Here is a 492500-nt window from a genome sequence, read left to right on the forward strand (position 1 = left end):
TCTGATGCGGAACCCCTGGGGCAGCGTTGTGGTGTGTGTGCGGGGGGGGATCTCTGATGCGTGCACCCCTGGGGAGCGTGTGTGTGTGTGTGTGTGCGGGGGGGATCTCTGATGAGTGCACCGGGGCAGATCGTGTGGTGTGTGTGCGGGTGGGGGATCTCTGATGCGTGCAACCATGGGGCAGCGTTGTGGTGTGTGTGTGTGCGGGGGGGGATCTCTGATGCGGCACCCCTGGAGCAGCGTTGTGGTGTGTGTGCGCGGGGGGGGATCTCTGGTGCGTGCACCCCTGGGGCAGCGTGTTGTGTGTGTGCGGGGGGGGGGGGGATCTCTGGTGCGTGCACCCTGGGGGCAGTGTGGTGTGTGTGTGCAGGGGGGATCTCTGATGCGTGCACCCCTGGGGCAGCGATTGTGGGTGGTGTGCGGGGGGGGATCTCTGATGCGTGCAACCCTGGGGCAGCGTGTGGTGTTGTGTGTGGGGGGGGGGTCTAGTGATGCGTGCACCCCTGGGGCAGCGTGGGATTTGTTCCTTGTGTGTGGTGCGGGGGGGGATCTGTGATGCGTGCACCCCTGGGGCAGCGTGTGTGTGGTGTGTGCGGGGGGGGATCTCTGATGCGTGCACCCTGGGGCAGCGGGGGGGGTGTGTGCGGGGGGGATCTCTGATGCGTGCACCCCTGGGGCAGCGTGTGGTTGTGTGTGTGGGGGGGGATCTCTGATGCGTGCACCCCTGGGGCAGCGTGTGGGGTGTGTGTGCGGGGGGGGGATCTCTGATGCGTGCACCCTGGGGCAGGGTGTGGTGTGTGTGCGGGGGGGGATCTATGAGTGCACCCCGGGGGCAGCGTGTGGTGTGTGTGGCGGGGGGGGGGATCTGGTGCTGGCTCCCTGGGGCAGTTGGGTGTGTGTGTGTCGGGGGGGGGATGTATCTCTTGCGTGCAACCCTGGGCAGTGTGGTGTGTGTGTGCTGTGGGGGGGGATCTCTGACGTGCACCTGGGGCCGGTGGGTGTGTTGCGGGGGGGGATCTCTGATGCGTAACCCCTGGGGCAGCGTGTGTGTGTGTGTGTGCGGGGGGGGATCTGTGATGAGTGCAACCCTGGGGCAGCGTGGTGGTGTGTGTGCGGGGGGGATCTCTGATGCGAACCATGGGGCAGACGTGTGGTGTGTGTGCGGGGGGGATCTCTGATGCGTGCACCCTGGGGCAGTGTTGTGTTGTGTGTGTGTGCGGGGTGGGATCTCTGATGCGTGCACCCCTGGGGCAGCGTGTGGTGTGTGTGGGGGGGGATCTCTGATGCGTGCACCCCGGGGCAGCGGGGGGTGTGTGTGCGGGGGGGATCTCGAGCGCACCCGGCAGGCGGTGGTGGTGTGTGCGCGGGGGGGATCTCTGATGCGTGCACCCTGGGCAGTGTGTTGTGTGTGTGCGGGGGGGGGATCTCTGGTGCGTGCACCATGGGGCAGTGTGTGTGTGTGTGCGGTGGGGGATCTCTGATGCGTGCACCCCTGGGGCAGCGTGTGGTGTGTGTGCGGGGGGGGATCTCTGATGCGTGAACCCCTGGGGCAGCGTGTGGTGTGTGTGTGTGCGGGGGGGGATCTGTGATGCGTGCACCCCTGGGGCAGCGTGTGGTGTGTGTGCGGGGGGGGATCTCTGATGCGTGAACCCCTGGGGCAGCGTGTGGTGTGTGTGCGGGGGGGATCTCTGATGCGTGCACCCCTGGGGCAGCGTGTGGTGTGTGTGTGTGTGCGGGGGGGATCTCTGATGCGTGCACCCCTGGGGCAGCGTGTGGTGTGTGTGCGGGGGGGGATCTCTGATGCGTGCACCCCTGGGGCAGCGTGTGGTGTGTGTGTGTGTGCGGGGGGGGGATCTCTGATGCGTGCACCCCGGGGCAGCGTGTGGTGTGTGTGTGCGGGGGGGGGATCTCTGGTGCGTGCACCCTGGGGCAGTGTGTGGTGTGTGTGCGGGGGGGGGGGATCTCTGATGCGTGCACCCTGGGGCAGTGTGGTGTGTGTGTGCGGGGGGGATCTCTGATGCGTGCACCCCTGGGGCAGCGTGTGGTGTGTGTGTGGGGGGGGGATCTCTGATGCGTGAACCCCTGGGGCAGCGTGTGGTGTGTGTGTGTGCGCGGGGGGATCTCTGATGCGTGCACCCCTGGGCAGCGTGTGTGTGTGTGTGTGGGGGGGGATCTCTGATGCGTGAACCCCTGGGGCAGCGTGTGTGTGTGTGTGTGTGTGCGGGGGGGGATCTCTGATGCGTGCACCCCTGGGGCAGCGTGTGGTGTGTGTGTGTGCGGGGGGGGGATCTCTGATGCGTGCACCCCGGGGCAGCGTGTGGTGTGTGTGTGTGTGGGGGGGGATCTCTGATGCGTGCACCCCTGGGGCATCGTGTGGTGTGTGTGTGCGGGGGGGGGTCTCTGATGCGTGCAGCCCGGGGCAGCGTGTGGTGTGTGTGTGTGCGGGGGGGGGGATTTCTGATGCGTGCACCCCGGGGCAGCGTGTGGTGTGTGTGTGTGGGGGGGGGGGGGGATCTCTGATGCGTGCACCCCTGGGGCAGCGTGTGGTGTGTGTGTGTGTGCGGGGGGGGATCTGTGATGTGTGCACCCTGGGGCAGTGTGTGGTGTGTGTGCGGGGGGGGATCTCTGATGCGTGCACCCCTGGGGGCAGCATGTGCTGTGTGTGTGCGGGGGGGGGATCTCTGATGCGTGCACCCCTGGGGCAGCGTGTGGTGTGTGTGTGTGGGGGGATCTCTGATGCGTGCACCCCGGGGCAGCGTGTGGTGTGTGTGTGGGGGGGGGATCTCTGATGCGTGAACCCCTGGGGCAGCGTGTGGTGTGTGTGTGTGTGCGGGGGGGATCTCTGATGCGTGAACCCCTGGGGCAGCGTGTGGTGTGTGTGTGTGTGCGGGGGGGATCTCTGATGCGTGCACCCCTGGGGCAGCGTGTGGTGTGTGTGTGTGCGGGGGGGATCTCTGATGCGTGCACCCCTGGGCAGCGTGTGGTGTGTGTGTGGGGGGGGGATCTCTGATGCGTGAACCCCTGGGGCAGCGTGTGTGTGTGTGTGTGTGCGGGGGGGATCTCTGATGCGTGCACCCCTGGGGCAGCGTGTGGTGTGTGTGCGGGGGGGGATCTCTGATGCGTGCACCCCTGGGGCAGCGTGTGGTGTGTGTGTGCGGGGGGGGATCTCTGATGCGTGCACCCCTGGGGCAGCGTGTGGTGTGTGTGTGCGGGGGGGGGTCTCTGATGCGTGCACCCTGGGGCAGCGTGTGGTGTGTGTGTGTGTGCGGGGGGGGGATCTCTGATGCGTGCACCCCGGAGCAGCGTGTGGTGTGTGTGCGCGGGGGGGGGATCTCTGGTGCGTGCACCCTGGGGCAGTGTGTTGTGTGTGTGCGGGGGGGGGGGATCTCTGGTGCGTGCACCCTGGGGCAGTGTGGTGTGTGTGTGCGGGGGGGGATCTCTGATGCGTGCACCCTGGGGCAGCGTGTGGTGTGTGTGCGGGGGGGGATCTCTGATGCGTGAACCCCTGGGGCAGCGTGTGGTGTGTGTGTGTGCGGGGGGGGATCTGTGATGCGTGCACCCCTGGGGCAGCGTGTGGTGTGTGTGCGGGGGGGGATCTCTGATGCGTGAACCCCTGGGGCAGCGTGTGGGTGTGTGTGCGGGGGGGATCTCTGATGCGTGCACCCCTGGGGCAGCGTGTGGTGTGTGTGTGTGTGCGGGGGGGATCTCTGATGCGTGCACCCCTGGGGCAGCGTGTGGTGTGTGTGCGGGGGGGGATCTCTGATGCGTGCACCCCTGGGGCAGCGTGTGGTGTGTGTGTGTGTGCGGGGGGGGATCTCTGATGCGTGCACCCCGGGGCAGCGTGTGTGTGTGTGTGCGCGGGGGGGGGGATCTCTGGTGCGTGCACCCTGGGGCAGTGTGTTGTGTGTGTGCGGGGGGGGGATCTCTGATGCGTGCACCCTGGGGCAGTGTGGTGTGTGTGTGCGGGGGGGGATCTCTGATGCGTGCACCCCTGGGGCAGCGTGGGTGTGTGTGCGGGGGGGGATCTCTGATGCGTGAACCCCTGGGGCAGCGTGTGGTGTGTGTGTGTGCGGGGGGGGATCTGTGATGCGTGCACCCCTGGGCAGCGTGTGGTGTGTGTGCGGGGGGGGATCTCTGATGCGTGCACCCTGGGGCAGCGTGTGGGTGTGTGTGCGGGGGGGATCTCTGATGCGTGCACCCCTGGGGCAGCGTGTGGTGTGTGTGTGTGTGCGGGGGGGATCTCTGATGCGTGCACCCCTGGGGCAGCGTGTGTGGTGTGTGTGCGGGGGGGGATCTCTGATGCGTGCACCCCTGGGGCAGCGTGTGGTGTGTGTGTGTGTGCGGGGGGGGATCTCTGATGCGTGCACCCCGGGGCAGCGTGTGGTGTGTGTGCGCGGGGGGGGGATCTCTGGTGCGTGCACCCTGGGGCAGTGTGTTGTGTGTGTGCGGGGGGGGGGGATCTCTGGTGCGTGCACCCTGGGGCAGTGTGGTGTGTGTGTGCGGGGGGGGATCTCTGATGCGTGCACCCCCGGGGCAGCGTGTGGTGTGTGTGTGGGGGGGGGGATCTCTGATGCGTGAACCCTGGGGCAGCGTGTGGTGTGTGTGTGTGTGCGGGGGGGATCTCTGATGCGTGCACCCCTGGGGCAGCGTGTGGTGTGTGTGTGGGGGGGGATCTCTGATGCGTGCACCCCTGGGGCAGCGTGTGGTGTGTGTGTGTGTGCGGGGGGATCTCTGATGCGTGCACCCCTGGGGCAGCGTGTGGTGTGTGTGTGTGCGGGGGGGGTCTCTGATGCGTGCACCCCGGGGCAGCGTGTGGTGTGTGTGTGTGTGGGGGGGGATGTCTGATGCGTGCACCCCTGGGGCATCGTGTGGTGTGTGTGTGCGGGGGGGGGTCTCTGATGCGTGCAGCCCGGGGCAGCGTGTGGTGTGTGTGTGTGCGGGGGGGGGATTTCTGATGCGTGCACCCCGGGGCAGCGTGTGGTGTGTGTGTGTGTGGGGGGGGGATTTCTGATGCGTGCACCCCTGGGGCAGCGTGTGGTGTGTGTGTGTGTGCGGGGGGGGGGTCTGTGATGTGTGCACCCTGGGGCAGTGTGTGGTGTGTGTGCGGGGGGGGATCTCTGATGCGTGCACCCCTGGGGCAGCATGTGCTGTGTGTGTGCGGGGGGGGGATCTCTGATGCGTGCACTCCTGGGGCAGCGTGTGGTGTGTGTGTGTGGGGGGATCTCTGATGCGTGCACCCCGGGGCAGCGTGTGGTGTGTGTGTGGGGGGGGATCTCTGATGCGTGAACCCCTGGGGCAGCGTGTGGTGTGTGTGTGTGTGCGGGGGGGATCTCTGATGCGTGAACGCCTGGGGCAGCGTGTGGTGTGTGTGTGTGTGCGGGGGGGATCTCTGATGCGTGCACCCCTGGGGCAGCGTGTGGTGTGTGTGTGTGCGGGGGGGGATCTCTGATGCGTGCACCCCTGGGGCAGCGTGTGGTGTGTGTGTGTGCGGGGGGGGATCTCTGATGCGTGCACCCCTGGGGCAGCGTGTGGTGTGTGTGTGCGGGGGGGGGTCTCTGATGCGTGCACCCCGGGGCAGCGTGTGGTGTGTGTGTGTGGGGGGGGGGGATGTCTGATGCGTGCACCCCTGGGGCAGCGTGTGGTGTGTGTGTGCGGGGGGTCTCTGATGCGTGCACCCCCGGGGCAGCGCGTGGCGGGTGGGGAAGGGGGGTGTCTCCGAGGCGCTGCGTGTCTCCGGCTGGGGTGTCGCGAGCAGGGTGCGCGCTGGGCAGGGGGTGCCCCTAGCTGCCTGTGCTCTCTGTCCTGCTGGTGTTTTGGGGGCCAGGTCACCGCTGCCGGCTGGCGCTGCGCGGCGTCCGAGGGGAGAGTCCCGGGGCGGGGGCGGTCCGCCAGCCGCCCCGTCGCGAGTCGCCGCCCGCTGAAGAATCCGCGGCCCGGCGGAAGCCCTGAGGCCGCGCCGCTGTCCGGGGCGGCCGGGCCGAGCGCAGCGAGGGGGCCGTGGGCAGCGCAGGGGCTGGTTGTCGGCAGGGTGGGCCCGCGCGCAGCCCCCGGCCGCTCTCTGCCGCCGCGTGGGTGGGACTGGAGAGGCAGGGCGCGGCGGCGCGCGGGAGGGAGCCGGGGCTGAGCAGGGGCCGCCGCGCGCGCGGGACGCTGCGTGTGTCTGCGGTGGGGCAGAGGCTGCGGCACTGCGCGGGGCGCGCGAGCCAGGCAGCGAGACGCGGGCGGTGGTTGGCAGCCGGCGCAGCGGAGCCGCCCGGGAATGTCCACATGTGAGTTTCGTCTCCCGGCGCTTTCCGCCGTGGGCCGAGGGGGGTTAGCGCTGCGGAACGGGTTGGGAAGGGCCGGCGCAGCGGCCAAGCGCCTTGTCCCCGGTGAAGGAGAGTCCGGCCGGACAGCGCGCCTGGCTCCTGTGGGCTTTGTTGTGTGCACACAGCTAGGGCCTGCCGCGCCGTCTGTGTGTGCGCACTTGCCAGCACATGCTGCTTGGCCACGAGCTGCATTTGCCCAGGGGATGGTCCGTGAGATCCGGAGGGGAGGGGTGTTGGTTTAATAGCGTCGGCGTGAAGGCAGACGCCCCTCTTTCCTTTGGACGCTGCCAGGGGGGCGCTGCGAAAGGAAACAAAGCCCCTCCCGCCCTTCGTGTGCTCTGCGTGGGGCGCCGCGTGCTCGCGCCTTCCCGGTGGCTGGGGCCCAAAGTTGAGCTCTCTCAAAGCGGAGTTCGCATCCAAGAAGCAGATCGGCGAGAGGTACTTTTTCTCGCCAGCAAGGTACTGTGCCAAAAATAGGAAGGAACAGAAGGGAGAAGGAGGGGTCAGGCGGAATAAAAATTTAAGTCCCCCTCCGCCCCGTTCCCCCACGGTCTCCTACTGGGGAGAGATCGCTGCATTCCCGCAGCTTTTCGGAGGGAGAGAAAGGGCACCTTCCCAAAGGGTTCGTAGCCGCTATCTTTGCTAATCTACCCGGGCCAGGGATCAGCCCTTTCCAATTGTGTTGAGTCTTGGGCAGATTCCCAGGTAGGCTCCTTTGCTTTGCTGACATGCACACAGGGGCTGTTGGAATCGGTGCTTCTCTAGCACGTTCGCACCTGGTGATACAGAGCCTCTGCTTGGGACTGACGGAGAGCGAGGATCCAGGCGCAAAGGGTAGCTTTCTTTTACAGCACAAGGTAAAGCAAAGCGAGAAGAGTTTATGACTAACGAACAAACGTTGCACGAACACCGTGCTCCCGCGTTAGTAATGTGCGGCATGCTGGTAACTTAAAACGCTAGAAAATTCATTTTGGAGGGGAATCCAAGGACCAAGAAAATAGCGGATACGTACAAATGACACGTTTTAAATTAAAGTGTGTATGCGTCACTGGCGGAAGATGAAGGTATTTTCTAGTCGGATTTCTGGCTGGCTCTCAGCACTCTACAAAACGAACGTTTTAAATGGCATTGTCTGAAGTTAGCAATTTACAACTAAAAATGAGGTAGAATTGCAATGTACTCTTTTGTTAGTGTGCAGGAACTAAAACGCTAAGTAGTTGTCTCTCACTTGTTGCAATATAACTCCATAGGGGTTACATCATAAAATATTTTTGTTTCATAATTTAAATGAGATGTTTTGAAACTGATGGTATCTCTTTCTAAATTTTAAACTGTAAACAGCATATTTTTTCTTAACAGTTTCATCCATGTCAAAGAGCAAAGAAAATCCAGTCAATCTGCCTAGGGCAGAATTCACATCCCACTCTGGAGAACTCTGCGCCGGTTTTGAACAAGGTGCATGCAGATAATGTCCAACATGTTCTGTAGATGAGGTATTGGTGCATGAACCAAAGATTATTGGATTATTTAGGAGTAGTATGTATTTTACTCCAAAGTTGTGTGCTTCCAAAAATATGCTGGTGTTGCTTTAGCTGGATATTGTATATACAATGTGGGATTTTTGGTAGTTAGATTTAGCAAGACAAGCACTAAATTGGTCTTGAACTATGTCAAATTACCACCCCATTTATGGTTTAGATAAATTACGTTACATTTTTGCTCTTCCAGAATGAATTGTGAATACACCCATTGTCTCCTGCGTCATAGGAAATAGGAGTACAGTAGCTATGGTTTGCATAAAGTTGGTAGCTAGAGTGCTCAACTGGTTATGTCAGAGCAGTCTCTAAAATTGTCTTTTCACTGAAAAATTCGGTAATGCTTTTGTTAGCCATTGTAGACTGCATTTAATATTCTGCAGAGCATTTACATCGCCAGAGGGATAACTGATAGTTGTTAAAAACATGTATAAAAGGATAACTGTAGTGGGATTACATCCAGTTATGAGATAGTTGCTAACTACAATATATTGAGCCAAATTCTGCTTTAGCTGCATGGATTTCTCTGGGATCACATGCATGTAACTAAGTGAAGACCGAATCAGACTCACTGTTCTGAATTTTGTCTAAGTTTTAAAGAGAGTGAGAGAGAGATCACTTTGAGCCATGTTCACAATTGTAGTGAATCTGGTTGTTAGAGGCAGAAATTATCTGAATCTTTACTCCTCTGTAACAGTCATTCTTGTTACAGTTTACAGTATTTATTTAATCCTTGGAGGGTTTTATTACATTACTATCCCCATATTCTAGTCTCTCCATTAGTTATGAACAGGGTCCTACCAAATTCAAAGCCATGAAAAACACATCATGGACTGTGAAATCTGGTTTCCCCCCATAAATCTGTTCTTTTGTGTGCTTTTACCCAATACTATGCAGATTTCATGGGAGAGACCAGCATTTCTCGCATTGGGGGTCCTGATCCAAAAGGGAGTTGCAGGGGAATCACTAAAGTTATTTTAGGGGGGTTGCAGTATTGCCACCCTTACTTCTGCGCTGCCTTCACAGTTGGGCCGGACAGAGAGCAGTGGCTGTTGGCTGGGTGCCCAGCTCTGAAGGCAGCACCCCACCAGCAGCAATAGTGCCATCCTTATTTCTGTACTGCTGCTGGTGGCAGCTCTGCCTTCAGAGCTGGGCGCCTGGCCAGCAGCTGCTGCTCGACCACCTAGCTCTGATGGCAGCACCACCGCCAGCAGCTGTGCAGAAATAAGGGTAGCAGTACCAGAACCCCGCTTACAATAACCTTATGACATGCCCCCCCCCACTCCTTTTTGGGTCAGGACCCCATAATTACAACGCTGAAATTTCAGATTTAAATATCTGAAATAATGAAATTTACGATTTTAAAAATCCTGTGACCACGAAATTGACCAAAATGGATGTGAATTTGGTAGGGCCCTAGTTATGAATGTTAAGGAGGAAAATGCAGCCCTTCTTGCTCTCTAAGATGTCTCCAAAGTGGAAGATACTATTTTTCACTAATTATTCACTAATTTGCTTGTTGAATTATTCATTTGCTATTTAGGCTCATGTTTTAGATTTTAATAACCATTAATAATCAATAGAATTATTAATAAATATTATTTGCATTAAATTGACATGTTAGTATTTTAGCATATTTAGCACTTTTATAGAACTTTTAATTTGTAATTCTCTTTATAAATATTTAGTGCTTAATGTTAATATTTGCCTTTAGTTCCGTTATTCCATTTCAGAATAGCCTGGTAATTGGAGAAGTCATATTGTGAAAGTATCTGAGACAGCAGTTTCTTCTGTACTTAATCTGCAGTGCTGTTGCTGCTGTTTTAATATGGCAAGAGAGGAAGTCCAAATGATTGAGCCATTTGTGCTTTGGGAGTAACTTGATGTAAGTCTGAGATGCCACTAGTAAACAATCAAAGCAGGCACTGATTTACAGTGTGGTCCATAGTTTGTGACTGGTGTCCACAGGTACATTATGAGTTGTCGCTGATCTTCCAAAGGTGCAAGGTACGACAGCATCTGCCATGCAATGTTCTAAAATAGTTCAATGTGGGCCATTCTTTCCAGTGTAGGTTTAAGCCAGGAAGTTTTTTTGTTGGGTTCCGCAATGAGGAGTTTGTTTGAAACGTTAGATTATCCCAGAATTCTTTCCAATGTGCTTCAGGATTGAATGAAAACGCTTTAAAAGCTATAGTCCAATCCCCCAAAAGGCTTGCTGGATTTCAGACCCTTTTTTGGAAGGTTCAGGTGGTCCTCATGAATTGGTAAGTTCAGGTTGGCCATGGGTTGACTGTACTCCCAAAATGTACGTTTCTCTCTGGATTTTAGCAAAAAGAAAAGGAGTACTTGTGGCACCTTAGAGACTAACAAATTTATTAGAGCATAAGCTTTCGTGAGCTACAGCTCACTTCATCGGATGCATTTCGAAATGCATCTGATGAAGTGAGCTGTAGCTCACGAAAGCTTATGCTCAAATAAATTTGTTAGTCTCTAAGGTGCCACAAGTACTCCTTTTCTTTTTGCGAATACAGACTAACACGGCTGCTACTCTGAAATCTGGATTTTAGGTGAGGGTATATGTGCTAGAGTGGGCAACCATTGAATAAGTGTTGATTTTAATGTTCCAGTTATGGTTCTCGTTGCAGCATTAAGCTGCGCAACCAGAGATTTGGTATATGAGCTATCTGCCCAGACTGGTGTACAATAGTCAGCAGTCAAGTATACTAGTGCTAGAGTTGTTCAAAGTGTCTGTGCATTGGCACTTAGCTCACAGAAGTCTCAAGAGTGTTAATGTGTATACAGCACTTTGAAGATATACAGATATGATGGAGATAAAACCAGGTTTCTTTCAAGTCCAGCAGAATTGTTCTGATTGTTTCACAGACCAGTAATGCTATCTCTACTCAATAATTCAGCCTGATGGCTGTGTGAAATCTACTGGTATTAGTGAAAGTCCTGTGCATCATGCTAAAATTTTACTCTGTTTGTGCCTGCCATTAAATATTCAACACTTTGTTCTTGTAGAAACAGCAGTATCTTCCTATATTTGAAATAGAAGATATCCTTTTACAGTCACCACCTCAACTGGCAAATGTTGAGGTTTTAATTGTATCCCTGTATATATGATTTATTTTGCTGTCTAAACATGATAGCTTCTCATCAACAATAACTTTCTAGGGGAATATTTAGGGAATCTGTATGTGCATGAAACTTATTTTTTGCATACTGTACAGCTCCCAAAGTCTTGGCATTCTGTTGTCTGAGATGCTAACAAGAATTTATGGACCACTGAGTTGGAGGACAATATTTCTATTGTGTAGTAATCTGCTTATTCTGCTGTGTCTGGCTTCATCAAAGAGATTCTTGTATTTCAGAGCCCTGAATGTTCTGTGCTTGTCTTTAAAACTTTTAAAGTTTAATTTTACCATATCTCAGAAAATAAATCAGCTTCAAGTTAATAATTTAACAAAACTTTCAATAAAGAATTGGACCTTATTGTAGTCAGATACTTATATTAGAGAACACCAGTTAGGTTTTCCTACAATCCATTCACAGCAGTTAATCTCATGAAATGTTATTTACCTAGGTCTGTAGCATATGATTCAGAGGACTGATTTGAAGAACTATTACTTTTAAACTTGCAACATTAGTTGTTTCATTACAGTTGATTATTTTAGGATGCTTACTCATCTAGGCTTGTTGGTGTTTAATTTTTTTTCTTTCAAAAGCTAGAAGAGCCATTAGTGGACAAGATTTTAAATTTACCCCCAGCTTTCACTATCAGTTTTAAAGCAATAAATGTGGAGTGGGGAAAAAAAAAGATTTCTATATGTTTAAAAAGGTCAGGTTTTTATGATATGTGTTTTAACTGCCTATATTTTTTCCTCTCATTCACCTCCCTCACATTCACAGCCTGACAAATGGCATTAAAGTTCATCCAAAATGTCTTTTGGGTCAATTTATTTAATATTTCACTATCCTGACAGACATTTGTGTGTGATGTTTTTTCGTTACTGTTAGTTCAATGTTCTTGCCAGTCCATCCTATTTCCTTCATCCCCCTGTCCCCTCAGTATAACTGAATAATTTCTTACTGGAAAAAGGCCAGTTATAGGCTATCATTACAAAATAGGATGGGAATGAAGTTGGTCAATATAATATGTGAGCTGTGTTTCACTTTTTTGTTGTTGCTTGTTGCTGAGTTGTTGCATAAAAAGAGAAAGCAATATAATAGGTTACAATTAATTTTGGATCCATGATTTTATCTCCATAGTAAAGGTTGGGACCAAGTTCCATTATAAGCCTTATTTCTTGCTTGTCCAGCTTCCACATACCATAATTTTAACTAGGAACATTTTGATTTGGCCTAAAAATTGTCATATATGCTTTAAAAGCAAAGGAATGTAAATAGAATTGAGCAAACTATTTTTGTATTTATTGTATTAAATATCAAGAGTCTAATTTATTTTAGTGAGAGTAGGATTGGGCCTCTGGACACTGACAGACAGAAAATACTACCTTTTAAGTTAAGGTTCCTATTTACTGTACAATATGTAAACCAAGGTATGTTATAGCTATAAAAACCTTAAGACTGAAAAGTGTCAGAAAGCACTTTTATGGGAAGAAAGGTAAATATTCAAATGCACTCTTCATATTGTCTATAATACATGTCAGTGAGTTGCAAATTCCAAAAAGAACCTTAACTCCACCCATATTCCTGCCCAGTCTCAACATATAGACCATATCCCTCTTACATCATCCACCCTACATGTTTTGAATATGGGCTACAAACTGTCATAAACAACCACTCACCCACCATGCATGGCCCACAGACCCAACCACAGTCCATCTTCTGGCTTGCCTGTCTGTTATCAGAGATATGAACACCTTGTCTTTTACCCTCCATATAAAGACCAGAGACAACACTCTCTTTTAAAGCAAGATCTAAGGAACTCTATATTTTTCAGCTGCTGGTGTAATAATAGCAATATCTTAAATATTACTGAAAAAATCAAGTTTTGGCTTGTTTAAAGGTTTCCTAAGCTGTTGCTTTCTTGCTTCATAGGATGTCACCTGTGAGTGATATGTGGTGCTATCACTGGAAACGGAAGCTGCCACACTTTCTGTATTTATTTACTACCTACGTGATATGTGTGCAGGATTTGGGTAAGTGAGCGAACTATCATCTCTTTCCAATAAAAAGATCATGGGCCCAGTTTTGGTGAATAAGAGCTATCCTTATGTATGGCTGTATTATGTATTTCTGTTACTTTCGCAATTTAATATTTTGATTACGTTGTAATTTGATAGTTTAATTTATGTTTTATGCTATTGCCAAGGTTCAGTTTCTGTTTTTGAAATACTATTTCATTCATCCATCCCTGTGGATTTTTTTTTTCAGCTAGTTGTGCAACTTGACTTTATTTGCTTGACTCTTTCTTCTGATTTTTCTTTGTAAGTTCTTGCATCTCTCCTGATTTTCTCATTCATTTCTGAGTCCTCTATTGAAAGAATAAGGTGTGATACTTAAATATTTTCCAGATTTGGGGGTGGGCATGTGTGTGTGTAATGTAGTGACTCTTCACATCACAAATAAGTTGATCTTAAAACCTGTAAATGAAAGATGATGATTAATTTTAAAATAGTTTGTGCACATGCAGTTTGAATGATATAAAATATATAAATGATATGATATACATGATATAAAATGATATAAAAATTGCTTCAAAAATCCATAGAACAATCATATACTGTACATGACATTTAATTAAAATATTAAGTCTCAGTCTTTGTCAGCCTGTATAAACTGGTGAGTGCAGAATTTTGTAATATTTTGAAATTATTGTCTGTAAACTGAAAACCTAGAGATTTGATTTACTAAATGTCTTTACCTGACCATCAGTGCAGAAAGTATTTTAGGAGTTTCAGCTGCTTTGTTGGAAAAGCCTCTGCAGTTTACCCGACAGTTCTTGAGCATAAGAAAACCTTGGAGCAGATTGTGGCATGCTAATTCCATATCAAATGGGAAATTTTCCAGTTACTAACTTCCCATTGGAAAGACCATACTAAATCTGAAAAACAGGGTGGAATATATAGAGATGTTCTGTTTTTTAAAAAAACAAACAAGTAAAGAACTTTGAAATTTAATCGGAGGTTATGTATTTGTTAAACTTTCCAAGCTGCACATTCATAGTTCCAATTGCACAACAGTTTAAGTGATGTACTTTTTAAACCTAGATAAAATATTATAGACAGAAGCCTACATTTGGGGTCAGACTGTCTGCTGTAGCTGATTAGTGCTTAGCACAACTGGGGTGTGCAAAGGTCCTATGTGAATCCCATTGATCTTGAGCTCTCCAGCTGCCAGTCTGGTCCTTAGAGCTGTCCCCCAGCTGGTTTATTTTACACTAATTTTCATCAGCTGTTTAGTGGGCCCTGTGTCTGGCAGTTGTGGAATGCTGGGGCATAAGGAGGCCTCAGCCAGTCTCCCTGAGCTGGTCACTGGGAGGGTTCAGAGCCACTACAACAGCTCTGTTCCATTGCAGGATCCCTCATTTACAGGGGCCTATATGCTAGCAGCTGGCTACACCAACTCTAAGGTTGCTTAATGTCAGTGGAGTGGTACAAAAAAGCCAAAATGCATTTGATAATCAGAGAGACCAGGTGGGTGAGATAATATTGTTTATGGGACCAACCTCTGTTGGTGAGAGACAAGCTTTCGAGCTTACACAGAGCTCTTCTTCATGTCACCATCAGAAATAGGTACAATAAAAGATATTACCTCACCCACCTTGTCTCTCTCATATCCTGGGACCAACACAGCTACAACAACACTGCATACTTGTTAATCGGGTATTTTGTTTTGAAATCCACTGATCTGATACTTGTCAATTTTTATGTTTCTGTTTTGTTTTGTTTCTCCTGTCTTTTGGCTAAAAAGAAAACCTCTGTTTTATGTGTTAACCCCTTTATTGCTATTCGAATGTGAATGTGTGTAGGCAGGAGTTTTCTATTGTACATTTACTTTTCAATTAATGGAACATCAGATCATCAGACACTTTAGATAGGATAGCCAGAAATAAACAATTTCAATAGACAGATATGTTTGCAGTTCAGCAAAGAAGCAGGTCACAAGCAAAATTTGTTGTTGACGCTCTGTTGAAATGAAAATGAGACATCTCGTGTGATATCATTTCTATGGACCTATCTTCAGACCCTTGGGTTTTCATTTTTAATGCTGTCCTTGCAACTCACAGGTGTGTTTCTTCTTTGTTAGGCCATAAACTAGAGTTGCAATATACTAACCTTCTCCCCATATCTTTGTACTTTTTAATAGAAGTATTGCTATTTGAGGTGTACTAAGCAGATGATAGCAGCCCTTTTAATGCATTACAGATTCTTTGCCATGTTTTTTCTTTTTACTAAAGATGTATGTCAGTTTGGCTTTGGACATATGTGGTATCCAGAATGTTAATGTTAGCTTAAATACTACTGAAGTTAATGGAATAGAATAAATGCCATAAAATCTCACATTCAGCCAACTTCACTAGTGATCTGTAATCTCAGAAAGCTATTGATTTTTTGCACTTTGACTAGCAGAGGTTAGATATGTGGAAGGATGATGATAATCAGATGCCTTTCTCATGGATTAACTATAGGGCTGGTAGTCAAGGCAAAAAAAGTCAGTCATTCCTTTGTCGAGGCACAAATTCAAAAATAATAATTTTACAGTGAGAGCTTTGATTGCATAAGGATGCAGGATCAGGCTTGTTTTCAGAAAGAAAACTCAAGGGAGGAATAAACACATCAGAAAACCTATAATAGTAGCAGAATTGTTTCTAAATAGAATGTTTGTTCAGAGTTTTCTGTGATGTGTCAGCAGCTATTTAAGGTGAACAGCTCCTTTTTTCTGAATTGGCTAGTTAAATGCAAACATACTGAAAGACAAGTGCAATAGCTCAGTGAATTACCCTAATATAGACCTGCTCAAAAGCACACTGAAGTCAATGGAAACACTCCCAAAGATTCATAGATTTTAAGGCCAGAAGGGACCTCTAATCATCTAGTCTGACCTTCAGTCTAACATAGGCTATGTGTTACCAGATTTGCCCATTACTTTGGGGTATGCTTATTTATTAGGGTTACTCTTCTGGGGGGAGGGGAGTTCTGTAATTCTATTAATGTACTGCTTATGCCACTTGTGTGTTCATATGGAACTCTACTCCTTCCTTCTGCAAGTCCCCTCCCAATGGAACTATTCTGTAGGACCTAGGTTCCCCAGGGCTGGATTCCTCCAGCCCTAGAACCAGATGAACATGGACACACACACATGCACAGACTAACAGAGCAAGTCTGAGCAGACCGGGTCAATCAGCACTTTCAAGCTGTCACCCTTATATGCCCCTGGGCTCAATAGGCTGGGCCAGGCAGCACTTTCAAGCTACAACCTTTATATGCCACAGGTTTAGCACATCCCTATCCCCACTTTCACGTCACAATTGTACTGGTAGTAACTCACTTGATGAGCAAACCCCAAAGTATTTTGGGTACTACAGGGATCTTTAGCTTATGTAAAAAGCGTTGCTGCAGAGTAAATGAGGAAGCTAAAAACACAAAAGAGTAAAGTTCAGAGAGAGAGAGAAGCAACCAGCTTAACTATAAAAGTTTTTATTGAATAATAGTGATAATTACATAAGGAGAGCCTAAACCAACATAAGTTACATTATTAAAGGTTAATACTTGAGGTAGAAAAGAAAACAGAAAGAAAGAGAGAGGGATCTCATCCACTCCATGAGGCTTGAACTGGTTGGGGTTCCCAGGTGAGGTGGTAGCTCAGGGTCCTGAATGCTGGAGGCAGGCAGAGCCCCCAGCACAATCAGTCAGGAAATGGAGTCCCAGTGAAACTGAGACAGAGTTTGGGTCCATGAATTACTTGGGCATAGGTAGGGGGTTTTGTAGAGAAACAACAATGGTTCAAGGGAGAGCGCTAGATTTTTTTTTATGGGTAAACTGATGACTTAAGGGTTTTCTTTAGGCTAGAGAATCGGAGCTGATCATTCTTGGCTATGGGTGCTGTTTTCTTCCACGGAGCTCACAGTGCAACTAGGCTGCTTCAGTATTTTGGATATCAATCAAGGATTCATTACTAGAATTGATCTGATAACTGCTGAGCTGGGTGTGTGCAAGCATAGGTTCATTAACATCTGGAGCAGAGATCCCTCATGATGCAGTGCTTCCCCGGTTTTCTGGTCCCATAGTTCAGTGCGGTTCTCTGTTTTCCATTCTGTATGCTAATGGAGATGTCTCCCTGTCCCATCTTTCATGCAGATGAGGCTAGGAGATTTGCCTCTGTTCTCCATTCTGTATGCTAATGCAGATGTCTTAATCTTGTCACCCTTGTCAGGAGGATCTAGGTGTGTCTCCCAACGCCCTCCATGCTCTCTGCAAGTCTTTTCTCTAATCGGTTTTGGTTCAAGCAGAGACTGGTGGGGGATGTCTTTTTCATGAGTCAGAAAGGCTGGATATTGCGCCCTGGTTCCCCAAGAATACAGACCTGGCTGGTATCAAGTTGGACTTTCCTGAATTAATTCTGTTTCAATTAAAGCATGTCTTTTTTGCAAAAACTTGCAATCTTGATATACAATGTGCTTTGGATCAGGTCCTGGAAGATCATGGGACAAATCCTCAGCTGCTGTAAATTGTCATAGATTATTGACTTTCAATGGAGCTATGGCAATTTACACCCACTGAGGATCTGTATTTACCAACAGGGTGAGAAATAGTGTAAGTCAGCCAGTTTGAGATATACAAATAGGTCAACATGTCTCCTGTAATTTGGGCAACTGGACCATTGGGCAACTGAACCATTGGGTACCATACAGTGCTCTTAAAAATCAGTATAAAGAACAAACCAAAACAAAAAACACCTAATTTAAACTTAAGGAAGTGCACTTTCCACTTCTTTTAAAGTGTAGAAATGCACATGAAATGTCATTCCCAATATCCTGAACTCTGTTCTGTTCTACCCTATGCACCTGTTGCATCTTGCATGTAGGAGAGCAATGTTATGAGGAGTGTGGCCTAGTAGCTAGGGCACAGAAGACCTGGTTTCTATTCCTGGCTCTGCCACGAGATTGCTGGGTGGCTGTGCGGAAGTCACATCCCCACTCTGTGCCTTACTTTCCACATCTGTAAAAATGATCATTAGCTCCCTTATAAAGTGCTTTGAGATCTACTGATGAAAAACACTATGAAAGAGCTGGTTGCTGTGGTGATGATGATAATAGAGTTTTTAAGAAGAATGGCTTAAATCCATCCCATTTATGTAGCTGAGGGCCTCTGGATTCCCTGGCTTTGTATTTGTACAATATGTACAGTGTGTAATATGTAAGTTAATCCCCTGAACACTGACATAAAATCAACCTGAATTTTGGTTCAGTGTTTAGGAAATTGGGAGATCCATATACATTATATTTGTATATTATATATATACACAGTATGACAATGTTCTTTGCCATAGAAACCCTACATGCATTTGGGAAATTATACTGAATGGTTGACTTAAATAAGGACATTTTTAGTGAAGAGATGTAAAAGTCTGTCTTTTTACAGTAATCTCTTAAAAGATCTCTTAAACATCTTAAATAAGGCAGAAGTAGTTTGATATAGTGAAGTAAAAACATTGCGGGTTAATTGCCTTGGAAATATATAATTAACCTTTCAACAAGAGTTCAGTTAGACCACTTCTCAGTTGTTCTAGTTGCGGATGCATAGGAAGATGTCCGGTGTTTAGGATAGGATTGTTTCCTGATTTTGGTAGCTCTGTGGATTGTAACACAGGAGCAGAACCAAGGTTGTTTAGGTGACCGTAAATGTATGTTTATAACTGCATATTTGCTTTCTAATTAATTTTTTTAAGTATAATCTCTTCATTGAATTTCCAACTTTTCTAATATTTCTGTCTTTTGAGGACTTGCTACATCTTCTTAAGAATTTTTATCACTTTAAGTAAATGCTATAAATCTACAACCTTACCTACAGCTTAATCATTTTAATGTTATACAGGACGTGAAAAAGATATTTTAAAAATAAACATACATAGAAGGAAACTATAGTTACAGTAATTCCATACTATATCCCCTACTTGTGCTATTATGGAACCATTGTGTTGCAGCTGATATCACCCAACCTCTGATAGGGGCTGATCTGAAGCCCTTTAATGTCAGTAGCCATCTTTCCATTGACTTCAGTCTTTCAGCTGACTTCCATTGACCTCAAACCTGAGGTAGCTGAACTTTGTGACTTTGTCCTCATCCATAACTATTTCACATTTGGGGACAATGTATACCTTCAAATCAGCGGCACTGCTATGGGTACCTGCACGGCCCCACAGTATGTCAACATTTTTATGGCTGACTTAGAACAGCGCTTCCTCAGCTCTCGTCCCCTAATGCCCCTACTCTACTTGCACTACATTGATGACATCTTCATCATCTGGACCCATGGAAAAGAAGCCCTTGAGGAATTCCACCAGGATTTCAACAATTTCCATCCCACCATCAACCTCAGCCTGGACCAGTCCACACAAGAGATCCACTTCCTGGACAGTACAGTGCTAATAAGCAATGGTCACATAAACACTACCCTATATCGGAAACCTACTGACCGCTATTCCTACCTACATGCCTCTAGCTTTCATCCAGATCATACCACTCGATCCATTGTCTACAGCCAAGCTCTATGATACAACCACATTTGCTCCAACCCTTCAGACAGAGACAAACACCTACAAGATCTCTATCACGCATTCTTACAACTACAATACCCACCTGCTGAAGTGAAGAAACAGATTGAGAGAGCCAGAAGAGTACCCAGAAGTCACCTACTACAGGACAGGCCCAACAAAGAAAATAACAGAACACCACTAGCCATCACCTTCAGCCCCCAACTAAACCTTTCCAATGCATCATCAAGCATCTACAATGTATCCTGAAGGACGACCCATCACTCTCACAGATCTTGGGAGACAGGCCAGTCCTTGCTTACAGACAGCCCCCCAACCTGAAGCAAATACTCACCAGCAACCACACACCACACAACAGAACCACTACTAACCCAGGAACCTGTTCTTGCAACAAAGCCCGTTGCCAACTGTGTCCACATATCTATTCAGGGGACACCATCATAGGGCCTAATCACATCAGCCACACTATCAGATGCTCGATCACCTGCACATCTACCAATGTGATATATGCCATCTTGTGCCAGCAATGCCCCTCTGCCATGTACATTGGTCAAACTGGACAGTCTCTACGTAAAAGAATGAATGGACACAAATCAGACGTCAAGAATTATAACATTCAAAAACCTGTTGGAGAACACTTCAATTTCTTTGATCACTTGATTACAGACCTAAAAGTTGCAATTCTTCAACCAAAAAACTTCAAAAACAGACTCCAACGAGAGACTGCTGAATTGGAATTAATTTGCAAACTGGATACAATTAACTTAGGCTTGAATAGAGACTGGGAGTGGATGGGTCATTACACAAAATAAAGCTATTTCACCATGTTTATTCTCCCACCCCACCCCCACTGTTCCTCAGATGTTCCTGTCAACTGCTGGAAATGGCCCACCTTGATTATCACTACAAAAGGTTTTTTCCCCCCCGCTCTCCTGCTGGTAATAGCTCACCTTAAGTGATCACTCTGGTTACAGTGTGTATGGTAACACCCATTGTTTCATGTTCTCTATGTATATAAATCTCCCCACTGTATTTTCCACTGAATGCATCCGATGAAGTGAGCTGTAGCTCACGAAAGCTTATGCTTAAATAAATTTGTTAGTCTCTAACGTGCCACAAGTACTCCTTTTCTTTTTGCAAATACAGACTAACACGGCTGCTACTCTGAAAGTTGACTTCAGTGGGTTTTCAGTAAGATCCTTAGAGTAAGATGTAGGGAGAAGAGTATCTGTGTGTCATGTGATATCACAGGTAGTGGTGTTCTTTGGAGTGTAGGGAACCATGTTCCTCTTTCCAATGGCTATTTAAAAATATTTATTATTTGAACGTAAGAATGGCCTTACTGCGTCAGACCAAGGGTCCATCTAGCCCAGTATCCTGTCTTCCAACAGTGGCCAGTGCCAGGTGCCCCAGAGGGAATGAACAGAACAGGTAATCATCAAGTGGTCCATCCCCTGTCGCTCATTCCCAGCTTCTGCAAACAGAGGTTAGTGACACCATTCCTGCCCATCCTGGCTAATAGCCATTGATGCAGCTATCCTCCATGAATTTATCTAGTTCTTTTTTGAACCCTGTTATGGTCTTGGCCCTCACAACATCCTCTGGCAAGGAGTTCCACAGGTTGACTGTGCATTGTGTGAAGAAATACTTCCTTTTATTTGTTAAACCTGCTGCCTGTTAATTTCATTTGGTAACCCCTAGTTCTTGTGTTATGAGAAGTAGTAAACAACACTTCCTTATCTACTTTCTCTACACCAGTCATGATTTTATAGACCTCAATCATACCTCCCCTTAGCAGTCTCTTGTCCAAGCTCAAAAGTCCGTTTTATTATTCTCTCCTTGTACAGAATCCGTTCCATACCCCTAATCATTTTTGTTGCACTTTTCTGAACGTTTTCCAAGTCCAATATATCTTTTTGAGATAGGGTGACCACATCTGCACCCAGTATTCAAGATGTGGGTATACCATGGATTTATATAGAGGCAACATGATATTTTCTGTCCTATTTCTATCCCTTTCTTAATTATTCCCAGCATTCTGTTCTCTTTTTTGACTGCTGCTGCACATTGCGTGGATGTTTTCCTAGAACTATCCACAATGAATCCAAGATCTTTCTTGAGTGGTAACAGCTAATTTAGACCCCATCATTTTATATGTATAATTGGAATTATGCTTTCCAATGTGCATTACTTTGCATTTATCAACATTAAATTTCATCTGGCATTTTGTAGCCCAGTCACCAGTTTTGAGAGATCCTTTTGTAGCTCTTTTCAGTCTGTCTGGCTCATAGAATCATAGAATATCAGGGTTGGGAGGGACCTCAGGAGGTCATCTAGTCCAACTCCCTGCTCAAAGCAGGACCAATCCCCAACTAAATCATCCCAGCTAGGACTTTGTCAAGCCTCACCGTAAAAACCTCTAAGGAAGGAGATTCCACCACATACCTAGGTAACGCATTCCAGTGCTTCACCATCCTCCGAGTGAAAAAGTTTTTCCGAATATCCAACCTAAACCTCCCCCACTGCAACTTGAGACCATTACTCCTTGATCTGTCATCTGCTACCACTGAGAACAGCCTAGATCCATCCTCTTTGGAACCCCCTTTCACGTAGCTGAAAACCGCTATCAAATCCCCGCTCATTCCTCTCTTTTGCAGACTAAATAATCCCAGTTCCCTCAGCCTCTCCTCATAAATCATGTGCTCCAGCCCCCTAATCATTTTTGTTGCCCTCCACTGGACTCTTTCCAATTTTTCTACACCCTTCTTGTAGTGTGGGGCCCAAAACTGGACACAGTACTCCAGATGAGGCCTCACCAGTGCCGAATAGAGGGGAATGATCTGCTGGCAATGCTCTTACTTGTACAGCCCCAAATGCTGTTAGCCTTCTTGGCAACAAGGGCACACTGTTGACTCATATCAAGCTTCTCGTCCACTGTAACCCTTTGGTCCTTTTCTGCAGAACTGCTGCCTAGCCACTTGGTCCCTAGTCTGTAACAGTGCATGGTATTCTTCCATCCTAAGTACAAGACTCTGCACTTGTCCTTGTTAAATGTCATCAGATTACTTTTGGCCCAGTCCTCTAATTTGTCTAGGTCCCTCTGTATCCTATCCCTATCCTCCAGTGTATTTACCACTCCTCCCAGTTTAATGTCATCTGCAAACTTGCTGAGGGTGCAATCCACGCCATCCTCCAGAGCATTAATGAAGGTATTGAACAAAACTGGCCCCAGGACCAAGCTTTGGGGCACTCCACTTGATACTGGCTGCCAACTAGACATGGAGCCATTGATCACTACCCGTTGAGCCCAATGGTCTAGCCAGCTTTCTGTCCACTTTATTGTCCATTCATCCAGGCCATACTTCTTTAACTTGATGGCAAGAATACTGTGGGAGACCATATCAAAAGCTTTGCTAAAGTCAAGGAATAACATGTCCACTGCTTTCCCCTCATTCACAGAGCCAGTTATCTCACCACAGAAGGCAATTAGGTTAATCAGGCATGACTTGCCCTTGGTGAATCTATGCTGACTGTTCCTGATCACTTTCTTGTCCTCAAAGTTTTAACTGTCTTTAGTAATTTTGTATCATCTGCAGATTTTGCCATCTCACTGTTTACCCCTTTTTCCAGATCATTTATGAATATGTTGAATAGGACTGGTCCCAGAACAGTCCTCTGGAGGACACCACTATTTACCTCTCACCATTCTGAAAACTGACCATTTATACCTACCCTTTGTTTCCTATCTTTAATCAATTACCAATCCATGAGAGGACCTTCCCTCTTATTCTGTGGCAGTTTACTTTGCGTAAGAGCCTTTGGTGAGGGACTTTGTCAAAGGCTTTCTGAAAATCTAAGTACACTATATCCACTGGATTCCCCCTTGTCCACATGCTTGTTGACCCCCTCAAAGAATTCTAGTAGATTGCTGAGGCATTATTTCCCTTTTTGTTTGTTTGTATTTTTCAAGGGAAAGGTTAGAGAAAAGAGGGTGCCCGGAAGGTCTCCGCTTCCCCATAACTTGAATAGAAATCAGTGAGGGGTCTGGATATACACAAACTGGGAGCCAGGTCAGGGTACGGGAGGGGTCATCCACATGTAAAAGAGCCAGGTACTAGTTTGGGATGAGACCCTATCCCCATATAAGGAATACAGGAGCCAAGTCTGGGGTGTCTGTGGAAGGTGGTGAGTGCAGCTAAAGGTGGGATTAGGGTGCCTACTTATATAAGGGTGAGGGACAGGTCTGGAGTTGAATGTCTCCCTCCCTCCCTCCATGAACAAAAGCCTGGTGAGAGCAAGTTTGGAGGAGACGGAACAAAGCAGAAAGCATGTGTATTAGCAGGGAAAGCTAGTACTGTGCCCCTACTGTGCAAATTGATTCAGCTTTATCTTTAACATACCTTTCTTGCCTACATAACTCAGGAAGTGTGTTCTGAACCAGCTTACCCTAAACAAGGGCCAAAGATCTTATCTCCGAGTGAGTGCTGAAATAACTAAAAGCAGAGTTGCTTATCTTTCTCCCTCCTGCCATGTGTGCAGTAAGGATTGAAGTGCCAAGATACTATCCAAAACAGTCAGTAATTCTACATATACGGCTGAGAGGCAGGGAATGATTTGATAATTTTATTACTAATAGTTTGCAAAAATTCTCTCCTGGCGTCACTGGGGTGGGGATAAGTGTGTATGTATTGGGTGGACGCTGTGTGTAAGTGGAAGTGACATTTCTGACTCATACACACAATGGGTACTTAGAAAGTTAGGAAACCTAAAGAAGTTTCAGTTAAAAAGGTATCTGCTTTCCCACTGGCTAGAGGAAGGATATTTAATTTCTTAACCCTCTCTCGAAAGATACCTTTTAACTGAAACTTCTTTAGGTTTCCTAACTTCCTAAATACTCGTGTGTATGAGTCAGAAATGTCACTTCCGCTTCCATGCAGCGTCCACCCAATATAATAATGTGCATATGTATATGGAAATTGAGAGGTTAGGTAGCATAATACCGAGATTCTCTCTAATCGTCCTGTAATACTTTCATTTATTTCCTTTCCCTGTTAATTTCCCTTCATATTTTTAATGTAATCCAAAGGAATATCAAAATAAGCACTTTATGCTGTATTTATTTAATGTCCAGATTTATGCTCTGATATGGTATGCATTGAGACCATTTATGGCTTTACATCTTTTGTTGAAATCTCTGAGTTGCCTCTTTTATACACCCCTGCCTTGACCAGCTAATTAATGTGAAAATAAGTCACAGCTGGGATGATTTGTGCAGGAAGCAGCCTCTTATTATCTTTGTTTTATTTTATTTAACAATACATTTTTGATTGAACTGATTTTTATCTCCCTTGAAGTGTTTTGAACTTATTCTATTAAACATGAAAATATTATCTTAAAAGCTTGCTGGGTGTCTTTCCCCACCCCCCGCCCCCCATATGGAACTGTAGCCAGAAAGTAGAATGCAGCCAAACACCACTGAAAAATCTGAACTGAAGAAGAATTGGCAACACCTGCTCTATGCTTTCTGCTAATTTTTTTGTTCCACAGTAATTACAAAAATGGACTTTTTATAAATAAACCAAGGGATGAAAGCATGTCAGGAAGGGTAGTAATATTTTTAAAGCACCTGTTGAAGAGCATACCTTGAATAAAGATCATCTGCTTATCCCATCAAATATGGTTTGTGGAAACTGTAATTTACATATGATATTGTGTTTGCTCCCCGTAGCAGAGCCAAGAATAGAGGTCGGGTCTCCTGACTCACAGTCCAGTCCAATAGGTCACATTGCCTCTCATAAAAGTTATGTTGTACAAAGATTCACAAGTTGCTATAGTCCTCATCTGTTATAGAATCATAGAATATTAGGGTTGGAAGAGACCTCAGGAGGTCATCTAGTCCAACCCCTTGCTTTCAAAGCAGGACCAATCCCCAACTAAATCATCCCAGCCAGGGCTTTGTCAAGCCGGGCCTTAAAAACCTCTAAGGATGGAGATTCCACCACCTCCCTAGGTAACCCATTCCAGTGTTTGACCACCCTCCTGGTGAAATAGTGTTTCCTTATCTCCAACCTAGACCTCCCCCATTGCAACTTGAGACCAAAGCTTCTTGTTCTGTCATCTGCCACTACTGAGAACAGCCTAGCTCCATCCTGTTTGGAACCCCCCTTCAGGTAACTGAAGGCTATCAAATCTCCCCTCACTCTTCTCTTCTGCCGACTAAATAACCCCACTTCCCTCAGCCTCTCCTCGTAAGTCATGTGCCCAACCCCCCTAATCATTTTTGTTGCCCTCCGCTGGACTCTCTCCAATTTTGTCCACATCCCTTCTGTAGTGGAGGGACCAAAACTGGACACAATTCTCCAGGTGTGGCCTCATGAGTGCCGAATAGAGGGGAATAATTACTTCTCTCGATCTGCTGGCAATGCTCCTGTTACTACAACCCAATATACCATTGACCTTCTTGGCAACAAGGGCACATTGCTGACACATATTTCCTTAGCAGGATGAATGGCTTTCATTTCAGTATCTTCTATTCATCAATCCTTTTAGAATTCTACTTTCCTCTACTATGAATTATTGACCTCAGAAATATTGGACAATAAAGCAGAAATTTTAGTTGAGAATAGGACAATCCCTCAAGTAAGAACTGATATCTACATAAATCTAGCAAGTTTGCCAAATTCATATTCATACAAAAATCTTAAAATGAGTAATCGATGGATAATTAAAATAGCTGATTTAATGTGCCTGCTGCTGTTTATCTTTGGTACCACTAAAGAGTCAATATTTGTCAATAAATGCCAGGCCCCAATCTTGCAGGCACTTACTCACATGCCTCACACTATTCACATGAGTAGTTCCATAGGATGTTGAATCTGGTTACATAATGGGATTGCTCAGGTGATTACAGATACGCATGTGCACATTCACTGGCTCAGGGCCTCATAGATCACTATCTGGTAACTGCGGGTAAATGCCGGATTTATAATGTCAGCATTTAATCATAGCTACCACACAAATAGCTGAGATAGCAAAGATTTTCCTTTTATACAAACTACATGGACTTTGCTAAAAATAATAGGCTTTTATTTTACAAAAAATTGAAACAAGCAGAGTGAAAGAATTTTAGTCACTGCTTAAATAGAAAATACATCAAATTACTCATTCAGATTTTAAGATTTTGTATAAATACACCTGAATAAATAAAAAGTCACACTTTCTATTCCTCTGGCTGCTGTGCCATCACTATTTCCTCCATTCCTCACGTCTGAAAGAAAAAATAAAGTTTGGCTAAGCATGGGCTATAAAAATTTTTCCACACAGTTAACTAGAAATATCCATGCAGCACAAAAATAAATTACAAGGGAAAACAATATTACTTTAACATGACATGGTGAACAATCGCCCCAACCTCCTATCTCTGCTTGTGAACCACCCCATTTCCCCAAGATCAGCTACAAAAGAAGCATCAGTGGGGAGGGGGTGGGGGGAAGTGGCTAGTGAAGAGAATACTTGCACCTGCTATTGGCACAAACTATGCACCCCAATTTGTAGTCAGTGTCTGATAAAACTTAAGGACAGAAATTGAGCATCCAACTAATCAAACTACTCTCTCAAAAATAATACCAATTATGAATTTGTGACAATTTTAGTAATAGACAAGATCAATTATAGCAAAGGAATTAATCAAACAGAATTTGCCCTTTCTTGTAGTATTTTTCCCTGTCTTTCATTTTGGATTTTGTCCCACTTGTCTTTCATATTTGGACCTTCACAGTTTGAGAGGTACATTCATAATTGCTTTGTTATTGGGAAACAATTTTCTTTTACTTGTTGCTAATTATTCTCAAGGTTTCCCCCCTATGGTCTTCCGGTCATCACTTTCTATTCCAAAAGCTTCCTGTTATGTAAATTCTATTTAGCTCCATTGCTTCTCAATTATGTGTTGTATTGTTGACTGCACGGCACTCGATAATTTTTTTTAAGTCATTTGAGGCAATAGAACCCCTCACCATTGTAACTCAGTTGTTTAATATTCTGAAGTGACTGGAATAATATTTTATAATTAGAATTTAAAATGTTTACTATTTCATGGGTACTATACATTTTTGTTAACTAAAACACTGCTGTACAGTTAAAAATTTACTTCGTATGTTTGTGTACCATTTTGCATTATTTTTTTAGGTCCTATCAAAATTTAGGTTTCAATCCTATTCTGGGCATTCAGGTGTAATCCTATTGTCTTCAGAGGACCAACTCATGGAAGTAAGTGCTACATCCAGTGGTAAATATGTGCACGATTGGGCCCTTACACAGCAAGAAAAATAGAAATGTGGAAAGAGCTTAATACAACTGGCCTGATTATTTACAGGGTGCAATATGATCATATGTTTTTTCCAAGTTCCAGCTTTTTTCCATTATGAATACAGTTCAAGATGGGTGTCAGGATACTGCAACTCCCCATCTTAAACAGAGTTTGTTTTGTTCAGATACATGCTCTGGCTGCTCACTGTTCTCCTAATTAATGGTGCAGTGGCAAACCCATTCTATCAAGCTGAGGTCATCTTTTATCAGAACTCGATTATGAGGTGGAGAAAAAGACTTAATGGCTGAAGTTATCACAGAGGCATTTGTCGCAAGAGACACAGTCCTGAGTGTGTGATTTTTAGGTGGAGGAGGAGTGAAGTTATGGCTACACTAGAGAGCTTTCCTGTCAATTTAGTTAATCCACTCCCAACAAGTAGTTGGGGAGAAACTCTCCCATTCACATAATGCTGTCCACACTGGCACTTAGATTGGTGTAACTTATGTCATTCAGGGGAGGTGACTTATTCACACCCTGAAGCGACAAAAGGTATACCAACATAAATGATAGTGTAGCCATAGCCTCAGTGTGTGTTTCTCATTGCCTGCCTGGGATTTACAGAAAACTATTAGTAACTGCATCTGAATCTAAAATCTTTTAATAATTTTTCTCAGTGTCTACTTTTTCCAATTCTGCAGCATATTAGCATATTTCATACTAGATGTGTGACAGGAGCTGATACCCAGGAACCATACCATAATCATATCAGCTAAATGTGGCAATCTCTACAATGCCCCAAAGAATATGGATATGATTTTATGGAATGAAGTCTAAAAGTGCTACTTCCCATGTTGAAATAAAGTGTGTATTCATGTGTTCCCTAGGCATTGAGTAATTATCTCAAATGATTGATTTTGACTGTTTCTGTTTTTTTGACTTTGTAAAATATTGTTATTAAGAAATCAACCCTATAATATACACTTGAAAAAATAAAGGCAGAAAAAATGATAGCATTAACAGAAAGCAGAATTGGTTAGAAAGAAAAATGAGGTTTTTTGCTTCTTAATTTTGTGTGTGTGATATGAGTAATTGAGGAACTGGAACTGCTGCAATGGGATTTTTTTTTTTATAAATAAGCAAGTAAAATTGGATGGTACAAACAGATCTAGTTATGTAAAGATATGGTTTCCTGTACTATAAAATCTAGACTTTTTTTTTCTTTGAGCTGTTAAAGCCTAGCACGGTCTGATACTTGTTTCTTCGAGGACAGCTTGGTTAACCTTATTATGGATCATATGCACCTGTTTAAATTTTCTCTGTTGGATAGATGAGATGTTTGTCCATTGTATTAGTAATTAATTATTTGTAATTCTTTGTGGAGATGGAGGGCCTCAGTCCTGGGTTGTATTCAAGTATTCTCTGCACACTTCAGGAAGTGGGAAAATAAATAAGACAAAAGTGGTGTTAAGTGACCTGATCCTTGAGCTGCCTAATAACCACATGGTCTCTGGCAGCACAAGTTAGAGCAGCCTCAACAGTGTAGCTCAAGCTTACTCTCAGCTGCCTCTGGCCTTCAAAGGGCTGTTCCAGTAGCCAGGGATCACCAGTGCATAAAGATACCTGCCATCTCCACCTTCCCCTCCCCATGCCCACTTCACAAATGGCCAGGATAGGGAGTGGAATATCTTAGAATCATAGAATATCAGGTTGGAAGGGACCTCAGGAGGTCATCTAGTCCAACCCCCTGCTCAAAGCAGGACCAATCCCCAACTAAATCATCCCAGCCAGGGCTTTGTCAAGCCTGACCTTAAAAACTTCTAAGGAAGGAGATTCCACCACATCCCTAGGTAACGCATTCCAGTGGTTCACCACCCTCCTAGTGAAAAAGCTTTTCCTAATATACAACCTAAACCTCCCTCACTGCAACTTGAGACCATTACTCCTTTTTCTGTCATCTGCTACCACTGAGAACAGTCTAGATCCATCCTCTTTGGAACCCCCTTTCAGGTAGTTGAAAGCTGCTATCAAATCCCCCCTCATTCTTCTCTTCTGCAGACTAAACAATCCCAGTTCCTTCAGCCTCTCCTCATAAGTCATGTGTTCCAATCCCCAAATCATTTTTGTTGCCCTCCGCTGGACATTTTCCAATTTTTCCACATCCTTCTTGTAGTGTGGGGCCCAAAACTGGACACAGTACTCCAGATGAGGCCTCACCAATGTCAAATAGAGGGGAATGATCACGTCCCTCGATCTGCTGGCAATGCCCTACTTATACATCCCAAAATGCCATTGGCCTTCTTGGCAACAACGGCACACTGTTGACTCATATCCAGCTTCTCTTCCACTAGAACCCTTAAGTCCTTTTCTGCAGAACTGTTGCCTAGCCATTCAGTTCCTAGTCTGTAGCGGTGCATGGGATTATTCCATCCTAAATGCAGGACTCTGCACTTGTCCTTATTGAACCTCATCAGATTTCTTTTGGCCCAATCCTCTAGTTTGTCTAGGTCCCTCCTATCCTATCCCTACCCTCCAGCTTATCTACCTCTCTTCCCAGTTTAGTGTCATCTGTAAATCCATGCCATTCTCCAGATGATTTATGAAGATATTGAACAAAACCAGCCCGAGGACCGAGCCTTGGGGCACTCCACTTGATACTGGCTGCCAACTAGACATGGAGCCATTGATCACTACCTGTTGAGCCCGACAATCTAGCCAACTTTCTATCCACCTTATAGTCCATTCATCCAGCCCATACTTCTTTAACTTACTGGCAAGAATACTGTGGGAGACCGTGTCAAAAGCTTTGCTAAAGTCAAGGAACAATACGTCCACTGCTTTCCCCTCATCCACAGAGCCAGTTATCTTGTCATAGAAGGCAATTGGATTAGTAACACATGACTTGCCCTTTGTGAATCCATGCTGACTGTTCCTGATCACTTTCTTCTCCTCTAAGTGCTTCAGAATTGATTCCTTGAGCACCTGCTCCATGATTTTTCCAGGGACTGAGGTGAGGCTGACTGGCCTATAGTTCCCAGGATCCTCCTCCTTCCCTTTTTTAAAGATGGGCACTACATTAGCCTTTTTCCAGTCGTCCAGGACTTCCCCCGATCGCCATGAGTTTTCAAAGATAATGGCCAATGGCTCTGCAATCACATCCACCAACTCCTTTAGCACTCTCGGATGCAGTGCATCCGGCCCCATGGACTTGTGGTCATCCAGCTTTTCTAAATAGTCCCGACCCACTTCTTTCTCCACAGAGGGCTGGCCACCTCCTCCCCATGCTGTGCTGCTCAGTGGAGTAGTCTGAGAGCTGACCTTGTTCATGAAGACAGAGGCAAAAAAAGCATTGAGTACATTAGCTTTTTCCACATCCTCTGTCACTAGGTTGCCTCCCTCATTCAGTAAGGGGCCCATACTTTCCTTCATTTTCTTCTTGTTGCTAACGTACCCGAAGAAACTCTTCTTGTTACTCTTAACATCTCTTGCTAGCTGCAACTCCAGGTGTGATTTGGCCTTCCTGATTTCACTCCTGCATGCCCGAGCAATATTTTTGTACTCTTCCCTGGTCATTTGTCCCATCTTCCACTTCTTGTAAGCTTTTTTTTTGTGTTTAAGATCAGCAAGGATTTCACTGTTAAGCCAAGCTGATCGCCTGCCATATTTACTATTCTTTCTACACAACATGATGGTTTGTCCCTGTAACCTCAATAAGGATTCTTTAAAATACAGCCAGCTCTCCTGGACTCCTTTCCCCCTCATGTTATTCTCCCAGGGGATCCTGCCCATCAGTTCCCTGAGGGAGTCAAAATCTGCGTTTCTGAAGTCCAGGGTCCGTATTCTGCGCTGCTCTCCTTTCTTCCCTGTCTCAGGATCCTGAACTCGACCATCTCATGGTCACTGCCTCCCAGGTTCCCATCCACTTTTGCTTCCCCTACTAATTCTTCCCGGTTTGTGAGCAGCAGGTCAAGAAAAGCTCTGCCCCTAGTTGGTTCCTCCAGCACTTGCACCAGGAAATTGTCCCCTACACTTTCCAAAAACTTCCTGGATTGTCTGTGCACTGCTGTATTGTTCTCCCAGCAAATATCAGGGTGATTGAAGTCTTCCATGAGAACCAGGACCTGCGATATAGTAACTTCTGTGAGTTGCTGGAAGAAAGCCTCGTCCACCTCATCCCCCTGGTCCGGTGGTCTATAGCAGACTCCCACCATGACATCATCCTTATTGCTCACACTTCTAAACTTAATCCAGAGACTCAGGTTTTTCTGCAGTTTCATACTTGAGCTCTGAGCAGTCATACTGCTCCCTTACATACAATGCAACTCCCCCACCTTTTCTGCCCTGCCTGTCCTTCCTGAACAGTTTTTATCCATCCATGACAGTACTCCAGTCATGTGAGTTATCCCACCAAGTTTTTGTTACTCCAATCACATCATCATTCCTTGACTGTGCCAGGATTCCAGTTCTCCCTGCTTGTTTCCCAGGCTTCTTGCATTTGTGTATAGGCACTTGAGATAACTCGCTGATCGTCCCTCTTTCTCAGTATGAGGCAGGAGCCCTCCCCCTCTCACGTGCTCCTGCTCATTTTTCCTCCCAGTATCGTACTTTCCCACTTACCTCACGGCTTTGGTCTCCTTCCCCCGGTGAACCTAGTTTAAAGCCCTCCTCACTAGGTTAGCCAGCCTGCTTGCGAAGATGCTCTTCCCTCTCTTCGTTAGGTGGAGCCTGTCTCTGCCTCCTTCTTGGAACACCATCCCATGGTCAAAGAATCCAAAGTAGCAGGTGTATGTCACCCAGGGATTTGTCCACACTCGGGGGGGGGGCAGGGGAGAGGAGGAGGAGGAGGGACTAGACACTTAAACGGATATAAAACAGCCATAGCATAGACCAGGCCATAAAACTATCTACAAATTGGAAAGTTTATATTCTGTTCTGTCAATTACTGAATAACCCATAAAAGCAAATTACAGTCAATTGTGTTCTCCCCCTGCTCCAGGTATTTCAGTTAAGAGTTGATGATTGCTTTTTGAATAACAGAAGCAGCATCAATAGCAGTAGAAAATGCTTCTTTTGTTTAGCTCTGTACTTGTCTCACAGATAGCATTTTAATTAAGGTCACTATTGGAAAGTGACAGTGAGTCTCAAGAAAGCATCTCTATAAGTGTGTGTGTGTGTGTGTGTGTGTATGTATGTATATATATACACACACACACACACACACACTGGACCATAAAGCCATATTTTTCACAGTAATATAATGTCAAGTAAGTACTTCCTAGACCCTTTGCAAAAAAGCTAGTAACTGTTACCTATAAACAATTCCTGCCTTCTCTGCTTAGCTGTTTTTTTTTTTTCAGCTGATGCACACAGTATAAACTGCGTGAAGGAACCACCCTTCTCTGAGACATCCCCTCTGGTGCTTCATCCTTCATTGACTTTATCCACTTCTGAAGTCTTTGAAGCTGTTACAGAATGTCTATAAAATCTCAAATGTTGAGTGACCATTTGGCAATTTAATTAAAGTAATTCTTAGCTGCACTCCAGATGCTGAGAAAAGACTTCCTATTCTATTATGTTTGGATGCCTAAATTAACAATGGAGTGTATGGAAACATCGCTGAAAAATCTTTCCATATTTGTAAAATCTCTTTCATAGAGCTTGTTTTCAAAACACTTATTTTTCCTCATGATCTTATCAATTTTCCCTGTGTAGTCACTACTCTGAATACTAATGAAGGACTATTCATTGTTAGAATGTGTAAATTTTTTTTTCAAATTTCCACATTTTTTGATGAAAAACAGGACATCTGTGAAAACTTTTTCAATTCTCTCTCCCCCCTAATTTTCAATTAGTTTTATTGTTAATTTAGTTTTTGTGATTTTCTGGGAGGGCAATGGGGGAGTTGATCTATAACATTTTTCTAGAACAAATGGGGAAATGAGCCATAAAAGAAAATAATAGCAAATGTTCTCTTTGTTGCTTGACATCAGGAACAATCCAGTTCAGACAGACCTTCTCTAAACAATGGGTTTGAACAGAATTTTGTGAAGTAGGAAATAAGAAGCTGTATGACTGATGTTCATCAATATATATTATGAGAGTTCTTACAATTTTTCTCCTAGTCAGTAGATGACAAATGTCCCAGTTTCTTCTGCAACTTGCATATTTTTGAATGGTGTGAACATCCTTACTTGATGGTGACTAAATGATGATTTACTGTCAGATCCAAAGAATTTGCAAGTTAATCGTTTTACTCATGTAATCAGTTTATTGAACTCAGGAGAGGAAAATTACTCATGTGAATACATGTTTGCAGGATTTGGCCCATTCATTGCATAATGGACATGTATACTTATGAGAGACAAGGTGGGTGAGGTAATATCTTTTATTGGACCCAACTTCTGTTAGTGAGAGAGAGACAAGCTTTCGACCTACACAGAGCTCTTCTTCGGGCCAGGGAAAGGTACTTAGAGTGTCACAGCTAAATACAACGTGGAACAGATTGTTTAGCACAGTGGGTCTCAAACTTTTTCTATTGGCATCCCCTTCCAGACAGCAAGCCTCTGAGTGAGACACCCCCCCTTATAAATTAAAAACCATTTTTATATTTAACACTGTTTTAAATGAGAAATGTATAATCCTGTTTAAAATGAATTTATCTTTTCTCACTGCTTTTAAATTAAGAGTAAATCACATTTTTATTGAATTATTGTTATAAGCAGAAATGTTATTTTTTTAAATAGTTACTGTTTAATACTGGGGGGCAAAGAAACATTGTCAGTATCACTTTTCATGGCAGACTTGGTGCCCCATTGCCACCCTTATTCTTACACTGCTGCAGCCAGCAGGTGCTGCCTTCAGAGCTGAGCGGCCAGAGTGGACCAACAGAACGTGGTCCAATAAAAGATGTTAAACTAGGGTTTCCATATTTCGGGTTCCCAAAAAGAGGACACGGCTGGGGGAGGGAGTGGAGAAGGGAGGAGGCAGAAAGGTGGTACTGGAGGGGGTACTCACTGGAAGTTGTGGGCCGTGTCGCTCTCTGTCATGTTGGCAGGGCAGCTGGTGCAAGCCCAGGATGCAGCGGTATCTGTCAGTCAGTGCCTCTATGTGGGACCCCCTCCTCACAGCTGGGAGTGGGGCCTGAGTGGGCGGGATCTGGCAGCTGTGGAATACAGGGGAATGGACCAATCAGCTGCCTATGCAAGGAAGGGACCAATCGGGGCTCTTTTTGAGCTGCAGCATCTTCTCTGAAAAAATCCTGGACATTGCCTGTTTGAAAAATCTGCCTGGACAGAGGACGAAGGCTCAAAAAAAGAGGCAATGTCTGGGAAAACCTGGATGTATGGTAACCCTAGATATTACCTCACTCACCTTGTCTCTAATATCCTGGGATCGACATGACTACAACTACACTGCATATCTTAGAATGTGTTAACTAATACTAAACAATCTGGTCCATCTTGTTTTTCGCTGTGACACTGAGTACCTCTCCCAGATCTGAATAAGAGCTCTGTGCATGCTTGAAAGCTTGTCTCTTTCACCAGTAGATGTTGATCCAATAAAAGATATTATTTCACTCACCTTGTCTCTCTAATATCCTGGAACCAACACAGCTACAACAACACTGCAAACAATAGATAATTATGGGATGGTATTAAGATTATCAATCTTGGACTGTATAATTTTTCTGAATGGTGGGTATCAGAAAAATTAATTTTAGGAATATTGTATTTTTAATTTTCAGAAAACTCTGAGGCCCTGATCTTGCTAGGTGCCTTCCACCATTAAGTTTGGGTGGGGGGAAGGGGGTTTGAAGGTGTTTGGCACCTCACAGGTTCAGGCCAGGTCTACACTATAAACTTACATCGGTATAACTATGTCACCCAGAGGTGTGAAAAATCCATACCCTTGAACAGTGCAGTTATACCAACCTAACCCCTAGTGTGGACAGTGCTATGTTGAAGGGAAGGCTTCTCCCCTCAACATAGCTACTGCTTCTCGCAGAGGTGGGTTAACTGCCGATCGGAGAAAGTCTCTTGCCGGCGTAGTAGCATCTTCACTGAAGCTCTACTGTAGCGAAGCTGCACCGTTCTAAGTGTAGACCTGCCCTCTGGCTCTGACTGAAAGAATATGCCCCTTAGAGATCAAATGGGAGTTTCAAAAGTAGTTACCATTCAACTTAACTCTGCTCTCACTGAAGTAAATGGAAGCTTTACTACTGACTTCAATAGGAGGAGTTAGACCAATGAATGCTTTTGAAAATCCCACTCCCAATGATCCAGTTAAAAACAGTCTAATTTGCATCTTAGCCTAGCAAAGTTATTATGTCAGAAGAAACCAAACCTATCTTCCCCACTTTGTCTGCTACTACAGTAATGCCATTCAGTGTTCAGAATGGAAAAGAAAGAAGAATTGCTGTGTTTGCTTGGCAGTGATTACATGTTTTAGCATGTAGTTTTGTATAGACCTTACTATGATCTCACCCACTAATGCCTGTAATGGAAGGGGATTTTATATTCTGCTTTTCACCTCTATAATCATCATGTCATAAGATGACAATAAACTGATGCTTAAGGAATGACTTGATCACCTGCTAAAGACCCTAATGCACAAATCCCATTGGAGGCATTGATATTAAATGACTTTGTCACCTTCACTCAGACTTAATGCAGGCTTTCCTATAAATACTTGCACAATATTGCCCTGATTTTCAGTAGTGCTGAGCACCTGAGCATTCCATGACTTCATTGGGAGCTATGGGTGCTCAGCCCTTCTGAAAATCAGACCAATACTAAGAATACAGAACTGTTTTCATATTTGTTTAATACATATTTTCATCTAATTAGATCTGGCACTGTGTTAATTATCTGTGTTCTGATTCCAATAATCCTCTTTTAAATAAGCTTTAAAGAACCTTACTGGTCACTGTTCAGTAATTGGTAGGGGCAATAAAGCATTCAGTTGAATCTGAGCATCCATCCATGTTTGTACTTATTCATCCATGTATAATCTGGTTATTTTTAATCCTAACTCACAGAGAAAAGCTTTCTTCACCCCTCTGAACAAATTAGTTTTGATCACATTGGGATGAAAGATTTGTTGTGGTTTTACAATAATTTTACTATGCTGTGTTGGCTCCTGATTGTAGGACTGTACAGTCCAGTCCAAATTCTAATCTCAGATGTGTGGTGTGCAGCGCTCCTTATCTCAAATAATCAGCTACTGCTGTTGTTCACTTGAGATACATAAAGTACTGCACAAACATCTTGCATCAGCAGGGAGCAAGGCATAGTTCTAAAGAAAATAAAAATCTAATCTTTTGGCAATTTATACTATTTCTTATTAGACGTGTGCTTAGTGTCCCATTTAAAAAAATCACTTTTAGTTTAAGGAATCCTATCACCATGATAGGAAATAAACCTGCCACAATTTAAAAGCAAAAATGGGTTGAAATTAGAATCAGGTCAATGAAGTTAAAAGATATTAAGCCATATTTTTATTTTGGATAATATTTTAACCTGCCCTTTAGGAGACAAAAGAACATAAATTAGTTTGTAGCAGTTGGGGGAAGCTAAAGTAAATGACAAATGGAACTGTTCATTCTTCTTTGACAATTTTCCCTATATCGTTTGATGTTTTATTTCTTTATTTTAAATACAGTTCCTGTTTGTAATCCAATTCATTATATTGATGAAATATTCTTAATTAATTTTAATTAATGATATATTTGTAGGTGAGAGTTTGTACCTTGTAAATGAATAGATACATATCCAAAAGTCAATGGGATTTCAACCTATTTGTTTATGAAGCATCTAGTACTATGAGGCCCCAACTTGCTTCGCCTTTTGGAGCTACTATAATATTGTTTGTTGTTGTTATCATTAATATTCATTGTCTACATTACTTTCATCACATAATGTGGCCAGTCTCAAACAACTGAGTTCAAAACCTAGAATGCACTATTAGCGGCTATCACAACTATGCTCTTCAAGGTAGGGACCCTCTATTACTCTGTTTGTACGTGCCTAGCACAATGGGGGTCCCATACTTGGTTGGCCCCCCTAGATACTTCCATAATAAACATGATTAATAATTAATATCTGGCTAGTGCAAACAATTTCCATAAGCAACCTCAGTGGGGAAAAACAAAGTCTAAAGAAACACAAGCTTATGATGGCAGTTTAGACTTTAATAAAGAGAAATTTTGATGAACCATGTGAGTGTCAATATGCCACCACATGATGGAATTTCTGTTTTTTCAGTTGGCTCTTTTAAAACCTAGGAAGTTTTACTTACACACACACACACACACACACACACACAATATTAATAGAAAATTATTAAGATTGCAAAATCAAGCACTCAAAAGTTAGGGAATGCCATAATTAAGGTTGCCTATCATTCTCTCTCTCCCCCCTTGCCCCCCCCCACATGTACACTTTGTGTATACATTATAAAACAGACTTTAATTACACACTCACACACTATTTTTTAATTAGGACCCCTGCCTCATTCATAAGAGCATAAGAATGGCCATATTGGGTCAAACCAAAGGTCTATCTAGCCCAGTATCCTGTCTTCCAACAGTGGCCAATGCCAGGTGCCCCAGAGGGAATGAACTGAACAGTAATCATCAAGTGATCCATCCCATGTTGCCCATTCCCAGTTTCTGGTGGACAGAGGCGAGGAAAACCATCCCTGCCCTCCTGGCTAATAGCCATCGATGGACCTATCCTCTATGAGCTTATCTAGTTCTTTTTTGAAGCCTGTTATAGTCTTGCCCTTCATAACATCCTCTGGCAAGGAGTTCCACAGGTTGACTGTGTTGTGTGAAAAAATAGTTCCTTTTGTTTGTTTTAAACATGCTGCCTATTTCATTTCATTTAATTTCATTTGACCCCCTAGTTTGTGTGTTTTGAAAAGGAGTAAATAACACTTCCTTATTTACTTTCTCCACTCCAGTGATTTTACATACCTCTATCATACCCCCCCCAGTGTACTGAGTGAGTCTGCTTTGGTGATGAATCTGGATTGTCCAGTGAGGGTGGCTGTTGTCTATAGAATCCTTGCCTCATTTGTTCCAGAAGCTAGAAAGTGTGTAGTACATGAGTAGGTTTGGCAGAATTTGATTTTTTTGTTTTATAATTCCAACAGGTAATCTCTATTTTTAAGCATTTTAAAATAATTTTTAGCTGTGTAAATGTTCACAGTTGCACAGAATTATGGGTTTTAATTTTTTTTAAATCAATTTAAATGTTCACAGTTGCAGGAAATTATGGGGTGGGTGTTCATTTTTTAATGACCGTAGGCACTGAGATTCAAGAAGTTAAAGCTTTATGGCCATTAAGACACAAACTGTCAACATCAAAAGTCAAAATATACAAAGTAAATAGCCACTATTTGTGTGTTCCTCACTTTCTGGGTGCCTGACTTGAGATTCTGGGGTGTGAATTACAGATATGCTGAGCATTCACAGCTGTAACCGAGGTCACTGGGAACTGTGCTTTTAACATGTAAGGGCTATGTAATGCTAAACTGAAAAATCAGGTCCTAAAATTTGTGGATACTCTTGACCTTAATTTTTCTGTGTCTCAGTTCCATATCTGTAGAATGAGGTTAATTCATCCTCTCATTTTACAGAAGTGTTGTAAAGAAAAATTGGTATTTATGAAGCACCCAGATACTCTAGTGATGAGAGTCATAGAAAAGCTAATGAGGAAATTGGTAATTCCATATTTAGAGCAGGGTTTGAATAGTGTTCAGTGAATAAGACATGGGGCCTGCATTGAACAATAAGGAGAAAACAAAATATTGAATAGCTTTTCGTAAAGTGAGCACCATCCACCCAATGAACTGAATAGGCAGGGTTGGCTGTGGGGGAAAAAAGTACGTGATCATGTAATTAAAGACTGTATCATAACGTATACTTACAAGGGGGGGCACTTCCTACCTTTTGAGTATTTTACTTTACAACCATAATAATGTTATTTTAACCTAGTTTTCTGTGTGTAATTTTAATGTTTCTATATACACACTGGAAATGTTTGTTTGTTTAAAAATGTAGCTTGACCTATGTAGAGATCACAAAGCACTGTTAACAAAACATTAGTTAAAAAAATTTCCCTGGTGACATTGACTTTTTGTTGTATTCTCTACTGCATTAACCAGGATGTTTTCCATGGCATTTGAGACAGTTTAAGGAAGTCTGGAGTAACTAGGCTTATACTTTGCTAGCTTGAGATAATCTAGCTACTTCACTGTGAAGCACATGCTTTGGGAGTTGAAGATTTTTCCTTTTTAATGCATTACTTGTGTATTTAGTGTGGCCTCTTAATGACCCAAATCTTAAAACAATAGCAAACTGATGCTATATGATATGAGTAGTAGCAGCAGAAATTGTTTCACAGTGAGGAAAAAAAGGCTGAGAGATGTATGTATTTATTATTTTGACCTGTAAGTTATTTACAATGATAAAACTATTCTATTTAGGTTCTTACGCCACACTAATACTATGATATCTGAGAGCCTTCTAGTTGACACATTAAGTGACATGGCCACCATCTGTCACGTGGTAGAAAAAGCATGCTTTACACTTGGAATAAAATGGTTAGTAATATCCACAGGAAGAGGGGGGAACAATATGTGTGAAGAAAAAATATTTAAGGCCCCAGTTCTTCAAGGTACCTAAGCATGTGTGTCTAAATTTAAGCAAGTGAGTAGTCCCACTGGCTTCAGTAGTGCTTGAATGTAGGACCATGCTTAAGTACCTTGCTGAATTGAGGCATAAAATAATAAATACTTAAAACATACAGCCCAGAAAATAAACTGTATAGCATCACTTCTGCAAGACTAATCCTGTGGGAGGGCATTTGAAGAAAGTGGCAATATAAAGGAGTAGGATCTGATGTGGAGTGAGGTATTGGTTTACTATTTGATTGGATTAAGGCTGTATTTTGTTAGGGATTGAGATTCTTTGAAGTCTGTACAATCTTTTTGTGTATCTAAGTAGTGGCAGGGTGCCCAGAGCTTGTGGAAGGGCACCTTTTTCTTGTATTATAAGTCCAAAAATAAAAATAAATAAATACCTTCTGTCAAGAATAGAGTATCTTTGATGTGAAGGTCTTCTAACAGATGAAAGAGTCCAATTTCAAAGCTGATGTTCAATGCCAAACTCCTCTACTTCCCTAACACCTTTAGTGCCAGCATTTTCAAAAAGAGCAGGCTCAGAATCCCTAACGCATCAGATTTGAAAATGGATTCCTTTATTATTATTATTATTATAACTAATAATAGTTCTTATATAGTGCTTTTCATCAGTACATCTCAAAGCACTTACTGATCTCCTTTATAAAGTCTAAGAATTCTTTCCAGGCAATTAGTTGGTGACAGAACAAAAAACACAGGAACTGATTCTCCAATTCTTCAAGAATCAAGGGCTGCTGCAGTCTTCAAGATTATTGCCCCTCAACTAACTTTTCTGCTCCACATGTATAGACTGAGATCTAGCACCTGTTCTACCCTCATGGTAACTGGGGCACTTAGGAAAATGAGAAAATAAAAGTAGAGTACAACAGATTGACCTGCTTCCCAGTTACAGACACCATTCACAGCTGTTAATTTTACTAACTTTTTCTTCTAAATCTATGGTTCTCAAACTTACTTAATCGCACCCCTCTTCTTTGTGTCTGAAGTAGTTTATGCCCCCTCCGCCACACAAGTAAGTATATCGATTAAAAAAAAATCAACATGCAACTCTCACTAAATATGAAAAACAGTAAGGCATTGATTCAAACAGAGCCAACGATCCATTGTAATAAGAGCAAAAGCAAAACTCTGTGTTTGATGCTTACAATTAAATGTGCACACTGTCATAGCAAATGGATTAATGTACAGGTGGAAACGACTTTGTATCAAAGCTTAACAGAAATCTGTCAAAATGCACAGTGCCATTTGGAGTCAAATACAACTAGCAAATCTGAGGACCTGAGATGTCTGGAGGAATCAGCTTTGCTAGTTATTCATTGCTGTGGGCAAAATGTACACAGTGTGGGGTTTTTTACCCCTAAACCTTCTCATCCCCCTCCCCCCCGAATACTTTCTGCTCCTCCCTCCCCTCCCCCCCCGGAAGACTCGCTCCTCAGTTTGAGAACCTCTATTCTAGGTGACTGTTCTGTGAGAGGCTGTTACTCCAGAGTCCCAGACCTTATACTACACATTCCATTAGTCCCGTTTAAAAATTTGTCCCAGAGCCATCTCTGTAATTATCATGAGCGTAAGACTCTTTTCCCCTCCACAACTGATAGATCAAGAGACATTTAAGTTGTATGGCTATATCTCATCTCTTCCATCTTTGACGAAAGCCCCTTGTGGAAATGGAGGAAGTCAAATCTTCTCCATCTCTGAATTACATAGGAAGCTCCGTCAGACAGGAGATTCTAAGATGAGGACAAGAGCCTAAAATAGGACATATAAGTAGGTCATGATGTTCAGAGCTTTCTCTTATTCAATCAGAATGGGAAGACAGTCACACATTTTTTATCCCATTTCCTATACTTACTATCTTTACAAATATAGGGCCAAATCCCTCACTCTTCACAAAGCCCATGTAATTGAACTCTGCTCAAAAAAGTTCTGAGATGTTCAAGGAAAGAGCATTGTCTCCCTGAAACTATGAAGCACTTCTGCATAAACTTGCGGGGATGCAGTTAGTTGTGCAAATTACATACTCATGGGGCAGGTTGTTTCTCCTGTATGGAAAGCTGGAAAGTGTAGCCATTGTAGGAGATCTTTGCATTTCCCTCTGAAAAGAACCATGCTGCAATATGTACTTAGTGGAAGATAACACTGTTATGCTACTGATATTATTTTAGTGTACTGTATACCAAGAACCTTCTGATACTATTATTTCCTGGAAAATGATTGCTTTCTCAGAACAGGAAATTTTGTAATTTGTAAATTAAATAGCAATGGTTGCATTTGAAGGGAATGGTGCAGCACTGATTGACAGGGTAGCTGGCCTAGTGGATAGATGTGGTATATCTTGATTTTAGTAAGGTTTTTGATACATCCTACATAGCAGTCTGTCTCATAAGCAAACTAGGGAAATGTGGTCTGGATGAAATTACTATAAGGTGGATGCACAACTGGTTGAAAGACGATACTGAAATAGTAGTTATCAATGGTTTTCTGTCAAAGTGAGAGGGTATACGTAGTGGGGTCCTGTAGGGCTCAGTCCTGGGTCCAGCACTATTCAGTATTTTCATTAACGACTTGGATGATAATGGGGTGGAGAATATGCTTATAAAACTTGCAGATTACAGCAAGATGGGAGGGGTTGCAAGCACTTTGGAGGGTAGGATTAGGATTCAAAATGCCCTTAGTAAATTGGAGAATTGGTCTGAAATCAACAAGATGAAATGTAATAAAGACAAGCACAAAATACTTCACTTAGGAAGAAAAAAATCAAATGTGCAGCTACAAAATGGAGAATAACTGGCTAGACAGTACTACTGCTGAAAAGAATCCAGGGGTTACAGTGAATCTCAAATTGAAAGAGTCAATATTGTGCAGTGCAAAATCAGCTAATATCATTCTGAGGTGCATTATCAGGGGTGTTGTATGTAAGACACGGGAGATAATTGTTCTACTCTATTCAGCAGGGGTGAGGCCTCAGCTGGAGTACTGTGTCCAATTCTGGGTGCCACACTTTAGAAAAGATGTGGAAAAATTGGAGATTGTCCAGAGGAGAGTAACATAAATGACAAAAGATTTAGAAAACCTGAATTATGAAGAAAAGTTAAAAAAAAAATTGGCCATGTTTAGTCTTGAGAAAAGAAGACTGATAATAGCCTTCAGATATACTAAGTGCTGTTATAAAGATGTTGATTAATTGTTCTCCATGTCCTCTGAAGGTAGGACAAGATGTAATGGGCTTAATTTGCAGCAAAGGAGATTTAGGTTATATTATTAGGAAAAACTTTCTAATTATAAGGGTAATTAAGCTCTGCAATAAGCTTCCCAGGGATGTTGTAGAATCCTATCATTGGAGATTTTTAAGATGAGTAGGACAAATGGGGATGGTCTAGGTTTCCTTGGTCCTGTCTCAGCATAGGAGGATGGACTTGATAATCTCTTAAGGTCCCTTCCAGTCTTACATTTCTATGATTCTATCTGTGTGTGTACACACCACACACACACACACACAAAAGAATAAACCAACTTGGGTATGAATGATCCCTCTAAAATCCTATCTAAACATGCACTATAACATCTGCATGTATTTCTCACTTATATATGGTCATTTTGGTTATCAGCATTATAACTAGCATGTAATATTTTTACCCACTCCACCTCTCAGACAAAATAGGTATTTGTGATGCTAATGAGCATGTTGTTCAGCTAGTGTAAATTGGCAGAGCTCAATTGATGTTAATGGAACTATGGATGAAAATTGGTAAGGCTTCCTTGAAGTCAATGGAGCTATGTCAATTTACACCAGCTCTGAATCTGATGCTGTATATTTTTAGTACAAGGCTATTAATATCATCTTCTGGAATTATGTTCTTTTACCAAATATAAGCACCAAAAGTAAAAGTAGAAAATCATATGCTTCTGATTGTTATTACACATTTCTAATATGCCCATGTTCCATAATCTAGGTGACCTACAAAATGTAGAAATGCATTAACCCTTCTGATAACATATGTTATCTTACTGTTGTCAAATCTTGGCACTGTGATTTGTCAGAGGGATTCATTGAATGAGAGGTGCTAGAGAAATCAGTGCATCTTGCACCACACTAAATATAGTAAGGCTTGGGCTTAGACTTCATAGCAATAAATCCTGTAGCTGTGGGGTCCTATCAAAAATGCCATGTCTCCATCTCCTATAAATAGGGCCCTACCAAATTCACGGCTGTGAAATCAAATGTCCCCTGTGAAATCTAGCTATTGGAGGGAAGGGAGAGGGGAAGGGAGCTGCAGGAAGCTCCACGGCTGCTCTGCCTCCAGTGCCCCAGCAGCACGGGGGACATCAGAGCCTCCTGCACCTTCAGGAACCTCCTTCTGAAGTCAGCACAGAAGTGAGCGTGGCAATCCCACAACCTCCCTACTGTTGCTTTATGACCCCCATGACTCCCTTTTGGGTTGAGACCCCCTCGGTTATAACACCATGAAATTTCAGCTGTAAACATCTGAAAATATGAAATTGACCAATCTTAAAACCCTCTGGCCATGAAATTGTTCAAAATGGATGATAAATTTGGTATTACCTATAAGTTCAAACCTGGCCTCTGTCACCCAATGTATCTACACTGAAAGTAGGAGGACAAGGTGAGATACATAGAGAGAGAGAGAGAGAGAGACGCAAGTCTTTGAGACAGCTCCATTTTGAGCTTTAAAGATGAAAACCAGCTCTTGAACTGGCCCTGGACTGGTATTCAGAGCCAGTGTAAATAGTGCAGTAATGTAGTGTTGTCAGTTTAACCCTTTAGAAGGTGGGTTGAAGTCAGCTGCACTAAATTACAACTTCTGGATGGTCTTCCTAGCCAGCCCAGCCCAGATAGAATATCTTGTAATAGTCTAGCCTACAGATGACAGCATGGCTAGTTCATTTAAAACAGAAGGATAAAATCACCTGCCTACTCTTAAATGAAAGTTATTTCTAGCTGATGTTGCTATTTGGTGCACTGTAATGAATCCAATAGGTCCGCCAGTTTACACACACAATCCTTGGCATTTCAAAGAGTAGAGACAGCTTAAAGTTGCTGCTGGCAACTCATTCCAACCAAGTCTTGAAGTTAGGGAGTAACAGCTCTTGTTGTTGAAGGTCAAATACAGGTTCAGTAACATCAGCCTGGATGTTTGATTTCTGTCCCAAGCAGATCATCCATCAGTGCTCTAAGTGTATTTGCATGCCCTATCAGGTCTGAAACCTGATCAGAAGTGTTGTACACTCAAGAAAATCATGCCATAATTATAATTTAAGTAATTATGAGAACTGAACCTTTCTTTTTCTAATTGTTGCTGCTTGAATGAAATAGTTCTTAACTATCATACGTAAAAGGACGTAAGTGCTGTCAGCATCAAGCACTGTCAAAACCTTTTGGCAGTTCCATACTCAGTTCCAGCGTAGTCAGCTAGGAGAGGGTGGGATCTTCTGTACAAAAAAACCAACTCAGTAACTAGGGGCAGGAGAGAGTGCCCAGACTACCTCAAGCCCAGCAATCATTTCTGACATAGAAGATACACAGGGGATACTGCACAACAGGACTTAAGAAACTGCCACAGTCCAAGCAAGCAGAAAGAGAGCATCAGGGTTTATGGGGAACTGCTCGGTTAAGCAAGGAAGTTATGAGCCAAAGGTCACCATTAGCAAGTGCAGGGTCCCTCTGCTTTCCATCCTCTCCCCACTACAGTGATATCACATATCTTGAGGATCAATGGACAGGTGTAGAGCTGGCACACAAACAAGGCTTATTGCAGTTTACCATGAGCTTGGATTGGGCCCATTGTCTTTAAATTCTCCCTTTCTGTCTAAGTACTGCATGTAATTCAGAACAAGTACAATGGGATAAGATAAAGATGGGATATTAGCATTAACTGTGGATTTTCATATTTTACCATTTTATCTTGCCACTTTAACATAACTGAAAAGCAACATTTCAGTAATGTTCTTGTCCTCCCTATATTTGTGGATTCAAGATTGTTTGTAACAAATGAACACCATTTTTTACAATGTACAGTTATTTATTCTGACAGAACATGTTGTGCATTATTACATGTATCTAGGTCAACATTCTAAAAAAGTGACTCGTGATTTTAGCTGCCTGAGTTTTGGAATGAACCCCTTAAAGGGACCTTATTTTCAGTGCCTGTTTACTGATGTTCTCTGGAAATCAGGCCCCTTAAAGGTATCTCAAGTTGGGCACCCAGAAACATGTTGTTTTTTGGAAGTCTTGGCCCTGGTGTATTGGGGCTCTAAAATGAAATTAGCCAGCTTCTGTATGGAGGGGGAGTTATACTGAAAGTATCCATGTTGATTTGTCCAGACCTCCCAGTAACTTCCACTGAAGAGCATGCTTGATTCTGTACTGTGGCGTTTCACATCTAGTGCCAGGTACACAACACTGAAATAGGTTTGACATCAATGGAACTGGAGAATCTGGGATAATCTTTCTAGCATTTATTTAACTTCCTGGCAGGCTAAAAGCCTATTAAATAAGAATAGCCTCGAGTCACAGCCATTCTGCGGATCTTGGCAGTAGGGGCAGAATACTTTGGTGTGGTTATAGTGGGAAAGAATGGTTTCCTACATGAAGAAACTCTTAGTACCTTTCTACAACTTAAACTACAATTGAGAGGCCTGGATGAGATAATGTAGAAGAAAAAGATTCAGGTTATTAGTTGGGGATTGGTCCTGCTTTGAGCAGGGGGTTGGACTAGATGACCTCCTGAGGTCCTTTCCAACCCTGATATTCTATGATTCTTTTGAGGCTGACTCACTAAACACTTAACCAAGGACCTGATATTAAAAGAGTGGGTCACTCATAAGGCAAAGGAGTGACAATGAGAGTAAGATACATTTACCCTCCAATCCCACCAAATCCAGCTATATTAGAAGACCTGCCAGTGAGCCACAGAACAGACGGCACTGACGTCATTTAACTAGCGTATTTTCTTTCCTATGTTGTAAAGACAGTGCTGTTACAGGGCTGCAGTAGAAGATTCATAGATTCTAAGGCCAGAAAGGACCGTTGTTATCATTTTGTCTGACCTCCTGTATAGTCCAGGCTGTAGAACTTCCCCAAAATGATGCCTAGAGCAGATCTTTTAGAAAAACATCCAATTTGATTTAAAAATTGTCAGTGATGGAGAATTTACCATGACCCTTGGTCATTGTTCGAATGGTTAATTAACCTCAGTGTAAAAAATGTACATGTTATTTCAGGTCTGAATTTGTCCAGCTTCAACTTCCAGCCATTGGATCATGTTATACCTTTTTCTGCTAGACTGGAGAGATCATTTTAAAATATTTGTTCCCCACATAGGTACTTACTGACTATGATCAAGTCATCCCTTAACCTTCCCTTTGTTAAACTAAGTAGATTGAGCTCCCTGAGTCTCACCAAAAGGCATGTTTTCTAATCCTTTAATCATTCTCATGGCCCTCATCTGAACCCTCTCCAATTTATCAATATCCTTCATGAATTGTGGGCACCAGATACAATGTTCCATCAGAGGTTGCACCAGTGTCAAATACTGAGGTAAAATAACCTCTCAGCTCCTATTCAAGATTCCCCTATTTATGCATCCCAGAATCACATTGGCTCATTTAGAAAGACTCAAGGGAATAGGCAGCATGCAACAACAATGCCACAAAACTTAAAATTGGTTAAATAAATAACTTGTTTGATTGTTCTGATAATAAAATATTGACATGGAGAGCTCCCCCAACTCAGAGATTCACCACCATCTACCTTGATTATTTTAAAATCCCATCTAGATTAAATTCATACTTTTCAGTGCCTAAAAATTGTTACATTTTCTTTCTTTGGTTTGTTCATGGTGACTAACCCTTTTTATTTATGTGAAATCTTGTGGCTATGCTGTGTAAGTTTCAAAATTCGTACATGACCAAAAATTAGATCGGCTATTCAATGTTCTTCCTTTATATCACATCTATTCAAGTCTGAGCCCTAAGGGCCTGATCCAAAGTCCATTGAGGTCAATAGAAAGACCCCACATTGACTTCAGTAACCTTAGGATCAGGCCCTAAAACTGCTAGAAAAAGCTCACATTTTGTTGAAGAAACTTAAAGAATCATATTGAAAACTGTTCAAGTCACAAAGAAGGAATTTCTGTATGTAGCATTTTGAGAATATTTCATGCCCTTGGCACCTATATCTGGGGAATAAGCAGTGGAAAGGTAAATATGTCTTTAACAGAGAGCAGTGTTGTTCTGAAAAACACATACAGGACTTCTTTATTTAGAAACTAGGTTGTTTTTTCATGATCAAGTTTAGTGCAGCCTTTAGTCTAAAAAAGAGAGAATGAGTAAACAATGTAACCAAGGAAAATATTTCATTGAACACACACAATTTATATCTTTTGCAAAGGTCAATGTGTTTTGAATTTTAGATTGCTTTTTGACTCAATGAGAAATAGATACAGTATTGTAAATATCTCAATAGGCATATAAAAAATGGGGGTTAAAACTATAAACTCCCATTTCTATCTGAGACAATTGAGAATGGTGCTCTTGCTTCTGAGCTAATAAAAATGAGCAGAAATCATGTAGCAGTAGTATTTATGCTTGTATAATTCAAAAGCTGTACTGGATATTTCTTGTAAACTACCTGCACAAATAAAGAAGAAGGAAAAGAGAAGATCTCCAGTAAATATATAATCCCAAACTAAAACATAAGACCAATAATAGTCTATGCTTTTTTTCTTAACATACCTACTTCTCCAATACTTGCAATTTATGGCACTGAATTCCTGTTTTTAAAGTTCATCTGGACTCCTGATAAAATATCTGAACAATATCTGGGCTGAACAACAACTGGAAAAGTTCACACTAAGTTTTTGTTTCACTGTATGATAGGGATGTGATGGGGGGGAGGGGGCTAAGAAACTGTTCAGACCAGTGTCCTCACTTTGCTTTCATTCATTTAACTGATATATTTTGTTGGCCTCTAAAGTGAAATTTCAATACAGGGAAATGATTGCAGAGATTAGACCTTCAAAAGCCAAGACAAAGTATCATTAATGGGTTCATTTAGTTCAGGTTACATTACAAGTATCAGCAATAAGAGGGAGACATTACAGCCATAAAAATAATAATAAATTCCAGTGAGAAAATGCTACAAGTATAATCACATTTAAAGACAAGTTAGTACATATTTCCAGAACCATGACACAGCAGGTGGCATAGGAGTCTATCTGCATTGTAGGGTTTTCTCCCCTGTCTTTTTGGTTTTAGCTTAAGACCTATGCTTCAGGTTGCATTTCTATTGTTTGTTGTTCATCCTTTTGCCAAATGCTAGGACATCTTTCTCACCTTCCCCTCTCAAAATTTTGCAACTAAAACTACAAGTGTGTCACTCTTTTACTATCAGTTCTACTTGTGGGGCTGATTGTCAGTGCAAAATATATGTATGTACACAGAGAGCATGCATCTCTCTGTGTCTGGGAAACCCTCTCACGCTCTCCAAACCTAGGTATTTAATTCTTTGTGTTTCTGTTGTTGTTGTTGTTTGTTTAATCCAAGGTCAGAGTTTGCAATCAAACCATCCTGAAAATTTGCAAGATCAGGGCAATTTGTGATTAAAACATATTATAGTCAAAATATAGGTAATAAAAACCAAGGGCACTCAGCACCTCAAAGGATGAGGCCCTAAATCGGGGTAGGCAAATTTTTTGACCCGAGGGCCACATCTGGGCAGGCCATGAATGCTCACAAAATTGGGGGTTGGGGTGTGGGAGGGGGTGAGGGCTCTGGGGTGGGGTTGGGGGTGCAGGAGGGTGCTCTGGGCTGGGAACCAGGGGTTCGGAGGGTGGGAGGAGGATCAGGGCTCAAGCAGGAGTTTGGGGCATGGGAGGGGGTCAGGGGTTCAGATTCCATGCGGCGCTTACCTCCAGCAGCTCCTGGAAGCAGCGGCGCAGCCAAGTGGCTCTGCGCGCTGCCCCATCTGCAGGCTCTTCCCCTGGAGATCCTATTGGCCATGGTTTCCGGCCAATTGGAGCTGCGGTGCTTGGGGCAGGGGCAGCGTGTGGAGCCCATGTCTGCCCCTACGCATAGGAGCCTGAAGGGGGAAATGCCGCTGGTTCCGGGAGCCGTGCAGAGCCACGGCACATGTGGAGCGGGGCAAACCCCTGACCCCGCTACCTGGCTGGAGCGCTGGAGCAGAGCAAGCCCCAAACCCCGCTCCCTGGCAGGAGCTCGAGGGCCAGATTAAAATGTCTGAAAGACTGGATGCGGCCCCTGGGCCGTAGTTTGCCCATCCCTACCCTAAATGTTAAATCTGGACTAGTGTGGTTTTTATTTTAGCTTTTTTTTTATTAAGTATATCACATGCTAGATATAAATGACAGGATGCTGGTGGAAGTTGAGGGCACTCAGAATCTCGCAGCAGGATTTAGCACCATGTAGGTGAGGATCCTGTTCCTTAGTTGCTGAACATTTCCACAGTAATGACTCTTCAGTCAGGTTTGGGGTATGATTCGCAGAGCTGATTTCTATCCAGGATTCCTATACCGATGAACTGACTGGAGATAGTAGATAAATAATCTAATATCATGAATTTATATTTCAGGTGCAAAGATAGAAAGCTACTTTGTTTGAGCTGGCAAATGGATTCCAACTCTAAACATCAAAGTTTATTTTTCAGAATTGTTGTTTTGAAAATAACTTTCTTATGGAACATTTTAAGTGTAGTAATTAATGGTGTTGGAAGCACTTTCAGAGAGAGCACTATTATGATTGTGTTTTCTCTGTGGTTGGCTTTTGCTGGACCCATTAGCTTCAAAGTTACAAAATGATGAAATTAAATTTTTGAGATGAAGACACATGTGGGCTTAGTTCAAGTTCAAAGCTCTGTCAAATGAAAAACAACCCAGTATAAAATTTAATTTTCTGTGAAAATATTTTTAAATGTAATGTTAATTGGCAGCTCCATAACCTCAGGCAAAAGAAATATTGAATCCAGCTAGAGCCGAGCTTTCATTAACTGAAGCATTAATACAGTGTGGTCCAATACAGTGTGTTTAGGGTCAAGCTAAGGCACAGTATTTGATTGTAATTGTCAGGGTACAGTCATTTTTAAAGAACAATTTGTACATTTAGTTTCAGAGAAAGATGGTGCCATAAAAATTTGCCTTTTACTTGCTTCCTGTCTCATTTCCAGGAACACAGTGCACCTGTCATTATAGTTCCTATATCTTTTAAAAACTCCTTAAACTCTGTCTCCAGAGTTAACAAAATACCTTCTTCCTGTCTGCATTACTTTTAAATAATACATCATGAAAGAGATTTCCTTTGACTAACTTGCTTGGTTTGGTTTCAGAGATTACAAAACAAGGCAACTGTAAATCTCTGAACTTTCCAATGGGAGACTAGAGTTTTAAAATGTGGTTCCCAGATATCAGGGGTGAGTTCAGGATCAGGTCAGAAATGAAGGTAAGTCCATTTAGAAGCAGCATGTTTTGTCACACGTAAGTGTACTCATCTTTATAAGACAGCAATTACATGATTTGTTTTTTGGGAGTTTTGGAAATAGGAAATCACGAATACTTTTGCAAAAAATTGTAACAGTCACCAGGATCAGATGACATTCTCCCAAGAGTTCTGAACGAACTCAGATGTGAAATATCCTCCAGTCATGTGTACCAGATGACCGGAAGATAGCTAATATACTGCCAATTTTTAAAAAAAGGTCCAGAGGTGATCCTCACAATTACAGGCTGGTAGGCCTAACTGCAGTACCAGGCAAAGTGATTGAAAATATAGTAAAGAACAGAAATATCAGATACAGAAATAAATACAATATGTTGGGAAAGAGTCAACACAGTTTTTGTAAAGGGAAATTATGCCTCACCAGTCAATTAGGATTTTTTCAGGGTGCCAACAAACGTGGACAAGGGTGATTCAGTGGTTATAATGCACTTGGACTCTCAGAAAGCTTTTGACAAGGTTCCTCAATAAAGGCTCTTAAGCAGTGTAAGCAGTCCTGTGATAAGGGGGAAGGTCCTCTCATCAATCAGTAACTGGTTAAAAGACAGGAAACAAAGGGTAGAAATAAATGGTCAGTTTTCACAGTGGAGAAAGGCTTATGTTGGGGTCCCCTAACTATTTGTACTGGCACCAGTGCTGTTCAACATATTCATAAATGATCTGGGAAAAGGGGTAAACGGTGAGGTGGCAGAGTTTGCAGATGTTTCAAAATTTCTCAAGATAGTTAAGTCCTAAGCTGACTGTGAAGAGTTATAAAGAGATCACACACAATTGCATGATTGGGGAACAAAAGGACAGATGAAATTCAATGTTGATAAATGCAAAGTAGTGCAAATTGGAAACTATAATCCCAACTATTCATACAAAATGATAGGGTCTTAATTAACTGTTGCCACTGAAGAAAGAGATCTTGGAGTCATTGTGAATAATTCTCTGAAAACATCCACTCAATGTGTACCTGCAGTCAAAAAAGGTAACTAACTGTTAGTAACTATTAGAAAAGGGATAGATAATGGGACAGAAAATATCATAAAGCCACTATATAAATCCATGGTACACCCAAACCTTGAATACTGCATGTAGTTAGTGTCACCCCATCTCAAAAAAGATGTATTGGAATTGGAAAAGGTTCAGAAAAAGGCAACAAAAATGATTAGGGGTATGGAAGAGCTTCCATATGAAAAGAGATTAAAATGACTGAGATTGTTCAATTTAGAAAAGAGACGACTAACGGGAGCTATGAGAGAATTATGAATGATCTGAAGAAAGTTAGTAAGTGCTATTTATCCCTTCCCATGAGACACAAACCAGAGATCACCCAATGAAATTAAACTGGCAGCAGGTTTAAAACAAACATAAGGAAGTACTTTTTCACACAGCACATAGTCACCCTGTGGAATCCATTGGCAGGGGATGTTATGAAGGCCATAAGTATAACTGTCTTTAAAAAAAAATTAGATAGGTTCATGGAGGATAGGTCCATCAATGTCCATTAACCAAGATTGCTAGGGATGCAACCCCATGCTCTGGGTACCTCTAAACCTCTGACTGTCAGAAGCTGGGACTAGACAGCAGGGGATGGATGACTCAATATCTGCCCTGTTCTGTTCATTCCCTCTGAAGCTTTTGGCCCTTGCCACTGTCAGAAGACAGGATACTGGGCTAGATGGACCATTGGTCTGACCCAGTATTAGTCATACCTTCTGTGTTCAAAGGTGAAAAAAAATTCCTGTTCTTTCTGAAACTTAAAAAAAGTGTCATTGTATAAAACATGACTAAAAGTAACAGTTCAGGGAACTGAAAGAATAAGGAAGTGTCTCTTTTCTCCCCACCCCCCGAAAGTTCCTTCACTGTAATTTCTAGATAACATTAAAAGATGAGTGAATGGATTGATCAAGAACTTTGTTCCCAAGAATTACGGGTTGGCAAGATCATGAGAAAATATTTAAAAAGAAAATAAGTTATGAAAGTCAGTTTTTTCAACTCAATTCCAGAAGGACATTGACAAGTTGGAATGAATTCAAATAAAGATTTAAGGTGACTATCAGAAAACAATTCCTAACTGAGATAATTTAGCCTATGGAATCTTCTTCTCAAAGGAAGTGTTGGAAGCCCCAATTCTTGAGTCATTTAAAACAGGACTGGAAAAAAGCAATGGATTCTAGAGGGGAAATTCCTGCACTGGCAGAGGGATGGATAAGGTAGTTTTAATAAATGTCTTCCATGTTTATCTTTTATCACTGTAGAAAAAGAACCAAGGCTCTAATCCAAGGCTCATTGAAGCCAATGGAAAGACTCATTTACTTCAGTGAGCTTTAGATCAGTTCCTTAGAAAAGACTGTCAATATTCAGACAAAGTAAATTAATTAATAAAAATGAAATTGTGACAGAATATACTCCTGTGACCACACCCTACATACTTTGTAATAATCTTTGTACAAAATATGTCTTGTAAGGTATCCTTTGAAAACTCATCATTTTCTGATCAATATTGTTCTGATGTGAGTGGCAACATTGTATGTGAAGTTATACAATTCCACTGTATGGTGTTATTAACACATGATGCAAATTGAGGTTGGCAAACTGGTCTGTCTCCAATGGAATGTGTGCTCTGCTTACTTTGCATTGTACACCGAGTCATCAAGCAGGAAGGGGAGATAAAGGAAATCCAAACAGGTGACCAAAAAAAACCAGTGTGGAACATCCTTCCATATAGGCTTTTTGTCTCCTGGTACCCAGCTGGAAATGTTTTTCAGAAGGGAGACTGAAACTATAATAAGGAGGGACAAACATCCCAAGAGACCCTTCTCTCTCTCTCCCCTTGCCCACCAATTCTCTACACCTGAAGCATCAAGGCCTTCATTGGAATCTGGGACAAGGGGTCCTGACCTACAGAGTTTGGTCAGTAAGATTGCTGAAAGCATATAGCAAGAATCTTTGCTTAACGCTGATATAGTTTTTTAATTTAAATACCAGTAGTGTTTTAACTTTATTTTCTTGTAATCATTTTTGACTTTTATGCCTCATTACTTGTACTCCCTTAAAATCTATCTATCTGAGTTTAGAGTACCTAGGCTTGAATAGAGACTGGGAGTGGATGGGTCATTACACAAAGTAAAACTATTTCCCCATGTTTATCTTCCCCCCCCCCCCGCCCCGTCCACTGTTCCTCAGACCTTCTTGTCAACTGCTGGAAATGGCCCACCTTAATTATCACTACTAAAGGTTTTTCCCCCCCTCTCTCCTGCTGGTAATAGCTCACCTTAAGTAATTACTCTGGTTACAGTGTGTATGGTAACACCCATTGTTTCATGTTCTCTATGTATACAAATCGCCCCACTGTATTTTCCACTGAATGCATCCGATGAAGTGAGCTGTAGCTCACGAAAGCTTATGCTCAAATAAACTGTTTAGTGTTATTTATATAAGTTTATTGTGGAGATGCCAATGAAAATATTCTGAATTTACAATGGGTGTAACACAGGATTTGCACATTGCCCTCTCCCTCTAGGGGAAATCCTTAACTTTGTCTAAACATGTGAACTCTGTGCAAACAGGTCATTGCAGATTTACCTAGCTGATGTGTTTTTTCCCCCTTCCCTTTACATTGGCACAAAGCCAAAGAATCAAGGGGAAACGGGTGGTGCAGAACCCCCACCCTAACTTTGAACAGATTTTCTTCTATTGTAGTTTTTTTCCCTCGATTCCCCAGATCAGTCAGAAACTAATAGTGTTACTGCTTCATCGAGCCACCCGCTGCTAGGAGACAGAATCTTATGTGCATACATATAATGATAATCATATGTAAATCTTTGTATTACATAATGATTCATTCTCAGGAGGTGTCCATCAAGTGGAACTATACTGATGTACCCTAGTTGAGGAATTGACCCATCGAGTCCAATTTCACTTCCATTGTCATCAATGGGAGTCTGCCATTGATTTTAATGAGAGAAGGATAGGTCCCCTTCTTTGCTGTCAATATTTCCATGTTAAATTTGCTCAGTCAATAATTGACTATTCTCATGTTCAAGGTACTCTAAACTCAGCTTTGAATTTGAAAAATTAAGCCTTGTTCTTTCTGCTGCTTATAATATATTGTCACTTTTAGTGGTGATTCTGCCATTAGCTTTTAACTTTCAATTTTGCTGATTAAGAAAAGCAGAATAGATTAGAAACTACTTCCCTTTGCCATGTTTGTACAAGGAATACTGTTGATGCTATGGGTTGACCCAGAATGTGAGTCTGAACTGAGGTTTAGGTTTTAATGCTTAAATAGCATTTTTTCCTTGCAAGTTAATTGAAAAAAAAAAAATTTCCTAAAGTTCAAACCAAGAATAGTACAAAGAGGTAGGAGAACGAGGAGCAATGCTCTCAAGTTGCCATGGGGGAGGTTTAGGTTGGATATTAGGAAAACCTTTTTTTACTAGGAGGGTGGTGAAGCACTGGAATGGGTTACCTAGGGAGGTGGTGGAATCTCCTTCCTTAGAGGTTTTTAAGGTCAAGCTTGACAAAGCCCTGGCTGGGATGATTTAGTTGGGGATAGGTCCTGCTTTGAGCAGGGGGGTTGGACTAGATGTCCCTTCCAACCCTGATATTCTATGATTCTTGCTACATATGACCTATTATGAAAAATATATTGTAGCATTTATGTTTGTATGTATAATAAATTATGGGTTAAGGTAGTATAAGTTTGGTTTGGGATGAGCATATTACTCACGAGATTATGCAAGTTGTCTCATATGGGTTCTGACAAAACTTTCATGCCACAGCATTCCATCGTGGATTCTCTATTTGTCACACATGTTACAGAAAAGACAATTTTAATAATAGAGTTTTAGAGTTTTTAAAAATTGTATTGGGACTTTTTTATATTCATCAGCTTGCAAAGCTTTAGTATTCATGAGACCAGCTGTTCAGGGCTCTAAGAGGAACTATAAAAATGACCTATAATGTCTTTCTATACTCAGAAATGCTACACTTTTAAAGTCTGTCGTCCTTAAGGAGCTGGAAGTGAATGCTAGTATCCCATTGGGAAGGGTTGAGGAGGGGAGGACAAAACCCCTTCCATAAAGATAAAGCTCCTATTTCTAGCTCAGGAAGGGCACAGGATAACTTTGTGACACTTTTAGAAAACCCAATTGTCACAGATTCACAGAGTCTGGTGTTCCAGTCTGTAACCAGTCTCTTGGGCATGACCCGTTTAGTGGGCCGGGCCCCAAGGATTCTCACAGTTCCACTGGGGCAGGTCCCGGCCTTCAAGACCTTCAGCACTAGTCAGAGGTGAAAGTAAGCCAGTACGCCCCAGTACAGCGTACCGGCAAGAGCCAGTGCGCCGTACCGGTGTGGATCAGCTTCCCCAGGTGCAATTTAAAGGGCCTGCGGCTCCCAGCAGCAGCTGGAGCTCCCGGCCCTTTAAATTGCTGCTAGAGCCCTGGGGTAGCGGCGGCAGAGCTGGGGCGGCAATTTAAAGGGCCCAGGGCAGCAGCGGCGGCCAAGCCCTGGGCCCTTTAAATCAGCCCCAGAGCCCCACCGCCCCTTCCCCAGGGCTCTGGCAGGCTCCAGGGACGATTTAAAGGTCCCAAAGCAGTAGTGGTGGCCAGAGCCCTGTCCCCAGAGCCCTGCTGCCAGAGTCCCCGGCTGCCACTGTTACCCCGGGGATGGGGAAGGAGGCACTTGCCGGTACAGGGTGAGCCGGGGCTGGCTCTGACCGCCGCCTAGGCCTTACCCCTTCCAGGGGCCTGAGCTGGCCCAAGCCCAGCCCTGTACTGGTAAGTCCCTAGACTTACTTTCACCCCCGGCACTAGTGATCCCTGTTTCTCTATGTGGCTTTCTGCAGCAATACTACCTAAGCCAGGCTTCCGCAGGAGACTTGTACTGTAACTCTTCAGGGTGCAATGCTCTCAGAGAGTATTTACAGTGACACAGGCATCCTTTTCAAAAAAAATAGCCATTTGTTGGTCATCTGGAACACAGAATCTGAAAGTTCTTAGATTGACACCGAGAGGCAGAAGTTACTCCACGGTCTATCCTGACCAAGCCAGTGCCATCAGCGAGGCTGCGATGGTCTCCATTCCTGGCTCCTTCCCTCTCCCCTTTATCTCCCCAGGTGAGAGCTCCTGTGTCCCTCCAAAGGGCAGCACTCCTCCAGTCACCTGACACCTTTCCACCCCTTTGTCCTCCACTTCAGTTCATGTCACACATGCCAGCATTTCCTGCTGTTAGGTGTTGATTTTTCAGTCACTGGGGCATCTCTGTTGTTCTGGACCCTCTGTTGATTTGGGTCAGTTTCAGCTAATGCTTTAATGAACCTATTCAGTCTCTCAGACAGCTAGGTGACATGCATTCCTCATGCCTCCTGCACTGTTCTAGGAGCAGACTTAAACCTTTTAATAATACCAAATGCAGAGGAGGGGATATGGAGGCACACATAGGATTCATAAAAACACTAAAGAAAATCCCCACTTTGTTACACCATCACTGGATCAGAACTAAACCTTGTCTCTCCTGGGCTTTGGGTAGAGGTAATTTGTGAAGAAAATCCAGATTTGGGAGGGAAATATTTCTGTGGCAGTTTGATTTGGGGGAGAGGGGGGAGAACAAAAAAACACAACAAACCATCAACCCTGTTGGCCTTTTGAAGTTGCTTAGTGGACTGAGAATGTTAGAATAAGCACTTTGGGGAGGAAAAGGCAGGAAGGAGGGGAATTGATTTTTGTGAGACAATAGGGCAGACATAATCTGAACCTTTGACCATTATTTTATCACATGGTGTCTAATAGATCAGATGGTTACCAACTCCACATATATGGCATGCATATGTATGAGTGTGTGTGTATATATAGATTAGATACGTGAACACAAGATATAGTGTGTGTGTAAGTGTGTATATATAATTACCTAGTTATTAGTGACTTACCAGATAGTCAGGGAAAATGGTCAGAAATGGAAGAGATGAGCTTACTTGGCATCCCTCTCACTGCTGTCCAGTTCTGTGCACAGGCTTTTCTGCCTGTTTCGTACATTTGAGATTATTTTTTTAGGGATATGTGGCAGGGCAATGGCTTAATTAATTCCCATTGGTTCCCATTCTGTGTTTGTCAGTCCTCATGGAAGCAAAGCATAAGGGGGCACATATGACAGTAGGCCTTCAAATATAGGCTTTGATTCAAGAAAGCATCCCTGATCGGGAAAGCACGTTAGCACTTGCTTAAATTTAACCCTGTGCTTAAATCCCATTGAAATCAATAGGATTTAAGCACCAACTAACTTGAGCATGTGCTTAACTGCTCTTTCCTGAATTAAAGCCATGTAGTGTACAGTATTACACAAAAAACATCAAGTAAATTTCCCAGATCCGATGAAGAGCTCTGTGTAAGCTCAAAAGCTTGTCTGTCACCAGCAGAAGTTGGTCCAACAAAAGATATTACCTCACCCACCTTGTCTCTCTAGTATCCTGGGACTGACACAGCTACAACAGCACTGCATACAGAAAACATTCATCAAGGATTAGGGTAGGAAAATTTGGGAGCTTAAACACACATTTGTCAGTGTCCCTTCAACTGGAAAAGAAAATCTGGCTAAAATTCAATGTATCAATTATATGTAGGCAGTGCCAGTGCAGTGTGACAGGGTTAGGGTTTTTTTTTCCCCCAAGGAGGTCAAAGATTCTACAAATTGGTAAAAAAAAAAACAAAAAAACCACACAACAACAACAAAAACCCCTGCTGCACCTACTCAGCTGCAGCTCCACAAAACTCAGAAATAGTGGGATGGATGGGCTGAAAATATGTTTTCAAATAAAGTACACTGAGGCCTCAAGAAGTCCCATGTGAAATGTTTATGAATGAACTGCATAGAGCTTGTCTTATAGCTGACGCCTAGCTAGCACTGCACTCAGTCCTCCCCTAAAAAGGATTGAGTGTGAGAGCCCATTACAGCCACTCTCTCTCACTCATTCACCTCTGAAATGATTTCTGAAAAAGAAGAAAGTGCAGCAAGGATGAGGTTTGCCACTGGTCAAACTTCTGGAATACTATAACTGTTCTGTGTTCAGTGTTTTAGCCCCATATTGAAAGAGTAGGGAGTTGTTTTTCCTGTAGACCTTCCAGACCACACACACATCATGGTGGTTTCGTGCTTTCTCCTGCTTATTTGCAGGTATGTCCACCACTGCCCTCATTTATACGCCTGTTTGGAGTCATAAATACTTCTGACCTATTGCCTTGAGCCTTCTCTGTAAATTTGCTATCTTGTGGCTTCCATTTAAAACATGAATGTGATGAGCAATTAGTTTGTAAAAAGGGGAAAATATTTTTCTTTTTATTAAATTCAAACGAGATAGTATAAAACCATTAGTAATTTTTATAAACTTTTACTATATCTTTGAAAGTGCAGTGTGATGGTCTTGTGGTTGGCAGGACTGGCTTCTATTCTGAGCTCAGCCACCCATTTCCTGTATATGTGAGCAGCCACATCATCTGACATCTGTTACTCAAACCAAGATGACAATACTTACCTACCTGTAAAATCTAATCATTAATACAGGTAAAGTGCTTAGGCAGCCCTCAGATAGAAGGTGCTATATAAGAGAACATAAGAATGGCCATACTGGGTCAGACCAAAGGTCCATGTACCTGTCTTCCACCAGTGTCCAATGCCAGGTGCCCCAGAGGGAACGAACAGAACAGGTAATCGTCAAGTGATTCACACCCTGTTGTCCACTCCCAGCTTCTGGCAAACAGAGACTAGGGACACCATCCCTGCCCATCCTGGCTAATAGCCATTGATGAACCTATCCTCCATGAACTTATCTAGTTCTTTTTGAAGCCTGTTATAGTGTTGGCCTTCACAACATCCTCTGGCAAGGAGTTCCACAGGTTGACTGTGCATTGTGTGAAGAAATACTTCCTTTTATTTGTATTAAACCTGCTGTCTATTAATTTCATTTGGTAACCTAGTTCTTGTGTTATGAGGACTAACTAACATTTCCTTATTTACTTTCTCCAAATCAGTCATGATTTTATAATCCTCTATCATATCCCCTCTTACTCATCTCTTTTGAAAGCTGAAAAGTCCCAGTCTTATTAATCTCTCCTCACATGGCAGTCATTCTATACCCATAATCATTTTTGTTGCCCTTTTTCTGAATCTTTTCCAAGTCCAATATATCTTTTTTGAGATGGGGCGACCACATCTGCACGCAATGTTCAAGATGTGGGCATACCATGGATTTATATAGAGGCAATATGATATTTTCTGTCTTATCTATCCCTTTCTTAATTATTCCCAACATTCTGTTTGCTTTTTTGACTGCCACTGCACATAGAGTGGATATTTTCAGAGAACTATCCACAATGACTTGAAGATCTTTCTTGAGTGGTAACAGCTAATTTAGGTCCCATCATTTTATATGTATAGTTGGGATTATGTTTTCCAGTGTGCACTACTTTGCATTTATCAACATTGAATTTCATCTGCCATTTCATTGCCCAGTCACCCAAGTTTTGAGAGATCCTTTTGTAGCTCTTCGTAGTCTGCCTAGGACTTAATTATCTTGAGTAGTTTTGTATCTGCAAATTTTGCCACCTCACTGTTTACCCCTTTTTCCAGATCATTTATGAATATGTTGAATAGGACTGGGCCCAGTACAGACCCCTTGGGGACACCACTATTTACCTCTCTCCATTCTGAGAGCTGACCTTTTATTCCTACCCTTTGTTTCCTCTTTAACTAGTTACCAATCCATAAGATGACCTTCCCCCTTATCCCATGACAGCATACCTTCCTTAAAAGCCTTTGGTGAGGGACCTTGTCAACGGCTTTCTGAAAATTTAAGTACACTATATCCAGTGGATCCCCCTTGTCCACATGCTTGTTGACCCCCTCAAAGAATTCAGTAGATTGGTGTGGCATGATTTTACTTTACAAAAACCATGTTGACTCTTCCACAACAAATTATGTTCATCTATATGTCTGACAATTTTGTTCTTTACTATAGTTTTAACCAGTTTGCCTGGTATTGAAGTCAGGTTTACTGGCCTGCAATTGCCAGGATTACCTCTGGAGCCCTTTTTAGAAATTGGCATCACATTAGCTATCCCCCAGTCATTTCATACAGAAGCTGATTTAAATGCTAGGTTACAGATTACAGCTAGTAGTTCTGCAATTTCACATTTGAGTTCTTTCAGAACTCTTTGGGTGAAAGCCATCTGGTCCTGGTGACTTATAACTATTTAGTTTATCAATTTGTTCCAAAATCTCCTCTAATGACACCTCAATCTGGGACAGTTCCTCAGATTTGTCACCTAAAAAGAATGGCTCAGGTTTGGAAATCTCCCTCATGTCCTCAGCTGTAAAGACCGCTGCAAAGAATTCATTTAGTTTCTCTACAATGGCCTTATTGTCCTTGAGTGCTCCTTTAGCATTTCGATCGTCCAGTTGCCCCACTGGTTGTTTAACAGGTTTACATTGCATGAGGTAAATAAATCCTTGGGCAACACATTCCATTAGGAGCATTGAAGAAAATATTGAATAACTAACTAACTATCCCTTCAGTGAATAAGGCAGGGATCCTGTGGAAAAAAGTGTGATCATGTAATTAAAAAGAAAAGGAGTACCTGTGGCACCTTAGAGACTAAAATTTATTAGAGCATAAGCTTTTGTGAGCTACAGCTCACTTCATCGGATGCATTTGGTGGAAAATACAGAGGGGAGATTGATTAATGTATTTTCCACCAAATGCATCCGATGAAGTGAGCTGTAGCTTACGAAAGCTTAAGCTCAAATAAATTTGTTAGTCTCTAAGGTGCCACAAGTACTCCTCTTTCTGCGAATACAGACTAACACGGCTGCTACTCTGAAACATGTAATTAAAGACAGTATCATAAAGCATACACACAAAGGGTCTGAATTAAGGTTGCATAGGCAATGTTAACTCTTGCCTTGAGTGCTTGACTTTGCAATCTTAAATGTCTTTTAAACATTTTTTGATTGAGATATATTTAATTTCAACTTGTATTATCCACCAGTCCAGGGAAAACAACAAGGTAAGTGACAAGCAAGTTTTGAACTCTATGCCCATGGAGTCCCTGACTATGTCAATCATAATTTGTTTATTGTTCTCATTGAATGAATAAATATTTCAGCTTGCTTGCAAACTGGGAAGATGTATAAAAATGTAGAAGCCAGCAAAGATATTTTTACAGAGCCATCATCAGACTATAATCATACTTTAGGGGCCAGAACCTCAGTGTAAATTAGCATCAATGGAGCTATACCAGTTTACTCCAGCTGAGGATCTGACCCAAGGGCTTAATTCTTGGCCCCAGTTTCATCTGCTGTGCTCTGCTTAGTTTATACAAATCTGGTCTAACCAGCTCTGTGTTACCTATTTCTCCTTCCTTCTCCTAGCACTCAGCAAGAAGGGGCAGGGAAGGGATATAGCCTGGGTAGGAGGGAGTAGAGCAAAATGCATGGCACTCTGCCAGATCCACAGCCATGATACTAATCTGTGGCCACACCAGAGCCACTGTACTGAAAATAACTAGTACATCAGTATGCATGATGAAGCATTCTGCTTGCAAGCAGCATAATTTAGACAAGTCCTGCAGCTGCTTTCATTTGTATTAAAGGTTGGTTCATCCTCTAGCCAGACCAGGATCAGAAGAGCATAAAGGTGACTTAGTGCCATCTTTCTCTCACCATAAGATTACTCCAAGAGTTTATATCCTTATATGTGTAGCCTACCCAAAGTAGTTGTCCTCCCTGTGTGGCATTGTAATCATGTCCACAGCAACCAGTTGTGATATGGCAAACAGGGAATCACGCTATTATGAGATCTCATAAGCCACTGCCAACGTGCTTCATTATGCAGAATGGATTTTTGCCGAAGATCATGTTATTTCTGTGCTTTTTCAGGAATATAATGATAAAGCAGCCTGCCCATTGCTCTGCTGACATCTCTCATCCACCCACAGAGCCACAACCTCCCAGTGTTTGCAGTGAATGTTTAAGATGATTCAGAAATTTAAACAAATGAAATTTTTGTAGTCATTTTCAACAGCTGTCATCCACAGCCTTTATTCTGGAAGCCCTATAAATGAATTTTCTCCACTTAGAGCCATGTGCTTCAATAAGTTGCAAACACACAAAAAAAAAAAATGTAGAAACCGTACTTACTCATTCTCCTCACAGAGCAAACCTCCTAGTTGGCATGCTGCCATACCAATGAACACAGAAATGGTCCCATGTAAGCTCCAGAAATGGAGGGTGGTCTGTGGAAATGTGGTGAGAATGAGGTACATACTAAGTCAAAGTGCCACACACGCTACCCTGAGAAAAAAAAAATACCTTACCTGCAGTTACCAGATGCTAGTCAATGGTGTGATGAAATTTAACTTGCTATTGGTAAAAATTCACATCTCACTGAAATAACCTTCAGTGACGGTCTGAATAGACATGAGCCATCTCTCAGTGATCTTGTTAATATTGTGAGGGTTTTGTCTCATGGCAAGGGACTTCAAAAAGTGTGCTGCACACTATCCATACTAGTGCTTCCTTGATTGTTCAGAGAGTACAGCCTTCAGGTGGCCAGTTCTAGAGAGTGGAGTTGGGTTCACTGGCCCATTTGCTCTTATTAATCTGGCTTTTAGTTTTTGGTCTTTTTTCTGTGAATGAAAGGGAATAGAAGCTAACCAGTGTCTTGTTGCACTTAAATAACCGAAATTAACTCCCTTTTTTTTGGGTGGGGGGAATTAAGGTTTCATTTTTTCCCAACCAGTTTTTCCTGTGATCCCCTAGCCCCTGTTCTGAAACAGAAGACACTGGATACATGTCTGGTTATAAATGCTTCCCCCCTGACCAACATTGTGTAAAGAACAATTAGTAAAATACTAGGATGGTGCCAAATCAAGCTTTGCTTACCTAATCCTTGGTGCCTTCGGGACAGCTCACCTGTAATGACCCCCCATGAACATACTGCAAACAAAAGCTGGGAAACCTGCCATAATCCCATCATCAATTTTATGCTCCTGCAGGGGACTTGAACTGGAAACACTGAGAAATTCAATACACTAAAAAGCCACCTTTATTTCATTTACGACAGTCATGGTGCATAGAGCAAACACTTCTTCCATTTGGAAATTGACAGGTCTAAATGTTAATCAGTTGACTTGGTTCCTGTAAAGTATCCAGATATTGTTTGCCTAAGAATATTCTGAATACTACTTTTGAGGCAGGCACCATCTTATTGTTCTGTGTTTGTGCAGTGCCAAGCACAATGGGGTCTTAGTCAATGGCTCAGGCTCCTAGGAATGACTGATATAAATAATACTATCATTTTAATTTAAAATGTTTCTATATACTACCTTTGCACTTACTGTAGTATCTATGTATTGTATTTTAGTGGTAGCATACTTTTTCTAGTGCAATAATTTCTCTTTATAATCCTATACTTTACCTACACTTTTGGAGTCTTTCCACTAACTTTAATGGAGTTTTAATCAAGCATTTTAGTTGCAGTTTAGTAGCAACATCTGCTGATGGTGCAGTATCATCAAAAAGAGGATTCTTCTCTCCACAGAAGTGGGGGTTAATTAATTACCTTTCTGCTTTTCTGTTAGTGAGTTACTAAAATTCAAGGAAGTTGTTATTGACAAAGTTATGTAACTTACTTGTTGTTGCATTGAAGATAAGTCTTTAAATCCAGCAGAGGCTAGCAAGTGGGACTGAAAGAATTTTTTGTTTTGGAACAGCTCATTTAATCCTTTATTTATGTTTGATATTGCATAAGATGCAGCAAATTTTGACCCCTTTTAAGTTTTAATTCATTTTTTGTTACATAAACTGAGTTAAGCAACAAAAAAGGTTCAAATTCTCCTACCCTGAGTAGTACCTTACTCCAGGAGCAAGGCCCAATGAAATCAGGACTGTTTGCTGAGCAAGGAACTCAGAATGAGTCAAGGTGGCAGGATCTGGTCCTTTGAAGTTTTTGCCTAAATTGCTCAGTGTTCTTTTGGCAAGAGTAGCTGAACTGTTTTATAGATTTTCATACATACCTCTTCATCTGAGAATATCAAGGTATTTACAGGAATCATTAAGGGCTAGGTCATCCTTTGATCTGCATGCAGGTCATAAAAGGGAATAAAACCCCACTTCTACCTTTGCGATCCCCCTACCCTCATCCGCTTATGTCAGCCAGTAGAGCTGAGTCAACATGGAAACGGTGCAATAACTTGCTGTTGATATAAATCAGCAACAAATTCTTACCCTTCTTCTGGAAGGGAAGAGCAGGGACAGAACTGTGGATGTATTTGCTGGAAAGTTGCAGATACAATTTAAAAAGTAGCTACTGTAGACTTTAGACCTTTTCAGTTAAAAGGTATGTGTGTGTGTTTGAGAGCAAGAAAGTTGCTTTTACATTGTCTGCATTACTATATCAGGCAAATAAAAAGATACTGCATGGTATACCGCTGTGTATTAAGAACTGTATTATGTATTTCTTTCCCAGAGTATTTCTTTTATTTGTGCTCCTTTTTAGTGATCCTTTACCCCAATGTTATTGTCCTTTAAAGGAACACCTTCCTTTCTTCTCCCTTCACTTAAATCTTAATTGTTATATCAATTTCTTGATGATTTCATGTTACAATATCTCTCAACCCTCCCCACCCCCTTTTCTTCTTCGGTCCCACAGTTCTTGGATGCTCTGACTGCAGGATATCGCTCTCCAACCCCACGGGAATCTTCACCTCTCCCTGCTTTCCCAGTGATTACCCTAACAGCCAAGCATGCAAGTGGACCCTCCGAGCGCCTCCTGGATTCATCATTCAGATAACATTTATTGAGTTTGACATTGAAGAAGCTCCAAACTGCATTTACGATTCATTAACTCTAGATACTGGAGAGAATCAGGTTAAGTTTTGTGGCGTCACTGCCAAAGGATTATCATTTAACTCCACTGGAAATGAAATGATAGTATCTTTTGCAAGTGACTTTAGTATCCAAAAGAGAGGCTTCAATGCCAGCTATAACCGAGGTATGTATGCATAAAGCATTTCTTTCCTCTTTTATCTAGCATGTCATAGACCAAACAGACTCACTGTATGTGCTAAGGTGAATCTTTGAAGTGAGAATCTGGAGATCTGGTTCTGCCAGATATATTTGGGGACAAAATGTAGCCATAACCAGTTACTTATACATACTTTAACAATTTATTGGTGTGAGTGTGTGTGGAAGATACAAGGCTTGATTCTGTCCTGGCATATGGCTTGCTCCAGTATATTGAAAAACCACCTACAGTGCTCGTGAAGATTTTTGGTTCAGTTATTCCTCTTTCTGCACATGTGTGTTAGAATACAAGAGGGATATATCTCCCACAGACCAGTGTACCCACATAGGCGCAGGGAGCCATAATCTGACTCTCAGTGCTATGGAGAGCAACAGGGAAGTTAACACAGCCAGAAACAACTGCACTCCTCTGGCACACTAGAACTTTCCAATAAGGGTAAGCCTCATCTGTGCGGGAGACAGAACTTTCTCAGGGCAGGTCAGAGACTGTGGAGTGAACTCCCCTAGGAACTGAGGACTATCACACACCTCACCACCTTCCACTCCGTAGCCTTCTTTGACCTTGCCTTCTCTAGCATAAATGCACAGCAACAGATATATTAAAACAGAAGCCCTACCAAAATAAGACATTCCAGTGCATATGCTTCCCCCTATGGAAAGAGGATGAGAGAACAAACAGCACGTGATTGATGTTAATCACTTCACTTAATGCACTACTGGAAGGCGCTCAGATATTATGATAAAAACCTCTGTAGAACAGAAGCAGTAGCAGCTCCAGAGTGGGCATGGGCAGCACTATGGCCCCACTCTCTCTGCTTGCCAGCATAACTGACACAAGTGAAGTTCAGGAATTTTCTCAGCTCTCTTGCTCTGAGGAGGCCTTATTACTTTTATAGTCAGAATGCTTTTACATTCTAAAGCTGGAGCATTATTAGTTTGTTCTGAGGTTTTGCCTAGGAGCTTCAGTCATGGACCAGGACCCCATTGTGCTAGGCACTGTACAAATGCAGGACAAAAAAAATAATCCTTGCCCCAAAGAGCTTACATATAGTATGTCTCCTCCTCATTCCCAACACCTTGCAAGAGAGAGAACTAAATCCTTAGAATGAAAGGGAAGGATTACACAAGCTAAATCTTTTTACAGCTTTGAAAAGAAAAAAGATAACACTAACTAGAGAGAGCTAGAAATTTTACTAAGGCTCATTAGAGCCACCTGAAACGTTATTCTGAGCGAGAAAGCCACTCCTGCTGTACTGAAGGTAATCAGATCATAATCTGGATAATGAGGAAATGTACATAGAATCAGGTAGTGAAAAATGATAAATTTAAATGTTAACAGTCAAAAGGATTCTGCCATCCTTACTCACATTGATTAGTACCTTACTCCTGGAATCACTCCACTAAAATAGAATATTTCTGAAAAATATTCAAATATGAATGAGATGACTGGTGGAGTAAAGTACTACTCAGTGTCTGCAAGGATATCAGACTTGGCACTAATTCCTCCTCCCCTTCCCCCACCCCCAAGCTTAGCTTCTAAGAGTCATGTTAAAATAATCACTGGGCCATGCACTCCACTCTCTATAAGGCTTCTTGCTAAAGCTCTGTCTGGAATAAGGCTACTGTACCTCATTGGATTACTTCAGATCTGTAACGCTTCTTTAAGAGCTGGATGTATATGGGGAGATGTCTGCATGCATGAAAGGAGAGAATGTGACTATGAACACTGAAGATAAACCTAAACAGGCTAAATTCTGCCATCAGCTACTCCCATACAACTCCACTGACTTCAGTAGTGTTACACAAGTAACTCATGGCAAAATTTAGCCCTGATAGGCTATAAAATGCAGTTTGGTAGAAAATGTTGCACTGCTTTTTCTTTAATATTCATATAAAAGAACCATTCAAAAGTAACTTGGTTATAAAATTATATATGCAATAGAATGGATGACATTAAGGGGAAAAAATCTCCTTTCATATGTATGGCAGATCTCAACTCTTTCATTCTGTTCTTCTTCCTTACACAGGATTCTCACAAACATTCAACTCATTCTTATCATCAAGATGATAAGTAGACAAAGTCTTGATTTCCCCCAGAGGGAAGGGGTAATGTGAAAATCCTGTTACACCCTTTGTAATGTAATGGATATTTTCATTGGCACCTCTGTGGTAATCTTAGATAAACAACAATTGACTACCCAGCTTTGGCATTAGTTAGATTTTTACAAGTTAATACAAATGGAGAACATGGAGGTATCTTTAAACACTAGGCAATTTGTTTCCTAGAAGTGAGGTTTTAAAAGGTATGAACTTTAGTATACAATAAGTATACAGGCCAATATATATGTGGGTAGAGAGGGAAATATAAGGGAGTAAATTAGTTTAATGATGGATTTGGGTTGTATAATGGCAGGCATTCCCCATGGAACACTCCCTGGTGGCCTAGGGTGGAACTACAGTTACTTATCTGCCTCAATTTCCCCTACTGGGCATTTTGTAAGTTCAATGAGCCTTGTATAACATGAACAGTACCCCTTGAGGGGTCTGGTTTATTTAATCAACACCAAACATGGTATGTACACAAGCCTTCTCCTTCTGCTATAAATCCTCAGGCTTCTCCCCTGCTGATTCAGGGTTTTTCCTCTTTGTGTTCTGGGGACAGTTCCTGACCCCAGAAGTCTCTGGTTGCTCTTCAGGGAGATACCATGGGGAGTAAAGCTGCAGCCGATGAAGTGAGCTGTAGCTTACAAAAGCTTATGCTCAAATAAATCTGTTAGTCTCTAGGTGCCACAAGTACTCCTTTTCTTTTTGCGAATACAGACTAACACGGCTGCTACTCTGAAACGTGGGGAGTAGGTTCCCACATAGTTCCCAAAGGATCTCTCCCCCCGAAACTTTGTCTCTGTACTAAACGCCTGCTTGAGTTTTAACCGTTTACAAAGCCCAGATGTTCTTTATCTATTCAGTTACCAACCAGCTACTTATTCAGTTAACCAGCCACAGGTGGATCTAGGTTGGCTTATTCTCCTTAGTGGAGCCTGTCACAGGGAGACCAGGTGCCTGACCCCTCAGAAGGCAGGGGAGTTTGATGTGGTTTGTCATATTTTATAATACTGGTTTCAAATGGAGGTCCACAGAGCATTTCCTTGTCATCCACAAAGAGTTGGATGAGCATATGGATGCTGGTTCTCCTTGTTTCCAGTTGCAACATTGTATGAAGACAACTAACGGGGCCAGATGCTCAGCTGGTGGGAACCAGCATAGCTCAGCTGATTTCAATAGAACTACCTCAATTTAAACAAGTTGAGGTTCTGGCTCATCAATACTAGGAAAGCATTTACTTACCCATGTAAGCAATCACTGTAGTTGTTACAGGGATGCTATTCAGTCACCAATGAGAGAGGAGGTGGGCCCACCAGGCAATCTCTAGAAAAGTGTAGTTCACGCTGTATAAGAGTTTTGGGACCCTGTAGCTCATGCAGTTTAGTACAGACAGTTAGGGACTTAGTTATATCCAGGCATAAAGCATGGTTTTGGTGGAGCATAGGTATATATTTGTTATGCTGGAGGATGCTAATAACTGCCACCTCAGTAAATTGATGGTTAGACAAGGCACCCTTTCTTCAGTCTAAATAGAAGCAATTAAATGCCCCTTTATATCACAAAAGCTAGAAACAATAGGGAGTCACCACCCTAGGACATAAGCCATATAGCAAGTCCAATCAGAAGTTAAGGCCAGGTCTATACTACGTACTTACTGTGGTATAACTACATCACTCGGGGTATGAAAAATTCACACCCCAGAGTGACATAGTTATACCAACCTTAACCCCACAGAGAGCTTCTCCCACCCACATAGCTACTGTCTCTCACAGAGGTGGAGTTATAAAACCCACAGGAGAGCGCTCTGCCATCACTTAAAGTGTACATGTACGTTTGTAGTATAGACCCACCCTAAGCTATGTGGGCGGAAGGGTTTCCCTGGGACAGACTTTAAAATGTAGAGACTAGGGGAATGATTCATTGCAATCAATGTGTTAGAGGTAGGAAGGTAGGAAAAGCCATCAGAAGGCGAGATAAGCAGTGGGCACAGGACTCATTGGAAAGGCAGACTAGATTTCTGAGCAAGGAATTGCTGTTTGCTCCTGGTGTATTCAGGGAAACAGGACTTTGTATATATTCTTGCACTGAAAAAAATACTTGACTCTATCATCAATTTCTTCTCTAACAGAGAATTTCTTCTCCTAATAGCCTTGTGACAGGGTCAAGACTCACCACCGCTGGCACCTCCCACTGGTTGCTCCAGGAGTTAGCTCTGTCCAGTCATGGAGCACCCTCTGTACGTGGTGTCTTGCCCATCGTCTGCTCTGCTGCCTTGGGACCCACGATGCTCTTCACTCGGCAGCATCCACTTCAGCACACTGCCCTCCAGCAGTGCCCACTACTCCAGTCTCACCCCCTGGAGGGGAGCAATGTTCAGTCTGCACCTTCCCTCGTGGCCAACTGCAGCCCTAAAGTCCAGCCCCTTTGTCTCAGGGACTGGCCACAGCCTATATCAGGCCAGGCTCCTCCATAGCCCGGTGCAGTACAAACGGGGAGGGGGGGGAGACCCAGGCCCTCCCGCTACTCTGGGTCACAGTCCAGGCACCCTCTCTACCCTCCTTCTCTCCCCTTGTCAGACTATCATCCCTGGGCCACTTCCTCTTTGGCCCCTTGCACCTTCTCAACCTTTTTAACAGGGGCCGTAGCCTGGCAGGTATCAAGGCCAGAGCACTCGCACTCCAACTCAGGAGCCAGTCCTCCTCCCTTACTAGTCAGGGAGAGACTCTCTTGTTCTTTGCTAGGCAGCCTTTATATAGGGCCCATCTCGGCCCTGATTGGCTACCTCTCTTCTCCGACCTGATTGGCCCTTCACAGGCCTTTGCTAATTGGCTGCAGATCTATGCAGCCTCAAAGGCCTGTTCCAGCCCTTTTCTCAGCCCTCAGCCCTTTTCTCACCACAGGTCTCAATATTGATTAACTGCTCGGGCCAAAAGGAGCAACAATATTTGTTTTCCCTTCATATGGTGATCAGCTCCTTAAGAACTGACAATTCAAAATGATGAATTGCTTACATATTTGGTAACTGGGATAGAAATATGCTGGTAACATTAACTCCAACGTTCTGCTCAATCTACATATCCAGGACACATATTGATATCAGTTTTTCCCTTTCTTGGGAGATGTGAGGTTCTGATATTCAATCCTCCTCCCCCACTACCACCCAGTACGGTGGAGTCATGTTACAAGACAGATCAGAATTGGTCAGTGTCATAACAAATTTACTGTATGTGTTAACATTGCTTATTCTCTTCTTATACCTTTTCAACACAGCCAGTGCCCCTCAATATTCTTTACCTTTCCAAGCACACAATGAATAGTATTTGTATAAATAGCCTTCACCGTCTTTCCCAGCTCTGAGTTCTTATACCATTCTTTGTAACGTGGTATGTCACCTTACTTATAATGTAACTACAATTACATTACAGCTAAGCTGTGACAATACCCTTGTTCTGTAAGGGGAAGCTTAACCAAGTTTCTATCTCTAAAATATTACCACTTGCTATTTTTCCATTAGCTATTCTCTAAACAAATGAACATAAGCTATTCTACACTGATGAACAAACTGGCTTTGGCCAAATCTGGTGCATCTGCAGGTACGGTTTAGAGTGCTGAGTTTCTGGCCTTGACAACAATGAACAAAGAGGAAAGAGTGATATATTAAATGTTTTTAGTGTGTAGACTCTTCTACCTCCACTTCTGAACATCTATGGCATTTCTTGGCTCAGTCAGCCAGCCCCCTTAGCCCCATGTAAGTGCACATACCAGCTTGTTCCTAGGTTTATTAGGAACAAGCTACTATAGCAGCGCCCAGATGCCCCCACCAAGATCTCGGCCCTGCTGTAGGAGGTGCTGTATAGACATAATAAATAATTCCTGCTTCAAGGAGCTTACTGTTTACATTCCCACAAAGTGGGAGATGAAACAGAGTTATGATGTGATTTGCCCCAGATCACCCAGCAGATCAGTAGGAGACCAAGGATTAGAAGCTAGGTCCCCTGAGACTGAACTAAGTGGCCTTCCCACATCTCGATAATTTTGTGTGAATGGTAATCTAAGGGCACGACTACATGGGGAAATTTACTGTCAAAACTATGCTAGAGTAATTATACTAACTCTCCATGTTAACGTTCTGATTCTGGAACAAACATGGTTTCTGCTACCTGACAGGGTGGCTGACACTTTTCAATCAAGAAAATAAGGAACAACAAATAGCATTCACCATTTCTGTTCATTAGCTTGTTTGTCCACAATGATCCTTATTCATATGCATATTTGTAAAATGATTGGCCTTTCTTATATGTAGTGAGCTGAAGAAGATCTCTGTGTGGCTTGAAAGCTTATCTCTCTCACCAGCTGAAGTTTGTCCCAGCTTTTCCTAGACATTTGTGAAAATCCATTCACACAGATTTTTACAAATAGTGAATGATTAGGGCATAAATATTCGTGAACACTAGCTTGCAGCATTCAACCAGACTGCTTTTGAGAAATATTGAACAGAATCTTCATACCCAACAAAAACCCATTAGCTGAGTTCTCCAACAAAAGGCTTTGATTTGCCAAAGAATGTCGCTGAGGAACTCTCTGCTACAGTGTTACAAAGATGTGGCATGGGTGTCAGTTGTGTAATGCATTCATGAAAAACAAGTCAATAAAAATCATGAAAACAAATGAAATGTTTTCAAATTACTGCTGTAGTGTATTGCCTTATGTGTTCTTACAAGTTACCAAATGAATGCAAAGTAATTGTAAAAATGACTTCTTGTATGCCGTGAGTTTTGAACGCAGCCTTAGAGCTTAATAGTTTAATATACTTAATTCAACTCCTGAAGTTGAATTTTCTGTAATGCAGCACTAAAATGAACTATGCCCATTTTTGGTTGAATGTATTGCTAAGGTAAATGCACTATAATGTGCAATACTGGGCCAATTGAATGATAAAAGCATTCTTCTAAACATTTGGCTTTATGAATATTAGTTGGATCTTTGTCTTTAAACCAATTTGTATCTCCCTTTGAAATGTATTTATATACATTTATATATGGATTTGTGTGTGTGTTTACTAGTTGCTGTTTCTCTGAGGAATCAGAAAGTCATCATCCCCCAAACTCCAGATGTTGACCCTGTGTCTGTGGCAAAAACTGTCCCAGTGCCAGAGCTTAGCCAGTTCACTCTCTGCTTTGAAGCAACCAAAGCCAGCAATGTTGCCAGTGACTGGAAGGCTTTCTCCTACAGTGATCCTTTGTCAACAGAACTCCTCAGTTTTGGAAAGACTACAAAAGGCCACTTCCTATCAGTCTCAGGCACAGAGTGCATACTAGACAGTGTCCTCATCACAAATTCAGATGGAGATTTTTTCACAGAAACTTTTGAACAATTGTGCATAGTATGGGATGGCTTCTCTGGCATTATAGGTGTAAATGGCAAGAGCAGCTATCACACAGTTCTCTGCTCAGATACCTTTGGCCAGGTTCTTCCCAGCAATGGAAGATTGGTGTTGGGCTCTGACAGCAATGAAATAAGCTCTTTAAATGGGGATATATACAACTTTCGTCTTTGGAACTTCACCATGAGTTCCCAAAATCTGTCCAACCTCAGCTGTGATGTGAAAGGAAACATTGTAGACTGGGAAAATGACTTCTGGAGTATTCCAACTTCAGCACTGAAAGCGGAAAACAACTTAAGCTGTGGTGAGTATGTTTGGCAGAATCACTTTTATTAATTCTCCCCCCCCCCATGGCATTGTTCTTGAAGTATCATATGACAACCAGAAATTGTATGTTTAGAGTTACAGACAGCAGCACTTCCCAAAAGGCAACCTCACTTGTCCTAGCCTTGCCAGCTCCATTCCATGAAAAATTAATTTTGTGGCGGGTGTGTCTGTTCCTTTAGTTTAATCAAAGCTCATATCCAGCCTGACTTCAAAAGACAACTAATGAGGTTAAACAAAATTTATAAAAGAGGGGTTTTTATATATTATTCAGGACAGAAGCAATAAATAACCAAAAGTAATAAAAGAAATAAAGTTCTCCGATCTTTCCTTTCCATAAACTCATTAATTTAAATGTGATTTTAAGACAAGTTAGTTAATATACTTGATTGTGGCCACATGGGGCAAGATAAAATATATGTGTTTGTTTAAAAGGGGTAATAGGTAGAAATAATACTGTGTATATAATGCTATAGGCATGCATAGCACTTTACGGAAACATATTAAGACCAGAGTCCCTGACCTGAAGAGGTTACAATCTAAGGCCCTTATCCTGAAACCACTTAAGAATGTGCTTAACTTTAAGCCCTTGAGACACCAGTAGGATTACTCAAGTGCCTAAAGCTAGGCAGGCTATATTCTTTCCTGTGCCAGAGTTCTCTTCAGTGCAGGCATGGATGGGGACCATTAGAAAGCTGGTTCAGCCATCCTGATTCTCCTGCATTGAAGCTAAGATTACTCAGGCCCAGTTCACGAGTTTTAAGTCTACGCATTGCTGTGGCTTTCTAAGGACATTGCAGCAATAAAAGATTATTAAGATGTTCCAGAGGTACTATTATTTTCATAGTTGTGATCTAATGATCCAAGAATTGGTCTAGATCTCCAGGAAAGAAAGTGCTCCAAGTTTCTACCAAGGCAGGAAGCAGAGCTTTCCACTCACTATGTCACCTCCTTTATTCCCTCATGTAACTCTGAAAATGTCATAATAGAGTAAAGGTGTAAGAATGCACCTGGAAATGTTATCTTCCAGGGTTTTTTACTCTTTGCATAGATAGAAACTTTGAGAGGGGATACTATCCATTTTTCTCTGGGATCTTCCCAAAACCACTAGCCCCAAAATACTGAATCACTGCTTGAAATAATGTCCATTTCAAACTTCTTTTTAAACTGCTTCTTTGTTATTAGCATTCTTCTAACAGGAAAAGAGAGAGGATCATGAGTGGGAAAGGATCCAGTAGACTTCGGTCTGTCCATGGTGATCTCTGGAGAAAAAAAATTAATCGTGCCAAATTGTCAGTTCAATACGCACTTCTGGTCTCTGACCCTCTGGTCAGTAGGAAGGAGCAGTGTGTGCTTTGTGCATTTGCTGTACATCCATTGTGCTGTCTGTGAAGAGTGCCATAAAAAGCATCTGTGCGCAAAATTAAACAAACCAAACAAAAAAAAACCCCCAGAAACCTGAGGAGAATGAAAGGAGAATAAACTAAAGGCAAAAGGGATTAAGAGGAGAGGAAACATTTCAGATTAAAATTGCTGGGTTTTCCCCTTCCCTTTGCACATCGCAAGACAAATATTACTTCATGGTCCTGCCTCTTTTCACCCCTCCAATCCCCCACTGCACAGTTTCTCCTCTACCCATTTGCTTGCTGCTCCCCCCAGCCTCCTTCCTAGTCACTTGATCTTTTCAACCTCCCACACCCTCACTCCACCCCCAGCTGGGCTCCTTCTGCTCCAGGGCTGGGACAGGAGCTGCAACCTGATGCAGAGCTTGCTACCTGCCTGCCCACTAGATACAGGTAGGAGGCTGCCCCGGCTGAGCAGGTGCTGGCACGGGTTGATGACCTGGCACCTGCCCCCTTCCCCACCCACAGTAACTGGACTTTTGGTGTCTGGTCAGTACATCTGACTGGACACCTCCAGGTCCCCTTTACAACCAGACTTTCTGGTCAAAAACCAGACACTTGGCAACCCTGGAGTGGATAGATGTATATGTTGTACGTGACTGTGATCTGCTTCTGGACTCCAGATCTGCAGGGGAGACCCCTGGAAGACACACATGACACTGATTGGCTTTCCACAAAAACAATTATACTCCTGCAAGAACCGTATTCTTCCCCTAGTGCCTTCTCACATTCAGCTTTCCTGGTTCCTTATTATCTTAATGGTTTTATATTATGTACACTCCTTACCAAAAGCACCCATCTAGATGTCTGGATAATTCGCATAAACCAAAGGAGCTGTACATTTTGTGTTTTCTATCTAACTTTGCTTGGGGCATGGACCTTGTCTTTGTTTATTGTGAAGAACTATGCAAGCCTACGGCACTAGCAAAATAAATATTAGTTCTGTTGATTAATCATAGTTAACTCAGGCAATTAACTCAAAACAATTAATCATGATTAAAAAAATTAATCATGATTAATTGCATTGTTTAATAAATTTCAATTGGTATTCTATTGTTTAATATTTTGGGATTTTTTTTACATTTTCAAATATATCGATTTCTGTTACAACACAGAATGCAAAGTGTACACTGCTCACTTTATATTATTTTTTTACAAATTTTTGCACTGTAAAAATGATAAAAGAAATTGTATTTTTCAGTTCACCTCATACGAGTACTATAGTGCAATCTCTTTATTTTGAAAAGTGTAACTTACAAATGTAGATTTTTATTTTTATTTTTTTGGTTATATAACTGCACTCAAAAACAAAAACAATGTAAAACTTAAGAGCCTACAAGTCCTACTTCTTGTTCAGCCAACTGCAGAGACAAACAAATTTGTTTACATTTACAGGAGATAATGGTACCTGCTTTATATTTATGTCACCTGAAAGTGAGAACAGGCATTCGCATGGCACTTTTGTAGCCAGCATTGCAAGGTATTTACATGCCAGATATGCTAAACATTTGTATGCCCCTTCATGCTTTGGCTACCATTCCAGAGGACATGCTTCCATGCTGATGAAGCGTGTTTAAAAAACATTGTTAATTAAATTTGTGACTGAACTACTTGAGAGAGAATTGTATGTCTCCTGTTCTGTTTTACCCGCATTCTGCCATATATTTCATGATATAGCTGTCTTGGATGATGACCCAGCACATGTTTGTTTTAAGAACACTTTTCATAGCAGATTTGACAAAACGCAAAGAAGGTACCAATGTGAGATTTCTAAAAATAAGCATCTGAAGTGCCAACCAAAATCTGAGAAGGATGAGGTGCGGAGCATGCTTTCAGAAGTCTTAAAAGAGCAACACTCAGATGAGGAAACTACAGAACCTGAACCACCAAAAAAGAAAATCAGCCTTCTGCTGGTGGGGTCTGACTCAGATGATGAAAATGAATATGCATCAGTCTGCTCTGCTTTGTATTGTTATCGAGCAGAACCCATCATCCGCATGGACGCATGTCCTCTGCAATGGTGGTTGAAGCATGAAGGGACATATGAATCTTTAGTGCATTTGGCACATAAATATCTTGCCACGCAGGCTACAACAGTGCCATATGAACGCCTGTTCTCACTTTCAGGTGACATTGTAAACAAGAAACGGGCAACATTATCTCTTGAAAATTGTAACCAAACTTGTTTATCTTAGCATTTGGCTGAACAAGAAGTAGGACTGAGTGGACCTGTAGTCTCTAAAGTTTTACATTGTTTGTTTTATTTTTGAATGCAGTTATTTTTTGTACATAATTCTACATTTGTAAGTTCAACTTTCATGATTGCACTACAGTACTTGTATTAGGTGAACTGAAAAATACTATTTCTTTTGTTTTTTACAGTGCAAATATTTGTAACCAAAAATAAATATAAAGCGAGCAGTGTATACTTTATATTGTGTTGTAATTGAAATCAATATATTTGAAAATGTAGAAAAATCCAAAAATATGTAAATAAATGTTGTTCTATTATTGTTTAACTGCACAATTAATCAAGATTAATTTTTTTAATTGCGCAATTTATCACGATTAATTTTTTTAATTGCTTGACAACAAAGTGTAGTCACTGAAATATATCAATGGCAGATTCCTTTTCTCCCATCTGTAAATATTGTAAAAAAAATAAACATGAATACTCATCAGACTAGCAAGGTAATGGGCCCCAGGTTTTATACATTAATACTGTTTTACATATGTATTAGTTTTGATATTTAAAATATTACAATAGTGCCCAAGGGCCATAATCAGGACCAGGACCCCATTGTACTGTGCTAGGCACTGTACAAACACATATGAAGATACAAGCTCTGCCTCCAAATAGTTTTATTAGCTAAGAAATTACTTGGGAAATCAGTAGTAATGTATGTGCAGTGGAAAGAACACAGGAGTAAAATCCTTACCCACCCACACCATACTCTATTTGCTAAGAGTGCAAAAAGGCCTAGCACTCCGAGGAAGGTACTTGTATCTCTCCTGTCCCAAAGCCCAAGAGATATCTCCAGCACCCTTTTCAGTCTTCTCCCAGCCGTGCTAAATTATTACAGTACTACTGGCTTACCCATCTACAACATTTCCTCAAAGAAAGTACTGTGAGAAATACCATCTCAAAAACTCAGCTAGAAACCCCAGAGGATGCACCTGTAAGATTTTTCTCTTCTCATTGTCTTTTTGAGTCATAAAGAATTCTTTGTCAGATCAACCTTTGAAATAAGAGTTGATGAGTCAGGCTATCAATGACAGACAAAGCACTAGCAACATTAGAGAGAGAACTTTATCTTACTGATAAGGATTCATTTAATTGCAAAGCAAGGGTTTGTTCAGAAAAGAGATATTAATCCTGCCATGTTCGTGCTTTGGTAAGGAGCTGAAAGAAGCTAAGTAACAAAGCAGTCTGAACGCTTACTAGTGAATGCAGCATATTTGCATGTGAATGTCACTTGCATTATTAAACTCCGCAAAGGGCTCTATTTTCATTTGCGGTTAACAGACTTTTCAGACAGCATTTGCTAATGGAATTACTGAACATATGAGCAGTAACAAATTGCTGCAGATAACCTTCTTTTGAGAACCGTGCCTTGTACTGGTTTAATATTCCATTCAGACTTTCATTCACATGCATGTTCTTACCACTGTATAGTGGTGCTGAGTTTTTCTGGGTTTTTATTAGAGCATGCTAATGCTACTCATCGTTTAGATGGGCCTGGATTTCTTTTCACTATAAAATCATCAGCTGCATTTGATACCAGCAGTACATGCCCTTATCCTATACCCACATTAATACAAAAAGTAAAATGGTTCAGCCATAACTGGCCATTCCTTTTAAGTCCAAAAAGTGAATTAAGCAAGATATGTGGAGAGTTGACATGCTTAGGTGATATTGATGAGAATGTCGTAGCAGCTCAAAGTATGTTGACATTCAGTTTCTCATAATTTCTTTTACTGAGCACTGACGGATGACATGGTCTGGCCAAAGCCAGGCTTGATTAACACAAAAAAGGGTGTGTTTAGCATAGTGCCCAGGCATATTTATCTTTAAAAAAATACTAAAGTGTGGTCTATTGCCACGTGGAAGTTACAGTGACCTTCGGGTAGCTACTTAGCCACCTTCCTCTGATACAGAGCCAACAGGGGATCAGCTTTCAGGGTGTTTTTATATTAGCCTATTAACATTACCAGATATATTTGTAAAAATGCTTCACACAGGACATCATATGGCTTGCAAAGGATACTCAGTGGAGTTTAGTTTCTTATATAAAATATGAACTCATCCCACCGTCTCATAGTTTCAAGTTATTTCATGGAAAAATACTTCAGCGTACTTTTAAGCCTGGCCCTGTATTCTCTCAGGTCTCCAGCCAGCAATATCCCACTCTGCTGCATGGCCTCTGGGTTCACTGCTGCTGAGTGATGAGCACCTGGCTCCATCCTAGCTCATTCTCAGCACAGCAATAACCACAACACAAGCCTAGCAGGAACAGAATAGGAAAAATATTTTCAAAAATATCTAGATGGTTTAGGAGTCTAAATCCCATTTTCAGCAATGATGTAGGAGCCTAATTCTCATGGTACTTAGGCTCTCAAGTGACAGGCAATTTAAAAAGTTTTACCCTCACTCCTACTACGTGTTCTGTTTTTAAGTTTTTCTGTTTTTTTTTAATGAGTCCAACACTGCTCCTATTAAAGTGAACCACAAAAGTCCCAATGACTTCAGTGAATTCAGTAGGGTGCCAGATGTCTGGTTTTCAACCAGAATGCCCAGTCAAAAAGGTACCCTGGAGGCGCCGGTCAACACTGCTGACCGGGCCGTTAAAAGTCTGGTCAGTGGCGCAGCGGGGCTAATGCAGGCTCCCTGCCTGCCGTGGCTCCACGGAAGCAGCGGCACGTCCCCCCCTCTGGGTTCTAGATGTAGGGCAGCCAGGAGACTCCGCAAACCACCCCTGCCCCAGGCGATGATTCTGCAACTCCCATTGGCTAGGAACAGCGGCCAATGGGAGCTGCGGGAGCAGCACCTGTGGACAGGCAGCACACAGAGCTGCCTGGCCGTGCCTCCACATAGGAGACAAAGGGGGGACATACTGCTGCTTCTCGGAACTGCTTGAGGTAAGCGCCTCCCAGAACTTGCAGCCCTCACCCCCTCTCATGCCTCCACCCCCTGTCCAGCCCTTATCCCTCTCCCATTCTCTGAATCCCTCAATCCCATCCCGAGTACCCTCCTGTATCCCAAACCTCTCATCCCCAGACCCTCCCCAGAGCCCGCATCCCCTGCCGGAGCCCTCACACCCTGCACCCCAACCCCCTGCCCAGCCCTGATCCCCCCCTGTCCAGCCCTGATCCGCCCCTGCCCTCTGAACCCCTCGGTTCCAGCCCAGAGCACCCTCTGGAACTCTAAACTCCTCATCCCCAGCCCCACTCCAGAGCCCGCACCCCCAGTTGAAGCCCTCACCCCCCCACACAGTGCTCCAACCCCCTGCCCCAGCCCTGATCCCCTTCCTGCCCTCCAAACCCCTCAGTCCCAATCTGGAGCATTCTCCAACACCCCAAACCCCTTAGCCCTACCTAGACTCTGCACTCCAGAGCCAGAGCCCTCACCCTCCCAACCCCCTGCCCCAGCCCAGAGCCCTCTCCCAGACTCTGAACCCCTCATTTTTGTTCCCACCCCAAAACCCACACCCCCAGTCCAGACCCCATACCCCCTCCCGCACCCCAACCCCCTGCCTCAGCCCAGAGCCTCCTCCCATACTCTGAACCCCTTGGCTCCACCCCCCAACCTGGAGCCCTCTCTTCTGCACCCCAAACCCCTCATCCCTGGCCCCATCCCAGAGCTGGCATCCCCCAGCTGGAGCCCTGACCCTTCCCCCGTGACCCCCCACATTCCGCTGCCTCAACCTGGAGCCCCTCCCGTACCTTAAACTCCTCATTTCTGCCCCCCCAGAGCCTGCACCCCCAGTCAGAGCCCTCACCCCCTCCTGAACCCCAATCCCCTGAGCCTGCCCAATGAAAATGAGCGAGTGAGTGAGGGTGGGGAGAGCGAGCGACAGATGGAGGTGGCAGGGCCTTGGAGAAGGGGCAGAGGAGGGGTAGGGCAGGGGGCGGGGCAATGTGTTCGGTTTTGTGTGAGTAGAAAGTTGGCAATGCTAGAATGCAGAACCAGCCCCAAAATTATTGGGCCAGATCTTCTGTTATGGCACTGCTAATTTACACTGGTTGTTAACAAACGAGAGGCCAAAAACTGCAACCAGGGATTGATTTGGCATAGAAGTGTCCCAGCCATGCCTTCTTCCTTTGGACACACCCTCTTTCCCCATCTAACATAGCCGCTGTGCTCTACTAAAGGAATCCTCTTGCACTAAAGTGATTCTCCCAGGGAGATATGCTGGTTTGGGGGCCAGACCGAGCCAGCCATATAGCACAAAACATCTGCATTTCACCTAGACATCTGGCCGATTCACATTTTACACACACAAGCTGGGTTGTTTAATATTGTTTATCTAAGTATTTAGCATTTATTTAGTATTATTTTTGCACATGTGCATTATCGAGTATGCCATGCTATTTGGTCCCATTATTTTCAACATAATGTGCAAATGCTGTATGTGCAGCTGAAGCACGGGGATATTCCAAATATAATGAATGCAGCTACCCCATTACTTTCTCAGTTGGTCAGTTTTATATATGTAGTTGGGTTTCCATGCCACCAAAATATATGCATGTAGATATGATTAATTCAGTAAATACACATTCTGATGTCTTTATCTGTTTATTATACATGCATACCAGAACATGAATCATGCCCATGCCCTGCACACAGGAACTGGTTGAATCACAGCTTATCTGCTTGGTATCTCCTTTGGGGAATTTCTCTGACTAGTACGCTGGTAGACTACATTGCCACAACTGAGTTCAGAACTCACTTGAAGATGCCATGTTGTTATCCATTAATTCTGCATAGGCACTTATAGCCACACTAGCTACTACATTTTTAAACAGTTTGCCACATACTACTCAATGATTTCCAGGGCAGCTGTGTGTAGCTAAATCTAATGGAAATCTTGGAAAATATGAAGATGTGAGGTACTTGTTAGATATGACCCAAACTTGCAAGCCAGCAGGACTTTCCTGGAGTTGTCAGCAACATAGGGAAATGATCGTACATGAGTCTTCTGAGCAAAATGGCATATCAGGTTTCCTGCTGAGATAAACCAGAAAAAGAACTGCGAGTGCATGACCTAATGTATTTTGAGACATGACAGTGTTATGTATCATATACCAAACATTTTTAATGATTTGTCTTTCCATATTCTAAAGGCTCATACCTAATTCCCCCACCTACATCTGAACCAACTAGTTGTGAAAATCTTGGAAGCCTTTGCCAAGGTAAGAAGCCAAAGACACTGTTGGCATTTTTCAGCTTTACCTAATCTCCTTGTTTTTTTTTCTTTTAATTTCATTTTACTTTAACTTCTTAAGGCTGACCTCTAGAAAACTGAGCAAAGAAAGGAATTTCTTAGCTTCAACAGATGTGTGGGTGTACTATACATACAGTATGTAGAAAGAATGTGATCAAACTCTTGATAATACAATCAAGTCCATAAAGTCTTCATTGTATCAAAACCTAACAATCATATGCTAATGCAAGTATGAACTGGTTTCATTTCTTTCCCCATCTCTTTTCCTCCTGCACAGTTAAAGGCTATAATGTTAACGCTGGTGGAAAATCTGTAAATTGGGCATAAACTGATGTAATTACAGGAACTGATCATTATTTAGATGTTTTTAACAGGCTGCTGTGAAGTTTAATTAATTGTTAGTCAGTATGATTTGAGATCCTCAGGTGAAAGGTATTATACAAATACAAAGTATAATCGTTATTATTCATATAATAATATATTCATATAATAATAATAAAACTACTTATTGTAATAGCCGATAATTTTCAGGCCTTCCCCCCAGAGGCATACTAATGAATGATCACTATAGGTATCAACATGTCTGTCAGTCACAACAGGAGTCATGATATCAGACATCTTGAAGGGCCAGGTCAGCTGGGTTACTCCTCGGGGAATTCTGCGCCACCGTGCATGTGCAAAATTCATATCCCTCTGCAGAATTTCTTTGCTTCCCCTCAGGGAAGGGGAAGGGGTGGAGCTGGGGATGCCCATGGGCGTAGTTTGGGGGGACATTGCAAGATTATCACTAGAGCTGGGTGATCACTGCAGAGTTCCACTTCCATGTGCCTTGTGAATCAAACCTGCAGGGATTACTCATAGGGATTCACCCCCAATTAATTCCTGCAGGTCTGCTTCGTGGTTGGAATTCAGCACAACCCCTTGGCATGAATGGTGCCAGGCCTACTTTCACAATGCATTCATGACCTCAGAGCCTACTAGTTGGGTTAAACTTCTCTATAAAACTTACATACAGCTCTATGCTAGTTGTAGCAGCAGCACCTGCTCTAAAATAATTTCAAATGATTTAACCCTTTTAAAGATAAGGGATGGAAGGCAGAGGCAGGTGGGAAAGAAAAGTAAATAAAGAGGAAGGACTTAAGATTCTTGGAACTCTTTCTGTGGTAAAGAGTAAAAATAAAACATATTGAGCTTAACAACAGAGGGTAAAATTAACTCCTGGTGGGGATCCAGGGTAATGGCTATAGCAGGCTATAATGGAGTTTTAGCCACTTGCACTGGATTTTCTGGTCGTGAATTTGACTCAGGCTGCTGGAGCATATACTTGCAGTGTTTCAAACTACATCTAAACTGATGTCCAGATTGCAAAGTCCATAGTTAAGGTGAAATGCCAGCTAGGTCCAGAAGTTAGTTTTAAATAGCATCTTTTGGACTTAAGACACCCAAAGTACTTTGCAATAATGAGTTAAATACTCGTCCTGGAGCGAATGCTTAGGTAAATGTGGTAGCCATCATGAACTCAGTAATAGCTCTCACACAGCCATGGTAATTAAAACCAGTTTTATTGAGACAGGATTATGATAACCAAGACATCAGGATAGTCTTTTTAGAAAAATGCCCAGAGATCTATGATTTGCACCAGACAAACAGTCAGTACTACAATATTATCACATCCAAAGATGGAGTTTCTTAATGTGCTGTCCTACTCTGAGACAGGACTCTGCTAAAATGGCACATTTCTGTATTTATTGTTTCAGTGGTGTCAGATAAAATCTGCTCAGTTTATAACTGAAAAGAGAGAGAGAGAGAGTATGTGTCTGTGTTTCTGACTGCTGAACCTGCAAACTTTCTTTGGACTCTTAGGGTCAGTGTGGGTTCTTGCCTTTTTTTTAATTTCTTTTTATTTTTTGCCTCATCACTAGTTATGAAATCTCCAAATTATGCCATCAATTACACCTGTTTGGAATTTAGTAAAGAAATAAGATCCATATGCCTCTCTTAGCTGTGTTATGCTCTTAGCTGCTCTGTAGTGCTAAAAGGAGTAAAAAGCCTTAAAAACTTATTTCTCAGCACATCTGATTCTGAAACTGCAGGAGGAAGAGATCTGATTTATAAGAATGTGCCATTTCTGGATAGTCATTTTTCAGATTGAAATCACCCTCTGTTACAGCTTCCCAGACCACCCTTGAACCTATGTTCTTTTTGTCTGAGAGGCTAGAATGTTACAAATTAAAGCTAAGCTGCCACTATAACTTTAATTTTATTACTTTAATGGACAAAGCCTATGCTTTCACTTTAGCAGGTAAGGCATCTGCATACAGGCTGCTGAAATTTTGTTCATTTTGTGATTCCTCTTTGTTCAATTTTTCCTTCCTACAAATCTCCTTTTATCAGGAAGCCATTATTTAAAGACTTTATCAAGAGGATGACAGACATCATGTCCTCCTAGACAACTAATTTCATGAACAAGCTAGTTGTGGATGCTGAAGAAAGTTATGGTGGTGGCTGTCCCTAAACCAAGGACATTGTCTTTCCAAAAGATAAGGGGAAATGGATCAAACCAAATTTGTTTCAGATCACAGCTCACTCTTAGGACTGCATGGAGCAGCACCGTAGCCAAGCTACCAAGATGATGAACAAATTATGTGTACATTTTCTCAGTCCCTGATCATTCAGACAAGATGTTCATCAATTTGAAAGTAGAACATTGTTCCTTCTCACAATGTGACACAACAAACTAGGCCTGATTTTCAGCAATGTTGAGCACCCGCAGCTTTCACTGTCTTCATCTAGAGTTTTGAGGTCTCAGCATCTCTGAAAATCAAGCTGCCTGTGCTTACTAGAACTCTAGAATGCAAAGAAACTTTTAGCTTTTTTGTCAAAGTTGTTTAAACTTCCACTTCTCTTTCAGATTCTCCTACTTCTTTCACTGTAAGTACTGTCCATCTCCCATGAAGTATCTGGAATTTAGCCCAGAAATCGAATCACAAAGAGAAAGCTTTTAATGTATACTTAGGGCATGGCTACACTGGAAACTTCAAAGCGTTGTTGCGGGAGCGCTCCCACAGCAGCACTTTGAAGTACGAGTGTGGTCATGCGCAAGCGCTGGAAGAGAGGTCTCCCAGCACTCCTGGTAATCCACCTCCATGAGGGGATTGGCTCTCAGCGCTCAGAGCGTGGCTCCCAGCGCTGGGAGCCTGTTTACACTAGCGCTTTAAAGAGCTCTGACTTGCTGTGCTCAAGGGGGTGATTTTTCACACCCCTGAGCCAGCAAGTTAGAGCGCTATAAAATGTAAGTGTAGCCAAGCCCTCAATGTCTGTTTACCCTTATGCATTCCAAGTGATCTAAGTTTGATAGGGAGTATTATAAACTAATATGGTCCACTGAACATTATCGACATCTCCTGTTCCGTCCCACATAAGCCTGGTCATCTGTTTATATTATTACTGATTACTATCCTTTGGATAGGTTGCCACTATTCAGAGTCAAGCATTTTTTTAATGAACTCATTTCCACAGTGTCATAAAAGCAATTGTTGAAGAAAAAGAACCAATGTTGGTTTTTTATGGGTTAAAGACCTTAGATTTCTATAGCAGCATTTGGTAATAGGGATGGATGCCTTTCTCTTTTTTACCATTTTTGTTGATTTGGCTAATGAGGCCGTCTTTGTCATAATTATATAAATGGCTGAACACATATCATCCACTGAATTATAATTCTGCAAGTTCAAATTCTTTAAATTGTTGTCATGTTTTGCTTAATAAAATATCAATAGAAAACAAGTAACAAAGGTGAAACAAATTTATTCTCTCACACCAAAAAATCATACAAGAAGCTTGTAACAAAAACAACATAGAATGTATCTAGGAAAAAAAACAAACCCTGCTGAAAATACACTTTCATAAGCTTTTGAGCTTGGTTGTTGGTCAAAATTGTATCAGAAAAGAACATGGCAGGTTGAGAGCTTATGATATATAAGTGTCCATATTGTAAAGAGAGCTTTCCAGAAAAAAACTATCAATTTTGGGTTTGAGTTCCCTGAGAATTACTGAATAAAATATATTTCTTTTCCAAATTGTTATTTAAAATGCAGTGATATGATTATTAATTGTTTTGATGCTGTTCTGTGTAAACACACAAACCTATTCTGTTCTGAAGGAAATTTTCTGGTACTGTATATCTTCCCTGTACCAACTGAAAATTCATTTGAGCTAGTCCCTAAGGGATAAATTTTGGAAGTGCTGTGTGAGGTGAATCCTACTGATATCAGTAGGAATTGTATAGTACATGAAGCTTTGAAAATCAATTTCTTGAGAATATTCCATGTATGATTTTAATTCTGTTCATTATACAGATCTTAGTGGAGCTAATTAGATCCTTACACTGGTGTTTTCATTTCACAGTTGTTCTTCGTCTTCCTTCCCGGGTAGAGACATCTATTTTTTTCACAAGCTAATGTTCATAGTTTGTCTGAGTTTGAAGCCGTGTTATTTATTTTCTGGCCTTTGCACAACTCTTCATAGAAGATCTTATTAAATGATTCAGAATTTGTGAAGACAGTACAGGACTGATCTTGCAACACTTACTCCCACTGAAGTCCGCAGGAGTAAGGATTGCAGGACTGGGACCTACATCAGTTCATTCATATTCATCACTTTATACAGAAGTTTGGTGTATGCATATTAACATGTATAGTAAATGGTTTCCTTCACTCTCTATGTATGTTTTCATGCATTATTCCCATTGTGCCTGACCATATTAACATTCATTTTTCATGCAAATTCACCTTTCTCTCATCTTTGTTACCAGCTACTACTGTAAATGCTACTACTCCTCCACCACCCACTGTCACCACTAACATGCCCGATACTAATAGAACCGATAAGCCAAATGATGGTAAGAAATCCTGTGTTACATTTTTCCTTGTACTGTGTCTAGAGCAAATGTATTGTGTTATAAGGTTTATTTAAATATAACAAATGTCAAGTTTCACATATTGGGTTTGATTCTGCTCTTAATTACACTAGTATAAATCAGGAGTTACTCCATGTCAATCATGTAAAACTGGTTTGAGAACAGAATCGGGCCCAATATTTTTTTTAATATGCTTGCATATTTCTTGTATAAAAGTGAGCCATTTCCACATTATGTGTCACTTGTTATTTATATTGTTCATTCACTTGTTCATTCACTAATCTTCAAAGCACACAGGGCCAAGATAGATATTTTAAAAAGAGGATAAAAATAGACATGTCTTTGAGACTTTTAACACAGCTGCTGTTTAGGTGCCACATACCAGCCACATTTTCAGGTGGGCCAGTGGAACTTATCTATTCCCCATTGGTAAGTTTGAGAAGCCAAGTGGAATCTGTCTGTTGGAGCAAAACAACTTCTGCTGACTCAATAGGAATCTTTCCATTGACTTCAAGGGGAGCAGGATCATTATTTTATTTAGGAAAATATTGAAAGCATTGAATATAATGTAGTTTTCATTCAGAAAGATTAGGGAAACTTTAGTAGTTCCAGATGAATCAATTATAAGTCCACTGCTATTCACAGGAAAGTAGAGATTTCCTTTGACATTTTGTCAAGTTCTAAGAGATCACTTTCCTCAGGAGATAGTGTAGCATGTTGGGGGAGCTACCAAAATACAAATTAAGTAAAAATAATAATAGTAATGAATTGAAAGAAACTATTTTAACACAGCTTTCATTGGTTTTCTACAAAATATCACAAAAATCCTTGTCTACAGGGATTTCATTTTCAGTGGGCTCCACAGAATTAAATTAATGATTGTGCGTTTTTAACAAATGTGTTCATTCCTATTGGAGGATTTAAAACCTCTGGTAGTTTTATACTATAGCTTATTATGTCCTGCAAACATTACTGTAAAGTTCATCATAGAATTTAGTAGTTTATACCTATATTTTTCTTCTTTGATATTTGACTGTACTCTAGAAGAAAAGAGCCAGACCCTGGAAACTATTGAGTCACTTATGTCAAGGGGTGTTTCGTTTCTATTTATGGAGCCAATCCCAAGATGTTCACACTAAATAGTTAACCCAATACAGTAATGCTAAGATTTTCAAAGCCACATAGGGAAACTGGATACCCAATTTCCATTAAAATCAATGAAAATTGGATGGCTAACTCTTGTGGGTGTCTATAAAATTCTCTTCATAAAGCAGAAAGACTAAAAGACAAGATGCCAAATTCGTACTTAAAATAAGTAAATACAGCTTCCACTGAGCTAACAGAGTTTCTGACGTGAGGTGAATCATTTAGTTTGTATAAATAATTTTTCTTTCATCCATTAACTATATGGCTTGCTACATACAGACCTGTGGGAATTAAGAGTTCCTGCTACAATTATCTTCAGAATGAAGAGAAATTCACCTGAATCCTCCCACTCACTACTACAAGGGCACCAAGATTCTATGATAAAAGGGGTCAAAAATATAGGAATTATATCAACCCCAATTATTTGGCCAGTGAGACAAAGGCCTCTCCAACCCAGTAAAAGTTCATCACCTAAGGACCAAAACCCAGAGAGAAAAAACGCACACAACGTGTTCTTGCTACCTACTTCTGAGGCCACATCAGCTGCTTCTGGGGAGACTGAAGTTGCTATGTTGGATCCTTTTACAGAGCACAATACTGCAATAAATCAGTCAACCCATAATAGTGTTTTGAATCACTCTAGTGGCTTACTGAATGAGATTTATGATATAGCACAAATTCCAATAACCCCCACGGTTACAGTGCATTCCAAGAATGTAGGACTTCCTCTTCTGCAGAGTGAAAGTTTTAGTGCAGAACTAACATGGACTTTGACTGATGGATTGGATTATACTAATTCTGAGTCAACATTCCTCACTCTGATGAGCAAAAGCAACCTTTACAAACACACAAAAGAACCCCTGTGGATTTTTTCTTCTAATAGTGGCACATCCTCTTCCACACATGAAAGTATATACAATGTCTTGGAATCTCTCAGCTGGTGGAACAATGCTGCATCATATCATCATGTTATTTCTGACATTCCAGAAGAAAACTATCGTTCTCTGTCTAGCCTATCTGCTGCTTCTATACAATATGAGTCATCTTTTCAAAAAAGTAAGCTGGACTTACTAGAATTTTCACCTGAAAATGTTTACCTGGTATCCACTAAGAAAATCATGGAAGATGATTGTATTAGGAATAGTGTTTATTTTGAAGAAGCAAATGATGAATTGCAGTCTACAAAATTTAAATACTTCAAGGAGCATCAATCAGTAAACCTTAAAAAGGTAACCTCGAAACAGACTCAACTTTCAAATCCATCTAGTTTCTTCCAAGATATAAAAGAAATATATAAAGAAGCTATGCTTGATATCCAACCAACAGAAACTCTTATAACACTGGAAGACAGCACAGAATTGCTAAGATTGTCAGCACTCTTGCTAGCAACAAGAAAGAGAAGTTCAGAATTTCAACACACTGTTACTGTTTCACCAATTTATCAAGAATCCTTGAGTCATGCATCTTTGAAAAGTGACTTATTTATATTTAGGCCTTTGACCAAATTGCCAAAAGAGGAAGATGAAGAAGCATCTTCTCCAGAAGATGAATTTGAAATCTTCAACACACTTGTTTCTACCAGCAACTATATATATATACCTCATTCTTTAAAACCCTCTGCAAATATGCAAAGGAAACCAAATGAGATCCCTAGAAATGAAAAATTAGAAAGTACTTTAGACACAAATCATAATGACAACCTACATGAAGATTCTGTTTTTTCCACACCTGAGCCAGAAAACATGAACAGAATCAGTAATACCTGGAAACCAGGTTATATGAGTCTTCCAACACAGTATATTAATATTGCTCCTTCTTTACCAGCAAGTTTTTGGACTTTGTACTATAATTTCAAACAAGAGTCTCCAGAGTTTTCTGGGGAACTTTCAGAAAGCTGGTGGTTCTCATTTAATAAACTTTCTTCCTCAACAGAGAAACAGTCATTTTTTAGTTCCCCTACTGCAGCTGATAATATCCTTATGCACACTACTGTCATCAATACATCAGGTTATGGAACAGAAAAAATGAACTTTTCTAGCTGTATGTCATCTTTGGATATGGAAAGCTTTAGTTCAATTGTTCTGATCCCTTCACTAGGGATTTCAGAAAATATAAAAAGGAAAATATCACAGTCAAAAATGACCATTTCTCCTAACATAAATGTGTCTTTAAATTCTCATTTTCCTTCACTGGAAATGTCCTCACATCAGCCTTCCATGCAGTTACAGATGAGTACCTTTGATATTTCACATGCAACTTTCACAGACGAATTTAAAAGTGTTGCTAGTTTACACATGCAGACTTGGGATCAAATTTCAAGAGCAGATCAAATCGGCATGACCTTCCAACATCACAGGCAGACATTTGCTTCAATTTTCTTCACTTACTCGGCAGCCCAGCCTTCGTGTACAGAGGATAACTATATTGCCTGCTTACCTGACAGATCATCAGAGAGTTCGATAACCTATACAAAAGCTAATGGACCATCACAATCACAAAACATTTATATGTTCAAAGAGAGTAATTCAACAAGTGCTTTTGATAAGGGAAAAAATAAAGTTCAGCTAGATGTAGACACTGATTTTTTAGGAACACACAGCTCACTGCGTTCTAACTTCCTCACAATGACATTGTCTTTGGAAAAAACAGACACCCTTCATTCAGAACAAAAAATTAGGGCCAGTGCACATCCTAACAGCTGCTCAACATCATTGTTATTTTCTGCACCCTCACTATCACAAAGTCTTCAAAATGATCTTGATAAAATTTCACCAAGCTTGGGTCAGCTATTGAATGTAGCAGAGTTAAATTTACTAACAAAGTTATCAATTAAAAGCCACATAACTGTTCTAGAACAAAAATCTGTTGAAGATCCAGAAATCAATGTGACACCTTCTCTTCAAAAGGGAGTGCTCTATGATATAAATATTGGGAGTACTACTTTACTGATGTCAAATACTGAATCACTTCTTTCAGGAAGAGAATCAGAATGGGAGGTATACCACTATTCTAGCAGACAGATTGAAGGGTTTATTAACAAAGGAATGTCCTCTTTGAATTCCAGTAATAATCATACCACTGATTCGCAACTACAGACAATGCCTCTGTCTTTTGAAGCATACACCGATTATGGAAAAATAACAAATATATCTTTTATTTTGGAACCAACAATAATTTCAGTAGTGGCCAGTGCAATATCTCTGTCATCTCCATACAGTGGGACTTTTATTCATGCCACTGAGAGTATTTTAAACTCTGCTGTAACAATAACCGGAGCAACTATTCATCATTCTGTCTTGCATCATTCTGTCTCCCAAAGATCAGCTTCTCAAGTAATGTACCACCAGTCGTCTATTTCAGTGTATGAAAATCCCTTGGCCAATGCATCTGCTGGAACAAGCCAAATCTTCACCCCTTACAGACCACTGAATCCACTTACCAGCTCCTCAAAATTAGTTTTATCTTATTTATGTAACTCCTTCGCTGAACTGAGCTGCCTGTGTGGACCTGAGGTCAACTACAGTATGTCAAGGCATTAATCTAGATGTAGAGAAAATATCACCTCATCTCCTAGATATGCACTTTGTAGAACTGGATGTAGAAATATCCAGGTTTAATCCTTACATGTAGCTTCATGTAGATTGTAGAATAGCAATTTAATTACAGTAGGAGGGAATTTGTAACATATTCCAAAACAATCTTAGCACGTGCCATTAACATTTGGTTTCTAATAGCTATCTTCCCATTCTCTAACCAATAGAGCTCTAAGGAGACTGCTGGAATAATAAGTTGATTGCCATCTATTTATTTATTATTCTGATGTTCATTATTTTTATTTTTAAATATTTTTGGATTTTTTTAAATTACAGTATTTACATTTTTGTGGCTTTGATTATCTCAAAAAGTCAAATCCAGGGTCCAGCTCAAATTTAACAATGAAAGTTTTGAAAAATGTGAGGAAAATGGGAGGTGGGGGTGGGAATCCAATCCTGGTAATTTTGCTCATCTTCTATATTTTTGCAATTTTAATTATTTTTATTTATTTATGTTAAACTGCTTCTTTTCAGTCTACTTTTCATCAATTATTTTCCTGTAAAAATAATTTTCTCCATGTAACATATTTAAGGAGGGGGAAGCAATTTTAAGTGGGGAAGCACTTTTGGATTCACCAGCTGTCCTGTAGTCTCCTGAGAGTGATTAGAAATGTAGAGTAGTTCTTTGCTAGTCTGACTGAAACACGCTTTGGGTCATAATGTGGTGGTGACGTGAAACTATTTAACACTAGTTAATAGATGCTGTGTTAGAAAAGTATTTTATTTTGTACATTCAGATGATTTCACTCATATGTATGACACTATATAACTATATAAGAGACTATACATATAATATAACACTCTGTGTGTGTGTGTGTGTGTGTGTAACATATGTATGTGTACTGTGTATATATATATATATATTCACACAAAATATATTATCTAAAAATAATACATACCATGTATTTAATTATCTATATACAATATATACCATGTATTTTATTGTATGTATATACATATATACATTTGTATGTACATACATATCAAATATGTTAACTATATATAGTATATACCATGTATTTTACAGTACAGTATATTTTCTCTTTCTGAGTCCAGAATTAAACATTCCACTTTCCTCCATGAAATGATCACAATAAAGATAACAATGGAAATGCCATTTTCAGATCAAACCAAATAATGAATTTTTATCTTTATTTATTTATTTTTTTACTAGGAAAATATACATTAGTGTCCTTTAGATTATGACCTTTTGCTGTGAGAGTTTAGTTAAAACATTACTTGGCAATCAAGTTTCCTTTAAGGGCTTGACTCTGCACTGTTGAATTCAAAAGGAGTTTTCACACTGACCTTAGTGGCAGAAGAAGTAACCCATAACAAAGAGAAAAGCAAGTTCATGAGTAGGATGATGCAAAGTATTTACAATGAAATTGGGAAATCTCAAGTCTCATTCAGAATCTATTCAACTAAATCTATTTTTTCAACAGACTGTAGCATGATCTTCTATTTTAACAAAATCTTCAGCATTTTTGAAGTTTTGACTTTGATTTTTGAACTTGAGCTCTTCCACTCCAACCCAGGACCATGGCAAGGCCTCTCCTCAGCTGTTACTCCAGCCAATGGACTGTAAGAGCGGCCACAGTCCCTCCGCATCCATTTAAGTCATAGGATCTATATAAATGGAGATCTGTGGACCATGCCCATGGCTAAACGGTATTCAGAGGCAGTGCTGATACCTTTTCTATAGTTCATAGAGAGTAGGTAACCTCTATGGCCACTCAGCTGGTGGAGTCCTCCACAATCCACATGTAGAGCCTAATTGGTTTGGAGGTCCTTTTGCCACCCCGCCACATCAAGATGAATTTCACACAGAGAGAGCCATTTCCCATGAAAGCTGGCAAAATTTTGCAGTGTTTTAAAGCACAATTCTTATTTTGTGAAAAGTCAAATTTTTGAGTCACAAAATGGCCTGGAACAAAACTTATTTTATTTATTTATGTATGTTGAAATTTTGCAACAGGAAAAAAAGAATTGTTTACCGTCCCCATGAGTTTAGGGAGAATTTATCTAAAGTTAATTACTGTCACTTCAAAATACTCTTGTTCATGTTCTAAAGTCTCACTGACATCTAAAATGTGCCTCTTTAAAAAATGGCAAGATGAGGTTTTAGATTTATTGTATCTCAAGGCTTTCCAAATGAAGTTTGTTCATTTTGCAGTTAAAATATGGTTTGTCTTTCTAACTGCCAGCTGTGCAAACTCAACAGGGATTTGAGAACAAAGATTCTTCATGCAGTATTGTGTCCAAGAAACACCCATTGAACCCTACTATCTTCAAATTCTGTCCTTGGTTATTTTGTTGCTTTTAAACTGATGGATTCACATTTTGCTCTCAGACCATTGTAAATCCTGAGAGATTCCAGTAAAATCTGCAGAGTTTTTCTAGATTACACCAGATTATGTCCTGTTTGAAAACTCAATATTTATTATTATTTTATATTTATGGCATTTTCAGGATCTCACAATTACATTTCAGTCATATACAGAGCCATATCTACATATAAATTTAATTTTGTTGGACAGTAGGCCCAATCCTGCATTCCTTGTGTGCACTCAAACTCCTATAACAGCAACAAGTATTTTGGGTATACCAAAATCTGAGTTCAGACCCTATCCACCAAGTTATCTTTTGCTACAAAAATAAGGTCTTGAAGTTTTAAACAGAGAAAGTTTGGCAATATATTATGAATGATGTTCAATGTTTCTGATATTTGTAATACTGTTTTTAATGGACAGGAGGGCTATTCTACAGGATTTCCATTACTGTCTTCAATTACAAGCCCATTTTAGAGTCAAAAGTACAGAGTGTGGTGGCCGAATGGGTAAGTTAAGTTTCTCCCTATTTATGTGAGTTGTATATTTGTGAATCCACCTTAAATTATGTCAAATCGATAAGAGTTGGGGAAAAAGGGGGAACATCAAAGAAACCAGTTGGTCTAGTTTATGAACTCTTGGGAGCAGGGTCTGTTATTTGTTTGTACAGTAGTTAAAACAGTGGGAACATGCTACTTCTTTAGGCCCTTAGGTACCATGGGTAAAATTTTCAAATGTTATCTAAGGAGCTTGGGAATTTCAGTCCCATTTTCAAAAGTGATGTAGGCATTTAGGAACAGAAATCCATGTGTGTTAGGCACCTGGAACTTTTCAGAATCCCACCAGGTGGCTATCTGAACCTTTAGGCACCTAAATGCCTTTTAAAAATGTAGCCTTTATACATCTAAGTCTCATTCAAAGTCAACAGGACTTAGGATCCTAAGTGCCTAAGTCACAAATGAAAGTAGTGCTTAGGCTCCTAAGTCACTTAGGTGTTTTTGAAATGTTACTCTACAGCAATAGAAATGAGGGGTCAACACTACTAGTGGTCCGTGGGCCAGAGTTTGTGTATGTCTGGAGCAGGGATTCTCAAAGCCATGTATACTTGCTATGATTGTCATAATACCCAGAAACTGCCTTGTTTATTGTAGCATGCTCTCCCCATGCCAGGCTAGTTTTATGCTGTTCCAAGGGATCCAGAATTGTCAAGCCACCAAATGCAGCTTGATGTGCATAAGTGGATGGGCTGCAAACACAGGTCATCAAAGTGATCAGGAAAAGATCAGAAAATAATAATCAAGATACCGCCAGAAAGAACTCTCTCAGCAAGCTACTATTAGAATACAAAGAACTTCAAATATAATATTTCTGGAGGAGGCATAGCTCAGGGGAACCGTGTGATTTTCCAAAATAACTTTTGCCTAATATTGACATTTTACCGTAACATTTATTTATGTGTAATTAACTGCTTTCAAGCTAAAGCACATTGCAAGTATGAGGTTGTCTTAAAAATGAGGTCAACACATATACAAAAGCAGAAAAGTAGGCAGAACAGTAAGATCTTGTTCTTGTTTATGAGGTGTTTTAGAATTTGATTTAGTACATTAACCTTCTCTAACTCATATTAGGAGCTGTTTCACACAGATTAGATATGTGGGAGAATGTATTTTTATGTTCTGATAGCTGTTTGTTGTTGTTGTTGTTATTATTTGTTTATTTATTTGGTGGTAGAATGCCTACCTAGATAGGCCTCCTTTTTCTTTTTCATATAAATGTAAAGAATTTTCAATGGTAAATTACTGTATATCTGTGAAAAGTTTTGATAATACAGCAACCTGAAGTGATATTTGCATGCTACCAACACATAATTTTATATCCTAAAACAAATTTTTGGGCAAAACACTTTGGGAATATACAATAGTTGGAATCTGCTTTAGAGCATTTTGATGTCAATAACGTTCCATAAAGTGTCACATTGTAAATTAGATCAGGTGATGGTTGATAGATGTAATTGAGGCTCATTACTTTTTTGTTAGTGGCATGAGGTGGACATTTTGCTTTGTACAGGTGGAGGGGCAGCCTTTCTATTTTTCTATTATTACTATTATTTTTTCCAGAAGAAAAATCATTTCCTGATGATAGAATTATTGACACAGAGCTGCAGTATTTATATTTCTGTAGCAAGAGACCTTGAATCTGTACATTCATTATTAAAATAAATTATACTCTACGAAATGACTGATGTAGATTTAATGATGATGTTTGGTGGACGTTGGCACTGAAAAGTGACAATTATGCTTTATATTCTTATTGACCTGCTGCATCTAAATGTCTTAGAGAAGATTCCCATTGTTCTCTTAAAGCAATCAGTGAAAAGCTGGTCCATAGAGCACAGTTGGCTCCAGCCAGGTATTTCATACAGTGTAGGATCCTTAGGGCGGGGATCAATGGAGTAGTTGGTTTGCATTCCGTCTGAACGATAGGAGGTCTCACACCCTAAAAATTGATTAAATACAGTGTGTCTATCTTGTATATTACTCCCACAATGAGGTTATGAAGGGTCTAGTCTCGGTGTGCCAATCAGCCTACTGCAAAGACACATGGTGAACTGATGAAATTCTTCACTGCTGTAGTGTTGAAGTCACTGAGTATGGACTTCTGGGTTTTAATTCTTGAACATGGCCAAAAAAATACTTTGTTCCACTCTCTTGGCCACTGTAAAGTAGTCATTGAAAGAATGCAGTTGAGCACCATCAGGGCAGGCCGCAAAGTCCTTCTCCCCAGGACAGGTACTTTCTCGACTCTCAATTTCCTCTCAAGATCACAGTCTGGGGAAACAAACAAACAAACAAACCAACCCTCTCCATCCATTGAACTTTCACCCCCACAAGTTACAATTTAATAATCCTCCCCAGATTTACAAAATCCTCCAATGTCAGTCATAGGGCGGTGGTACCAGGCAGCCAGGCATTACCATCCTTGTAATTATTCTCTCTGTATTTTTCAGCTAAATCAGACCTTCCAGAACTGGAATTATACTGTGTATGTGGTCAATATCAGGTAAATGTTGGTCATGATTGGGAAAATACCTGATTTAAGTCCTTAATGGAGTTACAACACACTAATTGATATTTATGATTCTTGCTTTTTAAGTGTTCAGCCAACCACTGTGAATGAACTGACAAGGGAGAAAAGAAGCATCACTGATCAAAGGTAACATTCTGGGACTTTTTAGTGATAGAGGCAACACATACTATCAAAATTGGGTGTGACATTATTGCATGCTATGGGCCAAACCCTTCCGATTGGTAAATGTCATTTATGGCTACCTACTGCCCTGGATCTGCACACAAGCCTCACATTGGTATGATGTGTACTGTAATTTAAACTACCTTGGATTTAAATCAGATAGTTCAATGAGCTCCTTAAAACTTGGCTGATCATTTTTCAAAACTTAATTTTTACCTGTCACAAAATGTTGCAGACCTGTCTAACGTACATGGGAAGCAATATCCATTCTTCTGTCACAGCACTATCTATCTTAGGGTTTTCCGTAGCACCCATCACTGGTATCTAAGCACTATCTATGGAAAGAGGCATTTTTTCTCCTCTGCCTCATCTCTAAGGGCCTGATGCAAAGCCTATTGAAGTCCATAGGAGTCTTTCAATGGACAATGGATCAAGACCAGGTGGTAGAAAATCATGCTGGAACTGAATGCCAAGTTGATGCAAATCATACTACTTACCACATGCCCTCACTTCCTGATTTCAGTGGGCTGCTGATTAGGCACTAGGGTTGTGATTTGCAAAGATAGCCTAAGAAAGTCAGGTGTCTAACTACCGTTGAAAGCCTATGAGAGTTGGGTGCCTAACTTCCATGGGGTCTCTTTGAAAATCTCAATCCAAGTTGTGGGAGGCAAATGAGAAGGATGCTTATCTTCGGACTAAGAAAAGGAGTACTTGTGGCACCTTAGAGACTAACAAATTTATTAGAGCATAAGCTTTCGTGAGCTACAGCTCACTTCATCGGACTGAATCAAGGGCAGGTGGCCAAAACACACTGGCTGCTGTGGGGTAAAGAGAGACTGCATATGGAGTACATCTCCTGGCAATGTAGGTAACTGCTTTGTCATGAAGATGTACATGTGAATTGTTGTGACAGGATAGAGCCTTTTATCCCATGGTAGCCCATTCAGGGATCGTTGTCCGGAGCTAGTTTCTGAGTTCTGAGCTCTCAGTTCTTGTATACTCTTCCTTACTCTTAGTGACCTGACAACTGCCTGTGAGAGATGGATGTTGTCACCACTGAGGGAAGGAATCAAGGGATGCAGAGGGGATGAAAAGCTTTTCCTTCCAGTGTCCCTGCATCTATTACCATAGAATTGGCTGCCCAGCCTGTCAGCAGCCCTGCTCCTCTAATACAATTACAGGAGACTCAAGCAGGTTTCAGCCTCACATCCTCCTACTATCACCCCTAGGACTTTTTTCCTCCCTTTTCTCTCTATTCTGGTCTCTAAGAAAAGAAGGGAAAGAGGAAGAAATATCTCTTTCTACTTACAGTGCTGGAAGTCTGTGTGTAAGTGCTCTGTCTGACAAGGTGCTAAGACTTCTGGGTCCAATCCAGCAAAGCATTTCAGCATTATTTAATTTTAAGAATGTGAGCTTTACTTCAACAGGACTATTTACATACTTAAAATTCAGCATGCCCTTAGAGTGCTTTGTTGGATCAGGCCCAGAGTGCTCAACACCATTTCGGGATTGAGCTCTGAGATACCGGTTCAGCGCTGCACATGACTTTATCAGAAGACTGTCCCCAGACAAGTGGCCTTCAGGAACTGGAGGCAAAATCCAGGGAATCCAAAATAAAGTGCTAAATTAAATAACCCTTATCTTTACTCCAAAGTACCTTGTGATATCTAAAAGTATTGGCTGGGGAGTAAAACCATCCTCTAAATCACTTTTTTAGAAATAGGAATGTGCAGTTCTGAAGGTAAGACTTTGTCCTTTTCCTTTTTCTTTTAGTTCTTGGAGTTTATATTGCTCCTTCAATATCCTTCTCATCCCACTGTGTTCACTGTCATGTTGTAAGGAGTTAGCCTAGCTGCTATGCAATTAATCTTGCTGTTATGAATCCTCCTAATATCTAGCAATGTGAATTTATGGGTACTATATGAACACCCCCTTTTCTTGATTCTTCATTCATCACATTGCATTTCAGAGGTAATGGGGATTATGTCTAACTCAATACAGTACAATTTTTCAGAAGTCAAGGTCTGATCCAAAGACCAAATAAATACAATGGCTTCAATAGACTTTGGGTCAGGCCCAAATAGAATCGAAAGCATTGTCCCTTCATTATGAGGTATTTATTTCAAATATTAATTGTGTTACATATAACAAGAGTCTGTTACTCTAGGTTGTTGTGTTGCACATGCCACACAAAAAAATAAAAGACCTATAAGGCCCGAGATTATGTCTGAAGAAACTGACTGAAATAATTAGGATTGCCTGGGTGGAATTAAGGGTGGAATTTAGCTCAATGGGTGTTTTGAGTAGAAATTAAAATTACTTGCTGTATCTTTCTAGTGTTTTTTTGTTAGTGGCATGTATTTTCATCTCGTAATGTCACATAGAGTGGAATCCACTGGGAAAGCCTGTATTCTTCCAGTGCCAGCAACAAGTGTGTATACATTTCTCACAATATACTGTCTTGTCATTGCAAAAGCAGGGGATTTAGCTTCCCAGTAGTCTCCACTATTCCTGTCTCTAAAGACCAGTCTTTCAAATCCTTGTAGCTCACATATATTAGTACACAGATATTTGCAGTATTGACAGAGGAAATCGATTGAATCTCAGGTAAAGACCTAAAAAAACACCTTCCCTGTTACTTCCTCCAGACTGATGACTTTAAAATGTTTGTTAAAATTTTTCAGTTTCAAGTTTTTCTTGGCCAAGATTCAAAAGAAACCAAATAGCATTTAGGGTAAAATTTATAGCTATGAAAAGTTAGCTGGTGACACTTGTAAATCTTTATCCAAAATGGAGGTAATATTTATTTCTTACTTTTAGGATGATCTGGTAGAAGGTCTTAAACTTTCTTTTTTTATGGATGAGTCTTGCTCTCAATGTGTATTCATAAGGATTTTTAAATAAATTATCAAAGATTATATTTTCTTGTTTTCCATACTATGGACAGTCATAAATAATGCTGATCTCTTAGTTTCAGGAAGCTCAGTATGTCATCTATCTAATACATTTCCCTTTGCTTTCAAATACTTTTCATTCCATTTTCTCTCAGGTTTTTTCTAAACCCAGACGGGCTCTGAATTTAAAACTTCAGTCCTAGCCCATAAGCATCATGGCCTTTGACCTTATCTTCTGTAGATGTAATCCTATTTGTCTTGGTCTTTTTAACTCACTCAACATCATCTCTCACCTACTTTTCTCTGATTTTTGCTCAGAATCATGGTCTTGGTTCTTTAATTTGTCTGTCTTAGTATCTATCCTCTTTTTTTGCATTCGTCCAATAATTTTTTAATGCTCTAACCTCACTCTCTCTGTGTCCTTACCGTGCATATAATTATTTCATTCAATAGTTTGAACTACTTCCAAACTGCTTCCACTGTAGTCATTTTCTGCTGTTTTACTCTAATCTGTTTCCATCCTCATTTGCTATATTGCAGCCATAACTTTTAAAACAGCCTCAGCATAGTACAGTTCTTCATCAGATCTCCTGAAGTGATGGATACAGAACCCATAGATACAGAATTACACAGAGAGAAAATGGGAGTGGAGAAGCTGTCATTTTGGGGCATATTAAAAATAGATATTTTTTTAAAAAGTTATAAACAATTACATTCTGGAGAAGAGAAAAACAAAATAAAAACATGAAGTGGCTTGTTATTCTTTCATTGCTGAGCTCTATGAGCTGAAGCAAAACAAAGTGCACTGTGCTTATGATGTGATAATTCAATGTGATAATGAGAGTCTCATGCAATGCCAAGTCCAAAAGTGAATATTATTATCAGCACCTTGAACACTGTAAAGATCTTTGGATGGCAGCAATGTGACAATATCATGCATTGATTATTAACTAAAGCAAGAGACAGAATTTTATCACAACAGTGCTGTAGTTTTGTGTGTGTTTAATTTTCTCATCTTAGTAGCAGTGTCTCTATCCCAGAAGGTGCTGGTTCAAAATAGTGTTGAAAGGACACTCCAGATGGGGTATAAGCACAGTGGTTTGTGAGCATGGAGGTCTTTTTTTTCCACCATTTTGTACAAATCATTATCAATAAAGTAAATCTTTGTTCTTTCTGAAGATAAAATGTATGTGGTTTTTTGTTTCTTCCATTGATTGATCTTGCCCTTTTTGACACCACAGTAATGCCTGCTGCTGCTGCTTTTTCCAGAAAGATCCTTCAGATTCTAGGTGTAGCCATTTGACCAAAGTTGGGTCGTTTGGGTAAGAGAAATGGCTTCCTCAGACCTATTCAGCATATTTTTATTTAAGTATAGGTATATTTCCTTATACTTTTTTCCAAGCAATTTTGCAAACCTTGAACCTTGATTCCATATATGAGCTTTTCTCCACTTACCAGCAAAATAAGATTGTGCTTGCTCCAATCTCCACTACTTGGTTGTCATAATTTTGGCCCATACTCTGAACTTAATGACTCCTACTACGGGAAATAGCAGTTCTAACTACTGTTTAACAATTCGTCCAGATAAAAACATCAGTCACTGTTAACATGTTTAAAAGATCAGTTGCTAAATCTACATAGAAATCTCTTCTCTTAGACATGAAAGAAAAGAAGTTCTACCAGGCCTGATTCTGCTCATTAAAGTCAGTAGGAGTTTTCTGTTAATTTCAGGAGGAAGAGAATCAGGCTTCTGATGAATTCTGGGTGATGTGATGTTTAATGGAATGTTTAATGGGAAGGATTCTTGAGACTAGATAGACTACTGTTTAGAAAGTGCTATGGCTTCAGCCAAGAGTTAGCAGCTGCAAGACCCCCTGTTCTTGTTTTTATTTTATTTTATTTTTTTTTTTGGTAAATTATCTTTAGTCATTAAAGTATGTGACAAACTATAAAGTAGGCAAATAAGAGTTTATGGAGGAAGCTGGCATAGTGCCCGACACTTCCATTGTTCATAATTGCTTTCAAATACATTATGAAGTATAAATACCAGAGTTCATATAAAGTAACACAATTGTAATGTCTGCTTTTATTTAAAAAAAAATCCTGCTAAACCCTACTGCAAAATCGCTCAGCATTGGCCCAACTCTGCTCCCTTTGAAGCCAATGGAAGTTATATCACTGAATTCAATGGGAGCAGAATGCTAAGCACTTTTGAAAATCCAGCACTGTGCACACACATTTGCTTTTTTTAAAGTGTTTTATTTCTTTGTAAATATTTTGCTTGTGAAAGATGTCAAATTCCGAGTCCTGGAGACTGAAGTCCTCTCGGGATCCATGGAAAAGGTACAAGGTTCTCCACAAAGCCCCACTAGTATATTTTAGCCATGACCCTGTAGGGAAAATCTCTGTGAGCAAATGGGTTATTCAGTCTGCATGCTCATTCAATCATTGGCCTGTCTGATGCAACTGCCAATAAGGAGCTTTGATCCAGCTCCCATTGTCTTCCATTGAGCCTTTCCATTGACTTCAGTGGGAATTGGGTGGGGCCTGAAGTTATCAGAGCGCTAGTTGTACTGGGTTATTTTGTGATGTCGACAATTTAATGATAATGTAACAAATTCATTTCATATAAGCTGGCATCAGCCTTTGGTCACTGCTGACACAACATGGCTTTTAACACTTTTTTTCCCCTTTACTATAGCATTCCCCTTTTAATTTGTAGTAGATTGTAGATTTTTACACTTCATCATGACATACCATATAATATTAATAGTAAGCACCTATATAAGACTGAATACCAATGCAAAACAAATGTTATGTTATGAAGCAAATTCATTATGATCAACTATTTGTCTTGCCACCCCAATTCTATGGGGAGGAATGTAACTCAAACAAAGACACATGGGCATATAGGAATTGCCATATTGGATCAGAGCAGTGAGCCATCTAGTCCAGTACACTGTCTCTGAAAAAAGCTAGTGCCAGATGCTTCAGAGGAAGGTGTAAGAAACCCTGAGGTGAAAAATTATGGAATAATTTATCCATAGAGGAAGTTTCTTCCTAATGCATGCCCATTTGTGTTTAATTTATATCCTGAAACGTGAGGATTTTATGTCCCTTCTAAAATATCCACTTCTTCTTGTATTATGAGAGGGTAACTAGGAGCTCCTGACTTACCTTCTCTATACCACAGATTACTGTGTATACGTCTATCATGTATCCTCTTATTTGTCTGCTCTCTAACCTAAACATTCCCAGTCTTATCAATATTACCTCATTTAGAAGTCTCTCCATGACTCAAATAATTTTGTTGGTCATCTCCAAACTCCCTCTATTCTGCTATATCTTGTTATAGGTAGGGTGACCAGAACTAAACAAATTATTCCAGGAAAGGCGCTCCCATTGATTTATATGATGGGATTATCAGATGTTCAGCATTAATTCCGTTCCTTATACATTTGAACATTTTGCCTGCTGTGTGGATCACCACTGCTCATTGACCAGATGTTTTCATTGAGTAGTTCACAGTCATGGCTGGCTCTCTTTTCTTGAATAGTTGCATTTACTTTAGAATTCAGCAACAAGTTGTTCAAATTATTCCTTCCAAGTCATGCACCCCTCTATGCTGCAGACCTTATCGCATGTATACCAGTGTATGTTTAAACTTGCTACTAATTTACAGACATCTTTAAAACTTTTCTGCTCATCTTCAAAACTGCATAACAAAGTAAGATGTGTAGAGAGAAGCTGAAATAGCAGACTTAAGTCAAATTTCCAATAGTGCCTTGTGACTTACGAGCCTAAGTCCCAATGAATTTCAATGAGTGTTAGTATCCTAAGACATTTAGGTGCTTTTGAAAATTTTACTCTATGTATTTAAAAAAAATTTGGATTCCTAGCCCCCAAATAAGTTTACAATGATAACAAAACTAATTAATAATGACTAGGTAGCTGAGAGACTACAGTTGCATTCTGAAAAGGGACATATTAAATACACGATTAGTTTAGCCAATTAATATTATACATGGAATAAGAGAAAAAAGAAAAGTCCACTGTAATAATAATTGATTATTTATATTTCAGTGTGATCTACTTTACTGTACATAGTGCATTCCTTTGGGGCTATATTGTGGCTTTTAGGACATGGCATCCTTGATGGCAGTTCCAAGAGTCATTGTGCCTGAGGGAAGCTCATCACTCTGGGTAGCAGTGATGTAAGCACACTTGCACCTCTGTTATACCCTGGCTCAGGGTGCAACATGTGCTATCCTCCTCCTTCCATGTCAGCTCCGCTCAGCAGACTTGTGAAGAAGGCAGCAGGTCTTCCACGGGTTTCTCACAGCTAGTGCTAGCTTCATCTTTCCCCATCTTGCACACTTATGCCAGATGACCACAATCTGTTCTTCGGTACACAGTGATTTCAGTGTGATAGAATTTCTCATTATGATTTTTGAATGGAGTTTCATATAAACATCCATTTGCTATAGTATTACTACCTTCATTGTGAAGGATGAATGTGTGTTTTAACGTTGGGCTCACCCATCATTACATCACTGAAGCAGTGTTTCATCATTGACATTTACATGAAAATTGGCCTACTATTTCACAAATTCAAACTAAATTTTATATTTCAACATCAAAATGTTCTTTGTCTGGGATCTGACTGCTACAAAAATGGAGGGATATGATCAGCTCAGAACTGTGTTAATTATCAAGTTAAAGTAATTATTATCTATTACAGGTTGTTAACATGAGTCATTTTGTACAACTTAATAATATTTGTAATGTATGTCAAAATATAAAGGAGTTCCATGTTACATAATATGTACAGTATATCCTGTAAGAGTTATCAAAAGCCAGATAAACAGAATAGTTTAACAGATGTTCTTTAGTTCTTTAGTGCTGCATAATCAATTTTTCCTCCTTGTAAATAGTCAGGATAACTAACCCATTTATACCTGATCTATCATTACTCCTGCTATTCTGTTGCCATTAGAGCATGGCTTTGGTTGCTGAATGTCCAAAGTCACATTCTGATTAGCTGGTAGAACAGGATATAAACAATGTGAGAGTAGTGACCCTTTGTCTATGACCTCCCTTTTGCTGAAGCTGGGAGTGGCAGCAATTTATTAAGTTTTTATCTCTTAAAGTAGAAATAGGTGAAATAGATGATGGAGCCAGAACCTTTTGGGAAAGATGGTTTAGAGGCTGGAGCCTCTTGGGCAGGAGCGGCGGGAGGGGGCAGGGGACTGAAACTGACATGCTCCTAGGAAGTTCTCATTCTTCCTCTGAAATAGATGCCATAATAACCCCTTTACCACTGTTAGCCTTGTGCCTCACAATGCACCCTAAATATGTATCAATAGCCTGCTAGTGCACAGCCTGTTGAGGTTATAGCTGTGAATTAATATTCTATTGAAGCCAATGGAATGTTAGGATGAACTTGGTAAGTGTGATAGCACAGCAGGGATGATCGGTCTAGAGGTACAGCTGCAGCTGTAACTCTACTGGGGCCACCTGCATCCAAAGCAAATGGGAGACTAGTGGCCAGGTTTAAACATTTGCTCAGCAGTATAAAAGAAAAACTGTATATTTACTAGTGCAAGAGCAGAGAATAAATGTTTCTATTTATATAAACAGTAAATATGTGCCTATTTGCACACTGGCATCTCTCCTTTCAGCTTCCAAGGAGCCCATAATTGAGCCTGGCACCTGGGTCAGTGTTATGCCTTCCTACTACTAGCCTGGCACAGCCCTTGCACATCTTCTTGTTTCTCCTCTAATCGTTTTTCCTATATCTTCGGGTATTCACATATCTTCGTGAGATTTTTGAGCAGTGGCTTTTTGTCCCTATGACCTGGGCTTCTCTCCTGTCTTGGAAAAAGTCTAGCTGAGACCTCTCTTTTCATCTCACCATTCCATCTGAATGGCCAGCAATGATATCCTGCATCCAGAAAGTCCATGAGTCTGGACAAGGGGAGGATATTGTTCTAATTCCCACACAGGAGAGGGACCAAGGATCCTTGTGCTCGAGAAAGGATCAATGGGTTTCTGTCCAAAACAGTTATTACTATTCCACAACTACTTGTTTCTATTCGACTAAGCAACCAATCTTTCCTAATTAGGTGTAACATTTTCCGAAGTACCTAAATGACTTAGTAGTCCAAGTCTCGTTGACTTTCAATGGAACTTTGGTTCCTAAGTCACTAAGGGCCATTTTTAAAAGTATTTAGGCACTTAAAAATACAGATAGTTCCCAAGTGGGGTTTTCAAAAGTATCTAGATGCTTTAGAAAATCCATCTTGGCACCTATCTGCATCTTTAGGTACCTAAATACCTTTCAAAATCTGACCCTTAGGTGCGTTTAATATTTTTACCTTCGATCTTTTAGAGAATTGCTTCAATAATAGTAGCTGTTGGTGGGATTTCCCAACAGTGCCAGGTTTGGAGGGCTATCTGTGTAAGAGAAGGCTAATTTACAGGTAAGGAACAATATTTTCTGAGATATTCCCTCCATATTGGGATAGACATGGTTTGCTCAGTCTCTCTCATGACATATAGAGATTAAAATACGGGCAGGTACCTTCATCATAAACCTTATTTAAGCTGGTTGGATATTTTAATTTCAAAACCCCAATTCCTTTGTTATATCTCATTCTGATTCAAACACTGGGATAATTTTCCTTGCAGATTTGTGGTTTGGGCTCTTCTGGTTTACAACTCTACCAACAACATCAGTTTAGAAGAGCAAGCCATCCGGCAGAAACTCATAAGCAATAATGAAACCATAGGGGATGGACTGAGGGTCCATACAGTGGATGTTGATCCAGTAGGTAGGTAAAGAGGTTTCAACTTTGCCATTCTTCAGGTTTTGTTTGCTTGCCCCAAAACAAGTCCCTTCCTTCCCCCCTTCCCCCCCATTTAGTGAACACTAAAGGCTCTAACAATGGACTTTCCAGTTGTACTGAAATCTGGTATCTCCTAATTCAGATTAAAATTATGACCAGACAATTCCATCAATGGACTGTCAGCAACTGGTCTGTGGGCTTCAAATTGCCATTCTGATATCCAAGTTCTCAACTTCTAACTCAGCATAGCTCTGTAGGCATCTGTCAATTTACAGCAGCTGATGATCTGGCCTGGTATCTCCGGGACAAAGGTGTACAATGTACAGCACCCAGCCATTACAAACATGTTGCAGGCACCCACTGGAGAAAAAATGATTGCATGTAAACCACAGAATGATTAATAAAATGTGATGCAAGAGAGACTGATAAATTAAACTATAATTTACTTGATAGAAGTTGAGATTTGTTCTCATTTGTGTACATTGTTGTTTTATAGAAAAATGTACAGCTGAAGAAAACCCTCCAAACTATTTCTGGCCAGATACCAGACCCACTGTAACCAACTTTACATTGTGCCATGGGAGCTCAGTCCAGATTGCATCAAGAACATGGTAAGTAATCATGGAGACCTGTCAGAAGCTGTGAGCTGTCTAATGGCAAAACCAATATTCAGTATTCACAATTTAGTGTGAATGCCATTTAAATTGTGTCCGATTTAGCCCATGAATTGATCAGCATTATTTTAAAGTGAGGTTACTTTCATATTGTGACACATGCAGGCCCAAATAGCACAGAGAGGCACATGTTTTTGGAGTAGAGATATTTCCTTGATTAGTAGTAACTGGGAAAAGATACAAATAGACATCACTTCTTCAAGGTGTAAATACTATCTGGTCAAAAAATAACTATAATTGTATCTTCTTACCTAACAGATCTGCTCCTGTTTATCTTCAAATCATTCTTCTTATTTAACTGTCAAAAATAATTTTTTACTACAGCTAGTACTGAAGAACCAATAGTAAACTGGATTCTAAACTGATTTGTCCATCACAAACAGTATTCTTAGCTGAATTCTGGTTGAAGAGGTTTATTTGGTAGGTTCTGAGACCTCTCATCTCGTTAAAGCAAAGTCAGACTCACCTTAAATACTCTGAAAAGTGCACTAAAATCCATAGATTTAACAGAGACACCGGTTTTATGGCTCATTACAACAATTCATAACACACCCAACTGCCTACTAATCCTCCATTGTCCTACAGTATAGGTATTAATTGCCTGTTTCATTTTAAGTGGTCTCCTACAGTGTGTGTGAACCCCTTAGCAATCTGTCCTACCTTGTATTTAATTTGGACATTCTGGTTATCTTCCCCAGGCCTTAGGAAGAACTCTGTGAAGCTCAAAAGCTAGTCCCTTCCACAGCAGAAATTGGTCCAATAAAAGATATTACCTCACCTACCTTGTCTTTCTCATTTCCTGGGACCAACACAGCTACAACACCGAAATTTGCAATTTGGCAGTAGTTCATAATAGCAGGGAGTAAAGATGTGGTTAAGGCTTTAGGCGGGAGGTTTTAAGATTTCGACTGGGGACTCAGGAAACTTAGGTTCAATATTTGGCCTTGCCATAGACTTTCAGCCAAAGACTTCCTGTGTGAGCTTCAGCAAGGCACTTAATCTCTCCATGCCTCAATTCGCCACCTGTAAAATGGGGTAATAATCTTGTCTTTCCTCCACGTTTTGGCCTGTCTTCTCTATTCAGACTATACATTCTTCAGAGCACCGACTGTCCTTTCCTGTGTGTTTGTACAGTACCTATCACAATGAGGCTTTGATCTAGGCATGATGATGATACCAATGATGATAATAACTATAGTTAATATGATAGCCATAAGCAATAATACAGGCTATTATGAAAGAATGAATTCTTTTAAAGCCATAAAAAGACTTGTCTGCCTACATTGTATCTGGGACATGGTCTGAGAAGGCTGATCCAGCTCTTTTACTTTCTGGAAACAAGATGGCAACATGAACATCAGCCTCAAGGTTTTGTGCCAGACAGGAAAACAACCAGAGTTTGTGTTTAACTAACTTACTTCCTCAGCCTGTTAATCTTGTACAAATACCATTAGGTTCTGATTGAACAACATTTGTTGCAAAGTAGCTAGTGCAGGGGTCACACTGTTTTGATGTGTGTGCCACTGAGTGACTACACATTGAAGCTCCTGGCCTTTACTGCCCCAGGACCTCTTATCTCTATTGCACACTCATTGGGGACTACACAATGACTTTGATTGTCAGCATATTTCTAATCCAAAATTTGTATTCTGCTTTGTAGTAGGTTTTTCTTGCCTAGCTGTCTCCAGTAACTCTTGCCACTGTACTGGGAACAAAAAGAAGCAGGCAACTACATGCTGAGCTGCTACACTGTAGAAACAAAAAGATACCAAAGATTTTGTGTGTGTGTGGTTCACAGAGGATGAAATGCACAGCCAAAATGTGTAAGCATTCTGCCATCTGGTGTGAAAATGGTGGGCATGATTAAGTGGAAAATGGCAGTGGAGCAGAAATTCCGTGATGTTTTGATCCCAACCCTCAAAAAAGGCTCAAATAGACAGCCTATGTAGTTTAACCTGTCCCAGGCATGGAGGAAAATGTTTAATTTAGTAATGTCTCTGTGACACTGGGTCCTAAGCAAACCCCAGAACAACAGAAGACTGACGTGGCCTGCAAACATTGTACAGTATGGATCACAGATTTGGCAGTACTAAGGTAACCAGGTGCTGGTTAGCACATCAATGAAACCTACTGTCGTGTTCTTGCTGATGCATGGAACTCAGATACTCAGTCATAGAAAAAATGTTAGAGGGACAATGCCAGGTTACAATTTATATTTCCCAAAGCTACATTAAAAAAGCATTAAATATGCTATGTCAAAGCACTCAATATTTAGGATATGCCAGAATTAAGATGGCCTTAATTTGTCCCGCTTGTGTGTATGTGTTATGGTACCATTTTTTATTACAGGGCCATAGTGTGTTTTTTCCATAGTTTGGAAATATAATCCATGGAAATAATCTATTGCTGTGAGGTTTTAATAACAGATTTTTTAAATGATTACTTATCAGTGATTCTTTAACCTGGTGATACTTCTCAGATTTGTCACATACCCTTTATCACATCCTAGACACCTGCCTACCTATCCTTGCACAGGATCAAGGATGGCAGAAAGTTTGTGTCCAGCTTTCTTGCAACTGTTCACACTCTTCTTACAGCCACTGCTCTTTTCACATAGGGTTGATTCAAAGCCTAACTAAGTTAAAGTTAAAATATAATGGCAGGATTTGGCACTTTATGTGAAAATTTCAACTACTTTTCAAAACATGTGGTCAGGACATATTAGGAATGCTCTAGTACCACATAGGTGCTTTGGTCACTCCTGAAATATAACTCTATATCCTCAACTAGTCTAAATCCTCACCGCTTCATTGGAGACAATGAAACTATGGCAGTTCACACCAGCTGAGGATTTTTGCACCATTATTGATGTTACTGGTTTTTTACAACAATCAACCACAAATTCCCAATATCGATCATATTTTGTTAATTTTCATTGTAATTTTGTTGCTGCCAGGACTGTAATTTTAATGTAACATGATGCTGTGAAATTTACAAATGAATTTTGAAACATCCAGCTTTATTTTGCTACATTATTCTGAATAATATGACATGCTTTGCATAAATGCATATTCTGTCATTTTTTTCCTCCATAGTTTTTTAAACCCGCACAACTATACATCATACTGGGGCCAACCTGATCTTAGAAATTGCACAGGTAAGTGTATTGATATTCATCCTTTATCTAGGAGCAATTTCCCTACACCCTCCTCTCCTCCAGGGACAATGTACACCTCCCCCTAAACTCTCCCATCACCCCCAATCAAGAAGAAGAACATACCAAGAACTAAAGAATATACCAACATGCCATCTGAAGGTTCAAGTGGCGTATCTACAACAGCCCAAAACACTGAAGAAATAGTGTCTCCACAACCTAAAGGCAGTCCTGATGTTTCTTGGTCAAACCTTTTCCATTTATTGAAGTTACAGAAGATGGCTACTGGTGCACCTCTTGCAAAAAAGATTACAAAGAAGGAAAGCTTCCCACTGCTAAAATTGCTAAAACTGGAGGATCTTGGTTTGCTAGACCAATCAGCAAAGCCAATGCTGACAAACTACATGAAAAGGCTGCAAAACATGAAGCCTCTGGACTGCAAGCCTTATAAGCCAGTCATTGTAAAAGCCAGTTTTAGAAGTACTGAATGAGGCTGTTAAGAATGCTGCAGAGACAACACAGTTTATGTGAATAAACACAGCTGTTGGCATCATACTTGCATTGTCACTTGTTAACCCTGAAGTTGGACACTGTTTCTGAACAAGATTGGCAAGTGCTCGCTATCTTTCTGCAAGAAACTCAACTGACTGATTAGAAGCATGAAATGCAAAAGTGAAAGACTCAGCAGTTGAAAAACTGAAGAACTGTCTCATCACATTGAAAAAATTTGCATACATGACCGATGAATGCATCAGTGCAAATTGGCATCAAGCATTAAGTCATTGCATATATTATCTTAGTGTCAGTGGTAGGCTTGTAGATACATTTCTAGAAGTTCAGGTTATAGAAGACCCATCAGCTGCATGTGTGACAACCCACATCTTAGAGTTAAATGCTTGTAAATTGAACACCAAACAGATGGCTGCTTGTGCATTTGATGGAGCTGCAAACTTCTCTGGAAGACATGGTGGAGTACAAGGTTTTATCAGAGAAAAGTGTAATCATAATCTCTCCTATACACACTGCAGAGGCCATCTTAACTTCAGTATCCAAAAAGATAATGGAACAAAAAATTAAGCAATCAATTTGCAAACACCTAGAAGATAATAAGGTGATAAGTAACAGCATGTCAAACCAATCTAATAGCTTTCTCTGACAGGGTAACAAGCTTATTGGATGGGGGGAAGTGGTAGATCTGGTATATCTTGCCTTTAGTAAGGCTTTTGATACTGTCTGAAATAACCTTCTCATAAGCCAACTAGGGAAATACAACTTGGAGCTACTATAAGGTGGGTGGATAACTAGTTGGAAAACTGTTCCCCAGAGGTTCACTGTCAAGCTGGAAGGGCATATTGATTTAGGTCCCGTAGGGATTGGCTCTGGATCTGGTTCTGTTCAATATCATCATCAAAGATTTAGATAACAGCATCGAGAGTACACTTATAAAGTTGTGGATGATTCCATCTTGGAAGGGGTTGCAAGTGCTTTGGAGGATAGGATTAAATTCAAAATGATCTAGACAAACTGGAGAAATGGTCTGAAGGAAATAGGATGAAATTCAATAAGCAATTGGGCTGTGATGTGATAGAGAATTTGAATACAGAGTGGAATGTCATATGACGAATGAATAAAGATTTTGCTTTAGCTTCTTTTTTATCATCACTAGTGGGTTAACCTGATCTTTGTGCTACGTTTCCTGGGATGAAAGAAGTAGGAATTCATCTCTTGCTATCCCTAGTCACAACAGCTCCAGTTGGGCATTCTTTTTCATCAATGAATAGAATTTTGTGCTTTGAAAGAAGTCACCTTCTGCCTCATTATGTGAATGAACTAATGAGCATAGCAACCGAAGGACTGGAATACCGTACACACAAGAAGCCACAAAAGAGGAGTGCACCTCATTCAAGAAGTTCATTAACAGAATTGTGCAAAATTACAAGAAATCAAAAAGGATGTAGATATAGTGCTTCACTGAAGGCCTGAGTAGCCAACTTTAATATATGTGATGATTTTAAAACAGGAGTTAAAGTAATAGAAGGGTCTTAAAACGTTTTTCAGTTTTTACTATGGTGACATACAGCCCATCTTCACTCTCATGGTCTCATCCCCTGTAAATTCTAACACACACCCCTAATTTCAATGCCTGGGGAAAATACTGTGGAGCATTCTTGTGGTGTTTGGTTTCTCTACCCTATGCCAGCATGTCTCCCTCACTCATACTAAATTATTTCAATATTTTTTAAAAAAATCAAAGCAAATATTTAAAATCTATGAGAAAACAACAAATTGAATCCAGCCTATCCATGACAGTCTCTGGATCAAATTCAGTGCCATGAGTTACATTTTTTATGCCAAGACTGGGGGCAGGTGTTAATTTGCATCAAATTGACAGTCTGTTCCAATCTGATTTTCAAATGTTTTATACCTGGGACCTGATTCAAAGCCATTGAAGTCAATGGAAAGGATTCCAGTGGGCTTTAGATTGGACTCCTGAAGCCTTATTCTCATTTATACAAAGACAGCTTTATATCACACTGTTTGGAAAATGGGAGTAAATTACATGTATACCCATTTTATGGCCTTTTTACACTGGCAGAGTAATGTAAAGGGCCTTAGTGTAAACTGGAGTCATGTTCTTTGTGTACACCAGTGCAAAGTGGATACAGTCACTGGAACATAGGAGTGTAGAATTCTTATTTGGTAGCACTTTAAAGCCAGTTTGAACTTATTTTGCACGGGTATAAGTGACCATATAAGGGATAAGGCAGTGCAGAATCAGGCACTCAGGTGTAAAATGGATGTAATGTTAGCCAACAGGGCAACAGTGGTTGTATATCAGGAAAAATAACAAATGTGTGAGTGTAGATAAAGTGATTTGTTTATAGTTTTTCTCCTACATTCATCACTCTACCTCCTTAGCCACAATACTTTTTTGTGCACACTCACAGAGTGCCAATTTTTTTCAGATTACATGGCTTGATCTTTTATACTGATTTACTGACCAACTGATGCCCAAAGTCTAATTTACACCACTATTTGGGTGTGGCCCACATTGCCACTATATTAAACACCCAATCTTGTCTTGCCAGAAGAAGCCCTTGTATGAGATTTACTTGTCATGCCATTCATGCATAGACTCTGGGTGAAAGGAACTCAATAGAAAAATTCCAATTGACTTCAATAGGGTCAGGATTTCACTTTCTGAACCCAGAAAGGAGTTAAATTTCTCCTGGAACTAGGACATCAGGAGACACACTGTTTGGTCTCAGGGATGAAGGAGAATTTGGTTTTCCCAAGAGAAAGAGAGTATAAGATAAGGGCAGGAAAGGAAAGAAGGGAAAAGGAAATATGCTTATCTTCTTTCTTTTCCCCCTCTTTTCTCTTCTTTCATTCATCCATTCTAATCTTTTCCTACTTTAAATGAGGATAAACCCAGATGAAATTAGTAAAAGAAAGAGGAAACAGAGAAGTACATTATATAAGTTCAGCCCATCCTATATACTTTATGTTGATTAATTATTATGTTTGTTCAATTAGCACTGAATATTGTAAATCAACAAGCAGGAAGTGCTCTTCACATGTATCCCTTTCTACTTTTGCTCCCTTTTACCTATGTTCTCACAGAAAATGCAGCTGATATAGCCAATCAACTTCTGAACCTCACTGGTGAAGGGCAGCAGCTGACCTCAGACAAAGTCAATGATGTTGTGCAGAAACTTAAAAAAATTGTGAATGATGAAGAAATTGATGAGTCTTTGGGTTCTACTGTGGTGACAATTTTTTCCAATATTTTAACAAGTTCAGACAGTGTTTTGGCAGCATCATCTTCTGAGTAAGTGTTTCTGAATTTGAGGGAGGAGATTGAGAAAGTGTTTTACTACCTGTTGGGGTATGGGATCATAAAAACCTCAAGCTTTCTAAATAGAGATACACAAGATATAGAAACCTACCTTAGACTTTTGATTAAGTCCCTTGAAAGACATTTTTCCAGATGAGATGACTTATGAGATATTTTTCCAAGAGACGTATATCAAGTCTCAAATTAATGGGCTTGGCAAAAAGCTAACTATTTTGATATAAGAAATGAAACTGTAATATGAATTTAAATATTATGGGAATATTGTTCTTTAGCCAGAAATGTCAGACAGACAGATCCTTCCTTAGTGCAAATCAGCATGAATACACTGGTTTCAATACCTATATTGATTTACGTCATTTGAGGATCTGGCCCAGAGAGATCAATCTATCAAATCTCCTGTTGGGTTAACAAAAATTAGTGTCAGAGATGGACTCAAAGCTCACAAGACTCATTTTCTTTCCTGATGCTGTATTACTGGTTTCATCATTATTTTTCTTTCTTCTCATCTCTTCTGTTTTGTTTATATGTCTATAGATAGATCTAGATATATAAAAACAACATTTTTGTTTTTAATTTTCTTTGTTTTTAGAGCTTTAAAAACTATTGATACTTTAGCCTTAAAGATTCAGTTCACTGGACCATCCATGAGCATCTCAACTCGGAACTTGGCACTTGGAGTTTCTTCTATTAATTCAACTTCATTTAGTGGATCTTCCTTCAGTGTTGGTCCCCAGAACAATGCTTCAGATTTTCAGGTACAGAACAGACATTTACACTGGAACCCAAAATATGTCTGATATTAAGAATTATTACTTATTAGGTATGATACAGTAGCACTGAACCCAGTTGGGAATATTGATTACCTTTTCTCCCGCATTCTTTCAAATAGTTTAATTTAGTACTTCCATGGGTTATAGGAACTCCAGACCAAATTGTGACTGTTACAAATTTAAATGTTTTGCTGACATATTCCAAACTAGCTCAAATTTTTCATCTACTTAGAAAAATGAGGAGGGAAAATATCCTCTATTAATCTTCCCATCTCCTGAATTAGAGTTTGGCAACGTGTTAGCCAACACATATTATTTAATAGCCCCATATGATTGTCACTTATAACTACCTTTTACAATAATTGATGTTTCTTGGGTCGAGTGTTGCTTTACTGATATAAAAACAGCTGATGATGTTGGTATCTATGCCTACAAAAATAATATTGTTGATTTCATACATCATTTTGCTGAGGACCAGAAGTTCCTACGAAGTATGTAGCAAGAGTTAAACCCAGGGCAATTTCACTCTATCAACAAAATGCCCCACCTGCTTTATTACACACTTCCAAGTGAGCAAAAAATGGTGAATTTCAAACTTCCAATAATGTGTCACTATTTTATCTAAAATTCTTCTTAAAGATGACCAAAAGAAGTTGATTGAACTTAGTGTATCTTAGTGTCACCCATGAAAAATAATAAAAGATGGGTGTTTTCATCTCAGGCATAGAGATGGATTGTATATTTTTACCTCTCAAATCTACATATACTCAGCGATGTAATTTTAAAGTTTCCTAAGCTGGTGTCTGCACTCAGACCTCCTGCAGAATAAATCCAAGGTAGAATATGCATGAAGGACTTCATCGGTGTTGTGGTACAAGCCTTCATGGATCAATATAGAAACCTCCAACAGTTTTTTAATAATTCTGCTTATTATGAGCCAAACCCCGAGTTCTGCTGTGCACATGCATCTTCCATTGACTCCAGCAGGAGATAAATGTTCACCAACTCTTTGATTTTGACTTCAAGTTGTTAAATGTCTTTTTCCTCACAACATCCCTGTGAGCTATAAAGTGCTATTCCCATTTTGTTACAGATAGGGAACTGAGATACAGAGAGACTAGAGGCCAGATTTTTAATGGTATTTAGGTGCCTAAAAATGAAGATAGGCAACTAGTAGGATTTTCAAAAGCCCCTATGTACCTCATTGCCATTAAATCCTGTCAGGCACCTGTCTGCTTCTTTAGGCACATAAATACATGTAAAAATCTGACCCTAAGTGACTTGATTAAGATCACAGAGGGAGCCTGTGGCAGAGCAGAGAATTGATCCTGGGTTCCTTAGTGCCCTAACCATGAACTGTCATGGCTCTCCCACTGGATCACATGCCAAACACATAGTCTCTGTGAAAGCCTGCAGTGTAGGTAAAGGTAGGTGAGGGTTAAAAAAAAAACAATAAAAATATTTCTATTATAAACAAATAATCAGACCTGAGGAGCTAATTTCATAATTTAAACATGAAGTTGTGCTAACAGCTAAATGCAGATCATTACAGTATAGTGTAACAGAGTAATATTGCTGTAATATGCATGAGAAACTAAATTCTCTGTTGGTGTAAATTTGCTATTAAATAACTTGTCATTTCTGTAAGTACCATGCAAATTTATGGCATGATGTCCATTCATAACAGTATCATAAAATATTATAGTATTTTAAAATATTGTTCTTATTATCTTCTGGACCTAAAATTCAAAGGCTCAAATTCTCTGCAGATGTAAGTAGGCCTTGTGACATTTACCTTAATGGAGTTTTATTCATTTTTACTCACAGAATTTCACCCATTTTTCTCCAAATCAAATTTAGTGGAAATGGATGAGGAAGTTATGTTATTAATAAAGCTTGATTGCTGAGTGTTATAAAAAAAGGAACAACTATCATTCAGTTTTCACCTTGCATTTATGGAGAGATGAAAGGAAAAATTCTACATTTAGATCTGGGATGTCCTGCACGTATAATAAAAAAATACCATCTGTGGCATGAGGACATCCAGGAATATTAGAATTTTCTTGCCCTGGAATAATTTATTACAGGAATCTTTAAATAATGATGAAATCCAGATTGTGCCATAAGAAAAGACAAGTTTATTAATAATGTTCCTGTTGGAACATTGAGTTGGTTTTCAGGCTTTTACACTTCCAACAGCTTATTGAGAATTCTTAACCCTTCCCCATAAAAAATTTCCTCAACATCTGTGGTCACAGTTTATATTTCAATGTTTATTAGGCAAGAATTTTTCTCTCCTCTCTAGATGGAAATTTTCTTTCACAAGGTCAAGAACTTCTACCAAATATTGTGATGATCTTTAGGGAATCTTAAAAACCTCAAGCTATATTTCAGACAGCTTCTAAATGTTATTTTATTTTTTCCTCTTAAGATGGATATCAAGCAAATCTATCCACAGCAGCTTGAAGAAATTGTACTTTAGTCAAGTATCTTTACAGTTCTTGCCAAATCTTTGACTGTTAGCATTTGGGAATTCATTTTGTTAAATTGCTCCTGTAATATATGCCTATTTTTAGAGAAACCTCTTCCATTCTCTTCACTGAACCTAATAATACATCTCTAGTAGATGCAGAGTTTCTACTAGCCTTAGCCAATTTATTCTTTGAGGACAACTTACCAGATGAATTTGGCTCTATGTCCTGTCTGTCTGTCAGGTATTATCCTGTGATTTTTACAAATGTGTGTGTTCTTCACAAATGCTTGATAAACAGTTTGTATGAACAGGCCTTGTAGCCTATGTCTTCGTTGCTGTTGCTATTTGTACCCTCTGAGTTATCACCTGTGTCACATGATTGGTTGACGTAAGCTTATACACACTGGGAGTCCCCTTTAATGATCCTATATTATCTATAAACTACTGATAATTATTCAAATCAGTTGTGGGAATAATAAGTGCTTTCCAAAATGGCTGCAGAAGCTGTAATACATTCACACATTTTTTGCTCTGGTATTTTTAATGTCCATTAACATTCTTGTCAATAAATATTCACTCTTTCAAATGTTTACAGTAAGCATATAATAAGGGTTGCAAATACCAGTGTGTCATTCACAAGAGTATTTATGAATATATCTTTTTCTGTTGGCCAGTTCTATTTTCCTGTTTAGAGATAGGCTTTTATGGACAATGTTACCAGACACAATGAAGTATTGTAGGTTCCAAAATCTCCTGTGCCATAGTTCCAGATGGTACTCAAGAACTTGAAAGATTGTACTTAGAACGTTCCTGAAGAAATAATATAAAGGTTTAACCAGTATAATTTCTTTGTTTACAAAAGTTCTTTCACCAAGGTCAAGTTTTCTGGGCCTTAAATACCAACCATAGCGCTTTTGACCTTTTCAGTCCCTGCTAATGGCTCTGTTGTCCACTAATATGAATTTGTAAACTAGTGTAATATGTGTTTATATTCATAGGCACTCCTACAAAATTTCAACACTGATGTTCCCATGTCTGCTTGTCTGTTAAATTCAGTGTCTTGTTCAGAAAGTTGTAAGTCTTTTGTCTCTTCCATTGTAGCTACAGGAAAAGAGGAGGCTCTCAGATATATGACAGTGCTGACTGTCAAAATAAGTACCTGATTGCATGGACTGATGGATTGATTGACAGACTTCTAGCTGTTTGACACATTCCTGTGTAGTCTATCCTTATTCTGACTCCAGGGAGTTTCTCATTTTTGCCATATCTAGTTGGTGACCCTAAATATAATTACAAAAAAATCTTTGTTTTTTTTCTTCCCCAGATTGTTTCACACGGAAACTGGACATGCTGATAAGCTGTTACAGAATTCAAAAGGGAGAGAATTAAATCTTTTCTAAATGACAAACAACAACATTAATCTAGCACTATTGTTACTGCATTAGTCAGTATAAACAGAATTCCAGAAGGAAACATGTCGTTTACTCACTAATTTTGAATATGAGTTATATAGAAGCTGCTAAGTGGAAACATTTGTTGGTCTCATGGGGAAATGACACATTTAAATACGGTCAACTAAAAATCCACCTTCTAGCAATTTACATGTATATCAAAAAGTCACCGCAAGACAATCTTAACAAAAAACTGGGGGGAAAGTCCATTAGCACTCATTTATTCAAGTGTTGTTTATTAACGTAAAATGGCTAAAAATGTCTCTTAAGACAAGTTAAATATAGCCAGGGCCCAAGTATTCTGTGATTTGGTAGAGTTCGCCACAGATCAACCACTTAATATAGAATTGTGCTCCAGGTTAAAGCTTTCATTTTATAAAGAAAAATATTTCTAGCCCTTATGGTTGTGAAGAAAATATTCCAAGGCTTTGTTTATACTGGAAATCCTGTACTCTTTTCCCCAGCAAAGGGGTAGGTGCACTGGTGCTTGCAGCACTGTAAGAGTTAATGTGGATAGTAGCCACCATTAATTTTCATGATTCTATAGTTAAAATGCCTGGGCCCTGCCCATACTAGTGCTCACATTGCCTCTAGCACTAGTGCAGCAACACTGCTGCTAGAAAGTGGGACGTTTTCTAGTGAAGATACACTCAAAACATAAATTAAGTGTAAACTGAAGCAGTATTGTGTCCCTGCAACAATGACCCAGCTCTGCAACAATGGCCAACGAGTACAAAGCATTCCTCATAAAGGCGAAGGCAAAGTTGGTCAGTGTGCTCCCTTACTGCTTGATTGTTCTCCTGGGCATAAGTGAGAGTAATATGAAGGGTGCTGTAAATTACTGTCACTCATCTGGGCCCCCAGGGATCAATACAGCAGCTGGAGATTACCTTTGTCTACTTCTTGAAGCTGTTTGGGCACAGGGCCTGTCTTTTTGTTCTGTGTTTGTACAGCACCTCACACATTGGAGCCCTGGTCCATGATTGGGCTCCTAGATGCTACAGTAATACAAATAATAATATGTCTCAAGCCTGGACTCCCACCAGGAAGATGTAAAAACATACCAGAACATTATTTTGGACTGTATCAATCCTCATCTAGCTCCATGCCATATTTATGCTAATGGTTATTGTAGTCTTATGTTCAAATCACTTTTGACAATATTGTGGGGAGTTTGCATGGATTCAGTGGACCTTGCTTGATTTCATTTTTGATCTAATCTGCTCTTTCCTCTTTTTATAAAACAGTTAGATTTTGACAAGAATCAGGGAAATGCCCTGGCTTCTGTTGTTCTGCCCTCAAGTTTATTGAAGAATTTAAGTCAAGATGAGTTTGAAGCTGTATCTAGGGCCCAGTTTACATTCTTCAACAAAAATGGACTTTTCCAGGCAAGTGCAAATATGCTTGAACCAATTTCACCTGGACTGAAGCAAGTGAGCCTGCCAAAGTATAATCATTTTGCAATATCTCATGAGTTATAGAAATTACGTGGTAATAGTAGAGGTAGGCATTGGGAATAAGTATTGCATATTAATAATGACTAGATTACCAGTATTTAGTAGTTAGGTTATACATTACGTCAGAGATCTTACTGCAATTCTAAGGAAAGTTTCCTTCCATATCACACAAACTTCTGCTCATAATAGTCTAGAAGGAATTGATATCCAAGTGGTCATAGGCATAGATTGACATAGCTCCTCTGTGTTCAGTTGAGTCATGCTGTTTTACACCAGCTTGGAATCGAGCCTAACATTATTTCTGCTAAAATTATTTCTCTTCCTTTTTTTTTAAGTGATCACACAGAGTGAAATTTACCCCTGTGCAGAAGATCAGCACAAGGCGTATGTACCAGTTAAATCCCACTGATAGCTTTGTGCTGGTACTTTGCACAGGGGTTAATTCCACCGATAAGAGAGCATGTTAATTTTACTGTTGACCATCACAGATACGCATTCTCAAACCCCATGCAGTGTGTTTACACCTTATATACAGGTTTTCTGAGAGGAAATGGTTACTCAATAAGGTTAGTGATACTGAGATCAGAGAACTGAGGGGATCTAGGTATTTTTTTTCTTCATTAAGTCTGATCATGTGACTACTAGTATAACCTAACTACTAAATACTGGTAATCTAGCAGGTCCTCATGCACCAACGAGTAAGGAAGATCTTCACAATTGAAAAAATCACTGTACATTCGAAAGATATTGTATTCATTCAGAAGAAAACATAGTTTTCATAATGAACAGTGTTTTTGGCTTGAGTTCATTTTCCCTTGAATTAGTATTTCAAATGACCTTTGGCTCTTGTGCATCCGCAGGACTCTGTGGTATTGTGTTGTGTGTATATTATCATTTTTATTGGCACTGTTTTGAGATACTTGAGATAATCTAGGCTAGCAAAATACATGTGACCCATAGTTGCCTTCTGAAATACACCCTGCAGTATCTGCAGTTGTTTTAAACAGTTTTAATTTTAAAATTCACTTTCATTGAAAACCAGGATGATTCCAGTGAACCAAGAAAACAGAAGCATACAACAGTAGGTTTTGTCATAATGACACAAAATCCCTATAATGATAAAACATTCTATCTTAATAAATAGCACTAAGCTTGGTCTTCAGAAGCTCCATCATGATTAGTCATGACTAATCATGATTTCTTCATATTTTATATGAAGGGGCAAAGTTCAACCATAATGATTATAACTTACAATTAATGATACCCTCTCAAAAGACAAATGACACGCCTGACGCCAGATTAGTATATAATTGATCTGTCTGATTTCCTTGCGTGTGTTCCTGAGTGGTACTAGAATGTGAATGTCAATAAGAAAGATATATTTGATAGGAAGACAATAAAAACGTAAAGCCGCACTAATACTGCGAGCAATTTTTTCAGGAATAGTTTACTTTTTGAAACCATTCATTTAGGCAGCCTAGGTGTGCTTGGTCAGACATTTGAGAAAGTGAGCATGTGCAAAAATCATATTTTCCATTTGCACATGTGAGCATTCATGCATTCATCAGACCATAAAATAGAAACAGTAACTTGTGACCAATCACAAGTAGCCAAGGTTTCAATCCTATAAGGAGCTCTGACCTCTTCACCGATGCAGGACAAACAGTGAATACTCACTGAGAACTCTTGACAAGCCATCCAGAATTTTTTTTTTAATTGTCAAAAACCTATGTTAAATATTTTTGAGCCATTAAAAATGTTTGAGGAAATGATGATGTGCTCACAGATATTCCTAAACACAAGAGACTAAATTACCTATATAAATCATGTGTGGAGAGTTATTTGCCATTCTGTAATAAGGGAGTACTAGAAGAGGAAGAGGAGGGTTTCTTTCTGGAGATGGCTAGATGGATGCACGAAGAAGGGAAAATTCTCATTTCAAAATGTCATCCTAACATTCCCATCTTTCCTTGGAGTACTAATATTATACTGATACTATATTAATAAAAAGACCACCTTGTTCTTGTATACGGCTTTTCATCTCTAGATCTCAAAACAAGTTTAAACAAACAACATCAGTGCTTGTGCTATCGAAAGATAGTCAAATGCCTCTTCAAGAAGAGGCTTCCAAAGAGCACTCAATGCTGCTTGATCATTTCAGCTACAGTAGTTTATATTGGATTCTGATTATGAAGACAGTTAAATAATGGTCATTTCCTATTCAAATAAACTACAATATTAAATAATCTGCAGAACATCTCAATCAACAGAAATTTATTGTTTGGTGCATGAAGCACTTTCTTCTGTTAGTGTAAAAATATGTAATAAATGCATAGTTCAAAACTTTAAAATAATCTCCACTGGTGTTGGCTATGCCATGTCTCTATTTGAGAGAATGCTAATATGTATTTGGTGCTATTACATTACACTCTACTATAATTATCTTGTTTGTTAAGGTTTATATGAAAACTTGATTTTATAAGACTCTATTTGAGCCTCTGAAGATAGTATTTTAAAACTGTGTAGACTATATGAATTGTATTGAATAGCTATATAAATACTCAACATTTCTTCTCAGATCCCTGTAATAGTTCCAGCCACACAATCCTTTCATTTTTATTCTTATTATATTCTCCTGCCTAAAAGCTTTTCCCCAACCTTAATTCAGTCCAAACTAATATCATAAGAAGAAATATTATTTGTATTTTATTTTAATTTACAAATGTCTCCTATCCCCTCTTAACAAATCGTGGGAACAAGGCATCAAATGGCCTTTTGAAGTCTAGCCTCCAATTTTTTCACTAAGTGGCTGATCCAAAGCCCACTGAAATCAGTGGGAGTCATTCCACAAGCTTCATTAGGCTTTAGATCAGACACTAAAAGCTAAGAGGGTAGACTTATAGATTCATAGATATTAAGGTCAGAAGGGACCATTATGATCATCTAGTCCGACTTCCTGCACAATGCAGGCCACAGAATCTCACCCACCCACTCCTGCGGAAAAACCTCTCACCTATGTCTGAGCTATTGAAGTCCTCAAATCGTGGTTTAAAGACTTCAAGGAGCAGAGAATCCTCCAGCAAGTGACCCGTGCCCCATGCTACAGAGGAAGGCGAAAAACATCCAGGGCCTCTTCCAATCTGCCCTGGAGGAAGATTCCTTCCCAACCCCAAATATGGCGATGAGCTAAACCCTGAGCATATGGGCAAGATTCACCAGCCAAATACCTTTTGTTGTGTGAACATAAATAGATTTGTAAAAATGTGGCTCATCTCTCTATGCCTTTTCATAGCAGGTTAGGAATAGCACTGTGGCAGTAATAAAGCCAGTCTCCAGTTGAAATTACCACCAAATAGGTCTGTGTTAGAAATATTGTCTCTTAATATATTGTGTCACTTAGAACTTTTTTTTTCACATCTTATGTCGCTTCATGGCCACTTGCTGTCAGGTAGTATATAATGCTGCAGGTGGTGAATGGATCATGTTAATATTATATATAATGCCAAAAAAAAAAGGATCCACCTCACTCTCCCAGAGGCTGTTTTGTCAATATGATAAAAAAGCTCCAGTTCACTCTTGGTTAGGGAAATGATCTAATTATATTACAACTGGTTATCAGTTAGCATTGTTTGAGGTATAACGGTAGTTGGCATCAAACAAAGTGATTTAAGAGAGAAATTTTATGGAATGTGCCTTACAATCTGCCCTCAATTATGTGCTTGTATATGTTTATGATAATAAAGGAAATAGCAAAGGAAAAGCTGTAATTTGATCTTATAAACCGGATGTTCTTATGGGTGGTCTTAAGTATAAAAGTGCTGACAGTTTGTTTATTCTGGCACACTGCAAAAATAAAATTATTTTCTCTGGTTAGTGTATTTGGTGCTCTGATAATATTTATTGCATTTTTAATCCTTCAAAGGATGCGGAAATGAATGCCAATTTAACCAGTTTTGTAGTGGCATGCAGTATTGGAAATGTTACCATCCGGGACCTTCAGGATGCTGTCAAAATTACAATTAAACATACCCTATTCCAGGTAAGAAAAAACTGGCGTAAAGGTAAAAGTCCTTTACGGTAAAGGTAAAAAATTGCAAATTGTATCTGGAAGTGGTAGAATCAGTGGTAGAAAGATTATCATTGGTTTTGTTGGGTTTGGGGAAAGATTCCAGTAGAGTGGAAAAATTCACATTTGTTAACAAACACACAACCAATCCAGTGTTTAATAATCATCTAAAATGTAGGTAATTCAACCTGTCGTGCTGCTGTTTCCATGCTGATAATACTTGATACTTAATCAGATGGACTCATAATTTGTGTCAATATTTATTGTTCAAGGGAACTTCAGGTTGATGTGGAGTCTTTGACCAGACATGGACCATTTTATTAATTGTACCTCAAGGAATTTTGTTATTTCTTCATTTTGTGCAAAAAAACAAAGGACCGTTACAAAGTGACCAATATTACTGATGGGAAAGGAGAGCCCAGAAAAACCAGACTTTTGTCATGTTTTATTTATCAGTTTAAAAAAAATCCCCAGGTGGGTCTCATTTGGCTCTCAATTATGCTGCTGTAAACCAAGAGACACTCCACTGGAGGCAAGAGTCACACTGGTGTCAAACTCTTTAGGTGAGGAAAATCAGGACCATTGACCTTGGGGAAGGGAAAGAGGAAATAATATTTCATATTTCAGTTAGCTTAGACTAGTTGCTTATTATGAAATCCACTTCCAGGTCACACTAGATGGCCTCTATGTGGATTCAGTAAGTTATTCCCTTCGATTTTTACCCACCATTGAATGCCAGTTACCTGGAGAGTCCCTTGAGAGACCCCAAAGGAAGCGAACAAGCAAAAGAACTTATACTTAGGTCCTGACCTTGCAAAGACTTCATACACATGCTTGACTTCAATGAGATTTATTACCATGCATAAGGTTAAGCACATGTATAACTCTTTACAGGATCAGGGCTGGATTTAGGGCAGGACTGTCTTTTTAATATAGTGGGGTCCTGATCCCTGATTGGAATTTGTAGACACTACCACAGTCCAAACAACAATAATATTTCTGTTCAGCTTTTGTGTGAAAACCTAAGTAATGGAACTCCTGATATGTTTGTACATTTTAAGCAAATTTATATTTTAATAGATAAAAATGTTCATATGTGTTTAGGAGGATCTTAATCCTACCTGCGTCTTCTGGGATATGAACAAAAACAGTAAGTTTAAAAATTTTGCCAATTATTTTATGTGAGGAATAAAGATGTCTTGGTTTTTAAATCAATCACACACTTGACACCTGGGTAGACAGTCTTTTTGGCACATAGAATCCATTTTAGCTGAATACAAAGATACAGTTTATGTAGGTTTTTTCCTTTTCTTCCTTATCAATACAAAATAGTAAATAGAAACTGGTGAAGCCTGGGATGCTATTGCTTTGCTGGCTAAAACTTTTTGCTTGTGACAGCCAATAGTAGAAATCTGCAAATAGAATGTTGCACCCAATTCGAATAAGCTTTGTGCCTGGACTGGATATGCATGGGCTTCAACACTGGATACCAACGCTTCCAAAAGTGTCTGTATCTAAAGACAATCAGCTTTTGACTTTTTTTCCCCCACTTGCACAAATAGTAACTAGTCAGGAGCATGGGAAGCCTTTTAACAATCCTTTCTCAAGATTGATCTGGAAAAGATAGTGTATTTTAAAACTATGGGAGCTAGCTAGCTGTGAGCTTGTATCGCTTATCATGAGCCACAAACTCCTCTTGGTTACAAGGCATGAAAGGGAGAAAATTACAATAACAATATGAAAAGAGGCTGAACATCCGCTTCACCAGTGACAATGGCCTGTATGTCAGCAGCTCAGGGCATCCACAAAACTGGAGTGTGTTCAGAGTTGAGCACACAGGCCATTAACTGACATGCTACCTTACTGAAGAGTGAAAAAATCTGCTTATGCAATGACAAAAATTAATGCTTTTATACCCTGCTGCTGCCTCTTCCTTCTGCTCCTCCTCCTCTAAAGAGCCAACTTGGATAGGTTCATGGAACAGGAGTCTGTAAGAATCCAAGTTTTAGAGTGCTCCAAAACCTCTTGAGCCTCTTGAGTCTATTTAGATTCTCTTCTATCCACTGCAATCTATCTGCTTAATCTACCCCTCTGTAAGAGTACTTCATTGGCAAAAACTCTCGGAAATCTGATACTTCATTCTGCATTGATAAATATCATATTACTGGATCTGATGTATTCAATGGGGTTTTTCTACTTGAAAGTACACTAGATTTCATGTAGGGGCTCTAGAAGCTTGCCAAAGAAATTGTGCAGAGGTTTTGTGGGTTTTGTTTGCAGTTGTTGTAAGTGTCTGTATTGCTTGATTTCTGTAGATGGTAATGGTGGTTGGAACCCCACAGGCTGCATTGCACAAGCAGAATCAAGCGAGAATGAGACAGTTTGCTTATGCAATCATCTCACACACTTTGGGGTGCTGATGGTAAGTAGACCTTCATTGTTTGCTGATTATGTGAAACCACAATGTAATGATTTTGTTGGGGGGCAGAAGAGCTGCAGAGGCACGGTTGCAGAGCTGCAGTGTTACATAGGAACCTTCCCTAAAATAAAATTGACCCACAGCTAATCCTGAAAAGAACATAGCACAATGAGTCTTGTTCATGGCTGAATCCCAGGGGTGCTATCACAACACAAATAATGGGTAATAATATACTGTGGGCCGCTATATAACTCTGAGCTAGAGTAGTAGTTGTCAGACTTAGGTCCAAAAGAAGGCCATTATCCAGTGGAAGTAAACCAGATTCTAAACAGAGCCCCTGCCAATGCTGAAGCAGAAAAAAAAAGATTTTTGAAGCATATATGTTATTGATAAGATCCTGAAGACACTAGAGACCCAAAGCCATAATGCATTAAACACTAGGCAAAGGAAAGCCTTGTGGTCATTGCCACTCAACTGCCATCTCATTGCTGCTGAACCTCTGACATCAACAGAGAGGCACTTCAAGAAATACTTAAAATGACAAGCATCATTTGACTTTATGTATCAATTTATTCATCTCCAGTAAAAGGTGATCCAAGGGTTGAGTTAGTCAACTGACGTCCTAAGTAACCGTCACTTCTGTAATTCTTCTTAAGGGCCCAAGCCAACAAAAATTATTTGTGGTGTTTGGGGTCATGCGAGACCAGAATGCCTTTGATGAGACTCCAGAAGACAGATTTATACAAAGGAAATTGGGTGGGGGAGAAAAGCAATGTGCAACAGCCAGCCAGAAAATAGTCCCTACCTCTGTGGCAGGGGTTTTCCGGGATGGCTCAAGGGAAGGAGAACCTGACACTGAGAATTAATGGCTCCATCTGCAAAGAGGCTGAGAAGATTGCAGAAGAGGGGAGAATTCACAGACTGTGATGGAAGCCAGTGTTATATAGAGACAAACAGGGTTAGAGTGGAGAGCTGGAAATTGAAAAAGAGAAAGATGTAGGGCTGTGAGGGCAGATAAAGTAAGAGAAAATACTCTAGAGAGCGGGTGGAGAGAGAGAAATAAAATTCTGATATAGAAAGATAGATACAAAAAGAGAGAAAAGAGTGGACCCTAGTATTACGAAGAGAGAAAGAAAGGGGAAAATATATATCCTGCAATCAGGTAGAAATGCCACTGAAGAGGAAAACATAAGGCCAAAGAGCACAACAAAATCCCATCCTGCAATTCAACAGGCTGTAGATTTGAATAGATTTATATTTATATTTTTAATGTCAAAAGGTATAAACTAATCAATGTAAATATTTTTTTCCTAACTACTTGCTGTGGTAAGTAAATGGGCTTCATTCAGCCCTGTGCTGTACTAATCTCAAGTCAGTATATTCCAGGGTGCAGTGCCTCTGCTGGAAGAAAGTCCATCCATAGGGAAGTTGTGGTGGTGCAAACACTTGCCAATTCTGCTCTTCCAGGGGCCTGCAGCACAGCCTCCCAACTGGATGGCGCTAGTTGGAAGAAGATATGACCAGGATAACTGGAGGTTGCACTGTTTCAGCACTCATGTCCCCCTGGCACCTTGAACAATACCCTCTATTACAGCCTCTTTTGCAGAATCCTCAGGGAAGAGCTTCATAGCAAACACAGTTTACCTTCCTGTGGGGATGGTGTTGCCTCCAGATGTGTATATAGCCTTGCACCAGTGGGGTGAATTTAAATGTTTCTAAAAGAAAAAATACAAAAAGGAGGGAAAGCTATGAAATTTATGCAGTCTTTTCGTAAAGTCTGATGGTTTTATAAAATCCCCCATCTTCTCTGGGTTCCCACATCCTTAGCAACCTTACTCAATATTGCACTGTACTGCGGCATTCTCTCTAACATTACATTCCTTGGCTCCAGAAACATTCTTCCAGGGAGAATGTTTGCTATTCGTGCAGGTACATGTGTTTTGATTTAACCAGTTTAACTAGGATATTTTAAAAAGAAAAATGATAAATATTTGAAATACCAAGATATAAAATGAGGGGAAACAGGAAAATCTTTTCTTGCAGATGATTTACAGAACCAGGGAGCCATATATTATAAAATTTGGCTTCCCTGGCCTCATAATATAGTTGCTTTGTTCACATCTTGCTTGAATTTAAATAGGAAAAATGTCATAAGGCTTTTTGTCCTTTTGCAGACTAATTATATTCTAGCTTTTCATGCTCACAGGGAAAAATGAACTTTCTTTAGGATATGTTCAATGAGTCCCTTCTAGTCTGAATGTTTTTGTTGCATTAAGAAGTGAGAAGGAAGTCTTCTGAATTTTGACTGTGTTCCAATGGAAGATTTTTACATACTTTTTACATGCTTTTTCTGTTTTAATAATCCTGCTTGACTTTCCACACAGATATTTAGTTACTTTCACAGGATGTTCTCTGGATTTAGATAAACAGTCTTACAAGTGTCTGACACAGACACAAGGGAATTGACAACTGCACGCAAGTCTTGCATCTCCCTTCTGAAGAATGGCATATTTTTAGAGTTTAAAAAACAATTTAATAGGCCCTTTACAAAAATAGCTATCAAACAATAGTCTCCATTAAATGTGAGCATTTGCTAATAGTTGCATCACAGAGATGCTATAAGAAAAGGAGTACTTGTGGCACCTTAGAGACTAACAAATTTATTAGAGCATAAGCTTTCGTGAGCTACAGCTCACTTCATCGGATGCATTTGGTGGAAAAAACAGAGGGGAGATTTATATACACACACAGAGAACATGAAACAATGGGTTTATCATACACACTGTAAGGAGAGTGATCACTTAAGATAAGCCATCACCAGCAGCAGGGGGGGAAAGGAGGAAAACCTTTCATGGTGACAAGCAAGGTAGGCTAATTCCAGCAGTTAACAAGAATATCTGAGGAACAGTGGGGGGTGGGGTGGGGGGAGAAATACCATGGGGAAATAGTTTTACTTTCTGTAATGACTCATCCATTCCCAGTCTCTATTCAAGCCTAAGTTAATTGTATCCAGTTTACAAATTAATTCCAATTCAGCAATCTCTCGTTGGAGTCTGTTTTTGAAGCTTTTTTGTTGAAGGATAGCCACTCTTAGGTCTGTAATCGAGTGACCAGAGAGATTGAAGTGTTCTCCAACTGGTTTTTGAATGTTATAATTCTTGATGTCTGATTTGTGTCCATTCATTCTTTTACGTAGAGACTGTCCAGTTTGGCCAATGTACATGGCAGAGGGGCATTGCTGGCACATGCTGGCATATATCACATTGGTCGATGCGCAGGTGAAGGAGCCTCTGATAGTGTGGCTGATGTGATTAGGCCCTATGATGGTATCCCCTGAATAGATATGTGGACAGAGTTGGCAACGGGCTTTGTTGCAAGGATAGGTTCCTGGGTTAGTGGTTCTGTTGTGTGGTGTGTGGTTACTGGTGAGTATTTGCTTCAGATTGGGGGGCTGTCTGTAAGCAAGGACTGATCCATCTCCCAAGATCTGTGAGAGTGATGGGTCGTGCTTCAGGATAGGTTGTAGATCCTTGATGATGCGTTGGAGAGGTTTTAGTTGGGGGCTGAAGGTGATGGCTAGTGGTGTTCTGTTATTTTCTTTGTTGGGCCTGTCCTGTAGTAGGTGACTTCTGGGTACTCTTCTGGCTCTGTCAATCTGTTTCTTCACTTCAGCAGGTGGGTATTGTAGTTGTAGGAATGCATGATAGAGATCTTGTAGGTGTTTGTCTCTGTCTGAGGGGTTGGAGCAAATGTGGTTATATCGTAGAGCTTGGCTGTAGACAATGGATCGAGTGGTATGATCTGGATGAAAGCTAGAGGCATGTAGGTAGGAATAGCGGTCAGTAGGTTTCCGATATAGGGTGGTGTTTATGTGACCATCGCTTATTAGCACCGTAGTGTCCAGGAAGTGGATCTCTTATGTGGACTGGTCCAGGCTGAGGTTGATGGTGGGATGGAAATTGTTGAAATCATGGTGGAATTCCTCAAGAGCTTCTTTTCCATGGGTCCAGATGATGAAGATGTCATCAATGTAGCGCAAGTAGAGTAGGGGCATTAGGGGACGAGAGCTGAGGAAGTGTTGTTCTAAGTCAGCCATAAAAATGTTGGCATACTGTGGGGCCATGCGGGTACCCATCGCAGTGCCGCTGATTTGAAGGTATACATTGTCACCAAATGTGAAATAGTTATGGGTGAGGACAAAGTCACAAAGTTCAGCCACCAGGTTAGCCGTGACAGTATCGGGGATACTGTTCCTGACGGCTTGTAGTCCATCTTTGTGTGGAATGTTGGTGTAGAGGGCTTCTACATCCATAGTGGCTAGGATGGTGTTTTTAGGAAGATCACCAATGGACTGTAGTTTCCTCAGGAAGTCAGTGGTGTCTCGAAGATAGCTGGGAGTGCTGGTAACGAAGGGCCTGAGGAGGGAGTCTACATAGCCAGACAATCCTGCTGTCAGGGTGCCAATGCCTGAGATGATGGGGCGTCCAGGATTTCCAGGTTTATGGATCTTGGGTAGCAGATAGAATACCCCAGGTCGGGGTTCTAGGGGTGTGTCTGTGCAGATTTGTTCTTGTGCTTTTTCAGGGAGTTTCTTGAGCAAATGCTGTAGCTTGTTTTGGTAACTCTCAGTGGGATCAGAGGGTAATGGCTTGTAGAAAGTGGTGTTGGAGAGCTGCCTAGTAGCCTCTTGTTCATACTCCAACCTATTCATGATGACGACAGCACCTCCTTTGTCAGCCTTTTTGATTATGATGTCAGAGTTGTTTCTGAGGCTGTGGATGGCAATGTGTTCTGCATGGCTGAGGTTATGGGGTAAGCGATGCTGCTTTTCCACAATTTCAGCTCGTGCACGTCGGCGGAAGCACTCTATGTAGAAATCCAGGCTGCTGTTTCGACCTTCAGGAGGAGTCCACCCAGAATCCTTCTTTTTGTAGTGTTGGCAGGAAGGTCTCTGTGGGTTAATATGTTGGTCAGAGGTGTGTTGGAAATATTCCTTGAGTCTGAGACGTCAAAAATAGGATCCTAGGTCACCACAGAACTGTATCATGTTCGTGGGGGTGAAGGGGCAAAAGGAGAGGCCCCGAGATAGGACAGATTCTTCTGCTGGGCTAAGAGTATAGTTGGATAGATTAATAATATTGCTGGGTGGGTTACGGGAACCATTGTTGTGGCCCCTTGTGGCATATAATAGTTTAGATAGCTTAGTGTCCTTTTTCTTTTGTAGAGAAGCAAAGTGTGTGTTGTAAATGGCTTGTCTAGTTTTTGTAAAGTCCAGCCACGAGGAAGTTTGTGTGGAAGGTTGGTTCTTTATGAGAGTATCCAGTTTTGAGAGCTCATTCTTAATCTTTCCCTGTTTGCTGTAGAGGATGTTGATCAGGTGGTTCCGCAGTTTCTTTGAGAGTGTGTGGCACAAGCTGTCAGCATAGTCTGTGTGGTATGTAGATTGTAATAGATTTTTTACCTTCAGTCCTTTCGGGATGATGTCCATCTGTTTGCATTCGGAGAGGAAGATGATGTCTGTCTGTATCTGTGCGAGTTTTTTCATGAAGTTGACAGATTTCCACTCTATACGGCTAAATTCAGTGCCTTGCACAATGACAGGTTTCAGAGTAGTAGCCGTGTTAGTCTGTATTCACAAAAAGAAAAGGAGTACTTGTGGCACCTTAGAGACTAACAAATTTATTAGAGCATAAGCTTTCGTGAGCTACAGCTCACTTCATCGGATGCATTTGGTGAACAAATTTATTAGAGCATAAGCTTTCGTGAGCTACAGCTCACTTCATCGGATGCATTTGGTGAACAAATTTATTAGAGCATAAGCTTTCGTGAGCTACAGCTCACTTCATCGGATGCATTTGGTGAACAAATTTATTAGAGCATAAGCTTTCGTGAGCTACAGCTCACTTCATCGGATGCATTTGGTGAACAAATTTGTACCCAGGCCTGGCCCACACTTGAAAATTAAGTCAGTTTAACTACATTGGGCAGGGGTTTGAATTTTTCAAACCCCTGAGTGATGAAGTTATGCTAACTTAAGCCCTTGTGGAGCCACCTCTAGGTCAACAGAAGATAATTCTGTCGATCCAGCTACCGCATCTCATGGCATTACCTATCCCAATGGGAGAATCCCTCCAGTCAGCATAGGTACTGTCCATACTGAAGTGCTACAGCGGTGCAGCTATGTCTCTGTAGCATGTTAAGTGAAGACAAGCCCTCAGAAAAAGAAATATCATTACGATTTATTCTCAGACTGTACTGTGTAGCAATTAGAGCTGGACAGAAAAGAGGGGTGAAAATTCCCCAGAATGTTCACATTTAATTTTCAATTTTTGTGTTGAAATGTTGGTTAGTAAGTAAAATATTTGTTCCATGGATGCCAACACACATGTAATCTCTTAGGAGATTGTATTGAACATAGCTATTGTTATGAGAATTTCTGTGATTCTCTTATTCTCCAGCATGGTGTCAATTTGACTATAAATACATATACAATTATATTTCCTGTAGCAGATTCAATTTAAACGCATTCAGTGTAAAAGAGAGACGCATATGCGCCTCTGAACATAAAAGGGTTGAGAGGATGAGAAAATTGCAAATGATTGATTTTTCTACAAAAGGCCATTTGAATTCTGGGTGATGAAGTATAATGAACAGCAGAGACCTATGTGTAGGGCCCTACCAATTTCACGGCCATAAAAAACATGTCACAGACCATGAAATAAGCCCTTCCCTGTGAAATCTGATCTCCCCCTGGCTGCTGGAAGTGTCTTAGCCAGGGGGCTCTTAGCTGCAAGTCCTGGCTGGGCTGGGAATGGACAGGACTTGTCCTTCCCCTGCTTGGCCACTCTCACTCTCAGGGGGAGATCAGACGCACCTCGGAGTGCCTCCCGCTGCTGCAGGAAGCTCCCTGCCCAGCACTGGAAGTTCCTGCAGCTGGAGCTTTGTGGAGATGGGTCCGATCTCCCCCTGCCCCTCAAAGCACCCCAGCTAGGGGACCCCTAGCTGCAAGTCCCTGGGGAGGGACAGGACTTGTCCTTCCTTTGCATGGCAGCTTGGGGCAGGGAGGTGGGGGGAGAGGAGATCAGACCCATTTCCAAGTACCTTTTGGGTTGGGATCCCCACAGTTATACCATGAAATTTCAGATGTAAACAGCTTAAAAAGTGAAACTGACCAATTTTAAAACCCTCTGGCTATGAAATTGATCAAATGGACTGTGAATTTGGTAGGACCCTACCTATGTGTGTCTGCTGATCCAAACTGTAATAGTACTTCAAATAATGGTCCTTATGATATTCCACTGAGGGTTACACATGTGCACCATGCACCCGGAGTCAGAAAATTTGAAAAGTAGAGTCTGTTGGTCCACACGTGTGCCTGGCTCACCTTGTGCTTCCACGACCACTGCATCTCCAGTTTCATAGATTCATAGATTCATAGATATTAAGGTCAGAAAGGACCATTCTGATCATCTAGTCCGACCTCCTGCACAATGCAGGCCACAGAATCTCACCCACCCACTCCTATGAAAAACCTCACCTATGTCTGAGCTATTGAAGTCCTCAAATCGTGGTTTAAAGACTTCAAGGAGCAGAGAATCCTCCCTCAAGTGACCCGTGCCCCATGCTACAGAGGAAGGCGAAAAACCTCCAGGGCCTCTCCAATCTGCCCTGGAGGAAAATTCCTTCTCACCATCACATAGTCCTGGTTGGAACTTTCAGTGTCTTTGTTTCTGACAAACTTTAAGATAAGGATAGTTGTACGTAGTTTACCAGACTATAGTAATTTTACCACTTTTATTGTAGATTTTATTAGTCAATACTTTTTGGTACTTCATTTAAATAGACTTTGAGGGATTTTCAACCCCCTATCCCATGTGCAGGTATTGGACTGTGCCCAGGAGTCTAGGCTTCAAACGCTGCACCTCCTGCTTACACTCCTTCTTGATCAGCAACAGCCACCAACATTGTCTCTACTGCCTGGGGGAAGCTCACATTGCATCCAGGTTGAGTATTTGCCAATCCTTTACCAGCCACACCTGAGAAGACCAGGCTTTTCGCTTCCAGCAGCACATCAGGGAGCTCTCCATGAGACTGTACTCAGACCCAGGCCAGGGAACTCCCCCAGTACATCGGCCTGACTCAGCAAGGAATGCGCCTCCAGCTACCATGTCTAAATCCAGTGCCGGAAGTACCACCCCCATGGACCCCATGGCGAGGCCTAGTCAGGAGGTAAGGAAGCACATCCATGAGCATGGGACTAAGTCTTCCTCCAAATCAAAGATGATGGATGCTGTTTCCACAAATTCAAGGCATGAGGACAGAGCATAACCTAAGTCCCATGACAAGAGAAAAAGACCACAAGCAATGGGATCCAGCAGTTCCGAGCACCGATCCATCAATACCACCAGCATCATCAGGCCACAAGATTCTGGAAAAGACCACATCGCCAGCACTGATACCCAGAAAAGAGAGTGCCTCTTACTTCAGGGAGATGCAGAATTGTGACCAAACCTCAAGATGTGTTTGCATTGCTGGACCCAGAGTCACCCCCTCCATTGGGTCCTTCCACTTCTAGAGAGATCAGATCTCCACTCTGGGATATGCCTCTGGTACGGGATCCCTCATTCTCTGCACAGATATGCTATGCTTTTCCACCAGCTCTGACAGTACTGTCATTGGAACCAGAGTCCGCCTTCTCCTCTTCCAATGAATCAGAACCCGGAGAAGAACCACCTGTGTCATACCATTCCTATGCACCTTTTTGGATACTGTCACATTCATGGCAGCATCTACCACCTCAGAACCATTGGTACCCCATGCCATGGAGACCCCCCACAACCTCCTTCAGACCCACCCTATTGGGCATACTGGGCACTGGGCACAAGTACCTCCCCTCGGAACCTGTCTGATCTCTGAGGGAACATTTGTCTGCCTGCCTTTTAAGGGATCTTTTAGGCAGGTGTTTGAATCTGGTGGTAGAGAAGGAACCCTTTACTCCAGTTTCAGCAATGCCACTGAAACCAGCAATATTTCCCTCTTCATCTCCAGATGAGGCAGTGACTACAGCTTCCCCTTCCTCACCAGATGACTTTAGACAATTTCAGGACCTGTTGCGGAGAGTCCCAGGGGACTCCAGATTCCCCTGGAAGAAATTCAAAACCCGAACACGAGCTGCTAGATATCTTCCACGCGTCAGGTCTGGCGAGAATTGTATTACCAATTAACAAAGCTATTCTGGAGCCTGCCAGGACAGCGTGATGCACATCTGCCACATACACAGCTACCCCTAAAGGGGCCAAAAAGTGCTATTATGTTCCTTCCAAGGGTTCTGAGTTCCTTTTTTCTCATCATCCTCCGAACTTCCTAGTAGACCAGGCTGCGACCAAATGGGCCAAACAACATCCTTGATCTATGCCAGCTGATAAAGAGGGCAAGCATCTGGACCTTTTGGGAAGCAAGGTATTTTCTTTGTCTAGCCTGCAATTCAGGATTGCAAAGTATCAGGCTTTACTAGGCAAATATGACTTCCTGCATTACAGTAAATTAGAGGAATTTATTGATAGCCTGCCACAACATGGTCAGGCTTGTTTTGAGGCGCTTATTGAGGAAGGGAAGCTGGTGGCCAGAATGGCCCTCCAATTGGCATTGGATGCAGCAGATACCTCCTCCAGGCCCCTGGCTATGGCCATAGTCATGCATGGGGAGTCTTGGTTCCATTCTTCTGGTTTCCCTAGAGAGGTACAGAACACTACTGAAGACCTTCCGTTCAATGAATCCCATCTTTTTAACCAGAAGATGGATGAATAGCTGCATCTGCGCAAGGATTCCAGGGCCACCCTTTGATATTTGGGCATCTATACTCCTGCCCTGAAGCAAAAATTCCACCACCAACCACCCATTCAACACTATAGGTCTCCTCAATTCTACTCTCAGAGGAGACCTTATGAGCCTCCAAGAAAATGTCAAAAGGCACAGAGCTCTTGCCTCCCAGGGGCCCCCTTGCAGGCTTTGACATTACCTCCAGCCAAGAGGTATTTCTGATACAAGCCTGAAAGCCGCCAACCTCTGTGCCTACCATCTCATGACCCTCCAACTACCTTTGGGGTCATTTAGCACTCTTTTCCCACACTTAAAGTGAATAACAATGGACAGATAGGTATTGAACATCATCCACCATAGCTATACACTCCTCCAAGACTTCTCTACCCCATCAGAGACCACTCTCATGACACCATTCTCTCCCAAGAGATTAACTCCTTGTTACAACAGGGACCAATACACATTTTCCCAAAATATCAGGGAACGGGATTCTGCTCTGAAGAAAGGTGGGTGAAGATCAATCCTTACTCTCTGGTACCTCAGTCACTTCATCCATAAGGTCTACTTTTGTATGGTCACGCTGGCTCTTGATATGAAGGATGCTTACTTTCACATCAATATTCATCTGGCCCACAGTCACTTCCTGAGATTCACAGTGGGTACCCACCATTTCCAGTACACAGTGCTCCCATTTGGGATAGCCACCACTCCCAGAGTCTTCACCAAAGTTTTTTTTTCCTTCCTAGCAGCATATGTCAGACGTTATGGTGTCCTCGTGTTTCCATATCTCAATGATTGGCTCCTAGCCACAAGGTCCAGACAATAAACCCAGGTGTCAACCCATGTTACTCAACCTTCTTTTGTCCCTCAGAGTCAGTGTCAATGTAGAGAAATCGATCCTAAACCCCATGCAGTCTCTGAACTATCATAAGTTTGGTCACAGCATGAGCTTTCTTGCCTGGAAAGTGTCCACTGGTAATGGACAGAACTCACAACATAAACAATCAATATGTTCCAGCCAGAACTTGCCTGTCCCTCCTCAGCTACATGGCTTCATGTACTTACGTGACCTCCTTTGCACAACTCCATCTTCACTGCCTCCAGACTCCAGTCCATCTACTCGCCGAACTGCCACTCCAAAGTGCTATTATCCCTCCAATGGTGGACAGACCCACATGTGTGCAGGTTTCCTTTCTTTCTGCCTCTCCAGAGAAGATGATTATCACTGTCACATCCCTGGTGGGCTGGGGGACTCACTTCAGTGACCACATGGCTCAAGGAAAATGGACTTCCAGAGAATCCAGGATGCACATAAACATCCTGGAGCTCTGAGCTTTCAGAAGAGCATGCCAATCCTTCCTTCCATTCATCTGCTCCCGTGATGGTCTCATCATGTCAGACAACACTACCACTGGTTTTTACATCAACAAACAGAGGGACAAGATCATCTGCACTGTATGCAGAAGTGATCAATCTCTGCAACTGATGCATCAATCACCAGATCCTCTTGTCCTCAGCCTATCTTTATGGGACACAGAATGTATTCACAGGCTTACTCAGCAGACATTTTGCAATTGACCATGAGTGGGAACTTCACGATTCAATAGTACACAACATCTTCACTCCATGGAAGACCCCAACCAGAGACTTATTCACTTCACAGGTGAACAGCAAATGCACAATGTACTGTTCCAGGGGAGCCCTCAGTCACCATTCCCCGGACGAAACCCTCCTGCTCCTTTGGTCAGACCAACTATGCCTTTCTTCCACTACTGCTTCTACCTTTAGTACTGCACAAGATTCAGTGAGACAGAACAATGGTAATTCTGATCACTCCCTGCTGGCCCAGACAAATTCTGGTTCCCCAATATTCTCCACATGTCATCTGCTCACCAATTCCCATCCCCAATTGTCAAGATCTGCTGACCCATTGCAAAGGGAAGATCAGACCTCCCAATCCACATGCAGTACATCTCAGAGCATGATATTTGGATGGGTATCTGCCTTAGAATGAACATGCTCTTCAGCTATACAGAACATCCTTTCTAGCAGTAGGAAGGATTGTACCAGACGTTATCAGGGCAAGTGGTGATGTTTTTCATCATAGCGTCAACAAAAAGGTGATTTACCAGAATCAGTGCGGAGGGACTATGTTCTGTTCCCCCCGCTCATACTGGACTATGTTCTGTCACTAAAGTCATTGGGTTTCGCCTTCAATTCTTTGAAAGTACACCTGGTGGCAATTAGCACATTCCACCCTCCGGTGGAAGGTTTCTCAATCTTCACACACCCACTAACTGCCATCAGAACCTTCTCACCAACCAATAGCTCTTCAATGGGACCTGAATCTTGTTCTCTCTGTGCTAATGAAGACTCCCTTTGAACCTTTAGCTTCATGCTCTATGTCCCTCCTTTCCATGAAAGTTGCCTTCCTTGTTGCTACCACTTCCGTGAGAAGAGTTGTCAAAGTCGGTGCTATGATGTCAGACCCACCTTTCACAGTTTTCCACAAAGATGAAGTCTCTCTACAGCTACACCCCAAGTTCTTACCAAAGGTGGTTTCTCAATTACACATCCATGAAGCCATTTACTTACCTGTTTTTTTTCTGAAACCACATGCATCTGCAGCGGAATGTTGACTACATTCCCTCCATGTTCGATGAGCTCTGTACTTCTACCTGCAGAGAATTAAACCAATCAGGAAGTCCCGTAGACTTTTATTGCAATAGCGGAGAGACTCAAGGGACAGGCCATCTCCACCCAGAGAATCTCCAAGTGGATTTGGGGGTGTATCAAACTCTTATACCAGTTGTCTGGTCTATCTCCCCCTACAGGGTTACAAGCTCATTCCAAAAGGGCTCAGACTTTGACCTCGGTCTCCCTTCAGAATGTGCCACTCATTGACATATGTAGAGCGGTCATGTGGAGTTCTCTACATATCTTTGCTGTGCATTACGACTTAGTAAAATAATCTGCAGTGGATTCCTCCTTTGGTATGGCAGTCCTTCATACTACTGTTCCATCCTCATCCTCACACCCTCGTCCACCATAGTGAACTGCTTGTTCATTACCCTCAGTGGAATACAATAGGGACCATTACTCAAAGAAGAAGAGGCAGTTACATGTAACTTGAGGTTTTTCGAGATGTGTGGTCCTTAGCTGTATTCCTCATCCCACCCTCCTTCCCCTCTTCTATGGATCTGCTGGATTCATGGTGGAGAAGGAACTAGAAACGCAGTTGGTCCACCCCCTCTTTATCGCTTGGGTCAGGAGCACTACTTTTAAAATTCTTCAACTCCAGGCACATGGTGCACATGCATAACCCTCAATGGAATACAGTTAGGGACCACACATCTTAAAGAACCTCCATTTACAGGTAAGAAACCTCCTTTTACGGCACAATGTTTTCTGCTGATCCCAGCTGTAACAATACTTACGGCACAATGTTTTCAAGGGATGTGGGAAGGAAGTCAGATGTGTGACAACTACATACTAAATATCCAGTAAACTCAACCTCTAGAATTGGGATTATATAGATATTGCCTAAGTGTTCATGAATTTTTGCTTGACTTCACACCAACAAACAGTGTCATGCTCATAAAAAAGGAGTTTGCTGCAACTTAAGCCTCTTCCTCTTCTCTCATGTAGGACCTCCAGGGAACTGCTTCACAAATAGATCCACAAAATAACAAAGTCCTCACCTTTATCACCTACATTGGTTGTGGGATATCTGCCATATTTTCAGCTGCAACTCTTCTGACATATATTGCTTTTGAGTAAGTATTTGTGCTGTCAAAAACAATTCAAAACAAATATTTTGTTTGTAACCACAGGCCAGGATTTTTTGTTTGATTGGGTTTGGTTTGATTGGGATGTCTATGCGTCTCACAAAAAGTGGCTGAACACCACTGTGCTCCACTGTTAGACATGGAATGTTTCTTATAAAGAGGCCCAAGCCCAGATACTCTCTTCCTAATCTGACCACTTTTTGTGGCTCAGGATGGGCAAAGTAGTGGAATCTTGGTCCCAAATAATCTTCTTGAGGGGCATAACACGTCCCTTTATATATTTCAAAAATTTACCAACATGTTGCTCAGTCTTTTTTTTAAACTCGCTATTTAGGCCTCATAGTTCCTAAGTATAACAGGGAAAATCCAGCCCTTTCAGGCTGGAGACTTTCGGTAGAAAGGGGAAGTGAAATGAAGATATGCCATCTACTCAACAATTCTGAAAACATCCTACAGAAATGGCAGAATAGCCCAGGGATAAGGAGACTGTACAGTGGCACAGTTCTGGGGAAGATGGGAATGGGAGGTGAAGTGAAGTTGTGTCAGCTTCCAGCTGACAATCACACAATCACAAGAATAACCCTGATGTAACAGCACAGGGTGGCTCATAAAAGAGGATATTATGTAGTAGGACACTCTGTGGAGCTCTTAAAAAGTACCCATGTGTACCACCAATTACTGCATTCTGCTCAGTCCCTGTGGTATCATGCTATGGTCCAAAGAGGACATAATTTGTTGGGTAGGTTTCCAGTACATGAACTGTAATATTCAGTAGTTGGAAGGAAAATTCATTTGATTTTTAAATTCATTAGGATTTTACAAACTACAGAGAATGAGAATCTATGGTGGACTATGTCCCATTAAAAAAAGTAATGAACTTTTTTTAAAAAAGATCAGAAATTGGCTCTTGGTTGATAGTACATTTTTAAAGCTTTTTCCTTCAATTTGTCTACATTATTCAATGAAACATAAAACACATGTTTTAAAATGTAACTTGGTGGGGGGTTATATTTATACATAATACATTAGATACCTAGTATAATGACATTAAGGTCATTTGTTAATGAGCCATTGATCAGGAATAGCTGTGGTTTTCTGCCTAAGAAATGCAACAGAGGATTTCAACAATAGACCATTAAAGTCCATACCATCATGCCTTATTGCTACGTCAGTTTTTTATCAAGAAGAGACCACTGCTCCTTATTTCCTTTGTAAATTGGTAACCACAGCTGCTATAAATATCTCAGTACATTTTGGCTACTTAACATATGCCTCTGTTTTTGTCTCTCTAGAAAGTTACGAAGAGATTACCCCTCCAAAATCTTAATGAACTTGAGCACAGCCTTGCTCTTTCTCAACCTGGTCTTCCTGCTGGATGGTTGGATAGCATCATTCAACATAGAAGGCCTCTGCATAGCTGTTGCTGCCCTTTTGCACTTTTTCCTTCTGGCCACCTTTACCTGGATGGGACTGGAAGCAGTCCACATGTACATTGCTCTAGTAAAAGTGTTCAACACCTACATACGGCGATACATACTGAAATTTTGCATTATTGGCTGGGGTATGTGTGAGAAGATGTATTTCTTAGATAGTGTATATTTAAATTATGTATTATTATGCATTCCAGCAGTGCCAAGCGGCCCCAAGTGAGATTATAACCCCATTGTGCTAGGCACTCGATAAACATTAGAGCTGAGTTGATAACTGATTTTTTTGGTTCAGTGGCAAAACTGAAAAATGCAGGGGGGGGACAGGAATTTCAGGTTGAACAAAATGTTTAAGCCAAAATGAAATGAAATTTTTCCAGGTTTTTTTGTGTTTTGTACTCTTTTGTTTGTTTTAGTAAACTTCACTAAATTGTTAAATGAAATGTCAAAAGGAATCAAACCAAGATTTACTGAGCCTCTGTCCAGTGCCTCAACCACAAGTATAATGTATTTCTTAAAAATAACTAAGATTCATTGAAAGAAGGCTTTTCTTCATTTTTTTTTTATAGCAGGGCCCTTTGGCTTCTGCCAAACATGCTGCCTGAATGCATCTGTTGTGTTCAAAATAATACAGAGCAACACAAAACCATTAGCCTCATGAACAGTGTGGTGATCACAGTCCAGTTCCTAGTTGGCAGGTTCCATATAGTAAAAATAACTCTCATGACTGGCATCCTTGCTGACAGTCTCAGCAGAGAGGACAAGGATTGAATGGTCAGTGAAACTGACCCTTAGGAGTAATTTCTCCAACACAGGAATGAGACACATAAACAGTATAGAGACTTACGCTGATGCTGCTTATGCTGTATCTCTGAGGACAGAGGGCTTCAGTATAGCTGTCAGTCCAGCACCTTTCTCAGGCACTACATTCACTTTATATTATATAGAAAAAAGTATATAGAACTTCTGTTTATGTAGGGGTCTAGATAGAGGATATAAGAGGATATAGAGTTTTGTAAAAATACAAACTGCACAGCTTTACATTGTAGCTGAAGGAATAAAAGAGGGCCAGTTTTTAAAAGGATTGTGCACTTGTAGCTCCCACTGATTTCAACAGAACTTAGTTAGTACTCGGCACCTCTAAAAATCAGACTGTTTTAAGTTACATGCCTATATATGGATTTGGGAGCCTAACTTTAAGTAATCAGGGTTGAACATTTTTACTTTACTTTCCCCATGTGTAATAATAATATTTATCCCTTTATTTGTTAATGCTTGTAAAGCACTTTGAGATCCTTAGATGGAGATTTGACGTATATATAATTTGTGAGAAATCATTTATTTCATGCTGTTCTTCCATGCTGTGGTTTGTCATGGACAGATCTGGAGTTATATGGCTACCTCAAGATACTCTACGGTAAAGCAAACATTTTCAGCTCTTTTGATCATCAATAATGCAGCTTTGTCTGGGAGTTTCAGATGCTTTGGGTTTTGAAAACAAAAATACAATAGCTTTCTCTTGTATTACAGGTTTACCTGCTCTAGTGGTAGCAATTGTATTAGCAAGCACAAATACAAATGCAAGTCGTGTTTATGGCAAAGATTTATATGGCAGAGATGCTAAAGGGCAAGGAGGAGATGATTTGTAAGTAATTTTTAAAAAATTCTGTTACAGTTCTGTGTTTGCATTTTGCAAAGAATTTGGGAGTGGCCAAACTGGCACTCATCAATAGTCTCAAAGTTTGTAGATAAAGAACAAGAAAAGGTGTGATCATTATCTTCTAAATTGTTTGCTATGAGAAAATCTAAAACAATCCTATATTACCAAAAGCCATGTAAAAAATATCCCTATGCTGCTGAAAGTGAATAACTCATAGCTTTGCTGTTTCACAAAAAAAAATAAATACTTTGGTTTTATCTTAAATTTTTCACTTTTTGATGGAAATGAAAGATTGGTTGGGGGAAAGGGAGGAAGAGGTTGCTCAACAATCATGTTTCCTTTGTAAATAAAACAGCCTTTTCACAATGTAAGCTACCTAGCACTTCTGTCGTCCACATTTTTATGGAAACATTCCAAACAATCTCAGAGAAGCTTATTTTCTCACTGACTATATATTATCATATTATCAAGTCTTGCCTGATAAAACAGCACATTGAAAAAAAAAACCACCATTATATCTTCTCATTAAAACTTCATGTTAAGCATTCCAGTTCTCTCAGGCAGCCATTTTCAGCTAAAAGAATGAGCAACATAGGCGCAACTGATCCCTGGCCCAGTGCCTGTGATCATAATTGTCTAGTGGCTAGCCCCAAAGACCACCCACTGTGCTCCTTTCTTAAGATCAAGTAGTAGAGAGCTGAGTTTTTATGCTGGTGGTCCCGTTTCAGTACTATCTGAGAGCTGTGAGCATGTGTATGCTGCCAGTTCGTTACACCAATACACAATCTTCTATATTGATCCTGAAGCCACTTCAGATTATGGTAGAGCATTGCATGGTGGGACTGTAGTTCCCACAGGCTACATCTGTATGGTAAACATGAATTTTATATACAGTAGGTACATCCCTCAGGTACCTGGCAAGATACTAGTGTGTTCCTTAGTTACTCACAGATGCCCTGGAGCTTCACCCTGCATAAAGAAATAAAATGGTCAAAGGTTTGGGTTGTTCCACAGGGGAAATCTTATCTATACAGCAATGGAGACAGATGTAGATTAGTTTTAATAACTAAAGAGGAGCATAGATTTTAGTATCTAAGAATGACTGTTTTTTGTTTTGTTCTTAAAAACAGCTGCTGGATCAAGGATAAGGTTGTCTTTTATGTGACGGGTGCTGGTTACTTTGGAATTATGTTTCTTATGAACGTAGCCATGTTCGTGGTGGTGATGATGCAGATCTGCGGGAGGAATGGGAAAAGAAGCAATCGGACCCTGCGGGAAGAGGTCCTAAGGAATCTTCGTAGCATGGTCAGCCTGACCTTCCTGTTGGGCATGACATGGGGTTTTGCCTTTTTTGCCTGGGGCCCCTTAAATCTCCCTTTCATGTATCTCTTCGCAATATTCAATTCATTGCAAGGTAAGATTAATTCAATTTCAGTAAACAAAGCAAGGATTTAGCTGCTGATGTTATGCAAGGGAGTGTTTCTAGTGGTTTGACCAGGGGAATCGAAACCAGGTTTCTTAGGATCTGTCTTTGGTAATAATTCACTGCGCAAACATGGGACACTTAATTCTTATGCTCAAATAAATTTGTTAGTCTCTAAGGTGCCACAAGTACTCCTTTTCTTAATTCTCTCTGTGTCTCACTTCCAGTCTGTAAAACAAGAAGGCCTACCTCACATGGATGTTGTAAGGCTTCATTAATTAATGCTTGCAAAATTCTCCAAGTCGACCAGCCCTGCTTTTGCTATTGCTCACAGTTGAAAGTAACGCTAGTGATTACAGCAGATTACGTTCTGTTCAGGTCTCTTTCCTTTATTGAAGATCTGGGGGGGTTATTTTTCCAGCATAATGTATCCTTCAGTTGTGGAAAATGCTGTTAGTGGTAATCAAGTTATTGTACATCATAAATTATAGAATTATTCCACTGATATTTAAAATAATTTAAATTCAAGCAAATTTGTGCATAAACCACTCAGCATAAGAATCCTCTGCTCCACAAAAATAAAATCAATAAGAATGTCATTAATAGAGAACATATCATCCCACCAACAAATAAATATGGAGATAAAAATAAATCTTTCCAAAGATAAGCAAAATATCTTTCCTTCACAGAAAAGCATTTGTTCTGTGCGGATTTCATTCTATCTGCTACAGATGAAACAAATTTACTGCTGTAAGAGATTTACTAAGCTTTCGTGGGAAGAAAATAATATTGGTAAAATGTGAGTCAAAATGTCCAAATCTGGTGTTTTAAATATTTTTCCTCCCAAGGAAATATTTGGTGTTTTAAATATTTTTTCTCCCCAGATTCTGATATGATTTACTTCTGATTAAGGATAAAGAAATATTTGCTGTAATGTATCAATGAATAATACACAGAGTCTAGAGAGATTGGAAGCATAGGGAAGAACATAAAATGAGATTGAAAAAAAAATAAGTTAAGGGTCTGATTCAGCAAGAATCAGTGAACAGAATTCACATTGCCTTCAGTAGGGTTTTATGTGCAATGGTCCTGTAGGACTGAGCCCTAGTTCAGAACCTTTGAGGAATCTTTTTCAGTGGGAGAGGCATACTTTAAAAGCAGTAATTGCAAAAGAAAAAAAGGAAATGGGGAAGGGGAAGGGAAACCCAAGGAATGAAAGCAGATAGCAAATTAAACATGAGCTTGTAATGCAGTATGGTGGTGGAAGATGCCAGCATTTTAACTCCGAGACTATCTGTACAGAGGCATTACACCATGAAGCAGGGAGACGATAATCCTGTATAAAACACCAACCTGTCTGGAACTAGAATATTACTTATATTTCTGGGCATCTCCACACTAGAAAGAGTGAATAAAACTGAGGAAATTCAGAGAAGATTAACAAAAATCATTAAGGCTGGAGACATGCACCTAGGAGTAATGAGGTGAAACTAAGCAATGGAAAATTTAAGATATATATCAGGAAATATTTCCTAATAGTAAGATGCACTAGATTGTGGGAAGTCTCTCCAGGGAACTGCTGTAAATCCCATTGTTCGAGTCACCTATAGTGCACAGGATAAGTCATTAAAATACACAGAAAAGCACTTCCTGCAGATGGAGTAGGGGACGTCCATTAACTTGTGAGCTTAGGGTACCATCAAAGGGATACATTAAGGCAGAGGCAGGCAAACTTTTTGGCCTGAGAGCCACATCGGGTTTCCCAAATTGTATGGAGGGCCAGTTAGGGGAGGCTGTGTCTCCCCAAACAGCCAGGTGTGGCCTGGCCCCTGCCTCCTATCCGACCCCATCGCTTCTCGCCCCCTGACAGCCCCCCAGAACTCCGACCCCATCCACCACCACCTGCTCCCTGTCCCCTGACTGCTCCCCAGAACCCCTGCCCCTGACTGCCCCCCACCATCCCATCCAGCCCCCACCCTTCTTCCTGACTGCCCCGCGGGACCCTTGCCCCATCCAACCCTCCTGTTCCCTGCCCTCTGACCGCTCCGACCCCTACCCACACCCCCACCCCCGACCACCACCCCCAACTCCCTTGCCCTCTATCCAACCACCCCTGCCCCTTTACCGTGCTGTCTGGAGCACCAGTGGCTGGCGGCACTACAGCCGCGCCACCCGGAGCACCGGGTCAGGCTGCGGCTCTGCAACTGCGCTGCCCAGCCACCCAGAGCATTGTGCCGGCGGCGCAGCACGCTGAGGCTGCAAAGGAGGGGAAACAGCAGGGGAGGGGTCGGGGGCTAGCCTCCCAGGCCAGAAGCTCAGGGACGGGACAGTAGGGTCCTGTGCGCCGCATGTGGCCCGTGGGCCATAGTCTGCCCACCTCTGCATTAAGGTCCCAATGCACTCAGCAATGCACTTACATCCAAGCTTAACTTGCAGTATGTGAGAAAGTATTGCATAAAGAAAGATCAGTAGAAATGCCATTGTTCCATTTGTAGGGCCTTCACAAGCTCAGTAGTTAGGATTTTAATTGGTTTTGTACTTCCTGAATTTTAGTTCTTACTATTTTTTTTGTCAAGTATCAAATAATTTGCAAGCAACATTTTTCTTTATTCAACCATCACCAGAAGATAACAAAGCAAGCAGGTTTCAGTCCTCACTGAGCTCAGTTTGGGCAATGTTTTAGGGTGGAGACCCAGGTCCATGCCCAATTGTACATGCCAAAGTACACCAGTGCCCAGGTACTGAGATGTTTGCTAGCAACGATTTTTTTAATGATTCAGAACAATATTTTCCAAACCCCGAACTGTCTTGTTGTTCCACCCTCTAAAACCCAGTAGACATGAGCACACGGAGTTAAGCGTGATTAGGAAACAGACGAATCTCCAAAGAACACCAGTTAAGCATTTAGGCCCACAATAGACCTCACTTATATCATTTTTCAGATATAATCATTTAGGGATCTGGCATTAGAATTTTGCCCTCAGGTTCAGCCTTGGCTCTGCCTCAGTTAATGAGAATGAAGCAACCACATGCCAAGCCAGAGAGAGATGGAAAATTCCGTGAAGGGCCAGGATCATGTTATAATTCCTATTTCTGCTTTCAAAATTAGCACAGGAGTATCTCTGTGGAACTATTACAGTTGTACCATTAACCCAAATTACAAGCTTCTTAGCAACACAGTACTGCATTCTGAAAATTGGTGGCTGTAGATCTGCATGCAAAAAAAATTCTGCTTACAAGTGTGCACACCTGCATTTGTAGGCACATTTACAGCAAGTGTATGCACAAACCAGGCAGAAATGGCTAGGTGGGCACCTCCATAGTAATTTACAAATGTATTTTCCCCATTTTCACACTCATATTCAGTAAATATTTATGCAAATAGTGATGATCTTTTTTGTGCACTTTATTGGTGCAGAGACTTCCAGTCTCCAGTATTTAAAAAATTGGCCCTGTAGATCTGGAATACTAGGAGTTAAACAGGAAAAATCTCCCTCAGAGTAGAATATTTGCCATACTTGGCTTTGGAGCTCTTGATCTTGCAGTGTTTATGAGCGCAAAATGCTCTTTCAAGTCAATGAAAGTCATGGTTGTGTAAAACTTAGAGGATGGCTAAGCATTCAGTGACTCAAGCATCTTTTACCTTGTACACCTCAGTGATGCAGGTTGATGACGAGGACCAGTTCATAGTGGTATTCAGAATGTTTACAACATTAAGATTCTATACAAATAAAATTCTGATTTATCCATTTGCTTGCAGGTTTATTTATATTTGTATTCCACTGTGCTATGAAAGAGAATGTGCAGAAACAATGGAGGAGACATCTCTGCTGTGGCAGATTCCGATTGGCAGACAACTCAGGTAAAAAAAAGCATGCCTATTTCATGTCTCCATTTCTGAGATGCAGAAGTAGACTGGAAAAGGCCAGGTGCACTGCTTGGGACTCTTGTATTTAACACAATTTAGGCCACAGATGTGGAAAGAGTAAGGAACATAATTATTATTAGCCTATGACTGTAATAATGATTGCCTAGGGACTCTTCAGAGAGCGCTCCACAAAAAAGTCTCCAGTCCTCACTTGAAGTTTTCCAGCTTTCCAGTTTTCCAGAAGCCAGCTGGTAAATTTTGCAATGCTGTGAGCATGGCTTTGGACGTCCCTTTTGTTTTACAGCAACGGTGATTCATTGTTTAAATAAGGATTCAGAAGGTCAAATCTGGCCCCTTTTCCCTATGTATGAGGTACTTGTGCCAGGCCAAGTGATCCTGTGGGCTATCAAACTAATGTGGAGGGAATATTGGAGGTGCTTCACAAGAGCTATACGCTGAACTGCTGAGGCAGGGATCTTTCAACCCCACATGTGTCCTGTGTGCATCCGAGCTCTTCCCATCCTCCCCCACCCCCCAATACTATAGCCATAGAAACCACAGTAGCCAGAAGAGATTTACCAGGGGCAGAGTGAAAGAGGCTTGAGCACACCCAGAAATTGATGTCCCTTCCTACAAACAGGATCTCAAAGTGGCAGGGAATATGAGGTTCCCTTGTGGGAACTCGCTGCTGCTGCTCCCCAAAGCAAACACCTATTGCTCTGGGCCTTCCACAGGCACAAAAGCCACTTCCCAATGTGTTGCTAATATTGGCCCAACTCCTCAGCTGGTGTAAATCAGCATTGCTCCATTGAAGTCACATTAACATGCCACAGTTTGATATACTCTCAGAAATAATATTTTTTCTATGTAAACCATAAATCCACTGTCTGACCTAAAGATTTCAAGTGAGTTGAAGCAATGTGGATGCTTACACTTTTGACCATATGATACTTACTCACAAACCAAGGGTCAGAGCCTTGGCTGGTGTAAATTGGCATTGTGTGTGACTGCATGGCCATGAGCAATTTAGTGTAATACCATTTTGTCCTAATTACTTTAATGCCAGCAGGTGAGGCATTCTCACTGTAAGCTGTGATGAATCTTATATTGTCATTTCATATTAAGAAATCCTGACTTATGAAATCAAAGTTAACACAAACTAGGAAAGATACATTAATTCTGATCAGACATCCAGATTATTTCATGCATTCAGTTTCCAACACACATGCCTTGTAAATCATGAACTGGCAACTGCAGATGGACCAAATTATTTCCAGATTTTTACACTGCTCTTGGCAGCCTTTGGGGAGGATAGCAATAAAAGTTTGAAGCATTCAAGGACTTCAGGGGTGGTACTTTATGTGGCATAATTACTTTTTATACTTACCAACTCTTCACTGCTGGTTTGTTAGGGAGGGTCAACATGACACCATTAGCAGCTGAAAGAGTAGAGTATAAATCAAATAAGATTTAAAAACATGATCAGATTTAAATGAACCTTAGAACATGATCTGATAAAAAATCTGCATGTTGTCATGGTTAGCATCACAAAAATAGTAAAATTCACTCTAATGCAAAGAGTCAAGATATAATCCTGCTGCTTACATAAACTAAGCATTAAAGATTTAAGTGGTACATAGGCCTTGTTTGGGCCCCTCTTCATGTGGATTACTTTTCTCCCAGAAGAATAAATTATAATAGTAAGAACCACAAAAGGAACAAGGATTTGAAACTAACATACCTTACATGCAGGTATGTGTTGCAATATGTTTTGTAAAATTAGCTGTTAAATTTACTCCTGTATGTACTGATTTTGAAACATACATTGTGAGGTTTGGAATGTCAATATTCTAACAACATTTAATCATGAAGTAACTTTTTGTCATAATTTGGGGGAGGGGAGGGAATGACTGAGGGAGGGATTGTTTGTTTCAGTTGTAAAAAATGCTTAGTTTAACAACAATCTAAATTAGATGCAAATTAGATCATTTAAAGTTATTCCATTCAAATGTATATTATTATTATATCAATGTGTTAGGTATTGTACACATATATAGGAGAACCCAGGGTCCAAATTAAGCAGTACAAAGCAGCCTTAGATCTAGTAGGTCCAGCCCCTTATGATTCTTCTTTAGAAGGGAAATCCCTGCTTGGAGTAGCCATAGTAATAGCCCTCATACACCCCTTCTCCTGGATCCTTCAGCACAGAGGGTATGGCCAGGGCAACCTCAGACCCCAACAATCTCTTGCTGCTGGAATATCTAGCCAGGTGTAAATTAGAATCCAGCCACCCAGATCCAGAATTGCAAGAGTGCAAAGTTGGCTAAAAGTCACCTTGGTTCTTCCCACTCCACTCTTGATGGACCTGCCCCACAGTCCTTGTCCTACAAAACTCACAGTCTAAGATTTAAAATTATGGAAACCATTGGTTATCTATGCTTGTGAACCACATTTCTTTGCATTGTTCTTTTTAATCATTAAAAAAAAGAGTAGGTACCTGATTGTTTATTCCTTGTGCACCCAAAACTCTCACTACAGGGTCCCAATCCCTTACTGGGGTCTCTTGGCATTACCAGAATACAAATAAATAATAATAGTTGTTGTTAATTTTATAAGAAGTTTGGCAATGCCATTTTGACTACCCCATCAACAGAGGCACCAACGCCATGGGTGCTCCAGCAAAAAAATAAGGGTGCTCAGCACCCACCGGCAGCCCCCTCAGTCAGCTCCTCCCTCTCTTCCCCATGCCTCCCGCCTACCGCAATCTGCTGTTCAGCAGCATGCAGGAGACATTTGAGTGAGAGGGGGACAAGTGAGGGCAGGGCATGCTCGGGGGAGGGGGAAAGAGGTGGGGCAGGGTGGGAAGAGGTGGTTGGGAGCTTGGGGGAAGGGATGGAGTGGAGGAGGGGCCTGGGGCGGATCGGGAGTTGAGCATCTTCCGGCAACTCTGACCATCAATTAATTTTAACCCTATCTAGAAAGTGGAAATATCAACTACTGTTCTTTAATGTCATCCTTAATAACAAAGTAAAGCATCTTGAAATAGTCCTGCTTTCTAGAGAACAAAAAATGCCACCAGAGAAGAACTAGAGCAGACTACTTTGTTATAAGTAATGTAAAAAGTGCTTCTGATGCTTGGAAATTAAATCTTGAGAGAAGCAGGAGTTTAGTGCTAATAGAAATGAATGATTTTTAAAAAATGCCTATTCATTTTCAGACTGGAGCAAGACAGCAACTAATATTATAAAGAAAAGCTCAGACAATCTTGGGAAATCCTTGTCCTCCAGTTCTATTGGTTCCAACTCAACCTACTTGACATCCAAATCTAAATCCACTTCAAATACGTACTTCAAAAGAAACAGCCATACAGGTGGGTAATTTCTAGCACATCAAAGATATCTTTCTGGTATGGTGCTTCAAATTGTGAATGTTTACTTTGCACAGTAGGTATGTCAGTGACTTGTGTTACCTTCATGTATAAAAGATATCACTGAGTTGAAGTCAACTGAGCATTTTAAAAAAAAATTTTTCTTTAGTAAGAGCTGTCATGAGGCAAGAGTCACCAACCATAGTAAATATCTAATCTTGGAATTTTATTGTGATATAAAAAGTATATTTAATAAAGCTACTTAGCTCTTACATAGCTCTTACACTTTTACCCAATGATTTAAAAGGTAGGTAGATAATAGTAGCCCATGTTACAGAAACAGAGGCACAGAGAGGTGATGCAATTTTCCCAGTCACACAGCAGGCTAGAAGCAGAGTTGGGATAGAGCCCCTATCTTCTGAGCTCCACTCCAGGCTACTGTCCACTGGAACAAGCTGCCTGCCATTTAACTGTACTACATTTACTGACAAAGGGACAAATGGAAGTTATTTGGAGGTTTGATCATACTGTATTAAAAAATATACACTGTTTTCCACCTTTTACAAATAGCATATGGTAGTTACTACATAGCTGTTCAGATGTCATGTGTGTAATAAAAAGGACCATCTATATCTCTATATTCCATTCACACAAAATAATCATGTACTTATTCTAGGAACATTTTAAAACAATCTGTTAGATTCGCTCATTGAAATCATCATCTCCTTTATGAATAATTTCAAAAATGCAGACTTGGCTTAAATAAAATGACTAGAAGGAACTTTCAGACTTCTTATAATACTAAATACACTTCCCAGATTCACAAGACCAGTCCCATTTCTGATACTCCAGTCTCTTTCATGTGTAGATCTCCTACTGACATCAGTTGAAGCACTACACAAATATGGAGAACAGAGCATCAGAGTCAAGTTTCACTGTATGGTTTGGAAAGGGGAATTTTGCCCACAGTCTGAACAGGCGATGTGGCTTAGTACCAGGAATTACCTTCCTGCTTTTCCTTCTCCTTGTCACGTGGTTCATTCAGGTAGACTATAGCTGACTGGTTAGATCCAGTTTTTCAAATGTTTATGTTGCCTCTTTGATCTGAGCAGTTAGCCAGTATTCCAGGCCTTGCAGGATTGTTTCAATTACGAGAAGTTAATACTATGAGTCAGGTATTTTATTGGGGTAATCTTATTTGTTTACAAAGAATCTACACAAAATCCTGTTTCCCTAAACACAGTGGAAACAAACAACAGAAAGAAATTCCCTTGATCAGAATTCTCCCAATGTGCCTGTTCAGTGAACTGTGACTCCCAGAAGTCCTGTCCATCCATTTCCCCTCATGGTCCTGCTCACACCAGGCTTTCTGCTGGCTTTGTGCCTCTAACACTCACAGTCTTCAGAACCAAATCCTAGCACTTGTGACTGCCACTGGCAAACCCATTAGCTCACACTGCTTAGCACTGACCAGCCATGCAGCCCATCACCTTGGGCAGAGCGCTCCCCGCCCCTATTTCCAGCTGTCTTTACGATATAAAAGGCGTTTCCTCCCCACGTCGGCTTTCATAGTGTTTGGTTTATTTCAGTAAGCGTGCTGCTATTATGACACTACAGCAATGACAACTCAGCAGATGGTACCTGGTTACATTCTCTTGTTCCCTGCTGATCATACTATAAATGTGTCAAATTTTATATGTTATAGAGTCACGTACATTTCTCTGTGGTTCAATCCACAGCATGTTCTCAGTTCAGTTTGTGGTATTGGTGCCATACAATTCCATTTATGCTAATGACAACTGAGACGTTAGAGTCCTATACAGCAGTTTTATATCAACACTTATTTTCTGTTGGATCACAGCAAGCCTGTGCTTAAAGATAAAAACATAATTAAAATTAAATACATACTTAAATGCTTTGGTAAATTAGGGCCTTTGTAGAACATTAGCAATTAGAGCATGCCTGGTCATGCGTTTTCACTACTTTTACTTCTAAAGTGCAGTCTTAAAAGAAAATGAATTAATGCATTGGATTAATGCATTAAGAGAAACAAAAAAGGTTCCAAATAATAAAATGTAAGTAGAAAGAGGAAGAACAAAAATATAAAAAAACAAACAAATGTATTTTACCTTCAAATAAATTGGGAGACTATCCTTTTGGAATAATGATCAAACCAGGTACTAAATATTTTTTAACCTTAGGCAAAACTCTCCGCTCAGAACCTTATTGCAGATCAAGACTCAACATTCTGTTTTTCCTACATGTGTATATCCCCACTAAAAGTAGTTAGAGCCTCTGCATGCAGGGAGATGAGACATCAGATGAGAGGTTCTGAAATGAACCGAGAATGTTGTCCATATAAGTGAACGTTTCTATAGGATGTTTTTATTACTCAAGCTAGTTTCTTATGCCCAAGTAACTACTTATATGTTTTTAATTGTGAGTTAACTACACTAGTCATGGAGTTTTATGTACTTTGCCAGTGGCCCCTGGGCTGCAAGACCTTGGTGGTAGAAAAATCCTATTAAAAGGGGAGTTACAGCAACACAAACCTGCCACCACCACTATTTCCACAAAGGGCTAGCCGTGAAGAAGGTGTGGCCAAAGGCCCAAGAGATGAGCCTACGCTGTACATTTCCTGAGCAGCCTCCATTGGATACTGGAGGAGCTGGAATTTAAAACAACCTCGCTCTTAATTGAAACTCTAAGTAGTGCTATTACGATATGCCCTTTCGAATGAAACTCCTCAAAGGCACAGCTGTACTGTGCACACCTCATATTGCAATTGCACCTCCATCACCCCGGCCATGAATCAAACCCCTCAGGCCCAATTCAGAAAAGCAGTCTTCATGCAGGAAAACACTTAATCATATGCTTAAAGCTAAGCAAGTGACTAAGTGCTTCCTGGATAGGGATGGATTTAATTACGAGTTTCAGGACTCTCCTAAATTGCGTCATAGATGGTAATGCAATAATTTAATGGACATTATAGAAGCACCAAAATATTCTGCATTCTTTTTAATATTATAGTGATTTCCTTTTCCCTTGACCATTTGAAAGATACATTTTATTTCACTTTTTCTACCTGTGACACTGTAAAGTACTTTTGGCTGGATCCAGTTTTTTCAGATCTCTATACTGGTTCTCAAACAAGTTTTCATGGCATAAAAAAAAAATCCAGAAGTTATTTTTTATCCATTTGGTTCAGATTTTTGCACAGCTAATCTACTCAAATTGGTATCTTGGTGAATCTATAAACATTTTTAGTATACAGTGTAATAAATGTACGTCTTGGTAGATGTTAACATGGTTGTTGATCCCTGGAATTGACCCAGACATTCATATGTTTATGGTATAGATAATGTCTTCTAAGAGCATTTCCTCAGCAGAGGTGGATCATTCCAGGTAAAGTGTGCATCATTTTTGTTGAATGCATGATTTCAACAGGGTGGAGGGGGAATCACTTGCATGAAGTCCTAATTGACACAAAAAGGACTATTGCTAATCAGAAATACTGCTTATGCTTCTCTATTCATCTTTTTGTTATTGAAGCTGATTGGCTGTAATTCAAAGGGCAAATATGCTTCGAACTCTGGTTGTCTATACTCTGCATGGAGCATGGGGTATCTGAAAGATTGCCCTTCTAGAAAATGTACAATGTCACAGTATTAATGTTCACCATGTGATGCCTGATAAAGAAAAATAACATTAATTTTAAACAAAAAAAGTGTATTTGAAAGCAAAAAGACCAAAAAAAGCACCCTACTGTCAAAAGTTATGTGGTGAATTGCTAGATACATCACAGTACATTTCTAGAAGGAATGAATGTATGAAAGGTTATGCCAGGGCTCTAGAAATTGTCTCTTTATTTGGGCCTATAGCCATTATAGAATTCAATCTCCTAACTATTGGTTTTAAATATCTTTCAATTACATCAAAATTAGATCTGAATGACAGATCGTATTTTTCAAATATGCCTGGAAACTTTGTTGTGTATTACTACTCAAGTTGACAATTTGTTTAGTAGAATCGACAAAAGAAACCATTTTTCATGAGTTTTCAGAATCATGTGGCACAGCTGTGATATGGGACTGACAGAAAGCAGCCACATGAAGCAATGAAAGATCATATATGCTGAAATACTAACTCCACAGATATCAATGGCAAAACTCGCATTGACTTCAGTGGGCCAAGATTTCATGTATAGGGTCTGATCCAATGCCCATTTAATTCAACTAGAAGACTCCCATTCACTCCAGAGAGCTTTGTATAGGTATATAGAGTACAAAAAATGTTTTGGAAAATGAGAGTTAAGTTTAATGATGCTGTGTGAATGTGTGTAATCATTTTTTGGGTACTGAAACAGTCTTCCCTGGAAACAAGAATTCTCATTTTAAACTCATTTTAAACAAAATAAATAGAAAAACCTAAAAATGTAAAACTATTGGCTAGTGAGTAAATGAAATTGAAGAACATGTAATACCCAGCCATTTTCAGTAGTACAAGGAGTTATTTGCTGTAATTCATTAGCCATTTTCACCCGCTTTGAAGAAATATCATTCTTAAACTGCCTGTTCTTTTGTTCATAATGAAACTGTTTAGATTTTCCTCTGTGCAATCCATTTCTCTTTTACGTGCAATTCAAGCAGCATTTCATATTGCAAATCTTTGAGAACTATAGCTTGGTACCATTGTTAAATCTTTTCTGAAACCTGCATTTTAATTGTTTTCATTGGTAAGCAGCATATTTATTTTATATAATATTCTATATGAAACATTCTAATATTAATATAATAAAATACACTGATTTAAATAAAATTACCTTTTACAGAAGAATTATCTGAAGGTGGTTTTACTATAAGCAGTATCAAGCTGGTTGACTAAAGTGCCAGCAGTGGAGAGCATTGTTTCATGCAGCCATTCATCTTGCTATCAAACTTTGTGTTGGGTCGTATCAGACTTGGGTTAAAAAGAGAGATTCTGATCCCAAAGAGCAGGTTGGAAGAGATTGCGGAACTCATTAAATACAGTCTAAAAAGAGGAGGTAATGATTGCTCACTACATGAGCTCTCCCTACTGGTCAGACTCAGAATTGCAATACTGTTAGCCACACAAGTGGATGCTTGTCTTCTTTGAAGAAAAATACCACACTGGAGGCTATATGAGTGAAGGCTACAGGGCTAAAGATGGCAGTTGTGGAGATACTCAAGCTCCTCTTTGAATAAGCCTTAGTCAATATCAGGGGACGTGGAGAACAATGATCCATACAGCAGAAACAAAATACTTTCTCCTTATAGCTGAGTACTCAGATATTCCTGTGTCCCCTGTGTAAAATGCCCTTCAAACCAGCTTGGGCATATAGTGATAATAATGTATGGTGTGGTCATCAGAAGCGTTACTGACATCATCAGGCACAGTGGGATGTAGATTTTTGAAAGTGAAAGGAGGTGGGGGGGAAAGAGTGAACTGTCTTCTTTCTTTTTATCTCCTGCTTCGTTCTTGGTTTAGAACACATGAAACATGAAAACATACGAGTTTTCCACATCCATTTAGTGCCACAAACCACAAACATAGCTCCTCAGCTCTTCTTGTACTCCCTATGTTCTAGGAAGTCAAATAGATGCAATTGTAAGAATCAGGCAAGTTTTAAAATCTCCTTGTCTATTTTTATTTGGAATCATCTTCTGCTGCTTTCTGTGCTTGTTTTTGTTGTGTTATTTGAAAGCTGTTTAACTGTTATTTGAAAACCATTTTATCGTACTATTACATGCTTTTTACTAGCATTTTTCAGCTATTTCATTATTTGATTCAGTGGGGTGGGGCGCTATTTACCAAATGTTACCAAAGCAATGCTTGCATCACCCCCATCCTGTAATATTGTAATACTCAGAAAACCTTTTTAATTTGAGAGTTCTGTAGCTGGCATCTTCAGCAGATAAATTAATGAATCCTACTGTGCCTTGATATAGTTGCAGCATAAACAAAAGGGGTGATATGGGAATAGATTCAGGAAAGGAGTGAGCAGAGAGGCTAGGATTCCAGATATGTAGGTTAGAATATGTAGAATTTAGTCTATAGCGTATAACTGAAAAGAACATAGAAGGTATAATGTCAAACTATTGAATAGCTATATCAAAAATCAGCAGGGCAATATAATTGAAAAAATAAATTACCTACAGTAATGTAGAGGAGGATTGACTGTAGGTGACAAATCTGGTAAATAATGATCTTGTTTTTAAAGGCCTAATTTCCTGTTCCTGTTTATTTTCCCCTTCCTAGACAATACTTTTGTTGACAAGCCCGCATCAAAATTTGCCCAAGTGGACGGAGAGCAGACACCAATCATCCCAGTCCGTCAGGTTATTGACAAAGTCAAGGGATACTGCAGTGCTCACTCAGACAACTTCTATAAAAATATCATGATGTCAGACACATTCAGCCATAGCACAAAGTTCTGATTGGGTTTCTGAACTTCTAAACCACAGAGACAACATGCAGCCTGGAGATTCTAAACAATGGAGTACTTGGAGACTGAGTGGGGAGAATTGTATTACCAGATATAGTCATTTTTCCCATGGTATATTGTCATCCTCTTAACAGCTTCTTCTTGAGAAAAAGTTTTTTTCACCATTAAGACAGTCAGTCATTTTCTCATACATAGTATTGATACTGACATTTTCCCACCATGAAATAAAGACTGTTTTCAAACATCAGCTGTATGCCAGCCAACAGGATACTGGGACAGCTAATTTAGGTATGATCCTATGTGTATATTTGCAAGACTGAAGAAGTTCCATAAGCCCATCTCTCAATAACGTCAGATCTGAATGGGAACCAGACTTGGGTCTGTTAGAAAAAACAGGAGAAGTATCCCACAGCACACACAAGCTCTTGGATGCAGCTTTCTTAGTCGGACTCTTCTTCCTGAGAAATGTGGATTTTCCTGACTGTATTTGCTGAACTCTTGATGTTTAGGTGTCTATTGCTGACAGTGTTTTCCACAGGTGAGGAAAACCCTAAATTCAGTGTCAAAGGTTATTTTGACCAAATGAATAAGTAAATCTCCAGGGCTAACCACACAAAAAAATTGGATCTAAATATTGCATACAGAAACTAGTCTGTAAACGCTGGGCCACATTGTATCTGTGTGCACAGAAAAGCATTTTTTATCACATACATACCCACCAAGATTTGCTTGTGATAAGGGTGTGCAAGTCACTGAGAACCCTCTTCCAAATTTTAAGCCCATACCAGTGTGTGTGGTTTCAGTTGGTGCAGCATCAGTAAATAAGCTAATTCCAGACTTTACACAAAGGCATATGTTTCAGTATTCACTGATGTACAAAAAAGCAACACCTCCCATTGTAACCACCACATTGATATGTGTGAGCCCATGCTGAGTGCTCATGTTGGTCAAGTGAAATGGGAGTTATTAGCATGTACATTCATAGCAAATATTACAAAGGATCCCACACTTTGTAAATCATATAGTGCTATAAATGTATCAGTTACAATACATTACACATCCCTTGTAAGCCCACACATAAGCTTGTCCATTTTGTATATTGTGGCCATATTGCGTGTAAAGAGAACTTCTGTCACATGACATAGCAATTTGTGAAGGCTCTCAAGGTCACACTACATTACACAATAGCATTCAGCATCTACATGTGGACTTGCATCATCCATATCTTCAAGCTTTCACTGGCATCAGCTGATTAAACTAAATATAGATCTGTACTGTTTGAGATGCAATGACCAAGCAACGTAAACTGAGTTCTGTATCGTTGTGCTATTCACAGAAGTGTGTGCAGAAGACAAAGAAGAACATAAAATACTTTACTTTTCCAAGCCATGGCACCATATGGCCATTTTTAACACTATTATCAAAAGTGTACAACTAGTCTTGAAAATATGCAGAAACCAGGGCCGGCTCTAGGTTTTTTGCCGCCCCAAGTTCAGGTGGGGCTGGAGCTCACAGGCAGCGCTGGAAGCGGAGGGAGTGATGTCACCTTCTCCCAGCACCTGCAGGGATTTTATCCCCTCCCCCGCCCGGCGTGCAGACAAGCCCCGATATAGGGGGTGGCACAAGGCAGCGCAGCATCCAGTGCGCAGATTAGGCAGCGCAGCCCCGGCTCCCTAGCAGGACTCAGCCTTTCCTCCCCAGGTAGCGGCTGGGCCCTGGCAGCTCAGCATCCCAGGGCCAGGGCTTCCCCTTCCCACTGCAACCAGGGGCGCAGCACCCTCGCCCCGTCTAAGTGGTGCAGCTCTGAGAGCGCAATGCCCCCCAAAAAAAGGGTGGCCGGAATGCTGCCCCTGGAAATGTGCCATCCCAAGCACATGCTTGCTTTGCTGGTGCCTCGAGCCAGTCTTGGTAGAAACCCATGCCAAATTGTGAAACACCTGTAAATGCATATTTCATTTGAAATGTCAGTAATAGAGCTGGCCAGAAAATGGGATTTTTCCATGAAAATTCCAAAAATGTTTTTAAAAAAATGAAAAACATTTTCCCCAAAAGACCATTTTTCATCAAATTATTTTTACCTAAAAATTTCGATCAGCTTTGTTCATCACACTTCCACAAACCACTGGTCTGATGTCATACAGCTATTGATTCTCAGTTAAGAAGCAATTAGATGTTCAGTAACAGGGTATTTGGATTTGTACCTTTATGGGCTCTTTGCATCCACTTGTTTATAAAGATCATTTTATTCTATGCTCACACAAATGGAATATTATCCTTAACTATAAACATCTTGATCACTCCAGGGGAAAAGTATGTTTTAATCACATTCAATCCTAAAACACTGTTGTGAAGTAAAGGTCCTACAAATTACCTGATCAAACCTTTTTCATATTAGAGCAAAATCCTTACATGACTGTATAAGCTAAATTCATCCCTATTGACTTCAAATGTAATTATACTAGGGATGAATTTGGTCAAATACTTTTATCAAGGGAAAGAATTTAGGGAAAATTTATGTGTGAGCATTTTTAGAACTTGTATATTATCATCCCACCTGCCTCCTGCAGTAGATAATAGTTTTCAGATAGTAGCTTACTGTGAGATTTCTACCTGTCTAGGATGTTCTACAGTGACGAGAAGGAAAAGAAAATATTTCTGGACATTGAGGAATTAATGAAACACAATCGTTCAATAAAATATGAAGTAAAAGAAGTATCCTGGCTGAAGCCTAGCTGTAACCTAACCAACAGATTAATGTAAAAAATTAATATTTTTGCTAAATTAAGAATTTGCTCTTTTTTTACTACCATGTAGTAGTCCTTAACTGTCTATGTCAGATGTTCTTGAATGCTCTCACTTTAGCAATGTAAAATCTCTACTTTGTTGTTGATGTGACAACCTCCCTTGTATATATTTATTTATTTGTGAGGTTAAATATGTCAACATATATGTTAGCTCCATAATCTCTGTCCTTGTTATTTTAAGTTTCTGATTCATCATAGGAGGAGAGGGAAAGAATAATCTCTCATACTTTTTCCAAAATTGTGAAATAGTTTACTGTAGTTGTATCTTTTACCAATACGAGGGGGAAATGACAGTAATTTGAAATATTAGTTAGTGGAAGTTAGTGTAACTGATATAAAGATGGACTAAAGTGGAAAGAAATATTTTTCAAATAAATATTCATGTTATTAGTGTTACAAAGAATTAAAATATTTTAATAATGACTTTTTCTTTCTTACAGTTCAATGAGAGAACATTGTTTGGTGGAATGTTGGAAAATAAGCTGCTGCTTATTCAGTATGTGTACTGGGGTTTGCTTAGCCAAAACCCAGGGAATAAATCCAGTTCAGCTGGGAATGTATTTTGCAGAATTCAGTTTTTCTGGTTGCAATTAATTCAATGCCAAATCCAATGCATGATTGAAGAGTTATGCTGGGTCATTCATTTAGTGGCAACCCAGTTATACTGACAAACTGAAAGGGGAACAAAAGCAGAAATCCTATACTATATGCTGGTGTGGTATTTTCACATGACTATAAACAGATCATCTTAAACTTTGATTTACACCAAGGCATTTAGTTATTCATCTCCATTTGTTTCTAGGGGCAGAATTTGGCCCTTAAGTATAACTTCAATATCTTAGCAGGGTTTAGAAATCTCATAATGTTTAGTATTTTGACTAATCACTGCCAAAATATTTTAGCCAATTGTCATACCTCTTCACCAAAATCATACTATAAAAATAGTCGAGTAGTTGCTATGGCTTACATGCAAAAGTTCTGATGTTAAACTGCAAAGAGCACAGAAAGCCACTGAAATGTATTTCACCTACGACCCCGTATGTGAGCCTCAGCAGAGAAAATGCACTTACAATATATTAAAAAGTAGGAGGATTTTTTAGAAAAGTGTTTTGCCATTCCCATGAACATTGAGTAGAATACCATCATTTTCATCCTGAAATATAGTTATTGGGATTTGTTTTATTATAAAGCAAAATGACATGAGCAATACTGCTTTGCGTCTTTGCCGTGCTCGATAGCAGTGGTTCTCAACCAATGGTCCGGGGCCTCCTGGGGGGCCACCAAGCAGGACCAGTGTTAGACCTGCTGGGGCACAGGGCAGAAAGCGAAAGTCCACTGCATGGGGCTGAAGCGTGAGGCCCTAAGCCCTGCTCCTTGGGGTGGAAGCAGAAACCTGAGCAAATTAGTTTCACAATGTCCCCGGGGCCTTGGGTAATTGCCCTGCTTGCCCTTAACGCAGGCCCTGGCTTTTATATGCAGAAAAGCAGTTATTGTGGCACACGTGGGCTGTGGAGTTTTAATAGCATGTTTGGGGGAGCCTCAGAAAGAAAAAGGTTGAGAACCCCTGCTCTATAGCAAATTAAAACAAATTTTGCAGTTGCAAACATTTGCCAGCATTTTGTACAGCCTATCAATTAAGAAAAGCAGCACAATCATTCCATGGCAACCAACTAACAAAAAATCATCTCAGGCTTGAGTGACTGGTAGATACAGGATATTTTTTTTTAGAGAACACAAACTTGAAGTAGTCAGTGAGATCTCCTTGTATCATCTACACCTTGTACTTGGTAGGTTGCAGGGTTGCTACTAGCAGGGGTCAGGCTTCTGTGATCTGGCTGCAGAGCTTCCTTCCCAAGGAAATACACTAGATGTGTTCACTATAAGATCCTTTAATGCACTGCAAGGAATGGCTTTTGAGAGCTTAAGACAGAGGTCCCAAACTCCCTGGGACTGACTCCCCTGAGAGGGGGCAAAGGAACATTTGGGGGGGCACAGCATGGTGGGACCCAGGCCAGCCCACACAGGGGTGGGGAGGGAATGCCACCTAGCCCCATTCTGCCCCCAGCTCTGCTCTGGCCCTCGGCTTCACCTCCCCCCACACTGCGGCCCGGCTGCAGCTCCACTCCCACCCCCAGCCTCGGCCCCCAGCTGGGGCTCTGCTCCCAGCCCCAGCTCCATGGCCGCGGGGGGGGGGGGTAACGTGGATAAGGGGGGGACCCTGAGAAGTTGGGGACCACTGGCTTACGGTATGTTACACACATTGCCACCTTCTGACTGAACACTATTATACAGTTTAGCATTCCATTACACCTAGAACTACACAACAACCAAATGTATATGGTAGGTAGAGAGGAAGGGCAAATGTATTATCACTGAGGACACTGAAAGAGGTGGGTCATGTGCATACAGCAAATCCCCCCCTTAGGCCCTGATCTTGCTCTGTATAGGTGGACCCCCCTGCACCCATAAGGAGGCCACTGTCTTCAGTGGTGCTCTGTTTAAATGCAGGGGTCTGCCATTTTGGAGTGTCTTGAAGTACTGTGGCCTTTTCTCCTCATTTTCTTATTATTTATTAAATATCAATAGCTATTTAATTTTAATCCTCTGTAAATGGCTCCTACAATAAATGGCCTCCACCAAGGCAGAGGGCTTTGCATGGGTGGCTATCACAGGGATGGGAAGACAATATTCCCAGCCAGCTTGTGGCACAGCAATGAAGCTACTTCATGACCATTACTACACCTACTCCTGTAGGAAGAGCTGTATTCTTCTATGCTCCCTCAAGTCGGGGTTTGGCCACCTGGTCAATATAGTTTGCAAATCCAGTAGCTACGCCCTTGTACTGGTATACAACTGTAGTGATCATTCAGTGCTTAAGATGCTTGCAAGAAAACTGCTTAATGCTGTAGATGGTTCCCAATGGCTAGATGGTTCCCAGTGGCTGTGTGTAAGCAGCTTGACAGTACCTCACTCAGACTCTCTGGGAAGCAATTCCACTAAAGTTACAGTCCCCACCACCACATCTTTCCTTCCAAGCCATAGTAATATAACACAATCACAAATACTTATAACCACCCTCAGACCTAAACTTGCTAACAATGTTCAAATTAGTCTTCAAGATGCCCCATGCTGTCAGTCGAACCTATGGGGTTCCCCTGGAACATCAGTACTACTGGTGTCAGGAGGCAGCAAATCCACTTGTTCTGACTGTGCCAAGGCCTTGCACTCTGTAGTCTCTACCCACTGGGGTTCTTGCTTGTCTGAGACCCTCTTGGGCAAACCAGCACACTGAGCGCCCTTCCCTTCTATGATCTGGAGGAGTAGCCTATTCCTCTGCAGTATGTGTCCAGCTGAGATGACAACCACCTATGATCACACATCATCGCTGCTCTTTGCAACCATTGTTTCCTTTATAGAGATGCACAGCATGGTTTGCATGCAGCGATGACAGCACCTGGGATCCCAAATCATATTGGGTTTTTTTGTTTTGCCTTATCTAGCCCTTTATACATGCACTAGTCCCTAGTGACCCTGACATAGCTTTCTAGCAACACAGGCGATCTTGTTTTCTGTTGAACAAATTGTCAGCAGCTAACAACCCATGTTTCATTGGTGCTGTTCTGTAACTGAATAGTGCTAATAATAGATCAGAGTCTGACGCCACGGACTTTTTTGGTAGGTACTTCATTATTTTGATACCCTTTTCCACAGCCCATTGGATTGGAGATAATGAGGACTAGTGGTTACATGTCACAACCCGTATTTCACTGCAAGCTGCTTAATCTCATATCCTCTAAACTGTGACTCATTGTCAGACATTGGTATAATGTGTAGCAAAAACAGATTTGCTATGCACAATCACCTGTTTAGATGTATCTTCAAGTAATGCTATGTCAGAAAAGCGAGAATAGTCGCGAACAAGTAAATAGTTTTTTTCCATCCAACATAAACTAATCCAGGGAGCCAATTTTTCCTATGCCACCAACATGGGCTTTTTCATTTGACTTGGCCAGTATTTTTGCGGGGATTGGGGGGGCATAGGCAACAAGCCTTAAGAGCAGCCACAATGTCATTATACCAGCATGGGTATAAATAGCAGTGTAGATGAGGTGGCACTGCTTAGGTGAGTAAAGTCATGCCAGAACACTAGGTATGCACACTACACAGCTCTTAACATGCCCAAGCAGTGCCTCCCCATCTCCACTTCTGTTTTTAGCAATGTAGTGGTTGCTGTCTCCCTGTTGCCAGAGCCTTTCTGTACTGCAAGGAAAGGCTTCAGCAGCAGGTGGTGGGAGGCAGATTGCCTTGCAGTGTGCTGTGTAGCTATATGGACCCTACACAACACCACAAGTATAGAGTAGGCCTAACTCGGGCTTTGTGGATTCCAGTAATTTTCAAAGCATGCAAGTCCCCATGAGGATCCAGGCCTCAGTGCTTAAAGTGTTTGCCAGAGTTCTGCTTTATGCTGTGTCCAGTTCCAACAGCCTGTACATAACAAGAAGTGTTTCACTGTGCCCCATCCAGACACACACGGTCAAGGAAGCTCAGCCCTGAAAGTCAAAGTCCCTACTACCAAAACCATCAGTCCCGCTCTTGCAGTGGAGCACGGCTCTGCACAAGATTACTTTCACCTGCCTTTGAAACATGGTACTGAAGGAAGAGGGTTTGTGTGCCAAGTTACCACTGAAGTACAAGGGGCCATTGAGGGTGGTCAGCTGGGTGTCACAGGCACTCCATCTCTCACCCTAGGTGGGACCAGTTTTATCCTACAGTACAACAGGTTCAAATCTGACCTGGGTCCTGACCCAACAGTAAGTATGACCAACTTGCCACAGCAGGACCTAAGCAGTGCTTGAGAAAATCCTGGTTAGTGAAACGGGCAGTAAAGATGACCAGGCTGAGGTGACCAGGCCCATCAAGCTTTACCAAGCCCTGGCAAGGCATATGTTTATAAGGGGAAACTGAATCTGGTGATGTGACAGAACTGCTGGGGGTGGGGTCCACCCCACCAACAGAGCGTGCCCCACAGAGTGGAAATGAACCTATAAATGGACTCAGAAATAAGGGAAACTTGAGGCTGCAAAACAACTGCCAAGCCCCCGCTGGCACCAAGACTTCCACATGCACTAGTGCTGGATGTTAGGACACATCCTTTTTCAGAGAGGAGGGCAGTGTGATGTGTCGGCAAAGGAAGGGAATACAATTCCTGACAGCCCCTTCCCCATTGCATTTACTTTCCCCCTGGCCTGGTAAGGGGAAAGGTCCCGAGTCAGGAAGTGGCCAGGCTCTGTTCGGGAGCGGGAGCCACATGGCAACGGGGAGCTGGAGAGAACCCCCAGGAACTGAGGCCAGAGTCACACATGGGAAAAGCTGTGAGCGCCGGCCATCACAGCTAGGTGCAAGTCTGTGTGGGACTTAAGTGGGGGCAGCTGGGCAAGGAGCCAGTGCAAAGGCTCCCAAAGAGGGTCCCTGAGCCTTGCTTGGAAACCTGCAAAAGTTTATTTGCTGCAACAGAGACTAGACTGAAGAGGGTACCCCCGGCACTAGGCCTGAAGAGCCCTGACTGAACTGGACTGCCCCAGTGACCCAAACAGGAACCGCAAGTGCTTACTTTGAACAGTAACTGTTTACGCCTTTGTAGCTGAGGTATTTGCAGCCTTCCCCCTTTCCTGCCAGCCCTGTTAAATACCTTCCCCTTAGTCATGTATCGTAGGGGTTACTGGGATCCAGCAAGACTATTGCCAATAAGGCCTAGCTGAAGCACCTAAAGTGCTTGCTGCTGAAACGCAGTACACCAGATACGCTACTGGACCCAAATGGGTCTGGTGTACAGAGTAACCCCAATAATAACAGGATTTTTCAGCAACCCAAACCACCCATGAACCTGGCTCAACTGCTAAATCTGGCTCTTTGTATCCAGAACACGAGTGAAATGGAGCCAAAGAGCACTGCAAATTTAGGGGGATTCAGGGGAAAGAGCAAATAATAGTAAGAAATACGGTCCAGATTTTTTTCCCAGCTGCGCCTACAGTCTCAAAGGTCTTGCCCAGTCTTAAATCAGGCTATGCACACAGATCCCACCTGTATTCTGTTGTTTGAACTCTTTTTGCTAGATCTGGTTCTCCACCTGGAGATACCCCATCACTAACAATCACAACATTCTTTCCTCTCCCAAAATGGATCTGAAATTTGGCTGCTGAGTGCTTTATTTTGGAGTGCTGGCCAACTCTTTACTGGTTCAATATTAGATTATTTTGGGAGAGGGGAGGGGCATCCAGAAGTGTGCTGTGCTTTAGCTGCTGACTGACTGATTCTGCTAGTCCCCACAGTGCAGTACTTCACAGAATTTCATTTCCAAACACTGTACAACTCAATTTTGAAAAAAACATTTCCTGTGTGTTTTCCTTTTCTCCTCTGCCTAGCTGTACTTATAAAATCCCTCCAGCAGAGGGCAGTGTCATATTACTATGTGTAAAGCTGTTTAAAAAACAAAAAAAGACAAGAAAACCACAGCAAGATGCTTCCATAAATAAGCCTGGGTGCAAATATTAGTTGGAGGGTTCAAATCAGTATCACTAGCTTGTATATTATTTACTAAAGTCTTACATCACAGCATAAAGTGAATGGTTTGTGAATGCACGTATTGGGGTGGAAGACTATCTGCATGTGTTCATACAGCTTTGTGGGGGAGTAGAACACTGATTTTTTTGTTGTTGTTTTTCTTACACTGGTCATTGCATTTTCTTCTTTTTGCAGTAAGAGGATGTGATGGGAATTTCATAATCTCTTTAACACTTAATGGATCCCATTGACTAGAAACTGCTGTTCTGCTTTCAGCTAAGAATCCTTTCAAGTTTGTTCACCAGTTTGTTCCAGTACTGTACAGATTACTTGAGTTTTCTGAGCTGGTGTCTTGTGATTCTGAAATTCACTGTACACATTGTCTAGGGAGACAAGACAATCTTGTTGATAATGCTACACCATATTATCCCGACTTTTCTCCAACGAAGTAGGAGGCACAACCTGACCCTAGCAGATCATCTAATCCAAATGCAGATTTCCTACTGTTTTCCATTCACACTGGAGACAGCTCACAACTGAGGTTTACAGCTGCTTGATTATGCTTTCCGTCTCTGCAACCTACCCTCATGCCTGTTCTGACCTTTGTAGAGCTGGTCAGACAATTTTCAAAGGAACCATTTTCTGACAGAAAATGCTTTTTTGTCCAAATTTAAATGTTGCGTGGGAACATGTTGATTTTTATAAAAAGAAAAGGAGTACTTGTGGCACCTTAGAGACTAACAAATTTATTAGAGCATAAGCTTTCGTGAGCTACAGCTCACTTCATGAATGAAGTGATGAAGTGAGCTGTAGCTCACGAAAGCTTATGCTCTAATAAATTTGTTAGTCTCTAAGGTGCCACAAGTACTCCTTTTCTTTTTGCGAATACAGACTAACACGGCTGCTACTCTGAAACCGTTGATTTTTATGACATTTTAGATGGATTTTTTTAAAACAATTCAAATGAAAACGAAGAGTTTTGTTTCATCTCTCATTTCCTTCCAACTTTATTTTATTTCATCTTTTAGGTTTATTGCACCTTCAGTCCGATTCATAAAGTCATCCTATACATCTGGCAGTTAACGCAATTGTTTACATGGACATATCAAATATATTTTTAGCTTCTAAACTGCATTAAAACAGCTACAAACAAGGACGAGAAATCAGCACTATATGGTTACCGGCACTCATAGCTAACCCCCGAGCTCCTGGCTGCTGCAGGTGGTGGGAGCCCCCAGAGCTGCTGGTTGTGGGGAAAACCCTGAGCTCCTGGCCGCCATGGGTCCCCAGAGCTGTGGGCAGCAGGGGCACCCCACAGCTCCCGGCCCCACAGGCAGCGGGGGGATCCCCCAAGCAGCAGGGGTACCCTGCAGCCCCTTTGCACAATTGCCCCGCTTCAGGTGGTGTGGGGACCCGCAGCTCCCCATTTGGTCACAGATATGTTTAATAAAGTCAGACAGGTCACATACATTTTTCTTTTTTGCCCATCATGATTTAGCTGGGGTTAGTCCTGCTTTGAGCAGGGGGTTGGACTAGATGACCTCCTGAGGTCTCTTCCAACCCTCATCTTCTATGATCATATAGAGAATGCCAGTGGAACTCATCCAGGCCTGGAGGTCTGCAGACATACACCTCCTTTCGGTGAATTTATTGTTATTAGCTCTATTTGATTTTATAAAATACCCTTTGTCATAGGGTGAGCTAGGCCTTTAAGAGGAGGTCAGACACAGTCTCTACCTCCCAGATCATGGAATTGTAATCTAAGGATCAGAGGACTGAGAATGAGTAAAGCCTATTGGACAGTGGGGGAAGCAGATATAAGGGCTTCCTGTGCGTAAAGGGAAGGCTTGTAGCAGAAAAGTCCAGGCTAAACCTCTATTGGCTAGCTGGTGAGGGAGGGTGCTAGGGAAGAATTCCATGAGTAGTTTGGTGGAGGATTGCTGGAAGAGGCTGGGGAGAAGGCCTACCCTGAGACTGGAGGCAGAAGTAGGAAGTAGCCCTAGGAATCATGAAGCAGGGCAATGTAGAGTTGAGAGTGAACAGCTGCTGCAAAAGTGATTATCACTACAAAAGGTTTTCTTCCCCTCCTTGTCCCCCCACACCATCTCCTGCTGGTAATAGCTCACTTTAAGTGATCACTCTGGTTACAGTGTGTATGGTAACACCCATTGTTTCATGTTCTCTGTGTACATAGATCTCGCCACTGTATTTTCCACTGAATGCATCCAATGAAGTGAGCTGTAGCTCACGAAAGCTTATGCTCTAATAAATTTGTTAGTCTCTAAGGTGCCACAAGTACTCCTTTTCTTTTTGCGAATACAGACTAACACAGCTGCTACTCTGAAACCAGTCAATGTGAGTTTCATTGTAAGACTACAGAGTTGGAGGTTTTTGTTGTTTAACAGAGAAGTTGGTTTGTTGTTACTGTTGTTTTAATGCCACCTAAACTGTGACTTTCTTACCTACTTTATTTTGCTGTTTTTTTACCCTAACTTATGTGACCTCCAAGTTCAGTGAATGAGCAATCACTTTCAGTCTTATGACTGATGTAAGGGGCTTGTTGTGTAAGTGTAGTGGGGTGGTCACCCGGCTCTGGCCATGAAGGGGTTAAAACAGCCCTGGGAGAGGGTTGCCCTGGGGAGGGCTGTGGCTGGGGGCAGAGGAATGAGAACAGCTGGGGGAAGCTGAGTGAGTAGCTGACCACAGCTGTGGCCAGCTCAGTCAGGCCCCAAGGCCTGGAGTGGGAAGGGCTATAGCTGCCTAGGAGCAAGGTGCCTAGAGCGGGAGCAGTGCTGGGGAAGGGCAAAGGGAGTTGGGGAGCTCCAGCCTGGTTAAACCCCCAGGGTGCAGGCCTTGGTAAAGGTCCAGAAAGATACTGGGGCTGCAGAGGGGCAGCCTGGGAATAGGCAGAGGCAGCTGGTCCTAACCCCTTGCCAATGATGAGTGGCCATTACACTGCAGTCTGCCCCAGTGAGCGGAGGGCTAGATGATGACTGGCAGTAGCCACTGAGGCAAGGTGGGCTTAGAGGGCTGGGGGTCCCCCTGGATGTGGAGATGCAGAGCAAGGGGGTACTGCTGGGGGAGAACCCAAGGTAAAGGGCACCGGGGTCTGGGGGGAGGACATGAGGCCAGCAGCCCGTGAGACATTGGCCAGTAGAGGGTGCTCCAGAGCTGGCAAGAGCTAATTCCCAGAACGACCAGCAGGAGGCGCGGTGGCTGTGAGTCTTCAACCTCGCTACAGTAAGCTACTTCTGATGATGCTGAGCAGTTCCTGTATGTGGTGTTTACTCTGAGGGATGAGCTCCTCAATTTGGTCATTTGAATTTAAACTAACTATTTGTGGGCAGTCACAGTGGACATTAACCAGAGACCTGGATTTATGGAAAATGACAGGAATATTCCCTAAACTGACTCCCAGGCAAGGGCAAAGAAAACACATTTACTTCCTTCCCCTGCCACTCCCAACTTAAGTATCTGTTCACGTGCTCCCTTTGTTAGTAGAACTGGACCAAGCTATTCACTAGAGATCCTGCTGTTGGCCAGCATCTTTGTGGTTTCATATGAAAATTAGGGGTGCATCACTTAGCCAGTGTCTGTGCAGGCAGGCTTGTGTCTGGCTCATCCTTGTGTCTGCATACTAAATTTTTATAACTGCTTCAGCAGTGTTTGATAGCGAGGCTGTTACTGCTGACCTCAACCTGGATTGTGCTTGTCGGTCCTGCTCTGAATCTGCCAGCCAAACATGTCAGCGCCTTAATGTGCCCGTTTAAAGAAATGCATCCAGCACTGAAGAAGCAATGAAACAGGGCTGAGCAGAAAGATAGTGAGAATTTGCAGTGGGGCATAGGGATGGAGAGAAGATGATTTTCCTAAACCTGTCACTTTAAAGCAATGATCAAGTAAGCAGTTTAGACTCAAATCTGCTAGTGATTATAAGAGTAATCTGTTTTTAAATGACGGCCTACACTTGTGGGCATGCAGCTTTGGACATGCAAAACATCTGCAGAGCATTCTTTCAGGCAACAACATCTGTGGATGCTTATATGCCACAATTGTGGGCATGGCCTAAGAACCTAGAGAGATTTTACCCGTGCATGCACAAGAGTGCACAACTTCAGGCCATCTTTATGAAAAGAGGCCATGCGTCCCCTAGCCCCATGTACCCAAAACAAAAAGGAAAAAAAAACTAAACAATAGCCACTGATTGTACTAAGGTCCACTAGACCAAAAAAGTCAACATTTTCCAGTTGCCTAAAGTTACACACTTAAGTCTATATTTAGGCTCCAAATTTAGGCTTGATTTTTATTCTCTTTATATTTATAATCAGGGAAAACATCTTCTCTCAGATTTTGGACTGGACTTCATGTATCCTGGCTCTGGTTTGCTACCAAATAGGTTTTTCCTGTGCATAAATCTTAAAAAGGCTCGACACAAACATTATAGGGTTAGGCACTCGGTTAGGGTTTGCAGCTGCTTATTCTTGTAAGCCTGACATTTTGGTGTGTAGTGCGACTGCATGCTCCTGACTGACACATGGCTATTTACAAGAAGCCTGTTCTTCCTGTGGCTGGTGCCTGGGAACAATTTCCTAATAAAAAAAGATGGGCTGTGAAAAAGCAGCAGATGCAATAGCTAAGGAACAAACAATGCTATTGCATTATGGAGTGTTTTTACTCATTACTGTCTTTGAATAATCATTGATGACTCGGTTCTGAAGTGCAAAAAGTAAAGCTTGGACTAGCCCAGCTAAGGTGCAAGCTTGCATAATTTCAGCTCTTAGCTGAGAGATCCTTAGTTCCCCGTCCTTGCACACCTAACATTAACAGCCAGGCTCAAGCTAGGCAGATCCAGTTCAGCACACACTTCTCTTATAAACATAATTGCAGCTAAAATGGAACCATTTTTCTATAACTCTGCTGCCACATACTTATTATGGCAGTCTTTATATACCCAAATCAAAGCTCATTAAAAGCCATTGGAAAGACTCCCAATGACCTTAGTGGGCTTTAGATCAGGCTTTATGAATGCTCTCCCACCATTCACAGCTCATTCAGTTGTACTGTGGCTCACTTCCATGGATGAAAAATTTAGTCCATGCCTAGCTTTCACAATGTCTCATTCCCATTCTAACATGAATATCAGGTTCATAGGGAATTAGCTTCCCACCCTTTGGGTCTGATCCTGCAGCCCTTACTCACGTGATATCAAAAAATCCCTCTGAGTGAGGGGTGTAGGAACAGTGAAAATGCCTGAGATAAAGTAGATCTAGAACAACCAACAACAGAGCTGGAAACCAAATCCAGAGAGCATGTCCCCAGGTTGATGATGTTGCCAAAACTTCTCCTGACTGCTGCTTTGCTATGCAGAGTGAGATGCAGTAAAGCCCTCGGGCCCACCACCCTGGCAGACGTTCCTGGGTCTAGTGGAGGTGTAGGGGTGACTGGAAAATCTGTGGTGTGTTATTTCCACTTCATCCAGGGTTCATCCAGCTGCACAGAAATGACTTCTCACTTGCATAGTTTAGCGTCCTATAAACCCACAGCACAGCATTAGCAAAAGCTCAACGGCTGGGAGGAAGAGGCTTGTCCACACCCAATCTCAGTGTCTTGTTTTCCCTCTGAAAGATTTGGCCCAGAGGCACTTTTCTTCAGTGGCTCTTTTAGTGATTTTATTTACATGTATGGAAATGCTGCCTTATCTCACAGCATAATTTACAATGAAATATTATCTATCCCTTATCTTTTTAATGAATCTGACCCTACACCACACCACAAACACCTACTAAATAAGCATGTTTCTGGCACCTCTTGTAGCTGCATAATTTTTATACGTAAGGAAAACGAGGAAAAATAATGCAACAGCGTCAGTGGGAAAGTGTTCAATTCTATAAGTCTGTTTTCTTTTAATATGCCACTGAAATATAAAGGACAGGAAAATAGGATGTAATTTGTCATATTTGGGAGACAAAAATGCAAACACTGGCTCACATTTTTATCTTCACATGGAAGCAGATTTTGAAGTAGATCACTAATATGTGTTTTTTGCACAAACTTTGATTCCTAGCTGAGCAAAGTTGAGGCCCAGATGGCCAGTTACACATACAATAGTTGTGTACGACAGAGAATCAGACAAACCATGCTGCATTGTGATGACTGGTAGAACAAATATCATTCACAAATACACTTATTCAAACAGAAACTGCTTCCTCTGCTTATCCTGATTAAATCAATCCCAAGAATCTGTCGATCAATATACAAATACGATTTAAAGCTAAAAACAAAGTTAATAGTTAAAGCTAAAAAAAAATCGAGCCTGGAATTAAATTGCATCACTTATCCATTGTATTCATAAAGCTTGAATATGGAAGCAACAAATGTAGCAATCTAGCAAGGTCTCTAGGCTATTGTGTGAGAAATAGGTACAAGTATAGGTAGAGCTGAGCTTTATAACACCACTAAGGTAATAGGCTCCTAACCCAGTGAACCCACATTATAGGGCAAGAAGCATTTCCTCCACCATGGAACTGAAACAGATCTACACAATACTTATTTTCAAAGGAAACGATTGTGCAGTTTGCCTAGTGGCTGAAAAGTGACCTTATTTATGACAGCATCATTATGGGAGCTCCGTTTCCGATACTTCACTAATCCAGTTTTCATCTTTCCTTCAAGCTAATTTAACAATCACAAGAAAAAAAGGCCTGCTGGTTTAAACTTTTTACACCTGAACAAAGTGAAGTGTAGATGGAGGAGAGAATGTAGAGTTTTAAGGTACGTGGCTGGGAGTAAAGGGAGTGGGAATCTATTCCTGTCTCGGGAACACATTTCCTGTGACCTTCAGCAAGTCACTCAGTTCCTCAGTACAGAGGTGCCAGAGCAGGGGGAGGAGATGGAGAGGAGCAAGCAACGGTATGGTCTTGGGGGTGGGGGGAGAGGGAAGAGGTAGTATGGGGTGGCAAGGCCATGGTTCCGGCACCAGTGATACCCCCCTGCCACACACACACACACACACACACACACACAAGCTTTTTTAAGAACCTTCTGCCTCAGTAACTCACTTAATTTACTTATCTCTAAGATAGAGAAGTTACTTCTGCTCAGTAAGTGGTATGATTAGCATATGGCACAGTGACAGATGGGCCATGGACATGAAGCCCTGTGTGCGTAGTTGTGTAAGGCCCTGTGTGTGACCTATTATGGTACAGAATAGGATGGTGCAGTCTCCTTCCTACCCCTGGGTTGTTCAGACATGCCAGGATCACTGAAAAGTGATAAAGCTGAACAAAGTGATAAAAAGTGATAAAGCCTGGCTGCTGCACTAGCTGAAATCACTCCCCAGAAACCTCTAACCAGAATCAGCGTTTTGCAAAAACAACTGCACAGCACATTATTATGCAATCAAAGAAAAGGCTAAAAGGCCTACCTCACCCCCATCCTTCAATCCTGGATCCTGTGTAACTCCCTCATTCATCCCTTTCCCCTGCAAACACCCTTGTAATTCCAGCATCAGGAACAGTACAGCAGAGAAGAGGAGCAGTCCAAAATTTGGAGTCACTGCCTGTTGCCCCCTGACACTGAAGCACCAAGAGGACTTGCAGAATCTCTGAGCAAATACATGCCCAGGAAATCTATATGCGCCAGATGTTGGATGTTTTCTCATCTGGCCTAACTTTCAACCTGCCTTTGCCCATATGTAAATGCATAGATACTTACTGCTCAAATCACAGGGGATGTATACAGAGATAGATAAGAGCTGGTTTAAAAATACCAGTCATTTTTTGTGGAAAGTATAAAATTTTGACATTTCCCACCACTTTTTTTTTTTTAAACCAAACATCAAAAAAGTCTGGATGTTTGTTTTAAAACCAGAAACATTTTTCTTGAAAATATTTTGATTGTGTCTAAAAAAAAAATAAAAAATGTTGATCAAAATAAAATTGTCAACAAGCTACTTTTCATTAAAAAACAAACTTCAAGCAGCTCCACAGGTAACTCTTTCCAAAAAGAGAGTTAGTCATTCTTCTATGCATAGAATCATAGGACTGAATAGATAACCCCTTGAGGTCTCTTCCCAGTCTCCCACACTCATGGCAGGGCTAAGTATTACCTAGACCAGGGATTAGCAACCTGAATATCTCTCGGCCCACACTGCTTCCTGCAGTCCCCATTGGCCGGGAACAGCGAACTGCAGCCAGTGGGACTGGTAATCGACCAAGCCTGCGGACGCTGCAGGTAAACAAACCATCCCAGCCTGCCAGCGCATTTCCCTGATGGGCTGAGTGCCAAAGGTTGCTGATCCCTGACCTAGACCATCCCTGACAGGTGTTGAAGAAAGGAATGTGGCTACAAGCTCCTCTGTAAGCACACAATTGATGCTTTGAAAACTTGGCTAAAAATAAGCTACTCCTACAGTTACATGAGCAGTTTTGATTCTGTGTGTGTCCTTATGGACTATAAGGACAAGATATTTAGAATGCCAGCTACTTTTATTTATGGTGTGTTTCTGTGTTGCTCAGATCTGACAGATTTTGTCCCTTCGCTAAAAAGGTCTGTACCTACATTATGCTCATTTTTAATCACACAGGGAGAAGAGCTTGCTCAGTAGATTAGATGGGTCGTTTGCCAAGTCACTGGGTTAAACCTACCCCAGCCTCGTTAAAGGTCATGGAATTTGGGGGGGGGGCTATTAGAAAAGAGTTCTGTTCAGTTCCTGCTCACCATCACAACTGGCACCCCTCCTGGCCAGCTCAGCAGCGAGCCCAATAGTTGAGTGGGCATTAGTGCCTCTCCTCTAAAAACAGACCTTCCAGACCTATTAGTGGGGAAGCATTAGACAGCCTGGCTTCTGCTCCTTGTGCTATACCTGGTCTATGGTTAGAATTAAGTGGTCAGGCTGACATTTTTCCAGCACTAAATGCACTTTAGAAAAAACAAATGCTACAGGTGAAATCCTGGCCCCAATGAAATAAATGGGAGGTTTGTCACTGATTTCATTGGGACCTGGATTTCACCCCATCTCTCCTAGATATTCAGTCAGAGCAGGTAGAAGTTTTGCATAGGAGTCAGTTGTGGTATTTTTGAAATTCCAAAGTAAAAATTACTTTCTAGTGTAAATTATGCAAACCACCACATTAAAAGTACATCAATTTGAAATCTAGTCAGTTTCCAAAAAAAACTGAGCTCCTTACAGTTCCTGCCAATTTATCTGTTTTTCTTTACAGTGATATTTACCTATTCTAAAAAGTCTGTGTTAAAGACCCAGACAGAAGTGCTGTTTAGTGCACGAGATAGAAAAATTGATTTCTATTTAGTTTTTCCTTGGAGGCATTACCATTTATCAATATTAATACAGAATTTTCACACAGAAGTGAGACTTAACTTGATTGTGCCACTTTACTGAAGAGTACCTGACAAAAAAAAACATTATTTGTTGGTGCACATAGTGAGATCCAGGCATCTGTATCTAATATTTCCATATGAAACTATTCTGAAAAGGACACTTGCAGTGGCTGACATTTTCAAACTCATCTAAGGGCTTTTGGTGCCCAGTTTATCCAGATGGCTTTGAAAATTTCACCCTCTAAATATTGGCTCAGATTCTGCAGACCAGCAGAATCAGTCTCACCACAAATCTGGATTTTGAAGGATGAGGGGAGTTTGAATGTAGTTTAAGCCATCTTTGTCAGCCCCACAACTGGGAGGACAGGCACTAACCTAGTCCCCAGCATAAAAATGAAAAGCTGGACGACTAGGCCACCACATAATCCCATAGGCAGACATAACCTTCTACTGGCCAATTACGTTTTAAGCAGTACAAATCAGCCTTAATGAAGTGGAGCATCTCAGTATTACAAACCCAAAGGATGAACTTTGTCATGTTTTCAAGATTTTCTCTATGACCACGAGGACTGGAAACTTACTTTACTACCGCTAGTTTTAAAAACAGGACTCCAGGAGCTGGGGCTTTAAGAAAAAAATCAAATGTTAGGATAAAATGGAGACAGTTATCAATGCTGTACCTAGCTCATTATCTCTTAAGAAGTTTGGTACAATGCCATACAGAGGGCCTGATTCAGATCTTTCTTACACTGATGTAAATATGCAGTAATTCCACAGGAGTCACATCAGTGTAAAACTTAGATAAAGGAGGTCAGAAATGGGCTGTTAAGCATTAAGTTTAGGATTTTTTAAGAGAATTTGGTTCTCAACTCCCATTGAATTTCAGTTGGAGTTGGGCACCCAACTCCTGTAGACTCCTTTGAAAAACCCAGCCCAAAATACTTAGTTTTCATGTGACACATCCTAGGCCAGATCCTGAGCTGGTGTAAATCAGCATAGCTGATTACATCACCTGATGATTGCGCCCTCTATAGTCCCACCTCCCTATTTGTCTCATTATACTACTTCTCTTCCCCGCCCCCCATCAGACATGGATATTTTAAAAAAAAGTTTTGAATACTTTGGGATCCTGGCAGTTTCAGCTTATTACTCCAAGTATTAATACTATGTGATTATGGTACAAAGCAGGCACTTCTTGTTGAATATTGAATAACTGAAAAGATTCCCAGTTAGATTTCCTTGAAAATATTACTGACTTCTATTAGCAATAAATTCCAAAGAAGAAACTCTAAATGCTTAGAAACTAGTATATGTCTGCTCTGCTGCATCCCATCACCACTTTGCTTCCAAACTTCTTGTGCTGAAGCTACAAGCTAGAAGAGTAGTTGCAGCAATGGATCATCTTTTACTTTTCCTAGGTACTTGCAGCCAACTCACTTAAGGCCTGAACAATGCATTTAGTGCCTGTTTCTGATTTTGCCTACTTTGGTATAAATGAGGACTAACTCCATGGAAATCAAATTAAATCCAAATCCATCCCATAGACTCCTTCTTATCCTATGTGTGCACACACACTATATGCTAACTGGATTAATAGGTCGTGAAAAGCACTGGCATATTCAGATCAGGCTTTCCCCCAAAGTACTGTAGTGTACTCTGTTGTTGAAATGTCTTTGTATTTTTATGAACATTTAATATAAAGGGCTTGAGGCAGACAAGAGATGTGCACGTTCCCCCTTGCATCTCTGCCAACATATCTTGGCCTACAGCACCCCTGTGTCATTTCTGTTGTTTGTAATTTTTTTTATTCATGGTGGATGAAGAGGAGATTTAAAATTAGAGCTGGTGGGAAATTTTCCAACACGATGTTTGCCCTACCACCATCAGCAAGTGATTTGTTGAAAGCTAAATGTTTGTGGAAACATGTTGATTTTGATGAAAGTTCATTGCAAAAGAGTTTTTAAAAGCATTTTGATAAGGTGGAAATGGAATGTTTCAGTCTTTTTGGAACAGACCATTTCTTTCAATACTACTTTGTTAGTCTAAGGTGCCACAAGTACTCCTTTTCATTTTTTTAAAAACTCAGTATAATATGCAAAAAAAATATGGAACCATTTCATCAGAACAAAACATTTTGAGCAACTGGTATTTTGGATTCAGAGTAGCAGCCGTGTTAGTCTGTATTCGCAAAAAGAAAAGGAGTACTGGTGGCACCTTAGAGACTAACAAATTTATTAGAGTATAAGCTTTTGTGAGCTACCGACGAAGTGAGCTGTAGCTCACGAAAGCTTATGCTCAAATAAATTTGTTAGTCTCTAAGGTACCACAAGTCCTCCTTTTCTTTTTGCGGATACAGACTAACACGGCTGCTTCTCTGAAATCTAACTATGTCAGACCTAAGGGTAAAAGTTTGATAGTTATTTGGTGTTTATGTTTGAGGAACAGTTAGCCCTTGGCAGAAATTCTAAACATTTATATACTATACTTCTCACTGAAATCATGACCATTACTTCGATAGAAGTATAATCAGGCCTTATAATGAAAGGTAGCTGATGCTTATAAACTAGGACAATCAGATGTAAACTGCAGGCTGCAGTTTACATCCACCTCATTTGGACTGTATGTACACTGTACATCCTGGTTTTAGTCTAATACAATGTGAGCACTACTACACAGGGAACTGTATTCTATGCTGTGGTAAAATATCCCCTCTGTCTGGAAATGTGAAGCTAATTTTCTGGCATATCAAGTCTTGTAAATTGAATTTGCTCATAACATTACCGCATGAGTAATGCATCTGTTCAATAGTTTCTCAGAGCTAGCTGCCAAAGCAGCAGGGTAGTGTTAAATAAAAGGTATATTTTATGCTAGCATTAATGCCTTTTCAACTAAATGAATTGACCTGTTGTAGCCTATCCACACTGCTGGCATTTGTTTTAGTTTTACTTTTATGTTTACAGTGTCTTATTTCAGATGTGCTTGAGAGGTAACCATTTCTGTTCAGGTTTAGAATATCCCAATACATTATAACCCACTGGAGTCCATTATTACTCCTTTTTTGCTGGCTCTGGATCTTTTTTAATTTTTACATTATAAACCAAATTCCAATTGTGAGTCTGTGGGCATCTACAAAGGGGAAGTATATATCAAATTTTTATGGTCTTGGGCTCAAACTACAAATGCAGGATACAGTTTATGAGAGTGAATTCTTTCCATAGGAATTTTGATTTATTATTTTTTAGTTTTCCAGACAGAAACACTTATCTGATGTATTATTTTTCTTCCCTAGGATTAGGTTTCAGTAATGGGATGGGCTCCACTCCCTGCCATATGAGGATCACAAAATGGTCACATCTTTTGATCTTACAATTTATGCAGGACAATGTTCTAAGACCCATGTGCAATTCTACACAAAAGCACATGGGCATGTGAGTGTGTTGAGAGTAACTGAGGGCGGGGGGATGGGAGAATTAACTGCAAAATGGAAGCCAATGTTGCCTTGGCACTGGCAGGCTGATAAAACATACTGTAATGAATAGCTGCTCCATGATACCTCGTAACCCGAGCTGGACTGGGGAAGAAGTGGAGGTGCGCTGCCTGTGGGGCCATTCTGGCGGCCAGGGAGCACAGCCCAGCCAGGCCCTCTTTTCCCTGGCTGCACCAGGGGCCAGTGGGAAGGGGAGGGCACAACTTGTAGGCCTCTGAAGGATTCCCCGGCATAGAGGGAATCCTCAAGTGACCAGTTAATTCATCTTTAGGGCTGTTTTGTACTGCTAGGTTTAGTGGACCAGAAAATACAGTCCATTGTATATGTTTCTGTGCCTAGCATTTGACAGCCTTTGACTGAAAGGCCCTGGAAAAGTCAGAGCAAGAAATGGACCATACACCATTTCTGGTGTAGAAATACACCAGTTTCTAAACAACTGAGTCAAGAATGGTGGTGCAACTCCAGGTTACCAGGTTCTAGAGGCATATCTTACTGATGTCAGAGAAATAAACGTAAGGACAAAGTGAAGAATAACTACGTGTCAGTCATTTCAAGGACTATAACTGACAATGAGCACTGCTATGCACTTAACATTTTACTAATGCCTCTTGTGAAAGATTGTACTGAGAAGATATCCTCCTTGCTTGCTGACACACTTCATGCAGAAAACAAATCACAGCACTGTGTCTCAGTCATACAGACTGTGGAAAGTTATGAAATTGCTTACAATAATGTGGTTGTCTTTGACAGATAATGCTGCCTACACGAAAAAAGCTTACAAAACTGTACTTCTGGACTGTTTCCCCAGTAGCATCCATGTAACATGGGTTGCTCACACAATCAATCTGGTGGGGGAAGTTTTTGTAAGCCATTTGAGGATGTCAATGCACTGGTAGAAGCTCTCAAATGTTCTATATGGCAGGGTGAGGAAGATGAGGTACGTAATTACCTCAGGCAAGAAGTTCCTAGTGCAACAAAGGCACCAGACCCAGTAGCAACTAGATGGAACAGCTGGTTTGCTGCTGTTCAGTACCATAAAATGCACTTTCAATATTGTGGCGGCTTTGTTAAAGAATAGGTGTGTGTGGCAACTCTGCACCACATTTGTTGGGAGAACTTGAAAGAATGGGTTTCATCTGACAGCACTCTACGTTTAATGCTGAAGATAGTGTTGCATTTTATCAATGAAATGTGCAAGACAATTATTGACCTAATGGCTACATTTGAAAGCCAGAGACAGTGCACTCTTTGCTTTTGAGAAAATAGAACTGCTGTTTTCCCTTGAAACACATTCCGGATTTGGAGGAAAGCACTCAGATTTCTCAGGCTATAGATATCAACAATGTAACAACTGATCAAAGTAGCAAATTGGTGCACCTGTTTCTTTCATCTGTTGACAATTCAGTTGAAAATCTGAAGTACATCAGTGATACTGAGAGTAGGCAGCCTGCAATTAAATTCCTGAAACGAGTAATGTCAGAAGAGTTCCTGTAATGTCTCATGTCAAGGAGGATTATACCTCAATTTCTGTCATCACTGACATTTCAGCAAAGGAGTTTACTATGTGTACTGGGAAGGTGGCACCCCTGACATGAGCTACACTCAGGGGAAATTGACATTGCCATGTTTTGGTCATCAACAGCCAACCATCTTCTGAATTTGAAAACATTAGCTTTCAGATACATAAATGGTGTAACAGCTGATGCTGAGTGCAACAACTCACTGTATAATCTTGTCCTCTCCAATTGGAAGCACTCTTGGAAGAAAAGCTGAAAGAGTGGGTGTTCCTTTATAACATAAATTCCTTTGGAATTTAAAAAGACTAACAAAAAATCCATTCGTTTAGTCTTACTGATGTTTTGTTTTATTTTATTTTACTTACTGTGCTAGTATTTTGATAATCAGTAAGAGTGAAGAACCCAGTACAGCTGCACAACAATTACTACATTTCACAATACGTGAGATACCACAATGACTCAAAGAATTCTTTTGAATAATTGTTTTTTGTTTTGCACTTGGAAAAGATCTAATTTAATGCAGAAAAAGATGATTTTGCTGAAAATTATAAAAACTAATCTCAATTGAACAATCCATAACTTTAGTTTTAAAATAATCACACATGCTGGGTCCCTTTTTTTTGTTCAAGAAATGATAAAGCACTACAGTAGATTGTGATAAATACAAAATACCTGCATACATTTCTAGAGAAGGTTCAAATATTTTTATATTTAGTTTGTAAAATATATTTACTTTTGCAGAATTTTGATGTTGCTTGTGCAACTTGATTTTTTTCTGTGCATAATTCCCTGGGGGTAAGCACCCTACCAATAACTTAAAATTGTAAAACCAAAATGCATTCCAATCAGCTGACCCCTTCTATCAAACAGAAACATGTCTTCAAATACTAACAGCCCCATAGGTCTACCTCAACCCACCCATCTATCTTCAAAGGGCAAGTAAAATAAATAGGCCCTGCAGTTTGAGCTGATCATGCATAGACATTTCAAAGCAGGTGTAGGAGTGGTAGTGACTGCACTTTGATTACTGCATTCATTTTTGGACACCACAATACTAGAAGGTTACTGGCAAATTGAAGAAAGGTTCAAGTAATCATACCAAATTGGTCTGGAGGGAACAACTTACAATAAGAGGAAAGATTAATATACCCTGGCTGATAAAGTGTGGGCAAGTATTTAGATGATTGAAACATTTTAGGTGATAAACAAGTACATAACTTGGAGTAATGAGATGCTATCAGGGGTAATAGGCCTTCCAGTGCTTCTATTGCTACAGTTTTTACAGTGTCCACCCCTTGATATAATCTTCAAGAAATAGCCTTTTATCTTCCAGCTTCCTCCTGCTACTGCACCACCTACACATTGTTCCTTGCCACCTATATCTTACTAGATAGAACTTTCACATGGCTCCAAACTGCTAAGGCCATTTCCCTGGCCTAGTGGTACTGTCATCTCCAGTAGGAGAGTCCTACAAGAATTGGCCCTGCAAGAACAAGATGCCAAAAACTTAAGGGTGAAGTGTGAAAGCAGCTCTGATATTTAAAATTAGATAGAACATTGGGACACTGATGAGAAAAAACTGGGTATCCCAAACAGGATTTTTTTTTAAATAATTAAGGTTGGCTCTCTTCTCTGTATGACCATCGCTTGCCAAAGTGGGGGGGAGGGGCAGACAAATTCTTCCTAGATTTGGTTTAAAACTAGGCCATATAAATTGCTAGAAAATATTCTATGGGGAATAATCATGGACCACCAGCAGAATGGATTATATTCACAGATTCCAAAGCCAGAAGGATCTTTGTGACCTCGCAATAGAAGTTCCGCAAGATTCCTAGAGCATCTCTTTTAGAAAAGCATCTAATTTTAAAATTTTCTGTGATGGAGAATTCATCACACCTGTTGGTTAGTTGTTCAAGGGTTAGTTATCCTTCTGTTAAAAGTTATGCCTTATTTCTAGTCTGAATTATTCTAGCTTTGACTTCTAACCATTTGATTGTTATAACTAGACTGAAGAGCCCTTATCAAATATATTTGTTCCCCAGATAGGTACTTAGATTGTAATCAACCTTCTCTTTGTAAACTAAATAGATTGAGCTCCTTGAGTCTCACTATAAGGTATGTTTTATAATCCTTTAATCATTCTCATGGCTCTTCTCTGAACCATCTCCAATTTATCAACATCACTCTTGAATTATTGACACCGGAACTGGATGTGGTATTCTAGCAGCAGTCACATGAGTGCCAAATACAGAGGTAAAATAAACTCTGCTACTATTAGAGATTCCCGTTTATGCAGCCAAGAATTGCATTAGCTTTTTTGACCATAGCATCATAAATAAACTAATGGGTCTTGTTTTCTCAACTTCTAATTCCTTGACTCTTTGCAATTGCAGCAGCAGTGCGGTAACAATGCAATAGACATTTCCATCTAACTCAGTATTCTTACTGAGCTACCAACAGTTCTGAGCTGGCAAACTGATACTTTTCCTTGAGAAAAGTCTTGTATTAAAATGTAATGTAACATGACTAACCAGTAGGAGGTGGTCTCAAATCCTCATTCAGGTTCACATAAACCTTCTCTTGAATATCTTATTTATAGGGTGATCTGAAACTTGCTTACATTTAGAAGCTATGGAGTTTTGGACTGAGATTTCTTCAGTATTTTCCCCATTTCCTTATCTCTCCCCAAACTAGCTTTTCTGGCTTTATTTTTAATTGTCCTGCACACTTTTTTGCTAGAGAAAAGTCATTCACAGCTGGTATGCTTTAGTGCCTTTGCCAATCAAAACACAGTGTGCCACTTACTGGCAACATGAATATAATGATGCAAGCCACTGGCTCTATAAGCTAGTAGGACCTGGCAGTAAATAAAAATTCACACCAATGCAGAAGAAAACTGTCAGGTCATTAAATATTTGACCATTTAAAACTCTGGCTAGAGACAAGTGTCTAGGGAGAAAGAAAGGGAGTGGCACCTTAGCAACTAACAAATTTATTTGAGCATAAGCTTTCGTGAGCTACAGCTCACTTCATCAGATGCATTTACTGTATTGCTGTAGCTCATGAAAGCTTATGCTCAAATAAATTTGTTAGTCGCTAAGGTGCCACAAGTACTCCTTTTCTTTTTGCGAATACAGACTAACACGGCTGCTACTCTGAAACCTGTCTAGGAAAGAGTTACTCAAGGAAGCTTACTAAAACCAGGTGTACAGATAGCTACATTGCAATTTGCTAATGCTCACAGACAGAGGTTCAACAAAATGCAAGAAGAGGTTTGGGACAGTGATAGACACTAAAATATAATAATTGCCTTCTAACTTTGATTTCATCCAACTATAATATTACACTGAAAGAATAGTGTGACCATGCCAGCTGGCAAAGAGGCCTGGAGGGGGTGCATAGAAGTTACAGATATCTTCCAAGTCTGGTATGTATATTCTAGCTATCAAAGAATGTCATTATTAGAAAGTCTTTAATAAAAGCTTATGCTATACTAATCCTCATAATTGTTACAAGATGGATGGATAATATCTAAGAAGTTGGGTATATGTACTGAAAATAAGTTTTAAAGTCTGTCATCAACCAAAGAGGGAAAAAGGGTTTTCTTCCAGACTGGAGGTAAGATGTGTAGCTCTATCCAAATGACTATTAAGCAATTATAACACAAGTGGAAGCCCCATTTGCATATGGAGTCAACAGGAAAGGAGTACACAGGGTGGGGGGGGACAAGCCATGGGGGCTAGCCTGGCCATCTACAAAGACAATGCACTTTGGTGGGGGGGGGAGGAAGTAAAAGGGAAAGAAGATGCCCCTTATCCTGAACCTAGGAATTAAACAGCACATTTAAATTCCTAAAAACAGGATCTCAACCAGCCTTGATTGAATGCTGCAAAGGACATTTGGGGTGAGAAACTTTAGGCTGAAGCTTGGCCTGTTAAGTTTAGTTTCTAGAAATCATCTCATGATTGTGTTTTATATGGAACCCTTTTGTTGTTTCCCTTATCTTTACTCACTTTCTCTTGAATCTCAAATCTTGGATAATAAACATTGTTGTTTTCACTATAAATATATCTCAGTGCTGTGGTTTTATACAAGGAGTGGATCGTTCAAGCTGTTGTGTACATTGTTCCTTTGGGGACAGCAGACCTGGTATTTCTGTGAGCGTTCAGTGGATTCAGGGGAACCCTTCTAAGGTTCATGGGTCTGAGGTGCACCTCTTGTTAACCTGCAAGGCAAAGAAAGGGCTGGCATGGCCCAGTGGTAAGTGCTAGGGTGGCTAACAAGCTGGCGTTGTCAGGGACCTGACACCCAATTAAGCACCAGCAAGTTTCCCCTCTCACTGGAAGCAGAGTGATAATAAGGTGACTCACAAGTCCTGATACCCTGAGAGCCATCACAAAGAGGAAATCTGTGTTGATATAGTACATATTGTGACATTGTTAAATATTTACTTTTTAGCATCAAATATAGCAGAGGTGCCTTAATTGCCATTTGAATGCCAAGTGCAATGACTAAACAGGAAGAGGGGAGAGTGGAATGGAAAGTGAAAGAAAGTTGGGTATAGAATAGAAGAGTTAAGAGTGAGAAAGTAGGAATGAAGAGCAGCTACTGGAGAGACTCTGATATGGATATATTTTTCCTTCCTTTCAGGAGAGGTGTCTTGCTTGACTTGAGAAGTCATGCAAAACTACACTGATATGTGTGTAAACTCAGCATTTCAACCCAGAAGACACAGGAAATTCAGTTATTGACCCTGTCATAAATATAAAGGGAAGGGTAAACACCTTTAAATCCCTCCTGGCCAGAGGAAAAACCCTTTCACCTGTAAAGGATTAAGAAGCTAAGATAACCTCGCTGGCACCTGACCAAAATGACCAATGAGGAGACAAGATACTTTCAAAGCTGGAGCGGGGGGAACAAAGGGTTCTCTGTGTGTTGCCTTTGCCGGGACCAGAGCAGGAATGCAGGTCAGAACTCCTGTAAAGAGTTAATAAGCAATCTAGTTAGATATGCGTTAGATTCTGTTTTGTTTAAATGGCTGATAAAATAAGTTGTGCTGAATAGAATGTATATTCCTGTTTTTGTGTCTTTTTGTAACTTAAGGTTTTGCCTAGAGGGATTCTCTGTGTTTTGAATCCGATTACCCTGTAAAGGTATTTAACATCCTGATTTTACATAGGTGATTCTTTTATTTTTTCTTCAATTAAAATTCTTCTTTTAAGAACCTGATTGCTTTTTCATTGTTCTTAAGATCCATGGGGTTGGGTCTATGTTCACCTTTGCAAATTGGTGAGGATTTTTATCAAGCCTTCCCCAGGAAAGGGGGTGTAGGGTTTGGGAGGATTTTGGGGGGGAAAGATGTTTCCAAGTGGGCTCTTTCCCTGTTATATATTTGTTAGGCGCTTGGTGGTGGCAGCAATAAAGTCCGGGGCAAAAGGTAAAATAGTTTGTACCTTGAGGAAGTTTTAACCTAAGCTGGTAAAAATAAGCTTAGTGGGTTTTTCATGCAGGTCCCCACATCTGTACCCTAGAGCTCAGAGTGGGGAAGGAACCTTGACAGACCCCAGAATATATCCTTCTATCCCCCCATATGTACCAGTGCTGAATAAGATCTTAAACACATAAGATCGGGCAGTATGGCATATGCTACTCTTTAGCAAGAATATATTTTACAAGTGGATTAACTCAAAGCAACAAGGTAACCCACCTAAAAATGAATACATTCCCAGGCTGGGCCTTCAAGTTAATCAAATATGTACAAGAGAATAGGAGTTTTATATGGAGTTGGAGAGGGCTTTTCAGGAAGATCTTTTTGGCTTGAGTAGGTGAAAGCAGGGCATGTAGAGAAGACAACTATAAACTGTATTCCTTCCTTTCATTTAACTCAATTTTTTTTTTTTTTTTTTTTTTTTTTTTTACACAGTGGCTTAAACCTGTTTGTGACAGTTTATTACACTTTTGATATAGTTGTAAAACCCTCTGTTATACCACTTGTGGCTGAGTAGCTCCGAGCAAAATTGTCCTGTCATCAGCAAGACAGGAGCTACAATCAAGTACAAAGAAAGCCTTGACTCTGAAGGATGTCAAAGTCCAGTCTCAGTTAAAAAGAGATTTTAGGCAGAGAGCTCTGTAAAAAGCTTTGAATGCCTCATTATTTAAAAAAAAAAAAAAAAAAAAAAAAAAAAATCATTCATGGCATCCACATTCGACATTCAAGGGCAACACAAGTGCAACAGTGGAAAATCTTTACTATTTTACCTTTTCTCCTCTAAGAAATAACAAAAACCAGTTTTGTCTCCCGGTCCACTAAATTCTTGATCTCATTGCAAAAAAGTCAAGTATTGTTGTTACTGTGCTATGAAGACTCGCCTATAACAATACACTAACTACCAGGCTAAAACAAACTTGCCTTCACAATGTTAGGATGGCATAGCTCTGTACTAATCCTAATTATGCCTTTCCAAAATGAAATTAAATTTAAAAAACCCATATGTCAACCAAAAGCAAAAGAGGGGGGAAAGTGTTATGTTTTTTTGTTTGCTCGTTTGTTTTTTGGGCAAAGATGTAGCCTTGAGTAGGCCAATAAATGTGAGTTAAACAGGCTTTCAAGAGCTCCATAGTCTCAGCATTAGTGGCATAACTAGGTGTGGAAATACTCCCTAAAACATCTCATCTTAGATTTGTGTTTGCAATTACTTCTTTCTCCCCACCCCCTAAGGAAAGAAGGTTGGCAAACCAAAAATTACTTGACTAGAGTCAATCATCTTAACAAATGAATCCAGTTCTCATTGAAGCAACTTTAAAATATTGGCTATTGGGACTGTTCTTCTATAAGTAGATAATCTAACCCATTTAAAAAATACAGTCCAAAAGTATAACTTCTCTGAAGATAGTCAGGGACAAATCCTAAAAATCTGTATCAGTGGTTTGCCTAAGTAAAGGCTGGGAAGACTCAATGAGTTACTTTAATAAAATTTGAATAAGGACTTAAGCATTTGGCACATCATCTTTCATGAAAGGTGAAGGGCTATTAAAAAAAAATCAAAGTAGTTTCTTCTGTGAAAAATAGGGGCAATATTTTGAAATGAGAAGGAAACCATGAGGCAATAAATTAGTCAAAATACTTTTGTCCAGTACAGTATACTCAGTATAGCAACCTGCCTGGAACTTGAAGGGAAAAACCCAGGTTGCAGGAAGGGTTTCATCAACAAGGTTGTAACCTTTAGATCCACCACACAGATGTCTGTCACTTGAGCTCATGGAGTAATTGACAGTGTCATAGGCTGTCATATTCAATAACTCTTACCCTGACACTTTGAGGTATCCACACAGTTTCTGGGGAAAGTCTTTTGCTTCAGGGAATAGGTCCATTGTGTGGACGTACACATTCCTCTGAAATAAGGAAGTTGCCACAGCTGGAGGCAGGATACCAGACTAGATAAACTGATTGTATATTCCTTCCATTGAGAGCTTTAGAGGACTATATGCTGCTTTTGCACTACTGCCTGGGGTAGGGATCAGATAATTTGGACTACTTTTTCTGTTTAATTATGTGGCTGCTTTTGCATTCATGTTTTGTACCTTTAAAAAAATCCAAGGAGAATGGGATTTTACATTGACATACTACATAATTTTGAAAGCAAGCAATAGAGATGGGGAAACAAATTCAAAGATCTTGCAGAAAGGAACAAAGGCACCAAACTGGTACTTTGAACCTGGGATTTCCCCACATCAGTCATATGACTAGCCAAATGAGCCCCATGCACACGCTACTGAACCATCTGAAAACATGATAAGAGCATGGTGACAGTTTTTAGAGCCGTGCATTCACTCCCAAGTGCCTGGTGTTAAAAATGGTGGTGGTAAGTTAGTGCTCAAGCAGGTGAGTGTTTCTACCTTCCTAGACTCCATATAAAGGAGGTATGATTCCCACAGCATAGCAAAACTGCCTTCTCTTTCTATACCCCCTCCCCTTGTCCTCAGTGCAGTTTCAAGGATACTATAATGATCACAGCTGGGAATGGCACATACAGAGAGCATAACACTAAACAAACTTGTTTGCATGCCTATTTCTTCAAAGGGCAGAGTATTTGTTCACGTTAGAAAGTTTATCCCACTTAGTTGTCCTTAATCAGGAAAGATCCAGAGTTCAGAGGTGCATTCACATGGGTCCACCTCCCACCCTTGAAGGGCGCTGGGGAGAAAAAAAATCAAGCAATGCTTCCACTGCTACCACCACCTCTGCAGCTGGCTCACTGTTATCTTTGCTGCAATCACTGCTGCATACTGCCACTTCCGCAATGACACATTCTGGTTTCACCCACTTAGCCCAGCTCTTAGTGATTTCACTAGGGAACTTTTATGCTGCTGTCTCTTCATTGCCTTTCACCACAATTCTTCATCCATCAGTGATTTCAGCTGCAGTGACCACTGAACAGAAAGCAAGTGACTCCAGCCAGTGCTGCCTTTAAACACTAGAGAAGGAAGGATTAAATAGTTTCAAGAACCCTTTTGCTAACACCCACATCAGATAGAAATACCCATCTCACCATCAGTGGGATCTAGTATGCCTACCCCCTGATTAGCAAGTTCAGTTCAGTTTAGGGTAACCCCCTCACCAGGACAGGCTAAGTACAGTTCTACTGCCCTTTACTCGTACAATAAGGATAATATCATTTCATTCCCTCACATTCAAAGTGCATTGTGGAAAAGCCTGTCTGTTTGCCGAACACCTAGGCAGAATAGGTATGTCTATGCAAAAACAGTCTGCTCTTGAAGTCTTTTCCCCCCAGTGCATCACTCATTCACACCTTGATTACAAACTGAAAAGCAGGATTACACACAATGACTGACTAGCCTGGGGAACCGAGTCCCTCATGTAATAGGAACAAATCATTTAGTAAGTTTAAAAAAAAAAATCAGACGTTTCCATGAATAGCCTATGCAGTTACGTTAGCTAGGATAATATCTCAAAAGCTACCAGTCCTTATTTTTCAAGGCATAAGCTACAAGCCCTTCAGTTGGGCCAATGAGGAATATTTCCTCTGGATGTGTATTGCACAAGGACATATTTGGGGGCCAGATCCTGACCTGCTCTAGCCCCTTCACACCAGGTAAAGAGCTGGAGTGTCAAAATGGGTTCCTAAAAGCCCTATACTCATTTAGGGATGGGCTTCTTCTAGCACAGGCACCTCAGAAGACAGAGTAAAAGCTGCTCTTTGAGGACCTATAATGGGGTCACACTCACCTCTCACAAGCACCCATCTTAGTGCATGTACCTGCACACTTTGCGTGCTGAGTCTTCAGGGACTCAGCCGAGTCCCACATAATCTGTATGTGAAATAAAAACCCCTTCTGGGGTAACGAGTCCAACAGGGGGCCTACCTCAGTGCCCTCTGTAACATCTTTTTAACTGCAGCCCTATCCCTCGGCTCAGTCAGTCCAATAGAGACTATCACAGTACTCTGGTTTGAACTCACTCTCTCCCCCAGCCGCTTCTCAGTGCTCTCAAATTGACCCTGCTGTTCAAGCAGTCCCAGTTCTGGTGTGGGGGCTCCCTCCTCAGAGACTCTTTGCCTCTCTGGGCCTAGGTCTCCTCCTCCACTACTAAGAAGAGTTCAGTTTTTCTTCTGGGGTGCATTAAAGTCCAGTCTTTATGCATCAAAGTCTTTCTCAGTGGCTAAGGAAAGAACCCAGGCCAGCCCTCTACTCCAGATCCCAGTCCAGGGATCCTATAGATAGTAGTCATCCACCACATCCCTTTAGTTAAACTGTCACTGCTATGATTCCCTGCACCACTTCCCCACAATCCCAGTTCATTCTTCACCCTAACCTCAGGGCCTTGTCCTGGTTGAGTCCCAGAAGCCAGCCAAGAGACCTTCCCATTCCCTTGGTCTCTACCAGCACTGCTCTATCCAAAAGCCTGTTGCTCCTCAATCAACCCATCCCCATCTGCACTCCTCCAACTCCTGCAAGGAACTGATCTACCTCTAGCCCTGCAGCTCTTCTTATATTAGCCTCTCTCTGATTGACTGCAGTCCACGCTGCCACTCTAGGCCATTTGGAGGACTCTCTCCACTGTCCTTTTTGGGGTGGAGTGCAGCAGGGTCATGAGGCCTCTACCCCCCCACATAGTACCCCTTCATAAGGTTTGGCTTAGGGAGCGTGCAAGGGACAGGGCTGAGGGTAGGGAGGGCATGTTTTGGGCATGGGTCGAGCACACAGGACTGCAGATATTCTGGGTAATACTGCAGCCTGTAAGGCGGCCCAGGGTGTTTGTTGTAATGAAGACAGACCCCCGTGGCTGTCTAACATGCTGAGGGTCTCTCCAGCCCTAGGAGCAGGCCAGAAACAAGAGGTTGCAATGGTGGCTTAAAACTACCAGAGCCTTCCCTCACTCTTGGCTGTGAGCTCCATACTGTACCTCTAAGAGGCTGAGCATAGAATCTTACCCTGAGAGTTTTATATTTTCCAGGGTGCATTTGACCCTTTTAACCAGGCTAGATAGCCCTCTAAGGTATTTTTCATGTATTCTTTGTTTGTTTTGCGTTAACTACTACTACAGTCGACAAAAAGATTTCAGCTCACATTTTAGTTTTATGTGTCCCACACAAACAATGGCTAGCATTATTTTTGGTTTCATTCTTTTCTCAGTGATGGATGTTTGAAATATTTAGATGATATTTAAGTACTGAGAATCTGGACCATTTTTAAAGGTATAAATGATTATACAATGACATAGCATAGAGAAACAGCACCTAGAAACGGAAGAATATTCTCCACCAGAATTACTTAAAGGTGGGGCAAATATGGGACTTACATTACTCAAAATATGCTTTTAAAAATAGCATGAGGCAGTATTATCAGTCTCAAAGATTCAAAAATCATGAGTCAGAGTCCAAAAATTCATGAGATTGCCCCCAAAATCATAACTCTCTCTGCTTTTCAATGGGTGTGAAACTTATCATCTCTGAGTCTCATCAGTTTCCTCATTTGTAAAATGTGAATAATGATACTGAACTCCTTTGTCAAGCACTTTGGGTACATCTACACTGCAAAGAAAAACCCATGGCTGGCTCATGTGAGCCAACTTGGGCTGAAGGACCCTGTGATGTGGGAGGGTCCCAGAACTCAGGCTCCAGCCTGAGTCTGGAAGTCTACACAGCAATGAAACAGCCCCGCAGCCTGAGTTCCGCAAACCCGAGTCAGCTGGCATGGGTCAGCTGCTGGTGTCTAGTTGCTGGGGAGACAAATCCTTTGAGATCTACTGATGAGAAAAGTTAAACAAGAACTAAACGTTATTACTATACTTAGAATGTATTTTTCTAAAATTTGTAGTGATTAAATATTACTTTGGTCCAAGATCTGGGGCTTTCTATATTCAATCTTGGACCATGTATTGAAAACCAATGGTTGACCAGAGGATCCAGTGACAATCTGAAAAACCAATAATTAGCAAATCATCAAGACTATAAGTGAACACTTCATGCCACTGGAAATCCGAGCATGCCAGATTTCCAGTGAAACAAAGCATTCATTTCTAAGTTTGGCTGGTTGTGAAATATCAAATCTTAAAATCATATCACTATTTGGTTCATTTTATGTTTTCATTTGAATTCCAACATAATTGTAGTGGTCAATTCTCAGGAACCCATAGAAACCCATGCTCTATTACTCAAACATTATAAATAATTCTTCCATTTGTGAAATTTTGACTGATAAAATCCTATGTACAATACATAAAATCAAATGGTGTGTAATGGATGACATTCTACTTGGTAGCCAATGCTGTTTTGTATTTTCTGTCCATGTCCTGTTATATTTTACAGATGTGACGTTGAATGGACAAGTTGAAAGTGCTTCTTTAAGGCAGGGATATTATGTTAGGATTATCACTCACCAAATAGGGACTGACTCAACAGATCTGAAGTGTGTGCTAAATGAATCCTTATACTAAACTGAGGAAGGAGACTGACATTTTATGGCTAAGGTTATAAGTAGTGGCTTTAATTCTGCAGACCTGAAATTGGTCTATAATATGGGCCCTCATCATTATATAATAATAATAATTAATAATAAAATAATATCACCTCACTCTTAGACAGTGGTTTTTATTAATAGATCTCAAAATGCTTTACAAAGGAGGTCAGCATGATTATCCCCAGTTTACAGATGAAGGCACTGAAGCACAGAGATGACAAGTTTCAGTCCCCATTGAAAGGAAGTGAAAGTTATATTTATTCTGAAAATCCTGAAACCCTTTACTGACAAAGGAAGATCCCAGATGTAGGAGAAGGAACTCAGTATTCATGTTTTTTCCAAGTAAAAGCTTTCAGGGCCTGATCCAAACTCAGTGACGTCAACTGATGTCTTTCCATTCACTTCAGTGAGCTTTGGATCATCCCTTAAAAGAGCAAAGGGGTCAGCAGGACTATAGTTTTCTCCTTTCCTACTGGTGAACATTAGCAGGACTATGAAAAGCAATAGAGGAAATGTATAGATTGTAAAATTATGTAATTGCAAATAATACTACTTTTTAAGAATTTTCTGTGAACGTCTGTATAGTTCTTTTCATGTGAGGATTTCCAAGTGCTTTACTAACTTTAATAAATAAAAGTTGAAAGAATAAACAATAATTCTAAAGCCCCATTGCATGAGATCTTACCTTAGACCTTAGTCCATCCCATGCTTTGCTGCACATTGTGCTATCCACATTTGCCATCCAACTGCCCTTCTTTCCAAATCTTCCCATTTCATGTCGAGGTGCTTGATGTCATTCAGAACTGTTCGTTTCCATGTTATTCGTAGTCTTCCTCTCTTTCCTCTTGCATTTTCTGGCTTCCATTCAAGGGTGGTATTTGGTAAGTATTCCTTTTCCATTCTCAGCACATGTCCCCACCACTGATGTCATCTTTTGTAGATTATTTGTGAGAGGGTGCCTTGTCCAGTCATTTTTCTGACTTCTTCATTCATCTTCCTATCTCCATATGTTATTCCCAATATTCTTCTCAGGCATTTGTGATGAAATGCATCCAGCTTTAATGTATCTTTCTTGGTAAGTTGCCATGTCTCTGTCATAAATATAAAGGAAAGGTTAACAACCTTTCTGTACACAGTGCTATAAAATCCCCCCTGGCCAGAGGCAAAATCCTTTCACCTGTAAAGAGTTAAGAAGCTAAGATAACCCTGCTGGCATCTGACCCAAAATGGCCAATGAGGGGACAAGATTCTTTCAAATCTGGAGGCAGTGGAACAAAGGGTTTGGGCTGTCTGAGCAATGCTTTTGCTGGGAACAGATCAGGAATGCAAGCCTTCCAATTCCTGTAAAGTTAGTAAGTAATTTAGTTAGAAAATGCATTAGATTTTCTTTTGTTTAGTGGCTTGTAAAATAAGCTGTGCTGAATGTATATTCCTGTTTTTGTGTCTTTTTGTAACTGAAGGTTTTGCCTAGAGGGATTCTGTGTTTTGAATCTGATTACCCTGTAAAGTATTTACCATCCTGATTTTACAGAGGTGATTCTTTTATCTTTTCTTTAAATAAAATTCTTCTTTAAGAACCTGATTGATTTTTCATTGTTCTTAAGATCCAAGGATTTGGGTCTGTGTTCACCTATACCAATTGGTGAGGATTATTATCAAGCCTTCCCCAGAAAAGGAGGTGTAGGGCTTGGGGGGATATTTTGGGGGAAGATGTCTCCAAGTGGGCTCTTTCCCTGTTCTTTGTTTAAAATGCTTGGTGGGGCAGCATAGGGTTCAAGGACAAGGCAAAGTTTGTACCTTGGGGAAGTTTTTAACCTAAGCTGGTAAGAATAAGCTTAGGGGGTCTTTCATGCAGGTCCCCACATCTGTACCCTAGAGTTCAGAGTGGGGAAGGAACCTTGACAGTCTCATTGCTATATGTTGTGATGGTGATAACAGTTGCTTTGTACACATTCAGTTTTGTCTTGAGGGAAAAGTTTTTGAGTTGCCAAATGTTTTTGAGTCTTCCAAATGCTGAGTTTGCCTTCCTGAATCTTCTTCTTATTTCCTTGGAACTAGTACTATCTTGGCTGATGGTACTTCCAAGATACAGAAAATTGTACACCTTCTCCAGTTTCTCTTCTTCAATTTTGATTTCTGTCCCTGTAGTCCCCATTAACGTGACTTTATATTTCTTTGCATTGTATCTCAAACCTGTCTTCTCCATTACTTCTTTTACTTAGTTTGTGCTTTTTGTAGACCGTTGGCATCGTCACTGATAAGAGCAACGTCGTCAGCAAAGTTTAGATCAAATAGCCTTGAATTGTTCCATTTTAGGCCATATGTATCACTGTTGCATTGTTTTAATCCATAGTCGATGACTCGCATAAACTAAAAAGGAGACAGGACGCACCCCTGCCTTACACCTGTCTTGATGCTAAATGGCTTAATCAATCCATTTTCCATTTTAATACAGCATTTTGAGTTGGTGTAGAATGCCTTCATAATGTTGATTAAATTTTGCTGGAGTTCCTTATTGTTCCACATTTTGCCACCAGTGCCAGTCCCAAGCCCAGATCAAAAAGGAGGAGGGTTGGTTGATGGGGCCGCTTCCCGTCACCATAAAAAAAAACAGTTCTAGCTACAGAAACTATTCACATAAACCCCATTGTATGAGTCAGAGCCAAAAATGAGATCTGAGAATGGATAGCTTAAAATGATTGTTTTCTAAGTAATTAATTCCAGGTTCCTATCCTAATGCCTAACAAATCCTGGAAGTGAACACTACAGTCTTAAACAGTTTTGATTGTTTTGGTTTTATGGTTTTCAGGAGTATGTAAAAGAGCAAAACACTCTGCCAGAAATACAGATGCCAAATAATAATGGCTGGAGCCTCCTCTGCCTGAAAAACATGCATGAGACAAAGTGATTTTAATCTACTTTGAAATAATGTTAGTTATCACCACTCATAACAAGGGTTATTACAAGGGTCTAGTTATCAATACCAAAAAATGCTATTGAATTATTTGTGCATCTTGCATAGAGTATGGCCTCACTTATAAAGCTATCCTCTAACAAGGCATTAATAGGAGTCATCTGTATTGTGCAAGTGCACTACAACATAATTTAAAGCAATGGTTGGCAATGTGAGCTCTGGCTTCTGTTGCATAATAAGGTGAAGATTTTAAATAATACTCAAGCAGAGTATTGAAATAATGTAACATACTGGCCAAACAGACCTTACCCAAACACTCTTGATCAACCTTGCAAACATTAAAAAAATAAAATAGTAGAAAGTTGCCTAGGTGCAAACTACTGACTTGCCACTTCATACCAAACTGTTGTGATATATTATGTAACTTTGAGAACTATAGTGTTTTAGCATCTACTACTATGTGAAATATTAATAGTGATTGCCACTGAAAAGAAAAGCAATGTCTGCTATCTTGATTCAGTGAAACAAGAGAGACAAGGTAGGTGAGGTAATATCTTTTTTGGGACCAACTGCTGTTGATGAAACAAACACGCTTTGGAGTTTGGAGCGACACAGAGCTCTTATTCAGGTATGGGAAAGGTAATCTGTCATAGTTCAATATCAGGTGGAACAGATTGTTAAACATAAGGAGTTAAACGTATGTTGCAAGAGACCATTCAAAATTAAATGGGCAATTAGCAACTCTGCTGTCATAGGGCAAAAGAGAACTAGTAAGTTACAGATTGTTGTAATGAAACATAAAACCAGTGACTCTATTGAGTCCATGATTTTTAGTGTCTAGAAAAGTTACAAATTTAAGTTACGAATTCAGTGACATGGTCATTCTGACACTGCTCAGATCAATTTATTGAACTGAATTCTATTTTACTACCTTTTCCCCCCATAGCAATTAGAACAATATCATTAGCAATACTGACCTGGATTCTTCAGCTGTGTAGTGTGAAACAATGATCTGGACACAGGTGAAAGTCGTATGAGTCATGTGAGTGAAATAGAAGTCTAATTTGTAGACTGGTGCAGTTCAGTGCCAATGTTACTGTGATCTTTTAGTCAGGGGCATGCAGGAGGGAAATGAGTGTGGACTTTTCAATAAAGAGTCCTTATCTGTGGAACTCCTGGCTTCAGGGAGCACCTCTTTCTTGCTCAACCCTCTAGAAATACTAAAGTCATAGAGAACTTTCATTTGACCAAATCCAGGGTGAAACTTTGGGGTACAACGATCCAGGCATTTTCAGTGAAGGCCAACTGGCAATGGAACTCCCTGCTTCTGTGAATCAAGGGTTACCATGTCTCATTTTTTTAAGAGCTCAGTGGAAGATAAACCTCTTCACAAAGGCCTTGCCTTAATAAAGGACACAAGTAACATGGATAGCCCCACACTTCCCCCATAGCATGAGCCTTCTAAATGACTCTGCTGAAGAAGGCACAGAAAAGATGTCTTATACTTGGACTGTTATGGAGGTCGGTATCCTTAGCTGGTGTAAATTAGTGTTGCTCCACAGATTTCTTAAGCTTTCATTGACTTCTCAGGGGGCCTGATTCTTTCTTCACTTACACCAGTGTAATTCCAGTGACTTCACTGGAGATACTCCTGATTTTCAGTGGTGCAAGGTATGAGAAGAATCCAGCCCAGTACATAGATAAAAGGTGAAAGGTGTTCCAGAGAGACATGGATAGGCGAACAAAGTCCATATTGCCTCATGTTTCATATCTCATGTGGGGGGAAATAATCACAGAACAATCTATTCTCCTGAGTCATTTTCATAGGCTTAATATTCAGTGGTACTGGTGAGCATTCAGTGCAGTATTTCTCATTGAGGAGAGAGTGTAGGAGGTTTATGTGGCAGAGTGAAAGATGAAACTCGCAGCATAGGAGCAAGAGAGTGGTAATAGCACTGAGCAAACAATGTAAATCCTGATATGCCTCAGCAAAACACACAGTAGCATGTCTGCCAAGTGTAGTGGAAGGTGTGCATACAGCATGCTGATTATTTGCTGGAGATTTACATTTCCGTGGCTGGATCTAAGACAAGATAATTGCAGAGCATTTTGCATTGTCCTGTCTGTAAGTAAGTTAGACTGGCAACCAGCAAAATCAAATGGCACAACATGCTCAGAAAGCATGCCACTGACAGTTTAAGTGGACACTGAATAGGCAGCATGCTGTGTAATGTTTTCACTCTGAGAACAGTTCATCTAGTTTCAAGCAGTTTCTCTTGTTCATCAGGTTCAAATTCCCTCTTCCCCATTTCAGGCAATATCAGGCTTGAAAAAGCTTGATTTTGCCACCAAATTTCTTTATGGCATAAATGTTGATACAAAATAAGGGTGAAATCATGGCTCCAATTAAGTCAGTGGGAGTTTGGCCATTGACTTCAATGGAGTCAGGATTTCAGCCTAAGACTGACCCTGGCCAGCAGGTTGCTTACTTGGGCTGATCTGTTGTTGTTTATGCCACTGTTTGTTTCCAGGGAAAATATATAAAGTCCAATTCCTTCAGTTTCATTAAAGGTGGCTCCCTCAACGATGTTTCAGAGTAGCAGCCATATTAGTCTGTATTCACAAAAAAGAAAAGGAGGACTTGTGGCACCTTAGAGACTAACAAATTTATTTGAGCATAAGCTTTCGTGCGCTACAGCTCACTTCATCAGATGCATTCCCTCAACGATGCTCGTCGTTTGTCTTTGGGATCAGCTAAAGAATTTCTGTATCTTTATACACCAGGATGATAAAAGGAAAATTGCACTGGCAAACAGAGCTGCAAAGAGCCACAAAACAATATCTTGACATCACATTGCAATGTACTTGGCATGATATTGCAGCAGCAGTATGTGATGGCATTGAATCACAGTGCTGGAATGGAATGGCACAGGACAATGGCAGACCATACTGCAATTATTTGTGGCTTTCCTCACTCCAACTGATTGCAGACTGCCTCTGGCAACTCCTCAAGGCGAAGTGCCACCGATGAAGATACTGCCTAATGTGCTATATATTAGCATGAGAAGCAGCCCGGTCTACAAAAATGAGCACAGAGTTCAGAACTCCTGAGTTCTAATTCCCACTCTGTCTTGATTCATTGTGTGATTTTTGACAAACTACTTCACCTCGCTGCCTCAGTTTCTCCATTTGCAACATGCATATTTGCAACATACATGCATATTTCCCTCCCAAGACTGTTTTGGGGAGTTATTACTTAATGTTTGTGTAGCACTTTGAATGTGTATAGGCTTTGGGTAATTTGATTTTTTTTTATATAATTTTGATGGATAATATCACTGTTTACTTTTAAGCACTTTTCTATTTTGATCTATTTAAATTTTCATAGTTGTGCAAAATTATGAGGCTTAAGCATTTTTTAATTTTTATTGATCTAAATTTTCACAGGTGCCAGAAATTATGGAGGGGAGTCAAACCATCATTATTTAATGACAGTGGACATTGAGATTCAAAAAATTAAAGCTCTATAACCATTGCAACACAAATTGTCAACATCACATGTCAAGATACACAAATTAAATGTCTTTAAATCACACTAAGAAGTTCTCAGGCAGCATTTTTCTTACTTGTCCTATATAAGTATGTACTTATTTGTTCCATCGATATTTTTAAACATGTTTTGCTTCATCATGCTGTGCAACCTGCCTTGCTGAGTTAGCAAGTACCTATTGCTATAACACCTGTCCTTGCTCCACCAACACCCTACTGTTTTACCAACACCTTCACTGCAGGACTCGGATTTTATTATGTTGGGGCCATATTATAGGCAGTGCAGTTAGAGACCCTATAAGTCATGAGTTAAGTTTGCCTTGTACTATCCATTTCCCTGCAACTTTGTCAAACTTTAAAAAATATGGGCTGAAATTTTCCAAGTCAGCTATCTGTCTCAGGCTGATTTTTTTTCTGGAAAATTTCAGCAAAAGCAGTTGTCATTTCTCAGAACAGCCTGGGGAAAATGCTTTTATTTTGCCCATAGTCATAAAAAATTATGTTATAACTATTTCACTTAGAAACTCAAGCAGCTCCAGGCTGTGGAGCAGGAATTTTAAATGTAAGGTGGGGGGGTATCTTTGTGTCAGAGATGTGCCCTTTGTTCTGCTTGACAAAATCTACCCAAATTTGGCAAAGTTCTGAGACTCTGAATATCTTGGCTCACACATGTTCAGTTGGGAATTTAGCTGCCAAACTAACGCTGAAGACTTCATCTGCACTGAGCATGCTCCATCCACTCACAGTTCCTACTTACTGACCAGACTGTGTGAGTACCATGTCTGCAAAGCGAGTGAACATATTTCATTCCAGGGCTATGGGTGCTGTGCAGGACTTTTCTAGCAATTGTTCCTCCTAGTAGCTGAGGACCCAATGGCATGGAGCATGGTATGAGGCAGGAGTCCAGTGGAAAAAGTAATATGTGATCATGTAATTAAACATTGTATCACCATGCATACACACAAGGGGGTTGAATTAAGGTGTCACAGGCACCTTAGCTCTGGCATTTCCTAACTTTTCAGTGCTTGACTTTGGAACCTTAAAAGTCTTTTAATATATTTTTTTGTACGTACTAAGTGAATAGATTAGATAACATGTAGATGGGTCACAGGAATAGTCCCATTGTCTGTATTTCTACTCAATATGTTGCCATATGCTGCTGGTTTCATCTTGTTTGAGTGCCTGCAATTTGACCTAAAGGTCAAAATAGAGCGGAGAACATTATAATGGTCTTGCTGGCAGAAGTCAGTTTTTGTACTTTGTAGCTTCATTAGATGGCTTTACATCGCAGGATATAGACAAGCAAAGCCAGAATTGATCCTGCTTGACTCAGTCCTAAATGAATGGAAAATGACTGCCTGGTTTGCCAAGGTGGAGCAATAATGGCAGGACAAATTTGTGATTTGGATGAAGCTTTAGTTCTTTATAGCACTTCCTTTCAGTTTTGTGTTTCAGCTGTGGTTTGGGAATTTGCAATATGAAAGATGGTTTTGCAAGAGGATTGTTCAAACAAAATGAAAATGTCTCTGGATTTGGAAAAATATATTGATTTATTGATGTGTAACTTGAAAATATTTTCTTTTCTTTTTTCTTTTAAGACCAGGGCTACCCATTACTCCACATACATAAGGATCATGGTATTGTGTCATCCCTTATTTTGTAGTGTCGATGAGCGCATGTTATCAAACCACCCTTTCCCCCTCTTCCATTAAAAAAAAAAGGCAAAACCACACAGGTAGAAAATCAGTATGATGTAGAAGTGCTTTATGTGCAGTCTTTAGGTTTGCAATCGGGGTCCCAAGGAGGCCACACTGCAGTTACTTAATTAAGGCAAACTACAAAGAATGGGGCAGACAAACCTCAAAGCTGGTGGTCATTCCAATACTTAGATCCACCAAGCTAGCCACAAAACGGCTTCTATAATACCTTATTGGTTACCCAGAAGCCAAAACACAGTTCCCCTAAAGCAACCTAGCCTTGGGCTTCCACCCAGACACCCAAGTCAAATATGATGAGAGATTACTGAAAATCTTATTCATCATATAAGAAAGTTCTACCAATCCCAAAGGATCAGGCACATTACCTCCCAAGTTAATGACTATTTCAGATCTTACCCAAATATACGCTTATACCCAATTCTTATTAACTAAACTAAAATTATTTAAAAAGAAAAGAGAGAGAGTATTGGTTAAAAAATCACTATACATACAGATATGAATATAGTTTTGAAGTCGGTTTCATAGAAGAGATATGAGCTTTAGTGTTTCAAGGAGTTCTTGGATCAGGCTTGAAGCAGTATGAAGTATGAAGCAGATGAAATAAACTGTTGGCTTGATAAGTCCTCGGTTGCTTCCAAATAATTGGAAGGTCCTCAGTCCCTTAGTTAGAATGCTCCCATTAGCATAAGTCCATAGTCCAAAGATCAGAGCAGGAAAGAGGAAAAATTGAGATGCTTCCAGGGCCTTTTATAGCTTCTGCCATGTGGAGGGAAATCCATTGTTCTAGTTTGTGGAAGTTTGTTACAGGTAACAAGATGGAATTTGGAGTCACATGGTTTAGTCACATGTCCTTGCATGCTTTGCTGAGTCATAACAGAGGCCATTACCCATACTCTAGCTAGAACATGCAATGAAAATCCATTAGGTGTAGATAGGCTTCTTCCATGATGCATTGTGTTTGTTGTAAGTCATCAACTTGAATAGTCCCTTCACAATGTTCTGGCTAAATACCTTCTGGGTGTTGCCACAGGAGAAAACTTTTGAAATACAGGTACATAGTTAATATTCATAACTTCAGCTACAAAAATGATACATGTATGCAAAATATGATTGTCCTAGTCAGCAAATTATACGTTTTCCATAGACCCCCTTACTTGACACACTTTGTACAAGATTTGTTGCACTTATATAACAGTGGTAGCAACAATGAAGTACCTGGTCATATTTTAATTATATAATGTCACAGGGTTAAATCCCTTCTGTGGTCTGGTAGTCAGAGCAGAACATCTGGAATTGGAGATCATAGATTCTACCACCCATAGAGTGACTTTGAGTAAGTCATTTAGCCACTTATCCACTTCCAGAGAATCCCACAGGAGGATGCTCAGGGGAGAACATCACAACAAAGTTTTCCTCACAGAGTTACTCATTCTATTTGGTGGGAGAGCAGGGTATGCACCTCTTCCTATGTGGAATAGGTTGTGGCAACCATAACCCCTGGGAGCTCTGGGTTTGTTCTATGCAGAAAAGGTAATACAGTCCCATGTTGTATTAGCTTTTCTACCTAAATTCTGTAGGACCAAAGGTGTAGACAAAGTGCATCCAACCCAATCTGCATCCCTTTGCCCTGAACTCGCAAAAGTGGGGGCAAGTCCCCACTTCAGTACAGGAGTGAGAGGTCCATTTGTGGTGGATCCCCTGAAATCACAGATCTGATTGGGACAGGAGGAGAATGATGCAGGCCTTTGTGATGAAATGGTCTTGGTTGAAAGGTAGATTGTCCAATTTGGGTGAAAGGTGGCAGGAGGCTGTGTAAAACTGTTCTTGAAAGAGTGAAACTAATAGTGTGAAAAGAGTTTCAAGGTTTCTGGTGAACTCACAGAATTTTTGTAGCAACAGACCAGTTATCTGTTGCTTCTAATAGCATGTAATAATCATCTTCAAAGAAGAGGAAAGATAATTTGATTGGACAGTTTTGATGGTTGTTTTTTGTTGTTGGGCTTTTTGATTGCGGGTCGGGGGGCGCTGAGTAGACCGTGGCAAATCACTTTACATGGCAGGAGGCTTGTTTGGGCAGAATTGTTCTCACCCTGTTGACCAGCATCTATCTCATTGTCTACCACCACATACTGGGCCTGATCCAGGTATTTATCATCATTCCACTGGGCCTTTTTATTCCTGATCTTAAAGGATATTCTGACCAGACTGGATGATTAGAGGGAACCAAAAGCCATTGCCATCTCCAAGGGTATATTCTGAGTAGCTCTTGAGATGTGAACATAAGGTTTATGCTACCTTCCATTTTACACTTCCTACTTCTTTCCTGTCTCTCTCTCTTTGCCTCCTGTCTCGTAAAAGCCCGGCTTAACCAGACAAGACAAATCTAACCTTACAACACTGTGCTGCCATTAAGACAAAATCAATGAATGTACCAATCTGGGCAGCAGGTTTGGAGGAAGCCCTTGGACCCAAAAAGCTTAGATCCAAGGATCTCTGAAGGTGTCTCATGATTACAGAGCACTACGATTGCTGTGCTGATGGGGGATCAAGAGAGAGCACTGGCAAGAAGGGATCCAGCAGTATCATCACAGAGCTGTTTCTTGCCTCTACTGGGGCAGAGCAATAGAGGAGGCAGAAGGTCTTCAGGACTCTAAATGGGAAATGGAGGAGAAATAAGGACCATCTATGCTTGTGGGGGCAATTGAAGAAGAAAGATCCACAGATACTTAAAGGGGGATCAGTGAAGGGCCCTCAGGTCTTGGAATGAGGGCCAGAAGAGGGAGTCACGTTATTGAGAGTTGACCCCAGAAAGAGTGTGAGAGAGGAGTTGCTTTTTTGAATATAACAGATATAAAGTATTCTTGATTATAGTTTGAATTCAGGCCCTAATTGCAGATACAACCTGCAAGTTCATCCCTTCAGCATCCCTTTTTTAACACTATTCTGTCCCAGTCTGTTATGTTTCAATGCTATAGTAACAGCGTGGAAGTTAGTTTCAGGGGCAGTATCATTTGACATCCACGGCTACCAGAGCACATTTCTAATGCATCTGTCTGTCCGTTGACATGCATGAGAGATAGAGCAACCTCAAAAGGCTTAGAGTTTTGATTTGGATCAAGTAAGCATCCAGAAGTGTAAATGTTTATCCATTCTTTCGGCAATTGTTGTTTCTGAAAAATTGGACTAGACATTTCATAAAACAGACATTCCCAGGAGATATCCGATATTTCTGATTCTGCTCTCAGATGGACACCAGAAGAGAGAGAAAAATTTATCAAATATTTTAGAAACTCAAAAAAAAGGGGGGGGGGAGGGGTTCCTAGAAACAGAAGAAAGTCCTGAGTGTTTAGTTAGTTAAAAATAATTATTCTATCCTTGCTGTTCAGTTCAAGAAGATGAATGATTTAGAACATTTGAATCTTGGTAATCTGAGAAACTAAAGAAGGAATACAGAAGAAATGATACTTAGAAAGTGGTGAAAGAGAAGAAAAGAACATTTGTTAGTAAAGCAGTGAAGGAATGAGAAAATGAAGAAGTTGCTGAAGGGAGTGATTCAAGATGTTTGCTGAGACAGGGAAACAAAGAAATATTGTTCTTAACTACTCTCAATCAACATTTCCTCTTCCAGCAACATCTTTTTCTCACCTTCCTCCCTCAAACTACACATCATGGTGTGTAGAAAGTAGAAGCACCGGAAGTAATAGTAATGTGGTGTTGCACCGTACCATGCACCATATGCAGTGGTGGTATAGATTAGAAGCAAGAAGGGTTTTGGGAGAGTAGCAAAGGAGGCCTACTATTTAATTAACCATTTAGCACTGAAACGTTGCTGCCATTTCTGTGCAACAGAAGCATTTTGCATTGTTCTCTGTGCTGACATTCCATTAGTACACTGGCACTTGAAACAGGATATACCAGATATGTGGGGCAGTACTGAGGGTAAACATTACACATATTACACTATGTGTACCGAATGAGTTAAGAGATAGAATAAATAATACACTGAATGGGTTAAATGATCCAAACCCTACAAGTTGTCAGGAATCTTTTCCCAAAGAGAATGTTTTCAACCTTTCCATGTGTTAAGATGATACAATATGTAGGAGAAAGGCTGCTCCCTGATTATATTGGGTCACGAATGTAATGTTTTTCCATGTAGCTTTCCACACTATAGCTAGTTCAAGCCTTGAAAAGGGGTATGAACAGTGAGGGACAAACACATATTTGAATATAGATTAAATCCAACACATGAGAACTTTTTTTTTCCTCTGTTTTAGTGGATACGCTTTGACAGTTCAGTTTCATAATAACCAACCTCATTTTTCAAGTCAAATTCCTGATCTACTGCTTTTCACACTATTTCAGAGATGTGAATTACCCTAGATCAACATTAGTGTCAAAAAAACAGATGGGACTACAAATAATGAGAGCTAATATTTAACTATTCCTTTAAATTATTGGAAATAATCATGAGTACTTGGCAATAGGCACCTGCCGGCGGGAACAATGCAATATACCAAACCACACAGCAAACGCTCATCTGATTAATATCTTCTCCATTGATACAAATGGGGCTACTGGTGAAGTAAGGCCCTTCTCAGCATGAGTAAAGTGGCGAAATGAGGCTCTGTGTTCATGAACATAAGAATGGCCATACTGGGTCAGACCAAACATCCATCTAGCCCAGTATCCTGTCTTCCAACAGTGGCATATGTCAGGTACCGCAGAGAGAATGAACAGAACAGGCAATCCTCAAGTGATCCATTTCCTGTCGCCCATTCCCAGCTTCTGACAAACAGAAGTCCTCAGTCTTTCTGTAAAGCAAACAGTGCTCATTGTTCTACTTACTTCTCTCCCACAAAATTCTGTCACTTGCTTCTTCATTCCTTTCAGTGCAACAGTGGCGGACTTCCCCTGGAAGCATTATAGCTGGCCACCACTTATCTAGCTTACCACCTTATACTGTGTGCAAGAAATGCACATTCATTTCAATAGCAACATAAAAAGTCACATTCTAACATCTTCCTTTTAGCTATGAGCTGTTAAATTATACAAAAATCAGTCAATGGAGACACACTGAAATGCCTGTGCGGAATTTTGGAAACCACTAGGCATTGGACACCAAAATCACAGAACATAAAAGCAGCAAAAGGCGTGTAAACATGCTCATTAAGGATAGCTGAGGCCTGGAAACACCAAAATGCTGTGGCTGACCCAACTTCAGGATCCACCCCACATAGATATTTCCTCGCTATCTCTTGCCTATCTCAGTCACAAATTCTTTCTAAAGCACCCCTCCTTATTGCCCACACTAGTAAGAGGCACCCTTGGCAATATATTGGGAAGCTGACACTAATAACATAACTCTCCTCATTTCATCACAGGTGTTTGTGTCTATATGAGATATATACAGCATACCAACTAGTACACACACAGTTGTGATAAGGGGAGGGAGGTTATAACTAGAATAGTATGAGCTACTGAAAGTATTGTTTGTATTTGTGCCTTTTAATATATCCAAATGTATCCATTTTGTAGTAACTTTATTAAACAAATTTAACTTACTGAACCTGCCTTGATTTTTTCCTCTTTCCTCTGCTCTTTCCTAGTTTTTAAGTCCAATATTTCCTTTCTTCTTCTGTATGTGATATTTAAATGCCTGTTTTCCCTCCCTCTAATTTCTTCATGCTCTCTTTCCCCTTCATCCCTTTCATTCTCTGCATTCCCATTGTTCCCTTGTATTCTTCACTTGCACTTTCCCCAATAACACCATTAGAAGGAGGAAGAAAAAAAACCTCAAACATATTTCTCCCCAGTTGCTCTCTTGGGCAGTTTGCTCCTTAGCCCCCACAGAACAAGACACTGGGCTCTGCCCAGAGCTCTGCAGAATCCTCAAGATAGTACCTGTAATATCACTGAGAAGTCAGGATCACCTGAGTCAAGATTCAATGTCTCATTCATCATTGCTATGTACTCTACTCTGAAACCTGTCTCCTCTCTTTGTCACTGTACCATACTTATGAGGTATCTGAGCTTAAAGCAAAGGCAAAAACACCTATTGCCTTCAAGAATATCTGGTGTTTACTGCACAACTTTTAATGGTACCTGGACTCGTGGTTTAGCTGCATATTTCGGAAACCATAGTGATGTGAAAAATGAACATCTGTCTTTTGGGAATTTCCATCAAAAATATTAAGGTTTTTAAAGATGCAGATTTCCTTGCTAATGCCTAGGAGTCCTGCCAGCATAAATACAGACTTTTTTGTTTCATTGGGACATCTGTACATGATTCAATCAAATGGAGGCTCTAGAAGATTAATTTGAATGATCAGTTACTGTGCTTTTGGCATTTTCCTGAATTTTGGAAAAGATGATTCTTGGAGTTAACATTTATACTTTTTATGAGTAGTTTCTAGGCAGTGGCCTGTTTACAGTTGCTAGACAAGGAATACCACAGCAATTCCTTGCCGATTTTAATAACGGATTTTTTTTCAGCTATGTGACTCCTTCAGCTCTGCAGAAAACGAGAATGTCCAGTTCAGACAAACACCAGCTTCAGCAGAGCAGGATGGCAGAGCTTAAGGCACATGTTCTGTGTCGTTTGAAACTTCTTGAATAATAATGGTGAGACATACAGGAGAGCTAGTAAGAGTTTTTATTTCATATGACTTGAGTTAGAGCTACAGAGGTCGCTTGACAGGGATCAGTATACACTGACTCAATGGCTACTAAAACAGTTTCCTGATATTTAAAAAAAGCAAAGAAAGATTAAGGTATAGGTAAGGGGAAATATGCATATAAGACTCCTTGTTGTTTTTACTCTTCACACTGTATGCTCTGTATCTTGGAGTGAAAGAATAAATAATGCTTTGTCCAGAAGACACTGTTTCAGTATGACTGCAAACTTAGGTCTCTCACAGGCTTTTGAAGGAAACTCTTTAAAATGTCAAATCCAGTGAGGCCTGTTGTGTTAACATGGCTGGTAAACTGCGGGGCTGCAGGCCAGAGTTCCAGTCCGTGAGTGGTTAGACCACAAGGGTCAACCAAGCATGAGGAGCAGGAAGCCAGGCCTGTCCCCTGAGGGGTGCACTCAAGAGGGACAAAAAGGAGCCTAAGACGCAGGTCGCCCGATAAGTGTGGCCAAAACCCAGCAACTAAAACCATCAGCTACAAACTAACACAAAAAAATAAATGTATAGAATGAAAGTCAGGATACAGGGCCTGAACCCCCTTTAGAAATGTGACAACTATCCTGCCTAAAATTTGCACATCTGCCAGTAATTACTAAATCTGAACCTCTGTGGCTTCTGTTCCCCAGTCACTTTCTTATTCTCAGAACAGTTCGTCCTGTAGTGACCTGTTCAGTTTCTAAGGCTCCACCAACTAGAGGCTGTGGTTGATGCTCATGGTGATTTTCGTTGACAGTGACTGGTGAGCATTTGTTACTTCTGCCAGTGCACAAACAGAGACACTAGCTTTCTGGATGCCCTCACGAAATAGAGAGTCAATGTTTTGTTTGGGACACTAGGTAAGACTGACCTTCAAGGTTGGTTATGATGTATGCTCTGTTGACCTGGCGGATGATATAGCTATTATCTTGGCAGATCTCTAGCCATTTTCTATTTGGAATCCAGAATTCTCTCCCATTTGCAATGAGAAGGTGGGTGTTTAACATTTTGTCATAATGATTCTTCTATTCTACTTGCCTGGCATATTATAACTATTTCAGGGTTAATGGCCCTCGGCTCCAGAAGCTTGTTAAATTTTGACACTAAAAGTTTTGTCCTTACACCCCTCATAATAAAATGTGACCTCTTAGGGCATGCCTCAGCCCTGCTATGCTATGGTTAAGGGAGCAATTGGACTCTTTGGGCTGATGACATAACATTCCTTTTCCATCTAATGCTGTCATTTTGACTTCCAAGCCACATGCATCCACTTCTAAGTGCGCTCCCAGCAGCTGAAACCAATATCAATCAATACAAAAGATGGTCAGTTCCTGGGAAGTATAAAACACTTTTCCCCAAAAAATGGAAACCTGTCCTTTATCATGCCAGTGGAGAAGTAACTTTTTATCAGATAGACTGATCCACAAAGATAACCAGGCACCACATTTCCATTTTTAGTCACAGAACAATCCATAAAACTTCCACTTTGCTGCTGCCTAACCCTGTAGGTGACTAAACTCACTTTTGAGCCTAAGTTTTTGCAGTAAAAGTTTCCCAGGCACATAAGTCTCTGCCTCTAGTCCTGCTGCCTAACTTTCGAGTCCATGCACCTATTTCCCACCTAATCCCCAAAGTGATCCACTAACTGGGACAAGATAGAATCCTTCCCCTCTCCTCCCTGCAGGACTTGACAGGGGTCAGTATACACTGACTCAGTGGCTACTAATACAGTTGATGAGACCAGAACTACACACAGTATTCAAGGTGTGGGCATACCATGGATTAATATAAAGGCATTATGACATTTTCTTTCTTATTATCTATCCCTTTCTTAATTGTTCCTGACATTCTGTTAACTTTTTTGACTGCTGCTGGACATTGAACAGATTTTTTAAGAGAACTCTCCATGTGTAGTAAAAAGAGAGTCTGAAACATAAGCCCTCATATTAGAGGCCTGGTCTGAGGCAGGACCTGCTTACAGAATCTGGCAAGAACAGGGCTAATATTGCAGAAATACACATTTTTAAGAAGTGCTCATTACAAAGTACTTACACAAACACATTTTGATATCAAGTGGTACCAGAACATTCCAATATTAAGGGTAGTACAAAAACATTCTCCAAGGATAACAGCTCTCTGCGCAGGGCTGGGGCGGAACACAGAGGAAACACACACAGCCAAGCATCTATCAACATCTAACCACACTACGATGACTCCAAGATCTCTCTCTTGAGTGGTAACAGCTAATTTAGACCCCATCATTTTGTATGTATAGTTGGGATTATGTTTTCCAGTTACTTTTAATTTATCAACATTGAATTTCATCTGCCATTTTGTTGCCCAGTTTTGTGAGCTCCTTTTGTAACTTTTTGCTGTCAACTTTGAGCATAACTATCTTGAGTAATTTTGTACCATATGCAAACTCTGCCACCTCACTGTTTACCCCTTTTTCCAGATCATTTATGAGTATATTGAATAGCACTGGTCCCAGTAGAGATCCTTGGGGGAATCCGCCCCCTATTTACCTTTATCCACTGTGAAAACTGACTATTTATTACTACCCCTTGTTGCCTATCTTTTAATCACTTATTGATCCATGAGAGGACCTTCCCGCTTATCCCATGACTGCCTACTTTGCTTAAGAGCCTGTTTTGAGAGACCTTGTCAAAGGCTTTCTGAATATCCAAGTACACTATATCCACTAAATCATTCTTGTTCATGTTTGTTGACAATTCCCTCCCTGCTCCCGCAAAGAATTCTAATACATTGGTGAGGCATGATTTCCCTTTACAAAAGTCATGTTGACTCTTCCCTGGCATATCATGTTCATCTGTGTCTGATAATTCTGTTATTTACTATGGTTTCAACCAATCTGGCTGGTACTGAAGTTAGGTTAACTGGTCTGTAATTGCCAGGATTGCCACTGGAGCCTTTTTAAAAAATCAGTGTCATATTAGCAAGCCCTCCCTCAGGCATCTGGTACAAAATGTGTTTTAAGCAACGTGATACATACCACATTTAGTAATTAGTAGTTCCTTCGGAGCTTTTGGGTGAATACCATCTGGCCTTGGTGACTTATTATTGTTTAATTTATTAATTTGTTCCAAAACCTCTACTGACACCGCAATCTAAGCCAGTTCCTCGCATTTGTCACCTAAAACGAATGGTTCAGCTGTGTGAATTTCCCTCAGATCTTCTGTAGTGAAGACCGATGCAAAGAATTAATTTAGTTTCTCCGCAGTGCCCTTGTCTTCCTTGTCTAACTTAATAGTGGTCTAATAAATTTAGAGGGGAAAATATATCTTTCATTTACTTGGAAAGCTATGTCAACTGAAATGAATAGCTTCATCCTGTTAAACCATTTTGCAGAGAATATACGCTACAGAAAGTAGAACCTATTTCAAAGCACTCAGCAGTCAGCCAAATTGAAATCACTTTGACATTTGACACATTTTCTACCATGAAATTTGGAAGTTAAATAGAGTGAGTGGATACTGCTTTCACAGTTATGCAAGGTTCACAGCTCCTGAGGGAGAGACCAGCATCAGACACGCCGGGAGAAATTCTTGCAAACATGAAAAATACCAGTGTACATATTCAAACAAAATCAATTGAGTTGTACTTCCCTATTTTATATGCTATTGTAGGAAAGAAAAATTTACAGCTTGACCTCCTCCTCTTTATCATTTCTGGCCTGTACAAGTGCTTTCTCTTCACCCAGTAGAGTACTTAAAGCCACAAGTGTCTCCTCCTTTCCACCTTTCTCCCCCTCCCCTATGTAACTCAATTATTGATCTTCCAATCAAGTAGGTCTGCATGTGAAGCCTTCCAGAGCCTCTGAACACTGGTTTAGAAATAGTTAAAGCAGCATGAGATTCTTTGTCCTTCACTGTCAGCATAGGACCAAAGGAACAAATATGAATTGTGGAAATAATTCACTATGGAGGAAGCTAATTGACAGAGTGATGCAAAGATTACAGTTAATTTTTAAGATTATGTGTGATTGTGTAATCAATGGCCTAAAAGAGAAAGTGTTCTAAGATAATGGATGTTGCTGCTGAGATAAAGCAGTCAGTCAGTAGAAAAAGAAGAGGGTGGAACCATTTTCAATGACTTGGCTAGATTTTTATTTATAACGTTTATGTATTATTAAGCACTCAGGTTGTGCTAGGCATTGCATAGAAATAAGTACAATTTGGTTCCTCCACAAACTGTTTACAATCAAAATTTAATATGACATAATAAGGGTGGGTCACAAGCTGGCAAAAAAAAATGGGGGAAGACAGGAGAAAGGATGAGAGGGGTAGTAAGATCACAAAATTACTTAGTAAATGCCTGCTCCAAAACCCATGGCAAGTCTATGGAAGTCTTTATACTGACGTCAGTGTGCTTTGGATCAGGTATTATAGCACTAACACATTCCAATGGTTCCATTAAAGTAGTTGTTTTCTTCTAACACCTCATAGATGAGAGGGCAGAAGTGAATTTTGAGGATGGATTTGAATGAGTCAAAGAAGGTGGTTGGGTGAACAGTTTAAGTATCTGTTGCAATTCCTTTCAGAGAAATGTAAACTCATATGACAGGGATCAATAGGTGAAAATACCATCTGTGCCAGGCAGCGTAGCCCAGAGGGTAGGACACTGGACTGGGACTCAGACCTGGGTTCTCTTTCTGGCTTTGCCACTGACCTACTATGTGACCGTGGCCAAATCATGTAATCTCTGTGCTTCTTTTTCCCCTCCTACCTCTTGTCTCTTTAGATTGTGTAAGGGGAAGGGACTGCCTGTGACTGTGTGTCTGTACAGTGCCTAGAACACTGTGGGGCTCTCATCTTTGCTGGTGCCTCAAAGTACTACTAAAATACAAATGATGGTAGCAGTGATGCTACAAAATACTTCAAAGACAAAGCATTCTGGAGGTAGTGGTAACAAGTCCTCTAACACTTACAGAGTTCAAAGAGACTCATGTGTCCAGGATGGTATCAAACTGGACACAGAATAAATTATTCCAGTGTTGTTCTGAAAGCTTCTAGTGTGATTGCTCTTACACTTGTGATAGTACCTTTGGAACACTAGCTAACACTGGTCATTTAAGCATAATACAATAAAAAAGGGAGAGCGCTGTTGCACAAGGTAACCAAAATGACTCTAGGATCTTAGAGCGATACAAAAATTAGAAGTACTAAAGGTATGCTCCTACAGTCCTTACACAGGCAAAACTCCTTATTGGAGTGACTGGGGATTTGCCTGCAAGGAATGCTGTATGATGCCACAGATGTCTAATATTTTCAAAATATACCTTAGTGAGGTATACAGAATTCAGATTTTTTTCAAGTTCCTGATACAAGAACAGGGTCATGAATTTAACCACATGACTGCTACTGAAGGTACCAGGTGTATCCTAATATTCTATGGAATTCATTAGAATTTTATTGAACTAAGACATATACCTGTTAAGGCCAGAGGTTCCGAAATCTGGAGACTTTATGCAAATGATTTTGTGCCTTAGCTTGTATATATGATTAATATTCTTTACTTTATTTACATAAATGACCACAAATGTCCTGATTATCAGACTTTAAACCAGAAGAGCCTGCGGCATGGAAAGAGCTTTAGGAACACAGGAAACCCTATAATTGTGACTGGCTCTGGCATCTCACTGGGCTGGTGTCCAAGGAATTTTGGCAGCTTCTTGAGACTCTGCCGTGGCTTCTCCTTGTCATGAACTGGGTGGAGGACTGTGGTTGCCCCAGTGCTGGCTGCTGCTTGCCCTGGGTTGGGAAGGAGGATCTGACTGGTTCCTGGCATCAAATTGGGGATGCTTTGGCTGGGAACCCAGGACTAGATCCACAAAGGACTTAGGCATTGCAGCAGCTAACTCTTAAGTGCCCTGCTGCCCCGTAGAATTCTCAGCTTCAAGTCAGGCACCCAAGCTCTCTAGACAATCCCAGGGGAGAGATAGGCACTTCAGAATGAGATTCTCAGAAGCCAACGATCTGAGTAGGGAGCAATGCAGTAGGAAACCCTGAGGAGAGGGGAGGAGCCTAACACCTTCATCTCAGCTAAGTGCCTAACTCTGGCCCCATCTCTCTGATGGGGATTCACAGCCATGACTCTTCTCCTGGAGTTAGGCACCTAAGACAATTCAATCCTATCTCACAGTGAGGGGAGCACCACCCTATTATAGCCAAAGCCCTCACCAAGGGTGTGAGATACCTGTTTGCAAATCCCCACTCTCCTAGCCACAGGGCTATAGAGTCATTCTCATTCTCTTAGTGAGTAGTTAATTATTTATACAAAGTGGAGCAGCATCAACAGGAGGAAGTGAGAGAGACTGCCCCAGAATAGTCTAGTGGTGAGAACATACAGATGGGAGGTAGCAGACCTGTGCTGAAGTCCCTGCTCCAAATTAGGCAGAGGGTAGGTTCAGACCTGGGTCTCCTATGTCCCAGGAGAGTGACCATTTGTCTATAATGAGATCCATGCACACACACACACCACATTCCTGAACAGCTCACTCCCAGGAGCAGTTTTTGTGCAGGTTAAGTATGCTTAGAGCACATAGGTTGGGCCTCACAGGTGAGCTATGCAGGGGAATGCTTAGTCTGAGAATCTCACCACGCCTTAGGTGTGAGATTGGGTGCAGAGCACCTTGGCGATGTCAGGACTTATGCAGTTTTGCATGCCCTCTGGCAGAAATATAGGTGCCTCGGGGGTTAGGCCAAGGCTGTGTGGGGAGCACCTAAATGTTAGATTTACTTAGGCACCTAAAGGGGCAGTTGGGTACCTAAGTCCCTTTGTGTATCTAGCGCCTTGCCCCTAGCTAGGGGCCTACCTCTGTCTGCTCCTCGTTGCATGGGGTCAGGGAAGGGAGGCTCTGAGCCTGGCAATTGCTCCCCGTTTATGGGCCACACACCCATGCCGCCCAGGACATGTGGCCTGAGCATTGTCCAGTGTTATTCCAGGCATAGCTCTGAGCCTGTGGCAATGAGTGGGATGAAGGATTATGTGCTAGCCTCTATCTTTATGCTTTGACTCCTCCAGGCTGGATCTCCATGGTTAAAGTTCAGAACTCTAACCATAGAGATCTCACCTAGAGTACTCCTAAGCATAGAAATGCATTCCCATCCGTGCTGCATAGCCAGAGAGTGAAGCTATTTTAAATCTTCCTAATTGAGAGCTGCTGAGAACTGGAGGTTCCCAGTGGCCAAATTAGGTGACTTAGCCAGTCCGATGCAACGGTGCTGCAGAGGTCAGAGGAGCAGAGATTCAGCCTTCAAAAAAAGTTAAAACCCTCAGGCATAGGGCGACACTTAGAAGATTTCCTGTAGATGGAATTTCAGTACCCAGAGAGAAACTCATGGATAGAATAAGCTGCCAAAGGAAACAATAGGAGCCACAATCTGGTTTAAAGATTTAGAAATGTATTTGGAAAAAATAACCATTTGGTGGTATATTTGCTCACTCAAAGAGTACCTATCTTTTTTTTCATTCCTAAAATGTCCCGTATTCCAGCTACAGGATATCCTTCACCAGTCACAATTACACTTTAAAAAACCTTTCTGTCAACAACCGGCATCTGCTGCAGCTTTAGATGCTGAGTTTCATGTCCAGATGAGCTACACTTGGTTCGGGTCCCAGATGGGTGGGAGTAAAATTGACTTTCCCACATCTTTTGTAGTGCCCCAATTCTAGGATCAAGAAGGAGCCCCTTTGGCCCACAGTCTAACTTACAGCAGCCTCAGAGCTGCCCTAACCTACACCTGCTACCTACATTTCCAAATACCTGTTCAGGTGGCCATAGCATAGCAGCACTTCAGCCATACTCCAGGGCTGTAGTAGTTGGGTGGCAGAGTTTTTATGCTGACTCTGTGCCACCCAACAACTCCTGTTCCAAAGACATTCCCAGTTAACCAGTTTATGTCCTATTTGCACCAATGGGGCAGTACAAAAAGATCATAAGAGGGTTGAGAACCAGGCCCCCTAAATGTTTCATCTTAGCTGCGTCATGCAAAAAGGAGCTTAAAAATATAAGCGTTGAATGTGAAAATTATTGTCAATTTCTTTGTGGGGAAGAAGGATTATACATATTAGTTACACTATGTGAGGAACATATTTTTGCCATTACCTAAATAATGAAGCTTCAAGGATAAGAAAATGGAACTTGGAAGCCCTATTTTTCCCATCTTGATCCAACAGCAGCGGGGGTAGGTGCCTCCCACATCAGCTGTACATAATGAAGAGTTACTAAGAGGCTTTTCTACTTGTCAGCTCTTTGACATCTCTGTAATGTGATTAAGGTGGGCTAAAAGACGATTAGTCACCACCTGCCTATAACAAAACAAGTTATCTTTCTCGAATGATTGATTTGAAATGTTTAACTATGAATAAGATCATTTAAGATGCTTGTGCTGTTCCATGTGCCCTTCCCATGGCAAGTAGGCACAGGATATGTACCAGAGAGATGACAAATAGGCCTGTCACACAACACACACACACAGCTGTGAACTCACAAGCTCTGCTGTCTTATGTCTCTGTTCTGAGTGCTTATGTATTTCAACAGAAAGAAAATCAAGGAGGTGGCACAGAGCGGGGCTTATGTTGAATGTATTAGAAGCATTTGCTTTTCTCTTTCTACATGCCACTAATGCATGTTTAGACAATAGAAAAATAGGAGACAATACACAAAAGAGGCCATCTCTCTCATCCTGTCAGTTGTGTGCATACAGAGGCAAATCTCATTGACTCCCACAGGAGAAGTTGCATGCGCACAGCTCACAGGATGTTTAGTCACAGCTGAGGACACAAGCTGTAACTCAGGGCCTCCTAGGTGCATTCAGGACCAGTAATAGATTGTGGAAGGCTGTGCAAAAGTGACTGTGGACCATCCTCCTCTAGACCCAGAATCAAGCCACCCCAGTAGACTCACCTTCTTCTTCCACATGGCAAATAGCAGCAGCCTGGAGGAGACTTACCGCCTGGTATCATTTGCTCAATTCTAAACTTAGGGACAGAAAACATGCATTGCCCTACAGCACCTTTATGCTGCTTTGGTGGTGTAAGCAGGGCCATAAAGGTGATTAATCTGACCACCTGGGAATACTGCCATTGTAGATGACTTCCCTGGGTGTTGGAGAGCCAACATAGGCACTGCCCACAGGCATCCACCTAGGAGGCGTGTAAGTGGCCATCACTGGGAGGAAAGGTTAGCACTGTGGCTCTTTTGCTCTGGGTATTCTTGGTTGCTAGATCAAGTAAGCAGCAAAGACTAGCCAAAACACATCAGCACTGCAGCCACAACCCCTCTTCTCTGTCCCTGGCCACATCACTTGCATTATAAATTACAAGAGCGGGTTACTTATGGCCCTTACACTACCCAGCAAAAGCCATAGGCAGGGGTTATTCTCTGATGGTGTGAGGTCATCTAATTTATATTAGGGGCTTGCAGCCCCCTCCCCCCCCTCCAGCCCAACCACACAACAGAGAGCTACAAAAGTGGCGTATGTTCTCCTGCTTCTCTTCCAGTTCCTGAGCCAAATGTATCTTGCTCAGAGCTGATGATGATCAGGCACTTGGCCAATGAATATTTTTTCTTCAATTGCTTTTATTTTTTTGGTCCCCTTAGTCCTGCCTTTGTCCTACCAATTGATCATGTGTCTGACCTCATTCTCCCTGCCCCTTCTGTTTTCCCCCTCCTTCTCTGCCCCTTCAGTCTCCCTCCCTGTTTATCCACTCCTCTCTCATTCTCCAGCAATCCCTTCCCACCAGTCCTCCACTTCATAAGGCATGCCCTCCCTCCAATAATAAGTTATTATAATAATATAAATAAAAGATGGTGTCATACCAGAGTCAAAGTAAACAGGTGTGTAAAAGGTGCATCAACACAATGAACTTGAGCCAAGGCTTACCATAGCTGCTGGCCCATTGGCCCACCAGGCAGTCAGAAAGCCTGTGTTCTGTTCCCAGAACTTCAGCTAACTTGCTGTGTGATCTTGGCTATGGCTACACTTGCAGATGTAGAGCACCAGAAGTTAAACCAGCCCTTGGAGACAGCACCAGGGAAAGCACTGCCGTCTGTTCACACTCTCAGCTGCAAGTACAGTGGCGTGGCCACATTAGCAGGCCTTGCAACACCACAGAGAGCAGTGCATTGTGGTAGCTATCCCAGTATGCAAGTGGCTGCAGCATGCTTTTCAAATGTGGGGGAGAGGGGTAGAGTGTGACAGGGAGTGTGTTGTGCATATGTGGGGGGGAAAGACAGTGTGTTTTAGTGGGCAGAGAGCATGTCAGCATGCTGTCTTCTAAGTTCAGACAGGGGCAGAGCGAAGGGAGAAACCCTGACATTAGCCCACACTCCACCCGCCTCTCTCTCACACACGCACAAACGCCTGCCTCTGCAGCAGGAGCATTCCACAGTAATGGTTTGCTTTGTATCCCAGAGCAGAGAAGCAGCCAGCTGTCAGAAACGGAGCTTTGAAAGGGGATATCCACATGCCTTCAGCCGAGTTCAAAACAATGACCAGAGAGGCCACTTGACTTCAGGGGATTATGGGATGTTTTCAGAGGCCAATCACAACACAGTAATGCAACACATCATCCACACTGACATCCCGGCATTTCAGCCAGGGCACAGCAAACTCTATGCTTCTTATGGAGGTGAATTACCAGGGCACTCAAGCTGCAGAGTCCAGGTGCTCTACATGCCTTGCCAGTGTGGACAGCTCCAGAGTTAGGGCGCCCAGGGCTGATTTAATGCACTCTAACTTGCAAGTGTAGCCAAGGCCTTAGCAACTCAGTGCCTCAGTTAACCTAACTGAAAAATGGAGCTGACAGTACTTATCTCTGTAAAGCAATGTAGGATAAGTGACCAGAGCACTGGACGAGTGCCTATAAATGTCTATTTTTTTCAGAAAGAAAGAAATTATTATCATTATTATTACTATTATTAATGATCTGGATGATGGGATGGATTGAACCCTCAGCAAGTTCGCAGATAACACTAAACTGTGGGGAGAAGTAGATAAGCTGGAGGGTAGGGATAGGATCCAGAGTGACCTAAACAAATTGGAGGATTGGTCCAAAAGAAATCTGATGAGGTTCAACAAGGACAAGTGCAGAGTCCTGCACTTAGGAAGGAAGAATCCCATGCACCGCTACAGGCTGGGGACCAACTAGCTAAGCAGCAGTTCTGCAGAAAAGGATCTGGGGATTACAGAGGACAAGAAGCTGGGTATGAGTCAGCAGTGTGCCCTTGTTGCCAAGAAGGCCAATGGCATATTGGGCTGTATTAGTATTAGGAGCATTGTCAGCAGATCGAGGGAAGTGATTATTCCCTTGTAGTCGGCACTGGTGAGGCCACACCTGGAGTATTGCGTCCAGGTTTGGTCCCCCCACTACAGAAGGGATGTGGACAAACTGGAGAGAGTCCAGTGGAGGGCAACAAAAATGAGTAAGGGTCTGGGGCACATGATTTACAAGAAGAGGCTGAGGGAACTGGGGTTATTTAGTCAGCAGAAGCAAAGAGTGAGGGGGATTTGATAGCAGCCTTCAACTACCTGAAGGGGGGTTCCAAAGAGGATAGAGCTCGGCTGTTCTCAGTGGTGGCAGATGACAGAACAAGAAGTAATGGTCTCAAGTTGTAGTGGGGGAGGTCTAGGTTGGATATTAGGAAACACTATTTCACTAGGAGGGTGGTGAAGCACTGGAGTGGGTTACCTAGGGAGGTGGTGGAATCTCCATCCTTAGAGGTTTTTAAGGCCCAGCTTGACAAAGCCCTGGCTGGGATAATTTAATTGGTGTTGGTTCTGATTTGAGCAGGGGATTGGATGAGATGTCCTCCTGAGGTCTCTTCCAATCCTAATCTTCTATGATTCTACAATTAAGCCAAAGATAATACAAGATTAAAAAGGAATAAGAAAATACACAGGTAGCAACAAGCAGCCACAGCCATTTTCTCAGGAGAAATTAATGAACCAATCACACACAGTGCACATACTGTATAGGAAAAAACAGCGTTTCCTACGGATGTTTTGAGACAGAACAGAAAATACTACCTGTCATTGCAGACAGTAGTGCACAGGTATGCTGCACAGATACAGTCCTGCAGCCTATGGGCACATGAGGATTAGCAATATTTCAGAAACTACACAGTAGACCACTCTTGGGGGTTGGGGTTCTCATCATGTTGTTACAAAACAAGTAACAGGACAAGGGTGAAATATTCTAGACACAATATTCTAGGTCAAATTCATCCATCTAGCATATTCCTGTTCAGTTGACAGCTGGAATGAATTTGGTTCAATGTTACCATTATCAATCTCTGATTTTTACTTTGGTTACCTCTAAATCAAATCTCCAGTGCTTTTCCTAGGTAGATGTCAAGAAGAAAATCCTTGGGGCAGTTTACAGTTCAAAGGTTGCAGAGTTTTGTTTATATGGAAAAGGTATGGGCTTTACAAAAGGAAAACATGTCTCAAATCCAGTTATTGCTCCAGTGCCAATTCCTCTTACAGCACAAAATGTCACATCTGCTGTGTAAAATTTCTGTAACATCTGCTTCTTACTGGGAGGATATTTTCAGTTCATAAAGGAAAATTAATCAGCTGAAGAGAAACTTTCATCGTTTGGCAAAGAGTGAGGAAGGAGAAAATTATATAAACATTTTCCATTAAATTAAGGGTTCTTGGGGAAAAGTTAATTTTTGTGCCAACCCCTGCAAACACTTCACAATGGGTCACATGGTGCCATCTGTATTCTAGGTTGCACTTTTCATTTTCTTAAAAATTGATGGTATAATATGGCCTCAGTGTAAATTACAGTCTCTTTATAGTCCCATAGTCTATCTCTATATAACTATACTCTCTGAGTTAAATATATGGGGTCACATTCTCAGCTGAGAACCTGGAACATGCTGTCTGTGTTTAAATTCTGGGAGTTATGTGTGTTGCATTAGGTCCCAATTCTCCCACTGAAGTCTATGGGCAAGTGAAAAATCATATGACACTGTGTACCACCCAACTGTAATCTGTTCAGTGGTATGTGAGACGAAGCACAATACAAGTAAACAATTGTTGAATTTGCTTAGGTCTGCATCCTCAATGACTTATCCAGTCTCATTCCAGACAAGCATAAAGTGAAATGTGTGTGTGGCTTTACTGGAGACTAGGCTTTATATTATATTATGTGGAAAGAATCCATTCTGACCAAAGCAGAGTGGACTAAAGGGATAATAAGCTAAGGATACTTGCTTACTCTTATGGAAAGTTAATTTGCAGAAAAGCTCACAAAAGTTACACAATATCAGGAACAGTGTCTGCAATGCTATCATTCTGTTTGACAGGACAGGTGATCTATATACAATATTGGCCAGAGAAAATAGTTTCCATTTCCATATGCAAGAATAGCCAGCATAGGGTACATGGGACCCAAAAGAGGAAACAGACAATAACACAAATGAAAATTCCAATTAAGCTGAATCCATCAGTGGATAATGCACAGAAGCTGTTTCACTTTATGGAAACCTGGCGACAGAAATAGCCCAAGAATATGCTGTTAATGTTAACAGTGATGACCTCATAAAGCCCTCCATTTTTTGATACTGGGGTGTCATAGCCCCCACTGGTTAAAAAGGACAAAGCATCTGCTTCAGATCTTTATATGCCAACAAGAGGACAAGCAATCTCACCAGTCTCCCTTTCCCTCAATGCAAGAAGTATTTCAAGAAAGACAATGAGCACTACACCTTGTTCTACTCAGTGTTATTGAAGGTGAATTCTTTATGAAAGGCTTGTGTGACAAGACTGTATGCTTCACAGGGGAACTCTGAGAATTGGGAGTTTCTCAGTATTGTTCACATTAACTGTGTTTGCTGGAGAAAACTACATGAAAAGAGAAGAGTTGCCTGAAGGTGAAGAAAAATCCTGATTTGCTCAATAGTAATAATTATGCTTAGCAGTTCTATAACTCCTTTATTCTGAAGTTGTCTTTGTTAGGATTCTAACATCAACTGGAACAGATCAGCTGACAGATCTGTAACCAATGCTGCCTCAAGCAAAATCTTAATATATTAGTATTAATTAGCATGATTTATAAAGCCTTTCCCTGCTGCAGTACAATCTGAATATTAAAAGAAAATACATTTTTCTGTTCTATTTTTAATCATTTTTCCAAATGTTTCCATGCTTTTGGAAAGTATTTAAATAGCTTAAACGTTCTCATATCATCTGTATAAACGTTACTGTCATAGCAATCATCTGTGGTCCTGATCCAAAGCCTACTGAAGTCAATGGAGAGACTTCCATTGCCTTCAGTGATCTTTGCATCAGGCTGTGCAAGAGGTCAGACTGTGACATAAACACAGTTACTAAAAGCCAGACTATCAGCTCCAAACTCATGCTGTGACAAACTGGGAAATAGTTTTTCCTCTTCATCGATTCCAAGGCCAGAAGGGACCACTGTGATCACCTACTCTGACCTCCTGTAGTACACAGATCATAGAACTTCCCCAAAACTTCTAGAGTAGATCTTTTGGAAAAACATCCAATCTTAATTTAAAAATCATTAGCGGTGGAGAGTCCACCACTCCCTTGGTAAATTGTTCCCATGGTTAAATACTCTCTCCATTAAATATTTATGCTTTACGTCCAATCTGAATGTGTCTAGCTTCAACTTCCAGCCATTGGATTGTGTTATACCTTTCTCTGCTAGACTTAAGAGCCCAGTATCAAATATTTGTTTGATTTGCTTATAGACTAATCAAGTCACCTCTTAACCTTCCCAAGGCTAGGGCTGAGATCAAAAGACCCCAAGGTGTTAAAAACGGTGCCCTTGGCAGAGAAGGAAGGGGATGTGGTCAGCTCAGCTGGAAGCTGACAGATACAGTGTCAGCATACAGCCAAGCGGACCCTCAGATAAGGGACAGATGATTCAGGGAATTGATAATGGGATCAACAATTTTCATCTTCAGGTCACTGGGTTATATCCAATCCAGGATCACAGTTATCTCTCTCTCTCTCTCTCTCTCTCTCTCAATATATATAAATTAACTTTGGTGAGTTCTGTGAAGAGACCCCTTCAATCAATCCAATTCCTAGTGATGCACACATCACACCAATTACCATCCTGCTTGTCCCTATTGTTAGTAGTCTCAGACAAAAAGATGGAGATTAACTAACTACCTGCTGAATTCTAAAAGTGGTCCCTCTTGGTTAAGGTTAAAGGTATATTAGTAGGGAGATGTGGGGAAGTTTCCTCTTCCACTGTCCATGCTACACCTGTTTTGTAGATAAATGGAGTATTTGTTTCCAGTGTTGGCAGTTTGGCATCTTTCAGCCACAATAAATACACCTTTCAAGAAAAGTCCTTGCATTGCAGGATTTGATCATTAATTCTGTTCTCCTAGGTCTCCAGGATGCCAAGATTAACATTGGTCTTATAAAAAGTAATTTAACTATAAAGGCTGTGTGTTGGCATTCTGCCCTTCACAGAACAGGCATTCATTCTGTGTGCCAAATCCTCTCCTTCTCATGAAGGTGAGTTTATTAAAAATACATATAAGAATTCAGATATAAATATGCAGGACCAAATCTACACCTGGTATGAACTGGTGTAGCTCCATTGACTTTTTGACACTAGATGGGATCTGACTTTTATAATAAATAGCTGGTTTCTATAGGGGAGGAAGAGAATATAAATTGAATTATCACACTATGTTCTGTTTAAGTTGGCATAAGCAGCCACTGCTGAGTAACTGCTGTTTACATGTCTCACTTCTGGTACAATCTAAAGGAGACTCTGTGTAGGGAACTGAAACCAAGGGAATATGGAATAACATCATACGTTTTCAACCCAGAGGACCACTTAAAAAGGATTTGTTATTTATGTACATGGGAACAAAAACCAAATCTACCCAAAAGCAGAGGACTAAGATTTAGGGACAAATCTTGTCTCTGAAGCCATGGAGCATCCAAACTAGGGCATTTACTCTGCCAAAGGTGGTAGACATGCACCATCCCTGCATGTCACAAATTGCAGATAGCACACAGGAGATAGGTGGGGTGGGGTTGTGGAGGAGAGAGGGTGGGGCAAGATGATAACATTTTCCATTCCACTAGTATCTGGGAAGATGTTAAACAGCAGCTAAAGATAGACTTTTTTTAAATCAGCAGGTCCAGATAACTTACTTTCAAGAGTTTTAAATGAGCTGGCTGAGGAGCTCGCTGGACCATTAAATGTTGATTTTCCATATGTCTTGGAAGATGGGGGAAATCCAGAAGACTGAAAGAAAGCTAATGATGTGCCACTATTTAAAGAAGATGTGTGGGGATGGCCTGGGTATTATAGGCCTGTCAGTCTGAGATCAATCCCATCAAAGATAATGGAGTGTCTGAAACAGCACTATAAATAAAGACAGAGGAAAGTAAGGTAGTCAATGCCAATCAAAATGGGTTTATGGACAATAGATCCTGTTAAACTAACTTAATATCCTCTTTATGAGATTACGAGTTTGCTTGATAGAGGTAATAGTGTTGTTGTAATAGACTTCTGTAAGTCATTTGAGCAGGAATTTGAAGTTTGGCAAGGGGGTGGCCTTTGCCCAGTAAACATAAGAACCACATGATTTAGAGCAGGGATTTGAAGTCTGGCAAGGGAGTTCCCTTTGCCCAGTAAACATAAGAACATAAGAATGGTCATATTGGGTCAGACCAAAGGTCCATCTAGCCCAGTATCCTGTCTTCCAAGGTGCCCCAGAAGGAATGAACAGAACAGGTCATCCTCAAGTGATTCATCCCGTCACCCATTCCCAGCTTCTGGCAAACAGATACTAGGGACACCATCCCTGCCCATCCTGGCTAATAGCCATTAATGGACCTATCCTCCATGAATTTATCTAGTTCTTTTTTGAACGCTGTTATAGTCTTGGCCTTCACAACATCCTCTGGCATGTGCCTTTTGCTGTTCCTGTGAAAATCTGCTCAAATTTGGCCAGGTTATGCACCTTTGAAATGCAGCAGTTCACACATGTTCAGTATAGACTTACCAAAACAGCTAAAATCTCTAAAAATTCTGTCTTCACAGGACATGCTTGAAGCTCTCACAACTCCAAACTGTGCTGACCAGACTGTACATACCCCGTCCCCATAGAAAAACTGCACATGCTCTAGCACAGGGCTACTGGACTTTCCCTGAAATGGCTGCTCCAGGTCAAGGTAGAGGGGATAGACCTTCAACCAGGACCCAACACAAAGAGATTAAAGCACTTGGTTTGTTTGACTCCTTACAACACTTAGGGGTTCCCCCCACACCTCTTTACAGTCCAGTAAACCTTAAAAGGGTATCCCCACATAAAGCCCCTTTTCCCTGCTGGATGTAGACGGCGAACTGTCTGGAGTAGACACCATTCTGGTTCCTTCCCTGTTGATAATTTTTACAATGCAAAAGACCACTTCCTGGACTTCCAATACAAATGACTAGCTCCCTGAATTTGGCCACACCTGGTTTGAGATGTTTGCCTCTTTCCTTTGTCTGGAGAAAACCTGTTTACCACCTCCCCCTAACGTGCCTGGTTTGAACACATTTTAGTCACTTATTTCCAGCACAGCTGTAAAGTTCTTTGTGGGTTAACTGTACATAAATCAGGCAAGAATACTAATGATCAGTAAGTTATTAGTTTTCCAGTGATATAACACATGCCACCTTGGGTAAATATGACAGTGTGCCATCTGGCTTAGGGTCACAGAGGAATATCAAAGTAGACCAAGGTGAGGAACCTGCAGCAGAAATTGGAACCAGAGGCTGGGCAAGGAGACTAGGTCTGGGAGCTTGTGATGGGAGTAGGGAGGAAAATGGCGGGAAAAGCAGGAGAAACTGAGATAAGACAAGGAGCTGGGGGGGGAGTGGAGGAGACAGACTGACAGGGCAAGGAGACCAACATGAGGGTTAAAGGAAGCAGACCTCACAGCCAGTGTGTCTGGGGGGCAAACTGAGTGGACAAAGAGACTGGAACAAGGAGCTGGGAGAGAAGAGGACAGATTGGATGAGAAGTGAGGGGAGGAAGATTGGGACTGGGAACCAGTGGGGACAGGGAAGATATGGGGGGAACTGGTGGCCAAAAAAAAGAGACACAGATCAAGGAGCTGAGGAGGGAACTGGGACTGGCTGGACAAGGAGCCTGGGAGTAGGAGCAGAGGACACTGGAACTGTGATGAGGAGTCTGAAGGGTGAGATTAGGATTTACTGAACAAGGAGACTGGGAGTGGGATCAGAACCTGAGGAGTGGAGACTGGGACTGACTAGGTGACGCGGATCAGTCTGGGACAAGGATCCAGGGGTGGAGTGGAGACAGGAGTAGGACAGGAGCTGGTGGGAGGGGACAGAGCGTGTGAGTCAAGCTTTGAGAAAATGACCAAAAGAGTCTGTGCACATGACAGCATGCTCCTCTCCAGAGCCTGGAATGGAACCCAAGATCCCAGAGTTTGACCATTTCTCTGCTGTCAGCAAATAGCTGTGAAACCCACTGGCAAAGTTTTCAGTCCCTCTCTAGTGCTGATCCACATAGAGAATAACAACCTACTACAGCTCTCAGTTACTCCATTAGCTCAACTGGCAGAGACCTATCAATTAGCAAATTTAATCCATTTAATGTGTGCCAGGTTAATTTTAAAACTAGAATGATATAAAATTGAATGATATAAAATCCATAGCACAGATTAAATGGATTACACAATACATGGATTAAAAGCTGTCTAACTGACAGGTCTCCAAATAGAATTGTAAATAGGGAATCATCATTGAGCAGGTGTGTTTCCAGTGGGGTCCCTCAGGAAACAGTTCTTGGCCTTCGCTATTTCACATTTTTATCATTGACCTGGAAGAAAAAAAAGTCATCACTGATAAACTTTGCAGATAACATAAACATTGGGAGAGTCGTAAATAAAGAAGAGGACAGGTCACTGATATAGAGAGAGCAAGCAAACAATATGTGTCTTAATATGGCTTAATGTGAGTGTATAATCTAGGAACAAAGACTGCAGGCCATATTTACTGGATCTGGGACTCTAACTTGTGAAGCAGTGATCCTGAAAATGCTTTGGGGTGAGGGTGGAAAATCAGATAAGCATGAGCTCCCAGTGTGACTTGGTGGCAAAAAGAGCTAATGAGATACTGGGATGTATAAACAGCTGCCTGTGCAACCTTAATTCAATCCTCTTGTGTGTATGCATTATGATAGTCTTTAATTATATGATCATGCTATTTTTTCCATAGCATGCCTGCCTTATTCAATGCAAATTAATGGGCAGGGCTAACTTAACGAGCAGCAATTTTTCAATGTGCGGCCCCAGGCCTTATTTACTGCTCAGAATTCAAAGCTTACTCTGAAGAAAAAATGTTAATTTCTTCATGGGCTTCTATCGGGCACTCATTACTGTAATATCTGCGTGTTTCATAAACATTAAAGAATTTCTTTTCACAACATTACTTTTTGCTGAGTGGGTATTAGCCTCATTTTACTGATTTGGAACTGAGGCACAGAAAGATTAAGGTCAAAAGTATCCAGTTATTTTAGGTGCCTAATTTGAGATATTTAAGATCTGATTTTTCAGAGTAGTTAGCATTATATAGCACTTTATACATTCGAAGTACAGCTCTCATTGATTTCAATTACAGCTGTGAGAGCTCAGCATTTCTGCAAATCAGATCCTAGGATCTCAAATTGGGCACCCAGAAAGATCTGGTTAAAGTGACTTGCCCAGAATCACATAGGAACACTGAGACAGAAACCAGGATAGAATCCAGTTCTCCAGGTTGGCATTCAATAGCTTTAACCATGAAAATATCCTTTTTCTTCCTGTAATCCCTGGCCTCGTTCACTACACAACTTCCAACTTCTGCAACAAATGAGGTGGGGTCTTACAGACAATGGACTCTTCCACTACGCAGCCTTGATTCATCCCCAGAGCAGAGTGGAAAAAATGGTAGGGGATCATGTAATTAAAACTTCACTGTAATGCATAGGCACAAGGGATCTGAACCTTAATTTTGGCATTTCATAACTTTTGAGTGTTTGACTTTACAACTTTAATGCTGTTCTTTTAACATAGTATCCAAGTGCAGGCAAGGCCCCAAGCTGGCTTCTCCCAGCTGACCCCCAGGCCTGAACTGAACAGACTCACACTCTTCTTTCTCAGGGTTTCTCCCTGGGCCCCTCGCTAGAGCTCAAAACTACAAACAAAATTAAACCCAGCCAAAGTACCTTTCTCTCCCCTCCAGGCTTGAGCCTCTTGGGTGCCTCTTCAGCTCCCTGTTCACCTTCCAGCACACCAGCTCCAGGACTGCATCTCTGGAGCGTGGGCCCGTCACACACTCCTGTGGCTCGTCTTAATTTCCAGCTACAACCCAGCTTAGCAGCTCTCCTCCACATCCAGGCCCTCTCTAATTGGCTTCCTCCATTTTTAAGTCCTACACCCAGCAGAGAAATGGCAAACTAGGGCTTATTATACAGAGCGGGCCAGTCCTCAGCCTCTCGGCCTCTTAAAGGGCCACCCTGTCACAAGATTCTATTAGAATAAAATGTTGAATGAGAAATAAATAAATTACCTTAGATGTGAAAAGTCCTGCATTCCTTTGATAAGTTCAGCTCAGTAATTCCTGTCCTTATGTGATTACTGTTTCACCAAGTCAGGGTCAGCTGGACATAGGGAGTTAAATTCTATATCAGAAAAACGGTATTTATGTCAAAGCGAAAAAATGAATGAACATCTTAACTGAGTGTTACTGGCAATATTTAGGATTAAATCCTGATATCAGCTCCACTTGGTAGATTTTAGAGAGATGAGCTTAAAAGAGCTAACTACCACAAGCCGTGCCTTTCCATTTTGTGACAGGCCTATATTTTCACTCCTGGGCCCTCCCCCGCAAGGTAAACGGTTCCTCTCCATTTTGATGACACACTCTGCACAAAGCTGGCTAGAAATTCAGGGCTAGTGAGATGGTTCATTGGGTTACAAGTCAAACTCAACTGTGTTCTTTGGGATGCATTTACAGCTGCTGACAGGGAATGAGTGTACAAACCCCCAAGTCAGCAGAGGGTTTTCTATAAGTGTCTGAAACAGGAGAGACAGTGCTTTGGTGGGGCCTGACCTCACTTTCCACATGGGAGAGGAAAATCAATGAGCCCAGGGGACATGGGTCCCCCTCCATATTCAGATAGTTAAAGCAATAACGATTGCTATGTATATAAAGAATACTAACATGATATGTACTTTGTAAATTATGTATATATCCTCATGCTTCAGGGCATATGCCATCCATTGCTGGAGTTAGGAAGTTAGGAAGTTCCATAGTTGTCCATGACAGGGTTTTGCACTGAAAACATCTGATCCCGACCACTGTTAGAGGCAAAATACTGGACTCCAAGTGTTATCCAGTCTAAGAGCTTTTATGTCCCTATTAATTGTTAGTAATAGCATCTCATCTGTGCCTTACATGCCCTTCCCTTCACCATCATGCACACCCAGTTTTGAATCTGGTTTTATCTAATCTTTGCATACCTACTTATATTCAAACAGCATCCACTCCTAATACAGAACTTGAACATTTCTACTGTGACTGGTTAAAACATGCAACTGGCAAAAACCACTCTTGAAGAAAAAAAGATGGTGCACTTGTTAGGTTACATGAAGAGCATCTGATTTTCCCGTATATGACCCAGTATATTACTCGTCTATCCAGAACACCGACTTCTATTGACAGCCACTAGCTTTAAGCAGGGGGTTGGACTAGATGACCTCCTGAGGTCCCTTCCAACCCTGATATTCTATGATTCTATGACTCCAGGCAAATCAAAGAGAAGGGCTGAAGTTCTGGCTCCACTGAAGACTGGGGCAAAACTCCTATAGATTTCAATGGGGACAGGATGTCATCAAATAACAATAATTTTGATGGGGAATCTAGGGTGTAATCCTGAAAATTACCAACCGCTGACATTTCACTTGTTTTTGCACCCCACTGCACCAATGGGAGTTCCCCACGTGCAAAGTTTGCAGGATTGGACCCCCAATGTATAGCTTTAATTGTTGGGCTAGGCTACTACGCTTCGTCTTTTTTGAGAGTTGGGCACCAACAAAACCTCTGACATTTAGCATGTTTGCTGTCAGCAGTCTTGCACCTGTCAGCTGGTCTTCTGTGCTGCAGTCAGGGGATTCCCACACCTATTCGACATTGTTGCTGCAGGCTGGACAATCTGGTTATCATCATTAGATTTATGTTGTTTATTTTTGTTTCATATTTACGCAAGTAGGAAAAGACTGGAATGAGCAAAATGTGTAGTCTTAAGGTAAACTGTGTCTAAAGTAAATGCACCAGATGTATATTAATATCATGTGAAACCAACCTTACAATTCTAAACACACTCCTCTGCCTTGCACCTGGTGTTGTCATTTACACCTATATAAAGAGGGCATAAGTCTGTGTCTCATTCAAGTCCCTTCACACACTCTGGCAATGAGAAAGAGACAGAAAGCACATTCTCTCCTCCTGGGGCTTCCTGCAGTATAGGGACATCTCCCAGCTGGCACAGAGCCAGGAGGGAGGATTCCTGCAGCCTCTAATCTAGAAGGCCTGCCGGGGGTTATTCCAGATGCTGTGCTCCAGCAAAGTCTGGCTGATGGATGGTCTCTTGGGACCACTGGGAGCATAGTTTAGAACAGTGTGTGGATTGACTAGGAATTGAATGGCCTCGCTTGTATGTAATACAGACAACTACAGCTAAGCTGCTAGGCCAATCCAATGAATTACTCTATTTGATGGTTATCTTGGCTTGTCTAGTTAAAAGGTTGTATTGTTAAAAGAAGTCATTAAAATATATTATGGCTAACCAACAGTGTTAAATGATGTGAACTGACAGCCAACTTCAATATATTTTTAGTAGTAAACAAAACATAGCCTGTAGCGTAAACACAGACAATATAGCAGTATGGCAAAAGTAAACACATTCCTTATCCTGGGGGAACTCATAAGTGCAGTACTTTTCCAGATAAGGAGTATGGTTAAATATCTTGCCTATTGGCTTTCTCTGAGGTGCATAACAAAATTAACTACATTCAAAGCAAAAAAAGGAGATCAAATTAAGGTATTTCTAGTATTTCTAAGTAGAGATATTATTTTTTCCACCGGGTACTTCCGATCCGGAAAAAAATCTGTTAGCTATAAAGCTATGCATTTAGTGTGCAAAACACAGACATATCAGAGAGAAAGTGATATTAGTGTGGTAATATATTTGTTTTTATCAGCATGAATTTAGGAAGTCAAATACCTCACAAGATGCAGAGCACAAGCAGGGTATCCCAAATGACTGCCTATAAACCTTTATACCATACTGCTGCACTGTCACATACTCTCTCTATGCCACATACATTAAAGGACAACTAGTTGGGAATGTTTTAGATAGATTTTTAACCTTTTTCTTGGGATTATTGTTTTGTAACCCTGTACCAGTGTAACCAGGCGCCTTAGTTACTATGAGCCATTAAGGCTCTGAGATGAAAAAAGTGTAGTTAACAAATGGTAGAAACCTCTAAAATGATCTAAAATTGCTTTTTTTAGACATAAAAATGCCATGAATTTAAAGTCTGATGGTCCCAATTCGCAGTGCCAGACAAGCTGAGCTTGGTGCAGAAGCTGAGGGAAAGAAGGAGAAAGTGTCTTTATGCCATCTGTGCACCTCCCACGTTCTGAAGCCATCCAGGAACTAGGTGTAAGAAATACCTGCCCCAGGACCTGTTCTAACTTACGCTTTTCAGCAAACCCCTCCATACACCACTGCAGTAGCCCAGAACAGCCAAAGTACAATGCTCTAGTGACAGCGTATCCCTCTCCCTAGTATGCCTATGAGAAAGTACAAGGGGAGAGGGACAAAACTATTCCTTTGGTCCTACATTGCCTGAAGAACCCATACACACACCCAGAGACCCAGTTCCACCAGCTATCGTCCCTTTACATCCTCAGAGCCAGTGTAAAGGGAATACGGTGGAGCCCAAAATTGGGGCCTGATATCTTTGTGTCTTCGAGGGCTGGAAGTGAATGCCAGGGAGATGCAAAGGTGCTTCTGGGAGATCTTAGAGCAACCCAAGAGCTGCTTTAAGCTGTGCCAACTACAGCTGTCCCTTATGGATCACTGTGTCAGGGATCAGGAAGAACATCGTATTCCTCTCTCCTGTGCTTGCTTTACAACCATCTGCTGGGGCAATCCTCATCTGAGAAGCTTTAGGAGCATGCAAAGAATACTAAGGGTCTTAGCCTTCTCCCATTTGAGCCAAGGATGTGGACCATGATGTTTGGAATGTTAAATTAACTTCTGAATGGGTTTTTCTCTGAGCGGGGTGTCTTGCTGACCCGGTATTGATCCTGTGTATCTGCTTACAATCAAAATGCTGTAGGTCCCATAGATTTAATGACGCAGTGCAGTGCAGTGCTTTGCAGTGGGAAATGACTTTTCCCTCACTTATGAGTGCTTTTATAAATTATGGGTAAAACACAAGAAATCTTAGGAACAGGAAAAAGACCATCTGGCTGGATATGCCTGCCTGTATTTTGGTTAATTTCAGTCCCACCTATGTGTTTTTTACCATGTTCCCAATCCCATCTTTTGCCAGAAATAAAGGTAGGTGTCTCTAAAACTCATTTGCATTATTTGGTTTAATTGCTGTTCCTGGTAATTTATTCTGGATGCTTCCTGACTTTTTAAAATTATGGCATTTTTGACCTTCCAGTGTAATTTCTAAAGTTAAGGTCCCTGATCCTGCATTCCTATTTCAGGCAGGACACCATTAGAGTCAGCAGGAGTCCTGCCTCAGTAAGGAATGCACAATCTGGCCCCAAATAGCCAAACAAAAGCCAATGCATAAATATGATCTATCTCAGTGTAAACCTTAAGGGCAATTCTGTCCTCCAACAGTGACAAGCTTCACAGCTGCTGAAGGGGACGCGTGAACCCTGTATGTTTATCACAAAATTGAATGATATCTTTTTCTCCACAAGTACATGATTTGGCAATGAGATAATTTTGCCAGACAGTAGGTTTGTATTTGGTGCAGGCTTTTATGTTATGAGAAAAGTTTGAAAAGTAAAACATCTTTGGTGCTGTTACAACTTGCCCCTGGAACTGAACATTGTTACATCTATATTAATAAAAGTTAGAGGAATGGATAGCTCAGGGGATTAGCAATTATGGAGCTTTTCATCTCTACAGCACCAATTCTAATCTGCCTGCATTGGTAATATCTAATGCAGCTCAGATGCACCCAGAATTTGGCCTCAGCCTTGACAAACTTTCAGACCTCTTTACAAATATTATTTATGCATCCCTCCATCTCTGTGAACTTACCAAATGTTGTTATGCTCATTTTACTGACAGGCAATATTATTGCTGTATATTTTATTAGTTCTTAAGATAAAGACAGAGTAAAAAGGAGTTTTGAAATAAGACATAAAGAAAGAGGCCTAAATAATGTAGCGAGACCAAATTCAGTTTTGTACAGAACATTAGGCAGACATTTACTCAGCCGTATTTCTTTAATATATAGTAACTTGAACTTCATCTATCGTGTTTGTATGTTATCTCACACTTCTATAGGACACTTTCCCATGAGAAAGGCACTGAAAATGTGCCAGGTTGGGTTTGGGTTTTTGATTTCTTTTTACATTTCAAACTACTCAATAAAACACCACTTGTGAAAGATCCAAAAAAACATGTAGAAATATATTTTCCCCACATGGGAATTTGGCTGGTCTCAGCATCAGAAACCTGAATATCAGGAGAGCAGGACAACATATTGAGGAATTTATTAAAGAAAAATTAATGGAGTATTGGATGGTGCAGGGAGTTGGAAATAGGTTACTCCAGGCTGTGAATGCAATTGAAAATCGTTATAATCTGAAAATGGTTTGGTGGTCCATATGGATTGGTAGTTTCTCTGCCTAATAGACATCCACCTATATCACAAAAACTACAGTACTTACACATATTTAACACCCTTTCCAGCAGTTTCAGTGGAGGCTAGTGAATAAGGGTATGATGCAACAAAGCATTTAAAAGCAGATGCTTTCCTGGATTAGGGCCTAAATGGGTATAGAGACTGAACTGTTAAAACATGTGGTCTCTCCAGAATAGGGGTAATTATGAGGGAATCTGCACTGCTGTTACTCATTCTGTAACTGTTCTGGAAAGGATTACATTTCCATCTGACAGCTTTTACCACCATGAAATTCTATTTAATTTGTAGAAAAACAATGAATCTGACTCAGGGCTGTATTTTCTGGGTGCTCAACTTGATACCTGTGGTCTGATCTGCAGAAGTGCTGAGTACATACAGCTGCAACAGAAATCACTGGGAACTTCTGAATGGGAACTGTGATTTTCATATATAAAGTGTTATATAATGCTATATATTCTGAAAAATCAGGATTTTGTCATCTCAAATTGGGCACCCAAAATTAGTGGATTTTTTTAACCTTGATCTGTGTGCTTTAGTTCCCCATCTATAAAATGGTGATAATACCACCCCCACTTGTCACAGGTTGTTGTGAAGATTAATTAATATTTGTGAAGCATTCTGATCCTATAGTGACGATTATCATAAAAAAGACCATGAGAAAGTTAATAATTCTGTCTTAAGAGCAGCCTTTGAATAGTGTGCTGAAAATAAGGCCGGGGGCCAATGAGGAAAAGATAAAATATTAAATAGCTGCTCATTAAGTGAGCACCATAGATCCTGTGCACTGAATGAGGCAGGGGTACTATGAGAAAACTAGAATTTGATCATGTCATTAAAGATTATCATAATGTATACATGCCAAGGGGCCAAATTAAGATTGCGCAAGCAACCTTTATTCTCCCACATTTGTAGTGCTTGACTTTTGAACCTTAAAAATGCTCTTTTCATGTCGTTTGTGTGTATTTGTAATTTCATAGGTTTGAAAAAAACCCGGAAAAATTAGAAATTCCATCATGTGGAATCATATTGACCCCACCTAGTGCATCCTCAAGGTTGGAACCATTAGATCCACTGCACAGATCTCTGTTGTGACAGGTTGGACCCCCACCCCTTCCGGGGTGCCACTTGATGTATTGGGGTCCCACTGAGTCTGCCCGTTCCACCAGCCTGGGTTCCCTCATCCTGTCCTGCTGCACACACACACACACACACACACACAGGTAGGAACATACACACAGGTAGGAACACAAAGAGTCTGCAAAGAGCTCTGTGTGGGAAGACTCAGCTCAGAGAATTACCCAGCACTCTGGTGCACATACCTCCTGGAGGGTAAACCCAAAATTATGTTGTCTTGCACTTTATAGAGATCTCCAAGTGTAAGCTCATGAAATTCGTTCCCTCCCTCAACGTGGAGGAAGATATGCAAAACTTTTTGATCTTCCCCTCCCCCCCACAGTTATGAATTGCACAAACTGGGTTTCAGAATAAACAGAAAACAAGTTTATTAGCTGCAAAAGGTAAATTCAGTGATTATAAGGGATAGCAAACAGAACAAAGCAGATTACTGAGCAAATAAAACAAACATGCAAACTAGGCTTAATACATTTAAGAAATTGGCTACAAATAGTAATTTCTCACCCTAAATGTTCTTTTATGCAGGTTGCAGAATTTCTTGAAGGTAAACTGCACTGCTTGCAGCTTAATCTCCAGGGATTCCCTTCACAGGCTGACCTTTCTCTCCTGGGCTCAGCCCCTGCCCCCCCCCAACCCCCCAGCTTAGTTCCTTTGTTTCTTCAGGTGTTTTCAGCAATCTTCCTCCTTGGGTGAGGAGGCCGTGGAGAGGAGCCAAAATTAACTCACTCCCCAGGCTTAAATGGGATTTGCATATGGCAGGAATCCTTTCTTTCTCAGTTTGATCCCCCTTCCAGAGGAAAAGTACAAGCATTTCAAGATGGTATCCTGTACCAGGTGACATGATCACATGGCCCTGCAGTGTCAAAGCAGCCTCCCAGGAAACCTCTCAGGAAGGAGGGAGATTAGTATCTTCAGAGTCCTATTGTCCTTCCTAATGGCCCATCCAGGTTGTTTGCATACTGTCTGGTGGGCGTTCCCCAGGTGAAAACACAGTTGTGATCACATAGTCAATATTTCTAATTTCAGATACAGAAATGATATATGTATACAAATGATATCTCACACAACCCATCTTGCATAAAACATATCTTAGCTATGCCATATTCATATTATAACAATATTTCTATGAAGGATATGGGGCATAATGTCACTTGAGCTAATAGAATAATTGACAGCAGTAGTAGGTTGTGATCCTCTGTGTGAACCATCACTAAAGGGGGATGAGACACACACTTTGCCAGTGGGTCTCACAGCTATTTGCTGATAGCAGAGGAATGGTTAGACACAGGAATCTTAGGTTGCATTCCAGACTTGGGGAGGGGAGTGTACTACAGTGGACACAAACTCTTCTACCTGTTTCCCTCAAGCTTAACCCCTTCATCCCCATCTCCTCCAATCGGTCCCAGTCATGTTTATTGTCCAGTTCTCTTCACCTACCAGTCCTAGTCTCCATTCCTCAGGCTTCTCATCCTGTCCAGTTTCTCTGGGCTCATCGTTTGAAGTCTGAATCTTCCACTTCAAGTCTCTCCACACCCTTATACTCATTCCCAGTCTCATTGGCCAGCCATTCCCAGTACCCCCTTTATCCAGTCTGTCTTTCCACTCTCCCAACCCCAGTTCTAAGTGCTAGACTCCCTCGGGCTCCACATCCAATCTAGTGTCCCTCCCTACCTTCAGCTCCTTGACTGATTTCGGTTTTTCTCCCTCAGCCAACTAGCTCCCAGTTCCCCCACTGGCTCCCAGTCCCAGACTCCTTGCTGACTAGTCCCAGGCTCCACATCACTGGCTCCCAGTCCCAGATTCCCCTTCCCCCCCATCTCCCAGTCCAAATCTCATTGTCATTCTTTCTCTTCCCTTTCCCTGCTCCAGTCCCAGTCTTACCAGACTCCTTGACCCAATCTACTCCTTTCCTTCCTCCGTGTTCCAGCTCTGGGTAGGATTGTCACCTCTGAAGTACAAAAAACTAGGATGTTCCTGAGCCCATAAAACTGGAGAGCTGGCAGTGTATACTAAGCACCCTTACAGATTTTTTGAGACAGATACTTCAAAAAAAAGAGGGCGGGAGAACAATCCTGGGAAAACCTGGACAGGTGGCAATCCTTGCTCTGTTCCCCTCTGCATTCAAGTCAAGTGGCTTCCTTCTCCTCTGTGCTGCCTAGGTGCAGAGGGATCATTGAGAGAACAGGAGAGATGGGCTCAGTGCTCTCATTTCCAGTTCCCCAGGCCAGAGCAGCTGGAAACAGTCATAACAGGGAAAGTCTGGCTTCACCCTGCAGCCCTGGGCTGGTGCATAGAATATCAGGGTTGGAAGAGACCTCAGGAAGTCATCTAGTACAACCCCCTACTTCAAAGCAGGACCAATCCCCAACTAAATCATCCCAGCCAGGGCTTTGTCAAGCCTGACCTTAAAAACTTCCAAGGAAGGAGATTCCACCAACTCCCTGGGTAACGCATTCCAGTGCTTCACCACCCTCCTAGTGAAAAAGTTTTTCCTAATATACAACCTAAACCTCCCCCACTGCAACATGAGACCATTACTCCTCGTTCTGTCATCTGCTACCACGGAGAACAGTCTAGATCCATCCTCTTTGGAACCCCCTTTCAGGTAGTTGAAAGCAGCTATCAACCCCCCCTCATTCTTCTCTTCCGCAGACTAAACAATCCCAGTTCCCTCAGCTTCTCCTCATCAGTCATGTGTTCCAGTCCCCTAATCATTTTTGTTGCCCTCTGCTGGAAGTTTTCCAATTTTTCCACATCCTTCTTGTAGTGTGGGGCCCAAAATTGGACACAGTACTCCAGATGAGGCCTCACCAATGTCAAATAGAGGGGAATGATCAAGTCCCTCGATCTGCTGGCAATGCCCCTACTTATACAGCCGAAAATGTCAGTGACCTTCTTGGCAACAAGGGCACACTGTTGATTCATATCCAGCTTTTCGTCCACTGTAACCCCTAGGTCCTTTTCTGCAGAACTGCTGCCTAGCCATTCGGTCCCTAGTCTGTAGCGGTGCATGGGATTCTTCCGTCCTAAGTGCAGGACTCTGCACTTGTCCTTGTTGAACTTTATCAGATTTCTTTTGGCCCAATCCTCTAATTTGTCTAGGTCACTCTGTATCCTACCCTACCCTCCAACGTATCTAGCTCTCCTCCCAGTTTAGTGTCATCTGCAAACTTGCTGAGGGTGCAATCCACACCATCCTTCAGATCAGTAATGAAGATATTGAACAAAACCGGCCTGAGGACCAACCCTTGGGGCACTCCACTTGATACTGGCTGCCAACTAGACATGGAGCCATTGATCACTACCCGTTGAGCCCGACAATCTAGCCTGCTTTCTATTCACCTTATTGTCCATTCATCTAGCCTATACTTCTTTAACTTACCAGCCAGAATACTGTGGGAGACCGTGTCAAAAGCTTTGCTAAAGTCAAGGAACAACACGTCCACTGCTTTCCCCTCATCCATAGAGCCAGTTATCTCATCATAGAAGGCAATTAGATTAGTCAGGTTAGTCTCTGTTATTCCAATCACATCATAATTCCTTGACTGTGCCAGGACTTCCAGTTCTCCCTGCGTGTTTCCCAGGCTTCTTGCATTTGTGTATAGGCACTTGAGATAACTTGCTGTTTGTCCTACTTTCTTAGTATGAGGCAGGAGCCCTCCCCTTTCGCATTCTCCTGCTCATGCTTCCTCTCGGTATCCCACGTCCCCACTTACCTCAGGGCTTTGGTCTCCTTCCCCCGGTGAACCTAGTTTAAAGCCCTCCTCACTAGGTTAGCCAGCCTGCTTCCAAAGATGCTCTTCCCTCTCTTCGTTATGTGGAGCCCGTCTCTGCCTAGCACTCCTCCTTCTTGGAACACCATCCCATGGTCAAAGAATCCAAAGCCTTCTCTCTGACACCACCTGTGTAGCCATTCGTTGACTTCCTCGATTTGATGGTCTCTACCCAGGCCTTTTCCTTCTATGGGGAGGATGGACGAAAACATCACTTGCGCCTCAGACTCCTTTATCCTTCTTCCCAGTGCATGTTCAGTTGGTACATGGCGATGACTCATACGAAGAAAGCAGGACAAGTAGGCTGGTCAGCACTGCAAGCTGAGAGAGAGTCAAGCATGCTCAGTGAGGATGGAATCCACAGAGATTTTAACTGCTAACATTGAAAAGTCTCTACCAAGCAAAGGTTTATAACATGGCTGAATTTGAGTAGATTTTCACAGGGATGGAAAAAGACACATCCCTGACATGAATGCCTCTCCTGCCAAATTTCAAGTCCCTGCTGCAAAGTATGGTGGTGGTAGTGATCTTCAAAGAAAAGATAGCTGGAACTTTTACCATGGGCAAAATGACATTTTTCTGTATCCTTGTTCTTGGAAATGGCTGAACCATTTTGCCTGAAAATTTCCAGAACAATTCAGCCTGAGACAGACACCCAGAATCAACAATGTTATCCCAAACTGTTCAAGTTTGGCAACGTTATAATAAATTGAAAACAGGATTTCAAATGGGAAGTGTCAAGCAACCTTAATAATAGGTGGCATGACCAGCCCTGCCTATAATAATTTTCAAGATTTTCCCTACTGCAGTTCCAGTTTGACCAGTCCAAAGGAGACAGAGGCTGTAGGAAAGTTATAAAACTCCCTCGCTGAATAAATCCCACAGAACTTCATCTTGCGGTTTAGTCTCAAATAAGCTTCTTTCATGCATGACTGTAAGCAATTGAGGTCTACATGTTGTTTTGTTTCCATGAGAAAAGAGGCAATAATATTGGATTTCTTTGATGTTAGAAGTGACTATGACAGTCCCACTGAGACATTAACTTGTAATTTATATATGGTTAGAAGAATGAGGAGGCCTCTAACTGAGTTACTCAAGAGCAAAGTGATGGTAGGATTTGAAAAAAGTACATGGAGGTTTATAGAACAGAATACAGGCAGCTAATTCTAGAGGGATTCAGAAACAGGTATGTGTTTGTGCAACACTTGGAAATATATGTGACAGATTCCCCTTATCCTTCTCAAAAAGTGTTGCATCCAAACAGTCTTCACTGAACTCACTCTCTGTCCCCAAATTACAATAGAGATGAAAGGTCAAATTGTCTCTGTGCCAGACTCCGAGGGATGGAGAGCATCTGGGAGCTGGTGACAGTGCCAGCTGCACTTTCCATGCCACTTAAAGCTTCTGTAGTCTATTCTAAGTTGAGCCACTGATGTCGAGTGTTTATTGGATCCTCCACCAGAGGAGGGTATGCATATCAGAGATCTCCACACCCTTCCTTATTCCTTCCCTGACCCTTTCTCATCCCCTACACCAAAGTTAGTCAGACTACAAAGAGGCATGGGACTCAGCCCTGTGTTGCTGGCTCAAAGGGACAGCAATGAGCCATAGAATCTGACCAGAAGTGAATTATCTAACAAAACCATATTAAGCTGACTCTCTCCACTGGGCTGCCAAGTCCATCCTGTCTTCTTCTGTATCGGATGTTTAGAGTGTAAGTGCTTTAGGACAGGAACTTATTTTAATTTTATGTTTTCGGCCAAGCTTGCATGGACCTCCACTCAACTTGAAGGCATTTCTCTGTTTGTCTGTCTGTCTGTAATGTCACAGGCTTCAGAGTAGCAGCCGTGTTAGTCTGTATTCGCAAAAAGAAAAGGAGTACTTGTGGCACCTTAGAGACTAACAAATTTATTAGAGCATAAGCTTTCGTGAGCTACAGCTCACTTCATCGGATGCATCCGATGAAGTGAGCTGTAGCTCACGAAAGCTTATGCTCTAATAAATTTGTTAGTTTCTAAGGTGCCACAAGTACTCCTTTTCTTTTTGTCTGTAATGTGATACCTTTTGAACGCCACATCTGATCAATTCCAAAAGGTCAAGGAATATCCTAGGCAGCGATGGACAGAGCCCTGTGGATTTGGGAAAAATCAGAAAACTGAAATGAAGGGAAGGGGGAAATCACCTGGAGCTCCTTCCATCTGTTTAGCACAGCCTGCCATAGCTTCAGGTTCCTCTGCAGCTGCGTATAGCTCAAACTGGCTAATGACACCCATAGCTGAGCATCCTCCTAATAGAGTTTAATATGCTGGCATCCTTACACCCTGAATGATTTATTGCCAAGATAAATAATAATGGCAGTGGTGGGAAGCATGCTGGGGGTAATGTGGATAGTGGGCGAGTGCACATTCCCTGGCTTTGGAGGGAGAATGGGGGACTCTGATATGGAGGGCAGTGGGAGGGGGCACACACAAACCCCAACCTGGGAGAGGGGAATTAGGGACCCTGCTATGAGGGGAGGGGCACACAGAGCCTCTACCATGGAGTGAAGGTGGGAATGGGGGACAGGCAGAGACCCTGGCAAGGGTGGGGAGAATGAGGGAGGAGGAAGTGATGGGCATACAGAACCTCTAATGGGGGCTGATTGGGTGATAGGGTGGGGAAAGGGGTGCACACAGAACCCCTGTCAGAGGAATTTTAGAGAGTCCCTGAACTAGAGGGAGATGGGAGGGTAGCACAGAAGGAGCTTGTGGACTGGGATGGAGGGATGCAAAAGCCCCTGCTGTGTACAGTGAGCTGGGTCTACACAAGCTATGAAGTCTGTGACCCCCCTACCATACATAACTGAGTGCATTTCAGTACTCAACACATAAGGGTGATAACAGATCTGGTATTCTTCATTCAGAACAAATTATCTGGCCTTTCTGGTCTCTGTATGATATAACCATGTAATGGAGCTTTGTGGCCTCTGTCCACAGGGGTTACAAGAATATAGAACTATTCTCTATTGCAGAATGTGGTCTCTCTGAGAGCGAGGACATCCTGCCTGATTCTCCTCTCACTTCTGTTGGTTTTATGTTTGTTTTCACTGGAGTGATTCCTGATTTAGACCAGTGTAAATGAGAGGAGAATCAGGCTCATGCAGAGTAAATCTTCATTGGCTGGCAGTACAGAATATCTAAGTGTTCTCTGGGGTAGATAAGTGGGGAAGTCTCTGCTACAGATTACTTTAATGTATGACCAAAATTAATCTATCCCCTACCACTTTCTGGAGCACGCTCAGTATTCATGTTTTTTCCAACAGCAAAATACACAAGGCCAAATTTATTCCTTGTATAATCCCACTGACCTAAACCAGGAATGAATGTGAGCTAAGATGCACTTCTACAGGTCTGTTTGAATGGAATTGCATATGTTTTAAGATAGCAACAATGTTACTTTCATATATAAACTATCAGGTATTTCATGTTGGTGAACTAGTCGTATAAAGTCTTCAGTGGGGAGTTCATAGCACAGGTCTTATTACCATTGAAACAGGAGCAAACTATCCTCCAAGGTTTCAAATTCTGGCAGGCAAGCAATACCACATATCTGAGCTTGAGTTTGCAGCTCAGTGCCATTCCACTCCCGCCTTCTTAGGCTAACTTCTAGACCTTCAACAACGACTACTCTGATTAAGCCCTGAAGCTGGAATAGGCAGTTGAAATCAGAATGCAGGCAGTTGATAAAAGCATCTGGAAAGACCTGAATTTTTTTCTGTTAAGTATTGCTGTGAATTGTGACAAAGCCTAGATGTATATGGAATGCAAACGTGATCACAGATGATCAGATTAGAAAGAAAATAGGCTTTACAGGATATCTTTTGCTCCCGCCATCCTCTTTATATTAATCTTTGATTATCTCCAGTGAGAGAGTTTTCCACAAGTGGATCTGCAGCATTCAGTGGAAGGACAAAGGAGGGAAATATTTTAATTTACAGGTTTGCATTAGTGACATGAGCATGACATTAATGACACAAAATCCACAAGTTGCTGTGTGATTACCATTGTTTCCAGTGGAATGGCTCTGTGGTTTACACCTGGACTTCCTTCCAGAACAGAAAAGGGTGGAAGGGTTTATGTTAAACAGACCAGTCAGCTTAACTTCTGTACCCGGAAAGATAATGGAGGAATTAATTAAGCGATCAGTTTGAAAACAACTAGAAGACAATAAGGTGATAAGTAACAGTCAGCATAGATTTCTCAAAAATAAATAGTGTCAAACCAACCTGATAGCTTTCTTTGACAAGGTATCAGAGTAGCAGCCGTGTTAGTCTGTATTCGCAAAAAGAAAAGGAGTACTTGTGGCACCTTAGAGACTAACAAATTTATTAGAGCATAAGCTTTCGTGAGCTACAGCTCACTTCATCGGATGCATTTGGTGGAAAAAACAGAGGAGAGATTTATATACACACACACAGAGAACATGAAACAATGGGTTTATCATACACACTGTAAGGAGAGTGATCACTTAAGATAAGCCATCACCAGCAGCAGGGGGGGGAAGGAGGAAAACCTTTCATGGTGACAAGCAGGTAGGCTAATTCCAGCAGTTAACAAGAATATCAGAGGAACAGTGGGGGGTGGGGTGGGAGGGAGAAATACCATGGGGAAATAGTTTTACTTTGTGTAATGACTCATCCATTCCCAGTCTCTATTCAAGCCTAAGTTAATTGTATCCAGTTTGCAAATTAATTCCAATTCAGCAGTCTCTCGTTGGAGTCTGTTTTTGAAGCTTTTTTGTTGAAGTATAGCCACTCTTAGGTCTGTGATCGAGTGACCAGAGAGATTGAAGTGTTCTCCAACTGGTTTTTGAATGTTATAATTCTTGACGTCTGATTTGTGTCCATTCATTCTTTTACGTAGAGACTGTCCAGTTTAGCCAATGTACATGGCAGAGGGGCATTGCTGGCACATGATGGCATATATCACATTGGTAGATGCGCAGGTGAACGAGCCTCTGATAGTGTGGCTGATGTGATTAGGCCCTATGATGGTATCCCCTGAATAGATATGTGGACAGAGTTGGCAACGGGCTTTGTTGCAAGGATAGGTTCCTGGGTTAGTGGTTCTGTTGTGTGGTGTGTGGTTGCTGGTGAGTATTTGCTTCAGATTGGGGGGCTGTCTGTAAGCAAGGACTGGTCTGTCTCCCAAGATCTGAGAGAGCGATGGCTCGTCCTTCAGGATAGGTTGTAGATCCTTGATGATGCATTGGAGGGGTTTTAGTTGGGGGCTGAAGGTGATGGCTAGTGGCGTTCAACTTCATGAAAAAACTCGCACAGATACAGACAGACATCATCTTCCTCTCCAAATGCAAACAGATGGACATCATACCGAAAGGACTGAAGGTAAAAAATCCATTACAATCTACATACCACACAGACTATGCTGACAGCTTGTGACACACACTCTCAAGGAAACTGCGGAACCACCTGATCAACATCCTCTACAGCAAACAGGGAAAGATTAAGAATGAGCTCTCAAAACTGGATACTCTCATAAAGAACCAACCTTCCACACAAACTTCCTCGTGGCTGGACTTTACAAAAACTAGACAAGCCATTTACAAAACACACTTTGATTCTCTACAAAAGAAAAAGGACACTAAGCTATCTAAACTACTATATGCCACAAGGGGCCACAACAATGGTTCCCGTAACCCACCCAGCAATATTGTTAATCTATCCAACTATACTCTTAGCCCAGCGGAAGAATCTGTCCTATCTCGGGGCCTCTCCTTTTGCCCCTCCACCCCCACGAACATGATACAGTTCTGTGGTGACCTAGAATCCTATTTTCGACGTCTCAGACTCAAGGAATATTTCCAACACACCTCTGACCAACATATTAACCCACAGAGACCTTCCTGCCAACACTACAAAAAGAAGGATTCTAGGTGGACTCCTCCTGAAGGTCGAAACAGCAGCCTGGATTTCTACATAGACTGCTTCCGCCGACGTGCACGAGCTGAAATTGTGGAAAAGCAGCATCGCTTACCCCATAACCTCAGCCATGCAGAACACAGTGCCATCCACAGCCTCAGAAACAACTCTGACATCATAATCAAAAAGGCTGACAAAGGAGGTGCTGTCATCATCATGAATAGGTCAGAGTATGAACAAGAGGCTACTAGGCAGCTCTCCAACACCACTTTCTACAAGCCATTACCCTCTGATCCCACTGAGAGTTACCAAAAGAAACTACAGCATTTGCTCAAGAAACTCCCTGAAAAAGCACAAGAACAAATCCGCACAGACACACCCCTGGAGCCAGGACCTGGGGTATTCTATCTGCTACCCAAGATCCATAAACCTGGAAATCCTGGACGCCCCATCATCTCAGGCATTGGCACCCTGACAGCAGGATTGTCTGGCTATGTAGACTCCCTCCTCAGGCCCTTCGTTACCAGCACTCCCAGCTATCTTCGAGACACCACCGATTTCCTGAGGAAACTACAGTCCATTGGTGATCTTCCTAAAAACACCATCCTAGCCACTATGGATGTAGAAGCCCTCTACACCAACATTCCACACAAAGATGGACTACAAGCCGTCAGGAACAGTATCCCCGATACTGTCACGGCTAACCTGGTGGCAGAACTTTGTGACTTTGTCCTGACCCATAACTATTTCACATTTGGTGACAATGTATACCTTCAAATCAGCGGCACTGCGATGGGTACCCGCATGGCCTCACAGTATGCCAACATTTTTATGGCTGACTTAGAACAACGCTTCCTCAGCTCTCGTTCCCTAATGCCCCTACTCTACTTGCGCTACATTGATGACATCTTCATCATCTGGACCCATGGAAAAGAAGCTCTTGAGGAATTCCACCATGATTTCAACAATTTCCATCCCACCATCAACCTCAGCCTGGACCAGTCCACACAAGAGATCCACTTCCTGGACACTACGGTGCTAATAAGCGATGGTCACATAAACACCACCCTATATCGGAAACCTACTGACCGCTATTCCTACCTACATGCCTCTAGCTTTCATCCAGATCATACCACTCGATCCATTGTCTACAGCCAAGCGCTACGATATAACCGCATTTGCTCCAACCCCTCAGACAGAGACAAACACCTACAAGATCTCTATCATGCATTCCTACAACTACAGTACCCACCTGCTGAAGTGAAGAAACAGATTGACAGAGCCAGAAGAGTACCCAGAAGTCACCTACTACAGGACAGGCCCAACAAAGAAAACAACAGAACGCCACTAACCATCACCTTCAGCCCCCAACTAAAACCCCTCCAACGCATCATCAAGGATCTACAACCTATCCTGAAGGACGAGCCATCGCTCTCTCAGATCTTGGGAGACAGACCAGTCCTTGCTTACAGACAGCCCCCCAATCTGAAGCAAATACTCACCAGCAACCACACACCACACAACAGAACCACTAACCCAGGAACCTATCCTTGCAACAAAGCCCGTTGCCAACTCTGTCCACATATCTATTCAGGGGATACCATCATAGGGCCTAATCACATCAGCCACACTATCAGAGGCTCGTTCACCTGCGCATCTACCAATGTGATATATGCCATCATGTGCCAGCAATGCCCCTCTGCCATGTACATTGGCTAAACTGGACAGTCTCTACGTAAAAGAATGAATGGACACAAATCAGACGTCAAGAATTATAACATTCAAAAACCAGTTGGAGAACACTTCAATCTCTCTGGTCACTCGATCACAGACCTAAGAGTGGCTATACTTCAACAAAAAAGCTTCAAAACAGACTCCAACGAGAGACTGCTGAATTGGAATTAATTTGCAAACTGGATACAATTAACTTAGGCTTGAATAGAGACTGGGAATGGATGAATCATTACACAAAGTAAAACTATTTCCCCATGGTATTTCTCCCTCCCACCCCACCCCCCACTGTTCCTCTGATATTCTTGTTAACTGCTGGAATTAGCCTACCTGCTTGTCACCATGAAAGGTTTTCCTCCTTCCCCCCCCTGCTGTTGGTGATGGCTTATCTTAAGTGATCACTCTCCTTACAGTGTGTATGATAAACCCATTGTTTCATGTTCTCTGTGTGTGTGTATATAAATCTCTCCTCTGTTTTTTCCACCAAATGCATCCGATGAAGTGAGCTGTAGCTCACGAAAGCTTATGCTCTAATAAATTTGTTAGTCTCTAAGGTGCCACAAGTACTCCTTTTCTTTTTGACAAGGTAACAAGCCTTGCAGATGGGGGAAAGTGGTATATGTGGTATATCTTGACTATAGTAAAGCTTTTGATACTGTCTCGCATGACCTTCTCATAAACAAACTAGGGAAATGCAACCTAGATGAAGCTACTATCAGGTGGGTGCAAAACTGGCTGGAAAACTGTTCCCAGAGTGTAGTTATCAGTGGCTCACAGTCATTCTGGAAGGACATAACAAGTGGAATCCCACAGGGATCAGTTCTGGGGCTGGTTATGTTCAATATCTTCATCAATGATTTAGATAATGGCATATGGAATACATTTATAAAGTTTGTGGATGATACCAAACTGGGAGGGGTTGCAAGTGCTTTGGAGGATAGGATTAAAATTCAAAATGATCTGGAAAAACTGGAGAAATGGTCTGAAGTAAATAGGGTGAAATTCAATAAGGACAAATGCAAAGTTCTCCATTTAGAAAGGAACAATCAGTTGCACACATACAAAATGGGAAATGACTGCCTAAGAAGGAGTACTGCAGAAAGGGATCTGGGGGTCATAGTGGACTACAAGCTAAATATGAATCAACAGTATAACGCTGTTGCAAAAAAAAAGTTATCATTCTGGGATGTATTAGGAGGAGTGTTGTAAGCAAGACATCAGAAGTAATTCTTCTATTCTACTCCACTCTGATTAGGCCTCAACTGGAGTATTGTGTCCAGTTCTGGGCACCATATTTCAGGAAGGATGTGGACAAATTGGAGAAAGTCCAGAGAAGAGCAACAAAAATTTTTAAAGGTCTAGAAAACATGACTTATGCGGAAAGATTGAAAAAATTGGGTTTGTTTAGTCTGGAAAAGAGAAGACTGAGAGGGAACATAACAGTTTTCAAGTTTGTAAAAGGTTGTTACAAGGAGGAGGAAGAAAAACTATTTTTCTTAACCTCTGAGGATAGGACAAGAAGCAATGGGCTTAAATTCCAGCAAGGGAGGTTTAAATTGGACATTAGGAAAAACTTCCTAACTATAAGGATGGTTAAACATTGGAATAAATTGCCTAGGGAGGTTGTGAAATCTCCATCATTGGAGATTTTTAAGAGCAGGCTAAACAAACACCTGTCAGGGATGGTCTAGATAATACTTAGTCCTGCCACGAGTGCAGGGGACTGGACTAGATGACCTCTCAAGGTCCCTTCCAGTTCTATGATTCTCTCAACTGCTTTCCCCCTCCTTGCTTTGGAATAACCTCTGAAGTGGGTCAGGGGAGGCTGTTCCCAGGGAAGTAGCCACCAAATATTCCCTGATAGTATGGCTCTCGCAGGTAAATTTATGATCCCAAAGTCATTCTGACAAAGGGCCCGGGGAACAGGACACCACACACTAGAGAGGAGGCACACCCTTGACCTTCACTGACCCCTGCAAGTCATACAGATCTCAGGGGAACTGTTGTTTAGGGGGAGTTCAATCCTTGGCCATTCCCCAATGGCAGTAAAATTCCAGCAGTGAAAGCTCATGTTCCAGGTAGGGGCAATACACCTAGTGAACAGGAGCAGCAAATGGGGGAGTTTTGCAAAGGAGTTCTCCAGGTGAAGGAGGAGCAGCTCGGTGAGCCTTAGGGAGTGTTTGTTGTCTGTTAGTTTGTTTAGCTGTTGTGTGCTTGCTTGAAGTTTATAGTGTGGTCTGTTTTGGGGGCTGTGTGCTGAGCCAATCAGGCTGCTTGACTGGGCTGAGAGCATGCTAACAGGGCTCTGGCTTGCTATCCTTTGGTCCCTGATCCCTTGACAAGGAGGCAGTGCTAATTCAGGGAGAACAGGGGTTTAAAAAGCCAGTTGCTAAGTGACCAGAGGAAATAGCGAACCCTCTTGTGTTCTTAGCTGCCTTCTGTTTAAATTATGCCCCATTCACTTCAGGAAGAAATGGACTCTCTGCTGGTCTGAGAAATCTGGGAGAGAATTCACATGCTGTGAAACCCTTTAAGAGGAGATTTAAGTGAGTCATTGCAAAGCACCAAATATAGGTGCCCCGTGATTCACCCAGGATATTTTGTGATTTTATTATGCTCTTCTTTGAAAGTTGACAGGCATTTCGTTCTGACTTTCACACACACAAGTATTCTTCTCAAAGCCTCTCACTTTTAAATTGAGTGCCAAAAAATTTCCCAAGTGCCAGCCAGTGAGTCATCTTTATAAAAAGCCTCACCTTTGGAATGTGGTTTTCGTTTCAGGAACTTGAGATTGCTTCCTGGATACTAAACATTGTGGGATCAATAATTAGGTTAGAAAAAAGTTGAAATAGTTAACCATCAATCATCTTCAGTGCCTCTATTAACTATAGATATATGGGATTTCCAAGCTCTAGGAAAGAAAAAAAACAAACAAAAAAATAGGAAACCAAATATTTGGCTACTTGCTCAAAATGACCAGCTTACACCGTTTTTTCCCCTATGAAAAGATATTTTAATCATTTTAATAATACAACCAGACACACACATTATATTGCATTGGAAAGAGTAGAAATATTATCTTTTTTACATGGGATAAACAGAAAGCATATGATGTAATTCTGCCTCCTCCTCTGATATGGTATCTTTTATGCTATACTGCCAAGACATATAGTCCTTATTAACTTTACAGTCTATGTTTCATTGTTTTGCCATCACACATGCCAACCTTTTTCATGCAATTGAGCTCCTCGGAATATCCTTGTCTGTACACTATATAAATTCTACATGTGCTACATGATACACTTGTGGCAACACGGAAGCACATACAAAAGGCTGTGTGGGTCTGATGAGGGGGTGTAGGAGTGGGTGTAGGAGAAACAAATTTTTCTGTTTTAAATTAGACATGACTACATAAAATGTGGAATTTTCTGTTCAGATGCATGTGCTTGCAGCACTACTTATTGGTAGCAGTTGGGCATTTTAAACAGAAGATTATTAGAGGGAAAAAGGTGTAGCAACAAGGTTAGAAAACGGGGAGGGGGGTGAAAAATCAGAGATATTGACTTTTTGACCTAGCCAACAAGAATTAGAACCTACTACATGAGTTCTGCTCTTGAGATAGATTTCCAGTACAGTACTTGGGTTCTGTGCATGAGTTTTACTATTGGGATAGCAATAGTGTACTGAAAATATGCTAATATACTATAAAAGGAAAAGGAGGACTTGTGGCACCTTAGAGACTAACAAATTTATTTGAGCATAAGCTTTCGTGAGCTACAGCTCACTTCATTGGATGCACATGATGAAGTGAACTGTAACTCACGAAAGCTTATGCTCAAATAAATTTGTTAGTCTCTAAGGTGCCACAAGTCCTTCTTTTCCCTTTGCAAACACAGACTAACATGGCTGCTACTCTGAAACCTAATATACTATGTCAACTATGAGGATTCCTGGAACTCTGCACTGCAAGGGTACACCTAAGCATAATTCACACTTTATGTGTAAAATGTCTGACAAAGTGCAGGAACCATCAAACATAAGGGTTCTTAAACACCTGCAGATACTATGGAAGTACTCACATATATACCTAATTATGCTGAAACTGGTGACATCTGGAATACTATAGCATCATATGAAGCAGTTGTTAATGAATGAGTTCAAAACATACCATCTTCCACTGGTATAGTGTCTTCAAGCAGTAACACAAGAATTGCCAAACTGAACCAAGCCAGTGATGCACACTAGTTTATTCTCCTAACTCCAACAATACCCAGCAGCAGACTCTTCAAATGCAAGAAGCCCTGAAGTAGGCAGTAAAGGAATAAACCTGCCCATAGGGAAAGTTATTCCTAACCACTTAACTGAAGCATATGTATGTTTGGCAGTTAGAAACTAAATACCACATTTCTGGACTATTCCTGCAGTGCCTTTTGTCCAAATAATGCTGACAGAGTCAGAGCTTATTTTTTTCCCTGGGATTTCTTCAGACTAGCTGAAGAAATAGTATTTTTCTCCACCTCCTGTCACAAATACATGCTATGTCTTTGTAACTACACAGCAGCTTTAATCCCTGACCTGATAGCTTTCAAACTACCTCTTAATACAAAGCAGCACAATGCAGACATCTCATGACACTACATTCATATCTGTGACTGAAGTGCTGTCTACTACATCTTTGATCTTTTCTTTAAAAAAAAATGACCTTACCTAAAATAATGAAAAATGAGCACCACAGCATTCAGATTCCAGCAAAAGAAACTAGAAAGCAGCCCCCTTTAAAAACCTCAGCCGATTACAATTCCCAACATTACCAGCAATAAATGGCACCCATTGCTGAGATGCTTGAGGTAACTGAAGTGAATAGATTAATTAGTCCATGGAAGGGTGCAATTCAGATTTCTAGTTTACTGCCTACCCAATCCATCCCAGCACACAGAGCCTGGTTCTGAGGCACTGAGTGCCCTTAACTCCCATTGACTGCCAAAGTCTAACTCTCAGTATTACAAACAGGGGAACTACTTTGCTTCCTACACTAGGTGGCATAGAAGGGCTAAGATTCTTCATCCTTCAGGCTGTGTCCTGGTGGTGTGCGAGATGCTGCTTGTGCCACCTCACTGTCCCTCTTGCTTGTCTTGTGAAGGGTTTTTATTTTAAGTCAAATCCTTTTCCAGAATATTCATCAGGACAAAAGACTGAAGCGCTTCCTAGGGAAAGCCCCCTTCTACTTTAGAATTCCATCTGACTGCTGAGCTCTGGAATGGCCCTGATGCCTTTCTCTCATCACCCAACTTTCCAGCCAGGTGTGGTATATTCTGAGTAAGTGTCCCATCTAGTCAGGCTCTGATTGCCCATTCCTACTCCTTATATCCCTATTAGTCCACATTTAAATATGCCAAGGAATAGATAGCCCTGACATCTTTGAACCTTTGCAATTCATTGGGCAGGAACTCTCCATTTAAAAAATCTTTTTTAGGAGGTATGATATTTTAGCTTCCTTAAATGGCTCAGATTTCTTGTCCCATTTTGTGTGTTCATGTGTCTCTTAACTTGCTCAACTATTGCATTTCCAAGTTGCTGGCTTTAATTATTTACACTGTAAAATAATAATAATGGAAGGACATGAGCTCATCACACAATAAGAACAAAGGGCCCATCTGGCCCAAAATCATTTAGAACATTTGAACAGGAAAAGCTTTCAGCACAATGGGTCCCCAGTCACTCCTTGTTTTGTGATCTCTCTCTCTCCTATATAACTTCAAAGTTACCTCATTTTTATGTTTTGCCGTTTCTAGTTCCACCTCAACATGTTTCTCTAAACCCTTCCCATCACTTCACTGCCCTCCCAACTTCCTGCTTCAGCAGCCTTGCAGAGGATAAGCTCTGCCCCTGTAAACATCCTCCCACCCCAGACATGTAATCTGTCTACTCCCAGCATGAGAGAGGCGCTATCTCTCCGGTAACTGAGCCCGTTGGACTCAGATATTGTGTTGATGAGCGTGTTAAAAGTCCAGAGACAGGGATTAGATGACAGTGGATTTTCAAAGTTAAAAACTGAGACAGGTTTTCACATCTGGGCATGGGGCTGAGTCAGGGAGGTTTTGGACAGTTGAAAGTTGGGGAGAACCTTTTAGCTTCAGACCATTTACTATATTTTCTGCCTTGATCCCCCAGACGCAACTCCTTTCTTTAACTCTTTCTCCCGCCTCCCCATATTCTGTCCTCCTCCCTTTCTGAATTTTCAGTGCTGTTGTCTTCTTTTTTCCCCTTTTCCATCACCTTCTGCTTATTTGGTTCCTTCTCTCCCCCGGACTCATAGCCTGGTTACGGTTGGCACTTGAGAAGGCCAGAAGGACGAACAGCTGCAATAGAAGTGAGGAGAGAAAGAAGGCTGAATGTCAGTAACTCCTAGACTTTCAGCACAGACATCTGGATCTGGATCTGAATTCAGATCCAAAGATCCCCAAAGTTCAGGAGCATTCATATTTGTAGATTGCATCTACAACATGTCTAGCAATAATCTGTGGCCATCATAACAAATACACAATTTCTATATTTTACAATCAATAATTCAAACCCTTAATACTGCACTAAACTCCTCCACTGTTATTCCCATAGGCACTAATGTAGTACAAAGAGGAAGAAGCAGAAAGACCACAAGGAAGGACCCAGACAAAAAATGAGACAACCATGCCATGAGCCTGAATGTATAGGACACCTTCTGCTCTCAGCTACACCAGTGTGGGTGTAACTGAGGACTGGATATGATCCATCTGGCATAAACTAAAGATATGACTGTGTGAGGTACTACACATTTTAATTGCCACTTATTTCGTTAGACCTGCATAATTCATTCAGAACTCAGCCACTCACATAGGCGCCGACTCCGTGGGTGTTCCTGGGCTGGAGCACCCACGGGGAAAAATTAGTGGGTGCTCTGCACCCACCAGCAGCCAAGCTCCACTCACCCCTTGCCCCACCTCGTCCTCCCCCTCCCCTGAGCACGCCACATCCCCACTCCTCCACCTACCTCCCAGTGCTTCCCCCCTCCACCGTCTGCACCAAACAGCTGATTGGCAGCATTAGCACTCTCCAGGAGGGAGAGGGGAGGAGCGGGAACATGGCGCACTGAGGGGAGGAGGTGGGGAAGAGGCCAGGCCGGGGCAGGGATTTGGGGAAGGAGTTTTAAAATTGGCAGGGAGGGGGTGGAGGCTTTAGGGAAGGGGTTGGAATGGGAGCAGGAAAGGGGTAGGAAGAGGCAGGGTGGGACTGGGGACAGAGGTTGGGGATTGAGCACCCAGGGGAAAGAGGGAAAGTTGGCACCTATGGCCACTCATTGAGTAATGTGGTCATTCCATACTTGTGCCCACAAAAATTGTACTGCCCCCACACTTCCACACATTCTCCCTGTATAGTTCCTTTTTATTTGGCTGTCCAGATATGACCAGCTCCAGTTACATCTATGATTAACTGGATGCTCAAGATGCAGAATGCCATCTCCATTATGCATTATATTTATGGCCATATTCAGAATGGAAAGAAGGCCTGTTTTTTTCTAATCTACCCCAGAGACACAGATAAATGTAATGTGTCAACATTAGGGACCACTTACATATCAGATCACAAAAGGCTACTGCATATATATACACACACAAAACTAACAAGTAACACAAAACCACCCAGAAAGGGGTACTTCCCTGGTGTCCCACTGGATGTCTCTACTTTCATAGGCTCTATAAAACAGTCAAGACATTTCATTTCACAAGAATGATCAAAAAGGATGAAATTCCGCTATTCTGCAGACTCCACATCAGAAATTTTGTAATTTTTAGCATGCTGCCAAAAAGCCAAGAGCAAATAACTTTGAGAAACAGAATCAACATCCTTCAAAACCATAAAAAAAACCTGGAAGACAAAACTTTCTAACAGATACTAAAATAGTTCATTTAATTACTAGTTTAAGACATCTTAGCTGATGAAGCACTACTGGGAGGGGTTAAAAGGTCTTGTTTCTTTTTCCCTCTTTTGAATATGCTGAAATCACACTAGCCAGTCAGCTTACTGATTAAACAACCACTCAGGTAAGTGTATAGATTCAAAGAAAACCCTATTACAAGAAGACACAAAACTGAGAATAGCAAAATATAAATGATTCTTTCCCCATTACTACATTTAAAGAAAAGTTGGTGAATCAGACCAACTAGAACAGTTTGGCTAAAATCAAAACATTCAAAACATACAATTAAAATAGAAGTTATTTTTCCTTCCCAGTTTCCCCTTGCTATAATTAGCATTGCCCAGGCTTCCATGTTAGAGGGTTAACAACATCACTAACCCGCTGCAAAATGCTTCAGAGTTAGGGATAACAGCCTGCTTCCTGCTCCTGGGCTCAGCTTCTCCCAGCACACACCAGGCACCTGGCCTTCTGCCAGCTGCCCTGACTGCTTGCCCTCATGGAATCTGACCAGGGCTGGCCTTACAATGAGGCAAACTGAGGCAGCCGCCTCAGGTGCCAGATTGTGGGGAGGAGGGCACTAGGATCCAGAGTGTAGAAAAATGTGGCTACTGCTGGTGCATATGTATTCTCTCTGCTCCAGATGCACAGAGATGGTGGAGTGCTGTGCTGGAGGAAGGAGGGCACAAGAGACATAACGGGCAGCCAGGAGAAAAGGTGAGAGGGAATAACAGAAAGCAGCAGGAGCTGCAGGGAGAGAGAGGAGGAGGAACCTCTTATGTACCTCTCTAGCCCCCCCAGGACCCTGGACTGATTAACACCAGCTTCTCAGGGAGCTTCCGGTTTCCTGCTGCTTCCCTGAACCCACCTGAGGAGAACAGGCAGTCAACTGAAGTAGTGGGAGCCAGTTAGGCCCTTAATACACTGATATCTTCCCTTACTCAGGCCCTGCTACCAGCCTGCTTATTTGTCCCGTTCAACTGAGTGTTGAGAGCCACTATAGCTGGCACAGAACAGCAGTCATGAGTGAAAGAAGAAAACTCCCGTCTGGGGCAGCATTCAGAAAAAGAAAGAAAGCAAAGGAAGCTTTTCTATCTAAGCAGGAAGGAGCTCTCCTAAGATATAGACACAAATGTTCACAATGAGCCTTCCAGCCCCAGTGAGGATGTGACTGGTGAGGAGATGCCTGATCTTCCAGTTAGTCAGAGTGCAGGTGACCTGGCAGCTACTGCAGCATCCATATCTCCATCTCAAATGGATGTAACCATGCAAGAAACAGCTGCTGCTGAGTTTAGTTCCTTAAGTCTAGATGATCCAGGACTGTGGACCCACTTGAGCAGTAGCCTGAGGGACTTCCTTGTACTGCATGGGCCCCAGCAAGTGAAAAAATTCATGTTCCCCAAAGACAATGAAAATAGAAGTTTCCATCCAACACCTTACTGGCATGAAATCCCCAATGGTGACAAAGTAGAGAGGCTATGATTTACGTACGCAAAAACCCCAAATGCTGCATACTGTTTTTGTTGCAAACTCTTCCAGTCTAATGTTCCAGCCACATTGGGTTCTACAAGAACAAAGGACTGGAAAAATCTGGCTAGAAATCTGGCAAGCCATGAGAAGACAGCAAATCACCAGAGAGCATTCCATAGGTGGAAAGAGCTTGAGATGAGACTAAGGTTAAAGGCCACCATAGATGATCAGCATCAAGAGAAGATCGCATCGATGGCAAATTTTGAAGCAACATCTGGGAACATCCTCTCTGACACTGAAACCACTGAGTGCCACATGATGGGAAAGTCGACTGGAGGCGATAAAGCCTTTCAAACACCAAATTGGGAAGACAGATGATGCCATAGTTGCCATTATGGAGGATAATGCTATGACAGGAACTGTTTGTGTGAGAACAGTGGCAGAGGGAAATGGACTCACCAGAAACATACATAACTTCACATTTCTGTGTGGATTAGTGTTGTGGCATGACATACTGTTTGAAATAAATATTGTAAGCAAGAGACTCCAAGGTGTGGACCTTGATATATCTGGAGCAATGGAACAAGTGGACAAAGCAAAGTCATACCTACAGTCTTACCGGTCAGATGAGGGATTTCAAAATGGTCTGAAGAGTGCACAGAATGTTGGCAGAGGAACTTCACACTGAAGCTATTTTCCCACCCATTCAAGAATACAAGACTCACTGAAGAAGAAGACATTTTGATTACGAGGCAAAGGATAATCCCATAAGAGACCCCAAACAATTCAAAGTTGAATTCTTTAACCAGGTGCTAGATTGTGCAATACAGTCAGTTGAAGAATATTTCATGCAACTCAAGGAACACAGCAGTATATTTGGGATGTTGGTATGATATTCCAAAACTCCTCACTATATCTGAAGACCTACACCAGCAATGCAGAGCACTAGAGACAGTGTTGACACATGATGACATGCGCAATATTGATGCGAGTGATTTAGGTGACGAACTGAAAGCCCTTTCAAGATACATTTCAGCAGGATCAACTCCAAAGGCTGTTCTGGAATATATGTGCACAAATAAGATGACCATCCTCTTTCCAAATGCTTTTGTTGCTCTGCGCATACTTCTAACACGTCCTGTAACAGTTGCCAGTGAAGAACGCAGCTTCTCCAAGCTGAAGTTAATAAAAACACATCTACGCTCCACAATGACACAGGCCTTGCAACCATCTCAATAGAGCATGAGCTGGTCCAGACTGTGGACCTTTAGGAAGTAGTTCAAATCTTTGCAACCAAGAAGGCACAGAAAGCACCACTTTGATTATTCAAACAGATAAAAATGCCAGTGTTTACTATGCAGACAAGAAAAGTTACATTTGCTGTTCAGGTGTTTGAAAGTTAAATGTTACTTAAAATTTTTGAACAATGTATTTTAAGTTGTTAGTGCTCCTTTATTGGGTAGGTAGCAGGGCAGTACCATGAGAGGAGTAGAACAGGAAGAAGGCAGAATTGAGACCTTTCAATGTTTTTGCCCAAGCGAGGGGGTATGGGGGCATCATTTGAATTCCCCGCCTCAGGTGTGAAAATGTTGGGGGTCAACCCTGAGTCTGACCCCAGCAACCGGGAACGTATTGGAGCAGACCCAAAACTACCACACCCAATTCCAGAAGCTTCTGGATGTGGAATACTTAATCTGCCTAGCAACAATGACCCAGACACAACTCACTCCTACCTCCCCCCAATTGGTCTCTAAAAGTGATATCGCCCTATTAGGCACATAAATTATATAGTCCTGGAGTGGCCACATGTGGCTCTTCAGAAGTTAATATGCAGCTCCTTGTATAGGCACCGACTCCGGAGCTGGAGCTACAGGCGCCAACTTTCCAATGGGCCAGGCGTGCTCACTGCTCAACCCCTGGCTCTGCCACAGGCCCTGCCCCAACTCCACCCCTTCCTACCCCGTCCCCTGAGCCTGCTGTGCCCTCCCTCGAGCCGTCTGCACACCATGAAACAGCTGATTGGGAGGTGTGGGGTGAGAAGGGAAGGCGCTGATCGGCAGGGCTGGTGGGCAGGAGGCGCTGGGAGGAGCTGATGGGGGGCTGTTGATGTATTACTGTGGCTCTTTGGCAATGTACATTGGTAAATTCTGGCTCCTTCTCAGGCTCAGGTTAGCCACCCCTGACATAGACATACCGTCAGGGACCTGGAGTACCTGGGTCAACCAAAGAGCACTCTGCCAGCCATTTAGCGGATCTTCACTAGACCCGCTAAATCGACCCCTGCTGCAATTGATTGCAGTAGTGTCAATCTCCCCATAGTGAAGACAAGCCCTAAGACTAAGCAGACCCAGCTAGAAGGCAGAACTGATCTCTGTGCTATAAAACATGACAACAAAGGGTAGTATCACTGAAGCTTTAGGGGGAACTCTGCACTGTCGAACTTCCAGGAGAACCTTGAATACCCAGAGCTCTTGAAAAATATTCTCCAAATACAGATAGTGCTAAAGGGGAACACGAGGTTAATATTAATAGTGTCATGGTAGCAAAACTAATTGTTTAATACTTCTGCAGTATGGTAGAGCAGCAAGCATGTCACAGGGTCCACTCACTGCTAGTGGCACCTCCTGCTGGCCATCCTGGGGATTAGCTCCCTGGGAGGAAGGACTGCAGCCTAGTTCCCTGCAGCCCCCTTCTAGGGCCAGCTTCCTGGCACACATTAGCCCTGCCTAATGTTGTCAACAGTCCCTCATCACAAGGGACGTTCCTTATTTTTTCATCTCTGTACAACAAGGTCGGGAGTTGTTAAGCAAGAAATACCTCTGGCGAATGTAGGTGAGCACTCCTTATTAATTAAATAATTAATTAATTATAATAATAAGTAATAACATTGGCAGGAGGGATAGGGTGGGGGTGCTAAGAAAATAGTCCTTTATTTTTGAAATACAGTATTGGCAACCCTAGTCCCACCTGTCCCTGCCCAGCTGAGCCTTGTGTCTAATTAATCTCTAGGCACAGCCTGGGCAGTTAATTGGGCCTAATTTACCTCATAGGGCCAGTGTGGGCCCCATCACAAAGCACCAAATTGACTACAGCAAAATATATTTCACTGTTTCCCCTTTTATTCAACACATGTGGGGGCAGCACTAAGGGATGTAATCCCCCCCCCCAGCATTCTCATGAGACTCATTGCTTCATCTTTTTCAACACACCTGAACCTTGCTCTTCCCTTACTGTCCCAGTGTCTGACTGAATTAGGGACTTCTTATAAAACTAGCTGGCTTTGGCTCAGGCTAGCTAAGACCCAGGTGATACTTGTCAGCTGTGGGAAGTATTTTGAGGAATTGGCAGGGGCCGTGCTTGTGCTGTCAAATGGGGGTGAATGTCTTCTACTGTAAAGGTAATCAGCTGTATTGGAGACTTAGGGCCAGAGCCTCAAAGGTATTTAGGCTCCTAACTTCCACTGATTCCTTGTAGGATCTGAGTTTACTGCTTTCATCACTGATCCTGGATTCCTAAGTACTCATCATTAGCTAATCAAGGAATTTAATTCTTTCCTCTCAGATGTGGGCTTCACAAAAGCACCTATGCTTTGTTACCTCCACACTAAATTACTGTAATGAGTTCCACAAAGGGCTACCCTCAAAGCTTCAGCTTGTGCATCACGTAGCTTGCCCACAGACCAATGAGAGCACTTTATACCAATGCTCTATATTCTACACTGGCTGCCAGTTCATGTGATTGTGTTTCAAGCTGTTGATAGTTATCTATAGAGAATTAAATGGTGTAGGTCCCTGTGATCTGAAAAAAGCCCTTCACTTTCCCTTGTGATGGTGGTTATGACTAGCTGGGGTGCTTTTACAGTCAACCACAGGGTGGAAGTCAGAGGGAGTGTTGGCAGATGGGTCTCTGTGGGAGGTCCCTAGTTCTTCATGTCTTTTGGGCACCACAGAAGTAGGGCTTAAGGGATGATATGAAAAGAAACAGGATGGTGGGTTGGCATACTCAAAATACATGCCGTATTAATATGATTCTAATTTTTAGTGGCAAATATTGCATTATTTATGTTCTGTGAGTGATATCCAGACACTATGGTGATGCAAGCCTTATAAATGTGTGTAATAAATACATAATTATGATAAAGGACAATGTAATTCAAATATTCTGAAACGGGTACGCCATACCTCCATAAAATGACCTGTGTTTTATTCAAGAGATATGTATCCCTGCTTTTATAAATGTTTACATGAAAGCAATGTTCTTGTCTTTAGCAGAAGCTCATTTGCTAATGTAACAGAATCTTGCTTTGATATTTATTGGTACATCCGTCTCCTACACACACAGAGCAGCGTGCCTCCTATTACAGAGAGGGCATTCATAGCTGTTATCTTGAAAGGAGGTAAAGAACTAGACTAATGTTTCACATTAAAGAAAAGGCTACTGCTGTTTAAAGAAGCTTAGCTTAGAGCTCGAGATGAGCCCAAAGGGGAAGCCAAGTAAGAACACCCTCTGGCTTTGGGAAAGTTTGTATCTGGATCTGAACTTTACCATTAGCCCTTATTTCTATAATTAGCTGAACAAGAACTCAGAATCTAACCATCCCACCCCGCACTGCAGAAAAGTCTGAATCCAGATCTGGAATGGAGCTCTGTGGGCCCTTCTCTTCTTGCCAGCTTCACACAGAGCTCTCCTGCCAACTTATGTGCCATTCTCCCTCCCACAAATTCAGATTCACTGAAGCTGGGTAGGAAATTTGATTTGGCTAGAGTTAGATAGACACAGTGATAATATTCACTCCTTCCCCCCATAACACTGGCTGCAAGTTCTTTTGCTTGTATTATCACTACAACGCCTCTTGGTCTATTAATACACCATTATCTGCAAAAAATATAGTCTGGCGCTAAGATGTAAAAGGCAGTAATGAGGAGCATCTTGAAACGTCAGGTCCCTCCCAAAGAAAATCTAAACTATTCAAGGACATAGTAAGAGCTATAAATGCTAGAGGGAGAAGTCATCACAGAATGTAAAGGACACATAATCCCCTTTTACTACCAAATTGGTCTCTGTAAACTGGGACCTCTGATGTTTCAATCTGCCACTGTTCTTGCTCAATGGAGAAGGGAATATTTATATACATTGTAGCAGGTTGCCTAATTATTTTTCATTTGAAGTTAACACTCCATATTGACACCTCAGTACTGATTTTTAGGAGGGGCTGTTTTTACAGACAGTATCCTGAGGTGCATGGCAGATCCAACTGCAGAGGTGATAGCATGACCTCTCTACTCAGGTTTTGTTATCCAGAACAGCCTACAGAGCCTTTGGGGGTGAAACCTGCAGAGCCTGTCGGGATGGAACCCAGAGCACAGCCTGTTTCCAAACTGGAGCTGCAGGATTTTCTGTTTATTAGCCAAAGGGTGAGGGTAGAGGAGGAATGAGATTCATCTAGTGCCTGACCTTTCATAAATACATTTTTCTGTAGCAAGTTTTGATCCTCAAATACATCAGATAGCTGTTTGATCTGAATCCCATGTCCTTAACACATGGACACAAAGCAGGAAAACTTGCATGTACTGTATAAAGTAGTGGAAATATATTTTTGTATGCACGTTCTGTAATAAATGTCTTGAAAGGCAGATAGAGAGACAGCCTGACTTCTCTTTTTTCTCCCTCTCTCTCTCTCTCTCTCTGAGGGGTTTCACATTACATTAGTGTTACCACCCACATCTGGGCCTGAAGTCAGAGAGGCCTTGCTGTGCCATTACAGTTCTCCACAATCCCTGCCTGAGAGCAAACACAACGGTAGTCTCCCAGAATCAGAATGGAAATCTCTTTACAAAGTGACAAACCATGAGCCCAAGAATTTAGAGTCTAGAGACAACTCAGCCAGCTGATGGTAGCAATGACATGGTGCTGCAGCTCTTCTCATCATGAGCCACCATTTCCAGCTGTCTCAGTTTGAGCTTTTTGAGGTACCTCTTTGATCTGGCTTTCAGAACATATTGTTGTAATATCTGTTATCCTTAGTTAGGCCTTATTTCCTAGGAGAGAAAAATAAGGGGGACTCCATGTATCTATGCCAGCGTTTCTTGTATCCCAACCTTGCTAAAGGAACTCTTTTACCCCAGCCTGACTGAGGTGACTCTCATGTTCCCCAAGGCAGTGATTCAAGATATTAATCAGCACAATGAGTACATTCAAGGGTTTTTCCATCCATCACTTCAGTCTGGGCTGTATTTTTCCCACCCCTCTGTTGCAGCCACAACAGCTGCACTCCCTCTGTGGATGGAAGGAGTCAAGCCACCTTTTGCTGTTTACCACCGTAGTAGCGAAGCACCAGACAAAAGTAATGCTGAGTACACCCACAAGGGACTCTGTTCTCCTGACTCCCTGTGCTCCAATTTCCTCCCTCTACTCCCCTCCTCTGTAGTACTGTTTGCTTTTTACCATCCTTTTCTCTGCCCAGCATCCCCATTGTGGATTTGTCACAGAGGGTAAGATCTTAGTGAAGAGGTACCTTTTTTATTTAGCCCTAAGCACTCTTTTAACTACTTGGCCATAAGTTCACCCAGGCTGTGGAAGAGATGAGGTATTAGAAATGTGTAACCTTAAGGCTATTTATTGACCTAACAGCAAATTCACACTAGCCAGTTCATCCAAGACAAGGAAATATGTTAGGAAATTCTGAGTTTTGTGAGTTAAAGAGCAATGGATTAAATTAATAAATTGCCACAGACTTCTGCTAGAGATTTCAAGCATCTTCAGTGTATAAGACAAGTACACATGATCTGGGATTTTCAAGGCAGCCTATGGCATTCCACACCCATTTACTTTCTTTGACAGTTGTGTGCCTAACTCCCTTGTACCCTTGGCAAATCCCAGCTATAGTTTACACTAATAATACTGAGCCACCCCCAAAAAAGTATATTAAAGTTTATATTCATAAACTAATTTTTAAGCCTCACTTAATGTCTGTAGGCCTTTATCTCTCAGTATCAGTGTCATGCCAGCTCCTCCAAATCCCAATCATAACAAGAATCTGAGTTTATCTCTAGAGGATGATTTAAATTTGTTTCCACTGGTACCAAATGTCTATTTTCTCTGCATAAATTATTCAGGGCAAGGGGTTGTCTCCCTGCTCCCACACAACTAACTATATAAAACTAGCATGTCATCAAGTGCATATCACTCTGAGGCTAAATCCTTCCCTGTTTATGGTTCCTTATAACTCAAAGGCAACAGTACTGTGGTGATGGTGATTAAAAAGAGTAATGCCTAACTATTACTACATCCAGCCTACAGACAAAACAGCAAAAACAGCAGCAGATATAAGAAAATATGAAAACACTTTTTATATACAGGAAAGCTACTGAAAATACTATTTCTTATAAAGCAGTGGTTTATCAACCCATAGCCCACAGGCCGCTTGTGGCCCAATCAGCACAGTTGCGGCCCATGTGACATCCTCAGGGCCAGACAGGTAGTATATATATTGTGTGGATGCAGCCCACGTAACACACAGAGAGCTCTATATGCAGCCCACAGTGGCAAATAGGTTGAGAAAGGAATAAATAAACTGTCCCACTGCCCTTATCTGTAACTCTTCTACATAGAGAAACATGAAGACACACAGAGTGTCTCAGATCCCACTAATGTCTGCTTTCATTGTACCTACACAGATCATTTGAACACCCATCCCTTCAGGTGGAGTGTTCAGGAGGCATTATGCAACTTCAACATTTCTTTAAGGTTTCCAAGCATAAATCAGGCCAGACCGTTCCCACATACTATCTAAACCAAACCTTCTTGGCTCAAAGGCAAGCTCCTGAGAGAGTTGAAACACCTTCCCAGTTCCATGCCAAACCATTCAGCTGACCGAGGTATCGATTCAGCAAAGCTCTTAAGCATGTACTTGAAGGTAAAGTTAGCAGAATGCCTCTGGAATTAGCATTTCTGAGTTCTAGGATGATGACCTGAAGTCTCTCCTTCTAAGTTCCCCAGCCCAGAGCTGGAACTATAGAACCCTTCAAAGTACTGTCATCTTTTCAGGGGTAAGCAAGAAGGAGAGGGTAAGGATTCAAGAACCATGAAAGGAAAATGGGGTAGATTTCTGCTCTCATTTATATCAGGGTAAATCCAGAATAACACCACTGAAATCAGTAAAGTTAGTCCAGATTTCCATTCAAGTAACAAAGCAAAACTGGGTTAACATCTATATAAACATGCATATATTATTTAAAGCATAGTTTGTACAGTACCTTCCACTTAATATGAGTACCAATAAATTATTTCCTATAGTTAATTTGAGCAAAACTCAGGAAACAAAACATTTGTTTTGACAATAACAATGTCTCATTTTATTTTGATCCATTTTGATTTCCAAGGGCAGGTATTATTTGATCAATTGACCACTGGCTAATTAAATTGTCACTAGCCAACATTTTGGCTAGAACAATAGAAAATTGAGGCCAAGAAACACTCATGTTAATAAATGGCTATGTTAAAAGATAATAAAACAATGTGTTAACTTGTATTTATTATCATCCATTATGAGCTTCGCAGGCAGTGGTATGTACCCTTGTGCTCTTAATAATAACAAGATCAACCACTTATTTTAAGCCAAGTTATAAGAACAGACTTGATTGAAGAAGAGGAAGGCACAGTAAATGAAAAATTCACAACAAAATATTGTTATATCAAATAAAGTCACATGTAATTTGGTCAGATGTTCAATACACAGATGACAAAAAAAACCCTGCAGCCTACCTAAAGCCAGTGGAGTGGATACCTCATTCTAACAGCACAAAGAAATAACTGTTGATGAATTGTTAAAATTTTGAATTGCAAATCCTCCAGTTATGAAAAGTCCAAGAAAATTCTGATATCTAATTAAGGCTGCTTTAAAGAATTACTTTGCTATAGTAACCTCAGCAATGGAGACTGAAATCTCCTTTACAGTGTGCTGCCAGTCAAATTCTATTAAGCCACCCCTAGTGGATATTTTGCTTCTGTTGATAGAGGGTATGTACTGAAATCAAATGTGCTCATCAGGAATGAGGAAGAGGAAAAAAAGGCATGTCCGCAGGGGATATACAGAGGCCCTGATCCTGTTCCCAGAGAAGTCAATGTGAATGTTGCCATAGAATTCAGTGGGAAAAGGATTTGGCCTATGAGTAAATTGATCACTAGGTTGCACTGTTGCTCTGGAAAAACAATTCTGCTTTTATTACTTCAAAAGAGCATTTATATGGCTGTGGAAAAGAGTTACCTCCCCAAAAAAAGAGCTCAGAGCAAAGGCGTAATCTGGCGTATCCATCTATCGCTAATTAATGAATGGCCACCACTATATTTTTGTCCTTGAGTCCAAGTGATTAGCCATTTTTGGGGGTCGGTCAGGTTTTTTCAATTAGGAGGAGAAATTGATGGAGATAGGTATTTCTTAGGTGCAAAGCTATGTATTTACAAAGATTAGAAAGTACAACAGGAAGGTAGTATTCTTGCTTATAATTATAAGCCTCTTTCCAGCTAGCATTCTGCCCAAAAGAAGCTCTCTCTCATCTCCTTCCAGGGCCACACTAAGACTGTTTCTCTGGCTGTCTCCTAGCTTTTCCTGTCCCATCTGCTTCTGACACACAGACGCAAACAGCCCCTGCATTTGCATTCAGTCCCTAGGGAAATCCCCTCCACCCCCTCCATATAGCTCAGTCTTGCATGTGACCTAGTCCCTTGGGTAGTAGCTTCCATAACCTCCACTATCTGACTCCAAAATGATTTATTTCTTCTTACATTTATCCTGAGTGAAGGGTGGCTACACACCCCTCAGCCTCAGCATGGTCTGAGACTGCCTACTGGGTTTGGAAGAAATGGAATTTACCCAGAAGCAGGGAAAAAAGATCAGTTGTTAATTAGGGCTGCTGATTAATCACAGTTAGCTCATGCAATTAACTAAACAAAATTAATCATGATTAAAAAAATTAATCGCGATTAATTGCAGTTTTAGTCGCACTGTTAAACAATAGAATACCAATTGAAATGTATTAAATATTTTTGGATGTTTTTCTACATTTTCAAATATATTGATTTCATTTACAACACAGAATACAAAGTATACACAGGTCACTTTATATTTATTTTTATTACAAATATTTGCACTGTAAAAATGATAAACAAAAGAAACAGTATATTTCAATTCACCTCATACAAGTACTATAGTGCAATCTCCTTATCGTGAAAGTGCAATTTACAAGTGTAGATTTTTTTTGTTACATAGCTGCACTCAAAAACAAAACAATGCAAAACTTCAGAGCCTACAAGCCCACTCAGTCCTACTTTTCGTTCAGCCAATCACTAAGACAAACAAGTTTGTTTACATGCACAGGAGATAATGCTGCCCGCTTCTTATTTACAATGTCACCAGAAAGTGAGAACAGGCATTCTCATTAGATTTTTGTAGCCGGCATTGCAAGGTATCTACGTGCCAGATATGCTAAATATTTGTATGCCCCTTCATGCTTTGGCCACCATTCCAGAGGACATGCTTCCATGCTGATGCTCCTTAAAAAAATAATACATTAATTACATTTGTGACTGAACTCCTTGGGGGAGAATTGTATGCCTTCTGCTCTATTTTACCTGCATTCTGCCATATATTTCATGTTATAGCAGTCTCGGATGATGACTCAGCACATGTTCATTTTAAGAACGCTTTAGCGGCAGATTTGACAGAACGCAAAGAAGGTACCAAGAAGGTACCAATGTGAGAGTTCTAAAGATAACTACAGCACTCAACCCAAGATTTCAGAATCTGAAGTGCCTTCAAAATCTGAGAGGGATGAGGTGTGGCGCATGCTTTCAGATGTATTAAAAGATGTATTAAAACACTCCAATGCAGAAACTACAGAACCTGAACCACCAAAAAAGAAAATCAACCTTCTGCTGGTGGCCTTTGCCTCAGATGATGAAAATGAACGTGCATCTGTCTGCACTGTTTTGGATTGTTACTTAGCAGAACCCAACATCAGCATGAATGCATGTCCTCTGGAATGTTGGTTAAAGCATAAAGGGACATATGAATCTTTACTAGCATGTAAATATCTTGCGACGCTGCCTACAACAGTGCCATGTGAACACTTATTCTCACTTACAGGTGACATTGTGAACAAGAAGCAAGCAGCATTATCTCCTGAAAATGTAAGCAAATGTGATTGGCTGAATGAGAAGTAGGACTGAGTGGACTTGTAGTTTTGCATTGTTTTGTTTTTGAGTGCAGTTCTTTTTGCACATAATTCTACATTTCTAAGTTCAATTTTCATGACACAGAGATTGCACTATAGTACTTGTATTAGGTGAATTGAAAAATACTATTTCTTTTGTTTTTATAGTGCAAATATTTGTAATAAAAATTAATATAAAATGTGCACTGTACACTTTGTATTCTGTGTTATAATTGAAATCAATATATATGAAAATGTAGAAAACATCCAAAAATATTTAAATAAATTGTATTCTATTATTGTTTAACAGTGTGATTAATCGCGATTAATTTTTTAAATTACTTGGCAGCCCTATTGTTAATGCTTGGCCTTAAACATCAGAGGAGGAACTCACACAGTAAAAGGACACTTAGGAAGGAGAGGGAAAGGGGCATGCTTTCAAAGTAGAGAGGTACTTTTTAAATGCAGGACCAGCTGAGGAAGAAGGAAAGTCTCTCCAGAGAAGAGGAATAGGATTCAGGATTCAGAAGAGAAGCCATATTTTGCGGGAGTGGGAGATCTTGGATTCTTTAGAGGACTCTGACCTAAGCCCAAATGTTTTATTGTTTGTCTGGATCTGTATCTTTCTTGATCTATGTAAACAGTGATTGGGTTTGGAGACTGTTGCAGAGCTTGTGTGGCCACTTGCTTCCACTATCATGCACAAGTTAGAACTCCAGAGAAGGATATACTTAAGCAACTGGGATGTCTGGGGTGGGGGGAGGTCACATTGGGCCTGGGGATCAAGGGCAGACATGTTTTTGTGAAGGGGTAACAGACAGCGAGTCTGTGCCCAGGAAGTGTGCCAGACAGACCTAGGAAAGAGACAAGGCTGGAGCCTCTTGGGGAAATATAATATTAGGTATAATATTGCTTTCCCCTTTCCTGTACCTTAGCTTAGCTCTCTGTTGCAGTATGACCAGAGTTTAGTCTTTTCAAGGTTTTGATTTATATATATTATACACCTTTAAAACTCTGAGAGAGCAACAAAATCTCTAAAGGAAAAAAGTTTACTATGTCTATGTGTGTGTGTGTGTGTGTGTGTGTGTATTATTTGCATAACAGTTTGCTTATAACCCATGAAACTCTTATGAATATTATCAACAACAACTTTCAGGGGGTTTTCCTTTGTTACTTCCAAAGTTCAAATGCAGCACATGCACACACACACACACACACACACACACACACACACACACACACACATACTGCCCCAGGTTTCTTCTCTGTCTCTCAGAGACAGAGGTGGTGTCTTGTCTTTTTGTAGGGCCTGCCCCTCCTTAAAGTTGGGAAATAAGTGTCAGTCACATGGTCTCTTTCAAATTCCATTTGAATCTTCACAACAACAAAAAGAAAAGGAGTACTTGTGGCACCTTAGAGACTAACAAATTTATTTGAGCATAAGCTTATGCTCAAATAAATTGCTGTAGCTCACAAAAGCTTATGCTCAAATAAATTTGTTAGTCTCTAAGGTGCCACAAGTACTCCTTTTCTTTTTGTGGATACAGACTAACATGGCTGCTACTCTGAAACTTTCACAACAACAGTTTGCAATTTGCAGACAGCCTTAAGCAAATTCTAGTCATCTTCTTCTTCCAGTGGGGTAAGTGAGCCTGCAGTCTGAGTCCAACAAAACTGGCAGAGTCCCTGGAACACAGTCCTTACAGCAGACCCGTCTGTTTCTTATACTGCTCTATTGCTAAGTTCTTCAGTCTGGCTCCCACTCCTCTATTTATAAACGCCTTCTCCTCCCCTGGAGTTTGGTTCCACTCTCAGAGTGATTATGAAGGTGTTCCAGCAGGCTGCTTGCCCACAATGAAAATCACCCATGTCGGTTCAGATAGCCTATTGCCAACCACAATCTTGAGATTCTGGCCCATCCAGCACTCACCTCACCTGGCTCTGGCAAGTCAGCAGGCATACAGAGTCCCCAAAACAAAAAACAAGAAACAATGTATCCTCCCCATGGTTTCTGCCATTGTTTAGACTACTAAATGGTGAATACAAGCCATGTGGGTCACACCCACTCAGACACAGGAAGTTTAAAGCATATGGACTCAGTATGTGAGGCACAAACACAGCAGCATGATGCGTGCCCAACAAGGAGAGCACCACCAGGGCCATGTCATAGGCCCTTTTCAAATGTTTCAAGTTGAGCCTCTGAAAAGTGAGGTATCCAAAGTTAGAGGCCACTTTTGAAAATGTGGACCTTAGTTTGTACTGGCTCCACTGTCTTTCAGCATGGGCCAGCCCCCCTTCTGATGGCTCTTTATCATACCTCTCACTAGTGTCTCATTAAAAGGCATAGCACTCATTTGAGACCAGAACTTTCCTTAGTCCCACATCAACTTCCTGTTATTTCATTGTTTAGTCCTGTGAATGCTCAGCCTCAGAGAGGGGAGATCATGAGAATGAGGTTATAGCAAATGTTACTTGTAAGAAAGAAAGAGTGTTTCATCATTTTTGGCATCCTGCTCTCTTTTTTTTGTTGTATCCCGCATTTGGGTCCTGGACTCACCTTATGAAAAGGCCAGTGTCATGTCACAGGACCTTGGAAATCTGAGAGCTAAGCTCTTTACTCTAAGTCTATCTCAGGTCTAAAAGCTTGTAGTCTGGAGCTCATTCTCGCAGGGTTTCTGTGAACTGCCTGTCAAATTCGTGTGCTGAGGTGAACGGGCTCATCAAAGCTTGCGACTTATCTTTGTCTTTATTTGTCTTATATTTGTCAACCCATTAGGCTCATGATGAAGGGTGAACTGTGCAAAACTATCACTGAGACAACAGGAGAGTGCTTCTCAAGTTTTCCTCCATTGATTTTAACTAACCTTGCACTTGGCTTTTCAACCTTGCGGAGCGTGGGGAAAACTCTTCGTTATTAAAAAATGAATAAGAATTTGAGTTTGTTCAGCAACATTTCCACAGGTCTCCAAACTGGAGCATTCATATGCATCTTTCTAACCTATGCCTGTGTGGCTTATATGTCCCCCTCTCAGCTACAGAGCTTGTAAGAGAGAACACACACAATCCACTAAACAAATAGCAATATTGTGCCCTTTTATTTGAAGCTCAAGAGTGCTTTACAACCATCAGTAAATTTAGCCTCACAATAGCCCGGTAAGCCAGCAAATTTCAGGAGGCAATCACTACTACTCCAATGTTACTGATGCAACCGAGGCATGCTGAGTTTAAGTGACTTTCCCACAGCTGATCTAACTACAGTAGAGCCAGGTGTAGCGAGGCAGTTTGGGTTCAGCTGTTCATACATCTTGTACCCACTGAGAGCCAAAAAAACTCAAAGTAAAATTCAGGGAAAACCACTGGTCAAAACCATGCAAAACTGAGAGCCAAATTCTCTGCTGAGGTAAATCAGGACAGCGCCATTGAAGTACATGGAGCTGCACCAATTTACACCATCAGAAGTTTGGGAGAGTAACAGCTTTGCATGGTTTTGATGCAGAACTGTACATGAGACAATGTTCACTCAGACTAGAGTAAGGTTTTCAAGCTTTGTGCACTCAGCAGCTTCCTAAACCTTAGTGATCCTATCAACAAAGAGGAGATAAGTTTAGATTAATAGAGAGCCTGAAACCAGGAGAGTTTTGTGTCTTTTGTGGTATAATAATTATATTATTATATTGCAGTAGTGTGCAGAGGCCTCAGTCAGGACTGATGTCTCATTGTGATTGGAACTGTTCAAAAATAGGGCTACATTGCCGAAAACAAAATCTAGCCCACAGAGGCAGACAAGGTCCCTGCCCCAAAGAGATTACAACTGATCCTGCAAAGATTTAAGTACACACTTAAGTCAGTAGAACTACTCACAATGCATAAAGTTAAGCACGTGCTTAAATCTTTACAGGATTGAGGCCTATGAAATTTCCCTACATGGAGAAATTTATGGAGAGGCTGTAGCTGTGCCCTCCCATCCTTTCACTCATTTCTTCTTATGCAACACTGCACATGAAACCTCCCACAGCCCTTTACTGAGGTCTGAGAATTGCAGCAGAGCATGTTACAGAGCTCAGTCTCCATTTCCCAATGCACAAGGCCGGGCTAGTTGGTGCAACAGAGGAAACCCTCTCCTCCCAGGAGCTGAAAATGCTACCTCTATGACGTTCCCAACCTTTTTTTAGCCTGGGAGCAGAGAACAAAGTATTAGTCATGAACATGAGCTTCCCAACCCCTGATAGTGATAGATTTAAGGCTAGATAGTGCAAACCTTACTCATGTTAGTGAGCACATGACTATTTCCACGGATGACAGCAACCTGAGCAAGAGTGCACAACCTGGCCCATTACAAGTATGCATGTTTTCTTTTTAAACAAGTGAAAATTTAAAAGTGAAATATTTAAATCACACAAACAAATCTAATAATTCCCCTGGACTCTGGACTTCCCACCAAAAGTGGCAGTTTCCCATTCACGTCCCCTCATCCCAGCTGCCCTGCAACCTCCCTGCAGGCCCTCCACAGAGCTGAGATTAGCTCAGTTTCACAGGAGCTGTGCGGGCACATGAAGCAGCCGGCCCTGAATGGCAGCTCTCTTAATAACTTCAATCCCTGTGGCATGCGCCACAGAACTTTTTCAATTATTATTAGCCAAGATCCCTCTACGACCAGAATTCCCCTTTCCCCACCAGAATTACAGAAGCTAAGATTCAGTGAAGAAGGGTGAGAGAGAAGGAAAGAAAACGTAGAAGGCAGCTCTTCAAGTTAATATTTGTAATTTGCAGTAATAAATTACATGTGCCTGACAAACAATGGAGGGTTACATTTGCCCACAGTTTGAAATTCCCCCTCAAACAAACAAAAACTTGAAGTGAGAACCCAGGCTAAATGTCTCTTGAAGAAGAAAAGGGGCAGGGGGAACCACACACCCAAAGAATATTCAATGCAAAAGCAATAGGTCTAGTGTTCTCCTTTACAGTCTGTGAAGAAGCCTACTCAGATCTGCCCCCCACCATCATTGAATTAAAAGGGAAAAAAATCTGTGAACCATCAAGTCAACCCACACTGGCAGCACTCCACTGCTTGTCTAGGAGCCAAATCTCTATAGTTTATCTAAGGCCATAAAAGTGGCTTTTGAAACCATTAGGGTTCATGCCCAAATCCTGTTACAGATAAGAAGGTTTGTACACTCGTCACTTGGGCTTTATTATTCAGAGTGCATGCCTTGGCATTGCAAATTTAAAAGTCCCAGCTGAGGCATGACGAAGTCAAATGACCCGCCCAAGGTCACACACAGCAAGGGGCAGAGTTAGAAACAGAACCCTGGTCTCCAGACTCCTTGCTCCTGCGCTAACAACTAGACAACACACACTCCCTAACCCCTAAGTCATTATTGTACTTCTGCTCAAAAGTACTCCCCATAATAATCTATTGGCATCAACTTTTCTCTTTCATTTTCACTTGGGGCAGGAGATAGGAGAGTATTTGTGTGAGGTTAAGGGGGAGAGGTCCCTGCTCACTCTCCTGACCAAAGTGCAATGACATAGTAGTGACTATATAGCCACTTAGTTAGTCACTATGGCAAGGGAGTAGCCCTGAGGAGGTTGCGCTCCACCTTCTATGAGGGCCCATCACTGTCACAGGCTGTGACTACCCAAACACATACATGAAAAGGAATTGACACCTGACATATGGTAGAGACTGGGCTTAAACGAAGCATAGCGTATGTCATAGAATCATAGAATATCAGGGTTGGAAGGGACCCCAGAAGGTCATCTAGTCCAACCCCCTGCTCAAAGCAGGACCAAGTCCCAGTTAAATCATCCCAGCCAGGGCTTTGTCAAGCCTGACCTTAAAAACCTCTAAGGAAGGAGATTCTACCACCTCCCTAGGTAACGCATTCCAGTGTTTCACCACCCTCTTAGTGAAAAAGTTTTTCCTAATATCCAATCTAAACCTCCCCCATTGCAACTTGAGACCATTACTCCTCGTTCTGTCATCTGCTACCATTGAGAACAGTCTAGAGCCATCCTCTTTGAAACCCCCTTTCAGGTAGTTGAAAGCAGCTATCAAATCCCCCCTCATTCTTCTCTTCTGCAGACTAAACAATCCCAGCTCCCTCAGCCTCTCCTCATAAGTCATGTGCTCTAGACCCCTAATCATTTTTGTTGCCCTTCGTTGTACTCTTTCCAATTTATCCACATCCTTCCTGTAGTGTGGGGCCCAAAACTGGACACAGTACTCCAGATGAGGCCTCACCAGTGTCGAATAGAGGGGAACGATCACGTCCCTTGATCTGCTCGCTATGCCCCTACTTATACAACCCAAAATGCCATTGGCCTTCTTGGCAACAAGGGCACACTGCTGACTCATATCCAGCTTCTCGTCCACTGTCACCCCTAGGTCCTTTTCCGCAGAACTGCTGCCGAGCCATTCGGTCCCTAGTCTGTAGCGGTGCATTGGATTCTTCCATCCTAAGTGCAGGACTCTGCATTTATCCTTATTGAACCTCATTAGATTTCTTTTGGCCCAATCTTCCAATTTGTCTAGGTCCTTCTGTATCCTATCCCTCCCCTCCAGCGTATCTACCACTCCTCCCAGTTTAGTATCATCCGCAAATTTGCTGAGAGTGCAATCCACACCATCCTCCAGATCATTTATGAAGATATTGAACAAAACGGGCCCCAGGACCGACCCCTGGGGCACTCCACTTGACACCGGCTGCCAACTAGACATGGAGCCATTGATCACTACCCGTTGAGCCCGACAATCTAGCCAGCTTTCTACCCACCTTATAGTGCATTCATCCAGCCCATACTTCCTTAACTTGCTGACAAGAATGCTGTGGGAGACCGTGTCAAAAGCTTTGCTAAAGTCAAGAAACAATACATCCACTGCTTTCCCTTCATCCACAGAACCAGTAATCTCATCATAAAAGGCGATTAGATTAGTCAGGCATGACCTTCCCTTGGTGAATCCATGCTGACTGTTCCTGATCACTTTCCTCTCCTCTAAGTGCTTCAGGATTGATTCTTTGAGGACCTGCTCCATGATTTTTCCAGGGACTGAGGTGAGGCTGACCGGCCTGTAGTTCCCAGGATCCTCCTTCTTCCCTTTTTTAAAGATGGGCACTACATTAGCCTTTTTCCAGTCATCCGGGACTTCCCCCGTTCGCCACGAGTTTGTCACCACATTCCATTACATGATTGTCACCACATTCCATTACATGATTTCGTTGTTTGTTCACTGGCTGGTCCTAAATGCTACACTCGTGAAATTGGTTTATAGAGTAACATATTGGCTTGTGTGTGGGGCTAAACTGCCTTATGCTGGATGGAATGTCACACCCACTCAGATGTACATGGTCATGTTGTTCTCCAGGAGAGATGAGCACACAAAGACGGTATAAGACTTACTATTACTGCAGTTAACACAACAGGCCTACATACATTTTCCCAGCCTAGGGTGTGTGAGAGAGAGAATCTGTGATTTCCTGCTTGTAGTAAGAAATGGTTTTAAGGGGGAAGAGGGCAGAAGTAAGGGATGGGTGGGGAGACACAAGAAAAGAAATGGTGGTGGTTCTTGTTAATCTACTCTTTGAAGAAACCTGTGAGATCTTATGAAAGGAAGGAGGAAAGCAAAGGAGTTGGGCAGATGTTTTCAGAGGGAGTCAAAGCTTGAGAGAAAAGCAACAAGGATTTTGGATATGAGCTTCAATGAGGGTGGAAAATAGAGTCCAGTGATCAGTAGCAAAAACCTTAAAAACCTATTAGCTGCAATCAATAGCAACTCTTGGGGTTGTGGAGCTCTGGCATCCTTAGGTTTACTGCTATCTATATGGTTGCCTAGAACTCCCAGAATATATACAGCGGCCTGTGCCCCTCAAAGAGCAGATCTAGTAATAATCCAGAAATGCCCCCAGTCTGCCCACCCCTCAGTGTTTTTTCTTTCCTGCTCATCCATTCTGTTCCTTCCCCGTTTGCTCAGAGCCTAGCACCATGCTATAGGTTATCAAAGCTCTTGCCAGAGGTCTTTCCCTAATGGCTCTCCCCCCGTGTCACTTGTCATGCTCCTGGCACACAGGTTGGCTTGTGTATAAGCTTCAGAGCCTTTGGGTTTCCCTGGCAGATGTGAGGAGGGCTGTGGTCACGAGAAGGTCAGAGGGTTCAGCCTTAGGTTGGGAGACAGCTGGACAGAGCCCTACCTATCTATCTTTGCACTAGACCTTGGATAACAGAGAGCCAACCCTGCAATAAAGGAGGCTGGCTATGTGTTCAAGGAATGGCACTTCTGCAGGACTCAGAGGTTTGGCAGTCCAAGAGCATGTAGGGCCATGGCAAGAAGCATGCTGAAAAGAGCAAGCTGTGCTAGAAATCATGTTTTAGTAGGTCACAAGAATAAAATTGCGTGTATAAGGACTTAGTTATCCCTATGAACAGAGAGGCTAGATGGACCCGTGCCATCCAAGTGCTCTGAAACAGAGATTTGGTATTGGAAAAAACTGTTCACTAATGTACAGATGTAAATTTTTCACAACAAGGTGGAAACAGTATCAGAAATAACAATATTGGCATCTGCCTCAGGACAGTTGCTACCTTCTTACAACTTTCTTTCTTTCTTTCTTTTTTTTTTTTTTTTGCATCTGGTTCCATTTATGACTCATACTTCCCAAACAAGCCATATGTTGCTGCAGAAGGCCTTTAACTTTGCTTGATTCATATTGAGCTGTATCCCTGGCTCTCACCCAAATAAATGTAATAGAAAAAGTGGTTTTATCAAAAATAAAAATGAAACCCCATTTGCACCGAGATTTAATTAGCAGCCAGTAAGTCATTTTGGTGTTGAAAGCATGCACACTCCTGTTTTGATAGAGGCTGATTTGCACCTTCAAACTCCATTGTAACATTGCATTAGTTCAGAGATGCAGAGATGCCAAGGCCAGAAGAGATCAATCACTGTGATCATCTCATCTCACCCGCTGTACAACACAGGCCATACAACTGCCCCCAAAATAATTCCTAGAGAAGATCTTTCAGAAAAACATCCAGTCTTGATGTACAAATTGTCACTGATGGAGGCCCCAACCCCGCTCCCTGGCAGGAGTGCTGGAGCAGGGCAAGCCCTGGTCCCTGCTCCCCAGCAGTAGCTCAAGGGCCAGATTAAAATGTCTGAAGGGCTGGATTCGGTCCCCGGCCGTAGTTTGCTCACCCCGGTCTAAAATCAGGAGTTGGCATTATATTAAAACACTCTGAATATAAATGATTAAACCATCGTCACTGCTGATGTTCCAGAAACTGAAAAGCCAAAAAATAAAATGGAATAAAAAAAAATCAACCATACTATTTTAAAACAGTCAGGCGTCTTTGTATTTCAATTGCCCTCTGTTTGAATTGTAATTCTTGGGTATTGTGCATCTGAACAACAAATTGTTGTGTAACATATTCCTTTAGGTACAATTGACTTCGCAGTATATGGTACTTTTGGTATTATATGGAACATCTTATTTTTAAAAAAGCATCAGAGGGATTAACAATAGTCCCCTCTTCTGGGAAATCTCACTGGAGATGCCAGGAAACTCTGAAAGGTTCACCTTATAGAATTTCCAACTATTTACCAGGAGAGTATAGGAGATGTAGAATGGGCAGTGGGGCTGTTCAACCCTGCATCTCCTGAGGAGCAGAGAACAGGAGACATCTCTGCATCACTCTGATGCTCCCCATTGGCAGCACGGTTCCTGCAGGAGCTGTTCTGCCACTCTAGCAGCCAAAGAGAAACCCCAGCCAGAGTTAATGCTGCTTTAAGCAGCATTAACTCTCACTTGGATTTGTGCATGCAAATCCACAGGGTTAGCACAGGGCAATGCCCAGACAGTGGCTGATCCTTTGCTGTAAAGCCTGGCAGAGACCCAATTCCACAGAGCTCCAACAGCAGTAGTTTCATGGGGTCCCAGAGAGAGGGAATAACACCACAGAACTGTTGCTCCCCCAACTTTCTATTCCCTTCCAGGCTCCAGTCCCCTGTAATAAGTGATACAGCAGGTAAGCAGATGTACTTATCCTACAACACTCCTAAAGAGAGATCTGTTTGATCTCAGCACCTTCCTGCTCACAGCAGGACCATAGGAAATAAAAATGGAAAAAAACTATTCGTCCAGTTAGCCCCTTTTCTGCCAGTGAAGGAGTATTACCTCCAGTGTCCATATTTCCCTCCGACTTTGTGTAGAAAACTATAGTATTAAAAGTTCACTTTCTCCTCTGTAGCACGTCCACAAAAAACTTGTGAAACAGACCTCAGGTGAAGATCAGGCAGTCTTTCTGTAGCAATCCCACATTTAATTGTTAAAATGTCAAATATAAAACGGAGAGAAAAAAGCTAGTCACGGAAATTCTTTAATCTCCACTTTATCATTCTCATTTTTCCTGGCAGTGAAATTAAGCAATTTCAACCATAAATGTGCTTGCTTGCTTACTTTTTTGATAAACATGGATGCTGAGCAGGGAAGAGTGATTATAAAAAATGCCAAATGGAGCTGAAGCCCCAAATGTTTTCAGACTCAGTTATGGAGAAGTACAATTTTTAAGGGCCATATTTTCAAATGTGCTCAGTAATTGAAAACAAGTGCTCAGCACTTTTGAAACTGATCACTTCACTTAGGTGCTTAAATGAGAGCAGTTCAGCTCTCTTGAAAATCTGGGTCTTGAAATATTCATTACCTATTGCTAACTCTTTGGAGATCTTGAACATAGGCACTAAAAACAAGCACACAGGCCCTGCCCTAAGTATTCATTCGGCTTGCAGTCTGGAAAGTGTGAATGTTTGAAACGTGCCATTGTCCGTATGCTTTGAAAATACACAGGGTATTCATGCAAACAGTTTGTACAGTTATGGCCCACTGTCACACACACAAGTTTAGGGCCCATGCGTGCTACCATTGAAGGCCCTGGTAAAATCCCTATTGACAACAGGAACAGACACAGTCCACTAAGTCTCAAGGAGGGGAAGGAATGGAAAGGACTGTAAAGTGCTGAGCACCCTCTCTTCCCTTTGTTTTGGGTGGCAGTGAGAGTGCTCAGCAGTACCTTGTAGAAATGAGCCCTCACAGCCCAATCCTCCTGCCATTGAAGTGAATGTTAAAACTCTCATTGGATTCAATAGTGTCGGATCAGGCCTAAAATGACCATCCTTGCCTTTATCCTCGCTGTGAGGAGGGAAAAGAAATTGTATTTTGCCGCTAGCGTTTCTTCACCTATTTGGGTCTGCGTGTGCCTCCATATACGTTAACACTTACAGGTTTGTCTCAGAATAGTCATGTCAATTAGTGGATGTCACTCATCTCTGAAGAATGTGACAAGGCGGTTTATGTGGTAATGTCGTTTTGTTTTTAATTAAGCTTGTGGCTGATTACGTTCCTCCAGTCACTGTCTGCCTCAGGATGAATACCCAAATAAAGCTGAAACACAGCGATACCCAGTGGAGCAAGAAATCATTACTACTTACATTTCTACCTCTATTTTTGCGAACATTCCTCTCTCTAGCCTGCTGCCAAACCTATGACCAACCGAGCTGGTGTAGGTGTATCTACTCTACTCCGGTGCAGGTGTATCTTCAAGCCGTTTCTCAGCTGGTGTAAATCAGCAAAGTGCCACTGAAGTCAATGGAGCTACACTGATTTACACGTGCTAAGGATCTCACCTATATAGGCCTTACCTTACTAGATGGTTACTTTTATAGCACACAGGAATGTACAGTACTACAGGAGGCAATTTACATTCTTTAAAATCTCTGTGACAATGACACTAAGGGTCTGGAGGCCACTTATTCCCAGTGTAAAGGGCAGCACAAGGCCTCAAATCCCAACTAAGCCCTATACGAGGACTAACGTGGTGCATAGGTCTCATGCTGGGCCTCTCACAGGTGTGAATTTAATCCATCAGCACCAGTCATACTCTAAGACAGGGTTGCCAACCCTCCAGGATTGTTCTGGAGTCTCCAGGAATTAAAGATTATGTCATGTGATGAAACCTACAGGAATACGTCCAATGAAAATTGGCAACCCTGTTCCAAGATGAGATCTTTAGCTTTACCATGTATTTGATTTCAGTTGCGTACCTATCATACAGCCATAGACCTTTACAAAAGTTTAAAGACATTGCAAAAAATCTGTTCCGGCTACAAAAAATAGCAGCCACACTTACAGAGCTCTCTCCTCACACACAAAGGAAAGAAATGCTAAAGAGGAACCTTCCTCACCTAATACAATTCCCCAAGAGTAGCCTGTGTAAATACATAGTCCATGTAGGTCTCACATATGGACAAAGGCAAAGTAATTAAAAAAGCTGATCTCCATACTTAATTCTGCCTGTCATGCCAAATCTAGAACTCAGGTGGCTGATGTAGAGCACACAAAGCCCAAAAGAGTGATATTAGGGCTATTCAAACTGTTTAACACTTAAGTATTAAATTGGGCTTCCAGAAAACATATGTACAAAACCTGCAATAGAGTCTGCAATTCAGGAAATGGAGGGCACATCCAAGTATTGTCACAGTAATATACTCAATTGACACAAATGCACGTGGTCTTGGCTGCCTGTGTATGTATGTGATTTACAACCATAAATGTAAAAAATTTGGTGAGAATTAATTGCATGGAAGAGTGGGCAGGTGTTTGCACTGCATTTGCTAGATTTACTTGGAAGACTTTCTTTAGAGCTTCCAGAGCATATTAATTAGGATTTCCAAAAGCACCTAAATGACTTAGGAGGACAAGTGTCATTGACTGAGTCTGCCTAAGGCATTTTGAAAAGCCCATCCATTTTGTCAATGTGTCCTAATATGGGAAATGTCAACGTGCAGATATTTAACACGGCACAGGACATGGTAGCTGCCTTAGTGTGCGTGTAACACTAAAGTTGTGATTGTGCAGGTAGTAATGTGGGGCACATCCCACCCTTTTCTTTGCTGTCACTAAAGGTGAATAGGTACTGACACTGCTATGGTGACCCTATTCTGAGACGAAAGGAGGCAGGGAGCTTGGCAGGGGTCTGTTTCACCCTTGGCCCTTATGTAAAAGTTGTATAGATTACATAAGAAATCAATAATCTTCCAATATAATAGGTAATTATATCCCTGCTTTAGAATTCTATAGGATTTTTCAAAACTCCCATGGAAAAGAAAATATTCCCTATTAAATTTTTATATTTTCTCAGAGTAATTTCTGTAGTACCCAATTAAATCTCTCTGTATTAAATCTCTTCCTTTCAGCCTTATTAATTTCTGGAAGATTTTTACATAAGAGCATGTACATCTCAGAGCTACTCTACTGGGCTCCATCCACCTCAGTCACACAGAGGGGCTAGGAGGTGACCAGCACCATGTGACTAAGGCTGGGTAAGGAAAGGGGCATGAAACAGTGCATCTGTAAGTATGTATTTCCGCCAGCCAACCTCCTAAAATCAATAAGAGTTTGGAATCTAACCGGCTTGGGTACATTGGAAAATCCCACAAAGTGCCCATCTGCAACTTTAGGTGCCTAAATAATTTTGAGAAACTCCCCCTAGGTCACTTTTGAAAATTGGAGTTCGGGTTCTATGTCACTTAGGTGCTCTTGAAAATTTTATCCCAAGTGTCTGCATTAGGTTCATTTTTCAATATTTTTTCATAGCATAAAAATAATGATCCATTCCTACTACATACTTAGCACTTGTAGAATGATTTATGTTTTTCAAAGCACTGTATAAACATTAACTCGTTAAAACATATCATCAATATTAAAATAGAAAGTATCTGAAACCATTTCTGGAGTTGCTTCACTTTAACCAAAAAAAATCCCAAGTAATTTCAATGATACTTGATCAACAGTTATAAAAAAAAATTGCTCCCAGGCTGAGAAGTTGAGTGACAAATCGCAGCTGCAAATTAATTAAAACAAGCACACTGTAAGTCCAGCAATAGAGGGGGGTCTTATATTGGAAATGTTAATAGACCTTTTTTACCACTGTGGCACTCCTGGACTCCATTCTAATAAAAATATGTGTCATTATTTGTCCACTGTGCAGGGCATTTTGTTCTTAAGTGAATTAATACAGTAAAATGCACCTCAGCAGGGTAACAACTTTTTTGCCAGATAGGATTTTTTTTAATTTGTTTATTACAGACTCCTTTTTATACAGGTGCCTGATGCTGTATGCATCGTGGCTCCAACTAGATATCCTGCTTCTCCTCTCTTCAGGTTTAGATGAGCCAGTTCCTGGCATGGATACAACTTGGTAAACCTCCCATAAGCACCTGGAATAGCATACTGAAATGGAAATAATAGGGCAGATCCTCAGCTGGGGCAAATTGTGACAACTGGGGACCTGCTCCAACTTCATTGTTGGAAAATAAGATGTACTATGATGATAGCTGATAGGAAGGCAAAGTGTGATCTGCGTTTTCAGCTGTTGCACCTATACATAAGCCCTCCTACTGACTACTAAGCCAGGTGTTTAGGAATAGATGGCACAGAGAATTTACTATCATGCTAAGTAAACTTCACAGATAAACTTGGCAAATTCAAAGAACACATGAAAAGTAGACATCTCATTCACATAACTGTATATTTATTTCTTTTTAAAGAACACTCCTTAATTGTATTGTAATTCAATATACAAACTTGGTTTCACAGAATTATAATATACTAAATAGCACAAAAGATAACCCATATTTTTCTTGGGTTTTTTCGTGTGTATGCTGGTGGCAGTGGTAACCTATCACACCTTCAAACATATAAGCAGGGGTTCCTCCTGACTGTCCCCCACTGACTGAACACCAATCCAGATGATGTCCTAAAGAAGCCGTATTCTTGAAGAACAAGAATACTTCCTTGCCCCTGAACTCTGCGGATGTCCGCAGTTGTAGTTCTCTCCCTCTGGCCAGGAGGGCTGAGACTACAGTTGTGGTGTTCTTCCTCCTGGCAGAAAGGAGGACAGGTAGTCTCCCCTAAAGCTGAAATCAATATCATTGTGGGGATTGATGAGCTGGTGGTGCTCGGGAGCAAGTGTCCATCTTCTTTTCTCCCTGCACCCACATTCCCACCATTCTAGACCCCAAGTGTGACCCCACTGCAATCCACCTAAGCTTCAGTTTGTGCAGAGACACCCAAGGTTACTCCCAAACTTGAGTCTCCCACACGCAGCGCACAGCACTGCTTGCCAAGCTATTGGGCCAGCCGACAACCAAGTTCTATAGACTTAGATGTTCTTTGTCACCTCGTTTTTAAAGACACTCCAGTATAGGTATGTGTTGACCTATGGCCTGATCCTGCTTTCCCTGAAATCAATGGCACAACTCCCATCACCTTCAATGAGAGCAGATCAAACCCCTAGTGTCCAAATCAGTTACATATAATTGTACCAGTGATGCACTTGTACATATTTACATGGGGTGGAATGTTTTCCCATTTTTTTAAAAGGAGAATATATAGATCAACATGTTCACATAAGACCAAATACTTTTAATATATTTATAACTGTTTTATAAAGCTTTGAAAAAAGTCACAATAGCACATTGTTTTACTTTAATGCTTTACGGTACTATCAATTTAAAATCACAATCAGCACTTAAGTTATAGTCAATCCAGCAAACAAGAGACAAAAAAATTACAAGAGTTAAGAACTGGCTGATACATCCTTTATCTTTTTTTTAAACTAATGCATAAGTGCAGAATAAGATAAGATACTCTAGTTTAAATATCTTGTTTACAATATACATTTTTGTTCTAATTACGCAACAGTAAATCCCATGCTTCACATAGAAAAGCAATCCACAACATTAAGAAAAAAATTTACAATTTATGAAACAAAGTAAATAAATATTAGTATTACAGAATCAGAGCTGTACATAAAAGCTTTTCAATTTTAATCATATAAAAATATGCTTTTAGTGCAACCTCACATATATATTGATGATGTTTTGCTTTACATCATTTAGATCCAAGTGTCCAAAAAAGGAAAGAAATTACATTTATTACAAAGCAGATACACAAATTCTAAAATATGTACAAATTACTGCTAAAAAAATGCTTATAAGAATATAAGCAAAGTAAAGAAAAGGCACAAACATCTGTACAATTTAAAAGTACCAGACCCAATAAGAATTTCAAATTTCATTTTGGTCAGGCTCATGATGACTTGTCATTTTATCTAATTCTTTTGATATAACAAAAGTATATATAATTGCAAACTACTGTAACTTAGGACAGGCATGCTGTAAAGTTGAATACTTCTACCTCTAGAAAAAAAGGGGGTGGGTGGATAAATGTATGGGTAAAAGTCTCCAGGCATCTCAGATCAATGCAGTTTGCTCTTCTCAGATGATGCATCTTTTCTTTCCTGTGTGCTTGATGGAGATTCTTTCCTGCTGTGAAAGCCTAACTGTCTGACATCTACACCGCTCTTGTTATAAAAGGTGGAATGAGCTAGTGCAGTCTGTGATGTACCAAAACTGTCCTTTTCACCACTGTGCAAGTCAGGATGGGTGGCTGAAGCACAGGCCTGGCCTGGTTCAGATCCACTAAAGTGTTTAATGCTAAAATGTGCACTTTCTAAGGGATTCTGATAAGGCTCAGAAGCCCTCTGCGGCTGCTCTGCCCCATGCAGTACGGCTTCTTCTGTGGCAATTCGCAGAGAGGCTATGGCTTTTGTACAAGTCTGTATGTTTTCCTCCTGTTCCCTTTCTGTAGCTATAAAACTGTCTTCTGAAGTGCTTTGTTTTAGCAATGGAGAGGAGGATACATTGGATGGAACAGCCGGGTGCAAAATGTGAGGAGAGGTACATTTCTCATGGTGCTTAGAAATAATATAGGATTCTTTTGTAATGGTTTCTGAAGTTACTCTTTGCTTTTCCTCAGAGCTCTCCTTCTGCAGGGGCAAGATAGATGGAGGATGTAAATCTGATAGGGCCATAGGTACTGAATGGACCATTTGGATACCTCCAATGGGCATCATGGGGATAGGTGCTCGGATTTGTTGCTGGGAGTGTAATGGAAGGTGACTGAAGACATAATCATTAGGACCCTCAGGGAACAGGCTAGACCCATGATGGTTCGAAATTCCTTTTTCTCCATACATACTGAAGTAAGGACCCTGAGACAACCCTTTTCTCTGTAAACAGAAAAACAACAACACAGTCAGCAAAATCACTCCTGAAGCTTCCAAACCTACCAATTTCTCTTTTACGTGGTGTATGTAAAATAATGACCTTCTGTTCATATAGAAACTTTCATCCAAATGGATCTCTTAAGCACTTTGTAAACTCTACTCTCTGCTTAAACAAGGTACATAAGGTATATGTAGGGTTCATGTTGTTCAGCACTGAAAGGCGACTCCCTCTGAAGTGACATGTGGCAGCTGTTACAGTATTTTAGGTCAGCAAATGAAGAACGCAATAGTCAACTGAAACTGCAGAGGGAATTTTAGGGAGATAGACTCTATTGCCCCAGGTGAAATTGGGCTGGGGCCTCACGGTTAACACCCCTATTTTTGCAAAGTGTGTAAATTCCTACAGCGCTGGTGTTGGCAGTCTGCATTTGGTATCAGTGCCTTACTGCTGGGAAATACCCTTTTTAGTAAAAGAAAAATTACACTTACACACACACACACACACACACACACACACACACACACACACACACTTTAGTTCTGGCAAAAGGTGCTGGGCTGCTGGACTGAAGCCAGAAAGAATAAAACCCTCTGTTTCACAAAACAGGTATGGCACAGGTAACATCAGAGCCATCTTCCCCAGAGTGTCCTAGCAACGTGCCTCACCCCACACCATCTCTTTGTTGAAAGGACATTTCTATTTCCAGGGCTGTTGAATCCTTGGCCTCCATGCAGAGCTGGCAAGTATTCACACAGTGCTAAATACAATGGCGGCTCAATCCTGATATTGTCCTCTAGGCACTACTCCAATATAAATATGAAACAACCATAAGAAGGGTGCCAATGGATTGCCAGTTGAAGTGTGGTTTTGTGACACAGGCACTTATCTGCTTGGAATGGGATTGAGGGATTTTCCACAGGCCACTGTACTGCAATCATAAGATACTGACTTTTGGTCTTTCTACACCAGGTCCTATCTTGAAAGAGCAACCCAGAGTTGAAAAGCTAACCTCCAGTCCATACTAACCACATCCTGAGCTGCTTGAAGCCCCCTTTTTGGTCTCTTCATTTCTCCCATTTGTTTTTTATTTGATGATTACATATTGCTTATTGGTGCCTAGAGAAATAGTGATGGTAGAAAACTAGGACTACATTTGCATAGTGTTATGTGGGAATTATCCACACAGCTTCCATGGGAATCAACTGACTACAATCCTAATCACTGCTTTAAAGTGGAAAGGTTAGTGATCATAAGACTATTAACCACTCAAGAGCTGTGCAGCTAACCACAGTGCTGGTATGGGCAATCTGGAGATTGTGCCCCAAAAGGCTAATGCATTAAGCATCAGCACTTCACTGGGAAATCCTAGCTCCCAAGGCATTAACCAAACATTTGATCCTGTACCAGGGGAAGTGGTTTAGGGGACAATTAAAGATTCAGTGTTTGGGCTACCTGATGGCTGAATCACACATTGCACGGCAGCTTTGTCATACTCGATATAAATCAGTGCTGGGGCAGGAGGGATGACCCGAGATAGGTTAAACTCGGAGAAGAATCTAGGACAGGGTTTCTCCTACATAAGGGTAAGATGTTTAAACCCCATAAATAACCCGTCTTAGGTAAGCACAGCGGCAGCTCGCTATGCTGCCAATGAGATACAAAGCTTGAGGAATAAAATGGAATTGCCAGAGCACCAGGCTGAGAGTGCAGAAAGACATAACTATTTCAGTGCTCTCTAGTGCACGAGCTTTAGAGAGTCAGCCTGCCGTTGTTTTAGAAATTCATGGTCCCTCAGCACAGCTGCTTGAATTTGTTTTCCTTCTTTGGTCTGCCAGACGGTTTCTCAATCTGACTGTCCTCTTAAATGTTTCCCAATCCATGGTCTCTGACGCGACCACATCGGACAAAATAGAAACAGAGCAATGGCAACACAGAGGCGCTGCAGAGTAAAGTAACTCCTAGGAACATGGAACCCCTTATGGTCTAAGAATCTGTAAACAATAACTTCTCCCCATTGTATCCTGCAACAATTTCAAAGGGCAGCAAGCAGCCATCCACCTCCTTTGGAAACTGCTAATATGATACAAGCTGCTAAATTGTTTAAGAGCCTGCAGTTTTCCAGATGTACTTAGAATTATACAGGGCCCTGAGTCATAGTATTCACATCTGGATCCAGATTCCGAACCTCCTAAAGCTCAGGGGTGTTCAAATGCAGGGTTCTGGTTTGAACCATTATAGAAACAGGGGCCAGCTGAAAAATTCAAATGCAAGTTCACAGTCTGAATCCCTCTAACCTCCAAGAGTACAGGCTGGGATTTGGTTCAGGCCTATCTGCATTTAGGATGAAATTAAAAGGAAAGAGGAAATAGGGGGGTGCCCTCAATTATGCACAGATATCTCTTCAGAAATGAAATAGCTAGATATCAGCTATAATGCCAATGTACCTGAGTTGTGTGCATGCATCTTGTTCTATGTGAACCTTGCCTCTACTACAGGTTCCCAGCCCTTCTGGGTCACTCAACTCCTGCCCAATGCTAGTGATACTAACCCCCCTCAAAAGGGGAAGGAAAGAAAAGGGCTCCTTGCACTGGCCAGGAGATCTGATATTGAAGCTCTTTAAAGGTCAACTGAGCTGACACAGCAGTGTATGCTCCGAGGATCCCACCACAGCAGAGCCTCAATGTCCCCTAATGAAGGGTTGTGCCTTTACAGAATAAGATAGATAGCAATTTAACTTGTGCACCAACTTCACAGTAGTGTCAGACCTACTTTGGAGTGAGTGTTTTGTGAGTTAACTGCCTTTGTACAGCCAGCAGAAGGCACAAAAAATTTTTCTTTTTTGTAGTCCCTATAAAAATAATTGCCTTTCTAAGATTTTTAAATTTCTTATAGAAATCATAATTCATAGATATATTGTGCTTTTAACCCCAAAACACTTTAAAGTATATCTGAAGAACTACCAAAATACAGCCAATATGAAATGGAGGGTGGCAGCCAATCAAAGCCCAGTAGAACAATGGGGGAAGAACATTTTTGGCCCGGGAAACTAGAACAAATCTTTACTCATATAAAAAGTGCCATGGGAGTTTTAACGTCAATGCAGAGCAGACAAAGTTAGCCCCTTCTTACTCAACTGATCTGATAACTCTGTGTATTCAGAATGTTTTGTTACACACACACACACCTTTTCATTCCTATTAGGAGTGTGGAGCCAGCCACACACACACACACACACACACACACACACCCCTTTTCATTCCTATTAGGAGTGTGGAGCCAGCACAGCTATGCAGGAGTGAACGGGATTCTCTTCTGGTTTCAGCATCAGTGACAAAATTAAGGAGTACTTGTGGCACCTTAGAGACTAACAGATTTATTTAAGCATAAGCTTTCGTGAGCTACAGCTCACTTCATTGGATGCATTCAGTGGAAAATACAGTGGGGAGATTTATATATATAGAGAACATGAAACTGGGTGTTACCATACACACTGTAATGAGAGTGATCACGAAAGCTTAGGCTCAAATAAATTTGTTAGTGTCTAAGGTGCCACAAGTACTCCTTTTCATTTGCGAATACAGACTAATACAGCTGCTACTCTGAAAAGTGACAAAACTGTTATTTAAGTTCTAATTACCAAATCCTGAAAATGAAAAATAGTCCCTATCTAATATTTTCAGTTATAATAATTTCAGGTGTTATTTGTAATAAGAATAGATAAAAAAAATAGACAGATGTGTGTGATTTTAGGTTCACAGAGTTTAAAGTCAAAAGGGACCATTAGATTATCTTGTCTGACCTCCTGTACATCACAGGCCATTACATTTTACCCAATTACCCTATTAAGCCCAATAAATTGTGTTTGGCTAAAGCATATCTTCCAGAATAGCATCCAGTCTTTATCTGAAGACATCAAGAGATGGAAAATCCACCATTTCCCTTGGTAGTTTGTTCCAGTGGTTAAAGAACCTTACTTTTAAAAAATTCTGCCTCATTTCTTATCTGAAATTGTCTGGCTTCAGTTTTCAGCAAATGGTTCTTGCCATGACTTTCTCCACTTGATTAAAGAGTTTTAAAATTAGCAAAGTCATACTGATGTCCTGTCTAGGCTTAGATCCAAAAATATGAAGGAAATAAACATGAGAGATGACAGTGAATTACTGCCATTCATTACAATAAGAATTATATATATTTTATTGAAATGGGTCTGACATTATCTCAGAAATGCTGAGGTCTCAGGAGCCAATCTTGCAAGGTGCAGAGCACTTTCTGAAAGAGCAAACTGATGGTGCTAAGCACCTCTCAGCATGTGTTAAGCACCTTGCAGGATTAGGCACAGAATGCACAGCGTAACTATAATAGCAAGAATTGTCATGTTGCCCATGGGGAAATGTGTCACATCCCCTTTCACCAGTCTTATTACACCTCCAGGAATATGTATGCCAATGGAAGTGTTTCATATATAGGATATTTAGTCATTCAAGGGACTTAACAGCTCTCTGTTTACAGTATAACAACATAAGCTGTGGGGTCTCATACAATATTCATTCAATGTCAAGATACTATGACTGCTAAATGAATAACTAGTTATCCTGTTCTTTGCCAGTAAAAATGGTTTGTGTATCCTTTTTCTATGTTCATGTCTGTGAGAGTGCTAAAGTGCACTAGGGAATCAATTCCAAAGTTTAGAAATTGCTACTCTTATAAGTCCACAGTTCAATTCTTGTCATTCCCAGGGAAGAATCATAATTGTAGTGAACAAACAAGACAGATGATGGAAGATGAGGAAAGCACTGCCAGACTGTCCCAGGAAGAGATCTACAGTTCTGTCACTGATTGCCCATATTGAACCAACAGGTGTGGATGAAAGCAGCACTCCAAATAAAATTTCAGCAAGATGGCAAAGGTAACGTGAAAATAATGTGACCAAAAGAAGCACCTTAAACAAAAATGAAATGATTCCTTAAATCACACAGTAAAATAGTATTTGAAAAATATTATTTATTCTTACTTATATTATTGTAACACTTGGGAGCTTTGCGAATGTTAGGGCTTGTGAAAAGTACTGAACTGACAACTTTAGAAAGCCAAGTCTCTGCTCATTCACAGAGCAGGTACAGCATGGGGACCGGCAGTGCAAATTTTATTCCCACTGTCCCACCAACATTCTTACAGACTAACTGGAATGAAGCATCTCTAAGTTTGAAAATAGTTCAGTTTCCACTCAGTCCTTTGTGTCACTGGTGTGATTGCCAACTGTGATGGTGGTTTGTGTGATGTAAACACTACAATCAGATGATAGCTTCTAGGCCCTCATCTTGCAATGTGGTGCATATGGACACTTCCCTGCTCCCATTTGGAGTCTCATTTACATCAGTACTTCTATTTATTTCACCTGTGCTTCAGTGGTGTACCTTGGTACATTACATTGCAGTGTAAAGGGCCATACTCACTATAGTCTGGGCTGAGTCCCAACTGGCAATCTGGAGGTGAAAGGCTACAAATCTCATTACCAAGCCACAGGAGCAACCATACATCACTCGGTAAAGTACATTTTACATGTAAAATGGCTAATGAGGGGCCAGATGCTTCAGTGGTGTAAATCAGCATAACTACACTGATTTATCCCAGCTGGAGATCTGGCCCCAAGTCTGTAATGCTCTGTACCAAGCCACTGCAAGTGGCTGAGTCAAAGTTGTGGCTTGGTCCATATCTACTATAGTTTCCAATGTTCTTTCCTCAGGTTTTTGATGAGGCTCCAAGCCCCTTCTTTCCTCCTCTATAAAAGTTTTAAGTGAGTGATTCCAGCATGCAAGTTTACGAAGTTCTTTTAAAAGCTCTGTACAAGTTAAATAGAGCACTAGCTTTGATAATAAAAATTAAAATATTATTTCATACTTACTGCATGTCCCAATGGAACGGATTCAGACTGTAAATATTGACCCATAGACAATGCCGGATTATGGTACAGACCCCTTCTGGGTGATGCTGCTCTAACTGAGGCCATATATCTTCTCTCCCTCCTTGGAGACAGTTCTCTCCTGGCAGATGCATCTTTTCCAGGTGACATTGGCCTCCTAGGTGACAAATGACGTCTTGGTGAAACATCCCGTCTCGGTGATAACTCTCTCCTCAACACAGCTTCCTTCCTTGGGGAAAGGTGTCTCATGGGTGAAATATCCCTCCTTGGTGATAAATGCCTTCTGGGTGACAAATCTCCTTTGGGCATTAGATACCTCTTTGGTGAATTATCTCTATATGCCGAAGAATCATACCCTGGTGAGGACTGTCGGCTAGAAGGTGAGAAGTCCCTTGGAGATGAGGTGGGCTCTAATGAAAGCATATAATCCTCCTCCATACAACTAGGTATGTCTAACCTGTCTTTGTCGGGCTCTGAATCAGTTCTTTTGCTCTGGAAAAACCTCTGATATTCCGACATTTGTGAGTCTTCATATGAGTCGTGTGGTGTTATAAGCTGAGTAACCTGAATACTAGGTAAAGTAACCAAATAACTGATCAGGGAGGAGTGTCCCACTGAAATGGAACTGTCAGGAGAAGCCCCATAGGACGCCGCTGCAGCATTCACTGACAGTGAAGAGAATCTGGGGGGTTGGGGGCTGGTGCTTCTTGACCTTGTTTTTGGTGTTGAGTCTCCCTGGGTATCATCAAAATCATCGTCATCCTCTTCATCATCATCATTGTCATCTCCATCATCCCCATCCGATTCCTCAGCATCAGAAAACTGGTGTTCTTTTGATATGCCTGTCATCCTGCTACTCTTCTCTGCTTCCTGGTGCATGTCTTCAATGTTTTCTGAAATAGTCATGGCAAGTCAATCAAGTATGCACAGAGACACATTTCGGGTACAATCCTGAAGCCATTTCATACTGAGAACATCCTTTGGCATCACTGGATGTTCTCGGTGCAGAATGGTTGCTCAGTCAGGTCCTTAACAGAAACTAAACTGCTGTTCTTAATATTGATAATAATATAAAACCCCATAATCAACCTGAGTGAAATTCACCCTTGTGAAGAAGACCAGTCCAAAGCCTATCCTCCATGCCTATGCACAGAGGTGAAGTTCATTCTCTGTGGTCACTATTAACATCAGAACACTTACACCTCACAGACTAGAACTAGACCTGACACAGAAGACATTTAAATGGTAAGAATTTTTTTTCCAGCCTCAGCTGCTGTAGTATTAAATAATTAGAATCCACCTCAAACAAATGTGTCAGATTTATTTCTGTGTTTATTGTTTGTGAGTAAGATACTCACAAGACCTTTTTTTTTTTTAAAATAAAACCACCCTAAAAATATTCTTAACTTATCCTCTGGTGTCATCCACTACACCGAAGTGTAACGAGTCCATCTGCACACTACGAAGGCCCCTCCAGCTAAATTAACTCCGCGTGATGACATACCTGCTTCTTCAGTTTCGGCATCCTCCACAGAGGTCATTGATACTCCCAGCTCCAGGCATTTTTTCAGGTGTGCTTTAGACTTCATATGTTTTGTCAGATTCCCTATCAAAGGCACAGAGATGATGCTAATTAGTTGGTGTCAGCGAAGAAATCTCTCCCAAGCAGTTTTTGTTTCCCTTTTCCCCGCCTCATCGATAGAAAGGTGCTTAGATTAAAAAACAAGCAGAACTGACTCATTCAAACTCAATCCCCATCACAGCCAGTGTAATTTAATGAGTGTGGGAATTTACATTTTCCCCAAAACTGCTTATATAAACCTCTCTTCAGCAAAATAGTGGCAGTGTTTCTGAGAGCTGATAGCTGGCAATGAACACTAACGTGTACCGATTAAACGTTTCTCGTTAAGTACTTTGAAGGCCATTCCAACCTAGCCCCTTCTTACTCATCTTCCTCTTGTGTATTAGCATACATAGGTGCTGGAACTTGGGGTGCTACCACACATTCCTGGCTTGAAGTGGTTTCCACCATCTACAGGGTTTACAGTTTGATTAAATGGCTCTCAGCACCTCCACTATACAAATTGTTCCAGCACCTCTGTTATCATACCAGCCCCCTCTTCCTATTCCCTGCCAGAAATGCCAGTCTCAGCTGCCTGTATGTTCATTTCTTCCACATGCAACTTAATGTTTTCTTCCATGTTACTTCTTATGCATGGAACATCCTCTCTGAACTCATCTTTAAAGCCACAATCCTAGCATCCCTCAAGTCCCTCCTCAAGACTCTTTTCTATCATGATGCTAAAGGTAAAATGCATTCCAATAATGGCTAGGCATGGGACTAGATAGGGATTAAAAATGTCAACTCCCTCTATTTGTCTGTTATACCTCCTTGTAGGTTCTTATCTTAAATTAGTACCCATTCCTACAAAAAGTGACCAGGCAGTACCTGCGAGGAGCCCCACTGCTGATTTCAAGCATGATGTTGCTTGTGGGCAAACAGGCAGAAGCCTGCCCCCACTTATTGCAGGATTGGGGCCTTTGAAAGTGAGTTTATTAGGTAATGTATTTTACTCTGTGTTTGTATAGTGCTTAGCACAACAGAGTCCCAAGGCTTTGTTCACTCCTGTTATATACATAAGAAATAACAACAACATATCCTTTTGAAGAAGTACAGTGACAGGGTACACTGTAAAAAAATTATTAATCTGCTTCATGTACATTGTTTTGAAATAGGTTGTTGCTTATTAAAATATGTGCCTGTTGGTCCTGGTGCTGCAATCTGCACTAATTTCTACACTGTAATTATATAACTAGAGAGGGGAAAAGCATTATATACATCTATTATTGAAGTAACAAATAAACCACTAAAAATGCCCCTCAGCTAGATCTGACTGCCCCATGATCTTTCCTGAATTAATTGGCTTATTATTTGCAGGCATTATGGAAAAAGTGGGTCTAGAAGAATGATTTGAAGAAAAAGAGGAGAATGAATCAGTCCAGGTGTAGTGGTTCCCATGGAAGAAGGCATGAAAACAGATGTTAGAGAAGTGAGTGGACAAGGTTAATATCAGTGAATAAATAATAATCCTATGAGAAAAGTATTTTTTACCTGTTTTACAGATGCACAGTACAGTTAAATAACTTCCCCAAAGCCACATATTGACTCCATGACAGAGCAGGGAACAGAATCTAGAGGTCCTGGCTCTATATCCTGTCCTCTAATCACCAGACACAATTTATTTCAATGTGAAATATTCAGGAATCCTGTCTCACAGTTCCTAAAGGGTGCCATACTGACATCAAATCAGTCTCTGAATAATTTCTGTAAATGCACTGTGCAGGCATGAAGGGCCCATGCCACAGCCAGTGCAGGTCTATTGCACAGGGCAAAGGAGGTGGAGGTTCAGACCCTATAAAGGACTCCACAGCTCCTTTATACCACAAATCCACTCCGTGTTATACAGGAGGTCAGACAAGATGATCAAAAGTTCCTTCTGACCTTGGAATCTAGTAATCTGTGCTCCATTGGGACTCCCTGCATTCCAGCACACTCAGGGGGTTTTGAGTGGAGATGGAGCAAATTTTAGAGGATGAGACTGAAGGGATGTAGTTTGTGGAGCTGCTACTATGCAGAACCACCAGTTATTCCCTACGGCAGGCGAAGAGGTACTGGAGCCAAAGAAGCTACTAGAGCCCCTAAGTCTGCAGTAGTAGCCATGCAGCTGCACTGCTATCACTTTGTGACCTGGGGGAGGATTCCTTCCCTTTTACACAATGAATATTCCCAGTGCAGGGCCAATTACTCAGGCTGTGCACGGAGAGTGGGATTTGACCTCGTATGACTTCTGTTTACCAGTATCCAAATGATGTTAAAAATGGAGAGGAGACTCAAATGTGTTATATACACACAAAAAATGCTGCGAAAGAAATTGATTTTTTTTAAAAAAAGAGGTAGTTTCAAAGCAAATCCTAAATCAAATTAATATCATTATCCATGGCCTCCGGGTGACAAATGGATGCTTTTTTTCAGTGCTGATAAATACATGTGAACACAAGCTATCAGATCCCTATTCATAATTAATGCAACTGTGGATGGAGTGGCCCACCTGGGAGTCTGTGGATTTGTACATTATTTATAAACTTGAAACTGAACCACTGTACAAGACCATGAAGGCATGCTTTCCTCTGCAGCTGAAACTCTGCTTCTGCATTATGCCACGTGTGTTCCCCTGGAGTATTTTAGATTGCAGCAATTAAAACTTGCACCATGTAACATTTTTAGCATAAAGTAGTATTTGCAAGGGCAGTTCTTATGCCACTACATTTCCTCTGCAGACAAATGGACTTGGTAGGAGCCTATAGCTCTTAAAATTAAGTTATGCAAGGAGTCTCACAGTCTCAGATAAATCCTTGAATCATTTAGATATGAGGGAAAATATATTTAATGGAGTCCCATGTTCATAAATAAAACCATCTTATTTTGATGAAAGTTTCCTCTTTGATTGGAATGATGAATGCTAAATAACTAAGGAATTGGTGGAGGGAGGTGGAAGGGTTCAAGCAGAAAAGGCCAAATACCTTTAGTTTTGAAGGCAAAATTACACAACTTGCATACATAAGGCCGTACATCGGTATGAGTGCGGATATGTTTTTTGAGCATGCTTGGTTTCTTGCAGCGAATCCCACATTCTTCACAAATATATTTTCCTCGCCCACGTCCTCTGACATACACATAATCCTCATTTGATTTATACCTGTTGGAAGAGGGCAATGTATTGAATTATATAGCATCTAAGTCATACATGTACATAAACAGTGTCTTTATATCCCTCTGTGGCCCAATCCTACATGCATTACAGGCACAAAGCTTCCTGTGGGAGTTCTACAACTGATGCACTGTCAAGTTGGGGCCCAGAGTGTATTTACTTTTCAGGAAATGCAGTAATTTGAATATGTTTGCATGTCTTAGTTATTGTTCAACAACTTAAGACCAGCGGCTTAGATCTGATTGGAGTACACAAGAGGACAACCCAGAATATGGGTTTATATGGCTATCTTATGCGGAGCACATTCAGATATCTACTTCCTTGAAATGAAACAGAATTTCATTCCAATGTGCATACTTAGCAGATACGTTATTAAAAGGATTAAAGGCATTCCCTGGTGTATTTAGCCACTTATGTTGTCTGTTTTTGTTAGATGATAAATAAGACATGCAAACGTATGCATACTTTGTTAACTATCATGATGAAGAATACTGAAATAGATGATAGTAAGGGTCCAATTCACAGCCGTGCAGAGGGTGTGCGCAATGGCTACTTTGAGGGTTGAAGTGGAATTTAAGTGATGTATAGGCCTAGGGTGGACATTCTACCCAAGGAAAAATGTCACCCTAAGGGTTCTATGGGAAGGATAGCTGATAAAGAATAATGTACCTAACTCCTCCCTTCTGCTGCTCTTTTCCTGAGAAGTGCAGAATATACACCACTCCCATTGAAATCATCAGGCACTGGGGAGGCTCAACTCACAAACTATTCTCTACAGCTGTGACTGGCACTTAAAAATTAAGTCACTGCATGGAAGAGTCTTCTAACATTGAAGAGGATTCCAGAGGAGTATATGGCATTTTAAGGTTATAGGACTGAAATGTTTTTTTTTTAAAAAAATCAGTTTTTTCCTCAAACAAACTTTGTGATTCATATGTGAAGCAGCATCTCTGACTCAAGGCACTGAGACTAATATCCAGTACATATAAAGAAAATATTCTTCCCTACTCATCTCTGTCCCATTATCCACCAATATGTGGACCCAATTTTCACTTTGGGCACCTGAAGTTAGGCATCCAAAATTCACATTAAAAGCTGCTATTTTTAATCTCTTCCGATCAACACTAATCCTTTTCCTCTCCCTCCCATTTCCCAGTCACCAGGGATAGGACTGCCATCCTGCCATGATCTGGACATCATCTCTTATTAGCCCTTTCTCTGCATCCACCTATCTAGGCTGTGCTCAAGTCTTTACACTTCTCCCGACAGAACATTTCAAAGATTCAGCTTTTTTGGTCTGTTCAGACTCCCAAGGCTCTTGTTCAGGCTCTCTGTCTTGCTACTTGTCTACTCTTGTCCCCATCTCCTGTCTGGCCAGCTACATCACCCCTCTCAAGTCCATTCGAAACTCAGCTGCTAGGCTCTACTTTCTGCCTCATTATTCCAATCACATCACATTCTATTCTGTATGCCTCCCCTTATTCCCCCTTCTCTACGCATTTCACCTGTGCCGCCACATAGTCATCATGCAACAAGTGTGGTCATTATTGATCTGGGCTGGATTTAAACTCAGTGCAGAAGAGTTAAAAGGCTCAACACAAAGCCCGAGCCATGCAGTTCCACTCCAAACTGCCATTTTATTTTGCGTTACTAATTTGATCTCCTCACCAGTATAAAAGAACAAAATAAGCAAGCCATGAACTCTAGATGCAATCCAGTACGTCATTAAACAGCATGGTGTCTGAAGAGATGGAAGGTTTTTCCCCACCCCTCCCCACCCTTCTTTCAATGTAAACTGTAAGTAACTGACTGAAAGGTATTGTAGGATGTAGAATATAAGCTAATGCAATTTAAAATTGTTGAGTTTCCTAGAGAAATATCACTTCCAGTCCTCCCAGGGTTCTGTAGTCATAGGTGAGGGAAAGCAGATTTTGCTATTCAAATAACATCATTTGAATCAAGCTACCTGCCAATGGTAATAATGCCTTTAGAAGGACAACTGTGAGGAAACCTGCATAGGCAAAGCACAAAGACTAAGCCTGCACAAACGAATTGCTCTTATTTTATACTACCTTCTGTGGATCACATAAAACAAAAGCAAGACAAAATGATGAATCTCTTAAAAACAATGATGGACCAATGCTAAGTGATGACACGTAGAGAATATTAGATCTGTTAAAAAAACCCACCACAAGCTAGTTAGTGAAAGGAACGAATCTACAAACAATGCCACTGTTACATAAAATGATACCCTTCTGAAATGAATCTATAAGGATGATGCATTAACATAACAGAATCATCATCCTCCACACTGTCGCTATGCAGGTAAGAGATCTCTATTGGGGAAATCCCATAAGCTAGAAAGACATACAGCCTGTCTACACAGATTATTAAAGCCCACCAATAAATGTACAAAACAAGGCACCTAACTTCTTTCTTCCATACTACAACTGTCTCAAGATACTTGATCTATATCAGGACAAATTCATAGGTGATATGTAAGATGGTGTAAGTTATATCCCTTTACAGTCAGGTAGACACATTTATGCTCATACTCCCTTAGACCTTATCAGTATGTAAGGAAGTCTAAGATGGTGTAATTCACACATCAAGTTTCCTGACGAAGGTGCAAAAAGTTTAAGGTACAATATAGGGTAGCCTGCTTAAATGAACATCTTTCAGAGCCTCTTGTTAATTGTTTTTCTTGCTGAGCTACGCTCTTCTGACAACTAGCATACAGATTACATCAATGTAGAATCCCTTAGGATGGATGATCCAAATTCAGAGATGATATGTAAAGGCAGGTGTGTGAGATACACACTTGTAAGTGGGTGAGAGTCTAATTAGCAGCACTTTATATGTCTTGAAAACTTAGACTCACCTCTGAATTTGGGTCACTGAAAAGTCTCTTTTGTAGTCAGTTTACTGGTTTTTGGTTAGTAGCGCAACACACTACCACAGGGAACACCCAGGATCAGGGATTCCTGGGTTGTCAGGCCCTGGAAGAATCTCAGAGATGACATTCTCAGTCTTCGAAGAGAGATGCAGGGTATGTCCCCTTTTTGCTACAGGTTATAGAGAAATATCAAAGTTTATTTGATTGAGACTGCTCCTACCCACCCACAAGCCTTTTAATGAGTGGGATGCTGAAAAGGTTGAAAAATGACAGAAGACTAAATGGATTGCTGAACGCCTTGTGACCCTGTCCTGACAGGTTAGTTATTCTGAGACACTGCTGCAGGGTAAGGAGAACCCTTGGGCCTGACATGTGTGAAAAGAACCACCCAGCTGGATACCTGGACATTCACCACTACCAACATACAAACACCATCATTTCAGATTTTCATAATACAAATAAAATTATTATGCATGTACTGAGAATATACTGTAACTGACAATCCATTAATATGCTTATCGTAACAAGCTAGATATGGCATTAGCCTAAAAACTACATCAACGGACGATTAGGTCCGTTTTTTCCTCAGCTGCTTACTATTTATTTGTTTTTAATCAATTGAACAACAGCACATTGCTATTACAGCCAGCAGTAGATTAAACTCTGGTTTTAATTTGATTGATCTTACATTTAAACACTGATACCATGGATTTTATTACCAACTAAAATTTTGTACCTGAAAGTCAACATTCAGTAAACAACTAAAATATTCCAGGAATAAGAATAAGAGCGCACAGCTTCCTTGTTAATGCTGGTGCACAATACAGCATTTAACAACAGAAAGATGTTTGCCAGGAGTCCAGTGAACACAAGAAGATTGCCTAAAAGACAAAACATGAGCTATCCATCTTCTTTTATGCCCCAAATAAGAGAAGTGACAATTCAGGAATGCTTTCTATGTATATAGAAAGTATAGTTATACTAATGCAGGGGTGGGCAAACTTTTTGGCCCAAGGGCCGCATTGGGGTTGCAAAACTGTATGGGGGGCCGGTAAGGAAGGCTGGGCCTCCCCAAACAGCCTGGTCCCCAGCCCCTCCCACTTCCCACCCCCTGACTGCCCCCATCAGAACCCCCAGCCCATCCAACCCCCCCTGCTCCTTGTCCCCTGACCACCCCCCCAGGACCCCACCTCCATCCAACCCCCCCATCCCTTGACTGCCCCGACCCCTATATACTCCCCCCGCCCCCAGACAGACCCCCCCACGCCTATCCAACCCCCCCATTCCCCGTCCCCTGACTGCCCCCCCCAGAACCTCCGCTCCATCGAACCACCCCCTGCTCCCTGACTGCCCCCTAGGATCCTTTGCCCCTTACCCAACCCCCCAACTCCCTTACTATGCCGCTCAGAGCAGTAGGAGCTCGCAGTCGCACGGCCCAGCTGGAGCCAGCCACGATGCCCAGAGCGCTGGCGGCGCGGCGAGCTGAGGCTGTGGGGGAGGGTGAACAGCAGAGGAGGGGCCTCCCCAGCTGGGAGCTCAGGGGCCAGGAAGGAAGGTCCCACAGGCCGGATGTGGCCTGAGGGCTGTAGTTTGCCCACCTCTGTACTAATGGCGTAGGCATGGAAATGAGGGGTGCTGGGGGTGCATGATTTCCATCATATACAGGCTTTACAGTTTGGTTCAATGGCTCTCAGCACCCCCACTATACAAATTGTTCCAGGTAATGGCAAAGTAGAGCTGGAAGTAAGTACACAGGCTTTACTGTGTTTCCTACTATCTTGTTACATGACTGACATACAAACAGGAGAAAAGATGCACAGGGAGTGTCAAAACATGGCATGAGCCCAAAAGGCTGTTAATTTCTCTAATTCATCTACATTCAAGTTCAAATCTGTTTACTCTGAAATGACAGGCTAGGTTTGATATTTCCAGTTGCATTTTCTTACCCTCCTTCAAAGATTTTAATTCGTACTGGCTCAGTCTGTTTGGATGCAATGTCTTTATCTCCATGACTTTCTCCTTTTACTCTTTCTTTTATAATATTCCCCACTACTTTCTTTTCAAGTTTTCTGCCAAACAAGAAGAATGGTTCGTGTCTCATCTGTGGAACAAAGTCAATGAATGTTATTACACTCTGGAACATAGAATAAACGCACACTTCATTTCAAGTAGTTTAAACATTTTGGACTGAATTCACCTCTGAGTTTGGATGCAATTCCATGAAGCCAATTAATTTGGCCCTTTACGTCTGGTGAGAGATGGGGAGGGGCAGAACAGACACATTTTAAAGGAGCTTTATCTGGTGACACAGCTAAAGCATCACCACATCATGCTGGCCAGTCATGGCTGTGGTATGCTGAGCACTTGGGACCAAATCTGGAGGTCCTTATTCAGTTGCCATTCAGTCTTTATTCAGGTAACTCCCATTAATGTCAATGTTTGTTACCAGAAAAAGGCTCGAGTAAAAACTAAATGACCCATGTGAAATAAGGCCCTCCAGCGTCCTGCTCTTCTACCATCTTCCATCGTCACCGAAATCATACTCTGAATCAGCTGTCAGAGCACGCAGGGGAAGAACAGGGGGCAAAAGCCATGACCCTAGAATGCTCACTCGGAGTATGTTGTACCTTTTGATTTTCCAATGTGGATAGTTTTAAAAGTGACAAAGAGGTACATAGGATAATCATATAGGCTTAAACAGGACATATTACATTCACATTTTGCTTTGAAGCTTTATTTAACCTTTCAGGAATGATGCATTTTCTATTCAAAACATTAGAAAAGCTATAATGGATACAATTTCTACTTATTATTGACAATTGCAACTGTCAAATATCAGCTTTTCATTATACTTACATTGATTTATGCATCATAATTTATTTCAATTTTCAGTTTGGTGTGATGTCTAGATGAAAGGGGTTTTTTTTAACCTATTGTTTACCTGAGCAAACTGTTTCCATGCACTTGATGAGGTCAGTTTACCAGCTCCAGGTCTATGCATAGCAGCCAAAGAATAAATTTCTGCGGTGTTTTTCTGCTTGGACCTTAGAAGTGCTAGAGTAGTCTTTGTACTTAACCCTGATGGGTTTGGGTTACATGAACTAATGCACCATGAAGCATAAACTGAAGATTTGAGGGTTGCTTGTTGAATGTAATTGGGCTTGGTATAGTTTAAGAAACACCAGCTCACAGTAGTAGTAGTGCGTAGACTAGGGAATTGAAAGAGCTGCTGAAAATCTGCTCCATCTGTTAGGAGGATGGTTGAGTGTGCTGCTTTCCCATTTGGATTGGATGCCATCTGGATCAACATACCAGGAGGCAATTTCTGCTGTCGCAGTTGGTCTTCAGTCTGAATTTCTCCTGATGGCAGTGAAGACCTCTGTGGGCTCATGCTCATATCTGATGCTGTATCATCCACATCCAATTCTTCTGGTGACTCTCTTCCTTCAGACGGGCCACTCGACTTGTGCCCTGGTGATGCTGAATCAAAACTGGAAAGCTTTTCCCTGCTCAGGAAAGGGTCAGCTATTGGCATGCTGGCAGATGGGAAGTCTTGAGATGATGAGGACGATAACGGTGAAGAGGATGACATGGACAGCACACTTTCCTTTGGCTCAGTAGCACAGCTCTGCCTAACTAGCTGAGGCTTTTGCGGTCTGGGAAAATCCTTCTTTATATCTGAATTAGTCAACTCTACTGCACTTAGCTCCTCAACAATCTGTCCATACATTTTTTCTTCTTTGACCCTTTTCTGCTGCTTCGTCTCTATAAAGAGCTCCAAGCTGCTTGCTGGTGAAAGCATTCGTTTGCTTCCTCCCAGGGTAGAGGCAGTGTCGGAACTGGATGTCAGACACAATGGGATTGAGGATTCCAAGCCAAGTGGTAGAGTCTGTGGTACTTTCCACAGAGGATATTTTTCTAACCCACCATTCTGACCTAATATCTGGGCTATGTTAAATCCCAGTCCTTGCATGGCTGCATTTGTTGATAATGTTCTTTGAGAAACGGTCTCATCCACTTTGCAAATGACAATAGCAGGGCTGTTGTTCTGTGCAAGGATCTGGGAAATGCTTGTATACATGACACTGCCATAAGATGGAACGTGGGTCTGAATCCTGACAGGAACAACTGTTCCCGGTAAAGACTGTACAGACCCATCATTCAGGGAGTCAAAACCTGTCTGTAAATGCTGCTCAGAGGAGGTATCTGCTGATTTAATATTAGGGTCTGGGAGGTACTTAGCATTTTTCGAATACTGCCCAGATGTTTCTGAGTAACGCTGGTACGTTTGCTCTTTCGCATGCACATATTCAGCCGGTTTCTTTCCAATATGCTCTTGAGTGTGCTCCAGGTGATAACGAGGATGAATTTCTGTTTGGAAAGGTTGTTTGACATAAGCTTTTTGTAACTGCTGTACAAAATGATGAGGCAAGTTTCTCTGATGAGGTAAAGGTTCTGTACATGACTGCCACAAGACAGGTTGCTGAGCTGGTAAGGGAACCATACAGACAGCAGGATATGGAAACTGAAACAAGGCATTGGGAATGGGGGGAAATGGAACTTTTTCTTGATGTGCAAATAGGTGCTGCTGCTCTGATGGATATTTGTTTGAAATATAAGGTGCTTGTTGAATCAAGGGATTCCTTAAAATGTCCTGACTGTCTGCAAGGATGGCGTGTTGCTGGGCAAGCTGTGCACCAGAACCAACAGCCTGCTTTCCAGAGTCATCTGCCTGAATGGGCTGAAGCACAGAGGTGGGCGAATGATGCCAAACAACTTGGGAAGAGCGAAGACCAGCATGTATGTGTTCCATCTGCTCTTGCTTTATACTTTGTTCCACACTTGAATCAGTTTGGGGAATCTCTGGGAACCCACTAAAAGAAGCCTGACGGACCAGAAAGCATTTCTTCCTTTCTCGTGATGGAGATAATCCCGCAGAAGGTGCCCCGGCTGCTGAAGCATGAGACAGATTCCCATAATCAAAGGATTTACTTCGGATCTCTGGGATTTCGGCAGCATGCGGACAAGGCATCTGTTCAGATGAGCAACGTCTCATTTCCTTCTGATGGTGATGCCCAGGGACAGAAAGTGAATAAGCACCAGCTGGAACAGTTAAAAACTCAGACTGTTTTCCAAACTCATCCTGTTTGAAAGGCATGATGAACTTGGTATTTTCTTCCCTTTCAAAGGACATTGAAAAACTTGAACTATGGGACAAATTACTTTCTTGGCTAGGGCTGCGAGAGAGGTTTGTGCCAATGGATTCAAAGCTGGACTCTCCAGAGGAGTGCTCCATGTCAGCAAGCCGTAAGCGTTTCTTTTTGGGTGGTAATTTTTCTGCTGGGAGTTGAGAAAGAGTTTCACTTCTTTGCGGCCACTGGAATTCTTCAGTGGGTCTTTCCTGCTCTTTAGTCTGAACTTCTTTATCTTTCTCAGGTTTATCTGGTTCCTCTGTAACACGGATCTCAGGTACTTGTATGTTATGCTGGCGAACCAGTCTGGGCTGCATATGGTATGGTTGTAGCTGTTGGGATGGTGACGGTTTATTCACACTCTCAGCATTTTCTGTTTGCTGAGCCCGCTCTGGGCTCACTGGGGACTCAGAAATCTCGCTCTCACAGGTTTCAGACAGCAAGTAGGTTTTATCTTGCAGGCAAGCAATATGTTCTGTAGATTCAGACCTTTCAAATGAGTTTGGCCTGCTCAGTGAGTTTGTATGCTGAATGACAGAGATGACATTTCCAGGGGGTTTTCTGTTCAGTGACTCTGCCGTCTTTTCTTGCTCTGCGGTTAAAGGTGACTCTTCTAATGAAGCTGATAGGCTTCCAGACTGCAGGAGAGGTCTACAGATTTCAAAACGCTCGGGGTGACAATGGGCAGAATTATCCAGGCCTTGAAAAGTAAATCCACTTCTTGGCCCTTCCTGAATTTGGGGTTTGGGGTCAAAATCTGAAGGCAGCGTCCCCACCGGGGTGCCGGTACCACTGCTGCAAAGCATGGGAACATCCTCCTCATCCCCAACGCTCTTCTCTTTTCTGCGTTTTCTGTTTTCAAATGTGGTTCCATATACAGACGGCACTGGCTGCGATTGTCCAAATGAATCAACAAAGTATTCCCCTCCTTGTTTTATCCCACCTGAACATGGCAAGTCTCGGTAGTTCAGCTTCTGAGTTTCAAATTCTTCCCATTTTCTGTAATGCTTTCCACAAGCATCATAGTCATAGAAGGTTCTTTCCCCTGCTATCAATTTCTTCTCCTTTAAGGCTGGCCCTTTTTCACCACCTGTTGACCTGCTGGAAGCAACAAGGATATTTTTTCCTGTTCTCCCATGGTAGTCTGGATCTGAGTGCCCCTCCTGCACTGAGGGCAACTCAAAGGCAGCTTGTCTTCTTAACATCCTCTGATGGGAAATTCCTACTGTCCCAGGATAAAATACATCATCTGAACCAGTCATTCTCTCATCGAAGGAATGGCTTCCTCTCAAAGATGAGGGGACACTTAAATTGGTTGCAGAAGATGTTGGCATGGAGTTACTTCTAATAAGTGGAGAAGCATCTATTGGAGGCTCTAAAAGTCCAGGTGTGTCACCCTGCTGACTTACTGGGTAAAGGTTCAGTTCATTTTTGATGGATGATGTAGTCTGGGATTGTTTGGACTCTGTATTGCTACCACTGAAGACTTGGGTAGATGTAACAGTGCTCAGTTTACTGGGATCAATGAGTGCTTCTTTATTTGGAGTTAGAGGAGAAATATGTTCTTCAAGCATCTTGATGTCTAATCTGGTGTTCACCAGAGGTAGTGGCTGCTCCACTCTGCCCTTTCTTCCCATTAAATTGTGTTCCTGATTGGCTGTTGCCTCTGTTAGTGCTGTCCTTTGACTAATCCGATAGAATTTCCCAAAGATTATTTCTTCATAAGACTTTGCATTAGTATTTGGAGGGCTTACTTGTTGCTCTGCACTTTCTGAGCGGGAAAAGTAACCAGAATCAGTGCTTCCTTTGCTATGTGGGCTCAAAAGATTCAGTGACTGCTCAGAGTCTTGCCCTTTTTTCTCTGACAGTCTTAGTGCAAGTCGCTGTTTAACTGTATGAGAGTCGTCAGACTTAGTACTTAAGGATGGGTTTTGTAACATGTCAGATCCAATGTACTGTGAACTCTCACTGGGTAACTGAATCCCACTTTTAGGGATAATCAAAATGGGCACTTTCATTGGGCCTCCCAATGATTCATCTATGGACGAGTGAAAGTTACTTCTGCTAGCAATGTCCAGTGGCATCTGTGGGACTGGGCTCAGTTTGTCAGAACTTTCCACAAGCAATGAGGTCTCATCATCTGTGTCTGTGCTTTGCTCACCATCTGAATGTATTTCTGCTTCCACATCAATAAAACTGGAATCTAGATCCAATTTAGATACAGCTGACTCTGTGAAAGGTACCAATCCTGCTTTAATTGCATGGGCATGTGATTTCCTGTGCTTGTATAAATTGCTCTTTGTCTTAAAAGAGAAACCACAAGGAACACAAGGGTATGGCCGTTCCCCAGTGTGGGACCTAATATGTTTTTTAAGTACACTAGGTTTGGCACAAGCCCTGCTACAGTAAGGACAAATATATTTGCCAGGCTTTTTGGGTTTGTGCTCTTTCTTGTGAGCATCTTCTGATTGTTCTATCGATGTCTGAGAATATTGGCTATATGCAGGGTTCAAACTTGAAATCTTCTTTCTAGAGAAACCTCCACTATGGCCATGCAAGTGAAAGGGAAATAAGTCCTCTGAGGCAACTGATTGCAAGTGGCCAGAAAACTGCCATGTGTGGCCTTCCAAGCTCTGATGTGGCTTTATGTTGTGCAAGAACCCTTGTGGCAATGAATGCTGGGGAAAAGAAAGTGAATGTTGACATGAGTAGGGACTTGGCCGATGCTGTGGATATTGCTTCTCTGTGACTTGCTGCCCAGCTTCACTGGATGATCCGAGTTTCCCAGAACTAAAAAGTTGTGCTGATGTTGTGTTTCCAGTTTGCTCGTGATCTGTTTCTGGTTGCCTCTGTACTTCTTGATTGCCAAAAGTGCTCATCTTAATAACAGCTGAATGTTCTTGCCTCCATCTAGTTGGTACTTTAGCAGTTTCTCCAGACCTTGAGGTAGCTTTTTGCCCTATAGCTGTGTCCCCAGAGTCCATTTTGTTACACAAGGTCTTAAGTGCTAGTTCACTTGAAAGCTGTGCAGAGACATGGAGTGTGTCCAATGCTGTGCTTTTTAAAGTTTTGTTGCTCCCATTTTTCCAGAGCCTTTGCAAGTTCACAGACTTCTCTTTCTCTTTTGAACTTTCCACACAGTAGTCTATAGGCATTAGATTCGAGTGTGTATGCTAATATAATTATCATACAATTCTGTTCATAGCAGGAACTTTCCCAAACAGTTTATCATGCATTTGCAAGGAGTTGGTATGGCATTTGAACATTTTCCATTGTAAGTGTTGAGATGCAGAATGATCCAGAGAGATATTTGTTGATCTACTATAGCAAAGTCCTTTTCATCCCTTCCACAACAATGCAGCTACCTGTAAGAGAAGAAAATAAAAACACACATATTAATACAAGTGGGTAATTACCACATGAGCAACTTAATTTGTTTCAAAATTCTCAAAAGGAAGAGTGATGAATACAAAAATGTAATAATATTGTAGTAATTTGCATTTGTATTGCATCTTTCTTCCAAGCTTATTAAGGGACTTTTTTAATCTTAATTAAGCTTCACAAAACCCATGGACAGGAGCAAGAATAGAGAATGAACAGGTTGAGAAGATAACTGAAGGTCACATACCAAGTCAGTGAAAGAACTAGGACTAGAAACCAGGGCCTAAGTTTTTAAAAATGACTAATAATTTTAGGTGCCTCATTTTGGGGTGTCCAATTTATGACACCTTATAAAAGTGGACTTGATTTTCAGAAAGTTCTGAACACCTAATTTTTTCCAATCAGGCCCTTTTAAGATGGCTCAAGATGGGCACCCAAAAATTGAGGTCCCCAGAATTACTATGCAGTTTTTAAAATGGAGTCCTTTATGAGACTCTCTACGTAAAAGGATAAATGGAAGCAATTTTCCCTCTTGGTATTGACACCTCCTCATCAATTATTGGAAGTGGACTACATCCACCCAGACTAAATTGGCCTTCAGCACTGGTTCTCCACTTGTAAGGTAACTCCCCTCTCTTCACGTGCCAATATATATTTATGCCTGTATCTGTAATTTTCACTCCATGCATCTGAAGAAGTTGGTTTTTTAATCACGAACACTTATGCCCAAATAAATCCGTTAATCATTAAGGTGCATCAAACTCCTGGTTGTCTTTATGAGATGAGTCCTAACTCTCAGTAACCTGCTCTCATCACTAGATCACATAATTGCCTTGCGCAAGTAAATGTAGATGACTGCTTTTTACATTTTTTTTAAAGTCAGCAGTAAATAATTAAATATGTTACATACAATTTTTTTTGTAAAAGCATTTAAAATATAAGCTAAAACACCAGCCCCATCAATTCACCTCTTCATCTTCAAGTCTACAGTATAACATTTTAGTCAGAGTATACTGCTAGAGAAGAATTATTGAGGACAGCAAGAGTTTAAAAACTACGTTTATGACACTTAAGCATGTCATATTTGAAAGTAATTTAGAACTGCACAGTATCTAACCAGGTTTCAGCGCTTGATATGCTTAAGTACAACTGGTTTCCACAGTTCTGTTTGTAAATAAGTAAAGCTCTGGGGCCTGATTTATGCATCCAACCAGAGTGCTTGAATTGGAAGAAAAATGCAGGATCTCTGCTGTCATATTATCAGAACATAGTATATTTCCAGGATGAAACAGGGCTAAGGAAAAAGGGAGCCAGGATTCCACAACAGATGGAAGATGAAGGGAAGAAGCATTATATTTCTGTGGCTGAAGGACTGCACTTGAGTTGAAAAAAACTGGCAAAGAGCAGGAAAGTGGGAACAGGACAGGAAGAGATGTAATTTTGTTTTCCATAATAAAAACATTACCTGCATCTTCTAGACATCTAATATACATGACTGTCTTGAATATTCCTGTGAAAGAAACAAATGCAGTCAGGAGAAAGTCTTGAAATATATAACTGGCATTGGAAAGAAAAATAGGGTAACTTCCTATTGTGTAAAGCAGTGCCTGATAAATGCACTTGGCCGTCCCCAGGTCATGAGCAAGAAGCTTCCCCTGGAGAGTTGGAGGCCTGAGCCTGATATCTCTCAGTGTCCAGACTGTGGCTGGAACAATCATAGCAACAACTGTATTTGAATAAAGAATGTTGTTAGCACAGTTTTAAGAGATTTTCCCATGTAGAAAGGGAGACCCATGTTAAAAATCCAAGTTATTCTGAGATCCATATTATTCTCAGAATAATTTACAAAATTCTTTCACCCATGCTCTAAAACTGTGCTGTAGTCTAATTAGGAGGATTATCTGTAGTTTAGTTCAGCTAGCATGGTTCTCAGAAAAAAAATATCCCTTTTCATTTTTATCAGAAAAACAATTCTAGACACACATTAGCAACAACTTTTAAATATGACCACTGCTAGCACAGTTAACAATTTGTTTTTGATACTTTAAACTATGTGTTATTAACCGAAACGGAAAAGCCTAGTACTTTATTAACATATTTTGAAACCTACTTTTCATATTTTCATGTGCAAACCCTTCGCCTCAACTTCCATGTTGAGCACAGATGTGCCAAGTCAAATCAGCAAGAGACTTCTATGACAAATACCTTATTTTACTACTCTGCAAAGAGAAGTATATTATCTAACATGCAGAAACTACCAATATTTCAAGCTAAAGAACGGATAATAATGATGCATGCTTTCTTTAATACCTTTGGCAGGACTTTGCTCCCATTGGAATTATTGAGATGAGCCCACCTACAATGATCAAGAACTGTACTGCAAGCTAAGTAGAGCACATCATTTGCCTTAAGTTGTGAGGTCCTCTCTGGAAGTGGACCAATCCCAGGTTTTCCTGTCATAATGTGGAAATACAGCCAAGCCATCAAAACACATTAGTGCACTATCTTCTCATTTCATTTTACATCATTGAAAATGTCGATCATGAAAAGATTAGTGAGAAACTGGGAACTGTATTTTTGTCAAATCAAGAGGTTAGCACTTTTAAGGGAGCATTATTCCCTCTCACTCCTTTTTCTAGGATGCCCGGGTCTGCTATATACAAGGCACAAGTATTCATTTGACTATGGAGCACCTGAAATGTCATAACTAGAGCAAGTTATTAAGTCGCTGTACTGGAAAGCATTAAAAGAAAATTTGGTAAATCACAGTTCTCAGTGCTTCCCAGCTTGTAGTTCATATTACAATCCTTGTAAATGAACAAATTGCAAGTATGTATTTCAGGTGAAATCCTGAGTTCCTGACACAGAAAAACTCTTACCAACTCCAGAGTAAGAGTTAGACCCTGCTCAGTATTAAGGCTTTTTTTGTGTGTGCTGCTTTGCCAGCATAAAGCTGCACTAAAACCACTGTAACTGGCCCCCGGAGAATTTCTACTCTGTAGAGCAATACTTAGCATAGAGCTGCTGTACTGGCTGCTACAGGACCCTTGTATTTATACAGGGGGCATTGGAAGAGTCCTCAGGTTGCTCTAGTTTCTGCCAACCAGCCTCAGAAGTAAACGGAGCACAAAGGCCATCTGAGCTGAGTATGGTCTGCAACTGAGGATCTGACCATAAGTGAAGATCTACCTCAGGATTTGATCCCTGGCAGCGAATAGTAATAGAATACTTTTGGCATGACCTCCCTTCTCCCAATTCCCTCTGCTCTGCCAATGATACCCACATTAACAGCCATTTGTTGATTGAATATTGTTACCATATGATGGCTTTAGGTAGCCTATGATGAGTTTGGTGGTTATATTCCAGATCCCAGTTGACAAGAGTCCCTATAGTAATACACCACAATAAAAGCTGAACCTGAAGTCCTTGCTAATTAAGACAAAATCAGAGCTAAGTTAGGTCTGAAAAAGTGGGCTCAACAATTGGCACTAATCGGCAGCCTATGAATTCAAGAACTAAATGGGCAAGGAGACTGTTCTTCTCACACCTGTACCTTAGAGTTGAGGTGCATTAGGGGTCCAGTTTGTGGAAGTTGTAGAATTGTCTGTACCTGGATAAACACATGGATTCTGGCTCTGGGGTTGTCAGTAAGGCACCTTTCATGAGCTCTACATTCATACACAGAAAACCAAACCAAAACAAAGAAGACCATCATTTACAAATTTCTTATGCACCTTGCATGATAATCTAATCACAAGAGGAATTCCATTTCTCCAGTCTTTGACCTAGATTTATTAAGAACACAATGAAGAAGATGCCCAGATACCTGAGCTTTGTGAAAACATTTACCCCTTCTTAATCACAGATTTTTTACTTTATATTTCCAACATTCTTGTGTTAGGAGACTCTTCTGATTGTGGTTTTGTAGCTGGCATCCTACCTGACAATTTGAATGTTTCTGGCTATGCATGCAAATACTTGTGCTCATCACCTGCACTTGGCAAAGTTTTATATTATTTCACAATAGAAGAATGTTTGTGCCTTTTCTGCAGTTCTGAAGGAACACCATAGAATCCTTTTGCACATATAATTTAAAGAAAGTAGCCCAGTTTAACCGAAGTAACCATATTCTCTTTAATCTACCATCTCTTGTATTTGAGTATTTTTGGGTACTGTAGTTATCTTTTTACCCTAGAAGACACTATCCCAATTTATTCATTTGTTTAATTCTACCACAGTCAATTTGATTTCTGTATTTTATCTTATTTTACTGAATTCATCTGACGTTCTCCAAAGCTAACCATTTCATTAGAAAAGGAGTACTTGTGGCACCTTAGAGACTAACAAATTTATTAGAGCATAAGCTTTCGTGAGCTACAGTGAGTGAGCTGTAGCTCACGAAAGCTTATGCTCTAATAAATTTGTTAGTCTCTAAGGTGCCACAAGTACTCCTTTTCTTTTTGCGAATACAGACTAACACGGCTGCTACTCTGAAACATTTCATTAGAGGCATTCCACAGCATTGTTGCTTTGAAATGCAATGAAATATTAAGAACACTGAAAACATTTGTAAGTTAAAATGAGCAGGGCTAGTCTTCACAATGTTTCATAAAATCTCATTTCATAATATTTTAGCATTTTCATGCATGTACAAAATAAACATTGCTTCACTGAGGATGCTAACAAAATATATGTTTGATTGTTTTTAAACAAACATACCTGCATTGCAACTGCCAGAGGGGAGAATCTTAGAGCCCAGTCTTTCAGTATGATCAATTTTCAGAGTAGCAGCCGTGTTAGTCTGTATTCGCAAAAAGAAAAGGAGTACTTGTGGCACCTTAGAGCTGTAGCTCACGAAAACTTATGCTCTAATAAATTTGTTAGTCTGATCAATGTGAGCACATATTTGTGTTTGTGGGGATTCACAAGGAAGTTATGAGCTTAGGGGGTTGCACTAGCAGATCCAATTACAATATCATGGTCATAGAGATTGAAGCACCAACTCTGAAATACTTAGAGTCTCTGGAATCCCAGGACTGCATGCTGGTTCCAGGATTTCATTCACAATTATTTGGGTATGCAGTTTTGTGTGCACAGTAATTTATGGGTTCTGAGGCCAGATTTTGTATTTGTAAAAGCAGCATTGGCATACCATCTAACTTCCTAACAGGCACACTCCATATATTTAGATACTGTTATTAAAATTTGCCTCATATTTTGCATAACATTTTGGAATCTTTCAGGCTGAAAGTTGAAGAGCTGTACACTTCTGTTAATATTTATAAAATTGATTATTTTGTTTCTAATTAGGTTTTGCCCAGCTCATTTTAGCCTTGTTGTCCTCGAGGAATTATATCACAAATGACTAAACAGAGGATGCTGAATGGCTCAGATGATTAGGGAACAGTCCAAATCCCATTAAAGTGGATGAAGAGGCCCCTATTTAGTTCAATGTGTGTTGGATCAGGCCCTAAGAAATTACAGCCTTTTACCTCTAAGCCACTGAAGTCAGTGCTGATTAAAAGAAAGGATTACCCGAGAACAGATATGTATATATACACAATAAGTTGGTCTCAGTTTAGACCTCAGTAGACAGGTTTCAATTTCAGAAAATCCATCTCAACTTGCAGCACTATGCATCCTTGTTGGAAGTTTCAGTATAAAGATATAAAGGTCAAGGGATAAATAGGCATAGAGAAGGAATTACTCTCTATCTGTCTTGGATGTGATCCCTCCAAATTATGGATCAGCCATATTGCCATGGCAGTGAGGGGAGGTTTATATCCATTCTGTGGACCTGATCCAAAGCCCATTTAAGTCCACAGAAGTCTTTCCATTGACTTCAAGGAGCTGTGCACACAAGCATGAGGATAATGCTTCTAGAGAAAGAGCCAAATTACTTCAATGGCATCTTAAGTTAAGGGCCAAATTCTGCCCTAACTCACACTACCATGAATCTGAAGCTATTAACATTAAATCCATCGAGGTAACTCCAGATTTACACTGTGTAACTCAGAGCAGAATCTGGTCCTTATTTAGCTTTAAATTGTAACAAATAACAGTTTGAAATTAACTGCTGTGATCTGGAAATAAATGAATCCATCACCTCCAGAAAGTTCACAAAGAAAAAGTGAACAGCACATTGTGCTAAATCTTGAGTTGCTTGGTTGCATGGAGATGTAGATTTTTGGTGGTTGTTAGGATCCTGGCTTGCTTTATAGATGCTCACAGCCCAGCTGCAGCCAAACACACAATTCTTGCTAAATTAAATATCATAAATATAATTTTAAAAGTACAGCTGTCACTCTCTCTCTCTCTAAAAAAAAACCCTTTAAACTTAAGTTGAGGGTATTTTAAGAAGTCATATACAGCAGACTTGCTTTATCATTGACCTTTTCACTATAATGAGAAGGATTGCTCACTCAAAGTACATCACTATTTCCTGCCCCAGCATCACGCATAATGTACATATTACTACCGGATGGAAAATATGTATAAAAAAAGCTTACACGTTGCCAGAGTCCAACTGAACACAGACTTATTTCCGCAGGATGATTGTTCAAAAAAAAAGCTACATAGGAGCCAAATTCATCTTAAACACCTTCCCTTATTGGTGAAAGTTCCCAAACTAACCACAGTTCTTCTCCTTGAATTGAACAAATAACTGCTATCAGAGAGATAGCGAAACAGCCTGCAGTACATACAACCTTGTCAGTCAATTAACATCCTCATTGATCTTTCTAATCAAATTGCTTTTAAAAGAAGGGGTAAATATTCTGCATCTGATTGCCTAACCTAGCCATGCAGACCATTCTGCAACAGTTTCCCTGAGGTATTTGAGCATGTCAGATAATACTGCACTTAACTGTCCGGTTGACCATGTTCCAAAAAGGACATATTGAATCTATCTGTATACATAGCAGAAAAACTGGGATTATGCAGATATGAAGCTAAATGAGATAACTGTGTAAACTGTTAATCTTCTCCCATGACTACTTATTTCCATTGAGAATAAGTTAAAGCATGAAAATTGATGGGTAAAACATCAATAATTGCCCATGTGCACTTTAAAAAGTTCTGTTGGAACAACTGCAGATTTAATAGACATGAGTCATTGATGGGATTTTTATAACACCACAAATCCTAATAATATTGGATAACTCAAATTTGTGGAAAATAGGGACTAGGGAGTATTCCACTATATGTAACTCTAGACTGTTCTCAGTGGTAGCAGATGACAGAACGAGGAGTAATGGTCTCAAGTTGCAGTGGGGGAGGTTTAGGTTGGATATTAGGAAACACTATTTCACTAGGAGGGTGGTGAAGCACTGGAATGAGTTACCCAGGGAGGTGGTGGAATCTCCTTCCTTAGAAGTTTTTAAGGTCAGGCTTGACAAAGCCCTGGCTGGGATGATTTAGTTGGGGATTGGTCCTGCTTTGAGCAGGGGGTTGGACTAGATGACCTCCTGAGCTCCCTTCCAACCCTAATATTCTATGATTCTATGTACTCGGAAGAGTTGGAAAAAGTACATGAGATTGGGGCAGAGGTGGGCAAACTACAGCCTGCAGGCCACATCTGGCCCGCGGGACCGTCCTGCCCGGCTCCTGAACTCCTGGCCAGGGAGGCTAGCCCCCGGCCCCTCCCCCGCTGTCCCCCCTCTCCCTCAGTCTCAGAGCACCACGCCGCCAGCACTCTGGCCCACCGCTCCTGCCGGGCAGCACAGGCAGCATGGCTGGCTTTGGCCGGGCTGCGAGCTCCTGCTGTTCTGAGCAGCATGATAAGGGGGTGGGGGGAGGGGTTGGATAAGGGGCAGTGGGTCCTGGGGGGCAGTCAGGGGATAGGAAGCAGTTGGATGGGGCGGAGGTTCGGGGTGGCAGTCACGGGACGTGGAGCAGGTGTGGGAGTCCCATGGGGCCTGTCTGGGAGTGTGCGTGTGGATAGGGGTCGGGGCAGTCAGGGGACCAGGGGGTGGTGGATAGGGAGTGGGGTTCTGGGGGGCAGTTAGGGACAGGAGTCCTGGGAGCGGGCAGTCAGGGGACAAGGAGTAGGAGGGGTTGGATGGGTGGGGAGTTCTGAGGGGGGCAGTCAAGAAGCGGGAAGTGGGAGGGGGCAGATAGGGGATGGGGGCCAGGCTGTTTGGGGAGTGTGACAAAGTTCCTCCTCTGCCCTGTTGGGTCCTGCACTTATTGGCAGATTTGCTTGCTTCAGAGATTCACGACAGCCCTTGCTCGTGGCTCAAACCTGCCATTCACTCAGCTAACCTCATCACTGGCCAGCATGGAGAAAAGGAAGGAGAACAATCCCCACAGTCTCTGCTGATCCACCTGGTGGATCGGGGGACAGGCCAGGGACCTTTCCCGCTGGTGGAACCCACAGTTCAGGTCAACTCCTCTTATATCCTAGGAGGAAGGGGGATGGGGGGAACCCGGGCCAGCCCTCTACTTGGGTTCCAGCCCAGAGCCCTGTGGATCACAGCTGTCTACAGTGTTTCATGTAGCAGTTGTGTGACAGCTGCAACTCCCTGGGCTACTTCCCCATGGCTTCCTCCCAACACCTTCTTTATCCTCACCACAGGACCTTCCTCCTGATGCCAGATAATGTTTGTACTCCTCAGTCCTCCAGCAGGACACCTTCTCACTCCCTGCTCCTTGCATGCCCCTCACTGACTGAAGTGAGGTCCTTTTTAAACCAGCTGCCCTGATTGGCCTGCCTGTTTTAATTGGTTCTAGCAGCTTCTTAATTGGCTCCAGGTGTCCTAATTAGCCTGCCTGCCTTAATTGGTTCAAGCAAGTTCCTGATTGTTCTGGAACTGCCCGTTACCTTACCCAAGGAAAAGGGACCTGCTTAATCTGGGGCTAATATATCTTCCTTCTATCACTCTCCTGTAGCAATCTGGCCCCCAACCCTGTAACAGGAGGCACAGCCTTCCCTACACAGCCCTCCATACAGTTTTGCAACTGTGATGTGGCCCTCGGGCCAAAAAGTTTGCCCACCCCTGAATTAGGGAAAGAAAAAACCTAAATGCAGAGAAATCTGTTAATCTGAGAGAAATTTCGCACTTTTGAAGTGACAGATGAAATAAATTCATGAATTTAGTGGCAATTCTGAAGGTCAAAAGAAAGAAAACCCAAAATGTTAGTGTATAAACAATATATAGTCGTTCTCTAAATTACCCACACTTGATATACATTATATATGTATAATGGGCAGCCATTATATATATATATCTTTATAATATATATAAAGAGGGCAACCAATATCTTAATTAAAAAGAGTTTAGACTGATAATGTTAGCAGAATGGATTTATGAATATTACAGATTTTCATATCTCTAAATTTCTCATGTAAATACTGAAAGAGTTAATTTTCACCAAAAAAATTGTAAATTTGTGAAGGTAAAGTTTCAATATTTCTATTGGGGAAAACAATTTTTGTATCTTGGTAAAGTTTCTCTCCTGTAAAACAGTGAGTATTCCAAAATTTTACCCAAAAGATTTTTACAATTTATTTATGGAAATATAGCATATTTTTTAGAGCAAAATGATAGGTTTTCACTTTCCAAAAGAAAAAAAATATAGAAATATATTAAGTGAAATCACATTTTCAATTTTTTTATACAGAGATAATTGCTGTATTTTAATGGAAGTGAGATTATTTTAAACTAAAAATTATCCATTTGCAAAGATAATTGTGTAATTTAAAAACAACTATGCCTCCTCTCATATCATGTATCAAAATAAGCAATTTGCATTTCACACTAAAGTACTGATGCCTGATCCTACAAACACTTACTCATCTAACTAGACCTACTGACTTCAACAGAACTCATCATGAGTATGAACTATACCTGTGAATAAATGTTTGCAGAATCTGGTCCTCCATTCACTTTTTCACATATACCAATCATTGTGTACAATCTTATTTTAAATCTTAAGGTTGTTTACTAAATCTTGAGCTCGCTGTCTATAATAATAAGATCATTTGCACACTTGGGACTAGTCCTGTTCCCACTGAGTTTTTCTGTTGTTTCCATGGTCACCTGCAGGGGCCGGTAAGGGAATTTACTCCCCCTACTTTTCCTCCCAAATGTATACTGGTTTTTTTTGGCCTCCTTCCTCTGAAGTGATGGCCACAGCTGGAGATGGGACAGTGGACAGGCCAAGGCTCTGAGGTGGCAGGAAGCATTCTCTCTCTCACGTGCGAAGAGCTTCAAAAGGATCTCACAAAACTCGGCGACTGGGCAACAAAATGGGAGATGAAATTCAGTATTGATAAATGCAAAGTAATGCACACTGGAAAACAATCCCAACTATACATATAAAATGATGGGTCTAAATTAGCTGTTACCATTGAAGAAAGAGATCTTGGAGTCATTGTGAATAGTTCTATGAAAACATCCACTCAATGTGCAGTAGCAGTCAAAAAAGCGAACAGAATGTTGGGAACCATTAAGAAAGGGATAGATAATAAGACATAAAATATCATATAGCCTCTATATAAATCCATGGTATGCCCAAATCTTGAATACTGCGTGCAGATATATGGACACCTCATCTCAAAAAAGATGTACTGAAATTGGAAAAGGTTCAGCAAAGGGCAACAAAAAATGATCAGGGATATGGAACGGTTGCCATATGAGGAGAGATTAATAAGACTGAGACTTTTCAATTTAGAAAAGAGACAACTAAGGGGGGGGATATGATTGAGGTGTATAAAATCATGACTGGTGTGGAGAAAGTAAATAAGGAAGTGTTATTTACTCCTTCTCATAACAGAAGAACTAGGGGTCACCAAATGAAATTAATAGGCAGCAGGTTTAAGTCAATCAAAAGGAAGTATTTTTTCACACAACGCACAGTCATTCTGTGGCCAGACCTTTAAATTGTGACCCCCCCACTCTCAGCAGGCACCGGTCATCTCTGGCAGAAGCCCCCAACCCCACCACTCTGGAGCAGGGCAGAAGCCGCAAGCTCCCCTTCTCCCCCCCCCCAGTCTCCGCCCAGTCTGGTAGGTGGAGTATGGGGCAGCGGTCTCCAGGAGCCGCACTTTAACTGTAAAAGAGCCACATGCGGTGCAGTTTGGCCACCCTGGTATATATCATTATAGCAACATTTTAGGATATCCTGATGCATGAATTGCTGCAAGCCAGCATGTATAATACTCAGTTGTGTATGGTCTACTGCAACTGGTACTCCTCATTTGAGAGAAACATTCTAGACATTTCATAAAAATATATAGCCCTTTCAAGGTATGAAACCAGGTAAATACAATACTTTACTGTTTGAAGTTAAGTGGATTTCTAAACTACACCAGACAAAAACAGAACATTAACTATTAACTAATGTGCATGCCATTTTTTTTTTTAGAGGAAACACACAATTCAGTTGCACAGGAAAATGAACAGCTCTCTGTTATAACCTAGCCCAACCCCTCCCACACTCCTGGACAGTCAGCAGTCTATTGGAAATGTACCCAAATGCCTGGTCCCACATGCATCTAAGCTCCAGGCTTCTGGGTACATGGTAGGCACTGTTTATAGCTCTGTGTCTCTAGGGAACACTCTAGGGCAACATCCATTGTACTCAGTCAAGCTAAGCTGATTTACACCAGTTTAGGATCTTCCCCTTACTTCATATATAATGCTTTTGATCCACAGACTCACAGTGCTTTACAAATGAAAGTAAATATCATCCTTCCCACTTCAGAACAGGGCAATTGAGGCACAGACCCAATATGGCCTAATATGACACAGCAGGTCAGTAGCAGAACCAGGAATAGCACATAGATAGTGCTTTGTATCTTCAGAACTCTGTACAAATACTAATTAATTAATATTTTTGGGAGAGAGTCGTGTGTTGCCAACAAAAAGCACATACTCTATTTTAATTAGACCCTGCTGTTGTGTTTTAGCACTCAGAACACCTAAAAGAACTAATTATCTTGCTTATTTAGATAGACTCTCCACCTCCACCCCATTTGCAACATTTTAGGACACCCTGTTCACTTGGAGATGGTGAATCACTGCAAGCCAGCATGCCCAATTGGTTCCTCAAAAGACACAAAAGGTGTAAAAATAGCTCTTGCAGATGAAGCAAGAACAGCGTCAGCAGCCAGAGGAGCGTGGGTGATCAGATAAGGGCCTGTTGTTGCAAAGGGCAAATTATTAAGAGAATGCTTGTCTTTTTTATTAAGCTTTGTTCTTCCTCCTTCAAATAAACCATTTGCAATGCATAATAAATGACAACACCTGACAAGCGCTTCTCCTCCTATAATTGCAAGTTTCATACAAACTCAGGAAGCAGTTTGAATGTAACTGAATGTACACTGAAGGTGTCACTAAATATAAATAAAATAAATAAATGAGCCAAATACAAAGCCTAAAAATAGCCAGGACTACTCACCATGTATGACCTTGTGTGTCTATTTGGCAAATCTAACACCAACTTTATTGGTTTTAAAAACAATCCTACCTTTATGCAAAATAGCTTCCTCTTTCTAAATTTAACTTGAGAACATGAGCTATACTAAAAGGAAAAAAAATACAGTTCTTAAAATTGCTGCTTTTCACTTAGAGCACTGAAAGGCTGGCTGAAGAACTAATATGTGACAAGACAGCATAGAAAACATACAGAGGATTTATACTCTTAATATCTCACAGGAAATAGCCAACAGATCTTTATCAAAAGTTCCCAATGGATAATCAATTAGAGTACTAAACAGATTCAGAAAAACATAACTGCATTTGAAACAATACTTCCCTTTTGTTCACCAAGCAAAGGCACATTTAACCACTGTAGAATGGCTATTTTACAAAAATATTTCATCACACTGTTTCAAATGGAGGAGGGGGGATCAAAACCTGGACCTTAAGCACCAAGCCCACTATCATTAGAACTAAAGAAGTCTTTACCTGTGACAGGTTTCAGAGTAGCAGCCATGTTAGTACTGCTATTCTTTTTACCTGTGAGAAAGCAGAAGGCAAATACTCACTAGGATTAGTTACTAGAGGAGGACATAATCACATGCAGTAGACCAGTGAATGGCCAAACCTGCACACACAATGGTCTCAAGTCTCATTTACATTAGAACCTCAGAGTTACGAACACCATAGTTACTAATTGATCTGTCAACCATACACCTCATTTGGAATCAGAAGTACGCAATCAGGCAGCCTCAGAGACCAAAAAAAAGAAAAACAGCAAATACAATACAGTACTGTGTTAAATGTAAACTAATAAAAAATTAAGGGAAAGTTTAAAAAAATTGACAAAGTAAGAAAACTGTTTCTGTTCTTGTTTAATTTAAATTAAGATGGTTAAGAGCAGCATTTTCTTCTACATAGAAAAGTTTCAAAGCTGTATTAAGGCAATGTTCAGTTGTAAACTTTTGGAAGAACAACCAAAACAGTTTGTTCAGAGTTACAAACATTTCAGAGTTACGAACAGTCTCCATTCCCAAGATGTTCGTAACTTTTAGGTTCTACTGTACACTAAGATTGCATTACACCACTCTAGAATATAATTCACTAGAATATAATTCACTTTAAGATCTCTTTACACTGCAGAAGCGGTGTGAAGTGGCCTTAGTATCAGAGCTGGTGCTAGGCATAAGCAAACTAAGCAATTGCTTAGGGGCCCGAGCAGCTCAAGGGGGCCCATTAGCTTTTTTTTATTATTAATTATTATTATTATTGTGACGGGGCAAAATATTCCTGTTTAGGGCCCTCAGTGGTCGAACACTGCCTCTGCTTAGTGTAAATGACAGTCAGACCCAATGGAACTACTCAGCATAGTAAGCATTATACTCAGGTTTGTTTACAGGACTGGGGATTTTCAAAGCTCTATAAAAATATTAACAAACGAATGAATCTTCAGAAAGTTAACTATTATTCCCATTTTATGCATGGGGATATTGAGACACAATGACTAGAGTTGGGATTAGCACTCAAGAGCTTTCACGGATTCATAGATTTCAAGGCAGATGGAACCGTTGTGATCATCTTGTCAGACTGCCTGTATAACACAGGCCAAAGAATTTCCTCAAAATAATTCCCAGAGCAGATCTTTTAGAAGAACATTCAACCTTGATTTAAAAATGGTGAGCAATGGAGAGTCCACCACAGCACTTAGTAAATTGTTCCACTGATTAATCACTCTCACCGTTAAAAAGGTACACCATATTTCCAGTCTGAATTTGTCTAGCTCCAACTCCCAGGCATTCGATCATGTTATCCCTTTCTTTTCTAGGCAGAAGAGCCCACTATCAAATATTTGTTTCCCATATAAGTACTTATAGACTGTAATCAAGTCACCACTTAACCTTCTCTTTGTTAAGCTAAATAGCTGTATGCTCAACTGACTGTACATATCTGTAGCCAAGTAACCGTCCTATGCCCGGAAATATGAGGGTTGTTATGAGTCATGGATGATTTCTACACTGGATGTAAACCGGCTGACTTTCCTCAGTGTGTATAGGGTTACAGATCAGTCACACAGATCTCCAGCCCCCCTGCCTTCCACCCATAATAGGTGGGTGGCAGGAATTTTAAAAATTTTACATATTACATCTTATAAAATTGTCAATGGCTTTACAGCCCAGATTGTCAAGCCACCATCACTTGGCTGTACCTTGACGCTTTTGGATGCTCAGGTCTTGTTACCACTAATGAAAAGATAAGTTAGTCAAGGTTAGAGGTCCCTTAAGAATCTCTGTAATTGTTTGTCGTGTACTTGAGCAAAAGTATTGCTGGAAGTACCTTTTTCAAATGAGCTGTGCAAGAAAGTGATCTTTTCTACAATTATGGCTCTACTTAATCTTATGACTCCTTTTGCTTATGTCTGCATGGGGGTTTTGTTTCATTATTATTCATTCCTCTTCTGTGGATACAAATACCTCACACCAATCATTTCTGACCTGAGGTTAAACAAAAATGTACAGCTGATCACAAATACAGAATTCACTGTTAATGGGGGGGGGGGGGAAGTGTGTAATATAAATCATTATTGATTATACAAGCAAGATGCAAATAAATGATTATTCTTACCTTACATTTTTATTTTGTCAATATTTTAAAATAAAACAAACAACTGAAAGTAGTACGTTCATTTGATTAACATTAACTCCAATGGGAAATGTAGAAGTATAGTCTCTTCTTGATGCATGTGATAAACTCCGTCTGGTAACACCATTGTTTTTGCATCATCATAGCTTTGCCTTCCTATCCTCTCCCTTAACAGTAAATGGTAATAAATAGTGATTTTTTTTTTTACCAGAACAGATAAACATTGTGATGCAAGAAAAATTAGATGATGTTGTTATTCTATAGCCAATGAAATTCTGATCTGAAATTAACCACAATAGTATTATTATGTAGGAGGAAATATGAATGAAAAATAATTAGTAGTAGTCTTTAAATACTTGGGGCCATGCTCTGGCTGTAGATATATATGAAGTTAATAGGAGCCACATACTCAAAGCCACAATTTGGCTATTAAATTATAATGTTGAAGGCACAGTGACCAGATTTTGAATTTATTGCCTCAGTCAAGCTGTCAGAGCAAAAATTATATCAGACAATGGAAATAGGTTGCAGTCCTTTTAAGTCTTTATCTTTTTAAAGTTTTATGGAAACAGAAAATTTTACAGACAATAAAATCAAATGAAAACATAATGTGACTGAATATTGACAAAATTTAAATCTAACTGTACTGTGTGTGTGCAGGAATCTAGGATTTTAAAAATACAAAACATTTTCTCAGGTTGTACAGTGTAGGACAAATCCTACCCCCTACATGCTCTGTGGCACAGAACCAGTGGGCTGCAAACTCCAGGCAGCAGTTCACAGCCCATTCCTACTCCACAGTTGTGAACTGCATGTGGAATCCTTGTGGGGGGTATTCCCTCTGCCAAGCAACAGTTTCCATGACTCCCCTCCTAGCTGTGCAGAGATTAAATTGGGGAGGTTGTGCTGACGTGCAAAGCCTTCCCGACTACACAGCAGTAAGGTGGGTCTGCATGGCTGACAGTGAGCCTTATTGGTCCCTAAAAGAGAGATGTAAACCCTCAAAACATGAGCAGCTGATGGCCCTGAAAGTGAGGTATCAGCTGTGCCTGAAATCTTCCTCACCTGGACTGGGGGGGAGGAGCTAGGAAGGAAGGTACAGACTTCCCCCACAATCTACAAGGCTTACAGCCCTGGGGTTGCTAGAGTATTCAGGACCTCTGCAGAAGGGAAGGTAAGTGCGGCTAGGATGTGCAGGGGCCCAACTGAAAGGCTCCTGCTCCCTTAGCAGGACTTGGCCCAAAGGGAGATGGTGAAGATAAATAAGAAAAACATTTTAGGTTATTTTTCCCCTTTTGACAAGGTCTTTTCCCTCACAGATTATAAATCCAGAAACGACCATTGTGATCATCTAGTCTGACCTCCTGTATAACACAACTTCCCCCCAAATCATTCATGTATAAACTAAAGCATATCTTTTAGGAAAACATCCAATCTTGATTTAAAAATTGCCAATGACAGAGAATCCACCACAACCTCCGGTAAGGCAAGGTTCCAATGGTTAAAAAAGTGCCTTATTTCCAGTCTGAATTTACCTAGCTTCAACTTCCAGCCATTGGATATTGTTAAACCCTTTCTTTGTTATGCAAAATAGATTGAACTCCTTAAGTCTATCACTGTGGGAATGTCTACAGTGCAATTAAACACCTACGGGCTGGCCTGTGTCAGTGGACTTGGGCAATGAGTTGTTTAATTGTGATATAAACCCTCCCCCATCATAGGGTCCCAGAGTCCAGGCTCCAACCTAAGTCTGAATGTCTACACCGCAATTTAATGGCCTCATTGCTCAAACCCCATGAGTGCTCCAACACTGGCCAGTTGCGGGTGTTTTAATTGCAGTGTAGACATACACTCTAAGGCATGTTTTCCAATCCTTTAACCATTTTTGTGGTTCTTCTCTGAACCCTCTCCAATTTGTTAACATCCTTCTTGAATTGTGGGCACCAGAACTGAACACTGTATTTCAGCAGTGGTTGCACCAGTGCCAAATACAGAGGTAAAAAATTTCCTACTTGATATTCCTCTGTTTATAAACCCCAGGATCGCACTGGCCACAGTCTCATATTCAGATGATTATCCACTATGACCCCAAGTCTTTTTCAGAGTCACTACTTCCCAGGACAGATGGCCCCATTCTGTAAGTATGGACTACCTTCTTTGTTCTCAGATGTATACATTTACATTTAGCAGGTCGCTCTGAATCATTGACCTGTTTTCTTCATTATTTACCAATTCCTCTTCTTAGTGTCATCTGCAAGCTTTATCAATTATGATTTTATGTTTTCTTCCAGGTCATTGATAAAAATGTTAAATAGTGTAGGGCCAAGAGTACATAACTTCTACTTGTGTTTCAGGGTGAAAGCCAGGGCTCTATTTAAAGGGGGGGTTGGGAAGAAACTTTCTTTGGGGACAGGTTATTCCCTAACTGCCCTCTGCAGGGTCTCTCTCACCTTTCTCTGAAGCATCTGGTACTGGCCACAGTAAGAGACAAGATACTGGACTAGATGGAACATGGGTCTGATGTAGTCTGGAAATGTGTATGTTCCTATAAAATAAAAGGCCAAATTCAGAGGTCACATAACACATAAATGGTTATGTATTTTAGGTGTGGGTAACTGGGGGTAAGTGGTGTAACTTGCACCATTAGGGGACAGAAGAGTGAAGTTGAAACAGAAAACAAGAGGCAGTAAGAAGTTATATTATTACATGGCGAGGGGCTGCTCTATCTTAAACCTTCTTACAACCTCCTGTTGGTTGCTTTTATTGCTACAATCTCACCTTTCTGTCCTTGAATGGTGTCATTTTCACCAATTTATACTTCCTTCCCACTTACTGATGTATAATGTACACCACCATTTACATCATCTCTGAATCTAGTCCAGAATCTCCAAAGCAAATGGAGTAGGCACTATCTACACATCATCTCCACAAAGGTAAGGATTAACGTTTTATTGACAGTTACTGTAGGCAGGCAGCTTGGCTCCTAATGCAATTTTTTTTCCCCCACAAAGAAGACCTGTTTGGCTGTGAGAACTACATCGCCACAGGCACGGCTTGTCCTATACAGTGACGTACATCCTCGTAGTTTGGTGAAAGGGCAGGACCAGTTATTTACAAGTGTCTTGTATAATTAACATTCTACTTTTTCATCTGTTGAGTGCATATCCTACCCTCAGTCCCAGTCCCCCTATTATTTAATTTACTAATATTTATACAGATCTTGATGTTACACTGAGAAAGATCATAGCCCCCAAAAGGAGGCCAACAAGGGGGCCTGGCTATTATTTTTTTTTTATTACAAGGGGAGAGGGGATGTGATGGGAGAGAAGCTATAGTGAAACAGATCAATTTAATGGGGATCCTCGGGTTAAAAGATGAGAAATATAAGATATCTGCCTGACTGAAGTAATAACTACATTATATTAACAAAACTCAGATATCATCGTTAACAGTACTCATGTTCCCACTACTGATCTTACGCTATGTTCCAAGATGCATTTAATATTAGCCTCCTCTTTTCACTCTGAGCTGTAGCAGCACCAGCAGGGAAGGCCGCTGTGACTCTGTCTTATGGTAAACAAAAAATATAGCAAAAATGAACTGCAAACACTGCAGTCAAAATACGCGCAAAACAAAAATGCTTACATGTGCCCAGAGCACTCTAAATGTTCAGATTTTTTCTTTCCTACAGGAAATGGTGAACCTAAAATATTTCAGGACACTTACTAGATTGTAAGATCTTTTTGTTCCATGTTTGTACACCGCCTAGCGCAATGGTTCTGGCCCATGATTGGGGCTCTTAGGTGCTACAATACAATTAATAATAATAATACCACCACCACATAAATTTCACAGTTGAAACTGCACTAAGAGATTGCTTCTACTTCCTTACTAGACTGAAGCTAGACTTGCAAAATTACAGTTCTTCTGATGCGTCTTAATATATGAGAAAGGTCACCTACACCTCTGCTAGACTGAATTAAACAGCTGCCTCAGTCATGACCCAGCTACTACCAGTAACAGACCCCTGCTGCAGCTCATCATCTGAACTGAACGCTTCACTTGCTCTCTAAATTTAAGAAGAAAATTTTATTTCTGATTTATTTCGGATATCTTTGATAACCCCAAGCACTTGGATGCAACTGTATAAGACATGCCACTCCTCCATGCCATTCCTACACCATGGATTCTAAATAATTGCTCTACTAGCACCTCCAAAATGCTCCCTGTTCATTAGAACAAGCTAGACAAGTTGCTGTTTGTATCTTCACAAGCTGGTACTATTTTATAGCATGAGAGTATTACAGATGTTTGACCCAAAATTCAGCCTCTTATTTCTGATCTGCAAAACTTCAAAGCTAAGAAGATATCAGTCTGTTTTTCCCCCCCATAGATTTTCTCCAAGCAGATTGAGTCATATTTCAGGATAACAATTTATCTTTCTCCTTGATCTTGAGTGCATTCTAGAACTAATTTTAAGGTGGAACCTGGCTTATACTCTGAATATATAAAACTGCTTAGTAAAGTAACAGGAGTGCACTGAGAACTGCTTTGCAGATAATTGTTTAAAGTACAGTTCTTCACACTAAGACTACATCTACAATGCACATGCCTGGCAGCAGCATGTAGGGTATGTGTAGCTATATGCGGCAGTGCAAAGCAGTCTGTGTCCACACTGTGATGTGTCGCTACATGTGTCAGTGAAAAACTCTGGCACCAAGGAGCCCCCCACACCCTCTTTTCCCTCTGCTGGAGTCTTTTAGGCCTTGTCTACATTACACAGTTTTATCGGCACAAGTTAAGCAGACAATCAAAAACTGGTAAAATTACATTGCTTGTGCTTGTTCACACTAAGCCCCTTTTGTAGGCAGAGTGCATCCACACTTGGCACTGTGAGAGCAGTGCACTGTGGGTAGCTATCCCATTGTGCTACTCGCCACCTTTTACAGCTAGAAGTTGTGGGAAGACAGAGCAGATTGCAGTGCATCATGGGTGTGGGCTCAACCTCCCATGATGCAGTTCTTCCATCCCAGCGTTCTGTGGGCTTCTGACTGAATTTCGCGCCATTTTTCAATGGCACCTGTTTACGGTGCACCTGCCATCTCTATCTGAAAGGATGGATCCCGCACTGCTCTCTACTGTTGCAGTCACTGTTATGAACACATCATGGATGGTCATGCAATATATCATGAGCTTCCAGTCTGAACAGGAATTAGAGTTGCCTAATCTGCTGTGTGCCATGGAAAGAAACAACATCAGATTTCTTTTGGCATTCACAGAGAAGCTGAACATGATGGACTGTCACTTTGGGCTTGTGAAACAAACACAGAATGGAGGAATTGCATCGTTATGCAGGTCTGAGATGATGAACAGAGGCTACAGAACTTTCGGATGCGCAAAGCCACCTTCCCTGAACTTTGTGCGGCACTTGCCCCAGCCCTGCGGCACAGGGACCCCAGAATGAGAGCTGCCCTTTCAGTGGAGAAGTGCATGGCCATTGCAACTCCAGACTGCTACCGCTCAGTTGCGAATCAGTTTAGAGTGGGGAAGTCGACCGTTGGGGCTCTGTTAATGTAAGTGTGCAGGGCCATTAATCACATCCTGCTATGAAGGCCTGTGAATCTTGGCAATCTGTGGGAAATAGTGGATGGCTTTGCGGCAATGGGATTCCATAATGGCAGCGGGGTGATAGATGGCACGCATATCCCAATTCCGGCCCCGGGCCACCTCGTGATGCAGTACGTCACTAGGAAGGGGGTACTTCTCTATGGTATTGCAGGTACTTGTGGATTACTCTGGGTTTTTCCACTGACATCAGTGTGGGGTGGTCTGGGAAAGTGCATGACACATGCATCTTCAGGAATACTGGCCTGTACAGAAAGCTCCAAGCAGGGACTTTCTTTCATGACCAGAAGATTCCAGTGGGGGATGTTGAAATGCCCGAAGTGATCCTAGGAGACCCAGTGTATCCCTTACTCCCATGGCTCATGAAGCCGTACACAGGAAATCTGGATAGCAGCAAGGAGCACTTCAACAATAGACTGAGCAGGTGCAGAATGACCCTGGAATGTACCGTTGGCAAATTAAAAGTGTGCTGGCACTTTATGGCAGGTTGGATCTAAATGAGGAAAACATTCTTATGGTCATAGAATCCTGCTGCATGCTCCATAATATTTGTGAGGCTAAGGGTGAACAGTTTCCTCCGGGGTGGAGCACGGAGGCAGATCACCAGGGTGCTGAATTTGAGGGAAACAACGGAGGGCTATTTGAACCAGGGACGCTTTGAGGCAACATTGTGATAATGAGCCCCAGTGATGTGTCTTTCTATACAGCACTCTGCCATGCTTTGTTAACTTGCTGCCTTGCATGAAAATCGTGATGATTCATGACCAAGATTTGTACTCAAGTAAATGATTAAACCACCACAAGTGGGAGACAAATTAAGATAGAAACTCTCTGAAAGATAATGGTATTTAATAATAAAATAATTGGTATTTAATAAAATGGTTAACAGCATACACAAAAGGCTTGGTGGGAAGGGAGATAACAGTCCAGGGCAGTGTAGGCTCTCATATTTGTGTGTACGTCCAGCTATCATTTTGGAAGCTTTGCAAGGGGGTGAAGTGAACGGGGTACTGAGACATTCCGGGAAGTTGCAAGGAATGTGTGGAAGAAGTTTGGAAAGGGCATAGAAAGCAGTTCTGTATCAGCTGCGGGCTGGGGTGGTGGAGCACTCATGTGTTCTGCCTAGAGCATGATTAGGGACTTCCAACATCTTTGTTTTCTCCTCCATCACTTTTGTCATCCACGCCTGGCCCTTTATAATGCACTCCTCACTCTCCTTTATGTCGCTCCTTTCTATTTTAAATTTTTCCTTCAGGGTCTCTCTCCATTCCCTGCGTTCTCTTTTTTCAGCCTCTGGGAATTGTAACACCTCTCCCAACATGTCCTCCTTCCTCTGCCTTGGTCACTTCCTTATCTGGCGGAGGTGCTCCGCCAGTGTGTAAGGGGTTCCTCTAAAGGACACAAGGAACAATATACAGAATCATGACTGCTAGCTCATGCACAGTAATGAATCACTATAGTAAAATACACCTTTTAACATACCAATCACTTTCGCTTGGCAAGCACACATCTTGGCGAATACCCTAAACATAGTGAGATCGGTCTGGGGGTGTGTGTGTGTGGGGGGGGGGAGTTGGGCATTCAAGCAGAGACAAAGTGTCCAGATGGTTATTTAAGGGGATCAATGTAGATGACTAAGAACAATAATTGTAAATTTTGCCACTGTTTTCCACAGGTAGGGATGATTGAAGCTGATATCTCACTCCAGGATAAGCAAGGATGCACAGGTGCATCTCTTGCATGCGTGTGGGTTCAGACCCAGTGCCTATGCTGTTCGTCACTGTGCCGCTTTTGTACCTGCATAAGCGATTGCCAAGTAGCACGGGAAAGTTTCCTACAATGGGGAATGGAACAAAGCAGCTCTGCCAAGGAACCTTCAGCAGAGGATTGGGGAGTGTCTGCAGGAAAGTTCCCTAGAGGTCTTTCTGGAGGATTCCCCTGAAATCTTGGTGTGCATTAACACACTGTTCTGCCACATAGCTTAACTGCTCAGGGGAAAGTGGAGCACACTCAAACACAGCTATTTCTATCCCTTCACTCACTTCTAGAATATACAAAGCAAAGGACAGCTCTATCAAATGTTCCCTCAAATTTTTTACATCTATGTGTGGAATGAATTTTATGTGCACCATATGGAGGCGATGTGTGGCGGGGGTGGGGCCGAGGGGTTCGGAGTGCAGGTGGGGGCTCAGAGTTGGAGTGAGGGATTTGGCTGGGGGTGCGGGCTCTGGGGTGTGGAAGGGGGCTCAAGGCTGGGGCAGAAGGTTAGGGTGCAGGGCTCAAATTGAGGGCTCTGGGGTGGGGCTCAGGATGCGTGAGGGGGCTCAGAGCTGGGGCAGAGGATTGGGGTATGGGGAGGTGATGACTCTGGCTGGGGGTACGGGCTCTGGGGTGAGGCTGGGGGGCTAGGGGTGCAGGCTGCCCCAGGATTGCAGCGGGGAGAGAGGACTCCCCCCAGCCCTCTCTCGCTGCAGCAGCCTGGGGCTGGGGGGAGAGGCATCTCTCCCTGCCTATGTGGCCCTTGATAGCCTCCTGCATGGCTGCGCAGCTTAGAGGGCACTTAGGCTCTATCTCATATAACCAAGCAGCATCAATTCCAAAAGGTCACTTACCGGGACTCTCCTCTCCTACAGCACGCACACCAGAGACAGATTGCTAGGACTGGTTACACCTTCTGGAATGGAAACGAGGTCCTGACTCACCATGCCACCGAATGATACAGGTGTGTGCTCCTCATCATACTCCAACTTGAGCTCCTTGTCCACAACTTTGTCCTCAGGATTAGATCCACTGTCCGCCACCTCCAGCTCCACCAAACTATCCACAGGGCTCTTGGTGGTGGGATCACTGCCAAGGATGGTGTTAAGCTTCTTATAAAAGTGGCAGGTTTCCAACACAGTACCAGAGCAACGGTTTGCCTCCCTTGCCTTCTGGTATGCTTGCCTCAGCTCCTTTACTATTGCATAGCACTGCTGCATGTCCCAATTGTAGCCCTTATCACACAAGCCACGAGAAATCTGACCATAGGAATCGAAGTTCCTATAGTTGGAATGGAGCTGCGACTACACAGCCTCCTCTCCCCACAGGCCAGCAGAGCCAACAAGTTGGGTGTGCTCCAAGCAGGAGAGCATTTACTGCGTGGAGCTGTCATGGGCCACTGGGAAGATTTGGTGTGAGCTCTCCATGCCAAGCAAACAGGAAGTGGAATTGCTAAAATTTCCAGGCCTTTAAAGTGGGAGGGGTGGATGCCTGTGTACCTGGATGTGCGGTAGTGGAGTTTGAACTGCTGACCAGAGTGTTCAGGATGGGCATTGTGGGATACCTCCTGGAGGCCATTTACAGTGACAAAACTAAGCGCGGTGTCTACACTGACACTTTGTCGATATAACTTTGCTGCAAAAAGCTCTATGCCTCTCATTGAGGTGGTTTTATTTTGTCATCACAGCAGGAAAGTTTTGTTGGCAGAAGTAGCTTTGTAGTGTGTGAACCTCCACTGTTTTATCGACAAAACTTGACTTTTGTTAACAAAACTATGTGTAGACAAGACCTTAGTGTGGCAGGAAAAGGCTCCAGCAGCAGGGAGCTGCTGAAGCTTTCCCCCAGCTCCTCCCCAATCCCAGAGCCTTCACTGGTTTAAACAGGAGTTGAATCAGTCCAGTCCTGCAAGAAGGAAAGCATTCCTTTGAGTGCTTTCAAATACCACTCATTTTGATGGAAACTGAGAGCAGACAAGCTCTCTGCAGGATCTGTTCGGCCCATGTGGGCCTTTTATGCAAGGTTCTCAAAGCATGTTCTAAACATTAATTAGTGAAGCCCCATAGCCTACGTCCCCAGCAAAAAAGCAATAAAATGTTTTTCTCACAATAATCTGATCTATTTATGATTGAAGTACTGACATCCTAGGTTGGTCTATCAAGTCTCAATGGAAACTTGTAAAAATGTTACACTTAGGGTTTCTCTACATTAGCAAATTTCCTACTGTTGCTCTCACCAATGAAGTTCCACTGGTAAAAACAATAGGGGAAATTGCAGGAAATGTTAAGGAAAATGCTATAGTATCACAAATGTATACAAGACAGCACTGGGCACTAGCATTTTAACCACCATGTTATGTAAATCCACTCTAAGCTGGGTTGGGTGAAATGCCAGGCACCAGTCTAGTTGACACAAGTGTTCCAGTGACAGAAGATTGTAAGGAAAATGCAGACAGTGTTCCTCAGTCTTCAGATCTAGGAGGGGCTGAGTAGCAAAATCAGCAGAGCTGGAACACCCACCATCCCAATATTTATTTTTTCAATTTTGGATCTCCCCTTGTTTCTAGCTCAAGGGCTGCGATACTTTTAGTGGGAGGAAGGGTGAACTGTTTAAAATCATATTAAGCTACCTCGTGCAAACAAATTACTTCTTCCTTGGAGTCCTTCTGTTTTTCAGTGATATTTACTCATTCCTCCATGTCTGTCATTTGTGTGGCTGAAGGCTCCAATTTGTTTTCCACAATGTCCTCCACATCTGCACGTTGTCTATCTCCCAACTGACTGAATCTAATAAAAGCTTCCTTTAATAGATTCTTCCTGACTCACAGGTGTGGGAAAGCTGACCTGCTGCAGCATCAGAAGTCTGATGCAATTTGGGCAGCTGTGGTTTGGGGTTAACAGATTTCAGGGTGGCCTCCTTTGTTTTGGCCCAGGTTGCTGAAAATTCTTAGAAGTTCACAAGGCATTACACTACAACTCCATGTCAATCTGCAACTGGATTTTGATTTTAGTTAGATAAATAGTTAGCAATATTCAGTTTCAGTACAGTACTACACACAAACACAGCCATCCAGGCTCCAGCTTAGCTCCACTTCCACCCACCGCTCCCAGTTTCCAGCATGTCACATTCCAAATCTAAAAATGTCAACGCTACATAAGGTCATGTTATTGCACAGTGCACTTTGCTCCTTCCAAGAGCTACCGCATCTTCAAAAATACTTCAAGTATAAGACCAAGAAAGTTGTTTACAGTGAATTTCTATCTGAGTGGGAGTATTTTCCCCAAGAATCTTATAACAAGGACAAAGTATATGACTCTATCCTACATTTGGTAAAATTCACACCAGGTCTACTTTTATTTAATAGTTCAACATCCTCACTCCATCTCCCTTAAGGTGATTTTTTAAAAATTGAGAATTAATTTGTACACTTTCCTTAAATACCCATCCCACACTACTTTACATTCATTCTGTGTACCTCATGCCTAGAAAGGCTGAAGCCATCAGATTTCCAGCTACTGCCAAGTCACAAAAGTAAGCAGGCTAACTGCATCTGACATTCTCTTGGATGTAGATAACTTATATGGGCATATCCTAAGTACAACTGCTGCATCATATTTTTAAAAGGTTGGAGGACCAAAAAAAAGGCAGGGAGGGTGTATTTTTTAACCTACAAAGCAATGTAGATCAAAGCAGAGGAATGTTGTTTTTGCTCTTAATTTAAACAAAAATAAAAATAAAAAATGGACTCTGCTTTAACAGGTGGCAAATACTATGCAATTCCATTTTTGTTTTTAACATATACTGTGCCTCAGACACCAACCAGAAAAAGACAAAGAAAATGTAATGTCCTAATCTTCCTGCCCTGTGCGACTATCAACACTACTACATTTAGAGACACTACTAAAAAAACCCAAAACGTGAATTGCCATACAGTGAAAAATTAAAACAAAATCAAAACAGATCTGTGTGTTTTCATCTAAATGCATACTATCCCCGCCAGGAAAATAAAGTTCCTGTAGATCACACCCTGACAGCAAAACTGTTATCCTGGTATATGATATGCTAATATGATAAGATTTTATTGAAAATATTTCAGTGGCTCCAAAGAGCTACTTGGAAATTGCACGCACCCTAAATATGCCAAGGTGTTGATTTATTTCCAGTAAGGGAGAACTGTACTTTGCACTTATGTAATAGCAGAATCTTCACTGAGCTAAACAACTGGCTTTCAAAGTGATGGATAAGAGATTTGATAATGAATACAAGAATGCATAACCAAGTTGAAATCTCAATGCCACTTTGATTTCATCTTTCATTACAGTCTTTTGTCTTTATCTTACAACTCTCCAAGCAGCTGAGTGATCCATCTCTCCTGAAACTAGTTCTGACATGAATAAGAGTTCAGCAGCACCCTCTGATGAGGACAAAGCATGGTCTCTTGGCTAACAGACACTGTGAACAAGAAGCTCTATTTCCAACAGTTCTTTTTGCTTTGAAAGCCAATTGGACTGTTTAGGAATCATTAGTCCCTTCCTCTCAGAAGCAAAAGCAAGATCGAGATCCAGCAGCTAGTGTTCAAAAGTAAAGTGCTGATCCAGTCAGGATCAAGTTATCCGGTTAAATTTGGGGTGGCAGAAACAAAAAAGCAGCATAGTAAGGGAATATTACAGAAATGGAAATTTACCTTCAGAAAATCTTGATTCGTCCATCAACAAATCATTTTGAGAGAAAATTCCCTACCAGCTCTATGCCTGACCCTCACTCTGAATAGTCTGAAAACAGTTCATGTCAAAACGCATACATTCAGAATTCCCACACTGGATGTGTTACAAGATTTAGGCCCAGATCTTACAATCACTACCCACGTCCTTACTCTAAGCACATGAGTAATCCATTGATAGGAGTACAATGACTTCAATGGGACTACTCATTTGATTAAAGTGAAGTGAATGCATATGTGCTTGCACCGTCAAGGCTTCAGTGTTCAAAATTCATTACATGCTGATACTAAGAGGCCGACCCTAACGTACTGCTAAAATTGTCACTGATGTCCAGCCAAATTTTGCCTAAATTAAGGATTTCAGGGTTGTGACTTGGACCCTAAATGAAGATGCACATAACCCAATAGCTATACAAAGCATACGGGTTTAGTCTCTTTTCACCTACACAAGTAAACATCGGGAGTAACTCCACTGATGTCAATGGGATTATACTGGTCTAAAACTGGTGGAAGTGGGAGGAGAATTGAGCCCTATGGCCCAAATCCTCAAAGGTATTTGAAATCATAACATAGGGGAGTTAGGTGCCTCAGTACCCTTAAGGGTCTGGACTTATATAAGTAAGTGTAACTTAAAATTTCTTTAGTAAGCCTATATAGTATCTATTAAAACTGTCAAAACATCGATTTGTGAGTGAGTGTCTCTCCTTTACAGAATGAAATTAGAAAAAGTATTAATGATAATTTATTTATTTTCTATCAACTACGTTAGTATGAATCATCATAGTGTAAACAGCTTAGAAATCATGTTTATGGGAGGGCACTTCAAATCTCAAGAAGTCAGAGTCAGAAAATACCTATCAGATGACATCAATGGTGTGTAACCTTCACAGTATGGAAGACTGTACTTGACAGCTTCCCAGAACCCCAAGTAATTTGCATACACATTTACGATTTACACCAGGGGTCTCAAACTCAAATGACTACGAGGACCATATGAGGACTAGTGCATTGGCCTGAGGGCGGCATCACTGACACTCCCACACCTTGCTGCCCCTTGCCCTGCCCCCACTCGACCCCTTCCATGAGGCCCTGCCCCTTCCCCACCCCCATTCCAACCCCTTCCTTTGTCCTCTCTATCCAAAGAATCTCCAGTCAACTCCAGAAAAACAGAAGCAACATCCCTTGGTGTAGTGCAATAGCTCAGTAAGTCAGCATTTAGCCCTTCCATTATCTTCTGAATACTGAGCTGCAAACACACCCTCAGAGAGCCCTCTGTGTTTGCAATGGAGACTGAACAGAAGAAGTCTTTTGCAAAGTGTGCTGCTTCATGGTCCCAGGACCACAGATTTTGTTAAATCTCTGGTGCAAGGCCAGCAACTAGTGGACTTCAGGAAGAGTACCAGGAATGACCACACATACCAACAAACAGTGAAAAAGCTAGAAGTGTTGCAGGTTCCATGATGAATTTATGATTGAAGTTCAGGACAGGACCAACAAGCAGGTCCAGAACCAAAGACAGTGGAACTCACGAATAGAGAAATGGCCATATTGATGCCCCCCTCCAAGCTTCAAGTGACCAGCAAAACTGGGAAAAAAAGCGAAGGAGAATGTGGGACCAGGGGATACGAAACATTGGGGGGGCTCTGTTTTGTACATGATTTCACTGTTTGCACTTATTCATGCATTTTTTCAGGGTGGGGGGGTTGTTTTGTTTTAAGGATCAGTTGTCACTGGTGTTTTGGTGTTGTAATGGCAGTGGGCCTGCTGGGAAACAGGTTAATGTTGGACTTTTCTAATACATGTTTATAAAGCTTTTATTTTCTCATGAAAGTTTATTGCTATCAGTGCATCACATCATACAATGTGTATTTAAAATAAATAACGGTACACACATGATCAGGGACAATTAGGAATTAGTATGCAATACAGTTAGTTACATCACTCCATACTTAAAGCACTTCCTTACATCAATCAATACTGTGAATCAATCCCCACCCTCTTTGATAAGTGGTCATGTCATTGGTCAGTACTTTGCAATGAACCCCCCACTCAGCCGCAAGCACTGGAACCCCACACAACCAACCAATCAATCAGCCCCATCCCCTCCACAAGCACATTCACACAGGTACTATTCTCCCTCTTCCGTGCAAGTCCATAATGTGGGAGCACAAAGCATCCCTCACTTCTGTTGCTGGGGTGCATCCAGCTCCAGCTGTGAGTGGTGCACCTTCTGACAGGGTGTACCAATTCAACGACCCCTCACTATTCTTGGTCCATTCAGGCTTCACAAAGATTGTGAAGAGCACATCAGACCACAGGAATGCAGACAGCATTAGTGACACTGGAATCCAAATGGGTCTGTAGACATCTCCAACAGGCTTTCAATCTGACAAAATCATATTCAACCACCATTCTACATCTGCTGAGAGTGTAATTAAACTGTCATTTGCCAGGAATCTCTGAAATCAAGGTACGGTTTCATAAGCCCAGGCAAAAAGGGGTGTGTGTGTATCCCCTAGAATAATGGTGGGGATATTAACTCCATTTATGACAATGTCATTTGGTGGGAATAGTGTCCCAGCCTGTCCATGAATGTAGATTCCCAATCAGTGAAAAACCCTGGCATTGTGAACCTTTCCGGTGCGACACGCATTAACATTCATAAATCTGCCTCTGTGGTCAACGAGGGCCTGCAAAACAATGGAGGGGTCCCCTTTGTGGTTTGGTTTTTGTACTCGTGCTCCTTGAGGAGGGCAAACTATGTACATGAGGCCCATCAATGGCCCTGGCGCAGTTTGGAAACTCCATTCTCTCAAAGCCAGCCATTACTTCAGGAATATCTTTTATGTCCACCACCTTGGGGTAAACCGCACACCCCTGACTGCATCAGAAACTCATGCCACCATTTTACCCATAGTAGACTTTCCAACACAAAACTGGTTTGCAACGGACATATAGCAATCTGGGGTAGCCAGCTTCCAGAAGGGAATAGCCACCCCCTTTTGGACCAGCAAGGGTGCCCTCATGTATGTCTCTTTACACTGGAGGGTTGGGGCAAGCTGCTCATACAGCTCCAGAAACGTAGCTATCTTCATGCAAAAGTTCTGGACCCACTGCTGGTCATCCCAGGTCTGCATGACAAGGTGGTCCACCAGTCTGTGCTTGTGTGGCCCTGTGCCAGAAGCACTGGTCTACATATGGGGCATCAATGGCTGTACTGACTGTAATGAGTAGCATCAGCCAGAGTGAGTCTGCCATGCCAGAGTACTCTTCCTCCTCTGCATCCTCCTCCTTCATAAGCTCTGTCAGGTACCCTTAGTGGGTCAGAAAATGCCACTGAAATTTCCACCAGCATCTCACATAAGCTCTGACCATTTTTTGACACAGGAGTGAAAGCCCAAACAAGAGAAGTTCTCGAAACTTCATCTGGGAGTGCACAGACCAAAATGAAGTTTGGCAGGATGTGTTGGCAGGCAGTTCAAACTTCCTGTAACATTGCAGGATGAACAGCCAAGTTTTCCCACAGTGCACCATTGTCAAAGCGGCCACATTTTGGGAGGACACTAGACAGTCTGGGATATACTTAGTTTGATTCAGGTTTGCATGCTGCATTGCAGATGCCAGGGCCCCAGGTTTGAGCCTGGTTAGAAAATTCTGAATGTAGGGTTAACAATTAGTATAGACGCTCAAGCCCTGGGTTCCGTAACCCAGGGTCAGCTGACTCAAGTTCCACTAACCCCAGGAAGAAAAGGAGGACTTGTGGCACCTTAGAGGCTAACAAATTTATTTGAGCATAAGCTTTCGTGAGCTACAGCTCACTTCATCGGATGCATTGCAGGCTTACACTGCAATGTAGACATACCCTAAAAGGCGTCTACATAGCTAACCTGCTGCCAACTGCTGCAGGGAATGAGGTGAAATAAGTCACAGGCTACTGCTCAGCTGCTACAGTGACATTGGGCCACGTGGATGAGTGATGTGCATGCACTCTGTGGCTATGCACATATTTCCAGATCACATGCCTTCAACGTGCCTTCCTGCAACCCTCCACACTCACAATACAAACACATACAGTAACTATACGTATTGCACAAGACGGTGAGATGTTCCTCCAACTCCCTCCAGTGTTTCTACTGATTTGTTCACATATGCAGCACCAACACAGCACTTCTACTGCTTTGGAGCCTAATGTACCAGTGTAACCTGGCCCAATATTTGGCCAACCATTGGGAAATTCAGCCGAATTTTCCTTTGGTTTATATTAATCCCATTACTCCTACTTAAACCACACTTGTCTCTTTTCAAACCCTTATTTTTTTTCCAAAGTAGAGCAGTGTGAAGAATTGATTTTCAGTATGGTAGCTGAACTGAAAAATCCAAACAAAATTTTGTTTTGGGTTGACCCTAAATATAGAAACAAAAGAAATGAAAAGTCAAAATGTTTCTCTTGGAAAATGTTGAAATGAAACATTTTGACTTTTTTTGAAATTTCCCCCACACCACCTTTTTTTTTTTTTGGCCAAAACTATTCACCAAATTCAAATCAAATTCACAAACACTGTTGGTCAATCCTCTACTGTATTTTTCTGCGATTAAATTATTTAGTGAAATAATTTCACCCACTCCAATGCAAATCACACGCAGCTTCATTACTACTAAGCACAAGAAAACTTTTTCCAGGTGTGATTCGAGTCTAGAAGTCCAAGCCTAGAGCTGTCTCAATGCTGTTAAAGCTTTCCTAATTAAAAAAGAAAATAAAAAGTTGTATTATAATCAGACTAGTTAGCAGAACTTCTGGATGCTCATCTGCCAGCTAACCTTTGACTTCTGAAAAAGGAAAGAAGCAAACAAAGGTGAACTGTATACGCCCCAGGCAAAGCAGGCTGCTGAATCAGTGGTCAACACTGGCAAATAACTTCTGTCAGGAAGTCTTCAGCAGGAGCAACACTTTGACATGCTGCCAGTAGGTGTCAACATTCAACCCACTGGGAAAATGCAGGAAATGGAGCAGGGGAGAATACAGTAAGCCATACAACTAGGATGGATGAGGGGGAATAAAAATAGTACATTTAAATTTTTGGTTTTAATGGGGAGCAATGTGCATTTTGGGGGAGGGTTAATATTCTGAAGTAAACAAGCAAGGGAGCAGACCAAATTCAGCTCTGGGGTAAGCAAGCACAACTCCACGATGATTGGGTCCACTTACGCCACAGCTGAAGTTGACCCAAATATTAAACTTTGATTAGCTTAGTCAATGCTGTCATACACGCAACTCCTGCCTGACAAAATAAATATTGCAAGTCTGTTTGGATATATTACATGCAAATAAATTAAAGTACATAAATGGTCCAAAGATTATGGTCTTGATTTACTGGTAATTCCAAGGACTGCTCAGTGCAAATCTGAAGAGAGATTGCAAAAAGGATTTTAAGCCATGGTTCCCTGCCCCCCCCCCCCCCAGTCTAATCCTAGAGCCATTAGGGCACCCATCTGGTCCCTGGCATAAATTTGAGCAGCCTGAGGTCTGCTTGAATTTACAATGGCTGCCAAGTGGCCACAACGGCCACGGGAGATCAGCCAAGAGAAGGGAGCCCCAGTGACACCCTGTTCTGCTGCCACACCCCCTAAATTGGTAGTCAGCAGAAGTGGTGGTGTATATGAGCTGTTACAATTGCTCTATGCCACCCACAGAATTCCTTTACTGCAGCCAGATCTACCATCTTTATTGTTGTTTTGCAGAGCAGGAGTGGCACAATTGGAGAAGTGGGGCTCATATCATATGTACAATAAGACATATTGGGATTGTTATAAAAATTGCAGATGTTGAGAAGTTACTAGGTGCAGCATGAAATTCTGAGATCAGCTAAAGAAACCTGTGGTTCCTACTTAAAAGGAGCTGGCTGGAGTCGTTCAAACCACACTGTGTGTATCATATGAACCCTAGTGGTTTGTGCAATTGATTGTTTCATGTGTGTCATACAGTCTTCCCGCCCCATTACACCTGACTTCTCTTACAACTGTCTTCGGAGAGTATTCCTTTGAATAACATTGATAACATACAATTATAGGCACACAGCAGAATGCAAATCCTACTGACACATACACATTTTGTTTTCCTAAACTTAAATAAAGAAAACACATTTTTGGAGTTGACCATCCTGAGGAGTACTGGGCATACTTAAGAGTAGCAGCAGCCTCAGGTTACAAGACTGGGTTCTCCTCTCAGGGATAACTCCACTGAAATAAAATCAAGGTAAGTGAGAGGAAAAGGAGTCTTCCCCATACTCTTCGCATACCTGTTGCTATCATACAGCTGCTCTGATGTCGTTTACTATTTCCTGTATAATACAAACTGCATACCACTTCCTCTATAGAAAAAACAGCCTCACTTGTTCTTAGTTGACGATGGAAACACTGTCAAATTTTCCACTAGCCAAGCTTAAAACCATTACTGAAGTAACCTTCATTAATTTTTCCACAACATTTTGCAGAAATGTCAGGAAACAGCTGCACCACAAATGATGAACTGTCCCTATTGCCGGTGCTTCATTAGATAACTTTACATTATACATTTTTTCTTTTTAAAAGTCTAATTCCATTTTTTGTTGTTCTTTTGTTTAAGATGCAAATACACAAGTCTCTCTTCAACAGTAAATGACTGTCTGTGTTTAGCAGTGCACACACATTTTATGAATGGCAGAAGAATTTGTACAGTTTGGAGTTGCATATTTCTAGGAAAAGATTGCTTCCTGCAGATTGCTCAGCTGTGTCTTTCTTGGATACAACTCAATAAAGTTCATGACTTAAAGTCAAATTACATTTGCCAGTCAAACAGCTGAAATTCACTGCACATGCATGCGCATGCACACACACACACATAAAATCGACTGAAAAACATGCTGCTTTTTCTTTCTCTCTTTACCCTCCCATTTTTATCCCCTTTGCCACCTCCTTTTTATTTGAGCTATACCATGTGTCCCAACCTATCAACCAATGCATTGTACATTTTTGGCAAAAACAAGTACTCCTCATAACTCCAAGTATGCAATCACTGAGAATCTATAAAGAGTCAGTATAAAACTGAGTGCAGCCATCTGGAGATAGCTGTTCACTTGGATCTGAGATTCCTGCAGTTCAAACATTTGCAATTTCTGAACTAGTTGGCAACATATCAATGGGTCAGGGGAAGAAGTACCATCACACGGATTTCCCTAGTGTACTGGTTTTGATCCATTTTTAAAAGGTAAGTTCACAAACTTTCTGACAAGCCCATCATGAGATAGAGCATGGTTCAAAGGATTATTAGACCACATCAGGAAAGTTATGCAACATTATTGGATGCAAACTCTTTGTTTAAAGTATTAATCCTGTTGAAACACTTGATAATATTTGCCACATTATTGTATGTTACAGTATTCCTATATAAATGTCATTGGAGGATTTTAAACTGTTATAGTGTATCTCACATACACCTTGAGGCTGTGGACCTCTGAACCTGTAACCTTTGGATATTTTCACAGGAGATTTATAGTTTTCTAGCATATACAACAGTGTGTGTGTGTGTGTGTGTGTGTGTGTGTGAGAATAGGTACATATGTGTAGTAAAGGTTCTCTAAAGTGAGTCCTATCAGGTGTGTCTAATGTTTAGTAACCTTGTTAATCCTGTCAGGAATAAAATAAAAAATATTTGTTTTTTGCAGAAATGATAACTGGAGGTAAGAGAACATTAGCTACCACTCGAGAGAGAGAAAGCAATTTATCTAGATAGTGTAAATGAAGAATAGCTCATATGAGCTACCACAAAATGTATTTTTGTTTGTTCATTTGTTAGTTTCACTTTTCATAGAAGTGTGTATTGGAGAATATGATTCAGAGACAGCTCTATTCACAAAAAGCCAGACACTCGTGCCCTTACTCATTGCTGAGTAGCTCTATGGGTATTTTCATGGATTTCAGCACGTGCAAAGTTATCAGAATGTGGCCCAGAATTTCTAAGCTAGGAAAACTAATTAGTTAATTGGTGCAATGGAGGCTACAACAAACAAACCAACCAACCCCACACCAACAAAATTTACCACATTTGCTTATATGGCAGTATTTAGTACTCTGTTTTCTAACTCTAGGTATATGAAATACTGTCTCAAAAATCCAGTTTTCTAAAGCACTCAATTTCATAATACAGTATTGAATTTCTCCTTCAGAATATCCTTATCTGTCTCTGTTCTAATTTGAAAGCAGTAGGTCACAGTGCCAAAGGATTTCAGGGGCTGCATGCATCCAATATACAGAATGTTAATGCACTGCAATCTATCACTCAGCTATCCACTGCCACACAATGAAAGTAGTAAATACATACATTTTATATCGACAGAGATGAAGCTAACTCATTAGGTTTCATTAAATAAGTCTGGACATTTTTGTCATTGGATGAAACATAATAAGTACATGAAGAAAAATTACAGTACAAATACACAGTCATGTATCTTGTTGCAGTTACAACACTGATATTCCTTCTTACAATCATAAGGAAACAGATTCACATACATTGAACATACGAAAGGTACGTACATTTTCTTTCAGACCTTTCAGCTAACTTAGTTCCTGTGCAGACTGCTGTATGGGCAGCCCTAGAGAACGGTGTCCTCGATTTATTCACAGAAACAGGCGTAGCACAGGATGTGACTAAACAAGCTTCCCCATGCTGCCCTGCCAGTATGATTCAAGAGCCAATCTGGTGTATGAGGGGGTAATTCGGTCTCCATACCCATTCTGTACTTGGTCTCCCTGTTCAGACTGACAACTTGTGTCAACTGTGATGCCAAAGAACAGTTCAGTCACACTAGGAAAGGGTTAGTCATTTAATTCCATGGGAACTCTCAATCCCCAGACAGCTCTCCCATTTACCTCATGTCTCAATGACCAGTTCCCCCTCCTCCTCCTCATGTTTCAGAGAGTGCCATTCCCCTATCCTAGATATTCAGGAGGCCAGCAAGTAGATCCATTGCTCCATTAACTCGTTCAGTGGTTTTCTGGGGGAAGAGGAGGAAATCTGAATATCCCCATCTTACAGTAATAATAGGACTGGAAAACATCGGCTGCTTCCACTTCTTATGCCCCAAGCTCCAATTCACTTAACTTGGGCTCATGCCAATATGGGGAGAACGAAGCCCAGACCTGCTGTCAGCTGTAACCCCCAGACCCACCAGAACAACTGGCAATGGGCAGTCTTACCCAGGACCAGGACCCGGACCCAAAGGGGAGACCCTTGATCCCCCGGGGCTTCCAGGGTCTGATTCGCTATTGCTTTGCCCCTTGAGCACAGTGAGCTATATCTGGGCAAAGTATGTGTAAAATGCTTTTGGGATCAGAATGGCAGCATTTGACACCCACTTTGCATTTGCTTTGGACAGGTGTAAATAACAAAAGGTGTCAGGCAGCAGAAAATCAGGACCAGCATCTTTGTAATGCTCAGACAGCAAAGAGCGCCTGGATACTCCATACCACATAGCACCAGAGCCTGAGCACTTAATATCACACCAACATTTCAGTTTCTCCAGGATGGGATGGCCATCACTTTCCAGGGGGTATCTGAGGCTGCAGGCTTGGTAGTATTGCATGCACCTCTTCTGAGGGAAGATATGCTTTCCCAGCCCCCCTGAGCTAGCACTACAGTCAGTCTGCAAGATCTAGCCCTTATATCAGGTAAGGAAAGGTTCAGTTTGTTAATGGAAATCTTTTTAAAGCTCACACACCATATTTACTACCCTACAGTTATTAAGTGTTTATTTTATTATCATTAGCACACAGGTAACACCACATATTACAGTACCAATAGCATAGCCTTAAATACCTTAACTGAGAGCATCTATTCTAAAATTCAGTTGCTCCCAACAAAAAAAGCAAAGTATGCCATTATCAGCCAACTCATTATCAGAGAGAGTTTTCAGCACATGAGAGAGCGCTACAGCAATAAGGGTCCTAGTTCACGGAAGTGCCATAAAGTCACTGGAAAGATTAGGTTACAACCCCATTTCAAGGACCGGCCACTACCCTCCTGCATGCTAATGTGCAACCCTCACCCCAAATCACCATTAGCTCTATTTGCCATTCACATTCTGCCCTGTTGGTGCCCTTTCTCTATGCTACTGTAGTGAGTCAGAACACAGCCAGGACTCTGTTCTTCAGAAAGGAGTTCCATTTATTTTGCTTTCATTTTTGTCAGCGCTTTCCCAACTGCTACTGCTCTCCGATCTTTTGGGACACTGGGCAGGGACAACGGAATAGGTAAACACAGCTTGGGTTCTTTTTTCTAAGGTAATTCCACAGGCCCTCTGGATGATATGATGTGTCGTCCCCTGCCCACATCCAGCCTGCTCAAACTACACCCCTCTCCTCCAGCACTAACCCCAGGCAGTGCAAAAAGGCTTCTACTGGTTCTAGAAGGAGGGAAGGAGGAATGGAACAGTGCAATACAGGCAGCTGAGCTCATCATCTGTGCAGAAATGGAGAGATCCACATGCAGAGAGTCTTCTCTGTGATCTAGCACAGGGATGGGCAAACTTTCTGGCCCAAGGACCACATCAGGGTTGCAAAAGTGTATGGAGGGCCAGGTAGGGAAGGCTGTGCCTCCCCAAACAGCCTGGCCTCCATCTCCTCCCACTTCCTGCTCCCTGACTGCCCCCCTCAGAATCCTGACCCATCCAACCCCCCCTGCTCCTTGTCCCCTAACCGCCCCCCCCGGAACCCAACCCCCTATCTAACCTTCCCCCCTGCTCCCTGACTGCCCCAACCCCTATCCACCCCCCCACCTCCTGACAGGCCCCCCGGGACTCCAACCTCTATCTAACCCCCCCATTCCCCGTCCCCTGACAGTGCCCCCCCCAGAACCTCTGCCCCATCCAATCACCCCTTGCTCCCTGTCCCCTGACTACTCCTGGGAACCCCACCCCCTTACCCAAGCTTCTCCCCCCGCTCCCCATCCCCTTGCCATGCCACTCAAAGTGGCAGGAGCTCGCAGCCACACAGCCCGGCCGGAGCTAGCCACGCCGCCCAGAGCGTTGATGGTGCATCGTGCTGAGGCTGCGGGGGAGTGAGGACAGCACGGGAGGGGCTGGGGGCTAGCCTTCCCAGCTGGGAACTCTGGGGCAGGGCAGAACAGTCCTGTGGGCTGGATGTGGCCCATGGGCTGTAGTTTGCCCACCTCTGATCTCGCATGACCGGGGCCCAAACCTCAAGTCAGTTTTGGGAACAGTTCAAAGAATGAGTGAAGGTTCACATAGCTCATCCTCATTTAAACCCTCCCACTAATGCACAGAATAAAACATAATTTTCTCATTATTTCCCAGGACTATTGATACAGTATTGACAATTCTGGCAATTCTATGTCACAATATTTGGTATTTTTCTTAAAGACCCATCTCCTGTAGTCATGTTATTACATGAGAATCCCAGCTTTCATTATTTTTCAAGTATGTTTCTGGCCCTCATAATTTCAGAGAAGAATCCTGAAAATTTGATTCATCTGAACCCAACAAACTCAAAACCCAAAAGGCACATAAAAAGAACCCAACATTGATTGTTGTCAAATCTCATTATTTTAAAGCTAATGTCATGATTTGGGGCAGGAGGACACTGATTCAGACTTGAATGCTTGGGGATGTCTATACTGATAGAAACATAAAAAAATTATTTTCTCATAGTCTCAAGCCTATGATAGCAATGAAAATAATTTTAAATGCATTTCGTTATAGACGTGAATTTTTAGACAGAATTAATACATAATCTTTTGAGCCATTGACTACCCAGCCTGATGTGACCGGTAACTCCAGAACTGCAGGGGATCACTATGTACAGGACACTGAGCAACAAGTGTTCCTTTACCACAGACAATGTCATAAAGAGTGCACTGTAATTGCTCAATGAATTAAAGGGATATCATCAGTTTATAATCTGGTTAATTTAAAAAATGAGTTATAGGTATTTTCAGGTCCTGAATCTCCCTGTCAATTTTTGTGGTTTTACGACCACATTGTCCTATTCACTTTGTGAAAGAACCACACACCAAGGGGAAAGTAACTGATTGATTATACCGGGAAAAAACTGTGAAAGTGCTGCCAAATGCACTAAGTCAACTAACTCAGAAAACAGAGTAAGTACTTTTTCTTTAACCTCTTTCAGTTCTAGCAATAGTTGGTGTTACTTATAACAAAAGTACGTGAAATATTTAGACAGAACACAGCGTAATTTGTTAGTATTGTGAATGAATTTCACATAAATCTTATAAGACTGAAAAGAAATGTTCACCCAGACTGTAAAGTCAGGCCTATTGCCACAGTTAAATCTAAGTGCGTCCTCTGTTATTTTTCCTCTTACCTGGTTGATGATATCAAAGGTGCAAGTGAATAATGGTTCCAATCAAGGCAATTTGGTTCACTACTCCAATAAATATGGCTCTTTATGATCGTCTCCACCTATTAAGAAAACAAAATTTGAAGAAAAAAAAGTTTTAAAAACTACGGAAAAGCCAACCTGCTGTTTTATTTGATAACATAATGGCATTGTGATGTTGGCTGTATAAATAAATACAACCACCACAATGAGTCAGTCACTGCCATTTTTTACAACATGCAAGGGGTTTTCTCTGTGAGTAATACAGTACAAGCAATTTGTATCTCTGCTGGGGTTTCCAGTGTGCACTGGGTTACAATAAACATGGAAAATTTCTTCAGTGCTGAAGACGCTTGATATATGGGGCCAACAGGTACCTAGATGGATGCATTTTCAAACACAGGCACACAAATTTAACCTGCAAAATCTACACAAGCAGGCAGTGCATGCACATTCAGAAAGTATGCAAGTACATCACACGTGCATCTATACTTAACTGCCAACTTCAGTAGTACTTCTGAAAATTTGGTTCCCGAAACCAGAACAACAACAACAACAACAAAAGCATATTTCAAAATAGTTTTTAAAACCCTATTTGGCTGTTGTTGAAATACAAGTTCTCTCATTTCTGTTGCTTTGCCTTGCAGTCCTGTGCTTTAAAAACAGCTTCGTTTTTTAAATTCACATTTTTGCTTTGTATTAGCTATCTTCAGAGGAGAAAGCACCAGTGTATGTTGTGAATTTCCATTTAATACTTTAACTCACTGACTTTAAAAAGCACACCTTCTTACTCAACAGATCTGCTCACTGTGTGTATTCAGACAGATCTGCAGACGTTATTGACAAAAAAGTTTTTACTGCTTTCTAAAATTTATTCCTGCTTGTGCTACACAGTCAATACAGCGGTGAGAGAGTGAACCTGAGTCTATTCCTGAACACAGAACTTCAGCCCAGTAGTTAACTAAATTCCAGTTGCAAAGTTAAATGCTTCCTATTTACTGGGAGCCCCAGTGCACACAGTGAGGTTATTTAGGGTACACTGGCAACTTGCCAGAAGCCTGAGAATCACATCTAATCTGCATACACAATGGAGTGATTACAACTGCCTTGGTTTTTAATACAGTGGTGTTACCTGCTGAGGGGTGGCCAGAGGCCGCTTCATGTTTGGGACACATTTACTCCACAAGGTACATTCCTGTCTTAGGACCTGCTCCCATAGAAGTTGATGGCAAAACTCCCACTCCAATTCAAAAGGCTTAAAGGGTTCAATGCCATGATTTTCCATGCTGCATTATATACAGTGCAATACCTAGACATGATGGGATGGGCTAAGGACAGGATTTTCACTCTTATGAGAATGCAGATGTGGTTTAATAGAAGCACAGTGCCAAAATCCAAAGAATGAAATAGGACTGGAACCAGTTAGTAAAAAAACCCATATGCTTATGGTTTTTTTCTGTAACGTTTGCTATCAGCAACAAAAACAAATAGGCAAATGATAATGTGTTACTAACCAGTAATGTAAACAGTGGTCTATGCAGGCATTTGAGCATATAAAAAACCCATATGTTCTGGCTCCAGACTCTTACACTTTATAGCGTCGATATAACTTTCTAGGAAATTAATTTGGATATAGAGTCAAGAAGCTACTTTTGAACTTTTGAACTGGTGGGGCCCAATGAGGTTTTAATCTTTATGGGTGAAATCCTGGCAACATTGAAGTAAAATGGCAAAACTTTGACTTCAATGGGGCCAAGATTTTACCCAACATATTTTTACAGTGTACAGCAGAAAAAGTTCTAGCAAGTAAATAAATGACATGGCTACAGATTACCCCATCCTGCAATAAAACCTGGGTGCCCCTATATACAGCATGTGTTTCCCATAGTAAGATAAGGATAAATTCCAATTTCGCCCTTAGAAACATGGCCCTTTCATTCTGTGGAAACATGGCTCACTGGCTTCACTGACGCTTGTAGCACTTGCAGAGAGTTGTTTTTATTAAAAGTTCCCCAGTGTGTCGTAAATATGCTTATTTAATCCACATAGTAAAAACAGTGGGTTTAATTCTCATTTACACTAAATGTGCTGTATATTGCTCTGACAATAGTAAAGGAGACTTAAGTATAAACAAGAATAAAGCATAGCATGTAAAAGATGTTATTCACGATGCAAAACCAAACCAAATACCACACTGCTATCCCCTCTCAATAGCTGCAAAGGGAGCATTGAAGCTGGAATCTCTGAGAAACTCTCTACTCTGTATTCACTGATTTCAAATTTGCCTTTTAACATATGGGAGTCAAACTCTTCTTTCACAGCAGTGAAACTTCATGGACTCAATTACATGCAATTACACTGACATAACTCAGAGGAGAATTTAGGGTCTGATCTAAATGCCAAAGACTCCCATTGACTTTGGATAGAGATGGGTCAGGTCCTTAATCGACACTTTAGAAAGTTTATTCCTGCACTTCTTACTTAGACAAAAATCCCAATGAATGGAAGTTTTGACTGAAGAAAGATGGCAAGATTTGGTCCATGTAGTCCTTCTGAATTTCCTTAATCACATTTTAAAACTGCATTGCAGTTAAAGTATAGTGCGTGCTATGAGGAAGTAGCCAAGCCATAATTTCTGTAACAACCCAGACAATGCATGTGTCCAATAGAATTATACTGCCAATTAAGGCACCTAGCAGCATTGTTGCCATACTAAAAAACAACTTTTAATTTGTTTGGATCACTTGAACGACTAAAAGAAGATTTTAAAATGTGTGCAATCACTGCTTCTTTGATCGCATGATTAAATAAGCGTGGGTGTACCCGTTCTTTAAGAAGTGTCCACTGGACATGCACAGCAATACAACAATAATCTGATAATTTGCTAATATGTGATCAGACCTGCTCAACATTTTCTAATCTACTACAGTTGTTTGCGAGCACAGACACTAAGATTACAGACACCTTTTAACTCCTCTGAAGTTAAATACAGTAGGAGAAGCAAAGCATGGCTTATTACTCAAAATCTTTTTTCAGTTTGAACTTTGTATCTCATAAATTTAGGGATTAGTTTTTACACACAGGCAGAAGTCCACTGGTAACTGTTACTGTCTACTTCTGAAAGACTTTTTCTGTCAGGTTACTTCCTGCACCACCTGTTGGGAGTTCCACAAACAATTTTATAATTGATAAAGCTGCACCTCGGTGGCAACATAAGAATGTATCAGGAGATTCTGACATCATAGTCACTGCTGACCTTAAACATTAATTCCGTGGTTGGATAAACAGGAGCTGGGAATTTGGTATTGCCTCTTAAACGCTCACTGCACTTGACTTGTAGTTTGACAGTCTTTTATATCTTCCACCTTGCAAAATATTTTAATGAGAACCTAAAGTTTACTGAAAACAACAAATATTCTGCCATTTATTACTTGAAGGTTTTGGAAAAGTCCAGTATGTGTTTGCAAGTACCTCAAAAGTGCATACGGAAACCAAAGCCCTGTCTACATTACAATTGCAATGCTGTTAAAGAAATTTACAATTTGGTTCTCCACAAATTTGGTTGTAAACTTGGATCCATTTCTAGTGAAAAATAGACCTTAACAGTGTTTCAAAACTTGCTTCAAGTCGTGATCTGACCAGGTTTGTAACACAGTGAGGGGCTAACTAAGTTGTAACTAATTTCCTTTGTATTTGTAAGGTAAAGAGATTCAATGAGGATTTCCAAACATACACTGAGTGTTTTGACAAATTTAGACACTATCTTAGTTTAGGCCCAAAATATAGCCTGTCATCAAATTGTTTGGTACATGGCTGGATAGTTCAGGGCACTAGTAATTGCATATGTCCCATGTTTCTATTCCATGGGTTCAAATCCATCTCAGAAAGTAAAAAAAAGAGTTTCATTTGCATAATCAGAATCACATGACTGACATTCCTTTGAACTGGTTGATATTTTTAATGAAAAGGTGCATTTAAAACAAAAAATTAATAGAAAATATTTAATTTTTTCAAAATTTTCTGGGGTTTTTTTTTTTGGACTAAAATAAAAAAATTGGGGGGAAAATGCCATTTTTGAAAACCAAACTCTGAACATTTTGTTTTCACTGTGAATGGCCCATCCTCATTCCCCCGCTGTGTGAGATGGCTTAGGGCCCACATAAGTGTGTAAGGGGTTTGGACCCACTCTGCATGAATATTCTGCTGTCATCTCTCTCCTATAGAGAATAAATATAGCACCTGCTAAGTATTCTGTGCCTTGCAAGCTCAGATGAGAGAAGAGAGGGTCTACAATTTGTCCAAGTGTGATTTTATGATTGTGATTCTAGTTCATTAAGCTTCAGGCACGAAACACAACCTCAGTAATTTTGCAGTTCTCACCCTCAAAACAAGGTGCAATTAATTAATTACACAATTTGATAGCAGCAGTAACTGAGACTGGAAGCACAAAGTTCTTGACAGCAGAGGAAGGTAAAAGCAATGTCACACTCTCACTTAACTTCATATGACCAATGGCAGAACATACCCGTGTTTTACATTACACGTGATACTTGTCCACGGATACCAGCCTATCATCATACTATCCATGGTTGAGTCGGGGGGGGAAAAAAAAGGCAACACTAGCACAATGCTGTAATATCTGTGTTGTAAACAACATTGGAAAATATTTAGATCTTTTTTAAAAGCCTACTGGAATTGTAATTTATTCATGGAAACATTTCTATTAGTCCTTATATTCTGTAAAAACCTCATCTTGGGGCCAAATTTTACCTGAGAGTGTCCACTTACGTTCAGGGGTAAAAATTCATTTGATTACATTAAAATGTGCACTTCGTGACTGAGTCTTTTGTAATGTGTCAAATGCAAATTCCCTGTACACTCTCTTTCTGTCAGCAGTTGCCCACTATGCCCTTTTCTGGCTGACCAGAACACTACTTTCATGCTACCATAGAGGCTAGATTTTTTGTTCTAGCGAAGGTCGAAATTAGTACTGTAAGAGCACATCCCCTACTTATAGGGCTGTAACCTCAGCGCAAATAGAAGTTTAGATGTTGACAGCCGGGATTCATGCCCTCACTATCCAAGCTGGAGGCTTAGAGACAAAGTGATGGCGGACATTGTGTCTATACACAAGTTGCACAACCCATTGTCTAGTTCACGACTGCCAAGAAAATACAGCCATTTGCACAGACAGCTGGCATAAAAAAGCAAGCACATCTGGCGATCATCTGAAAGTGAGCAGGCAAGCGAACAAGTTAAGGTATCAGTAGAGCCCATTTTAGGGCACCACATAAAGCTGATGCTGTAAATCAGACAGAGGTTCCCAGAGACTTTTTTTCTTTTTTTTGCTGTGCCTCCCCTCTCCATGGGAGTCACATAACTGCCCCTCCTCCCCCTCAACACCCACCCATCTCCGACAGAAAATAGCTCACGAAGGGGAGCAGGCAGCTCACCTGCAGGGTGGCAGCAGGCCCCAGCTGGCTCCATTCACGGAGGAGCCCATGACAGTGTAGAACAGACTAGTGTCTCCTCACTGCCCTACCACCCCATGCAAAGAGCCTCTTGCTCCTGCAGGCTCTGGAGGGTTTAAAATACACAGGTGTGTGGCCAGCCAGATGTGCAGGCCCGGGCAGGGCAGCAGTGGTGAGAATGTGCAGGGACTCTCAGCAGTCAGGGATGGGAGAACAGGGAGAGCAGCAGGCTGCTGCGGGGGTAGGGAAGGACTGAGCAAGGCTGCACTCCCCACCCCCCACAACTGCCAGGGCTCCCTGTGCACTGTGCTGCTGTGCCCTGCCCTAGCCACCCATCTAGCTGCAGCCTCATGCCCCATCTTGTGCTCCCCTGATAACCTTGCCCAGAGGGCACACCCCACAGTTTGAAAACCAGTACTGTAAATTATTCAAAACAGAGGAAGTAAAGCCTATCCAGCATACCCTGAGGCGTCTCTATGGTGAAGTGCCTTTGTTTGTGTGTCCTCCTCTAGATGATTATCCAGCAATGCCTCTTAGCTAATGACACATAAGCTAGGGGAGGGAGGGTGGCAGGGAGGAGAGAGGGGAAGGTCACCTGCGCTGTGAAGAAACTAAGGCAAAGGCACTCATGGCTGCCAACCAAGCAGGCTGCAAGACAGTAGGTGTTTTATAAGCCCATGACAATCACTTGAGTTGTTAAAAATGTATCTCACAAGAAAGGGCATCCCTGCAGGTACTCCCTGTGAGTTTGAGCCCATAGCAGAGCAATGGCAGTAGCCCATTCTCCATCACAAATAAAAGTCAACTTGCCATGAGATGGTGGCAACCAGCCAAAGGTGCAGAACAGCAGCAGGGAAGTGTGATGCCCAGGAAAAACCAAAATCTGTCAACATGGAAAATCTGAATTCCAAGGACTTAGGCTCTTCCCACAGAGTTTTGTTGTTGTTATATGCACAATCTAAGATATTTTTCACCATATGATAAAATTAAGACCTTAGTTAGACGGATGTAATTCCAGAGCACTTCCACAGATACCAGCGAAGTTACTATGGCTTTACATCAGCGTAACTAAGATCAGAATCTGAACCTAAGCTTCTGGTGGCAAAGACCGCCTGTACATGTTGTCTTTCCAAGTCTGCAGCCTGGCAGATTGAAACAAAGAGCAGTACATTCATTCTACCAGGGCACTGACTCCATAGGGGGATTATAAAAATGTAAACACAAACTTTGTTATACCATTTCCAGAAAAATGGTTAAATGTCATCTCAGTGTATTTCCATTGCAGGGAGATGCACACAGCCTGTTCCCAATTTACTTGGCATTTATGCCTACAGAAGGTGAAAGTAAAACTCTCCCATCCTGATTACACTGCACAGGTATAAATCACAGGGCAAGGCAGCAGAGACTGAGGAGCCATAATCGCTCTGCACTGATGTCACGGTCTCTTATTATGTGTTCAATTTGATCGGTAATTTGTTAGGAGCGTGGGTCCCCATCCATACATGGCATGCTGGAGAAGGAATGACTTCAAGCTCCATTTCTAGCCCAGTGGGCTTTGCCAAAGCACCGTGTTTGATTTGTATGCGTGAAGTGCATCGATATTTTCAGCTCCTGAATCACACTTTGGCTCAACAACCGACTCCCAACTTTTCCTTAACCAAACTATTTTGTTAGCAATTTTTCATTTATTGACTCAGAACAGAAAATTACCATAGTTGGAAGGGCTATTAAAGAAAAAAATAAGATTGGACCCCTCCCCCAAAAAAGAGGCCTGTTTTTGGTTTTAAAAAAAATTCAGGTGCTAATAAATTACTCAGTTCATCCAAAATTATTTTAGCTTTCCTTATTTCATTATCTAAATTTATCATTTCTGTTGATTGCTGCTAATCAATGCTTTCTAATGGCTCAGGTGCTCTGACAGTGCAGGAACCAACTTAGTTCAATGGAACTAATATAGTCATGAAATAAGAATGGCAGCCAGGCCTGAATACAGCTATTGGAGATACCTGTTGAAGGGAATGATGGTTACATCTGAGAGATCCCATTTATAGTATGTGCTTTTTGCTAAAGAAAAACATGTTTTGCTGTGGTTTCCCCATAAAGTGATGTTGACTTGATCAAGACGCAAACATTACCTGAATTTGGCAATAGTGAGAAAGTAAAATCTCTTTTTTAGAATACAAGAAGAACAAAATATAATTGGCATAGCCTGTATATAACCCATAATCACTGTATCACCTTCTTTTCACACATGCTCCCATGGAAGTCAACAGGAAAACTCTGAGCAGTAACCGCAGAACTGTTGGACTAAAAATCCAATCCTGTTTTCCGCATTCAGGCTCCAATTCAACAAAACACTTGAGCGGGTGCTTAGGTCCATCTGTATTCAGCTGCGCTGCTCTAAGCTCTCTAGTGTAGTCGCTCAAAACTGATGGGAGAGAGCTCTCTTGTCGACTTAATTAATCCACCCCCAACGAGCAGCAGCACTTATGTCAGCAGCTCTCCCGCCGATATTGCATTGTCCACACCAGTGCTCAGGTCGGTAGAATTTATGTCGCTTATTCACATCCCTGAGTGACATAAATTATACTGACATAAGCAGTAGTCTTGACATAGCTGTATTAAGAATGAGCTTAAATCCCATTAAAGCTTGAAGTCAATAGAACTTAAGTATGTGTGTAAGTACTTTTTTGAACAGGGAAGCTTTGCTGAAATTTTGCCTGAGGCTCAGATACAACAGGAGATTAGCCTGAGTGAGGAAGGTAGGACTAGGCTTCTAGTCCAACTGTCCCATCAAGTTAAGAGTGATCTAAACTCTACTTTAAAGGTGTAAATTACTTTTCTTTAAATACTTCTATGGGTTAATTCAGCAAAAACCTATAATAATCTGCTTCAATTCATCTGGCCTGCAAAAATGACAAATATTTAGAGACTCAAGCTTTGCTGAACATACATACACACACAGGGTTGGGCTCTCAAAAGAGCTTAGACACCTGTCACTTTAGGTACCTAAATCCCAGAATCAGGCCCCACTGGGATTCACAAAAACCCCTCCCAGCTGCTGCCAACCCTTTAGGTGCCTAAAATCACTCGGCACCTAAATTTTTGTAGTTAATGTTCCCTAGGCACCTATGATCCTGATTTTGAGCATGCACACTATGTGCTCACACCAAGTGTCTAGATGTGTAAGCCTGAAAGAAATGCTCGAACCAGGGGAAGATAGGCATTCCTCCACTTAACTCTCCTGTGGGGCCCAATACGGATCAGGTCCTTACAGCCAATTTTACACTAAACAAGAGAGTAAGTGGGAGCACATCCTTCATAACTTTTAGCCCAGGGGTTAGAGTACTCATCTGGAATGTGGAAGACCCCCAGTTCAAGTCTCCCCTCCACCTGAGGGGGAGAAATGATTTGAACAGGGATCTACCACTTCTCAGATAAGTGCCCTAACTATTGTCTATGGGATATTCTGATGCAGGATTTTCTCAGTCTCTCATGAAGCTGTTCCACTGTGGAGAAATAATTTAAAAAGTCATTGAAGCAGAGGAACTGGATCCTGGATCTTCCATCTGCCAGGTGAGTGTTTCAACCACCAGGCTACAGAGCCATCAGGCCGCAGACAGAGAGTAAGTATATAAAATGACCCTGTTGCCCTTCTTTTGTAAAGGGTGTGTAGTTGTGAATCCAAGACAGAGGGAGGTGCCTCCCCTGCATCCTGGATGAGGTGTTTGACTCCAGGAGACAGGCAGGGCTTAGCATATATCCTTTTGGTTGGCATCTTCCACTGGCTACCTTAGGTGAGAAGCTGGCTTTTGTGGATTCCATTCTGAGGTGACTGTCTCTCCCCATTCATTGTAAAGGGAGCCTAGGTGCCAAACTCAGGCTCTGTGAATCCCAGGGATTTTCTATGCACCTAAAATGTCGGCCTAACTTTCTTTGTGAATCTAGCCCATACTGCCCAGAGGGTGCCAAAAGCCATCATGGAGGGAGAAGGCAATGAAGAAAAGTGGAGGCAAGAGGCCTCTGCACAGAAATCCCTGGCCTCTAGTGAGTTCCAGAGATCCAAGCAGATCTTTGTGGATCCGCAGATGAAACCCCCAACCTCTTTCACAGAGGGAGTGGGGAGCCCACTGCCCAGTGGAAGAAATTCTGTGTGTCTCATGTTAGAGTTCCAACCTGTAATATAATCCATTGGAACTCCCAGGCACGTACAGTTTCCCAGGAGTATTCCTATATTGCACATTACTGGGAAAGAAAAAGAATACTGCGAACAACAGGACTTTTAACTGTTCAATGGCAATTTATAGTCAATAGGCTAGAAAACTGAGTCCAGCCATGCTATGCCCACCAAAAGATAATGGGTAGGGAGCAAAGATGGCTTTAAGATACCTTTACATTTCTCAAGGACCAGGCAGTCCTTGGCAATAATTGCAAAAGCCTAGGCTGCCCCATGGCCTCTTTCTCACAGACACATCCCCTGTCACAGGGGCCTGGCTACGTTATGCTGCCAGAGTGGCCCAAAGCATCCAGAGTAGGGGCAAAGATCTGACCCAATTTCTTTTTGAGACTACAATCTATCACTGTCCCAAAGGCACGTGAGCTGTGTAAAATACAATACAGTATAAATGTCTGCAGAAACTAAACAATTACAGCAAAATGCATGTTTTGCAAACATCTTATCTACCACGATGACACAACAGAGAGCACATAGCACAAACAAACAAAGCACAAAGGCAACAGCATTGTTAAAAAAGAAACAAAACAAAAACAACAAAAAAACCATTTAGCGAAGAGCTCCACCACTCTTTCTGCAGCCATTAGGACAGCAATAATACTGGAATGGCCAGCCAGCCTGGAAAATTGGATAAACTGAGACAGAGAAGAGACAATTGAAAGTAAGGAGACAGACTGAAAAAATAAATGAGACAAGAGATGGAAAGCAGAAATGCACTATCCACAGTATAGCTGTAATACTGCTAGAAACAGCCATATTTAAACGAGAGAATAGGATTTTGCTTTTAAAACAAAACGTGCTAGAAAATCTGTTCTATAGGGCTCTCTCCAAGACAGTCTACAGAGCAGTTTTATGACACACTCAGAATTTCATGCTTGGAAATAGGATTCCTGTCCACACCAGTCAGCGAAACTATATGCATTACAACCAAGGGCCAAATTCTAATACCCTTAACTCCTTACTACACAAATAGTCGCACTGACTTCAGAGAGGGCTTGTTGTGAAATAAAAGTACTATCAGAGCATTAGAATCTGCCCCCAAACTAGCAGTAGCCATGTCTTTTTTTTGCTAGTGAGGTTTCAGTCAAAGAACCCAGACTTAAAAGCTCTCCCTACTTCTTCCTAGGTTAACAAAATTTCCTTAACTTGAGTCTTTTCCTTATTAATATGGCTAGCGAATGAGATTAGATAACTATTATTCTGTTATAGAACTGTTTTACAGACTGCCATGGGAACAGTGTCTAGCAGAGTTTTTCTAACATGGTTCTCAGGGGGAAAAAAGTGCTTTCCATACTGGTACGGGAAACAGTTGTAAAAAGAACAACTATTTTCAATGTGGTGGTTACTAGCTTTATTTCAAACACAGTGTGGTTGCAGCTTCTCTGTCATCCATCTGTTGTCACAATTGTCTTCCTGTCTCCTTAACTTTTTTCTTTCACATCTTTTTAAAAAAAAAAAAAAAAAAAAAAAGCAGCAGCATTTGGCCAAAACCTGATCAAACGGTGACTTAGTCAAAAGGTAACACTGACTGACTACAGTACAGCAATTTTTCTAACATCCTTTGCAAATAACATCAAGTTTTGGCCACTAGGATGTTGCAACTGTGGCTGTGGATTTTAAAAATTCAGATCTGAAGTGCTCAATACCTCGCTAAAATGATTTATTGATTGAAGGATACCAACTGTGAACCTGCCATCAAAGAAACATGCCAATCTGCTCAAGAGGAATGAAGCCATGAAATCACATACAAGACGCAAACACTTCTTTAAAAATTGACAGTGAATTTAATGATAGTGTTATGAAAAAATTACGCCAATAAAATTGAAATGGAAGGTGTCAGTGGATGAAATATTAACTGACCCCTTGACACGTTTGATTCTATATACACTACTTCTTGGAAAAGTTGTTGTCAGGTCATTCTCCCTAAGAGGTCTTTGACTGTGTAATTCACTTCCTTCCTTGATTCAATTGAGTCCAGAATTATTAACCTTGCAGGCAATCTGCAAAGCCCATCTTGCCTTGAAGGTATTTCAGGGAGATTGTGAGTTTATAGATGAAGGCAATGGAGTCTGAAGGATGAGTTAGGTGGCTTGATAGAGTGATTTAATTTCTTGTGGGACAGCCTATTAGTTGGAAAACTTGTAATTTGAGAAATTCATGGACTAAAGATTTCTTTTGAACTATTTATATTCCTAATTGTGTTTAAGTGTTGGGTGGTGCCTAGAACTCTGGAGAGATGATAGAGAAACAAAAGAATACATTACAAAATAAAATAAAGTATTAGGTCAGGTCTTCACTTGAAAGGTTTTGCTGAGAAAGCTATACCGGTAGCTAGGTTACTGGCAAAGTGCTCCTAGTGTACACAGAATTTATACCAACCATCAGCTTGGATTGATATCGCTTAGTCCAGTCCTCACTCCTGCCCTACCGAGCGATATAAGCTATAGCGGCAAAAGCACAGTTTTGCTTGTATAGCTGTGTCTAGACTAGGAGCTTTTGCCAGCACAACTATGTTGGCCACAGAAGACAGCTCATCACTGTCCCTGATCACATAGCAATGTCAGCAAAAGTCTGGATTACAGCCCTGGCCTTAGATTGGTGGGGGCGATTTCTCATACTTTAAAGACTGAGGTATTGCCTTCTGCCAGTATTGCAAATTTTAAGTTTTCATGTGCTTTTACAGGAACGCATCATGATACAATGTCTCAGCAGTGGTGCCCTATACAGGAAAGGCCACAGCACTTCTAGAATAAAAAGAAAATCTGGGCAACTTTCACGTATTGACTCGCTCTGCTGCTCTCCCACTATTTGGGAAGGGGAAAGCTGAAAGAACCCAGCAGGCTCTCTCCCTGACTCTGCCCTGCCCTCCAGTTCTGCAAAGCCCGTACTGTGGGGTTGCCATGGATCAAGAGAAAGTGGAAGCATACAACAGAGATTGAATGCTCGCCTTCTGCAGGCAGAGGCTCCTCTCCAGATAGAACAGGTGCCTGAGATCTTCTCTTCCTATTTGTATTGTGACTGTAAGCGTGCTGGAATAATTTTATCAAAAGAAACACATTGAGTTAGACAGACATGAAGAAACAAAACCAAATTCACTGAGGCACTGAAAAATTCATATAAATTTAAACCACATTTTAGAGGAATCATCGTGCGGATCCACAGGAACAACAAAAATATCATGCAGGCATGCTGCTTATGGTGTATTCCATTGTCCCCAATCATCCATGTTGTTTTAACATTGTTATCTCTGAAAGTGATTTTCATAAGAGAGTGGGAAGTGACTTTAATATGCCCTTGAATAAATTAAGATCAGTGAGGGATTTGGCAGCATACTTACATGTGGCTTGCAGCCCTGGAAGGGTTTACCTGCCTTTGGTTTGGCAATGTCTAGAGCTGTGGTCCCTGTCCACCAAGGATTATCTAATTCCTTTACAAGGCCTGCAGCAGATATTTCTGGCAGGCTGGATCTAATCCAGGCTGCTATGGTTTCCATGGACAGGAAGTTTGAAGTTTTGGGATTAAAACAGCAGGAGGCTGAGGAGAAAACTGAGGACCTGGAAATAACTGATAGGTGTGACGCAATCATCACTGCGAAAGCTACAGAGGGTGAGGCTTAGAAAAATGTAATCAACAACCTGGAGAATAATCTCAAATAAAGGGTATGGTTAGCATAGGGGAGGCCGACTCCAGAGAACATACTGACAAGAGAGGCTTCAGTATCCTTTTGCAAAGGGATTTCAACCATTCCTTACTGAATAATATAGCAAGTGTGTGATACGAAAGCATATGGCAGTGCAGACTGACTTGCCTGCTATGTTTTTTTTCCAAACTAAGCTGTTGCTGTCTAAGAGCTGCAGCAGTGATGGGGTTAGAAAAGTTGGGATGGACAGACTTGATTTCCACCCCACCACAGTGAGGGCACATATGGCAGGATTACCAGGAAGTTCATTCAAGCAACTCCCTACTTAATAATTGTCTAATGTGCAACACTTGGCATGAGAATCATAACTTCAGCAATAACATACAAGCATAACCCTTGCTTTCCTGGCTCATATGATTTTAAATCTGGAATAAATTAAATGGCACTAAAAGGCTGCATGCTATCTCCATCTCCATCCGTCAATAACCACCCACCTTCATTCCACTGTTGTCAAATCTTAATATAGTGATATGTTTTTTAAAGGGCAGTATTTCTTAAAGGGGCAAACTGTTATCACCACTAGAATCTTATGAACCTAGTAACAGAATGCATGTGAACCCAGCCCTCTCTCAGTCAACTAGCCTCCCACTGGGAAATCATGTGGGGAACATGATGAGCTGCAAGTTCTCATCCCACCAGCTCTCTATTCTTTAGCTAAACCCGAAAACTCAGATGCCATTGAATGCTGAGACCCCTCTGTGTTGTTTGAATGGTACAAATAATCCTTAAAGATACCCTATATGGATGGCTGAGGACTCCCTAAAGTGGATCCTGTGGCTGCTCCAAATTACTGGGGCCCATACTAATCCCTGGCTGCCCCATGGATCAGGAGATCACAAAAATAGGTTTTTAAGCAATCTTTGCCCCTGTGCTCTGCTCAGCTGCAGTAAACTGCACTCTACTCTAGCTGGGTCAGTGCCCAAATTTACAATGCAAAACTGACAACTTTCAAAAATCTATCTCCTTAAATACCCAAGGTTTGGGCCAACGGGAGGGCCTGTGCTCCAAAGCTAATCAAAAAGAGAAAAATGACAAGAGAGAATGCAGTAAGGGCCACCCTAGAACTAGAAGACACCATGGAGGAAAACTGAGGTTTCAGCAGGGGAGAGGCACACCAGGGCTCAGGGCTTTAGCAACAGGGGGAGCACTGGGCTGAAATCAGCGCTCCCTTCGAAGCAAAAGCCCCAATCCCTGGCACCCCCACCCCGGGGCTGAAGCCAGGAACGGAGCCCTGGGGCTGAAGCCCTGAGCCCCCTGCAAAGCTGAAACCAGGAGCTGAAACCGTGGGGCTGAAGCCCTGAGCCCCAGGACTCCCCCCGGTCTAAAGCCCAGATGCAGATGCTCCTAAGGTTCAGAAGCCTGGACCTTTCTAATTATTGACGGAAAACTTTTAAAAGACATGGACCGCAAGGATATCATTAGTGCGTTCGTAGAGCAGAAGTCAAGGAAGAAACACGTGCATGTGCAGTAAAGTAGCACCTACCTACTACCTATGTGATTGTTTTAATTACATGTAGTTTTGTTATTGTATTGAATAAATATTTAAAATTACCATTTATATTCCTTCTTTCATTTTCTATGGAAAACATGGAGGTCAGCTGTAGGTAAGGGGGGGAGGGGGAGAGCACTGAAGATGCTGTGCCTGTGGGCGCATATGATGTAAATCTGTCCCTGCACTGTTGAGTTCTACTCCCTACTGAGTAGGCAGGTCATGAGGCCAAAATGTGCAAAGGTGGGTATCTATAGTTAGGCACCCAAAGTAGTGGCCTTATTTTGTGAGAGGGTGCGACCCACAACTGCTACTGAAGTCAATGTGCTTTCCAAATCAGGCCACTAATTTACGTGCCTAAATCTGGCTTTAGATCCCTCAGTCTAGGCACCCACATTTGAAAACCTCGGCCCTAACATTTCTGTGTCCCAGTTTCTCCGCCCATGAAACGATGGTAATAATTCCTATCTCATTAGGTGCAGTGTAAGGGTTAGTTAATATTTCCACAGCCCTGTGTTAAAGAATTACATTAATTTTGCATATAAAAAATTTTAAAAAAATCATCACACAGAATTTATATAAATGAAGATCATCATCCAATTCCCAAGTTTGGGACTCTCAGTGAATTATGTGCCTATAGCATAGGATAGATGCATTTAACCATAAAAATACATAATAAACTAAGTGGTAATGAAAAAAGCTGATAGCAGAAGGAAATAATTATTTGTCTCCTTTGAAGATGAAATTGAGAGAGGATGTCTGAGTGGTGGATTTCACAATTGCCACAAATAGCTGTGCCTAATATGTAGCCAGTGTGTTTTCAGAATCCATAAAAGCAAGGGTGGGCCTTTTTTCCTTGCTTTTCATGAAGCTGCCTTAGCAATCACCTGGAAAGGGGGACTGCTGTATCTCTGCATGCTGGTAGTGTAAAAAGCTGCAAAGATGCTTAACAATAGCCTGGCATGAGCTGTTTATTTATTACAGAGATAGCTCTAAAGTCTGATACAAACAGACAAGCGTTGAGCCTCCAGTGGACAGCTCAGAACACAGGCTTTTATTGACCACATCATGCACTATATAACCCTACTTGTATTGTGTCATCTAAGACCTGCTTTAGACTGACATCCTTTACTCATTCTTCCTCCCTCTCCTCCCTTTTTTCCAGTAAACCCTCAAGTTATTTTCCTTATGTCAAGATGCCCTAGCACTAACCTGAAGTGATGACAGTGACTGAACAAAAGTATGAGGAAACCTTGCTATCACAATCAGGGAGATCAAGAGCTGTCAATAACTGTGTTACACAAAATGTCAGGCTAGATCACAGAGGTCCCTTGTGGCTTCGGAATCTATCAATCTATGAATAATATTCTCAGTTCCACACAGGGTGACCATCCATCCCTTATCATCAGGGAATCTCTCATTTATGGTCTGATCCTGTACCCACTGCAGTAAGTGGCAAAACTCCTACTGACTTCAGTGGATGCAGGGTAGGATCATAGGTCCCAATCCAGCAAATCACTTAAGCACATGTTTAACTTTCAGCAGATGACTAGACCACTGAAGTCATGTGCATAAAACTAAATCCTTTGCTAGACTGGGGCCTTAGCGCACAGTGCTCTGCATCCCAAATCAAATGGCTACAGGTGAATGACAACACAGAATACTGTACTGCTCACTGACAAATATATTCAATTTTAATTTTATTTTGTGTAAATGAAAACTATCCTAATTCCCTGGATCATCCACAGGCAAATTTGGGGCTTGTGGGGTTGGTTTGTTTGTTTTCCAATTTAGTGCAGCCTATCAAAATGAAGATAAAAAGGAGCAGGTCCTTCCATAGGATTTATAGTACAATCCCACATTCCAAATTTTGCCAGAGTAAACACTACTGGATATGGCTTGCAGTTCACAAATAACCAAGGCCCACAGCTTTTAGATGCTGCTACCAGATTGTTGCCAATGTGCTCCCATTTAACAAATTCTAAGATTCACTGATCCTTGTGCAGCCAGGTTTCCAAACACTTACACTCAAACTGACCATGGCAATACTGTTGTGGTTTTTGCCATCTGCCTATCAGCTTATTAGTTTTGAAAAAATGACCTCTTATCCTCAGAAGTGACCTCTCCAAAAGAGAATTATGGCCCATTTATGGGAAAGACATGTGCTGCTGCATCTGTTTGTTGAAAAGTACGAAGGACTTCCTTTTACAGGACTCTCAAAGGAGCACTTAGCACTGAACTGAGATGCACAATTTAAAATTTATTTTTGTTTTGAAAGCTTACCAATCTTTTGTCTGAAGTAATTATGCGCTCGCTCTCGCTCAAAACTGATGGCTCATTTTAAATCAACCAAAGTTCCATGCACAGAGTAGCTGTGGGATTAGAACCTCTTTGCCATAATAAATTATCATGGCTGTACAGGATCACTTTATATCAAAGATCCAGACATGAACCCCACCCAAGACTGAAATGAAGTGCCCAAAAAACAAAGTGGAATACACCATAAGGAAAGTGTGAGGAAAATATTCTTTCAATGTGTTAAAGATCTATGTTACAACGCAAAGCAAACAAGAAATTCTAACTTAAGACTCTTGCTCCTTTCTGATCTCCTCCTTTGTGAACCAAATCATACACACATTCTTAATACCACAACCTGTCAAAACATGGTGAGTTAAAGATGGCCTGGTATCACAAGTTCATTGTTTTGATATACTTACAATTGGGCCTTTTACAGGGCCTGATTCTGATCTTACTTTCCCCTGTGCCAATCAGAAGTAACTACCTGGAATTACACTTGGATAAGTGAGAAATCGGAATCAAGCACATAATGTATATTCCATCTAACACCATATTTTTAAACATATATTCTAGTTCTACTCACATTTTTAGAGGCACCTGAGAAGGTCCATGTTTTTTTGTCAAAAAATATTACAGGAAAATCCTGGGAGTAATAGTCATTAAAAAAAAATCAATAATTTCATTAAAAATGTATTAAAAGAAAGCAGTGTTATATTACTAACTAATGGGAGGTCTCATATTATTACACGGAGAAGGGCAGCAATGGAAAACCTTTTTCAATTGGTGTTTCTATTCCTTCCTCTTTTACTTGGTTCAGAAGCCCTGCATAATTAATACTGTAGTACTTAATAAATGCTTATGAAGCTACTATCTCTCTACTCTTTCAGTTTAATTAGGTGACTGACTTCAGGCATACTATATATTATCATGACAATTTAATTACTTTTTTAATGAGCACACTTAAAAGATTTATAAACAGGAATAGAATAGTACAGAACACTGAAAACTAGAAATACTGTGAAATGAAGCACAGCTCAAAGAATCTAATCTAACGTATCTATCAGTATCTGTATGGGAGACTCGTACAGAATTTTGTATTCCTCCTCAGAATACTGGTTATAATCTTCCTTAGAATTCATCTTTTTCTATATGTGAATCATGTTAAATTTAGTGGGTAATAGCCTAAAGTGATTTCAGGAACAGTAAGGTAACTGAGCTTTATATAACCTAAAATCTATTTGTAAAAATGAATGGCCCTTTTCCTCCTTGTAAGTAATCAGTAAATCTCCTCTCTCACATCATTCCACAAAACCCATACCCAGAAAACGTGACTGCAGAGAGGCAAATCTCCTGAACTATTCCACTTGGCAGAGACAGTCAACAGTATTCAATGGGCTACAGGTTTAACAATCCTCAACCCAGATTATTCCTGACTAGTATGTCAAAAACTTGCGTGTGGAAACATTGCAAACTATCTGCACAATTCAGTGTAATAATCAAGCTCTGCTCACTTGATATTGCTACAATTTAGGGCTTAATTTCCCTCACATAGCATGACTGTAAATTCTGAGTAATTAATGGAATTAGACTTGTATAAATTTGGAGTAATTAAAGAATCAGACCCTTAATTTTTACTTTAGTATTGTTCAAAAGCAATCAATCAAACTACAAAAGATATAATGTGCAATAAATATGTGGAAACCACTGTCCTTTTATTCTTCTTCATCAGGAAAAATATAAAAATAAGCATACGTTATGTACAGCTATTTCATAAACACAACAGGGTACTAAAAACAAACAAAAACGTACAGCTTTGAACTGTCTTCCCCAAGTCAGCTACAGCCGCCACAGAAATGTGATGCCATGTGCCCTCCCATCTACGAGCAATGCCTGAATTGTCATGCATGGTTGCTCCGTTATTGCAGCTTTATCACAAATTGCTGTATCTGTTCTGCAAATAGAAGAGTGAGTCTCACATATAGGACTGATGGCATAAATCAGGGAGCAAGTTACATTGATACTAGTAGCTTTGTTCCTAAGCCAGTTTATTACAAACAAGATGCATGTACACAACACTTTGCTCTTCATGATGGAGAGAATTCAGCAAAGCATAGAATACTGCTCCATGCAAGCCTCCTTCAGAGTCACACACAAGGGCCAGAGGAGGCAGGGCATGGGTGGAACAGAGAAGACACAGTAAATGGATCTTACACTGCATAGATTTCCCCACAGGGTATCCTGGTAAGTGCCTCACATAAATTAGTTACTTCGGCCACCAGTGTGGAGCAGCTTCTGTGGAGTAGCTCTGTAATCACTCTCCAGCCTGGGGGTACTCTCTCAAAACCACCCTCGTCCTGCTTGTTTCCCTAGTGCCCAGGCCCAATTAGTCGTGGCTGGTGCCGGGGGTTCAAGATTTTAGCCTTACTTATGGTGAAGTGTGAAAAATCTCTCTAGGAATGGGTATCTCCATCTTTGAATCAGAATGTTGCACAGTATTTTAACTTAAATTAGTTTTTAAATCACTACAGTTAAATTGGTGCAAACCTCTGTATCAACGCTTTTATTTCAGTTCAATTAAAACCTATTCCCAATTGATTTAAGCTAAACCAAAAATAAGCTCTCTTTAATGAGATAAGACTGGCGATACACAAGTTTGTGCCAGTTAGTATATTATTGATTTAAATTCACACCTTAGGTGATACCTGTCCAACTTCAATTGTAAACCATAAAAGTTTGGACTAAAGAGAAAGCTTTCCATTTGGGAGCTGTATCTACAACTGTCTCTATTAATTTAAGAGAATAAAATATAGCTGTGCATACTTGGACTGGAGTTGATGGAATCTCCAACACGTCACTCTTAACTACTAAGGAGGGGTTAAAAGGGAGAGCACTGCAAAATAACCTAGAACAGTTATGGGCATATTCAGTGTTATAAGCACTGTCAGACAGTTTTAAAAATATTAAAGGGGCTACTTATGAGTGACATATAAAAATATGGCCACAGTGCAGCATTATTGCAATTGTCTTTTCTTTTTCTTAAATTAAAAAAACCCAAATCCTTGTCTCACTCACAGGCAATGAAATTCATTAGAATGAAGTTCAAAGCCACAAATTTCTAGTGTTTCTGCCTGCCTGCAATGGCACAGAAGGAACACAGAAAAGGTATATATATTAAAAAGGGCATACTATGATACGCTGCATCATCCAGTGTTTCAAGAAGCTACTTTTCTGCAATTTCCATTTTCAGAAAAGTTGCGTAAAGATTAAACAATGGATCTCCTATAGAACTACTCTTTCGCTGTACAGCTGATGATTGATGATGGGTCAAGAGGGCAGCAGACTTTGGGTGCACAACATTTAAATACTTTATCAAAGATGGCAAAAGGCCATGTACTATAATAACACAGCAAATACTTCCTTTTACTGTACAGCAGACAAATTCCTTCCTCTCAGTTGGCTCCATCTGCAGCTTGTGGTTCACTACGCAGAGCATGTACAAGTTCTATACTAACAAACATAATGCTTAAAAAGCCTTGCAGAGCCAGCTAATGCCTCCCTTTATTCCTAAGGTGATCTAATGGTAAACATTCTCACAGAAGTGAAGAGTCATCAATGTCTGTGCCACCATCACTAACACGGAATTACAAAAATGGACTTCTATAGATTACAAGCACTTTATCTACAGTAAAAGAATACGAAACCAGACCATCTACTTTTGCTTTAAAACTAGGAAGTAAGAACAGGTCAGTCAGATCTTTAAAGGTATTTAGTTGAGCTGTACAAACACAGAACAAAAAGATGGTCTCTGACGGAAAGCACATGCTGCGTAACTCAATTCTGGGTGTGAATGACAGAGATAAGTGTGCACTACAGTGATGCACTCATATCATTACAGTTAACGTTGTGTCAGCAATTTCATGGTAAACTCCTGTTTTCAGTGATTTTAAATTGCGGGGAGGGAAATGGCCCTGTCAGATAAAATCTGATGCTGGTCAGTGCGAAGTGTGTCACAACTTTAATATTACTGAGACAGTTATGGTTTTTAACAGATTGTAAGTGCACACACAAATCCACATCTTTAATCCACTGGTTCAACAAGGTTTGAGTTTAGAATAAAGCTAAAAATAAAGAATAAAATTAGGAGATTTAAATTAATAACCTTATTGTATAGTGTAAAGGCCCCGATTAATAAATGCTGTCATACATCTTATGGAACCATGAACCTTTATTTGCAAATAAGTAACTTGCCTCTGAACATTTCCTCCAATTTTTAAGAGTATGAAAACTTTGGTAGCTAGTGTTGAAGTTAAACTTTGGGGTTTTTTTTAAAAATGATATTTTCTGTAAGAACTGGGAGATATTTTGGGATGCATGTAGATCTTGGATTGAAAGCTATTTTTCTGATATGCACATCCCAAGTTGTCTGCCCTACAACCTGATCCTAAATGGGAAATTTACAAGGATGAGTGAAAAGTTGACAATTGGGGATGGAGGGATCAGAAGCCACATGCAACTAGAGTCAAATTCCTTTACAGACTAGATAAGATAGATATGCTAGTATTTACTGACAGTCATTTATTCAAGAACGCTTTTAAGAACAAATATTGGTTTAAAGGAAATGAGAATCCTAAATTATAAAAGGCCAAATTCCAGATCCCTAGACAGTTCTGGCTAATACAAACACCATGGATTGGGAGGGGAGGATGTGGAAGCTGGAGGGCCACTGGGTTTTCCCTCATAAAACCAAAAGGGAAGTTGGGGTAAATAACCACAGAGTTTAAAGGGAGTTTCCAATAGCCATTGCAAATGTCAAGTGAGCTAAGTAGCTAGGACTCTGGGAGTCAGGGGCCAGGCAGCAGTGAAGTCAGCAGATCCCCTGAGATCCTCAGATTACCACAATGGGTGAAATCTCCCCTAACCTCCCAAAGGTAGAATCAGAAGGAAACCTGGCAAGTTGAACATCAAGAGTTTCCACTCCCCAGATGTAGCTTATTCCTGCATAGGGCAAGCTTATTGACGTTACAGTGCTAAATTATCATCTTTGCTACTAGAAATGATGAACCTCAAATTTTACATTGTTTCAGTTCTTACAGTTACTCAGAAATCCAAACCTCATGGGTCTGAAACCCCGAGTGGCAAATCTCACAAAGAAGAGGCTTTCTCAAGAGATTTCCAATCCTTCTGGCTCTGGCAGGAACCAAGGAATTTGAAAGAGCACAAAAATGAAAAAAAAAAATAATAAGGTTAACTACACATTTCTGGACATCACAAAAGACTTGGTTTGGGTCCAGTTTAAGGGACAGGTGAGGGTTCAGGTTGTTTCATGTTTTATCTGATCATATTTAACCATCCTCATTAATTATCCATATATGAGATTCATATTTCCCAGACAATGTAGTGCAAAAAGTCATGCAATAAGAAAGGGAAGAAGTCTCGGGGGGGGGAGGGGGAGGGAAGTACTCTGTGAAGATTAAATTGTTCTGTAAGATAACACTGAAATTACAAAGAACCATCCTAAATGTGATCAAAATCTAAAAATTCACCACTAGCTTCACTGAAAGGGAGGGGGAATCAAGACTAATTTATAAGTATTGATCATTGTTAGAATCTGCATTTAGGGCACGCACTGTGAGTTAAGCAACCTGGATTCTATTCCCAGATCTTACACTTTCACAAATGCTTGCTGTGAGACCTGAGCAAACTTCTTAACAGTCCTAGGCCTCAGTTTGCAAAATGGGGATAATAATATTTACCTATTCCACAGAGATGTTCGGAGGCTTCATCAATTAATCTTTCTAAAGCACTCTGAGGTGCTACAAATTACCATGATCTGTATTTGATTTGCTTAATAATTTTGATAGGTTCCCATTTCGTTGTGATAACAGAAATAGGGAATACCACAAAGTTTACACCTAGGTCCAAAATTCAATGGTCTTTTTATCCGGTTGTTAGGCTCAAGTTCCTGTCAATATACGTATACACATGTGCACATGTCCACGCATACACACGATCCGCAATAATTACTGCTTATGTATAAGAAGGGACTTGAACACTGTGCAGCTAAATTTTAATCCAAGAGAAGAAGAAAAGTATGTTTTAATAGCATCATAGCAAAAGTCTTTCCTTAGAACCTCATTGTTCCCCGTCAAAGTCTCAGTGCAAGGTATAACAAGCAGTACTCTGAGGCATTGCGGTATCTTTTGAATCACTGCCATTACCCGAGAAAACCCCAGGAAGTGGTTTGTATGAGAAGCTGGACCAGACTTGCTTAGGCATCAGCTGATGTCACAACACAAGTCAGTAACAATGAGGACATTGTGAAACCAGGAATAACCTTCATTATCTTCAGTAGTTTGGGAAATCATTTCTAGTCCAATGAGTACAGAACTTGGGAACTAGTCAAATAGTTAATTATTCACCTTGGGTTTAGTAATTAATCTCAGTTTCAGACCAAGTCCTTGTGTACCCAGAATAACGTGAAGATCTCCAGCAAGTGAAACAATAACACGAGTCTTTGGATTCACTTCTATAAAGCAGCAATTTTTCCATAAACAGCTGCGATTAAGTAAGGACAAAGCAGCAATCCAGACTGCAGTCTGTGTAAACTAATTGAAAAGGAGGGTGATTTTGTAAATCTTTCAAACCAACATTCTTCTTTTAACCTCTTTCATCCTGTCTTGCTCCAGAAAATATTACATCCCAGTGAGTCTTTTTGATAATGCACTTTAGCTACTCCTGGGGAGCCTGGTAAAGAGGCAATATGGGGTCACAGTGGTTTTAGTCCAGTAAAAGGAATATTCATCTAGAAATGCTCGTGTGTGTTTATCATACAAAGAGGAGATCCAAACCCATAGCCCAAAGATCAGAGTTGTTACCACGAAGACCATAATCCTGCATTGCACAAGCAATCTCTCAGTGCTGTGAATGGGAGTTTGGGGCACACAAAGAATCTTCAAGGCCATGACTATGACAAAAGCAGCTGTGTTTAATCACCAACATAAAAAACGAACAAGATAAAATAAACGTACTTTTTTAATTCAATCAAACGCAGCAAACATAATGTTATTAAATCAATCACAGCTGCAAGAAAAAAACCCATATCCTTAAAAATGTTGATGCTCAATTTTCACCCCACAAACACCGCAAACTCCTTATACACTCAAAATGGGAGCAACAATGCAAGTTGATAGGAATCACCTCCTCCAAGCAAACCATAAACCAGACACCTGCAAACAAGTCCACTCACTAACGCCAGAGGCCGTATCAATATGGCCATCATGTCACACTGGAGCTGTCATTTATTGAAGTCGAAGGGAGGTCTGCATAAAAACCGAGAGCAAGGTATGCCCTTAAATGCATCCAATGAAGTGAGCTGTAGCTCACGAAAGCTTATGCTCAAATAAATTTGTTAGTTTCTAAGGTGCCACAAGTACTCCTTTTCTTTTTTGTGAATACAGACTAACACGGCTGCTACTCTGAAACCTTACATAAAAGATGCTTATAAACACACGGAAAGAAACGGAAATATATGAACCAGTTTACAAAGGCATGCAGAGGATAAGTAATCCAGCATAAAAGAAGCCAAACTGACAAAATAAATACATCGCTTTCAATTTGCAAGTGTTGGAACACAGCAGCACATTAACTGTGTTTAAGCACTGGAAGGGAGGGCTGGCTTCCCTGCTATGTTAAAATGGCATTCCCAGTTCATCCATTGCAAAGACATGGTACAAATTACCTCAAGATGTACCTTGCTTGATACATTTGCTGCTCTTCTCCTGGGGGGAAGGTTAGGAAAGGGGGAATACAGACTAACATTCATTGCTTTGCAGTTTACCTTCACCACTGCCTGACACTGTTTTGTTTGCTTTAAAATAGCTAAGGAGAAGATAAATTACACTTTTGACCAACTGCGCTATCCCACAAGCATTTGTGTGATGATAACCCATCACACGCAGAAAGCTGACATTTCTCTAACTGGCATTTGCTGAATGCAACAGCAGTCTCCACAAACACAATGGCCTTTTTATTGGCAACCTCTTTAATTATCTCACTCTTGTTCACGTGGAATATCCTTTCTCTCTTTAGAAGAAAGCAAATCTCATTTTACCGCAAACACAATAATGTAATATAATCCAGATTAGGCTCCTAATGATTATTACTGTTAAAATAAACAGTTAAGGATTTACCTTAAAAGCCAATATAAAAGTTTACAGTTTAATCTCTGGAATCCGTTACAGAGAAGAGCACAATTCTGACCTTCAAAATCAGTGTTTCAATGCCTCTTTGATGTGCTTCAGAACAAAAGTTCAAGCTGCATCTCATTTCAGTTTGTCACATTTTGTTTTTGTGTAAATCTGAAGAAAGAAACTGGAGAGAACAGCCAGGGTTGGCAGTGCTTCCCCTGCCTTCTGCTTTTCTGTCTGTTGATGCCGACACGTGCAGTGCACTTCCTTCTGCCCCCCCCCCCTTTTTTTTTTTTTTAAAAGGGTCACAAAGGCATTTGGAAATTGTATTCCCATCCACCCACCACCAAAGGCTAGGCTCCCTATGGTGCTGCCACATTACAGTAAGAGCCCACAAAGGGAAAGGTTAAAATCTGTACTCCTTTGGCAGGCACAATGAGCTCAAAGCAAGCAGCTCCCCCTTAACATAAACCCTACTTAAACAACGCAGTGCACACACTTTCCAAACAGATGTTAGGATTTCATGCCTAGCCTAGTGACTGGTTGGGAGGAATGCAGAACTCTTAACATCTCTGATTTTCCATTCCTACTGTTTACACATCCCATTATCAATTTTTATAAACAGAAAAAAGGAGATTCCTGAAAGAGATTGCAATTGTGAAACAAACTTTTGGTATCATTTAAACAGCTGATGCAGTAAATTGTGGAGAAAATTGTTAGAAGTCCATGTGGAATATTGGCTGTAATGATACAAGAGGAACAAGTAGTTCAAAAACAAACTGCATTTTTTTAATGGTGCATTTTAAAACAGGCTCATTATTCATTTACTTTAATACGTGGTTAGATTTGAACATGTGGTTCCAATAACACTTTCTTATGAAGACTTCATGTATCAGTAAACTTGCAATTGAAAACTAAACACATTTATAAACTTTTGTTTATATTGTAGTCAGACCAAAACAAAATGAAGTTGCAAATGCCATGTGTCTGGGCATTTAAATTATAGTTTGGTAGGTATGACTATTAATTCCTGCAAAACCTAGATTGTAGCTTCAACAGACACCAGAGCCACTCAAGTTCAGTTCTCATGATCACCAGGTGTAATGTGTGGCTATTAATCAGGCCTTTTAGAAGTGGATATTATAATAACCATATCCTGCTATCAATTTTTGTGCAAGATTCCCATTATCTTCTTTGGGAAATTCACAAGTAGAACAAAGGCTGGATTTGGCCAAAAATGCAAAAACTATGAAAAACATATTTAAATGATTAGAAACCCCATCAAATTTGAAGTTTAAAAATTAAAATCCCTTTCAAGTGAAATACAAATATTTTTAAGAGGAAGACAGGTGGGTCACAATACAGGGAGAGGGGAAAGGGAATGAGTTTCTCTGGAAGTGAAAAAATATCTATTTTTGAAAGAGTGAGCACAGAATCATAGAAATTGGGAGCGGGGACCATTTACTACTCATCTCCCAGCCAGCATAGGAATTTTCCTTATAGTATGCTTCCCAGTGCTTTGTCCAGATTATTTTTGAAGTACTCAATGATAAAGCTTCCATGACGTGCTTTGGAAGACTACTCCGCAGTCCAACAGATTTCACTAGTAGTTTTTTCGGATATGCAACTTTTAAAATTCCTTTTGCTCAGTTTCACCGCTTATAACACCTCCTTACACTCCCTGAAGATGACCACTCCCTCCTGGGTGTTCACACCTTTGAAGTTCTTGCACAGAATGATATTTCATTTAAAACCAATCAAAGTGGAAAAATGTACCTTACAAAAAAGCTTAGTTAAAAGGAGAACTCTGATCCTTTGATACAGGGCCAGGCTGTGTGCCTGTTGTAGTCAATGGCAAATCTCCAGTGGGAGCAGGATTGAGCACTTGATCAAGACTCAAGAGAGTGAAAACAGGCCAACTTTCCTATTTGAAGGAAAGGCTATCTTTAAATCAGCAACACAGTGGCTACATTAGTAGCTTTAATGATATAACACTGATCTCTGGAAGATGGAAATCTACTAGAGAAGCAGTTCTCTACATCAACTCCAGAAATTGGATTCTTATTCATTTTACATCATTTGATTATACCAGTGTAATGTGATGCACCGTCACTCTCTCCTCATGTTAGCCAAGCAGGTATTAAATATTTTTGCACCCCTTTGCAGCACAACTCCTCCTCTTTCTTATTTCCAATAAGAACTCCAACCGCAGTAAATTACTTTTTTTTCTTACTGAAGCCTGACTGTCCAAAGCTTTACATCTTGTGTAGTCATTCATACTCGTGCAAAAGGAGCGTAAAACACTACCAAATCAGAATGGTATTATCATCCTTTTGAGGAGTAGCAGATGTCAGAAACTTGTGAGCTGGTTTCCAACTGGAGAAGCAATATGTGATGTGCAATCAACATATTTTCTTAGAGAAGCTTATTTATTTATACTGAATATATTGGTCCCTGAACAGAGGTGATCAAACAGCATGCACGCAAACTTCTCTTTCAGAAATCCCAGCCTAAACTCCAAAGGCTGATTCCCAGAAAGCAACTCTGCACCAAAAAATGACTCTTGTAAGTGAGATTAAGGCAAAGGCCAAGCTCTCTTGCTGTTTGCAACAGCTTCCTACAAAAGAAACTACAACACACATACAAAAGCTACACAATACAACAGTTCTTCAAAAGACTGTACGCTGATCACAAGCTATTAACAAAACTTTGTAGGACTATGTGTAACAGCACAATCTAGTGACTCTGGCTGTAACATGATCATTTTAAGACCCACCTAGTGTAAGGGTAAACAACTACACAAGTTTCAGAGTAGCAACCATGTTAGGTCTGTATCCGTAAAAGAAAGGGAGTACTTGTGGCACCTTAGAGACTAACAAATGTATTAGAGCATAAGCTTTCGTGAGCTACAGCTCACTTCATTGGATGCATACAGTGGAAAATATAGTGGGGGATATTTTATATACACAGAGAACATGAAACAATGGGTGTTACCATACAGCTTGTAACAACAAAGAAAGAAAGAAAAGAAAGAAAGAAGATCGATCAGGAAGGTGAGCTATTAGCAGCAGAGAGCGGGGGTGGGGGGAACCTTTTGTAGTGATAATCAAGGTGGGCCATTTCCAGCAGTTGACAAGAACAGTGGGGGGGAGGGGGGGAAATAAACAAGGGGAAATAGTTTTACTTTGTGTAATGACACATCCACTGCCAGTCTTTACTCAAGGTTAATTGTATCCAGTTTGCAAATTAATTCCAATTCAGCAGTCTCCGTGGAGTCTGTTTTTGAAGTTTTGTTGTTGAAGAATTGCCACTTTTAGGTCTGTAATCGAGTGACCAAAGAGATTGAAGTGTTCTCGACTGGTTTTGAATGTTATAATTCTCGACGTCTGATTTGCGTCCATTTATTCTTTACGTAGAGACTGTCCAGTTTGGCCAATGTATGTGGCAGAGGGGCATTGCTGGCACATGATGGCATATATCACATTGGTAGATGAGCAGGTGAATGAGCCTCTGATAGTGTGGCTGATGTGATTAGTCCCTATGATGGTGTCCCCTGAATAGATATGTGGACACAGTTGGCAACAGGCTTTGTTGCAAGGATAGGTTCCTGGGTTAGTGTTTTTGTTGTGTGGTGTAGGACACTTAGGTCCTGAGTATCTGCAATGGAATAACTGCATCAAAAAACAAACCAAAATACCTTACTAGCAAAAAAATTAAACTCCTCTCTGTTTTTTAAACTTGATTGCCCTCACTGCCAACTGATTGGGTAGCAATCACCCACTCTATCTAAGAACAAGAAAGGGAGGACAAGTTGCTGGCAGAGATACACCTTATGCCAGCGTGCTACAGACCAGTCTGACTGACTGCAGTTTAAGAACGCTAATTTGGATTTTTCTCTCTTTCCTTGACTAAATGTCAGTGGGATTATGCTCCCTACATGAACTCTGCTTCAGATATATGTGATGAACCTAATCGCTGCCATAATACGTTTCCACATACCTATTGGTCCAGATTTTTAAAGCTACTTAGGCCTTGCTGCACTCAGTATTGTAATGCCTAACTGATTTAGGAGCCTGAATTTAATTTTCAAAAGTGATTTAGGCACTTAGGCATTGCAATGCTGAATGTCACAGTGCCTAGAAAAATCACAGGAACACTACACTCTATAAAGCCAAGTTAGGTGCTAGTCTCCTACACAACATCTGGGAAGAGATAGGCACCTAAGAATGCAATTCAGAAAGCCAGCATGCTAGGTGGGGAGATCCAATGGCAGATGCTGACGAGAAGTTTGTGTCCTAAGCCCCAAGCCTGTATTTGAGACAGATGCCTAAATCTAGGATGCAGGGAGGTATCTGCTTAGTAATCCACAAATGGGAACCTGTCGCCTTGAGTCAGGCTGGTTAGGAACCTAGAGCCGTTTCTTGAAGGAATGATGTAGGTACATGCTTCGCTCTACATAAAATTGCCAGTGGGGGGGTGCGCTCTTTATAAATTTAGATCAGTGGTTAGAGTGACAGTCTAAATAGCAATTAGGCTAGAGCAGCGGTGGGCAACCTGCGGAATGCAGGCCGCATGCAGCCCGCCAGGGTAATCTGCTGGTGGGCTGCAAGACAGTTTGTTTACATTGACCGTCCGCAGGCACAGCTACTCACACCTCCCAGTGGCCGCGGTTTGCCGTTCCCGGCCAATGTAAACTGCAGGAAGCGGAGGCCAGCATGTCCTGCAGCCTACGCTACTTCCCGCAGCTCCCATTGGCCAGGAACGGCGAACCATGGCCACTGGGAGCTGCGGGTGGCCATGCTTGCAGACGGTCAATGTAAACAAACTGTCTTGTGGCCCGCCAGCGGGTTACCCCGATGGGCCGTGTGCAACCCGCAGGTTGCCCACCAGTGGTCTAGAGAGCGAGAATGACTCTGTAGTCCAGTGGTTGGAGATCCTGGGTTCAGTCCCCCTGCTCTAATCACTCCTTCATTATTTATCCAGAGTGTAACAGTTTCAACAGGAGACGGTAAGGGAGCCAGACATCAGAATATCCCATTGCTTAGTGGTTAGAGCACTCTCCTGAGAGATGGGAGAACCTTGTTCAAATCCTTTCTCCAGCTCTGATGGAGGGGTGTGGCCTCAGCTTGAATACAGTGTCCAATTTTGGCTGCCACACTTTAGGAAAGATGTGGATAAACTGGACAGAGTCCAGAGGAGAGCAACAAAAATGATAGAAGGTTTAGAAAACCTGACCTATGAGGAAAGGTTAAAAAACTGAGCATGTTTAGTCTTGAGAAAAGAAGATTGAGGGGGGACTCGATAATTTTCAAATATGTTAAGAGCTGTTAAAAATGGGATGGTGATCAATTGTTCCCCCTGTCCACGGAATGATGGACAAGAAGTAAATGGGCTTAACCTGCAGCCAGGGAGATTTAGATTAGATACTCGGAAAAATTTTCTAACTATAAATAGGGCCCTACCAAATTCATGGTCCGTTTTGGTCAATTTCACGATCATATGATTTTTAAAATGGCAAATTTCATGATTTCAGCTATTTAAACCTAAATTTCACACTGTTGTAATTGTAGGGGTCCTGACCCAAAGGAGTTTTGGGGGTTTGCAAGGTTATTGTAGAGGGGATTGTGGTACTGCTACCCTTACTTCTGCGCTGCTGCTGGCAGCAGCGGTGGGCAGCTGGAGGGCGGTGGCTGCTGGCTGGGAGCCTAGCTCTGAAGGCAGAGTCGCTGCCAGCAGCAACGCGGAAGTAAGGATGGCATGGTATGGTATTGCCACCTTTACTCCTGCACTGCTGCCTGTAGAACTTGGCGCTCAGTCAGCAGCTGCTATTTTTTGACCCCCTAGCTCTGAGGGCAACAGCGGTGGCACAGAATTTTTTTTCCATGGTATTGCCACCTTTACTTCTGCGCTGCTGCTGGCAGGATGCCTGGCCAACAGCCACCGCTCTCCAGCCGCCCAGCTCTGAAGGCAGCACAGAAGTAAGGGTGGCAATACTGTGACTGCCCCTAAAATAATCTTGCAACCCCCCTGCAGCTCCCTTTTGGGTCAGGACCCCCAATTTGAGAAACGCTCGTTTCCCTCATGAAAATTGTATAATATAGGGTAAAAGCACACAGAAAACCAGATTTCATAGGGGAGACCAGATTTAATGGTCTGTGACACATTTTTCATGGCTGTGAATGTGGTAGGGCCCTAATTATATGCATTTAATTTCAGTGCTATCTGTGAATCATTGTACTATGACCCCATGCCCAGAACGACTGCTCTATGCATGATATTGGTTGGGAATTATATCACAGTGACAACTAAATCAATATATATTGTCTCAACTGGGTGCCTCAGTCCTCTCAGGGGGTATAGAGGATACACAGGGCACGTGCTGCACACAGTACAAAGAATGCCAGAGATAACAAAAGATCCATCCTGCCCGAGGCCCTCTTTACCCCACTGCCTTCAGTGAAGAGGGCTTGTTTAGAGGAGACATCACTGTCTACTAACCAATGAAAACATTCATTTAAGTCAAGATATGCTGTTGATGTGAGTCAGCTGCATAGCTCAAGGGCATTCTGAAGCATGAGGCTGAGTAGCAACTCAACCACTTCTAGGAATGTAAAAGCTTATGATCATGTTAGTTCTTAACCATCCTATTAAAACCACAGTTAAGCACTAGAATAGGTTACCTATGGAGGTGATGGAATCCCTGTCATTGGACGTTTTTAAGAACAGTTAGACAAACACATGTCAGGGATGATACAGGTTTAATTGGTCCTGCCTTAGTTACCAGAAAGCTTTCAAGTACCATAAAGGAAACATAAGTCAGAAAATTAATACACTTTTTAAACACTTCATTTTGTACTCTATTTTGCAGTGTGTGTGTGCGGGAATAACAGATTATTGATATACATTTGGATGTTCTTATTAAGTTTAGCAAAAAAGAGGAAAACACAACCAAAAGCAGTACAGTAAAGCAGTATCATGAAAAAAATAAGGAATTGGAAAAAGGAATGATTCAGTACTGTATTTTTTTCCACTTAACAAAAATGGAGGTTTTCCTCTCCTTTTATCATTTATATGCAGATGTGTAATAAAGCTTGGATGAATAGGCTCACAAGAAGTTTCCTTGATTTCAATATCTCTATATGCTATATGACATTTGGGGCCTGATGCTGCACCCTTACTTATCTGCGTAGTTGTTCCTACTGCAAGAGATCACAGAGACTTTCATAAGACTACTTGAGTGGGTAGGAGTTACAGGATTGGATTGCCAAGGACTTAATAGATACATAGAATCATAGACATGTAGGCTGGAAGGAACCTTCAGAGGTCAAGTCCTGTTCTGAGGCAGGACCAAGTAATCCTAGACCATCCCTGAGAGGAGTTGTCCAACCTGTTCTTAAAAAACTCCACAACCTTGCTCAGAAGCCTATTCCGGAGCTTAACTACCCTTATAATTTTCAAACTTATCCAAAACAATTTTAGAATTCAGCACCTGATCTTATTAACCTGTCATATTCAGTTTTCTGTTCTCCTTCCCAAAGGATAGCAACTACAGCTGTGTGCACAGAAGAAACCAGTTATACATTAAAGCACAAAAACAGTTTGCTTAAAATATTATTACAAGATACAGTGGTCACCCTAAAGCAGTGTTTCTCAACCTTTTTGATACCAAGGACCGGCTTGGTGCCTTCCTAAACTTCCAGTGACATCGCAGGGACTGGAGCCTATCCATGGACCGGTCATTGAGAAACACTGCCCTGAAGCACCTGTCAATTCTGCCTTAGCTCATTAGATAGTTACCTCAGCGTCCACAATATTCCCTACAGGGAATATGCAAAATAATGTAAATACTAACATGAAATATTTAGTGAGGCATTTTCTAAAACGACTGGCAAGATTTTAAGGATCACCACTGAACACAAAGAGGCTCTCCCAAGCAGACAAGGTTTTCACCACCAAGGCCCTAATCCTACAGTGAACTGTGTGCAAGTGGACCTTCTTATCCACACTGAGTCCACTGCAATCAATGGGAGCAAGGATCCATCTGCAATAAATTCATTGCAGGATCAAGGCCTAAATTAGTACTCATCCCGAGAATGACATCTTGTAACAAGACACAGAGAGTAACACCTACATATTAGCACATGTCAAAATGGACTGCAACCTTTATTCTTATACATAGCTCTGCAGTGAGAAACAGGAACCCATAAACAATTTGCTAACACTTATTTTCTGCAAAACTTACAACCCTTGTCAAAATATTTCTGAATGCCTATACCAGTGGTTCCCAAACTTGTTCCGCCGCTTGTGCAGGAAAAGCCTCTGGCGGGCCGGGCCGGTTTGTTTACCTGCCGCGTCCGCAGGTTCGGCCAATCGCAGCTCCCAGTGGCCGTGGTTTGCAGCGCGGGCCGAGGGACGTACTGGCTGCCGCTTCCAGCAGCTCCCATTGGCCTGGAGCAGCGAACTGCCACAAACCGGCCCGGCCTGGTAGGGGTAAACAAACTATCCCAGTCTGGTAGGGGCTTTCCCTGCACAAGTGGCAGAACAAGTTTGGGAACCACTGGCCTATACAATTCTTCTGGATTGTGATACTGAGCTTCTGCAAAAATTATAAAAGAAAATTACCATAAAATATAACAATCCCTCTGGGGGCACAAGAGGGGAAAAGAACATCAATTCATTGTGTGGCTTTCCCACAGATATCAAAGTGAAGCTGGTCAGTAAAGATTCCTGGCAAGTTTCAGTAAATAAACACAAAAAAGTAGCATTCACAAACATTCAAAGTGCATCATCCCAGGAGAGTTCAGTGAATTCTACTGCAAATGACTCCAGACTCATCAAGCTTTTTGTGCTTAACAGTTTATAGATTCTGAATTATATAACTAGCTTGTCATGAGTCACAAAATCCCATTGAAGTGACAGTAAAATTGCCACTTCACTTGCTGGTACTTCTATGGAATGCATCTCCTAATCAATACCCAACTAGAAGGAAAGCAGATTTAGAGACTGTGGCCATGTCATTACATGCATCTATTTGTGCTGAGTGTTCAGTGCAATATACATAGCCTGCTTCCCCATAGAGTCAGGGCATCTATGTTGCAACAGCATGTTCAGTTCTATAGAGGCTAGCTTTATCATAACCAATTAGTCAAATAATCACTGGGATTATTACTTAACTAGCATAGGAAATCCAGTTTCACTGACCAGTCATTGGTGTGCTAAGTTAGAAAGAAAAGATTTGCAGGAGAAATAAAAATCAAGATCACATTTTTCCTCTGAAAGCTTAAAAGTCTTAAAATCCTGCCCAGAAATCATGTGGCTCTTAGCTGAGAATACTGAAAAACAAACTGCACCAAAATGGATAGGGGCAGACCATTCAGAGGCGCCACACAGGAACAATCCCCCACAAGGAATTCAGAGCCAGCTACCTACTGTCCCCTATATAATATAGTTTGATAAACAAAGATAATTTTAACCAACTAGCTGCACAGTTTTTTATATTACACCCACCCTATGTTTCTGTGCACCTCACTGCCATGCCTTGAAAAGTCTGACTGCCAGCAAAAAGGTTTGCCAGATCTTTGGGACAGCATTCAGGAGGAGTTGAATATTGTATCTGCTGGTCACATCTGCGTCAAAGAGAGTAGGCACAAGAGAGAGAAAAGAAGAAAGGGAAAGTGCCTCACTATCTAGGGCTGGCTTGAGCTGCTAAATTATCACAGAATGCTACTGACAATCTCACAACTACACTGCAACCTCATTTACACGTATCAGAGACAGGAGGTGGGAAAGGTACAGTGAAAAAAAATAAGGGAGATAAATCATTACATGCATTCATCATACTCATGTCCACAATAGAAAGTATTTAAGATCAGGAAATGAACTGCTACCACAAGCTCAGTGGGTCACTGTGGCAAGTGCAACATAACCTTAAAATCACTTAACCTACTGCACCTTTAGATTTAGTCCAGATAAAGTCTAGATTAAATTTACCAATAAATCCATCCCCTATTCCCAGCTATTAAAAAAGAAAAAAAAAATCTACCAGTACTTCAAATTCCACAGCATTTCCCTTGGTACAGCTGCAAACACCATGTGCCCCTGGGATAAAACCAGACTGACAAACTGCCATAAAGATCAGCTACTTAAACACATTTAAATTACGCATGCAGAGTTATTCAGTGCATCATGTTCAACAATTCTCCAGCACAGCTACTTTCTTCAGGTTTGGGAAGCATACCTTTCCACTAACAGCAAAGCAACAGAGCTGGATTTATCGCCTTTCAGATAAGGAACCCCCTCCAACCCCTCCCCCGTTTAGCTCCCCTCTTCCAGTGAATAATATCTCAGTACTACCTCCATTTATCAGCACTGCAATTCCGTATTTTCAGTCATTCAAAGAATTTAACAGCCTGGAAATTCCTGTTGTCCATTATTTGAGGTCACAGATAAAAGTGAAACTGCAACCGTGATTCCCATCAATCATAACTCACTCACTGATAGAATGTATGGTAGGAGACCTACTGATGTAAGCTAGTCACCAGAGAAAATACCCACTGATGACGCATATCCAGGCATAAAAATAGTTACAGGGCCCCCAAAGGGATTATTCAACAGTCTACATTTAGATATTCTTACAAGAGACCTGAAGTCAATTTGCTGGTATTAGATGGCTGGGGAATGTTGAAGTTTAAGCTTCCTCAGCAGCCACAATCACAAATAGATGGTTTAAATACGATGCTGCAATTACAAGCTGTTCTGTAAATTTTAACATTGCAATACAAGAAGTAAGCCTAAAGAGAAGCACTGACTATAAAATGCTATACAGTCTTTATCTTTTACTTGGCATCTTTTAATTTACCAACTCTTTTAGCATATTAGAGGGGGATAAAGTAAACAATTTCAGATTAATCCAGAGATATTCAAATAAAGCATCTCACCCTAACACGCCTGCATGCAATGTTTGTCTGAAATAAAATATCAACCCAAAAAAAACTGATGTGATTTTTTTTGTCTGTTCCATGGGCATTATTTCTTAGGACAGTTCACAGCTATCTTGGCTGTATCTTTGTATGATACTTTGTGCTGCATCTTCTGCCTTTCTTGTACCATTTGGCTGTCATTCACTCAAAAAGAACTGCAGTGCAAATCTTTTAACTCAGAATCCAAACCCTGTCAAGATACTTTAGTGCCCATATCAAACAATTACTAGATATTTTACATTAATATCTAGTTCAAAACCATGATGTTCTACATTAAATAATAAGTTATTATGGATAATCTCTTATTCCTTGATCTTAATTCCATATGCTCTCAATTGTCATGGCATTTACTAAGATATCAATGACCCTGTCAAAACTCTTTAAAGCAGTTATATTAGCAGTTCTGTTGCAACTTCTCACCAAATTAAAAAACTCTGGATAACATTTTCAAAAACCCTAATATAATCGAGGCTCCTAAGTCTCATTTTCAAAAGTGTCTTGGGCACTTTAGGATCCAAAATCATATTGACTCTCAACGAGTTTTAGGTTGCTAAGTGCCTAAATCACCTCTTTTGAAAATGGCACTTAGGTAGTTTGGAAAATGTTACCCTTTATCTTACCTAGCCAAACATGAAGGGATTCATACGCCTCTCCTTGGCAAGCATGAAAACAATAATGGCCATTTTTGGCCCAGGCAGCTACGTTCTAATTCACTTTCTTCGACTATGATAACACTGATATAAATAAAAATGCCAATTATTTTTAGTACACAATTTCACAAAGCATGCACATTTTTTCCTGTGCACACAGGCTGGCAGTTTGCTTGGCCTAGTTTAACAACCCTAAGTAGAAGTGTGCATCGGTGCCCTCTAGTTCAGCAGTTCTCAACCAGGGGTCCAAACAGATTTCAAGGGGCACGTCATGCAGGGCCAGCATTAGACTCACTGGAGCCAAGGGCAGGAAGCTGAAGCCCCACCATCCAGGGCTGAAGCCAAAGCCTAAGCAATTTAGCTTTGTGGGGTCCCCTGTAGTGTGGTGTTCTGGGCAACTGCTTGCTACTTCCTAATGCTGGTCCTGGCTTTGATATGCAGAAAAACAGTTGTTGTGGCACAGGTGGGCCGTGGTGTTTTTATAGCAAGAAAAAGGTTGAGAACCCCTGCTCTAGATGATTATCCCCTCCAAGTTGCTGGAAAGAGCCTTGTGTTGTTCTCTCTGTCTGCCTCCTTCTATTAGCCCCCTGCCTTTTCCCTGGGTGCCCACCCAGTTTATCAGCAGGACTAAAACAATACATTTCCTAAAGAAAAATATGACAAAATAATCCAAACTGTAGTGCACTCTATCGTAGGAGCTCTTACAAAAACAAGTGTCGTGAAAAATAGCAAAGGTGTAAATGTGTAAGATACCACGTCACTGAAGACCTGTGAAACATCCTTAATAGCAAGTTGGCTAATTCAAAAGGAAATCACAACCTGCAATATTTCACATGAAATGCACGAAGTCTCTCACCAATAAGAAGTGGGTATTATAATTCTCTCTCTTTGTCAGGAAACTTTAAATAACTCAAAAGGCATGTCAGACACCCATATATGATTTTTGTCACATTTTTGAAATGAACATAATAATTTGTCATGGATTAGCCTAACTCTGCAAACAATGCAAGAGCCCAACCCAGCTCCCCGAGAAGTTAACAGGAGTTTTGCCTCATCTTTGATGGGAGAAAGATTGGGCCTCATATATTGCACTTTCTGACCCCATTTACCATGACTCTATCCTCTTCTAACTCAAGTCCCTCCTTGAAAGTTTAACATTTAGAGTCAAGGCACTCACATTATTTTTCTATATGGCCACATAATCAGATGTTATCTTTGCCCTCGTGTATTCCACTCCTGGAGCACTATTTTTGTTGTATCCTTCTGCAGTGCTTCTCTTCACTTAGACTGTAAATGCTTTGAGGCAGGGATTGAGAGCCACAACTTGGCCCCCTGTTCTCATCTGACAGAGCAAGGCAGGTGAAAAACTGGCTAAACTGGCCAGCTGGGGATTCCCCCAGCATAGGGAAATCCCAAGGTCAGCAGGAGTAGATCTGACATATTCCACTCTCTGCCTACCACAATTCTGGCCTTGATATAAGGTAATATGTCAGGACATGGCTGGGTATCAGGGGTATGACTGGAGCCCAGAAGGCAAACACCAACGCTTATCCCCTAATATTTATCATTTTTTAAAATTCATGATTTTTCAGACAATGAGGATTTTTGAGGTCATGACTCCTGATTTTTTAATGCTTGTTTTTTGGCAACACTGCAACTGAGGAAAAGCATGCTTCAGCACGCAGTCTTACATCTGTCCCTTGGCAACAGTTTTAATACCACATTCATTCAGACGACTGGAAAACACAAGGTTAGTCCTAGAATATCCAGCTGCATTGAGAAAGTTAATTTCCTACATGCACATAGTCTGTCCTGACATACAGTAGGGTCAATCATACAGCCATGCCATTTAGGGAAGACTCTGGTGTTTGGCCAGCACCTGATAACTGCATTGTTAAGTAACTAAAATCACCTTTACCTAGCCAACCACATGATACCATAGTATTTATTCCAAGCAGAGAGGCGAAAAACTATTTTTACATTCCAGAGGCAACTAAAAACTTATTACACAAATGGACAGTCAAGATAAAAGCTGAATATTAACCAAAAGTCTTCATTTGTATTACTAAAGACACCATAGATTGTTCAAATAAAGAATAATTAAAATCTTTTGATATTTCTGACATTTCAGTCAGTTTAGAAAGTGAAACTTTTGGCCAGTTTCACTTTGTTTATAGCCAGTTTTAGTTTTCAGTTCTCCTATACTAGGACAGTGGTTTTCAATCTGCGGTCCACAGACCCCGGGGTGTCTGCAGATTATGTCACAGATTTCAAAAGGGGTCCACACCTCCATTAGAAATTTTTTAGGGATCCGCAAATGGAAAAAAAAAATATTGAAAACCACTTTGCTTAGAACAAGCACAATGCTAGTGTGTGAGAGTTTCCAACACTTCAGGAAAACATACACATTTTAAAGTTTTTTTTTAAATGAAATAAAAGACTCATTTAAAAAAACCCTCAAAAAAGGCCTCATTGTAATACATGCTTCCAATGAAAAGAAGATGGTGTCCAGCTGGTGTAAAGGGAGATGGGGAAAGAGGAAGAGAAGGATTTAGAAGGGCTGGAGGCAGATATATTGCTGCCAATGACAGTGGTAGCCCTGAATGAAATCAGCAGAGGGGGAAATGTCAAGGAAAGGTGTAGGAGATCTAGGGTCATAACTGTATAAGCTCTCTTATCTAAATAAGTATTGGGGGGAATATGTGTAGTGGCAACACTTCAGTGCTGTTTTGAAGATACAGAGTCATGAGCAGGAAAATGATTAATTACCTCCTTATCTTATAGCCTTATTAAAATAAAAAATGGGAGAGATATTTCTCGATACTACCCAGCAAACAGTCCTCTTGACATTACAAATTATTTTCTTACATTACCAGTAATACAGAGGGCAGCAGACATACAAGAGAAACAGCATACGTTGTGAGTTAAAGTAAGTGTGAAAAATTTTATTATAGAAGTTATATACTGTATTTTCAAAGAGAAAATGGACACAACTGTTATATTTCTGCAGCTGGAAATTGTACTAAATGCAGGACTTCAGGGAGAAATGTTGGGTAGACAAAGGATGCAGGACTGGGCCCCAAATTAGCAAATTATTTTAAAAGTTTTTAGAACTGCAATTTTGGCAGTAACACTTGGCTTGCTGAGGATGGAACAGTGTCGAGAACTTGTAGCCACAGTGTCACACAAGATTAGATAAACCATGATGCTGATATCAGAAACCTAAAAAAGGCCTGGTATTCTTACACTGCTTCAGCATCAGTGTCACTCTCACAGGACTCTCCCTTTCTGCCTCTCATTTTCTTATAAAGGCATCTGAGCCTCAATTGTATTGCACAGCACATTTGTAACATTTGCAAATCAGATACCCATTTCAATTTAATTGAAAAGTGACTTTTAAATATTGCCCAAGGGGATGGATTGCTGATGTTGCCTTAGGAATTATTCTGTAATTAAGGATCTGATCCTGCAAACCCTTGTCCACATTAAGTCTCCCTCCTCATGAAAACAGCTCGACTACAGTCCATGACCCAATTCTGCATTCCTCCATTCCACAGTAAATATAGGAATAAGGAAGGGGAGGGGAAGCAAAGCTGGCTTTAAGGGACTACTCAGCTGACACAATTTAGAGGAGCCCTAAGGCTGCTCTAGGTTGTGCTGACTTGTAATTGTCCTCTGTGTGCCATTATATCTACCTACAACAGCCAAATCACAGCACACTCTGGCCATGATCGCCCTTCCCAGGATGTTTCCAACCCACCCCAGACAAGACCCCTATACTGAGCTGTTATACTGGATGGGGTAATATGTGGGGTAATATTGTATTTATGCAATTAGAACACCATAAAGGGGATTACCTCATAAATCACAATCGGGGCAGGGGTCTATGCCCAGTAAGTAGAACTAAGCTTGGTAGTAAGGGGTTGCAGAAGGACTAGATGCGGCCTCATTTAATCTCTACCAGATCCTTTTTACTTTTGCAAAGAAGTACAAAGACCCCAAACAAATCACACCAAAACCACTCTTCTTTCAGCCTGAACTTTTATGGTAAGTTTGCTCATACAAACTTGAATTTGATCATCACAAACACTGGAATCCCAATCCTAAATGTATTGTTCATCTCTAATTCAGTCAGGAAAGAGAAACACATCATATGACTTGGGGTTAACATAAGGGGGAGTACAGGTTTCCTCTCTTCCCTTTCAGACCAGGATCCCTGTCGTCTTTATCAACAATGCTGTAACACACTATACATAACATCTAAGTGAAGCATCCATTCAAACCATACCCAGCCTAAATAATACAATACCTGCTGCCTCCATGAAAGTTAACGGTTAAATTAGTCCTAAATAGCTTATTCTGTATAAACATCTTCATGTGAGAAAAAAGTGCATTTAGGTGAAAATAGTAATTATATTCTCAGTTTAAACACTCCCTCACATAAATCCTATCAAATGTAATGGAAAATTATAACTTTTCTATGGTGTTTTTGCCCCAACCATTCTATAGAATTTAATGGAGAACTATACATGTACTATTGTATTCTATAGGACAATTCTAAAAACCTACAGAAAGGAGATTATTCTTTATTAAATTCTACAGGTTAAGAGAAATTTCAGTAGACTCCCTAAAACATTTCAAATGAACCCTATTGGGTTTCATCCCTACTAAATTCTATAGAAATTTTCCATAAGATTTGTGCTTCTTTGAATAAAGATGTTATCAGTCATTGTTTTCTGTACCTGTGCTACCCCTCTCTTTCCTGCCATTAGTGGCTGCTTCACCCCTCATTTATGACTATGCCCAGCACACTGTGATTCCCATCTGCTTAGTTTTTTTTCAGACAGACTTTGGTAATCTTTGGAGGACCTACATCATGACATCACAGCTGGAGTGAGACCTGAGCTACAACTCTGACAGTCAAAATTTCATCATTCCCTTGCCATACAACTGAGCTGAACCCTGAGCTACTGGTCTACCAGCTTAATTGCAGGTCAGATTTCAGACTCTAGCTGTGATGGCGCAGTCCAAGTCTTCCAAAGTTTGACAAAGATGCAAGACAAAAATGCAAATCAAGCACCTAATATTTCTAATGTAAAAATATACCTTTTAAAAAAAGTTTATAGAGCTGAATTATTAAAGAAATACTAAAGGAAACACTTTTTTTGTATATACAATCCATTTTTTAAAAACCCAAACTGCAAAGCAACCAGTATTTCACTGCCCTCACAGCCCTACTCAGTTGTTTATGAGTTTTTCAGCCAATTGGCCCACCCACAAGAGCAAAGGAATTATTACGGCAGCTGCAGGAAGGAAAGCAAGGGAACAGCTTGTGAACCTGCATTCTTCTCTGTATGAAGAAGTCACTTAGAGAGAACAAAGAGTATTCACGACAAGTTACAACTGAGCCACTGACCTGCATGGGGAAGGTCAAAGTGAAAAAGAAACCATGAGAAAAAAGAAGAGGAAAGACAATGATACATGAAGAGAAGGCAATTCAGAGTTCTACAACAGGTAACTTCTCCCCCAAATCGCATCCTTCCACTTTGCAAAAATAGACGAAACAAAGGAAAGAACAGCAGAGGCAGGGAGCCTTGAGAGAGCAGGGTCCTGCAGAACAGTTCCAAAATGGAAAAATGTGGCAGGAAAAATGAGAGGAAAAAAAAAAAAAAAAGACAAGCCTTTTGGAAAGAATTGGATACATCTTTTAGTTTTGTGTCACATCACCACCATATGTGCAGGGTCAGCAGCCTGGAACAGGAATCCTGGGGATTTCAGGTCCTGCAAACCGGGGTGTCAGAACATATTAGAGATATGTAAAAATCAGGACTGGTAGCTACCCATCCCCTCTCTGCTCCTACAAAGACTCATGCTGGCATGGCAATGCTTGCCAAGCACATCTGGGCCCCCACAGGCTGTAACTTAGTGTATGGTTTCTCTGCAGGCAGCCACATGTTTCAAGTTTCCAGTACAAGAAGGTACTTGATACTTTCATTTAAAAGTGCAGGTGCCCTAATGTAAAAACTTACCATAATGACAGGGAGTCGAGAGACATTCAGCATCAGGCATTTGCAGCAAAAAGAACTGATTTCCCCTCTGTATTAAAGCAACCTCTTGAAAAACTGCTTGTTAATTTGCTTATAGTTAGACATACTAGTCACTAATACAAATCATTATACTGCTGGAAAAAGAATTACAGAGCCATCAACCCTTCAACAAAAACTGGAAGTAAAGTAAATATAATTCCTAACTGCAGTACTGACCCGATAAGAGGAGGGAAGGGGAAAAGCTGGAGAAGGATTACATGCGTCTGAAGTGTAGACATGGATTCCCAGTTCTCATGGCATCAACCAAAGGGTTCTGATCCTCAAAAGCGTGGGAAGAAAATGTGGCTGCCTAATGGAATATGTTCTTTTTAACTTTCCAAATGACTGGTAATGCATTAGCCTGGTGTATCTACTGCACCTGCACTTATAACACATTCTAAGCTACCAGCCAATGGTCCTACAAGACTTTTTGACAAGGGCTGAATAAATATTGTAGCCAAGGGAGGAGGGAGCTAATTGTTGAGGTTTGAAAATAAAATCAAATGAAGATGAATGGAAACCATGAATAAATTTGCTCTGGGAGAGTATATACACTTTTGAGTTTTTATACACCATTGATTGTATCATCTGCCTTTGTTTTAAAAACATTAAGTGAACTCTGAAATGAAAGCCAGAAATTATTTGCTGCATAATTCATTCACGAATCCCTTTCCAAAGCCAAAACTAAAATTCCAAAATTCCAGAAGCTAGTGATTTCCTCACTGACACAGTAAGTTCTTTGTCATTTGTTATGTGGCTACTGTTTCCAGACATATTGTTCCCTCTTTCCAAATGTAATAACGTATACTGATTTCTCCTGAACACTAAGATGAAACCACAACCCTCATTTATTTGCCCTTTGAGCTGATTTTGATTTTAGCTGATCCAGTGTATTAATCCTACTGTGTTACAATTTGCTAAATCTACATGGAGCTTCTCACTTCAGTTCTTGAGCAGTAATCCAAGAAAAAAATATCAGCCACCATTCTACATAATTGCAGTGTAATACAAGGGGGCTTCCCTCCTGCTACTCCAGAGACAACAGAACTCTGGCAGAGTAGTGACAAGAAGTCTACTTTTACCCATAGATATTATTCCTTTTTATGCTCCTTCACCACTTGCCTTCCTAATAGCAGGAAAACTCACCGAGATACCAACCCTGAATGTGAGCTCCTCTCTCCATTCCTTTTCCCTAGACACTCCCACCCTCATCATGGGTTCCCACCTAAAACACACTGCTGCAGAATATGTGAGACCTCCCTCTTGATACATACTTTGCACATGCAATTAACATGTCCCTGTAGCAGGGTGGTCATCCACTCTTGCCCTGAAGGGCTAGGAAGCCAGCCCTTGGACAGGGCTGTGGGCTAGAAGCTGGGCTGATTGGGGAAGTAGCCACAGCTGGGTCACGCCCCAATCAGGGCCCCGCTGGCCCTTATAACAGCTGGGAGCCAGAAACTCAGGTAGAGTTGGGGGGGGACGGGACGGGACGGGACGGGACGCGACGCCACGCCACGCCACGCCACGCCACGCCACGCCACGCCACGCCGACATGTGTTGGTTGCAGGGAAACTCACCTGGGGATCCAGAGTGAGGGAGGCTGGGGAAAGGCCTCAAGAGCTGGGAAGCCCTAGGCCAGCAACTCCCCAGGCCCATATAGGAACTGGGGGTTGCAGAGGGGCAGCCTGAGGGTGGGTAAAGGCAGCTAGTCCAAACCCCTTGTTAACTGTGATGATTGGCTTTTACACTGCAGTCTGTCCCAGGGTGTGGGGGCTAGATGGTGACTGGCAGTAGTCATGACTGAGGTGATGTGGGGAGACCCAGGGAGTGGGGGTACTGCAAGAGGGGCAGCACTCAAGGTAAAGGCACTGGGTCCTGGGAGGGACTGGGGCCCAGTGGTAAAGGAGATCACTGGTCTGTGGAGGGTGCTCTGAGCTGGAAATTGAGCTAATTCCCAAGGATGATCAACAGGAGGTGCTGCAGGGGTGAGTCCAAACCTTTACAGTCCCCTATGTGTTCCTTTCCTCCAACAATAAACCTCTAATACACATTCCTCCAGCCCTCTAACCCACTTGCTGCTCCCATGCCTGCTCACTTCCCTTTCCCATTGGACAAAGAGGCTCAGGCCTAGATCTGCTAAGGTATTTATGTGCCTAACTTCCATTTATTTCAATGGGAGTTGAATACATTTGAGGATCTAGGCCTGAGCAATTTTTGGCCTGATCTCTTTAATGAAGGAGATAAACAAAAGTTCTCTCACGTTCTGGTCCCTCAATGAAAAATGTGGGTAACATATAAAAACAAAACCGTTGAGGAGAGAGGGTGATGACCCAGTGCTGCCAACTCTTGCTATTTTATCACAAGTTTCACAATAGTATATGTTTTACTTAAAGCCTGAGCTCTTGGAGACTCGCGATGATGTAGGAATCTCACCTTTGCTTGTTTAGAAAGTTTCCGGCTCTCATGTTTGTGATGAAAAGCTTAAAATGTGAACTGAGTGCAGCCTACAGGCTCAGAAAGCAAACAATGCACCCAACACTTATCACTTTGTAAAAAAAAAAAAAAAAAAAAAACTTCAGGATTTTAACCCTTTCATGATTTCTGGCCCCTGACTCATGGGCTTGGAATGTTTGTGGCTGGCAACACTGATGACCTAGTCCAGCCCAATCTTCTTTTGCCTTCTCCCAGGAGCAGAAGTAACGTCCCTTAGCCAAGCGAAGATGTGGAAAGCACAACCATGCCCAAGCCACCTCTCGAGAAGAGAAGCATTAAAGGCAGGGGGAGAGTAAGCATTTGAATGCTGATGATCCCTGCATCTGAACAGAAACCAGCAGAGTGGGAGAAAAACAACTTCAGAGCTTCAGCCTCTTCACCCAGTGAAGCAGAGATCGAGGAGGGAAAGCTGCTCAAACCCAGGTTTGTTTCCCTCTGATACAAGAGAGGGATTTCCACCCCCACTACTGGTCTGTGAGCCTAATAGTTAACTGAGCCCAAGTCACATGAAATGATAAGACATGTTTAAGAAGACTGTCTCGAGCAGGAGGAAATAAATGTGTTCATTCATAAATCCCTTCCCAAGCCAAGTCTAAAATTCCCTTTTAGTCTGGTACTTTTGGGTAGTCTACTTTGTTTGAAAAAGTGGAAGGGGGAAACAGAGATAGCTCAGTGGTTTGAGCATTGGCCTGCTAAACCCATGGTTGTGAGTTCAGTGCTTGAGTGGGTCATTGAGGGATCTGGGGCAAAAATTGGGGATTGGCCCTGCTTAGAGTAGGGGGTTGGACTAGATGACCTCCTGAGGTCCCTTCCAACCCTGATATTCTAAGAACCGCTATATAGAGAGGAGCCCTTAGTGTATATTAATACGGCTAGCTGATTGCATAACAATAGCACTGCTTCTGCTATCAATGAGCAGAGTCAATAATAACATTCTTTTTATAGTGAGTCTTAACGTAAAATCAAATTTTCTTCTTTTGCATTACTACTGAGCTTGACATTGAGGGGGGACATGAACATACTACTGATATGCAATTTTTTTTTAAAAAAAAGTCTGACCTGTTAATCTAATCACTCTACAAGTCCTATGGTAACAATTGCATCAATCTGACTCAAATCTTATTAGCAACAGAATTCTGCCTTACCTGCTTCCCTCTCAAAATTATCAGGCTTGTGAGAAGCTTTCCAGAGAAATAATGTGTCTAACCTAATCACTGCAGGCCCTACTTCCCAATTATGACACTTTATTTAATCCCCAATTATGCATTTGCAGATACTATTCATCCCTGTGCAGGGGGAACCAGCACAGCACCTGTAGACCATATATAAGTTATGTCCCCCAGTAGCTCTCAAAGTAAGGTTTGAGTGGGGCTTAAGTAGTGCATAGGCTTTGTACTGGTCTTCTGCACAGGGCTGGCTCCACGCACCAGCTTTCCAAGAAGGTGCTTTGTGTGGCAATGAGAATTCGGCAGCAGCCCCGCTGCTCTTCCTGCTGCGGCGGCAATTTGGCGGAAACTGCTTGGGGCAGCAAAATAGGTAAAGCAGCCCCTGCTTCTGCATCAGGGTGAATTTCATCCTAGAGTGCTAACAACTGAGCTTAGGCACCTTAGGTCAGCATGCAAAAGCAGCACTGCTGACACCACAGTGTTGGCACCCATGTTTTAAATCTGCATTTATCATATCAATCCCATGTCTGAGACCTTTCTCTTTCTGATTCTCAGTCTTACGCTCTCTCTCCCAGATTCTCTCTCATTTCTCTACTGCTTTTTTTGGTATTTTCTTTTCCTTCCTTCTTGTTTTCTGTTTCTCCTGAAATAACTCACCCCCTGCCCCCCCAAGCAGCATGTCCTTCCTGTTTTGTACTCTCTCTCCATTCTCTCTCCCCCGGAACCCATCACTCCATTGTCTTCCTTCTGCCCTTGCTCCCAACTCATCTCTGCTCCTGTTCTTGCTTCTCTCCCTTTTCTCCTTTCTTTGTCTCTTGTTACTTTCTCCTCATCTTGTCAGAATGAATGAGTGAGATGTCCCACTGGGAAAGTCCTTTTAAAAAACAGACACCCTGTTCAGAGTGTTGTACCAGCTCTGGGCACCTGAAAGGAACTTGTAGCTGTACATACTACATTGTTCAGCGTGAATGACCCTGCTATTCAGCACTGTATGTACAGTTCCTTTGTGAAAAAGAAACTGAAGATGAAGGTATCACATAATATGAGACACCATAGACTAATTTTAAACCCAAGATTTTAACATTGCATTTGTTTGTTTATTTTGGTTATGTAGCAAGCAACCAGGAATCACAGCAATCACATATTAGGGAGCATGTCAAATGTGGCGTTTAGTCAAGCTGTTTAGGCTATCAAGTGCTGCTGCACTCTTGAAAACAAGACTGGCTAAAAATGGCACCTTCTTACTAGTTCTGTTCCCTGGAGGTGAAATTCACCCTTGTGCAGAAGGCCAAAAGAAGGCCACTGCAATTCTTAAGACCCATTACACCCTCTGAAAAGATGTATAAGCCTTGTGCTGGTCTTCTGCACAAGGACAAACTTTACCCCTTGTGCATACTCAGTCAGATGTTCCAACTTCAGTGACAAAAATAAGTTTACTTTTTCTCAAGTTAGTCATGAAAACCCAACACAGAAAAGATAAAGTGAGCTGAATTTTACCCCTGCTGGCACGTCATCAACAGAAAAGTTAACTAAATTCCACTTGCCAGCCTCTAATCTCCCTTGAATTACACCCATGAAACCCCATTAAAAACCATGGGCCCATTAAACTGGATTCATGTCTGTTTTACCTTGCCAGATTACCACTGGCTTGCTAAATATTAACATCTGGAGGTCCCCGTCTGCCTGCCTACCATGGAACTATGGCAGCCTAGGGTACATAACCCTAATGCACTAGCATCAGTGTGCCTCTGTGAAAAGCAGGCCAGCATCAGAGACAGAAGCTGGAACAGGCAGGCAAAATATAGATTGTTCTTCCCTCATACTCCTACAGCTACTGGGATGTCAAGAAGCAGACCCAATGTAGCTGTCTTTGCTTCTCTGTTGGAGTAGATGAAGAAAGCCAGAGGGAGGTGCAGAGAAAGGAGTGAGGAGGCAGAAGGAGATAATAAAACAATGGGGACAACAACAGTGAAGTAGCAAGTCTTGAGGGAAAAATAATTCCCTTTATTATGCAAACTGACCAAGCCTTCATCTTCAGAGAATACATCACAAGGGAATACACAGGAATTATGTAAATTCTCTTGGCTCACCATTTGACTGCTATTTCCCTCTTCCCAAAAACATGTTTAGTTTAATGTCCTCATTTTGCCATGTATCTGAGTGGGGGAAGCCATGTAAAGACTATTTGAAAGAGCTTGAGGGGGGACTTGCATTCATCTCAGTTCTTTTATATATTTAAAATTCAGAGTTTTATTTTTTTCCAACTCACTCCCAACCCTCACTCTGAATGTATTAATACCTCCACCTTGAACACAACTGGGCTCTTCGTGTTGCCATGGAATTGAAACCTTTGCAGTTTTGATGGTAATGTATGCCAGGGAGCACACTGTTCTTACACTGCTTATAACAGAGGTACTGTAAAAATCACTGCATAGCATTACCTTCCCTAGTATTTTAGACATTAAGCTTCTCATCTGTTCATCTTTACACAAGCTTTGTTTTTCTATCTTGCCACATGCACATCTGTTTGTCTATATAAATCCAATATGTCACATGCTCAGCACTTTTTTAGAAGGTCCACCAAGCTATGGACTTTCCCTTTTTAAATCAAAAGTGGTTTGCAAGCATGCTGCAACTGAGACAAGGACCAGAGAGGGTATAAGTATATGAAATAGAATAGATTCATAGATACTAAGGTCAGAAGGGACCATTATGATCATATGACCTCCTGCACAATGCAGGCCACAGAATCTCACCCACCCACCCACTCCTGCGAAAAACTTCACCTATGTCTGAGCTATTGAATTCCTCAAATCGTGGTTTAAAGACTTCAAGGAGCAGAGAATCCTCCAGCAAGTGACCTGTGCCCCATGCTACAGAGGAAGGCGAAAAACCTCCAGGGCCTCTTCCAATCTGCCCTGGAGGAGCTGGGGAGCCGGGAACTACGGGGCTGCCCAGCGGGATGGCGGGGCTGCCCGGCGGGATGGCGGGGCTCGGGCAGGGCAGCAGTGACCCCCAAAGGGCACGGGAGGCAGAGTTGGTGACTGTGCTGTAAAGCACATATAATATGCTATGTTAGTAGCTGATTTAAAATGCTAATTAAAATGCTCATTTCTGATATTACAAGCACAATTCTGTGACATCCTATGTGTATTTAGCAAACAGAACAAATTAGACTAAGATTTTTGGGGCAGGAACCAGGTTGTTCTGCATGTGTTCATATAGTTTGGCATACTGGGGCTCCAACAGTGATTAGCATCTCTGGTACGACTGTAAAATAAATAATCCATCATAATTATTCACTGATGATGCATCATCTAGGGAGATGACCAATTAGATTAACCTAAACATACAATGGGCTTAGTTTTCAGCCACAGGCTCTGAAGATTGCATTGACACCTATTTTTGTGTTCAAGAAACTGGGTACACAATTACCAAACTTTCAGATGCAAAATGACCATAAATAACTTACCATTTGTGCACATATGGGACTTGTGCAGGCAGGGCCAATTTGAGGCCATCTCAAAATCTGAAAGCAATGTGAGGTCTACACTGTTCCTAATTTAGGCTCCAATTCAGTGAAGTTCTGAGGTATTTGCTTTAAACTTAAAATTAGGCAAGCACTTAAATATCCTGCAGAATTGGGACCATATTTTCTTTGTTATACTGAGTGATTCACTTAACTAAATACCCTCTTTTTATTTTGTTTTTTCTTTCTTACACCAGGGACAGACTCTCTTGATACCTTCTCCATAACACGAATCCTTGGGGAGAACAAAGGGAGCAGAGAACACCAGCTGGGGAATCCAACTTCCACTCTCCAGAGAATCTTGTGTGCGATTTGCAAGAAAGGAAAGCCAATAAATCCAGAGAATCATATTATGGAACAGTCATCTATTGCCCTGACCTGCTGCAGGGCTTCCTCTCTTTGGCACTGTCCAGGGAGAGAAAAGGTCTATTCTTAGAACACCTCATGCTGAGCAGGATTTTAGAATATTTGTGATACAAGTGACCTCTCTCTTTGCAGTAATTCCTGATGACTGAATCAGTCTACCTGGAGTTTTTGATTTCCTGCAATTAGTTGCCCTCAGGAATGTGGAGTTTCCGCTTGTTCATAAATGAGGCTTTCTGAGCCAGATTTCTGCCCCTCGTTCCACTTAGTTTGCCAGTATCTGACGTAACAGCTGTATTGTCTGTCGATATCAATACTACATGGCTAGTCACCCGATTCCTAAATGCCAACATTAGACTGGGAACTCCTCTAAGCTCCAGGACATTGTTGTGACACTGCCTCTCCTGCTTAGTCTACATTCCCTTGTTCAGTCTTTATGAATTTTAACAGCATGTCATAGGCTCATGTCTGACAATTATACTACATACTGCAATTTTGCTAAAGGTATCCCTCTGCCGCCATCTTCCAGAGGCTTATGGAAGATTTTCATCAAGAGATGGAAAGTGCCTGGTGCTATCTGAACGTAAGAACAGGCCCCCCTCCTTTCTTATTCCTTAGTCATAGAATGATTATTTTGACAGGCATGGAGTGGCATCTGGTACAGTACTCAAATGCTGTGATTAGCTTAGAGGACTTTTCTGGAGGCCTTCAGTAGTGTGCAGCAGGTATGGCCACGAGGATCCATTCTGTTGATGAAAAGACTGCTGTCAGCAGTCTAACAGCGTACCCAAATGTACTGATGTGACAAAGGTTTTCTTTCCAGTACTGACTATGAATTTCCAATATGACAGCACATCACCTTCACTGCCTCCACTATTTCTGGTCTAGATGAGGCCCTCACCATCAGCTGTCTAGTTACAAAAGAACATGTATTGTATTCTGACGAAGGGTTGTTGCAATGTCAAGAGCTTTGAGAAGACCCCAGGGACTGATTGGAGTCAAAAAGGAAAGGATTTATGATGGTTAACAAAGCTAAACCTCCACCACTTCTGATTGTTCTTTCCCGTTTGAGGTAACCAGATATAAAGAAAGTTGTTAACGTTTTGATGGTTAATATTATTCCCTTTGAAAGAATTCTCTTGAGGAAATCCATACTTACCATAGCAAACAACCTGGCCTATGGAGATTCCAGCTCACCCTGGGTTCTGAGCTGACTTTGAGATGGGGAGAGTGGATGGGTTACATTATTAATTACCTACATCTTTCATCTGCAGTGGAACAGCACTGGACCTCAATCCAGCAGAGCACTTAAAAGTTACACAAATGCTTAAGTGCATGCATAGTTTTCAATGGGACTTCAGCATGACTACTTGCATACTTAAACTGACATACATGCTTAAGTGTTGCACTGGTCTTTTCTGACCTGGCCACTGAGAGACTCTAATGAGATGTTTTCTGCCCCTTTTTCTCTGCTCTCTGCCAAATTTACACAATAAGGTGGGAGAAGAAGAACCCAAAGAAGGCCTAACCTTGATTTTCATGCCCTAATTGTTTTGACATCATGCATCTTCCAATGAAGAATGCAGTGTACTTAAATTTTCCAGCCACAGTCTTAAATTCCATGTAAAGAACAATATAGTCTGTCTACTATGTCCAAAATTCAGAAGAAATCCAATAGAAATCAGTGGTAGTCTTCCTACATACAATAACTAATTTGGTGGGATTAAATGGTTCTAAAACGAGAATTTTATGGCAAAATCTAGAAGACACACACACACGAATGGACTTCAAGTTTAACTACCCCATAATCAGAGACATGTTGCTTATGCTCTCCCATAGTTTCCATTTTCTCATTGTTATAAAGGAGTAAGAGAAGTATTCTTTCAGCACATGTACTGTAGAGGCTTGCAGTCTTGCAAAGTGTTTCAGACACTTATGTAACAGGAGAAGACCAGTTCTTCTGAGGACATGATTTTTTTTTTTTTTATCAACTGCACTTTTGCAGATTGGTTTCCTAAAACATTTTGAAATGCTATATGGATATACTGCCAAATGCAGGTGTGGGGGAGGAAAAGCTTTCCCCCCCTTCTCCTGGCCTCTCCCTTCAACAGGCTTTAAAAGCCAAAAGCAATTTCCTTGCGAATTGGGTAGAGGGTGCCAAATCTGTGAAAATTATAATCTTGTGTCCTTCATATATCTTCCTATCATTAAGATATGAAACAGACCATGAACATTTCTAATGGGTACAAAACACCACAACCCATCTTCTTAGCAATACAGGTCACTGTCTACATATCACTCAGTGCTTAAGTCCCTGCGCTGGCTCTCCTCTGAATATAGAGTCTTGTTAAAGTCCAGATAATCAATTTCCAGCATGACACTGACCTTAAGATACCTGAGACATCACTTCTCCACTTGCAACCATTAAATCCCACAGCACCTACTTTATTTCACCAGAACCATGAAACTCTTACCCAATAAAGAAAGGGTGGTAGGTGTAGAACAGTGGTTCACACCCCGAAGAGAATGATTTATTTCAGCATAAAATGTAAAAATTGTTTCTTCCATTTAGTATATTAAGAAATTTCTGAGGGAAAGCTAACATCATAACTACTCACTCAAAGATATTAACAAAGAAACAAAAAAACCCTATAAACTAGTCAAGCTATTTTCCCTACAAATTGGGAAGAAAGGACATGCCATAGAGATTATTGCTATTTCAATCTTCAAATGCTTAGGATACTGAAGTAATGGGAGCCATCTAAGCACCTGCATAGACAGACAGACAGCAAATGCTGGTGTTAACTGTATTAGCCAAGCTGGAATTACCTGTTGTCTCCACATGGGCATTCTATACGTCCTTTACATGTAAACAAGAGCCTCTTCAACATCTAAGAGAGACAATCTAAGGGAGCTTCTTTTCCTAGAAACACAATTAAGGCAGGACCAGAATGCCCATCACCATTCTAAATACCAAATTACCTTCAATTTTGAACTGCTTTCCTAAGCACTTTAGACTTGTGTTATAAAGCATGTTATTTCCCCCGCTTAAAAAGTAAAAGATTGCTGAGGAGTCTGTCCTGTTTTTGCTCACTGATGTGTTTGCCTAATGTCAACCCATCTGCAAACTCTGATCTCAGTATTTCTCGCTCTGGAGTCCATGTTTGTAACCCACAGACAAGAACTGATAAGATTCAGATTTCAGAGAGTCATATTTAGGTTTTCCAGTAATGTAAATACAGAGTTTCTGGAAAGACAGACTTGAAGAATAATCCACAGTTTATATTTACCTCACTCTATTCTACCCAACAAACTTTAATTGAAGGCCTGGAGGATAAAGCCCAGAACCAAAATTAATCCTGTTACACTACTTTCTCTCTATTTTTAGCATTTCTCTCAAGTTTTGTTGATAGAGCAATAATTGAGCTGTATTACCAAGAAAAAGTGTCTTCAATTATAAATAAAATCAGGAACTCAGATGTGTATTTTTGGAGGAAATAATCCTCCTTTATTCTCATCTCTTTGTAACCAATGCCTTCCCAGTGTGGCATGTTGTGCCCTGCTAGTGGTGGTTAGGCGAGCTACAGATTGATGAGCCTGCTGCAGCTCTGGTTGATAGACACATCTTTTCACTCAAGCAATAGAGGCTCATGTGTTAAGATCCAGAGGTTTCAAGTCTGATTCCTACTGCTGACAATCTACACAGGGATATCAGTGTTTCATCTTTATATTTTTTGTAATTAGAAAAGCATGTCCACTAATGTGTTCTGTTCTGTTTTCGTGGCCCTTTGCTTTTTAAAATTCACCTGTTAGATCCTTCAAGGATATATATAAAAAAAAAATAATAATTCCAAAGAAGTGGCTACTCGCAAAAGAGATGCCCATCAGTCAAAAGGTCTCAGTCCTAACATAGGGCCCAATTCAACACCTCAAGTCAAGGAGAGACTTTCCATTGATTTCACTAGGAGTTGGATCAGTCCAACTCCCTTCAATCCAACCAAGGAGCTCCAAGGTATTGTTGTGTCACATGATGTGTTTCAAACTTCACTGAAACATAAGACAATGATGTCACTATTTCCATGAAACCAGTTTATTCATAGTTTTGCAGTATCTGAGCCTGTATTAACAAGTGTTTGCCAGAACAGCATAACAAGAATGTGCCAAGTATCATGGAATGTGAATTTTCAGCCTGATGTGTCACAAACTAAACACACTTCCCATTAACTAGAGAATGGTGTATCAAATTCCCTGCACTCTCGGAGAAAAATCCAGACCCGATATGCAGATTTCATTCTTATCAAAGTCTCTGGGTCAAGTTCTGTGGCGATGTAAATGGTAGTGAAAACTACATGTAGGGGTATATTTGCCATAATATGGCTGTACATGGTAAGCTAGAATAACTTGCACTACTTTGGAATTCAGTGGGCATGCAAAATAATCTAATTTAGATGTTCAGAGGCATAAAAAAGAACAACAAAGAAAGCAATTAAACCCTTTTCTACACACAAACGTTGGACTGCTTTAACTATACCAATACATTTAAAGTAGTACAACCCCCACTTGCATGGACTCAGTGGTCACAAAATAACAGTGTGTATACAAGTATAACTATTCCTTTATGGAAAGGGGAATAAATCCTAGTGATCTAAGTCACCGTTATGCCAGTACAACTGCATCCACACCTGTATAAAGATACCTGTACCTGTATAAAGGTATCGGAATTATTTTTTTAAAAAGTCACACACCCTAACCAAAATAGTAATACCAGTCCAAAATCTGTGTATGGACGAGGCCTCAGAGATGAACATGTGGTGGAATGGCTGGGTTTAATCGTTACACACATGGCTGAAAATTTGCTTCCAGTTTATTTCCAGCATCTCTGTGCCACTGTTGTGATGCCCTTTCAACAATATAGGATTCAGGAATTCATGTACTGTATGATTGTGAATAAACTGGTTCATGGATTAGGAAATGACGACATCGTCACCCTATGTTTCAACATTGCTGGGGCAGCTCACATGGAAAGTGTGTCCATCTGAAAAATGTAAAACACACAAGCCTTGACTGAGTTCATCATACATCAGGGATTCACATAAGGGTCTTACTAATACATTGTGTTTTCATTTATTCCACTACCATACATAGTCCATCAGAAACAAAATCTAGCTATTTTAAAGAGTTATTAGTACAAAAATACATAAAATACAAATCAATAAAAAGTGAAATAGTTTTTGTATTCTTTCCAATCCAATAGAAATGGCCATGTTGTACAAAAGGACAAGCAAACTTCTCTATTACTATGGCCCTGTCTGATTGCTCCAAATCAGAGTTCAGGCACACTGACAAAGTAATGGGGAGAAGCTTGCACTACTGCAGCCCAGTTGTAACTGTTCTGTGGATAAAGACAGAACCTCACATTTCTGCTGTCAATCCACAGTCTCTGACCAGTGGATTGACAGCAGAATTGTCTAATTTATTTGACCTTTCACTGCTATCTGACTGATGTGATTTAAAAAAGAAAATGAAATGATTTTTTAAAAAAGTAACTTCTATACAATGTTCTCAAACTATTCCCAAGGACCTTTTGTACTTATTAATGCCTTTCCATTAGTGGCTGTAATTGTTTTATTTGTTTATTTGTGTATTTATGAGATCTCTGGGTCTGCTATTGAACATTTTTGTATTAAACATGAAAAATTAATAAACAGATACAAAAAATGAACCAGTACTAGCAGCAGCATCTTGAATAAGATGATATCAGTGATAGAAATTAAATAAGCTTTCCAGTTGAATGGCTCTATCTTTCACCTGTGGGACTTAATGACAAAACCACAACTGATTTGAACAGAGGCAGGCTCAGGCAACTAAAAAGACTACTGCATTAACTATACTAAGACTCTCCTTGAGTATTCAAGTTCCTGATTCTCTAAATGAAACTGGAATTAAAACAATGCTTGGTTGTTTTTAATTGAATCACCTCAGTCATTTTTCTAAACATGTTACAATGAAAATGAGGCAAACAGATAGATCGACTGATTTAAAAGGCAGATGTGTATTTTTTCCACTATACTGTAGGTATGAAAAAAAATTGATTTACTGTGTTTCAACTATATATGGTTCCCCCAACACATATACTGTTATGCAGTAGTGGTAGTTGCCCCATAGTTAAGACTAAAGCTAGCTCCTAACTTAAAAAACAAATCAAACTAGCCTCCTCAACAGAAACTGATCTTCCTGCTATTTTGCAAGCTGCATCTCATCCCAGGATAAGAGGTTTTTGAGGGGGAAGTTTGGAAATTATCAGAGTTTTAAGTTATGACTTTTTGAAATTTTAGCTTTAGTTTACATTTTTAAAATTATTCTTATGCTTTTTTGGATCATCAGATCTCCAAAAAGGTTTGGCCTTGATATTTGTTATGTTTTGCTGGCCAGATAAGAGATGTAGGCAGTTCACTCATGCTATATATTCTTTTTTGTTCAATCCCTACATATACTTCCATACATGCAAAACACTATGGCTCCAATCTTTGAGTTTGGCTGAGCTGTGCTCAGCACAAGAGCCTGCCAGAAGGGACAAAGATGGCTGCACACAACTTTTACACACTCCTGATTCCCAGTTCAATCCTTGGTTCAAGGCAGAATAGTCACATACCTGGCCTACCCTATTCTGGATTGTAATAGCCCCCAAAGAGCTGTTATGCCAACCACTGATTGCCTGAATGCAGAAGTACTCTGGCCATGACATACCCTGTAATATGTATTCCAGGAGTGCTGGGATGGTTTGGCATAAAGCCAGAAACTCTGGCTCTATACCAGCCAGGGATTCCCCAAAGCCAGGGGAATCCTCACGGCCTGATTAGGACACTCTGGCACAAAGGGGATGCATCACTGCTGAAGGACCAGCCCATATATATTCAACATATTTCATAATTCCGAAGAGGTTTTCCCTTTTGTTCATAAAAACATCTTACTGCTAATCAACATACACCCTAACAGAAAATTTATGGAGCTCAGACATATGCTGCTGTAGCTTAAAACTATTGGTAAATTAGTTTTGAAATCTTCAGTTCCAATTAAATAACATTATTTCTTTATGTTTTTATCAATACAGTGGTGATGGGCACTATAGAAATGCCTAAGATTGACACAGACAGACAGATAAATTGTACAACTGGCACACACAATCTTGCTGAAGTCTCAGCAGAAAGGTCATGGATTAAACATACTAACTATGCCCAGCAGTAGTCTCTACAGAAGAGGGCATTACAAGAAAATTTGTACTGCTACTGTCCCAACATTATTTCTTCAGTGGATAACTAGTGATCTTTAATCTCCAGTGCTATGAATAAAGGTTTAAACAACTTTCATGAGCAATAACTTCATACTTTTAAGGAAATGTAAATGTAGAACTCAGTTAAATAAATCAGTGGAAATTGAATTAGCAATACCAGAAATCATGTTACTCTCTTGCTTGACAGCAAGAATACTTTTTTTAAATAAATTGGTTTTAAAACAATGATAAGACTATATTTAAGAGTAACAAAATATGGACAAATAACCAAAAATAAAGACTAAGAAATATTCACTTTTTTACAGTAAAACACAGCATTAAGGCAATATTGTTTCTGGGGGGCATTATAAACTATCATAACTTGATGATGCGAGCAACATATTAATACCAAGAGTTAAACACAGGGATGTATAACATGTCTGTAAACAATTGCTCTGTCCTAACAATTTGCAGATAAAATCTTACCCCTCCTTGGATAAATGCTGTTTTCTTATTAGAAAAATTCGTAGGGATTTACATAATGATATATGGACAAGGTACAAAACCAAACTGGATTATTAGATTAGATAATATAGATTAGATATTTGTTTACTAAATATTCTACTTAAGTAACAGGCCTCAAAAATGCCAAAATATATACATGAGACACAAGGTGGGCGAGATAATATCTTTTATTGGAACAACTTCTGTTCATGAAAGAGACAAGCTTCCAAGCTACAGAGAGCTCTTCTTCAGGAGGAAAAGAAGAAGAGATCTGTATAGAAGAAGAAGTGCTCTGTGTACCTTGAAAGCTTATCTTTTCACCAACTGAAGTTGGGCCAATAAAAGATATTACCTCACCCCCCTTTTCTCATTAATATCCCAGACTTAACACAGCTACAACACTTCAAAATATATATGTATTTATAGTTAACAATACCTCTACTCTGTAATTCAGGTAATTTGAAACATAACTATGCACTGTATAACCTTTAGGAAAAACAGTTTAAAAGGGATGAAGAAAACAAGAAATAAGAAAATTAAATGCAAAAGAAGGGAGTTTAAAAAACCTGGGATTTTATCAAGATGACAAAGAAATCCAAAATGTCAGACATTTCCTCTCTACCACAGTCTGCTGAATTTATTTCCCTCCCCTCTTCTTCACAAAGTTAATGAATTAAGAGCATAATTTCAGCTTGAGGTTTTAATTTCCTGGCATTTGTCTTTTTGTGTCAAACCTTAATGTTTTTTAATACAGGTGAAATGGCTGGTTTTTAATTATGTCTAATGTCAATAATTGCATTACAGACCTGATGGTACTTGTACATTTTATTACATAATATAAAACATATAGATCTTATAAAACAAAGGCCTGTATCTACTCATCAGTTGCCTTTCTTTAAATAAAAAAGTCAACTGAATTGAGTTCTAGAGACCCTAGAGACTAAAGCCCTCTACTTCTCATAGAACAAGTAAACAGCAACAGTAAAAGCTTCCTCACAAAATTTATCCCACATATATGCTTCAGCCCTGTTCTGGCAGGACCAACTTCCAAAACCTTGTGTGCACAATGGGAATTTTTCAAAAATTTCCCACTCTTGTTAAATTAGTCTGCTCCATTCTGGGACACCCTAGTACAGAAGAGCTGTGAACAGCTGCTGGAACTTCAAGCACTGTGCCATCTAACCCTGTGCAGACCATGCTAAATACACCACCAGCAGCAAGTGGCCATCCTACACTAGGGCTCCCACTGTTGCCTAACATTACGGTAGCTGAACTGGTGCTAACAAAGGTGGACTTTTTTTGCAAAATTTCCCTAATATAGGCAAGGTTTATGGTTAAAAGTCATTAATTCTGCATTCCCAGCTTCTTTGCCTCTTTGAGAATGCTAGCAAAAGTGCTAATTAGTGCCAATTGTGATAAAGTTGGAGGGGGGGGTTAAGCAAACATCTGTTCACCAGGAAACATACAGAAACCACCAGCTCATTTCACACCATCCACTGCCTATCAATCAGATAGTAATGATTGTAGATCACTAATAATCTCAGCCAGACTTCAGATAATGACCAAGAGATGAAAAACACAATACTACATCACCAGCCAGTTCCCTGAGTCATCCAGTCCAACATTGTTCTACTGTTTCCACGATCATGGATCATCAACCCCTTCTCTACAGTCAATTAGCACCCAGATTTCTCCACCATTCTGATGCACTTTCACTGGCAAAGTGCCTCTCATGCATCTTCTCAGGATACTGGAGACTCCTGATTAACTGGTGATCCATCTGGTTTGCTCTTGGTGGAATGTTGCACCATGACAATTTCAACTTTTGTTCTTTCCAATAGCAAAAAAATTAACACCCTCCCCCTCTTCTTCCAAACAGTAAATCTGTGGTGTCGAGTCATAACTGTTCTCCATATGCTTATGAAATAACATCATAAAGAAGTCCCCTCCAGCAGGATGTATAATTAACAGAAGAACTTTATTATATTAAAGACTAAGAAAATCATTAAGGGCCATATTGTGACCACCTTACACTCACTGTTGAGAAGTTACTCAGATTAGTCCCACAGAAATCGACGGGACTACTCATGTGATTGGCATTGGGAATTCATAATCTGGCCCTAAATTAAATTAACCATACTTGAAAAAGCAGTGTGCAGGCAGAGTGGTCATCTTTTAAAAAAGCATTTAACTGAAACACCAAAAGTATTTTCCTGTACTTAGTCAAGGACATACTTGCAGTTTCTCAGATACCGACATGGTTTACTGGGGATAAATGCTGACTTTCATTGTCAACCTCTGTATATGTAAATCTTTACCAATATTGTTAAGGTTACATTTTCCTAACCTTTTCTTTATTGTCTTAGAAGCTTCAGGCTACAGTTCCCCTCTCAGTATTCCAACCAACATGCTTTCTCTCTATAACAATAAATGAAACAAGCAAGTTCCAAGTGTCATCTATCACCAGTCCTTTCAGTGCGCCAGCAGCATCAACAAGTAGAGAGAGAGAGAGATGATAATTAAGAGATGAACAGAGGGTAAACTGAATCAGAAAGCTACACTGCACACGTCTTCCCCAAAGCATGATGGGCTTTAGGAACTAGACAATTGATCAGATATTCACCTTGGCATAAAGTTACAAGAGAGAAATGATAGACACTTCAGAACTCACAGCAAAGCAATGCTCCCCACCCCAAAAAAAGGACAGCTAGTTTTTTCTCAGCCTTTCTTCGGAATCCAAAACTGAAGAGCATATAAAAATCACATCATAAATGCCAGTTTGTCTATGACACAGTACACACTCTCAATTCTACTCAAATAATCAAATTGTTCTTCATAACAGCCTGCCATGTGTTGCCCTTTCTCCTTTTCCTTTAGCTTCTCATTTTCATGGGCTCCTCAATGTCCATGATCACAACAAAATATATTGAGAGTGACAGATAATAAACACTACTGGAGGCTTTTGTACTTGATCTGTGATATAGATGATCATCCAGAGGCTGGTGTACTGGCATGGTGGCATAGGTCACTCAAATATCCTCCAGAGATCAACACCTCTGAAAAACAACTCCCCAGCTCTATTCCCACCCCCTCCATCAGCAAATAGTGATCAAAATTTCATTTCAGAGAGCAAAAGCCATTAAATGGAACATGTTGCAAATGTGACTATATGTGTTGAGGCTATGAAAGCATGGGAGCAGGAGGAACCAACTCCCTAAGATCACAAGTGTAGGTGTGAGACACACAGAAAAAGGAAGACAGAAAAAGAGTCAGTTTGGAGCACAAAATACAGAATCAAATTGGTTTAGAACCGCATTCAAAAATAAATGCAATTAGCTGACAAAAAGCAGGATAGGTTTGTGGATGGTAGATTCATATTTTTCAGGACAAGATTACAGAAGTTTATTTGCCAGAATTCCACAGCCTGATGAGCAGCCCACTGTAGCTTAAATTCGTATTGAATAGTTCAGCCTATATTCTAAAGGGAATAGACATATGGCAGATGATTGAATGAATCAGTAGTCTGATTTTTAGATGCTGGCACATCTATGCAAATGGGTATGCATTTTCCTTTCTTTTTTATTCTGCTACTTAAGTAAAAAATGACAACCTCAATAGGATCAACCTATGCCCCACAAGCCCGGAATTATTTCTCCACACAATGAAGAATAGAAGACACTGTTCTAGGGGACTTTATGCAATTTTGTTTTATTTAGTGAGAAGAGTGTTGGTTCTTGAGATGGAAAAACTGGGTCTTTGCAGGAAGTGCAAAATGCCGCTAATTTGGAGGACTGCCAAATGTGCTTGCTGCTGAGCACACTTACTGTCTGTTTTATTCAGTCAGCCATGCCACCTTTGCTCTGCTTCCAGGATCTATTGAGACTTCCGGCATCTCCTCTACGTGTCCTGAAAGCTAAGAGGCTCAATGCAGCATTAGAGCAGAGTGAAAGTGACTGACAGTGAATAAACTAGAAAGAGAATGTGACCATAATTCAGAATTAGATAATGCCTGTTGGAGAATAAGTGATAAAATTCATAGAAAATCCAGAGTGTGCGTTTCCCTGGAGGAAATGGAATACTAAATTTAAAAGAAACAGTTCTGTGCACATAAGACTTACAAGCCTCACCCTCTCAAATGTCATTTGATTATAATTTGATTATAATTTTGGTTTTGTGAAAGGTGTCTCATTGTCAGGGCTGGAAATTCTAGAACTTCTGCTTATTTGCAAAGCAGGTACACACATCATGTGTATTGACCATGGAAGCTTCCATTGGTTGCCATGATAACGTGACTCAGATCTGGTATATGGGTTTGCAGGCAGATCAGTCTTTATGGCTGTCTGCTCAGACTTCCAGCTAGGGTGATAATTAGTGCCAATTGCATTCATGACCTTTACAATATGGACACAACTCATTTAGGAAGTCAACTGGGACCACCACGTCATTTCACAAGCTCAAACAGGCATCTACTAGAGGGCAATAAATTTGATTACTATCAACTTGGACTGGGTGTGACATACATATGAGAGGTTTCAGAGTAGCAGCCGTGTTAGTCTGTATTCGCAAAAAGAAAAGGAGTACTTGTGGCACCTTAGAGACTAACAAATTTGTTAGTCTCTAAGGTGCCACAAGTACTCCTTTTCTTTATACATATGAGAGGCTCTCTCCTTTTTGCTCTTAAAAGAAATGTAGGTAGGCCAAAATAATAATATTAAAATAAAAATACTGACATTATTAATGATCTGGACACCTTCATCTGAGAAAGACACACAAGGATGCAAATGGAAGCTAAAGCATGTCTGAAAACACAACACACAGACTTCCTATCCTAGTGTAGCAGTTCTCAGACCCTAAGACTTAGTGTAACACATCAAAAGGTCAAATGTACAAATGACTCAGCTACTACTATCAATCAGTATACTTATAATGGATTCTTAGATTGATAAACCTGACTATGGCTGACAATGGCTGGCCTCCTAGTTAGGGCTAAAAACTAGGAGTCAAGGGTTTTGTTTCTAGCTCAGCAAATGGCTTGCTGGTTGACCTTGGACATATTTCTTAACCTCTCAGTGCCTCGGTTTCCCTGTTTATGGGGATAATAATACTTCACCACCACTATAAAAATCCCGCTGTGTGAGTTCCCAAGATGAAAAGTGTTACAGAAGTGTACATTAATTGTTATTGTTATTAAAGAGACACTAATAATTGTCAACAAGTAATAAAGCATAAGAAACCTTGGTTTAGTGGCAAGTCAGATAGTATATAATATTGCAGCATTACTTCCTAACTATATTTCTCTCTTCCTGGAAACTCAAGTTTATAGCTGAACATGAGAACAGACACAAGATCTTTATTATAAGAAAAACACAACAATGGCCTAACATGACCTAAATGAAACACAGGATACTACCCCCAGCATAGACTTCTCCTTAATCCAAAACTTCCTTTCAAAATGCTCTGAACATATTGACCAAAGACACAAAAAGACATGAAATCCACTTTGCTAAGTCAGTAAAATTTTTAAAAGATATCCACAGTTCATGTTATTTCAGGGATCTTGATAAATAAATGTGTTATATGTCAGAAAGCTGCTCTAAGCTTCAGAACAAAGTGTGCAAATATAGATCTCAATCCTGCTAACAAATAGGCATATAATTAATTTAAAGCATGAAAAGAAACCCATTGAAATGGGCCTCCTTGTGTGCTTAAAATTAAGCTTCTGGGTAAAGTGTTTGCAGGATCAGGGTTGTAGGAATTATCATGCTGCTAAGCAATGTACAGTAAAATAATAAGAGTGTTTACTAAGTTAACATAGGACAGAATGAAGAATGGCCTTCTCATTTAGATCTAGGACTAGCACACCAGAAGTGAGTTCAATTCTTTACTCTGCCACAGATTTTCTGTGTGACCTTGGGCAAGTCTCAATCTCTTTGTGTCTCAGCTCCCCATTTATAACAACACTTCTTTCCTCTCACCCTTTGCTTGCCTGGTCTGTTTAGATTGTAAATTATTCAGGGCAGGGACACTTCCTTATTATGTATTTGCAAAGATCCATTGTACAATGGATCTTTGTTGGGGCCTTTAGACACTACTATAATAAAAACAATACTAATAAGGTAGTGTCATCATGCAATTCTATAATTTTAGTATTTTCCCAAAGCTTCCTAGGGCTAGGTAGAGAGTATCTACAAGGGCATGAACCCCAGACATCCTTCCTAGATTTCTCTCCCCCACCTTTTTTTTTTTTAACTATTAAATAGGTGAAGAGTTGAAACTGCTGGAAGAACATGGGGGTTTTCACAGTTGCAGAACAAGTACTGTTGCCTTCCAGCTATGTTTTACTGTGCTTGTAGCCCACTATCCTTTACATCGTTAGCCTAAATTTTGAATATAGATGCCATTAAATAAAGAAACATTAAAGCATTAATGCAATGTAAATGCATCTCTATCACAATCGTTTTTGAAGTTCCTGCCATCAGCACTTCTGCCCTGCACATTGCTGCCTCAGAAATACAAAATGTCAATCTCGACTCCCTATAGATACCACTCCAGGCTCCCCCCATAAGGCATGGCCAAGTGACATCTTCTGAACTGGATATTATTTTTACTTTATTATTAATTTTATCAGTATGGGGGAAATTTAAGCGAGAAGCACCTTCTGAATCAACTTAATATTTTGTGACTATTTGATGACTGGAAGCTATTAAGTCAATTTACTGCTTATATTATTGTAAGCATCTTTTTGAGAGTGGTTATTTCCTCCACTATCAATCTTTGCCATTCTGTATTAGTACCTTTTCTCAGGTTAGTCAGTTACAGGTTTCACCAGCTGGCAGTGAGAAAAATTTGAGCAATTAGAAGAAACTGCAGAAATGGCTGTTGCCCAAAATCCCTGCAGTTTAAATACAGATGAGCTTTGAATTCAAGTTAAGGGAATGCATAAACAGAATATTTCAAGATTCTAGGTATTCTTTTCCTTATTTCTAGAATATGGGTAATGCATGAGTTTATAAAGTACACATTTCGATCCATTTTTGTGTGAGAACAACAACAAGAACATGGAATTCATAGGAGCAACAGCTGATTGTTCAATTCCCTATCAATGTTGTTATGGGTCTACTTGGCATCATTCTAATGCAGCCTTAAAAATTAATGTAAAAAGATAATAAAAGCAGAAGTTGAGGAGTCCATCTCTATTCAGCAAAGCTCCTGAGCACACACCTAACTTTAAGCATATGCTTAAATGCCTTGTTCAACAGGAACAGACGTAAATGGGTACTTAAATGTTTTCCTGAACTGGGGACTCTTTCTTATTTACAATAAATACTATGACTTCTAACTGTCCAAATAAATTTTGTAGTTACTATCCTTTTTTTTTTTTGCTTGTTTGTAAGAGTATGAGACTTAAATAGACAGAATGCCAAACAAGTCATTAAACTTAAGTAGGGTATTCAATTCAGAGTAGTGATCTGAACAATTCAAGATGGCATTAAGGTTTCCCAGCCTTCAGTTATGTTCCTCAGCAGAGGCAGATAGACAGTTTAATTTAAAAAAGCAATTAGAGAAATATACAAACCTAAGTACTTAACTTAAGTCTCATGCCCTATCAAAAGGAGAAAACAATGAAAAGTCTTAGATATCAAAATAGGGAATACTTGTTATTTATAACAATTAGTTTGAAACCTGGATACAGACCCAAAAGGCTCATATAACTTTAGAATATTTGGAAAATAAATTCTTAAGACAGAAGCAAAAATTTAGGTGGTGAGCAGATGGGGCTCCTTTTTAGTTTGATCTTATTTTTAATGGGACCCAAAATATCTTTGTTCTCAAGAAAATTGCATTGGGGTATCATAGAAAGGACAAATAAAAGAGATAATAGCTGGGGGAATTTCTGTCTGCCTACTATTATTAGGCTCTTTGATTCAAGAACATTGATATTGGTTTTAAGATTATTTTACACCACAATAAGTCCACTGAGTAATAGGAGGACAGAACAGAGGAAACTATCTATATCAGACAGGTATCTGAGTATGTATCTCATTAGTATTATTTTTATTATATGCACATTTTTAGGCTCCAATCCGTAATGGGATCCGGTACTATGGAGCCAAATGTGGAGTTCCATTAAGTCTACATGATTCCAAGCAGGGGCAAGAGTCAGCAGTAGCAAAGGCTGAGAATTCACAATAATTGTCACCACTTTAAAATTTGACTATCAATGGAAATTCTCTAGGTCTTTTTTTCCCTCCCCAGCAAATTGTATATTTATTTAGTTTTCACTTCAGTATCTTATTGTAGAAAAGTCAAATTATGATCATCTTATCATTACTTAAATGTCCTTTTGCGTTTCGCAACTCTCTGTCATGAGAGCAGTTAGCTTTCCTTACTTCTTCCTGAATCAGATGGAGATCAACATAATCATCTTCTGTTTCAAGCTATGAGGGCCAGATCCACAGCTGGTGCAAATCAGTATAGCTCCTCTAGCAACTCCAGTGTAGCTATGCTAGTTTACACCAGCTAAGAATCTAGCCCAGGGCTTTCCCCAGTTTCCCCGGGAGGAGCACTACAATACTTCATATGCACTACTCTGGGTTTAGGAAGCATCAGAGCCCTGTAAAATGAAAAGCTTTTCTACCTCTTCCACTACATAATATAAGCAAGACTTTTCACCTATGTTACCCTTTAAAATGCCTAAATGTCCTTAAAAGCAATTAATCCAATTTTTCAGTAGTTCTGGCAGATTTCAGTAGGTTTACAAACCTTACAGAAAAGGCTGGCGCACAGAGCTATGCCCACACGCATCCACTCAGCAGCAAAGCATCAAGTCATCCCCAATGCTACCAGTGTTTGTAACTCACCCAGATGTAATGTTTTCCAGTTCTCATTTCCCGCTGAAGCAGAATTTTACTTTCCTTTTCTCACATGAGATTTTACCAATTTGCTTGGGAAGGGGCGGTGGAAGGGATAATAATTTACCTTTCATCTACCAGACAGGAGGTTTAAGCCATTAGTTTAAATGCTCCACCTTGAGAGGAAAGCTGTTAAGTTCTAGACAGATCAGGCACAGGCCTGAAGACAGAGACTTTTATATTTAATTTTGTTGTTGTTGTTTCAACACTTAATATTACAGTAAAAGTTTTATTTTATTTTATACTGAAAAGCTCACCCATGTGAGTAAGGAATTCACAATCAAGCCATAAAAATTAAGTATATTTTCAGTAGCCTGAACCAAAACCCTTTATTTAAATATCCACAAACTTTGGGAAGTTTGACATATGGATGCAGATCTGAAATTCTGTGGCCCACCTGTCTTACTTTGCCTTATTCGGTTGTCTTACCATTCAAAATGTAAGTAAAGGTGGCAGAATTGAGCTCAAGAAGGGAGAGAATAATCCACTCTTACAATGCCCGGCATGATCTTTAATGGTATTCTGCTCTGAGAAAAAAGCTCAAACTGATCAAAGAAGGGTCACTTGAAAAAAATTTGACATTCATCTCAAGGAAGAAAAAAGGCTGCAGTCCAAAGCTTGCCATTGATTTTACTGCAAAACTCTTATTGACTTCAATAGCAGTCTTCATGGGGATCAACAGCAAGATATGCTAATTATCCTCATGACACCCCTCTAGTTACCCCCATTTTACAGACGGGGAACTGAGATACAAAGAGACCAAGTGACTTGTCCAAGGTCACACAGGAAGTCTGTGGCACTGGAGGGAACTGAACATATGTCTCCTGAGCCACTAGCTAGAACCCTAACTACTAGAGAATACTTCCTGCTTCACTTACGTGGAGGATTCCGTCAAATACTGCAGAATGACTGTGTACAGAGTACCCTGTGCAGTCACATTTTGCAGCCAATAACATACGCTTGAATAAACCCACCCACCCACCCACACGTTTCAGCCATATGAAATTGCCATTTTAAGTATTAATGCCAAGTATTCAAATGCCAAGTGCTAACTTGGATTAAAACTAGTCTGATACATGAAACAGTGAAAACCTTTTTATAGGAAAGTTAATCTAGTCTCTAATTGAAATAGCCCACATTGGGGGAGGCGGGGGCAGGGGGGGAGAACCAAAGCTACAGGATTTTAAAACTGCTGCAATATTATTTCAAATCTACATAAGCAACACTTCAGCGGAAATGAAAAATTTCCTCTTCCACTAACACAACCAGTCACCACATTGCAATTGCTAGCAGAATTGGCCTGCTGCAAAGTGAACTGAATTGCTACCACCGCAACGGAAAAAGTTTTAATCTACCAGAAGGCACTGTACTGTAAGAAGCAACTGCTCAAGCAAGAAATCTTCATGAAGATGAACCAAGTTCTTCAGGGGGCTAATATGTATCTGATAAAACGGAAATGTGGTCAAGCAGCAAAGTTCAACTCCAAAACATCTCCAAAGTTTGGAAATGTTAAGATCGAAGATCTTGATTCAGGTACAGCAAAAACAGGGACCACCTATATGTTTGGATGCAGATATGAAGTCCACTAAAATTCAGATGCATCTGGCCTCTGCACCCTCCAGTCAAACACACACATCACCACCACGGATTAGGGCCCATCTCTGTAATAAACTATAGATGTACCAGTCACAAAGGTAAATCCTGCCCTTGTCAACCCAACAAAGGGGAGCAAGATATTTTACCTCTTGAGATCTTTCTCTCCCAAAACAATCCTCCAGCCACAGCAACGTACTTTGGGACCACCTGCAGTGTGATGGGTCACAGGTGTTGCTCTTTTGAAGAACAGCAGCTGAGGCCCTGAGCAAGTAGTTGCAAATAAAATCACCATGCATAAAATTCATCCTGTGATCAGTACCAGGCCAAGGCCTATGCACCACTTAGGTTATGCCTTATTGCAGGGGTTCTCAAACTGGGGGTCGGGACCCCTCAGGGGGTCATGAGGTTATTACATGGGGGGTCGTGAGCGGTCAGCCTCCATCCCAAATCCCACTTTGCCTCCAGCATTTATAATGGTGATAAATATATTTAAAAAGTGTTTTTAATTCATGGGGGGGGTCACACTCAGAGGCTTGCTGTGTGAAAGGGGTCACCAGTACAAAACTTTGAGAACCACTGCCTTACTGGGACTTAAATACATAGGGGTGAATTTCATCCATGTGCATTAGCTAGCTGACAGTCTGGACACAACCCTTTGGGAAGACAGTATTTCATTACCTGGCCCTCTCTCGCACCTCATTCTTGATGTCTATTGTGAGATCATGCCGTGTTCTAGCATAGTTGTAAGAAACTCTGTTCCCCCTTGTTTAGCAGTGCAGCACAGGGAAGAAGTTTTCCCTTTATCGTCACTATGTTACTGCTCAGTGAAATCATAACCATGCCTACTAATATCACCACATTGCAGGGTAAATAAGCTTGCAATAACAAAAATGTTATTAGAAAAGGAGTACTTGTTATTAGAAAAGTAGTCTCTGAAATTTATTTAAGCATAAGCTTTTGTGAGCTACAGTTCACTTCGTTGGATGCAACCGGTGCATCCGATGAAGTGAACTGTAGCTTACGAAAGCTTATGCTCAAATAAATTTATTAGTCTCTAAAGTGCCACAAGTACTCCTTTTCTAATAACATTCTTATTGCAAGCTTATTTACCCTGCAATGTGGTGATATTAGTCGGCATGGTTATGATTTCACTGAGCAGTAACATAGTGATGATAAAGGGAAAACTTCTTCCCTGTGCTGCACTGCTAAATAATGAGGAAGAGAGATTTTCTAAGGTGCCACAAGTATTCCTTTTCTTTTTGCGAATACAGACTAACACGGCTGCTACTCTGAAGAATGTTATTATCACTCTTCCTCTTTAATCCATTTCAGGCTAAAACTTTGCTTTCAGGTTAACTGACTAACTGCAAGTGCATTTCATCTTTCTAAAAAATTGTTTCAATCTGCAAAGAGAAGCCTTTCATCAGATGGACTGGTAAAGAAATACAAATAAAAGATGAAATATGAAAAGTCTAATACACATTGTATTTTTCTTTTCCCCCCCTCATTTAAATTTAATTTGTGCTTCATAACTTTCATGCAGAGCATCCCATATTGCTAAATAATTAGTGTAAATTAGATTTCATATTTTTAATGGGCAAAAAATAGTTAAATGTAATTGATGGTAATTATTTTAAGTTTTGCAGCAGTAGGATGCTGGCTTCAAAATACGAAGATTTAGGCCTTAGTGTGGACGAGTATATGTTTATGATATTTTTAAAAAAGAAAAAAATGTATTTCTATGCAGTCACTGTGCACACATAGGGTAAAATTTACTCCTCGGCAGAGAGCCAGCACAAGAACCCTTTCAGATCTATTCAAGCCTAATGTAAGTGGGATTTTAGTGGTGCACAGGCTTTGGGCTGGGCCCTGTGCGGGGGTTAATTTCACCCTTAGTAATTATTTTCTCTAATCTAAGAAACACATGCTGCCCTAGATTTACACAGTAAACACCCATTGATTTCAGTAGGAATTCCAGAAGAAATCAAGGCTGACCTCTCTTTCTTTATCCACATGTCAAACAATGGCCCAGATCAAGTCCCTGCCCCTTCATGGGCATTAAGCCCAGCCACAGTTGTTCGGCCTGGCCTGGCTCCAGACCCACAGAGCGGTGCTACAACCCCCAGGATACAGATACCCACAGACCATCCAAGCGGAGTTTGTGGGGGGCAGTGAGATCATGAGGGAGTAACATCAGGTTGGGGACAGGATCTCACTCATGGAGCGACTGCCAAGGAGAAAAGGCTGAGCACCCTATTCAAACCTCACACTGGTGCAATAGACAGATGAGAGTTCAAAATAAAAAAAAAAAAAATAGCTAGCAGCTGGCAGAGGAGCGTTTCCAGAGACAATCAGAATGCTGGGTGAAAGCAGCATACACCCCCCCCCCCCCACACACACACACTCCAGGTCGTCTCAATGCTTCCCCCTCCTACACTGGGTTTGTAATGCTCAAGACTGGCGAAACTAGCAGGGAGCTCCACTCTGCAAGAGTAAGGGACCTCCTCACCCTTCATGATTTGATCCACTATAAGTAACCATATGACAAAACTCTGACCATCCCACTGACATTGAACTTAAGAACTCAGAAATCTAATCTGATGTCCACAGATAATATTGATTGTTACCACTGATATCAAATGTGGAATCAGGAGCTGCGGAACTGACTTTAGTACTAGGTAGCTACAGAGTACCATAAAGGAGGAAGAAAGAAAATATCTTGTATAATATATGAACAGAAAAAACTCAACTGACGTGTACTGTATCTAAAAGATCCTGCAAATTCAAATGATACCATGTGACATTGCATGCCCTTATAAGCCTTTTTAATGTCAATGCAAGTGCTGTCTGCATTTTCAGTGCAATTACTTTGACACGCCAGGAAAAATACATGAGTATAAAATACTAAGTCAAAATAAAATAAAAGGAGTATGATTAAAACTGAACAGTACAAGAAATTCATATTAAAGATGGACATTCCATTTCTAAAAACTTTTCATATGAATTTCATTGCTTCTTAAAGATGTTGTACTGACAGTCCTGGAGAAATCCAGTATGTAACCAGGAAACATGAACATCACAAACAGTAGCACTGCAAGCATCTGTCTTTAAACTGCCCTACTGATGTACCTCAGCCCTGACTTGGAGTGACATGTAAGTGTGAGAAAATATTTTAGTCTCAGTCCATGTACATTCAGCTCTTGGCTTCCCCAGCTAAGACTATCAATAAGGGTATGAATTAGTGCCAGTTGCAGTGGTAGTTATGCAATATCACTCAATTCTTAACATATTCTACTTTTCCTAGCTATTGCACCATATATATGCTACACTTTATCAACCATGGCATGCAATACCTACACAGAGCAGGATTAACTGAAGACGTAGCATTAGCATTAACTCTCATTTTTCACTTTCCATTATTAACAACAATACTTTGCGATTCATCTGCACTTTATAGATGTTAACTAATTTTCTTAATGTCTTGCTATATAGTTGATTATTATTATATCTGTAAACTGAGACACAAAGATGTTAAATGACTTGCCCAAATCGAGATAACGTGGCAGTCTTGAAACACAACTCAGTAGTCCTGACTCTCAGTCCCCTACTCTGCCCACTTAACCACACTGCCTCCCCAAAACAATTATTCCTCTCACCCCAGGATTCCCTCCAACTTGTCTCTCCTCACATTATTTGTGAATATTTTTCTCCATTTAATAATAATAAAAAAAAGGCTGGTACAGACCTAATATCTAGGGCATGGCTTTGAAGATAAAAACAGAATAATGATAGAATAATTTGTCAAAGAAAAAGATCTAATCTAAAAATCAATCACTTTCTTTCCAAATGGACTCAAATAATCTTTTGCCTCCCTTTTACATAAAGTGGTTGCAAAATCTCCCAAGGGGAGGACTGTAGTACTAGATACATACCTAATGACCCTATTGGGGAGCAGGGGCTATTAAAGGGGGGGGGGAAGAGTTATGTAACAATTTAAGAGCTGTAGAAACCCAATAAATTGTTATATTCACTTTAGCTTATACATGTAGAACAGCCACATTTGAGAGACCTTACACTTATTCATCTATAGTGCTTTACTGGGGGGGAGGGGCGGAGGAGCCCCGCCACTCCAACACACACACAAAACCCTCCAAAGTCTGCACATCGCTGAGTGAACGAACATTTTCATGTGTTAGAATATTTCCCTCTCAAGACTCTGCTTCAAGACACTTTGCAAATTTTATAATGAATATTTAGAACTTGGCTATGTGACAGAAAGGACCCGTATATAGTATTTAATTTCAAAGCCTAGTCATCTCCCTTTCTGCGAAAGAATGAACATTGTTATTTCAGTGCATATCTCACTTTCCTTTCTCCTGCTTGCAAGCATCTTTCCATGCAAGATTCATGTTACATAACTATAGATTATTAAAATCAAACAACTACTGTGGTGGGTAGAGTAGCAGATTAAAGAGGTAAATTCAGAACTTGTTTATGAAAACTGACAAAACCTGCTCTTAAAACAGTATTTCTCTAGTTATTTAAAAAAAATCGGCTGCACCAAGATTATTTATAGTCAAAGTTAACTAATCTTTCAAACATCTGCCTCTTATCATACTACAAAATACAAAATCACTAGATCATCTGCCTTTTTTTAAAAAAGTGGAATTTTCCATCATTAAAAATTAAATAACGGTTGAATTCAGAACTGACTAATTTCATTTGTAAATATTCTGCTTTGCTTCAATGCTCTGACTGACTTGGATAAAACAAAATTCTCTCCCCACAGTTAGCTGCAAAATGTTTGTGTTTTTCAATAAAGGTTGTTATTTGTCAGTGCTTTGTGAAAAGCAAGATTTTGAATTCCATCGTGGCAAAGAAATCTATTCAGGCCCTTTATATTCAGCATTATTCAGCACTATTTGGACCATATTTCAGGATCCCGTGAATGCTTTATGCCCACCCGACAGTGTATCCTCTATATTATGCAAGTGATGTAGTCTCCCCAAATTATTACCCGACCATCCTGGTCTTTTCAGCTCAGCTGAATCCACTGACATGCTCTGTAAAGTGAGCCACTGCAATATAACTGTGTTCTCCTCTCTGTCACTTCTCCGGAGGGAGAAAAAAAAAAAGAAATTATATTTCTCGCATCATCACTAAAGCAATAGCAAGCTCATTGGCTGACTACGAGATGGAAACATCAATCAGGGTACTGTGCTAGTATTGGCTCACTGCAGAGTGCAGACCTGAAACTAGGTCTCAGCCAGCAATACTGCAGGAGAGAGAGAGAGAGAGAGAGCGCACTATTTTCTCAAAGCAGGAAGAAGGGGAGGCCATGAGCGTTTCCTGTTGTGCAACTGAAACAAGCAAAGACGTCATTACATTTACACTCCTTCAGGGTGTCAGCAGATTGAGGGCCAAAGTGCAGTCATTTTCAGTGCACTGCAAGGAGCAAGGTTTTTGAGGAGAAACCAGCAGTGGCTTTTATTGCTAAAAGCATTCTCTGCGCTTACATAGCAAAACAGTTAAGCAGCATTGTGTGACTAGAAACAATGTTTGCTTGGGATGTAAGTTGCTTCTATTTTTTCTGTAGCGCTTGTGTGGGGAGCACTGCTGCAATACAAACAATACACCAAGCTCTTACCTACTGTAAATGCTTGTATAATTAAATATGAATGGTATCTTACACATTTTGGGATATTCAGGGGAAATGAGTTTTCATGTACACATATTTAGTGTAAAATTGGAAGCATTCTTACAGGATTCCCTTGCTCAGTAGTTCTGACAGTCCAGCAAAACACAAGTGAACAGAGACGCTTCCTTCCTACTTCACCTCTTCCCCTTCATGAAATGATTTAAGGATCCAGCAGAATAACATTTAAAAGTAAAACTGTAATACACAGAAGTCACCATTAAGTCAGCAGGTAGTCATACAGTGGTGTCCGAGATACCACACTCATTCTCTATACATTCAAGAGTACATCTGTAGTAACTGTATTCAGCTGGTGAATGTTGACCTTTAAACAATGGCCAGTGAACACACAGTCTCTCTGGTGAAAACGAAGGCTGTTTGATGTTTTAAAACAAGTCATTTTCCATGATCTGATTGATCAAAGAAGCTACCTGTTTAGATTATGATGATGTGCAGTGTCCAAATGTCTTATTGTACTAAAGCAAGGTCCAAGAATGTATTTTTCATGGTCAACTTTTTAATGAAACACATCCTATTTACTGTGAATTACACACTTTGCTAGCAGGGTATTAGCTGGTTTCATAATGGGATTATGGACCCTTTCTCCTCTAAGTAAATGGTTCAAAGCCAACACAAGTTCATAATGATTTAAAAGTTTTCACCAACCAATAGATGTTCAGTGGCCTATGTGAAATGATGTGATGGTGTCAGTCCAGTTCCCAAGATGCAGGAATACACATTATAGATCCAGCACTAGAGCAACTGGTTCTCATCAAGAGCCAGTGACTTAATGGGAATAGCAATTAAACAATTTATTAAAGGTGATTCCTCTAAATTACAGTTGAGATCCATTAGTCAGTTGGCATGGGGAAGCTTGTGCGGCTACCCAGTTGTACATGTTCCACAATTAAACAAAGAACATCTGTCTCCCGGGTTGTTAATCTAACACCTATCACCAAAACTACATTCTATTTAAAAAAAACTAATACTTGATATTGGCCAGTAGTTTCTAGTATACAGGTTTAGGGAGAGATTCTAATCTACCAGTGTCAATTCAAACCTGTATTGACTTCATCAGTGTTCCTCTGGATTAACTCAGGTGTTAGAGAAATAATAATCTAGGCATTAATGATCAAGCTACTTGTAAAATGGAATGATTTCTTGGGGAAAGTGAGGCTGGGGAGAACACTCCATCGAGTCACTGTGAGAAAATTTCCCCAGAACACAAACATCTTAAAAGATCTGAATGCTATCCATCAGCTTTTCTTGAAATGTCAACCTAGGGTACTGTATTGAATTGAATCGAATCAAGATGATAAGCCTGTGTCATTACTTTAAGCTCTGAATCTAAGACAGATAGTGTTATACTAAGACTATCTAAGACACACGAGTTATACTTCTGATTTCACTGAAACAATTGCCACAGAGCACAGCCCTACTAGACTAGGCTGAATGTAACTATGAAAAGTAGCTACCACTACGCTGTTTATCTATTAAGGACAGAATTAATGAGGAACAACCGTGTTTTCAAACAACTATCCACATCCTGAAAGTTAATTTTTGGGTAATTATATATTACAGTTCTTCAAATAATCAGAACAGTATTAAACCATCTTTGGCAAGATCTGACATGGGAAAATGCTATCTGTTCTTTGTAGTGCACTTTGTAGCAAAATATGATCATTACACCTTAAAAGTGTATTAATTCTATTGACTTTTTTTCTCATTTAAAATTTAAGACTTTAAGCAAACAGAAATAGATGGATGGAAATTGTGATCAGGTCTAATTGTTGGCTCTTGTGAAAAGATGCTAATAAATACATGCACGTCCATTCTAAATCAGCTCACTCTGGTAATGGTTAAAAAACTATACAAATATATAGAGAAGATTTCACAAAACATTTTGTGTATACTTTAAATAGTTATTTTCACCTGCAAGATATTCAGTAGTCTTACAGATTATAAATACCTTAGCTATACTCTTGCCCTTTAAAACCTATCTGTGTAGTATGTTGCATAACAAGGGAATTAAATGTTAAAATATTGTTGATATGTTTATTGTAATTATTCAGGATCCATCTGAATGATATCTGAAGAAGTGCAAATGGAATAGTCACCATCTTGAGATTTTCAGTTGAACTGCCTCATCCTTAAAGGAATTAGCTCCACTAAGCAGATAATTAAAAGTAGGCTAAAAATTAAAAGTGACATTTTTATGAGAAGAATATGGTAAACAAACAAAACAAAGTAGTAGATGGTTCACTTTTTGAGCTACTTAACACCTGACAGCAGATAATTCTACCTCTTGAAAACAAATATACTAAAAAAATGATGCAGGTACATGTTTCTCTAAGGCAGTGGTTCCCAAACTGGTTCTGCCGCTTGTGCGGGGAAAGGCCCTGGTGGACCAAGCCAGTTTGTTTACCTGCTGCGTCCGCAGGTTCGGCTGATCACGGCTCCCAGTAGATAAATCATGGAAAGGTCACCAAATAACGTCATTGTCATTATTGCGCATGCTGATGTAAGTGAAGGTGCTGAAAGATGAGGCTCAGGAAGGTGAGGGTTGTGTTGAAGAGCAAACCCACTCTGCTCTAACCCCACTGCAGCAGCACCTGCCCCATGGGGCTTGGCCCTGCTCCCTGCTCCAGGTGTTGTGACCTTGGTGTACGGGTTTGCAGCAACACTCAGGTTTGGCCCGTCCGTCCCGCCATAGATGGACCCAGAGGGGTAGACTGGCCAAACCTGAGTAGTGCGGCAACTCCGTCCACCCGGTCTCAACACCATTCGGTTTGGGGGCCTAACCAAATGCGTTTTTACAGCCACCATGACCTGCATGATGAAATCATAGCCCTAGATATAACTACAATATATTCTACAGCTTAAATGCCTTGCTTACTGGAAACCTGAGGTTTGCATCACACTGTGAATTCATATACCTCACAGTGATGAGCCAAGGTGTTACTTCTCTTTTTGTTTTGTTGCATTTCAGATATTTAAATATTCCGGACAAAATCCTACCCTGTGATGCTCAAGTGCACTAATGGGAGAAGAGGATAGAAGGGAGTTTCTCCTCTACAACACATACATCGGAGCAGTAGAAGAGGGGAGTAACGTAGTACTTAAGACAGCACTAAGGCCCCAATTCAGCAAAGAATTTAAGCATATGCTTTAGTGCTTTGCTAAATTGGGATGAGCTTCTGAATAGGACCTGAAAGAGGAAACTGCTACCTCCAAGGCTGTGCATTAGGCACCAAGGATGTGGTCTGCCTGCTTCTGATGTGATCCTGGCTCCCAGTACATATACAGCAAAGATGCAGTAGGGACTAAGTGACAGTGCATGCTGTTCCACTGACTTCACCGAGAGATGGACAGGGCCCTCCGGGACCAGTGAGGTATGCCACATATGTTCTTCTCCACCACACCCAGATGCCCTAAGCAATGCTATCCTGTACCAGCAGGACAGGTATGGTGCCAAAGTTACTCCCAGCATTACTCTGCTCCTCCCCTAACTGAACATGTCTTCAAATAGTAAAGACAGGATTTTGTCCTTAGAAGTTACTGGGAAAAATAGTAAATTGAGAAGATAAATGCTACAATGATTATGCTGGAAAGATTGACTTGATGGGAAAAAATAAATTAAATTTATAAAACATTCTAGGGTGATGCTGCATGTTTAAGTTGTCCGTGTGTGTGCATGTGTACACATGTATACAATTCTACAAACTTTAAGAAACAAGGAGCTGAAAGGCTCAGTGAAAGCAAAACCTGATGGCACTTTAGCACATTTTTTATAAATATCAGCACTCTGTAAATATAAATTATAATGAACAAAAATAAGATACTAAAGCAAGGTAGCTAACTGTAGGGAGAAAGGGCTCTCTACTCCTTTGGAATTTCAATCACATAGCTAGAACCCTCAATTCTCAAAACCAAGTAATCTCATTTTAAGCTACAAAATGCAATCATTACAATATTTACTGAAATCGCTTTCATGGAAACAATGAGAAAACATACCAGATATTTTAAAAAATTAATCCAACTTAATTGTTGCTGTTTCTCATGAATTCAACGAGAGCCTAGGCAACAATAATATTTAGAATAAATATATTTTCTTCTGGGAATAGCATTTTCACTCAAACTGACTGCACAATATCAATTAAAGTAACAAAGATCAGATACAGAAAATCCAGATACTGAGTTAAAAGTGAATTTGTGCTTCACTAAGTATTGTTCTTTTGTAGAAACATTTGTATTATTCTTTCCTGTTCTATTAGACAGTCTCTTTCAGGATTACATTTCTTTTTCCTTAACCATTTTGAACTAATTAATATTCTGAAAAGAGTATTAGAAAACACTCCAAAAAGCACAGACAGCACTAAGAGAAAAATATTTCAAACTGAAGTAGGTTTGTAGACAGATAAATAATTGGACTATCTCACAAGGATTCCAGACTATGCACATAGGCAATATATCCTCACCTGTTTAAAACAAACAACAACTGGAGGACATGGAATGCACAAACAAAATCAGTGACACAAAAGTATAGTAAGCTCTTCCAAGTGAAAACCACTTTGTAGCAAACCACAAGAGGTGTGGTTATGAAAGACCATTGTAAAAGAGCCAAAACCTGTAGAGAGCAGTTTTGTAACCCATGGAGCACCATACCAGCAAATGTAATAAGAGGCCAGAATATGCATAAGTGGTCAGTGAAAATGTACAACTCTTTGACAGGTTATGAAGAACCCTTACTGCCACAAAATTTTCAAATGGCTCCTATGTTCTTGAAAATTCACCAATACATTTTTATAATGTGCCAACAAGGTTCATATGGCAGCAGCAACTTGCTAGGTCTTTTCTGTAGTAAGGGATGTTTTATTTCCAGTTTCATACATAGTGAACTGGGTTTTCCCAACTCCTCGCATATTTCTGTAGATCCCCACCCCCAGCCCCAACTGATGTTGTTTGCTGCTGTTTTGTGGATTTTCTGTCTTGTGGTGATTTTCTGTTAGCTGGGGTATGGTATCGGTAACAGGGCACTGGTTTGGGGGCATATGCACATGCCTCCCAGCACACCTGTTATAGCCCTTAGGCCCTTTGAAACTGGAAGCTGCAGGCCACATGCTTGTTATGTGCCTTACAGGAAATCACATATTGGGCTTCCTGCTTCTTAGGCAGAAGAGTAGACATGCAAGACTCAGGATCAGGGAAGTCTTAGGGCTCACCATTGTCATTAGGAAGGGCAACTAAAGAGGAAAGGTGCATCCTTTTCATTGCCAGCTATCAAAGCCTGGGATGGTTGGTATTTTGTGTTTATTGGATTTTGTTTTGCCTCTTCCTTTATTTAAATAAAGCCAACCCTACAGGAAGGGTCTTGGACTAGGTGCACACTAGAAGCTTTATTCTACTTTCCCAGCAAGTTAGCTTGCTACCGGCTTACAGCAACATACCAAATAAGGGGCTTGGAGCACTGCTTGGGTTTTTGAGACTCGGCTTGTAATTCACTGGTTTACTTTTCATCATTCTATTGGATGCAAGCTGCAGGAGCATGGAGCCCTGTACAATTAAGAGAGCATACCAGGACTAAGTGGAACTCCCTAGCTGAAACATTAGCATAAACTATTATTAGCAAAATAACAAACAACGCAATTAAAGTGGGTTCTACACAAACCTCAGGGTGTGCAAAAAGGTACTAAGTCAAAAACCGAGCGCCTCCAACACCCAGCAAAACCCTACACGACAGAATCGTTATCAAATAAGCAGATCACTCCATAATGTGTTCCATTTATTCATAATTTGACCTCTTTTGCCCAACATTGTATCTTTTAAATTCGTATCTCAAGGTTTTTTTGTGGTGGTGGTGGTGTTTTTTGTTTGGTGATAACAAAGGAATGATTTCCCCTTACCTCCTCTACACAGTCACCCTGAATATTAAAAGTTCTTCCAGTAAGTACTAGAGTTAAAATGGAGAAGTAAAGATGGAAGTTTTAGCTGCAGATTGACTTAGTTCAGTGTTGCTGGGTTTTGATTAGGCTTAATCACTGGTTGTGGTAATTTGTATGGAAGGCTGGATATGCAAGATTCCATCCTTGCTTTTACAACACAACAATATGTATGACCTTACAACTTTACTGAAAGCATTATTTTCTTATTTGTTTTCATGATGAAAAACATCAGTAGTTTACAAAAAATTACTCATCTGATGCATCTCAGAAATGATGGCACTTGAGACACGCTAGGGTCAGACCCATGTTAACATATCACCAAAGTGGGAGCAAAAATGACCTGGAGACGAGATGTAGGTCTCCCTCATCTTCTAAACCACTGTCAAACTTTTGTGCCTAATCCTTTAAAGGTTTTAATACCCAAATCATACTGAAGGCACCTTGGGGCAGGGGATACTTCTTGCTTTTCATTTCCAGAGGACTTTCCACATTATGGCATGATCATTAGTAACAACATATGGGCACTTTCAATCAAGAGTCTCTCTTCTACATTATATTTTCTTTAAGTCTACATGTTCATATTTTTTCAATGGTCTAATCAAGTGATATTAAATATAGTAAAGAGTAAGCCAAGCTTGACTAGGGTCTTCATTTATATGATTTGATTGGAAGCAATGAGAGGAAGAGAACTGCTTCCACGACTACCTCAATGTACTCAAAGTAAGACTCATCTAAAACTGAAGCTGGAAATCCTGGAAGGCAGTGGCAAAACTCTCACTCATCCGACAACATCTGCATGGGACATATTCTGATCTCAATTATACCAGTGTAAACCCATAGTAATACTGCTAAAGCAAATGAAGGATCTTCAGATTTATTCTATTGTAACAGAATATGACCCCATGTGAGCATGTGTGTGTGGATGCAGAGGCTGGTGTTCACACATTAACAAGCAGGATGATTTAAATTGTCTTTAAAAGAATATCAAAAGGCATAAGATCAAAGCAAGGACTATAAGCCAAATTTTGCTCTTGTTACACAGATGTAATCTGAAACCACTGACTTGATGCAATTATTCTAGCTACTTGTGTGTATATATTGATCCATACAATATGACAAAAACAAAATCCTAAATTTTCTATTGAAATTTCTATTTATTTTCTACAGAAAAAAATCTGTCCAAGCAGTGAAGTTGAAATGCATTCCCTGGCTGAAAATTAAACCGTGATATGATCCCTCCATCTCGACTGTGACAGTACATGGCGTTCCGATGTAATCAAGCTGGAAAGTATGGGACACCTCTATACTATAGTATATGCATTTGTAAACAATCTGTCTCTATTTATTACACTCTTAGTTTGCCAGACAAGCCACTTGACTGAGACAGTGTTCAAGTGACCAGAATTGTTTTCCATTATTGCCTTTCTTGCTCGTTAAGTGTCTCAAACAGTTGACCATGATCAAGTAACACTAAATTAAACCAAAATGGTGTAGAAGTCAATGGAAAAACTTCCATATGCTTGCTCTGAGTACTGAACCAATAAAAATTCAGCACCATTATCACTTACATTAATCCAAGATGGTGGCAGTGATTTCTGCTGGAGCTCAGCTACTGACTGAGACAAGCTCTCATGACCTGTTCAGCTAAAATATAAAAGCCTCGGTTGAGGTAAGGCTTTTTAAAAGGTAAAATAAAAACATACATAAGTTGGAGATTTTATAGCATAGGGAAAACTTGTGTTGATAAACATAACTTCTAGCAGGCGATAATGCCCCATTGTCGGTCTCATTAACAACCCACCAAGCACTAATATTCCCCTCTGTACTTCATCCTCAGACAGCATACATCCAACCATACACCTTAAAGTGTAACAGTTTTCTCCAAATCTTGTCTCTTAATTTCTAAGAATACAAGGTATAGGAAGTAGATTAGATATTCCTTCTCTTAAGGGCACACCATGAGCAAAGAAGACTTTACAGATCTGCCACATTCAGGCTATAGAGCGATGTGCATCACTAAGATGTCTCACTCCTCTGCATGCCACTCCCTTGCAATGTGAGGTGTGGTTTAGGGAGCAGAGTGACAGAAAGCCAGGGCAGTAGCTGTGCAGGTTCACTGAATTTAACCCCCCCCCCCACCACCTTCACAAACCCCTCAGCTCCAACAAGCCTGCACCCCCTCCCGAATCCCAACCCCCTACCCCAGCCCGGTGAAAGTGAGTGAAGGGGGGAAGAGCGAGTGACGGGGGGGGGGGAAATTGAGTGAGGGAGGCGGGGCTTTGGTGAAGGGGCAGGGAAGATCCTGGGTTGCCCTTAAATTCAAAAAGTGATCTTGGGTGTAAAAAGGTTGGAGACTGCAGCTGTAGTGTCTTCACTAAGCACTTCAGCTGCGCTGTTGCAGCGCTGTGTGTATAGACAAGCCCTAAGATAACCAACTCATTTCACAAAGGCCACCAGAAAACCATAAGGCGGTAAGAACTTTCAAATCACTAGTGATGTAAGGCAAAAATCAAATCAGTTACTATGGAAGAAAGACTATGTGCCACTAACAACTCCCCATTTGTTTTCCTCTTTTAATATTTTGGGGACCAAAAGCTCTGACAACAGCCAAGCAAAACAACAAGAGATGCACTGTGGAGCTTCCCTGTACAACTCCACCAGCACATGTCAGCACTGACTTGTGACCCCATTCCTTGCCAACAACATAGTGCTGGCTCCAGCAAGCTAACAAATGGGGCTAACTATGCAGTAGTTTTCACTGGGGAATTGCCGATTCTGAAGTTTTCATAAGAAAAGCAAAATGAAAACAATTTGCTATGATAAACTAGGTCAAAGTACAATATATATATTTTTATTATTGGTAATTGAACAAAAATCTGGTATCTGCATAAAAATGTTTGGATGTATATTAATACTAGCAAAATACATATTGGATGCTACTGGTGACTTGGTGGTGGTGATCTTCTTCAGCCATGTATACAGATCTCATTCTCCTCTCTCCAGCTCATCTTCCTCCACACTGCAAGTAACTCACTGTGGAGGTAGCAACACAATATTTAGCAACACATTATCTTTAAAAAATCAGGATCTTTGTTTTTTCTTTGCTAATATCAGACCATGATTTCCTAGTCAGGTATTTTATTACACACTAAAATCCTAATGTTAATCACAAATCACTTCAGATGTATTAGTAACATGTTTATCAGTCACTGTCAGGAATCAGCTGTAGATCATGAAGTCAAATGAACATAACTTGTCCACCACTTATATTCTAAAGAATACAAACTGCATATGAAGGGGCCCAGTCCTACAGTAGGTAAAATTTTCATTGACTTAACTAGGAGTTTTTCCCTGTATCAGGACTGTAGAATTAGACACAAAATAATTAATGAACACATTGCATGTTTTGTGTGCCAGTCTTTTTCAAAGTACTATGAAAAAGTCTACATCCTAATGCCGTGGCAGGTAGAAGAAAAAGTCATTCTTCAAAAGTCACATGTAGTTTAAATGAGTCTATTCCATGTTTATGGCCTCTGTTATGCAGGTCAAACTAGATTACTATAATGGTGGCTTCTGATCTTAACATTTATACTGAAATCCTGGCTCTTTTGAAGTCAATGGTGAAACTACCATTGACTTCAAGAGGGACAGGATTTGACCTATGAATCTTTGTCCATTCAATGATAAGTATTTTTCTTTTTAAAGAACCATTTTTGTCTCTCCCAAGCACAAAAAACAAATGCCTTTGATCTTACAATTGTAATTGATCACAAAAGTGAGGGTGATTATCTTACTGTTGAGGTTGTTTTCACACAAATAGTGGTGACATACAAGTATTGCACTATCTCAAAATAATCCACTGCATTAAGACGCTAGAAATTATTTTCACACAAAATAGATCTGAAATAGAAATTATTTTCGCACATAAAATGCATTATGGTTGTGGTTCCGCTCTGAAAAGTGACTGTGTAAAACTGGCACCATCTTATTCAATAGATCCGTTCCCTTTATTTATTCAGTCCTATCAGCCTATTTTAGTCACTTTATTTTTATACTACTATTTACTCCTCCTTGCTGCACATCTCTGAAGTTCTAAAAGAAACGGAGGTTGATTCTACTCTTTTTTATGCAAGATTAACAGAATTGTTTACTCAATTCCAATTCCAGGGTCAGTCAGAGACAACTGATCATACTAGTTGAAGGCAAGGGGCAGGGGCTGCACAGGTGTCACTGAGGACCTAGCTCACTTGGTAGAATCTTCATTACTGTTCATGCTTGTGAGGGAAAAAATTATGACTCTCAGATCCCAGGATAAGTTCATAGCACTTGTACTTAGAAAAATATGTTTACTTGTAATCTGAACTGGAAGTCATTGAGAGACAATAACCATGGATCTCCACAATACATTATTATCAGTCACTTTTCCAAGCAGACCTGAACTAAAAAAAGCTTTGCGCTATATTATAAACACAGTTAATACCTGTCACCAAGATATGTTCTACTGTATATTGGCTTTTCTCTATAACTACATCTTATCACATCTTGCTGTCAATGAAGGGTATTCCCAATTATTATCTCAGAAATAAGCATATTTCAATTTTAAATGTTTCTTGAACAGCCATGACATTTCGATCCAAGCAAAAGTCATATTTGTTTTGTGGCTGCATTTGAGCTGAATCAAAAATAAAATGCACATGATCTAGTAGTAGGTTTTATTTTGATACCATCAGTAAAATGATATGCAGTGATAAAATTCAGTTTTAGAGCTAACAATTTTTAAAGTCCCTAATGCACTATTTTAGTAAATAATCCCATTGTATACAAACAAGTGTGCATGTCCACAATAGGGCTGCAGTTAATGTCTGAGCATCAGTTTATTTACAATGGGACACACCACACATGTATTTTGTTTTAAAACTCCAAACAAAACCCTGGAACTGCAGAAAGGAGTAGATTTTTATTTAAAATAACAACAACATTGAGATTTAGAAGGTAAAATAGGCAAAACAACACTGCCAATAAAGGTTTATTTTAAGATCTAGAAATTCTGATCATGTCCCTTTAATTTTTTTTTTAAACAGAATGTCTCTGCTAAGAATAAACATTACCGCACGCAAAAACGGCCTATTAAAAATCCTATTTTAAACAAATTTAAAATGTTTTTTTCTATTATTACATTGTAGGCAGTATCATGTTCCACAACATAATAGGGAGTTTCTTTGAGATTGTTAAATATCTCCAACAATTTTCTTTATTCATAGCAAACATACTTTGAGAGAAAGTATTGTGCCCAGTTCTACAAGTCCATCACACATGGAAGTCTCACTGACTTCATTGTGTGGTCTGAAATGACGAGCTTGCAAAATTGGGCCCATAACATTATTGCAGCCTTAATGGCTAGAAAATACATTATTATAAAATTTCCAACACATGCTTGTATGGTATCTGACAGAATTTTCAGACTAACTGAAAATATGTCTGAAAGAAGCACTGAACCAAAAAGAGTTAGTACAAATTAACAGAAATTATTTAGAATAGAATATCAGGGTTGGAAGGGACCCCAGAAGGTCATCTAGTCCAACCCCCTGCTCAAAGCAGGACCAAGTCCCAGTTAAATCATCCCAGCCAGGGCTTTGTCAAGCCTGACCTTAAAAACCTCTAAGGAAGGAGATTCTACCACCTCCCTAGGTAATGCATTCCAGTGTTTCACCACCCTCTTAGTGAAAAAGTTTTTCCTAATATCCAATCTAAACCTCCCCCATTGCAACTGAGACCTGATTTGTTTCCTGATAATCCTCCTTTGGATGACTGAAGGAATTTTAGCTTTCTGTGTGATCAGGATCAATCCGTTTCTATTTCAAATTAACACCATTGGGTTACTGTTACATGTCAGCTGACATCATAGTTTCAATTCCCTTTAGCTCTTTGTTTAAAAAAAAAGAATTTCTATTAAACTAAACTATATACATGCAAATTATCTACTTCTTTCCTGTGTATACAGGAAATGTATAACCCTTTATATAGAATTTATGATAATCTTGTTTTAAAAAAAAAAAAACCACTTTCCCGCAACATTCAAACATGGACCCCTCTTACATCAAAGTAAGAATTACAGTGCAACTTTTTTTTCTTTGGCAGCTCATATAAACCAGAAATATTTCTGCCAATGCCAATATAATATAGGTACAGTACCACCTACCACGGTTCTACTCTAGTAAACTTGTATTTTAAAACAGATGGTGCTCAGGACCCGAAATATTTTATAATTCCTTTTTTGAGGGGCTGATGTTGTTTGGATATTGGAAAGTGGCATTTTATGATTCAGTATAAACTTATTAGAACGGAGAGGGTGTCAAAAGTATTTTAACTAAATAAAGCTCCTACTAAATAAAGAAACAAAAATCAGATGTAGTAAAACACACCCAAAATATTCACATAATTAGTCATTAAAACATACCGAGTTAGTTATGGTGTGTGTATCATTTTAAGGAAAATGAGAACTGGCACTGAAACCTGATCTACACAACAGTTAAATTGGTGTGGATACAGTTATAACAGCATGAAGGTAACTTAGGCCAGGTCTACACTACAGACTTCAGCCAGCACAGCTATTTTGGAAGGGTGAAAACAGATGTGATTCCTATTGGCATAGATGTTCTGGAAGAAGTCATTAGTGTAGATGCAGCTAGACCAGCAAAGCTGAGCTTTTATCAAAATAGTTTGTTTCACTCATGAGGAGTGGTTTTACTAAACTGGTGCAAAGCGCAGCTTTGCCAATATACCTGCATCCACAATATGGATGCACAATAAGCTTTGTTGGTACAGTATGCTGATAGTCTTGCACTGGTGCAACACGCCTAGTGCAGACATGGTCTTATATTGGTATAGCTTATTCCTGTAAATTAAGGAGAATAAACTGTACCAGTATAAGGACCTTTATACCAGTGTAACTGCATCCACATTTGCAGGCACTGTACCACTTTATCTATACTGATATAGTTAAAGAAGTACAATTTTTTGTGTCTAGACATTACCTGTGGGGCCCATTTAGAGAAGGTATAGAAAAAATGCATGTGCATATGCCAACTTGTGAAAAATCAACATTGGTAAATTCAGAAATCAACTAGAAGTAAAAGGCCGTATTTTCAACTATGCCTTCAATTCTGTGCCTAGAAAAATGTGGAAAAAAATATATGTCCAAAGCAGCATGAACAAATAGAGATACACAAACAATGAGGTGGGCATAAACAGTTGTTATCCAGACTCCAATCTCATTATAGCAGTATTATGAGATCAGAAACTGACCATTTTTGCAGGTAGACAAATCAGAAGCAAATTAAATTAAGGCCTTTCATCCACATGCAGTCTTATATTTAGGCTATATAAATTGAAGGTGAATATTAAATCACACGGTAAACAAAAATGTTAACATAATTTTAATCTGACAGTCATAATTATTTAGAATATTTTTATTTCTTCTGATTACTTCATATTAGGAGTCATGGAAACACGGGCCAGAATGTCCCCACCCATTTTAATAGTTGTGGGAAGGGTTTTTTGGGGGTCTAAAACAGAATGAGGAATATTTTGCAAAGACATTATAGCGGTTCAATTATATATGTAAACAGAATTAGTGCTCTCACAAATGAACAGGGGTGCATGTTGACACTGTTGGCACTAACTGGTGGCATCCTTGTGCCCTCTTAATAGAAAAGCCAAAAAATGGATGTGGCTGGACACAAACATGCTTTTAACCCACTAACAGTCCTTTCAGGTCAGAATTAAGATACACTGGCAGATTAGCATGGGAAAACTTGTAATACTTGTACTTGCATGGAATATTTACCCTTAGGCTGTCAATCCAGTACTTTACATGAACCCTAAATTCACTAAAGAAAGAAAAAAGGAGTCCTTATCAAATATTCCTTTTTTATGTTTTTGAAATAGAACAATTCCTGAAAATTGCTTAATAAACATATTAATATCAGCAATGATGAAAGAAAGACGACAACACTCTTATTTGCTGATTGTATCCTTTAGAGAGATATTGCTAGTTTGAAATTACCCTATGATAATTTGTAAATTTGTAATTTTCGTAATGAAAAGTAACACCCAAAAATCAATATAACTGAAAGACATTAGTGTAAAATGTTGTTCAGTTTGTGTCTTTAGACAGTTTACCATTTCCCCTGTCGTACCAGATAGTCAGTTCCTCCTTGCTGAAAAGACTCTTATAAACTTAAACAAGCGAGCAAAACAATCATTAAAATAACTATTTGTGATTTTTTTTAAATTCAGAACACACTATTTAAAGGATGTCTTGTCAAAAATAGGATTTTAGAATCAGTTAAAAATTAAGTTGCCTATATCTCTTTAAATTAAAAGCTTACAAGAATCAATTATTTTAATGGCAAAATCTCCTGGCAACTTGTCCTATCTTAATCTAGTAGAAAAGGTATGCAGTCTCTGCATACAACACTTCCCTTCAATTCTCCAAAGAGTGAGTACTTAACTTTTGTAAAAGACTATAACCCATCAAATTTAATAACAGTTATGCATGTCCCTTATGAGGAGAATGGACCTTTAAAATGGCACTTTCACGTTCACTTATTCTGGAAAGAAGAGGTGAATCAGACTGAATAGAACATTCTTTCCTCTATATCCTGACAAGGACACTACCATGAAGATGTATCTGATTTAAGTCATAACTCAATCCAATTGTAAAAGGTTAGCATGCAGGGCTGACTGTTTTATCTTGAACTGAAATTCATGTGCAAACTCAAATAAGAATCATATGGAAGAAGTGTCAGCCATACCCCTCCACTCCCAGGGCTGGATTGATAGCCATCAATATACAGAACCACAGTTTGTTACAACACCCTACCATCCTGCAATCTGAAGTCTGAAAGTTTGATGACCTGCCTTATTTTACAATACTTTACATATCACATAGCTGATCTTATCAATTTGCCACCTACAGTAATACTGTTTAACAGTAGGCATTTTCCCCTAAGAATGAAAATTACAGAATGAAGTATTACAGTATTTAGCAACCGCTTCTGCTATACAGCGATTCCATATTCCAGCTGCCATTCCCAAAATGGTTAGATTCTAAATTAATATCAAGAACTATCTTTGTTAAGGAGTCAGGAAGAAAACATCAAAATGGTACTTGTCACTTTCACTTTTGCTTAAAGCCAATTTGCAATTAGTCCTGCTAATAAATAAATAAAACAAACCAACCAACCCTGGTAAAATGAAAACTTGACTATACAATAAACTTTTTCTTAAAATCAATAGGTACAGCCTATAAATATGAACAGTGACATCACAGTTATTAAAATAAATATGTTCAGCTAGAACCAGTAAACCAAAAGCTAAAAAAGAATGTGCCACCAAGTAATCTAAACACAAATTTAATGCCAAACACTCAGACATATGTACCTACCATTATTCAGCAAGAACCACATGAATGCATATGGGTATCTGTTTTGTCTTCATAGTAACAAGAAGGTTTGTAAACAGATCTCACATAGGAGGAAATCTAGTCACTTGAGAATCTAAAAATCTGTCTTTGTGAAGACCAATTTTGCACTGTTGCCACATAATAGGATTTAGTTGTGTTAATATGTGACTAAATGTCTTCTACTTCTGCCCCAATTCTGTTCTCATTTCACCTCATAATACCAATGGAATTGAAACATGTCACTGTAGCCAGAACTTCTTCCTGTCACTTTTGATAATCCTCAGTAAATGCTATACAAATGTATATTGCATGATGTTAAATACTTGGGAAGATTTTATCAGCTATGTGAAAATTAATGATACGTTGATTTTGTAGCACATCAGTATCATTTACAAAGGTGAAAACCAAACCAACCTAGAGTTCGTTTACAGGAATAAAAATAAAAACCTAAGTGCAAAAATCAGCTCTGTGCGATAAGTAATCTGCATTTACACCGTTAACAGTTTTTTAAAAAAAAAATTAGGCAAAACAACAGAAACCATGTGGAAGATATCAGATCTTCCAATTCCCAAAGTTTCAGAAGTGACTTCCTAACTTCCAAGATGAAGAGAATTTTAAAATATAATTGTAAAAGACCCTGTAAGATAATTTGGAAGTGACGATGTATGTTTGTATATTGCAAACCTAGTAGGTGAAGACTCTGGCACCTTAGTTGTATTAAGCTAACATGTTTACATGTCATTTTCATTATCAAAATACATACGACTCTATACCACGTCCTTACATTAATCTGAAGATTAGATTCCTGTTGAAGTCAATGGGAGTTTAGCCTGAATAAACAGTTTAAGAGTTGGGCCCACTCTCTGCTTTTGTTCTTTGGTAGAACACTTGTTCTTTCAATTTAATAATAATTATTATTTACTTTACCCTACAGTAGCACCAGAACCAAAATCTGGATCAAAGTCTCCTCGTGCTAGATGCTGATGTAAATGATGGTGTCTGTCTGAAGAGCTTAATACAATAATGCACCTAATTATTTGTTTTCTCCTTTGCAGGCCAATTTATTTACTCCCTCCATCATAAACCACAACACAGATTCATTATAAGATCAAGGTAGTAAAAAAGAATTAGTATCCTTAACTCTCTGTGCACACAACTTTTACTACCACTAGTAAGGTATGTAATTATCCAAATTCTAATACTTAAACTTGTTCCATCTCAAAAGAAGAAAAGAAAAAAATGTGTTGAAAGAAATGGAGCTGAATGGCATTTTCCAAGAGTTTCATTTAAATTTTTAATTAAAACTTCTTACCATAAGGACATAATTAACATTTCAAGTCTTTAGTGTTCTTGATTAGTACAATTTTTCTTGATATAATAGAAATAAAATAATACTACTCTGAATATTCCTGTCAGTAAATTAGAAAAATATTGAATTCTTATGGCAGATTAGAGTCAGACCTTAAAAAAAAAAACAAAACAAAAAAAACCAACAGCATCATCATTTATGTGAGGGCAAAACTGAGTTAGATTCCAATAGCACATGGGAACCATAAGAAAACTGAGCAATTCACAGGTTTCAGAGTAGCAGCCGTGTTAGTCTGTATTCGCAAAAAGAAAAGGAGTACTTGTGGCACCTTAGAGACTAAGAAATTTATTAGAGCATAAGCTTTCGTGAGCTACAGCTCACTTCATCGGATGCATTTCACATTACCATTGTAATAGAAATAATGGAAGCAAACCCATGAAGATAGGCTTAGGCCTTGCAGGATGAGGCTTTTTGTTATATCAGTTGCACTAAAATGATTATTCTACATATTCTGCAGAATTATAGATCCTAAGTATATTAAACAGAACAGAAATAGCATCTCCTTCCTCTCTGCTTCAGGTTGTCATTTGTAAAATGGGGATAACAACATTTACTGTACCTATTTCTCAGAGGTGTTGCAAGCAGCGAATAGTGAATGTTTGTGAAGCACTTTGAAAATGTAAAGAACTCCAGACTGTAAATGTGAAGTAATAGTAGCTAAACTAAACCTGGGATTTCCCCTCCAAATATTATTTTCCCATAATTACAGAGATAATATATTCCAAGGAAAACTGTGAGAAACAACTTCAAGAATATCCCTTCCTTCCTTCCTGCTTCACAGTACACAGCTCCCAGAAGGACAGTATCTGGTTGCACTTTACGACTCCCCCCATACACATACATTGCAGCGTTGATGTTTCAAGGTAGGGTCTCACATATTACAAACATGGATGTGCCCGTTACATAATCAGATGCAGCCAGACCGTAGACTCTAGTTATATAATAAATTCATTTCTGCAGCGACAGCCGCCGCTCCCCCCCCCCCCTTGGAAGCCGACTTCCAGCCTCCCTCCCCCAAGGGAACAATGGTCTGTTTAGAATGTGCAAAAGGAGAGCGAGCACATCTGCTTTGATGGCAGCGGCAGCGGCAGCAGCAGCAGCAGGCAGAGCCCCTCGTTAACCCCCTTCCTGTGGCTTTTACACGTCATGGAACATTCCCGGAACGGGCCAACGTTCCACCCACTTCAGGGAACAGGCATCAAGGCGCAGCGCGCAGCACTGCCCCGCACACGCATCCAGCCCCCGCCACCTCCAGCCCGGGTCGCACACGCGCGTTCCCCCGCTCCCCACCCCAATATACGCACAAGGACAAGTCAGGCGCGACAGCCAGCTGAAGCGTCCGTCAAGCTACCCTCTCCTCCCCTCCGCTTCTCTCCCCGCCCAGCCCCTGGGATCATTCCAACAGCAACCCCCCTCTTCCATGCAACCCCCTGCCCCTCCACCGAGCGTCTGCGTACCCCTCCCACCTTGCCATAGGGAGCCCAGCGTGAGAGCCGAGCAGCCGCGTCCCCTCCTGCGAGTGTCTCTCCTTAGAAACCATGCTCATTCCTCGCCACAGGAGGAGATTACGCAAGGCAGCCCGCTGCTAATCTGCATACACTTACATGCTGGGTATTCCCCACATTTCCTAACAGCGGGCCACTAACAAAGACCTCCCCATTCCCCCCCCCCCCGCCCCCGTGCAAGAAGAGGGGAACGGTTCCCAGCATCCGAGGGGAAACGGGCCGGTGATCGCAACAAGCTCGGCACCCCTGGAGAGGCGACTTACCGCGCGGGGGGGTTAACAGCCCCACTGGTTTCTCTCAGTACCCGCCCTCCCATTCTCCACAAGTCCTCCATGGACCCCCGCTGCAGCCAGACAGCCCCCGGGGACACCGCGCACTTGCAAGTTGCTCCACAGACCCTTGCAAGCCTCCGCCTCAAAACACCCAACTTGTCAAGGACTTTTCCTGCTACAGTCGAAATAAATAAATAAATCGCCATTCCACGAGAGCCTTCCCCCCCCCCCCGCGCGCCGCCCCCCAGCACTCGTTCAAAGCGGCCGTCAGCTGGCGCCAGTGACAGGGGCTAGAGAGGGGGAGGGGTCCTTGCAGCAGCAGCTGCTGCTCACCTGGAAAGTCACCGAGCCGGAAGGAGGAAACCCCTCCTGGTGCCCTTGTTGTTGTCGGTTCCGCCGGGGGGGCTCTTGTTGCTCCTTTGCTAAGGTGGTGCCTGGAGCGAGGTGCCCCGCGGCATTGCTTGATATAGAGACAGATCGAGATATCCCGGCAGCCCAGGGGCGTCTGGTTCATAGACTTGTAGCAGGATAGACCATTGCTCTCGGGCTTCCTCGCTCGCTTTAAATGGTGGAGCTTGATTTAAAATAAGAATAAAATCAGGGCGAGAGAGAGGCCGGAGAAGCCGCAGGTTTTTTTTTTCCGGAGGAGGGAGCCTCTCGGAGCTGCAGACAGACTAGGTTATTCCTGGCACCACTTCCCAGAACAGAAGTTACAAGGAGAGAGAGGGGAGAGCTCAGCCAGTGATGTCATCGGATCCCCCAGCGCGTCCCAGGGAGGGAGCGCGAGAGGGAGGGAAGCTGAACCAGAAGATCCAGTTCCAGAGAATGATGGGCTCTCTGTGCCTGTGTGTCTGCGAGAGAGAGAGAGGTGCACTGTGCAGACAGAAAGAGAGGGGGAGGGACGAGGCAGGGCTTCCGAGTGCAAAGCAGCTGCCTCCCCCAGCCAGAGGAGATCTCTGCTTCCCCTCCCCCTCCTTTGAAAAGGGAACTCCCAGGAGAGCCAGTCTCAACTTGCCATGCAAAAGTTGTGCGTCTTCCCAGCTTGAGAATTTCCTTTAAGGATGTGGGATCCTCCTCCCCCCGCCCTTTTTATTTTCCACCTCTTCCACCCCCTCTCCCTCGCCTGGTCAAGATCATGTTATCTGTCAGGAAGAACAAAATAATACCAGAGTTCCTGATGCTGGCTGCATTTCTTGAGCATTTGAACCTGTTTTCTTGCGGTTCCCATCCCCAGTCCAAGTAGCTTGTCTAATGTGTCATGCAATACGTATCTTCAATCACGTCCTGCTTTGCCCCCTACTCCCAAAGGGAAGGTTTATAGGATTCTCAGCAATTATTATGATTACTCTCTAAATGGGATTTTGAAAATATAAAAACAAAACAAATTGCTCAAAGGAGTACTGGCTTTTTCCAGACTTCTCTGATTGCAAATTCAGTGTCTATTTCTAAACTCAGCATGTATTTCCAAAAGAAAATCTTCAGCTTTAAACATTTTCTGGGCTTATTTTGTTTGTTTTAAAATATTTTATTTTCATATCTTTTTATCCAAAGAGTCACTAGAAAACAATTTTAAAAATGAAGTAACTTGTTTAATATATGTATACAAAACAATACAAAACATTGTCAGCTGCAGGGCTCCCTGCTTTCAATGTTAGAGATGGCAGGTGACATTCAACTTAAAGAATACTGGCTGTCATACATGTGAACTTGTTAGCAATATTTCTTTTCAAGGCTGTTGCTCTGAGTTCAGAGGCCTACAGGCTGCAGCAGACAGTGAAAAGGCTGAGACAGGACAAGTGCTCCACTTGTGCCCGATATGGTCTCTGTGGTTCGCTGTTAGCTTAAGTGGTGACCCTGCCAGCCAATGAGGATTCAGAACGTTTTATATCAGCTGCTATTGCTCTCATGTTCTAGGGAGTAAAGGGGGATATGAAGGGCAGGAATAAGAGGGTGGTGCCAATTCATACTATGCTAGAATATCTGTGCCCATCTTTTTTTTAATACAGTTTGTCTCCAATAAGCACATAACTCAGGGGAAAATATTCTGTTGTAGTACTATGTAAAGCAAGAAAGAAACAAAGTGATTTAACTTTATGTTTATTCCACTATTTTTGTTACTACTTCATAAAACAAATCTTTAGTGTTCCAAACCAGTAATTAAATATCGAGAAATAATATCAAAATAAAGCCATATATTTAAATAAAATTCCCTACCTGTGTAGTAATAATATCTTTGATAATTAAACCAGTATGGATATTACAAATCAGTTATTTTTCATCATTTGTGCTCTTGATTTTACCTTTTTGCTCAGAGTAAAACTAAGTTGGCTAGTTTCACTTTTCTTTCTAGGTACTAGCACAATCATCTTAATTGTTTGGCTTCACAGTGCTTGAGCAGAATGTTTATTTTTTTAAATATAATTTATTCTAATTTTCATACTGAAAACTTTTTATTCATATTAGGTTTTATAAACCAATAATGAAAATTCAGGTCCTTGCAAAATTGACATTTTTTCAGTGTTGCCAACTTGCAATGTTATCACAAATCTTGCAACATTTAGTGATTTTCTTAAATCCCCAGCTACTGGAGTCATATGATTAAATGAGAATCTCAGCTTTCATTTAAAAAAGTTTCTCGCCTTTATAATTGCAAAGAAAAGTGAACCCTGAAGACTTAAATACCAGAAGGCAAATAAAAAGAACCCAGTGTTTATTATGTTTAAAGTCTCATGATTTTTAAGCCAGTGTCATGAAGGTCTCTTTCAGTTCTGGATCCAAAGCTGTTTTTGACAAGCTGCATAGCCTACATTTGCAGGGATCCCAATTTGGGAGGGTAGCAGAGAGAGGTCTGTGCATGCTTGCTTCATTCCTCACTCCCTCTTCGCACACCATATTAGGAGGGAGTTTGACTGAATGCGTCTTGACAGAGCCAACACCAGGGGAGGACAGGTGGAAACACTGTCTTGGGTTGGTACTGCAGTTACCTGGCCTAATCTACATTTAAAATTAAATTGGCATAGCTATAGCACTCAGGGGTGTGAAAAATCCACACCCTTGAGCACAGTAGCTATGCCAACCTAACCACGGTGCAGGCACAGTGAGGTTGACCAAAGCATGCTTCTGTTGACCTAGCTACCATCTCTGGGGGAGGTGGTGTTCCTACACTGACAGAAAAACCTCTTCCATCAGGTAGGCTACATCTACATTACAGGATTATGCTAGTACAGCTATAGCACGTTAGCTATGCCACAGTAGTCCCCATAGTTTCGTGGCCTGAGATGCCAGAGCAGATTTTTTCATAAACTGCAACTAGCAGTTTCATGCAGAAGCAGTAAGGGCACCTGAGTCACCTACTCTCTCTCCTTTCCGGGCTCTGTGACAACATTACCTTTACATTTTTACCATTTGGTTTTTAAACAAAGAAGTTGAGTCAAGAAGTAAGAGAATTCCAAAGGATCAGATTTGCAATTTTAAATTATTTAAAATTCACAGTCTCACTAGGATCATTCATTTTTGTCTGTGTGGAAAGTACCGAGTACATCATAGCTGTTGCTACAGTGAAAATAGAATTATTATTATTAATCAGCAGCATTATACACAATTTATTAAACATTGCAATTTATATTAAAATCTGCTCTGCTCTTGGAGCTTACATCATTTATTAGGTTTGAAAACTGCTGCCGCTCCCACAACCAGACAATAGAAAATGACATATTATTTTTCTTACTCTAGTACAATTGAGTTGAAATGTAAAATAACTTTTAAAAATAGCTAACACGTTTAAAGAAATACATTCTTTCATTGAGAAAAACTACCTGATCTCTTTGATCTTACCCTGTGCACTTGAAGACCAGACTACTTTGTCATCAAGCTACTATTAGATAAATAATAGTATTAGTACAATTACTCCATTTGTAGAAAGAAGCTGATGATATTTACCTGCTTCAACATAGTTATTGTGTGGCTAAATAAATCCAAATGTATAAACTTATCTGATGGCCTCAAAAGGAAGAGGTGCAAATTATTAGTAGTTTTATTATTAGTCCTCAACGAACTGTGTTTTTTCTTGGGGACTGGATGGTTCAGGAAACTAATGGGATATGAAACTTTGGTTAATAGGAATCCAAATCAATAAACCAATGTTAATAGAAATAGCTTTATATTATTATTTTAATGTATTATGTATTGTTTGTGTTTATACTTCCTTCTCTTTTCCTTCACTCCTTTTTTCCCCTTCAGTTGACTATATTTTGGTGCATCTTATCCTCCTCCTTTTTCTGTTTTCCCACTCAGGGTTCCCTCAAACCCACACAATCCACTCACACCCACATATCCATTCACACACTGTCCCTCAGGCCTATAAAGGCACCTACTCACACAACTGGGGATGTCTTTCCGATGCTGGGGGGGAGAAGGGGGAGGTATAGTATGTAGTTCCTGTCTCTATAAGAGAAGGGGCTGCTGTAGCCTTTTCTTTTTCTCCTTGAGGAGAGAGGCATTGAGCTAGATCTTAGGCTCAGGGCACTGATCTGCACTCAGTTTACTGTCCTTAGTTTAATCTTAGACCAGGCAGTGACCTGGGCTGAAATCAGCCACTCATGCGTTCTGCTGGAGATGGGGACAAAGGAGAGGGAGCTGCAGTTGGAAGTAGGGAGAAAGGAAGGAGCAGAATCGGTCAATAGCTGCTCTGAGGACAGAAACAGGGAAGAGAGGGCACTAGAATCCTGGGAAGGGCAGAGGGAGGGAGCAGCCAAAAGGAAAGTAATTGTTTATATTTGTCTCCCACCTGCCATAGGTAGCAGCAGGGTCTCTCCATGGAGCATTGCTTGCTCAGGTGACTGGGGGTATTTTTATTCATATAAACATGTAATCTTTTTATGAATGCTTATAAACTCTTGTGTATAGTTATATCTATTGGCAGTGAGTTCCACTAGTCAATTATTCATGATGTTAAAAAACGTTTCCCTTTATCAGTTTTAGATGTGTTGCTTTTCATTTTGATTGAATGCCACCTTGTTCTTGTATTAAGAGAATGTAACCAGATGCTCCCAATTTACCTTCTCTAGTCCATTCATTATTTTAAGCAACTCTATTATAACCTTTCTTACCTATGCACTCGCTAATCTAAATACTACTAATTTTTCCTCATATGGAAGTTTTTCCATGACTTTTCCACATAAGAGGATGAAGTCACAATGAAGCAGATCTTTATGCAAGACATTACTTGGAGCTCACCCTCAAACGGTGTGGAAGAGGACAAAAGTGAAGGTATTTAGCTTCCCACTGTGTGTAAAATAATAGTGGAAGAGGGCTTAGTAGAAGGGATGTGCTTCTTAGCGTATGCGCAACGTGCCTCAGGTGGCACTTGACCAGGATTCATCACCAAATTTGGGCTGCTGGTTGGATCATTAGCTTCCCCAGCCTGGGTCGGGGATTGACTGGGAGTGCGATGTGAATGCTGATCCATGCGCCCAAAGGATGTGCTTTCCTTATGGTAAAGAATTAATGGAACCACTTCCTGGAGGAAAATGTTTCTCTGAGATGTTTATTCAAAAATATGATTTCCTTTTGCAAAAATCTATATCTTTACTTAAAAACATATCCAGGGGCAGAACTAACTTGTTATGTATGAATATCTGTAACTTGATAGTAACACATCACCATTTGACACGGTGTTTAGGAAAAAAAATGAGAGGGGGCAGAGATTTTTGAAAACTGTAATTATAGATATTGGTCCTTTCAGGACTTTTTAAGGCCCACGAATATTGGAAAAATTTTGAATAATGTAACTTTTACTCTTCACATTTTTTCTTAGCTAATTAGCAAGCTGGATAGGAGAATGTGCAGTCAGCACTGTCTATTCTGCCAAGCCATTAAGAGCACTTCTAATTTAAAATAAATTAATCCCTTGAGTGCCACCATCATCTTGTCTTTGATCTTGCGTTTTAATATCAGAATCAGATTAGTTTTTTTTTTTAAATCCTTATTTTCGAGCTGTCAAGGTTCCTTCCCCATTCTGAACTCTAGCGGACCTGCATGAAAAACTCCCAAGCTTATTTTTACCAGCTTAGGCTAAAACTTCCCCAAGGTACAAACTATTTTACCTTTTGTCCCTGGACCTTATTGCTGCCACCACCAAGCGTCTAACAAATATAACAGGGAAAGAGCCCACTTGGAAACGTCTTTCCCCCCAAAATTCCCCCAAGCCCTACACCCCTTTCCTGGGGAAGGCTTGATAAAAATCCTCACCAATTTGCAAAGGTGAACACAGACCCAAATCCTTGGATCTTAAGAACAATGAAAAAGCAATCAGGTTCTTAAAAGAAGAATTTTAATTAAAGAAAAAGTTAGTTAATTAAAGAATCACCTCTGTAAAATCAGGATGGTAAATACCTTACAGGGTAATCTGATTCAAAACATAGAGAATTCCTCTAGGCTAAACCTTAAGTTACAAAAGGACACAAAAACAGGAATATACATTCCATTCAGCACAACTTATTTTATCAGCCATTTAAACAAAACAGAATCGAATGCATATCTAACTAGATTGCTTATTAACTCTTTACAGGAGTTCTGACCTGCATTCCCGCTCTGGTCCCGGCAAAAGCAACACACAGACAGAGAAAACCCTTTGTTCCCCCCCTCCAGCTTTGAAAGTATCTTGTCTCCTCATTGGTCATTTTGGTCAGGTGCCAGTGAGGTTGTCTTAGCTTCTTAACCCTTCTCAGGTGAAAGGGTTTTTCCTCTGGCCAGGAGGGATTTAAAGGTGTTTACCCTTCCTTTTATATTTATGACACGGGCATTAAAAAAAATTTCCCCTGTCAACATCCACACTATGCTAACAGGCACAGGTCACTTCTCTCTCTCTTTTTCTTTTCAAATGAAACAGTTCTCAGATTTATTTTGCAAATCGTATTCAATCATTTTTTTCAGTTTTTCTTAGCACAGATGAAGTAAGAGCTTGCCAAATGATTTAACAACATCTGAGTTATATAACCTTAACAATTAAATGGATTTATTTTTTAAAGCTTAACTACTTACATTCTCGTTAGTACCTGATATCCTCTCATTAGTAGTCTTCTCAAACAGACAACTTCAATTTTTAGAATATCTTCATTCCAAAGAATCCCAGAGGGCTTTTTATCTAGAGAGAGAATTTCACTTATTTTTGGGGTGGAACATTGCACACAGTAATACTGCCTGACAATTTGAGGATAGGTGAAGATGAATACCATACCCACTTGAAATGGCATGGGGAATTTAGAGAGGAAAAATTAAAATTGCTCAAACAAATCAGTGGAATTTTCACCATATTACTGAGGCTAATACTATTACTCTTCTGAAACATGACATGGGACTCTTAACGAGCACACGTGGTTTGACCTTGGTTTTACATTTCATGATATTTCCCACAGCACAATGCCCTTTAATACTATGCTGATGCATTGGTTCAGTACTGTCTCAGAGGGAAGTGTGCCACCTACTGAATGACCTATGCTACTTGCTACAGCAGAAGAGGGCTTTCTTTGAAGGTAGCCCATTCAAGCACTGACCACTGACACTGCTTAGTTTGTGAAAGCTAATAAACTCAACCAAACCCCAATAGGAATCTCTACCAACATGAACAAAGGTATTACACACTGATTCAGTCCTTCACTTGTAGCAGTTGTAGTAACAGTGTAGTTTGAAATAAAATGAAATTCTTGGTTCTGAAAGCCGATATAAAAGTTGTGCCTTCTAACATTGCTGCTGCTGCAGCTGCAGCTGCAAGAGTGCTAAGTCTCAAAAATGAATTCTGTAACTGCAAAAAACTCAAATACTAAAATTCCACTATGATTTCCACATCAACTGGATGTGCCGGTGTACCGACCTTGAAGGTATTTGCTAGCTATGTGTCCTAACAAATTAGGGAACACCCTCTCTTGCTTCATTGTCAGATAGTAGTTCCCTTTGTGTACTTTCTGCAATTACTCATTTGATTGGGCAAGAACAAGGGAAACTCCCCTCAAGGGCTGTCATAATCTGTTAAAGGCACCTAGAAAGTTTCCTGTGGTTACCTGCATCTTATGTTATTAGGTAACTCTGCAGAATGTGTCATTCTGGACTCAGAGTAGCAGCCGTGTTAGTCTGTACCTGCAAAAAGAAAAGGAGTACTTGTGGAAATTTGTTAGTCTCTAAGTACTCCTTTTCTTCATTCTGGACTATTACTGAAACATTATAATGACATCTTGAAAAAAAAGTGGCACATATTTATGGTTTATTATCCTTTTAGCAGCTTGTACTTATTTGACCTTTTACTTATATAAAGTACAGTAGGATTTTAAGGTCGTTGTACCATCAGTAGATTTAAATATATAATTAAATAGCAGATGTTAGTTCAATTTGGAAGACCCGATGATTCAAGATATTCGTTATGGGAACCTTTCACTTCTAAGTCATCAATCCAAATACAGTTCATATATGTGGTGGCAAACCTTGAGCATATAAATCCTGATTCACTGAAATTCTTGGTTATCAGGACATAAGTCTTTAAGAGATGGTCACACACAGTTAGTTAAAAAACTTTTTCATAAAAGTTCTACATCCACATTTTGAAAATATAAGAAATTTCCATCAGCTTTCTGCAGCAAATAAGTCTTTATATGTTAATCGTCCTTTAATATATGACAGTCTTTCACCATAATTGAGGAATAAAGACACCAGTATTAAAATGGTGGAAATGTGTTAAAATATATTTCAATTCAAAAATAGCTTTTTTTCAAAAATATAAGCTTTTGTGAAAACATTTTAGCTTTTTTAAAATTTTCTATTCTGCTACATTTTTCAGCAGAAGCTTTTGATGAAAAATTCAGCTTTTTCTTCCAATTATTTTTTTATTCTGAGAGTGTAACAACAGATACAGTTGCAAAATATATTTTACATTCCCTTCTTTTGAAACAGAAACATTAAAATAAATCTGGCATTTAAAAAAAACCCCTGTAATTGTGTAGGTTTCAGAGTAGTATCCGTGTTAGTCTGTATCCGCAAAAAGAAAAGGAGTACTTGTGGCACCTTAGAGACTAACAAATTTATTTGAGCATAAGCTTTCGTGAGCTACAATTCACTTCATCAGATGCATTCAGTGGAAAATACAGTGGGGAGATTTATATACAAAGAGAACATTAAACAATGGGTGTTACCATACACACTGTAATGAGAGTGATCAGGTAAGGTGAGCTATTACCAGCAGGAGAGCGGTGGGGGCTGGGGGAGCGGGGAAAAACCTTTTGTAGTGATAATCAAGATGGGCCATTTCCAGCAGCTGACAAGAACATCTGAGGAACATTGGGGGTGGGGGGGAATAAACATGGGGAAATAGTTTTACTTTGTGTAACTATTTCCCCATGTTTATTTCCTCCCCCTCACCCCCACCCCACCCCCGTTCCTCAGATGTTCTTGTCAACTGCTGGAAATGGCCCACCTTGATTATCATTACAAAAGGTTCTCCCTCCCCCCCACTCTCCTGCTGGTAATAGCTCACCTTACCTGATCACTCTCATTACAATGTGTATGGTAACATCCATTGTTTCATGTTCTCTATGTAAATAAATCTCCTCACTGTATTTTCCACTGAATGCATCCGATGAAGTGAGCTGTAGCTCACGAAAGCTTATGCTCAAATAAATTTGTTAGTTTCTAAGGAGCCACAAGTACTCTTTTTTTTTTTTGGTAATTGTGTATTGATTTTGCTAGGAATTGGCCAATTCTAGTATTTAAAACACCAACGTAAAAATCTCTTTTCTGAATGCCAGAGGTTTATAAATGTGAAATATTAAGGACAACAAACTTCTGTATTAGTTGAAAATATTTTGGACTTGTTATGATAGTTTGTAATATATTTTGTAGTTTATAATCCATACATCATTCAGCTGTAATAAACTGATATGGAAAAGAAATGAGTCATCAATCCTATTCAGGAAGTACATTTCTAATCTATTGATACATGACAGTTGCCAATTAAGCAGCAATCTGCTCCTTATAAAGATAAGATATGTTTTAAAACTACATATTTTAATAATAGTTTTTAAATGTTAAAAATATTGTACACTGTAATGGAAACAACACTTCTCTAATGAAATATTCAACATCACTTAGGACCTGATTAAATGGGAGTTGAATATGGTCTTTATAGTGCAGTCAATTTAGCAAGGCCCCAATTCAACAAAGTACTAAAGTACTTATTTCTAGTCTAGTGCTGAAAACACTTGCTACTGGTATAATGATTGTGTCCCATAAAGGAATTACTAAGCAGTCTGTTCTGCTTTGGACAACTAGAACAGGTCACATAACGGACCCTAACATGTTATATGTTCATTCAGTATAGACTGAATCAAGCTCCTGTGTACTGTGGGTCAAGATCCTTTGCCACTGCAGCTCTCTGGTGAAACAGGCTGGAAATTATGTGACAGCTTCATTTAAATTATTATTTTTAAATGAACAACAAAATGAGGATGGATGTCATGGCAAATTGTTTGGAATGCACAGGACCCTGGAATGTTTGTATAGATCAGATACTAGAACTAGTGAAAAGCAGAGAAGAAAACAGGCACAAAATTATAGAAATTTTCTCCCAATTTTCACTTACTGTCAAGGTTCCTTCCCCACTCTGAACTCTAGGGTACAGATGTGGGGACCTGCATGAAAACCCCCTCAGCTTATTTTTACCAGCTTAGGTTAAAACTTCCCCAAGGTAAAAACTATTTTACCTTTTGCCCTTGCACTTTATTGCTGCCATCACCAAGCTTCTAACAGATATATAACTGGGAAAGAGCCTGCTTGGAAATGTCTTTCCCCCCAGAATCCTCCCCAAACCCTTCACCCCCTTTCCTGGGGAAAGCTTGATAAAAATCTTCACCAATTTGTACAGGTGAACACAGACCCAAATCCTTGGATCTTAAAAACAATGAAAAAGCAATCTGGTTCTTAAAAGAAGAATTTTAATTCAAGAAAAAGTAAAATCAGGATGGTAAATACCTTACAGGGTAATCAGATTCAAAACATAGAGAATCTCTCTAGGCAAAACCTTAAGTTACAAAAAGACATAAAAACATTCCATTCAGCACAGCTTATTTACCAGCCATTTAAATAAAAGGAAATCTAACACATTTCTAGCTAGATTACTTATTAACAAATTCTAATACTCCATTCCTGTTCTGTTCCCAGAAAAAGCATCACACAGACAGAGAGCGCCTTTGTTTCCCCCCCCCCCAGCTTTGAAAATATCTTGTCTCCTCATCGGTCATTTTGGTCAGGTGCCAGCGAAGTTATCCTAGCTTCTTAACCCTTTACAGGTGAAAGGGCTTTTCCTCTGGCCAGAAGGGATTTTCAAGGTGTTTACCCTTCCCTTTATATTTATGGCACGCCCCCGAAATCACAGATAGGGTGAAACGCTGGCTGTGATTTCTTCCTGGAGCTCTAGGAGAAAACAGAGTTAATAAGACAGATGCACGTCTAAATATACTACCAAGTATATAAAGACTAACAATATTTTCCATATCTCAAGGACAACTTTAACCAGTTGATTCTGGGAAACTTTCACAGGAGAGTGCATCAGCCACTTTTTAGAAGCTCCTGAGATGTGTTGGATGTCGAAATTAAAATCTTGGAGAGCTAAACTCCACCAAATAAGTTTTTTGTTATTTCCCATGGCGGTATGAAGTCACCGTAGCGCAGCATGGTCGGTTTGCAGGTGGAAAACGCCGTCCCCAAACATAGGGGCCTAGCTTTTCCAGAGCATACACAATGGCGTAACATTCTTTTTCACTGACTGACCAGTTGTTTTCTCTCTCAGACAACTTCTTGCTGAGAAACACTACAGGGTGGAATTCTTGATCTGGTCCTTCCTGCATTAAAACTGCTCCCACACCACGCTCAGATGCATCTGTGGTTACTAGGAACGTTCTGTCAAAGTCTGGGGCCCTTAGTACAGGGTGAGACACGAGTGTTGCTTTAAGCTGGTTAAAGGTCTTCTGACACTCTTCGGTCCACTGAACGGCATTTGGCTGTTTCTTTTTGGTTAGGGGCGGCGATTTGGCTGAATTGTGGTACAAATCGCCTGTAATAACCGGCCAAGCCTAAGAAGGATTGAACCTGTTTCTTTGACTTTGGGACAGGCCACATTTGGATAGCATCCACTTTGGCCTGTAGGGGGTTGATCGTTCCTTGACCCACCTGATGTCCACAGTAAGTCACTCTGTTTAGGCCTATTTGACATTTCTTAGCCTTAACCGTTAGTCCTGCCTCCCTTATGCGCTCAAAGACTTTTTGTAGATGTTCCAGATGTTCTGCCCAGGAATCCAAAAATATGGCCACATCATCAAGGTAGGCGATGCATATTCTCCTAATCCCGCTAGGAGACCATCTACAAGTCTTTGGAAGGTGGCGGGTGCATTCTGCAGCCCGAAAGGGAGTACATTAAATTCATACAGCCCAACGTGTGGTGAAGGCTGACCTTTCCTTGGCAGATTCATCTAGCGGTACCTGCGAGTACCCCATGGTTAAATCCAAGGTAGAGATGAACTGGGCCCGTCCCAGTTTCTCCAATAGTTCATCTGTGCGTGGCATTGGATAGTTGTCTGGGCGAGTTACAGCATTTAGTTTACAACAGTCCACGCAAAAACGTATCTTCCCATGTGGTTTGGGAACTAGAACCACTGGAGATGCCCACGCACTGCCAGAGAGGTGGATTACACCCATCTGTAACATATCCTGGATCTCCTATTCTATTGCAGTTTTAACTTGAGGAGACACCCGGTAAGGTTGGGCTTTAATTGGGTGAGCATTACCTATGTCAATGGAGTGGAATGCCTGTTCAGTCAGCGCTGGGGTGGCTGAGAACGTCGGCGCGTAGCTAATGCACAGTTCCTGGATCTGCTGTCGCTGCATACGCCCAAGAGTCATGGAGAGGTTCACCTCTTCCACGCCACCAGCACTTTTCCCTTCGTAGTAGACACCTTCAGGCCACTCAGCGTCATCTCCTCCCTGGGCTGTAAACTGACAAACCTTTAATTCTCTGGAATAAAAGGGCTTTAGAAAATTAATATGGTATACCTTAGGCTTTCGGTTGGAGGTGGGGAATGCTATGAGATAATTAACAGCTCCCAGGCACTCCTGGACCATGAATGGCCCTTCCGACGACGCTTCTATTTTATGGGCCTGGAGCACCTTTAAGACCATGACATGGTCCCCTACTTTGAAGGAATGTTCTCTGGCATGTTTATCATACCAGGCTTTTTGCTCTTTTTGAGCATCATGTAGGTTTTCTTTAGGAAGGTTAGAGAGGTTCGGAGGGTGTTTTGGAGGTTGGTTACAAAGTCCAGAATGTTAGTTCCTGGAAAAAGAAAAGGAGTACTTGTGGCACCTTAGAGACTAACAAATTTATTAGAGCATAAGCTTTCGTGAGCTACAGCTCACTTCATCAGATGCATCCGATGAAGTGAGCTGTAGCTCACGGAAGCTTATGCTCTAATAAATTTGTTAGTCTCTAAGGTGCCACAAGTACTCCTTTTCTTTTTGTGAATACAGACTAACACGGCTGCTACTCTGAAATCTGTCATTAGTTCCTGGAGAAGGTGTAAATCCCTCCCATTGCTTCTTCACCAACTGTAATGGCCCCTTAACCTCGCGGCCATATACAAGTTCAAATGGTGAAAACCCTAAACTGGGATGTGGTACAGCTCTGTAGGCAAAGAGCAACTGCTGCAACACTAGGTCCCAATCATTGGAGTGCTCATTTACGAATTTACTATCCTGGCCCCTAAAGTTAAACTTCTCCACCATGCCATTTGTTTGATGGTGGTAAGGAGTGGCAACCAAATGATTTACCCCATGAGCTTCCCAAAGGCTTTCTATAGTTCCTGCCAGGAAATTAGTTCCTGCAATTGTGAGGATGTCGGAGGGCCAACCTACCCTGGCAAAAATGTCTGCTAGTGCCTGGCATACACTTTTAGCCCTGGTGTTGCTTAGAGCTACTACTTCCAGCCATCGGGTGGCAAAATCCATGAAAATCAGTATGTATTGCTTTCCTCTGGGTGTCTTTTTCGGAAAAGGACCCAGATATCCACAGCTACTCGCTGAAATGGAACTTCAATGATGGGGAATGGCTGGAGAGGGGCTTTGACCTGGTCTTGGGGTTTTCCCACTTTTTGGCATACCTCACAAGACCAGACATAGGTAGAAACATCCTTGCCCATTCCCTCCCAGTGGAATGACCTCCCCTTTGGTCCTGTTCACCCCAGCTTGGCCACTAGGATGATCGTGGGCTAAACTCAAGAGCTTGACCTGGTACTTAGTTGGAACAACCAACTGTCTCTGAGGATGCCAGTCTTCCTAGTGTCCACCAGAAAGAGTTTCCTTATATAAAAGTCCTCTTTCTGCAATAAACCTGGATCGATTAGAAGAGCTGAGAGGCAGTGGGTTGCTCCGTGCTACCATCCAAGCTCTCTGGAGGCTTTCATCTGCTTCCTGTTCGGTCTGAAACTGTTCCCTTGATGCTGAAGACATCAGTTCCTCATTGGATTGTAGACCTATTCTTGGTCCCTCTGGAAGCGATGTAGAGGATGGGGCTGTTTCCGTTGACTGAACCGCTCTCCGCTGGTGCACTATATTGAGGTTCGGGCTCCAGCTGAGCCTCTTGTGTAGGGTTATCGGCTGCTACCAGTTCAGTTTTGGTGGGGCCTTCTGGTGTTGTACTGGATTCAGTGCTGGCAATGGGTCTGGTGCTAGTTGTTCTGCCGGTTCCAGTTCTGGGATTGGCTCTGTCCGGGTCTCTGGGACTGGATCCACTACTGCTGTTGCAGACATTGGCCTGGGGTCCGGGTTCATCACCTCTGACCAGGTCCTGGTAGAAATTTCCGGAACAGAGCTAGGCGTGACGGCTTGCTTAGCCTGACTGCGGGTGAGCATTCCCACCCTCTTGACTAGCTTCACATGATTGGCCAAGTCTTCCCACAACAGCATGGGGATGGGATAATCATCATAGACTGCAAAAGTCCACTGTACTGGACAGGCAACTTGGCCATAGGCAAATTAAAAGAGTTGGACTTGAAGGGTTGAATCGTCACTTGGATCTCTGGGTTGATTAAATTGGGGTCCACTAAGGAAGCATGGATAGCCGACACTTGTGCTCCGGTGTCCCTCCACGCGGTGACCTTCTTCCCGCCCACACTCACCATTTCCCTCTGCTCCGAGGGTATCTGGGAGATATCTGGGCCTGAGGACCTCTGGTGTGATTCTGCAATGAACTGTAATCTGTTGGGGTTCTTGGGGCAGTTGGCCTTTACATGCCCTGGCTTGTTACACTTAAAACATCGTCCAGCTGACGGGCCACTGGGGCAAGGTGGGTTGCTGGAGAATGGTGTGGCGGGACGATAAGGTGGCTGGAGGGTTCCTTGGGGGGGCAGCCCAAGGCCCCAACTACCCCGGTAGTAAGGTGTGGTCTGAGGTTGTCCCTTCTGGTATCCGCTCCAACTGCGACCATTTTTTTTCTTTTCTGCCACCTCCACTCATTTGGCTCCAATCTCCCCCGCCTCGATTACAGCTTTGGGCTTCCCATCTAGGATGTATCTTTCTGTTTCCTCAGGAACACCCTCTAAGAACTGTTCCATTTGCATTAGGAAGGACAAATCTTCTGGAGATTTAACACTTGCTCCTGATATCCAGGCATCCCAATGTTTCACAATGTGGTAGGCATGTCAGATAAATGACACGTCTGGTTTCCACCTTAGGGCTCTGAACTGCCGACAAGAATGGTCGGGTGTTAGTCCCATTCTGACTCTCGCCTTGGTTTTAAACAATTCATACTTGTTCATGTGTTCCTTAGGCATTTCAGCTGCCACCTCAGCTAAGAGTCCACTAAGCTGCGGCCTCAGCTCTACCACGTATTGGTCTGTAGAGATGCTGTACCCAAGGCAGGCCCTTTCGAAGTTTTCTAAGAAGGCCTTGGCATAATCGCCTGCCTTATAGGTGGGGAACTTTCTGGGATGGGAAGTGGTACCTGGAGAAGGATTGCTAGAGTTTGTTGGTATATTCTGCTGAGCCTTTGCCTTCTCCATCTCTAGTGCATGCTTCCTCTCTTTTTCCTTCTCCTCCAGTTTTGTCCCTTGCCTCCATAGCTCTCCTGTAGGCAGCTTCTAGGGCTTTTTCTGCCTCTTTCGCTGCCTCCGGTCTGATTAACTCCAATTTGTGTTGTGTCTTGGTTTCTGTTATCTTTGCCTCTCTGTTTTTAACTAACTTTACACCCGAGAGTTAGAAATAATAAAAAAAAAAACAAACAAAAAACAAAAACTTGGCTTGTAAAATTTTGCTGTGCTGTAATATGATACCGATATTCTCTGACAGTGATTGTCAGCCTACAGAAAAAATCCTTTAAAAACAAACAAAAAAAAAAAACCTAACACCTTTGTCTCCAGACAAATTGACAGAAACCCCCTCTAGTTGCTCTTAAGTTTAAAAAAAAACTTCTTCAGGTCTGTGAAGACTTGTGAATTTTCCTGCAGGAGGTTAACTACCATGCCTTTAGGTAGAGAAAACTCCAGCTCACAAAAGGCAATTCCCTTTTATCTCTGCTCTGGCTCCCAAGCAGAGACCAAAAAAAAAAAAAAACAACTCTAACTGCTTTCAGCTTAAAACCTGCTTTCCAGCAGCCCAAAGGGAAAAAAAAATATTTCCTTTTAAAATCTGTGCTTCTGGTTCAAAAAATCTCAAATTGATCTCAAAATGATTTCAAGTTAATCCCACCGCTCTGCCACCATGTCACGGTTCTTTCCCCACTCTGAACTCTAGGGTACAGATGTGGGGACCTACATGAAAACCCCCTCAGTTTATTTTTACCAGCTTAGGTTAAAACTTCCCCAAGGTAAAAACTATTTTACCTTTTTCCCTTGCACTTTATTGCTGCCACCACCAAGCTTCTAACAGATATATAACTGGGAAAGAGCCTGCTTGGAAATGTCTTTCCCCCCAAAATCCTCCCCAAACCCTACATCCCCTTTCCTGGGGAAGGCTTGATAAAAATCCTCACCAATTTGCATAGGTGAACACAGACCCAAACCCTTGGATCTTAAGAACAATGAAAAAGCAATCAGGATCTTAAAAGAAGAATTGTAATTAAAGAAAAAGTAAAAGAATCACCTCTGTAAAAATCAGGATGGTAAATACCTTACAGGGTAATCAGATTCAAAACATAGAGAATCCCTCTAGGCAAAACCTTAAGTTACAAAAAGACACAAAAACAGGAATATACATTCCATTCAGCACAGCTTATTTACCAGCCACTTAAATAAAAGGAAATCTAACACATTTCTAGAAAGATTACTTACTAACAAGTTCTAATACTCCATTCCTGTTCTGTTCCTGGCAAAAGCATCACACAGACAGAGAGCCTTTGTTTCTCCCCCGCAAGCTTTGAAAATTCTTGTCTCCTCATTGGTCATTTTGGTCAGGTGTCAGCGAGGTTATCCTAGCTTCTTAACCCTTTACAGGTGAAAGGGTTTTTCCTCTGGCCAGGAGGGATTTTAAAGGTGTTTTCCCTCAATTTTCACTTACATTTCAACATTTTTGAAATTCTCCCCAGCATTATCAAATACAGACCACATTCAGAACAGAGCATGAATGTGGAAGCCTCCATCACAGTCATATCCATACATATACAAAAATCAAAAGGGCATAATTTTGTGTAATTTTCTCTGCACTGGTCATGCAAAGAGGTCTGTTAAATTTTTTTTGGCTAAATGCTTTTATCTTCAAAAGAGCAGAATGGAGTTTTTAGTCTGAGAACAAAAATAAACTAGAGGCTATAGGCCAAATACTGCATTGACTTATGATCCCTGCAATCCATCTTAAATTAATGGAAATGCCTGGTGTGTAAATCAGCACAGAATTTGGCCACAAACTCTAACTTTAAAAAAAAACTTTCAGTGCACTGATTAGATGAAAAGTGGGAGTTACTGTGAAAAATAAATAAATCATTTAAACCATTAGCTCAAGGCACATCTGCAGTCAAATAAAAGGAAATAAGATACTAAATTTTATCAGCAGAGATAGAACACAAAAAGAGGTGACTCTGTTACAAGAATACATTTTTCCTGACAATTATATCTGGGCAATCCCACTGATTTCAACCCAACAGGATTTCAATTAGATTGTATCTGGGTAAGCAAAGGCAATAATGTAACTGAGTGTCATAGAATCATAGAATATCAGGGTTGGAAGGGACCTTAGGAGGTCATCTAGTCCAAGCCCCTGCTCAAAGCAGGACCAATCCCCAACTAAATCATCCCAGCCAGGACTTTGTCAAGCCTGACCTTGAAAACCTCTAAGGAAGGAGATTCCACCACCTCCTTAGGAACCCATTCCAGTGCTTCACCATCCTCCTAGTGAAAAAGTTTTTCCTAACATCCAACCTAAACCTCCCCCACTGCAACTTGAGACCATTACTCCTTGTTCTGTCATCTGGTACAACTGAGAACAGTCTAGATCTATCCTCTTTTGGAACCTCTCTTCAGGTAGTTGAAAGCAGCTGTCAAATCCCCCCTCATTCTTCTCTTCTGCAGATTGAACAATCCCAGTTCTGTCAGCCTCTCCTCATAAGTCAGTTGCTCCAGCCCCCTAATCATTTTTGCTGCCCTCCGCTGGACTTTTTCCAATTTTTCCACATCCTTTCTGTAGTGTAGTGTGGGTCAATAAGGTCTAAGATACTCTGTGCTGTACAAGTTACCATAACGGAAGAAGGATATTGGTGAATTGTAAAACACCACAAAAGGTGTTTGTCTTCACTGCAATATAAAGCTCACAGCACTAAATCTCAGAGTCAGGGTCAATTGACTCAAGCTGTAGGGCTAAAAGGGTATCTTTACAGTTCGATGAAAGTCTGAGCTCAGACTCAGGCGTGAGCCCAACCTCCACCCCTTCCATCTACACACGAATCTCTCAGACTCAGGCTCAGACCTAGGGTTCTAGGACCTTGCAGGGATAGAGGATCCATGCCCAAGTCATGCCAAGACCCAAGGTTCAAGCCCTGTTGCTTTGCAATGTAGATGCAGTCCCCTCAACTTGGGTCATAGGAGTCTGCCAAAAGTATCCCAAAATCCCTCAGACCAACTTCCTTTGTCCTCTCTGTCCCAAGATTCTCCAATTGACTCAAGTGAAAATGGAAGCCACCCATCCCCACCACTTCAGTGAGTCAGTCCTTCCATTATCTTTTGACCTATCTACTTGCAAACTCACCGTCAGAGAGCCTTTTGTGTTTGCAATGGAGTCTGACCAAAACAAGCCTCTTGCAAAGTGTGCTGCTTCTTGATCACAGGAGCACAACCAGATTTTGGTGAATCTTTGGTTCAAGGCCAACAAGGCAAGTGGATTTTAGTAAGAGTACCAGGAATGACCACACATACCAGCAAATAGCCAAGAAGTTTGCAGCATTACAAATTGACCTGTCGAGTAACCCAGTGCAGAGTGGGGGTTAGGTGACTCCGGAGTGAGTACCAGAAGACCAGGGATCAAGGATTAGAACTGCACCTTGAGCAACAAACTGATATTGTGCCCGTTTTATGAGGAGTTTCACAGAGCCAACTGTTGTGCATGATGACCTAGTCAGCCTGGATTGTGCCCTGCTGACCCTAGAATCCAGCAGGGAGACTAATGGGAGCTAGCAAAAGACACTAAATGAGGACCATGAAGTCACTCTGTTGCTGAAACCAGTCCCAGAGCACACTTTAGAACAGGATCAGCACCAAATACTGGGTCCACACTCAGAGGTGCTATTTGATGCACTCCCTGAAGACCATCCTGCTGCTGAGCCTGAAGCAGACATGGAAGAGACGGAAACTGCCCCCAAGCCCAGTAAGTTTCTGGCTCCACATTAATGTTTATTGATACAGTAATAGGAGGGATTTCCACTCTATGAACCAATGCAAAAGTTATGAGAAGCCTTGGCTAGCAGTGTGTATCCGCTAATGGCGAATTGTATCCCAACACCTTAGCATCCCTCCTCCCCTTCACCTGCACCACCTGGAGTTCAAAATGGTGACCAGGAAAAGTAAACAGTGAAGGACACCCTTAAAGAGTACATTTACTGGAAAGGCACACATTTTTGCAAGGGCCATTCCTATTTCTTAAAAATAATAACATGACATTACCATGCCTTTAAATCTGCCACTCTATAAGCACTTAACAGACTATGGAGTCATGTGGAAACAGTGAATTCTGTGTGGGTTTGGGGAAGTGTTTTCCATTTCCAAATCTTGTCCATTTCAGCTAGTCCATCCACTCAGGTCCACTCAGCTAGTCCATCCACTCCATTCAGGTAGTCCATCCACTCCAGAAGTGATCAAATCATTTGTCCCAAGTACAACTGCAGTTTGAATTTCTGTCCAGTAATGTGCATAGGGTAGGGAGGAGGAAGACTGTGGAGTTCTGTGTGTTTGCATGCTGCCATAACAGGGTAAGCCATATGGAAACTAACACAACATCCTTTTGATTCCCTCATGAATTCTGACCTGATCCAATCCCAGGTGCTGATAGCTGCAAACTTTCCCTGAAGCAGGAACTCCAGATAGCTAATCACTTTGCAGGGAATGGCATATTTGCCAGGGACACTTCAGAAGCTGACCAGCCCATTCCACTCATAAATGTGCTGTTCAGTCACTATACATTTGAAAACTTTGAATAAACCGCAGGTTTCCCACCGGCAGCTTGGAATAATGACTTCCTTTGCAATCAGGCACCACAAGAACAGTTATGTCTTCCAAAATGTGAAAGGCCTGAAATGATAAAAAAGCTTTTATAGTCAGGCCACTGACCGCCACCCACCCCCAACCCAAATAATTATCATTTTTTGTAAAACAAAAACAGTTTAGAATTTTTAACTTACTATTGTCTCTGTGTAACCGATGCCTGCTTGGAATTGCAGTCTGTCCTCCTCTAGTGGCAGCTTCACCAGCTAGAGATTGATGAGTCTGCTACAGCCTTGACTAAGTAGAGGCTCATGCATTAAGCTCCAGAGGTCCCAACTTTGATCCCAGCCACCCCTGACTCGGGTCTGTTGGCGTTACATCTTGCATCACTTTAACTGTGAATAACCAGTCTCTATCCAGGGAGAGTCTGTGGACTGAAGCATCCCTTTCACATACTTTCATACTGAAGTTCAGTTGTGAAATGAAACATTTTATGTCCTTGAAATCCCACAAGAATTAATTCTGTACTCCTCCACTGAGCTCTTTGAAACAATAACCCTCTGTGTCTTGTCCTGTTGCAGGACCCTTGACCTCTACTGGCTGTTGTACCTCCACAGCTCGACCTCAGTGTAGTACTAGGCTGGCCCAACATATCTTCATGGACTGTTCCAAGAGGAAGCATTTCTGGGATGAACTTATGGTTGAAGTTATTGATGGGGCCAATAAGCAGATCCAGTACTGGAAACAGAGGGACTTATGACTACAGAAAACACGTGCCAAGAGACAGGAGAAAAGGCTGAGGCTCACCGCACAGCTTGAGGACAGGATTTCAGTGCTGGAGCAGGCACTTGCTGCGCAGTTGCTGGAACAGGAAGAGAAGATAATGGAGGAGGAGGGAGCACAGTGGAGAGGGTAAACAGCTTGGAAAACTCCCAGCAGTAGGGGGTTTCTGTCACGTTTGCACTTTTTAAAACACGTTTTTTGTTTGTTTTGGAAATGTTCTTTTATAAATGGGTGCTTGGGTGTTGTAAGGGCAGCTGGCCTGCCTGGCAATGGGTGACTGTTGTATTGTATTAACACATGTTTACAAATAAAGATTTTTATGTCATCAAGAAAGAGTATTGCTACCACTGCATCTCATCATACAATCAGTATTTGAAATAATAAAGCTAAACACGTGATCAGGAACAATTAGGAGGTAAGCAAACACTATTCCTCTGTACAGTTAGGTATAGCAATCCACTCTTCAATTACTTCCTTATATAAATCCATACTCTGAATCAACCTCTCCCCCATTTCATAAGTTGTCATGTCATTCATAACTACATTGCATGGCAGCCAACCCCCCTTTTCTCCCCAAGCATTGAACCCTCCCCAAATCAATTAGCCCCATTGAAAACCCTGGCATCATGAACTTTCCAGTGCAACCCACATTGACATTCATAAATTGATCTCTAGGGTTCACAATGTGCATAACAATAGAGTAATCCTCTTTGCAGTTTATGTACTCGTGCTTCTTGAGAATGGCAAACTATGGACACACAAGTCCCACCAATGGCCCTGGCGCAGTTTGAAAACCCCATTCTTTCAAAGCCATCAATTACCTCAGGAATATCTTTGTACGCCCGCCACCTTGGAGTAAACCAAATCCTTGGCTGCCACCAAATCTCTTCCACCACTGTACACACTGTTGTCTTTCCAACACCAAATTGCTTGACCACGGACCAGTAGCAGTCTGGGGTAGCCAGCTTCCAGACAGCAACTTGCTTCTGAACTGGCAAAGGTGCTCTCATGCCTTTATGTTGAAGGGTTGGGGCAAGCTGCTCACAGAGCTCCAGAAATGTAGCTTCTTCACGCAAAAGTTCTGAACCCACTGCTGGTCATCCCAGGTCCCTATGACAATGTGATCCCACCAGTCTGTGCTTGTGGCCCAGCACCAGAGGCACCAGTCTTCATAGGGGGCTTCAGTGGCTATACAGGGTGTAACAAGCAGCATCAGCTAGTGCGAGTCTGCCATGTCAGGTTGCTCTTCTTCCTCCTCCTACTCCATCCGAAGCTCTGTCACACACCTTTGGTGGGTCAGAAAACGTTGCCAAAATGTCCACCACTGCCTCATGGAAGCTCTGCTTGTTTCCTGACACAGGAGTGAAAGTACAAGCAAGAGAACTTCTTGAAAAGGGGTCTCCTCCATGTTGCTTGGCAGGCTATTCAAACTTCCTGTAAGGTGCAGGGTGGGCAGTAAAGCTTTCCCACAGTGCACCACGGACAAAGGGCTAGAGCGACCACATTTGGGGTGGTCACTAGGGAGTCTGGGATATGTTTGGGTTGACTCAGGTCTGCATTCTACAGTGTAGACACCAGAGTCCCAGATTCAAGCCCAGGTTAGCAAATTCTGAATGTGCAGATGCTCAGTCCCTGCATTCCCTAACACGGGTCAGCTGACCTGAATTCCACTAACCCTGGGGTTCCATTGCAGTGCACACTTACCCAAAATCACAGTGTACAAGCTCGGGTTCAAGCTGGAGACAGGGCTCTGTAACCCGCCAACTTCATGGGGTGTCAGAGCCCAAGCTCCTGCCTGAGTGTCTACATTGCACTATTTAGCCCCACAGCCTGAGCCCTGTGAGCCTGAGTCAACTGACCTGGGCCACCCACAACAGTGCAACAGATGTTTTATTGCAGCGTACTCATATCTGAAGGCATAGGTGATGCTGCACTCCCTGGCTTGAAGTGGTTTCCATTATATGCAAGGTTTACAGTTTGGTTCAATTGCTCTCAGCACCCCCACACTATACAGATTGTTCCAGCACCAAAAATCTAAGCGGTGAGAAAACAAAAGGTTTTAGAGAGTTCAACTCAAGTGTAGTGCTGCTGGAATAGTTCAGAATAATACTAATTAGAGAAGAGTGGCAGTCACCTCAGCCAGCTGGTGACCCTAACTTGCGTTATGATTTGGAATCTCTAATCATATTACCCCAATAACGCTGTTTTGCTTTATGCAGCAATTCTAGAAACTTTTCTGCTTCAGGATCTGCATTTGCAAGGAAACATAGGATGGTGTAGCAATTAGAGCTGATGCAGAAATGGATGCTGCTTTCATAGTAGGGGTAGGACTTGGCACTTGAGGAGCATATCTAGGAGTTAATCCAAAGCCCACTCAAATCAATGGGCTTTTTTCTTTTGCCTTCAATGAGCTGTGGATCAGGCTCATAGAGAGTGAGGGACCCGTAAGAAAATAAGGCTGGAATACAGAGCAGGCAAGGGAGGGTGGGACAAGTGAAGCGGGAAATGAAGGAGAGAGAAACAGAAAGTGAAAGAGAGAATGAAATGAGTGGAGGCATTGAGTGAAACCAGCAAGGTAAAGGGCCCTGACTCAGGAAAGGACTTGAACATGTATTTAAGTGACTTCCTGAATCAGGGCAAATGTGCTTCAAGTTAGGCATGTATTCAAGTACTTTCTGAACTGGGGTCCTAGTTTCTTCATCTCCTCTTCTCCTGTACTTAAAGCTAAGCATGTGCTTAAGCAGCCTTCCTGAATAGGGATGCTTAATTTCAGTGTCTTAACTATTTTTCTGAAGCAGGCAAATGTACAAATACTTTCATGCAAAAATGGCTTAAAAACAGATCCATTTGCATGACTGGAAATAAATAAGAAATAATAATAATTTTCATTTTCAGAATAAACATTTCTGAAAATTGTTTATTTCATGAAGACATGCATGACAGATGGCATGAGCAGTGGTAAGGCATTCAAAACAGTACAAAATTTCTGTGTGTTCTATCAGTTATTTCCATTCTCTGTTCCATCCATTAAACACTGAGGGTTTTTCCCCACTTCATAAACTCAACTTGGTCTTTTAAAACAAATAGTGCTTTTGTTATGCATTGCAGATTGTTTTTTTTATGTATTACCAAAATTTTCATTCTCAAATCTCCCATGTTGATGCCAGTGGAATTATATTGCTTGAATTATTTGCCTCCATCATCATTCAACATACAGTGCACATTTCTCATTGCTCAGGGAGAGACCATTAAATAGTACTAACCATTTAAAAACTATTAATCTGTATAGCACAGTTGGCACAAGTAATACCTTATTATTAATAAATTAAATCCACTATAAATATCCTAAATATCCAGTCAGGTAAGTAATGGAAGGCTAGAACCATCAACATGAGTTATTGTGCCACTTGATGGAATATATTTTATATTGATATACATTAACCAGATTTTTACTGTGATGTACTATTATTTATACTTGTGATAAATTGATATTTATAACATATAAAATAGCTACACCATTCATAAAAGTTCTTTAAAATGGTTTATAGCCACTGGGATCAATAATTACCCTTTCTTTCTTGAGTTACAGGGGCTTTTTATATGTCCCAGTTCATCCAAGCAATTAATCCTTGACCACTGTGAAGTTTAACTATATTTCTGCTTTTGAACTTTATGAGCCTTAAGTTAAAAAAATTTATAAAGGTCTAACTAGAAAACATTTGGAAAAGTAGGAGACAGGATGTTAAATGGGTTTTCTAGATTCTAAGTCAATCATCATTATTACGGTTCTCTCTGAGTCAGAGCACTGTTAGAGCTGACTGTCAGGGTTCATTTGTTGGTCTGTTGGGACAGTCTGAGATTTAGTCTGATATGAGAGAAAGACTTCAGTCTGCTGGAAAAATCAGAGGAGACTCAGATGTGAACAGGAGAGTTTTAATGGATCTTTAAAATCATCTTTCTAAAAGAAATGTCTCTTGGTGAATCAGCATTCACAATCATGGCAGTTAGGATAACAAACTGGCCTGCATTAATCAGTAGTTATATTTAGAGGGCCTTGTACTTTTCTCCCCCAATTCCTTCCATCTGTATGTGTTTTGTGTGTGTGTATGTGCATGAATGTGCACTAACTAACACACGCTAAATTTTAGGATTCAGCTAAATCCTTCAACCTGCATCTGCTCCTATTGAAAACGATCTTTTTCTAGTGACTACCATCACTGTGGAATCTGACTGCGTCTCAGAAAGTTAATACATTGATCCCCACAATAGGGAAATATAATTATCCCAGTTTTATGGATGGGAAACTGAGGCAAAGAGACGTTGAGGGCCAGATCCTGACCTAGCATTTTGCAGTCCTGCGGGGACATAAGCGGGGAGCAAACCTCCCACTCCTCAGTGCGATCTCCCCATACCATGGCTACAGTCACTACATGCCTGCTCACTTCCACCACACACAATTGGCTAGAGTATGTATGGAGTGTGGCAGGGAATGGGCCGAGTCTTGACTGCACCATCCATGTGCCATCCAGTGCAGCTGAGGTGGCATGGAGCATGAAGATTAATACTCTGTCACTGTCAGGGCCAGTAGCAGATAGCCGACCTTCAGGGGCAGGAAAGGAAGTGTACCTTTCTGAGACATATAATTCCTGCTCTTCTTGTGTGCTGCCCCTTACATAGGGGGGAAAAGAAATTACTCAATCTAGTGCTATGGGCCTGATCCAAAACCCACTGAATTACAAGGCACGACTTCCACTGACTTCAGTGAGCTTTGGATCATTCCCCTAATAACTTGCTAGTGTCATGCAGTAAGTGTGTGGCAGAGCCAAGCATAAAACCTCAATCTCACAAGTCCCAGGCCAGTATCTTACTCACAAGTCTAGATTTCTGCTCAAATCAATGGTAAATCTCACTGAATTCGAAGGAAACATAACTGGGTCTCTTCTGCATGATTTTCTGATAGACTGGCAATACACAAACCACTGCACATAGATACATTCAGGCAATTGTTTACAGTTCACATGTTTTTGTTATATACACAGCCTGAAAGAGCCTTTGTGGTAGCAGGGATCCTAAATGCAATAACAAAACTTGTAGAGAAAAGGGAGGCTATAAGGATCTAAGTAATTTGTAGCTCAGTGTTATAACAACAACAAGAAGAAGAAGTAATGGCTGTTACTTAAAGTTGGCCTATTATTGCTTTTTCCAACATTCAGTTATAATAGTTAATCAGACTAAAAGTGAAGTTAGGTGTTTTATTTTGTTCTGGGTTTTTTGTTTATTTGTTTGTTTTAATTTTCATGGATCGGTTGCATAAAATTATTTGAAATTCCACAAAGGAAACCCTAAGTAGAACTAATGTCAAAATGCAAAAATTTTTAAATTTAAGAACATTATTAGTCTCTGTTTCATTTTCTTTTATTTTGGGGGCTCCTGGATTTAGACAAATCTGATTTTGGGGTGCAGTATTTACCTTCTCCTCCACAGAATAAACAGCTCAAATGAGAGGGTGTGCTTCTCTTACAATCTTTTAAGCAAATGGATTTCATTGGTTAAATTGTGTGGTCATACATTCTCCTGTAAATTACTGATATTTCTGTATTATGCTTGGGATGCAGATATTACTGGGGCAGGGAGGGAGACAGTGGAGAATGGGGGGGAGGGCTGTTTCACTGCTTTTCTTCCATTCTTTTCATTTGTTAAATTAGGCATAAATTGGTCTATACCCCAATCTCCCTCATAAGGATTGTTCCAACTCAGCAAAGTGGAATCTCCACAAGTTTCAGCTCACAGAGTTTTCCAGCAAATCTTCCATTATATGGGTGGGGGTGAGTGGTGAGGCAGTGGGGGATGAGTCAATGGACTTACTCCTGATTTATATCATTGTAACTGAGAGCAAAATCTAGACTCCTATGAGTTATTCTTGAGACATAATGAAATTCTGTTTGCAGATTATAGAGGAAGAGGAATTGACTTGTAGTGTGTTAGCCAGCAGATGCTGTATTTGACTAACTAGTGAAAAAATACCTGAAGAAGAACATGGCTAAAACCTAGCGGAGCTTCACCGTCTCTGTAAAAAAAAAAAAAAAAATAGACATTTAGTCAAGATGAATGAGAGGAATGGACACGGTGGATTTTCTAAATAGGCAGAAATTCTGGTTTCAGTACTGTTGAACAACCGTAATGAAGCATATTTTACTGTAGACTTGTCTAGGTCTTGCTGAGAAAGAGGGGAACGTGCTAGATATCAGTTCCACTGGTCTCATCTTGAGTCTTATTTGGGCAAGATGTCAACTGACAGGGACCCAAGTCTTTGATTATATTGTCTAATGCAAAGTCAGTGGCCAATATGGTTAATATTATCGATATCTTGATCACAAATTGGGCCCTCACTGTGCACATATTATTGAGAACTGGTTAAAGCTCATGGAAGAGGAAGTGTGTGAACTCCTTTTGTCTCTGTGGGACCACAGGGGACATTTCTTCTATGCTCCAGAGAAGAGTGAAGATTGACAGACACTCAAGGGAGGACTATGATTTAGGGAAAAGATTGGGTGAAAGTTTTTGACCACCTATTGGACTTTTTTTTTTTGCTTACACTTTCATTTAACTCCCAAAAGGGGCACGGGTATTGCTTTACTAGCAGACTAAACTATCCAACCAACGAGACAGAGCTCATTTGTATGACAGAAAGGTACACCTCTGTTACAGTCCCTCACTCCAGAACAAATTTCAGCTGCAAGTATCCATATTGTGGGTGAATGTTGGGATGGAGCTTAAAATGGGTTTTCTTATACCCACTAGACCAGAGTAGCTGGTGGAAATCACAGAGTTTGCATCTAGAGTGTGTTGAAGTCATTAAGACTTATTGTTCTGGGTGATTTCAATGACCATGTGGATGATGATAGCTCTTCTACTGCAGGTTAGCCTAGGATCTTGTGAATCTACTTCAGGATCTTCAGCCTACAGCACAGAAAAAAAATCTCAGATTCAAGCCAAAGTGTTTGTTGAAGCATATCAGGGAGAAAATTACTGTCTTTTCTGTTTTAGTTTCCGCTAGTGTAGCTCATTTGGATTCTAGGAGATTCTGGGAGATTCAGGCTATGATCTGCAAGCTTAACTCCTGTTTTACTTGGCTGATAGAGTCAGACAGGAGACATTAGCTCCATTATTGGAGGAAAACTGTCAACACTTCTGTTCAGAAGAACAAGCTACCAGCATCTCTTAAAGAAGCTCCTGTTGGTCTCTTGCTTAAGAATCAACAACTTGAGAATCTCTCAGAGAATATCCTCAGTCTCTGGAGTCTTCATATTTCTTTGAGCCCCGCCAATCTGGTTTTCACCACGGGCATGGCTGGTACAGAATAGCTCTGGTCCCTTTGTTCAATAATCTCCTTTTGGCAACTTCCAGTAACAAGCCAGAGTTGTGATTTAGTTCCAGTGTGCACCACTTTGAAATATTCCCCCAGAGCTTCTGTTCTAATGTCTAATATTCTTATACTAATATTTCTGCAAGATGTAAGTGTTGGCAGAAAGTAAGAAGGAGTCAATTGTATGACAAAAAAATCACATAGAAAGTAAAAAAAATGAGTTTTTCCATTGCCTTTTATATAAAAGACAGATGGATTTGGGAAGAAAATGTAATTCTTCTTTCTGAAGCAAATATCTTTGAGAGGCACTTCTGTCTTTGAGGAACTGAGTCTGGAAGAGCTGCCACTGTGCAAATGGAACTCAAGAGCAGTGTAAAGTAGTTCCCCGTTTTTCTGTTATACAATTACATGGTTAAATGTTATGGTCATAAATACAAAGGGAAGAGTAAACACCTTTAAATCCCTCCTGACCAGAAGAAAAACCCTTTCACCTGTAAAGGGTTAAGAAGCTAAGACAACCTCGCTGGCACCTGACCAAAATGATCAATGAGGAGACAAGATACTTTCAAAGCTGGAGGGGGAGGGGCAGGGTTCTCTCTGTCTGGTGTGATGCTTTTGCCAGGACCAGAGCGGGAATGCAGGTCAGAACTCGTGTAAAGAGTTAACAAGCAATCTAGTTAGATATGCATTAGATTCTGTTTTGTTTAAATGGCTGACAAAATAAGTTGTGCTGAATAGAATGTATATTCCTGTTTTTGTGTCCTTTTGTAACTTAAGGTTTTGCCTAGAGGGATTCTCTATGTTTTGAATCAGATTACCCTGTAAGGTATTTACCATCCTGATTTTACAGAGGTGATTCTTTAATTAACTTTAACTTTTTCTTTAATTAAAATTCTTCTTTTAAGAACCTGATTGCTTTTTCATTGTTCTTAAATCCAAGGGTTTGGGTCTGTGTTCACCTTTGCAAATTGGTGAGGATTTTTATCAAGCCTTCCCCAGGAAAGGGGGTGTAAGGTTTGGGGGGAAAGACGTTTCCAAGTGGGCTCTTTGCCTGTTATATTTGTTAAATGCTTCGTGATGGCAGCAATAAAGTCCAGGGACAAAAGGTAAAATAGTTTGTACCTTGGGGAAGTTTTAACCTAAGCTGGTAAAAATAAACTTAGGGGGTTTTCCAGGCAGGTCCCCACATCTGTACCCTAGAGTTCAGAGTGGGAAAGGAACCTGGACAGTTACACTACATTTTCACTACATATAGAGCCAGATTTTCAAAAGAGCTCAGTACTGAGAAGCTCCCATTGTAATACTTATGGTCTGATTTTCAGAGAATCTCAGTACCCAAGCTGCTGAGCTTCTTTGTTTATAGATGGTGAACCCTTCTGAAAATTCTGGTGCATTGTTCTGTAGCGTAACAGAGCCTTTGATATGCTTTTACCTGAGCTATTTATGCATTGACACATGTTTAAGGATTGCTTCCTCTGTTGCTGTTTTTCCACAGATTCAGGTAAACAGTATTTACACGTAGTGGGAGAGGGTATATGGTACGTACGGAGTGGGGGGAGGACGGGTGTTCATTTAATATTATTTAGTTATAGGCCCCAATCTTCCCACTATGCCCTGAGAGGATTGTTAGAGATAAGGCAAGGGAGCACAAAAATGGGCAGCACTACTTTAATGGTACCATCCCCATACAAAAGGTAAAATATACTGTCGTTGAGTATGCAGTCACCAACAGGAAGATCCCTCTCTAGTACACTGTGCCTGTAAGGTAGGGGGACAATGCTGCTAATGTGTCTCAAAGTAGAAATGTAGGCAGGGACATAACCCAGTGCACAAAAGGGATGCATTCTGACAACCATCTAGTAAAATGCTAAGGCTGGGACAGGGATCTAGGACAGGGTTAGCGTGGACTACAAGAGCCTAGAACAGGACAGTTTTTATGTCAGTGAAACAAAACATAATTCAGAAGTGCAGCAATGACCAGTATATACTGGTACCATGTTGCAGTCACAAGTTTGTATCTGAAGGAACACACACAGGTAATCAATCACATGTCTGATGGGTACCTACATCCCCTAACTAATCATTGTACCATGGAGTAACACACCTTCATGAGCCAAAAACATCCAGTGACTATACCACATTCGTCACAACAATCACATCCATCAAATACTGTGCAAACAACATCAACATACAAAGCAACATCATGCAACAACCCCCAGTTGGCAATGGCTATGACATCCACATTTCCCAAAAGACTAAAGATTGTGTATGCCTCATCTCCTGTATATTTCCCATGCCCTGGGCCTTCCAGCTTTTTGTTTAGGGACTGATATTTGCCCTTTGCTGTGTTCATAGTTTGCTAATCTGTTATCTCTGTACTATGGCCCATTGTCACCACTGTGCACAGATAAATATAACACACTTTTCTCTGTATTCCTGTTTTCTACTGGCCATCCTGACATGCATGACAATGGTACTCAAATAACACAGTGGAGGCTGCAGTTTGAGAAATAGATATATAGATAAAGTGAAGATATATAGATGAAGCTTTCTAGTGAATCTTTAACATACAGCTGTTTGTGTACAGATTTTGTGCGCACGTCTGAAAGGTTCAATCAAGAAGAAAAGGCCAATTCTGCCTGATCCATACAGAAGTGGTCTATTCCTTTGGCCAAACTTCTATTATTTTTTTACATGCCCATATTTTTGGGCAGGTGTGCATCACTAGGGCTATGCTGCTCACCATGTTTTATTAACTGGGGAAGCATGACAGTGCTGTTTGGGTTCATTGCTGTGGTGGGTGGACATTTGAGAAACTTGCCTTTTTTCTTCTTGCATAAGTCACAATTTTAACAAAATTTTGCTCTATGCAGAAAGCAGGACAATTAGGCCCATAATGCTGAACCAGAAAATTCAAGTCTTCATATTAATCATATCAGATACTTTTAGTATAAATTGGATTGAAAATTAGTCTCACAACCTTCTGGAAAATGAAACGTGTGTGTGAGAGAGAGAGTGAGAGAGTATGCTTTTCAAGTGTTGCAGGGAGGGATTCTGTTACCAGAAGCTCCAGTCATACTCCCACTGGAGTTTTGCCATTTTCTTCAGTGGGAGCTTGACTGGACCCAGAGAGAGAGAGGGGTCCACCAACAGCTTGTGCTCCTGCCAAAGGGAATAAACTTCTAGCAGGCTCTTTCCTCTTCCTTTGCAGATTCCTGCCATTATGAAATGGGAGTAGAATTCTGACCACCTCTCTCAGAATCCCTGCTCTTACTTCTCAGGGGTGGGAAAACAGGCTTCCAATGATTTCTCTGTCTCATCCTCTGGTACAGAGCTTGGTGGCACCAGCCCACTTATGTTAAACATTGCTTGTGGGGAGGAAAATTGTGTTGGGTCTGCCATCTTAGCAACAAATAATCCACACAAGCAATTGTTCTAAAAAAATGTATGTTAAAAACAGAAACAGTCCCCTAATACACTTTTAATTTGTACATCCTTCTGTGCTCTTGTAGAAAGACGAGCTTTATTTTCTCTCCATATATTTATAAGGTGATAAAAATGAGCTAAATTAAGTATGATCAGGGAACCCCATTTGCTCTTATTGAAGCATCATACAATGAGTGCAAGAGACAGGTGGCATAAATGCTAAAACAAGGATGGAGAGTATATGCTACAGGGAATCAATCCACTACATTAACGGCTAATGGCACACTCAGTATTTATCTATTATTTATCACATGAGTATACACTGTTTAGACTGCAGAGGTGCTTTTATAGAGAGTTACACTGATTATTGACAATTCAAGAGTAAGGAGAGCTGATCTTAACAAATTAATTGAAAATTAGTGAATTGTAAGTAACACCACGTGGTGTATGAATTCAGTCTAAAAATACAAGTTTTTTCTGTGAAAATTAAGTGATTATGACGTATTATTTGCTGTGCAAATGTTATAATGGTACAGTTCCTGGAATAATGCAATAACAATATATCTAGTTCAATATGTGAAAAATGGTGTGGAGCTTATGATAGAACCACAATTAATCCTGAAACTACTGGATGTTTTCTTTTGTACATATTGTTTCAGTTGAGCTGCTTTTTGGTTTTGTTTTAATATTCTGTTTGTTTGCTGTTTCCTTTTTTATTTGTTACATTCAAATGAACTGTCAACTGAGAACATTGCTGATGAGTCTAGCGAGGAATAACGTTATTCAAGATTTATTCTTTTCTAGATAAATTCTACCCATGTTCTTATGTACTATTTTTTTTTCTGATGCCATGAGGACATTGGCATTGAACAAGCAAACACTAAAGCACATGCTTAACTTTAAATATTTGGGGATTGATCCTGCACCATTAAAGACAATGGAAGTTATGGCTCAGACTTAAGTGCTTAGCCAAATCTGGACATTAATATTAAATAAACTACAATCAAAGTAATTACAAAATTTTGCGGGAATATCTAAAAAACAACTTCTCATAAAAGGTAGAGGAAATGGATGGTAGAATGAAGCAGCCTAAATGTATCTTAGAGTTAACTACTCCCAATATATAAAGCACTTAAAAATTACTTCTAGGTCTGGGAATACATAAGTGTGTAGTTACCTATTTGAAATTTGTACTCATATTGGCTGATTTATTCATGTTCACCTCCAGTATACCCCACATCCAACATACCAACAATTTTCCCTGTGTAAATATGCCAGTGGTAGGATCAATTAAGGCTCATTCAGGCCTGCTGGCCCTTGAAGGAAACCAAATTTCCAGACTACAGAGCTATGGAAACTGCTCTTTCTTATATCAGAAGTTTGCCTATAAATGTCACCCACCCACATCAATGGCTGGGGGAAACTGATGGGGCCAGTGTTGAAAGGGGAACAGTCCCCAGTAGCAAGGAAGGGAGATGTTTGCCAAGGGACAATATGTAGCTCCTCCCCCCGCGAGTCTCTGGCACTATTGGCCAGCTGGGAGAGAAGGGTGCTGATTGGCCAGCATTCCCCAACTCCCAGGATTTAGCCCAGTGAAGGGCTAAATGTGCTGTTCCAGCAGCCTACCCTACCTACCTGAACTGGGAACGAGAACCCAGCCTATCAGATGCTGTGTGCCTAGCTGATCACCTATTTAGGGGGTCAAGAAGCAATTTTTTCTCCCAAGGGCCAATGGGCAGAGCACCAGTTAGCTTTTTGCCTTCCTCACAGTTTCTTAAGGGGGTTAAGTGTGAACATCTTTTGTACCTAACTGAGGTACTGGGGTGGTGATGTTTATTCATTCCAACTTGTGGCTGATTTCCAGTGTGGTTAAAAGAATAAAATGAAAAGTTCCCAGAGGTAAAAATACCTGTAATTTTGGTGCTAGGCCTTGGGCTAATGTCATAAGGACCTTCGTGGGTTGAGGTCAAACCTTGTGACCCTCTAGAGCCGAGGTCCCCACCCTGCTGCACACTCTGTCCCCCTCATGGGGGACTCTGGACTCTGGGTACTAGGACTCTGAGAGCTGAGTCCGGGTGGGTAGGCTAAGGAGAGCAACCCCATGTTATGGGTTATATGATAAGGAGCCCTGTAACCTTGGTCCCCGTTAATGATATGATAAAGAGGCCTCTAACTCCCACATTGGAACCACTTAAATGCCTGGTATAGGAGAGTATGGGTGATGGGCAGGTAGCGCCCCTCCGCTGTATTCAAGTTTCATAAAAGTTGCAGCCTGCCACTTAATTCCATGCACGCATCTGTGCTCATTTTGCCACTGTGTCCGCATCAAATCAACCTTTTAACTATACCAGTATATAGATTGTCAGCAAATATAATGGATGCAATTAGATAGCTATAAGTGCTAAATGACAAGAAGAAGAACAAAAAGTTCCATCTGTCTATGTACACTTTAAAAACTATACTTTGTTGGTGCAGACTCATGAGTTGACTGCACTTTTTGTAAAGGGAAAAAAAGTTGTCAGATATAGCAGAATAGCAAAAAAAAAGATGCAATAAAATCTGTAAACTCAGGAGTTGTACCGAATGATTGGAGAATTGCTAATATAGTTCCTATTTTTAAGAAAGGAAAAAAAAGTGATCCGGGTAACTACAGGCTAGTTAGTTTGACATCTGTAGTATGCAAAGTCCTGGAAAAAATTTTGAAGGAGAAATTAGTTAAGGACATTGAAGTCAATGGTAAATGGGACAAAATACAACATGGTTTTACAAAAGGTACAAAAGGTGCCAAACCAACCTAATCTCCTTTTTTGAAAAAGTAACAGATTTTTTAGATAAAGGAAATGCAGTGGATCTAATTTACCTAGATTTCAGTAAGGCATTTGATACCGTGCCACATGGGGAATTATTAGTTAAATTGGAGAAGATGGGGATCAATATGAACATCAAAAGGTGGATAAGGAATTGGTTAAAAGGGAGACTGCAACGGGTCCTACTGAAAGGCGAACTGTCAGGTTGGAGGGAGGTTACCAGTGGAGTTCCTCAGGGATCGGTTTTGGGACCAATCTTATTTAATCTTTTTATTACTGACCTTGGCACAAAAAGTGGGAGTGTGCTCATAAAGTTTGCAGATGATACAAAGCTGGGAGGTATTGCCAATTCGGAGAAGGATCGGGATATTATACAGGAGGATCTGGATGACCTTGTAAACTGGAGTAATAGTAATAGGATGAAATTTAATAGTGAGAAGTGTAAGGTTATGCATTTAGGGATTAATAACAAGAATTTTAGTTATAAGATGGGGACGCATCAATTAGAAGTAACGGAAGAGGAGAAGGACCTTGGAGTATTGGTTGATCATAGGATGACTATGAGCTGCCCATGTGATATGGCTGTGAAAAAAGCTAATGCGGTTTTGGGATGCATCAGGAGAGGCATTTCCAGTAGGGATAAGGAGGTTTTAGTACCATTATACAAGGCACTGGTGAGACCTCACCTAGAATACTGTGTGCAGTTCTGGTCTCCCATGTTTAAAAAGGATGAATTCAAACTGGAGCAGGTACAGAGAAGGGCTACTAGGATGATCCGAGGAATGGAAAACTTGTCTTATGAAAGGAGACTTAAGGAGCTTGGCTTGTTTAGCCTAACTAAAAGAAGGTTGAGGGGAGATATGATTGGTCTCTATAAATATATCAGAGGGATAAATACAAGAGAGGGAGAGGAATTATTTCAGCTCAGCACCAATGTGGACACAAGAACAAATGGGTATAAACTGGCCACCAGGAAGTTTAGACTTGAAATTAGACGAAGGTTTCTAACCATCAGAGGAGTGAAGTTTTGGAATAGCCTTCCAAGGGAAGCAGTGGGGGCAAAAGATCTATCTGGTTTTAAGATTCTACTCGATAAGTTTATGAAGGAGATGGTATGATGGGATAATGTGATTTTGGTAAGTAATTGATCTTTAAATATTCAGGGTAAATAGGACTAATCCCCTGAGATGGGATATTAGATGGATGGGATCTGAGTTACCCAGAAAAGAATTTTCTGTAGTATCTGGCTGGTGAATCTTGCCCATATGCTCAGGGTTTAGCTGATTGCCATATTTGGGATTGGGAAGGAATTTTCCTCCAGGGCAGATTGGAGAGGCCCTGGAGGTTTTTCGCCTTCCTCTGTAGCATGGGGCATGGGTGACTTGAGGGAGGCTTCTCTGCTCCTTGAAGTCTTTAAACCATGATTTGAGGACTTCAACAGCTCAGACATAGGTGAGGTTTTTCGTAGGAGTGGGTGGGTGAGATTCTGTGGCCTGCGCTGTGCAGGAGGTCGGACTAGATGATCAGAATGGTCCCTTCTGACCTTAGTATCTATGAATCTATGGATGGATGGTTTTGTGATTTGATCCAAAGCCCACTGAAGTTAAATGGTTTTTTTTTCCATTGACTTGAACAGGTTTTCGATAGGGCAGGATACCTCAGGTCTCCCTGTGAGAATAAAAATACTTCCTTATCTCACAAGGTTGTTGAGAGTTGCTCAGATATTATGGTGATGATGGGTCAGAGGACATTTAGATAAAAGAATTGAAGCTGGTTGACAAATGGGATGTAATTTTCACAAAAATGTTCATAAACATTTTGTTTCCCTCCCCCAGCAAAATTTTAGCCAAAAAACCAAATTAAATTAAATCTTAAAATTTTGTTAATTAGCTCTAGCAAGTATTGAAATGCTCCCTACTCATGTTTGTTTTATAATGGACAACAACCTAGTCAGATTTTTGAGATAATATAGTCTAAGAAGGGTCCCTCAAGGCTTTCAAATTCATCACTTCTTTTCACAGACTATAAGCTTCTCCCCCCTATGAGGCTATGTCCAGCAAAGCCATCATATATCCATCTTCCTCTCTTAGTTCTAACTTCCCATTCTATTAGTTAAGCATCTTAACACCTTAATAATTTTACCTACTACCTAGATAATTAGCTAATTCTCCAAATAATCCTATGAGATAAGTATGATTATGTTCTTTTTACAGAAGGCAAAACTAAGACAAAGTGATTTGCCCAAGTCCATGCAGTGAGCAAGTAGCATTGAGATGTGAACTCAGGCACTCATGTCTGCCAATCATTTGCTCAATGCACTAGTCAACAGACTTTCTTCGCTGTCACTCAATCTTTTACTGGACCAATTTTTATCCTTCTGAAACCTGTTCTGCAACCCAGAGACACTGTGCAATAGACACACTGCCGGGGAAGCAGAAACTATTCATGTTTCACTTGTTATGTACAGAAACGATTGCTATGTAAGTGTCTCACACTATGGACTTATTTTTAGTTTTATCCCAGCCCAGCAAGCTCTGAAGCTCATAATGTAGGAACCAGGAGAAAGTTATTTTATAGCCCTCTCAATACAAATCAGTAGGGTGGGAGGATTTTTTTAAAAAAATATGTAGAGGAGTTAATTACTAATTAAAAGTTAATGTATTCATCTATATTTGTGGTGGGATTCTCTGGGAAACGGAATATAAAATTTTAGCACAGCTGGCTTTCACCTGAAGATCAGTCTAGACATAATCTTCTGACTTTCCCTTGTTTTGTGTCTCCAGGTATACCATTCACCACCATAGTTACCAATTCTTGACAATCACATGTCATTCCTAGCGCGCTACATGAAAAGGAGAAAGAACAGAGTGTTCCACTCTAGGACTGCTATCAGGTTCAATGAATTGATCATCAGACCACATGCATATAGAAAGTTGAGCAAAGAGTGGAGAAAGTTATTCACAAACATATTTGCTAAATCCAACTTGCAATTAAGTACGACTGTGTTTCCTTTTTCACTTTTCTGTGAACATGGTGTGAATGGCTTTTGTTTGCAAGAGTGTTTCAGGAGATGCTTTCAGTTGTGTGACTGTAGATAGATGGCAGACAGGTAAAGAAGCATATTCACACCAAAGTGCTCACCCATCTCCCTTATGTATACTGGCTTTGTGTGTATAGGAATGAGACAGGAAGGGAGAGCGTAAGTGAGTCTGGAAGCCAGTAACCTGATCATTCAGTATAGGCAGCAGCAAGAAGGAAATGGTAGAGAGCAGTAGAAGGGAGGCGTTCAAGGAACATAAAGGTCTCTTGCTCTTCCATGTTCTGGGGGGCTAAAACATGTATCAAAGCGTGGCCAAGTACTGCATCAGAGGAAGTGAGACGCATCAGTAACTGAGACAAATAGCCTATGGAACCATGTCCACACATGGTACAGTGTCAAAAGAGTAATGACAGGGAGCTTTGGCACAGAAAAACATCAGACAGCAGGACCAGTTAGAGAGGAAAGGGATACAAGCAACAGTCACAACAGTAGCAACACAAACCTCGGCAGACAGAAAAGCTTCCAGCTGATGATGGAGTGACCTTTGTTGCTGCTGCCTTTATCTGGCAGGTGATACAAGCAAGAGATGTGGCTTGCTGCTAGGCAGCCACTCTTATTGAGAGAGCAGGAGCTGGCAGAGGGTGAGCAGCAATCTGTTGTTAGTTTTCAGTTGCTTTTTCTTAAGACATTTTGAAAATGTAACCAACTTAACATCCAACTTAACCAGAAGCCTGAGCGCTGGAAACGTTGTTAATATATATTTTTCCATTTTGGCTTTTCTTTGAATAGTACAGGAGTTGTCTCTGCCTCTAATCCCTTCCCCATTGCTAGGGTGTATTTATACTGTACAGTACCAATGCAAAACATATTTGATTGACATCTGTGCTCTTGGGACAGATAGTGAATCCATTAATCACATTACCAGTAACATGCTCAGTCATTGCATATGTAAACAGCATCACATGAACCAAGTGTTTAGATATTGAAGAGAAAAATTAAACAAACTAAACTTACATATAGCAGCAGCATAGCCAACCTTCTCCCTTTCTCCTGCCTTCCACTTTGGGCAAACATTCACAGCGTTACAGGGTGCATTTTCTTGTTTTCTTTTAAGAAAAGTAAAGAGAAAGATAACTTCTTTATATTCAATCTAATGCTTAATTCAATCTAATGCTTAGATTTAAATGGTCCCAATTAGAGTAGACTTTGAAGTCAAGTTTCAGTTAGGTGAATGAGGTGAGCAGCTTTGCTGATGACATTGGGACAAATCCTGCACTTTTTAATCAGGCAAAAAGTACCATTACCCTTACTCAGGTAAAGATAGCAGGATTTTGTCATTAGATAAAGTATATTTGACATATAATAGTTCTAAAAATTGTCTTCACTGTAGCAGGCAAGCAGGCTTTTTCTGAGTGCCTTTTTCACTTTTAGTATGGCCAACAAACACCTTTTTGTGTCTATTGTAAGAAAATCCTCCTTTCCCCACCTCCACTCATGTCAAACTGAAGTGTAGTATTCACCATTTTCCAAGAGAGTTTGCTTTGGCAGATTACATGCACTCAGCCTCAGGCACTAGAAATGGCAATATCATCAGGAGCATCAGCATGAACACATTGTGATGAGACAATTCTAATAAATTTCCTATGAATTCAAACAGTTTGTGTACTACTCACTGAGGGAGGCAAACGGAATGTAGCAGAGTACCCTGTAGATAATACATTTCCATTTAGACTCACCGTTCCCTAATACAGTGAAAAAAAAGAAAAGGAGCTCCCTTGCCCAAATCTCAAGTCAGCATGCAAATACCATCTACCGCCAAATTCTACTGAAGAGGGTATTTTACCTTCACTGCTCCTAATATTGCCCAGAAATTCACTGAATGCACCTATAAAGAAAATCACACCAAGAACATGGGTCTGTTAAAGCCATCTAAACACAGATTAAAACATGGAGACTAAGAAGTTACATTTGATACTGTCAGAATAGTAAAACAGCATGCTCACATTATTATTGCTGAGTGTGCAGCCTCAGAGGTCCTTGCACGTTTAACATGGAAGACCCACTGTGGCAGCACCCCCTTCCTAGAATGCATCCAGAATATCATATAATCATTGGCCCACTCAACCATTCCCTAATTTTGTTGACAAGCTTTTTAACAAACTCTTCTAATAGATGGAACCTATCAACCTCCTCCCATGCCAGAAATAGCAACCCTCCTGACTCTCCTCCCCATTTCCAAATTCCTTCCCTATCTCCTGAATGACAAACATGACCCAACATGCTGCCAATCTCTCTCACCTACAGATGAGCTACTGTGTTTGAATCATGGGAATCCAGTTGAGATCCTGCACAATACGTTATATACCAGGCCCTCAAAATTCTAGGGCCAGCCCTATATATCATCATACTTTACATGTATATATGTATCTTTTCATGATTTGCACATTGGTTAGAAGTTACAGGTATACAGCAAGATAAAGGGGAAACCAGTAAAATACTTATCTTTATTGGACTGAAAAGAGAAAAGTCCATAGAAAACACTTGGAAGTCAGACTCTCAAAGATTTTGCTGCATGCTCCCTAATTGGGGAGGGGCTTAAGGGCCGATGAGGAAAGCAGGGGATAGAAGATCTAAACCCTGTAAACTCGATAATCTGTATGTAAATCTTGCAGATCCCAGGACTGCCGTGCATGAAATCAATCCCCTCTATTGTCCTCCCAGGGCAGCATGGCACTTGCTGAAGCCTGCTTCTATTGGTTTTTCTGTCCATATCTAAGCCAAACTCCATTCTCAAGGGGTGTACAGACAGGGATCTTGAAGCTGCATTAATTCTCTAGAATATCTACCAGGATCCCACAGAGCACGTCACAGAGAGTGGCAGTTCCCCGACTATCCCTTCCCACACTGCAGAGCTCAAATACCAAGGTTGCATGATGAAGAGGCCTCTGCTGATTGTTGTAAGGGCAGGGAGCATGTCACAGAGCTATTGCTTCTCCTAACCTTACACCAGTTCTCGGCTTCCCTCCACCAGTATAACTGGAAAGAGCACCAAGTCCTTATTGTTTGTTCAGGTATTGATTGTAAAGGGAGGTCTGTACACATGGTGTCTGTAGTAGTAGCAGTAGTTTATCTTACCCTGCCCAGACACAGCTGCTGCCTGTTTTCATCCCTCAACCATAACCCTATTGGGCTGGCGGACTCATTTGATATTTACTCCTCCATTCAAACTCATTAAGAGGCCTGCCCATTCAGAGTGAGGGAGAAGTCCAAATATAAAAACCTCTTCAGCCCTCCCGCAGCCTCAGTAGTCTCTTCTTTGTCCACCTCTGCCCGCCCAACTTCAGCTCTGCCTCTAGTCCTTTCTTCATTAGAGTCTGCCCTGGACTGACACAGGGAGTTGAAAGGGGTTTTCTCCTACCCTCTCCAGAAGTTCCTGTGGTCCCTAAGCAAAGACTGTTACCAACACGAGACCTTCAGCTCACATTATTACCCCAGGCACTGTCCTTCTCTTAATTCTCCTATCCCAGGGTCTTTTTATGTCCTACCTCTTCACAGGCCTTTTCCTCCTGAACATCCGTCTCTTTCCCAGGTCATTCCAGGCCTCCTCTCTGGATCAGCATGGCCCAGATATATTGCCTGAACCTTAGTCTCCGCCGTAGAGAGGGAAAGGTGCCTTTTTTATAGCATTCTCCTTTTTAGCCTGCAGTAACATGACCCCTCTCAAAGCATGTGAGTGGGGAGGGGGATACCAAGGCAAAGGCCAGAGCTGGGACTCAAATACCTTAAAACCCTAGCTTACCCCGAGACAGTGTTAAAATAAATCAATCCATTACAAGGCCATTTTGTTTAGCTCTCATCATTATCATATATCATAAAAATACTATTAATTATTTTTTTAAGTACAGATACAGTGCTTGATGCAATAAAATACACAGATGAAGACAGGGCCCCTGCACTGAGGAGCTTATAGAGAGCACGCTTTTAGCACTTTCTTTCCTTCAAGAATTTGGTTTATAGAAGCATAGGTGGGAAGTCTGACTTACTATATAGTACAAGTGTGGGACTATTATACGATGCTTCATTACATTTACCTAAGGGATATTTAGGGCTTAATCCTGCAATCATTAAAGTCAACGGTAAAGCTAGTATTAAGTGCTTCAAAGACATACTGAAAGTACACCATAAAAAGGGAGGCATCAACCCAACAAACTGGGAGGACTCGGCGTAGAACAGAACACAGTGGCGCCAAACCATATACCACGCCACAGTTCACTTTGAGGAGAACAGACATGCTCATGAGACAGAGAAGCAACAAAGGGGGAAAGAAAGGGCACAACAGTCCAGCCAACAACTATGTCTCCTCCAAGATTACACCTCTCTCTTCTGTGGGAAAATCTGCAGGACATGAATTGGGCTCCTCAGCCACTTAAAAACCCACCAATGAACCCCCTTGGCAGACATCATCCTTGCATCAAGAGATAGCCAAAGAGTATAGACTTCAGTGGCACAATCAGACACTTAGAGCACATTTATATTTTTAGCAGGTTTAATCTTTTGTCCGTCTGTTCAACTCCAATTCTCTGCAACAGGACGATGAACAAAAATTATTTATCCACTCCTTTCACTCAACATCCCCACTACAGAAGTACCCTGTGACTCACAGACTGTTTGGAGTGGACACCTGTTTTAAATGGACCACAGGAAATGCCTGTGTTGTCTTTTCATAAATTGACCCCATATTTGGTTGGCTAAAACTTAGTCATCTGACCTGTTAAAAAAATATCTGCTGCCCACAGTCGAATGCAATTGATATCCACAACACTTACTGGAAGGCAAACTGGGAATGTATGTAATTTATATCCTTCTCGGTGAAGGAGATCCTAGTATTTAATAAAACAGTGACTTAAGTTTAAAAACAAAACTGGTGTCACTGGTTCTCTACACTACTGAATCACATATATGCATCTATTGTGCTCTAATCTCCCAGACTAAAACAAACTAAGCAATCTTTAAAACATTCAGGCAATACTGCCTGCATAGAATTACAGTTGTTCTTTAAGCAGATAGGCAAAACACCATTTTATTATGGTTGAATATTTTAAAATTTGATCTGTAGACAAGAAAAATAAATCTACATTTCTAAGAAGTTCATAGCAAGTTTCTCTATTACATGTAAGCATGTGGACCTGTGCTCAGGTTTATGCATGGGTGTATGCCGGCGTTTGTGAACAGGTGCTCAGACTCTATTGTCAGACTGGGTCATGTAAGTGCAGGGGCAGCGTGGGTGAAAATGCAAGGCTTTACAGGATAATGACCCTGCCCATAGTTATTTCTGCATGTCACCCCATGCTCGCTTTTTGTAGCGCTGGCAAGAAGAATATACAAGTCACACTCACACAGCCCCAGAGGCGGAGGGGTCACCTGCTCCAGGGGTCTCTCCGCTGAAGCAGCAACAGCTCAGGGCAGGTTTAGTACATTGCCATGAAGAACAGGAGGACTTGTGGCACCTTAGAGACTAACACATTTATTAGCGCATAAGCTTTCGTGAGCTACAGCTCACTTCATCGGATGCATTTACCATTGCCATGGTAACCCCTCCTCCAGCATCTCCTCCTCTCCCCGCCCACCTTTGCTCCAGGAAGCACCCTCTTGCCTGAGGAGCTCCAGCGGAGCGCGCTCTCCCCGGGGCCGGGCGCGTCCCCCGCGCACAGAACAAGGGGACACCCAGGCGCGCGCTCGCGCTTCCTCCCTGGGCCGAACGTCGCGCGCTGCCCGCGCGCCGCCGCGCCAGCCTCGCGCGGGCAGCCCGCCCCCGCTGCCTTGCAGTTCGCAGGCCCCGCTTGCAAAGTGGCGACATGGCGCTCGTGCCCTGCCAGGTGCTGAGAGTCGCCATCCTCCTCTCCTACTTCTCCATCCTGTGCGCGTACAACGCCATTGACATGCCGGCGCAGCAGACCTATGGAGGGAGTTGGAAATTTCTGACATTCATAGACCTGGTAAGTTGCCCTCACCTTCGCCCTCCAGCCTGCGGGTGCGTCCCAGCCTAAGCTGCTCCCTCCTGTGTGTGCACTTGGTAAGTGGCGTGGATGTGCCTCCGGGAGCTCTGGCAGGAGAGTCACTGGCCAGGCTGCAATGTTCTGGCACAGGCGTTTCGGCTCCCTTGTGCATGGGGCTCCCTAGTCCCACTTCCCCCACCAGAGCATCATAATTAGGCGACCTTGTGGGTGGGGGAAAAAAAGAACTTGCCCTTTTGTGACTCATTAAATGGGTAACACTGACAAGAGCTGGTCAAGCAGTAAAGCAGCAGCAATACTGGATGGATTTAAAAAAAAAACTCCTCTGGCCTGTTTATTGTTTATAGTTGAACAGGCCACAGCAGCCATGTTTGCGTCAACAGAAATGTTAAACATAGTTTTCCTAAAGCACAATATAGGAGAATATAATGCTGACCACAAAACATACTATCAAAATAGGAAATATGGCTTGCCACACCTGGCCACCAGAATAATCTTGAGCCTAACACGGGTGAGGTAAAAGTGCCACAAACCACACATTTGGCAACCAGATTCAGCCAGTTTTTTCCTCCAAACCCACCAGTGCACCTGTCGGATTAGACAAGAACTGTTTCTCATTGCAGTTCAGCGCAAAGATCCAGACCTTACTATCATGCCATAAGACCATTGGGAAAACCCATATCCAGCACTTCAACCATGCTGAATCCAAAAATTGTATCCCTGAACTCCATAATCATACGGCCTAAACAGACAGATGTCGATGCACCTAGTCCAACAGGGGGAAAAAAACAGATTCTGATGTATCCAGGTGCAGTACAATGACAAACCTCATATGCAGCACCTGGACCCAGTAATTTCCCTGCTGAATCCTCAAATTAGATGACAGAATTAGACAAGGCATTATACCATTACCAGCCACCCGGTCTAGACCCTGATGCAAGAGCACAGCAAAAACCTGTACTAGCACAATGCCATTAATTTTTGGGCTCAAACTCAAATTCTCCCAACTAAATAGAGCACAAGTGTAACTACTTCTACTGCACTAGCTGCTGATAATACTTGCTATCTTTTAGATGGTAGAATTTTTTAATTTAGAGCCTAAAACCTATATGATTTGCTGGGGGTCCAGGTGCCAGATGCAAGATTTTGTGATACTGTTACCCTAAGATTAATCAGGATCTAGATTTTTCTGGTGGGGTAGGAGCAACTATTCCATTTTTCTATTTAAAGAAGAGAATTTTTGTGTTTAAGGCCAAGTGCCAGTTACAGGTGTTTGCAGTGCATGGTATGGCTAAACATATTCTCAGTTTTGACAGTAGGCAGGTCTGGGCTTGACCCAAACAACTATATATATCTAATAAGATCTATTTTTACATATGTTAATTTTTCATTGTACTTTATAAATGCAGAACTTTTGTTTTGGGCTTTTCCTATTGAAGAGTTAGCAAGCTTATATTGTTTAAAATGTTAATATTTTAAAATTAAACTAGAGCTTATTTAATTTTAAATTTTATTCTTTCCCACTCTCTGAACTTTCAAGCTGTGTAGTAGGGTATTGTTGAAAAAAATAGTTTACACTTATAAGATCAGGAATTCTCAGTAGAATTAAAACCAGGATATTTGAATTATAGGTCTCCCACACACACTTTGTTTAAACTTTGAGTTGTTGACAATGCTATCTATTAAACCATTTGCAATTAACATAATACAGTATTAAACAAAGTGAGAAGAGAGAAACTCTTTGACTTCAAGTACAATGGAGATTATTTTGCCCTATCTGGCATTGATATAAGAGTTTCTCCAATATTCAGGTTTCCTGATCATTCATTCTCTGGACATTTTGATCACAGCGTTTAAAAAAGGAATCTGTTATTAATGACACTATCTAATGATCTCAACGTGGCAAGTCTGGCTGCGTTACTGGTTCTGTCTATAATTCCTCTATAGCAGAATTGTCCTTATTTATTATTATTTATTTTTAATATGGTAGTGCATAGACAATCTAATCATGGACCAGTACCCTATTGTGCTAGGGTGAGTACAAACAGAGAAGAAGGATCCTCTCTAAAGAGCTTACAATCTAAGTCTCTGGGTAACACTGACTCTAGAGTGCTAAGTTATAGAAAGCCATTTCTTGGATCTAGGATGAGCTGCAAATATGTTCTGTTCTTCCAGAATTTACTTACCTTGGTCTTGGCTTTGTAAAACCTAGAAGTTTGGCATGCATGTTATCTAACCTATATCACTATCCGATTTTGCTCTCAAGACACCAGGATACAACTCAAGAAGTGTCTTAACAGCATTCCTTTTGTCAAAGTGAAATTTATATGCATATTTTGCTCTTCTATTATCCTATTTGACTTGTTTTAGATTTTTTGCCTTTGGGATGCTGGGCTGTACTCCGTGACATGGATTAATAATCCAACTCCCACTGAAGTCAAACAGAAGTCTTTCCATTTATATTAATAAGTTGGATCAGACCGTAACTGACTAAAGCTAAAAGCAGACTGTCTTGGTTTTGGGTCTGCTTAACCCTTTACCTGGCTCTCTTGGCCTTACCATTATTATCTAATCCTTGGCCTAATAAAAATAACAACAAGAAGTAATACCTACCTCTTATAGCTTTTCATCAGTGAATATCAAAGCACTTCATAGTCTTTAATGTATTCATTCTCACCATGCCTCTGAGAGGTAGAGTATTATTATCCCCATTTTACAGATGGGAAATAGAGGCATAGAGTGACTAAGTGCCTAACCTAAAGTCACACAGGAAGTCTATGACAGAATAAGAAATTAAATCCACATCTTCCAAGTCTTAGGCTAGTGCCCTAACCACAGGACCATCCTTAGGTGGGTGAAGTCTATTTTTAATGTAGCAAAAGTATTACTTGTCAGTAAATAACAATTATTCCCCAAAAAATTATGGCCCACTGTAACAAGTTCACGTGGACTTTTCCACCATGCAGTCCGATGTGGACTTTCTCACCACCACATTCTTTCGTCTATGTATGACATGATCAAAGAGCATCGAGTAAATGTGTGGTTTTTAAATATCTAGTAAAGTAGTCAACTATAACCATGTACTTCTGTCCCTTAGCTCATAAGGGTCACCGTCTATGGCCCACTTTCCAAATCTGACAGCAGAGAAATATTAATGGTTTCTTAAATAGGGTATGTGTCTCTGACAGTTGGTTTGGTCAAGAAATCGAATCACTTGGATTTGTCTCCTAATTCCTAGCCACCGGACAGACATCTTTACTTGTTGACAACGTTCAGTAAAATCCAAGGGGCCTAATGGTGTCTCATATAAGGATACATTTCTGCTGGGTTCACTGCCCTGTCTTCAGGAAATAAGATGCCATCAGAGCCAGTGAGGCTAATCTTCTCCAGAAGGAAAGTTTGGATGTTTTCAGGCACACTTGCACTATATTGTATGATAGTTTTAAGGCTTGCAGAGCTCTTTTGTAAGTTTCAGTTTCCTCAACTACTTGCAACATCCCTGCATCAGTCACATTCAGAAAATGTCTAGACAAAATATCGGCAACAGAATCTTGGCAGGCGTGTATTCTCACTGCAGATTGTACATCAACGAGCTTAGACTGAGTCTTTGACATCTCACTGGCACACAGTGCAAGCACTTGCTGTTTACGAGGGGTATGAGAGGTTTGTAGTCAGTCAGAAGTGAGGTTAAGAATCTAATCTGAACAAGAAATTTGGACATTTTTTGCATGCCGAGACTGTCATGAGGCATTCCTTCTCAATCGGCACAAGAGTCTCAGCATCAGTCAGTGACCTGGAGAAATTAGGCAACTGACTATAGCTGGCCATAATGCCCTGGCAATAATGCTTCCTCTAATCCAGTTATTAATATCTGCGCTTAATATGGTTTTGCATCAAATGATACTATTCGATAGCTGAAAAGAAATTGAAGCAAAAACTAAATAGCCAAAACATTCCTACTCTCTGCTCATTAATTTGTATTCTATTCTTGCAGTAGATTTCCAGCTCTTTCCCTGCTTATAAAAATCTGTGCTTTGGGGGAAATTCATGGACTATCAAGCCCCAGAGTAGTGGCCAGTTCCCATCAAAATTAACGTTTATTTGTTTTGTGTCATTTAGTTAGAGGATGGATATCTACTACATCATCTTTCAGACTGTTCACCATAATATATCCATTTATATAGTCTGTATTTGTCTGTTTTGCCTAGCAACAAGTATAGTGATAGAATTTGGATGGCCATCCTCAAATATTTCCTTAGATGTGAATTCTTAGTCTTTCCAGGCCTTGAATTTTTAACTCCTGGCAATGGAATGTTTACCTAGTTCATGGAGCAATATTGAAGGTGCACTTTGACAATCAACCAGTTATGCTTACCATTGCTGCTGCAAATAACCACCTCTGCTTTAATTTCTCTTCTTGGCATGTACAGGTAGATGCTGTTAAAAGTAAATATGCCTTCTTGTTCCTGGTGAAAACTTGTTTATAGCTACAACAACATTTTCCCTCCTTTTCAACCCCACAAACTTAATTAGGCCTCACTAAGTTACCTGCAATGAAATGGTGAAGAAGGTGGTTCAGATGGGATACATTTAAGAGCAAACATAATAAGATGTGTAAAATTTCTTGACTTGGTATCTGCCCTCCTCCACCCAGTTTACTTTTCAGAGTTAAATATAATTGGAAAAGCTCTGTTAGATTGGAAATGGTGTTTGAATGCATAGAAGGAAGTGGAGATTGGCCATTTGTTACGTATAGTAGTCATTTTGTTGCTTCTATCTTAATAAATTTAGAAATATGGTTTGTTCATAGTATGAATAATTGAAAATCATGCTGCAGAATCCGAGATTAATCTTATGCATGTTTGAGGGATCCCTTCTCCCAATTCTTTTAAAACAGATTTTTTGTTATTGCAGAGGTAAGATTTTTATTCCTTAATTTCTTTTGGCCACCCACTATGGACAGAGGGCACTCTACAACTGTGGGGGAGATGAGGCAAAAGTATGTAGATTCTGGGTGCTGTGATGAGGGAGAATGTGTGCAGAAGGAATAGGATTTGGTTTTGTGTGAAAGTTATGAGAAAATTATCTTGCAGTTAAATTTAAGTTAGTAAAATGTGTCCTGGTCTAAATTACTCCTAATTTTCATCATATAACTGCCATCATAAATCTGGAAAAGCTCTATTCTCCTGCATCTGGCACATTTACCATTGTCTGCTTCATCAAATGTATGGGAGAATCTAGATTTCTGTTGAAACAATGTTGCTATTGAAGTGATTTGAAACTATCCTAAAGGAGTTTTGTTCTTCCCTGTTGCTGGCATGATTGGGATCTGTATTCTCAGGCACATCCTTGCCAGAGGCAATAAACACATGTTTATTTGCTTAAAGAGAATGTTTTTGAATTTAATTTGGTCTAATTTAAATAAGTCACCAGAATAGAATTTAAAAGATTTAAATTATTTTTTTAAAAAGGGGTGCTATAGACTGGAACTTCAAGTGGCTTCTATTCTGTTCCTAACTGCCATTGACTTAATATCTGAATCGAGCAAGTTTCATAACTCACTCAATGAATGAACTCCACTACAATGTGGCAGACCCAGGCAAACGACTATTCATCATTTAATTGAGGCTTAAGTGTGTAGTGTCTTGCCTAGATCCTCTTCTCTGTGGTGAATTTCA

General features: G+C 41.2%; 3 protein-coding genes and 2 long non-coding RNA genes across 25 annotated transcripts in view; 2 read left to right on the top strand and 3 right to left on the bottom strand.

Moving 5' to 3' along the window:
• The first annotated feature begins 5966 nt into the window (after nucleotides 1–5966).
• On the top strand, nucleotides 5967–164318 carry ADGRG6 (adhesion G protein-coupled receptor G6). Of its 10 annotated transcripts, XM_043511117.1 has the most exons (27): nucleotides 6022–6269; nucleotides 7047–7165; nucleotides 7668–7763; nucleotides 12908–13008; nucleotides 66811–67152; nucleotides 74351–74974; nucleotides 83742–83810; nucleotides 88653–88739; nucleotides 96250–96335; nucleotides 98834–98886; nucleotides 98980–99039; nucleotides 108660–108802; nucleotides 109314–109428; nucleotides 112587–112648; nucleotides 116270–116477; nucleotides 117094–117259; nucleotides 122446–122586; nucleotides 126578–126694; nucleotides 127826–127871; nucleotides 129037–129143; nucleotides 142608–142735; nucleotides 144040–144308; nucleotides 145705–145819; nucleotides 146965–147248; nucleotides 151018–151119; nucleotides 154343–154495; nucleotides 160772–164185. In XM_043511117.1, the coding sequence occupies exons 4-27, from the start codon at nucleotides 12909–12911 to the stop codon at nucleotides 160948–160950; spliced, it is 3756 nt and encodes a 1251-aa protein (XP_043367052.1). In that variant the 5' UTR covers nucleotides 6022–6269; nucleotides 7047–7165; nucleotides 7668–7763; nucleotide 12908; the 3' UTR covers nucleotides 160951–164185. The 10 variants fall into 10 exon arrangements, 9 of the variants coding, with proteins under 9 accessions (XP_043367054.1, XP_038252325.1, XP_043367053.1 ...); XR_006280009.1 differs by lacking the exons at nucleotides 7047–7165; nucleotides 7668–7763 and having other exon boundaries at nucleotides 5967–6269; nucleotides 160772–161496; nucleotides 163577–164318; XM_043511119.1 differs by lacking the exons at nucleotides 7047–7165; nucleotides 7668–7763 and adding an exon at nucleotides 157851–157897 and having other exon boundaries at nucleotides 5967–6269; nucleotides 160772–160904.
• Nucleotides 136921–232140, bottom strand: LOC122459370. Of its 3 annotated transcripts, none has more exons than XR_006280011.1 (6): nucleotides 232090–232140; nucleotides 152513–152564; nucleotides 147507–147707; nucleotides 146749–146803; nucleotides 141555–141637; nucleotides 136921–138870 (listed from the first exon to the last, which is right to left on the bottom strand). It is a non-coding gene; the product is annotated as an uncharacterized LOC122459370 (long non-coding RNA). The 3 variants fall into 3 exon arrangements; XR_006280012.1 differs by lacking the exon at nucleotides 232090–232140 and adding an exon at nucleotides 194499–194646; XR_006280010.1 differs by lacking the exon at nucleotides 232090–232140 and adding an exon at nucleotides 159315–159679.
• Nucleotides 232141–252846: 20706 nt separating this feature from the next.
• LOC122459371 lies at nucleotides 252847–258724 on the bottom strand. Its single transcript, XR_006280013.1, has 3 exons — nucleotides 258373–258724; nucleotides 253962–256399; nucleotides 252847–253734 (listed from the first exon to the last, which is right to left on the bottom strand). It is a non-coding gene; the product is annotated as an uncharacterized LOC122459371 (long non-coding RNA).
• A 27402-nt stretch (nucleotides 258725–286126) lies between these two features.
• On the bottom strand, nucleotides 286127–443741 carry HIVEP2 (HIVEP zinc finger 2). 3 transcript variants are annotated; one of them, XM_038394849.2, is made up of 9 exons: nucleotides 443009–443741; nucleotides 349486–349583; nucleotides 311417–311461; nucleotides 304320–309935; nucleotides 303325–303479; nucleotides 298295–298470; nucleotides 295218–295319; nucleotides 293696–294606; nucleotides 286127–287795 (listed from the first exon to the last, which is right to left on the bottom strand). In XM_038394849.2, the coding sequence occupies exons 4-9, from the start codon at nucleotides 309723–309725 to the stop codon at nucleotides 286983–286985; spliced, it is 7563 nt and encodes a 2520-aa protein (XP_038250777.1). In that variant the 5' UTR covers nucleotides 309726–309935; nucleotides 311417–311461; nucleotides 349486–349583; nucleotides 443009–443741; the 3' UTR covers nucleotides 286127–286982. The 3 variants fall into 3 exon arrangements, with proteins under 3 accessions (XP_038250777.1, XP_038250778.1, XP_043367056.1); XM_038394850.2 differs by lacking the exon at nucleotides 443009–443741 and adding an exon at nucleotides 442365–442502; XM_043511121.1 differs by lacking the exon at nucleotides 443009–443741 and adding an exon at nucleotides 354026–354079.
• A 42685-nt stretch (nucleotides 443742–486426) lies between these two features.
• Nucleotides 486427–492500, top strand: part of AIG1 (androgen induced 1) — a 200121-nt gene continuing 194047 nt past the window's right edge. For 3 of the 8 annotated variants that reach the window (XR_006280015.1, XM_043511125.1, XM_043511124.1), the window contains exon 1: nucleotides 486450–486804. Coding sequence is in view for 6 of the 8 variants with exons in the window: in XM_043511125.1 (XP_043367060.1) it covers nucleotides 486664–486804 (141 nt within the window). In the remaining 2 variants the exon portion in view is untranslated. Of the gene's footprint in view, nucleotides 486805–492500 lie in introns of all 8 variants that reach the window. The other 5 variants (XM_043511122.1, XM_038397004.2, XM_038397002.2 and 2 more) reach the window with 4 other exon arrangements.

Source organism: Dermochelys coriacea, chromosome 3, assembly GCF_009764565.3.
Source record: "Dermochelys coriacea isolate rDerCor1 chromosome 3, rDerCor1.pri.v4, whole genome shotgun sequence".
Taxonomy (NCBI): Eukaryota; Metazoa; Chordata; order Testudines; family Dermochelyidae; genus Dermochelys; species Dermochelys coriacea.

Bases quoted from the DNA above. Each gene is read 5' to 3' on its own strand.
- ADGRG6 (XM_038396397.2), top strand. The intron at 88,740-96,249 runs GTAAGAAATCCT...TTTAATGGACAG, and splicing joins AACCGATAAGCCAAATGATG to GAGGGCTATTCTACAGGATT. The intron at 122,587-126,577 runs GCAAGTGCAAAT...AATCCTTCAAAG, and splicing joins ACAAAAATGGACTTTTCCAG to GATGCGGAAATGAATGCCAA.
- HIVEP2 (XM_038394849.2), bottom strand. From the start codon at position 309,725: ATGCCTATAGACTACTGTGTGGAAAGTTCAAAAGAGAAAGAGAAGTCT. The intron at 303,480-304,319 runs GTAAACAATAGG...TTTGTTCCACAG, and splicing joins CATGGAAACAGTTTGCTCAG to ATGAGACACGAACCATTCTT. The intron at 294,607-295,217 runs GTATGTCATCAC...TGACTATTTCAG, and splicing joins TGCCGAAACTGAAGAAGCAG to AAAACATTGAAGACATGCAC.